The sequence below is a fragment of the Hyla sarda genome, chromosome 6 (assembly GCF_029499605.1).
Source record: "Hyla sarda isolate aHylSar1 chromosome 6, aHylSar1.hap1, whole genome shotgun sequence".
Classification (NCBI taxonomy): domain Eukaryota; kingdom Metazoa; phylum Chordata; class Amphibia; order Anura; family Hylidae; genus Hyla; species Hyla sarda.
This window is the reverse complement of record NC_079194.1, coordinates 285952002-286424501: the sequence shown is the minus strand read 5'-3', so window position 1 is coordinate 286424501 and position 472500 is coordinate 285952002. Positions and strand designations below refer to the sequence as shown.

Here is a 472500-nt window from a genome sequence, read left to right as displayed (position 1 = left end):
GGCATCACGGTAGTGGGACTTGCTACTTAGAGGGCTGCTAGACAAGACTTCTTTAATGGGACCCCTTGTGACATTTGCCTCCAGCCTTCCAGCCTTCAGTATTTCGGCCATGCCACAATGGTTATAATCTGGATCTTGTTGCTCAGTTGTTTCGATCTTGGTCGGCAGGTATCCTGGGCTGAGGGTTTGTCCGCTACTGCTAAAGTGCCTTGTGTCGAAGGCAAACTGTGCGACCCCAGGCTGAGGAGAGATGCGGGAGGACGCGGTGGGGTTTACGAACACCTCGGAGGAGCGCCTCGACACCGGAAGCTTTATTGTGCCACCAAGTATCACCTGCAGATACATCTGAATGGCAAAATCAACGGAACGCTCGAGAAGAACAGCGTCTTCAGTAAGTGCCATTGCCGAAAGGATATAGCCTATATTTTTGTATATTGTACTATACGTTCTGTAGGTGGAATGATACTGCACATATAGGGTATCTTTTTCATGTATCAATCCTTAACCTTCACAATGACTATTAACCTCTAAATCCTAGGTCGTCTGCCTGTGCTATGTATATCCCAGAGGGTACTCACCATGCCTCTAGGGGGGCACTCGCACTGTCGGCATAGCTGTGGGTGTATTTTGTTATCATTTATTTGAGGAAAGGGTACTCACCATACCTCTAGGGGGTACTCACACTATCTGCAAAGCCATTTGTGTATTTTCATATAATTTGAGGAGAGGGTACACACCATACCTGGGGGGGGGGGGGCACTCGTACTGTCTACATAGCCATGGGGGTAGGGTACTCGCCATACCTCTAGGGGGGCACTCACACTGTCTTCATAACTATGAGTGTATTTTGTTATAATTAATTTGAGGAGAGGGTACACACCATACCTCTAAAGGGGGGGGGTACTCGCACTGTCTGCATAGCCATGGGGGTAGGGTACTCACCACACCTCTAGGGGGGGGGGCACTCACACTGTCTGCATAGCTGTGAGTGTATTTTGTTATAATTAATTTGAGGAAAGGGTACACACCATACCTCTAGGGGGACACCCGCACTGTCTGCAAAGCCATTGGTGTTTTTTCATTTAATTTGAGGTGAGGGTACTCACCATACCTCGGGGGGGGGGGGGGGGGGGGCACCAGTGCCGTCTGCACAGCTATGGGTGTATTTTGTTATAATTTATTCAAAAAGAGGGTAAACAAACCTCTTAGTCATGGGTGTACACACCATACGTCTAAGGCAGTTTTTCCCAACTCGTGTGCCTCCGGCTGTTCCAAAACTACAACTCCCGGCATGCCCGGACAGCCAAAGGCTGGGAGTTGTAGTTTTGCAACAGCTGGAGTCTCACGGGTTGGGAAACAATGCTCTAGGGGGTACTCGCATCATCAAAGCCATGGGTGTATTTTGATATATTTCCTTTGAGTAGAAGGTACATTCCATACCTCTAAGGTAGTGTTTCCCAGCCAGTGTGCCTCCAGCTGTGGCAAAACTACAACTCCCAGCATGCCCGGACAGCCTTTGGCTGTCCGGGCATGCTGGGAGTTGTAGTTTTGCCACAGCTGGAGGCACACTGGTTAGGAAACCCTGCTCTAGAGGATGCTGGCACTTTCCTCATAGCCGTTGGTGTATGGGGGTACTTGGCTTAGGAATGTTGAGATACACCGAGTGACAGGTCAACTTTAACTTTACCGGAACGTATAAGCCAGTGCCGGTCTCCTTGACAGACGTAATGATAATCACAATCGTCGCTATAATTATTGGAGAGAACAAGTCAAAACATTGTTACAAATTCCTTTTACCAAACCGATACAATTGATACATTTGAATAATATTTATTATTATTTGTATTATTATAAATAATAATAATAATAATATTGCAACATTGTAACAAAGAATCATTCTATATAGAGCGTGTTCCTTTAATAGTATGGACTAAAATGTGGCCAGCTGGGGATCTAGCCGGGACTGGAAGGGTTCCAAGGAGCTTATTTTATAGGGTCTAGACGTAGAAACAAACATTTTCCTGATTAATAGAGAGACATTGCGAGTCTCTTTTTTTTTTCATGCTGTCTCTTATTTCATTCAGAAGATGTAGGAATGAATGAGCCGGTAAAGCATTACCTCCCTCTTACTGTGCCTTTCTCTGAATAAACCTGGAGGGAAAGGATGTACCTTCATCCCTCAGCTGGTTCTCCTAACATGTCATTTGTTTAAGAGCAGATAAGCTGTGTTTTATTTATTTTTTGTAAAAAAAAAAAAAAAAAAAAAAAAAAAAAGGAGCATAAGAAAAAGGCAGTCGGGAAGAACAATAGATTAGTCCGACATGCTGTTACTACATTCAGTGAGTTTTGTTCACCGTCTTGGCTCTCCTTGTCAAAATGCTCAAAAGGCAGGATAAAGTCTCAGTTGTCACATCCCTACTGTGGAAATTAACTCTGTGGTATATAGCGATGTAGTAGAGCTGAGTTTGTCACTGAGGCTAGGTTCACTTTTGTGTCGGAGGCCGTTCCGCAGCATGATAGACACAGAAATAGCCCAATGGACCCCACTGACTTAAAGGGGTACTTGGTTGGAAAACTTTTTTTTTTTTTAAATGAACTGGTGCCAGAAAGTTAAACAGCTTTGTAAATTACTTCTATTTAAAAAATGTTATCCTTTCAGTACTTATTAGCAGCTGTATGTTACAGAGGAAGTTCTTTTCTTTTTGAAGTTCTTTTCTGTCTGCTGACACCTCTGTCCGTGTCAGGAACTGTCCAGAGCAGGATAGATTTGCTATGGGGATTTTCTCCTGCTCTGGATAGTTCCTGAGACGGGTATCAGGTGTCGGCAGAGAGCACTGTGGACAAGACCAAAAATGAATTCCAAAAGAAAAGAATGCTATATACTTCCTCTGTAGTATATAGCAGCTAATAAGTACTGGAAGGGTAAAGATTTTTTAATAGAAGTAAATTACAAATCTGTTTAACGTTCTGGCACCAGTTGATTAAAAAAAAAATTGTTCCCCTTTAAATTGGGTCGGTTGGGTTTCCGACTGGTGTCTGCCATTTTACAGGATGGAAAAAAATACTTCATGCTGCATTTGTTGCCCATATTTCAGAGGTTAACAAAGCTTAGAACTGCAGGTACCCCTATCTTAACTCAATAAGTTATCAGGAACTAAACAATTTGATCCAAGGTACAAGACAGTGTAGAATCCAGTTTTCAGTAGAAACAAAATATTAAAATGTGTACTTTATTCAATACAAATTAAAATCCTGACACAAAGAAAAATGACATGTCACTAAAAAATTGTGAAACGCTGATGCGTTTGGAGCTAGCACCTAGCTTTTAGTCATAGTCATTTAATGACACACTCAGCTCTGCTACATCTACTGGGACACATGATTGGAGGTCAGTATAGGATCCTACATAGCTTCAACTGATGAGCAATACAAATCAATAGTAAATTTTAGCATTTTACCTCTTTTTAATTATATAGAGTTGACAAAAAGAAAATTAAATCGTCTATATATCGAAACCATGTATGAGATTTATACAAATCAGCTTATCTAATGTATTATTCTAGTAATAATGATAAGCTGTACTAATATAGTTGGTGATATGCCAGCAATATGGACTTCCTGGAAAAAAACCTTATCCTGGTCCGTATAAATTACAAAAAGTGATGTAATGGAGCCAGGGAGCGACACAATATGCTAATGTAAGAGAATACTTAGACATTGATCCATAAAACTAGATCAAGCTCAGCTCAGGCGGGTTTGATATCCCACACCAATCGATTCTCCACATTTGGACATGCTTTTTAAATAGCCGCGGAAACACGATGAAGCAGCCCCTGTAACAAATTACAAGGTGATCTCCCCTAGGAGGCCTTGCTGCAACAATATACAAGACCCTCTGGCACTGTGAATGCGTCCAGGTCTAGCTAAAGCTTCTTATACTCAATAAAACAAATTAACTGTGCCGCCTATTTGTTGTCATGCATTATCCTAACATTTGGGATTGTCAAGATTAAACCTGACTCCTTTGCCCCATCGATCTAAGTGTGCCACTAATACCCTGCAAAATATTGCATTTGTTTTTCTAATCCCCGAAAACTTTTAAAACGTTTATACTGTTTCCTTTTGATGGCAAACAGAGATTAGGAAATCTCAAAGGCTTCAGGGAGGAGCGAATGGGGAAAACCACAATTTCCTAAAAGGAAACTCATCATAGGGAAAGCTTTTAAAGTTATCTCTGATAGTTACACAGATAATAGAACAAATGATCAACCAGAACAGATGCAAAGGGGCACTTACCTTTCCTACAAGCACAATCTAAACAGATTAAATAATAAACTGAGAATATCACAAACATATTCATGAATTCATTGATCTAAACAGATTAAATAATTGATGACAAACTGACAAGTGATATCAGTTAACAGCGGGTTCCAAAATTAATGTAAAACAAAAATATATCATAAACATTTTTTTATTGCCCCTTCAGAAAAACACTTGACCCTTTGGGTACCAGATGGGTTTACAGACGTACTCATTTATTCATCGATCTAAACAGATTGAATATATATTACGATAAACCGACAATTGATATCAGCTGGTTTCAAAATAAATGGAACACAAACATCATAAAACTTCAATTTTTTTATCTATTCATTTATTACCACCGCAGAAAAAAAACTTGACCTTTGAATCAGTAAGGGTCAGATTTTACTCCACTGAAATTAGTGGTTGAAAAAAAAAGTGAAAAACTAATGCAAATCGATCAGATTTTGTGCATCAGTTGTCAAATCCTTCACCTATTGACCTTAATGTTACCAAAAAAGGGGACGTCATAGATTTGGATGAATCATGATTTCTTTGTAGAATTTTTTTTTTAGGCTTTTTTTTGTTGTTGTTAGTTCTCTGATTGATCAAAAATGAACTGATAACAAATTGACGTCTATTTGCATCAGTTTTTTTAGCCATTTTTTCAATAATTTGCCCATTAAATCAACGAGGTACGTGTGTGGATGATGATCCATCATGATCGGTCATCATTCATTTTTTTTCATGATGGTGACGGATTATAAAACATTGAGCAGCAGATTACAAATGAGGGAGACTGATCTCATTTTTTGTTCTTTAGTTGCCCACTCCATTATCCCATTCACTCCAATGACAAAAAACATTACAATGGATAATTTTTTTTTTTTTTTACCAGACCCAGCATGGGGTCTGTGCTTATAGGGTTTTTTGTTTGAGTTTCTTTTTGCTTATTGTTATTGTCATTAGTGCAAAGCTTCATAATGACGAGTGAGATCTGCCCCCGGATCTGTTCATTTACGTCTCACAATACATAATATTCCATAAAAATAAATAAACAAATAAAAAAAATATATATAAATATATTAATAAATACATTTTTATATGTGTAATATTGCTATTCAGAGAGGCAATCACTTCCGTGGCTTAAGTATTAATTAAAAAATAATAATAAATAAGGAAAATTAGGCATTAGCTGAAAAATTATAAAAATATAAGGGATCAAATTGGACTTTTTATTTTTATTTGACATAACATTTCTATATACATAAAATAATGTAAAAGTCACAAGCCCGATGACTTCCTTAAAAAAAAATCAACAAAAATAAAATAATGTAAGAACCAGTGTTTTTGTTCATATGTGTACATAGTAATCTGTTACCTCCCATACCATAGAGATAATTTCATACATGGGAAATTGCAGGAGGTTATGCTTGGGCTGAGGGGGATTAAATCTTGTTTTTTGTTTATTTCAAGGTATTCTAGAAATAACCGCGGTGGATGTGGGAATTGTCGCCATCAAAGGACTGTTCTCTGGGAGATACCTGGCTATGAACAAAAGAGGGAGACTTTACGCCTCAGTGAGTACTCTGAAATGCACAAACACCTTTAACTCCTCGAAGCTAAATCCCAGGAACCCAAATCTTTACTCTTTTTTTTGCAACAGTAGCTTTGCCTGCATCGTCTTGTGTTTGTTTTACTTCTATCGGCTTCAGGTTGGCCGTGAGGAGTTTGTAGTAATCCACGGAAAGCTGAAAACACACAGAACCATTACACATTACAGAACTTCCTTAGGATCTAATGTGTCGTGTTTATTTTACGGACAGCGCAACCTACAAAATACCCGCACGGTTTATACAACATGAAACCATTTGGGATTTAACATTTCCCTTCAAACAAGGAGACAAAGAGATCAAACTAATGCCATATCCTGATCCTCACCCTGTTTGGGGGAGGGAGGAGTAGACACTTTTCAATTTATTTTACAAAAATAAATGTATCAAAAATTTTAGGCCCAAAAAAAAAAAAGACCTAAATATAGTGCCACCCTTGGGACCCGGACCCATTTTTTTGCTATTGGGTAGTGAAGAATGTCTCCCAAGGTGATTGGGTTGGTCACAAACTAAAGGGGAGAGAAATTGACACATGGGTAATTGACTCCAAGGCCCTTCTGAGTTGGGTGGCAAAACCTGACACCATGGGGGGGACAAGTTTGATTTTTATTTTGGGACCCTTACATCATTGAGTGCAACCCTTGCCCATTGGCTGTGACAGGTATTACAGGTTCAACCACATTCTTTTGTGAGCTGCAATACCTGGCACAGCTAATGGACAAGATTGGTACCGTTTATAGAAAAGAAAGAAACTCTTTCTTTTCATACTCTTGGAAAGAACTTTTCTTACTTATCCTCAGCTTATCTATTAAAAAAAAATTAAACCCAGCAGAAGGACTTGTTCACAGAGTGCATAGATATACACAGAGGTACATACATAGTAGGACGGGTCTGTAGGGGCTCCATCTGGTTCTTCCACAATATTCACTCCACCCCCTATACTTCTGTATTATGACAGAGGCTGCAGTGATTCGGCCAATACAGTAGACATCAGGGTGCCATTTTAAGAGGTTGAGTACTCTACACAAAAAAAGTTTCAAACTATAATGAAAAGATTCTCATATACACTTGCATTCCCGTCGCCATGTATTCATTATTTTGGATCATTGAGACTATTATTCCCTTTATTTGAAAGTAGAAAAACAAGTAAAATCTATAGTGCTACGCTTAGCCATAGGCCAAGTCTGGTACTGTAGACTAGCCTCATTCAGTTCCCTAAATTTGCAGCAAGGTACAGTAATATGAAATCTTTTTTAGTCTTGGCTCCCAATTACATGCAGCAGATGATCACCAATCCTGTAGATCAGCAATCGTCTAACAAGCCTTGTAATAGTGCAGGGAAGGCAGCACAAATGATCACTGGATGGTTCGTTCAGGCCTTTGCTGCCATCATTTGTGGGCCACACATCTCTACTAAACGAGGAGATGTGCGACTGTCATCAATGCTTTTTTGACAGTTCAGTATGAAGCGATCAGTCTTGGAACGAGCGTTTGCGCAATCATTGGCCCTATTACACAGTGCCCTTAGCCAAGACACCATTTATAGCTTCCAGCCTTGTTGCCTGCAGTGAAAACACTGGAGTTGGTCATTGTATGGGACATAAGCATGTTGTTGTGTATTGGGTAGAGACGGCATTGTCATGTTGATGAATCTGATGCTAACGTTGTCATTCATTCCTTTGGATATCAGTCCATCAACACTACAGTGACCCCTATGGCCAGATAGGATAGTTGGCCATCACTATTATACTGTCTGGACACCATGTTTCTGAGGTACACCAAAAACATTACATGGGAACAGAAGCTGAGACCCTTTGTAGGGTATAGCGATTACTCAGAAGGTGACAGTCTGTTTGTTTAGTCACCTTATCTGTCTATGGAAATAAGGTAACGTGAGATCTTGATATGACCAGCTCTGGGTATCTTATCAGCTAATGCCTTAGGATGTTCAAGGTGGGAAATGCTGATGCCCTTCTATTACTATAAGTAGTAGTAACAAGGTAAAAATAAAAATAAAAAATAAAAACATTTTAGATAAATATTGTTTGACCCTGCGAATTTCAATTAAATGTATATGGGGGTCTCCCAACTCTTCCCCGACAGATGGTATTGGGAGAGAGAATGATTGGGCAGTAGGGGCAGAATTTTATATATACATGGAGGTTTGGATTAGGGGCCCGAACAATGGACCATATGACACTATATTCATATTAAGATTCCCATAGGCATTAGCCAAGTTTTTGATGTTTTTCAACGGCACACTGCTCAGTACATAAAGTGGAGGATATATATCCAGTAATGGCAATGGTTTCTGATCTTGGACATTGTTTATTATTGCAAATATAGACTATATATCTAAAGGGGAAGTCCAGTCCCAGACAAAAAAAAAAAAAGAAAGGAAATCCCTCTGCAGCACCACTACTGGTGAAATGAAGTATTTCATGCTGTCCATTGAAACAATTGTAAGTATTTTAAACGAGGTATTCCAGCCCCGGATTTAGTGACTTGAGAATGTAATATAAAAAACTAAAATAAAAAAAAACATACTCACCTGTCCCGATCTCATGCAGCTGTCGTTCTGACGGTTACACTCACTGTTGCTTCCTGTAACATGTTGTCCCTGAAGGGACTACACACTTGGGTCACTTTTGCTGCCGGTGATTAGTTAAGCCAGTATTTTTCAAGTAGTTTGTCACCATCTGTTGAAAGACTACAACTCCCAGGCTTACTGGGAGTTGTAGTTTTGAAACAGCTGGAGACACATTGTTTGTAAAACACTGGGTTGAGAAGTGATGACACGGAAAAAGGAACCAAGAAGCAGCAGTTAGCGGTGGGCAGTGGGAAGTGTTAGAATATCAACTGTGGGGGATCAGGGTGGGTGAGTAAGGATTCTTTTTTTTATTTTTATAGCATCCTGACTCACTTAAAAAAAAACTTATGCAATTGTAAATACTTTAAAAATATTTACCACTGTTTTTAATGGCAAGCATGTAATACATTATTTCACCAATAGCGGCGCTGCATAGGAATTTTACGTTTTCTGCCTATTACGGGTCGATTGATGATAGTGGCAACAGTGGAATAGCCTGTAATCGTTTGACATTTGGAAGACTCTTCCAACAAGAAGAAGTGAAGAGTGAATAACCCCTTTTTTTTGATCAATGTTTATGGTCAGATTGTTGATATGTTGATATACCTACAAGGTCAGCAAAAAAAAAAAAAGTCACAGCCGAAAGGGTTTTGTGACCCATTTCCCATCAAGTCATGTAGCACTGTTTTTAGGGTTTTGCAAGAAAAAGAGGGTTCACTTCTTCTTGCCCTTTTGGACCAACTTAGATACAGAACTATGTAGCCTATTGAGTGATTGTAGAATGGACATTGTTTTTGCCGTTACTTCTTATTCATTGACTGATCATGTTCTATTTCAGGAGACCTACAACCCCGAATGCGAGTTTGTAGAGAGGATCCATGAACTTGGATATAACACATATGCGTCTAGATTACACAGGACAGTTCCAAATGGAGCTGGGACAAAACGCAAGGCCAGTGCGGAAAGACTCTGGTATTTGTCTATCAACGGCAAAGGACGACCCAGAAGAGGTTTTAAGACACGGAGGACTCAGAAATCCTCCCTTTTCCTACCAAGAGTACTGGACAACAAAGACCATGATGCTGTGAGGCTATTTCACACAAACGTAAAGCATCGAGAAAGTATTCCAAAGTCACAAAAAAACAATGGCAGAAGGAGAAGAGGTCATTGAGTAGACTGGCGTAATGAAGGAAAGCCTTCCTGATCTTGTGCGTCCAAGGATTGTATATTTGCAAACATCGACAGCTGTTACATTTTATAGAGCCTATAAAGGATTACCTCACTCTTAGGACTATGTGTTCAAAGGGTCTATTCATAGTACATGGATACTTAATAATTTATTCTCGTGTCTGCTAACGTGGTGGACCCACTAGTGGTCATTGGCCAGTCAATCTTGATACTGGTTACAGATTGCACTAGCCTGTGCCTATTATGCCTTTATATGTGACTGTATTCTAGGTTCATCCAGGTGAAGGACCAATATTGAGCTCATAAATTTGTACCTGCAACCTGGTCCCTTTAGGGGCTTCAATACCATAATTCAATACAAGATTTAGTGAACCTTTATTCTGAAGGTGTATCCATACTGTTCTATACTATACTACATACATGGCGTCGGGGACCACTATAGACAACTTTTGTAAAATGTCCCTAGTAGTTTCCTCCTCGCACCCCCCCAACAAGGTCTTAGGATCTTCCAAGAACAAGCAATTGAATTCATGACCCACCACTGCTGTAGAGCTTGGGTACCAACATTTCTGACCTGGCGCCATTGTAGACAATTTCTTTACAATAAGTCAAAAGCGATAGTGAAGTGTAAGTGTAAAGTGAGGGATGATGGTATATACTGTATACATTCTAGGAACATCAGAAGCCACTAAGCCCTAGGGTATTGACACCTCAATGCTTAACCAAGCCAAATGTTCTTTTTAAATTGTCTCAACCCATAAATGTCTTCCTTCACAATGGCTGAGGGACATGTATCTCTGGATGTGTTACTCTTAATTACTTTTCTTTTCATCTGTATTTTCCTGATTCGGCCCTTGATATCAGGACATCACCCCCTGGACAGTCGTTCGGTCTACCTCACATTCCATTAGAAGACTGTATCGGTTTATTGTTCGCAGGTCCAATTATGCTACAACTACAAGGGTTATTTCCTGTAAGTCACTAACATTAGATATTGGAAACGAAGGGTTGTACAGGAGGGCAAATATTAAAATATATTTATTAATATTGGCTAAGTTGATCATTTGGAGTATGCGAATGGTGTTTGTAGTTGTGTCCAAGGTGAAAAACTGCGCATGGGCCCTCTCTTCCGTTATGGTTTCTCTGCACTTTAAAAATTTGCCAAGTGCTGAGAAAAGTAAAAAATTTGCCTGCAGCGTCACCACAGAAGACTTTAGGCATTACACACAGTTCCTATTCAAAATCAATGAGTTGTGTGGAGCAGGAGAGGTCCTCCAGAGCAAGAGATGCTCTTTGTAACTACTGTCCACTCTGGTGAGCAGATGAGGAACCTAAACAGTAGACCTTCTCTACTATTTGGGATTCCTATTGGGAAGTTGTGTAGTTCTCTCACTGTCAGTGTGGTGTTGTCTTAGCAGCTTTTTTGGCTCCTCCCTTTCTCCAGTGACAACGCATTATTCTCTGCTGTCTCAGGGGGCATGGCTGGACCTTGTTTCTGAGCTAAGCCCTGTCCCTTCCTGTCATACAAACATATATATATATATATATATATATATATATATATCTTTATTGGAACATTTAGGGAAGAATGAGATTTGGTCACAGCATACTGACTAATGCTGAGCAATGCTACAGGTAGAAGAGCAGGCAGGAAATGAATACAGCAACTTTTGCAGAGGAGTCTTCTTTGTTGAGCAATGTTCTGCAACAGCTCCGGGCAGTGGGCAGGGTAGGAGGGCTATGATGAAAAGTTGATGGAAAGAATTTCATTTTGTGAATTGTAATACTGAGCAACTGCGCAACCACGAAATACAGGACTAAGGGTAGGTTTATGATCCATTTGGGGTGTACCACAGATGGATGTACCAAAACAAGACCAGGTTGGCTCAATCTTGCATAGATTTTAGTGGAAATATTTAAAACAGCCCAAAAAAAAAAAAAACATTACACCATATGTCACCTCTACAGGGATGATGGGGGGGCTTGTCCTAAAAGGAGCTTCTAAAAGGTAACTTTGGTTACTTGAATAAAAAAAAGGCAAGTCTGCCCATAAAATGTCCTTATCCTGTAGTTCCATATCATACTATATCAATGCGAAGTGTAGGAAGAATTAGAGACACGCTGCTCCAAAAAAACATCTCACTAAAGTGGAAAAAACTGTTATCTCCTTTATTATCAGCAAATCATAAAAATCCCACATTAAGTCATAAAACCCTCATTCCAGGTTTTTGCTGTGAGGCAGATTTCCCATCCGAGCCTTCATGCGCATCTTATTACACCCAAAGTAAGCAAAGCTCGGAACATTTTATTTAAAGAAAAAGTATGAAGGCTTGTGTTGAGGTGGGGGGGGGGGAGGGTGGGGGTAGACTCGCACAGGTAGAAGTGACAACCAAGCAGATAAAGCTACATCTCGCCGACGGCTTCTTGTTTATTTTTTGAAACTTTTTTTTGACGTCTGGAGTCACCAAAGTGGTGCTGTAAGGGTTAAAGGAAACAGAAGGCATCCAGCATGGGAACCATAGTGAAGTCAGTGCGTCCTGTTACACGGAATGTTAATAAATACTTCCAGAAAAGCTGCAATTTGCCCTCTAATTCTCTGTAACGACTTCCTTTCTGTCTCCTCAATCTCCATTGGTGCAACGTTTTATTATGGGATATCCTTTTTTATGGCTTTTTTGAACCGTTCTGTGGAGAACAAGTTCAAGTTTCCATACGAGTCACTGTGAGATGGGAAGTGAGATAGAAGGACTTTATGGTTATAACCCTGAATATAAAGAAGGTGAGGTCGCCAACTGCCCAAAATTTTCCAGTCATGGTCTGAGAATTGTCCCCCCTCCAAATCCTTAATCCAGTAAATTGTCCCCAATATTTTGATCTTGATTTAACCATAGGGGAGATTTATCAAAACCTGTCCAGAGGAAAAGTTGCCCAGTTGCCCATAGCAACCAATCAGATCGCTTCTTTCATTTTGTAGAGGCCTTGTTAGAAATGAAAGAAGCGATCTGATTGGTTGCCATGGGCAACTCAGCAGCTTTTCCTCTGGACAGGTTTTCTATGAGTCAATATTAGAATGAAACTGAGAAACCTATAAAATGTTGGCGAGAGCAGAAAGAACAGGTGCTACAGGGCCCTACAATGTCTTGTGGGCCTTAGAAACTTCTATCAATCATGCTTATGGGGGGGAGATTTATCAACCCCGTCCAGAGTATAAGTTGACGAGTTGCCCATAGCAACCAATCAGATCGCTTCTTTCATTTTTGAAAAGAAATTCCAAATTGATGTGGGTGGCTCGCACTATAAATCGAAATTTATGCTGAGGTAGCTGTGTGACAGGATACCCTTCGTGACAAAAATTAGACTAAAAATGGAGAACTAGATACAGCCTTCTAGGTATATATATACAGTGACCCCCCGACCTACAATTGCCCCGGGGCCATCGCATAAACTGCTATCCGGCAGCGCAGACTGCTTCAGCTGCCGCCGGATAGCCGCTTACGGTGCCCCGTGTGGTCCGCTGACGATCACTTACCTGTCCTTGGAGCTCCAGCGCGTCCTCTTCGGGATCCCCTCCATCATCGGTGCTCTCTATCGTCGTCATCACGTTGCTGCGCACGCCGTCCCGTCATCCAATAGGAGCGGCGTGCGTAGCGACGTGATGGCAGCGACGGAGAGCGAGGATGCCGGGGAAGAAGAGGCCTTGCCGGAGCGTCGGGGACACCCCGGTGATGCGGCGACAGCGATGGAAGGCGACCTCCAGGGCAGCGGTGACGGTCCGGAGCGGCGGGGACAGGTGAGTACAACTTCCCATACCAGTGGTCTTCAACCTGCGGACCTCCAGATGTTGCTAAACTACAACTCCCAGCATGCCCGGACAGCCGTTGGCTGTCCGGGCATGCTGGGTGTTGTAGTGTTGCAACATCTGGAGGTCCGCAGGTTGTAGACCACTGTCCTATACTTTACATTGCACGGATCCCTTAACATACGATGGTTTCAACAAACAATGGTCCATTTGGAACGGATTACCATCGTATGTTGAGGGACCACTGTATATATATATATATATATATATATATATATATATATATATATGCTAATAAAGACTGATATAATATGGCTAGTTTGCCATAATAATATTTATTATCTATAAAAATGACAAAACACGTCTATAGCAGGGCCCTTGCCACAGACGTAATGCGCATACATAAAATAGCGATAAAATAGCGATAAGATGAATTGTAGTAGCAAATACATAAAATAGCGATAAAATAGCGATAAGATGAATTAAAATAGCGATAAAATTGCGATTACATAAAATATTTTTTATGTATTTGCTACTACAATTCATCTTATCGCTATTTTATCGCTATTTTATGTATGCGCATTACGTCTGTGGCAAGGGCCCTGCTATAGATGTGTTTTGTATTTTTTATAGATAGTAAATATTATGTCAAACTAGCCATATCATATCAGTCTTTATTAGCATTAGAGATGAGCGAACTTACAGTAAATTCGATTCGTCACGAACTTCTCGGCTCGGCAGTTGATGTCTTTTCCTGCATAAATTAGTTCAGCTTTCCGGTGCTCCGGTGGGCTGGAAAAGGTGGATACAGTCCTAGGAAAGAGTCTCCTAGGACTGTATCCACCTTTTCCAGCCCACCGGAGCACCGGAAAGCTGAACTAATTTATGCAGGAAAAGACATCAACTGCCGAGCCGAGAAGTTTGTGACGAATCGAATTTACTGTAAGTTCGCTCATCTCTAATTAGCATATATATATATATATATATATATATATATATATATATATAAATATATACCTAGAGGGCTGTATCCAGCTCTGCATATTTGAAAAGGCCTCTGAATAATGAAAGAAGCGATCTGATTGGTTGCTATGGGCAACTCATCAACTTTTCCTCTGGACAGGTTTTGATAAATCTTCCCCTATGAGAGCAAAGTCGGGACGAATCGGCTTATTCCATCGTGGACAAAATTGTTGGTACCTTCTATTAAAGACATAAAAACCCACAATGTTCCCTGAAATAACCTAAAACTGACCAAAGTAATAATGGATACAGTTTTACTGATAACGAACTGATGGAAATCAGAATTGGGGTTCAAAGGAATTATTTAAAAAAAACAAGATAAGGAAACTGTCCTGGGCAAAAGTGATGGCTCCCTGAACATAATATTTTGTTGCACAACCTTTTAAGGCAGTCACTGAGATCCGGCGATATCTGTAAGGCTATGTTCACACGGCAGAATTTTCAAGTGACATTCTGTAGGAACATTATGCTAAAAAATTCTGCAGCAGCAGAGTCCCGTTGATTTCAATAGTATTCTACTCCACTGTGCACAAGGCGGAATTTCCTGCAAATCCTGATTCCGGCATCTGCAGAAAGATTAGACATGTCTATTCCGAGCAGTCCTAGTGCCCACCGGAACATTCAAATGTGCGAAATGTCAGGACATTCCGCGCATTTTCGGCCATGTGAGCATGGCCTTACTCTTAATGAGACTTCTGCACTTGTCTTCAGGTATCTTGGCCCACTCCTCATAAGATACTGCTCCAGCTGTCTCAGGTGTGAAGGTGTCTTCTCCAGACTGCAGGTATCTTAGCCCACTCCTCATAAGATCCTGCTCCAGCTGTCTCAGGTGTAAAGGTGTCTTCTCCAGACTGCAGGTATCTTGGCCCACTCCTCATAAGATCCTGCTCCAGCAGTCTCAGGTGTAAAGGTGTCTTCTCTGGACTGCAGGTATCTTGGCCCACTCCTCATAAGATCCTGCTCCAGCTGTCTCAGGTGTAAAGGTGTCTTCTCCAGATTGCCGCTATCTTGGTCCACTCCTCATAAGATACTGCTCCAGCAGTCTCAGGTGTGAAGGTGTCTTCTCCAGACTGCAGGTATCTTGGCCCACTCCTCATAAGATCCTGCTGCAGCTGTCTCAGGTGTAAAGGTGTCTTCTCCAGACTGCAGGTATCTTGGCCCACTCCTCATATGATCCTGCTCCAACTGTCTCAGGTGTAAAGGTGTCTTCTCTGGACTGCAGGTATCTTGTCCCACTCCTCATAATATACTGCTCCAGCTGTCTCAGGTGTAAAGGTGTCTTCTCCAGACTGCAGGTATCTTGGCCCACTCCCCATAATATACTGCTCCAGCTGTCTCAGGTGTAAAGGTGTCTTCTCCAGACTGCAGGTATCTTGGTCCACACCTCATAAGATACTGCTCCAGCTGTCTCAGGTGTGAAGGTGTCTTCTCCAGACTGCAGGTATCTTGGCCCACTCCTCATAAGATCCTGCTGCAGCTGTCTCAGGTGTAAAGGTGTCTTCTCCAGATTGCCGCTATCTTGGTCCACTCCTCATAAGATACTGCTCCAGCAGTCTCAGGTGTGAAGGTGTCTTCTCCAGACTGCAGGTATCTTGGCCCACTCCTCATAAGATCCTGCTGCAGCTGTCTCAAGTGTAAAGGTGTCTTCTCCAGACTGCAGGTATCTTGGCCCACTCCTCATAAGATCCTGCTCCAACTGTCTCAGGTGTAAATGTGTCTTCTCTGGACTGCAGGTATCTTGTCCCACTCCTCATAATATACTGCTCCAGCTGTCTCAGGTGTAAAGGTGTCTTCTCCAGACTGCAGGTATCTTGGCCCACTCCCCATAATATACTGCTCCAGCTGTCTCAGGGGTGAAGGTGTGATATCTGCTCCCACTCTTCCAAAAATGTGCATCAACTAATGGAGCTGCTACAGTGGGCAGGGGGCGAGTTAAGTATGGAGGATGTTTACCACCTAGTGGAATCTGTTCCTTTACAATGTCTACAAGGCCATTACCTAAAAAGGTGGATCAACTTGTATTTTAGTAGTTTCTCCAAATACAGCGATCAGTGAGTATATTTGGGCACTGAATGGCACTGTTATTTAGACACTCTATGGCGGTATTATTGTTGTTGTTGTTGGGCAAAATATTCATTTTTCTTTACTTCCAAGAACAGGGGAAGTGAGTACAGAAACATTTGCCGAGGGACCCTTCAGACTATGATGTGATTGTCTTTGAGTCCTCCAGTCAAACATTATTAAAACTTCACGAGGCACATAAAGAGGATGAAGAACGGAGCACTAACCGGTATGTCTTAAGTTAGGAACACCTTTATTCCAGTTGCGGGTACATTGTGAACAAGGGGAGCGGATTTGCAGGAGGTACTTCAGGCAATGGATGGTATCACGCTACTGCGCTTCCTCAGGCCCTACGTCAGCACGTCTGTAGGTGTGCTTTTAAAACCTGGATCACCAGGGTAACATAACAACAAACTAACAAGGGACGTGTCGACATACAACTTCACATACATAGAAAAACAAAGGTAAATTAAAGCAAACACAAAACTGTGAGTCATAAAACAGCATATACGTTGGTAAATCAGTGGAAGACACTCATCTCATTGTGGTCGTTCAGACCGAGTGGACCTGTTGCATCTGTGCGAAGGATCCAGTGGACCTCCTTTACCATGTCTGTCACCAGCCTCTTGTGACGGTTTCACACGTTCGAGCACCGTGAATTTCAGAGCCTTTGGGTCTCCATTGTGGGCATCAACCATGTGGGATATAAACCTTGTAGCGCCTTACCTCTTCACCAAGGAGCGAATATGCTCTCCTATATGGTGAAATAATAGGCGCATAGTTTTACGTAGTAACGCCCACAATCGCACATAAGACAGTAAACTACAAAATTACATCTACTTGTAATTAAAGGGATTCTCTGCTGCCCTGCCTTCCGGAGCTCCGCTCGCAGCGTCCGGAAGTTTATTACTCCGAACGCTGTGTGCGGGCTTCCATGTACAAGGCCGCCCCCTCATCACGCCCACCCCCTCGTGATGTCATGCCCGCCCCCTCAACGAAAGTCTATGGGAAGGGGGCGCGACCACTGTCGCGCCCCCTTCCCATAGACTTCCATTGAGGGGGCGGGCGTGATGTCACGAGGGGGCGGGCGTGACGTCACAAGGGGACGGGCGTGACGTCTCGAGGGGGCGGCCTCGAACACGGAAGCCCGCACACAGCGTTCGGAGTAATAAACTTTTGGACGCTGCGAGCAGAGCTCTGGAAGGCAGGGCAGCGGAGAACCCCTTTAAGTACGGACCTGCTGACTTAGGGCCTGAGGAAGCACAGTAGCGCGATATGGTCCATTACCCGTAGTACCTCCTGCAAGTCCGCTCCCCCGTTCACGATGTACCCGTAACTGGAATAAAAGTGTTCCTGACTTAAAGGAGTTATGTAGTGAAAGATAACTTATCCCCTATCCAAAGGATAGGGCATAAGTTATAGATCGCGGGGGTGGTCCAACCGCTGGGACTCCCGCGATCTCCTGAACGGGGCCATGGCAGTCTGCTGGAAGGAGGCGTGCCGACCCCTGCATGGAGCGGCGACCGACACGCCCTCTCCATGTATCCCATAGAGATACATGTAGGGGGCGTATCAGCCATGGCTTCCGGGTCCCAGTAGTCGGACCTCCCCTTGATCTATAACTTATCCCCTATCCTTTGGATAGGGGATACGTTATTTTTCACTGTACTACACCTTATCATATCGGTTAGTGCTCCGTTCTTCATTCTCTTTATGTGCCTTGCGATTCATTATGCGTTATGTTTTGCTTTTGACAGCGGTGCTGAGACCTCCTAATCTTGAGATATAGGGGGAAATTTATCAAAACCAGTGCAGAGGAAAAGTTGCCCAGTTGCCCATAGCAACCAATCAGATCACTTCTTTCCATTTTGAAAAGGCCTGTGAAAAATGAAAGAAGCGATCTGATTGGTTGCTATGGGCAACTGCCCCACTCTTTCTCCACAGAAGTTTTGATAAATCTCCCCCATAGTGTGTACATTATTAAAACTTTTCATGTTCACAATAAAGAAGCAATAATAATACCCAACCCCCCACCAGAGCCAAAATATTAACCATTCCTCTGCTGTAAATCAATCCCGTCCTTGGTAAATCAGCAATGCTGGCGGTAAAATCATTACTGGAATGATACGGTCTATAATAACAATGTGATTAGGCCCACGAGAAGTCCTGTCTCTTCCTATATCTAGAAACCCACAGCAGCTGACACCACAGGAATATACGCCGTATACCGTGCACTCCCTAGATGTGCTGGGAATGGCGGCAGAAATTATATGGACGGGATTATCATGATGGATCTATTTCTATGAAGGGGGTTAGACATCAATAAAAAACTAATAAGCACTTCCACTTACTTATCCCACTGGCTCTGCGCAGCACGACAGGTGGCGGCTCTATATAAATAGTGGCAATCCTTTTTGGCTCGATATAGATATTATTTTCCATAAAGTAAAAACTGCTGCTGTCCCTTTAAAACCAGACCAAAAAAATAAAAAGCTTTGATTAAATATCTCCTATCGTTTTGTGCATGCAGCTCCCGTGCAGATCCATTGCTACAGACCCTTTGTAGCACGATCCTACAGTCGTACTCCTTTTCTATCCTAAAATAAAAGAGAAGGTTTAGCGCCAGTAGGGCCTTGTTCATTTCCAAGCGGAATCCGGCGGAAAAATTCTACCTAAAAATTCCATTGCATTGTTTGTTGGTAGGGTTTCTACCGCACCGCACACACAGCAGAATTTACGCGCATGTAAACATCTGGCAAGGAATCAGGGCCGGCTATGCCTATAGGCAAAATAGGCAGCCACCTAGAGCTCACTCTTGATGGGGCGTCGCTCTGCCCGCAACAATAAAGTTAGCCAACATCTGAAGCACCCGCCCATCCAGCAAAACCTCGTCATCCCAGAAGTAAGGAGATTACATGAGGAGGAGGTTTGTTACAGTGTGTCACCTCAGTAATAATGTGGTTACATGAGGAGGAGGTTTGTTACAGTGTGTCACCCCAGTAGTAAGGAGATTACATGAGGAGGAGGTTTGTTACAGTGTGTCACCTCAGTAATAATGTGGTTACATGAGGAGGAGGTTTGTTACAGTGTGTCACCCCAGTAGTAAGGAGATTACATAAGGAGGAGGTTTGTTACAGTGTGTCACCCTAGTAGTAAGGAGATTACATAAGGAGGAGGTTTGTTACAGTGTGTCACCCCAGTAATAAGGAGATTACATGAGGAGGAGGTTTGTTACAGTGTGTCACCCCAGTAGTAAGGAGATTACATGAGGAGGAGGTTTGTTACAGTGTGTTACCACAGTAGTAAGGAGATTACATGAGGAGGAGGTTTGTTACAGCGTGTTACCCCAGTAGTAATGTGATTACATGAGGGCTGGGTTTGTTACAGTGTGTCATCCCAGTAGTAAGGTGATTACATGAGGAGGAGGTTTGTTACACTGTGTTACCCCAGTAGTAAGGTGATTACATGAGGAGTGGGTTTGTTACAGTTTGTCACCCCAGTAGTAAGGAGATTACATCATTAGTAAGTTTGTTACAGTGTGTCACCGCAGTAGTAAGGTCATTACATGAGGAGGAGGTTTGTTACAGTGTGTCACCCCAGTAGTAAGGAGATTACATGAGGAGGAGGTTTGTTACAGTGTGTCACCCCAGTAGTAAGGAGATTACATGAGGAGGAGGTTTGTTACAGTGTGTTACCCCCAGTAGTAATGCGATTACATGAGGGCTGGGTTTGTTACAGTGTGTCACCCCAGTAGTAAGGAGGTTACATGAGGAGGAGGTTTGTTACAGTGTGTTACCCCAGTAGTAAGGAGATTACATGAGCAGAGAATTTGTTACAGTGTGTCACCCCAGTAGTAAGGTGATTACATCATTAGTAAGTTTGTTACAGTGTGTCACCCGAATAGTAAGGTGATTACATGAGGAGGAGGATTGTTACAGTGTGTTACCCCAGTAGTAAGGTCATTACATGAGGAGGAGGTTTGTTACAGTGTGTCACCCCAGTAGTAAGGAGATTGCATGAGGAGGAGGTTTGTTACAGTGTGTTACCCCCAGTAGTAATGTGATTACATGAGGGCTGGGTTTGTTACAGTGTGTTACCCCAGTAGTAAGGAGATTACATGATGAGGAGGTTTGTTACAGTGTGTTACCCCAATAGTAAGGTGATTACATGAGGAGTGGGTTTGTTACAGTGTGTCACCCCAGTAGTAAGGAGATAACATGAGGAGTGGGTTTGTTACAGTGTGTCACCCCAGTAGTAAGGAGATTACATGAGGAGAGGATTTGTTACAGTGTGTCACCCCAGTAGTAAGGTGATTACATGAGGAGGAGGTTTGTTACAGTGTGTCACCCCAGTAGTAAGGTGATTACATGAGAAGAAGGTTTGTTACACTGTGTTACCCCAGTATTAAGGAGATTACATGAGGAAGGGGTTTGTTACAGTGTGTCACCCCAGTAGTAAGGTGGGGCATATCAAAGGGTGGAGCCAATGGGTTGCAAAATTAGCTTTCATCAAGGGTGGCAAAAATCCTTGCACCAGGCCTGTGTGGAATCCTCTCGGAAATGCATTGCCCTCTATGGGGATGGCGTGTTTCCGAGAGGTCCTAGTGCCGGCACGTTCTGCCCATGTCCGCGGAATGTCTACTGGAAATTTTCCAGTCAGACGTTTCGCAAAAAGTCAGCCGTGTGAACATGGCCTGTAAAGCAATTAAGACTGGGGCAGTGTTTTCTAAACAGTGTGTCTCCAGCTGTTGCAGCTGTTGCTGTCCGGGCATGCTGGGAGTTGTAGTTTAGCAACAGCTGGTGGTACACTGCTAGGGAAACACTGCTATTGCAGCTCAGATCCATGGAAGTGAATGGAGTCAGGTTGTTATACCACACACAGCCTGAAGTCAGCTGTTGTCAAAATGACAACTCCCGAGAATGCATGATGGGAGTTGTAGTTCTGCAACAGCTAAAGGCACACTGGTTGGGAAACAGAGGGATGGGATGACATAGTGTGGTGACATGGGGGTGCAAGATATACTTGTCAAATCGTGATGCCAGGGCACAGTTAACCTACACGGTCAGAGGTGAGGACAGCTTCTTCTGGACAAGGCGCCGGGCAATAAGCACACTGATGCCAGGTTACGGATAACTGTCATTTTATTGGGGCAGGAGTAGATGTTACAATCCTCATCGTGCAGATTAGGGTAGAAGAGATGCAGTGTAACCCTTGCGCGCCCTGTAGACTTGCTGTGACTTGTAGTATTGTGCTTTGGATTTTAGGCTTAACACTGAGGCCTCCCACACAAGCTGCAGCTCAACACATCCTCTAGAACAATTGAGCTTATAAGAAAAACATAATTTTACAACTTTGCAAACAGTCATCATGTAAGAGACAGGAATCATTGCTTAGAGACTGTGCCTGCTGGGGCTCATCTGCTTCTACAGTCTGCTATAGCCAGGACGAATTAGTAGATTACCAATTAATGGATCAATGTATTGACCTGTATAAGCAATTAAATGATTGTTCATACAAATCCCCTAGGGAGATTAAAAGAAAGGGTAAGAAAAAGTAAAAAAATGTTTTTAAAAACTAAAACAATAAAATAAAGAAATTAAATGATCCCGAACAGCATAAATAAAAATACACATTGGGGTTTTTATTGATCTATGTATTTGGTGTATTAGACTTGTTTTTTGTTATGTCTAGTGGTTGGGACATGTTGGGGATTGTAGTGCTCTGTGTATAGACTATAATCGAATTGTATTATAATCATGTCCAGTGATCGGGTAATTTTGGGAGTTGTAGTGATCTATTGTGGTGGCCCAGTACAGGAGTTGCACCCCTGTACTATTGCTGCCCTGTCAGACGACTCTATTCAGTCACTCCTACTTTTGTCTGTGTTCCCTCAGTAGTTAACTACAACCTGTGTTATCTATTGTAATATATATAACTTGTCATATACCTTTTAAGTAATGTTGCTAAGTGTTGTAACTAGAGATGAGCGAACTTACAGTAAATTCGATTCGTCACGAACTTCTCGGCTCGGCAGTTGATGACTTTTCCTGCATAAATTAGTTCAGCTTTCAGGTGCTCCCGTGGGCTGGATACAGTCCTAGGAGACTCTTTCCTAGGAATGTATCCACCTTTTCCAGCCCACCGGAGCACCGGAAAGCTGAACTAATTTATGCCGGAAAAGTCAGCAACCGCCGAGCCGAGAAGTTCGTGACGAATCGAATTTACTGTAAGTTCGCTCATCTCTAGTTGTAACCAAGGAAGGTACCAGTGACCATGTGACCTACAGGATGATCTATGGGACCCTTCAAGAGTCTCCCCCTAGTCCATTCTCTTGAGTTCCAGTGTAAGTCTTTGCTGAGATTCAGAACAGTCAAGTCCTGAGAGAGTGTCTGGTGTCCTGAGGAGGCCCAAGACCTACCACGCAGCCACGTTTCCACTAATCCAGTACCCCACAGATGAACGTCAAAACCTGGTAATCTACATGCGGGGTGAAGTTAATCTAGTCAAGTCAGTCAAGATCAGTTTGTATCAAGTCAGCGTGGGCCTGCAGCAAATTGTCCAAATCCCAGCGAGCCCTAAAGTCTCTGAAGTCACCGGTCACCTTCTTGGAACTAACTGAGCTGTCTATTACTCCTGTCTACCTCAGTAAAGCTGCCGTTGTTCCGTAATTTGGTGTCGGAGTCATTATTTGCCCAGTGCCTAGCCCAGGATCCAGCGGTATACCTTCGGGTGGTGCAGAGCGTAAACCACGCCCTGGCATCATGAATACAAGGGGTTAATGCCATCTGCCCCTAGGGTAATAACATCTGCCTTCACCACACTATGTATCAATATCGATTATGTCCAGTGACCAGGTCATGTTGGGGGTTGTAGTGTCCTATGTATAGCGTATAGTAGAATTGTATGATGGTCCTGTTGGGAGTTGTAGTGTTCTATATATAGAGTATAGTAGACTTGTATGATGGTCCTGTCCAGTGGTCCGGTTATGTTGGGAGTTGTAGTGTTTTATATATAGAGTATAGTAGACTTGTATGATGGTCCTGTTGGGAGTTGTAGTGTTCTATATATAGAGTATAGTAGACTTGTATGACGGTCCTGTCCAGTGGTCCAGTTATGTTGGGAGTTGTAGTGTTTTATATATAGAGTATAGTAGACTTGTATGATGGTCCTGTTGGGAGTTGTATTGTTCTATATATAGAGTATAGTAGACTTGTATGACGGTCCCGTCCAGTGGTCCGGTCATGTTGGGAGTTGTAGTGTTCTATATATAGAGTACACTAGACTTGTATGATGGTCCTGTTCAGCACTCGGGTCATGTCGAGAGGTGTAGTATTTTGGGTACTACATGTCTTTAAAGGGGTACTCCGCCCCTAGACATCTTATCCCCTATCGAAAGGATAGGGGATAAGATGTCAGATCGCGGGGGTCCCGCCGCTGGGGACCCCTGGGATCTCGGCTGCAGGACCCAGCTGTTGCGGCTTCCGGCAGCGCTGGAGGCTCTCATGCCTCCCGACCACGGTGACGTGAGATCGTGACGTCACGAAACCACCCCCGTGTGACGTCACGCCCCGCCCCCTCAATGCAAGTCTATGGGAGGGGGCGTGATGGCTGTCACACCCCCTCCCATAGACTTGCATTGAGGGACCGGCGTGACATCACACAGGGGCTGAGTGGTGACGTCACAATCTCACGTCACCGTGGTCGGGAGCCGAAGCCTCCATCGTTTCCGGAAGCCGCAACAGGTGGGTCCTGCAGCCGAGATCCCGGGGGTCCCCAGCGGCGGGACCCCCGCGATCTGACATCTTATCCCTACGCCTTTTAGAAGTCTATGGTTTATGAACCATTGAGATGCATAACACAATCCTACACTCTTGCTCTCCAGTTGTATCCAGAAACTACTTAATATTTCGGTAAGTCGTCTCCCCCCCCCCCCTTTCCAGAATGACAACAAGCACATTCCCTTTTGAATGATTTTACTGCCATCCAGAGGAGAATGGGGTAAAAATTTGTCTGTCGGTGGATTTCGATGTTTCTAATCGATGACATCTCAAAGTTACCCTTCTGCTCTTGTCACCACTGAACCAAAAGTGAATAAAACAACCGGGATAGAGATCATCGCCCTACATCTCCTTACCGAGCTTACAGGCTGCAATGGCGACACTTTCCCTTTAAGACTTTTACTATTTAGACTTTTTTTTTTTTTTTTATCAGGGCAAGGAAGCAGGATAAATTTAGGAGCCGGCTTCTAAGCTGGGGGATCTTTTTCTAGGGGGGTGGCGGTTGTATTTATAGATGTTAGCAGCTGTAATTAGCTTAATATTACAGCATTTTAATATTCAAACATTATGCTGTATAGGAAACCCCAAGCATTGACCTGCGGGTATTTGAAGAAGTCTGTGTATGTGGATATATGTTTCATGAAACTCTATCTCCAGGCGCAAAAACATCTCTGTTTATAACTGTATCTTATATCAGAGGCCGGATAATTTTACACCTACATATGTCGCCTGTGCATTTTTTGTGACATGCTGGAAACAGTAATCTGCAAAAACAGAAAAAAATAAAGGTAGTTGTGGGATTTCTGCCGTGGTGAGAAATACTCCTCACCCCCCCCCTCCCCTTTGTCATTCCTCTAGAGCAGTGGTTCCCAACCTTTTTCGGCTCGGGGCACTCCTTGGAAAAAAAAAATAATAATTTGCGTGGGGCACCCTTACCAAATAATTGTCGACCTATACATGCAAAACACCTACCAGTATATACTCGAGTATAAGCCGACCTGAATATAAGCCGAGGCCCCTAATTTTACCCCAAAATCCCAGGAAAAGTTATTGACTCGACGACTATAAGCCTAGGGTGGGAAATACATCATCCCCCCATATCATCATCCAGACCCCATATCATCATCCAGACCCCCGTCAGACCCTCCGGGCATGCTGGGTGTTTTAGTTTTGAAACCTCTGGAGGTCCACAGGTTGAAGACCACTGCGGCCTTCGTCATCATCCAGCCCCCCCCTTTTGTTTTGTACTCACCTCCCCTCAGCGGGAAGTTAGGGTGAGCTGGTCCGGGCCATCTATGCTGCAGGGACCGACCGGTGGGGAGGATTGGTCATTGCGGGCTGTCCATCTTCACCGGGGGGGGGGGGGGGCCTCTTCTCCGTGCTTTGGGCCCGGAGTAGTGACGTTGCCTTGATGACGACGCACAGGGACTTTGCGCATGAACGTCCCTGTGCGTCGTTGTCAAGGCAACGTCACTACTCCGGGGCCGGGCCCGAAGTGCGGAGAAGAGGCCCCCCCCCCGATGAAAATGGACAGCCCGCAATGACTAACCATCCCCACCGGACGGTCCATGCAGCATAGATGGCCCGGACCAGCTCACCCTAACTTCCTGCCAAAACAAAAGGGGGGGGGGCTGGATGATGACGAAGGCTGCAATGGTCTTCAACCTGCGGACCTCCAGAGGTTTCAAAACTACAACACCCAGCCGATGGCTGTCCGGGCTTGCTGGGAGTTGTAGTTTTGCAACATCTGGAGGTCCGCAGGTTGAAGACCACTGATGAAGAGATTGACAGGCACAGAGTTCAGTTGAGTATAAGCCGAGGGGGGTGTTTTCAGCACAAAAAATCGTGCTGAAAAACTCGGCTTATACTCGAGTATATACGGTATATATCTGTTGGCTGTATAGATTACAGTGCTGCCATATGCAGGAAGTGACAGGTGAAGTTTTCTCTGTTCGGAGTCGTTCACTTTCCCTTTTCTTCTTCATCTGACCCGGGCCGATTTCTTCCAGCTGCAACTCTTCACTGCAGAACCTGCAACACAAACATATTAGGCTTCGCACGTTTCCAGCATCCTTCTCCACTTTTCCCCACAAATGCCTCCAGGCCCCCCTACACACACATTCAATACCTCCAGCCTCCCCCAAATGCCTCCAGCCTCCCCCCCCCCACACACACACAATGTGTCAAGACTTCCCCAAATTGCTCCAACCTCCCCCCATACACAATGCCTCTAGCTTCCCAAAAGTTTCCAAGTTTCTAAATGCTCCTCCTCACACATGCCCCCAGCCTTCCTCAGATGTCTACAGCCACCCCTCAAATGCCTCCAACCACCCCCAAATGTCTTCAGCTCCTCCCCCCCCCCCCACACAAACACAATTTCTCAAGCCTCCCCCATACACACACAATGCCTCCATCCTCCACAAAATGTCTTCAGCCTCCCCCCACACACAATGTCTCCAGCCTCCCCTAAATGTCTCCAGCCTCCCCTAAATGTCTTCAGACTTCCCCAAATTGCTCTATCCTCCCCCCATACACAACGCCTCTAGCTTCCCAAAAGTTTCCAGCCTCCCCCAAAATGCCTCCAGTCTCCATTCTAAATGCTCCTCCTCACACATGCCCCCAGCTTTCCTCAAATGTCTACAGCCTCCCCTCAAATGCCTCCAACCACCCCCAAATGTTTTCAGCTCCTCCCCCCCCCCCACACATACACAATTTCTCAAGCCTCCGCCATACACACACAATGCCTTCAGCCTCCACAAAATGTCTTCAGCCTCCCCCCCCACACACAATGTCTCCAGCCTCCCCTAAATGTCTTCAGACTTCCCCAAATTGCTCCAACCTCCCCCATATACAATGCCTCTAGCTTCCCAAAAGTTTCCAGCCTCCCCCAAAATGCCTCCAGTCTCCATTCTAAATGCTCCTCCTTACACATGCCCCCAGCCTTCCTCAAATGTCTACAGCCTCCCCTCAAATGCCTCCAGACACCCCCAAATGTGTTCAGCTCCTCCCCCCCATACACACACATACACAATTTCTCAAGCCTCCCCCATACACACACAATGCCTCCATCCTCCACAAAATGTCTTCAGCCTCCCCCACCCACACACACAATGTCTCCAGCCTCCCCTAAATGTCTTCAGCCTCCCCCCCCCACACACATAATGTCTCCAGCCTCCCCTAAATGTCTTCAGCCTCCCCCCCCCCCACACACATAATGTCTCCAGCCTCCCCTAAATGTCTTCAGACCCCCCCCCCTCCCCCAAACTGGCTCCTATTCTCAGAACTGGTGGGGGTCCTTACGTGAAATAAAGACAATTGTTGCAAAAAAAAAAAAAAAGTCTTCATTATACCATTTTGTGTTCACAGCTACCGTGTGAAGACAAGGTCATACATTACTGGATCAGAGAAGCAAACCATGCAGCTGCTATGGGGGCCCTTGGAAAGAAGGGGTCCAGTGCTTTAATATTTCCTGCTAAGACCTTAAAGGGTACCTCTCATCAAAAAAACTTTTGATATATTATAGATTAATGTATACAGAATAACTTTACAATTGCATGTTATTAACAAATATGCTTCTTTCTATTTAATTTTCCACTTTGAAGAAATGACCACTAGGGGTCTCCCTACCAGTCCTGGCAGCAAGCATTTCAGACTCATGCTGGAGTCCTAAACACTACGAGCTGCCAGTCTGCTTTGTTCACAAAGGAGAACACTCAGAGCTGCCAGCCTGCTTTGTTCACAGCCTGTTTGGCTGTGAACAAAGCAGACTGGCAGCTCTGAGTGTTTAGGACTCCAGCATGAGTCAGAAATGCTTGCTGACAGGACTGATCGGGAAAAATACAATAGAAAGAAGCATATTTTTCATTAACATGCTATTGGAAAGTTATTCAACATTCATTCATCTAAAATATATCAAAAGTTTTTTTGATGAGAGGTCCCCTTTAAGAGTAGAGTTCTGAAAACCTGTGGCTCCCAGCTTATGCAAAACTACATCCCCATCAGGTCCTGACAGCTGAAAGCTGCGGGTGACGGAGCAGGTTTGTATGGTCCTAGAACCTGGCCACGTCTGCTGCCGTGAGAAGCTCTCCCTAAAATTCTCAGTGTGCGCGTACTCTAAGGAGGATGCAGCGCTAGAGTAACTTTTTGAGACAACAAAGTTGGTTGTTGAATAGGCTACAAATAGGTCCTAAGTATTTCCTGTCAGATCCAGCGCCTTCCAAACTAATTACTAAGGATTAAGACTTCAGACGAGCGGTGAGAAGATTCTCAACTCCCTTAATCCAGTTGATAAATATTTGTTTAAGGTCTGACAGGAGTTAAATGGCCGTTGTTGTTTCAAACGACTTCCTTCCGTGTGATAGCCTATGTGATTCCTAACATATGACTCCTAACCTCACCCCCCATTCCAAAAGAAACTAGCACTGACCACTAGGTGTCTCAATTCTCTGCAAACTGCAGTCCACTGCCTGTTGTTAGGGGAATTCCGCTTCTAGCAGCAGAGAGACCGAGACGGAACACAGGAATTGGGGCTTAGATGAAATGCACATGATAACGCCTGAGCAATCTGCAATCTGAGATTGTCTGCCTCATCCAGTGGGTCCATACTGTGCTCCAGAGGGTTCACACTGTGCCTGAATTGCAAATGAAGACTTTCCTTTTATTTGTGACCACCCATTAACTTCTGGCAACTGCCCCTTGTGTAGCTTGTCATCATCAGAAGCATTTTGTTTTTTGGTATTTTGTATTTTGTGCTCTCTGCTGACATCTCTGCTTGTCTCGGGAACTGCACAGCATAGTAGAGGTTTGAAATGGGAATTTGGTTCTAAACTGGGCGGTTCCCGAGACACGTGTTGTCAGAAAGCACTTAGACAGAAAAGAACAACTCAACATGAGCAGCTCTTAAGTACTGAAAGGATTAAGATTTTTTAATAGAAGTAATTTACAAATCTGTTTAACTTTCTAGAGCCAGTTGATATATAAAAAAAAGTTTTTTCTTGGAATACCCCTTTAAACAGATTTGTAAATTGCTACTATTTAAAAATCTTATTCCTTCCAGTACTTATCAGCTGCTGTATGCTCCACAGGAAGTTGTTTTCCTTTTGAATTTCCTTTCTGCCTGACCACAGTGCTCTCTGCTGACACCTCTGTCCATGTCAGGAACTGTCCAGAGCAGGATAGGTTTGCTATGGGGATTTGCTCCTGCTCCGGACAGTTCATGACATGGACAGAAGTGTCAGCAGAGAGCACTGTGGTCAGACAGGAAGAAAATAACTTCCTGTGGAGCATACAGCAGCTGATTAGTACTGGAAGGATTAAGATTTTTAAATAGAAGTAATTTATAAATCTGTTTATCTTTCTGGCAACAGTTGATAAAAAAAAAAAAAGAGTACCCCTTTAAGGGCTATACCATCTGTGCGCCTTGTTTAATGTACCTTTACTAGGCACTGGCTGGTGGTGTTATTTCAGTAGGGAATAGAACATGTGGTGTATATCTTATCTTAAAGGGGTATTACGGGCAAAAATATTTTATCCCCTATCCAAAGGATAGGGGACAAGATGTCTGATCGCGGGGGGGCCCGCTGCTGAGACCCCCCGCGATCTCCCTGCAGCACCCACTTTATATGCGGGGACTGTATCTCCAGCTTGGGAAACCTCCAGGTTTCCGGGACTGGGGACGTGACGTCACGCCACGCCCCCTCCATTCATGTCTATGGGAGGGGGCGTGACGGCCGTCACGCCCCCTCCCATAGACATGAATGGAGGGGGCGTGGCGTGACGTCACGTCCCTAGTCCCGGAAACCCGAAGGTTTCCGATACTAGAGATGCAGTCCCCGCATAGAATGTGGGTGCTGCAGGGAGATCGCGGGGGCGTCTGAGCAGCGGGCCCCCCCGCGATCAAACACCTTACCCCCTATCCTTTGGATAGGGGATAAAATGTTTTTGCCCGGAATACCCCTTTAATCCGAGCATGCATACTGTAAACTTTTATGCTTCTTTTTGGTTTTATTGTATCGTTGCCGGACACCTGCACATTTCGAGCTGCATCTGACACAGTCACTGACCCCCTAATGGGAAAGAGATTATCACCGAGGGGTTAAGTGACCTGCGAACGATCTGAGATCCGTGCAGGTCCACGCGGTGTTAGTCAACAAGGCGGCCGTGCTGAAAATGGCAACTCATTGTGACAACCACAGCTACTGTTTGCACCTCCTTCTCAGCTCGCACGTAGTTGTAGCCGCAGTCCCTACGAGGGACCTATTATTATCCTGTTCATTCATTGTTGTCACCCGATTCCCTTTTCACAGCATGATAATAGTCTGCTTCGACTTTTCCCACCTTTCTTTTTTATAGATTGGGAAACCTGTGCTGAAGTCATTTACTTGGTGTTAAAGGTATTTATTAAAGAAATTAGCCACTTCCGCTGCGGTCATAAAAACCAAACCTAGGGAAAATGTCGACTCACCTTTCAAGTGTACATCAGGGATCCACATACACACCAATTCTCTAACCCAGACCCTTTTTTGGGAGTTTTTTTTTTACATGCTGGATAAAGAAGATACCAGGGGCAATAAGGCCATGTTCACACGGCAAAATTTACCGGTGGGAAAATTCTGTATGAAAATTCCGTTGCAGCAGAGTCCCATTGTTTTCTATGGGGTTCTGCTGCACCGTGCACGCGGCGGAATCTCCACAGTGGAAACATCTGTGCCGGAAATTCCTATTTTGCCCTCCGAAGAAAGGATCGACGTGTCAATTCTCTCTGCAGAATCCGCTCAGAAAAGCATTGCTGTCAATGGAGAAAGCGCGTTTCTGAGCGGTCCTAGTGCTGGCATGTTCTGCTGCCCCCATTGAAATGTGCCCATACACATTAGATTAACATTGTCTCAACCTGCAGATTTTGGCAGGACTGTGCGACCATCTATTGTGTATGGTAATGTCTTGACTCTTTGCCAATGGTAGATGTTGGGGGGGGGGGGGGGGAGGAATGGGCATGTAGATGGGCATCCCTTGCTCTCACAGGGGAAAAGTGGCCAGCCGCCTAGAGCACTCTCTTGATGGGGGCGCCGCTCTGTCCGTTGCAAGAAAGTTAGTTATCGGCTAGCATCTGAAGCACCCGCCCAGCCAGAACCACTCGTGAGGAGGGGGTTTTACAGTGCGTCACCCCAGTAGTAAGAAAATTACATGAGGAGGAGGTTTATTACAGTGTGTCACCCCAGTTGTAGGTGATTACATGAGAAGAAGGTTTGTTACAGTGTGTCACCCCAGTAGTAGGTGATTACATGAGAAGAAGGTTTGTTACAGTGTGTCACCCCAGTAGTAAGGAGATTACATGAGGAGGGGGTTTGTTACAGTGTGTCACCCCAATAGTAAGGTGATTACACGAGGAGGAGGTTTGTTACAGTGTGTCACCCCAGTAGTAAGGAGATTACATGAGGAGGGGGTTTGTTACAGTGTGTCACCCCAATAGTAAGGTGATTACATGAGGAGGAGGTTTGTTACAGTGTGTCACCCCAGTAGTAAGGAGATTACATGAGGAGGGGGTTTGTTACAGTGTGTCACCCCAATAGTAAGGTGATTACATGAGGAGGAGGTTTGTTACAGTGTGTCACCCCAGTAGTAAGGTGATTACATGAGGAGGAGGCATGTTTCAGTGTGTCACCCCAGTAGTAGGTGATTACATGAGAAGAAGGTTTGTTACATTGTGTCACCCCAGTATTAAGGAGATTACATGAGGAAGGGGTTTGTTACAGTGTGTCACCCCAGTAGTAAGGTGATTACATGAGGAGGAGGCTTGTTTCAGTGTGTCACCCCAGTAGTAGGTGATTACATGAGAAGAAGGTTTGTTACAGTGTGTCAGCCCAGTAGTAAGGTGGGGCATGTCAAAGGGTGGAGCCAATGGGCGGGGTCAAGGAACGGTAAAATTAGCTTTCGCCTAAGGTGGCAAATCAGCTCTCTGAAATATATTTTTTTACCATTTTAAGACTGGAGATTCAGACTGAGACTGAGTTTATTTCCAACTTGAAGATCTTGGGCATCTGCACTTCTTTATTAGAGACAATAATAGCATGTGAAATAATGGGAATCAGTAGGGTGTATAAAGCATGGGGGACCATCAGGCAACTATGGGTGCGCATTCATGAACACATTCATTCTATTAAAACTGGCACTGGTGCCCCCCCCCCCCCCCCCCCCCCCGATGGATTGCCCACATGAAGGAGTCACACGGATCAAGTTGCAGAGGAGTTCGTTTTGCTGGCCTCGAATGGGTTAATGCTGCAGAATACGGAGGAGATAGGCATATTGTTCTCCTTCAGAGGGAGGCCCGCTGGATACTCCAGTTAGGAGCCTTAGGTCCTATTGGGCTGAATGACCGGCATGATTTAAAGGGGTACTCCACAGCCAGCGTTCGGAAATAAATGTTCCAAATGCTGTTTTTGCTCTGCGGGGGGTCGTCCACGCCCCCTCGTGACATCACGACCACGCCACCTCAATGCAAGTCTATGGGAGGGGGCGTGACGGCCGTCACGCCCCCTCCCATAGGCTTGCATTGAGGTGGCGTGGTCGTGATGTCACGAGGGGCGTGGGCGACCCCCGCAGTGCGAAAACAGCGTTCGGAACATTTACTTCCGAACGCTGGCCAGTGGTGTACCCCTTTAAGTCCGTTTCTATAATATGTAGATTATCTCTCCATTATTTATACAGAGTTTTAAACTTTTTGTTTACATGTTGTCATGGTTACCTACCCCTGTTACCTGTTTTAAACAGCAGCGGGAGGGGTATGTGTAGCGTCGCCTAGAGGAAGTGCGTCATTGCGCACCAAACGTTCTGCACGCCCCCCGCTGTCTGTGTGTTTCTCTGCAACAGAAGAATAAAGATCCCCCGATTTATGGTGAGTGCCATCTTCCGTTTTTTTTTGTAAGAAAAGCATGGGGGATGGAGGCATCGGGAGCAACGGTGCAGTAAACAGGTGTCAGAAATAAAGCCGAATGAAGACAATACTATTAAAGGGGTACTCCAGCAGAAAATATATTTTTTTTTATCAACTGGTGCCAGAAAGTTAAACAGATTTGTAAATTACTTCTATTTAAAAATCTTAATCCTTCCAGTACTTATCAGCTGCTGTATAATACAGAGGAAGTTCTTTTCCTTTTTAATTTATTTTCTGTCTGACCACAGTGCTCTCTGCTGACATCTCTGTCCATGTCAGGAACTGTCCAGAGCAGCATATGTTTGCTATGGGGAATTTTTTTCTCCTGCTCTGGACAGTTCCTGACATGGACAGAGATGTCAGCAGAGAGCACTGTGGTCAGACAGAAAAGAAATTCAAAAAGTAAAGAACTTCCTCTGTAGTATGCAGCAGCTGGTAAGTACTGGAAGGATGAAGATTTTTAAATAGAAGTCATTTACAAATCTGTTTAACTCTGTGGCCCCAGTTGATTAAAAAAAAAAAAAAATAATAATAATAATAATAATAATAATAATTTCCAAGTTTTTGTGTATTTTCGCAGTATTTGTGGGTTCAGGACTGTTCCTCCATGTGAACATATCCTAAGACAGACTGGTTTCTTAGGGACATGCTGCTTAAAAACCTCACATTAGAGCAGTGTTTCCCAAGCAGGGTGCCTCCAGCTGTTGCAAAACCACAACTCCCAGCATGAAGGCAGTAAAATCCTTGGTCGAAAATGATCTCCCGTGAACATAAATGGTGACTTATGAGGGGTGAGTCGCTGCCAGAACTCTTCCCGGAAGACTCAATTGTCAGCCAAATTAACCATGTCTAATACATTTTCCCATGTCACTGAATTCCTGGAAGTGACTGGTTCTCCCCTCCCCCCTATACACCATAGAATATTGGACGATCCTCCCAAAAATGTTAAAACGTGCTGACAGTAGTCATATTAATCTATGATGTATACTACTAATACTGGCTTCCCAATCAGCACCATGGACAGAGGACGGATAAGTTAACTAAGAACCCTCTAATGCAGTGTTTCCCAACCAGGGTGCCTCCAGCTGTTGCAAAACTACAACTCCCAGCATGCCCGGACAGCCTTCGGCTGTCCGGGCATGCTGAGAGTTGTAGATTTGCAACAGCTGGAGGCACCCTAGTTGGGAAACACTGCTCTGATGTATTATAAGACATTATTGAGAACACATTGACTAATGTATTGAGCCAGGATCAAAACTACAACTCCCAGAATTCCCAGACAGCATGCTGGGAGTTGCAGTTTTGCAACAGCTGGAGGCACCCTGGTTGGGAAACACATTATTGAGACCCCAGTGTCTATTGTATTGGACATCATTGAGACCGCAGTGCAGATGTATTTGCTACATATGGTCTAAAGTTCCGATATCGCCCTGCATGGGGCGGTGGCCCGGTGATCAACTTTTTTGGGGGGGCCTAAGAATCATCATTAATTGGCCGCACATCTTCTCATGTAAACTGGGAATGTGAAGGACGGCAAGAATGATCCAGGGATAGTTCATGCCGCGCTGCCCGCACGATGTTTGATCTGTATCAAGGCTCCTTAAAGGGGTACTCCGGTGAAAACCTTTTGAAGGGTTAATACAGGGCATCACCGCGATCGGTGATGTCCTGTATTAGCCGCGGGTCCCGGCCGTTGATGGCCGCAGGGACCGCCGCGATAGGTGTGTATTCGCCGTATAAGACGCACCAACTTTTCCCCCCCAGTTTTGGGGAAGAAAAAGTGCGTCTTATACGGCGAAAAATACGGTATTTGTTAGAAGAAACAGTAGTGAAGAGGTTAAAGATCCATTCTACACATTTAACTTCAAGGACAATAAAATAAAGCGAGATTGGGGCTGAGTCTCTAGAGGAACCGTGTAATTACCCCCGAGGAGATAATGGCGGTGGAGAAGGTTTCCTTGTCAGACGTTCCTAATTACCGTCTCACGAGGTCTCTAACAATACAAGATAACATGGATCCTTATGGGGAAGGAACTATTTAATGAACATAGGCCAACAATTAATCCATCTTCTACAAGTATCTGAAAAGTCGTGATGTTCAGAACAATGAGAGAGCTCCTTACAGTGCAAGGGTGTTCTCGGCTCAGATCCATCAGGCATGGCTGTATAGCTGGCAAGCAGGCAGCAATCCTTCACCCAGAGTCATATAAATGCTTGTAAATTGAGGGTTTGGACCATTAAGACATAGGATGTCTTGGGATCTTTCGTGCTGTTCTATTCTGGAGGACTTTGCATGACCATCTATTACATGGTTGCTCATGACCTGTCATACCACTTTTCCCCAGCAGTGGCCACTGCAGGGGGAGTTTGTGGCTGCAGTAAACTCTCTTGGCGATCACAGGTGATTAAAGAGGGGTTTTCAGTTGCCAGATCCATCCGCCAAGTATTTATAAAAGGACCCGATGGTACAACTTAGTAGAATATGGAACTGTGGAATGTGGAACCGTAAAGCATTGGGAATCTGTCACTACTATAAATTGGACCATCTGTAGGATTTCTTTACTATGGTAATTGAGTATTATAGTCATTAAATGCTTCTCTTCAATCGCCAGTTCCTGGGTCTGTTCCAACATAAGCTTTACATGTGGTGGCAGGGTGTGTGGTGCATGGCAGATGTTGTTACCCTAGGGGCAGATGGCATTAACCCCTTGCATTCGTAAGGCCAGGGCGTGGTTTAGCCTATAACCAACCGAAGGTATACCGCTGGATCCTGGGCTAGGCACGGGGGCAATATAAACTCCAACGCCAAGTTACGGACAACTGTAGCTTTACTGAGGGTAGACAGTTTGTAAGGTCTTTACTGTTCAGCCAGGGCCCAAGGAGGTGACCAGTGACGCAGAGACCTTTAGGGCTTGCTGGGACCTGTAGTAGGACTGGACAATTGAATGCAGACCACGCTGACTTGACAGATGGCAGGGACTGACTTGACTCATAAAGATGTGACTTTTGATTACATGAATTGTTGGTGGCTGCAGGATTTGATTTTGAGGTCTCCAACACTCTGGACACACACACTAGACAAGACTGCACTGGACCTCAGCTTAGCTGAGCTCAAAGAGAGAGAAGCTCCACCCAGGGCTTATATGGGGGAGACTAGCAGGGAGCCCATAGGTCAATCTTGGGATCACCTGGTCACTGGTACCTCCTGGGTAACAATCACATGACATATCACATGGTATAACTCTAAAAGCAACATTTCATTTTACAATACTTTACATGGTAAAACAAATTTACAATGGGGAAACAAGTGCAGAGGGCCTTGGGGCACTGAAGGAGGCTGCCTGACCGGACAGCAGAAGCACGAGGTAAAACCTCCCGTACACGGCCACCACAAACTCCCCCTCTTAATTAAAGTCATCCTCAATGTCCATTCCTGGAGGGCGGAGGACTGAAGTGGCCACTGAGGCATAGTGACAGTTCCTGGGGCATTTATGCACAATGTTACGAAACAAGATAAGGATGAGTCCATGTGGCATGGTGAATGTCCATAGATGCATTTTAAACACATGGGGTTAATTTGACTTTTTAACTGCTTTCTGAAGACACTCAAGACAATAATATACATATCAATATACATAGATTCACAGATTGGGCTGCCGGAGGCTATCTACCCAATGCCTTGGCTGCTGGGGCCCCTCGGTTCTCAACTCTTCTCCGCAGAACTCAATATACTGTACGTTGTTACACTATACAACAGTGTCACCTTTACATTTATCAATTCTGCTGCTCTACATGCATTATATAGATATCAGGTGAACCCTCTGGCCAGTAGAGTACCCTGTACACATGGCTAGGAGAGAAAACATTAGACACATAACTGTATATATTTAGAACTTGTGGACTGGGACGACAAATAATGTTACCGTCCTATCTTAACTATTTGCATATGTGTGGACTACTTTTACCATATGTGAACTGACTATGTGTGGTACATAACTTTACATTATGAGTTAATCTTTGAACCTGGGACCTACGCAACACCACTTCGGGGGAATCTGAAACTCTTGTGCCTTCGGGAGCTCTTGGAGCCTCCGAAGCTGCAGCTAACTCTTCCTCAACGAATTCAAGAGCGGGTATTGGTCCAGGGCTGGCGGGACCCAGAGTTGCTGGCATCTACACTGGAGAGACTGGAGACTGAGTTGGTACTCTAGAGACTGGCGTATAGGGTGGAGCCAATGGTGACAAGACTGGGACTGGTGTGGAGACTAGTTTTGGTTGAACCGGCCCCCGGGGTTGGTGAGACACAGAAGATCGCAGGCTGAGTTGGAGAAAACATGGGCAAATCAATGGATGGGTGGATTCCCTCGTCTGGAACATATTCTCTCACAGGTCTGACAGCTGGAGGAGGTGGTGCTGGGAGCACTGGTAGATCTTCTCTCAGACACAACTTGATTCGGTTTCGGTGAACAACTTGTGGCTCATACCCAGACATTTGTACTTCAGTCCAGATAGGGTATGGCCGTCACCGTGTACGGTTCTGTCTCCCAGATAGAGTCTAACTTGTGGGTCCTTGGAAACTTCCGCAGTCAGACTTTATCACCTAACTGAAGTGGTTTGGCAGAAGCATGACGGTTATAATCCTCCTGTTGTCTCTGCTGCCTCTCCCGTCTTCTTGCTGACAATTTCTTTGGCCTCTTGGATTCTTCTCTGGTGGTCAGAGACCCACTCCAGGGAGGCTTGCATATGACTGCCATATGCAACTACTCGCTCTTTCCCTTCCTGGACTTGGGACTGGACAGCTCCTAGACTTTCGAAACTGGCATCGGTATATGCCCGTAATGGCTGACTGTAGTCTGGGTATGCCAGGATGGGTGGTTCTGTCAGCAGACATTTAAGAGCTTGGAACGCTGTCTCTTACTCTTTGGCCCATTCAACAGGTAGTTTCCCATTGTAGTTCTCCTTAGCTGTACCCCGTAAGAGTGCTGTGAGGGGTTCTGCAATCTGGGCGAAGTGGGGAATGAAGTGGCGATAGTAGCCGGATAATCCCAGGAAGCTCCTGACATCTTTCACTGTGTGTGGGGTAGGCCAGTTCTTGACAACTTCCACCTTTTCAGGATTGGACTGGACTCCCTCTGCGCTGACAACATGACCCAGATAGTGTACCTGAGGTTTGAGCAAGTGACACTTTGACGGCCTGATCTTCAGCCCATGCTTGATCAGGACTTGGAAGACGTCTGACAGAGGTCTTCCTGGTAGGACTTGGAATACACAATGACATCGTCCAGGTACAAAAGGACACTGAGAATTTAGATGGCCCAGGCACCTTTCCATCAAATGCTGAAACATAGCAGGGGCATTACATAGCCCAAACGGCATACTTTTAAACTTGAACAGTCCCAGTTCCATTAGGTAGACAGTATGTTCCCCTACATTAGGGTGTAGTTTCCCCACATTTAGTTGGCAGTATAGTTCCCCCACATTAGGTTGTAGTTCCCCCACATTAGGTTGGCAGTATAGCTCCCCCACATTAGGCTGGCAGTATAGGTCCCCCACATTAGGTTGGCAATATAGTTTCCCCCATATTAGGTTGGCAGTATAGTTCCCCAATATTAGGTTGGCAGTATAGATACCCCACATTAGGTTTTAGTTCCCCCACAGTAGGTAGGCAGTATAGTTCCCTCACGTTAGGTTGTAGTTCCCCCACATTAGGTTGGCAGTATAGTCCCCCCCACATTAGGTTGTAGTTCCCCCACATTAGGTTAGCAGTATAGCTCCCCCACATTAGGCTGGCAGTATAGGTCCCCCCACATTAGGTTGGCAATATAGTTCCCCCCATATTAGGTTGGCAGTATAGTTCTCCCATATTAGGTTGGCATTATAGTTACCCCACATTAGGTTGTGGTTCCCCCACATTAGGTTGGCAGTATAGTTCCCCCACATTAGGGTTGTAGTTTCCCCACATTAAGTTGGCAGAATAGTTCCCTCACATTAGGTTGTAGTTCCCCCACATTAGGTTGGCAGTATAGTTCCTCTACATTTGGTTGTAGTTCCCCCACATTACATTGGCAGTATAGTTCCCCAACATTAGGTTGTAGTTCCCCCACAATAGGTTAGCAGTATAGTTCCCCACATTAGGTTGGCAGTATAGTTCCCCTACATTAGGTTGGCAGTATAGTTCCCCCACATTAGGCTGGCAGTATAGTTCCCCCAAATTAGGTTGGCAGCATAGTTCCCCCACATTAGGTTGGCAGTATAGTTCCCCCACATTAGGCTGGCAGTATAGTTCCCCCAAATTAGGTTGGCAGTATAGTTCCCCCACATTAGGCTGGCAGTATAGTTCCCCCAAATTAGGTTGGCAGCATAGTTCCCCCACATTAGGTTGGCAGTATAGTTACCCCTCATTAGGTTGTAGTTCCCCCACATTAGGTTGGCACTATAATTCCCTCACATTAGGTTGTAGTTCCCCACATTAGGTTGGTAGTATAGTTCCCCCACATTAGGTTGTAGTTCCCCCACATTAGGTTGGCAGTATACTTCCCCCACATTAGGTTGTAGTTCCCCCACATTAGGTTGGCAGTATACTTCCCCTACATTAGGTTGGCAGTATAGTTCCCCCACATTAGGTTGGCAGTTTAGTTCCCCCACAGACATACAGCCTTCAGCCATATACAGTGTATGGCTGAAGACTGTAGATCTGTGTACTGCCCCCACTTGAGTGTTCCAACCACCGCTCCTCCGGTCAGGGGTCACAATCTACTGCTATGGCCTAAAGGCCATAGCAGTAGGTCCCGGGACCGGAGGAGCGGTGATCGGAGCACTGAAGATGACATGCAGCTGGTAACTTACCATGCCGGCCAGCGCGGGTCCTTCTCCTTGATGCTCCGCTTCTCTGTTCCTAAGGGCGCATGCACGGGATGTCAGTGACGTCCCTGCATTTTTAAAGTTAACGCGGGGCCGCAGAAAGGTAACCGGGACATCCTTGTGTCCCAAAGTGATCTTTCGGGATACAGGTTTGTCCTGAATGTGAGAGGGGAAATTAATCTCGGGGGGCCCCCTGCGGGATGGATCCGCCACTGAGCAGCCCGCAGGGGCCCCCTGGGGGATGGGAGCCCTGGGCAATTGCCCGGTTTGCCCTGCCTTGGCACTGGCCCTGCCCAGGTTGTTTATGGTAATGAAGCTCAGTTCCGCTGAAGTGAATGGAGCCAAGTTGTAATACCACACACAACCTGAGGACAGGGGTGGTGGTGTTTGTTAGCTGATGCTTCTTGGGGAATAAGGGACCTTTGTTCTCATGTTCGGTGAGGGTACCATGGTTGGGCCCCCACGATCAGCTACTTATTCCCTATATCCAGTGGAAAATACTTAAACGGGTACTCCGCCCCTAGACATCTTATCCCCCATCCAAAGGATGGGGATACGATGTCTGATCGCGGGACCGACGCTGGACATCCGGTGCACGGATCAAACTTCACTCTGTGCTGGATGACTGGCGATGCCGGGGCAGAGGCTCGAAATGTCATGGCCACGCCCCACTCGTGATATCAAGGCCATGCCCTCTTAATGCAAATCTATGGGAGGGGGCGTGGGGGATAAAATGTTCAGGGGCGAAGTACCCCTTTAACTTTTGATCTTGGAATAGCCCCGATAAGCAGAGGTGCTCTAAGGACAGGTATAAACCACAATAAAGATTGCATTTTAGAATATTGCAAACTCTAACGTGTTTCCATATTACACCTATATTAGGCTATGCTCACATTATAATGTATTTAATTTTGTATTTATTTATTTATATATGTATAGCGCCCTTGAGTCCAAGGCACTTTACATGTGTGTTTTTGTTACATTCTTTTTTGATTGTTAAAGGGGTATTCCAGGAAAAAACTTTATATATATATATATATATATATATATATATATATATATATATATATATATAATCAACTGGCTCCAGAAAGTTAAACAGATTTGTAAATTACTTCTATTAAAAAATCTTAATCCTTCCAGTACTTATCAGCTGCTGAAGTTGAGTTGTTCTTTTCTGTCTAACTGCTCTCTGATGTCACCTGTCTCAGGAGCTGTCCAGAGTAGGAGCAAAGCAAACCTCTTATGCTCCGGACAGTTCCTGAGACAGACAGAGGTGTCAGCAGAGAGCGCTGTTAGCAGACAGAAAAGAAAAACTTCAGCAGCTGATAACTATTGGAATGATTAATATTTTTTTATATAAGTAATTTACAAATCTGTTTACCTTTTGGAGCCAGTTGATCTAAAAAAAAAAATAAAAAAAAGTTTTTTGCCCTGGAATACCCCTTTAAACTAATTGATAGACATGGGAGTTCACCAGCCAAATCAGAAAACACATGTTAAAAAGGCAACACAAAACACGCAGTGTGAACATAGCCTAAAACTGACCTTAGGAAGATTTTAACTCATTATAGCTTGGACTCACTATCTAGTGAGCTAAATATAATAATGAAATAATACTATAGTAAATATTGTACCATCAGCGGCCGCAGGACATTGGGAAGCAAAAATGTAAGACGCATCTATTCAGATAGAACCCACCCAGCACTATATACATAAGGGATAAAATATCTGTGGGGAAAGGATTTGAGACGATCATAGGTGGAATAGTTGGGATGTTACTTACGTAAGTGCATTTCACAAAGATTTACAGTCTCTGAATCTGCTTCTCTTTTAATCCCAGGGATCTTGCCAAAGATATCCTTATTCCTCACAAGACACTACTGCTGCCAAAAATCCCGAAACTGGAGTCATTTGACCTGGCACACCCCACATGATGTTATATGCTGGCTCCAGAGGGATCCATATCTCTGCCCTCAATGACACCACTATATAGGGCTTATCTCTCTATGAAGGATATATATATATATATATATATATATATATATATATATATATACACCCTGTATAAATATATACATATATACATATATATATATATATATATATATATATATATATGTAGAAGATTAAACTGCAGCACTCCAGGATTATGGTGCAAATAAAGCATGCTTGAAAATGGCCACATTGGGCAACCGAAATGTTGCATCTATTTGGATGGAATAAATTCACCTTTATCTGCACCATAATCCTGGAGTGTTGTAGTCTTATCTTCTACTTAGTCTTCAAGTGCCTGTGACCCGGCCGTGTGACTGCCTGCACCCACTCACTTTACCATTGGGAGTGCTGACGTGCTTTTTGCTATATATATATATATATATATATATATATATATATATATATATATATAATCTTTACTCATGAGATATAGGAACAGTAAATGAATCCCTGCTCTGATATTACTTCATTACTTGCATTGTGGAAATATATGAATTCCGTATAAGCTATAAGGGCTGCAACAGAACAGTGGTCATCTCACAAATAGGATTGGGGATAACCAGCTGATCAGTTGGGGTCTGACCACTGGGAACTCCACCGATCACGAGAGCATAGGTTTGCTATGGGGATTTACTCCTGCTCTGAACAGTTCCTGACATGGACAGAGGTGTCAGCAGAGAGCACTGTGGTCAGATAGAAAAGAAATTCAAAAAGAAAAGAACTTCCTCTGGAGCATACAGCAGCTGATAAGTACTGGAAGGATTAAGAATTTTAAATAGAAGTAATTTATAAATTTGTTTTACTTTCTGGCACCAGTTAATAAAAAATAAAAAAATTCCACCAGCGTACCCCTTTAAACATTGCAGAGCTCAGCCTTTTGGCAATGCTGAGGAGTAGAATATAGAGTGAACGTAGTGCAGTGTAATTCCATTCGTTCCAGAGCCAATTTACTTTCCGTTCTCAGGATCAGTGGTGGTCTCAGCAGCCCAAACTGATCAGACAGTAATCCCCTATTCACAGTATAACTTGTGATTGTGGAAAAACCCTTTAAGTGCCACCGATCATGCGGATAAAGGTGATGCAGCTCTGATGTAGTGCTGCGTTCCTTTTTCCCTGCATAGCAGCCCCAACAACCAAGCTGTGCAGGGAACTACAGCGCGGCGCGATCCGAGTGAATGAGGTTGGCTGCCGTTCCCTGCAGAGCTAGGAGACCAGTGGGACCACCATGCCGGAAAAACCTCAGGCAATGCAATAATAGAAAGTGGTGTCCCTAAAGGGGTACTCTGCCCCTAGACATCTTATCCCCTATCCAAAGCATAGGGCATACGTTGTCTGATTGTGGGTGTCCCTCCACTGGGGGCCCCGCGATCTTGTCCCCTTCGCTACATGCTGGATGACTTGCGATGCGGGGCGGAGGCCTGTGACATCACGGCCATGCCCCCTCAATGCTAGTCCATGGGAGGAGGCATGACGGCCCCTCCCATAGACTTGTATTGAGGGGGCGTGGCCGTCTAAGGGCGGAGTACCTCTTTAAGTCTCATGGTTGTTTTGGGTTACAGAGGTCAGAACCCATCCTACCTTGCCATATGCCCTTACTTAGGAATACTCTTATAAGTGACCATTCAGGATCTTCACCTATTCACAAGAAAAAAGAATAAATGGATTAGTAGAATTAGTCAATTAGTTAAGCGATTGTTGATGTTTATCGTCATAAGTAAATACTACGTATCAACAATTATTTTTACCTAGGGTTTGAGTTCTTTTGGTTTTCTTGTTAAAAACTGATACAAACAAATAGGATCCATCAGACCCGTTATGAGTTTTCAAAATACAATTTCCAAAAAAGTGTGAGACTCCTTGATCCCATTGCATAGGCCTGGCATCCCCCTAATAGACATAAAAGTAGCTATATGTCTACCTTGTAGGTTTGGTGTATTGCAGCTTCTGAAGTAACGCTCCAGTTATTTAGGATAAAATTCATGTGTCACGTCTTTTCAGAAATCCCGTAACCAAAGGCTTGACAGCTCAAAAATAAAAACAATGATATCTTTAGACAAGAAGAGTAACAAAATACCTTTCTAATATGTTCACTTGTCTAATAGTCAAAGAATGTCGAACCAGTTGTTGGATCTGAAGGCCTCCATATGCATCACAAATAACATGAAATTTACCCCCTTTGATACGGCTTTCTCTGGCTCTTTAAGCACATTCTGTTATTAGGGCCTTTGATACACCATTGTACTTGGGCTCTGCTATACTCCACTGCCTCCGACATGTGTCATCACTACATGGATGGAGATAATAAGGTTTTTTATCTGGACAGCGGCTTACAACTGCAAGTGAGCAAGGGATCTATACAGCGCGTTGAGATCAAATGGAGCAATGGGTTGTGTGCATATGTCCGACTGATGTGCAACACTTAGAAAGGCAACAGACCTAAGACAAGGAGGCCTCCTCAGTCACACCAAAGCTCCTTGGGGTTCAGCCCTCCAGAGCCGCCTGCATTCCTATCCAGCCCCTTCCCCTGGGGTCTGCGCCCTCTGCTAATAGAGAATCACCCAGACGTGAACGTGAGAAAGTCTGCTCATGCCGGGCTCCTGGAATACGAGATAAAGAAGGAACCTTCTTGTTTGCTTTGACCAAGATAAATTAAAACATAAAAAGGCTTTATGTTTGGTCCGAGTGATACTTTCAGATGAACAAGTAATTGCTCCCTCCTTCCTCAGCAATCAAGAAAAGATCAAAGTTACATTCCTACGTGTCAACCACCCTGGTAACTGGGCACAATGTCTATGACATATGGTGACCAAAAATGGACTGAGAAGATAACGTTCTACTAAAAGCCCCCACATTTTTTATTTAATTCAATAGAAGTATTCAATCAGCTACTTCTAAAATATTAGGCTTTCACATGGTGGTAGGCCCATGTACACCCTGACCCCAAGGATCCAGCAAGATAGATATTCCCTGCTCCCTACTTTACTCCCTTGGTGATAAGTGGCACCATCTTTCGCACTTGCTTCTTCTCCTTAGTGCTATACATTGGCCACTTTGCATCATACATGATATACAATATATATTGGTATATCTATTCCTCAACATTGACATTGCAACATCAAAAAGTAGCAGGTGTCGAAATGTGATTAGGACTGTCTTGGGCCCACAAATTTCTACAGTTAAATTTATTATATATGTACTATAATGTCAGAGTATATATTTTCTTAAATTATTTTATTATTGTTATATGTATATATGTTTTATATGTTATTGTGCCTTTAAGGGTGCTACCCATGAGACCCTGCAGTGAACCCCATGTGACCCTGCCTGCCAATGAGAACCCCAAAAGTCTCCCCCACGTAGTGAGGTGCAGGAGAGGAGTTAGTCAGTCCACAGTTAGTTCACCCCAGTGTGGCTCCTGAGCAACAGCTTAGCTCAGGTGTGCTGTGTGTCGTGTGCTCTGAGGAGAGGCCTACTTCAAATCTAATCTCTCAACTGGTCATCCTGCAAGTGTTACTCGCAACAAGAAAATTCATGCCTCAGCGGAACAGTCTTCAGTGCCTTGACAGGACCCCAGCAACCAGAAATCAATCTTCAGTCTCACAAGTTAGTATTAATCTGTTTGGTGAATGCACCACAAGTCTCAGCAAGACAACAGGGCTCCCAAGGGGTTACGCTGCACTCTCATATCAAAGGCCAGCTGTATGTGTAATACCATCTGCACCAGCTCAGTAAAGACAGTTATCCGTAACCTGACGTCTGTTATGGCTGTGGTGAGGTGGATCGACTGGTGGATCCACTGACCTGTGAGGATGATGGCGTGGGCCATACCAGGGAGCGAAGTCTAAGGTGCCGCTGGTTTTCACCAGAGCCCGCCATGGTAGGCGGCACCCAGGTCGCTACCCCTGATACGACTCGTCCCCACAAGCAGCCGAGGTATAACGTGGCACAGGAAGGATGAGGCACAGACGAAGTCAGGACAGGCAGGAGGTCTGGGCTGGCAGCTATGAGGCAAGGTAAGGTCACGGGTCACGTAGCAAGAGGTCAGAAGGCAGGCGGCACAGAAGCAAGGTCAGGATAAGTAGCAAGGGGTCAGATAAATGATAAGGCAAGACACAAGTAAAGGCAATAAAGGCACAGAGATCCGGCAAGGATTGAAGGAAGTGCAGGGTTATATAGGGTCAAAAGAGACTAGCACCAATCAATGGTGCGCTGGCCCTTTAAATTTTAAAGAGCCGGCGCACATGCCCTAGGAGGCAGGGATGGGCGCACCAGCAGACACGGAGAGCAGAGAAGACAGAACAGCGAGAAGGTGAGGGGAGACCCAGCGGATGCATGCGTCCGCATCGCGGTATACGAACCGAAGCAGCACCAGCAGCAGAGACAGGGATGCGCTTGCGGTCAGCAAGTCTGACCGCAGCGCTGACTGTAACAACATCGGTGTGTTCATTTACTCCCCGTGTCTGGCCCAGGAGAAGCTGCCTCCAACCTCGGACCATGTATAGTTTAACGGTGCCCTGGCATCACAAAGTGATCAGGTATTTCCATCAACACAACCCCGTGTCACCGGAATCAAATTTTTAAGCACCGATCTCTGTTCTGCCGCATGTGGAAGGGGCTTCAATGGTATAAAAGCCAGATAGAAAGCAAATCAAGTTAGAACAGTATAATGGTGCAATGTCTCCTGAGACAGAGAAACAGAATCCTTGAACTAAAAGACCTACTAAAAGCCCCCACATTTTTTATTTAATTCAATAGAAGTATTCAATCAGCTACTTCTAAAATATTAGGCTTTCACATAGTGGTAGGCCCATGTACACCCTGACCCCAAGGATCCAGCAAGATAGATATTCCCTGCTCCCTACTTTACTCCCTTGGTGATAAGTGGCACCATCTTTCGCACTTGCTTCTTCTCCTTAGTGCTATACATTGGCCACTTTGCATCATACATGATATACAATATATATTGGTATATCTATTCCTCAACATTGACATTGCAACATCAAAAAGTAGCAGGTGTCGAAATGTGATTAGGACTGTCTTGGGCCCACAAATTTCTACAGTTAAATTTATTATATATGTACTATAATGTCAGAGGATATATTTTCTTAAATTATTTTATTATTGTTATATGTATATATGTTTTATATGTTATTGTGCCTTTAAGGGTGCTACCCATGAGACCCTGCAGTGAACCCCATGTGACCCTGCCTGCCAATGAGAACCCCAAAAGTCTCCCCCACGTAGTGAGGTGCAGGAGAGGAGTTAGTCAGTCCACAGTTAGTTCACCCCAGTGTGGCTCCTGAGCAACAGCTTAGCTCAGGTGTGCTGTGTGTCGTGTGCTCTGAGGAGAGGCCTACTTCAAATCTAATCTCTCAACTGGTCATCCTGCAAGTGTTACTCGCAACAAGAAAATTCATGCCTCAGCGGAACAGTCTTCAGTGCCTTGACAGGACCCCAGCAACCAGAAATCAATCTTCAGTCTCACAAGTTAGTATTAATCTGTTTGGTGAATGCACCACAAGTCTCAGCAAGACAACAGGGCTCCCAAGGGGTTACGCTGCACTCTCATATCAAAGGCCAGCTGTATGTGTAATACCATCTGCACCAGCTCAGTAAAGACAGTTATCCGTAACCTGACGTCTGTTATGGCTGTGGTGAGGTGGATCGACTGGTGGATCCACTGACCTGTGAGGATGATGGCGTGGGCCATACCAGGGAGCGAAGTCTAAGGTGCCGCTGGTTTTCACCAGAGCCCGCCATGGTAGGCGGCACCCAGGTCGCTACCCCTGATACGACTCGTCCCCACAAGCAGCCGAGGTATAACGTGGCACAGGAAGGATGAGGCACAGACGAAGTCAGGACAGGCAGGAGGTCTGGGCTGGCAGCTATGAGGCAAGGTAAGGTCACGGGTCACGTAGCAAGAGGTCAGAAGGCAGGCGGCACAGAAGCAAGGTCAGGATAAGTAGCAAGGGGTCAGATAAATGATAAGGCAAGACACAAGTAAAGGCAATAAAGGCACAGAGATCCGGCAAGGATTGAAGGAAGTGCAGGGTTATATAGGGTCAAAAGAGACTAGCACCAATCAATGGTGCGCTGGCCCTTTAAATTTTAAAGAGCCGGCGCACATGCCCTAGGAGGCAGGGATGGGCGCACCAGCAGACACGGAGAGCAGAGAAGACAGAACAGCGAGAAGGTGAGGGGAGACCCAGCGGATGCATGCGTCCGCATCGCGGTATACGAACCGAAGCAGCACCAGCAGCAGAGACAGGGATGCGCTTGCGGTCAGCAAGTCTGACCGCAGCGCTGACTGTAACAACATCGGTGTGTTCATTTACTCCCCGTGTCTGGCCCAGGAGAAGCTGCCTCCAACCTCGGACCATGTATAGTTTAACGGTGCCCTGGCATCACAAAGTGATCAGGTATTTCCATCAACACAACCCCGTGTCACCGCAATCAAATTTTTAAGCACCGATCTCTGTTCTGCCGCATGTGGAAGGGGCTTCAATGGTATAAAAGCCAGATAGAAAGCAAATCAAGTTAGAACAGTATAATGGTGCAATGTCTCCTGAGACAGAGAAACAGAATCCTTGAACTAAAAGACCTTGGTCTATCATTCTGGCAGGTCGCTACACCGTAAGGCCAAGATGTCAGCAATGTTCAACTTTGTGTGTTCCAGTGGTAGGAAGACTGAGGAAGAACTGGAATGAAACAAGAGATGCACATAAGTGACTCTCCGTACATCGTAAGATTAAGTGACGTGTAGTGATCCATTCTGTACTGCGAGTAAAATTGGACATCACATACCAAGCCGCATAGGGGGAGATTTATCAAAACCAGATCACTGCTTTCATTTTTTAAAAGGCCTCTGGAAAGGTTTTGATAAATCTCCCCCTAAAAGTGTCTACACAGACCAGGTTCAAAGATTCTCTTGGTGCAGAGAAGGCAAAAAAGGCTGGAATGGAGATGCAATGATATCTACATTGGCCTGGAGACCACTTGGGCCACACCATGAGGGACCACTTGTGCCTTCACAAGGGAACATCACACCATAATCCTGGGAATAGGACCAGTGTGGAGTGGCACACCTTCTACTTTTCATGACTGGATGGGATTTTAGATACATCCCTTCCAAACTTAAAACCCACCAGCACATTGAACATTACCAACCCTTACCCCAAAGAAAACACTTACACATCATGTGGGAAAATGGGCCGGGTGGCCCATTTGTTTAACCACCATAAATAACATTTGAATACATTAAAACATATAAACATTACCAAGTTCACTGAATGTAACCACATGCCCCGAAGGGTCCCTGGAGGGCATTCCCCTGCCACACTAAATCCTGTGCACTATGCTCTTTACCCCTAGCCACAACAACCTGGCCCAGGGGCACCCAAAAAAGCACCAACCAAAGGCAACAGAAAAATCAAGGGTGGGCGTGGCCTTCTTCTTGCTTCCACTGCCGCTGGTGAGTACCTGCCCCCACCTAGAGCATCCCTCTATATACACTACCCCCCCCCCCCCATCCCCTTGGGATGACCTCCCTTTCCCCTAAACTCCCTGGTCACCTGTTACCACCGTTAGGGACAGTACCCCCTATTAACCCCTTCCACCGACCAATACAAACCCCCATATTTCTTCCCTGAAGGAAGGGCCACTAAAACCCCCATCAAGGCACCACCATGCCAGGGGTTTCCCCGCTCCGTTTTCTCCCATTCCAGGAACACTAAGATCTCAGCATTTTATTGGTTTGCTCGCAAAAACAGCCATTTCTTCAAAAGTGTCACAGTAGTTTTTTTTTCAACATGACAAGTACACCAGGCTGCATGTTGCTTGTGTTGTGAGCAGCGTACATGGCCAAAATGTGCTACAATGACCTGAAACATCTCCAGACCTATCTTCCATTGAGCACATCTGGGATATCATTGGTCATCAATTGCACAGGAAGCAGCCAGTAGTGTATCTTGATGATTTGCATGGCCAAGTGCATTGAACATGGCAGGACATTCCTCAGACAACCATTAATAACTTTATTGATAGCATTCCAAGGCATTTAAGTGTGTGTATTTATGAGTGTTGCGCTAATACTCAATACTGAAGAAATCAAATTGTTTTGAATTGCAACAAGTTTATCGATCCTGTGATGTCCACAACTCCATGATTTTACCTTATTGATGGTGCAATTTCGATATTGAGGAGTGTATTTGCGAAACACTGCATTATTACAGACTCCTTTTACAAGAAATACAAAATGGGTCAGATTGGTGCACCAAAGTACAAAGGGATCTTCCAATGGATCCAGTCCTGACACAATAATTGACCATTAAGATCCAGCAGAAGATGGGCCCATTTGGAATGACCTTTCAGCTATACACTTACCTGTAGGATCAATTTCTTATTAAGGGACAAGTAATGGGCCTCATGTATAATCTAGCGATGTGTGGTCCTGCCTGCATGATAGTAGAGATGTCTAATAGGCTCCTTAAAGGGGTACTCCTTATAGGGGATAAGAGGTCTGATTGCGGGCAGTTCCAGTCCACTGGGACCCCATCCCCCACCCCCGCGATCTCCAGCCCAGCACCCCAGAAATCTGTTGGAAGGAGTAAACTCTGCTCCAGGATTACGAGCGTCAACAGCCGTCACGCAACCTAGATCAGCCGGTGTTCGGAACATAAATATTCAGAATGCCGGAGTGTCGGGGACAGAGATCACAGGAGGTCCTGGCGGCCAGACCCCCAGTGATAAGACATCTTAGGGGATAAGATGTCTAGGGGCGGAGTACCCCTTTAAATCCATAGATGAAACCTTTATGGACCATATTAACCATGACTCAAGGGACCTAATGGTTGGATCGCACTTAAATGGGTACACCACTGGAATTTTTTATTTTTTTGTTAATCAACTGATGCCAGAAAATTAAACAGATTTGTAAATTACTTCTATTAAAAAATCTTAATCCTTCCAGTATTAATCAGCTGCTGTTATGATCCACAGGAATTTCTTTTCTTTTTGAATTTCCTTTCTGTCTGACCACAGTGCTCTCTGCTGACACCTCTGTCCATGTCAGGAACTGTCCAGAGCAGGAGGGGTTTTCTATGGGGATTTGCTCCTACTCTGGACAGTTCCTAAAATGGACAGAGGTGTCAGCAGAGAGCACTGTGGTCAGGCAGAAAGGAAATTAAAAAAGAAAACAACTTCCTGTGGCTCATACGGCAGCTGATAACTACTGGAAGGATTAAGATTTTTCAATAGAAGTAATTTACAAATCTGTTTTACTTTCTGGCACCAGATGATTTAATAAACATTTTTTTCCAGTGGAGTACCCCTTTAACTTATGACTCATTTAAACAATATCAGGGAGATTTATCAAAACCTGTCCGGAGGAAAAGTTGCTGAGTTGCCCATAGCAACCAATCAGATCACTTCTTTCATTTTTGAAAAGGCCTGTGAAAAATGAAAGAAGCGATCTGATTGGTTGCTATGGGCAACTCAGCAACTTTTCCTCCGGACTCGTTTTGATAAATGTCCCCCCCTATATCATTACTCTAAAAAGTTCCAGATTGTTGTGAGATTCTGTTTTTTAAGGTGACATTTTTTAAATAAGTTTTCCATCTATGTACAACTAAAACATATGATTTTTTTTTTTAAAGTTGCAGAAACAAGGAGCTTTCAATATGGTCCTAGAAAGTCGTGAATGGCGGGGAAACGGATGCGCATAGAGATGACGCACTTGCAGGTGTAAATCTAATCAATTATTGTAATCGTCCCTGTGATATGTGCACACGTTCGGGGCACATCCATCTTTCTAGTAGAGCTGCGCTCCATTGTTCCTGCAACAATAAGTATTTGTTTATGCAAGTAGAGGAGAGAACAAGTGCAAGAAATGTGGATTGTTCACCGAAATGGAGCAAGTAGAGGACACTGGAAGAAACACACCGGAAGGTGTAGAGAAGTACAAGTGTATGGGCCGATAATGATGATGAAGGCGAAAGTGGCCGAAGAACAAAAGAAACGCGTATAGGTGTAGCAGAGCAGAGTTTGTCTTTTGGCGTAACCCATGGAAAGGTCAAATGGGTTACCAGTAGTTCACACCTTCTATAGATTTGAAGGGTGAACCTACTGAGGTATCCTACACAAAAGAACGCGTTACATCACAAAACAGTCCTCTGCTATACCTGTAAGGGGTTGTGAACGGAATCTCCGCTCGCAGAATTCCGCTAGCGGAGATGCCATTCTGGCGTCCGCCGCCGTAATGCTTCGGAGGTAGGACGGCGTGGCACTGCGCCGTCACCATTGACGGCTAAGCAGTGTTCGCGGACTTCCGCGCTAAGAATGAACATGTTCTTTCTTTGCGCGGAACAATTTCAGTCGCTGAAATGCCCATTCACACCGATGTTTATGTTCACAGCGCGTAATTCCGATTGCGGAATTCCGATCACGTAATACTAAGGATACTATATTCAGCTATAACTCTATAAACCTATTTGTGTATATATGTACATTGTGGGAGATTTCTTAAAACCTGTCCAGAGGAAAAGTTGCTAAGTTGCCCATAGCAACCAATCAGATCGCTTCTTTCATTTTTAACAAGGCCTCTGCAAAATGAAAGCAGCGATCTGATTGGTTGCTATGGGCAACTCAGAGACTTTTCCTTTGGACAGGTTTTGATACATCTCCCCCATTGTCTCTATATCAGTATTGCCCAACCTGTGGCTCTCCAGCTGTTGGAAAACTACAACTCCCATCATGCCCTGACAGCCTTCGGCTGTCAGGGCATGATGGGAGTTGTAGTTTTGCAACAGCTGGAGAGCCACAGGTTAGGGAACACTGCTGTATATAAACACTGCAGCCTGAGGCTTCATTCAAATGGTCGAGCGTAATACGGCTGGAAAAATACAGCTGGGAAATTCCGCTGCAGCAGGGTCCTATTGTTTTCAATGGGCTTCTGATCCACCGCGCACAGGGCGCAATTTACACGGTGGAAATATTAGCGGAAATTCCCATTCCAGACATGTCAATTCTTTCAGCGGAATCCCTTTTGGAAATGCATCACCGTCTATAGAGACGGCGCATTTCCGAGCGGTCCTGGCGCCTGGCATCTTCCGTTGGCGCCCGCTGACTGCTGAAATTTTCTGTCTAACAGGTCTAAATACGGAGAAATATTTGGATATGCTTTTCAGCATATGCACGTGCGCATGTACGAATAAAAGAACACGGCGGGAGTCTGTATAAATACGGCAAATTGAGTCATATTTACCGAAACGGCATGTGCGACATTCATATATTCGACAAATTCCCCATCCTCATGTCTGATGAACTTATTCATCCATAGTTTGGGTCAAAATAATGGCACAAGCCTTTTAATAAATTTGGTAAATTTCTGCGACTCATCTTAACCCCCCCCTTTTTTCTCAAAATTCTAAATAAATACGCAATAAATTTGGCGCACAATAGTATTCTGGCGCAATTTATCATAGGTCTCTCGTATTGCTTCTGAATCTACACCTAATACTAATGCTATGCTTAATATTGCACTTGCGCACAGTAAAGGCTTAGGGTATGTTCACACGATCGTAACTCGCAGGGGGTTAACGGCTGCGGGAAATCCGCTGTGGGTTAGGTTCTATTCCCTTCAATGGGTCTGCTGAAAGTCAGCAATGTGGCACATTTGTGGGTTGCCGGCAGAGCCATTGAAGTGAATGGTAGCGTAACTCCCAGCGGATTTCCCGCTGCAGGTAACCCGCAATCTTGTGAAAGCAACCTAAGGGTAGGGTCACATGTAACGGATCCACCAGTCACCCGACCCATAGTGTGCCTCCAGCTGTTGCCTCTCCGAGCAGTCACACAGGGGCATGCGAGTCGCTGCGCGCATGTGCAGTGTACTCAGATATCACCGTTGGCTGTCTGGCCATGTTGGGAGTTGTAGTTTTTTCAACAGCTGGAGGCACTATGGTTAGAAGACACTAGTCTATGGGGATCGGCAATGTCTATGGAATCTCGGTAGTCTGAACTTAGCCTTATGAAGACTGTCTTTGTTGCCCATAGCGACCAGTCACAGCACAACTTTCATTTCTTTACAGCTGCGTTGTGACTGGTTTCTATGGGCAACTGGGGCCAGTTATACATGTGGACGATATTTGGAAACTTTCTTAATAGAAAATGATCTTTGTTGCCCATAGCAACCAATAGTAGCCTAGGATTTTATTTCTTACAGCGCTCTTTTAAAAAATAAAAGCTGCACTGTGGCTGGTTGCTATGGGCAACCAAGAGGGATTTTTTTTGTTTTTTTTTAATCACTTTCCTATATCTTTCCCATCTGGCCTTGTTGCCCATAGCAACCAATCATAAAGCGGGTTTCATTTTCGCAATGCAGTTTGAGAAATGAAAAGCTGAGAACTGATTGGTTGCTATGGGCAACGAGGACGGTTTTCTGCCAGGCAATGTTTATTGATGGGGCTGGGAAAGTTAATAATGTTAATAATGGTGCACCATAAAAAGGGATGCCATTACAACGCCGAACGACAGACCCCACTGACTTATTATAGGGTCCATCTGGATTCTACCTTGTTGTCTGGAAGATTAGCGCAGGGTGCTGGTCTTTTTCTTCTCATCAAAACTGACCAAACTACCAAGTGGGCTCTGAACGCAGCCTGGTAGTGTGAACAGAGCCTTAGAGCCAGTTCACACTACGGATATTCAGCAAGGAATCTCCACAGTAGATCCGCAGCACTTACACGGACATAAGCGCTGTCCCATAGACTATAGTGCGATCCCTGTTTTTTTCCGGGCGGATTAAATTTTGCCTCAGAAGTCCTGCTACGGAATTTTGAATTGAGCAGCAGATTCCTATTGAGAATAATGGAAGGCAGAATCCATGCAGTAGTTCCTTGTGGAGCAGTAGTGTGAACAGGCCCTTATCTGTCGTGTAGGTATAGCCACAGAATAGGGCATAGGTGTCTGATAGTAGGGGTGGGGTCCTACTCCTGGGTTCAAACCACTGCATAGAGCGATGGGGTCGGCATGCTCTCTATGCATTGTCTATGGAGGGAATGCTAATTTGCATAATTAATTATATATGCGTAACATTACAGGATACACATATGCGGGGGAAATTATGTCCAATTCTGACCCCTATAACTTTTTTATTTCTCGTTATACGGGCCTGTATGAGGGCTAATTTTTTATGCCCCGATCTGTAGTTGTTAACAGGACCATTTTTGTTTTGATGGGACTTATTGATGGCTTTTTTAATAAAATTCGGGAGTTGCAGTTAGTTACTAACTACAACTCCCAGCATGCCCTGATATAGCCTGTGGCTCAGAAGCTGCCCCAAATGAAAACTACAACTGCCAGCATGTTGGACTATATAGTAGTGTGTAGTATAGGTTAGTGTTTCCCAACCAGGGGTGCCTCCAGCTGTTGCAAAACTACAACTCCCAGCATGCTGGGAGTTGTAGTTTTGCAACAGCTGGAGGCGCTCTGGTTGGGAAACGCTAATATAGTATATGGTGCAATATACGGGAGTCAGAGGATTGGTTGCATTTCCAATATTTTTAATATAAAAATTACTGGCAGGGTCGCCAAAATACCATTTGTGCCGGTAAAATACCGAACAGATGGCAACCCCTAATGGAGGCTCCAAAGATATCCGAGTGCTACCCAGGATTGGACACTTATCCCCCCTATCCTGTAGATAAGCGCTGGAATACCCTTTGAACATGAATCACAGTCTGAACTATAAGTAACATCTGCCTATAGCATATAGTTGAAAAGATAATTGGGGGGGGGGTTACTAATACCGCCGTTATTAACGAAAGTCTTAAGTAAACCCCGCCAGTGTGAGATTGTGCCAGATTTATCAAAAGGTGCAAGCCCGGACAACTTTTTAAAAGTTGGAGCGGACAGTGTGAAAACTGAGGTTTGTGCTGAAGTTTAAAACATTTTTATATATGCCTAAAAGCAGGCGTAAATGAATTCCACATCCAATATACTAAACAAATATAATAAATGAAGCCCCAAGAGACCCAAGGCCTGCACTGATCTAGGCTAGAACTCTTGGGATCAGGCATAATATGGGACAGGGGACACATAGGGTTATGGTATAAGTCCATATGACATAGATCTACACTACAATATAATATGTCGTCTATGGGCATATTAAGAACTATTACTATGCCGCTGGTATTAACCCAATAGAAGCCAGTCATTGTAGTGTGTCACAAGTGTCTACTCTACCTAAAAACATTTCCTATCAGCATTGGGATGCTAGTTTATTGTGTGAGCCTGAGGATGTTAACTTCAGAGTAGTTGCGGGTAATGGGCAACCAGTCCCCAGACATGGATACTGGGAGCCAATCATTCAGTTGGGAGAGCATGTACTTACCGAGCAGGGAGCGATTGTAACTAATGTGACAGATAAGGGCACTGCTGAATTTATACTGGGGATAAAAATTATGAAAAACTGTTTTGTTGAAATACAGTAGTAGATGCCTTGCATGCCTCTCTTCCCCATATGTCCCCTTCAGGCCAGCGGGCTGCGCAGCGGAGCGGAAGCAGAAGTTTGCCAACAAGCAAGGTGAAATCTGCAGAGTTCGAGTACAAGACATCCGGTCCGTGAACATGCAACCCAACACAGAGACTATCATCTGGTGTCGTGCACATCCCAGAGTCAAGAATAGAGACTATCAAGCCCTGCTGGAGCCTCTGCAACTAGAAGACCACCTTCTTGTCCGAGCTGCGAGAAGCCTTGTCACCGTTACCAACGGAGAATTCCAGTCTGGTTTGTCAACCTGTCTGATGACGCTACTGTGTTACCCAAATACACCCCAGTAGCCCACTTGTATCTCGTAGAGTCAAAGGACATATTAACAGAACATATGGTGGCCTGACAGCGTGCAGTCCAAGTGGCTGAAGGATCCAGTGTGAGTCCTCCCGAGCCCTGGTGGGCACAACTCCAAGTTGGAAACTACACTACCCCAAGGGACCAAGTTAAGGGAGTCATCAATGTCGCCAAAAGGTACCATGAGGCTTTTAGTAAACACCCCACAGATTTCGGGCATACTTTTATGATCCAACACCGAATCCTCACAGGCGACAGCCCACCTATCAAGGAAAGACACCGCCCAGTCGCGCCAGGCATGTATCAGACTGTCAAGAACATGTTGGCCGACATGAAAGAGGAAGAAGACGTCATCCAAGAAAGTCAGAGTCCCTGGGCGGCGCCACTTGTCCAGGTTAAGAAAAAAGACAGAACCATCCGCTTCTGTGTCAACTACAGGAAACTGAACAATGTCACACATAGGGACGCTTATCCTCTGCCAAGGATCAAGGAGTAACTCACAACCCGCAGGTCTGCTGCTTACTTCTCCACCCTGGACTTAACTTGGCAAGTGCTCATGGCCGTGGAAGACCTGGAGAAGACCGCCTTCATGACACCCATGGGACTGTTTGAGTTTAAAAGTATGCCATTTGGGCTATGTAATGCCCCTGCTATGTTTCAGCGTTTGATGGAAAGGTGCCAAGTCCTACCAGGAACACCTCAGTCATCTGTCAGACATCTTCCAAGTCCTGATCAAGCATGGGCTGAAGATCAAGCCATCAAAGTGTCACTAGCTCAAACCTCAGGTACACTACCTGGGTCATGTTGTCAGCGCCGAGGGAATCCAGCCCAATCCTGAAAAGTTGGAAGTTGTCAAGAACTAGCCTACCCCAGCGCACGGTGAAAGATGTCAGGAGCTTCCTGGGATTTGCCGGCTATTACTGCCGCTTCATTCCCCACTTCGTCCAGATTGCAGAGCCCCTCACAGCTCTCTCACAGGGTACGGCGAAGGAGAACTACAATGGAAAACTACCTGTTGAATGGGCCAAAGAGCAAGAGACAGCATTCCAAGCTCTTAAACGTCTGCTGACAGAACCACCCATCCTGGCTTACCCAGACTACAGTCAGCTCAATCAAGTTAGAACTTCTTGCCCTGTTATGGGCCGTGACTGAAAAGTTCAAAGACTACTTGGCTGCCACGCCATTTACTGTCTATACGGATAATAACCCGTTGCCCCATCTGAACACTACTAAGTTGGGTGCCATCGAGCAAAGTTGGGCTTCAAGATTAGCCAATTACAGTTCACCATCAAGTACAGAAGCAGCAAGTCGAATGTCAATGTCGATGTACTGTTGGTGAAGAACCACCTGTCAAAGACATGTGGGAGGACATGGAGATGCCCCCATTTTATCAACGGTCCATGACCCACAATGTTGTGACCACCCTGATGGACAGTGAACCCAAGTTCGAAAAGGTTAAAGAAGACCTGTACACCTGGAAGACTCTTCAAGACGAAAGTCGAGTCATGGGGGATCTGTTGGACTACCTTCTGGCGAAAAAAAGGTACCAACCCGTCTATGCCTGGCCCAGTGTGATTATGAGCTGAAACGTCTGTGGCAACAGAGGAAGCGACTGTTTGTGCACAAAGGGCTGTTGTGCCAAAATTCTTTGAATCCGGTTTCTGGTGATCGACTTCATCAGATTCTGGTTCCCCGAAGAGAAGCGGCGATGGTCCTCAACGCATACCATGATCAGTCGGGACACTTTGGAGTTCAGAAGACTGAAGGTACTGTCAGGTGAAGATTCTATTGGATCGGAATGCGAGCAACATTGGGAAATTGTGCAGTGAATGTCCTGTCTGTAATGTCACCAAGAACGTGCACAAGAACGCAAGAGCACCCCTCCATTCCATCCAGAGTGAAAGCCCTAACCAGTTGGTCGCGCTAGACCATGTCAAGTTGTCTCCTACCTGGTCCGGGTACACTTATGCTCTCACCATGGTGGATCACTACTCTAAATGGGTTGTCATTGTCCTCGTCAAAGATCTTACAGCCAAGACAGCGGCCCAGATGTTCTACTCCAATTGGGTGCAAACCCTTGGGTGTCTGGTGTCTGTCCTAACGGACAAGGGAACGGCCTTGGAGGCCCAACTCTTCCAAGAGCTGTGTTAATTCCATGCCTGCAAGAAACTCCGGACTACTGCTTATCACCCCCAGGGGAACAGGCTCTGTGAGCGCATCAACAAAGTCTTCATCCACATGTTGTTAGCTGCCTCTGTGTCAAGACAAGATGAGTGGCCCTGACTGCTGCCCAAACTATTAGAGAGCTATAATAACACAGTCCACTGTTCTACAGAGTACACCCCTTTCTACCTGATGATGGGGCGCCATGGACAGCTGCCTAAAGACTGAACATTTGGGCTCCAAGCTCCGTTCAACAACTCTCCGCAAGCCTCCCTGGAGTAGGTCTCTGACCACCAGAGAAGAATCCAAGAGGCCAAAGAAATTGTCAGCAAGAAGATGGGCGAGGCCAGGAGGATCTAGGAGGACTATACCCTTAATGTTTCTGGCAAGCCACTTCAGTTGGGTGATAATGTCTGGCTGCAGAAGTTTCCAAGGACCCACAAGTTAGACTCTATCTGAGAGACAGAAAGTACACGGCGACGGCCATACCCTATCCGGACTCTGATGTATTCGAAGTACAAAATCCAGGGTATGAGTCACAAGTTGTGTCTGAAAGAAGATCTATCAGTGCTCCCAGCACCAACTCCTCCAGCTGTTAGACCTGTGAGAGAATACGTCCCAGGTAAGGGAATCTAGCCATCCATGGATTTCCCCATGTTTTCTCCAACTACGATCTTCTGTGTCTTACCATCCCCGGGGCCGATTCAACCACCCACCAACACTAGTCTCCACACCAGTCCCTGTTTTGTCACCATTGGCTCCGGCCTTTACTCCAGTCTCTAGAGTACCAACTCAGTCTCCAGCCACTCCAGTGCAGATGCCAGCAACTCTGGGTCCCGCCAGCCCTGGACCAATACCCGCTCTTGAATTCATCGAGGAAGAGTTAGCTGCAGCTTCAGAGGCTCCAGGGGCTTCCGAAGACGCAAGAATTCCAGATTCCCCCGAAGTGGTGTTGTGTAGGTTCCAACTGTCGACACAAGGACAAATTCCCGCCAGGTACAAAGATTAACTCATAATGTTATGTTATGTACCACACATAGTCAGTTCACATATGGTAAAAGTAGTCCACACATATGCAAATAGTTAAGATAGGACTGTAACATTATTTGTCATCCTAGTCCACAAGTTCTAAATATATACAGTTATATGTCTAATGTTTTCTCTCCTGTCCACGTGTACACGGTACTCTACTGGCCAGAGGGGGGTTCACCTGATATCTAGATAATGCACGTAGAGCGACAGAATTGAACAGAGGGGCCCCAGCAGCCAAGGCATTGGGAAGATAGCCTCCGGCAGCCCAATCCGTGATACTATGTATATTGATATGTATATTGTTGTCTTGAGTGTCTTCAGAAAGTAGTTACAAAGTCAAATTAAGCCCATATGTTTAAAGAGCATGTATGGACATTCACCATGCCACATGGACTCATCCTTATCTTGTTTTGTAATCCAGGCCTGAGAAGGACATTGTGCATAAATGCCCCAAGAACTGTCACTAGGCCTCAGTGGCCACTTCAGTCCTCCGCCCTCCAGGACTGGTTGTCGAGGATGACTTTAATTAAGAAGGGGAGTTTGTGGTGGCCCAGTATGAGAGGTGTTACCCCGTGCTCCTGCTGTCCTGTCAGGCAGCCTCCTTCAGTGTCCCCAAGGCCTCCTGCACTTGGTTCCCCATTGTAAATATGTTTTACCATGTAAAGTGTTATAAAATGGAATGTTGCTTTAAGAGTTATACCATGTGATATGTCATGTGATTGTTACCCAGGAGGTACCAGTGACCAGGTGATCCCAAGAGTGACCTATGGGCTCCCTGCTAGTCTCCCCCATATAAGCCCTGGGTGGAGCTAGCTTCTCTCTCTTTGAGCTCTGCTCTTCTGCTAAGCTGAGGTCCAGTGCAGTCTTGTCTAGTGTGTGTGTCCAGAGTGTTGGAGACCTCAAAGTCAAGTCCTGCAGCCACAATCAAGTCAAGTAAGATAAAGTCACAGCTTTATGAGTCAAGTCAAGTCAGTCCCTGTCATCTGTCAAGTCAGCGTGGTCTGCATTCAATTGTCCAGTCCTACTACAAGTCCCAGCAAGCCCTTAAGGTCTCTGTGTCACTGGTCACCTCCTTGGGCTCTGGCAGAACTATATAGACTTTACCAACTGTCTACCCTCAGTAAAGCTACCATTTTCTGTAACTTGGCATCAGAGTCTTTATTGCCTCTGTGATTAGCCCAGGATCCAGCGATATACCTTCGGGTGGTTATAGGCTAAACCATGCCCTGGCATCACGAATACAAGGGGTTAATACCATCCGCCTCTAGGGTAACAACATCTGCCCTGCACCACACTCCATGCCACCACAGCGGATTGCACAGTGAACAAAAAATCTGCAGGTTTGGGGAAGGCTCCAGGTTTTCACACCTCCGCACTCTACAATCTTGCTTAAGGCAAGCAGTTCCCTCTAGTTTCGGGAGGGCTTTAAAACAAACACTTGTGGATTGTGTCTGCCCGGAATGAAATGCACACAGCCATAAACAGCACAGCAATAGATTTTACTGTAGATTAAAAGACTTAAAACAATTCAAATGTATGCCCCCAAACCATTTTACTCCATCGTCCCATAAACCAGAAAGCTCGATTGTCCAGCACATCTTCTGTTCATATTTATTTTTAGTGTTTTTTTTTTACAGTAATATAGTCTGTAGCGCTATTCTTGCCATTACAATATCGGTCAATGGTGATCACTACAGATCTGGTAGATTCTGCAGTAAAATTCTATTTCGGACTTATACTTTTCTACGACCAATCCGATAATCCAGAATCAGACATGACACTTGGACCCTTTGAGTGCCAATGTAAAATCTATTACAGGCTCCCCCAACTATCCTGCATCTTTAATAGTTTTGTCTATTCATATGGGGCACAAGGACCCAAGGTTACACCCCTGTCCAGAATATTTGATATCCTTGCACCAGTTGATATATAAAAATTAGGATCCTATAAATAGTCTCACGGCCGGATGTCAATGAATGCACTTATACATTATAATGTGTAATAACTGCACAGATCTGGATGGAGTGAGGTCTTCCTGTCGGAGTGTAGTGACCCCCCGCGTCTCGGAGACTCTTCCTCCTCTCTCTCTCTCTTCCCAGTGCAGTAACTGGTCTGTCAGCTTGTACTGGGATGAGCAGAGGTGGATATAAATATCGTGGTCACAGCTAAAGTGCTATGGCTGAGCTGTGGGAGAAGATCAACACTTCAGACAAGTCTCCAGCAGCTAAAGACAAGTTGAGATCAAGTTCGAATAAACTTTGCTTGAGTCAACCCCCTTTTACAGAAGACTCCATGCAAGCTAAGAAAACCACACCTCCTTTTGAGCTAAGCAGTTGGTTTCTTTGATCTAAGTATAAGTGGAGCTGGAGTTGAGGTATTTTTAGAGCAATTGACTCCTTAAACCACGTGTGCCAACGTTGATCAGGATGACTGTTCAATCGGCCCTTGTGCCAATCTTGCTCTTGGTGCTGGTTTCGGGCATGGTACACTGCGCGCCGTTAATGTCCCCCCAGCGAAATGACACACTGGACCGACGCTGGGAGTCCCTATTTTCGAGGTCAATGTCTAGGATCCCCGGGGAAAGAAGAGACACAAACGGGGAAAGTGACTATTTGCTGGGCATCAAGAGACTGCGACGGCTTTATTGCAACGTGGGCATTGGATTTCATATTCAGGTTTTACCGGACGGCAGAATCAACGGGATGCACAACGAAAACCGCTACAGTGAGTATCTGACGAATTATCCAATTTTTTTTTACTTTTTGTGAATGGGATTATAGGAACCTGTTTTATTAGGACAATTTTTGAGCCAACAGAATGGGGTCTTTTTCTTCTGCTTTTCCTTTATTCGGGGGGGGTGAAATTTTGCCAGACACCATTTATAGTTAATCTGTATTATTGCACGAAGCAGTGACAGGGAAGTGACACTTAATGCTGGGGCTGGATTGAGTTCTGCTTGGTGGGACAAGTCTCGGCTGTAAGATTAGTGTCAGTTAAATGTGATCTTGCCTTGTCCATTCTCTAAAGTAAGTTTGGGGTAGGGGGGGGGGTCCGGGGGGGTCTTGCATTTATTTGGATTTTTCCATGAGGAACTAATAAAAGGCTTAAGAAGCCGTAATAGTCGCAGACAGAATTCTTACAACACAAGTAGACGTCAGGTGCAGGACATGACTGACAGAAAGAATTACGTCGCAGAATCGCATAACACTCGTCACTTAAAGCTGCGGATTTTTAGGGAAGGCATCAATGTTATCTGGATACGGATACAGATAGGTCATAAGAGTCCACCGACACTTAGTGTTCTGCATTACAAAATGTGACGTTTTTCCTGTACTGCCATATCGTGCTCAAGTGCAAACATAAATGCTTCTGTAATATATTAAGCGATGATGCACCCTACAATTTATTTTATATATATATATATATATATATATATATATGCAGCAACAGGAGAATACAGCAGCACTGCTGTATTCTCCTGTTGCTGTATATTTAGCCCAGCAGCCTGCACCTGTAAGCCAGGTCCGTATAATAGTTTGGAATCAATAGTGCTGGCCAACTTATTCTTTGTTTATATATATATATATATATATATATATATATATATATATATATAATGAAAGCTTAGTGAGAGGATCACCCCAAATTGCACTGAAAAGTAGTAATCTATCGAGCAGTATGCATCATTTATATAACTAAATTAAAATCTGTCTTAAGAAACAATAAGAAGAAATGATACAAGCACGCACCGCATAGCATAGGGGGTATCAAAAGTACCTGCACCAGATTTATAAAATGGAGCAGAGCAAGTGATAAAGCTGATGCTGATCCCATTTCTTACTTCAGTACGCCACTTTGTATGGTTCCCCTCTGCGACTTTTGGTTCGACTTTTTATCCCGTGCGACAAAATGTGCGACTTTTTAATAATGCTGTTTTGCAGTCAGTTTTGTAAGCCGAGTTAGGGCTGGTGTAGATTTGCGCCTAAATGAGCTCAGTTGCGACAAAAAAGATGCGACAAACCGAAAAGTCGCGTATGATGAATTCCTTACCACTGCATGATATCAACTGAAGTCACCACTTGGTATGTTCTTTTAGAAAAAAACCTTCTAAGGGTACGTTCACAGGGGCTGATTACCTGCGGAATTTCCGCAGCGTATTTGCTGTGGAAAATCCGCAGCGGATTTTGCTACCATTGACTTCAATTGGTCCGAAGGAAAATCTGCAAATCTGCCCCTATTGCGGATTTTCTGCTGACCCACTGAAGTCAATGGTAGCAAAATCCACTGCGGATTTTCTGCAGTAAATACGCTGCGGAAATTCCGCATGTAATCCACCCCCCGTGTGAACGTACCCTAAAGCAAAAGTCTCAAAACAGCGTCTGAGACAAACTGTGAGACAAATGTACACCACAAAACCAGGGTGAAACCAATGACAAAATTCCCCCCCTATGTGTCTACGGGTTCGGAAGTACGGGCTCACGGGGAGACATAGACAGACGCTAAGGGGCGCTCAGAGGCAACGCCTCTGAGCGCCCCTTAGTGTCTGTCTATGTCTCCCCGTAAGCCTGGACTTCTATTTGGCTAGAATACGTGCACCCCGCAGGGGTCATTCATTACGTAAGTACTGGTCCTACTGTATATCCCACAAAGAACATTTCTATAGGTCTCTGTACGAAACTGCAGTATGGCCCCAATTACTTCATATGGAGTCTATACCTATAGCCGTGCGTGTACTGGAGTGTTAAAACTTTATATGTTCCCATGTCCGATATTGGCTGTGGACTTCACGGTGCATAAAATCTGCAGCATAAAATCTGCAACACGTACAGTTTTCTGGGTAGTAGTTATTCTAAAAGTTATATAAAATGATGTATTGAGCAAGACAAGTTCGTTTGTAGCTTTTAGCTATAAGCTGTATAGCCAAGTGCTGGATTTGTTAACCTTTTGTGCCCCTTTTTCACCATTATTTTGCATTATGAATAAATTATTATTATTTTTTTCGCATGATACTGCCATAAATTTGTTTTAACAAATGCCAACATTTAAAGATACAGAGGGATGAAAAGTTATTTTTGTGAATCAATGTCCAGCCGGAAAAAAAAAAAAAAGCATCTGCTAGCTAGTGACTTAACCCTTGCCCTCCAGCACTACTCGATACTCAAGAGAAACAATAGGATTTGGGTTAACACAGCATGATGACAAATGCCAGTCCGTCAAGCCTTTAGGTTTGCTACTGGGGAATCTCAATGTGTGAAAAAAAAAAGGGTTTGTAGTAGTAGTTTGGATAATAGACAAGTAGGGATGATCAGGTAACATATGGGATACGTACGTCCCCCATGATGTAGCTTTAGACTTGCACACAAGCATGCACACAGTGATGTCACTCAGATCATTCTTAGTGACATCATTGGGATAGCACAGCGCTGTATTAAATGCAGTACCATGATGTCAGCTATATACTGTTATATATCTCCAGGAGCCGGTAGTAGTCACCTTCTATAATTACCAATATAATGATAAATATATTTATGATAAATGTTTATGTACCCAAAAAAAAGACAAATTCATTTTTAAAGCTGGTGCAGCATCCTCAATGCACTGATAGCTTACAAATAGATGTAGCCAATGAAGGTTTCACTCCTAGGAATACTTCTGTAGACAAAAGTCTTTACCATCAATTAGATTGTTCCGGATAACACGGTGCCACAATGGATCTTTGCTACACTGTAGATCAGTGGTCTCCGTACTGTGGACCTCCAGATGTTGCAAACATTAAAACTCAAAGTTTGGAGATCGAGATTATAGATATCAAAAGGAAAAAGGCCTTTAAGGTTAGGAACAAGGAGAAAATGTCTATGGGCATTGGTAACCTTGCTCCTAAGGTGTGATTGGGGTCTCGAGTGATCAATGGGGGTCTGGCAAATGGGCCCCCCACTGATCCTGAGAATGGGGAAGAATAGAAGAAAAAAAGGAAAGTCCTTGGAATGAATGGTCCCAGCAGTAAGATTGATAGATAGATATGAGATAGATAGATATGATAAAGATAGATAGATAGATATGAGATAGATAGATATGATATAGATAGATAGATAGATAGATATGAGATAGATAGATAGATAGATAGATATGAGAAAGATAGATAAATAGATATGAGATAGATAGATATGAGATAGATAGATATGAGATAGATAGATATGAGATAGATAGATATGAGATAGATAGATAGATAGATAGATATGAGATAGATAGATAGATAAATAGATACGAGATAGATAGATATAAGATAGATAGATATGAGATAGATAGATATGATATAGATAGATAGATATGAGATAGATAAATAGATATGAGATAGATAGATATGAGATAGATAGATAAATAGATATGAGATAGATAGATATGAGATAGATAGATAGATATGAGATAGATCGATATGAGATAGATAGATAGATAGATAGATAGATAGGAGATAGATATGAGCTAGATAGATAAATATGAGCTAGATAGATAGATATGAAATAGATAGATAGATATGAGATAGACAGATATGAGATAGATAGATAGATAGATATGAGATAGAGAGATAAATAGATATGAGATAGATAGATAAATAAATAGTTAGGCAGATAGATAGATAGGTAGATATGAGATAGATAGATAGATAGATATGAGATAGATAGATATGAGATAGATAGATAAATAATAGATATGAGATAGAGAGATAGATAAATAAATAGATAGATAGATATGAGATAGATAGATATGAGATAGAGAGATAAATAGATATGAGATAGATAGATAAATAATAGATATGAGATAGAGAGATAGATAAATAAATAAATAAATAGATAGACAGATAGATAGATATGAGATAGATAGATATTAGATAGATAGATATGATATAGATAGATGTGAGCGATAGATATGAGATAGACAGATAAATAATAGATATGAGATAGAGAGATACATAAATAGATAGATATGAGCGATAGATATGAGATAAATAGATAGGAGATAGATAGATATGAAATAGATAGATAGATAAATAATAGATATGAGATAGATAGATAGATAGATAGATAGATATGAGATAGATAGATATGATATAGATAGATAGATATGAGATAGATAGATATGAGATAGATAGATAAATAGATAGATAGATATGAGATAGATAGATAAATAACAGATATGAGATAGAGAGATAGATAGATAAATAGATATGAGATAAATAGATAGATAGACATGAGCGATAGAGATGAGATAGATAGATAGATAGATAGATAGTTATGAGATAGATAGATAAATAGGTATGAGATAGATAGATAAATAATAGATATGAGATAGATAGATGATAGATAGATATGAGATAGATGGATGATAGATAGATATGAGATAGATAGATAGATAGATAGATAGATAGATAGATAGATAGAAAGATAAATAGATAGATAGATATGAGATAGATAGATAGATAGAAAGATAGATAGATATGAGATAGATAGATAGATAGATAGATATGAGATAGATAGATAATAGATATGAGATAGATAAATAAATAGATAGATAGATATGAGATAGATAGATAAAAATAGATAATAGATAGATAGAAAGTTTTGCACATATTGTTTAGTGCATTGTTACACATGGATGCTGGTCATGGTAACACTTGGGGGAGATTCATCAAAACCTGTGGAGAGGAAAAGTTGCTGAGTTGCCCATAGCAACCAATCAGATCTCTTCTTTCATTTTTAAGATGGTCTCTGCAAAATGAAAGAAGCGATCTGATTGGTTGCTATGGGCAACTCAGCAACTTTTCCTCTCCACAGGTTTTGATATATCTCCCCCTCATTCCTCATGTATTACCTATAATATTTCTATTAGTCCAAATATAACATTTTAGTTGACAGACATCCTGCATACAGTAGGATCGTAAATGTCCGTGGACACCTTATTGGTTGGTTTCGATCTGTATCTGAAATGTTTTCTTCCATTCATAATGCATAAACAGTCTATGAGGGTGGTAGGGGAGATATGAGGCTTCCGTGTGACATCCTTGGATCCATAACATCTCATGTATTCTCTTTATTTCAGGTTTATTGGAAATCTCCCCAGTGGAGGTTGGAGTAGTGAGCCTATATGGTGTCAATAGTGAACTATTTGTGGCCATGAATGGAAAGGGAAAGCTATATGGATCGGTAAGTTCATACTTTCATTAGACAGTTGTAACTATTAAAGGGGTACTCCACTAGAAAACATTTTTTTTTTTAAGTCAACTGGTGTCAGAAAGTTAAACAGATTTGTAAATTACTTCTATTTGAAAAATCTTAACCCTTCCAGTACTTATCAGCTGCTGTATGTTCAGGAAGTTCTTTTCTTTTTGAATTTCCTTTCTGTCTGACCACAGTGCCCTCTTCTGACACCTCTGTCCATTTTAGGAACTATCCAGAGTAGGAGCAAATCCTCATAGCAAACCTATCCTGCTCCAGACAGTTCCTAAAATGGACAGAGGTGTCAGCAGAAAGCACTGTGGTCAGACAGAAAGGAAATTCCAAAAATCCTGTAGTATACAGCAGCTGATAAATACTGGAAGGATTAAGATTTTTACATAGAAATAATTTACAAATCTGTTTAACTTTCTGGCACCAGTTAATTTAATAAAAAATGTTTTCTAGGGGAGTACCCCTTTAAGTATATACTGTACTTTTATAATACTTATTGAGAGATCATATATCCTGCTCCGGACAGTTCCTAAAACGGACAGAGGTGTCAGCAGAGAGCACTGTGGTCAGACAGAAAGGAAATTCCAAAAAAAACTGTAGTATACAGCAGCTGACAAGTACTGGAAGGATTAAGATTTTCAAATAGAAATAATTTACAAATCTGTTTAACTTTCTGGCACCAGTTGATTTAATAAAAAAAAAATTCATGGGGAGTACCCCTTTAAGTATATACTGTACTTTTATAATACTTATTGAGAGATCATTAAAGGGGTACTCCGGTGGAAAAAAATGTTTTTGTTTTTAAATCAACTGGTGCCAGAAAGTTAAACAGATTTGTAAATTACTTATATTAAAAAAATCTTAATCCTTCCAGTACTTATTAGCTGCTGAATACTACAAAGGAAAATTATTTTCTTTTTGGAACACAGTGCTCTCTGCTGACATCACGAGCACAGTGCTCTCTGCTGACATCTCTGTCCATTTTAGGAACTGTCCAGAGCAGCATGGGGATTTTCTCCTACTCTGGACAGTTCCTAAAACAGAGATGTCAGAAGAGAGCACTGCAGTCATGATGTCAGCAGAGAGCTCTGTGTTCCAAAAAGAAAAGACAGCTAATAAGTACTGGAAGGATTCAGATTTTTTTAATGGAAGTAATTTACAAATCTGTTTAACTTTCTGGCACCAGTTGATAAAAAAAAAAAAAGTTTTCCACGGGAGTACCCCTTTAAAGATGGTGGCAGAAAGTTAAACAGATTTGTAAATTACTTCTATTTGAAAATCTTAATCCTTCCAGTACTTATCAGCTGCTGTATACTACAGAGAAAGTTTGTATAGTTCTTTCCAGTCTGACCACAGTGCTCTCTGCTGACACCTCTGTCCGTGTCAGGAACTGTCCAGAGCAGGAGCAAATCCCCATAGCAAACCTATCCTGCTCTGGACAGTTCCTGACACAGACAGAGGTGTCAGCAGAGAGCACTGTGTTCCAAAAAGAAATCTGTTTAACTTTCTGGCACCAGTTGATTGAAAAAAAAAGTTTTCCACCGGCGTACCCCTTTAAGAAAAATGGAAGGTAGGGAGTATAGACTGGTCTTAAAGGGGTTATCCAGGAAAAAAAAACTTTTTTATATATATCAACTGGCTCCAGAAAGTTAAACAGATTTGTAAATTACTTCTATTAAAAAATCTTAATCCTTTCAGTACTTATGAGCTTCTGAAGTTGAGTTGTTCTTTTCTGTCTAAGTGCTCTCTGATGACGCATGTCTCGGGAACCGCCCAGTTTAGAAGAGGTTTTCTATGGGGATTTGCTTCTAAACTGGGCGGTTCCCGAGACAGGTGTCATCAGAGAGCACTTAGACAGAAAAGAACAACCTTAAAGGACATCTGCTGCGTGATTAACACTTATCCCCTATTCACAGGATAGGGGATAAGTGTTTGATCGCGGGGGGTCCGACCGCTGGGACCCCTGTGATCTCCTGTACGGGGCCGCGGCTGTCCCGTGCAGGGGGCGTGCCTGCCGCAGCATGACGTTGCAGCCGGCGCGCCTCCTCCATACATCTCTATGGGAGAGGCGGGGAGGCAGCGTTCGTGCCTCCCCCATAGAACTTTATGGAGACGGGGAGTCACCGTCAACCTCTAGGTCGACGCTACGCGCCTTAGCGCTCACCATGAGCGCTAATGGCGGCGCCCCGTTAGGAAGATCTCCGGGGGTCCCAGCGGTCGGACCCCCCGCAATCAAACACTTATCCCCTATCCTGTGGATAGGGGATAAGTGTCATACCGCTGCAGTTGTCCTTTAATTTCAGAAGCTCGTAAGTACTGAAAGAATTAAGATTTTTTAATAGAAGTCATTTACAAATCTGTTTAACTTTCTGGAGCCAGTTGATATATATAAAAAAAAGTTTTTTCCTGGATAACCCCTTTAATGTTTAACCATGGGCTACTACTAACTTCCAACAATGTCCTACTCTCTATTACAGCGTTTTCCAACCAGGGTGCCTCCAGCTGTTGCAAAACTACAACTCCCAGCATGCCCGGACAGCCTTTGGCTGTCCGGGCATGCTGGGAGTTGTAGTTTTGCAACAGCTGGAGGCATCCTGGTTGAGAAATCTATCTATCCATCTATCTCATATCTATCTATCCATCTATCTATCTCAGTGTTTCCCAACCAGGGTGCCTCCAGGTGCTGCAAAACTACAACTCCCAGAATGCCAGGACAGCCTTTGGCTGTCCGGGCATGCTGATAGTAGTAGTTTTGCAACAGCTGGAGGCATCCTGGTTGAGAAATCTATCTATCCATCTATCTCATATCTATCTGTCCATCTATCTCAGTGTTTCCCAACCAGGGTGCCTCTAGGTGCTGCAAAACTACAACTCCCAGAATGCCAGGACAGCCTTTGGCTGTCCGGGCATGCTGATAGTAGTAGTTTTGCAACAGCTGGAGGCACCCTGGTTGGGAAACACTGGTTTATTAGATTGAATGTAAAGGGCTAAGTTAATGAGTTAGTGGAGACCAAGGGGCTCAGGTACTGTTTTCACATGCGATCCCCTGCTACCACTGTCCCCCCCCCCCCCCCCCCTTGTACAGAAATAAAGTTTACATAAGGCTACCATTAGGACTTGGTAGCAGATCACGCTGTTACACGGGGTTAGTAATACTGTGTGGTACATTTAATACGTAATACGAGTTATTCCAAGCTACCACTGGCATACTTGAAACTACATGCCATTCCTGGCATAGTCAGCTCCGTCATTTAATGACTCTTCTCTGGTAGACGTGGATCAAATCCCTGGAAACCATTAACACTGTAATGATATTATATCAGGGGCACAATGAACAGAAAGTGGAGAGTTTCGCGCAAATGCCCATAACTAGATGTGATCACTAGTGTTGAGCGCGAATATTAGAAATTTAGAATTTTTAACGCGAATATCGTCACTTCGCGATTTTGTGAGTATTTAGAATATAGTGATATATATTCGTAATGACATATATATACTCGCAGAGTGCTGCTCCTTATCCCTTGTTTTTTTTTATATTTTTTATATATATATATATATATATATATATATATATATATTTTTTTTTTTTTCTAGGCAAATTTTTATGCGAATATCGGCACTTCAAGACCAGACACTGATCCCTCCCTTCTTTTAGGTGAAAGATATAATTGCGGATCAGTGTCCAGTCTGGAAGTGCTGATATTCGCATAAAAATTTGTATAAAAATTTGCATTAAAAAAATATCCCTCCCTTATTTTAGGTGAAAGATATAATTGCGCATGCGCACTATGCAAATTTCATTACGAATTTTCGCATGGAAGAAGAAAACGAACATTGCGAATATGCGAATTTCACGAACATAGGATGAATATTCATCCGTATATTCACAAAATATCGCGAATTTGAATATGGCACCTGCCGCTGATCAATAGTGATGAGCGGCAGGGTCCATATTCGAATTTGCAATATTTCGCGAATATATGGATGAATATTCGTCCTATGTTCGCGAAATTCGCATATTCACTATGTTTGAGGCTTTTTTTCCCCATGCGAAAATTCCTAATGAAATTCGCATAGTGCGCAGGGGCAATTATATCTTTCACCTAAAATAAGGGAGGGATTTTTTTTTATGCCAATTTTTAGGCAAATTTTTATGCACTTCCAGACCGGACACTGATCCCTCCCTTATTTTAGGTGAAAGATATTATTGTGCACGCGCACTATGCGAATTTCATTACGAATTTTCCCATGGAAAAAGAAAACGAACATAGCGAATATGCGAATTTCGTGAACATAGGATGAATATTCATCCATATATTTGTGAAATATCGCGAATTCGAATATGGCCCTTGTCTCTCATCACTAGTGATGAGCGGCAGGGGCTATATTCGAATTTGCAATATTTTTCCGGATATATGGATGAATGTTCGTCCTATGTTCGCGAAATTCGCATATTCACTATGTTCGGGGATTCTTTTCCATGCGAAAATTCATAATGAAATTTGCATAGTGCGCATGCGCAATTATATCTTTCACCTAAAATAATGGAGGGATTTTTTTAATGCAAATTTTTAGGCAAATTTTTATGCGAATGTTGGCACTTCCAGACCGGACACTGATCCCTCCCTTATTTTTAGGTGAAAGATATAATTGCGCATGCGCACTATGAGAACTTCATTACGAATTTTCGCATGGAAAAAGAAAACGAACATAGCGAATATGCGAATCTCGCGAACATAGGACGAATATTCATCCATATATTCATCCATATATTCATCCATATAGTGATGAGCGGCAGGGGCCACATTCAAATTCGCGATATTTCGCGAATATATGGACCAATATTCGTCCTATGTTCATAAAATTGGCATATTCGCTATGTCTGTTCACTTCTATATCTCACCTAAAAGATATTCGCATGAATATTCACATAAATATTTGCATAAAACTTTATTATAATTTTTTTTTTAAATCAACTGGTGCCAGAAAGTTGAACAGATGTGTAAATGACTTCTATTAAAAAATCTTTACCCTTCCAGTAGTTATTAGCAGCTGTATGCTACAAAGGAAATTATTTTCTTTTTGAATTTCTTTTTTGTCTTGTCCACTGATGCCTGTGTCAGGAACTGTCCAGAGCCGGATAGGTTTGCTATGGGGATTTTCTCCTGCTCTGGACAGTTCCTGACACAGACAGAGGTGTCAGCAGAGAGCTCTGTGGACAAGACAAAGCAGAAATTCAAAAAGAAAATAATTTCCTCTGTAGCATACAGCTGCTAAAAAGTACCGGAAGGGTAAAGATTTTTTAATATAAATAATTCACAAATCTGTTTAACTTTCTGGCATCAATTCATAAAAATAAATAAATAAATAAAAATGTTTTCCACCGTTTAAGCGCAGATCGGTAATATTGAGACGTGCATGGACCATTATAGTTAGCTTCAAGGTGATTATATTAAAGGGATGTTATTTGTAGGAAATATTAGGAAGCAAATAAAAATTATACATTTAAGAAATCATATAAAAAATTTAATTATTGTTATTAAAAGTTTGTAAAAAAAACAAAACAAAAAAATAAGCAATGGCAGAGCATGGGGTCCATCAGCTAACAATAGAACAGAAAAATCCAGCACAGAAAAATAACTCTCCTGATCTCTATAGTATCAGTGACTATTGGTGGCTCAATAAGGTTGGATTTTTTTTGTATATTCCACCATACGTTATGCAAAGTGGCCATTTTATTTGCGTTTTGAAGACCACTTTTCAATACAATCTTGGGAGGTCTTTTCAGAGGTTTCACTGTTGTAGTTGTGATGCCGGTTATCACCCATCCCAAAAACATCATCATATCCATATTACCGTATTTTTCGCCGTATAAGATGCACTTTTCTTCCCCAAAACTGGGGGGGGGGGGGGGGAGAAGTTGGTGCGTCTTATACGACAAATACACATTAAAACCCTGTCCTATCGCGCCGGTCCCTGCGGCTATAAACGGCCGGGACCCGCGGCTAATACAGGACATCACCCATCGCCGTGATGCCCTGTATTAACCCTTCAGACGCAGCGATCAAAGGTGACCGCCGCATCTGAAGCGAAAGTGACAGTAACCTTACTGCTCAGTCGGGCTGGTCAGGACCGCCATGGTGAAATCGAGGCATCCCTAACAGCTTACAGAACACCGGGAGGGACCTTACCTGCCTCCTCGGTGTCTGCTCCGTGCCGGGATCCCCTGCATGGCCGGCGCTCTCCTTCGTCATCATCACGTCGTCGCGCACGCTGTCCCGTCATCCAATAGGAGCGGCGTGCGTAGCGGCGTGATGACGGCGACGGAGAGCGAGGATACCGGGCAGCAGAGACGTTCCGGAGCGACGGGGACACCCCGGGGACGCGGCGACAGCAATGGAGGGCGACATCCAGGGCAGCGGTGACAAGCGGTGACGGGTCCGGAGCGGCGGGGACACATGAGTATTACCTCCTATACCAGTGGTCTTCAGCCTGCGGACCTCCAGATGTTGCAAAACTACAACTTGGGACCGGTGAAATTGCGTCATCCCGAACAGCTTACAGGACACTGGGAGGGACCTTACCTGCCTCCTCGGTGTCTGCTCCGTGCCAGGATCCCCTGCATGGCCGGCGCTCTCCTTCGTCGTCATCACGTCGTCGCGCACACCGTCCTGTCATCCAATAGGAGCGGCGTGCGTAGCGACGTGATGGCGGCGACGGAGAGCGAGGATACCGGGGTAGCAGAGTCGTTTCGGAGCGACGGGGACGCGGCGACAGCGATGAAGGGCGACATCCAGGGCAGCGGTGACGGGTCCGGAGCGGTGGGGACATGTATAACCTCCTATACCAGTGGTCTTCAACCTGCAGACCTCCAGATGTTGCAAAACTACAACTCCCAGCATGCCCGGACAGCCAACGGCTGTCCGGGCATGCTGGGAGTTGTAGTTTTGCAACATCTGGAGGTCCGCAGTTTGAAGATCACTGTCCTATACTTTACATTGTATTTGTTTCAGAATCTTTTTTTTCTAGATTTTCATCCTTTAAAATTGGGTGCGTCTTATATGGCGAAAAATACGGTCGTTCTTTTTTATCGAAGTCTATGGTGCGCTTTTAAATAAAATAAAAAATTGGGCCATTATTAAACAAACATCAAATTTATCTATCTATCTATAAATATATATAAATATATATATATATATATATATATATATATATATATATATAAAGAAATATAGATAGATAGAGCAATGGGTTTATTTCAAAGGAATCGCCCCACAGTAATTACTCTTTTCAAGCCTTGAACAATACACGATGGCTTTGAACTTCCAACACAATAGCCTGCGCTCTCCACGTCTAAGACGTCTTCTGAGGGAGTCATTTTGTGCTGAAATGGTCCGATAAGTGTTCGTCCCGACAAGAAACTTGTTCTGAATGTGTTTATAGGATGAAACAGAAGATTTCTATACTTCTGTTCTTACCAGTATGAATACCAGATTGTTTGTAAGCAACACAGACCCAATGAAGGAGGGCTGGCTAACCCCAAATCTGTCATTGTCAGGTTCATACCTGTCCAGACGTTTTATGTCAAACAATTAAAGGGGTACTCCGGTGAAAAACTATTTTTTTTAAATCAACTGGTGCCAGAAAGTTAAACAGATTTGTAAATCACTTCTATTAAAAAAATCTTAATCCTTCCTGTACTTATTAGCTGCTGAATACTACAGTGGAAATTCTTTTCCGTTTGAAACACAGAGCTCTCTGCTGACATCATGACCACAGTGCTCTCTGCTGACATCTCTGTCTATTTTTAGGAACTGTCCAGGGTAAAAAGGAAATCCCCATAGCAAACATATGCTGTTCTGGACAGTTCATAAAATGGACATAGATGTCAGCAGAGAGCACTGTGCTTGTGATGTCAGCAGACAGTTCTGTGTTTCAAACGGAAAAGAATTTCCGCTGTAGTATTCAGCAGCTAATAAGTACAGGAAGGATTAAGATTTTTTCAATAGATGTAATTTACAAATCTGTTTAACTTTCTGGCACCAGTTGATTTAAAAAAAAAAAAAGTTTTTCACCGGAGTACCCCTTTAACATCCATTTTCGTAATTTTTTTTGTAATAAAACACAGATTGTTATGATAAGCTCAGCATGTACTTAGTGATCATAGGGGAATCTAAGAGTGTATGAACATTCCCTTAAAGGGTCACTCTCATTAAAAAAATTTTTGGCTATTGCACTCATGGTAAATGAGTGGTAAAAATATTTCTAATAGACTTTGTTTTAAAAAAAAATGAAGTTTTCTATGTTTTATTTGTGCTTAAAAAAGCTCAAGAGCACATTTTCCTCGATCTTATACACAGACTTAGGACCGAAGTCCAAACACAGGAAGTGCAGCCTGGAGTGCTGAGGGGGGGGTGTCCAGCCTCATACAATCATAGCTCCTCTCACACTTAACTGCCATATGCTGTTGGTTGGACACCCCCCCCCCCCCCCCTCAGCACTCCAGGCTGCACTTCCTGTGTTTGGACTTCGGTCCTTAGTCTGTGTATGAGATGGGGGGAAATGTGCTCTTGAGCTTTTTTAAGTACTAATAAAACAGAAAACTCCATTTTTTTTAACCAAAGTATATTAGAAATATTTTTTATTTACCATATGGAGTGCAATAGCAAAATGTAGTTTTAATGAGAGTGCCCCTTTAAACAATGGGCTCCGCCAACAAACTATGGTGTATGACATCATGGTCCCTTAGGGGATAAAAGATACTAAACCCTACATTGGCATGAGATGACCTGAACATGGTAGATCTACTAGCAAACTAATGTCTATGGCCCAGTATATAGATTAGACTGAATGCAAATCCCACCAGTAACAATTTGAGGGTAGAGGAGGCTATGCTAGGATCACCCTGAGTATAGAGAGGATATGCTAGGATCACCCTGAGTATAGAGAGGATATGCTGGGATCACCCTCAGTATAGAGAGGATATGCTGGGATCACCCTGAGTATAGAGAGGATATGCTGGGATCACCCTGAGTATAGAGAGGATATGCTGGGATCACCCTGAGTATAGAGAGGATATGCTGGGATCACCCTGAGTATAGAGAGGATATGCTAGGATCACCCTGAGTATAGAGAGGATATGCTGGGATCACCCTGAGTATAGAGAGGATATGCTGGGATCACCCTGAGTATAGAGAGGATATGCTGGGAACAACTTGAGCAAAGAGAAGGGTATGGTATGTATGGTATGGTAGGTATGGTGGTAACAACTTAAAGGGGTACTCCGGTGGAAAACATTTTTTTTTAATCAACTGGTGCCAGAAAGTTAAACAGATTTGTATATGACTTCTATTAAAAAAATATTTACCCTTCCAGTACTTTTTAGCAGTTGTATGCTACAGAGGAATTTTTTTTCTTTCTGAATTTCCTTTTTCCTTTTTGTGCTGTCCACAGTGCTCTCTGCTGACACCTGATGCCCGTATCAGGAACTGTCCAGAGCAGGATAAAATCCCCATAGCAAACCTATGCTGCTCTGGACAGTTCCTGACATGGAAAAAGGTGTCAGCAGAGAGCACTGTGGACAAGACAAAAAATAAATTCAAAAAGAAAAGAATTTCCTCTTTAGCATACAGTTGCTAATAAGTACTGGAAGGATAAAGATCTTTTAATAGAAGTCATTTACAAATCTGTTTAACTTTCAGGCACCAGTTGATTTAAAAAAAAAAAATGTTTTCCACCGGAATATCCCTTTAAGTGTAAAGGAGGGTACGTTGGAAACAACTTGTGGGTAGAGAAAGCTATGGTGGGACCATCTTAAAGGGGTACTCCGCCCCTAGACATCTTATCCCCTATCCTTTGATGGAGGGGGTCCCAGTGCTGGGGACTCCCGCCATCTTTGCCCGTCCAGTTCAGTGCCGGAGAATCATGACATCACGACGACGACCTCTCAATGCAAGTCTATGGGAGGGGGCGTCACCCCACATCGCCAGTCATCTGGCACAGAGTGAAGTTTGCTCTGTGCACCGGATGTCTGGGGTGCCGCAACCTATGCCTTTGGATAGGGGATAAGATGTCTAGGGGCGGAGTACCGCTTTAACTGAATACTCAACTAAACATCCCCTGACCAACCCGAAAACTTTCATGGTGCTGTAGGCAATGAGGAAAAAGCTTACGTACTAAACAGCTGAAATCCAATGGTAGATTTTGGGAGACAGTTGGACTCCCCCTAACTTACCTGCTATATATGGCTTCTACCTAGACTACTTAAGATGTACCCTTATTGGTGGACGGTATGTAACCATTCCTTCTCTTATCCCCTTACAGAAACATTTTACCGACGAATGCAAGTTCAAGGAAACGCTTCTTCCGAATAACTACAATGCCTACGAATCGAGACGGTACCCTGGAATGTACATCGCTCTGAACAAAAACGGGAGGACAAAAAAGGGGAACAGAGTTTCCCCGACAATGACACTGACACATTTCCTGCCTCGGATCTGACAGCATCTGACCTTGAGAAAGTCCTTGGAAAGGGACACCTCCTTCGGACATAGGGCTGCGGGGGAAGGGGAATGAACTATGTGCACTTTCTAAAAAAACTTCTTAAGCGAGAGCCGGTGTAAAATATTTAATTTAATAATTTAAGTCTGTATATACGGTCCAGGAAGATTTAATTTATAGCTGACTACTTTTGTATTTACTGTAATATTTTATTCCTTTTTTTTTTTTTTTTTTTTTTTTTTTGGTGGGTAGGGGGTAGGGTGGGGAGGGTAAAACATAGTCTATTAACTCATAAGCTGCTGAATGGGCCTACAATGTGTTGCTATGCAATGTACTGTGAGTCGCGGCAGTATTGGTGCCATTGTTGAGCTGCTATTCAACTACTCCAGGTTTTTCTAGTGTTTACAAGCCGTACACCTACGTGCGGTTGTGTAGGTATTTCTTGGCTATAGCAGATAAGATGAAACAAGTGTTAGGCTGAAGACCCCGATAATGTTTCCTCCGACTCGGTTACTATTGAACTGGGAGCCGTGTCAGTTTACGTCTTATAGAAGGTGCAGGGCAGGAGGACGACTCCATGAAATCTGTTTTTAGATCTGTCACCGCTGAACTCTGAACTGCTCCGGCAGTCAATCTTAGCCGTGTCTCCAAGGAGCACATGTCGTTTAACCCCTTCACTGGCTAGCACTTAGCAACTCTGTCGATTTATCTGCTCGGTAATTCAAAACATTAGCAAGTCGATTTCTTATTTTAGGTTGGTGCTATTGTACGTATCGGACTCAAGGGAAGTCTTAATGAATGACATATTCTGACAAAGCGGAAACCTCCAAATCCTGGCCTAAGGGTACGTTCACACGAGCGGATCCCCAGCGCGTATTACGCTGCGGATCCGCCGCTGAAGGACCGTTGTATGCTGCCTTTACAGGTGCCTGCTCGGAGCGGCAATACGCCTCTATGAGCAGACACACTGCGTTGTGCGATATACTCGCACATCACGGCAGCTCTCGGGCCTAGCTCATAGAGCAGGGGGAGCCGCCGCTACGCGCGAGTAAGGGTGGGAAGGGTCGTCACTCGGGTCTGTAGTGGTGCCGGCGAAAAAAGCTGGGTACTAAGAAGGTGAAAGAATCCCGGCACTCACAATATCCTTTTGCAAATGAAAGCGTGATTATTCACACCATAGTAGATGGTCACAAATGACGCGTTTCGGCACAAGCCTTTCTCAGACTGACATATGTCAGTCTGAGAAAGGCTTGTGCCGAAACGCATCATTTGTGACCATCTACTATCGTGTGAATGAACACGCTTTCATTTGCAAAAGGATATTGCGAGTGCCGGGATTTTTTCACCTGCTATGCGCGAGTACACCGCGCATGCGCAGCGACTCGCACATCGACTCAGTGTGTCTGCTCGTAGCGCCATATTGCCGCTCCGAGCAGGCACCTGTAAAGGCAGCATACAGCGGTCCTTCAGCGGCGGAACCGCAGCATAATACGCACTGGGGATCCGCTCGTGTGAACATACCCTTAGATGGGGAAAAAAAACTTGCAGCCCGTTTGGAAAGTTTTTCATTCTCGGTGTTGAGACAGTGAGGGAGATTTATCAAAGCCTGTCTAGAGGAAAAGGTGCCCAGCTGCCCATAGCAACCAATCAGATGGCTTCTTTCATTTTCAACAGGGCCTCTGCAAAATGACAGACGCGATCTGATTGGTTGCTTTGGGCAACTGGTTAACTGGTTTTGATAAATCTCCCCCAGTTTTCCTGCTGTGCAAAAAAGTGTAGGAACTCCGTTCCCACGTGTTCTCGCAGGACTTGAACCCTGCAATCAACGATGATGATATAGTCTAGGGCTTTCTTCCAACAGCGTAAAGATTTGGATCATTGCCCAAGCGTGTTGTAGGCAAAACCTCACCAAAAACACACCGCTGTTTGTCACGTGAGGAAACGATACATTGGATGTTATGGATCTGATGATGTCACCTGATGATGTCACCTGCCTCACGTTTGATGACGTCACTGGTGGTGTCTCTGGACATGCTATGTTTGGGAGGATTTCTGCTGATTTTTTATGTTCATTCCCGTTGGGAAATTTTTTTTTTTTTTTTTAGAAAAACTGTCTACCTCACTTTCTTGCCGGAGGACTCTTGTAACCGGGACCCGGGATGGGTCCTCAATTTTTCCATATGTGGCCAAACGTAGTCTAGGTAGAAGCCAGAGCCGTCTATTTCAGCCTTGTCACATTTCAGCTATCTTTACCCTGCGACTTACTTTTAGTAAGGATAATCATGGTCAAAATATTTGCAGGCAGCTGTTGGCCTGCGCTATATGGTCATCGAGTAACCTTATATTTTTCATTATATACGTACAAAGCCTCTTATTGGGGACAGGAAGGGGGGGGGCGGGGGGGCGTTCGTAAAACCGTCCAGCGGGAAGGAAAATACTTTTCTAAATCCCTCTCAATCCGGGATCGCTTCGGTTTTTTATGGACAGAAATATTGGATATCGCTGATCGCTATAACAGGATATAGACTGGCGTGATACTTTAATTGCGCAAAATTCTTGCATACATTCCTTATTAACTCTTCTCCTGTCATCGAACTCCAGTTTCTGACACTGCTGCTTAAAGAATCGGGTGATTTTTATTTTTTTCTTTGATTTTTTTCTTATTTAATTATTATTATTGTTGTTGTTTTTTTTTATTTTATTTTTTTTCATAGATCACTTCTGAGCAGTTACTTATATGTTTTTTTACATGCACAGATATGTTGGGTTCATGCTTTTTTTTTTTTGGTAATTTTTTTATTTCATCTATAAGCGGTACGGCTGTATTACCAGAACCCAAAGATTTAACATTATGCTTTTTTTTTTTATATATATATATAAATTTGCATCCAAACAGGGTGATGTTTTCCAAGCAGCGTGCCTCCAGCTGTTGCAAAACTACAACTAAATTTGCATCCAATTAGGGCGGTGTTTTCCAAACAGCGTGCCTCCAGCTGTTGAAAAAGTACAACTCCCAGTATGCCCGGACAGCCGTTGGCTGTCCGGGCATGCTGAGAGTTGTAGTTTTGCAACAGCTGGAGGCACGCTGTTTGGAAAACACTGAAATAGGGTGAACCTACATTATGTGTTGATACATCCAGATTAGATCCCAATGTACTAATATTTCTATATATAAACTATATATATGTTACAATTGTCGTGCCGCAACGGCGGTCAAAGTCGAATTTTTGCAGGTCGGTACTTTACAGTATTAAAGGGCTATTCCAGGCAAAACCTTTTTTTATATATATCAACTGGCTCTGGAAAGTTAAAAAGATTTGTAAATTACTTCTATTAAAAAATCTTAATCCTTCCAAAAGTTATTAGCTTCTGAAGTTTTCTGTCTAACTGCTCAATGATGATGTCACGTGCATGATGGGAGAATATCCCCATAGGAACTGCACAGCTCCCGGAATGTGAGTCATCAGAGAGCAGTTAGACAGAAAACAACAACTCAACTTCAGAAGCTAATAACTATTGGAAGGATTAAGATTTTTTAATAGAAGTAATTTACAAATCTGTTTAACTTTTCGGAGCCAGTTTATATATATATATATATATATATATATATATATATATATATATAAATGTTTTGGCCTGGAATACCCCTTTAACCCTTCAAGAGAAAGCAGTTTACAATACTCTGTGATTTGTCTGTAGTTTTATACAGGTGTTTCCTCCATTACGTGAATGTATGTGCTGTGCACAACACAATGCATAATAAAGAATATATGTTTCCATTCCATGTGTGTATATTCCTTCTAGGATTAAAGCATTCCTTACAAGGACCGAAATTAGCCCTTCCATAAATCTTTGCAGTTTTAGGCTAGATGCTATCAGGTCCGCCTTGTAAACATTGAGTAAACTACACGTGTATATGCAAACTAGATTGCATCCTGTTCTTTGTTTCCGTGGGAAGTGTTAATGGTCAAGTTTTTAAGTGTCTGCCAAAAGTAATACCTACCATGAGGTTAGTCAGAATCCCACCGCCAGGGACTACCTGCTACAAAAACTACTACTTTTTATTTATTTATTTTTTTAAAGAAATTTGTTGCCTTTAACCCTTAAGGACACAGGGTTTTTCAGTTTTTGCACTTTCATTTTTTCCTCCTTACTTTTAAAAATCATAACCCTTTCAATTTTGCACCTAAAAATCCATGTGATGGCTTATTTTTTGCGCCACCAATTCTACTTTGTAATGATTTTACCCAAAAATCTACGGCGAAACAAAAAAAAAAAAAAATCTAAATTGAAGAAAAAACACAATTTTGTAAATTTGAGGGGCTTCCGTTTCAAAGCAGTAATTTTTTTTGTAAAAATTACACCTTCTCTTTATTCTGTAGGTCCATATGATTAGAATGATATCCTAAGCTTAGCACACAAAAACTCCAAAATGCCTGAGGACATTTATCTGTCCATGTCCCTTCTGTCATTGGACCAATTTCCCACTTGGGGGACTTATATAATACATGAATTCTATAGATTAAGTCAACTACCAAAACCAAATTGTTTTTAAAACGTATATATTTTATTGTTATTTTTGATTTATTTATTTTATTGATTTATATTTAAAAATAACAATAAAATATATATGTTTAAAAACAATTTGGTTTTGGTAGTTGACTTAATCTATAGTATTCATAAAATGGTACCCTACTTATATAGGTTTGATTTTGTCGTACTTCTGGAAAAAAAACTTTTAATAAGGAAGGGGTTAATGTGTGTGTTTTTAAACTTTTTTTAAAACTTTTATTTATTTATTTTTTTTACACTTTTAGTCCCCTTAGGGGACTTTTAGGAGGAATCGTTTGATTCCTCATACAGATCAATGTGGTTTCATAGAACCACATTGATCTGTGTGCTCTGTGCTCGATGGATAAAGCCTGGTCTTACCAGGCTTTATCAATCACAGAGCCGGGACCTGGATGGAAGGAGAGGTAAGCCCTCCGGCTACCTCAGAAGTGGATCGCCGTCCGTGATCGCGCTGCGGGGGGATCCACCCCACTGGACCACCAGGGAGCATTTAAATGTCCCTTTAGGCGCCGCTGTCAACTTTAACAGCAGTGATCTAAAGGGTTAAAAGCCAGCCGCGGCAATCGCCACATGTCTGCTATTAACGCCGGCCTCCAGCTACAGGAATCAGCTGGGGGCCGGCCGGTATGGCGCGGGTTTGAGTCGGGAGCCCGCGTCAAACAACGGTTGCCGTCTCAGGACGAGCCGGCTTGTCCTTAGTCGGCAATTGGTTAAAGACCACAACAAAAAATAACCTCAACAGCTCATACTAAAAACTTAGAATGGCCTAAAAAGTCCACCAATAATTGAATTCAAGATCCACTGTACAGGGAATCTCCTATGTAGTATCTTCTTGGACTTACTTTTGGTCCGCATGTATCCTAAAACCTAGGTTCTCAAATGGTGGTACACATACCCAGAGGTGTAGCTTGTAGTTTCGGGGGCCCCTATGCAAAATCTGCAACAGGGCCCCATATGCCAATTATTGTACTGGTCTCTTATGGGGAAGATGTGCTTTGGGGCCCCCTTAGGCACCAGGGGCCTGGCGCGACTGCTTCCTCTGCTACCTCTATAGCTACGCCCCTGCATATACCTTAAGGGGTACAAACTCTATAGGGGATGCTCAAACTCCTGTTGTAATTATAATAGTCAGATTATGACTGTGATCATAGCCTTGGGTGGCCACCATGATCTCCTTAGACTTAATAAAATGTATATGCCAAGTACCTTGGTAATAGAGCCCTGGATTGGGATCCTGCGTTTCTTGCTGGACCCAATAAAAGAGGTGCCAGTGTAAGGGGGGGGGGTAATGGTAATGAGGTTGTAGCGGGCAGGAGCGGGCAGTCACAGAGCATATATTGGGTCCCACCAAATCCCGCTCAGTCCTGCAAACCTCTGAAATGTCACAGGGGGCTGATAAAATGGTAGAAGAGGTGATGAAATGTCATAGGGGCTGATGTAAAGGTACAATGGGGTGAAGAATTGGCACTAGGGGAGACTTAAAGGGGTACTCCTGTGGAAAACTTTTTTTTTAAATCAACTGGTGCCAGAAAGTTAAACAGATTTGTAAATCACTTCTATCTTCTATATAAAAAAAAATCTTAATCCTTCCAGTACTTTTTAGGGGCTGTATACTAAAGAGAAATCCAAAAAAAGAAATGCATTTCCTCTGATGTCATGACCACAGTGCTCTCTGCTGACCTCTGCTGTCCATTTTAGGAACTGTTCAGAGCAGCATATGTTTGCTATGGGGAATTTCTCCTGCTCTGCACAGTTCCTAAAATGGACAGCAGAGGTCAGCAGAGAGCACTGTGGTCATGACATCAGAGGAAATGCATTTTGTTTTTGGATTTCTCTTTAGTATACAGCTGTGATCGGTCGGTTATTCACGAAACCAGGTGGTTTATGTCTCCAACCGGTAAATAAATCAGCGCCAAAATCGTTGGTTGTTAGGAATTTTATCCCTAGCAACCAGTCATGATGTCCAAGGAGATTAGTATCTTGACAGCTGTCAGGGCAGTCGCTATCTCCTTTCAGATTTTTTAAAACTAAGGGTAAGTTAACTCGACCACCGTGTCAGGGTCTGTACAGATCTTTTTTTTTTTTTTTTTGCGCCGAATGGACCGTAAATGGGTCGGAGCTCAAATGATACCACTGGGTCCCGATGGATCCTATTGAATTGAAAGGTGATGATTTCCATAGTAAATGTGCAACTGAATGTCTGGGATCTTGGATAGCCACTACTTTCCAGGTCTCCCAAGCAGTATGTCTCCAGCTGTTGCAAAACTACAACTCCCAGCCTTTGGCTGTTCGGGCATGCTGGGAGTTGCAGTTTTGCAACAGCCAGAGGCACATTGGTTGGAAACCACTGGTATAGCTATTCCAACCCTTTGGTACCCAAGATTTTAACTTTTTGCCTATACATGGTGGAAGACCCCCATCGATCTGGAAAACTGGGGTCCCAAGTGGCCCAGTTTTAAGGATTGGTGATGGTCCTCCACTGCTCATACACGTCACCGATCTCGACTATAGGCGATGAGTTGAAATTTTGGGCCGATTCCTTTAAAGGATGGACAGTTATCCAAAGCATAGGGGGTAAGATGTTAGATCGTGGGGGTCCCGCGATCTCTGGTGGCGTCCCGCAGCGGCGTCACGAACATGGAAGCTTGAAGTCACACCACGCCCCCTCCATTCATGTCTATGGGAGGGGGCGTGACGGCTAGTACATAGATGTCACGCCTCCTTCCATAGACATGAATGGAGGGGTCGTGGCGGATGGCATCGCCAGTCATCGGGCACGGAGCGGAGTTCACTCCGTGCACTGAATGAAAGGGGTGCTTCAGCGGAGATCACGGGAGTCCCCAGCAGCGGGACCCCTGCCATCTAACATCTTATCCCCCTATCCTTTGGATAGGGGATAAGATGTTTTCAGCGGATTACCCCTTTAATGGAGTGACAATGCTCATGGCGGAAAATTGCTCCATTGGCACAAGGGGACATCAGACGCCATTCTTGCCATTTTTGGGGTTCCAGCTGTCAGACCTCCATTGATCAGCTAGTTATGCCCTTTTTCTGTGAATAGGTGATGAGGTGTTATTTTTAAGTTAACCCTTAAATACAGAAACGACTACAATCTTCAGGCCCTCCCTTTAGCACAAGGGCCCGGGTATGACTTGCTACCTCTTGCACCCTCTATAATTTGAACCCCGGCTGGAATTATCCTGATCAACAAGTAGACGTCCTTTAAGATTCAGTTTTTTTTTTCCTTCGGCAAGTGTCATCTTACCCAATGTCATTTATAGCAAATGACGTCTATGGAATTCAATTTAGGATTTTACAAGATGTGCTGTGGGATATAGTAAAGGTGGCTCCTATCCCGACAAGTGCCAGACCTAGAGAACTACTTGACAGGTGTCCCCAACCTCGGATTAGGTGATTTTTGTTTTTTTACATTTTATGGCAGTCATGGGGCAGAGGCGGGTGTCAATACTCACCTGTCGGAAAACACTGGGTTTTACAAATCAGTTAACACTTCAAAATTGACACTTCCAGGACCCCTTAGAGCTCATGGAAGTTCCTCATTTGTACTTCAGAGGTAACGCGATTAGCAGGTAGTTTATATGGTATATATGGTAATGGTTGTCAACATGAAATCACTCTCCTATGTGTGAAATGGCTATAGACGAGGACTGGGATAAATAGGCTTTCATTACACTGTGGCTACTGTGTTACACCTATAAAACAACCAACACGGGGACAGTGTGAGCACCCTCTACAGACAGGGGGGGGCATCACCTGGGGTATACATACCAAACATTACATTGTGAACATAGACTATACAGTATTCACACATTGCTACTGTATTACCAACAAATAGGGGGGGGGGGGGGGGGGGTAATTTAACTTTGCGTGAACATTTTCACAATTATTCTTTTCATTTGCACAGTCTTTGTGCTGAGTTATCTTTGTCTTATTTAAGAGATTGTGCATGAAACAATAATAATACATTGTGGGAATTTTATAGAAAGGATGAATAACCAGCTTCTGCTATCCTACACTGATAAGGATGGTATCGACAAGTGTCGACATAAGAAGATATACACCACACAGAGGATGTTGGTATACACTCTTTCTTAGCAGGAAACTCAGCTGTTCTCAAAAGAGTTCTGGTTTATTACAGGAAGTACAGTTGGTTTTTACATTGTACAAAGAAGGAGGGTTAGTTATGACACCACAATTAGCATGCTACATTTTGATTGGTTGTTCGATTATTGTGTCCGTATATATTAGCATATCTAGTGTCCATTAATTTCTTGGCAGAAGTTCTCTGTTCGTCAGATATTTAGTCTTTCTACTCCCGCATGGAGTCATCTTAAGGCCTCAATCTATCTGTGAATACTAAATACCAAGGTTAAAGGTCCCTTGATAGTGCTTAAAAAAAGAATCATACTGTTTGCAAAAAATACTGGTATAACACTCTGTGTCAGTGCCCAATAATAGAGCTATAATACTACAGTCTGGTGCCAATAAAAAGTGCTGCACAATTCCCATTTGCAAGTGTAGGTTGTGTAGGGGGAGATTTATCAAAACCTGTGTAGAGGAAAAGTTGACCAGTTGCCCATAGCAACCAATCAGATCACTTCTTTAAGTTTTCACTGGCCTTTTTTTAAAAAGAAAGAAGGGATCTGGTTGGTTGCCATGGACAACAGCACCACTTGTCCTCTGAACAGGTTTTGATAATTTTCCCCATAGTATCTCACATTTCACATTATATACACAGTGTGGTGTCCCGGTGCTGTGTTTCGTGCTGTGCCTTTGTGGAGGTCCCCGTGGTCGGAGTTCCTGGGAGTGTCGGGGTCCCTCTTCTATAGTTGTCCCCTTGTCACCCCTCAGTCAGTGCATGTTTGTATAGATGGTCATGTGAATGTAGGTGTGGCTGTGTATATATTCAATTGCCTACCTGTTCAGTTTAGCAGGACCTGCGGGTCATGTGATTAGGTTTAGAGCTCTATGGTTTTTTGCTAAAGGACCTTTGGTGCTTTTGGTCACGTGTTCACCCACAATACAATGTAACGGTGAGTGACAGTTGTTCTGGACCAATCCAAACCGGCCAGCCCTGCCCATATAAGGGAGCTGCGCCATCTCTCTTCTCTCTTGGGTTGCTGATACTGGATGAGGTAGGACCTCCGCAGCTTACAAGACAATTTACTAGGCCAAAGCCTTGAGGCCTCGGCCTATATCAAAGCGGTTATACTAAGCAATTCCCGCTACTTTCCGCAAGATCACTGGACCTAAATGCACCCTTAAATCTAGCGGATCTATGCTACAAAATCTCTGAGAAGCTAAATTGAGCTTATCTGATCCCAACCAACTGTCAATCGCTGATCAGCTATATCTGTAGAGACTGTTATCTGGACTGTTACTATTGCTGCATGTACAGAAATTCTTCAGTAAAAGTTCCTGCAAGTTTTCAGTCAACAGTGGTTGTGGACAATCCTTTATTCTACAATTACCTATTGCTCTTGGGAAGGGTGGCAATAGGCCTATCAAGATTACAGTATTTAAAGGGGTTGTCCAGTGCTTAGACATCTTATCCCCTATCCAAAGAGAATGGACTGTACACAGGTATCCTCTATTTTCGAAGAATAAGCTATTCAAAGCCAAAGGGCCCCGGAGCTCAGCTGAGCCCTTCGTTCCAAGGATCGTGTTTCAGTTTTTGGACCGCCACCATTTAGAACTTCTAGTAGTTACCTGGCCGACTAGGCTCAGGTAACTTTGACTGGGCAGACGAGGGGAAGGTGATTTTATGGGGAGTAAGGGGTTAAGAGGCCCAAACAAAGAGGCATGCATGAAGTCACAGCGGGCGGTGGAGAAGGAGAATTGCAGAGATCGGGAGGCTGAAGGCGGAGTTACCTGCTGGCAATGTCGGCGGCCGGTATGTCGCTTCAGCCATTGTGAGCAGCCTTTACAATTACTGTTGACCGCTAAGCGGTTTTTGTTTACATGTTGATGTTATTTATAATTAAACGCTGTGACCGATCTACCCAGTCCAACAAAAGGTTAATTGTTGTCTGTTTCAATTATTTATAGTGTTAAGTGAGGGGCTTGTCAGGTGTGGGGGTTTAACGGTAAGGTGGGGCCTAAATATAATTTAAAAAACCAAAGTGGGTCTAAATACAATGTATGGCCACACAGGGGCCTAAATATAATGTTTTGGAGCACATAAGGGCCATATGGGGCACAACAACGGTCTAAATACAATATGGGGCACAAGGATGATCTGTATACAAAATGGGTTACAAAGATGGTGTAATTAAATTATGGGGGCACAAAGATGGTCTAAATACACTATCGGGGTACAAACACTGTCTAAATACAATATGGGGGCACAAAGAAGGTCTGAATACAATATAGGGCACAAAGAGGGTCTTTATACAATATGGACTACAAAGACAGCCTAAATACAATGTGGGAGCACAAAGAGGGTCTAGATGCAGTGTGGGGGCACAAGGGGAGCCTAAATACAATATGGGGGCACAAAGAAGATCGGAATGCAATGGAAGCATAAAGGGGGGGCTAAATACAATATGAGGGCACAAGAGGGTCATATTGGTGCAGAAATTGGGTCTAAATACAATGTGGGAGCACAAAGAGGGTCTAGATGCAGTGTGGGGGCACAAGGGGAGCCTAAATACAATATGGGGGCACAAAGAAGGTCTGAATACAATGGAAGCACAAAGGGGGGGGGCTAAATACAATATAGGGCACAAAGAGGGTCTAGATGCAGTGTGGGGGCACAAGGGGAGCCTAAATACAATATGGGGGCACAAAGAGGATCAGAATGCAATGGAAGCACAAGGGGGGGGGCTAAATACAATATGAGGGCACAAGAGGGTCTACATATTGGTGCAGAAATTGGGTCTAAATACAATGTGGGGGCAAAAGGGGCCTAACTTTTCCCTGGGGCCCATGTTGACCGGTTGAGCATTCTCTGATGGCTATGGCTGTGTATAGTTGTGAGGGGAAACTATCCTTTGTGAGATACACAGCAGCTTTTCCTAATGGAGCTTACAATTGTGTGACGGCAGGAGGGTGGGTCTGTTTGCTCGCTACTTACTGTAAGTCTGCCATGGCTGGACTAAAGAGCCAAATACAAATGATGTGTGAAGACCAGCAGCTCTCCCCACTGGGGTCCCTATTTGTTTATGTCCCTATTGTTGTCAGTAAATTCAATTTACTGGGAATACGCTCATTTTACAAATGAATGGGCCCAAACTTCCTGAGAGTCCGGCACAACAGCCAGGTGACTATGGGGGGAGATTTATCAAAACCTGTCCAGAGGAAAAGTTGCTGAGTTGCCCATAGCAACCAATCAGATCGCTTCTTTCATTTTTGAAAAGGCCTGTGAAAAATGAAAGAAGCCACCTGATTGGTTGCTATGGGCAACTCAGTAACTTTTCCTATGTGTGCCCTATGACCAGGGTACACAACTTTACTGATTCCAGAATAAGAGCTCTGCATGGTCATCAACCTCCATTTTTAATGTGATCCAGGTAGGTGATAATAGCAGACAAGATACCTTCTGACTAGAGATGAGCGAACTTACAGTAAATTCAATTCGTCACGAACTTCTCAGCTCGGCGGTTGCTGACTTTTCCTGCATAAATTAGTTCAGCTTTCCGGTGCTCCGGTGGGCTAGAAAAGGTGGGTACAGTCCTAGGAAAGAGTCTCCTAGGACTGTATCCACCTTTTCCAGCCCACCGGAGCACCGGAAAGCTGAACTAATTTATGCAGGAAAAGTCATCAACTGCCGAGCTGAGAAGTTCGTGACGAATCGAATTTACTGTAAGTTCGCTCATCTCTACTTCTGACCATCACTATGCACTATGGGGGGTATTTATCAAAGGATTTATGTGGGGTTTTTTTCACGTCACTTTGGCGCAATACTTTGACGCAGTGTCTTTTTGCGCCAAAGTTTGGCGCATCTTCTCCACTGTCATTTTTATAACGTTCTCAAAATCACTTGGTCCTGTGTGTGATTTCAACTTTAGTCAGTAATTCGTCATTTGTGCCAATCGATCTTTTTGCGCAATTTTGGCGCAAATCCCGTTTTTTTTTTTGGCGCAAATCCCCGCCAAGAAATTTTGCACATGAAAAACACACTTAGCAATGTCAGAAAATGTAAAGGCGTCAAAATACATTTTGTGAAAGCAACGACGCCTCCAGGGCTGCTCAATACTATCCTGCGACATAGTTGTCTCTGAGGAACCTTCACCCTCAGTTGAGCCAGCATTGGACATGGCCGTACAGGTTCAGGAAAGGTAAAGCACTAAAGCAGTGGTCTCCAACCTGCGGACCTCCAGATGTTGCAAAGCTACAACTCCCAGCATGCCCGGACAGCCAACGGCTGTCCGGGCATGCTGGGAATTGTAGTTTTGCAACATCTGGAGGTCCGCAGGTTGAAGACCACTGCACTAAAGTAACCAAAAAAAAAAAACTACCCAAGTTGAAAATAAACCTTGCCGATAAGCCGATAATGCCCCGCCCCCCCGCACCGCCCCCACCGCACCACAACCGCCCCCCCTGACCCGCCCCACCGCACCACGTCGCACCCCCCACCGCACCGCCCCGACCCCATTGCCTCCCCCATCCTCGGTTTTATAATAACCTGTTCCCGGGGCCCACGCTTCTTCTTGCTCCTGCTGCGTCCTGCGTTATGCTGTGCGCAGTGACGTGACGTGCGCGACGTGACGTCACCGTCAGTGCGCACAGTGACAGTTCAGGAGGACGCCACCGGAGCCAGGTGTAGAGTGGACCCCGGGAACAGGTAATTATAAAACCGGGGATGGGGGAGGCAATGGGGCCGGGCCGGGGCGGTGCGGCGGGTCGGGGTGGGGGGGGTGGTCGGCGGTCGCGGTGCGGCGGGTCAGGGGGGCGGTGGCGGTGATAGGTCTCAGGACCCCTGGACAGGCAGGAGGAGAGAAGCGGGTGGTGGCGGCGGCGGCAGTCTATGGCACCGCAAAAGCCACTGCAGTGCATTGATTTAAAGCGCCCGCTTCAAATCAATGATCTGCAGCGGTGTCGCGGGGGATATATAGACGATAACTTATACCGGAATATCGGTATGTTATCGGCTATCGGCCCTAACCTCCACCGATTATCAGTATCGGCCCTAAAAAAACGATATCGGTCGATCCCTATTGTACAGTAGAACAATCATTTACCCTCCTTGCTCCTGTTGGTATTACAGAGCTCTGGTCCCTGCTGCGCGGCGCTTCCCGGTTTGGGGTGACATCACAGGCCAACTGAACCAAACTCATTAGTGGCCGCAGCTGTTACGCCGAGCGCTCCGGGTTCCCGCTCCTCCCCGGAGCGCTCGCTACACTCTCGCTCCCGCAGCGCCCCGGTCAGATCCACTGACCGGGTGCGCTGCGATACCGCCTCCAGCCGGGATGCGATTCGCGATGCGGGTGGCGCCCGCTCGCGATGCGCACCCCGGCTCCCGTACCTGACTCGCTCTCCGTCGGTCCTGTCCCGGCGCGCGCGGCCCCGCTCCCTAGGGCGCGCGCGCGCCGGGTCTCTGCGATTTAAAGGGCCACTGCGCCGCTGATTGGCGCAGTGGTTCTAATCAGTGTGTTCACCTGTGCACTCCCTATGTATACCTCACTTCCCCTGCACTCCCTCGCCGGATCTTGTTGCCATTGTGCCAGTGAAAGCGTTCCCTTGTGTGTTCCTAGCCTGTGTTCCAGACCTCCTGCCGTTGCCCCTGACTACGATCCTTGCTGCCTGCCCCGACCTTCTGCTACGTCCGACCTTGCTTCTGTCTACTCCCTTGTACCGCGCCTATCTTCAGCAGTCAGAGAGGTTGAGCCGTTGCTAGTGGATACGACCTGGTCACTACCGCCGCAGCAAGACCATCCCGCTTTGCGGCGGGCTCTGGTGAATACCAGTAGTGACTTAGAACCGGTCCACTAGCACGGTCCACGCCAATCCCTCTCTGGCACAGAGGATCCACCTCCTGCCAGCCGGCATCGTGACAGTAGATCCGGCCCTGGATCCCGCTGAAGTTCCTCTGCCAGTTGTCGCCGACCTCACCACGGTGGTCGCCCAGCAGTCACAACAGATAGCGCAACAAGGCCACCAGCTGTCTCAACTGACCGTGATGCTACAGCAGCTACTACCACAGCTTCAGCAATCATCTCCTCCGCCAGCTCCTGCACCTCCTCCGCAGCGAGTGGCCGCCTCAGGCCTACGACTATCCTTGCCGGATAAATTTGATGGGGACTCTAAGTTTTGCCGTGGCTTTCTTTCACAATGTTCCCTGCACTTGGAGATGATGTCGGACCAGTTTCCTACTGAAAGGTCTAAGGTGGCTTTCGTAGTCAGCCTTCTGTCTGGAAAAGCTCTGTCATGGGCCACACCGCTCTGGGACCGCAATGACCCCGTCACTGCCTCTGTACACTCCTTCTTCTCGGAAATTCGAAGTGTCTTTGAGGAACCTGCCCGAGCCTCTTCTGCTGAGACTGCCCTGCTGAACCTGGTCCAGGTTAATTCTTCCGTTGGCGAGTACGCCGTGCAATTCCGTACTCTTGCTTCAGAACTTTCCTGGAATAATGAGGCCCTCTGCGCGACCTTTAAAAAAGGCCTATCCAGCAACATTAAAGATGTTCTGCCAGCACGAGAAATTCTTGCTAACCTACATGAACTCATTCATCTAGCCACTCGCATTGACATGCGTTTTTCCGAAAGGCGTCAGGAGCTCCGCCAGGATATGGACTTTGTTCGCACGAGGCGATTTTTCTCCCCGGCTCCTCTCTCCTCTGGTCCTCTGCAATCCGTTCCTGTGCCTTCCGCCGTGGAGGCTATGCAAGTTGACCGGTCTCGCCTGACACCTCAAGAGAGGACACGACGCCGCATGGAGAATCTCTGCCTGTACTGTGCCGGTACCGAACACTTCCTGAAGGATTGTCCTATCCGTCCTCCCCGCCTGGAAAGACGTACGCTGACTCCGCACAAAGGTGAAACAGTCCTTGATGTCAACTCTGCTTCTCCACGTCTTACTGTGCCTGTGCGGATATCTGCCTCTACCTTCTCCTTCTCCACTAAGGCCTTCTTGGACTCCGGATCTGCAGGAAACTTTATTTTGGCCTCTCTCATCAACAGGTTCAACATCCCAGTGACCAGTCTCGCCAGACCTCTCTACATCAATTGCGTTAACAATGAAAGATTGGACTGTGCCGTGCGTTACCGCACGGAACCCCTCCTAATGTGCATCGGACCTCACCACGAAAAAATTGAGTTTTTGGTCCTCTCCAATTGCACTTCCGAAATTCTCCTTGGACTACCCTGGCTTCAACACCATTCCCCAACCCTGGATTGGTCCACAGGGGAGATCAAGAGTTGGGGTCCCTCTTGTTTCAAGGACTGCCTTAAACCGGTTACCAGTACTCCTTGCCGTGACCCTGTGGTTCCCCCTGTAACCGGTCTCCCTAAGGCCTATATGGACTTTGCGGATGTTTTTTGCAAAAAACAAGCTGAGACTCTACCTCCTCACAGGCCTTATGACTGTCCTATTGACCTCCTCCCGGGCACTACTCCACCCCGGGGCAGAATTTATCCTCTCTCTGCCCCAGAGACTCTTGCTATGTCTGAGTACAAAAAAGGGCTTTATCCGCAAATCCTCCTCTCCTGCCGGAGCCGGATTTTTCTTTGTGTCCAAAAAAGATGGCTCCCTACGTCCTTGCATTGACTACCGCGGTCTTAATAAAATCACGGTAAAGAACCGCTACCCTCTACCTCTCATCTCTGAACTCTTTGATCGCCTCCAAGGTGCCCACATCTTTACCAAACTGGACTTAAGAGGTGCTTATAATCTCATCCGCATCAGAGAGGGGGATGAATGGAAAACGGCATTTAACACTAGAGATGGACACTTTGAGTATCTGGTCATGCCCTTTGGCCTGTGCAACGCCCCTGCCGTCTTCCAAGACTTTGTTAATGAAATTTTTCGTGATCTCTTATATTCCTGTGTTGTTGTGTATCTGGACGATATCCTGATTTTTTCTGCCAACCTAGAAGAACACCGCCAGCATGTCCGCATGGTTCTTCAGAGACTTCGTGACAATCAACTTTATGCCAAAATGGAGAAATGTCTGTTTGAATGTCAATCTCTTCCTTTCCTAGGATACTTGGTCTCTGGCCAGGGACTACAAATGGATCCAGACAAACTCTCTGCCGTCTTAGATTGGCCACGCCCCTCCGGACTCCGTGCTATCCAACGTTTTTTGGGGTTCGCCAATTATTACAGACAATTTATTCCACATTTTTCCACCATTGTGGCTCCTATCGTGGCTTTAACCAAAAAGAATGCCAATCCTAAGTCATGGCCTCCTCAAGCGGAAGACGCCTTTAAACAGCTCAAGTCTGCCTTTTCTTCAGCTCCCGTGCTCTCCAGACCTGACCCATCTAAACCCTTCCTATTGGAGGTTGATGCCTCCTCAGTAGGAGCTGGAGCGGTCCTTCTACAAAAAAATTCTTCCGGGCATGCTGTTACTTGTGGTTTTTTTTCTAAGACCTTCTCTCCGGCGGAGAGGAACTACTCCATCGGGGATCGAGAGCTACTAGCCATTAAATTAGCACTTGAGGAATGGAGGCATCTGCTGGAGGGATCAAGATTTCCAGTTATTATTTACACCGATCACAAGAACCTCTCCTTTCTCCAGTCTGCCCAACGGCTGAATCCTCGCCAGGCCAGGTGGTCTCTGTTCTTTGCCCGATTTAATTTTGAAATTCACTTTCGGCCTGCCGATAAGAACATTAGGGCCGATGCTCTCTCTCGTTCCTCGGATGCCTCGGAAGTAGAGCTCTCTCCGCAACACATCATTCCTCCTGACTGCCTGATCTCCACTTCTCCAGCCTCCATCAGGCAAACTCCTCCAGGGAAGACCTTCGTCTCCCCACGCCAACGCCTCGGAATCCTCAAATGGGGTCACTCCTCCCATCTCGCAGGTCATGCGGGCATCAAGAAATCCGTGCAACTCATCTCTAGTTTCTATTGGTGGCCGACTCTGGAGACGGATGTTGGGGATTTTGTGCGAGCCTGCACTGTCTGTGCCCGGGATAAGACTCCTCGCCAGAAGCCCGCTGGTCTTCTTCATCCTCTGCCTGTTCCCGAACAGCCTTGGTCTCTGATTGGTATGGACTTTATTACAGACTTACCCTCATCCCGTGGCAACACTGTTGTTTGGGTGGTCGTTGATCGATTCTCCAAGATGGCACATTTCATCCCTCTTCCTGGTCTTCCTTCTGCGCCTCAGTTGGCAAAACAATTTTTTGTACACATTTTTCGTCTTCACGGGTTGCCCACGCAGATCGTCTCGGATAGAGGCGTCCAATTCGTGTCTAAATTCTGGAGGGCTCTCTGTAAACAACTCAAGATTAAATTAAACTTTTCTTCTGCTTATCATCCTCAATCCAATGGGCAAGTAGAAAGAATTAACCAGGTCCTGGGTGATTATTTACGGCATTTTGTTTCCTCCCGCCAGGATGACTGGGCAGATCTTCTACCATGGGCTGAATTCTCGTATAACTTCAGAGTTTCTGAATCTTCTTCCAAATCCCCATTTTTCGTGGTGTACGGCCGTCACCCTCTTCCCCCCTCCCTACTCCCTTGCCCTCTGGTGTACCCGCTGTGGATGAAATATCTCGTGATCTTTCCACCATATGGAAAGAGACCCAAAATTCTCTCTTACAGGCTTCATCACGCATGAAGAAGTTTGCTGATAAGAAAAGAAGAGCTCCCCCCATTTTTTCTCCCGGAGACAAGGTATGGCTCTCCGCTAAATATGTCCGCTTCCGTGTTCCCAGCTACAAATTGGGACCACGCTATCTTGGTCCTTTCAAAATTTTGTGCCAGATTAATCCTGTCTCTTATAAACTTCTTCTCCCTCCTTCTCTTCGTATTCCTAATGCCTTTCACGTTTCTCTTCTTAAACCACTCATCATCAACCGTTTCTCTCCTAAACTTATCTCTCCCACTCCTGTCTCCGGTTCTTCAGACATCTTTCCTGTAAAGGAGATACTGGCCTCCAAAAAGGTCAGAGGAAAAACCTTCTTTTTGGTTGACTGGGAGGGCTGTGGTCCTGAAGAGAGATCCTGGGAACCTGAGGACAATATCCTAGATAAAAATCTGGTCCTCAGGTTCTCAGGCTCCAAGAAGAGGGGGAGACCCAAGGGGGGGGGTACTGTTACGCCGAGCGCTCCGGGTTCCCGCTCCTCCCCGGAGCGCTCGCTACACTCTCGCTCCCGCAGCGCCCCGGTCAGATCCACTGACCGGGTGCGCTGCGATACCGCCTCCAGCCGGGATGCGATTCGCGATGCGGGTGGCGCCCGCTCGCGATGCGCACCCCGGCTCCCGTACCTGACTCGCTCTCCGTCGGTCCTGTCCCGGCGCGCGCGGCCCCGCTCCCTAGGGCGCGCGCGCGCCGGGTCTCTGCGATTTAAAGGGCCACTGCGCCGCTGATTGGCGCAGTGGTTCTAATCAGTGTGTTCACCTGTGCACTCCCTATGTATACCTCACTTCCCCTGCACTCCCTCGCCGGATCTTGTTGCCATTGTGCCAGTGAAAGCGTTCCCTTGTGTGTTCCTAGCCTGTGTTCCAGACCTCCTGCCGTTGCCCCTGACTACGATCCTTGCTGCCTGCCCCGACCTTCTGCTACGTCCGACCTTGCTTCTGTCTACTCCCTTGTACCGCGCCTATCTTCAGCAGTCAGAGAGGTTGAGCCGTTGCTAGTGGATACGACCTGGTCACTACCGCCGCAGCAAGACCATCCCGCTTTGCGGCGGGCTCTGGTGAATACCAGTAGTGACTTAGAACCGGTCCACTAGCACGGTCCACGCCAATCCCTCTCTGGCACAGAGGATCCACCTCCTGCCAGCCGGCATCGTGACAGCAGCAATGTCTCATCTCAGCCACTGATTGGCTGAGCAGGCCTGTGACGCCATGGCTCATGGCTCCAAACCAGGAAGTGCTGCACAGCAGGGACCAGAGCTCCACAATACCAGCAGGAACGAAAAAGGTAAGTGTGTGGATGTTTTTTTTTTTGTTTTTTTTTTCAAAAACGCCACAAAAAACACGGCCAGATGTTGACTAAAAGGTCAACAGGAATTTATGAAATGCCAAACCCACTTGGCGTTTCTTCCTTTGGTGTTTTTCCACTCATCTTTGGCGTTTTTTTTTTTTTGCGGTTTTGGGCTTAGTAGCAATTTTTCCAAAATTGCAACCTGTTGAGAGGATGGCAGTTTTTTTGGGGGGGGCAAAATCTGTGCATTTCTCTATACAGAAGTCTAAAAAAGAAGAAAAGCCATAATAAAGCCATGTGGGTTTAGCATTGGCATTTTACAGGTATTGGGGAAGATTTAACAAAACCTGTCCAGAGGAAAAGTAGCTGAGTTGCCCATAGCAACCAATCAGATGGCTTTTTTCCTTTTTAACCTCTTAAGGATGCAAGGCGTACCTGTATGTCCTGCATCCGCTCCCGCGATATAACGTGGGGTCATGTGGTGACACCGAGTCATATCGGGTCGGTCCCGGCGGCTAACAGTAGCCAGAACCAGTGGCTAATACCGGACAACACCAATCGCGGTGATACCCGGTATTAACCCTTCAGACAAGGCGATCAAAGTTGATCGCCACGTCTAAAGTTTAAAAAAAGCAGTTCCGGTAGCTCAGTCGGGCTGATCCGGACCACCACAGTTAAACCGCGGTGTCCCGATCAACTGTACGGATGGGAGGAGGGTCCCTAACTGTCTCCTCGTTGTCTGATCATCGTTTGATTGCTCCAAGCCTGAGATCCTGGCTGGAGCAATTGAGCGCAGAAAAAACTGATCAATGCAATGCTATGGCATATCATTGATCAGTGTGGGCAATCAATGTAATGCATGTTATAGGGGGCTATAACATTCCAAAACAAAAGTGTAAAAAAATAGTTAATGAATGTGATTTAACCCCTTCCCTAATAAAAGTTGGAATCACCCCCCTTTTTTCCATAAAAAAAAAAACCATGTAAATAAAAAAATATATAAACATATGTGGCATCGCTGCATGCGTAAATATCTAAACTATAAAAATATATAATTAATTAAACCACGCGGTCAATGGCGTACACGTAAAAAAAAATGTTGGACACATTTTATACCATAAAAAAATTCATAAAAAGCGATCAAAAAGTTCGATCAAAACACAAATGGTATCGATAAAAACTTCAGATTACAGCGCAAAAAATTAGCCCTCACACCGCCCTGTATTCAGAAAAATAAAAAAGTTATAGGGGTCAGAAGATGACATTTTTAAACATATTCATTTTCGTGCACGTAGTTATGATTTTTTGCAGAAGTGCGACAAAATCAAACCTATACAAGTAGGGGATCATTTTAACCGTATGGACCTATAGAATAAAGATCAGGTGTCATTTTTACCGAAAAATGTACTGCGTAGAAACAGAAGACCCCAACATTTACAAAATGTTTTTTTTTAGTTTTTTTATTTTGTCCCACAAATATTTTTTTTTTGGGTAACATGAATGATGTCATTACAAAGTAGAATTGGTGGCGCAAAAAACAAGCCATCATATCGGTCTGTAGGTGCAAAATTGAAAATGTTGTTATAATTTTGAAAAGGGAAGGAGGAAAAAAAACGAAAGTGGAAAAACCCTCAGTCCTTAAGGGGTTAACAAGACCTCTGCAAAATGAAAGAAGCGATCTGATTGGTTTCTACGGGCAACTCAGCAACTTTTCCTCTGGACAGGTTTTAATAAATCTCCCCCATTGTTTTTTTTTCCCCCCCATTTCGTCAATAGAGATCCTTGAGTCACATGATAAAGGAATCACATGACTTGTCATGATAAAAACGTAGAAAGACGTTGGCTGTCCTGGCATGCTGGGAGTTGTAGCTTTGCAATAGCTGGAGGCACCCTGGTTGGAAAACACTGGTTACTATCTCACTCCTCTAATTAAATAAGGGGGATTTTCCCCAGGCAGGGGGCGCTATAATCCTGCACTGCTCTTATGGGGCTTAGAAACACCTTCCACTTCATTATCACCCAATAATAACCATTTACTATAAGAGGATCATCAGCACATGTCACCCAGATTAATACACTGTATACTGAGCTGATTAGTGACGCTAGATAAACAGTATCTTTCCCTGTCCACAGGTATTAGTGAACAGAAGTTTAGGGATGGGGTTGGGGTGGGGGGGGGGGGGGGTAGTTGATGGAGGTCGTATCAGGAGGTCATTTAGATTTAGCTCAATATCTTGTACAACACACACATATAATGAGACAGTCTGGGAGAAACAGCGCCACTCCTGTCTGTAGTCTTTGTCAGGTAATGCAGCTTAGCCTCAATGACCCAAATACTGCAAAGCTAGACACAGCTAGTGGACAGACAGGGCCGACAATGCCTATAGGCAAGATAGGCAGAAGCCTAGAGCGCCCTCTTGATGCGGGCACCGCTCTGCCTGCTGCAATAAAGTTAGCCAGCATCTAAAGCACCCACCCATTCAAAGCAGCTGCCCAGCCCATCAAGCAAAACCCCGCCACGCTACCCTTACCCCACCCGTACTATAAAAATCAGCATTTTAAAGCCTGCTGGAGGAGCACAGCGCCACCTCTAAGGCAGACAGGGATGATCATTAAAGGGGTACTACCGTGGAAAACTTTTTTTTTTAATCAACTGGTGCCAGAAAGTTAAACAGATTTGTAAATTACTTCTATTAAAAAATCTTAATCCTTCCAGTACTTTTTAGGGGCTGTATACTACAGAGGAAATGTTTATCTTTTTGGATTTCTCTTGCAGGACAGCAGGATCCCTACCTGCCTCCTCACTGTCCGATCACCGAATGACTGCTCCGTGCCTGAGATCCAGGCAGAAGCAGTCGAGCGGCGATAACACTGATCAATGCCAGGCTATTGCCTGGCAGTGATCAGTGTGTGCAATGTTATAGCCCCCTATGGGGGCTTTAACATTGCTTAAAAAAAATGCTGAAAATAAAGTGTTAATAAATGTGATTTAACCCCTTCCCTAATAAAAGTCAAAATCACCCCACTTTTGCCATAAAAAAAATATGTAAATAAAAATAAATATAAACATATGTGGTATCGTCGCGTGCGTAAATGTCCGAAATATAAAAATATATTGTTAATTTAACCGCACGGTCAATGGCGTACACATTAAAATACCAAAATAGCGTATTTTTGTCACTTTTTATACCATTATAAAATGAATAAAAAGCAATCAAAAAGTCCATTCAAAACAAAAATGGTTCCGATAAAAACTTTAGGGGAAAAATAAAAAAGTTATAGGGGTCAGAAGAGGACAATTTAAAACGTATACATTTTCCTGCATGTAGTTATGATTTTTTCCAGAAGTGCGACAAAATCAAACCTATATAAGTAGGGGATCATTTTAATCGTATGGACCTACAGAATAATGATAAGGTGTCATTTTTACCGAAAAATGCACAGCAAAGAAACGGAAGCCCTTAAAATTTACAAAATGGCATTTTTTCTTCAATTTTGTCGCACAATTATTTTTTTTTTCCATTTCGCTGTAGATTTTTGGGTAAAATGACTGATGTCACTGCAAAGTAGAATTGGTGGCACAAAAAATAAGCCGTTATGTGGATTTTTAGGTGGAAAATGAAAAGGGTTATGATTTTTAAAAAATAAGGAGGAAAAAGAGAAAGTGCAAAAACGGAAAAACGCTATGTCCTTAACGGGTTAAAGGGGTACTCCACTGCTCCACAAATTGTTCCGAACGCTGGAGCCGACGCCAGCGCCGGGAGCTTGTAACGTCATGGGGGGGCGGGGCTATGACATCACGAGCTCCTGGCGCCGGTTCCAGCATTCTGAACAGTTTGTTCCAAACACTGAGCAGCGGAGTACCCCTTTAATGAAGTTGACCATATCCACAGTGGCATCAAGAACTTCTTTTAAGGTCGGTGGAAGTGTTTATCCTACAAGAACTTCACGGTGGAGGAAGCAGTGGGTGGTGATAATTTTGGGGATTTTTTTTCTTTGACAAGTGTCACAAAGCCTTTAATTGACCCAACCAAGGGAGCACCATCTGCGCAAATTCCAACACACGTATTCCAGGATAGCTTGCAAGATTCTAAATAGGAAGATAAGACATTGAATATCTCTACGCCTCTCGTGGTTTCTGGTACCTGTTTCCAGCAGCAGAAATCTTTAACTATTTCACCATCATTGACAAAACGCACAAAGACCAGCAGATGGCACTTGTTTGCGATGTCTGTTGACATCAACTTAAAGGGCAAACCTACTTTTTTGCAGCTTTTTGGACATGACATGTTCTATATCATTTGACATGTCATTGACTCTCCTACTAATAGTATTGTCTGAAAGAGGGATTTTGTCAACTTCGCCTTCCTGGCATGGTTCTCACAATCATTTTGCAAGCAGGCAGTATTAACCCCTTAAGGACTCAGAGTTTTTCAGTTTTTGCACTTTCGTTTTTTCCTCCTTACCTTTTAAAAATCATAACCCTTTCAATTTTCCACCTAAAAATCCCTATTATGGCTTATTTTTTGCGTCACCAATTCTACTTTGCAGTGACATCTGTCATTTTACCCAAATATTCACGGCGAAACGGAAAAAAAAATCATTGTGCGACAAAATCGAAGATAAAACGCCATTTTGTAACTTTTGGGGGCTTCCGTTTCTACGCAGTGCATATTTCGGTAAAAATGACACCTTATCATTATTCTGTAGGTCCATACGGTTAAAATGATACCCTACTTATATAGGTTTGATTTTGTCATACTTCTGAAAAAATCATAACTACATGCACGGAAATTTATATGTTTAAAAATGTCATCTTCTGACCCCTATAACTTTTTTATTTTTCCACGTACAGGGCGGTATGAGGGCTCATTTTTTGCGCCGTGATCTGAAGTTTTTATCGGTTTGATTTTTGTTTTGATCAGACTTTTTGATCGCTTTTTATTTATTTTTTAATAAATTTTTTTGGACTTTGGAATCTTTTTGCGCGTACGCCATTGACCGTGCGGTTTAATTAATGATATATTTTTATAGTTCGGACATTTACGCACGCGGCGATACCACATATGTTTATTTTTTTATTTACACTGTTTTATTTTTTTTATGGGAAAAGGGGGGTGATTCAAACTTTTATTAGGAAAGACTTAAATGACCTTTATTAACACTTTTTTTTTACTTTTATTTGCAGTGTTATAGCTCCCATAGGGACCTATAACACTGCACACACTGATCTCCTATGCTGATCACTGGCGTGTATTAACACGCCTGTGATCAGTGTTATCGGCGCTTGACTGCTCCTGCCTGGATCTCAGGCACGGAGCAGTCATTCGTTGATCGGACACCGAGGAGGCAGGTAAGGTCCCTCCCGGTGTCCTGTAAGCTGTTCGGGACGCCGCGATTTCACTGCGGCGGTCCCGAACAGCCCGACTGACTAGCCGGGATAGTTTCACTTTCGTCCATTCTCTCTGTACTTGGCCCTGCGTCCATTCTCTCTGTACTTGGCCCTGCGTCTATTCTCTCTGTACTTGGCCCTGTGTCCATTCTCTCTGTACTTGGCCCTGTGTCCATTCTCTCTGTACTTGGCCCTGCGTCCATTCTCTCTGTACTTGGCCCTGTGTCTATTCTCTCTGTACTTGGCCCTGCGTCCATTCTCTCTGTACTTGGCCCTGCGTCCATTCTCTCTGTACTTGGCCCTGCGTCCATTCTCTCTGTACTTGGCCCTGCGTCCATTCTCTCTGTACTTGGCCCTGCATCCATTCTCTCTGTACTTGGCCCTGCGTCCATTCTCTCTGTACTTGGCCCTGCGTCCATTCTCTCTGTACTTGGCCCTGCGTCCATTCTCTCTGTACTTGGCCCTGTGTCAATTCTCTCTGTACTTGGCCCTGCATCAATTCTCTCTGTACTTGGCCCTGCGTCCATTCTCTCTGTACTTGGCCCTGTGTCTATTCTCTCTGTACTTGGCCCTGTGTCCATTCTCTCTGTACTTGGCCCTGCGTCCATTCTCTCTGTACTTGGCCCTGCGTCCATTCTCTCTGTACTTGGCCCTGCGTCTATTCTCTCTGTACTTGGCCCTGTGTCCATTCTCTCTGTACTTGGCCCTGCATCCATTCTCTCTGTACTTGGCCCTGTGTCCATTCTCTCTGTACTTGGCCCTGTGTCCATTCTCTCTGTACTTGGCCCTGCGTCCATTCTCTCTATACTTGGCCCTGCGTCCATTCTCTCTGTACTTGGCCCTGCGTCCATTCTCTCTGTACTTGGCCCTGCGTCCATTCTCTCTGTACTTGGCCCTGCGTCCATTCTCTCTGTACTTGGCCCTGTGTCCATTCTCTCTGTAATTGGCCCTGCGTCCATTCTCTCTGTACTTGGCCCTGCGTCCATTCTCTCTGTACTTGGCCCTGCGTCCATTCTCTCTGTACTTGGCCCTGCGTCCATTCTCTCTGTACTTGGCCCTGCGTCCATTCTCTCTGTACTTGGCCCTGTGTCCATTCTCTCTGTACTTGGCCCTGCGTCCATTCTCTCTGTACATGGCCCTGCGTCCATTCTCTCTGTACTTGGCCCTGCGTCCATTCTCTCTGTACTTGGCCCTGCGTCCATTCTCTCTGTACTTGGCCCTGCGTCCATTCTCTCTGTACTTGGCCCTGTGTCAATTCTCTCTGTACTTGGCCCTGTGTCTATTCTCTCTGTACTTGGCCCTGTGTCCATTCTCTCTGTACTTGGCCCTGCATCAATTCTCTCTGTACTTGGCCCTGCATCAATTCTCTCTGTACTTGGCCCTGCGTCCATTCTCTCTGTACTTGGCCCTGCGTCCATTCTCTCTGTACTTGGCCCTGCATCAATTCTCTCTGTACTTGGCCCTGCATCTATTCTCTCTGTACATGGCCCTGCGTCCATTCTCTCTGTACTTGGCCCTGCGTCCATTCTCTCTGTACATGGCCCTGCATCTATTCTCTCTGTACTTGGCCCTGCGTCCATTCTCTCTGTACTTGGCCCTGCGTCCATTCTCTCTGTACATGGCCCTGCGTCCATTCTCTCTGTACTTGGCCCTGTGTCCATTCTCTCTGTACTTGGCCCTGTGTCTATTCTCTCTGTACTTGGCCCTGCGTCCATTCTCTCTGTACTTGGCCCTGCGTCCATTCTCTCTGTACATGGCCCTGTGTCCATTCTCTCTGTACTTGGCCCTGCGTCCATTCTCTCTGTACTTGGCCCTGCGTCCATTCTCTCTGTACTTGGCCCTGTGTCTATTCTCTCTGTACATGGCCCTGCGTCCATTCTCTCTGTACATGGCCCTGCGTCCATTCTCTCTGTACTTGGCCCTGCGTCCATTCTCTCTGTACTTGGCCCTGTGTCTATTCTCTCTGTACTTGGCCCTGTGTCCATTCTCTCTGTACTTGGCCCTGTGTCTATTCTCTCTGTACTTGGCCCTGTGTCTATTCTCTCTGTACTTGGCCCTGCGTCCATTCTCTCTGTACTTGGCCCTGTGTCTATTCTCTCTGTACTTGGCCCTGTGTCCATTCTCTCTGTACTTGGCCCTGCGTCTATTCTCTCTGTACTTGGCCCTGTGTCTATTCTCTCTGTACTTGGCCCTGCGTCCATTCTCTCTGTACTTGGCCCTGTGTCTATTCTCTCTGTACTTGGCCCTGCGTCCATTCTCTCTGTACTTGGCCCTGCGTCCATTCTCTCTATACTTGGCCCTGTGTCTATTCTCTCTGTACTTGGCCCTGTGTCCATTCTCACTGTACTTGGCCCTGCGTCTATTCTCTCTGTACTTGGCCCTGTGTCTATTCTCTCTGTACTTGGCCCTGCGTCCATTGTCTCTGTACTTGGCCCTGCGTCCATTCTCTCTGTACTTGGCCCTGCGTCCATTCTCTCTGTACTTGGCCCTGCTTCATCATTACTTTTTGTCTTCTGTACCCTGCTTTTTTTCACGTACCTCAACATTGTAGCTACTTTCTAACTCTCTTGGCTAAAAAAAAGAAAGTCAAACTGCAATTTGTGGCCTTGCACAAGATAGTCCCAGATGCATCAATTCTATCAATGATGGATCGCAGACAGTTACATAGTGACTGTTATTGTGCGTCGCCATCTTTGACACAATTGATGCCGCTGGGGCCTTCTGCTCCTCCTGGACCTCTGTACCTCAAGTGTAAACATTGTGTAAATGTGGTGTTTCAATTTGATGCGGTGACTACCAACACTTTTGATCTTTTGACCTCTTTTTCTGAGTTGTATCTGCGGGAAGAAGAAGAGATGAGTGAACACAGAAGTCAGTGAAGTACCAGTGTCCTGCAAACCACGAAAACCAGGTTAACACATGTTATCTCCTTCCAATGCAGTTGTTCACATCTCACCTCTCAGAACAGGGCAATAATTTGGCCAAGCAGGGTGCACTTCGGTCTCCTTGCGTGCAGGGTGGTCTTTACAGAGCTGAGTTGTATCTGCGGGAAGAAGAGATGAGTGAACTCAGGTGTGATAGAAAAGATAATCAGTAATAATGTACGCAGGAAAAATGACCTACACTGCTGGCAGAATCCCTACAATGCTGCCCAAATCCCCCTCCCCTAAAAGTCTCCAGAAAGCACTACTACTCAATAATAGTGTTGAGCGGCATAGGCCATATTCGAATTCGCGAATATTCGTGAATATATGTACGAATATTCGTCATATTCGCGAATATTCGCATATTCGTAATATTCTCATTTTATTTTCGCATATGCAAATATTCGCGTGTGCGAAAATTAACATATGTGAAAATTCGCATATACAAAAATTTGCATAAGCGAAAACTCGCATATGCGAGAATTAGCATATGCAAATCTTCGCATATGCGAAAATTCGCACACCGGTCTCACACAGTAGTATTAGAGCCTTCTTACACCACATAAGCTGGAAGCAGAGAGGGATGATCACTGTGATGTGTACTGTGAAAAAAATTAAAATAAAAAAATAAATAAAAAAAACCGAATATTCGTAATTACGAATATATAGCGCTATATTCGCGAATATTCGCGAATTCGCGAATATGCGATATTCGCGAATAAAATTCGAATTGCGAATATTCGCGAGCAACACTACTCAATAATTCCCCTGCCATGCTCATTTCCAGATAGTGCCCCCTCCCCCTCTCCCCATCCAAACTTGTAGTTTAGTGATTACTGGAGGGCCCCTGGTTGTGGAGCACTGCTATAGACGTACCCCATATCCATAGATGAGCTGCTGAATGCTGTCCAGCATGTTGGTAATTGTAGATTTGTGATATCACCTCACCACAAGCACCCCCACTTCACCCAATCTCACCACAATCACTGCCATTTTCATGCCCCCCCCCCCCACCTCACCACAGCCACCGCCATTTAAGCCCCCCTACATCACCACAAGCACCATTTCACCCTCCTCCCATCATCACCTCACTTCAATCACCATTCCCCCCATCCTCATCATCATCAATATCACCGCCTCAGGCACCACCCTCCCCCTCCCGGGCAAAGAACATACTTGGGGTGAGCGAGTGCCTCACCATCACCCCCCCCCCCCCCCACAAGCCCCCTCTGGAAAAGAACATGGAGTGCCACAAACCCCCTCGCCTGGGGCACAGAACATACTTTGGGGAGTGCCTCCCCCTCCCTGGCAAAGAAACATACTTTTGGAGCAGGTATGCGTGGGCTGGCTGGCTGTCAGGCTGGCGGGTGCACGAGCTGTCATGCGGCTGTCAGACGGGTGGGTGCATGAGCTCTTTGACGATCCTGCGACTACTACTGCAAGCCCACATCTGTGGTGGGAAGCTTCGTGGGCAAACGCAACAGCTCCCGCCTTATATTATCCAAAGCGGTGAGCTGTATATGGGGGGGGGGGGGGGAGCAATGGCTTGGTGCCGGAGGGCCGGAAAAAAAAAATCCCGCCATGATCACCGGAAGGAGAAAAAAAAATTACTATATAATCCTGCGGCACCCTGGTTGGGAATCACTGCTTTAGCCCCTCAGGACACAGCCTGGTTTTATTTTTGCATTTTCGTTTTTTTTTTTTTTGCGTGATTACTTTTTATTTTATTTTCTAAAATAAATGATGTGACCAAAAAGCACAGGACTGTGATATTGGCGGCACCAGGGGAGCGGTAAAAGGTTAGATAAAGTTTATTATTTTTATTCTGGCAGCCCGGACATAGTAGATACATTTTTTTAGTGAAGTTCTCCTTCATGGTACATTCACACGATCGTAACTAGCAGCCGGTTTCCCACTGCAGAAAAACCTGTGTGGGTTACGCTACCGTTCATTTTAACGGGTCTGCAAACCTGCCATATTACGGACTGTCCATGTGCCCAAACAAGTGCATGGTAGCGTAACTCACAGTGGAAACCGTTCTCTTAAACACAGAAAATATTTACTATAGATCCTAGATTTGGACCCTGATACGTTTGTGTTATGGCCTTAGATGCTTTTCCCCTCATTGGGATCTCAGGCCGTATTCACATGGTGCGTGATCAGTAAACTAGTGCTGTGTATTCTGTATCACAAAACAGAGGAAACCAGGAAAATCTTTGGCAATTCGGGGGCCCCATATTTAATTTTACCTAGGGCCACACTTAGTCTAAAACTGGCTCTGGAGATAGGTATAAGGCTATCCTTCATATAAGATAGAGATAGGCATAAGGCTGTCCTTCATATAAGATAGAGATAGGCATAAGGCTATCCTTCATATAAGATAGGGATAGGCATAAGGTTATCCTTCATATAAGATAGGGATAGGTATAAGGCTATCCTTCATATAAGATAGGGATAAGTATAAGGCTATCCTTCATATAAGATAGGGATCGGTATAAAGCTATCCTACATATAAGATAGGGATAGGTATAAGGCTATCCTACATATAAGATAGGGATAGGTATAAGGCTATCCTTCATATAAGATAGGGATCGGTATAAGGCTATCCTTCATATAAGATAGAGATAGGCATAAGGTTATCCTTCATATAAGATAGGGATAGGCATTAGGCTATCCTTCATATAAGATAGAGATAGGCATAAGGCTATCCTTCATATAAGATAAGGATAGGCATAAGAATATTCTTCATATAAGATAGGGATAGGCATAAGGCTATCCTTCATATAAGATAGAGATAGGCATAAGGCTATCCTTCATATAAGATAAGGATAGGCATAAGAATATTCTTCATATAAGATAGGGATAGGCATAAGGCTATCGTTCATATAAGACAGGGATAGACATAAGGCTATCCTTCATATAAGATAGAAATAGGCATAAGGCTATTCATATAATAATGGGATAGGCATAAGGCTATCATTTATATAAGATAGGGATAGGTATAAGGCTATCCTTCATATAAGATAGGGATAGACATAAGGCTATTCTTGATATAAGATAGGGATAGGCATAAGGCTATCCTTTATATAAGATAGGGATAGGCAAAAGGCTATCCTTCATATAAGATAGAGATAGGCATAAGGCTATCCTTCATATAAGACAGGGATAGGTATAAGGCTATTCTTCATATAAGATAGGGATAGGCATAAGTCTATATTTCATATAAGATGGGGATAGGCATACGGCTATACTTTATATAAGATAGGGATAGACATAAGGCTATCCTTTATATAAGATAGGGATAGGCATAAGGCTATCCTTCATATAAGATAGAGATAGGCATAAGGCTATCCTTCATATAAGACAGGGATAGGTATAAGGCTATTCTTCATATAAGATAGGGATAGGCATAAGTCTATATTTCATATAGAAAGATAAGGACAGAGACGGTACATAGTATTCAGAATATTGGGCAGACTGGATGGACCAAATGGCTCTTATCTGCCGACACATTCTATTGGGGAGATTTATGAAAACCTGTGCAGAGGAAAAGTGGTGCAGTTGCCCATAGCAACCAATCAGATTGCTTCTTTCATTTTTGAAAGGCCTCTGAAAAGTAAAAGAAGCGATGTGATGGTTGCTATGGGGTAGATAATGTCATCTGTGCAGGATGCACGGACCCCCGGTCCTCTCTGGAGACACTTGCTGATTGTCATGTCTCCGCTGTGACATATTTATAGACCGCTCCGCTGCACGGTCACACAATCGCTATGTTATACCAGAAGAGAAGACGTCTTCAAGGGGCAGACAGTAAGACTAATAGATGGGGAGAATGCAAACGGTATTGGGTGGTAATAGTGCGCTTCTTGTTAGATGGAGGGCAGCTATTTGCTCCCACATCCTGTAAGGGCCCGGCCTCTCAATAATCCTATTCATTGGCTTTTAAAGGGGTATTCCTGGATTTCTTTTCTTTCAGCCTTTAAGCCTGTGATGCTATACTGTATAATACTCTTCTATTACCTTCTTGTGCCATTTTGTCCTGTTTTCATGCACAGAACCCACACCCGGAAGTGCTGTAGTTCAAGTCTTTTTATTTTTCTGTTGACCTTTCCCAGCATTCCATGCAGCCAGAGACAATATATCATACGTCACAAGGTGTCCAGGGGGCGTGGCTGTGCTACTGTTGGTGGCTGGATAGCATTATTTCAGTAAATCCCTTTAACCCAGCTATCCACCCACCCACTGCAGCATAGCCACGCCCCCTGGAGACCTTGTGACTCTGGCTGCATGGAATGCTGGGAAAGGTCAGAGACAACAGTAAAATAAAAAGACTTGCATTGCAGCACTTCCAGGTGTTGGTCCTGTGAATGAAAATGGGACAAAGCGGCACACAGAGGTAATAGGAGCAGATTATACAGTATTATAACTTGGTGTCATGGGCTTAAAGGCTGAAGAAAAAAATTTGTGGAATACCCCTTTAACAACAATGGGTGATAGCATGGTTGGGTATCTTATAGTAATAACTATGCATAATGCAGTTTGGAAATCCACTGAAAATATAACGTCTTCTTGGCTCATATCTTGGTTAACGCCTAGGCTGAAGCCAGGTGCATTTGTGGCCCCTTAGTAGCTTCGGCGAAAAGGGGCATCGAACCTGGATCCTTGCAGGTGCCTTTTGGCCCAGAGGTGAAAGGTTGGTTTATTGGGGGGGGGGGGCCTCTCTTCTGTTGGGGAAGGGCTTAGCGATAGACCGCATCCTTTGTGCACGTTTTTTTTTAGTGTGACACATTTGCACTTTTGCTTTCACTCTGAGTGATAGAGAGCACTTGCCTCGGCTCTTAAAAAAAACATATCCCCTATTCAAAGGATAGGGAATAAGTGTTTGATTACGGGGGTCAGACCACCAGGCCCCCTCCTCAATGTCCAGTATGGCCCCCCATCTCTTACTTCCTAATGCAGGCACCACAGTACGTTCCGGCCCACACCCTCAGAGACACACTCTTGCTGGAAAGAAATGATGACTCCCTCAGCCAATCACAAGCCAAGATTGGGTCCCCTCTCGACAGTGATTGGCTGAGCCAGCTGTCACTTCTCTTCAGCACCAGCGCGACTCCGAGGGTGGGGGCAGCAGCGCAATGTGGAGAAGCGACAGAACCTGCATTGGGAGGTGAGAGATGGGGCGCTATACAGGAGATCGCAGGGGATCCCAGGGGTCGGACCCCCCACGATCATACAATAAGTGTTACTAAGTCGAGTAAATATCTTGCTATTTTTTTCTGCGGCGTCGGCTCACGAACGGCAACTATCCTGTTCGTGACGCCAAAAGTTGTGGCAACCAAGGGGTGTTAGTAAGAGTAGCTGTTCACGTCGTGACACCAGGGCACAGTTATCCTATACATGGTCCGAGGTTGGAGGCAGCTTCTCCTGGGCCAGACATGATGAGCAAATGAACACACCGATGTCAGGTTATGGATAACTGTCTCCACTGAGCAGATGCAGGAGGAATTGCATAGACAACTGGCCTTTGGTGCGAGAGTGCAGGGTCCTGTTTTCATGCACTTGGGTGCACTGTTGCCATTCTGAGACTTGTAGTAGTTGAATGAATGAATTCTGGTAGCTAAGGTCCTGCCAATATACTGTAGCTTTCTCCGCAGGGGGCATGAATTTCCCACACGCAAGTATTTTCTTGCAGGATGACCAGGATAGAGATTAGAGTAGAAGTAGGCCTCTGCTCAGAGCACACGACACACAGCACACCTGAGCCAAGCTGTTGCTGTTGCTGGAACTAGACTGACTAATGCCAGCAGTGGACTGACTAACACCTCCCCGGTACTTCACTATACAGGGGAGACTTTTGGGGTCTCATTGGCAGGCAGGGTCACATGGGTCCACTGCAGGGTCTCATGGGTAACACTCTTAAAGGGGTACTCCGCTGCTCAGCGTTTGGAACAAACTTCCGAATGCTGGAGCCGGCGCCGGGAGTTCGTGACGTCATACAGGGAAGCAGAAATGCACGGGGTTCATACAGGGAAGCAGAAATGCACGGGGTTCATACAGGGAAGCAGAAATGCACGGGGTTCATACATGGAAGCAGAAATGCACGGAGTTCATACAGGGAAGCAGAAATGCACGGGGTTCATACAGGGGAGCAGGAATGCACGGGGTTCATACAGGGAAGCAGAAATGCACGGGGATCATTCAGGGAAGCAGAGATGCACGGGGTTCATACAGTGGAGCAGAAATGCACGGGGTTCATACAGGGAAGCAGAAATGCACGGGGTTCATACAGGGAAGCAGAAATGCACGGGGTTCATACAGGGAAGCAGAAATGCACGGGGATCATAAAGGGAAGCAGAAATGCACGGGGTCCATACAGGGAAGCAGAAATGCACGGGGATCATTCAGGGAAGCAGAGATGCACGGGGTTCATACAGTGGAGCAGAAATGCACGGGGTTCATACAGGGAAGCAGAGATGCACGGGGTTCATACAGGGGAGCAGAGATGCACGGGGATCATAAAGGGAAGCAGAAATGCACGGGGATCATTCAGGGAAGCAGAGATTCACAGGGTTCATACAGGGAAGCAGAAATCCACGGGGTTCATACAAGGAAGCAGAAATCCACGGGGTTCATACAGGGAAGCAGAAATGCACGAGGCTCATACAGGGAAGTAGAGATACACGGGGTTCATACAGGGAAGCAGAGATGCAGGGGGTCTATACAGGGAAACAGAAATGCACGGGGTTCATACAGGGAAGCAGAAATGCACGGGGTTCATACAGGGAAGCAGAAATGCACGGGGTTCATACAGGGAAGCAGAAATGCACGGGGATCATAAAGGGAAGCAGAAATGCACAGGGTCCATACAGGGAAGCAGAAATGCACGGGGATCATTCAGGGAAGCAGAGATGCACGGGGTTCATACAGTGGAGCAGAAATGCACGGGGTTCATACAGGGAAGCAGAGATGCACGGGGATCATACAGGGAAGCAGAAATGCACGGGGATCATTCAGGGAAGCAGAGATGCACGGGGATCATAAAGGGAAGCAGAAATGCACGGGGATCATTCAGGGAAGCAGAGATTCACAGGGTTCATACAGGGAAGCAGAAATCCACGGGGTTCATACAAGGAAGCAGAAATCCACGGGGTTCATACAGGGAAGCAGAAATGCACGAGGCTCATACAGGGAAGTAGAGATACACGGGGTTCATACAGGGAAGCAGAGATGCAGGGGGTCTATACAGGGAAACAGAAATGCACGGGGTTCATACAGGGAAGCAGAAATGCACGGGGTCATACAGGGAAGCAGAAATGCACGGGGTTCATACAGGGAAGCTGAAATGCACGGGGTTCATACAGGGAAGCAGAAATGCACGGGGTTCATACAGGGAAGCTGAAATGCACGGGGTTCATACAGGGAAGCAGAAATGCACGGGGTTCATACAGGCGAGCAGAAATGCACGGGGTTCATACAAGGAAGTAGAGATACACGGGGTTCATACAGGGAAACAGAAATGCACGGGGTTCATACAGGGGAGCAGAAATGCACGGGGTTCATACAGAGGCCTTCATGTCAGCGTTCATTGCACAGCAGCTTTGAGAGAAAATCATGTCAGGAGGGACGTACAGGAGAAATAACACTGTAGCATGTACAGCTTCATCCAGGGGAAATTGAGAAGGAGGGGAAAACGTATTTTGGCGGCGGCTGCCAATTAGATGAAATCATTAACCTGTCTAGGACCAAGGGCGTATCTGTACGCCCTCAGCGTTTCCGTTCACCACCAGTAACCAGGTGGTGAGCGGAACGGGATGCCTGCTGAAATCATTCAGCAGGCATCCCGTGCCAATGCCTGGGGGCTACCCCATGTTGGTCAATTCAGACCGGAGATTTGCGGCCATTCCAGGTCATATGGGTCTCCGGTGACCTGGTAAATAAGGGTGTTTGGGGCTGTCCAAGACAGCTTCGATCACCCTGAAGTGATAGGAGTGAGGTGGCAGGGGTGCAACTGAAAACTCAGGCCATGTTCACACGAGAGAATTTCTGTGCGCAATCTGTCGGAAAAATTCAGCTCAGACATTCCGTGGCAGCTGAGTCCCATTGTTTTCAATGGGATTCTGCTGCACAGGACAGCACTTCGGCAGCAGATGTTTCCACCACGGAAATTCCGATTCCGGTTTCCCCCAAAAGAATGAACATGGGGACTCTTTTTGCGGAATCCGCTCAAAAATGCGTTGCTTTCTATGGTGGCGGCGCATTAGTGAGCAGTCCTAGTGCCTGCAGAACATGCAAATTTGCGGCATGTCCGCACATGTTTTCTGGGCACAAATTTACAGCGATGTAAACAAAGCGCAGGCTACAGGTGCCAGCAGAAATGTGACTTTTCCATAGACGGCAAAACATTTCCAAGAGGATTCTGCAGAAATTATTAACATGTTGGGCAGGAATTGGAATTTCGGCACAATCCAGCTGAAAACAATGGGACGTTGCTGCGACGGAATTTCCAAACTGAATTTGTCAGCCGTATTCCGCTCGGGAATTCCGCCATGTGAACATAGCTTTAGGCTATGTTCACATGGCGGAATTCTGAGGAAATATTAAGCTCGGAATATCCACGGCACCAGGGGTCAAGTCCTGGGAAAATTGATTTCCACTCAAGGGCTGGTCCTACTAATGGGAATGGTGTTCCTGCTTTGAAAAAAGTGCAGGAACTATGTTCCCACGCGTTCCTGCAGGACTTAACCCCTGTGCAGCACCAGAGTCCCCATGAATTCAATGGGGTTCTGCTGCACTGCACACACGGTAGAATTTCCGTAGCAAATGTTTCCGATTCCGCTGGCCACAGAAAGAATAAACCTATTCAACGTTCCTGCGGATTCCGATGGAAAATGCATTGCCGTCTATGGAGACGGTGCATTTCCGAACGGTCTTAGTGCCGATCAATTAGGTAAATGTGCTGAATGTCCTCACATTTTCGGCAGTGTGAACATGGCCTTACTGTGAGATTTCCCCATCGATTACATCTGATCGCTGCGATTACAAGCAGGGGAACACTTTATGATAAACTTATTGTTAAAGGACCCTTCTAATGGTCCCCCGCCGTTTTACTGGTGGATGAAGAGTCATTGATACTTAACATAGAGTTATACATGGAAACATAGAGGGAGATTCATCAAAACCTGTGCAGAGGAAAACTTGCCCAGTTACCCATAGCAACCAATCAGATCGCTTCTTTCATTTTTACCAAGGCCTCTGCAAAATGAAAGAAGCAATCTGATTGGTTGCTATGGGCAACTGAGTAAGTTTTCCTCTGCACAGGTTTTGATAAATCTCCCCCATAGAACCCAATAAAAATTCCCATATATGACTAACCTAATAAATAAAACACAGACAACAAATGTGGATGTTAAAGGGGTACTCAGCGTTTGAAACAAACTGTTCCGAACGCTGGAGCCGGTGTCGGGAGCGCGTGACATTATAGCCCCGCCCCCTTATGATGTCACATCCCGCACCCTCAATGCAAGTCTATGGGAGGGGGCGTGACACATGTTACTTATATGTCAACAACAAACATAGGATAGGTGATTTAACCCTTACTCACCCCCATTTGCCAGGAGCGGGGAAATATATGTTACTGCATAACTTCCAAACAGCTGGAGATATTTCGATAATACTTGGTCACATGTTACTTATATGTCCACTTAAAAGATAGGATAGTTAATTTAACCCTTAACTACCCACATTTGTGAGGGTCGGGGTTTTTGTTTAAAGTCTCATGCAAATCAATGGGAAATGTATGTTCCCACATAACTTCCATACGGCTGGAGATATTTCAATACCTGGTACACATATTACGGGTCGGGATATGAGGAGGAAGGGATAGGAGGTTGGGATAGAAGGACTGGATAGGAGGATGGGATAGGAGGACGGGATAGGAGGTCAGGATAGGAGGACGGGATAGAAGGACAGGATAGGAGGTCGGGATAGAAGGACTGGATAGAAGGTCGAGATAGGAGGATGGGAATAGGAGAACGGGATAGGAGGACGGGATAGGAGGTCGGGATAGGAGGTCGGGATAGGAGGACGGGATAGGAGGTCGGGATAGGAGGACGGGATAGGAGGTCGGGATAGGAGGTCGGGATAGGAGGTCGGGAGAGGAGGACGGGATAGGAGGTCAGAATATGAGGACGGGATATGAGGACGGGATATGAGGTCGAGATATGATGACGGGATAGGAGGTCGGGATATGAGGACAGGATATGGGGTTGGGATATGACAACAATATATGAGGACGGGATATGAAGTCAAAAGCTTCCTCCTTTGTTTATTTTCCTCCCCAACAAGGATCAGAAAGGAAAAACCGGGCAACGCCGGGTACTCAGCTAGTATAAAATAAAGGAAATAATACACAAGCATAAGCGGTAAAACAATAAATAAATACGTCGACTCGAGAAGATGAGCGACTAACCCTACAGATAAAACATCAAACATCGCTACAAAGAAAGGGACCTAAAATGAAATATAAAAAACAGAGGGTGGTGATTGTTCAACGATGACTGACAGCGCAAGAACCGCTAACAGCAAGGAGCCAATCAGAGTAAAGCCTAGGTAACCGTCAAACACGAGCAGGTATATGACCATACAAGGAAAATATGAATATTATTATAAAGTGCACGAGCGCTGGTATCTAATGGAACACCAAATCCCCTATCTGCACATATCCCCGTACACTGTGCTACTGATATAAACCGTATAGTACTAAAGAGAAATAGTCTGCGCTGATAGGGTTGTAAACAGGGTTGTAAACAACCCTATCAGCGCTGACTATTTCTCTTTAGTACTATACAAAAATATGAATATTGTAAATACGGTATATATAACTCATACATATATACATACCAATGCATGAAAATGGAGCTAATCCAAACACTGAACCCATAATAAGGGTTAATGTTTCCATGTTCCCCCATTTTCATGTATTGGGGTCCATACAGGACCTAATATGCATTATTTTACCTTTTTACATACCTGCTTTACTGACTTTTTTATTGATCTTCTTTAGCTGTTGCTTTGCGCTCATCCTGCTGCCTGAGCCAGTCTCGTGACAGCGAGGTCTCGGCAGTGCAGGTGTCTACAGGACATCAAAGACTTCTACAGGTATTTTTGAGGCGCTTTGAAAGTGTAGCAGGTAAATCGTAAGAAATTAACAGCTGGATGGATGAGATTGTATCACAAAGCCGCGTTTCATGTCATAATCTGCTGTCGCTTAGAAGCCTCTGTGGCGCTATTATTATTATTATTTTTAAGATGTTCCCTTACATTGTACATAAAAAGCTCACGGAGAACAGACAGTATACAGAGATACTCTGTGCTAACACCAATATACAAAAAAAGACGATGACTAAAGCCTGACAGAGCAGAAACATGTTGGGGGGTTCATTAAATCAGTCATTTGTTTTCACCGGCTTTCTATTTGTTTATCTGAAATAAAAGCAACGTTTTACCGACCAAGTGTTCCGTTCTCCTAAAGAAAAAAGACAGAAGCTTACGCATGAGCTGCATTAGTCTATAATCTACCCATTTCTCAGCAAGGATTTAAAGGGGTTATCCAGGAAAAAAACTTTTTTATATATATATATATATATATATATATATATATATATATATATATATCTCAAGTCGCTCCAGAAAGTTAAACAGATTTGTAAATTACTTCTATTAAAAAATCTTAATACTTTCAGTACTTATGAGCTGCTGAAGTTGAGTTGTTCTTTTCTGTCTATGTGCTCTATGATGACACGTGTCTCGGGCCCCGCCCAGTTTAGAAGCGGTTTGCTATGGGGATTTGCTTCTAAACTGGGCGGTTCCCGAGACACGTGTCATCAGAGAGCACTTAGACAGAAAAGAACAACCTTAACTTCAGAGGCTCATAAGTACTGAAAGGATTAAGATTTTTTAATAGAAGTAATTTACAAATCTGTTTAACTTACTGGAGCCAGTTGATATATATAAAAAAGTATTTTCCTGGATAACCCATTTAACTTATAGGGGGCAAGCAACTGCAGGGCAAAAACTATGTATATGGGGGTCCTATATACAGGGGACAAACTATCTACAGTGGGGGTCCTACCTCAGGGGGCAAACTACCTACACAGGATCCGACTGGGTGCAAACTACCTATAGGGGATTCTAGATAAAGGGGGCAAACTATCTACAGGGGGTTCTACATACAGGGAGCAAACTACCTACGGGAGGGGGTGGGGGGACAGCTATGGAGGACAGCTACCTACAAGGGGATCTGACTCCTATATAGAGGGTGCAAGCTATCTACAGGATACCTACAGGATAAGTAGGTTAGTGTTAGGGTTATACTAGCTGTGCAAAATATGACTGGGAAAATAGTTTTTAAAAAAAGCACGTTTAGACAACCACGTCTCAGAAACTAAAAAAACACTCTGTTCCTTCATCCTGAAAAGCCATTCACCCCCAATTATGTCTTTTTGTAAATGTCCCCTAAAATGTATTTTTATATGTATTTTTTTTCTAAGTAAATTCCACTGAAGTATGCATTTTTCTTTCTTTTTTTTTTAAAACAGCGCCACACCTGTCTACGGGTTGTGTATGGTATTGCAATTAACCCCCATTCAAGTCAATGTGGATGGACTGCAATACCAGACAGCCTATGGACAGGTGTTAAAGGGGTACTACCGTGGAAATTTTTTTTTTTTTTTTTAATCAACTGGTGACTGGTGGCAGAAAGTTAAACAGATTTGTAAATAACTTCTATTAAAAAATCTTAATCCTTTCAGTACTTTTTAGGGGCTGTATACTAAAGAGAAATCCAAAAAAGAAACGTATTTCCTGTGATGTGCTGACCACAGTGCTCTCTGCTGACCTCTGCTGTCCATTTTTGGAACTGGAGAAAATCCCCATGGCAAACATATGCTTCTCTGGACAGTTCCTAAAATGGACAGGAGAGGTCGCACTGTGGTCAGGACATCACAGGAAATGCATTTCTTTTTGGATTTCTCTTTAGTATACAGCCCCTAAAAAGTACTGGAAGGATTAAGATTTTTTAAGTGCTTCGTCTTGCAGGCAGTCTTAATCTGGCCCTGCACCCATCTAATTTCTAATTACCAGCAATGTGTCACTGATAGATCCAGCCGTATCCCATGATGCTCGCTCATTTCACAGTGTGCTAGAACCATCCTCCGGCTCCTTGACTCCTTGGTACAGCTATGCAAATCCAGCTCATCTTACAAGGCAGTGCTAAGTGCATGGTCTCTTGTTCTCAGGTGACGGGAAGTCTCTTAGGATCGTCTTTAAGACATTCTTCCTCGTCCCTCTCTATGTTTTACTGTTATAATGCAGGAAGCGATCTGTCTGTGAGATCAGAATATCGACCAGGGCAACATTTACAATAACACCATATACTATTCACATATCTATCTATAAATCTATAGTGCATCTGCTCTTTTTAGTCTCCAGTATGGCACGTCTGGTGCCCCATGGCTTGTGTGCCCAAGCTGCTCAATATAGCAGTTTACTTTTATCCCTAAAGAGGTCGTTCAGTATACAGTATCTCCTATAAGTGACTCCACCCCTCACATTATATACAGTATATCCCATAAGTGACTCCACCCCTCACATTATATACAGTATCTCCTATAAGTGACTCCACCCCTCACATTATATATACAGTATATCCCATAAGTGACTCCACCCCTCACATTATATATACAGTATATACCATAAGAGAGTCCACCCCTCACATTATATATACAGTATCTCCCATAAGTGACTCCACCCCTCACATTATATATACAGTATATACCATAAGAGAGTCCACCCCTCACATTATATATACAGTATCTCCCATAAGTGAGTCCACCCCTCACATTATATATACAGTATCTCCCATAAGTGACTCCACCCCTCACATTATATATATACAGTATCTCCTATAAGTGACTCCACCCCTCACATTATATATACAATATCTCCCATAAGTGACTCCACCCCTCACATTATATATACAGTATCTCCCATAAGTGAGTCCACCCCTCACATTATATACAGTATATCCCATAAGTGACTCCACCCCTCACATTATATATAGTATCTCCCATAAGTGACTCCACCCCTCACATTATATACAGTATATCCCATAAGTGAGTCCACCCCTCACATTATATACAGTATATCCCATAAGTGACTCCACCCCTCACATTATATATAGTATCTCCCATAAGTGAGTCCACCCCTCACATTATATACAGTATATCCCATAAGTGACTCCACCCCTCACATTATATATACAGTATCTCCCATAAGTGAGTCCACCCCTCACATTATATACAGTATATCCCATAAGTGACTCCACCCCTCACATTATATATAGTATCTCCCATAAGTGACTCCACCCCTCACATTATATACAGTATATCCCATAAGTGACTCCACCCCTCACATTATATATACAGTATCTCCCATAAGTGAGTCCACCCCTCACATTATAAATACAGTATCTCCCATAAGTGAGTCCACCCCTCACATTATATACAGTATATCCCATAAGTGACTCCACCCCTCACATTATATATACAGTATCTCCCATAAGTGAGTCCACCCCTCACATTATATACAGTATATCCCATAAGTGACTCCACCCCTCACATTATATACAGTATCTCCCATAAGTGAGTCCACCCCTCACATTATATACAGTATATCCCATAAGTGACTCCACCCCTCACATTATATATAGTATCTCCCATAAGTGACTCCACCCCTCACATTATAAATACAGTATCTCCCATAAGTGAGTCCACCCCTCACATTATATATATAGTATCTCCCATAAGTGAGTCCACCCCTCACATTATATACAGTATATCCCATAAGTGACTCCACCCCTCACATAATATATACAGTATCTCCCATAAGTGAGTCCACTCCTCACATTACATACAGTATCTCCCATAAGTGAGTCCACTCCTCACATTACATACAGTATCTCCCATAAGTGACTCCACCCCTCACATTATATATACAGTATATCCCATAAGTGATTCCACCCCTCACATTATATACAGTATATCCTATAAGTGAGTCCACTCCTCACATTATATACAGTATATCCCATAAGTGAGTCCACCCCTCACATTATATATACAGTATCTCCTATAAGTGACTCCACCCCTCACATTATATACAGTATATCCTATAAGTGAGTCCACTCCTCACATTATATACAGTATCTCCCATAAGTGAGTCCACCCCTCACATTATATATACAGTATATCCCATAAGTGATTCCACCCCTCACATTATATACAGTATATCCTATAAGTGAGTCCACTCCTCACATTATATACAGTATATCCCATAAGTGAGTCCACCCCTCACATTATATATACAGTATCTCCTATAAGTGACTCCACCCCTCACATTATATACAGTATCTCCTATAAGTGACTCCACCCCTCACATTATATATACAGTATCTCCTATAAGTGACTCCACCCCTCACATTATATACAGTATCTCCTATAAGTGAGTCCACCCCTCACATTATATATACAGTATATCCCATAAGTGAGTCCACCCCTCACATTATATATACAGTATATACCATAAGAGAGTCCACCCCTCACATTATATATACAGTATATCCCATAAGTGACTCCACCCCTCACATTATATATACAGTATCTCCCATAAGTGAGTCCACCCCTCACATTATATACAGTATATCCCATAAGTGACTCCACCCCTCACATTATATATAGTATCTCCCATAAGTGACTCCACCCCTCACATTATATATATACAGTATATCCCATAAGTGAGTCCACCCCTCACATTATATATACAGTATATCCCATAAGAGAGTCCACCCCTCACATTATATATACAGTATCTCCCATAAGTGACTCCACCCCTCACATTATATATACAGTATCTCCCATAAGTGAGTCCACCCCTCACATTATATATATAGTATCTCCCATAAGTGAGTCCACCCCTCACATTACATACAGTATATCCCATAAGTGAGTCCACCCCTCACATTATATATACAGTATCTCCCATAAGTGAGTCCACCCCTCACATTATATACAGTATCTCCCATAAGTGAGTCCACCCCTCACATTATATATACAGTATATACCATAAGTGAGTCCATCCCTCACATTATATATACAGTATATCCCATAAGTGACTCCACCCCTCACATTATATATAGTATCTCCCATAAGTGACTCCACCCCTCACATTATATACAGTATCTCCCATAGGTGAGTCCACCCCTCACATTATATACAGTATATCCCATAAGTGACTCCACCCCTCACATTATATATAGTATCTCCCATAAGTGACTCCACCCCTCACATTATATACAGTATCTCCCATAGGTGAGTCCACCCCTCACATTATATATATACAGTATATCCCATAAGTGAGTCCACCCCTCACATTATATATACAGTATCTCCCATAAGTGAGTCCACCCCTCACATTATAAATACAGTATCTCCCATAAGTGAGTCCACCCCTCACATTATATATATAGTATATCCCATAAGTGAGTCCACCCCTCACATTATATATACAGTATCTCCCATAAGTGAGTCCACCCCTCACATTATAAATACAGTATCTCCCATAAGTGAGTCCACCCCTCACATTATATATATAGTATATCCCATAAGTGAGTCCACCCCTCACATTATATATATAGTATATCCCATAAGTGAGTCCACCCCTCACATTACATACAGTATCTCCCATAAGTGAGTCCACCCCTCACATTATATACAGTATATCCTATAAGTGAGTCCACCCCTCACATTATATATACAGTATCTCCCATAAGTGACTCCACCCCTCACATTACATACAGTATATCCCATAAGTGAGTCCACCCCTCACATTATATATACAGTATATCCCATAAGTGAGTCCACCCCTCACATTATATACAGTATATCCTATAAGTGAGTCCACTCCTCACATTATATACAGTATATCCCATAAGTGAGTCCACCCCTCACATTATATATACAGTATATCCCATAAGTGATTCCACCCCTCACATTATATACAGTATCTCCCATAAGTGAGTCCACCCCTCACATTATATACAGTATATCCTATAAGTGAGTCCACCCCTCACATTATATATACAGTATATCCCATAAGTGATTCCACCCCTCACATTATATATACAGTATATCCCATAAGTGAGTCCACCCCTCACATTATATACAGTATATCCTATAAGTGAGTCCACTCCTCACATTATATACAGTATATCCCATAAGTGACTCCACCCCTCACATTATATATACAGTATCTCCCATAAGTGAGTCCACCCCTCACATTATATATACAGTATATCCCATAAGTGAGTCCACCCCTCACATTATATATACAGTATATCCCATAAGTGATTCCACCCCTCACATTATATACAGTATCTCCCATAAGTGAGTCCACCCCTCACATTATATACAGTATATCCTATAAGTGAGTCCACCCCTCACATTATATATACAGTATCTCCTATAAGTGACTCCACCCCTCACATTATATACAGTATCTCCTATAAGTGACTCCACCCCTCACATTATATATACAGTATCTCCTATAAGTGACTCCACCCCTCACATTATATACAGTATCTCCTATAAGTGAGTCCACCCCTCACATTATATATACAGTATCTCCTATAAGTGACTCCACCCCTCACATTATATACAGTATCTCCTATAAGTGACTCCACCCCTCACATTATATATACAGTATCTCCTATAAGTGACTCCACCCCTCACATTATATACAGTATCTCCTATAAGTGAGTCCATCCCTCACATTATATATACAGTATATCCCATAAGTGAGTCCACCCCTCACATTATATATACAGTATATACCATAAGAGAGTCCACCCCTCACATTATATATACAGTATATCCCATAAGTGACTCCAGCCCTCACATTATATATACAGTATATCCCATAAGTGAGTCCACCCCTCACATTATATATACAGTATCTCCCATAAGTGACTCCACCCCTCACATTATATATATACAGTATCTCCCATAAGTGAGTCCACCCCTCACATTATATATACAGTATCTCCCATAAGTGAGTCCACCCCTCACATTATATACAGTATATCCCATAAGTGACTCCACCCCTCACATTATATACAGTATCTCCCATAAGTGAGTCCACCCCTCACATTATATACAGTATATCCTATAAGTGAGTCCACTCCTCACATTATATACAGTATATCCCATAAGTGAGTCCACCCCTCACATTACATACAGTATCTCCCATAAGTGAGTCCACCCCTCACATTATATACAGTATATCCTATAAGTGAGTCCACTCCTCACATTATATACAGTATATCCCATAAGTGAGTCCACCCCTCACATTATATACAGTATCTCCCATAAGTGAGTCCACCCCTCAAATTATATACAGTATCTCCCATAAGTGAGTCCACCCCTCACATTATATATACAGTATATCCCATAAGTGACTCCACCCCTCACATTATATATACAGTATATCCCATAAGAGAGTCCACCCCTCACATTATATATACAGTATATCCCATAAGTGATTCCACCCCTCACATTATATATACAGTATATCCCATAAGTGAGTCCACCCCTCACATTATATATACAGTATATCCCATAAGTGAGTCCACCCCTCACATTATATATACAGTATCTCCCATAAGTGATTCCACCCCTCACATTATATATACAGTATATCCCATAAGTGAGTCCACCCCTCACATTATATATACAGTATAGCCCATAAGTGAGTCCACCCCTCACATTATATATACAGTATATCCCATAAGTGAGTCCACCACTCACATTATATATACAGTATATCCCATAAGTGAGTCCACCCCTCACATTATATACAGTATATCCCATAAGTGACTCCACCCCTCACATTATATATACAGTATATCCCATAAGTGAGTCCACCCCTCACATTATATACAGTATATCCCATAAGTGACTCCACCCCTCACATTATATATACAGTATCTCCCATAAGTGACTCCACCCCTCACATTATATATACAGTATCTCCCAAAGTGACTCCACCCCTCACATTATATACAGTATATCCCATAAGTGACTCCACCCCTCACATTATATATACAGTATATCCCATAAGTGACTCCACCACTCACATTATATATATAGTATCTCCCAAAGTGAGTCCACCCCTCACATTATATATACAGTATATCCCATAAGTGAGTCCACCCCTCACATTATATATACAGTATATCCCATAAGTGACTCCACCCCTCACATTATATATACAGTATATCCCATAAGTGAGTCCACCCCTCACATTATATACAGTATATCCCATAAGTGACTCCACCCCTCACATTATATATACAGTATCTCCCATAAGTGACTCCACCCCTCACATTATATATATAGTATCTCCCAAAGTGACTCCACCCCTCACATTATATACAGTATATCCCATAAGTGACTCCACCCCTCACATTATATATACAGTATATCCCATAAGTGACTCCACCCCTGACATTATATATACAGTATCTCCCATAAGTGAGTCCACCCCTCTCATTATATACAGTATCTGCCATAAGTGAGTCCACCCCTCACATTATATATACAGTATATCCCATAAGTGAGTCCACCCCTCACATTATATATACAGTATATCCCATAAGTGACTCCACCCCTCACATTATATACAGTATATCCCATAAGTGAGTCCACCCCTCACATTATATATACAGTATCTCCCATAAGTGAGTCCACCCCTCACATTATATATACAGTATATCCCATAAGTGACTCCATCCCTCACATTATATACAGTATCTGCCATAAGTGAGTCCACCCCTCACATTATATATACAGTATCTCCCATAAGTGAGTCCACCCCTCACATTATATATACAGTATCTCCCATAAGTGACTCCACCCCTCACATTATATATACAGTATATCCCATAAGTGATTCCACCCCTCACATTATATATACAGTATATCCCATAAGTGACTCCACCCCTCACATTATATATACAGTATCTCCTATAAGTGAGTCCACCCCTCACATTATATATACAGTATCTCCCATAAGTGACTCCACCCCTCACATTATATATACAGTATATCCCATAAGTGATTCCACCCCTCACATTATATATACAGTATATCCCATAAGTGACTCCACCCCTCACATTATATATACAGTATATCCCATAAGTGACTCCACCCCTCACATTATATATACAGTATATCCCATAAGTGATTCCACCCCTCACATTATATATACAGTATATCCCATAAGTGATTCCACCCCTCACATTATATATACAGTATCTCCTATAAGTGAGTCCACCCCTCACATTATATACAATATCTTTGTATTTCTCCCTGGACTTGACCTCACTGTTCCTCAGCAGCAACTACACAAGAGACTGAACTAGCTCCTCCCAGGGTTTATATGGGGGAGACTCTGGAGGGGTCCCATAGGTCACCCTATTAGTCACGTGATCACTGGTACCTTCCTTAGTTACAACACATGGCAACAGTAGTTAAAGGCACATAACAGTATTTATACATTACAATAGACAATATAAGATATAATTAACCATTTAACAATTACAAGGGGAGAGGAGACTTAGGGGATAACGAAATAGAGTCCGCCTGACAGGGCAGCAAGGATACAGGGGTGCAACTCCTGTACTGGGCCACCACAAACTCCGTCTCTTAACAACAGACGTCCTCGGCACCCAGTCCGGGAGGGCGGATGAATATAAGGTGGCCACAGAGGCCATGAGTTAGCAACAAGCAGTTCCTGGGGCATTGCACCAATGTCCTTCACAGGGCTGATGAACTGATGAACTGGGGCAGAGTTCACGTGGCACTGCAATTAACGTCCTTACATGCTCCATTTGTTTTTTAGGGTTTGACAACTGGGACAAAATGTAGGGATGTGGAATTCCTATCGTCTGACCCCCGGGACATGCAGTTCCGGGCGCCGGGCAGGTGAATTTTTCCGGCACTTAGCCCTTAGGGCCGGACCTGAAAAGCGCTGCGGCGCTCTGCAGTCTGTATGGAGCGGGCTCCCGGCTCATGCCCGCTCCGTACTCTGCAACCCCCGGCTGTGGAAACTAGCGTCCTCTGAAGAAGAGCAGGGGGAGGGGAGATGAGAAGCTGTGTAATCCTATCTCCCCTGCTCTGCCTTCTTGCTCCCCTTGCAGACCTGCATCCTCTGCCTTCGCTCCCCCCAGCTCTGGCTTCGGAGAGCTGAGGGGAGGCGCGGTTGCACGTCTGCACGGGGCGCAAGTTTCACACCGCCGCTAATAGCCAGCATGCGGCGCTCAGAGGGGTGTATGGAGCGGGCTCCGGACTCGTGCCAGTTCCATACTCTGCAGCCCCCGGCTGTTTTCAGTAGCCGGGGGCCACCGCTAATAGTATGCTCCCTGGTGGGCTAGTGGGGTGGATTGCCCCCCCCCCACCCCCACCCCCGCAGCGTGATTGCAGGGGGGCGATCCACTATAGAGGTAGCCGGAGGGCTTACCTCTGTTCCCTGGTGTCCGTGGCTCTGTCATTGATAGAGCCTGGCTGGACTAGGCTCTATCATTGGAGCAAAGAGCACACAGATCAATTGAGTTCAATAGAACTCTATTCATCTGTATGAGGAATCTAATGATTCCTCCTAAAAGTCTAATAAAGTGTAAAAAAAAAAAAAAAAAAGTTTTAATAAAAGTTTAAAACACACATTGACCCCTTTCATGTTAAAAGTTCAAATCGCCCCCTTTTCCTATGTAAAAACATGCAAACATAATAAAAATAAACATATTTGGTATCACTTCGTGCGTAATTGTATGACCTATTAAAATATAACATTATGTATCCCAATATCTAAATGACGTAAATGTAACAAAAAATACCAAACCCCAGAATTGCAATTTTTATAATATAACAGAAAAAAAGTTAAAAAGTGATTAAAAAGTCAGATCAATACCAGATAGTCAGATAGCGGAGCTCACGGTACGCAACATCTATTTGCGCCCCCCTGCCAACGGGGCTGCTAAGGGAGACATATCAACCTGTGCCCCCTTCTACTCATTGGGGCACATGAGGAACACAAGGCTGCGACTTATCTATTACAACAGATCAAGCCAGAAGCAGCGGTGAGAGATACTCTGCATCATCCATACATCAACTTTTTTATAAATTTTTATTCATTTTTTTATTGACTTTATGTTACAATCATTTTGCCACAAATCCAAACACCTTTCACGGAATTATTTTATTTGTATTTTTATTTTATTTTTTATCTGCAGATTTATGGACTTATTTGAATATTACCGTATTTATCGGGGTATACCACGCACCGGCCTATAACACGCACCCTCATTTTACCACGGATATTTGGGTAAAAAAAGTTTTTTACCCAAATATCCATGAAAAAATGAGGGTGCGTGTGTGCGCGTGTATACCCCGATATACCCCCAGGAAAGGCAGGGGGAGAGAGGCCGTCGCTGCCCGCTTCTCTCCCCCTGCCTTTCCTGGGGTCTAGAGCGCTGCTGTCGGCCCTTTTCACCCCCTGGTTATCGGCGCCGCTGCCCGTTCTGTCCCCCTGACTATCGGTGCCGGCGCCGATAGCCAGGGAGAGAGAAGCGGCGCCGACAGCCAGGGGGAGAGAAGGGGCAGCGGCACCCATTGCCGGCGCCGCTGCCCCGTTGCCTCCCCCCATCCCCGGTGGCATAATTACCTGAGTCCGGTCCGCGCTGCTCCGCTGCTCCAGGCCTCCGTCGTGCGTCCCCGGCGTCATTGCTATGCGCTGAACGGCGCGGCGCTCTGACGTCATGCGCCGCGCCGTGCAATGACGCCGGGGACGCACGACGGAGGCCTGGAGCAGCGGAGCAGCGCGGACCGGACTCAGGTAATTATGCCACCGGGGATGGGGGGAGGCAACGGGGCAGCGGCGCCGGCAATGGGTGCCGCTGCCCCTTCTCTCCCCCTGGCTGTCGGCGCCGCTTCTCTCTCCCTGGCTATCGGCGCCGGCACCGATAGTCAGGGGGACAGAACGGGCAGCGGCGCCGATAACCAGGGGGTGAAAAGGGCCGACAGCAGCGCTCTAGACCCCAGGAAAGGCAGGGGGAGAGAAGCGGGCAGCGACGGCCTCTCTCCCCCTGCCTTTCCTGGGGGTGTATCGGCGTATAACACGCACACAGACTTTAGGCTAAAAATTTTAACCTAAAAAGTGCGTGTTATACGCCGATAAATACGGTAATTTATTCATATTTTTTACATTTTTGATATCTCACTAGGGCCCAGTGAGATTTTCACTAGATAAATGCCAGTGTAATGTGATATTTTGTTACTGTTTTATTTATTTATATATTACATTTTAAATTTTATAAATCTGAATTAAAAACAATTTTTGAATAAGCACTGTTATATCTATCTTTGCACACACCATTATGCACCATTGGTGAGGTCCTAGAGGCAAAAGCTATAGGTTTTCATTATTTTATATTATTGTTGCCGTTGGGGTCCGGCTTTAGCTTTAACTGCCTCGGTCCTTCTGTTGTGAGCTGCACCTTATTTTTAAGTTCATAATCACACTTGGCCTGGCGTAGACGGGTTGGTACCTTTTTCGCCAGAAGGATTTCTTCACCTCCCCCTCTATTTCACAAGCGCCTCACAATAAACAGCTTTCTCTGATAAAGTCCTGTACACTTTCTGGCGCAATTTATTTTCGCATCTGCGTGAAAATTTTCGGCAATACTGGACACAGTTCAGACTGGGGGGGGGTTACGTTTTGCATAAGGCGCACACCCGTATCCTGTTCGTGAGTTGTGTCGAGGGTGTGATGAGGGCAGATGTTGCTACCCTAGGGGCAGATGGCATTTACCCTTCGTATTCATGATGCCAGGGCGTGGTTTAACCTCTTCACCATCCGAAGGTATACCACTGGATCCTGGGCTAGGCACAGGGCAAATAATGACTCCGACGCCAAGTTACGGAAAAATGGCAGCTTTACTGAGGTAGACAGGTGTAATTGTCTTAACAGGTCAGTTAGTTCCAAGAAGGTGACGAGTGACTTCAGAGACTCTAGGGCTCGCTGGGACTTATAGTGGACTTGGACAATTTGCTGTAGGCCCACGTTGACTTGGTACAGACTGATCTTGACTGACTTGACTAAACTGACTTCACCCCGTATATAGCTAACCAGGTTTTGACGTTCACCTGTGGGGTAGCGGATTAGTGGAAACGTGGCTGCGTGGTAGGCTTTAGGTCTCCTCAGGACACCAGACACTCTCTCAGGACTTGACCTCACTGTTCCTCAACAGCAACTACACAAGAGACTGAACTAGCTCCTCCCAGGGTTTTTATGGGGGAGACTCTGGAGGGGTCCCTTAGGTCACCCTATTTCTCACGTGATCGCTGGTACCTTCCTTAGTTACAACACATGTTAACACAGTAGTTAAAGGCACATAACAGTATTTATACATTACAATAGACAATATAAAATATAATTAACCATTTAACATATACAAGGGGAGAGGAGACTTAGGGGACACCGAAATAGAGTCCGTCTGACAGGGCAGCATGGGTACAGGGGTGCAACTCCTGTACTGGGCCACCACAACACGCTTTTCTTTTTACTTCTTACCTGGTTGCCACCGCACAGGCTTGACGCTATCTGAACCGAATAAATTTATCTTGGTCTCATCGGACCACAGTATATGTTCCAGTAATCCATGTCCTTAGTCTGCTTGTCTTCAGCAAACTGTTTGGGGGCTTTCTGGTGCTTTCTCTTTAGATATGCAGACCAATTTGATGCAGTGTGAGGCATATGGTCTGAACACTGACAGACTGACTCCTTCGACCCCTGCAGCAATGCTGGGAGCATTCAAACATCTTTTTCCTCAAAGACAATCTCTGGAAATGACACTGAGAATGTGCACTCAAATTCTTTGGTTGACCATGGCAAGGCCATGTTTTAAGTGGAACCGCTGTATGGTCTTGTTCACCTGGCTGCAGCTCATTTCAATGGTCCCAGCAATCTTTTTATTGCTTAGGCCATCTTTATGTAGAGAAACAATTCATTTTTCAGATCCTTAGAGAGTTCTTTGCCATGAGGTGCCATGTTAAACTTTTAGTGACCAAATTTAAGACACCTGCTTCTTATTCACGCTTGAAGTTATTGGGCCCAATTTGTACATTTCATCTTAGGAGTGTACCCACTTTTAATGCCAAGGTAATGGCTGTGTGTATAGTTATTTTGAGAGGACACCGCACTCTTAGAGGGGTACTCTGGCGCTAAGACATCTTAGCATCGGAGCATTGTGACGTCACGGCCCCGCCCCCGTGTGACATCACGCTCCGCCCCCTGAATGCAGGCCTATGTGACGCACGCTCCGCCCCCTCAATGCAAGCCTATGTGAGGGGGCGTGTTAGCTGTCACGCCCCCTCACATAGGCTTGCATTCAGGGGGCGGAGCGTGACATCACACAGGGGTGGGGCCGTGACATCACAATGTTCTGGCCCCCGTGATCGCCAGTAATCAGAGCGAACGTGCTCGGGGGACTGATTCTAACGGGGTGCTGCGTGCAAGATCACGGGGGTCCCCAGCGGTGGGACTCCCGCGATCAGGCATCTTATCCCCTATCCTTTGGATAGGAGATATGATGTCTTAGCGCCGGAGTACCCCTTTAAACAATGTTTAAACACAGGATATTTTAAGAGAACATTGCTTAGTTTTTTTATTTGAATTGTATTTTTTGTGCTTTTGTGCTTGGTGCATTTTTTTTTTTTTTTTTTACAACACTAGACATACTCCTTAGGATGCAGAGGGTGGGATATATGTTGTATTCAAGGACAAAAAACAAAAGCGCAATTTTCCCAGACTCGTAGGTCAAGTGACTGTGCACAAAGGAAGCTGGAGTTTTATGTGAAGTGATTCTAATGAGCTGCAAAACCCTGGAAAATTCTGGCGGAGAGGTAGCAACATTTACCATAAAGACCCCATCATACAAATGACATAGAAAACAAATGACCGGCAATGAAGTAACAAGAGATAAGATCAATGAGGGGCTCTAAAGCCGAGGACAAGTGAGCAGCGTGCTGTGAAATCCTCCAAGGAGTGCTTTCTCATGTAGCCTCTTGTTTAAAGACAAGCAGCTTCACTGGTGACTACATTGACCCTGACACTGAGCAGAGGAGTGGGGATGAATAGACAGGTCACGCCATTACACAGCTCTCAGAAGAACAGCAAACAAGGTTACGCATGCAGACAAATCCACTTATAGTTATGACGGTTAAGGGTTAAGAATGATCCCTCCAGATAAAACTAAAAGAGCCCCTTTCCCTTGCATAGCAGTAGAAAGCTGGAGCCCCCGTGCCGTCTTACACAAGCCCATGTATTACTTTTAAAACGGGTCTTCCTTTAATCCAGCATCTGATAATCCAGAAAGTTTTAAAATATAATTTTCAGCACCAAATTGCTATATTTTAAAAACTTAAAGGGGTACTCCGGCGCTAAGACATCTTATCCCCTATCCAAAGGATAAGGGATAAGATGTCTGATCGCGGGGGTCCCGTCGCTGGGGACCCCCGTGATCTTCCATGCCGCACCCCGTTAGAATCAGCCCCAGGAGCGTGCTTGCATTGACAGCTGTCACGCCACCTCCATAGGCTTGCATTGAGGGGGCGGAGCGTGACATCACACGGGGGCGGAGCCGTGACGTCACTATGCTCCGTCCCCGTGATCGCCAGTAATCAGACCCGGAGCGAGCACGCTCCAGGGACTGATTCTAACGGGGTGCATCATGGAAGATCACGGGGATCCCTGGCGATCAGGCATCTTATCCCCTATCCTTTGGATAGGGGATAAGATGTCTTATAGCCGGAGTACCACTTTAAAGGGGTACTCTGTTGGAAAAAAAAAAAATTTTTAAATCAACTGTTGCCAGAAAGTTAAACAGATTTGTAAATGACTTCTATTTAAAAGTCTTAATCCTTCCAGTACTAATCAGCTGCTGATTATTTTTGAATTTCCTTTCTGTCTGACTACAGTGCTCTCTGCTGACACCTCTGTCCGTATCAGGTATTGTCCAGAGCAGGATAAGTTTGCTATGGGGATTTGCTCCTGCTCTGGACAGTAACTGACATGGACAGAGGTGTCAGCAGAGAGCACTGTGGTCAGACAGAAAAGAAATTTAAAAAGAAAATAACTTCCTCTGGAGCATACAGCAGCTGATAAGTACTGGAAGGGTGAACATTTTTTAATGGAAACAATTTGCAAATTTGTATAACTTTCTGGTACCAGTGGATAAACAAAAAAAAAAATTTCCACCGAAGTACCCCTTTAAACACAAATCTATTGTATTTGGTATTCTTATCTGATAAAGTGATGGTGTGTAACTAGGATATGTCGCACTTTTATGACTGATGGGGGTCCCCCACCAATCCTGAGAAGCAAGGGGCTGCAGCACTAAATTAAAGGGGTACTCCACTGGCCAGCATTCAGAACATTCAGTTCCCAACGCTGTACACGCACTGCGGGTGTCGTCCCCCTCATGATGTCATGCTGCGCCCCCTCAATGCAAGTCAAATAGACTTGCATTCGGGGGGCAGGGTGTGAAATCACAAGGGGGCGTGGGCCGACCCTCGCAGTGCGCGTAGCGTTCCGAACTGAATGTTCTGAACGCTGGCCAGTGGAGTACCCCTTTAAGGGGTAGTCTGGGGAACTCAACTTATCCTCTATGCACAGAATAGGGGACAAGTATATGATTGTGGGCGGTCCGACCTCTGGGAACCGCCATGGACTCCTCTATGGGGCCTGGCAACTTACCCGTCCTTGGAGCGTTTCAGCCTCTACCTTCTGAGATGAGCAGGAGTCCCATCTCAGCCTGATGATTGGTTGAATGGTCCATCTCTACTGCTTGTCTCCCCAACTCATGACTTATAACCCCCCGCCCCCTCTCCGGGATCAAACACTTATCCCCTATTTTGTGGATTCCCCGGACTACCTCTTTAAGCCCTGTGGTTCCCCTGTCTATCTCCGCACAGCGGCACCTGACTATCCCCGGTGTAAGTGAACTTTAGGACAACCCCATTGAAGTAAATGAGGGCCAACTGCAGTTCCCTGCACAGCCAGGTGGCCTGGAGAACTGTTGTGCAAAGAAAAAACTGTGAAGGGGACACAGTGGTAAATTAGGATAATGGGGGTCCCAGAGGTCAGACCCCACTGAACATAAAATTATGGAAAATTCAAGGGATTACATTACCTAGAACATGAAGAAGGCCCCATCTCTTCGTAGTTTCAAGATCTATACTTGCTGTCAACTGGGAACCTTTAGTGATCACTTCCAAATAATTTAGAGTTCTAATATGCACCAAACCCTGGACTATCTGCTTCCTACTTGACATGTACAGTGTCCTGTGGGCAATGGATTTTGAAGATCAAGCTAAAGTCTGCACTTCACTCAAAACAGGACAAGATGTCATCAGAATCTCTCAGTAGGACATAATGTCCTCAGAACCTAATAGTAGGACTCAATGTCATCGGGTTCTCTCTGTAGGACAAGATGTCATCAGAATCTTTCCATAGGACATAATGTCATCAGAGCCTAATAGTAGGACACAATGTCATCGGGATCTCTCAGTAGGACATCACAATACCATTGAGATCGCTCAGTAGGTCACAATGTCATCAGAATCTTTGAGTAGAACATGATGTCATCAGAGCCTAATAGTGGACACAATGTCATTAGAATCTCTCAGTAGGGCACAGTACTATTGAGATTGCTCAGTAGGTCACAATGTCATCAGGATCTCTCAGTAAGACATTATGTCATCAGGGTCTCTCAGTAAGACATTATGTCATCAGGGTCTCTAAGTATAATATGATGTCATCAGGATCTCTGAGCTGAGTATAATATGATGCCATGAGGATCTCTGAGTACAATATGATGTCATCAGGATTGCACAATAAAACACAATGTCATCTGAATCTCTCAGTAGAACATGATGTCATCAAAATCTCTCAGTAGGACATGGTGTCACCGGGATTACTCTGTAGGACATGATGTCATCAGGATCTCTCAGTAGGACATGATGTCACCGGGATTATTCAGTAGGACATGATGTCATCAGGATCTCTCAGTAGGACATGATGTCATCAGGATCTCTCAGTAGGACATGGTGTCATCAGGATCTCTCAGTAGGACATGGTGTCACCGGGATTACACTGTAGGACATGATGTCATCAGGATCTCTCAGTAGGACATTATGTCATCAGGATCTCTCAGTGAAATGGATCGGAACCGGACCTGGTATCAGATGAGTATCTGCCCCTTCCTAGTTAGGTATCAGGATCAGTGCATGCACGAGAGAAGGAAATCATTCTGACACAAACAGCTCAGCAAATGATACTTCCTGTATTTAAAACAGTTAAAGGGATTTTTATAGTCTGTAACACGTCATGAATAACTGTCCTTGTGATTGGTTTCTTCCATCTGCAGGCGTTCCTCACCCAGCACGTGGGTCTCATCATCTTGGGTGTAGTCCCATCTTAGACACCATCTTAGGGTGAGTTAGTGAGTGCCAATTTTAGCAGGCATATTCTAAATAAACATTTAAGCTTATCCATTACATCAGTAGGACATGATTTCATCAGGATAACTCAGTAGGACATGATGTCATCAGGATAACTCAGTAGGACACGATGTCATCAGGATAACTCAGTAGGACATGATGTCATCAGGATAACTCAGTAGGACATGATGTCATCAGGATAACTCAGTAGGACATGATGTCATCAGGATAACTCAGTAGGACATGATGTCATCAGGATAACTCAGTAGGACATGATGTCATCAGGATAACTCAGTAAGGCATGATGTAATCAGAATTTCTCTGTAGGCCATGATGTCATCAGAAACCCTCGGGAGCACAGCTTCAGACTCTGGGCCTCCATCTTTAAGTCATCGTATCACAGCACAGAAGTGATACAGCTGTTTTTCACATTTCTATTATTTAACAGAAGACCGTTGCTGCATGAATTGTGGCATACAGGACACAAAGTCATTTTTTGGTCATCCTGCCTCCAATCCAGTTTTATCATGTGGGACCCAAATGTATTTTATTTCTGTGTGCATCCTGACTTAAGGAATGTGCACACTGGGGTTGTTCATCCTGTATTGGCATTTGCTGATATCACTTGCAGCCTGGGATGCATATAACAGCATATAACATAGAAGACACTGCCACCTATAGGTCATAGGATAGAAAGCACATTGTATAATTATTAAAATAGTAGTAAACCTTTAATTTTTTTGTTACATCTTCAAAAAAAAAAAAAATACATACTATTTTATAAAAAAAAAAAAAATGAGTTGGCATCCAAATATCAGTCCTTTTCCTGGGCCTTTATATTGCCAACCCTATACTTACAGTTGTAGCCAAAATTGATAGCATTTTTTGTATCTGTAAGGCTGTGTTCACATCACGTTTTGTCCCTAAGCAAAGCGTATATGTTTTTTACATGCTTAAATATAATTCCTTAATATTAGAGACGTAGTGACTACTTTTGTCTTTTTATGGCCTTTGAATCAATGTATACGATATTTATGTATAATCGGAGTCTACCACGATTTTTTTGTCCTTTTTATGTAATGTACTTGTGACATATACGTGGAATATCACATTGAATTGTATTATGCGTGTGTACTTACGTTGAACGTATACGCCATATCTTCTACACATGCGCAATAGTGGTTTCAGAAGGCGCAAATTAAGGTTATCATATTTTCACGTATATGTTAATCCCATAAAAAACATATGCAACGTATTGAATGCATTGTACGTATATGTTTTTTAAACGTATAAACATCAAAAATTGGGTGTGCGTTTTTACATCCGTTTTGTAAATACGTTTCTAACATACACGTCAAACTTATTAGAAATTGTGATGTGAACACAGCCTATAGTTACTGAAGCACAAATATAAGTATTTCAAAAGTTTTTAATCTTTTATTGCCAAATACATTACGTAACGTTTATGCATAGCATTTAGATTGCTGACTCTTTGGGAGAGGTTTCTCCTGAGGAAGGTTTAGATAACATTCTTCATTCATGACAGTGTTTTTCAATAAAATTGTAAGTGAGCCCAGTTCCTTGGATAAAAAGTCACCACAAAAGGGAATGGGCCTAAAAGGGTTTATCCAACATAAGGTGATTTTAGTACTTACCTGCCAGACAGCAATGGACATGCTTAGGAAGGATCCATGCTTGTCTTCAGGCTAAATGGCTATGTTGTAAGTCCACCATAAAGCTACCGCTTTCTTTATGTGAAAGGGCTATTTCCTGTTGGAGTTCCCTTCCTCCAACTACAAGTCCCAGGATTCCTTGACTGTAAGTGTGAGGTCACTTTTCTTCCTCCCACACATCAGTCACCCCACCTATTGCAGTACAGCTAGGCTCCCTTGCATGTTTGTCATGCTTAAAACTACAGTTACCTTTCATCTCTGTGAAGAATGATCCCCCTCCCTCGCTCTTCCCAATGAAGCACTGCCATGCTCCCTTTCAGCACCTGACTTGTGATGTAATGTCTTGGGACTGCTCTGCACCCAGGGAAAAGCCTGAGACAACAATCATTTTGTATACTGCTAAAAACAAACATCAGGGCAAAGATCACATAACAATTGAAAGACCATCCTTCAAACACAGGTACAGACACTAGATTATGAACTACACTAACCTTACAGCGCCGGTAGCATAGTGTAATAAAAAAAAAATTAGAGGCACCAGATGATTTTAAAACAAAACCTATCAATGACTATAAATCGGAAGATGTACTGTAGAGAAGAAATGCTGAAAGAGCCCCTGGGTTTATTGGGGTCCCAGCATTTAGACTGCCACACTGTCATACACAAATGGCTTATTGCTATGATTGATTTATGATCATTGTCTATGGTAGTTAACCCCCAGTTTAAGCATTTTCCCACCATATCAAAGGATATGACATAAATGTCTTAATACTGAAATCCCACCAAACTAATTAGGAAATAAGTTGTAATAAAAGGGGCCACTAATAATAATATACATCAGATTTGTGGAGGTCGGACTACTGGTACATCAGTATTGGGATACCCTATGGTAATGATCAGTTGGGGGTCTCATTAGTTGGACCACCACCAATGTAATAAGTACCACTTATGTTGTGGTAAGGTGGAAAATGCTAATGGCTGGAATACTGTATAAAAAATGACCTCAGTGGACCCTTTATGATAGCAATATGTTATAACAGGTGGTATGGAAAGAGAATGTCCTAATGAAACTGCTCTCTTGAAAGAACGTGTGGTGAGGGTGTGATGAGGACAGATGGTATTACCCTAGGGGCAGATGGCATTAACCCCTTGTGTTTGTGACGCCAGGGTGTGGTTTATCCTCTACCCGAAGGTATACCGCTGGATCCCGGGCTAGGCACGGGGGCAAATAATGACTCAGATGCCAAGTTAGGCAACAACGGCAGCTTTACAGAGTCTATATAGTTTAGCTTGGCCCACGGAGGTGACCAGTGATTTCAGAGACCTTAGGGCTTGCTCGGACTTATAGTGGACTTGGACAATTTGCATGCAGACCACGCTGACTTGAGACAGGATGACTTGGACTGACTTGATTATGACAGACTATGACTGACTTCACCCCTTCTGTAGCTTACCAGGCTTTGAATTGACCTGTGGGGCGATGGACTTGACAATCTGTGGCTGCTGGACTGACTTTAGGCCTCCTCTAAACTCCAGACACATTCTAGCAGGCTTGACCTCACCGTGGTTCAGCAAAGATGAAGAGAGAGAGCAGAGGCTCCACCTAGGGCTTATATGGTGGAGACTCTGAGGGATCCCATAGGTCACCCTTTGGTCACATGGTCACTGACACCTCACTGGGTTACAATCACATGACAATAGGTTAATCACATGTCAACTATTCTTAAAGGCAACACACACTTTATATGCAATACACTATATAACACAGGCACTTAGAGATATACATATGGTACATGTGCAGGGGGGCCTAGGGGTCACTGTATGGAGGCTGCCTGACAGGACAGCAAGGGTAAAGGGGTGCAACTCCTTTACTGGGCCACCACAAACGTGTCATATGACAAGGTGACTTTTGCATGCTACTTTTTATGTCTTTAAATGATAAAATATGGATCTGCAGGCCGGTCACTGAACTAGCCGAAGATATCACTACCATTCACCTGGGTAAAGCTGAACCGTCACTTCCTAAAATGACACAGTACATGGTAGTAGCCTCACCTTCCCCATGACAAACCAAGACTAATGTTCTGCAAACAGTAGTCAGGGGTCAACGTCCTGCTGGTCACTTACAATCTCACCGGCGTAGGTTGTATTATGTACTGCAGTGTTTATTGCTTCCTAATAGACATCAATATAGGCGGAATCGCTTTCGATAGTTCTAAAAATAAGTACTTGTTGTAGGCTCTGCAAATAAATGTCAGAGAGGGGACCCCTTCTTTTAGCTGGAGCAGTTAGCGAGTAAGAAATGTGGTGGATTTATTCATGTGTTACATGGTCACCAAGTCATTTGAAAGGTCATCACGTAATACATGTCACAGGATTTATAAAGTCTACCGGTGGGTAATGCTGTCAGGAAGGAAGAAGCAGGAGCATGGTGAACTAAATGGGTGGAAATGTATTTAAAAGGTCCAGTGGCTTTACTGACAGTATATGTGGGGTGGCTTATGAATGACACTGTAAAAAGGTTGACCTATGACTGACACTGTATATGGAGTGGGCCTGTGACTGGCACTGTATATGGGGTGGCCTATGACTGACACTGTATATGGAGTGGGCCTGTAACTGACACTGTATATTGGGTGGCCTATGATTGACACTTTATAAGTGGTGGCCTATGACTGACACTGTGTATGGGATGGCTTATGAGTGACACTGTATACAGGTGGCCAATGACTAACACTGTATATGGAGTGGCCTATGACTAACACTGTATATGGAGTGGCCCATGACTAACACTGTATATGGGGTGGCCTATGACTGACACTGTTCATATAGGATAGCCTATGACTATGACTGACACTGTATATGGGGTGGCCTATGACTTACACTGTATATGGAATGGGCCTGTGACTTGCACTGTATATGGAGTGGCCTATGACTATGACTAACACTGTATATGGGGTGGCCTATGACTTACACTGTATATGGGGCGGCCTATGACAGACAATGTATAAGGGATAGTCTATAACTGACACTGTATACGGGATAGCCTATGACTGACACTGTATATGGGGTGGCCTATGAAAAACACTGTATAAGTGGTGGCCTGTGACTGACACTATATACGGGATAGCCTATGACTGAGACTGTGTATTGGATGGCTTATGACAGACACTGTATATGGAGTGGGCCTGTGACTTGCACTGTATATGGAGTGGCCTATGACTAACACTGTATATGGGGTGGCCTATGACTTACACTGTATATGGGGTGGCCTATAACTGACACTGTATATGGGGTGGCCTATGACTGACAGTTCATATCGGGTGGCCTATGACTGACATTGTATATGGGGTGGCCTATGACTTACACTGTATATGGGGTGGCCTATGACTGACACTGTATATGGGATAGCCTATGACTAACACTGTATATGGGGTGGCCTATGACTAACACTGTATATGGGATAGCCTATGACTAACACTGTATATGGGGTGGCCTATGGCTAACACTGTATATGGGATAGCCTATGACTAACACTGTATATGGGGTGGCCTATGATTGACACTGTATATGGGATAGCCTATGACTAACACTGTATATGGGGTGGCCTATGACAAACACTGTATACGGGTTGGCATATGACTGACACTGTATACGGGATAGCCTATGACTAACACTGTATATGGGGTGGCCTATGATTGACACTGTATATAGGTTAGCCTGTGACTGACACTGTATACGGGATAGCCTATGACTGACACTGTTTGGCTGGGTTCACATATAGTATTTGATCAGTATTTTTAGGCAAAAAAAACATGTCTTTTTATGTCTCCATCGAAAAGGGCGGTGTGACTGAGAAGGAAATGGCCAGGACTTGGCAACAATGGGCGTGGCCTAAACGTCACAAATTACGCCAAAGTTTTAGCTTAGAATATTAGTGCAAAGTAAGCTAACTAAAGCCGTGTATTACAACCTGTGGCTCTCAGGCCGATGGAAAACTACAAGTCCCATCATGCCCTGGGCATGATGGGAGTTGTAGTTTTCCATCGGCCTGAGAGCCACAGGTTGTAGTACAGTGATCTAAAGACTGATACGTTGATTTCCAAAATTCGAGAATTCCAAAAAAAAATATATATATATATATATATATATATATATATATATATATATATATGTATATATTCTATCCTATTCCTTTTTAGGTGAAATAAACCTATATTAAACATGAAAAAATGCCGTCAATTTTATTTAGGAAAAATCAATCAGAATGATGTTCTCCGCACACTTCTAAATAGACGTAGAATGCATAGTGGTGCAGCGCCATCTAGTGGTCACAGCTACGTAAAACCAACTACGATTCGCCGCTTATGATTTTTCTTTCCACTGTACGTCCCATGTTACCTCCACCAGAAATGTTCTTTTTTTTTAAATAAAATTCTGGATAATATAGTAACATCAACCCCAAATTTGGACATTTGGATGATATGCGGGGCGATTTATTAAAACCTGTCCAGAGGAAAAGTTTACCAGTTGCCCATAGCAACCCAACAGATGGTTTCTTTCATTTTTAACAAGGCCTCTGAAAAATGAAAGAAGTGATCTGATTGGTTGCTATGGGCAACTGGTCAACTTTTCTTTTACACAGGTTTTGATAAATCTCCCCCATACTGTATAGTGTTATATACTAAATAAACTAGACCAGTAAGGTTGGGTTCACACGTTGAGCCTGCGGTGGGGGGGGGGGGGGGGGTGGGGGCGGTATAGAGAGCCGTGCAGCCGAAAAACGCAAAAAACACAAAAAAAAAAACTGTGAGCAATACTGACGAGACACACAAAATTTGCTTGCTTTGCCTGTATTTTTTTTTTACCTCAGAGATCTTGCCGACCACCCTGTGTGAACCAAGCCTTAAAGGGGTACTCCGGTGGAAAAAAATTTTTTTAAATCAACTGGTGCCAGAAAGTTAAACAGATTTGTAAATTACTTCTATTAAAAAATCTTTACCCTTCCAGTACTTTTTAGCAGCTGTATGCTACAGAGGAAATTATTTTCTTTTTGAATTTCTTTTCTGTCTTGTCCACAGGTGCTCTCTGCTGACACCTGATGCCCATATCAGGAACTGACAGTTCCTGAAATGGATAGAGGTGTCAGCAGAGAGCACTGTGGACAAGACAAAAAAGAAATTAAAAAAGAAAAGAATTTCCTCTGTAGCATACAGCTGCTAAAAAGTATTGTAAGGGTATAGATTTTTTAATAGAAGTAATTTACAAATCTGTTTAACTTTCTGGCACCAGTTGATTTAAAAAAAAAAGTACCCCTTAAGGGTACATTCACACGAGCGGACCCACAGCGTATTTTATGCTGCAGATGCGCCGCTGAAGGACCCCTACATGGTGGCTTTACATGTGCCTGCTTGGAGCGGCAATACGCCTCTACGAGCAGACACATTGCTATGTGCAAGTTGCCGCGCATGCGCGGTATACTTGCACACATCGCGGCCGCTCCCCCTGTTCCATGAGCTAGGCTGAGAGCTGCCGCGATGTGCGAGTATACTGCGCATGTAAAGCCACCATGCAGGGGTCCTTCAGCGGCGGATCTGCAGCGTAAAATATGCTGTTGGTCAGCTCGTGTGAATGTACCCTTAATGGAATAGGAAAAAGAGCAAATTTCTTCAAAAAACAGCACCACACCTGTCCTCAGGTCTTGTGCAGTATTACAACCTGGCTCTGTTCACTTTAATGGAACGGAGCTGCAATACCACACACAACCTGAGGACAGAAGTGGTGCTGTTTTTAGAAGAAATCAACTCTGTTTTTCTAATCCTGGATAACCCCTTATAAGGTAAGTGATGGCATATTGCTAGGCTAATAAGAGGACATCCAGAACCCCCATCGAATCTCAGCGGAATCCCATAGAAGTCTATGGGATGGAGGAGGCGTGACGTCACGTCCCCAGTCCCGGAATCCCGTAGGTTTCCAAAACTGGAGACGCAGCCCCGCATAGAATTCGGGTGCTGCAAGGAGATCGCGGGGAGTCCCAGCAGCGGGCCCCCCGCAATCAGACATCTTGTCCCCTATCCTTTGATAGGGGATAAGATCTTTTTGCCCGGAATACCCCTTTAAGGTCACATTACGCCTCTGGGTGGCGGACACCTTTCTCTGTACTTTGCCCATGTAGTCGCCATTTACCTTGACCTGTAGGATCTTGCTTTAAAGGGGTACTCCGGCGCTTAGACATCTTATCCCTTAGCCAAAGGATAGGGGATAAGATGCCTGATCGCGGGGGTCCCGCCGCTGGGGACCCCCGTGATCTTGCACGCCGCAGGGTGTGGCGTGCAAGATCACGGGGGTCTCCAGCGGCTGGACCCCCACGATCAGGCATCTTATCCTCTATACTTTGGATAGGGGATAAGATGTCTAAGCGCTGGAGTACCTCTTTAACTGATATTTTATGACAGGAAAAATGGGGCCCACCAAAGTACCCTCTGAGGGCACATTGTGGGAGATTTATCAAAACAATCAGATCGCTTCTTTTATTTTTAGCAAGGCCTCTGCAAAATGAAAGAAGTGATATGATTGGTTGCTACGGGCAACTGGGGAACTTTTCCTTTGCACAGGTTCTGATAAATCTCCCCCATTCACACTACAGAATTTCCACACGGAGATATCCTGGGCAGAGATTCTATCCCATCCATGCCCCCCCCCCCCCCCCCCCCCCCCAATGGCCCTGCGACATCACCATTGACAGCAATGCAGCAATATTCCATTACATGAATGCGTATTTTCGTATTTTCCTACCCATTGAAGACGATGGGTAGCAAAGTCAGCTGCGTAGTTTTCTACCCATTAAAGGGGTTATCCAGGATAAAACTTTTTTTTATATATCAACTGGCTCTAGAAAGTTAAACAGATTTGTAAATTACTTCTATTAAACAATCTTAATCCTTTCAGTACTTATGAGCTTCTGAAGTTAAGGTTGTTCTTTTCTGTCTAAATCCTCTCTGATGACACCTGTCTCGGGAAACGCCCAGTTTAGAAGCAAATCCCCATAGCAAACCTATTCCAAACTGGGTGTTTCCCAAGACACGCGTCATCAGAGAGGATTTAGACAGAAAAGAACAACCTTAACTTCAGAAGCTCATAAGTACTGAAAGGATTAAGATTTTTTAATAGTAATTTACAAATCTGTTTAACTTTATATAGTTGATATATATAAAAAAGTTTTTTCCTGGAATACCCCTTTAACCTAAATGCGTTGGAAAATACGCAGCATCAAATAAGCAGCAAAATACGGCACATGTGACCCTATCCTTAGTCTATGTTCACACAGCTGAATTATCCCAAAAATTCAGCCTGAAATTCTGTTGCAGCCATTGCCTTCAATGGGATTCTACTGCAGCATGCACACTGGAGAAATTTCCGCCACGGAAACATCTGCCGTGGAAATCACGATTCCGGCCTGCGCAGAAAGAATTGACAGGTCAAATTTTTCAGCGGAATCCACTCGGAAATGCATTGTCGACTGTGGAGACGCTGCATTATCCAGTGGTCCTAGTGCCGGCATGTTCCGCCATTGCCCGCTGTTTGCGGAATTTTCTGGGCGGACATTCTGCAAAAATTTCGCCATGTGTAAACATAGCCTTAGAGCTCATTCACACAACAGAATCTGCCCAAGGTTCCCCCAGCAGCGGGTGCCCCCCAAATCCACCAGCACTAGGACCATGCAGACATAAGCCCTCACCATTGACGGCAATGCAGTCTATGCGGAATTCCGCCCAAAGAATGAATATGTTCAGAACGCTGGAAATTCCATCATGTGAACGGGCTCTAAGTTTTGGGTGGACAATGATGTGTCTGACACTCAATATAAAAAAAAATGGGGGTGCGCCTCTATTGTCTATTCCCCTTGTTCAAGACGTCTGCATCGGTCACCATGTATGTTGTATACACTGTCCTATATGACCACACACCTGTACTTGAATAGTTAATTTCGAACCATAATTTAGGGGAAGATGTATAAAAAAAAAATAAAAAATAAAAATAAAAAATTGGCTTAAAGGGGTTATCCGGGAAAAACTTTTTTATATATATGAACTGGCTCCAGAAAGTTAAACAGATTTGTAAATTACTTCTATAAAAAAATCTTCATTCTTTCAGTACTTATGAGCTTCTGAAGTTGAGTTGTTCTTTTCTATCTAAGTGCTCTCTGATGACACGCGTCTCGGGAACCGCCCAGTTTAGAAGCAAATCCCCATAGCAAACCTCTTCTACTCTGTGCAGTTCCCGAGACAAGCAGAGATGTCAGCAGAGAGCACTGTTGCCAGACAGAAAACAACAACTCAACTTCAGCAGCTGATAATTATTGAAAGGATTAAGATTTTTTTTAATAGAAGTAATTTACAAATCTGTTTAACTTTCTGGAGCCAGTTGATATAAAAATAAATAAATAAATAAATAAATAAAAAGTTTTTTCCTGGAATACCCCTTTAATTTTTTTTTTTTTACTTTCGAAGGGCAATTTCTAAATGCCACTCTTTAACTTGATGCAAAAACTACAGCCCCCATCATGCCCAGAAAGCCGAAAAAACAGGAGCTGTAGTTTTGTGACAGCTGGAGGGACATGGGTTCGGAATGCGGCCTTAAAGGGGCACAACCCTATTTGCACACGTGGCTTAGATTTCGCTGCTGTTCATACCTGTGTCCCGGTGAAAGTTCACCTGTGTTCATGAGCCGCCACGGCTGGGTTTATACATTTACTGAGTGAAGTTTTCCCACCGCTCATGCAACATGCAAACAGTGTCCTGTATTAAACAAATAGAGACTTATGGGGGAGGGGGTGGGGGGTAGGGGGGGGGGTACAACCAGAACAGTTCTATAAAAGGCGGGCAACCACAACATCTTCAAACTTATTGGTGCAAAAATGACTATAGGAAAAGTCTGTTTCCCAACCAGTGTGCCTCCAGCTGTTGCAAAACTACAACTCCCAGCATGCCCGGACAGCCGTTGGCTGTCCGGGCATGCTGGGAGTTGTAGTTTTGCAACAGCTGGAGTCGCCCCATTTGGCCTAGACTAACACCTTCAAAAAGGGGCATCTGTGAGGATTAAAGGGGTAACAATTTTTATTTTTTAAATCAACTGGTGGCGAAAAGTTATACAGATTTGTAAATTACTTCTATTTAAAAATCTTAACCCTTCCAGTACTTATCAGCTGCTGTATGTTCAGGAAGTTCTCTTCTTTTTAAATTTCTTTTCTGTCTGACCACAGTGCTCTCTGCTGACACCTCTGTCCATGTCAGGAACTGCAAATCTTCATAGCAAAACCTCTCCTGCTCTGGACAGTTCCTGACACGGACAGAGGTGTCAGCAGAGAGCACTGTGGTCATACAGAAAAGAAATTTAAAAAAAAGAAAATAACTTCCTCTGTAGTATACAGCAGCTGATAACTACTGGAAGTATTTACATTTTTATATAGAAGTCATTTACAAATCTGTTTCACTTTCTGGCACCAGTTAATTAAAAAAAAAAAATAATTGTCTTCCACCAAAGTACCCCTTTAAACACTCTACACTGCCAGTATGGGCGAATTATACTTAACTCCCTCATGCCACAGAAGATTTAGGTGCAACTGCTTTTTCATCCCTTGGACTCAGAGTACTTGGAACAGAAAACAAGTCTTTCTCCTTTGGCTAGTCAGATTGTTGAATGATCCTTGGTGTAGAAAGATCTGATGTCTATGGATGCTCTAGAATAATTGATATATGTCAGGATCCGGACTGGTATGCAGCGAGGACACTGGTGGTGGATCCTCTGTGTCAGTGGGGTGATGACGAGGGACGTACCAGGGGAACTGAGTCTAAGGGGTTACTGGTTTTCACCAGAGCCCGCCACAAAGCGGGATGGACTTGCAGCGGCAGGTAACCCCCAGGTCGTTCCACCCGATAGCGACTCAACCCCAGCTTACAGCTGAGACAGGCGCGGTACAAGGGACAAGGCAAGAGCAAGGTCAGACGTAGCAGAAGGTCAGGGCAGGCAGCAAGGATCGTAGTCAGGGGCAACAGCAGAGGGTCTGGAACACTGGCTTGGAACATACACAAAACGCTTTCACTGGCACTAGGCAACAAGATCTGGCGATACCAGGAAGGGGAAGTGGGGTTTTATAAGGAGGACACAGGTGCAGGTACTGATTGGGCCAGGCGCCAATCAATGGCGCACTGGCCCTTTAAATCTCAGAGAGCCGGCGAGCGTGCGCCCTAGGGAGCGGGGCCGCGCACGACATGATTGAGCAGACGGAGGACGGGGCAGGTAAGGAGATTGGGATGCGAGCCGCGGGCGGGCGCGTCCCGCTACGCGGGTCGCTTCCCCGCCGGTGACACTAATGCAGCGCTCCCGGTCAGCGGGTCTGACCGGGGTGCTGCATGGAGGTGAGCGCCGCGAGCGCTCCGGGGAGGAGCAGGGACCCGGAGCGCTCGGCGTAACAATATATAGCCGAGGGCTGTTGAAAAATAACAATGATACTTACCCTGATCCTGTTGCGACTCCTTCCAGTCCCAACACTGCACCTCTCTTCTGACTGCTTCTGAGATGAGAGAATGGAGAAGGACCTGCACGTTTAGCCAATCACCAGCTGCAGTGGTGTCCCATCTCAGCCTGCAATTGGCTGAGTGGGCAGGTCCTGCTCCAACCTCTCGCTTTGGAAGCAGAAAGAAGGGCGGAAGGAGTCGCAACAGCAGCTGGGTAGGTAAGTATTATTATATTTTTTTTAAACCTATTTGGCTACAGAGATGCCTAAAAGTCACTTTAGACTGGCAAAACCATGTACCATTTGAGCGCCGATCTAGCAGATAGTAGCCCATTTACTGAATTGTAAAATAAATTGTATACCGTATCCTATACCTTTTGTTTTGCATTGCAACAAAACCCTGATATATGCCACTGTACATTGGAATACATTGGGTAGATGCACATATCCGCTTTAAAGGGGTACTCCGATGGAAAACTTTTTTTTTTTTTTTTTTTTAAATCAACTGGTGCCAGAAAGTTAAACAGATTTGTAAATCCTTAATCCTTCCAGTACTTATTAGCAGCTGAACATTACAGTGGAAATAATTTTCTTTTTTGAACACAGTGACCACAGTGCTCTCTGCTGACACCTCTGTCCATTTTAGGAACTGTCCAGAGCAGCATATGTTTGCTATGGGGATTTTCTCCTACTCTGGACAGTTCTTAAAATGGACAGAGATGTCAGCAGAGAGCACTGTGGTCATGATGTCAGCAGAGAGCACTGTGTTCCAAAAAGGAAAGAATTTCCTACGTAGTAATCAGCAGCTAATAAGTACTGGAAGGATTAAGATTTTTTTAAATAGAAGTAATTTACAAATCTGTTTAACTTTCTGGCACCAGTTGATAAAAAAAAATATAAATAAAAAAATTGTTTTCCACCGGAGTACCCCTTTAAAGTAAAACATGGTGTGTAGAGCACCGTGGGGATAAGTTCAGTCATGACCTGAGTGGGGGGGGGGGGGGGGGGGGTCATGCAGCTACCTTCCCAAGATCACTTCTACAATAGGTGTGAAATGTTAGGTATAGCAGATCCCCGTGATGAACTAACTTGTGTGGTGCGAAACACGTCGGTATGGAATTTCTGCTCACCAAGAAGGTGATGATGAGGTACCTTCAGATCTGTGCCTGTAGGACATATAATGCAGCAGGACGCTGACGCTGCCATCTTTCCGTAAAGGAAATGAGGCCTAGCACTAATCTATTATGGCGACCATATGCTTCTTGAGTCAACCGCTTGGCAGGCTCTTAAACCTCTTTGTTGTCAGCAAATACAGAGGTGGAGATGTCTTCCCTTAGGGGGGGGGGGGGGGTGTCATTCATGAGGACAATTAATAGGGTCCATCTTGTAGGGTTTATTACAGCACATGACACCGTGAAGGTCAAAACTTTATGCAACTTGACTTCACCAATGTGTCCGTTCTTAATAAAGCAATATAAAAAGCCTATACAAAAGATGTAACATAGAACATATACTAGCAACTCCGTGACACTCCGGGTCAATGTTATACGGAAAATGGAGAGGATTTCCTAAGAGTGATGTAATGTAATGACTGACCAATAATCTGGGCTGTCAGTGTGACTACTATGAATCTCTATTGCTTACTTATGTAAACAGCTGATAAAGGATCTATAAAAGGCAGGGGAATGGCTTTGTATTTACTACAGCCCTGAGGCAATTCGGCAAAAAGCATTACTTGTCTTAGTCTGTGTCTAGTAACTTTAGTGTCACTCTGTGCGGTGTCTTTGAGCTCTCAAATTGCAATTTCCAGCCCCGGAGAAGATGTGGAAGAAGCTGCCCGAGATAGTCGGATGTGTCGTTGTGGTGGAGCTATGGCTGGTCCTGGTCGCTCAATCCTTGCCGCTTTTCGACGCAGGGCCACACGTGCACAGCGGTTGGGGGGAGACTATACGGATAAGAAGACTGTATACGGCGCGGAAGCATGGACAGGAGAGTTACTATCTGAGGATACACGATGACGGCAGAGTGGATGGAGAGAGGCATCAAAGTTCCCACAGTGAGTACTGACTCTACGGACGACACTCATATGCATTAGGCCGGGGCTACGCAAGAAACGCCTGGTGCCCTGGTCTCGAAAGCGACTTTTAGCTCGATTTTACCATTTCTATATACGTACTATTTGTACGGACGCTAACCGTCGCACTACTACTAGTACTTTTTTTTTATGTGTAGCCCTCCCTGTACTATATACTTTAAAGCAACGCCTCACTATTTACCGTATTTTTTGCCGTATAAGACGCACTTTTTCTTCCCCAAAACTGGGGGGGGGGGGGGAAAGTTGGTGCGTCTTATACGGTGAATACACACACCTATCGCGGCGGTCCCTGAGGCCATTAACGGCCGGGACCCCCGGCTAATACAGGACATCACCGATGGCGGTGATGCCCTGTATTAACCCTTCAGACGCGGCGATCAAAGCTGACCGCCGCGTCTGAAGCGAAAGTGACACTAAGAAGGCTGCACCGGGAGGGACCTTACCTGCCTCCTCGGTGTCTGCTCCGTGCCGGGATCCCCTGCATGCCCGGCGCTCTCCTTCGTCATCATCACATCGTCGCGCACGCCGCCCCGTCATCCAATAGGAGTGGCGTGCGTAGCGGCGTGTTGGCGGCGACGGAGAGCGAGTATACCGGGCAGCAGAGACGTTCCGGAGCGACGGGGACACCCCGGGGACGCGGCGACAGCGATGGAGGGCGACATCCAGGGCAGCGATGACGAGCGGTGATGGGTCTGGATCGGCAGGGACACGTGAGTATTACCTCCTATACCAGTGGTCTTCAACCTGCGGACCTCCAGATGTTGCAAAACTACAACTCCCAGAATGCCCGGACAGCCAACGGCTGTCCGGGCATGCTGGGAGTTGTAGTTTTGCAACATCTGGAGGTCCGCTGGTTGAAGATCACTGTGACCTATACTTTACATTGTATTCTAGATTTTCCTCATTTAAAATTGGGTGCGTCTTATATGCCGGAGCGTCCTATAGGGCGAAAAATACGGTATATACTGCGGAATAGTCAAAACACGGGGACAGATGGGTAAATGGTATTGTAACTCCCCCCCCCGATGGGTGTAGGTGTGGATGTGTGGGGCGGGGGGGGGATGCAGGAAGGGCATTGTCAGGGGGGGGTCCCAGCTAGGGTTGCCACCTTTCTTGCAACAAAAAAAAACAAAAAAAATACCGGCCATGCTAATTTGCATAATTAATTATACATGCGTAACGTCACAGGATACACATATGCGGGGGAAATTGTGTCTTATTCGGACCCCTTTAACTTTTTATAGGGCTGTACGTGGGTTCATTTTTTGCGCCCCGATCTGCAGTTTTTACCAGTACCAATTTTTGTTATGTGATTCTTTTTTTTAATTTTTATTACATTCGGGAGTTGCAGTTAGTTACTAACTACAACTCCCAGCATGCCCTGATACAGCCTGTTGCTCAGCAGCTGCCCCAAACGAAAACTGCAACTCCCAGCATGTTGGACTATATAGTAGTATATAGTATAGGTCAGTGTTTCCCAACTGGGGGTGCCTCCAGCTGTTGCAAAACTACAACTCTCAGCATGTTGGACTATATAGTAGTATATAGTATAGGTCAGTGTTTCCCAACTGGGGGTGCCTCCAGCTGTTGCAAAACTACAACTCCGAGCATGTTGGACTATATAGTAGTATATAGTATAGGTCAGTGTTTCCCAACTGGGGGTGCCTCCAGCTGTTGCAAAACTACAACTCCCAGCATGTTGGACTATATAGTAGTATATAGTATAGGTCAGTGTTTCCCAACTGGGGGTGCCTCCAGCTGTTGCAAAACTACAACTCCCAGCATGTTGGACTATATAGTAGTATATAGTATAGGTCAGTGTTTCCCAACTGGGGGTGCCTCCAGCTGTTGCAAAACTACAACTCCCAGCATGTTGGACTATATAGTAGTATATAGTATAGGTCAGTGTTTCCCAACTGGGGTGCCTCCAGCTGTTGCAAAACTACAACTCCCAGCAGGTCCCAGTGGACTATCTGCCTTCAGGTGCTCCAGTGGGCTGGAAAAGGTGGATACATTCCTAGGAAAGAGTCTCCTAGGACTGTATCCACCTTTTCCAGCCCACCGGAGCATCGGAAAGCTGAACTAATTTATGCAGGATAAGTTATCAACTGCCGAGCCGAGAAGTTCGTGACGAATCGAATTTACTGTAAGTTTGCTCATCTCTAGTCAGGAGCATTATCCGACATTTAATAGTGGGATAAGTCCTTCCGCTTATAAAACACCAACATATTCCATAGTGTAGTCTATTAAAGGGGGTATTCCAGGAATAAAAACTATATATGTATATATATATGTCAACTGGCTCCAGAAAGTTAAACAGATTTGTAAATGACTTGTATTAAAAAATCTTAATCCTTCCAGTAGTTATTATCAGCTGCTGAAGTTGAGTTGTTCTTTTCTTTCTGACAACAAGTACTCTCTGCTGACACCTCTGCTTGTCTCAGGAACTGTCCAGAGTAGGAGCAAATCCCCATAGCAAACCTCTAATGCTTCAGACAGTTCCAGAGACAGACAGAGGTGTCAGCAGAGAACACTGTTGTCAGAAAGAAAAGAACAACTCAACTTCAGCAGCTGATAACTACTGGAAGGAATAAGATTTTTTAATAGAAGTAATTTACAAATCTGTTTAACTTTCTGGAGCCAGTTGATACATAAAGATTTTTTTCCCCCCTGTAATACCCCTTTAACCCCAATCTTTGACACATGTACTTGGGCATCTTCAAAGTGGACAATGAACCTACCAGTGTGTTTTTGGATCCTATGTAGGGTGAGTTTTGTAGGGTCCAGTTCCTGACATGGTCCCTCTTGCACATGAAATACACCAGTGTTATAAATGGCACATGGTAGACCGTGGGGCTCCTGTTTGTATTGTTATTCCACTTGTGCGTCTCAACCATTTGTGATACTGTGGTAGCCCAGTACGGGAGGTATTACCCCGTGCTCCTGCTGTCCTGTCAGGCAGCCTCTTTCAGTGTCCCCAAGGCCCCTGCACTTGTTTCCCCACTGTAAATATGTTTTACCATGTAAAGCAATGGTGTCAAACACAAGGCCCGCCAGACCTCGTCATGTGGCCCGCGTAGCCGCCGCCGGCCGCCAGCCTTCACCAACATCTGCCCTCTAGCGATCCTCCTTCGGTCCTCCTGGTCCTCCGCCTCTATGGTTGTACGCACAGGACGTCAGTAACGTCCCGTGCGTACAACCATAGAGACGCGGGAGGACCAGGAGGACGGCAGGATCATCGCAGGAGGACGCTCTCCGGCCGGGGCCTGGTAAGTGACCGGCGGCACGTTCTCTTCAGCGTTCCGGTCACCGCTCGACCGGTCCTGGCACCTACTGCTATGGTCCATAGGCCATAGGAGTGGTGACCGGATAACAGTGGGGGCAGCACACAGACATACAGCCTCAAGCCATACACTGTATATGGCTGGAGGCTGTATGTCTGTGGGGAGGGAGGGAGGGGGGTGGGTGGGTGCTGCCAACCTAATGTGGGGGGAACTATACTGCCAACCAATGTGGGGGAACATGCAGCCAACTAATGTGGGGGAACATGCTGCCTACCTAATGTGGGGGGAACTATACTGCCTACCTAATGTGGGGGGAACTATACTGCCAACCTAATGTGGGGGAACATGCTGCCTACTAATGTGGGGGAACATGCTGCCTACCTAATGTGGGGTTAACTATACTGCCTACCTAATGTGGGGGGAACTATACTGCCTACCTAATGTGGGGAGAGCTATACTGCCAACCTAATGTGGGGGAACATGCTGCCTACTAATGTGGGGGAACATGCTGCCTACCTAATGTGTGGGGAACTATACTGCCTACCTAATGCATCACTGGTCACCTCCTTGGGCCCTGGCTGAACTGTATAGATTTTACCACCTGTCTACCCTCAGTAAAGCTACCGCTGTCTGTAACTTTATTGCCCCCGTGCCTATCCCAGGATCTCGCGGTATACCTTCAGGTGGTTATAGGCTAAACCACGCCCTGGTGTCATGAATACAAGGACTTAATGCCATCTGCCCCTAGGGTAACAACATCTGCCCTGCACCACACACCCCGCCATCACAATACTATGACTTCCAGGTAAATATACATGTTGTATACAGTGACATTTTCTGTTTCTAAAAACAGGTTTACTCGAAATCAGGGCAGTCGCAATAGGACTGGTGGCCTTTAAAGGATATCACACCTCTCTATATCTCTGCATGGCAAATGATGGGACACTTTACGGAATGGTAAGTGTCTCTTAATTAAAAAAAAAAATCCCTTGACCCCTTTCTGAAATCTTTTTTTTCCAATAAACTTTCTTATTTTTGCATAGAAGAGTTCACTTAGGTTCTGTTCTCACTGGCGTCATGGTTTCCATTGTTACAGTATGACCGATCCTTTTTGTCCACAAATCTGAATTGTTGGTTTTTTTTATCATCAGGAACATTTTTTAACTAATGGAATCATGACACAAGTGTGAACAGAACCTAATTCAGACTCAGGAAACACCATACTGCCATGAGGGATTGATTTCTGTTAATCTGTACCAGCCTGGAGGGTAATAGAGAAGAAGCTGAGATGATCAAGCACCGCTGCTCCTTTCCATGATTACTGTGTTCAAAGGGGTACTCCGGTGAAAACCTTTTTTCTTTTAAATCAACTGGTGCCAGAAAGTTAAGCATATTTGCAAATTACTTCTATTAAAAAATCTTAATCCTTCCAGTACTTATTAGCTGCTGAATGCTACAGAGGAAATTCCTTTCATTTTGGAACACTGATGACATCACGAGCACAGTGCTCTCTGCTGACATCTCTGTCCATTTTAGCAACCGTGCATAGCAGATGTATGCTAAGGGCAGCATGGTGGCTCAGTGGTTAGCACTGCTGTCTTGCAGTGCTGGGGCCTTGGGTTCAAATCCCACTACGGACAACAATAAATAAAGCGTTATTATTATTATAATAACGTCAGCAGAGAGAACTGTGCTCGTGATGTCATCAGAGAGCATTCCAAAAAGAAAAGAATTTCCTCTGTAGTATTCAGCAGCTAATATGTACAGGAAGGATTAAGATTTTTCAATAGAAGTAATTTAGAAATATGTTTAACTTTCTGCCACCAGTTGATTTAAAAGAAAATAGGTTTTCACCGGAGTACCCCTTTAAAGGAGAACTACAGCGAAGTTTAACCTATCCCTATCCACAGGATAGGGGATAAGTAGTTGATCATCTCCAGGATGGGACCCGGCTGTCTCAGTGAGGAGCGTGTGTCATCAACCGGTAGACGGCACGCGCTCCATTCATTTCTATGGGAGCGCCAGTGATGTCCGAGAGCTGTTCTCGAGTCTTTTCGGCACTCCCATAGAAATGCAGCACACGCTTCTTACTAAGCACCATGGCCCGTTCAGGAGATCGCGGGAGGGTTCCAGCTGTTTGACCCCCCAGAGATGAGCTACTTATCCCTTATGGATAGGGGATAAGTACATTTTTATGGATAGGGGATAAGTTAATTTTTGATGGACATCTCCTTTAATATGGCATTGCATTGCACATTGCATATTTACAATAGGCATCAAGACATTTAGGCTATGTTCACACATTTCGGAGCTTCATTTCCAACCATAAATGGTCCATAAGCAAAAAAAACTGTGTTTTTGGTAGCTGTTTCAAACTCAAAAAATGTCTGATTTTGATGTTTGTGAACTGAGCCTTGGTCTTAAAGGAGTACTCCATTGGAAAACATTTTTTTAATCAATTGGTGCCAGAAAGGTAAACAGATTTGTAAATTACTTCTATTAAAAATATTAATCCTTTTAGTACTTATCAGCTGCTATATGATCCAAAGGAAGTTCTTTTCTTTTTGAATTTCCTTTCTGTCTGACCACAGTGCTCCCTGTTGACACCTCTGTCCATTTAAGGAACTGTCCGGAGCAGAAGAGGTTTTCTATGGGGATTTGCTCCTACTTTGGACAGTTCCTAAAATGGACAGAGGTGTCAGCAGAGAGCACTGTGGTCAGGCAGAAAGGAAATTCAAAAAGAAAATAACTTCCTGTGGTGCATACAGCAGCTGATAAATACTGGAAGGATTAAGATATTTTAATAGAAGTAATTTACAAATCTGTTTAACTTTCTAGCACCAGTTGATTTAATTTGGAGTACCCCTTTAAAGCAACTTTATTACTATTTTAACAGGTTAGGAGTATTAAGAGGATGATTCTCCATGCTGGGTAGTACTTTGTGTGCAGACTCACTACCATATAACCTTAAAGTGTCCCTGTCAAGACTTTGATATGTGTTCGATTTCTCTGCAGCACCTCCCACAGGGGAAGTGAAGCATTACAGTTCTTAATAATATCAATGGTCTCTCTGTGTAATGCCTTTAGCGGTTTCTTTGTGCTCTCGCTAATAGATAATAGATAAAGACACCACACAATGCAGGACCAATTGCTTGTTCTGTGACCGTACGAAGCTTATTGCAGGTATTTTTCGACCCTGCCATTTACTACTGGCCCTTGACTTTGAATTTCTTAGATTTTTTTGTTTGTTTATATTTAAAACTTGAATAAACTTTACTTAAAAAAAAAAAAAGCTTATTGCAGTTGCCATAATGCAGGGTGTAAATGGATCCTTAGTATATGAAATAGCATAGCAGTGTATTTAGGAAATGATTATAGGTGTTGTGCTATGTTATAAAGCACATGTGCAGTTAGAATTATTTATGATCCCTTTCAATGTCATCAGTAGTGTTCTATACCACAGGGTATGTAAGGTCAACGTGGATTACTTTACACTGTCTTATGTCTGTTCGTTCTCTATGTAACAGGGGTCCGGTCTGGGCTCTGTATACAGGAGGGTCTAGTCTGGGGTATGTAAATGTGGAGATCTGTAAACAGAAGTCTGGTCTGGGGTCTGTATACAGGAGGGTCTGGTCTGGAGTATGTAAATGTGGAGATCTGTAAACAGAAGTCTGGTCTGGGGTCTGTATACAGGAGGGTCTGGTCTGGAGTATGTAAATGTGGAGATCTGTAAACAGGAGTCTGGCCTGGGGTATGTAAACAGGGAGATCTGTAAACAAGGGTCTGGTCTGGGGTCTGTATACAGGAGGGTCTGGGGTATGTAATTAGGGGGAACTGTAAACAGGGGTCTGGTCTTGAGTCTGTATACAGAAGGGTCTGGAGTACATAAATAGGAAGATTTGTAAACAGGGGTCTGGTATAGGGTCCATATGCAGAAGGGTCTGTTCCGGGGTTATAACAGGGAGATTTGTAAACAAGGGTCTGGTTTTGGGGTCTGTATACAGTTCAGGAGTGTCTGGGGTATGTAAATATGAAGAGCTGTAAATAGGGGTCTGGTCTGGGGTCTGTATACAAGTGGGTCTGGCCTGGGGTATGTAAACAGGGAGATCTGTAAACAAGGGTCTGGTTTTGGGGTCTGTATACAGGAGGGTCTGGGGTATGTAATTAGGAGGAACTGTAAACAGGGGTCTGGTATTGAGTCTGTATACAGAAGGCTCTGGTCTGGGGTACATAGATAGGAAGATTTGTAAACAGGGGTCTGGTCTAGGATCCGTATACAGAAGGGTCTGCTCGGGGGTACGTAAATATGAAGAGCTGTAAATAGGGGTCTGGTCTGGGGTCTGTATACAGGAGTGTCTGGTTCAGTGTATGTACATAGGAAGATCTGTAAACAGGGTACGCTCCTACTCATTTAACATTTAAAGAGGGCAAGGATTCCAGGTAGTAAGTGAAATGACCCTTCATGTACTCATTGCACCGTCACACACCTCACACTATTTTTGGCTCAGTCAGGGTGGGTGAATGAACTGAAGTTCATGGGAACAAATAGCTGATAATGTCTACGCTCAGACGGTGAGACCAATACAAATTGCTAGCTGACAGTATTGTTCAAAGGTACAGAATAACCATAACTCAGCACATTTGAAAGGCTGCTATAATACGCATTCAATACATAATACCTTTACAAATTATACCTGGGATTCTGACTTATTTTGGGAGCAAAATTCTGTTTTAAAATTCCACTTCCACAAAATTCTTCCACCGAAAGAATGATCTTGCTCATTCTTTTGGCAGAATTCACAAGGAATACATTGTTGTCTATGGGGGTGGCAATGTCCGCACGAGCCTAGCACCGTCTGATTTATTTGGCACAGGCCGCCCCCGGAATTTCTCAGATTTCTCAATATGAACCCTGCCTCAGATAGGCTCATGTTGCTTATCATCTGCTTATATGTCATTCTATACTCAGGAGTATGGGACCTCACACATTGAATATCGCTTACCCTACCTGCTCCCTGCTTTCCTTTCCCTCCTTGTCTTTGTTAGGATTGTGTTTCACGTGCTGGGCAGCATTATCTCTGAGAGTTCTAATTTTTCTTTTTGCATTTTGTCTCCCCTCCCCCAGAACACTTATTCTGCAGAAGACTGTACCTTCAAAGAGGAGATCCTCCCTGATGGATACAATATGTATAAATCACTAAAATATGGGATGGCCATATCCTTGAGCAAAGACAAACAGCGGCAGCAATCCAAGGGTAAGGGCTACTTGCCCCTGTCCCATTTCCTGCCGGTTATTCACTGGGCCCCCTTGGACCTTAAGCCGGATGTTGATGAAGAAGACAGGTTTCAATATCACGGTGAAAGTAAAAACTTTCCTAATGTTGAGAGTATGGACCCCTTGGGGCTTGAATATCAGCTGAACTTTCACAAAAATCGCCATGATATTTTGGACTCTTGATGATGAAAAAAGTAGCAATTTTGGGAAGCACTAAAGATGCAATAAGTTAGAAATGCACTGGAAGGAGGTTTTCATAGAGGCCATGACAGCCGAAAAGATTAAGGTCAAGTCACCAAATTTTATTTTATTTTTATTTTATTTATTTTTTAAGGAGAAACAAAATCAGATGCTAAGATCCAATGGAAGTGGCCTAAAGTGTTCAGCCCATTGGACTGTACTGAATTTTATATTCTCCGTGCTCCGTGCAGACTTGTTTCACCACAACCCAACACACTATGATGGGTTTAAAGAAAAACTTTTTTTTTTAAATAACTCAGTTTTAAATTTGGTACCTTGGGATAGGGGTGAAATATGTTTTTTGTGGCACCAAAAATAATATTAAAAGCCTCTAGGGTCATGGCTCAGGCAGATAACAATGCTTGGTCCATATAAAAGCATCCCAATGGTACCCACTGAATTTAATGGAGTCTATCAGGATTCCAATATTCATCAAAAATACTGAATCACTGATGGACCTCACTAATGCTGCATTCACACCACGTTATTTACATACAGGTGCCAGGTCCGGCGGGGGAGGGGCAAACCGGGCTCTCCCGTACCCCAGCCGGATCAGCCCGTGACTCCATTTACTTTAATGAGCCGACTGGAGTCAAACGGTGATGCCGGTCGGCTCAGTTTTGAACAGTATGCAGTTTCTTGACCGGACCTAAAACCGTAGTATACTACGGTTTTAGGTCCAGTCCAAAACCGGATACAGGTCAAAACTGAGCCGACCAGAGTGTACAGATAATATACCGTAGATAAATAAGGATATTTGTGAATAAGATTCCAAATGTTGTTACTGTATAGGCCAACTCTTGGATCCTTATAGCAGGGCAGATATGAAAGTGAGAGTATTACCCCTTATTGCACAAACAGTTTTTTTCATTGTCGTATTCCTTTAAGGGGTTAAACTACCAGGATCGGAGGTTTCTCTGGTCCTGGTGGTTAGTGTGGGTGCCCAACTGACATGTAGATAGCCTAGCTCCCACAATGCTGACATTGGAGACCTGGGAGGCTGTAAAAAGTGACCGCCGTGTGGTTACTAAGGGGTTAATAATATAAGACTTGGTTCCTTTTATTATCATTATTTTTATTAACCAAAGGAAATTGTGTTGTTTTTTTTTTTTTTTTTTTTTTTACTTTTGGGCATTTTCTTTGAAGCACTTGGTTTTGAATGCACTATTTATACCTAATTTATTATATGTAAACATTTCTTATTTTTTACTATATTTATATACTGTATTTATGTATGCTTACGTAAAATCCATTCACAATTATATGAACTGCTTTGTTGTATGCTAGTCTTTGTACCATTTGTAAATAAATTACCATGTGTTCATGGGATATGTGTGAGAAATGATATTAATTATTACTTATCCTGTACTGATTGTCACGATCCCGGCTGGTAGGAGGTGGATCCTCTGTGCCAGAGAGGGATTGGCGAGGACCGTGCTAGTGGACTGGTTCTAAGTCACTACAGGTTTTCACCAGAGCCCGCCGCAAAGCGGGATGGTCTTGCTGCGGCGGTAGTGACCAGGTCGTATCCACTAGCAACGGCTCAACCTCTCTGACTGCTGAAGATAGGCGCGGTACAAGGGAGTAGACAGAAGCAAGGTCGGACGTAGCAGAAGGTCGGGGCAGGCAGCAAGGATCGTAGTCAGGGGCAACGGCAGGAGGTCAGGAACACGGCTAGGAACAAACAAGGGAACGCTTTCACTAGGCACAAGGGCAACAAGATCCGGCAAGGGAGTGCAGGGGAAGTGAGGTATAAGTAGGGAGTGCACAGGTGGAAACTAATTAAGCTAATTGGGAAGATTGGGCCAGGCACCATCATTGGTGCACTGGCCCTTTAAATCGCAGAGACCCGGCGCGCGCGCGCCCTAGGGAGCGGGGCCGCGCGCGCCGGGACAGGACCGACGGAGAGCGAGTCAGGTACGGGGACCGGGGTGCGCATCGCGAGCGGGCGCCACCCGCATCGCGAATCGCATCCCGGCTGGAGGCGGGACCGCAGCGCACCCGGTCAGTGGATCTGACCGGGGCGCTGCAACAACGAGGATGAGGCGAGCGCTCCGGGGAGGAACGGGGACCCGGAGCGCTCGGCGTAACAGTACCCCCCCCCTTGGGTCTCCCCCTCTTCTTGGGGCCAAAGAACCTGAGGAAAAAAAAACTCAATTTTTCCGTGATGAGGTCCGATGCACATTAGGAGGGGTTCCGTGCGGTAACGCACGAGACAGTCCAATTTTTCATTGTAAACACAATTGATGTAGAGGGGTCTGGCGAGACTGGTCACAGGGACGTTGAACCTGTTGATAAGAGAGGCCAAAAAAAAATTTCCTGCAGATCCGGAATCCAAGAAGGCCATAGTAGAGAAGGTAGAGGCAGATATCCGCACAGGCACAGTAAGTCGTGGAGAAGCAGAGTTGACATCAAGAACTGTGTCACCTTTGTGCGGAGTCAGCGTACGTCTTTCCAGGCGGGGAGGACGGATAGGACAATCCTTCAGGAAGTGTTCGGTACCGGCATAGTACAGGCAAAGATTCTCCATGCGGCGTCGTGTCCTCTCTAGAGGTGTCAAGCGAGACCGGTCAACTTGCATAGCCTCCGCGGCGGGAGGCACAGGAACGGATTGCAGAGGACCAGAGGAGAGAGGAGCCGGGGAGAAAAAACGCCTCGTGCGAACAAAGTCCATATCCAGGCGGAGCTCCAGACGCCATCCGGAAAAACGCATGTCAATGCGAGTGGCAAGATGAATGAGTTCATGTAGGTTAGCAGGAGTCTCTCGTGCGGCCAGAACATCTTTAATGTTGCTGGATAGGCCTTTTTTAAAGGTCGCGCAGAGAGCCTCACTATTCCAGGACAACTCGGAAGCAAGAGCACGGAACTGAATGGCGTACTCGCCAACGGAAGAAACACCCTGGGCCAGGTTCAGCAGGGCAGTCTCGGCAGAAGAAGCTCGGGCAGGCTCCTCGAAGACACCACGGACCTCAGCGAAGAAGGACTGGACTGTGGCTGTGGCCCCAGACAAGGCCTTTCCAGAAAGGAGACCACGGCAGAGTCTAGAGTCCTCATCAAATTTGTCCGGCAGGGACAAGCAGGGGTTAGGAGCGGCCGGTTGCTGCGGAGGAGTTGCAGGAGCCGGCGGAGGAGATGGTTGTTGTAGTTGCAGCTGCTGTGACAGTGACAGCAGCTGCTGTAACTGTGACTTCAGTTGCTGTGTCACGGTGGACAAGTATGCCAGCTGGTGATTTTGTTGGGTGATCATCGTGGAAATGTCGGCAAGACTTGACAGCGGCACCTCAGCGGAATCCATGGCCGGACGCTGCAGAGGAGTTGCAGGAGACGGCGGAGGAGATGGTTGTTGCAGTTGCAGCTGCTGTGTCAGTGACAGCAGCTGCTGTAACTGTGACTTCAGTTGCTGTTTCACGGAGGACAAGTATGCCAGCTGGTGATTTTGTTGGGTGATCATCGTGAAAATGTCGGCAAGACTTGACAGCGGCACCTCAGCGGAATCCATGGCCGGATCTACTGTCACGATCCCGGCTGGTAGGAGGTGGATCCTCTGTGCCAGAGAGGGATTGGCGAGGACCGTGCTAGTGGACCGGTTCTAAGTCACTACAGGTTTTCACCAGAGCCCGCCGCAAAGCGGGATGGTCTTGCTGCGGCGGTAGTGACCAGGTCGTATCCACTAGCAACGGCTCAACCTCTCTGACTGCTGAAGATAGGCGCGGTACAAGGGAGTAGACAGAAGCAAGGTCGGACGTAGCAGAAGGTCGGGGCAGGCAGCAAGGATCGTAGTCAGGGGCAACGGCAGGAGGTCAGGAACACGGCTAGGAACAAACAAGGGAACGCTTTCACTAGGCACAAGGGCAACAAGATCCGGCAAGGGAGTGCAGGGGAAGTGAGGTATAAGTAGGGAGTGCACAGGTGGAAACTAATTAAGCTAATTGGGAAGATTGGGCCAGGCACCATCATTGGTGCACTGGCCCTTTAAATCGCAGAGACCCGGCGCGCGCGCGCCCTAGGGAGCGGGGCCGCGCGCGCCGGGACAGGACCGACGGAGAGCGAGTCAGGTACGGGGACCGGGGTGCGCATCGCGAGCGGGCGCCACCCGCATCGCGAATCGCATCCCGGCTGGAGGCGGGACCGCAGCGCACCCGGTCAGTGGATCTGACCGGGGCGCTGCAACAACGAGGATGAGGCGAGCGCTCCGGGGAGGAACGGGGACCCGGAGCGCTCGGCGTAACAGTACCCCCCCCCCCCCTTGGGTCTCCCCCTCTTCTTGGGGCCAAAGAACCTGAGGAAAAAAAAACTCAATTTTTCCGTGATGAGGTCCGATGCACATTAGGAGGGGTTCCGTGCGGTAACGCACGAGACAGTCCAATTTTTCATTGTAAACACAATTGATGTAGAGGGGTCTGGCGAGACTGGTCACAGGGACGTTGAACCTGTTGATAAGAGAGGCCAAAAAAAAATTTCCTGCAGATCCGGAATCCAAGAAGGCCATAGTAGAGAAGGTAGAGGCAGATATCCGCACAGGCACAGTAAGTCGTGGAGAAGCAGAGTTGACATCAAGAACTGTGTCACCTTTGTGCGGAGTCAGCGTACGTCTTTCCAGGCGGGGAGGACGGATAGGACAATCCTTCAGGAAGTGTTCGGTACCGGCATAGTACAGGCAAAGATTCTCCATGCGGCGTCGTGTCCTCTCTAGAGGTGTCAAGCGAGACCGGTCAACTTGCATAGCCTCCGCGGCGGGAGGCACAGGAACGGATTGCAGAGGACCAGAGGAGAGAGGAGCCGGGGAGAAAAAACGCCTCGTGCGAACAAAGTCCATATCCAGGCGGAGCTCCAGACGCCATCCGGAAAAACGCATGTCAATGCGAGTGGCAAGATGAATGAGTTCATGTAGGTTAGCAGGAGTCTCTCGTGCGGCCAGAACATCTTTAATGTTGCTGGATAGGCCTTTTTTAAAGGTCGCGCAGAGAGCCTCACTATTCCAGGACAACTCGGAAGCAAGAGCACGGAACTGAATGGCGTACTCGCCAACGGAAGAAACACCCTGGGCCAGGTTCAGCAGGGCAGTCTCGGCAGAAGAAGCTCGGGCAGGCTCCTCGAAGACACCACGGACCTCAGCGAAGAAGGACTGGACTGTGGCTGTGGCCCCAGACAAGGCCTTTCCAGAAAGGAGACCACGGCAGAGTCTAGAGTCCTCATCAAATTTGTCCGGCAGGGACAAGCAGGGGTTAGGAGCGGCCGGTTGCTGCGGAGGAGTTGCAGGAGCCGGCGGAGGAGATGGTTGTTGCAGTTGCAGCTGCTGTGACAGTGACAGCAGCTGCTGTAACTGTGACTTCAGTTGCTGTGTCACGGTGGACAAGTATGCCAGCTGGTGATTTTGTTGGGTGATCATCGTGGAAATGTCGGCAAGACTTGACAGCGGCACCTCAGCGGAATCCATGGCCGGACGCTGCAGAGGAGTTGCAGGAGACGGCGGAGGAGATGGTTGTTGCAGTTGCAGCTGCTGTGTCAGTGACAGCAGCTGCTGTAACTGTGACTTCAGTTGCTGTTTCACGGAGGACAAGTATGCCAGCTGGTGATTTTGTTGGGTGATCATCGTGAAAATGTCGGCAAGACTTGACAGCGGCACCTCAGCGGAATCCATGGCCGGATCTACTGTCACGATCCCGGCTGGTAGGAGGTGGATCCTCTGTGCCAGAGAGGGATTGGCGAGGACCGTGCTAGTGGACCGGTTCTAAGTCACTACAGGTTTTCACCAGAGCCCGCCGCAAAGCGGGATGGTCTTGCTGCGGCGGTAGTGACCAGGTCGTATCCACTAGCAACGGCTCAACCTCTCTGACTGCTGAAGATAGGCGCGGTACAAGGGAGTAGACAGAAGCAAGGTCGGACGTAGCAGAAGGTCGGGGCAGGCAGCAAGGATCGTAGTCAGGGGCAACGGCAGGAGGTCAGGAACACGGCTAGGAACAAACAAGGGAACGCTTTCACTAGGCACAAGGGCAACAAGATCCGGCAAGGGAGTGCAGGGGAAGTGAGGTATAAGTAGGGAGTGCACAGGTGGAAACTAATTAAGCTAATTGGGAAGATTGGGCCAGGCACCATCATTGGTGCACTGGCCCTTTAAATCGCAGAGACCCGGCGCGCGCGCCCTAGGGAGCGGGGCCGCGCGCGCCGGGACAGGACCGACGGAGAGCGAGTCAGGTACGGGGACCGGGGTGCGCATCGCGAGCGGGCGCCACCCGCATCGCGAATCGCATCCCGGCTGGAGGCGGGACCGCAGCGCACCCGGTCAGTGGATCTGACCGGGGCGCTGCAACAACGAGGATGAGGCGAGCGCTCCGGGGAGGAACGGGGACCCGGAGCGCTCGGCGTAACACTGATGCTGAGTTTTATTCTGTATTATACTCCAGAGCTGTACTCACTATTCTGCTGGTGAGGTCACTGTGTACATACATTACATTACTTATCCTGTACTGATCCTGAGTTATATCCTGCATTATACTCCAGAGCTGTACTCACTATTCTGCTGGTGAGGTCACTGTATACATACATTACATTACTTATCCTGTACTGATCCTTAGTTATATCCTGTATTATACTCAAGAGCTGTACTCACTATTCTGCTGGTGGAGTCACTGTGTACATACATTACATTACTTATCCTGTACTGAACCTGAGTTCCTGCTATGCTCAGTTACTTTCTCTATTATACTCTACATACTCTACAATATTACTGGTTAATATTGAAAACATTCAACACCTTTCTTGTCTTACATTCAGCTTAGCCATCCTCTTATAATACAGGAGTACAATTAGTTTTACCTACACTGATGACGGTACTTGTAGTTGGAGGGAGTGAACTCCAACAAGAAATAGCCCTTTCACAAAAAGGAAGCACCAGCGTTATGGTACACTCACAACACAGACATTTGGCACAAAGACAAGCATGGGCCCTTCCAAAGCATGTCCATTACTGTCTGGCAGGTAAGTACTAAAATCACCTAATGGTGGATAACCGCTTTAACATGAAAAGACGCACTATCTATCCAAATATTATCTATTCACTACAAATATTCACATTAATTTCCTTTGGTGACACGGCAGATGTCTGGGCGGATGTCCAGTTCTGTCCAGACGCGACCAGCATCTTCTCAGATATGGACACTGTTTCAGTGATTCCTTGTCTCAGGTTGCTCAGATGTTGTCCCCACAGAAAGAAGTCACAGGGTGTAATATCTGGCTCTCTCCCTGTGTGATGTCCCAGTACGGGATATGTTCCTACAGTCCTGTCAGGTTGAGTCCCTGTACGTCCTCAGGGCTCTCCTGCAGTGTTCCCCCATAATGTGAATAGGTTGTATATTAAGTGCAAAGGACCTTTGAAGTTGGTCACATGATTGTTGGTCACATGAGAATGTTTGTCACATGTTTAAGTCATATGTTTGTTACCCAGAGAGCACCAGGTGACCCGCAGTTAGCCTATGGGCTCCTTGCTAAGCCCCCCTTTATAAGAGGGAGAGGTACTACAATCTCTCTCTTGTATTTCACTCTCTGCTGAGGTCAAGTCCAGTCCAGATGTCTCAGGGTCAGTGTCCAGCACATCTGGAGGCCTCAACCTAAATTGCAGCCACAAGTCAGTAAGTCATCTTTATCTGCTGTCATCATCTTCAGTCAAGTCAATTGTAGTCAGCGTGGCCTGCACCTATAGTCTCTTAAGTCACTGCAAGTCCCAGCAAGCTGCGAGGTCCCCTGTGTTACTGGTCACCTCTCTGGGATCCTGGCCGAACTGTATAGACTGTACCATCTGTCTACCTCAGTTAAAGCTACCGTTAACCTTAACCTGGCCTTCGACTATTATTTGCCCCTGCCTAACCTAGGACTAGCGGTACTACCTTCGGGTGGTTACATAGGCAAACCTCACCCTGGCGTCACGAACACGAAGGGGTTAAAACCATCTACCCCTGGGCAACACCATCTGCCCCTTACACCTCACATCACAACCTGATGACCCCATAACTAAACTTTTGGCGTCACGAACAGGATTCGGGTGTGTGCCATATGCCACAAGTCCTCCCCCACGAATCTGAACTGTGTCCAAGAAAAATCGCATGGCGATGCGAAAAAGTTTGTGCCAGAAAAGTGTACTGGACTGTTCTAATTGCAAAGTGTTACTGGCAGTCGCTGGCAAAATAGAGGGGGAGGTGAAGGAAAGACTGTTAATTGCCATTGCAGAGTGTGTAAAGTCAGTACCTGAAAGGGTTAAACATAGTCTGGTGTCTCCTGCACGCGCGAGCGGCCACAGCTCCGCCCCGTCAGTCCCCAGCGGTGACGCCTCTTTAGTGTGCGAGGAGGAACTAAAGATCCGCCCCGTGTTGCACGGGGGAAGACTTTACCGGCCGGACCAAACAGGAAGTTCCCTGGGCGCAGCCATATTGAAGGTTCCGACCGATACGTCCGCTCTGCGATATACATTCAAGCACCCACTGCAGCGCAGACTCTGCATAAACCAACGATCTCCTGCAGTAAGTCTCCAGCACTGGTGGCGACTCGCATTAACCCCTTAGTGCCCAGCAGTGTCCCCGGGTACTTGCCATATAGTGGGGGAGCGCCACTCAGAGGGTCCCAGTCAGCCAAGATTAAGCTGCTGCAGCACCTTACCAAATGTCTTAAAGCGACAGCGCACTCAAATCATCTTAAAACTACAGCACACTCAAATCATCTAAAAAAGTGACAGCGCACTCAAAGAGATCTACCCAGCGACAGTGCCCCTTCATCACCAGCATCGGGAGCGTCTGCTGCTCCAGCGGTCGGAATGCTGACAATTCCGCTTGCAGTTCACGTCAACAATGTAAGTTTTCCTGCATCAGCACCAGTGTTTTTGGGGAATCCTGTCCTCCCTATCTATAACGGAGCCCCCTTCACCCTGAGGGATTTCAAGGAGAAGATCCAGAGATTGTTTGTCTTTTCCTCTCTTGCTCCTAATCAACAGGTGCAGCAGCTAAACAGGACAACTAAAAGGACCAGCACTTGAGGAATTCCGCACTGTAACATCTGCTCTCCAGCCAGACACACTGGCCATGAGCGCTCTCTTGTCATGTCCTCGCTGCCGGCATGCAAATCCCAGCCCGCCACTCACTTCCCTGGTCTTTCTGTTCCTGCAGCCCTGGCGCGTGTGTCCCCCGCCTTCTAGGGAACGCGCGCGTGTCGGAGCTCTTACATTTAAAGGGCCAGTACTCATTTAATTAAGTGTCTACACCTTCACCTTGTCTTTAAGTATCAGCTCCTCCCTTTGTTGCCTTTGTGCCCTAGAGAAAGCATACTGTGTTCCTGATATCTGTGTACCTGATCCTTGTTCCGTTACCTGACACTGCACCTGTGCCGCCTCCCCTGACTTACTGCTACGTTGATCACGTCTTGCCAGTTTCCTTGTGTGCCATGCCACATAACAACAACCTGTGTGGACGAGTCATGCCAGGGCTAGCGACCTGGGTGCCGCCTGCCGCAGCAAGACCATCCCGCTTTTTGGCGGGCTCTGGTGAAAACCAGCGGCACATTAGACTCCGCTCCCTGGCACGGCTCACGTCATCATCCACACTGGCCCAGAGGTTCCACCACCTGCCGTGACCCTAACACACACTTGGCCCGACTCTGAGAAGGCGACTGTAGAGCAGATCTTTGAAGGGCTGGACCAGGTATTTGAGTCGCATTCTCCGTCAGAGGTACGTCTCTGGTTGTATGAGAGGAGTCAGAAACCAGGTGAGACTCTAAGAGCTTATGCCGTAGCCCTACAGAATGCCCTAGAAACTGTTTAAAAGCTAGATAGTATAACTCCCGATCAGGGCAACAAAGTATTGATGGACAGATTTATTGATGGGGCTCATAATAAGTGGGACAAAGCCCAGTTGAGGATGTTAGCAGTGCAAAACCTCAGTCTGTCCTTCCCCGCCTTTAAGAGGCTGGCTATTCAGGTCATAGAGTCTGGGACTGAGTCAGAAGAAAATTGTGTCCCTGTCCCAGAGCCACTAGGGGCTGTAGCCGGACCCATGCCACCACCACCAGCTCCTGCCCCAGTGCCTACTTCCCTACCAGACAACAATTGTGCCCACAAGGCACTGATTCCCTCTTCTTCCCTACTCCTATAAAACGTAACTTTTAATCAAATTATTTATAATTAAGGGAATTAATAATTAAAACCACAACTAGTTCCACCAGCTTAGTCCACTATCCTTCCCTGTATTGTGTCGCTATTCTTAGTCAGAATTAGCTTAGGGAAGGAAGTTCAGCACTATCCAGTGCTGACTAATAGTACATTGAGCTTATTCCACTATGAGGTAATTGCACCTGCAGTGTGCAATACCTCTTATTTGCTTAGTTCTATTGGTGGATACTAGTGCAATTAAAATCGGGTTCACTGCTACCATCCTACATGTTTCGCCACCATATGTGGCTTTATCAAGGATGGCTGGTAGCAGAGTGAGAGCTCCACATGTCCGCTCGGGGCTTTTATGCTCTCCGAGTCTGACGTCACAGTCAATTGTTCCACTCTTGTCGCACAATGTAGCTGTCAGACCAATCGCCATATCTTTACCTGTGTACTTACACACCTCCATGTGTGTCATAGCAGCCTGATCCAATCGGACTGTAGAATACATACCTGGGAACGGGCTAGGCTCCACCCCCGTATCGCGTCTGTGACCGCACGTCTGCAGGTAATGCCGTGCACACGCGTCAACAGCCAATCCACAGGCGGGTGGTGCGCAAGTCCTTTCATCCTCCCGGGGTTCTGCGCATGTCATCCGACTTTAAACTTTTACACATACTGGGATTTCTGTGCGCATGACAGGGCTGTTAGATATTTTTAGCTCAGAGTATCTATCTTTTATATAATCACTATTTCCTCATGGTATTTAGGTTTAGGATATTATTCTAGGTGTAAAGTTCACTTGTCAAGTCACTCATTCTCCGACATTATGTTTATGATGTCAATACTTTTTCACAATGTTTTATGATGTTTCTCCTGTATATTTGGTATTAGTCCTATGCTTATTAATACACTGTTCAATGTTTTGTTTTGTTTTTTGTAATTTTTATTTTATTCACATTTTCGATATCTCTGTTTTTGGTGTTATTGTAATTCCATCATAATCAATATGACTCGATGTTATTCAAATCTCATATATGTAAATACTTTTTACATGATCTATATTACTTGCTAACAGCGACCATTGTGACTAAAATATTAAACAATCCTCTTCATATTGATCACTTACAATCTCATATATTATGAAGCGCTCACTTAAATCTCCCTGTTTTTATTTCTTTTTATATTTTTATATTTTATTTACTTTTTCTTATTTATATCTATCACAACTTTTCATCAGATAAACGGTGTAAAAGTGAACCCTTCATTAAGACCTGAAGGGCTCAAACTTTTCAAACGGAAGATCCACTTCGCTTCCTCCTTTAATAGAATCTTGTGCAGGCTGCCTCCTTTTGGACCCATCTTGATTTTACGTATCCCAAAGTACTGTAATTCCCTCGGGTTTCCCTTATGTTTGGTCCACACATGTCTTGCCAAGGGTGTTTCTGCACGGGTGTTTATGCAACTCACATGTTTTGATATCCGTCGTCTCAGTTCTTGTATTGTCTTACCGACATATAACATAGGACATGAGCACAGAACACCATAAACCACTCCCTGGCTCTGGCAATTTACAAAATCCATCAGTCTATATATCTTCCCATCTGCTGGATTGGTGAATTTTCTCCTTCACTTTAGGTATGTGCACAAACTGCAGCCACCACATGGACATGTGCTCGTGATTGGATTTTGGAGCCATGTTTGTTTAGATTCCACCGAATAGTGACTATGAACTAATTTGTCACGCAAATTTGGGCCTCTTCTATACGTTATCCCGGGATAGTCCCTCAAAACCCCTTTTAAATCTTCATCAGACAGAAGTATAGGCCAGTATCGTTTCAGAATGTCATTGACTTCTCTGGATCTATTATCAAAAGTGCCTTTACATCTGATTGTTCTAATTTCACCCAGTTCATTTTCTCGATTCCTCAATAGGTCGCATCTAGGACTCTCCTTAGCTCTCTTAAAAGCTTTTTTGATCCATTTTTGTGGGTAGCCTCTATCCTCGAAACGTTTTGTTAGTTTCATACTCTCTGTTTCAAAGGTCCGTTCATCCGAGCAGTTCCGTTTCATCCAAAGAAACAGTCCCGTAGGGATCCCTTTCTTCAGAGATACGGGATGCCAGCTCGTCCAGTGTAGCAAGTTATTTGTCGCGGTTGTTTTTCTAAAAGTGCTAGTCTGCAGGTGACCCCTTTCATTTTTAGAGATTGTCAGATCAAGAAAATTGATCTGTTCCTTCTGAAATTCAGATGTATAATGCATCCCCACCTCGTTCCTGTTCAATATTGTTACAAACTCCTGAAAAAGTAACCCATCACCATCCCACAAAATTAAAACATCATCAATAAAACGGCCCCAAAAAGAAATGTGCTTAGTGTACTTTTCGTTGTCCTTCGTGAAAACTATAGTATCTTCCAACCACCCTAAGAAGAGATTAGCATATGTAGGTGCACACACCGTGCCCATGGTCGAACCCTTTATCTGGTGATAGAATTTACCATTGAAAGTGAAAAAATTGTGTGTGAGGACAAAATGAAGTGGTGACAAAACAAATTGATTGTGCGCATGAAATTGTGTGCCTTGTTTTCAAAAAGTGTGCCACCGCTCTCAGACCTAGATCGTGTCGAATATTACTATACAGGGCCTCTACGTCTAGGCTAGCCAAAATTGTGTGGTCTGAGACAGTGATTTCACTTATTTTACACACCGTGTCCTTGGTGTCTTTCAGGAACGAGGGGAGGGTGCTCACAAAGGGAATCAGGATTTCATTTACATATTTACTACACTCCTGTGTCAGGTTGTCATTTCCTGACACAATGGGTCTTCCTGGAATTGGGGTCACCTGCTTATGCACCTTAGGTAATGCATAAAAGGTTGCCACCACTGGACTGGGATTATACAGCACCCAGATGGCCATTGGATAGGGCATCCCGAAGTAGGTCTCTTTGTTCACCCAAGTATTCACTATTAGGGTTCTTAGCTAGAATGTCATAGGTCTTGTCATCCAATAATATTCGATTTACCATTGCAACATAGTCCTCCTTGTTAAGGACGATTATGTTGCCTCGTTTGTCAGAAGGTTTCAGTTCGATATCTCTGTTTTCTTGTAGAGACTTTAGAGCACCCCACTACATTCTAGATAGATTTAAGGGTTTAGACCCCTTTTTCAATGTAATCCTAGATATGTCTTGAGTGACTAATGTTACAAAGCTATCTATACAATGATACTGGGAAAAAGGTGGAGTCTTTTTACTTCTCAATTTTAAAGAAGATAAGGGGGCTACAGGGGCTCTCGCTCCTCCAAAAGGTCTATCAGGGTTTCTAAAGCTACTGAATCCAGATAACTACTTCCTGCTTTGTTTCTTGAAAGGTTGGTATGATATTTATGTAGGGCCCATTTCCTTGCGAAAAGGTTTATGTCTTTGACCCATGTAAATAGGTCAAAGTCAGGAGTAGGGGAAAAGGAGAAGCCCTTTGACAAAACACTAACTTGAGATTCATTTAGGGGGAAGTCAGCAAAATTAATCACTTGTAAGCCCTCTTCCTTTGAAGTGGTGCCTGACACTAAAGCAGATATATTATCTATCTGCTGTTCACCATATTGGGGCAGCTCTATGTCTGCCTCCTGAGACCTAAAAAAGAGGTCGTTGTTGACATTCCACCTAAAGGAGGAGCTGGTAAGAAGCCTGGAGTAATCATCTGTGGGATGCCTTCCCTACCAGTCACTACAGCCTCAGAATTTCAGAGTGTTAAGTAGGACATTGAACAATTGACTCAGGCTGTGAAGGAGCTTGCCAGTCGGGCCGCTCCACCTGACCGTGAATCGCCACTACATAGGAAACCTGTCTCTGCTTCTACTCCTCACCATGTTAACCCCTGCAATCTTCTGCCCAATAGGCCCCCGTGGACTCAAAGACCCTTTTGTACCTATTACAATAAATCTGGACATTGGAAAGTACAATGTCGGGATTTAAACGGCTTTCCCCTGAGGTCGCGGACTGGCCCTCAGGAAAACAGGCACCAGGTCCGAACCCAGAACGACCTAATTTGAGACTCTCACTTTATGTTGCCCCTTGCCCCTATGTAAAGGTCATTGTAGAAGGTGTACCGATGGAGGCGTTGATAGATACAGGATCACAAGTGTCTACTATATCCAAAGATGTTTTTTTTATAAGTACTGTAATGCTAATTTGTTATGTGAACTGAACCTGACAATGTTGATTTTAGGGTAGTAGCAGGTAATGGGAAACCAATACCCAGACATGGATATTGGTAGACCACTATCCAGTTGGGGAAACATGTACTTAGAGGGCAGGGAGTGATTGTAACTGATGTGTCTGATAAGTGGTCTGCAGAGTTTATATTGGGGATGAATATCATGAAACACTGTTTTGCTGAAATTGTAGATTCTTTGCATGCCTCACTCCCCTACATGTCCTCTTAGGCCAGCGGGCTGCGCAGCACCACTTAAAGGTTCTAAAGGCAGAGCAGAAGTTTGCCAACCAGCAAGGTGAAATTTGCAGAGTGCAAATTCAAGACAGCAGGTCGGTGACATTACAACCCAACACAGAGACAATCATTTGGTGCCGTGCACGTCCTGGAGGAAGAAAAGAGGACTGCTAGAGCCCATGTAGTTGGAAGATCATCCCCTAGTCCGAGCTGCAAGAAGCCTTGTCACAGTTACCAATGGGAGAGTTCCAGTCCGGCTAGTCAATCTGTCCAATGTGGCTACAGTCTTACCTAAATACAACTCCAGTCGCCCAGCTTTATCTTTTAGAATCAAGGGACATCTCAATAGAATCCAAGGCGGCCCGACGGACGGCCCTGCGACTCCGGGATCTACTATAAGTCCCCCTGAGCCCTGGTGGGCAGAGCTCCAAGTGGGAGACGAAGCCACTCCGAGAGATCAAGTCAGTGGAGTAATCAATGTCTCCAAGAGGCACCATGAGGCTTTCAGTAAGCATCCCACAGACTTTGGACGTACGTCCATGATCCAGCTGCGGATTCTGACAGGCACAGGCCCATCTATCAAAGAAAGACACCGTCCGGTCATGCCAGGCATGTATCAAACCGTTAAGAAGATTCTGGTAGACATGAAGGACGCAGAAGCATTAAAGAGAGTCAGAGTCCCTGGGCGGCATCCCTTGTCTTGGTCAAGAAGAAGGATGGGACCATCCGTTTTTGTGCCGAACAGGAAGCTGAACAATGTCACACATAAAGACGCTTATCTTCTTCCAAGAACTGAAGAGTCTCTTACAACCCTAAGGTCGGCTGCCTACTTCTCCACCTTGGACTTAACCAGTGGGTATTGGCAAGTCAACTTGAGGAAAGTCAACCTTCGTAACACCAATGAGACTGTTCGAATTCAAGAGTATGCCGTTCGGACTGTGCAATGCGCCTGCTACTTTCCAATGTCTGATGGAGCGGTGCCTTGGCCATCTAAACTTTCAGTGTCCTGTTGTACCTAGATGATGTCATCGTGAACAAATCCTACCAGGAGCACCTTAGTCATCTGTCAGACATCTTCCAAGTTTTGATCAAACATGGGCTGAAGATTAAGCCGTCCAAGCGTCATCTGCTTAAACCTCAGGTACATTACCCAGGTCATGTTGTCAGCGCCGAGGGAGTCCAGCCTAATCCTGAGAAGATAGAGATTGTCAAGGACTGGCCTACCCCGCGCACAAGGAAAGATGTCAGGTGCTTTGGCTACTACCGCTGGCTACTACCGCCACTTCATTCCCCACTTTGCCCAGATTGCAGTACCCCTCACAGCTCTCTTACGGGGTGGGGCGAAGGAGAACTACAGTGGAAGACTATCTGTTGAATGGGCTGAAGAGCAAGAAACAGCATTCCGAGCTCGTAAACACCTGTTGACAGAACCACCCATCTTGGCGTATCCAGACTACAGTCAGCCGTTCCGGTTGTAAACTGATGCCAGCTTTGAAGGTCTGGGAGCTGTCCTGTCCCAAGTACAAGAAGGGCAAGAGCGAGTGATAGCCTAAGCCAGTTGTAATCTGTGAGGAGCAGAGAAGAAGGATGCCAACTACAGCTCCTTCAAGCTGGAACTCCTCGCCCTCGTATGGGCCGTAACTGAGAAGTTTAAAGATTACTTGGCAGCCACACCATTCACTGTCTACACATAACCCGTTGGCCCATCTGAATACTGCAAAACTGGGTGCCATTGAATAGCGTTTTGCCTAAAGATTGGCCAACTACAACTTTACCATCAAGTCCCGAAGTGGCAAGTTAAATGTCAATGCCGATGTACTATCTCGAATGACCCCCGTGAAGAAGCACCTGTCGAAGACAAGTGGGAAGACGTGGAGATGCCCCCATTTTACCAGTAGTTCGTGAGTCAGAATACTGTGACCACCTTTGAAGAGGGTGAACCCAGGTCTGAGAAGGTCCAGGAAGACATATACACCTTGAAGACTCTATTAATATACAGTGACCACCCGAACTACGATGGCCCCGACATACGATAATTTCAACATACGATGGCATCTCAGAGGCAATCGCATGTTGAAGGCAGCATCAACATACGATGCTTTTGTATGTCGGGCCATCGCATAAACGGCTATCTGGCAGCACAGACTATTTCAGCTGCTGCCGGATAGCCGTTTAAGGTGCCCCGTGTGGTCCGGTGATGATCACTCACCTGTCCCCGACCGTCCTCTTCGGGATCCCCTTCATCGCCGTCACTCTCCGTCATCATCATCACGTCGCCGCGCACACTGTCCCGTCATTCAATAGGAGCGGCGTGTGTAGCGACGTGATGACGGCGATGGAGAGCAAAGTTCCCGGCCAGCAGAGATGGTCCGGAGCGACGGGGACACCCCGGGGACGCAGCGACAGAGAGGGAGGGCAAAATCCAGGGTAGCAGTGACGTCCGGAGCGGCAGGGACAGGTGAGTATAACTTCCTATTCTTTTCATTGCACGGATCCCTCAACATACGATGGTTTCAACAAACGATGGTTCATTTGGAACAAATTACCATTGTATGTTGAGGGACCACTGTACCCCTAAAATATTACTTTTATTAACCAATTTATAAAGTAGACCCAGAAAAGTTTAAAAACTTATTCCAGTGGGACCAGTATTCTATATATATATATATATATATATATATATATATATATAAATAAAGGTGTTATTGCTCCTGGTCCCACTGGAATAAGTTTTTACCTTTTCTGGGTCTACTATATAAATTAGTTAATAAAATATATTATATTTTTGGGTATATTAATAGGGGTGTTACACCCCGGGCTATGGCCCAGGGGTTTAGTTCATTATCCTGTATCCACAAAGCACGTACCGTAAACTAAAAAGTCAAAGGTAACAAATGTCAAATATTATCTAATAATTGTCTATATAACTAGTGTTCTGGGGAGAAGTGTGTAATGCCAAGGGACCCTAGTAACCAAGGCATTGGCAGAAAGCCTCCGGCAACCCAATCCGCCAGTGTCATGTCTTAGTCATATGTATAAAGTGTTGTTTTATGCATAGTCAACTGTCATAATAGTCATAGTCAATAAGTCATGTTTATACTATAGCCATAGGTATGTTGTCATTGCTATACATAGTCCGTATCCTCCAATAATCTTAAGGTTATTCAGTTATACAATTTATCAGAGTATGTATGGACATTACATAGTTACATAGTTAGTACTGTTGAATGTATCTAACCCTGTTTTAAAGCTGTTAATTTTTCCTGCTGTGACCAGTTACTGAGGTAGATACATTGATACAGAGACTCTCTTGTATTATCTGTTTTTGCCAACAACAGCCTGGAAATGGACGTTAATTGCAATACCCCAGGACTGCATGTGGCCCCGTGGCCGTTTCGCTCAAGCCTTCCAGGATGGACATCAAGGGCGACTTTACTTAAGTACGTGATGTCCCAGTACGGCATATGTTCCTCTAGTCCTGTCAGGTTGAGTCCCTGTAAGTTCTCAGGGCTCTCCGGCAGTGTTCCCCCATAATGTGAATCGGTTGTATATTAAGTGCAAAGGACCTTTGAAGTGGGTAACATGATTGTTAGTCACATGATAATGTTTGTCATATGTTTAAGCCATATGTTTGTTGAGCACCAGGTGACCCGCAGTTGGCCTGTGGGCTCCTTGCTCAGCCCTCCTTTATAAGAGGGGGAGGTACTACAATCTCTTTCCTGTGTTTCACTCTCTGCTGAGGTCAAGTTCAGTCCAGATGTCTCAGGGTCAGTGTCCAGCACATCTGGAGGCCTCAACCTAAATTCCCCTGTGTTACTGGTCACCTCTCTGGGATCCTGGCTGAACTGTATAGACTGCACCATCTGTCTACCTCAGTAAAAGCTACCGTTAACCTTATCCTGGCCTTGGACTATTATTTGTCCCTGCCGAAAAAAACAACTGCCCCTTACACCACATGTCACACCCCAATGACACCACACCTGTATAAACCATCTACAAGAAGCTTGGACAGTCAGAGTGTCTTAGGCACGCAGCTTCCTGTAATGGCCGAGATACGTCTATGTTATTGAAGTGTGAACCTTCTGTACACGACTACTGGAATTACTTATATTGCTGTTTACTTCAAAGCAGAACTGTCTCGTAACTTTCACAAGATGGTACTGACACAGATCAAAGACAGGATAGTGGTGATTGTGGTGCTTTCAGCATTACCTCTAATCATGTGCAATTGATTACAAAGCAATCTCGAGGCAAAGACTTTGACCTCCGTACATTTCTGTGACTCCATCACTCCTCTTGATTCATCAGTTTCCTCGGATTAGGGAGGTGCAGGTACCACGGTTCAAGCAAGAGACAATAAGTCGATGATAATGTAAGAAAACTGTATCACAACGGTACCAACACCAGGCCATTTTTTGTTTTGTTTCACAAATTTGAGAATTCAGCAAATTACTCAAAAGCAAAAATACGAACAGAAAAAAGAAAAGAAAAAAAAAAACACAAAAAGTTTTTCGGGAGCGGAATCTGTACCACTTCCAACATTTGCAGTCAGAAGTGCACTCTCCTATTTTTCTCTTTTTTTGCAAAAAAAAAAAATTTTAAGGGGAATACAGGTTAAGATGGAATTTTGGATTTTTGAAATTGGAGTAATTCCTAAGAGAGTCCTTCTGATTTACTTGGTAGGTAACCCTACTGTCCTGTAAGGTGGGCAAAAAGGGTCCAGAGGCTGACACAACCATATCTCCACCATCTAAATGTGCCACTCACATTTGCTACATGCCTGTTGCTCCCCAGTGATGAATAAAAGGGGTACTCCAAAAGGAAAAAAAAATTTTAATCAACTGGTGTCGAAAAGATATACAGATCTGTAAATTACACCGGGCTAGGAGAAAGTTTAGAGCAGGCACTATTGATAAAAAAAAATGTCTGCAAGTCCCTCGGAAAATTATAAGATCAGCAGAGAGGTATGTGGGACCAAATGGGGGGCACCACCTGTAGCAACATATCATGGAGCCTCCAGCTGTTACTTCCAGCCTTGTGCTGACTACAGACTCCCTGCCTCCTCGAGCGCATCGCTTTAAATTGACTGAATTAAAGTTGAACTTTTTATCTACTTTTGGACGAGGGCAACCTATACATTTTTGTGTTCGTGTCTCCACAAGATTTGTAAATTACTTCTATCAAAAAAAAAACTTATTTACCTATTTAGTTATTTATTGCTGTTTTTATTTTTAAAAAAATTTCATTTTTATTTATTCAATTAATTCTTTTTTCCCTTTCCATACACGGTGGGTGTTTTTTTTATTTTATTTATTTTTTATTATTCATTGATTTTGTATTTTATATCTTTTGTTTTTTATGTATGGGAAATAAAATAAGCTGCTGTATGCTCCAGAGGAAGTTCTTTCCAGTCTGCTGCCACCTCTTTCCATTCTAGAAACATTTCAGAGCAGGAGCAAATCCCCATGCCATGGCAAACCTATCCTGCTCTGGACAGTTCCTGACACGGACAGAGGTATCAGCAGAGAGCACTGTGGTCAGACTGGAACAACACAACTTCCTCAGGAGAATACAGCAGCTGATAAGTACTGGAAGGATTAGGATTTATAAATGGGCACTGTCATTAAAATTAATTTTTAGTGTAAGATACAGCAGGTAAAATAAATAAGATTTGTAATTTACTCCCTGTTAAAAAAAAAAGTGTCTTTTTATGTCACTTTAATGGCCTTATAAATCTGGCCACTAGGCGGTCTCCCTTCTGGTCCAGACCATATTCCGACCATATTCCTGCTCAAAAGCACAGACTTTGTCTCCTGCTGGACTGGCAAGAGACCAAACTCAGGAAGTACCGTCTGGCCATAGGCAGTGAATAGCGCTCCCTCTCTGCCTGTGTATGAAACAGAAGGAGTGAATGCTATTCACTGCCTATAACCAGACCGCACTTCCTGAGTTTAGTCTCCTGCCAGTCCAGCAGGAGACAAAGTCTGTGCTGTTGAGCAGACGGAATATGGTCAAGACCAGAAGGGAGACCTCTAGTGGCCAGATTTATAAGGCCATGAAAGTGACAAAAAAAGACATGTTTTTTACAGAGAGTAAATTACAAATCTTATTTATTTTACATGCTGTATCATATGCCAAAAAAATCTTTTTAATGACAGTGCCCATTGAAATAAAAGTAACGTACAAATCTACATAACTTTCTGGCACCAGTTGATCTGAAAATATTTTCTTTCTTTGAGATTAGGAGATCCTGTGTATAAGGAATAACTTTCTGAAATTAAAATACCTATGTAAGAAAGAAACATGAAGCTATCAAAAAATAAATAAATAAATAAAAAACCCTGCAGAAAATGTAATTGAAAAACTAAATAAATAATAATAATAACTAATAATAAATGTGATGTCCCGGTACCATATTGCATACCGTACCTTATATGGTGGTCCCCAAAGTCAGAGTCACTATGTTCAGGTAGGGTCCCCCAGGTTGGACAGCCCCTAGTCGCCTCCTTCTTTTCTAATTTTGTAATGTTTAAATGTATATATTTAATATAATGTTTATTACTATGCTTACCTTGGTAGCGTTGCAGGACCTTCGGTCATGTGACTATGTTGATTCCTCTATGCTATGTTGGAGGACCTTTGGAGGTCCTTGGGTCACATGATTACCCATAACTCTTTGTGCAGAAGATTGACATTTGTTATGGACCAGTGAGCTTTAGTCCAGCCCCTGCCCATATAAGGGAGCTGTAGCCAATTATCGCTCTCTTGGGTTGCTGCTCTTGTGGATGCCGGACTAGCAGGACGGATCTGCGCAACTTACAAAGACAAGCTAGGCCAGAAGCCTGCCGGCCTCAGCCTGAAACTAAACCGTGAGTTAAAATCTCAATCCCCGCTAAAGCTGGCGTGATTACTGGACCGAATCTCAACTACTAAATCCAGTGGATCACCACAACAATTACCTTCCTAAGCTCAATAGACTCACGAGGTCCCAACCACTTGTCAAGCTCTAATAGACATTGTTATATGGACTGTTCTTGTGCATTATTGCCTAAAATCTTCAATAAAAGTTCCGACAAGTTTCTGCAAATCTCCGGTTTGTGGACAATCAATTATTTCCTTTCTCCCCATCGCTCTTGGGACGGGTGGCGGTAGGACAAGCATACAGAGAATAGCCCTCACTCTGGCGCCACGAATAGAAAGGGTTAAGCAAGCACCCCTTAGTAACCATATAGCTAATAAAAAAAATAAAAAAATAATAATAATAAACATGATAATGAATAAATTAAATATTAATAAATAAATGAATGAAATAATAAATAAATAAATATAATAATAAATAGATAACAGGTATTCTGCAGCAGATTTCACGTCTAAACATTGTCAGAACAGATTTTAGAAAATTTTTACTCAGTGGTGAAAATCAGCAACAATCTGCGCTCATTCTACGACAGATGCGGACATGTTTCGCATTTAAAAATCTGCCGTTTTTGCGAGGAAAATTTCCGTTCCGTACAGATGAGATTTGTTCAAATGTCACTTTGTATGCTCTGTGAATTCTTCATGAAAAAAAAAAAATCTGCAGCATTTGCTAGCGCAAATGCTGCAGATTTTTTTTTTTTTTTTTTTCATGAAGAATTCACAGAGCATACAAAGTGAGCAAAGTGGGCATTTACTCTCACGGCGAGGAAGCGCTCAGCGCTGTGTCGTGCAAGGAGGGAGCTAAGAAAGGTGGGAAAGAACAGATCCCAAGTCAAGTAATTGCAAGTTTCTAGAAATTGACTTCAAAACCTAATTCCCAAACTAGCACCCTATAGTCTAGCTGCCCCCTCTTCAAAGCCCTGGGAGTAGATGTCACTTCTGGCTATGTAATCATAGAGAGGTTCTCCAGGTGACTTCACAAATACCTGCTGTTAATGCTATTGTCCGCCGGCCCTCCACCTCACAAAGCACCGCATAGTTACTCCAGATTAAGGAGGCACTGGGGTATTTCAGACATCCAACCACTCTGAGCCGAGGAAAAGATGAAACACTCAAGATATATGATCCTGAAATGTGAGGAAAGTCATTGTGGGGGAAGTCAGTCTTCCCAAGAGGCAATAACACAATGCGGGCAGATTTATTAATGGGAAAATGGAAAAATTCTGAGGTTATGTCTATCACCGTGTAATGCAGAGTTCTGCCACTTTTTAATATTCTTAATGGACTATTCCATTTTCAAGAACTCTGCTTGCTGTGGGGAATGAGAGGAAAAATCGGGCACCCTGGATGGGGCTAAACTCTCGGCCGTCCGAGCATGCTGGGAGTTGTAGTTTTGCAACAGCTGAAAGCACCTTGGTTGGTAAACACTGGGCTAAACCCTAAGCTGTCTGGATATGCTGGGAGTTGTAGTTTTGCAACAGCAGGAGGCACACTGGTTGGTAAACACTAGACTATACCTCTGGCTATCCAGACATGCTGAAAGTTGTAGTTTGGCAACAGCAGGAGGCACACTGGTTGGTAAATGCTAGACTAAACCTTTGGCTATTCAGACATGCTGAAAGGTGTAGTTTTGCAACAGCTGGAGGCACACTGGTTTGGAAACACTGGACTAAATCTTTAGTCATTCAGGCATGCTGGGAGTTGTAGTTTTGCAACAGCTGAAGGCACCCTGGTTGGTAAACACTGGGCTAAACCCTCAGCTATCCAGACATGCTGGAAGTTGTAGTTTTGAAACAGCTGGAGGCACCCTGGTTATGAGACACTGAACTAAACCTTTAGTCATTCAGGCATGCTAGGGGTTGTAGTTTTGCAACAGCTGGAGGCACCCTGGTTGGGAAACACTAGGCTCATCCCATCAGCAGCTAAAATCTTCTGAATGTCCTTATGGTACCAAAGTATCACGTCAAGAGAAAACTAACAGGGTAATCGTTCACATAGGACTGAATAGGCTGGGAATTGTAGTCTTGCAATAGGCACAATGGGAGCCATATTTTAAAATGAGCGTGATTTTCCGCGTCACTTTTTACCGCTATTGGGGGAGTTTTATCAAAACCTGTGCAGAGGAAGAGTGGTGCAGTTGCCCATAGCAACCAATCAGATTGCTTCTTTCATTTTCCACAGGCCTCTTTAGAGGCCTGTGGAAAATGAAAGAAGCAATCTGATTGGTTGCTATGGGCAACTGCACCACTCTTCCTCTGCACAGGTTTTGATAAATCTCCCCCATTGTGATTAATATAACTTAGTTTACACCATTTTTTAATATGTCCCCCAACATACAGTAATAAACTGAAATATCAGGCTGCAGGGGGTTAAACACTAGGTAAAAAAAAACAACAAATAAAGACACAGAGTGGCGGTGGTGGCCCCTTATGGCGTGACGTGTGTGGGCAGTATTCTTTGCCGCTGACAATAGGAGGCTTAGTGGCTTAGTGCACACAAATTAGGAAGGTTAAAGGGGTTATCTCCTTATACACCGGGAATTAGCTTCTACTTTACAAAAAAAAAGAAAAGAACGCACACAAAATAGGTCGAAATATCAAACGCCGCAGGGACAATGGAAAAACCAGGAAAAATCAGATCCTGTTGCATATAAAAGCCGACTGGATATCCCGAAAAAAGCTTGCGGCTTAATGCGAATTACACGCCTTTGTATATACCTGTCGGCTACGGCACCGCGACACCTTTATTCTCCTAAGGAGGTCTCTCTCTCACACGGACGGCGACCATAGGGTCACAGAATTCGCAGCATTACACACTTTGGGGCAATCGTATCAGTTTTACTCCTTATTTTTCATTTTCGCGTATTGTTGTTTTCCTCCTCGTTTTCTACTAGCCATTAAAGGGGTGCTTAGAGCCGGCGCCAGAGGCTTGTGATGTCACGCCCCCCCTCCCCATGCCACCACACCCACTGCCATAGACTTACATTGAGGGGGCGGAGTGTGATGTCACGAGCCCCCGGCACCGGCTCTAAGCGTTCAGAACATTTCGTTTTATGCAAAGCCAATTGTATTTTGTAATGACATCACTCACGTTACCACAAAATCTACGATCAATAGAGCTCAATAAGCTCAATAGACTCACAGGGTCCCAACCACTTGTCAAGCTCTAACAGACTTTGTTATATGGCCTGTTCCTGTTCATTATTGCATAAAATCTTCAGTAAAAGTTCCGACAAGTTTCTGCAAATCTCCGGTTGTGGACGATCAATTATTTCCTTTCTCCCTATCGCTCTTGGGAAGGGTGGCGGTAGGACAAGCATACAGAGAATAGCCCTCACCCTGGCGTCACGAATAGAAAGGGTTAAGCAAGCACCTTTTTAGTTACCGCACAGCTACACTACCATATACCCTACTCCCCCAAGCTACCACACCCAATTCTGCCTTTAAAGGAGTACTCCAGGATATGAAAACGTATCCCCTATCCTCAGGATAGGGGATAAGTTTCAGATCGCAGGGGGTCCAACCACTGGGACCCCTGCGATCTCCTGTACGGGGGCCACAGCAGTCTGCAGAAAGGGGGTGTGTTTGACGAAGCGGCGGCTGACACGCCCCCTCAATACAACTGTATGGAAGAGCCGGAAAGCTGCATTTGGCGATCTCCAGCTCTGCCATAGCGCTGTATTGAGAGGGGGGGGGGGGCTTGTTGGACGTTGCTTTGTGCGGTGGTCGACACACGCTATTTGACTTGAGAGCCAGTGCCCTATAAAGGAGATCACGGGGGGCAGTCCCATTGGTCGGACCCCCCGTGATCTGAAACTTATCTCAAGATTTCATATCCCGGAGTACTCCTTTAACCATGAGACCAGTGCCACATGGCGACAGTCTTCTGATACCAGAGAAGACGAAACAGATAAATGTTGAAGACGGCAATATCTGTGCGGTCCTACCGCCAAAGCGCTGGGTGGCGCCCACTTCAAGCAGACATTCTGCTGGCTGAATGCCCGTGGTGCGGACTAAACCTAGGATCGGGGTGTGACCTCACCCATATGATTCCATCCTGCTCTCACCCAGCACAGGTAAGCAGGGAAACATCCCCAATTCTTCCCTCTGTATGTGAATTTAGGATATAAATTCCTTATGATGGATACTCCTTTCCCTCAGGCTTTTAGTAAAGCAGACGACATGTATGCTGACACCTAGTGCTTGTTCTCAGTACTACATCAGGTCATGTTTCTCTCGGTCATAAGTCAATGGGCAGAAAAGTGTGAACCCTTATGGTAGGGTCACACACAGCGCCTCCACCCTGCAAATGCGCTGCCAGAAGTCACAGAGCGACGGCAGAGCGAGCTCCCTGCTGCTAATGACTGGTTCAGTGGAGCATTGTACAGTACCAGTTAGACACTTTGTTTTTTGTTTCAACCCCATTTGTCATAGATTGTAAGCTCTTGTGATCAGGGCACTCACTCCACAATAATGAATGTGTAATTCTGTCATGTCTGATATTTAAACAAGGTAATTTTTTGGGGGCGGAATACTGCCGGACTGCATTGCCATCTATATGACTGTACCCACTGTAAACGGAATATGTCTGGCTGCATGTCCCCAGTGTGGACGAGCCCTTAGAGCAGCATGGCTTCCATCCTGTTAAGAATAGATCTAGTATGTTCAGAGAGGCTGTCAAATATTCTAGTGATCTAGTTTCCTTGAAGGGGTACTCCAGGGAAGGATATATATATATATATATATATATATATATATATATATATATCCTGTGGCCCCTGTTGTTTTCTCTGACTGCTTAATATTCTTTGCCATCCTTCCCTCCCCTTAGCCTACATCTCCCAGCAATCATTGCAGCTCTGGCAGCCAGCTCCCTTTCTGAGAGCAGCCCCCACCTTACTGCTCGCTCAGAGCAGCAGAGAGGTTCAGTGTCTGACTGGGTGAGGCTGCACACACCTCCCAGTTCTTAGCACAAAAGAGAGTATCACTCATCAGTGCTGGGCAGAAACCATGTGGTCTGTGTCTCTAAAGACCGTGGGGGCAGCTTTCAGAGAGGGATTTTGGCAGAGACAGAGTGGATGGCTGATATAATTCTCCCACTTCATGCATGTAAGTGACAACCAAAAAGGGGAAAACTGCTCTATATATGTGGTTGGCCGGTACCGTATTACATACCATACCTAGTGTAGAGATCCCCAAAGTCAGAGTAACTACGCTCAGGTAGGGTCCCTCAGGTGGGACAAACCCTAGTCGCCTCCTCTTAAGTCTAATTATCTAATGTTAATATATGTATATATTTAATAATAGTATATATCTAGAATAATGTATAGTACTTACCTTGTTTAGCGTCGCAGGACCTTCGGTCATGTGATCATGTTAATCTCCTCTATGGTATGTTGGAGGACCTTAGGAGGTCCTTGGGTTACGCGTTACCCACAGATCTTTGTAATGGTGATTGACATCAGTAATGGACCAATTAGCACTAGTCTAGCCCCTGCCCATATAAGGGAGCTGTAGCCAATTATCGCTCTCTTGGGTGGCTGCTCTCGTGGATCTGCGCAACTTTCAAAGACACGCTACGCCTGAAAAACCTACCGGCCTCAGCAGAACTAAAACCGTGAGTTCTAAACTACCCCCGCTAATGCTAGCATGATTACTGGACCGCAACTAATCCTCTAAATCCAGTGGAACAGCACATAATACCTAAAGACTCTAAATTGCTAAAGTCCCAACCTTTGTCAATCTCCAAAGAAAGCAGTTGTATGCGTAAGAGACTGTTCCGTCATTGAAGCTTGCAGAAAACCTTCAGAAAACTGTTTCAGAAAACTCTCCGGTTGTGGACATTCTATTATTATCTACCTCCCTATCGCTCTTGGGAAGGGTGGCGGTAGGACAAGCATTACTGAGGAGCCCTCACCCTGGCATCACGAATAGCAAGGGTTAACAAGCACCCTTTAATAACCGCACAGCTACACTCCCCCTACCCTACATCCCCCAGGCTACCACATATAGCTAATGAATGATATTTAGACAGGTAAATAGGTTGATGAGAGGTAAACGATGGGCTAAGAGTTTAATTCCCTGGAGTACCCCTTTAATCCCTTAAAGGGGTTCTCCGGTGCTTACACACCTTTTCCCCTATCCAAAGGATAGGGGATAAGATGCCTGATCGCGGGAGTCCCGCCGCTGGGGACCCCCCGTGATCTTGCACGCGGCACCCCGTTTGTAATCAGTCCCCGGAGCGTGTTGGCTCCGGGTCTGATTACAGGCGACCACCGGGCCAGCGGCGTGTGACGTCACGCCTCCGCCCCCGTGTGACATCACTCTCCGCCCCTCAATGCAAGCCTACGGGAGGGGGCGTGACAGCTGTCACGCCCCCTCCCGTAGGCTTGCATTGAGGGGCGGAGCGTGACGTCACACGCCGCCGGCCCGGTGGTCTCTTGTAATCAGACCCGGAGCGAACACGCTCCGGGGACTGATTACAAACGGAGTGCCGCGTGCAAGATCACGGGGGTCCCCAGCGGCGGGACTCCTGCGATCAGGCATCTTATCCCCTATCCTTTGAATAGGGGAAAAGATGTGCAAGCACCGGAGAACCCCTTTAAGGATGCATCAAATTTCCCTTTTTTGCATGCATTTCTGTATTGCTCCTCCATGCCTTTTAATAGCCACAATTCTTAAAATTTTCTACCTACAGATCCATATGAAGCTTGTTTTACGTGCCACCAATACACAAACGTGCAACTTTTGAGAGGTTCCACTTTTACACAGTGCACTCCAGTTGTAATTAGAGATGAGCGAACTTACAGTAAATTCGATTCGTCACGAACTTCTCAGCTCGGCGGTTGCTGACTTTTCCTTTTTAATTATTCTGTATACGGGGATATATGAGGGCTCATTTTTTGCGCTGTGATCCTTAGTTCTTAATCGGTCCATTTTTAGGGACATTTTGATAGCTTTTAAACAATTTTTTCTTGATATAGGAAGTCACCAAAAATGTGCAATTCTGGCGTTTGGATTTTTTCTTTTACATTTACACCGTTCACTGTGCCATAGGCATAACACTGATCTGTGTTATGGGCGCTCTGCTACGCCAGTCTGCCAAGCTGAGCACCATCGGGAGGGTACAGAGGAGGTGTGAGGGACCTCCAGCAGTCATCTCAGCCGTGACTGTCGATAGCTGCCATTGCTTTGAAGCGAGTTTAGCTCTAGTCCTGTAAGAGTTGCAGTGTGTAAATGTAAGTCTTGCATCCTTAGGGCCCATTCACACTACGTATTTTCTGAGGCTATAAATTTCCTCTTTGCCCTTGGTCGCCCTTGATCACATTGCCATTGGCTATTCAGAGTTCCGTCGGCAATTCTGTCAGAACGACAGGAGGTTAGAGGAGAAAAAAAAATTGTGAATGCAGCCCATCAGGACCCAGCAGTGTCCATTGTGTTCCGACCCATCTCAGGGTCTGTTCTGCTCAAGAAGAAAAAAAAAAACAGCCCTGTACGGATCGGAAGACAACGTTAACTGGTTAATGACCATGGACGTGTATACTTGTCCATGTGCCGTTAACCGGGTATGACGCGGGCTCCCAACTAGAACCCGCATCATAACGGCCGGTCCCCAGCTGATTCTTGTAGCTGGGGGCTGGTGTTAATAGCCGACATGCGGCCGTGGTTCAGTGGGACTAATAAAGTGCAAAAAAAAAAGTTTAATAAACTTTTAAAGGGGTACTCCGGTGAAAACCTTTTTTCTTTTAAATCAACTGGTGCCAGAAAGTTAAACATATTTGTAAATTACTTCTATTAAAAAATCTTAATCCTTCCTGTACTTATTAGCTGCTGAAAACTACAGAGGAAATTCTTTTCTTTTTGGAATTCTCTCTGATGACATCACAAGCACAGTGCTCTTTGCTGACTTCGTTATAACTATTTATTTATTGTTGTCCTTAGTGGGATTTGAACCCAAGGCACCAGCACTGCAAGGCAGCAGTGCTAACCACTGAGCCACCATGCTGCCCTTAGCATACATCTGCTATGCATGGTTGCTAAAATGGACAGAGATGTCAGCAGAGAGCACTGTGCTCGTGATGTCATCAGTGTTCCAAAAATAAAGGAATTTCCTCTGTAGCATTCAGCAGCTAAGAAGTACTGGAAGGATTAAGATTTTTAATTTGAAGTAATTTACAAATATGTTTAACTTTCTGGCACCAGTTGATTTAAAAGAAAAAAGGTTTTCACCGGAGTACCCCTTTAAAAGTTTAAAACACCCCCCCCCCCTTTCCAAAATTCCATATAAAAAATATAAAAACATAATTAAAAATAAACATATGTGGTATCGCAGCGTGCGTAAATGTCCAAACTATAAAGATATAACATTAATTAAACCGCACGGTCAATGGCGTATACATAAAAAAAATACCAAAGTCAAAAATTGCGTATTTTTGGTCACTTTGTATACTCTAAAAAAAAAATGTATAAAAAACAATCAAAAAGTCCCATCAAAACCAAAATGGTACCGATAAAAACTTCAGATCATAGCGCAAAAAAATGAGCCCTAGTAAATTTTTACCGAAAAGTGCACTATGTAGAATCGGAAAACCCCAAAAGTTACAAAATAACTTTTTCTTCCCCATTTTGCCCCACAAATATTTTTTTTTCTGGGTTCGCCATACATTTTGTGGTGAAATTATTGATGTCATTAGAAAGTACAATTGGTGGCGCGAAAAAATAAGCCCTCATATGAGTCTGTAGGGGCAAAATTGAAAGTGTTATGATTTTTAGAAAGTGATGAGGAAAAAACTAAAGTGCAAAAACAGGAAAACCCGTGGTCCTTAAGGGGTTAATGTGAACCTAGCCTTACTTCCCACACCCTTGAGAAAGCCGAAGATTCAGTGAATCTCATCCTTCAGGCTATGTTCACATGTTGGAAGGTTCGCACGCAAAATCTCCATGCGAAGATTCCGGAGACTGCGGGAGCCGCATGGGAATGCACCGGCTCATAGACTGTTATGCATTCCATGCAGGTTCCGCAGGAAGAAAACAGGAAAGTGAACAGGAAAGCGAATCACTCAGGTATTTTGACCCTTGATTACTTGTAAGGCTATGTTCACATGGCAGAATTTCTATACGTAATCCCACAGAAGAATTCCGCATGGACATCCGGCTGCAGCAGAGTCCCATTGATTTCAATGGGAATCTGCTGCACTGTTCACATGGCAGAATTTCTGTTTCTGATTAGAGATGAGCGAACTTACAGTAAATTCGATTCATCACGAACTTCTCGGCTCGGCAGTTGATGACTTTTTCTGCGTAAATTAGTTCAGCTTTCAGGTGTTCCGGTGGGCTGGAAAAGGTGGATACATTCCTAGGAAAGAGTCTCCTAGGACCTTTTCCAGCCCACCGGAAAGCTGAACTAATTTATGCAGGAAAAGTCATCAACTGCCGAGCCGAGAAGTTCGTGACGAATCAAATTTACTGTAAGTTCGCTCATCTCTAATTCTGATGTCTGCAGAAAGAATAGACAGGTCTATTCTTTCTGTGGATTCTGCAAGGAAATGCATTGCCGTCTATGAGACATCCGAGCGGTTCCAGCACTGTCATGTTGATTTGCGCTTGGACATTTTCTGTGCGGACATTTCCCCGTGTGAACATAGCCTAACAGTTCAGATTTCATTCATTTGCAGACACTGTCTTGTAGTTTTGTGGTTCCCTGTGGATGGTGTTCTAAGGGTAAATTCGGGACTGCAATTGGGCGACCACACGACAGAAGTGGTGCACAGATATATGTGACCCCCAAATAGCACTGAGCAACAAAATTTGTAAGGGGTAATTTTCTATATAAGGTGCCTACATATATAAGTTTTAATTTTATAATACTATCTATATAAACCTCATTCAAGCCACTGGGAAATAGGTCATTTTGACCCCAAAAATAGAGGCATTATTAAATCATTTCACTGACCAAACCAATATGCCTGAAACCCCATGCTTGCCACATTAGCTAAAACAGGTAGGCACAAGGCATACACAAGAACCTCTACCGTATTCTCTAAGAGCCTGTGCTGCACTATATAAGCAATATATTTATATATATACACACACACAAGTGCTTCTTAAACACTTTAACAGGCAATTTATCAAAACCTGTGCGGAGTAAAAGGAAGCAGTCGCCCATAGCAACCAATCAGATAGCTTCTTTATTTTTCAAAGGCCGTTTTAAAAATTGACGATCTGATTGGTTGCTACGGGCGACTGGTCGATTTTTTTTCCCTCTGCACGGGTTTTGATAAATCTCCCCCTAGATCTTCTTCATTTTGGTCACCCTGAAAGCATTGGTTCCCTCTCCCTGCAGACTACTGCTCAAGTTGCCTCCATTTCCTCTTCATGCAGAGCATCACCCCTAACTGCTCCAGATCCATGTCCATGCAGAGCATCACCCCCACATTTGATCCCTGTTTATGCAAAGCATCGCCCCCAAATCCCTACCCAGACAGAGCATAACCCCCGCATCAGATCCCTGTCCGTGCAGAGCATCGCCCCAAATCCCGGTCCGTGCAGAGCATCACTCTCAATGCATTAAATTCCTGTCAATGCAGAGCATCACCCCCAGATGCATCAAATCCTTGTTAGTGCAGAGCATCACCCCCCAAAATCCCTGTCCATGCAATGCATCACTCTCAATGCATTAAATCCCTCTCAATGCAGAGCATCACCCCAGATGCATCAAATCCTTGTTAGTGCAGAGTATCACCCCCCAAATCCCTGTCCGTGCAGAGCATCACTCTCAATGCATTAAATCCCTGTCAATGCAGAGCATCACCCCAGATGCATCAAATCCTTGTCAGTGCAGAGTATTCAACCCCAAATGCATCAGATCCCTATCCATGCAGAGCATTACCCAAAATGTATCAAATCCCTGTCAATGCAGAGCATCACCCCCCCCCCCCAAATCCCTGTCCGTGCAGAGCATCACCCCCCAAATCCCTGTCCGTGCAGAGCATCAATCTCAATGCATTAAATCCCTGTCAATGCAGAGCATCACCCCAGATGCATCAACTCCTTGTCAGTGCAGAGCATCACCCCCCAAATGCATCAGTCCCCTGTCCATGCAGAGCATCACACCATCTCTACCAATCCCCCCTCTTCAACCTCCACCCCTATAGTAGCCCTTATCTGCAGAGCATCACCCCTTCCCATAGACCAGTGTTTCCCAAGCAGGGTGCCTCCAGCTGTGGCCAAACTACAACTCCCAGCATGCCCGGACAGCCGAAGGCTGTCCGGGCATGCTGGGAGTTGTAGTTTGGCCACAGCTGGAGGCACCCTGCTTGGGAAACACTGCCACAGACCTCTACCTAAAGTTGACTGAAAACGAAGCCCCGCCCATTTCAATCCCGTCATGTGACATCAGTCCCATTCAAAAAAAAAAATTCCGCGAGCAGGACGGACACCGGAAGTGTAGGTACACCTACTTCCTGTACCGTGCCTTGATTTGTGTCCCCCTCACTACAGGCTCCGGTAATATTCGTTCCTCTTCTTCCAGCATGGAGTCCGCAGACGATCTGTTCGAAGGGATTGTGATGAGCGAGGAGAGGTGAGTGTACGGGCAGTGGAAGAGCGCCCCCTAGCTGCTCCGAATCCAGCAACTATGCAGGATTATAGGTAGAACTGGAATGCTGTCTGTTGCCCATAGCAACCAATCACAGTGCAGCTTTCATTTCACATTTCACTCTCTTAAAGTGAAAGAAGCTATGCTGTCATTGGTTGTTAGGGGCAGCAGAGACACGTCATAGCCCCGCCCCTTATAGGTTCCCTGTATCAAGATCTCTGCTTGCTGTCGGTGAATAGAGTCATTCAGTGTTTACTGCAGAGAATGGAAACCTTACAGCTGAGGGTTTGCTGCAAATGCAACCAGTCTAGACGGTCCTTCTTGTTGATATATGTTACCGGCATTGATACATGGTCACAAAACAGGAAAGAGATATTTAGGCTGTTCTTAGGGGGACATTTATGAAAACCTGTGTACTGTAAGAGTGGTGCAGTTGCCCCTAGCAACCAGATTCCTTCTTTCATTTTTCACAGGCCTCTTTTAAAATAAAGAAATCTGATTCTTTACTATGGGCGACTGCACCGCTCTTACTGTACTACACAGGTTTTGATAAATCTCCCCTTTAGTCCGCAAGGGGGTTATTCAGGATTAAAGGTTTCCATGGTGATTAATAAGGGAGAGATGAGGGGACACTGGTGACTGCGACACGGGGGGGGGGGGGGGGAGAGGTGAGGGGACACTGGTGACTGCAACACGGGGGAAGAGATGAGGGGACACTGGTGACTGCGACACGGGGGGGGGGGAGAGGTCAGGGGACACTGGTGACTGCGACACGGGGGGGGAGAGGTGAGGGGACACTGGTGACTGCAACACGGGGGGAGAGATGAGGGGACACTGGTGACTGACACGGGAAGAGATGAGGGGACACTGACTGTGACACGGGGGGGAGATGAGGAGACACTGGTGACGGCGACACGGGGGGGGGTGGAGATGAGGAGACACTGGTGACGACGACACGGGGGGAGATGAGGAGACACTGGTGACGGCGACACGGGGGGGAGATGAGGAGACACTTGTGACTGACACGGGGGGGGAGAGATGAGGAGACACTGGTGACGGCGACACGGGGGGGATAGATGAGGGGACACTTGTGACTGACACGGGGGGGGAGAGATGAGGAGACACTGGTGATGGTGACACGGAGGGGGGGGGGGAAGATAAGGAGACTGGTGACGGCGACACGGGGGGGAGATGAGGAGACTGGTGACGGCGACAAGGGGGGGGAGATGAGGCGACACGGGGGAGGAGATGAGGAGACACTGGTGACGGCGACACGGGGGAGGAGATGAGGAGACACTGGTGACGGCGACATTGGGGGAGAGATGAGGGGACACTGGTGACTGTGACACAGGGGGGGAGAGATGAGGGGACACTGGTGACTGTGACACGGGGGGTAGATGAGGAGACTGGTGACGGCGAAAAGGGGGGGGAGATGAGGAGACACTGGTGACGGCGACACGGGGGGGGGAGATGAGGAGACACTGGTGACGGCAACACGGGGGGGGGGGGGAGATGAGGGGACACTGGTGATGGCGACACGGAGGGGGGGGGAGATGAGGAGACTGGTGACGGCGACACGGGGGGGGGGGGGCAGATGAGGAGATACTGGTGACTGCGACATGGGGGGGGGGGGGGGAGATGAGGGGACACTGGTGACGGGACACCAGTTTTTTGACCGGACCTAAAACCGTAGTATACTACGGTTTTAGGTCTGGTCACAAAACTGGATACGGGTCAAAAATTATCCGACCGGAGTCACCGTTTGAGTCCGGTCGGCTCATTAAAGTGAATGGAGTTCAGCGCTGGTCCGGCTGGGGTACGGGAGAGCCCGGTTTGCCCCTCCCCCAGCCGGATCCAGCACCCGTAGTGTAAAAACAAGATGTGAATGCAGCCTTACACAAACACTATATATCTACGTTTCAATAGATCTCAGTATCCCAAATACTTCTACATTCAGATCACAATAGACAATTAGAGCAATCTGTATCTGTTGTAGTAATGACTTCATGTTATCATATCAGTGCATCAAGCTCTAATTCTATCCCCTGTAGTTATAAGGGGAAAAGATACCAAAAAGTACATAACTGTGCATATTACCCGCCTCACGTGTATATCATACCGCCATACTCACCCATGTGACTACAGAGAACAAAAATGGCGGGAATCTGCCTCGGTTTTTATCTTGTTTGTCTTGTGGACCTGTCAGCAGATTTTTAGGGTAGGGGGTCATCGGTGGGAATAAGCGCTGAATAATTTTTTATCAGGCAGGCGAGAGTCTTTAATTTTTTTTTGCTAAATTAAATAATAAAAATGACATCAGAATTGACACAATACATGGTCCTGTGTGGGTGCTAGGCTATTAGATTAGAGATGAGCGAACTTACAGTAAATTCGATTCGTCACAAACTTCTCAGCTCGGCAGTTGATGACTTATCCTGCATAAATTAGTTCAGCTTTCAGGTGCTCCGGTGGGATGGAAAAGGTGGATACAGTCCTAGGAGACTCTTTCCTAGGACTGTATCCACCTTTTCAAGCCCAACGGAGCACCGGAAAGCTGAACTAATTTATGCAGGAAAAGTCAGCAACCGCCGAGCTGAGAAGTTCGTGACGAATCGAATTTACTGTAAGTTCGCTCATCTCTACTATTAGATATTGGTCAGCCACGTAAAAACTAGATCCAAACCCATTTGCAATAAAAAGAGCACAAAGTAAATGTCAGTAAAGTTCCTTTTCGTCCAGTATCCTTGGGACCCGTCAGGTGCCGGATTATCTGACCATCCTCCGCTTTTCTTGTCTTATCGCATCTCTCTGCCACTTAAAATTCTTTATTATACTGTACTATTAACACTAGACCAGTGTTTCCCAACCAGTGTGCCTCCAGTGGTGGCAAAACTACAACACCCAGCATGCCCGGACAGCCAAAGGCTGTCCGGGCATGCTGGGAGTTGCAGTTTTGCATCAGCTGGAGTCACCTGTGGTAAACTCAGATGAATGGACAAGATTTGGAAAGACAAAACCCTGTCTATATAAGGTTTTACAGCTGACAATGTACATCAGAGCAAACACCTACGCCATGAGGAGCGAAAACTGCCTGTAGAGCTCAAATACAGGATATTGCTGAGGCCTAGATCTGGAGAAGGTTACAAAAAAGACCCCAAGAGCAAAGTCTCCATAAAGCTGGAATTCCACTGAGGATTTTTTTTGCAAAAAAAAATGCCAATTTTCCCGCACGGCGTATTTTCAGCGAAAAAAAAACGCAGCGTCCAGATGTTAGCTACAAGTCAGTAGTAAACTGCAAAATGCCAGATCCACTTGGCGTTTTTCAGTTTAGCGTTTTTTTTTTTTCTTTAATCGTTTTTCAGCAAATTTGGGCTCAGAGGCTGATTTATCAAAACACCTAGTTTGGCGTTTTTTTTGCACAGAAATCGTGGCGTTTTTTCCCCCATAGAAGTCTATGGGAGCGCAAAAACGGCAAGAAAAACGCCATGTTGGTTTTACCTTTGGCATTTTTGCCGGCGTTTTTTATTCTTTTTTGGACTTTAGCTATCCAAAAAAGTGATGGAGATACCCTACGAAATTTTAATAAAAAAAAAGGTATCATTAAAAAAATAAATAAAAAATATACAGTAGTGATGGAAAAAATTGTATTTAACGAAATTTATCTTTTCTATTACGAAATTTTAATTCATTTTTAAACAGGAATCAATTCATGTGGGCGGGCAGTGCAATAAAAATGTAGCCGACAATAATAAAAATGTAGTGTGTGTGTGTGTTTTCACTTTTTTTAAAACATTTTTTTAGGTAGTACTACTACTCCCAGCATGGAACACACTGTTCCATGATGGGAGTAGTAGTACCTGTACTAATTGACAGATCGCCTGTTGCGATCCTCCTGTATAATGTATAGATGTGGCGGCCGCTCTTCTATGGTCCCCTGCACTCATGTGTATATATACACATGTTCCTATTTCCCACAGAGAGCTGTGATTGGTCAGATGGTTCCAGCCAATCACAGCTCTCTGCAGGAAATATGAATAGGTGTATGTATACGTCAGTGCAGGGGACCATAGAAGAGCGGCCGCCGCATCTATACATTGTACAGGAGGATCACAGCCGGTGTCAGGAGTGACACTTGCTGCAATCTGTCTATTAATGCAGGTACTACTACTCCCAGCATGGAGCAGAGTGTGAGTGGTAGTACCTGCAGTTAAAGGACAGATCACAGTGGGTATCACTCCTGAAATCCACTGTGATCGTCCTTTCTATTGCAGAGATGCGGAGCGGCTTTCTCCTGCGCTCCGCATTTCTCTGCACTATACTCGGGAGGATGACAAAGTGCAGGGGCTGGGGATGTATAGACTGCAGGGGCTGGGGATGTATAGACTGCAGGGGCTGGGGGATGTATAGACTGCAGGGGCTGGGGGATGTATAGACTGCAGGGGCTGGGGGATGTATAGACTGCAGGGGCTGGGGGATGTATAGACTGCAGGGGCTGGGGATGTATAGACTGCAGGGGCTGGGGATGTATAGACTGCAGGGGCTGGGGATGTATAGACTGCAGGGGCTGGGGATGTATAGACTTCAGGGGCTGGGGATGTATAGACTGCAGGGGCTGGGGATGTATAGACTGCAGGGGCTGGGGATGTATAGACTGCAGGGGCTGGGGATGTATAGACTGCAGGGGCTGGGGATGTATAGACTGCAGGGGCTGGGGATGTATAGACTTCAGGGGCTGGGGATGTATAGACTGCAGGGGCTGGGGATGTATAGACTGCAGGGGCTGGGGGATGTATAGACTGCAGAGGCTGGGGATGTATAGACTGCAGGGGCTGGGGATGTATAGACTGCAGAGGCTGGGGATGTATAGACTGCAGGGGCTGGGGATGTATAGAGTGCAGGGGCTGGGGATGTATAGACTGCAGGAGCTGGGGATGTATAGACTGCAGGGGCTGGGGATGTATAGAGTGCAGGGGCTGGGGATGTATAGACTGCAGGGGCTGGGGATGTATAGACTGCAGGGGCTGGGGATGTATAGACTGCAGGGGCTGGGGATGTATAGACTTCAGGGGCTGGGGATGTATAGACTGCAGGGGCTGGGGATGTATAGACTGCAGGGGCTGGGGATGTATAGACTGCAGGGGCTGGGGATGTATAGACTGCAGGGGCTGGGGATGTATAGACTGCAGGGGCTGGGGATGTATAGACTGCAGGGGCTGGGGATGTATAGACTGCAGGGGCTGGGGATGTATAGACTGCAGGGGCTGGGGATGTATAGACTGCAGGGGCTGGGGATGTATAGACTGCAGGGGCTGGGGATGTATAGACTGCAGGGGCTGGGGATGTATAGACTGCAGGGGCTGGGGATGTATAGACTGCAGGGGCTGGGGATGTATAGACTGCAGGGGCTGGGGATGTATAGACTGCAGGGGCTGGGGATGTATAGACTGCAGGGGCTGGGGATGTATAGACTGCAGGGGCTGGGGATGTATAGACTGCAGGGGCTGGGGATGTATAGACTGCAGGGGCTGGGGATGTATAGACTGCAGGGGCTGGGGATGTATAGACTGCAGGGGCTGGGGATGTATAGACTGCAGGGGCTGGGGATGTATAGACTGCAGGGGCTGGGGATGTATAGACTGCAGGGGCTGGGGATGTATAGACTGCAGGGGCTGGGGATGTATAGACTGCAGGGGCTGGGGATGTATAGACTGCAGGGGCTGGGGATGTATAGACTGCAGGGGCTGGGGATGTATAGACTGCAGGGGCTGGGGATGTATACACTGCAGGGGCTGGGGGATGTATAGACTGCAGGGGCTGGGGGATGTATAGACTGCAGGGGCTGGGGGATGTATAGACTGCAGGGGCTGGGGGATAAATCTCAATGATGTGAATAGAACATCACTCATTCATATTTCCCTCAGAGAGCGGTGATTTGCTGCAACCATCTGGCCAATCCCCACTTTATTAAGATCTGACTATGTTCACAACCTTACAGCAAGTAGACTGACCCAGAAGGTTCTTCACCCATTAGAAGGGACTTTGTTGGGTCCTACAGTCATGTCCATAAATGTTGGCACCCCTGAATTTTTTTCTAGAAGATGAAGTCTTTCTCACAGGAAAGGATTACAGTAACACATGTTTTGCTATACACATGTTTATTCCCTTTGTGTGTATTGGAACTAAACCAAAAAAGGGAGGAAAAAAGCAAATTGGACATAATGTCACCAAACTCCAAAAATGGTCTGGACAAAATTATTAGCACCCTTTTAAAATCGTGGAAAAATAAGATTGTTTAAAGCATGTGATGCTCCTTTAAACTCACCTGGGGCAAGTAACAGGTGGGGGCAATATAAAAATTAGATAAAAAGGAGAGAAGTTCACTAAGTCTTTGCATTGTGTGTCTGTGTGTGCCACACGAACCAAGGACAACAGAAAGAGGAGAAGATAAATGTCTGAGGCCTCAAGATCCAAAATTATGGAAAAATATCAACAATCTCAAGGATTTCAAGTCCATCACTAGAGATCTAGATTTGCCTTTGTCCACAGTTATCAACATTATCAAGAAGATTGCAACCCATGGCACTGTAGCTAATCTCCCTGGGCGTGGACGGAAGAGAAAAATTGATGAAAGGTGTCAACGCAGGATAGTCCGGATGGTGGATAAGCAGCCCCAAACAAGTTCCAAAAGATATTCAAGTTGTCCTGCAGGCTCAGGGAGCATCAGTGTCAGTGTGAACTATCTGTCGACATTTAAATGAAATGAAATGCTATGGCAGGAGACCCAGGAGGACCTCACTGCTGACACAGAGACATAAAAAAGCAAGACCAAAATGAACTTGAGTAAGGCAAAATCCTTCTGGGATAACGTCTTGTGGACAGATGAGACCAAGATAGAGCTTTTTGGTAAAGCCCATCATTCTACTGTTTACCGAAAACAGAATGAGGCCTACAAAGAAAAGAACACAGTACCTACAGTGAAATATGGTGGAGGTCAGTGATGTTTTGGGGTTGTTTTGCTGCCTCTGGCACTGGGGGCCTTGAATGTGTACAAGGCATCATGAAATCTGAGGATTACCAATGGATTTTGGGTTGCACTGTACAGCCCAATGTCAGAAAGTTGGGTATGCTTCCGAGATCTTGGGTCTTCCAGCAGGACAATGACCCCAAACATATGTCAAAAAGGTCCCAGAAATGGATGACTACAAAGCGCTGGAGAGTTCTGAAGTGGCAGCAATGAGTCCAGATCTAAATCCCATTGATCACCTGTGGAGAGATCTTAAAATTGCTGTTGGGAAAAGGCACCTTCCAATAAGAGAGACCTGGAGCAGTTTGTAAAGGAAGAGTGGTCCAACATTCCGGCTGAGAGGTGTAAGAAGCTTATTGATGGTTATATTTTTCCTAAGGGTGTGCAACCAAATATTAAGTTAAGGGTGCCAATAATTTTGTCCAGACCATTTTTGGAGTTTGGAGCTTTTTGGTTTAGTTCCAATACACACAAAGGGAATAAACATGTGTCACTGCAATCCTTTCCTGTGAGAAATACTTCATTTTCTAGTAAAATTTCTGCGGTGCTAACATTTACGGCAGGAGTGTATATGCCCTGCAGAACATTAGCACTTGATAAAACCTTCACAGTTTCTCGGCTGTGTAATCTTATTGTTACTGTGTGACGCTTGTAGGTACCGTGGCGAAGGATATGAAGAGGGCTTTGCTGAAGGAAATCATGTCGGTGAGGCAGAAGGCAAACAGTATGGAGCCGCATATGGGGCAAGTGCTGGATCTGAGGTAAGTCGCAGGTATCGTAGGTTCTCCATTTCCTATGGGCTGGGGCTTCACCCCCCATACAGTGAGGCCACGTGTCACAGTAAACCCACATGACGCCATTTAAACCGCATATGCTCGTTTTCTGCAAGAATGTCTCCGAGAGATCCTGCGAGCCTTCCTGGATGGGGACCCTTTTCTTCTGGGTTCATTGGTGGTTCAGGGATGGCTGTGGGAGCCATGTTTGATTCTGTTCCCTGCGCAGTTGTGTGTGACTTGCCCAAGCACAGTGTCTGTATGCCAGTCCATGTTGGCATCACTGAACCAACAATCATGTCTTGAATATGTAAAACAAGCGAACTCTGTGGATGGAACATTAAAGAGGTACTCCGGTGGAAACTAGTGGGAAAACAAATGTTTTCAAATCAACCAATGCCAGAAAGTTAAACCGATTTGTAAATTACTTCTATAAAAAAAAAAAATCTTAATCCTTCTAGTACTTATCAGCTGCCGTATACTACAGAGAAAATTGTGCAGTTCTTTCCAGTCTGACCATAGTGCTCTCTGCTGCCACCTCTGTCCATGTCAGGAACTGTCCAGATTAGAAGCAAATTCCCATAGAAAACCTCTCCTGCTCTGGACAGTTCCTGAGACGGTCAGAGGCGGCAGCAGAGAGCACTGTGGTCAGACTGGAAAGAACTTTACAAATTTCTCTGTAGTATACAGCAGCTGATAAGTACTGGAAGGGATAAGATCTTTAAATATAAGTAATTTACAAATCTTTTTAACCTTCTGGAGTCAGTTGATTTGAAAACCATTTTTTATTTTATTTTTTTTCCCACCGGAGTAACCCCTTTTAAAGGGGGGCAGTGTTCCTGGAACAATAAGTGGGGCCACTGTCACACTGGCCACCTCTATTTTCTGGTCCGGGCTGCTGCCTCCTTGTGTGTTCTAGCCATGGTGGCCCCCTTGCAGTCCAATCTAATACCTTTCTGAACATACAACAGCGGCTCTTACAATGGGCCTCTGATAACAGTGCCTGCCCCCACCAAGCCACATCCGTCCCCCCTAATGTTCGAGCTGCAACACTGGGGATGGAACATACAAGGGAGTGATAAGGGGGATCCATTTTTTTTTTAATGCTGGATAACTCTTAAAGGGGTATTCCAGCCAAAGACATCTTATCCCCCCCCCCATCTCCGTGCAGCACCCACATTCTATGTTGGGCTGCTGCTTGAGTCTCGGAAATCTTTGTTTCCGGGACTGGAGACGTGATGTCACGCCTCCTAGTGATGCCACGCCACGCCCCCTCCATTCATGTCTATGCGAGGGGGCGTGACAGCCGTCACGACCCCTTGCATAGACGTGAATGGAGGGGGCGTGGCGTGATATCAAGTCTCCCGCCGCGGAAACCCAGCATTCTAAACATACTGTTTAGAATGTCGGGTTCTGTGCGGAGATCACGGGGGTCCCAGCGGCGCCCCCCCCCCCCCCCCCTCTGCGATCAGACATTTTATCCCCTATCCTTTAGATAGTTCTTAAAGGGGTATTCTGGCCAAAGACATCTTATCCCCTATGTAAAGGATAGGGGCTAAGATGTCTGATCGCAGAGGGGGGGGGGGGGGCGCCGCTGGGACCCCCGTGATCTCCGCGCAGCACCCGACATTCTAAACAGTATGTTTAGAATGCTGGGTTTCCGCCACGGGAGACGTGGCATCACGCCACGCCCCCTCCATTCATGTCTATGGGAGGGGGCGTGACGGCCGTCACGCCCCCTCGCATAGACATGAATGGAGGGGGCGTGGCGTGACGTCACATCTCCAGTCCCGGAAACATAGAATGTGGGTTCTGCACGGAGATCTCGGGGGGGGATAAGATGTCTTTGGCCGGAATACCCCTTTTAAGAACTAAGGGGGAATAAGGGAATGAAGACTTTTGATCAGAGGTCATATTTTATTTGTTGCCATGTTTTCTTTAAAATTGGTCCATATATTACCCCTTCTCCAAGGGTATGCAAACTTATGAGCTCTACTGTATCAAAGGTCAGTTGTAAATACTCGACTGTACGTGAGAGTTGAGCTGTGTCGGACGGGGTGTGACTTGTTGTCATCCAACCCTAATACTCCCATTATCTTACAGTCCAGAAGCGTGTACATATATATCTGAGCGGCCGCCGGTCATAGAGTGGATGACTACACACAAGAACCTTTGGGAAAAGTAATTTCCTCAGTCATCTCTGGTCTTGTGACTCGCAGGTTTAGTGTGCTGACACCGGATGGCGATATCTTGTCAGAACTCCGTGCTCCCTTACTACACCGCCCTCCCAGCCACCCATCAGTGCAGGGTTAACTCTTACTGTGCCTCACTGTGTTATACATGGTTGTCTCTATTATCTGTGTGTGTGTGTGTATATATATATATATATATATATATATGTAGAATTCCTTAATTCTAGCATTGATGGGAGATAAAATATTCTATAGAAAACTCAGTCTCAGGTACGTAAACCATATTTCCAAATCAGAGCGGGGCAGATTCAGCAGAAGGGGCTGCAGACACAAAGCCATGTGATGGGTCGCTGCTCTACCCAGTTTTGCAGCTCTGTTCTGTTCACTTGCTATAGAGAGCTGCAGTACCAGGTACCACCACCAGGCCTGGTGCAAGGATTTTTGCCACCCTAGGTGAAAGCTCATTTGGCCGCCCCTTGACATCGCCCTTTGACACGCCCCACCTTACTACTGGGTTGACACATTAACAAAACTCCTTCTCATGTGATTACCTTACTACTGGGGTGACACACTGTAACAAACCTCTACTCATGTAATCTTCTTACTACTGGGGTGACACACTGTAACAAACCTCTACTCGTGTAATCTTCTTACTACTGTAGTGACACACTGTAACAAACCTCTACTCGTGTAATCTCCTTACTACTGGGGTGACACACTGTAACAAACCTCCTGCTCATGTAATCTCCTTACTACTGGGGTGACACACTGTAACAAACCTCCTCCTCATATAATCTCCTTACTACTGGGGTGACACACTGTAACAAACCTCCTCCTCATGTAATCTCCTTACTACTGGGGTGACACACTGTAACAAACCTCCTCCTCATGTAATCTCCTTACTACTGGGGTGACACACTGTAACAAACCTCTACTCGTGTAATCTCCTTACTACTGGGGTGACACACTGTAACAAACCTCCTCCTCATGTAATCTCCTTACTGCTGGGGTGAAACATTGTAACAAACCCACTCCTCATGTAATCTCCTTACTACTGGGGTGACACACTGTAACAAACCTCCTCCTCATGTAATCACCTTACTACTGGGTTGACACACTGTAACAAACCTCCTCCTCATGTAATTTCCTAACTACTGGGGTGACACACTGTAACAAATCCTCTCCTCATGTAATCTCCTTACTACTGGGGTGAAACATTGTAACAAACCCCCTCCTCATGTAATTTCCTTGCTACTGGGTTGACACAGTGTAACAAACCCCCTCCTCATGTAATCTCCTTACTACTGCGGTGACGCACTGTAACAAACCTCCTCCTCATGTAATCGCCTTACTACTGGGGTAACACACTGTAACAAACCTCCTCCTCATGTAATCTCCTTACTACAGGGGTGACACACTGTAACAAACCTCCTCCTCATGTAATCTCCTTACTACTGGGGTGACACACTGTAACAAACCTCCTCCTCATGTAATCTCCTTACTACTGGGGTGACACACTGTAACAAACCCACTCCTTACGTAATCACCTTACTACTGGGGTGAAATAGTTAACAAACCTCCTCCTCATGTAATCTCCGGTGGTTTTTCTGGATGGGGCTAACTTTATTGCTGCGGGCAGAGTGGCGCCCCCCATCAAGAGTGCGCTCTAGGCAGCTGCCTATTTTGCCTATAGGCAGCGCTGGCCCTGACCACCACTAGCCAATGTATGGCGCTGTACAGGCCTGGTAAACTAATGAATAGGATCTGACAAGATCCTGATAAGCAGCTGATCTGACCAATAGAACCCCCCACAGATCCCAAGAATAGGTGAAAAATTGTCCCCCAAATGAGGTGCGGAATTCGGCAATATTCAGAATCCTCGTAGAGAATTAATGGAGTGGGGGCCACAGATACATGCATGAACAATTTCCCTCCCTTCTCTGGATGGGCGGGGGTCCCAGTGCTGTATCGCTAAGTTGACCCATGTCTCTGTTTTTTTGACAGCTGGGTTGTTACCTGGGATTTGCGTCTACATGGAGACTCCTCCTCTCTCCCTCCGCAGGCGAAAAACTGAGGTTCGTATCCTTTTTAAAATGTCTATAATCTGAAAATCTTGCGCGTGAAATCTTGCATTCTAGGGTGCATTCCCACCACGTTTTTGCAATACAGTTCCCGTTTCAGGTTTTTGATGAAAAACGGATTCCTCAAAACCGGACAAAACTTTATCAAAACGTGTGTACAAATTTTAACCCGTATATAGTTAAAAAAAACGTACACGGTTTAAAAAATGATGTCTGGTTGCATACGATTTTTAAGAAAAAACGTATACGTTTTTAACTTTTCACTCCATTATGAATAAAGTTTCACTTGTTTGATTGAAATTCCAAGAAAAAAACTGTGCAAAGTCAAAAACCGTATGGTGAAAACCTGATGGAACCGTACGCACATACAGTTCTGTACGGTTCCCATTGACTCCCATGTTAAAAAAAAAAAATGTATTCGGTTTAATACGGCTTTTCACCTGGACCAAAAAACACGGTAGACTACGGTTTTGGGTACGGGAAAAAAAACGGACAAAACCGTACAGGATGCAAAACTGACACAACCTGATGCATCTTTTGGCATACGGTTTTCAATGGAGAGTCAATGCATACGGTTTTCAATACGGTTCCGTACGGTTTTCACATAGAAAACGTATACGGGAACTGTACTGCAAAAACGTGGTGTGAATGCCGCCTTACAGTATAATTCCTATAGTCCAGTGCAGCGTTTCCCAACCAGGGTGCCTCCAGCAGTGGCAAAACTACAACTCCCAGCATGCCCGGACAGCCGTTGGCTGTCCGGGCATGCTGGGTGTTGTAGTTTTGCCACCACTGGAGGCACCCTGGCTGGGAAACACTGGTCTAGTGTTTGATAGTACAGTATAATAAAGAATTTTAAGTGGCCGGGAACAGAAACTGAGCAGAGAAATGCTATAAGACAAGAAAGGTGGAGGAACGTCAGATAATCCGGCACCTGACGGGTCCCAAGGATACTGGACGAAAAGGAACTTTACTGTCATTTACTTTGTGCTCTTTTTATTGCAAATGGTTTTGGACCATGGTTATGTGGCCCATGTTTTGTGTCAATTCTGATGTCATTTTTATTATTTCATTTAGCAAAAAAATTAAGACCCTCGACTCCCTGATAACAATGATTCAGAGCTTTCCCACCGATGACCCATCTCATGATAAACTCCAGGACGAGCTCGCTGCCATCCGGGGCAAAGTGAAGCAGGTAAGTGCCGCACTGTAGAAATGACTTCTCTGTCTGTACCTGTAAGGCTGGGATTCCACTTGGCGTTTTTTTTTTTTTTTTGTATTTACTAGAGATGAGCGAACTTACAGTAAATTCTATTCGTCACGAACTTCTCGGCTCGGCAGTTGATGACTTTTCCTGCGTAAATTAGTTCAGCTTTCAGGTGCTCCGGTGGGCTGGAAAAGGTGGATACATTCCTAGGAAAGAGTCTCCTAGGACTGTATCCACCTTTTCCAGCCCACCGGAGCACCGGAAAGCTGAACTAATTTATGCAGGAAAAGTCATCAACTGCCGAGCCGAGAAGTTCGTGACGAATCGAATTTACTGTAAGTTCGCTCATCTCTAGTATTTACATATCCTCAAATGGTTTCCCTGACTTTTTTAAAAGAAAAAGAAAATTTTAAAAATTGCATAGGGCCCAGAAATGGGATTTAAAAAAAAACAAAAAAAAAAAACACTCCTCTGCTCACGTGTTTTTCTCATTGGTCATGTGACATTGCAGCCAATCACTGGCCTCATCGGTCATGCTGTACAGACACAACGCCATCGCATCCGGTGCGGATCATTGTAGCGGTGGCAGTGAGATGAGATGGGAGTGATGGAGATGATACCTGTCCTATGTGCTTTCAGCATAGAAATATTATATATATATATATATATATATATATTTCTATTATCACATGTATTTAAATTAGACATCTAAAGGAGAAAAAAAAACTTGCACAAATCATATAGGGGGAGATTTATCAAAACCTGTCCAGAGGAAAAGTTGCTGAGTTGCCCATAGCAACCAATCAGCTCGCTTCTTTCATTTTTCAGAGGCCTTGTTAAAAAATGAAAGAAGCGATCTGATTGGTTGCTATGGGCAACTGGACAACTTTTCCTCTGCACAGGTTTTGATAAATCTCCCCCCATTGTGAACTATGACACATGCCAACACACAGTGTGAACCCCGTTTTACATAGTCCTCATTGTTAATGGTTATGGGGAGTCAAGCAGTTCAGAAGGGAGGAGGGTGAGAGGAGGCGCAGCAGGGAGGAGGGTTGAGAGGAGGCGCAGCAGGGAGGAGGGTTGAGAGGAGGCGCAGCAGGGAGGAGGGTTGAGAGGAGGCGCAGCAGGGAGGAGGGTTGAGAGGAGGCGCAGCAGGGAGGAGGGTTGAGAGGAGGCGCAGCAGGGAGGAGGGTTGAGAGGAGGCGCAACAGGGAGGAGGGTTGAGAGGAGGCGCAGCAGGGAGGAGGGTTGAGAGGAGGCGCAGCAGGGAGGAGGGTTGAGAGGAGGCGCAGCAGGGAGGAGGGTTCAGAGGAGGCGCAGCAGGGAGGAGGGTTGAGAGGAGGCGCTGCAGGGAGGAGGCTGGCAGGAGTAACAGGAGGTGCAGCAGGAGGAAGCGTGTTCGGAGGTAGGGCGACAGCAGCTACCATATTTTACACAATTGCGATCCAATATCTCAATTTTTGCCATGATTTGGCCAAAACCTTAGTGAAAAAAAGCAAGAAATCAAGAAAGCCAAAAAAAATCAAGAAATGCAACGTGTGAACAGGCCCTCAAGGAAGTTGTATAACTGCTATATATCCTGATCCCATAGAGATAGCAGATTGATCTGGTAGGTGATGATGTCAGACTTAAGACTGACATCCTGTTGTGACCATTAGGCACTGAAAGATTTGGAGTCAGGCCAGTGATCACATGACCAAGAGTAATGAAACGCATAGATGCAGCTGCGCTTGCAAATAAATAAAATAGCGCTGTAGGACAAGGCATGGCAAGTGTGCATTATATGGGCAAAAATTTAATTGTAGTGCTTCTTTAACATAGCTGCTGTTTTTTTCCCATGAACAGCACCGCCATAATTTGCCCCTCTTGTCCTGTAAACTGTCCCTGAGATCCTGTGGTCCTGCGGGAAAAATTTGAGACATTTAACTTTATTTAATCTCCATTGTAACAATTTTTTTTTTTTTTTTTTACAGGTCTGTTCTATGCTGAACGTACAGCCTGACTTCCGAGTAAACTATGAGAACTCTGGACTCTCATTCTAAACCTTGGCGGTGAAGATGGTGATGCTTCGCGATGCGCCCGGACAGGTGCCGATTGGCCGGCCCGGGATCTGGAGCTGTGCTGTGACTGAGATTGTGTTTGGAGTAGGAAAGACAAAAGATATAGGTTAGAGTCCAGTGGTCTCCAAACTGTGGCCCTCCAGATGTTGCAAAACTACAACTCCCAGCGTGCCCGGACAGCCAACGGCTGTCCGGGCACGCTGGGAGTTGTAGTTTTGCAACATCTGGAGGGCCACAGTTTGAAGACCACTTGGTAAGACCAAGGACTGTGTCTGCTTTAATGTCTTCTTCTTAAAGGGGTACTCTGGGGGGAAAACTTTTTGAACTGGTGCTAGAAAGTTAAACAGATTTGTCAATTACTTCTATTAAAAAAATCTTAATCCTTCCAGTACTTATAAGCTGCTGTTATCATCCACAGGAAGTTCTTTTCTTTTTGAATTTCCTTTCAGTCTGACCACAGTGCTCTCTGCTGACACCTCTGTCCACTTTAGGAACTGTCCAGAGTAGGAGCAAATCCCCATAGCAAACCTCTCCTGCTCCGGACATTTCCTGACATGGACAGAGGTGTCACCAGAGAGAGCACTGTGGTCAGACAGAAAGGAAATTCAAAAAGAAAAGAACTTCCTGTGGATGATAACAGCAGCTTATAAGTACTGGAAGAATTAAGATTTTTTAATAGAAGTAATTTACAAATCTGTTTAACTTTCTGGCACCAGTTGATTTAAAAAAAGAATAACATTTTTTCCATGGAGTACCCCTTTAAAGGGGTACTCCGGCACTAAGACATCTCATCTTATAGGATAGGGGATAAGATGCCTGACTGCGGGGGTCCTGCTGCTGGGGACCCCCGTGATCTTCCATGCCGCACCCTGTTAGCATCAGCTCCACGCCCCCCTCCATAGGCTTACATTGAGGGGGCGGAGCCGTGACATCACACGCGGTGGAGCCGTGACGTCACTATGCTCCATCCCTGTGATCGCTAGTAATCAGACCCGAAGCGAGCACGCTCCGGGTGCTGATGCTAACAGGGTGCGGCGTGGAAGATCACGGGGGTCCCCAGCGGCGGGACCCCCACGGTCAGGCATCTTATCCCCTATCCTTTGGATAGGGGATAAGATGTCTTAGCGCCAGAGTACCCCTTTAAGTGTAATGGCTGGTGCCTATACCCCAAGTTGACTTACATGACCCCTGCTGATATGGATGGCCTACTCCTTCTTGGAGGTACCTGCCAATGCCTGAGCTTAGGTCACTGGGGACCTCCTAGTCCTCAAGGACCATGTAAGTAATACCTGGAAGAGGGAGCACCTATAACGCCAAAGGAACAAGTCAGGCTGGGATTTTATTGGTTCATGTGATCCAGGGAAAGGACCCAAATTTACCAGGTTTTATAAGATTTTATTTTTTTCGTTGTTTGCCTTAAACATATTTGAAATAAATGATTTATTGTTGCAATGCACGGTGATTTACCTAGTCACATGGTGGGTTAAAAAAAAATTTATAAAAAAGAAAGAAAAAAACGTAGTCTGCCAGATCCATACTTTCTAGGCTGGGAACAGACACTGCAATTCTGTCCAAAAATGACCAAGGAAATGACATACTCGCCGCATGGCACCATTTATTTATTTTTGGGCCAAAAATGCTGTGGCATTCTCGATTTATGAGAATTATGAAATGCTGAACCTACATGGGGAAAAAAAATAGACAAATGTACAAACCCGCTGTCACCTCATAAGAAAACTTTATCCTGCACGGACGGACGTCCTGGAGTCTGGTCTTCAATAGATGCAAAAATATCTTACACCAGCTGACCAAAAAGGTGGAGGTGCTCTTTATAATATAGCTTGTAATAAATCTTTCTAAAACACAAACCATCTAGTGTTCTCATTCCTGCCCATAGTAATATGATACATGGACCAAAGAAAAATGCTGCTAAAATATGGCAGACAAAATAATAATTTTTTTTTTTTTTTTTGGGGGGGGGGTGAAATGAAGGACTTCTAGCGCAAAAAGCCCTGCGCCAAAAAAAAAAAAAGCGTTGGCGGCAAGGGGCACAGAAGTAAGTGGGGGTCCAGCCACTCAGCCCAGAACAGTGGTTGGTGGCACGTACAGAGACCCCCACACAAAAAATCCGAAAAATTAAAATAAAAAAACGCTACAACCCGAAAAAAGCACCCGCCTGAACTCCAAAAAGACGCCGATCAGTGATAAAACACTGACAGGGTTGGGGCAGGCCGCACACAGCACAGGCCTGCTACTGGTGGCACGGACCGCCTAACTGGTGCAAAAGAAAATAAAAAAAAGACTCTTATAATCCGTGAAACAGCGCCTGCACCACAAAAAAATACTGCCACCTCCCAGGACAGTATAGATGATGATTAGTGGTGTAAATTACACCACTGATCATCCTGCTTTTTCGGGTCATGGGGTCACATGTCCCCCAAGGACCCAGAATCGCTGCAGATCACCGGTTTGTATTTACCGGCGATCTGCGGCGTTTGCCGATATTGGAGGTCCTCAGGACCACCCTCGGCGATGTGCCCGGATGCCTGCTGAATGATTTCAGCAGGAAACCTGGTCTGATCCCGGCCCGGAGAGCGTCGGGGGACCGGAATCGCTGCAAATCGCTGGTCTGAATTGACGATCGACGATATGGGGGGTCCTTAGGACTAGGGATTGACCGATTATCGGATTGGTCAGTGTTATCGGCCGATATTCACGATTTTGTAAGTTATCGGTATCGGCATCTAACCTTCCCAATAATGCATCCAGCGCGTGTGCCCCCAATCTGTCTTGAAGTCTCGGGACCCTGGGCTAATAGCGTGCGGCACCGATCGTTGTGCCGCGCGCTATTAACCCTTTAAAGTTGATCGCCACGTCTAAAATGAAAGTGAAAGCTTCCAGGCAGCTCAGTCGGGCTGATCGGGCCCATCGCCATAAAATCGCGATGTTCCGATCAGCTAGCACGCGAGCGAAGGTCCCCTCACCTGCCTCCGTCGCGTCCGATCGGCATTTGATTGCTCCAAGCCTGAGATTCAGGCTTGAGCAATTGACCGCCTATAACACTGATCAATGCAAAGCAATGGATTTGCAGTGATCAGTGTAAAAGATCAGTGTGTACAGTGTTATAGCTCCTTATGGGAGCTATAACACTGCAAAAAAAGAAAATAAAGATCATTTAATCCCTTCCCTAATAAAAGTTTGAATCACCCCCCTTTTCCCATAAAAAATATAATAAACATATGGTATCGCCGCGTGCGGAAATGTCCGAATTATAAAAATATATTGTTAATTAAACCGCACGGTTAATGGAGTACGCGCAGATGGACAGCATATTTGTGTAGAATTTTTTTTTTTCCCCAAAAAATTTAAATGCACGGAATATCAGTATAAGTTACCGGCTATCGGCCTGAAAGTTCAGTTCACAGGTTATCGGTATCGTCTCTAAAAAATCAATATCTGTCGATCCCTACTCAGGACGATGAACGATCTCAGCAGGCATCCCGGTCCAGTCCCGTCCGGCGAGCGGCAGGGACCGGAAATACTCAGGGCGTACACTTTGCTATTGCTAGAGTAGAAGAGGTTTGCTGTGGGGGATTTGCACCTACTCTGGACAGTTCCTGACATGGACAGAGGTGTCAGCAGAGAGCACTGTGGTCAGACTGGAAAGAACAACTTAACTTCCTTTGGAGCATACAGCAGCTTATAAGTACTGGAAGGTAGGGCTGCGAGGTATACCGGTTCATACCGAATAACGACATTTTTGGGCTGCACAATATAAATTTTTCCCATACCGCAATACCGGTTGGGCCCCTCCCCCTTGGGAATGAATTATCAGCGCAGCGCTGTCCCCACATCGGGGAACTAATCCTATGTGACCCGCCAGCGCTGTTCTGCTCCCCACCCCCCCACCTTATCATCTGACCCGCCAGCGCTGTTCTGCTCCCCACCCCCCCCACCTAATCATCTGACCTGCCAGCTCTGTTCTGCTCCCCCCCCCACCTAATCATGTGACCCGCCAGCGCTGTTCTGCTCCCTCCCAATTAATGATCAGCCCAGCAGGGCACTACTCACATATGTCATCCGCAAACACTGCCCTCCTCCTCTTTGTTGGGGGCCGCCTGCGCTGGAACTCTATACTGTACGCCAGTGGTCTCCAACCTGCGGACCTCCAGATGTTGCAAAACTACAACTCCCAGCATGCCCGGACAGCCAACGGCTGTTTATCTTTTGCAGCCCGGGCATAGGGATACAGCGTACAGCAGTGGTCTCCAACCTGCGGACCTCCAGCTGTTGCAAAACTACAACTCCCAGCATGCCCGGACAGCCAACGGCTGTCCGGGCATGCTGGGAGTTGTAGTTTTGCAACAGCTGGAGGTCCGCAGGTTGGAGACCACTGGCGTACAGTATAGAGTTCCAGCGCCGGTGGCCCCCAACAAAGAGGAGGAGGGCAGTGCTTGCGGGTGACATATGTGAGTAGTGCCCTGCTGGGCTGATCATTAATTGGGGGGGGGGAGCAGAACAGCGCTGGCGGGTCACATGAGTTGAGGGGGGTGGTGGTGTTGAAAAAAAAAAATACCGTGGAACCGCTATAAGTTACAAAAATACCATGATACACATATTTGGTCATACCGCCCAGCTCTACTGGAAGGATTAAGATTTTTTAATAGAAGTAATTTCCAAATCCGTATAACTTTCTGGCACCAGTTGATTTTTTAAAAAAATTAAAAGTTTTCCACTGGAGTGGAAAACTACCCCATTAACTTCCTCAGGTTGAAAAGTACTGGTTCCTGTAACTGCAATTTCGGAAAATGACAGCAGAAACTGCCAAAATGCAGTAAAAATTCAATGTGCAAACAGATTAATGATTTCAAATCTTCATCTAGGTTATAGGTTATATCACTTTCGCCTTATAAGGCACTGCTGCGTGTAGTATGAACTGACACCAACCCACTTATGAGTCTTAGTTCACCTTGGTGATCAACAGCAGCCTGATTTGATGACCAGGTGCAGTGATCAAACACTATTCATGGGAAATGTAGGAAGCTTTACTGATAAGTACTGGAAGGGTTAAGAATTTTAAATAGAAGTAATTTAAAAATCTGTTTAACGCTCTGGCACCAGCTGATTAAAAAAAATATATATATATATATATATATATATATATATATATATATATATATATATATATATTTTTCACCGGAGTACCCCTTTTAAGATGGGTTAAAGGGTACCTCTCATCAAAAAAACTTTTGATATGTGATAGATTAATGTATGCAGAATAACTTCACAATTGCATGTTATTAAAAAATATGCTTCTTTCAATTTAATTTTCCACTTTGAAGAAATGACCACTAGGGGTCTCCCTACCAGTCCTGGCAGCAAGCATTTCAGACTCATGCTGGAGTCCTAAACACTACGAGCTGCCAGTCTGCTTTGTTCACAAAGGAGAACACTCAGAGCTGCCAGCCTGCTTTGTTCACAGCCTGTTTGGCTGTGAACAAAGCAGGCTGGCAGCTCTGAGTGTTTAGGACTCCAGCATGAGTCAGAAATGCTTGCTGACAGGACTGATCGGGAAAAATACAATAGAAAGAAGCATATTTTTCATTAACATGCTATTGGAAAGTTATTCAACATTCATTAATCTAAATATATATCAAAAGTTTATTTGATGAGAGGTACCCTTTAAACAGAATGCAGTGATAAACCTATATGATTGGCTAATATGATGTTTTCCCTCCATCAGGTTATTGTAGATCTACTTAATATAATTTTAAACACAGCTGTGATCTTGCCATATTACTTTTTAATTATTATTATTATTATTATTTTTTTTTTTTTTACTTTTTTGGGGGGTCATTTGTGTTTTTGGAAATGTATTCTGCAATACTAGAATATCGCCAGTAGATGTCACTGTGTAGCTAATAATTCTTCTTAACTATATCCAGCTATTTCTTTGAACTATTTGCGCCACCTGCAGGACGCGAGTTGTATTGCAAGAACTTATCTTGCTTCTAGGCCACCATCCAGCACAGGTAAATGTGCAGAGGATCTGACGCCAGCACTTTGTGCTTTTATGTAGCATTCTGGAAGCTCTTCTTTGTTAATACAACCTGGAGGCCTGACAATACACCCATCTGAACAAGGTTTAACCCCTTAAGGACACATGACGTTCTCATACGTCTCCATTTCCGAGTCCTTAAGGACACATGACGTATGAGAACGTCATGTGTTTTACCGGCCCCCCGCAACCATCTGGAGCGGAGCCGGTCCCCGATGCCTGCTGAAATCGTTCAGCAGGCATCGGGGCATATCGCCCAGGGGGGTCATTATGACCCCCCATGTCGGCGATGGCCGCAGATCGCTGGACAATTCAGTCCAGCGATCTGCGGCGGATTCCGGGTCAATCGGGTCTCCAGTGACCCGGTGACCAGGAATTACAGGCTGTTCGGGGCCGTCTCCGACGGCCCCGAACAGCCAGAGCCAGCAGGGGTGAGGTGGCACTGGTGCCACCTCACGATCGCCCTGATTTGTCGGCCGGATTACCGGCCGACCAATCAGGGCGCCTGCTGCGGGTGTCACTCCCGCAACCCGCTCCGCCCCTCTTCCGGTGGACGTGAGCGGGTGCGGGACGTGCACCCCGGGTGCTGGGAACCCCGATCCCCGGCGCCCCTGTTGGGATCGGGGCCCCAGGAGCAGCGGCGGCGGCGGAGACGACGAGGGACTGACCTGGTGCAGCGAGGATCGTTGGAGGTGAGTGACAGCCTCCTGCTGTTGCTTAGCAACAGCTCCCAGCATGCAAAAAGGGCATGCTGGGAGCTGTAGTTATGCAACAGCAGGAGGCAGACCACCACAACTCCCAGCATGCCCTTATGGGCATGCTGGGACTTGTAGTTTTGCAACAGCTGGAGGCACATGCTTTCTATGGAAAAGTGTACCTTCAGCTGTTGTGTAACTACAACTCCCAGCTTGCACAATCAGCTAAAGTGCATGCTGGGAGTTGTAGTGGTGCATCTGGTGGTTGCATAACTACAACTCCCAGCATGCCCGTTGGCTGTCGGTGACTGCTGAGAGTTGTAGTTTTGCAACAGCTGAAGGCACACTGAGTTAAGTAGCAAACCAGTGTGTCTCCAGCTTTTGCATAACTACAATCCCCAGCATGCCCTTCCGCTGTCCGTACATGCTGGGGGTTGTAGCTTTTGCAACAGCTGAAGGCACACTGGTTGCAAAACACTGAGTTTGTTACCAAACTCGGTGTTTCACAACCAGTGTGCCTCCAGCTGTTGCAAAACTACAACTCCCAGCATGCACTGATAGACCGTACATGCTGGGAGTTGTAGTTTTGCAACAGCTGGATGTCCCCCCCCCCAATGTGAACGTACAGGGTACACTCACATGGGCGGAGGATTACAGTAAGTATCCGGCTGCAAGTTTGAGGTGCGGCAAAATTTCTGCCGCAGCTCAAACTGCCAGCGAGAAACTACTGTGAACCCCCCGCCCGTGTGACTGTACCCTAAAAACACTACACTAACACACAATAAAATAAAAAGTAAAAAACACTACATATACACATACCCCTACACAGCCCCCCTCCCCTCCCCAATAAAAATGAAAAACGTCTGGTACGCCACTGTTTCCAAAACGGAGCCTCCAGCGGTTGCAAAACTACAACTCCCAGCATGCACTGATAGACCGTACATGCTGGGAGTTGTAGTTTTGCACTGATTCCCCCCCCCCCCCCCCCAATGTGAACGTACAGGGTACACTCACATGGGCGGAGGATTACAGTAAGTATCCGGCTGCAAGTTTGAGCTGCGTCAAATTTTCTGCCGTAGCTCAAACTGCCAGCGAGAAACTACTGTGAACCCCCGCCCGTGCGACTGTACCCTAAAAACACTACACTACACTAACACAAAATAAAATAAAAAGTAAAAAACACTACATATACACATACCCCTATACAACCCCCCTCCCCAATGAAAATGAAAAACGTCTGGTACGCCACTGTTTCCAAAACGGAGCCTCCAGCTGTTGCAAAACAACTACTCCCAGTATTGCCAGATAGCCGTTGACTGTCCAGGCATGCTGGGAGTTTTACAACAGCTGGAGGCACCCTGTTTGGGAATCACTGGCGTAGAATACCCCTATGTCCACCCCTATGCAAGTCCCTAATTTAGGCCTCAAATGCGCATGGCGCTCTCACTTTGGAGCCCTGTCGTATTTCAAGGCAACAGTTTAGGGCCACATATGGGGTATCGCCGTACTCGGGAGAAATTGGGCTTCAAATTTTGGGGGGTATTTTCTGCTATTACCCTTTTAAAAAATGTAAAATTTTTGGGAAAACAAGCATTTTAGGTAAAAAAAATATATATTTTTTTACATATGCAAAAGTCGTGAAACACCTGTAGGGTATTAAGGTTCAAATTACCCCTTGTTACGTTCCCCGAGGGGTCTAGTTTCCAAAATAGTATGCCATGTGTTTTTTTTTTTTGCTGTCCTGGCACCATAGGGGCTTCCTAAATGCGGCATGCCCCCAGAGCAAAATTCGCTTTCAAAAAGCCAAATGTGACTCCTTCTCTTCTGAGACCTGTAGTGCGCCAGCAGAGCACTTTTCACACCCATATGGGGTGTTTTCTGAATCGGGAGAAATTGGGCTTCAAATTTTGGGGGGTATTTTCTGCTATTACCCTTTTTAAAATTGTAAAAATTTTGGGAAACCAAGCATTTTAGGTAAAAAAAATATATATTTTTTTACATATGCAAAAGTCGTGAAACACCTGTAGGCTATTAAGGTTCACATTACCCCTTGTTACGTTCCCCGAGGGGTCTAGTTTCCAAAATGGTATGCCATGTGTTTTTTTTTTTGCTGTTCTGGCACCATAGGGGCTTCCTAAATGCGGCATGCCCCCAGAGCAAAATTTGCTTTCAAAAAGCCAAATGTTACTCCTTCTCTTCTGAGACCTGTAGTGCGCCAGCAGAGCACTTTTCACCCCCATATGGGGTGTTTTCTGAATCGGGAGAAATTGGGCTTCAAATTTTGGGGGGTATTTTCCGCTATTACCCTTTTTAAAAATGTAAACATTTTGGGAAAACAAGCATTTTAGGTAAAAAAAAATTTTTTTTTTTACATATGCAAAAGTCGTGAAACACCTGTAGGGCATTAAGGTTCACGTTACCCCTTGTTACGTTCCCCGAGGGGTCTAGTTTCCAAAATGGTATGCCATGTGTTTTTTTTTTGCTGTTCTGGCACCATAGGGGCTTCCTAAATGCGGCATGCCCCCAGAGCTAAATTTGCTTTCAAAAAGCCAAATGTGACTCCTTCTCTTCTGAGACCTGTAGTGCGCCAGCAGAGCACTTTTCACCCCCATGCGAGGTGTTTTCTGTATCGGGAGAAATTGGGCTTCAAATTTTGGGGGGTATTTTCTGCTATTACCCTTTTAAAAAATTTAAAATTTTTGGGAAACCAAGCATTTTAGGTAAAAAAAAAATATATTTTTTTTACATATGCAAAAGTCGTGAATCACCTGTAGGGTATTAAGGTTCACTTTACCCCTTGTTACGTTCCCTGAGGGGTCTAGTTTCCAAAATGGTATGCCATGTGTTTTTTTTTTGCTGTCCTGGCACCATAGGGGCTTCCTAAATGCGGCATGCCCCCCAAAAACCATTTGTCGCTCCTTCCCTTCTGAGCCCTCTACTGCGCCCACCGAACAATTAACATAGACATATGAGGTATATGCTTACTCGAGAGAAATTGGGTTTCAAATACAAGTAAAAATTTTCTCCTTTTTATCCCTTGCAAAAATTCAAAAATTGGGTCTACAAGAACATGCGAGTGTAAAAAATGAAGATTTTGAATTTTCTCCTTCACTTTGCTGCTATTCCTGTGAAACACCTAAAGGGTTAATACACTTACTGAATGTTTTTTTGAATACTTTAGGGGGTGTAGTTTTTATAATGGGGTCTTTTATGGGGTATTTCTAATATGAAGACCCTTCAAATCCACTTCAAAACTGAACTGGTCCCTGAAAAATAGTGAGTTTGAAAATTTTGTGAAAAATTTCAAAATTGCTACTGAACTTTGAAGCCCTCTGGTGTCTTCCAAAAGTAAAAACTCATAAATTTTATGATGCAAACATAAAGTAGACATATTGTATATGTGAACCCAAAAAAAATATATTTTGAATATCCATTTTCCTTACAAGCAGAGAGCTTCAAAGTTAGAAAAATGCAAAATTTTCATTTTTTTCATCAAATTTTGGGATTTTTCACCAAGAAAGGATGCAAGTTACCATAAAATTTTACCACTAAGTTAAAGTAGAATATGTCACGAAAAAACAATCTCGGAATCAGAATGATAACTAAAAGCATTCCAGAGTTATTAATGTTTAAAGTGACAGTGGTCAGAATTGCAAAAAACGCTCCGGTCCTTAAGGTATAAAATGGCCTGGTCCTTAAGGGGTTAAAGGGGTACTCCGGTGGAAAACTTTTTTTTTTTCTTTTTAAATCAACTGCGGCCAGAAAGTTAAACAGATATGTAAATGACTTCTATTAAAAAATCTTAATCCTTCCAGTACTTATTGGAGGCTGTATACTACAGAGGAAATTCTTTTCTTTTTGGATTTCTTTTCTGTCACGACCACAGTGCTCTCTGCTGACACCTCTGTCCATTTTAGGAACTGTCCAGAGCAGCTATGGAGATTTTTCTCCTGCTCTGGACAGTTCCTGATATGGACAGAGGTGTCAGCAGAGAGCACTGTGGTCGTGACAGAAAAGAAATCCAAAAAGAAAAGAATATCCTCTGTAGTATACAGCCGCTAATAAGTACGGGAAGGGTTAGGATTTTTTTTTTAATAGAAGTAATTTACAAATCTGTTTAACTTTCTGGCACCAGTTGATTAAAAAAAAATGTAGTTTTCCACCGGAGTACCCCCTTTAAAAGAGTTGTCCAGGATTAGAAAAACATGGCTGCTGTTATCCAAAAACAGCGCCGTACTACAGGCATGTGTGTATGGCAGTGTTTCCTAACCATGGTGCCTCCAGCTGTTGCAAAACTACAACTCCCAGCATGCCCGGACAGCCTAAGGCTGTCCGGGCATGCTGGGAGTTGTAGTTTTGCAACAGCTGGAGGCATCCTGGTTGGGAAACACTGGTATATGGCAGCTCAGCATCCTTTACATCAGTGGGGCTGAGTTGCAATACCCCCACACAGCCTGTGAATAAGTGTGGCGCTGTTTTTGGATAAAAGGAGCAATGTTGTTCTAGTCCTGTGAAACCCCTCGACCCCATTTTCATTTTGCAATTTCAGTTTCCCTCCCTGGTTTATATTATTTATTTTTTAATTATTTATTTATTTTTATCAACAGAGTTGCCAGCAATGGTCAGCTGCAATATGCAGCCGGCACCCACCGCGTATGGATTGGGCTCAGCTCCTGAACCTGCCACACTTCCGGTGTACATATGGATAAAAAAAAAATGTAAAGAAAGCATTTAAAGGGGTACTCCGCCCCTAGACATCTTATACGGTATCCAAGGGATAGGGGACAAGATGTCTGATCGCGGGGGTTCCAGACCACTGGGACCCCCGTGATCTCCGTGCAGTACCTGACATTCTAAACAGTATGTTTAGAACATTGGATTTCCGCGGCGGGAGATGTGACGTCACACCACGCCCCCTCCATTCATGTCTATGGGAGGGGGCATGACATAGAGGCATGAATGGAGGGGGCGTGGTGTGATGTCACGAGGGGGGCACGTCTCCCGCTGCAGAAACCCAGTGTTCTAAACATACTGTTTAGAATGTCAGGTGCTGCGCTGGGGGTCCCAACGGTCGGGACCCCCGGCGATCAGACATCTTATCCCCTATCTTTTGGATAGTGGATAAGATGTCTAGGGGCGGAGTACCCCTTTAAAGAAACTTGGGGGGGGGGGGGACTGAAATGGCATACGCCCCTGTGCCATTTCAGTCCCCCCCCCCATCCTTCTGTGCCATTTTAATTCCCCCCCCCATCCCCTTCTGACATTTTAATTGCCCCATCCCCCCCCCCCATCCCCCTGTGCCATTTTAATTGACCCCCACTTGATTCTGGGGGGGTCAAAGTGGCACAAGGGGATCGGGGGGGTCAATTAAAAGTGGCACAGGGAGGGTCAATTAAAATGGCTCAGGGGCGTTCAATTTAAACCCCCCTGTGTCTTTTTAATTGATTAAACCCCACCACAACACCATCCTCACCGTCCGGTCCCCACCCCACTTCACCCCACCATAATACCATGGACCCCCTTAGACACTGACCCGACCCTCCCTTCGTCATTTCCCCGTTGGCGCCACAGTCAGAGAGCTGCCGGTACCTCCTCACTGCCGGCAGCTTCTCTCTGAGGACACTGCAGACTGTTGGTGCCAGTGTAGTGAAGAACTGTGTGTCTTGAAGCGTTCTGTGTCCCGAACAGCTGATGAAAGTGCTGAGACATTGTGATTGGTTGATTGGGGGGGGGACACACAATTCTTCACTACACCGGCGGGTTTTCTGGAGAGGGCGGCACCATCAGTGACGTGTGACGTCCTCTTGCGCGGCTCCTCGGTGCAGGGGGACGTCACTTATCACTGCCGCAGGCCCGCAGCTCACTAATTTAAAGGAGAGTGAGCGGCGGCGGAAACTTCTACCGTGCACTAGGGGACAGCCAACAGGGGGAAATTTCATTATTGCCGGCCGGCGCGGTGCGCTCCTGAATGTAAAATTCCGACTATTTGCATGGCCAGTATTTGTGATATGAAATTACCGGCAGCAGGTTTGAAATACCAGCTGTGCCGGTTATTTTCCAGCTGGGTGGCACCCCTAGTACCAATTGGGTCATTGTTAGTATTGGAATAACTTAGAGGGCAGTACTATAGGGGTAACTTAGTATTGGGGTACCACAGGGGGGCAGTATTGGAGGGGGTCACTGTTACTAATGGGGTATCACAGGGGGCAGTATTAGAGGGGTCACTGTTAGTACTGAGGTACCAAAAGGGGCAGTATTGGAGGGATCACTGTTACTAATGGGGTATCACATGGGGCAGTATTGGGGGGGGGGGGGGTCACTGTTAGTAATGTAGGAAAAATTCAGGCTGGAAATATGTACTAGAAAATACTGGGGCGACTGACATGGAAAAATATTTGGCCCCAAAGACGGGAAACCAGCGTTACAGTATATATGGTATGGGAGAACTACAGTACCCAGAAAGATTATATATATGTTTATACATAATAGTGTTGTGGTTAGGGTGTGATGAGGGCAGATGGCATTACCCTAGGGATCGACCGATATCATTTTTAGGGCCGTTACCGATAATCGGTGGAGGTTAGGGCCGATAGCCGATAACTTATACCGATATTTCGGTATAAGTTATCGGCTATTTATCCCCCCTCGACACCGCTACAGAGCATTGATTTAAAGCGGGCGCTTTAAATCAATGCACTGCAGTGGCTTTTGCAGTGCCATAGGCCGCCGCCGCCACCCGCTTCTCTCCCCCTGCCTGTCAGGGTGGTCCAGGCCATCCATCCTTCCTGTAGTGTCCGGCGGCATTCCGGGTGGAGGGTGAACCGGTCCGGGCTGCCCTTCTTCTCCGGGGGTCATCTTCTCCACTCCGGGCAGGCTCCGTCCTAGTAACGCAGCATAGACGCCGCTGCGCAGTGACGCCCGTGTGCAGTGACGCACCTGACGTCACGGCGTAGCGGCGTCTATGCAGCGTACTAGGCCGGAGCCTGCCCGGAGTGGAGAAGATGACCCCCGGAGAAGGACAGCCCGGACCGGTTTACCCTCCACCCGGAATGGCGCCGGACACTACAGGAAGGAAGGATGGATGGCCCCGACCACCCTCATTATGGGTAAGTTAAATTTTTTTTTTTATTGACTCGGAGGGTGGGGGAGGGGCCCGACCGGTATAGCGGTATGGGCAAAAATCCATACCGGTATACCGCCCAGCACTACGGTGGGGGGGTGTGACGCGGTGTGGTGGGTCAGTCGCGGTGCGGCAGGTCGGGGGGGGGGGGCGGTGCGGGGGGTGAGGCATTATCGGCTTATCGGCAAGGTAATTGCCGATACCGATAATGCCCAAAATTGTGATTATCGGCCGATAATATCGGCCATATCGATAATCGGTCGATCCCTAGCATTCACCCCTTGTATTTGTGACGCCAGGGCGTAGTTTATCCTCTACACCACTCGAAGGTATACCACTGGATCCTGGGCTAGGCACGGGGGCAAATAAAGACTTTGACGCCAAGTTACGGAACAACGACAGATTTACTGAGTCAGACAGATGCAATAGTTTATACAGCTTGGATAGGCCCACACAGGAGACCAGTGACTTCTGAGACCACAGGGCTTGCTGGGACTTATAGTGGACAATTTGATGCAGGGCCACGCTGACTTGAGACAGATTGACATGGACTGACTTCACCCCGTTTGTAGCTTAACAGGTTTTGACCTGGGGGTAGTGGACTCTTGGATGCGTGGTAGACGTTAGGCCTCTTTAGGACACCAGACACTCTCTCCAGACTTGACCTCGCTGCACTCAGCCCTCAAGAGACTGAGGAAGCTCCGCCCAGGGCTTATATGGGGGAGACTGTGGAGGGGTCCGATAGGTCACATGGTCACTGGTACCTTCCTTAGTTACAATCACATGACAATAGTACTTAAAGGCGTAGAACAATTATGTACATTGCATTGGATAACACTTACATTATTTAACTATTCAGGGCACACAGGTGAAGGGGAGGCGCAGGGGTCACGGAATGGAGTCTGCCTGACAGAACAGCAATGATACAGGGGTGCAACTCCTGTACTGGGCCACCACAGTGTATTTTACTACATTGTTGCATACAGGAAAATTAACCATACTATAACAGAAACGGTGAGATTGATCAAAACCCGTCCAGAGGATAAGTTTCTGAGTTGCCCATAGCAACCAATCAGATCGCTTCTTTCATTTTTCACAGGCCTTTTTAACCCCTTAACGACCATGGACGTATATTTACATCAGTGGCCAGCTCCCGTGATATAACGCGGAATCACGCGGTGACCCCGTGTCATATCGGGTCGGTCCCGGCCTGTAACTGAAGCGGGGACCCGGGGCTAATAGCGCACGGCAGTGATCGCGGTGCCGCACGCTATTAACCCTTTAGACGCGGCGTTCAAAGTTGAACGCCACGTCTAAAAAGGAAAGTAAAAGCTTCCCGGCTGCTCAGTGGGGCTGATCGGGACTATCGTAGTGATAATGCGGTGTCCCGATCAGCTAGCATGCCAGCGGAGGTCTCCTTACCTTCCTCCGTCACGTCCGATCGGCGATTGATTGCTCCAAGCCTGAGATCCAGGCTTGAGCAATCGACCGCCGATAACACTGATCAGCGCAAAGCTATGGCTTTGCAGTGAACAGTGCTGGCAATCAGTGTATGCAATGTTATAGGCCCCTATGGGAGCTATAACACTGCAAAAAAAAAAGTTAATAAATGTGATTTAACCCTTTCCCTAATAAAAGTCCAAATCACCCCCCTTTTCCCATTTGAAAAAAAAAACATGTAAATAAAAATAAACATATGTGGTATCGCCGCGTGCGTAAATGTCCGAACTATAAAAAAAAAAGATAATTTATTAAACCGCATGGTCAATGGCGTATGCGCAAAAAAATTCCAATTTCCAAAATAGCGTATTTTTGGTCACTTTTTATTTCATGAAAAAATGAATAAAAAGCGATGAAAAAAGTCCTATCGATACAGAAATGCTACCGATAAAAACTTCAGATCACGGCGCAAAAAATTAGCCCTCATAACTCCCCATACGCGGAAAAATAAAAAAGTTATAGGGGTCAGAAGATGACAATTTTAAACGTATTGTCACGATGCCGGCTGGCAGGTAGTGGACCCTCTGTGCCAGAGAGGGATTGGCGTGGACCGTGCTAGTGGACCGGTTCTAAGCCACTACTGGTTTTCACCAGAGCCCGCCGCAAAGCGGGATGGTCTTGCTGCGGCGGTAGTGACCAGGTCGTATCCACTAGCAACGGCTCACCTCTCTGGCTGCTGAAGATAGGCGCGGTACAAGGGAGTAGGCAGAAGCAAGGTCGGACGTAGCAGAAGGTCGGGGCAGGCAGCAAGGATCGTAGTCAGGGGCAACGGCAGAAGGTCTGGAAACACTGGCAAGGGACACACAAGGAACGCTTTCACTGGCACTAAGGCAACAAGATCCGGCAAGGGAGTGCAAGGGAAGTGAGGTAATATAGGGAGTGCACAGGTGATAACTCTAATTGGAACCACTGCGCCAATCAGCGGCGCAGTGGCCCTTTAAATCGCAGAGACCCGGCGCGCGCGCGCCCTAGGGAGCGGGGCCGCGCGCGCCGGGACAGAACAGACGGGGAGCGAGTCAGGTAGGAGAGCCGGGGTGCGCATCGCGAGCGGGCGCTACCCGCATCGCGAATCGCATCCCGGCTAGCAGCAGGATCGCAGCGCCCCGGGTCAGAGGACGTGACCGGGGCGCTGCAGCGGAGGAGGTGAAGCGAGCGCTCCGGGGAGGAGCGGGAACCCGGAGCGCTCGGCGTAACAGTACCCCCCCCCTTGGGTCTCCCCCTCTTCTTGGAGCCTGAGAACCTGAGGAGCAGACTTTTGTCAAGGATGTTGTCCTCAGGTTCCCAGGATCTCTCTTCAGGACCACAACCCTCCCAGTCTACTAAAAAAAAATTTTTTCCTCTGACCTTTTTGGCAGCCAAAATCTCCTTGACCGAGAAGACGTCCGAGGAGCCGGAAACAGGAGTGGGAGGAACAGATTTGGGAGAAAAACGGTTGAGGATGAGTGGTTTGAGAAGAGAGACGTGAAAGGCATTAGGGATACGAAGAGAAGGAGGAAGAAGAAGTTTATAAGAGACAGGATTAATTTGACACAGAATTTTGAAAGGACCAAGATAGCGTGGTCCCAACTTGTAGCTAGGGACACGGAAGCGGACATATTTAGCGGAGAGCCATACCTTGTCTCCAGGGGAAAAAACGGGGGGAGCTCTTCTTTTCTTATCCGCGAACCTCTTCATGCGTGAAGAAGCCTGTAAGAGAGAATTTTGGGTCTCTCTCCATATAATGGAAAGGTCACGAGAAATTTCATCCACAGCGGGCAGACCAGAGGGCAAGGGGGTAGGGAGGGGGGGAAGAGGGTGACGGCCGTACACCACGAAAAATGGGGATTTGGAGGAAGATTCAGAGACCCTGAAGTTATACGAGAATTCGGCCCATGGAAGGAGATCTGCCCAGTCATCCTGGCGGGAGGAAACAAAATGTCGCAAATAATCACCCAGGATCTGGTTAATTCTTTCTACTTGTCCATTGGACTGGGGATGATATGCAGAGGAAAAATTTAATTTAATCTTGAGTTGTTTACAGAGAGCTCTCCAGAATTTAGACACGAATTGGACCCCTCTATCCGAGACAATCTGCGTAGGCAACCCGTGAAGACGAAAAATGTGTACAAAAAATTGTTTAGCCAACTGAGGCGCAGAAGGAAGACCAGGAAGAGGAATGAAATGTGCCATTTTGGAGAATCGATCAACGACCACCCAAATAACGGTGTTGCCACGGGAAGGGGGTAAATCAGTAATAAAATCCATACCAATCAGAGACCAAGGCTGTTCGGGGACAGGCAGAGGATGAAGAAAACCAGCGGGCTTCTGGCGAGGAGTCTTATCCCGGGCACAGATAGTGCAGGCTCGCACAAAGTCCCCAACATCCGTCTCCAGAGTTGGCCACCAATAGAAGCGGGAGATGAGTTGCACAGATTTCTTGATGCCCGCATGACCTGCGAGATGGGAGGAGTGACCCCATTTGAGGATTCCGAGGCGTTGGCGTGGAGAAACAAAGGTCTTTCCTGGAGGAGTCTGTCTGATGGAGGCAGGAGAAGTGGAGATCAGGCAGTCAGGTGGAATGATGTGTTGCGGAGGGAGATCAACTTCTGAGGCATCCGAGGAACGAGAGAGAGCATCGGCTCTAATGTTCTTATCGGCAGGACGAAAGTGAATCTCAAAATTAAATCGGGCAAAGAACAGAGACCACCGGGCCTGGCGAGGATTCAGCCGTTGGGCCGACTGGAGGTAGGAGAGGTTCTTGTGGTCGGTGTAGATAATAACAGGAAATCTTGATCCCTCCAGCAGATGCCTCCATTCCTCAAGTGCTAATTTAATGGCTAGAAGTTCTCGATCCCCGATGGAGTAGTTCCTCTCCGCTGGAGAGAAGGTCCTAGAGAAAAAACCACAAGTGACAGCATGCCCGGAAGGATTTTTTTGTAGAAGAACAGCTCCAGCTCCTACTGAGGAGGCATCAACCTCCAATAGGAAGGGTTTGGAAGGGTCAGGTCTGGAGAGCACGGGAGCCGAAGAAAAGGCAGACTTGAGTTGTTTAAAGGAGTCTTCTGCTTGAGGAGGCCAGGACTTGGGATCAGCATTTTTCTTGGTTAAAGCCACGATAGGAGCCACAATGGTAGAAAAATGTGGAATAAATTGCCTGTAATAATTGGCGAACCCCAAAAAGCGTTGGATAGCACGGAGTCCGGAGGGGCGTGGCCAATTTAAGACGGCAGAGAGTTTGTCTGGATCCATCTGTAGTCCCTGGCCAGAGACCAAATATCCTAGAAAAGGAAGAGATTGGCATTCAAACAGACATTTCTCAATTTTGGCATAGAGTTGGTTGTCACGAAGTCTCTGAAGAACCATACGGACATGCCGGCGGTGTTCCTCTAGATTGGCAGAAAAAATTAGGATATCGTCCAGATATACCACAACACAGGAGTATAATAGATCACGAAAAATTTCATTGACAAAGTCTTGGAAGACGGCAGGGGCATTGCACAGTCCAAAGGGCATGACCAGATACTCAAAGTGTCCATCTCTGGTGTTAAATGCCGTTTTCCACTCGTCCCCCTCTCTGATGCGGATGAGGTTATAGGCGCCTCTTAAGTCCAATTTAGTGAAGATGTGGGCACCTTGGAGGCGATCAAAGAGTTCAGAGATGAGGGGTAAGGGGTAGCGGTTCTTAACCGTGATTTTATTAAGACCGCGGTAGTCAATGCAAGGACGTAGGGAGCCATCTTTTTTGGAGACAAAGAAAAATCCGGCTCCGGCAGGAGAGGAGGATTTACGGATAAAGCCCCTTTTTAGATTCTCCTGGACGTATTCGGACATGGCAAGAGTCTCTGGGGCAGAGAGAGGATAAATTCTGCCCCGGGGTGGAGTAGTACCCGGGAGGAGGTCGATAGGGCAATCATAAGGCCTGTGAGGAGGTAGAGTCTCAGCTTGTTTTTTGCAGAAAACATCCGCGAAGTCCATATAGGCCTTGGGGAGACCGGTTACTGGAGGAACCACAGAGTTACGGCAAGGGTTACTGGGAACCGGTTTTAGACAGTTCTTGGAACAAGAGGACCCCCAACTCTTGATCTCCCCAGTGGACCAATCCAGGGTTGGGGAATGAAGTTGAAGCCAGGGAAGTCCAAGGAGAATCTCCGAGGTGCAATTGGGGAGGACCAAAAGTTCAATCCTCTCATGATGAGATCCGATGCTCATAAGAAGGGGCTCCGTGCGGAAACGTATGGTACAGTCCAATCTTTCATTATTTACACAATTGATGTAGAGGGGTCTGGCGAGACTGGTCACAGGGATGTTGAACCTGTTGACGAGAGAGGCCAAAATAAAATTTCCTGCAGAACCAGAGTCCAAGAAGGCCACTGTAGAGAAGGAGAAGGCAGAAGCAGACATCCGCACAGGCACAGTAAGACGTGGAGAAGCAGAGTAGACATCAAGGACTGTCTCACCTTTGTGCGGAGTCAGCGTACGTCTTTCCAGGCGGGGAGGACGGATAGGACAATCCCTCAGGAAGTGTTCGGTACTAGCACAGTACAGGCAGAGGTTCTCCATACGGCGTCGTGTCCTCTCTTGAGGTGTCAGGCGAGACCGGTCGACCTGCATAGCCTCCACGGCGGGAGGCACAGGAACAGATTGCAGGGGACCAGAGGAGAGAGGAGCCGAGGAGACGAAACGCCTCGTGCGAACAGAGTCCATATCTTGGCGGAGTTCCTGACGCCTTTCAGAAAAACGCATGTCAATGCGAGTGGCTAGGTGAATAAGTTCATGTAGATTAGCAGGAATTTCTCGTGCGGCCAGAACATCTTTAATGTTGCTGGATAGGCCTTTTTTGAAGGTCGCGCAGAGGGCCTCATTATTCCAGGACAATTCTGAAGCAAGTGTACGGAATTGTACGGCATACTCGCCAACGGAAGAATTACCCTGGACCAGGTTCAACAGGGCAGTCTCAGCAGAAGAGGCTCGGGCAGGTTCCTCAAAGACACTTCGGATTTCCGAGAAGAAGGAGTGTACTGAGGCAGTGACGGGGTCATTGCGGTCCCAGAGCGGTGTGGCCCATGACAGGGCTTTTCCGGACAGAAGACTGACTACGAAAGCCACCTTAGACCTTTCAGTGGGAAACAGGTCCGACATCATCTCCAGATGCAGGGAACATTGGGAAAGGAAGCCACGGCAAAACTTAGAGTCCCCATCAAACTTATCCGGCAAGGATAAGCGTATCCCAGGAGCGGCCACTCGCTGCGGAGGAGGTGCAGGAGCTGGCGGAGGAGATGACTGCTGAAGCTGTGGTAGCAACTGTTGTAGCATAACGGTCAGTTGAGACAGCTGTTGGCCTTGTTGCGCAATCTGTTGTGACTGCTGGGCGACCACCGTGGTGAGGTCAGCGACAACTGGCAGAGGAACTTCAGCGGGATCCATGGCCGGATCTACTGTCACGATGCCGGCTGGCAGGTAGTGGACCCTCTGTGCCAGAGAGGGATTGGCGTGGACCGTGCTAGTGGACCGGTTCTAAGCCACTACTGGTTTTCACCAGAGCCCGCCGCAAAGCGGGATGGTCTTGCTGCGGCGGTAGTGACCAGGTCGTATCCACTAGCAACGGCTCACCTCTCTGGCTGCTGAAGATAGGCGCGGTACAAGGGAGTAGGCAGAAGCAAGGTCGGACGTAGCAGAAGGTCGGGGCAGGCAGCAAGGATCGTAGTCAGGGGCAACGGCAGAAGGTCTGGAAACACTGGCAAGGGACACACAAGGAACGCTTTCACTGGCACTAAGGCAACAAGATCCGGCAAGGGAGTGCAAGGGAAGTGAGGTAATATAGGGAGTGCACAGGTGATAACTCTAATTGGAACCACTGCGCCAATCAGCGGCGCAGTGGCCCTTTAAATCGCAGAGACCCGGCGCGCGCGCGCCCTAGGGAGCGGGGCCGCGCGCGCCGGGACAGAACAGACGGGGAGCGAGTCAGGTAGGAGAGCCGGGGTGCGCATCGCGAGCGGGCGCTACCCGCATCGCGAATCGCATCCCGGCTAGCAGCAGGATCGCAGCGCCCCGGGTCAGAGGACGTGACCGGGGCGCTGCAGCGGAGGAGGTGAAGCGAGCGCTCCGGGGAGGAGCGGGAACCCGGAGCGCTCGGCGTAACACGTATACATTTTCCTGCATGTAGTTATGATTTTTTCCAGAAGTGCGACAAAATCAAACCTATATAAGTAGGGGATCATTTTAACCGTATGGACCTACAAAATAAAGATCAGGTGTAATTTGTACCGAAAAATATACTGCGTAGAAACGGAAGCCCCCAAAATTGACAAAATTGCGTTTTCTCTTCAATTTCGTCGCACAATGATTTTTTTTTTCCGTTTCGCTGTAGATTTTTGGGTAAAATGACTGATGTCCTTGCAAAGTAGAATTGGTGGCGCAAAAAATAAGCCCTCATATGGATTTTTAGGTGCAAAATGAAAAGGGTTATGATTTTTAAAAGGTGAGGAGGAAAAAAAACTAAAGTGCAATGAAAGAAGCGATCTGATTGGTTGCTAGGGGCAACTCGGCAACGTTACCTCTGGACGGGTTTTGATAAATCTCCCCCCAGCATGTTTGATTTACTGATTTAGGGAACTATAACTCCCAGCATGTCACCTGTCTGGGTTCCCCCACCTCTTAGGATTGTGGCGGTCCCTCCTCGGTGACAGGACAGCGCTGTTAGGAGACCGAGACAATGCGGAACAATCCGCACGGAGACGAGGATAAATGGTTGTTTTTCTTTTCCGTCAGTAAAATCTATGTGAAAGTGCAAATAATACAAAAGACGTAATAACAATAGTGAATAGACTGAGATTTTTGCCTCTGATGCCATAGACTCCGGCTCTATAAAAACTTCTATGGCCCTATCTAAACAACCTATTCACACAGAATACCAAGATGTCACCCGTGGAATTCTTGCCTCAGCTGATACAATGACTGATGCTCCGCTCCCGCGTTCCCTATCGCTTCCCTGACATCAAACAATACCAATAATTGGGTGAAAGTGAAGCTCCCGGCGACAAAGCGGCAAATGGGAGTAACAATAGCGGCCCATCAGATGTATGTGTAATGGTAGGGGGCAGCATGGTGGGGGCATTCATTAGCATTGTCCTGACTATAGATCTGACCTCCATGTTTACTTCAACAGGTTAAAGCAGTGTTTCCCAACCAGGGTGCCTCCAGCTGTTGCAAAACTACAACTCCCAGCAAAAACGAACAGGTTGTTAGTATACATTTTTGATCAAAAAGTACAAGCCCACTCGCCACGTCAAGGCCACCTATTCAGAGGGGGTCCCTAACGTCCCTAGCATAAAATGGCGTAGCACCAGGTGGTGACCACCACCGCCGCGACACAGGTGCCCACGGGGGGGGGGGAGCGACCCGTGGTGCCGTGCCTGCGGGCGGGTGCAGCTCATAGACTGGTTTGAGTGGCATTGGGGCCGCTCTGCCAGTGGGTCGCTCCCCCCCCCCCCCCCCGTGGGCGCTGGTGTCGCGGCGGTGGTGGTCGCCGCCCAGTGCTACGCCATTTTATGCTAGGGACGTTAGGGACCCACTCTAAATAGGTGGCCTTGACGTGGCGAGTGGGCTTGTACTTTTTGATCAAAAATGTATAATAGCAACCTGTTAGTTTTTGATATTGTGCTGAGAAGCAATCAGATCATTATACAAGATTGTAGATGTGCACCATGTCTGTTTTCTACCCGAATTCACACTGTAATTTACAAATCTGTTTAACTTTCTGGCACCAGTTGATTTAAAAAAAAAAATAAGTTGTCCACCAGAGTACCCCTTTAAGACCTCCCCCTATCAAGTAGCCAAAATGGAGAGCAGTTACCCAATCTGGCCCAATGTGTCTGTGCATTACAAGGACAACTCATTGATTTAATGGAAAGCATGCAATTCTTCTTTTCCTCTTTGGTGGTGCTACAGGGCACTTAAAGGGGTACTCCAGCAATAAACCTCTTATCCCCTATCAAAAAGATAGGGGATAAGATGTTAGATCGCAGGGGTCCTGCTGCTGGGGACCCCCGCGATCTCCAGGCCGGCAGCAGCGATGTCCAGAACACGGAAGCGTGGAGCTTCCGTGTTCGGGACATCATGCCCGGTCCCCTCCATTCATGTCTATGGGAGGGGGCGCCACGGCTGTAGTCGCCAGTCATCCAACACGGAGATTTCGCTCCGTGCATGGATGACCAGCTTGCCACGCCGGCGGGATAAGTACTGGAAGGATTAAGATTTTTAAAAATAAGTCATTTACAAATCTGTTTAACTTTCTGGCACCAGTAGATTGTAAAAAAAAATTGTTTTCCATTGGAGTACCCCTTTAAGCACTTGCTGGCAGGATACAGATCATTGTTTTATTTTAAATGGGCACTGTTGGAATCCGAAACTTTTTATATGTTGTAAATCTTGGCATAACATTAAAGGAGAACTCCAGCAAAAGTTAACTTATCTCCTATCCACAGGATAGGGGATGAGTAGCTGATTGCAGGGGGGTCCGACCATCGGGACCCTCCACCATCTCCTGGACGGGACAGTGGCGCGCCATTCACTTCTATGGGAGCGCCACTGATGCCAGAGTACTGTGTCTGGGTCTTTTGGGCACTCCCAAAGAAATTAATGAAGCACACACTGCACACTGAGCGCCGAGTAACGTCCTAGAGATCGCGGGGGTCCCGGTCAGAACCCGCACAATCAGCTACTTATCCCCTCTCCTGTGGAAAGGGGATAAGTTAATTTTTGCTGAAGTTCTTCTTTAAACTTTATAATATACTTCATTAGAAAATGTTGTTCTCTTTTTTTTACAGAAATTATCTCCTTCTTATAGAAATCATGGCATATAAAAAAAAAAAAAAAAGACCACTAGGTGTCCCCATACCATCCAGAACATAATCCTGTCCGGCTTCAGTGTCATCTTTGTCCCAGCTGAAGCACAATCTGGGATAAAGTCCAGTAAGTGAGGGCAGGACTAGCACTCCTCCGTGCTCACTCCTGTCCTATCAGACTGCAGCATGAAAACAAAGAGGAGGGGTTACAGAGCAGCCTGCAGTGATTGGATGAAGAAACCCAGCACAGCAGACTCAGGGAGGAAGTGAATGCATGGTAAGTGTGGGCAAGAGACTGACACGCCCACTCCGAAGCACAGTATTTAAAGGGTACCTCTCTTCAAAAAAACTTTTGATATATTATAGATTAATGTATGCAGAATAACTTTACAATTGCATGTTATTAAAAAATATGCTTCTTTCTATTTAATTTTCCGCTTTGAAGAAATGACCACTAGGGGTCTCCCTACCAGTCCTGGCAGCAAGCATTTCAGACTCATGCTGGAGTCCTAAACACTACGAGCTGCCAGTCTGCTTTGTTCACAAAGGAGAACACTCAGAGCTGCCAGCCTGCTTTGTTCACAGCCTGTTTGGCTGTGAACAAAGCAGGCTGGCAGCTCTGATTGTTTAGGACTCCAGCATGAGTCAGAAATGCTTGCTGACAGGACTGATCGGGAAAAATACAATAGAAAGAAGCATATTTTTCATTAACATGTTATTGGAAAGTTATTCAACATTCATTCATCTAAAATATATCAAACTTTATTTGATGAGAGGTACCCTTTAAAAACCAAGAGAGAACTAAAAAAATGTATTTGTGAGATAAATATAGGTGCTAGACAGATAATAATTGAGTACTGTGTAACATATAACTTATTTTTTGTGGGATATCACATATACTATTTAAAGAAGCACTTTTTAGCCAAATTGATGATTATTTCAGATTATTTCAGATAGATTTTTTTTGTTTCTCATGCTGCCTACATTCTTTGGTTTTGGGGAGAGAGGGGGTGACGCCTCACCACTGCAATTCACCTAATGAGACCAACCGGGCTAGACTCCAGCACCAGAAGCCTAAACTGTTGAGACTAATGTGGGTTGGTGTCAGTTCACACTATGTACAGTTTTGATGCATTTTCTTATTCAAAGTAGGATTTTTAGACAAATATTACCATAAGTAGAAAGTGATTTGACCCTTAATCACAATTGGGATGTTTTATTAAGATTTGAATTCTTCAGGTTGTGTCGAAATGTTGCATTTTCACAGAGTTTTTGAATGTGTTTTTGCTGTCATTTTCTAAAATGCCTAAAATAGTTATGATTGTTGTAAATAGCACCATTTCTGCAGCACTTTTGGGAAAATCACACAAAAAATTACTGAGGTAAAATCAAACCTTTTTGCCACAAATTTGGTAAAATAAAAAAAGCAGCAAGAAATGCAGGGGAGGTGTATAACTACAGTATATCCTGACCTTATAGAGATAGCAGCAGTATATAGATAGAGCTGGAGTGGAGGTGTATAACTACAGTATATCCTGACCTTATAGAGATAGCAGCAGTATACAGATAGAGCTGGAGGGGGAGGTGTATAACTACTATCTTTCCTGATCCCATAGAGATAGCAGCAGTATACAGATAGAGCTGAGAGGGGAGGTGTATAACTACTATATGTCCTGATCCCATAGAGATAGCAGCAGCAGTATACAGATAGAGCTGGAGGGGAGGTGTATAATTACTATATATCCTGATCCCATAGAGATGGCAGCAGTAGTATACAGATAGAGCTTGAATGGAGGTGTATAACTACTATATATCCTGATGCCATAGAGATAGCAGCAGCAGTATACAGGTAGAGCTGAAAGGGGTGGTTTATAACTACTATATATCCCCATTTTAGAGAGATAACAGCAGTATACAGATAGAGCTGGAAGGGGGGTCTTTAACTACTATATAGCCTGATCCCATAGAGATAGCAGATGGAGCTGGGAGGGGATCTGGTAGGTGATGATGTCATCCTGCAATCCACAGGAAGTAAGATTTAGGACTGACATCCTGTGAGACATATTAAGCACAGTAACTTTCTTTGAGTTAGGCTGGTGATCACATGACTGAGTTACATTAACTAACTGTATGAATTCAGCTGCGCAGGAATAAAGCACACAACGCTGAAGGACTAGTGATAGTAAGTGTGCATGATATGGGCAACACATAAAAAACCTGGAGTGCTTCTTTAACCTGCTCTTTAATTAGCAAGGCAAGTGGCATAAAAAGTGTACAACAAATCATACTGATCCATAAAATGAAAGTCACATGTTATTTGTGAAACACATTGAACTACAAAAAAAGTTAAAATAAATACATAAAAATGCCAAATTAATTCCCTATTCATTGAAAAACAATTAAAGGGTTACTCTGGTGGAAAACATATATATATATATATATATATATATATATATATATATATATATATATATTTTTTTTATTATTATTATTAACTGGTGCCAGAAAGTTAAACAGATTTGTAAATTACTTCTATTAAAAAATCTTAATCCTTCCAGTACTTATCAGCTGCTGTATATTCCAGAGGAAGTTGTGTAGTTCTTCCCAGTCTGACCACAGTGCTCTCTGCTGACACCTCTGTCCATCTCAGGAACTGTCCGGAGCAGAAGAGGTTTGCTATGGGGATTTGTTTCTATTCTGGACAGTTCCTCACATGGACAGAGGTGTCAGCAGAGAGCACTGGGGTCAGACTGGAAAAAACGACACAACTTGCTCTGGAGCATACAGTAGCTGATAAGTACTGGAAGGATTAAGATTTTGAAATAGAAGTAATTTACTAATTTGTATAACTTCCTGGAACCAGTTGATTAAAAAAAAAAAAAACCTTTAAAGGGGTACTCCGTTTCTAAGACATCTTATCCCCTATCCAAAGGATAGGGAATAAGATGCCTGATCGCGGGGGTCCCCCGTTGGTGCATAGTCAAGTCACGCTCCGCCCCCTCAATGCAAGCCTATGGAGGGGGCGTGACAGCTGTCACGCCCCCTCCATAGGCTTGCATTGAGGGGGCGGAGCGTGACATCACACAGGGGCGGAGCCGTGACATCACTGCGCTCCGTCCCCGTGATCGCCAGTAATCAGACCCGGAAGCGAGCAAGCTATCGGGGTGCGGCGTGGAAGATCACGGGGGTCCCCAGCGGCGGGACCCCCACGATCAGGCATCTTATCCCTTATCCTTTGGATAGGGGATAAGATGTCTTAGCGCCGGAGTACCCCTTTAATACAAGTTAACAATAAGTTGTATAAGCCCCCAATATGGTGCTGACGAAAAATACATCCCGGCCTGCAGCTCTCCGGACATGCTGGGAGTTGTGGTTTTGAAACAGCTGGAGAGCCGCAGTTTGGGGAGCGCTGGTTTACAGCACGATTATATACGGCGATTTGGTGAGGGGCGGCTTTTGCACTAGAGCACCGGAGCTACAAGCGCCCCCCTGTGGTGACATTGGATTTGAAGGCGCCTTCTTATTACGGGGTACAGTAAATTGTTCATGTGCGGCTCCCCCCGCAGCAGCAGCGGAGCACAATGAGCCCTGAATATACGGCCTGTGAGGCAGTAGCCGTGTAATATTTAGGGGCCTATTGTCCCCGGCAGAAAGCTTTGCCGCTATTGTCCAGTGTTGGTCCGGCTCACGTTTAGTGGACTGTGGGAACGGATTAGAGTTTCATGCTTTTTCTTCCCCCTCTTGCATAAACTCCTGATCAAAGGCATTCCTCAGATGACAAAACACTGTATACGGTGTCACATGGCCTGACCAGACTGCACTAGTCTAAAAACACACGCTGCCATTGTTCTCCAGACCGTACATCTTACTATGTAATTGCAAGAAAAAGTCTTCAGAGGTTCAAGGAAGAAAGAATTTCTCTTCCCTGAGATGAGTCCGTGAGTGGATGCAGCTGGCGCATGGCTGGAGAAGAAGTAAAAAAAAATATAAAAAATCGGAATAAGAGTACGTTCACACGAGCGGATTTTTTTTGCGGGTTTTCCGCTGCGTATTTGAAAGGGGGCGGGCTCTTCTCGGGCGTCCGCAGCAGATTTACGCTGCGGAAAATCCGCCGCAGTCCCAACTGACTTCAATGGGGCTTGAGGCGGATTTTCCGCAGCGTAAATTCCGCCGCGGAAAATCTGACGCGGACACCCGAGAAGAGCCCCCCGCCCTCTTTTCAAATACGCAGCGGAAAACCCGCAAAAAAATCCTAACACCTCGCGCACATCAGATGGGATTCAAGTACGAATTGTAATATGGACATGTATATATTTATCCATAGTTAGCTTCTATATTGTATCTATATCTAAATACATATATTATATATATATATATACAGTGATCCCTCAACTTACAATGGTCTCAACATACAATGGTCTTTTCTGGACTATTGTAACTGGACACCAGACTCAACATACAATGTACAGACAGTTCAAATCTGCAAAACATATCAATAGCTGGAAGAGCCGACCAATCAGAAGGGGCATTCACTGGTAAAACACCTGTATTAGTGAAGTGTATGCACTGACTGGTGTCTGGTAGCGCCCCTTACAGTACAGGGAGGTATTACATGTTCTGTACTCTTTACCTGTATTACTGAAGTGCATGCACTGCCTGGTGTCTGGTAGCGCCCCATACAGTACAGAGAGGTATTACATGTTCTGTACTCTTTACCTGTATTACTGAAGTGTATGCACTGACTGGTGTCTGGTAGCGCCCCCTACAGTACAGGGAGGTATTACATGTTCTGTACTCTTTACCTGTATTACTGAAGTGCATGCACTGCCTGGTGTCTGGCAGCGCCCCATACAGTACAGAGAGGTATTACATGTTCTGTACTCTTTACCTGTATTACTGAAGTGTATGCACTGACTGGTGTCTGGTAGCGCCCCCTACAGTACAGGGAGGTATTACACGTTCTGTACTCTTTACCTGTATTACTGAAGTGCATGCACTGACTGGCTGTCTGGTAGTGCCCCCTACAGTACAGGGACGTATTACATGTTCTGTACTACTCTTTACCTGTATTACTGAAGTGCATGCACTGCCTGGTGTCTGGTAGCGCCTCCTACAGTACAGGGAGGTATTACATGTTCTGTACTCTTTACCTGTATTACTGAAGTGTATGCACTGACTGGTGTCTGGTAGCGCCCCCTACAGTACAGGGAGGTATTACATGTTCTGTACTCTTTACCTGTATTACTGAAGTGTATGCACTGACTGGTGTCTGGTAGCGCCCCCTACAGTACAGGGAGGTATTACATGTTCTGTACTTTTTACCTGTATTACTGAAGTGCATGCACTGCCTGGTGTCTGGTAGCGCCCCATACAGTACAGGGAGGTATTACATGTTCTGTACTCTTTACCTGTATTACTGAAGTGTATGCACTGACTGGTGTCTGGTAGCGCCCCCTACAGTACAGGGAGGTATTACATGTTCTGTACTCTTTACCTGTATTACTGAAGTGCATGCACTGCCTGGTGTCTGGTAGCGCCCCATACAGTACAGGGAGGTATTACATGTTCTGTACTCTTTACCTGTATTACTGAAGTGCATGCACTGACTGGCTGTCTGGTAGCGCCCCCTACAGTACAGGGACGTATTACATGTTCTGTACTACTCTTTACCTGTATTACTGAAGTGCATGCACTGACTGGTGTCTGGTAGCGCCCCTACAGTACAGGGAGGTATTACATGTTCTGTACTCTTTACCTGTATTACTGAAGTGCATGCACTGCCTGGTGTCTGGTAGCGCCCCCTACAGTACAGGGAGGTATTACATGTTCTGTACTCTTTACCTGTATTACTACAGTGTATGCACTGACTGGTGTCTGGTAGCGCCCCCTACATTACAGGGAGGTATTACATGTTCTGTACTCTTTACCTGTTCCAGGGTTAGCTGCTCCTTTGGACACCAGGTGAGGGCGGCTCCATGTTACTTTTTTAGGACACTGTGTACTGTACAGGACCCTGAAGAAGCTCCTGTCCTCTACATAGACCAGTGTTTCCCAAGCAGGGTGCCCCCAGCTGTTGCAAAACTACAACTCCCAGCATGCCCGGACAGCCAACGGCTGTCCGGGCATGCTGGGAGTTGTAGTTTTGCAACAGCTGGAGGCACCCAGTTGGGAAACACTGACATAGACTGTGATTATAGCTCCCAGCAGATCTTAATCTTAACAAATCTTAACCAATTAATATTGTAACTTGAGGGACCACTGTGTGTGTGTGTAACAAAAATTAGAATATTGTGCAAAAGTCCATTTCTTTCAGTAAGGAAACTGAAACTGAAACTAATTAACAAGAGAGGCTCATAACATGCAAAGCAAGATAGTTCAAGCCGTAATTTGTCATAATTGTGATGATTATGGTTACAGCTCCTGAAAACACCTAGGGGGAGATTTATCAAGACCTGTGCAAAGGAAAAGTTGCCCAGTTGCCCATAGCAACCAATCAGATCCCTTCTTTCATTTTGCTGAGGCCTTGTTAAAAATGAAAGAAGCGATCTGATTGGTTGCCATGGGCAACTGGACAACTTTTCCTTTGCACAGGTTTTGATAAATCTCTCCACAAATCCCCAATATATTATGAAGGAGATTTATCAAGCTCCGTAGTAGATTTTTTGGCGTAAAAAAAGTACTTGCTCACGTGCGACTTTTCTATACATACTGTGACTTTTTGATTTTTGCTTATTCCAACGCACATTTCTGAAATCTGCTCACGTAGTAAATATATATATATATATATATATATATATATATTTTACTTTGCAGTGGTCATGTATTTATCAAATGCGATAGTCGCTATTTATGAAGAAAAAAAGTCGCATCTCCGCTTAAAAGTCGCTTATGTATTCCAGGTCCGACCTGGCTTATAGAAAGTGCATACGTCCGCAGAAAAGGACATTAACACCCACTTTAACCCCTTAAGGACTCAGGGTTTTTCCGTTTTTGCACTTTCGTTTTTTCATCCTTACCTTTTAAAAATCATAACCCTTTCAATTTTCCACCTAAAAATCCATATTATGGCTTATTTTTTGCGTCGCCAATTCTACTTTGCAGTGACATTAGTCATTTTACCCAAAAATGCACGGTGAAACGGAAAAAAAAATCATTGTGCGACAAAATCGAAAAAAACACACCATTTTGTAACTTTTGGGGGCTTCCGTTTCTACGCAGTGCATATTTCGGTAAAAATGACACCTTATCATTATTCTGTAGGTCCATACGGTTAAAATGATACCCTACTTATATAGGTTTGATTTTGTCATACTTCTGGAAAAAATCATAACTACATGCAGGAAAATTTATACGTTTAAAAATGTCATCTTCTGACCCCTATAACTTTCTTATTTTTCCACGTACGGGGCGGTATGGGGACTCATTTTTTGCGCCGTGATCTGAAGTTTTTATCGGTATGATTTTTGGTTTGATCGGACTTTTTGATCACTTTTTATTCATTTTTTTAATGGTATAAAAAGTGACCAAAATACGCTTTTTTGGACTTTTTGGAATTTTTTTGCGCGTACGCCATTGACCGTGCGGTTTAATTAACGATATATTTTTATAGTTCGGACATTTACGCACGCGGCAATACCACATATGTTTATTTATTTTTTTACACTGTTTTATTTTTTTTATGGGAAAAGGGGGGTGATTCAAACTTTTATTAGGGAAGGGGTTAAATGATCTTTATTAACACTTTTTTTTCACTTTTTTTTGCAGTGTTATAGGTCCCATAGGGACCTATAACACTGCACACACTGATCTCCTATACTGATCACTGGCGTGTATTAACACGCCTGTGTTCAGCATTATCGGCGCTTGACTGCTCCTGCCTGGATCTCAGGCACGGAGCAGTCATTCGTCGATCGGACACCGAAGAGGCAGGTAAGGGCCCTCCCGGTGTCCGATCAGCTGTTCAGGACGCAGCGATTTCACCGCGGCGGTCCCGAACAGCCCGACTGAGCAGCCGGGATACTTTCAGTTTCACTTTAGAAGCGGCGGTCAGCTGATCGTCGTTAAAGGGGTATTCCAGGAAAAAACTTTTTTTTTATATTTATATATATATAAACTGGCTCCAGAAAGTTAAACAGATTTGTAAATTACTTCTATTAAAAAATCTTAATCCTTTCAGTACTTATGAGCTTCTGAAGTTAAGGCTGTTCTTTTCTGTCTAAGTGCTCTCTGATGACACCTGTCTCGGGAAACGCCCAGTTTAGAAGAGGTTTGCTATGGGGATTTGCTTCTAAACTGGGCGTTTCCAGAGACACGTGTCATCAGAGAGCACTTAGACAGAAAAGAACAACCTTAACTTCAGAAGCTCATAAGTACTGAGAGGATTAAGATTTTTTAATAGAAGTAATTTACAAATCTATTTAACTTTCTGAAGCCAGTTGATATATATAAAAAATGTTTTTCCTGGAATACCCCTTTTAACAACTGTTCTTATTCTGCATCATGAAACAAAGCCACTACGTTAATGTTAATTATAGAAAAAAATATTTATATTATATTAATTATATATATTAATTAACTCCTTGTTAATGTTAGGACACGTTCATGCTGGCGTACCCTCTAAATTTTTAAATTAATGTTGTGTTAAAATAAATTAAGGCACAAAATAATTGTGTAAGAATTTTGACCCATTATTTATTATTTCATTCATTGGCCCCCAGTGTGTTTATAATAATTCATTGGCCCCAGTGTGTTTATAATATTTCATTGGCCCCCAGTGTGTTTATAATAATTCATTGGCCCCCAGTGTGTTTATAATATTTCATTGGCCCCAGTGTGTTTATAATATTTCATTGGCCCCCAGTGTGTTTATAATAATTCATTGGCCCCCAGTGTGTTTATAATATTTCATTGGCCCCAGTGTGTGTATAATAATACACTGGCCCAAGTGTGTTTATAATAATTCATTGGCCCCCAGTGTATTTATAATAATTCATTGGCCCCCAGTGTGTTTATAATAATTCATTGGCCCCAGTGTGTGTATAATAATTCATTGGCCCCAGTGTGTGTATAATAATTCATTGGCCCCAGTGTATATATAATAATTCATTGGCCCCAGTGTGTATATAATAATACATTGGCCCCAGTGTGTTTATAATATTTCATTGGCCCCAGTGTGTTTATAATAATTCATTGGCCCCAGTGTGTTTATAATAATTCATTGGCCCCAGTGTGTGTATAATAATACATTGGCCCCAGTGTGTATATAATAACTCATTGGCCCCAGTGTGTATATAATAATACTTTGGCCCCAGTGTGTTTATAACAATTCATTGGCCCCAGTGTGTATATAATAATACATTGGCCCCAGTGTGTTTATAATAATTCATTGGCCCCAGTGTGTGTATAATAATTCATTGGCCCCAGTGTGTTTATAATAATACATTGGCCCCAGTGTGTTTATAATAATTCATTGGCCCCAGTGTGTTTATAATAATTCATTGGCCCCAGTGTGATTATAATAATTCATTGGCCCCAGTGTGTTTATAATAATTCATTGGCCCCAGTGTGTTTATAATAATTCATTGGCCCCAGTGTGTTTATAATAATTCATTGGCCCCAGTGTGTTTATAATAATTCATTGGCCCCAGTGTGTTTATAATAATTCATTGGCCCCAGTGTGTTTATAATAATTCATTGGCCCCAGTGTGTTTATAATAATTAATTGGCCCCAGTGTGTGTATAATAATTTATTGGCCCCAGTGTGTGTATAATAATTCATTGGCCCCAGTGTGTTTATAATAATTCATTGGCCCCAGTGTGTGTATAATAATTCATTGGCCCCAGTGTGTTTATAATAATTCATTGGCCCCAGTGTGTTTATAATAATTCATTGGCCCCAGTGTGTATATAATAATTCATTGGCCCCAGTGTGTATATAATAATTCATTGGCCCCAGTGTGTGTATAATAATTCATTGGCCCCAGTGTGTTTATAATAATTCATTGGCCCCAGTGTGTTTATAATAATACATTGGCCCCAGTGTGTATATAATAATTCATTGGCCCCAGTGTGTTTATAATAATTCATTGGCCCCAGTGTGTTTATAATAATTCATTGGCCCCACTGTGTTTATAATAATTAATTGGCCCCAGTGTGTTTATAATAATTCATTGGCCCCAGTGTGATTATAATAATTCATTGGCCCCAGTGTGTTTATAATAATTAATTGGCCCCAGTGTGTTTATAATAATTCATTGGCCCCAGTGTGTTTATAATAATTCATTGGCCCCAGTGTGTTTATAATAATACATTGGCCCCAGTGTGTTTATAATAATTCATTGGCCCCAGTGTGTTTATAATAATTCATTGGCCCCAGTGTGTTTATAATAATTCATTGGCCCCAGTGTCTTTATAATAATTCATTTGCCCCAGTGTGTTTATAATAATTCATTGGCCCCCAGTGTGTTTATAATATTTCATTGGCCCCAGTGTGTTTATAATAATACATTGGCCCCAGTGTGTTTATAATATTTCATTGGCCCCAGTGTGTTTATAATAATTCATTGGCCCCAGTGTGTTTATAATAATTCATTGGCCCCAGTGTGTTTATAATAATTCATTGGCCCCAGTGTGTTTATAATAATTCATTGGCCCCAGTGTGTTTACAATAATTCATTGGCCCCTGTGTGTATATAATAATACATTGGCCCCAGTGTGTATATAATAATTCATTGGCCCCAGTGTGTTTATAATAATTCATTGGCCCCAATGTGCTTATAATAAGGACACTGGGGCCAATGCATTATTATAAACACACTGGGGCCAATGTATTATTATAAACACACTGGGGCCAATTAATTATTATAATCACACTGGGGCCAATTAATTATTATAAGGACACTGGGGCCAATGAATTATTATAAACATGCATGGGGGCATAAATCTGGGGGACAAAGTAGTAGTTTAAAAACCCCGCCGGGAGCCCTGAATGACTCCTCGGTGCCGGCCATTCAGGTCTCCCGGCGTGGGGATTTAAAAATCAAAGTTTACACAGTAGTATATACATTGCAGGGGAGTGGAGCATGCTTCCCTGCTTTATAACTGCTGATCGCATCGGGTCTCAGAAGTGAGACCCGACGCGATCAATCCCTTATCCCCTGTACTGCTACCCCCAACATGGAACAGACTCTGTTCCATGATGGGGTTAGTAGTACAAACACTAATGTAGATTCCCCAGTCAGACTCCCGCAGCCAGGGAACTACTACTCCCATCATGGAAAGGAGTCTGTTCCATGATGGGAGTAGTGGTAGCCATACATTCAGACACTCACAATCACACAGGGTTGATAAAGAACTTTGGCTATCAACATATGGGGGAAAAAATCTGCTTTAAAAAATGCTTTTGTAAGCGGGTTTCCCAGTTTTTGCTTACGCACGATTTATTCATCAAGGTCGTGAGATCTATTTGATAAATAGGTCGCACGTAAGCAAAAGTAAGCAAAATTGCCATATAAAAGGCAGCAATACGTTTGAAAAGAATGATGAATCTCCTTCTATATGATTTGGGGGGCCCTGTCATCTGCTGGTGTTGGTCACTGTGCTTCCAGGACGTTTGCGCAATATTAAAATTTTTCGCGTTTCACCTATATATATATATATATATATATATATATATATATATATATATATAAAATAAATAACCAAAGAATCAGCAGCACTCCGTTCCTTCAGATGAATCAACGATTCATCTGAAGGAACGGAGTGCTGCTGACTCTTCGGTTCTTTGTATACTGGAGGGCCTCTAACCCAGGCTATATTTATATATTTATATATATATATATATATATATATATATATATATATATATGTGTGTGTGTGTGTGATTTTACCTATAATAACAACCCAGGAGGTGTTTTGTAAAAAGTGTAAAATCTTCAGGCTGTGTTCACATGTTATTCTGAAATCATGTGTATTTTTATTTACAGCTATTTGCACAATTGCAGTATATTAGTTCCATTTTTCCTACAAAAAGCATGTCAAAAACATTTTGAATAAATAAACCTTTGGGGTAGGGTCACCCGTAGCATGAATGCTGCCTATTTTACGCTGCATATTACAGTGCTAGGAAAGTCTATGGGTGTTTCTTATTACTCCCACAGACTTTTCTAGGCCAAAAATTCGGCCTTCACAACAAGATTGGCTCTTAGGGTAGGGTCACACGCAGCATTTATGGTCAATCTTGTTGTGTAGGCCAAGTTTATTAAAGGGGTATTCCAGTCCAACCTCTGGGACCCCCACTGATCCCGAGAATAAAATGGACAAAATTATTACTGTAACCGATTCTTTCTCAGGATCAGTGGGGGTCCCAGAGGTTGCAGTAATAATTTTGTCCAGTTTATTCTCGGGATCGGTGGGGGTCCTAGAGGTCAGACCTCCACCAATCATAAACTGAATACACATTAGAGATGCTAGACATCTGCCCTATGGCAGTGATGGCAATGATCCAACCTTCCCATATGACATGACCTAATAGTAGTAAAGTAACTTACAATGACCTCAACATACAATAGTTTCAACATACAATGGTCTTTTCTGGACCATTGTAAGTTGAAACCAGACACAACATACAATGCTACAGACAGTCCAGATCTGTGAAACGTGTCAATGAACTGACCAATCAGAATGGGCATTCACTGGTGAAACTCCTGTATTACTGAAGCGTATGCACTGACTGATGTCTGGTAGCGCCCCCTACAGTACAGGGAGGTATTACATGTTCTGTTCTCTTTACCTGTATTACTGAAGCGTATGCACTGACTGGTGTCTGGTAGCGCCCCCTACAGTACAGGGAGGTATTACATGTTCTGTTCTCTTTACCTGCATTACTGAAGCGTATGCACTGACTGGTGTCTGGTAGCGCCCCCTACAGTACAGGGAGGTATTACATGTTCTGTACACTTTACCTGTACCAGGGTTACCTGTTAATTTTAGGACATTTTGTACTGTATAGGACCCTGAAGAAGCTCCTCTCCTCTACATAAACCAGTGCTTCCCAAGCAGGGTGCCCCCAGCTGTTGCAAAACTACAACTCCCAGCATGCCCGGACAGCCTTCGGCTGTCCGGGCATGCTGGGAGTTGTAGTTTTGCAACAGCTGGAGGCTCCCTGCTTGGGAAACACTGACATAGACAGTGATTAAAACTCCCAGCAGATATTTCTTACTATTATATGTAAGGATTTGCTTTATCTATATCAGTTATCTACTTATTTTTCTTTAATTCTCACTTTTTTCCTATTTTTGGATGACATTTTGGAGGCTTCAGAACCAATTACCAGGTTTCCATAGAGTTCTGGTCTCAACATACAATGGTTTCAACATACAATGGTCGTCCCGGAACCAATTAATATTGTAACTTGAGGGACCACTGTACTATGTATAATTTACAGCTGGATCATCTTATTAGGAGCCGCTGGAGACCCCAACTTATAGGAGGACAGAGAAGGCAGCTGTGATTTCCAGTATGCATTCACTGACAATGGGGTCCGGGAGTTTGTAGCATCAATCTAAGACCTTGAGAATGTAAAATACCTATAAGGGACAGTCCAAAATTGGGGTCTTTTCTAAGGAAACTGACTGTGAAAGAGGTACTTCGCCGGAAAACATCTTATCCTCTATCCATAAGATGTCTAATCGTGGGGGTCCCACCACTAGGGACCCTCACAATTTCTGCTGTGGCACCCCAGTCTTCCAGTGCATAGAGGGAACTCCGCTCCGTGCCGGATGACTGGTGACTGCAGCTACTACACCCCCTCCATTCATGTCTATGGGAGGAGGCGTTCCGGCTACATACTAGCCATCATGCCCCCTCCCATAGACATAAAAATGAGCCCTAATACCGCCACGTACGGGGAAAAATAAAAAAATTTATGGGGGTCAGAAAGATGCCAATTTTAAACGTATACATTTTCCTGCATGTAGTTATGATTTTTTCCAAAATAAAACCTATATAAGTAGGGGATCATTTTAACCATATGGACCTACAAAATAAAGATAAGGTGTCATTTTTACCGAAAAATGTACTACGTAGAAACAAAAGCCCCCAAAATTTACAAAATTGCGTTTTTTTCTTCTATTTTGTCGCACAATGATTTTTTTTGCCGTTTCGCCGTAGATTTTTGGGTAAAATGACTGACGTCATTAGAAAGTAGAATTGGTGGCGCAAAAAATAAGCCATCGTATGGATTTTTAGGTGCAAAATTGAAAGAGTTATGATTTTTAAAAGGTAAGGAGGAAAAAAAGAGAAGCAGAAAAACCTTCCGTCCCCAAGAAGTAAAAAAAAAAAAAAAAATGTTTTTCATCGGAGTACCCTTTAAGGAGGGCACTTGTAAATAGTGTGACAGGTGATGTACGTGATTGGGAAGGGGATCTGCGCCAACCCAAGGATGGAGCAGACACAATTGACCTGCCATGTAAAAAGTATGAAATTCAGGTAGAGCAAACACGGCCAAGTTTTTCGTACGTTGGAAAAAGTGAACAATTAAAGGTTAGGCCTACAATGTCCCCAAATAAAGGACGGGAGAAAGGAATAAAGAGATGTGGGAGCTGGGTAGAGGCATGTTCCAAAACACATAAGCATTTTGTCAATACATTATTCTCACACATAAGAAATAAGCGAGAAGACATTATGATTTTATTCCTGTCGGACATCTCTATGGAAAACGACTCCTAGATATTTTAATCTCTCCAATACTTGTCTTGTAGGCCATAAACCATAATCAGCCATTTGGTAGCAAGAAACACCATAAAGACAGACTAGGAGTAATTAATCCGGAGACCAGAGAAATCCCCAAATCAGCCTATAATTGAATAGAGATCACCCGGGGCAGATAAGATTGGGGGTTCTCCATGAAGAGGACCAAATCCTCAGCATAGAGCCCTATATTGTCCTCTTTTACCCTCAGGGTCATACCTTTAATCTCGGAATCCTGATGTAGGAGAATCCCCAGGGGCTCTCTGCCACCGCAAAAAGAAGCCATGACAGGGGACAACCCTGTTGAGTTCCCCTACCCAGAACTAAAGAGAGGGAGCACACCCCATTCATAAACACCTGCCCCTGGGAGCCATATACAAAATTGAAATCCAGTCATCAGCAAAACCAAAATTTAGTCGGGTTAATAGCAGTTTAGACCATTCTATAGAATCAAAAGCTTTGGCTGCATCCAGAAAGGCCAAGGCCCAATCCCCACTAAGGGCCATCATATTCTGCATCGCCACCTGCACCCATTTGATATTATCTGTCCTGGATCTGCCAGGGATAATGCCTGATAGCTGTTTGTTTAAACAAAGTTATAAACATCAAACACATTTTGTCATGCAGGGCAGGCCTAGTCTTAACCACGACCCCTGACTCTGCCTTAATGACGGACCCCCAACTTGGTGACAGTCCCTAGTCTGAGTAAGGTGCAGGGTGTAGCAATGCCATAAACTGGTTTTAACAGAACCCCTAGGGTGGCATGATAAAGTGACACCAGTAATGACCCCGACTGAGAAGAGTCTTTGAACATAGATTTGTAATGGTTGCAGTATGAGGTCCATGTCTGGACTAGAAGCCTTGTCCTAATCCTCATCCTGGATAGCATCAGAGATCTCCTCAGCAGAAACATCAGTCAAGAAGAGCTCTACATTCAGGGGTTACAGATGTACATTGTACTCAATCTAGAAAAATATCTTGATCAGCGAGGGGAATAGATCTCTATAATACTGGGAGAACATCTGGGCAATCCAACCTGTGGCCATTAATACAGTGATCCCTCAACTTACAACGGCCTCAACATACAATAGTTTCAACATACAATGGTCTTTTCTGGACCATCGTAAGTTGAAACCAGACTCGACATACAATGTACAGACAGTCCAGATCTGTGAAACGTGTCAATAGCTGGAAGAACCGACCAATCAGAATTGGCATTCACTGGTAAAACCCCTGTATTACTGAAGCGTATGCACTGACTGGTGTCTGGTAGCGCCCCCTACAGCACAGGGAGGTATTATATGTTCTGTACTCTTTACCTGTGCCAGGGATAACTGCTCCTTTGGACACCAGGTGAGGGCGACTCCATGTTATTTTTTTTTAGGACATTGTGTGTACTGTACAGGACCCCGAAGAAGCTCCTGTCCTCTACATAGACCAGTGTTTCCCAAGCAGGGTGCCCCCAGCTGTTGCAAAACTACAACTCCCAGCATGCCCGGACAGCCTTTGGCTGTCCGGGCATGCTGGGAGTTGTAGTTTTGCAACAGCTGGAGGCTACCTGCTTGGGAAACACTGACATAGACAGTGATTTACAGCTCCCAGCAGATCTGTCTTACTTTTATATGATAACTCAACTGAAATCTACCAATGAGGCCACAGAAAAACGCATTAAGCTAAAATGTATAATTTTATTATTAAAGATAATAAGAAAAACAATGCCTCACAATACAGTGCTCAGAAAGGTGTCAGATATAGCACTGAATATATAGCACTGACCCTCTGTGTCATCTGGTCCAGCATCCACTTCCACAACCCCTGGTTTTTTAATGAAGGACACACAAGTGCCCCCTCGAATGTGACATCTGAGGATAATCAGATAATCAATTTATCTTCACATTTGTTATCTGATGCTGAGATCTCGTTGTTGAAGCGTGGCCTCTCGTTTGTCCCTGTGAATAAACCTTTTTGGTAGAAGGTTAAAGTGGAGGAAATTTTTCTTCCACCATGATAAAAGATCATGCCAAGAATTAGGGATTGACCAAGAGGACCTGAGAGGTGTTTCCACTTTAGCATCCTTATTAGAGGAGGCAGAGAGAGGGATTGGTTTGGGCCCCTTCTCTACCTGTCATCTTAAGAGTACAAGACCTGCCCCGACGGGTGATCGAGATTCTATCGATGTCTTTATAGACATTGTCTGTAGTGATATCTGTTACGCCGAGCGCTCCGGGTCCCCGCTCCTCCCCGGAGCGCTCACTACACTCTCGCTCCCGCAGCTCCCCGGTCAGATCCACTGACCGGGAGCGCTGCGATACTGCCTCCAGCCGGGATGCGATTCGCGATGCGGGTGGCGCCCGCTCGCGATGCGCACCCCGGCTCCCGTACCTGACTCGCTCTCCGTCGGTCCTGTCCCGGCGCGCGCAGCCCCGCTCCCTAGGGCGCGCGCGCGCCGGGTCTCTGCGATTTAAAGGGCCACTGCGCCGCTGATTGGCGCAGTGGTTCTAATTAGTGTGTTCACCTGTGCACTCCCTATTTATACCTCACTTCCCCTGCACTCCCTCGCCGGATCTTGTTGCCATTGTGCCAGTGAAAGCGTTTCCTTGTATGTTCCTAACCTGTGTTCCAGACCTCCTGCCGTTGCCCCTGACTACGATCCTTGCTGCCTGCCCCGACCTTCTGCTACGTCCGACCTTGCTTCTGTCTACTCCCTTGTACCGCGCCTATCTTCAGCAGTCAGAGAGGTTGAGCCGTTGCTAGTGGATACGACCTGGTCACTACCGCCGCAGCAAGACCATCCCGCTTTGCGGCGGGCTCTGGTGAAAACCAGTAGTGACTTAGAACCGATCCACTAGCACGGTCCACGCCAATCCCTCTCTGGCACAGAGGATCCACTACCTGCCAGCCGGCATCGTGACAGTAGATCCGGCCATGGATCCCGCTGAAGTTCCTCTGCCAGTTGTCGCCGACCTCACCACGGTGGTCGCCCAGCAGTCACAACAGATAGCGCAACAAGGCCAACAGCTGTCTCAACTGACCGTGATGCTACAGCAGCTTCTACCACAGCTTCAGCAATCATCTCCTCCGCCAGCTCCTGCACCTCCTCCGCAGCGAGTGGCCGCTTCTGGTCTACGACTATCCTTGCCGGATAAATTTGATGGGGACTCTAAATTCTGCCGTGGCTTTCTTTCCCAATGTTCCCTGCACTTGGAGATGATGTCGGACCAGTTTCCTACTGAAAGGTCTAAGGTGGCTTTCGTAGTCAGCCTTCTGTCTGGAAAAGCTCTGTCATGGGCCACACCGCTCTGGGACCGCAATGACCCCGTCACTGCCTCTATACACTCCTTCTTCTCGGAAATTCGAAGTGTCTTTGAGGAACCTGCCCGAGCCTCTTCTGCTGAGACTGCCCTGTTGAACCTGGTCCAGGGTAATTCTTCCGTTGGCGAGTACGCCGTACAATTCCGTACTCTTGCTTCAGAACTATCCTGGAATAATGAGGCCCTCTGCGCGACCTTTAAAAAAGGCCTATCCAGCAACATTAAAGATGTTCTGGCCGCACGAGAAATCCCTGCTAACCTACATGAACTCATTCATCTAGCCACTCGCATTGACATGCGTTTTTCCGAAAGGCGTCAGGAGCTCCGCCAGGATATGGACTTTGTTCGCACGAGGCGTTTTTTCTCCCCGGCTCCTCTCTCCTCTGGTCCCCTGCAATCCGTTCCTGTGCCTCCCGCCGTGGAGGCTATGCAGGTCGACCGGTCTCGCCTGACACCTCAAGAGAGGACACGACGCCGCATGGAGAATCTCTGCCTGTACTGTGCCAGTACCGAACACTTCCTGAAGGATTGTCCTATCCGTCCTCCCCGCCTGGAAAGACGTACGCTGACTCCGCACAAAGGTGAGACAGGCCTTGATGTCAACTCTGCTTCTCCACGTCTTACTGTGCCTGTGCGGATATCTGCCTCTGCCTTCTCCTTCTCTACTATGGCCTTCTTGGATTCCGGATCTGCAGGAAATTTTATTTTGGCCTCTCTCGTCAACAGGTTCAACATCCCGGTGACCAGTCTCGCCAGACCCCTCTACATCAATTGTGTAAACAATGAAAGATTGGACTGTACCATACGTTTCCGCACGGAGCCCCTTCTAATGTGCATCGGACCTCATCACGAGAAAATTGAATTTTTGGTCCTCCCCAATTGCACTTCCGAAATTCTCCTTGGACTACCCTGGCTTCAACTCCATTCCCCAACCCTGGATTGGTCCACTGGGGAGATCAAGAGTTGGGGGCCCTCTTGTTTCAAGGACTGCCTAAAACCGGTTCCCAGTACCCCTTGCCGTGACTCTGTGGTTCCCCCTGTAACCGGTCTCCCTAAGGCCTATATGGACTTTGCGGATGTTTTTTGCAAAAAACAAGCTGAGACTCTACCTCCTCACAGGCCTTATGATTGTCCTATTGACCTCCTCCCGGGCACTACTCCACCCCGGGGCAGAATTTATCCTCTGTCCGCCCCAGAGACTCTTGCTATGTCTGAGTACATCCAGGAAAATTTAAAAAAGGGCTTTATCCGTAAATCCTCCTCTCCTGCCGGAGCCGGATTTTTCTTTGTGTCCAAAAAAGATGGCTCTCTACGTCCTTGCATCGACTACCGCGGTCTTAATAAAATCACGGTAAAGAACCGCTACCCCCTACCTCTCATCTCTGAACTCTTTGATCGCCTCCAAGGTGCCCACATCTTTACCAAACTGGACTTAAGAGGTGCTTATAATCTCATCCGCATCAGAGAGGGGGATGAGTGGAAAACGGCGTTTAACACCAGAGATGGACACTTTGAGTATCTGGTCATGCCCTTTGGCCTGTGCAACGCCCCTGCCGTCTTCCAAGACTTTGTTAATGAAATTTTTCGTGATCTCTTATACTCCTGTGTTGTTGTATATCTGGACGATATCCTGATTTTTTCTGCCAATCTAGAAGAACACCGCCTGCATGTCCGTATGGTTCTTCAGAGACTTCGTGACAATCAACTTTATGCCAAGATAGAGAAATGTCTGTTTGAATGCCAATCTCTTCCTTTCCTAGGATACTTGGTCTCTGGCCAGGGACTACAAATGGATCCAGACAAACTCTCTGCCGTCTTAGATTGGCCACGCCCCTCCGGACTCCGTGCTATCCAACGTTTTTTGGGGTTCGCCAATTATTACAGGCAATTTATTCCACATTTTTCTACCGTTGTGGCTCCTATCGTGGCTTTAACCCAAAAAAATGCCAATCCCAAGTCATGGCCTCCTCAAGCGGAAGACGCCTTTAAACGGCTCAAGTCTGCCTTTTCTTCGGCTCCCGTGCTCTCCAGACCTGACCCATCTAAACCCTTCCTATTGGAGGTTGATGCCTTCTCAGTAGGAGCTGGAGCGGTCCTTCTACAAAAAAATTCTTCCGGGCATGCTGTTACTTGTGGTTTTTTTTCTAGGACCTTCTCTCCGGCGGAGAGGAACTACTCCATTGGGGATCGAGAGCTTCTAGCCATTAAATTAGCACTTGAGGAATGGAGGCATCTGCTGGAGGGATCAAGATTTCCAGTTATTATTTACACCGATCACAAGAACCTCTCCTATCTCCAGTCTGCCCAACGACTGAATCCTCGCCAGGCCAGGTGGTCTCTGTTCTTTGCCCGATTTAATTTTGAAATTCACTTTCGGCCTGCCGATAAGAACATTAGGGCCGATGCTCTTTCCCGTTCCTCGGATGCCTCGGAAGTTGAACTCTCTCCGCAACACATCATTCCTCCTGACTGCCTGATTTCCACTTCTCCAGCCTCCATCAGGCAAACTCCTCCAGGAAAGACCTTCGTCTCTCCACGCCAACGCCTCGGAATCCTCAAATGGGGTCACTCCTCCCATCTCGCAGGTCATGCGGGCATCAAGAAATCTGTGCAACTCATCTCTCGCTTCTATTGGTGGCCGACTCTGGAGACGGATGTCGTGGACTTTGTGCGAGCCTGCACTGTCTGTGCCCGGGATAAGACTCCTCGCCAGAAGCCCGCTGGTTTTCTTCATCCCCTGCCTGTCCCCGAACAGCCTTGGTCTCTGATTGGTATGGATTTTATTACAGACTTACCCCCATCCCGTGGCAACACTGTTGTTTGGGTGGTCGTTGATCGATTCTCCAAAATGGCACATTTCATCCCTCTTCCTGGTCTTCCTTCAGCGCCTCAGTTGGCTAAACAATTTTTTGTACACATTTTTCGTCTTCACGGGTTGCCCACGCAGATCGTCTCGGATAGAGGCGTCCAATTCGTGTCAAAATTCTGGAGGGCTCTCTGTAAACAACTCAAGATTAAATTAAACTTTTCTTCTGCATATCATCCTCAATCCAATGGACAAGTAGAAAGAATTAACCAGGTCTTGGGTGATTATCTACGACATTTTGTTTCCTCCCGCCAGGATGATTGGGCGGATCTTCTACCATGGGCCGAATTCTCGTATAACTTCAGAGTCTCTGAATCTTCCTCCAAATCCCCATTTTTCGTGGTGTACGGCCGCCACCCTCTTCCTCCCCTCCCTACCCCCTTGCCCTCTGGTCTGCCCGCTGTGGATGAAATATCTCGTGATCTTTCCACCATATGGAAAGAGACCCAAAATTCTCTCTTACAGGCTTCATCACGCATGAAGAAGTTTGCTGATAAGAAAAGAAGAGCTCCCCCCATTTTTTCTCCTGGAGACAAGGTATGGCTCTCCGCTAAATATGTCCGCTTCCGTGTTCCCAGCTACAAATTGGGACCACGCTATCTTGGTCCTTTCAAAATTTTGCGCCAGATCAATCCTGTCTCTTATAAACTTCTTCTCCCTCCTTCTCTTCGTATTCCTAATGCCTTTCACGTTTCTCTTCTTAAACCACTCATCATCAACCGTTTCTCTCCTAAACTTATCTCTCCCACTCCTGTCTCCGGTTCTTCTGACATCTTTCCTGTAAAGGAGATACTGGCCTCCAAAAAGGTCAGAGGAAAAACCTTCTTTTTGGTTGACTGGGAGGGCTGTGGTCCTGAAGAGAGATCCTGGGAACCTGAGGACAATATCCTGGATAAAAGTCTGGTCCTCAGGTTCTCAGGCTCCAAGAAGAGGGGGAGACCCAAGGGGGGGGGGTACTGTTACGCCGAGCGCTCCGGGTCCCCGCTCCTCCCCGGAGCGCTCACTACACTCTCGCTCCCGCAGCGCCCCGGTCAGATCCACTGACCGGGTGTGCTGCGATACTGCCTCCAGCCGGGATGCGATTCGCGATGCGGGTGGCGCCCGCTCGCGATGCGCACCCCGGCTCCCGTACCTGACTCGCTCTCCGTCGGTCCTGTCCCGGCGCGCGCGGCCCCGCTCCCTAGGGCGCGCGCGCGCCGGGTCTCTGCGATTTAAAGGGCCACTGCGCCGCTGATTGGCGCAGTGGTTCTAATTAGTGTGTTCACCTGTGCACTCCCTATTTATACCTCACTTCCCCTGCACTCCCTCGCCGGATCTTGTTGCCATTGTGCCAGTGAAAGCGTTTCCTTGTATGTTCCTAACCTGTGTTCCAGACCTCCTGCCGTTGCCCCTGACTACGATCCTTGCTGCCTGCCCCGACCTTCTGCTACGTCCGACCTTGCTTCTGTCTACTCCCTTGTACCGCGCCTATCTTCAGCAGTCAGAGAGGTTGAGCCGTTGCTAGTGGATACGACCTGGTCACTACCGCCGCAGCAAGACCATCCCGCTTTGCGGCGGGCTCTGGTGAAAACCAGTAGTGACTTAGAACCGATCCACTAGCACGGTCCACGCCAATCCCTCTCTGGCACAGAGGATCCACTACCTGCCAGCCGGCATCGTGACAATATCGAGGCAAGATTATGTGATTTTAGGATACCTACATACAATCTCACCCGTGTTGAACAAGATGCCCCTAAAGAACTACAGTCTGATCGTACAATTGTTATAAAACCCTCAGACAAGGGAGGTAATTTGGTCATATTAGACCACAAGGCCTATGTGAAGATGTGTACCAACATTTTGTCAGATGAGACGACCTATCATGTTTTAGAAAGGGACCCTACAACTATCTTTCTAAAGGAACTGAAGGAAATATTGACACAAGCAAGAACTGATTGCTTAATTGATGAACGTGAATATGATTTCTTATTGCCAAATAAACCACGCCTTGCTACATTCTATGGACTACCGAAAGTCCACAAGGGCTTGGACCCGCTTAAGTGTAGACCTATAGTATCCGGAGTGGGGAACTTAACCCAGAATATAGGGGTATACTTGGACGAGGTCCTTCGCCCGTTTGTATTATGCTTACCATCCTATTTACGAGACACGATGGACCTCTTGCTCAAGATCCAGGACATCATCATGGAGGAAGATTATTGGTTGTGTTCAATCGATGTTGAAGCGCTTTACAGCTCAATACCCCACAATTTTGGGATTAGTGCGGTGGCACATTACCTGCGAAGTCGCAGTATCCACCATGCCGCACACAATCAATTCATCCTCACTCTTTTGGAATTTGTCCTCAATAGGAACTTTTTTGTTTTTGCCTCACGCTTCTACCACCAGCTCAGGGGCACTGCCATGGGCAGCCCAGTGGCACCCACCTATGCCAACTTGCTCCTGGGCTGGTGGGAGGAAGCGATTGTATTTGGGGAGGACAATTCTCGCTTCCACCACCATATCATCTATTGGGGCCGCTACATTGATGACGTGGCGGTCATCTGGAGCGGCCCCAAAGTGGAATTTGAGGATTTTGTGCAGTCCCTTAACACTAACCCAGTGGGTCTAAAATTTACCTTTGAGATCCACAAGGATTCCCTAGTTTTCTTGGATGTACTGCTAGAACGTAGCAGCAATGGTAACATTGGCACCAAAATTCATAGGAAACCCACAGCTGGTAATAGCCTACTCATGTGGTCCAGTCACCATCCTTTTTCCCTCAGAAATGGGATCCCTAAGGGACAGTACCTGAGGCTCAAAAGGAACTGCTCCTCGGAACAAGTTTTCCATCATGAAGCTAAGGCGTTACGCAGCAGATTTCAACATAGAGGATACCCTAATAGGGTTCTCAAAAAGGCATATATAGAAACAAAACATTTGGACAGGTCTACACTCTTACTTTCTAAACCTAAGGCAGTGGACAAAGACCTTCCAACTCGAATCATTGGCACATTTGATGCAGCGGCTAAGGAGATACGTCAAATTTTGACTAACCACTGGCCTATTCTCAAGACGGACCCGGTAGTAGGCTCTTTGGTGGAAGAGACACCCAGAATCACATATAGGAGGGGAAAAAATCTGGGGGATTTTTTGGTACACAGTTTGTACACTCCCCCAAGAGGTCCAGGAACTTGGCTGGACCGCAAAATATCCGGATCATTTAAATGTGGATCATGTAAGGCGTGTAAATACATGCGTGTTTCCAAAGAATTCCTTAGCCCCAGCACTAATAAGATCTACAAGTGCTATGATTATGCGAACTGCAAGACAAGTAAGGTTATCTACTTGGCCACTTGTCCCTGCCCCTTAAGCTATGTTGGCAAGACCATGAGGGAGGTAAGACGTAGGGTACTCGAACACATAAGTGACATCAGACATAAGAGGGAGAAACCGGTGTCGCTTCATATGCTCAGGCATCATGTGGACACCCCCTTTAATTTAGACTTCCAGGTTATTGAAGTTCTCAAACCCGACATTAGGGGCAGTGACCTGGACAAAAGATTATTACAAGCCGAAACACGCTGGATATACTGGCTAAAGACTACCACCCCCTATGGTCTTAATGACCAACTATCTTTTTGTCCTTTCATTTGATGTAGTTTTGGCTATTTCTTATGGAGTATAAAATATAACATTTCCCACCTCTAGTGTCATACACCTTCCGATTAGTTTGAGTGCCTATACCCACCTGCCATTTATTTATTTATTTATTTATAATTATACATTTATTATTTATTGTATACTGTTTGCACCACTTTATCTTATATTACCATTCTTAGATCGTACTCATTATACTCTATCAATATTTCCACTTTGGCCCAGTTTATGTACATTTATAATTTTTTATATATGCACATTATCCTTTGGCTATGAGTCAAGATTTCATCCTTTAATACGTCCCATATATTGATTTCCTGATATCTGTAAAGGGCGCATGTGCGGGGTGACATGCACTACATCCAAGCCTCGCTTTGGAGTTTGCCTAACCACACATGCGCCGTCTGAAGCGCATTGCGTTCCACTAACCCTGGACATGCGCAGTGACATACTATTTGTCACTTCCGTTTCCGGTCCCGCGGCTTTTTAATCAGACTCGCGGCGTTCAGTGTTGACGCCGCATACTGAGTCCACACAAGGGACACCAGGGACTGGGTAAGTGCACTGTGGCTGCATCGTTTTGCATACTTTATGTGACTTGTACCTTTGGTAACTATATTCCCCTTACATTATCTTATTGTAGGAGTTATCGTCTCCTCTGAAGCCTCCACATTAGGGAGGTGACACCAGGTTTCCTTATTATCATATTCATCATGTATCTTGGGCCACCTGACGCTCTAAGCATCCTGTATTAGGGTAGGCAATATGTATATTACACTATATTTTTTCGTACTATAGGGGCATTAGTGGTACGGTAGTAATAACACCTGTTGGTCACATGGCGCTTTATTTATCATTATTTCTAGTGCTTTTTTGGAAGTGTTTCTAATCTATTCACAATCCACCTGGTTTCGTTCTGACGCTTTGCATCATCTGGTCAGGGGGTAAGCTCTACCTTGTATTTGCCCATACTGTTTATGCTTATGTCCACATAGTTTAGACAGTGACATATTCTTATGTCTTTATCTTTACAGTATCTTTGGCCTAATATTATGTATCATTGTATTTGGTGTGCCACACCAGTCATCAGTTCTTAGTCCATTATCCATCATACATGGGTAAGACAGGCTTATTATCTGTTCTTATGATTTTTTGGTGTTATTATGAACTTTTGGCATTCTTACCTAAGTTAATTTTGGTGTATTTATTTATCAGGTCCTAGCATTTTCAGTAACCCAGGGTGTGGCAAACAGTGATTCCTGGGGTGATATATCTGTAATACGACGTTGGGCTATTTCATGTATACCTAATTACATTTGGAGGTACACATTATTATATACATTTTATGTATCTGTTGTTATTTTTGTTAAAGTATGGGACATTGACAGGTGGTCTTGTGATCTTATTTTCACAGTACTTGCTTTGGACAAGGGACATATTCTTCATCTACTCATAGTACAATTAAGGATCCACATTTCTACCATTGTGGCCTGTTTGGAATGATTTATCTATTTTTCATATATCTATTCATCATATACTCAGTATCAATGTGCGGCTATTATGCTTTTGTATCACGTGTGCTTCACTTGTTTATTTATCACTTTTCATATATAGTGTTTTATTGATTACTATCTGTTGTGATATGTTGACTGCTCCCCTGAGCCCTGATGAACCCCTAACTATAAGTAAGGGTGAAACGCGTAGGTCATTAGGAGTAAGAATATATACATATTAAATCATTGCATTGTTTATTCTTAATGTATATGTGACTTATATTATCCCTATTCCCTGTCCACACTTATTGTAGTAAGGGCAAGGGGTTAGACTAGGTAGGGTTGGTCAGGTCAGGTTTTTCACCTGTACCCCAAACCCCCTCCCTTGGTTTTGTGTTCATTATTCAGTGCTATATCTGACACCTTTCTGAGCACTGTATTGTGAGGTATTGTTTTTCTTATTATCTTTAATAATAAAATTATACATTTTAGCTTAATGCGTTTTTCTGTGGCCTCATTGGTAGATTTCAGTTGAGTTATTATTTTGTAAAATTGTCTCCAAGGGCATGTATATTATTGGCTGAAGGACCATATATCTCCTTTTTCTGGGTTTCGCGTTACTTTTATATGTAAGGATTTGCTTTATATATATATTAGTTTTCTACTTATTTTTCTTTAATCCTCACTTTTTCCTATTTTTTGGATGACATTTTGGTGGCTTCAGAACCAATTACCAGGTGTCCATGGTTCAGGAAACTGCAGGGGTTCCAGTGGTCAGACCCCCCGCCCCCCTGGACAACCCCTCTAAGAAAGTGCATATACAACTCCCCATGCTCGAACAGGATTCCCTATGGGGGTTGGGCACATATCGACCTTCCAACACATTTAGTCACCATTTACTCCTCCCTAAGTAATGTCTCCCTCATGATCCTGCAAAAAAGAATGGACTGCCAAGGCGAGACTGAGAGAAGGGGGATGGATATCCGTAAGAGTAGAGAAGATTGATCTGAAATTGCCCATGGTTTATAGGACACCTCAGATATTGAGGAGAGAAACAAAAAGTTACAGTAAGCAAAATCGATGTATGACAGAGCATTGCTACCCAATGTATGAGTATGTAAATAGGAATTTAATAGACATGTGCAATTCCTTCCTAGAATGTTACTCAATCAATTAACCACGCTACTTCACATGCCAAAAAGCCGGCTCTAGAAATAGGCAGAGTAGGCTGCTGCCTAGAGCACACCTTTGATGAGGGCGCCGCCTGTTGCTGAAAGTATAACACCGGAAACCTTACACTCCTCTGTCTGACGGCCATCAGGAGTGCAGCACGGTCACATGACAAACCACCACTGCATTCTCCTCCACAGTATGACCACAATTATTCAGGGCTTGAGTCCTGCTGGACCCTACAAGTATGCTTACCCCTTCCTCCGCCTCATCCCCATACAGGCCTTCTAGATGGTGATAGTTAAAGGGGTACTCCGGTGAAAAATAATTTTTTTTAAATCAACTGGTGCCAGTAAGTTATATGGATTTGTAAATTACTTATATTAAAAAATCTTAATCCTTTCAGTACTTATCAGCTGCTGTAGGCTACAGAGGAAGTGTAATACTCGCTGTTCAGTAGACAGGAACACTCTGGGTAGAAGATCCGCTGGACCTGTGTGGCAGATGAAGCAGGCCGTACCAGGGAGCAGAGTCTAAGGTGCCGCTGGTTTTCACCATAGCCCGCCGCAAAGCGGGATGGACTTGCTACGGCAGGCGGCACCCAGGTCGCTACCCCTGGCACGACTCAACCACACAGGCGGCTGAGGAGATTCGAGGTACAGAAGGAGAACAGCAACTCATAGTCAGGATAGCAGAAGGTCTGGGCAGGCGGCACTGGTGCGTGGTAAGGAACGAAGCAGGATGTCAGTAGGCAGGCGGCACAGGAGCAAGGTCAGGAACATAGTAGGAGGTCAGTAACAAGGCAAGGCAAAAAACGGTAATGCTTTCTCAATGGCACAAGGCAACAAAGATCCGGCAGGGTTGTGGGGGAGGAGCAGGAACTTATAGAGGAGACACTGGTGAACACATAATTAAGGGCGTAATGGCCCTTTAAATCTTAAATCTCTGACACGTGCGCCGGAGGTGAGACGCAGGAGAGGAGGTGGCAGAGGACCGGGATGAGTGACGGTCTGGGATTCGCATGTGGGCGCGTCACGTGATGCGAACCCCAGCCCCGCCAGCAGCAGTAGATGACAGGAAAATGCTCTCACAGCCAGCACAGGCGGCAGGAGCGCAGACCGTAACAGTATCCCCCCTTTGGTCTCCCGCTCCTTTTTTAGGTTCAGATATTTCCTGAGAAGGTCACGATCCAGGATATTCTCCTCCAGCTCCCAAGATCTCTCCTCAGGACCATAACCTTCCCAGTCAACCAACTTGGTGGCAAGAACCTCTTTGACCTTAAAGACATCAGAAGAACTGGAGACTGGCATGGGGACAAGATGCTTTGGTGAAAACCGGTTCATGACAAAGAGGCTTGAGGAGAGAAACATGGAAAGAATTAGGAATATGTAATGTAACAGGTAAACGGAATTTGTAAGAGACAGGATTCATTTTTGTAACACTTAGAAGGGACCAAGATAGCGAGGACCGAGCTTGTAGCAGGGTATCTTGAACCAAATATATTTGGAGGAAAGCCAAACCTTGTCACCAGGAGAGAAGGACGGAGGAGATCTTCTACTCCTATCAGCTTGTGCCTTCATGCGTGTGGAGGCTTGAGAAAGAGATTGTCGAGTTTGTTGCCAAATGGTAGAGCTGAAGTCCTGAACAAATTCATCAACAGCTGGCACACCGGAAGAGACTAGAAGAGGGGAACAGAGACAGAGTCCATAAACAACAAAAGGGAGAAGACCTTGTAGACTCGGAATCCTTATGTTTATATGAGAACTCCACCCAAGGGAGAAGGTCGACCCAATTGTCCTGGTGAGCTGAAACAAAATGACAACGATAAGTCTCTAAAATTTGATTAACCCTCACCCCCTTACCATTGGACTGAGGGTGGTAGGTAGAGGAGAAGTTGAAATAGGTGTCCAGACGGGTACAAAGAGCTCGCCAGAATTTTGAAACAAACTGAACTAAACGATCCGAAACGATATGCTGTGGAAGACCATGTAGACGAAAGATATGGAGCAAGAAGTACTTAGCCAGCTGTGGAGCAGATGGTAGGCCAGGAAGAGGGATGAAATGTGCCATTTTTGGAAAACCGATCGACCACAACCCAAATGACCGTGTTATTCTGGGAAGGAGGCAGATTGGCGATGAAATCCAGAGTGATGTGGGACCAGGGAGTCTCCGGAATGGGCAAAGGCTGCAAGAGTCCAGCTGGTTTCTGCCGAGAAGTTTTGTCATGGGCACAAGTTTCACAGGAACGGACAAAATTAGAAACATCACGTTCAAGTTGCGGCCACCAGTAATACCAAGAAATAAGAAGTAAAGTCTTACATATGCCAGGATGACCTGCCAACAGAGAAGAATGACCCCACTTCAGTACCTTGCGTCTCAACCTGGCGGGCACAAAGCATTTTCCAGGAGGCACTTGGTGAATTTTGGCGAGCGAATTTTGGGGCGACAGAAATCAAGCGATCTGGATCTTGGCGTGAAGTCCAAACCTATGACGTCAGAGGACCTGGAAAGAGCATCAGCTAAGATGTTCTTGTTAGCTGCACGGAAATGAAAGTAGAAATTGAATCTAGAAAAGAACAAAGACCACCTTGCCTGGCGAGGATTCAATCACTGAGCAGACTGCAAGTACAGAAGATTCATATGGTCTGTGTAGATGCTGACCGGATGAGAAGACCCCTCCAATAAATGTCGCCATTCCTCCAAGGCAAGCTTAATGGTGAGGAGTTATAGATCTCCAAGGGAGTAGTTCCTTTCAGCAGAAGAGAAAGTATTGGAAAAGAAACCACAAGTTACAGTCTTACCCTTGGCATTTCTTAGGGTAAGAACGGCATCGGCTCCAACAGAAGAGGAATCAACGTCCAAAGCAAAGGGCTTCTCTGGATCAGATCTAGAAAGCATGGGAGCAGAGGAAAATGCAGACTTTAAATGGGTGAAGGCCTGTTCAGCCTCAGGAGGCCATGACTTGGGATTGGAGAGCTTTTTAGTGAGAGTCACAATCGGGGCAAACAAAGAAGAGAAATGTGGGATAAATTGATGATAGAAGTTAGCGAATCCCAGAAAGCGTTGAATAGCACGTAGGCCAGAAAGACGAGGCCAATCCAAAACCGCAGACAATTTATCTGGATCCACCTGCAGGCCGTCGTGAGAAACAATGTAGCCGAGAAACAGGAGCCTTGATTTCTCTAATAGACATTTTTCCAGTTTGGCATAAAGATGATTCTTCCGAAGGCGTTAAAGAACTTGACGAACATGAGTTCGATGCTCCTCTGAGTTGGTAGAGAAGATCAAGATGTCATCTAGGTATACGACAACACATGTGTAGAGAAGATTTCGGAAAATGTCATTGACAAATACCTGAAAAACGACAGGAGCATTGCAGAGATTGAAGGGCATCATGAGAAACTCAAAATGTCCATCACAAATATTGAAGGCTGTTTTCCATTCATCTCCCTCGCAGATACGAATGAGATTATATGCTCCTCGCAAGTCCAACTTGGTGAAGACCTTGGCTCCTTGGAGACGGTCAAAAAGTTCAGAGATAAGAGGAAGTGGATAACGGTTTTTGACCGTGATTTTGTTGAGTCCCCTGTAGTCAATACATGGACGGAGGGAGCCATCCTTCTTCCCTACAAAGAAGAAACCTGCTCCAGCAGGAGAAGAGTATAAATCCATTTTGGAAGATCTCCTGGATATACTCTGCCATGGCATTGGTCTCAGGAACCAATAACGGGTAAATTCTTCCACTAGGAAGAGTGGTTCCAGGCAGTAAATCTATAGGACAATCGTAAGGAGGATGTGGAGGCAGAGACTCAGCCTGTTTCATGCAGAATACATCTGAGAAATCTTGGTAAGATGAAGCTAGACCAGGCAAAGGAGGAAGACGTAAAACAACTTTAGGCTGGAATGGACTGAGAGAAAGATTTTCACAGAACTGTCCCCAGCGAATAATTTCTCTAGTTGCGGAGAGTGACGTCAGAGCCAAGGAAGGCCAAGAAGAAGCTCAGAAGTACAGTGAGGCAGTACATAGAATTCCACCTTTTCTTTATGCAAGACACCCACTTGCATGACGAGAGGCACAATACTGAATAGCACCTTAAAGTCCAAATTTTGTCCATTAAAGGGGTATTCCAGGATTTTTTTTTATTTGACTATGCTACAGGGGCTGTAAAGTTAGCATAGTTCATAATATAGTGTCTGTACCTGTGTGTGATGGTTTTCTCGCAATTCTTATGTGATTTTCACTCCAATATTTATTTTTACCAGCATACAAAATGACTGTTGTCTCAGATTTTTCCCAGGTTGTAATGCGGCCGAGACCTGACTCACCAGTCAGCTGATGACAGGCAGCCTGTCTACTTTAATGGGTGGAGCGATCGCTTGGTGGGAGAGAGATCAATCTGCAACTAAAGCAACAGCTGTAGGCACCCTGATTGAAAACCACAGGCTTTTGAATAGATGCAGCTCCTTTATGTTTCAATGGGTGGGGTGGCTGATGTGTGGGAGGGAGGTAATTGGAATTATGGGATTTGTAGTCAAAAAAAGAAAAGTGAAACAGGAAATACCAGTTCACAAAAAGCTAGCCACAGTATTATGGTAATCTCACAACATAGCCATTTAGCCCCAAGACAAGTGCAGATCCTTCCTAAGCATGTCCATTACTGTCTGCCAGGTACGTACTAAAATCACCTTATGGTGAATAACCCATTTAACAGAGGATATGAACAAAGGCTTGGCAAGCTGAGTAACAGGAAGATTATATTTGTGGACCAAAGAAGCATCAATAAAATCACCTGCGGATCCAGAATCCAAAAATGCTGTAGTGCTGAAGGAAGACTTGGCAGAAGCGAAGACTTGTACAGAAATGGTCAAGCGAGGAGAGGTGGTATTCACACCTATGGACGCCTCTCCTACGTGCACTAGGTGCGAGCATTTTCCTGGATGTTGTGGACGAACAGAACAGTTTTTGAGGAAGTGTTCCGGGCCAGCACAATGCAAGCACAAATTCTCACTGTGTCGTCATGATCTCTCCTGTTGTGTAAGATGTGAACGATCCACTTGCATAGCCTCTTCGGCAAGAGGCGCAGGAAACTGTAGAGGTGGACATTGAAACATGGCTGCCAGGCGAGGATATCTCCATGTCCGAGCAGGTTCCCTCTCTAAGCACAGTTCTTCTCAGAAAAACGCACATCAATACGTGTGGCCAGGTAGATAGGTTCAGTCTGAGAAGAAGGAGGATCACTTGCAGCAAGGGCATTTTTAATCCTCATAGACAGACCTTTTTTAAATGTGGCACACAAGGCCTCATCATTACATGCAAGTTCAGAGGCTAGAATGCGGAATTGAAACGCGTAGTCACCAACGGTAGAATTCCCTTGACAGAGGTTCAGTAAAGCCGTCTCAGCAGAAGAGGCACATGCCGGTTCCTCAAAGACACTGCGAAATTCTGCCAGAAAAGCCGTCAAGTTGGAAGTTACCGGATCACTGCGGTCCCAAACGGGTGTAGCCCAGGCCAGGGCTTTTCCGGACAGTAGGCTAATAACAAAGGTTACCTTCACACTTTCTGTCGGAAACTGTTCAGGCATGAGCTCCAAATGCATGGAGCACTGTGTATGAAGCCCCTTCATAACTTGGAATCACCGTCATATTTAGAGGGTAATGGTAGATGAAGCTGGGAGCCAGAAGACACTGCAGGAGCTGGAGGAGGGAGTGGGACAGGTTGGGGGTGCTGCTGCTATTGCAAGGCCAAAAGCTGTTGCATCACATCTGAAAGTTGAGAGAGTTGCTGCGCCTGTCGGGCCAACTGCTGTGACTGACATACCACAACGGAGGGAAGAACCGCAACTTCAGCCAGTTGTACCTCAGCGAGATCCATGGCCGGATCTTACTGTAACAGTCACTGTTCAGAAGACAGGAACATTCACTGTTCAGTAGACTGGAACACAGATGATAGTGGATCCGCTGGACCTGTGTGGCAGATGACACGGGCCGTACCAGGGAGCGGAGTCTAAGGTGCCGCTGGTTTTCACCAGAGCCCGCCGCAAAGCGGGATGGACTTGCTGTGGCAGGCGGCACCCGGGTCGCTATCCCTGGCACGACTCGACTACACAGGCGGCTGAGGAGATTCGAGGTACAGAAGGAGAACAGGAACTCGTAGTCAGGCTAGCAGAAGGTCTGGGCAGGCGGCACTGGTGCGTGGTCAGGAACGAAGCAGGAAGTCAGTAGGCAGGCGGCACAGGAGCAAGGTCAGGAACGTAGCAGGAGGTCAGTAACAAGGCAAGGCAAAACACAGGAACGCTTTCTCAATGGCACAAGGCAACAAAGATCCGGCTCGCGATTCTAACCCTAGCCCCGCCGGCAGCATTAGATGACAGGGAAATGCGCTCACGGCCAGCACAGGCGGCCGGAGCGCAGACCATAACAGGAAGTTCTTTTCTTTTTAAATTTCTTTCTGCGACGGAGCTGAGGCACAGCAGCGGAAGCGGCAGCAGCATAGGGTGAGCAACGGGCCGGGATTCGCATGCGGGAGCGTCCCTAGATGCGAATCCTGGCCCCGCCGGCAGCCGGGGACAGATGCACAATGCGCTCACGGCCGGTGCAGGTGGCCGGAGCGCTGGGCATAACACCTGTGGAGCATACAGCAGCTGATAAGTACTGGAAGCATTAAGATTTTTAAATAGAAGTAATTTACAAATCTGTTTAACTTTCTGGCACCAGTTGATTTGAAAAGAAAAAAAAATAATAGTTTTCCACTAGAGTACCGCTTCAAATTTTATGGAATTGCAGACAGAGTCCCATTGAACTCAATGGGGTTTTGAATTTCTGCAGAATTCTGTGTTCTAAACACACAGAAATTCTGCTGCAATTGTGTTCAGCAAGCTTTGCTTCGCCGTGTGAACATAGTCTATCAAGACTGAAAACAGCATGAAACCTGCAGCGGATCCTGGACATGTGAATATACCCTTAAGGTCTATTCACATGGCAGAATTTCTGCTTGCTGAATTCCGCCTCAAAGTAAAGCCAATAGACTTCTATAGGATTCTGATTCAGAAGTGTGAATCGGAGTGCGGAATCCCATGGAAGTCTATGGGCTTTACTTTGTGGAGGAATTCCGCAAATGGAAATTCTGCTATGTTTATAGACCATTAGGCTGGGTTCACACTACCGAATCTCTGGGCAGAATTTCTGCCGGAGATTTAGACGGCGGCACTAGGACCGCAAAGGCTGCATTGCCGTCCCCATAATGCATTTCTGGGTAGATCTTTTGGGAGTTCTGCTCAGAAATGCATTGGCATCTATGCAGTCTGTGCGGTCCTAGTGCCGCCGGCTTGATCTCCGGCAGAAATTCTGCCCAGAAATTCCACAGTGTGAACCTAGCCTTAGGTCATTTTGCAAATTCATGTTTTCTGAGGTACAAAGATAATAGATCCCTGGTTATTGACAAACTACGACTCCCAGCTGTCTGAAAATGCTGGGAGTTGTAGTTCTGCAACAGCTGGAGAGCCACAGGCAAGAGACCACTGCCAGGGATAGAAATGAGTCCTCTCACTTAGATTCTGTTTAAACTTGAGTGAACCTCAGTATTCCTAGATAAGTTCTACTCTATAAACCAGTGTTTCGAAACCAGAGCACCTCCTGCTGTTGCAAAACTACAACTCCCAGCATGCCTAAACTTAATCTTAAACGATCAGCGTGCGATAAGCGGGGGAAGCATTTTATGAATGAATCTTCAACGTGACACAGTGCAGAGGGAGTTGGTCACATGAGAGAACGCATAACTCTTGGTCACCAAACGCGTCGGTATTGCATTAACTAGTCTATCTCTTCGGGAAAGCTGGGTGACTAGGCATATGGAGGTCACCTCAGGTTTCTGAACAACCAGGGTGCCTCCAGCTATTACAAAACTACAACTCCCAGCATGCATGGAAACAAGAAGGAATACTTTAACGGCATGGGCCCCTAGATCAGAGTTTCCCAACGAGGGTGCCTCCAGCTGTTTCAAAACTACTACTCCCAGCATGCAAAGAACCAGTGTGCAATGCCGTTGGCTGTCTCAACAACTAAAGGGCGGCAGTTTAGAGACCACCAGTGTTTCCCAACCAGGGTGCCTCCAGCTGTTGCAAAGCTACAGCATGTTCGGACAGCCGAACTGGGAGCACTGGTCGTAACACCCTAGGTTGATTCCATAGATTCTATGTTCAATTTATTCATGCGTTTCCAGGAGGAGTAACAGAGGGGCTGCACAATGCAAAGTTCTATGAAAAGACATGTTGGGAGAGCTGCTTGGTTGAGAGTTATACTCCTTGGAGAATTGGTTTACCAACCAGGGTGCCTCCAGCTGTTGCAAAACTACTCCTCCCAGCATGCCAAGAACCAGTGTGCAATGCCGTTGGCTGTCCGGGCATGCTGAGAGTTGTAGTTTCACAACAACTAAATGGCGGCAGTTTGGAGACCACCAGTGTTTCCCAACCAGGGTGCCTCCAGCTGTTGCAAAACTACAACTCCTAGCATGCAAAGAACCAGTGTGCAATGCCGTTGGCTGTCCGGGCATGCTGAGAGTTGTAGTTTCGCAACAACTAAAAGGCGGCAGTTTGGAGACCACCAGTGTTTCCCAACCAGGGTGCCTCCAGCTGTTGCAAAACTACAGCATGCTCGGAGAGCACTGGTCGTAACACCCTAGGTTGATTCCATGTATGCTATGTTAAATTTAATTCATGCGTTTCCAGTAGGAGTAACAGAGGGACTGCACAATGTAAAGTTCTATGAAAAGACATGCCGGGAGACCTTGGAGACTTGGTTTACCAACCCGGGTGCCTCCAGCTGTTGCAAAACTACAACTCCTAGCATGCAAAGAACCAATGTGCAATGCCGTTGGCTGTCTGAACAACTAAAGGGTGGGAGTTTGGAGACCACCGGTGTTTCCCAACCAGGGTGCCTCCAGCTGTTTCAAAACTACAGCATGCTCGGAGAGCACTGGTCGTAACACCCTAGGTTGATTCCATGTATGCTATGTTAAATTTAATTCATGCATTTCCAGTAGGAGTAACAGAGGGGCTGCACAATGTAAAGTTCTATGAAAAGACATGCCAGGAGACCTTGAAGAATTGGTTTACCAACCCGGGTGCCTCCAGCTGTTGCAAAACTACAATTCCTAGCATGCAAAGAACCAGTGTGCAATGCCGTTGGCTGTCTGAACAACTAAAGGGCGGGAGTTTGGAGACCACCGGTGTTTCCCAACCAGGGTGCCTCCAGCTGTTGCAAAACTACAGCATGCTCGGAGAGCACTGGTCGTAACACCCTAGGTTGATTCCATGTATGCTATGCTAAATATAATTCATGCGTTTCCAGGAGAAGTAACAGAGGGACTGCACAATGTAAAGTTCTATGAAAAGACATGCCGGGAGACCTTAGAGATTTGGTTTACCAACCCGGGTGCCTCCAGCTGTTGTAAAACTAAAACTCCTAGCATGCCCGGACAGCCGAAGGCTGTCCGGGCATGCTAGGAGTTGCAGTTTTGCAACAGCTGGAGGCGCCCTTGTAGCGAAACTATACTATAGAAATCATTATGTATGATATAAAACGTTTCGTATGATTTTCTCAATCCAGTCCCGCAATTCCACTAAGTGACCAGCAGAGGGAGCATGTCACCAGTCAAACCTTTGCCTTTTATACAGCATGCACCTGCTCCATAACAGCTGCAGACTTCTGGCTCCTACTTAACAGTAACCACACATAATCCACGTAGGAGCATTAAGTCAGCACATACAATGCATTCAGAAAGTCTTTAGACACTTTCACTTTTTTTTTCTTCACATTTTGTTGGGGACTCGAGCTAAAATAAAAAAAAATAAAAATAAAAATAAAATTTAAGTAGCCCTCCCCCCCCCCGTATCATTCTGCACTCAATACCCCAAAAAGACGAAGTAAAAAAACGAAGTGATAAAAATCTCTGCTAATTTAATTTAAAAAAAAAACACAAAAAAAACAGGACCAATAAAAAATTTGCATGGCCATAAGTATTCAGACCCATTGCTAGGACACTACATATTAAGTTCTGGCTCCTCCCATTTCTCTTGATCATCTATGAGATGGAGTCACCTGATTGGACAGGATTTGTCTATATAAGGTCTCAGAGCTGACAATACCAGAGCAAAAAAAACATGAGGTGGAAAAAACTGCCTGTAGAGCTGAGAAGAAATTGGAACCTTGTCTAGGCGCTGTTCGCAGATCCAGGTTTATGAAACACGAATATGTATGGAAAGTAAAGTACCCGGAGGCACTATGTTTACTAATAGAGCTTCCAATGACGCGTTTCGGAGGGTATTTCCTCCTTCCTCAGACTAGCCAATCTGAGGAAGGAGGAAATACCCTCCGAAACGCGTCATTCTTCTAGATCGTACGGGAGAAGATTTCATCCTCTCCCGTTGGACCCTGGGCCGTGCAGTTCGCTTCCACATGCTGAGTAACCCTAAGGGGTGATATGCCTATTTCTACATATATCTGGTGAGCAGCCATTTTATAGATTCGCGGCTCCCCTAGTCCCTGATTGGGACACAGATACCATGGATAATGCACAAGGCGCAGCCCTCTCCCCTTTTTTCTTTTTCCACAGGTCTTGTAGAGCCAGGATTGTGATGGAAAGTCCCAGAAATGTCCCTGGTGCCATGCAACCCTTTACTAAATTTGGTGCGCATACACATTTACCACCACACAAAAAAATCAATTTACCTGCACCATCCTTGAAAAATAATCCCCAAATGACCCTAAGCACACAGCCGAGACAACACAGGAGTAGCTTAGGGACAACTCTGTGCATGAGTGGCTCGGTCTCCAAGCCCTGACTTGAATCCACTATGCCTCATTGTTAGCCAGAGTACCACCATTTTAGCAAGAATACCACCTGTGGAAGGCTAAGGGTGGAGTGTGTAATGGACTGGTGGGGTGCCGTGACTAAAGTAGAATTTGTGATGCCAGGGTAGCGTTAACCTCCACACTTCAAGGATAATAGCTTCCTGGGCAATAACTGCCACAGATGCGGGATTACGGAAACAACTTCAATTTTACTCAGGAACTTGCAGAATAAACAGGAACAGTTCACCATTTAGTGAGAGTTTGCTGAAGAATGCTTTAGGGATCACAGTTCCTTCAAAGACTATGGGACTTGTAGTCCTTGCCGTATAGCTTCCAGCTTGCTGAATTATGTTTTAGACTGCACTTTGCACTTTGTAGCTTGAATTAACTGAGCTAACAAAGACTCTTCACTTAAGAATCCTGTATAAGGGCTTACCACCAGGGTGGACTTAGGCTTATGGACAGAAGTTGTCTGAGGCTTTCTATCTCCTGCTATCCTCTTTTTTATGAATGGGGTCTGTGGGCTCACTTGGCTCTTCTCCCCACTGCGGACTTGGGTCTGACTTGCTGGATGACCTGGTTGGCGGGATCCTGTGAAGGGTGTTGTCGCTAAGGAACAGATAAGTGCAGCAACTGGATTTCCTAGGCTTGCCCTCATGTGGTGAGGCACAGGCCCACAGCAGAGATCTGAAGGTGACCTCCACTCACTCTCCTCGTGACCTCCACTCACTCTCCTCTCTCACTGCCAACTCTAGACTGATTAGCTCCTCCCTGTCTAACTAGACTTGGGGTAGCAGGGCAGAAGCCCTGATTGGCTGAAGCAGTCATGTGATCCCCTAAGCATCATCCTGCACAGACAAGTTAACCCAAGTGCATTTGACAATACATTACAGTGACATAAATTATACATTTAAACCTGTGCAGTAGGTAACATTCACCTGGCAGGTCAAGAAGACAGATGTGTTCCGCACTGGGATACCACACCTTTTACCTCACCTTGTTAGCGAGAGTACCATATCCTATACCTCCTTATTAGAGAGAGTAGCACCCACTATGCCTTCTTGTCAGCAAATTTACTACCCATTACACCTTCCTGTTAGCAAGAGTACCACCACTATTGACAAAAGTACCACCCACTATACCTCATTCTTAGTGAGTGTGACACCTACTACACCTCTTTGTTAATGAGAGTGCCACCCCCTATGTCTTGTTGTAAGCAGGAGTACCACCCACTACACCTCCTTGTTAGCAGGAGTACCACTCACTACACCTCCTTGTTAGCAAGAGTACCTCCCACTACACCTCCTTGTTAGCAGGAGTACCACCCACTACACCTACTTGTCAGCAGGAGTACCAACCACTACACCTCCTTGTTAGCAGGAGTACCACCCACTACACCTCCATGTTAGCAGGAGTACCACCCACTACAACTACTTGTTAGCAGGAGTACCACCCACTACACCTCCTTGTTAGCAGGAGTACCAACCACTACACCTCCTTGTTAGCAGGAGTACCACCCACTACACCTCCTTGTTAGCAGGAGTACCAACCACTACACCTCCTTGTTAGCAGGAGTACCAACCACTACACCGTCTTGTTATCAGGAGTACCACCCACTACACCTCCTTGTTAGCAGGAGTACCACCCACTACACCTCCTTGTTAGCAGGAGTACCAACCACTACACCTTCTTGTTAGCAGGAGTACCACCCACTACACCTCCTTGTTAGCAGGAGTACCACCCACTACACCTTCTTGTTTGCAGGAGTACCAACCACTACACCTTCTTGATAGCAGGAGTACCAACCACTACACCTCCTTGTTAGCAGGAGTACCAACCACTGCACCTCCTTGTTAGCGAGAGTACCAACCACTACACCTCCTTGTTAGCAGGAGTACCACTCACTAGACCTTCTTGTTAGCAGGAGTACCAACCACTACACCTCCTTGTTAGCGAGAGTACCAACCACTACACCTCCTTGTTAGCGAGAGTACCAACCACTACACCTCCTTGTTAGCAGGAGTACCAACCACTACACCTTCTTGTTAGCAGGAGTACCAACCACTACACCTCCTTGTTAGCAGGAGTACCAACCACTACACCTCTTTGTTAGCAGGAGTACCAACCACTACACCTCCTTGTTAGCAGGAGTACCACCCACTACACCTTCTTGTTAGCAAGAGTACCACCCACTATTGACAAAAGTACCACCCACTATATCTCATTCTTAGTGAGTGTGACACCTACTACACCTCTTTGTTAATGAGAGTGCCACCCCCTATGCCTTGTTGTAAGCAGGAGTGCCACCCACTACACCTCCTTGTTAGCAAGAGTACCACCCACTACACCTCCTTGTTAGCAGGAGAACCACCCAATACACCTACTTGTTAGCAGGAGTACCAACCACTACACCTCCTTGTTAGCGAGAATACCAACCACTACACCTTCTTGATAGCAGGAGTACCAACCCCTACACCTCCTTGTTAGCAGGAGTACCAACCACTACACCTCCTTGTTAGCAGGAGTACCAACCACTACACCTCCTTGTTAGCGAGAGTACCAACCACTACACCTCCTTGTTAGCGAGAGTACCAACCACTACACCTCCTTGTTAGCAGGAGAACCACCCAATACACCTTCTTGTTAGCAGGAGTACCAACCCCTACACCTCCTTGTTAGCAGGAGTACCAACCACTACACCTCCTTGTTAGCAGGAGTACCAACCACTACACCTTCTTGTTAGCAGGAGTACCAACCACTACACCTTCTTGTTAGCAGGAGTACCAACCACTACACCTCCTTGTTAGCAGGAGTACCATCCACTACACTTTCTTGTTAGCAGGAGTACCAACCACTACACCTCCTTGTTAGCGAGAATACCAACCACTACACCTTCTTGATAGCAGGAGTACCAACCACTACACCTCCTTGTTAGCAGGAGTACCAACCACTACACCTCCTTGTTAGCGAGAGTACCAACCACTACACCTCCTTGTTAGCGAGAGTACCAACCACTACACCTCCTTGTTAGCAGGAGTACCAACCACTACACCTCCTTGTTAGCAGGAGTACCAACCACTACACCTTCTTGTTAGCAGGAGTACCAACCACTACACCTCCTTGTTAGCAGGAGTACCAACCACTACACCTCTTTGTTAGCAGGAGTACCAACCACTACACCTCCTTGTTAGCAGGAGTACCACCCACTACACCTTCTTGTTAGCAAGAGTACCACCCACTATTGACAAAAGTACCACCCACTATATCTCATTCTTAGTGAGTGTGACACCTACTACACCTCTTTGTTAATGAGAGTGCCACCCCCTATGCCTTGTTGTAAGCAGGAGTGCCACCCACTACACCTCCTTGTTAGCAAGAGTACCACCCACTACACCTCCTTGTTAGCAGGAGAACCACCCAATACACCTACTTGTTAGCAGGAGTACCAACCCCTACACCTCCTTGCTAGCAGGAGTACCAACCACTACACCTCCTTGTTAGCAGGAGTACCAACCACTACACCTTCTTGTTAGCAGGAGTACCAACCACTACACCTTCTTGTTAGCAGGAGTACCAACCACTACACCTCCTTGTTAGCAGGAGTACCATCCACTACACTTTCTTGTTAGCAGGAGTACCAACCACTACACCTCCTTGTTAGCGAGAATACCAACCACTACACCTTCTTGATAGCAGGAGTACCAACCCCTACACCTCCTTGTTAGCAGGAGTACCAACCACTACACCTCCTTGTTAGCAGGAGTACCAACCACTACACCTCCTTGTTAGCGAGAGTACCAACCACTACACCTTCTTGTTAGCAGGAGTACCAACCACTACACCTCCTTGTTAGCAGGAGTACCAACCACTGCACCTCCTTGTTAGCGAGAGTACCAACCACTACACCTCCTTGTCAGAAGGAGTACCAACCACTACACCTCCTTGTTAGCAGGAGTACCAACCACTACACCTCCTTGTTAGCGAGAGTACCAACCACTACACTTCCTTGTTAGCGAGAGTACCAACCACTACACCTCCTTGTTAGCAGGAGAACCACCCAATACACCTTCTTGTTAGCAGGAGTACCAACCCCTACACCTCCTTGTTAGCAGGAGTACCAACCACTACACCTCCTTGTTAGCAGGAGTACCAACCACTACACCTTCTTGTTAGCAGGAGTACCAACCACTACACCTCCTTGTTAGCAGGAGTACCATCCACTACACTTTCTTGTTAGCAGGAGTACCAACCACTACACCTCCTTGTTAGCGAGAATACCAACCACTACACCTTCTTGATAGCAGGAGTACCAACCACTACACCTCCTTGTTAGCAGGAGTACCAACCACTACACCTCCTTGTTAGCGAGAGTACCAACCACTACACCTCCTTGTTAGCGAGAGTACCAACCACTACACCTCCTTGTTAGCGAGAGTACCAACCACTACACCTTCTTGTTAGCAGGAGTACCAACCACTACACCTCCTTGTCAGCAGGAGTACCAACCACTACACCTTCTTGTTAGCAGGAGTACCAACCACTACACCTTCTTGTTAGCAGGAGTACCAACCACTACACCTCCTTGTTAGCAGGAGTACCATCCACTACACTTTCTTGTTAGCAGGAGTACCAACCACTACACCTCCTTGTTAGCGAGAATACCAACCACTACACCTTCTTGATAGCAGGAGTACCAACCCCTACACCTCCTTGTTAGCAGGAGTACCAACCACTACACCTCCTTGTTAGCAGGAGTACCAACCACTACACCTCCTTGTTAGCGAGAGTACCAACCACTACACCTTCTTGTTAGCAGGAGTACCAACCACTACACCTCCTTGTTAGCAGGAGTACCAACCACTGCACCTCCTTGTTAGCGAGAGTACCAACCACTACACCTCCTTGTCAGCAGGAGTACCAACCACTACACCTCCTTGTTAGCAGGAGTACCAACCACTACACCTCCTTGTTAGCGAGAGTACCAACCACTACACTTCCTTGTTAGCGAGAGTACCAACCACTACACCTCCTTGTTAGCAGGAGAACCACCCAATACACCTTCTTGTTAGCAGGAGTACCAACCCCTACACCTCCTTGTTAGCAGGAGTACCAACCACTACACCTCCTTGTTAGCAGGAGTACCAACCACTACACCTTCTTGTTAGCAGGAGTACCAACCACTACACCTTCTTGTTAGCAGGAGTACCAACCACTACACCTCCTTGTTAGCAGGAGTACCATCCACTACACTTTCTTGTTAGCAGGAGTACCAACCACTACACCTCCTTGTTAGCGAGAATACCAACCACTACACCTTCTTGATAGCAGGAGTACCAACCACTACACCTCCTTGTTAGCAGGAGTACCAACCACTACACCTCCTTGTTAGCGAGAGTACCAACCACTACACCTCCTTGTTAGCGAGAGTACCAACCACTACACCTCCTTGTTAGCGAGAGTACCAACCACTACACCTTCTTGTTAGCAGGAGTACCAACCACTACACCTCCTTGTCAGCAGGAGTACCAACCACTACACCTTCTTGTTAGCAGGAGTACCAACCACTACACCTCCTTGTTAGCGAGAGTACCAACCACTACACCTCCTTGTTAGCAGGAGAACCACCCAATACACCTTCTTGTTAGCAGGAGTACCAACCCCTACACCTCCTTGTTAGCAGGAGTACCAACCACTACACCTCCTTGTTAGCAGGAGTACCAACCACTACACCTTCTTGTTAGCAGGAGTACCAACCACTACACCTTCTTGTTAGCAGGAGTACCAACCACTACACCTCCTTGTTAGCAGGAGTACCATCCACTACACTTTCTTGTTAGCAGGAGTACCAACCACTACACCTCCTTGTTAACGAGAATACCAACCACTACACCTTCTTGATAGCAGGAGTACCAACCACTACACCTCCTTGTTAGCAGGAGTACCAACCACTACACCTCCTTGTTAGCGAGAGTACCAACCACTACACCTCCTTGTTAGCGAGAGTACCAACCACTACACCTCCTTGTTAGCAGGAGTACCAACCACTACACCTCCTTGTCAGCAGGAGTACCAACCACTACACCTCCTTGTTAGCAGGAGTACCAACCACTACACCTCCTTGTTAGCGAGAGTACCAACCACTACACCTCCTTGTTAGCGAGAGTACCAACCACTACACCTCCTTGTTAGCAGGAGAACCACCCAATACACCTTCTTGTTAGCAGGAGTACCAACCCCTACACCTCCTTGTTAGCAGGAGTACCAACCACTACACCTCCTTGTTAGCAGGAGTACCAACCACTACACCTTCTTGTTAGCAGGAGTACCAACCACTACACCTTCTTGTTAGCAGGAGTACCAACCACTACACCTCCTTGTTAGCAGGAGTACCATCCACTACACTTTCTTGTTAGCAGGAGTACCAACCACTACACCTCCTTGTTAGCGAGAATACCAACCACCACACCTTCTTGATAGCAGGAGTACCAACCACTACACCTCCTTGTTAGCAGGAGTACCAACCACTACACCTCCTTGTTAGTGAGAGTACCAACCACTACACCTCCTTGTTAGCAGGAGTACCAACCACTACACCTCCTTGTTAGCAGGAGTACCAACCACTACACCTCCTTGTTAGCGAGAGTACCAACCACTACACCTCCTTGTTAGCGAGAGTACCAACCACTACACCTCCTTGTTAGCGAGAGTACCACCCACTACACCTTCTTGTTAGCAGGAGTACCAACCACTACACCTCCTTGTCAGCAGGAGTACCAACCACTACACCTTCTTGTTAGCAGGAGTACCAACCACTACACCTCCTTGTTAGCGAGAGTACCAACCACTACACCTCCTTGTTAGCAGGAGAACCACCCAATACACCTTCTTGTTAGCAGGAGTACCAACCCCTACACCTCCTTGTTAGCAGGAGTACCAACCACTACACCTCCATGTTAGCAGGAGTACCAACCACTACACCTTCTTGTTAGCAGGAGTACCAACCACTACACCTTCTTGTTAGCAGGAGTACCAACCACTACACCTCCTTGTTAGCAGGAGTACCATCCACTACACTTTCTTGTTAGCAGGAGTACCAACCACTACACCTCCTTGTTAGCGAGAATACCAACCACTACACCTTCTTGATAGCAGGAGTACCAACCACTACACCTCCTTGTTAGCAGGAGTACCAACCACTACACCTCCTTGTTAGCGAGAGTACCAACCACTACACCTCCTTGTTAGCGAGAGTACCAACCACTACACCTCCTTGTTAGCGAGAGTACCAACCACTACACCTCCTTGTTAGCAGGAGTACCAACCACTACACCTCCTTGTTAGCAGGAGTACCAACCACTACACCTTCTTGTTAGCAGGAGTACCAACCACTACACCTCCTTGTCAGCAGGAGTACCAACCACTACACCTCCTTGTTAGCAGGAGTACCAACCACTACACCTCCTTGTCAGCAGGAGTACCAACCACTACACCTCCTTGTCAGCAGGAGTACCAACCACTACACCTCCTTGTTAGCAGGAGTACCAACCACTACACCTTCTTGTTAGGTATGGTGCATAACGTATGGTGAAATGAAAATCCATCACACAAAATCTGGTCTAGATAAAGGGATTTTTTTAAGATGTTGACAGGGAGTCAAGAGGGAATTATGAAAAGCCAAACCCACTTTGAGGTCTTGGGTATGGCGATTTTTTTCCTGCTTTTGGGCGTTTTTGGGCTCACAAGCAATTTCTCAAAATCACAACATGCTAAGACTATGACTATGCCAAAAATCTCAGCATTTCTCTCATATAACTCTATATGAGGGGAAAAAACACCAAGACAAATGCCAAGTGAGTTTAGTATTGGAGTGTTTTGGGGCATTTTTCAGGTAAAAATAAAAAAAACCTATGTGTAAACCTATCTTTAAAGTGCTAAAGATAAACAGATAGATAGATAGATAGATATTAGATAGATAGATATGAGATAGATAGATAGATATGAGATATATAGATAGATAGATAGATAGATAGATAGATAGATAGATAGATAGATATGAGATAGATAGATAGATAGATAGATAGATAGATAGGTATGAGATAGATAGATAGATATGAGATAGATAGATAGATATGAGATAGATAGATAGATAGATAGGTATGAGATAGATAGATAGATAGATAGATATGAGATAGATAGATAGATAGATAGATATATAGATAGATAGATATGAGATAGATATGAGATAGATAGATAGATATGAGATAGATAGATAGATAGATAGATAGATATGAGATAGATAGATAGATAGATAGATATGAGATAGATAGAAATATAGATATGAGATAGATAGATATATAGATTGACAGATGATAGATAGATAGATAAAAAGGAATAATTGGTCAGCACATCCTAATACACAGCTATTGTATGAATCAAGTATACAGGTGCATGCTGCTGTGGCTGAACTACAAATACAAGCAAAAGTATAACAGCAGCACACTGCTAGCGCTCAGTGCAGCCTAGGAGAGGCATATTCATAGTGTAGGGTCTGTCCCAAAGGGGTCTCCTTATCATGGTGGGATGGTACACACTATTTTGCCAAATGGTAAACTAAGAACCTCTGTTTATCACCATAGCAGTATTGCAAAGTAAAACATCTCAAATTTCACATATAGCTTAGTGCTAGCAGTGTACTGCTGTATATCCTTTTGCTTGAATCGATAGATAGATATGCGATAGATATATATGAGATAGATATATATGAGATAGATATGCGATAGATAGATATGAGATAGATAGATAGAAATGTGATATATAGATATGTGGTGAGGGTGTGATGAGGGCAGATGGCATTACCTAGGGGCAGATGGCATTAACCCCTTCTATTCGTGACACCAGGGCGTGGTTTATCCTCTACACCACCCGAAGGTATACTGCTGGATCCTGGGCTAGGCACGGGGGCAATAATGACTCTGACACCAAGTTACAGAACAAAGGCAGCTTTACTGAGGGTAGACAGATGTAACAGTCTATACAGTTCAGCCAGGGCCCAAGGAGATTACCAGTGACTTCAGAGACCACAGGACTTGCTGGGAATTATAGTGGACTTGGACAATTTGATGCAGGGCCACGCTGACTTGATACAGAATACTTGACTGACTTGACCCCATTTGTAGCTTACCGGGCTTTGACTTGGACCTGGGGGGTAGTGGAATTGTGCATTCGTGGCTGTGTGGGAGACGTTAGGCCTCTTTAGGACACCAGACAGTCTCTCCAGACTTGACCTCACTGCACTCAGCACTCAAGAGAATGAGGAAGCTCCGCCCAGGACTTATATGGGGGAGACTCAGGAGGGGTCCGATAGGTCACCCTGTAGGTCACATGGTCACTGGTACCTTCCCTAGTTACAATCACATGACAACAACACTTAAAGGTATATTACATTTTATGTACAATACACTGGATAACATAGGCACTTAGGATTTATATACAAGACACGGGTGCAGGGGGGCCCAGGGGTCACCAAATGGAGTCTGCCTGACAGGGCAGCAAGGGTACAGGGGTGCAACTCCTGTACTGAGCCACCACAGATAAATATGAGATAGATAGATAGATATGAAGAATGGAGGGGGAGGGGTCGACCAGCTACTAAAGCTTTTGTGGTAAATCGAATTAGCCAATGTGTTGATCTGGAGTCTTCTCTGCTTTGTCATAGAAATCGAATACTTCTCCACAACCTTCATGTTTGCCCAGCAACCGAGCCAATCCTCATTTGCAGCTGCACGTTCCAGCAGCACAGCTGCCCCTTGACTTTCATTCATAACCCACATGTTCCTCCTAGTGAGCCCCTCATAACATGCAGTCAAAAATGCCCAAAGTGGGAAAGGGTTATATATCAACCAAAAAACACCAAACTACAGTCACCTAGGTGACGGGGTAAAAAACCACTAACTGAAAATTCCCTCTTTTTGTATTATTAAAACGTCACTTTTATTGATTTACTTATAAAAGAGGTCCTATGTATTGCATTTAAAAATGCAGCAAACTCCCTAATGCAATAATGCACACTCCTATACGGAGTTAAATTGCATATGCTTGACAGTGTCTGCAGAACGCTGTCTACTTGGGAACTGAGCTGCTGATTAAAATAGGATCACTTTGTCTCCCCTACATGTTTCGTGGTGTCACCCTCGTCCTCAGGGGTTAAAGGGGTTATCCAGGAAAAAACTTTTATATATATATATATATATATATATATATATATATATCTATCTCAACTGGCTCCAGAAAGTTAAACAGATTTGTAAATTGCTTCTATTAAAAAATCTTAATCCTTCCTGTACTTATTAGCTGCTGAATACTACAGAGGAAATTCTTTTCTTTTTGGAATGCTCTCTGATGACATCACGAGCACAGTTCTCTCTGCTGACGTTATAATAATAATAACGCTTTATTTATTGTTGTCCTTAGTGGGATTTGAACCCAAGTCCCCAGCACTGCAGGGCAGCAGTGCTAACCACTGAGCCACCATGCTGCCCTTAGCCTACATCTGCTATGCATGGTTGCTAAAATGGACAGAGATGTCAGCAGAGAGCACTGTGCTCGTGATGTCATCAGTGTTCCAAAAAGAAAGGAATTTCCTCTGTAGCATTCAGCAGCTAATAAGTACTGGAAGGATTAAGATTTTTTTAATAGAAGTAATTTACAAATATGTTTAAAAGAAAAAAGGTTTTCAGCGGAGTACCCCCTTTAAGTCACCACGAAACATGTAGGGGAGACAAAGTGATCCTATTTTAATCAGCCGCTCAGTTCCCAAGTAGACAGCGTTCTGCAGACACTGTCAAGCATATGCAATTTAACTCCGTATAGGAGTGTGCATTATTGCATTAGGGAGTTTGCTGCATTTTTAAATGCACTACATAGGACCTCTTTTATAAGTAAATCAATAAAAGGGAAGTTAGGGGTTTTTTTTGTTTTTTTTTTACCTCAGAACATGGACGCAGCCTAGAAATGTACATTCATCTTGAGTGGCCAAGAATTCCCCCAAAAGAACCTTCTGCACCGCTGTCAGGTCCCCGGGGATCCCGTGGGGAGTGGTTCGCCTGTTGCATGAAATAGCCTAAGAACTATCTGCATGATATGCACCCCAAAATTCTTCCATACTTTCACTACCTTGAGATCCACCCACTAAGCAACTCTGTTAACATGAAGCTCCATTTTGAATAATATTGGCTGTATAATCAATATAAGTAACATTTTGCCATCTTTGTAATGTATATTATTAGATTTATTTATTTTATTTAAATAATTTATTTTTTAATTTAATTATATCCGATTTCTTTTATTCTGTACAATATAGAAAACATCATAACTACAAGCAAGTAGGGTAGCGAACCAATATTATTATTATTTTTTCAATACATAATATATGAGGGGCAGATTAATCAAAACCGATCCAGAGGAAAAGTTGCTGCGTTGCCCATAGCAACCAATCAGATCGCTTCTTTCAAGAAGCGATCTGATTGGTTGCTATGGGCAACTCAGAAACTTTTCCTCTACACAGGTTTTGATAAATCTCCCCCCTGAGTGCACAAGGGTGTACTGTTCTGAATGATGTGTAGGTGTATCAGAACCTACTGCTAGCTTGCAAAAATTTAAAGGGGTACTCCGGTGGAAAACATTAATTTTTTTTTTTTTTTAAATCAACTGTTGCCAGAAAGTTAAACAGATTTGTAAATGACTTCTATTAAAAAATCTTTACCCTTCCAGTACTTTTTAGCAGCTGTATGCTACAGAGGAAATTCTTTTCTTTTTGAATATCTTTTTTGTCTTGTCCACAGTGCTCTCTGCTGACACTTGATGCCTGTATCAGGAACTGTCCAGAGCAGGGGAAAATCCTCATAGCAATCCTATGCTACTCTGGACAGTTCCTGACAATGACCGAGGTGTCAGCAGAGAGCACTGTGGACAAGACAAAAAAGAAATTCAAAAAGCAAAGAATTTCCTCTGTAGCATACAGCTGCTAATAAGTACTGGAAGGATAAAGATATTTTAATAGAAGTCATTTACAAATCTGTTTAACTTTCTGGCACCAGTTCATTTAAAAAATAAAAAAAAAGTTTTCCTCCGGAGTACCCTTTTAATTAAAAGGTATTTTTTTTAAAACAAAAAACTTGACTTTTATATATTAACCAGGCAATATAGATGCAGGAGAATTACTGAATTATCACAATACTTGGGAGAAACTCAGTAGGAATAGTAAGATCTGCCAGAAGCAGGTAGAATAGTGTTTTTTTTTTTAATACATTTCAAATGGTAATAAAAATATATTACACCTCAAGATTTTATAAACATATTTGGGGCATAATGCATCATCCACAGTGTATTTCATGCTGCGGATGTGCCGACATCAGTTACAAAGGGACTCCAGAGCGAGCTCCCAACTATGGTCAGGTATCTCTGTGTGTCCACTCATAGTGCGGTTTTCTATGGAGGAAAATCCACTACAAGCGGACAAACAGAGCTACCCGGCCGCAGTCAGGAGCTTGCTCTGCAATCTCTCAGTGACTGATGTCGGCACATCCGCAGCATGAAATACACTGCAGATGTGCCCCTTGTAACCCTGCCCTTAAAGGGGTACTGTGCCCCTAAACATCTTATCCCCTATCCAAAGCATAGGGGATAAGATGTCTGATCGGGGAAGATCCAGCCACTGGGACCCCCCGCGATCCTCGGGCAGGCGCCGCGGGCGTACTGCAGAAGGAAGCTTGGGGCTTACGTGTTCCTGATGTAATGCCACGCCCCCTCCATTCATGTCTACAGGAGTGGACGTGATGGCTAGTACACAGTCTTCACGCCCCCTCTCATAGGGCGTAACGGCAGTGGTCACCCGTCATCCAGACCGGAGCTGAGTTCGTCATGTGCATCGGCCAGCGGGATGCCATGTCGGAGATCGCGCGGACCCCCTGCAACCAGACATCTTATTCCCAATCCTTTGAAGCGGAGGGGATAATAGTTATCCCTAATCCACAGAATAGGCGATAAGTATCTTAGTGGCGTACATCCAACCACTCGGACCCCTCTCTGATCATGTGACCAGGGGCCCTCCATGCGAATGGGCCAGATGCACCCATGATTGGCCGTTGCTCCAATAACTCCCAAGGATTTTTGGACCAGTTTGGAACATATCAGTAACATTTTAGGGTCAGGTGGGCACCCCCACTGTAGACAGTATATGTAAATTGTTAGCTTTTACTTAGAATACTACTTAAAGTTTAAAAAAAAAAAAAAAGAAGGTAAAAAGAATTGAATCTCTAACTCCAGGGCAGCTGAATTACTGCAAAGAATTTTCCACTGACTTATTCCATTCTGTACTGTATCAGCAAAAAACAGAGCGTAAATCACTCACCACTGCCCACTCAATAAAAGGAAAAGCATCCCCCCCCCCCCCTAATTTACGTAGCTATGTAAGTCAGGGAAGAATATGGCTTGGCTATTACCATCCTGTTCTCAACTTGGCAGCACGTTGGATGACAAACTGCCCAAAAATGACCAACAGCCTGTTGCCTAGCATCTAGAGTAGACCATCAAATGACCTGCAACCAACAGGAAGCAACTAAGAAGAAAAAAAAATCCCCTCATTCCCCAACTGTTGGTGCCGAGATTGAGGGAAAAGTCTAAGGACCTTTTAGGGCATTCAGAGTAAGGCTGGGTTCACACTACGTTTTCTCCCATACGGGAGCGCATACGGCAGGGGGGAGCTAAAATCTCGCGCTCCCGTCTGTCACCGTATGCGCTCCCGTATGTCATTCATTTCAATGAGCCAGCCGGAGTGAAACGTTCGGTCCGGTCGGCTCATTTTTGCGCCGTGTGCGCTTTTACAACCGGACCTAAAACTGTGGTCAACCACGGTTTTAGGTCCGGTTGTAAAAGCGCATACGGCGCAAAAATGAGCCGACCGGACCGAACGTTTCACTCCGGCTGGCTCATTGAAATGAATGACATACGGGAGCGCATACGGTGACAGACGGGAGCGCGAGATTTTAGCTCCCTCCTGCCGTATGCGCTCCCGTATGGGACAAAACGTAGTGTGAACCCAGCCTTACCGGGAGGGAGACTACTGTCCATGATCCTCGTCTATAATGAGGATCTACAAAGAGCATCTCCCTCTGGAGGATCCAACATGTCTCAGACAGGCCACTGATTTATGTAATACTTTATTTCTCCTGTGGGGGCACAACAAGGAAATTAAAGGGGTACTCCACTAGAAAAAATTTTTTTAATCAACTGGTGCCAGAAAGTTAAACAGATTTGTAAATTAAGACACTAGAGAGGGAGAGAGCACACCGTGCAGCTTAAGCATGCAGATATACGATACCACTGGTATACACAGGCAGCCTCCGGACCCGATAAATAACAACGCAGCACCTGCGGGGTGCACACACTAAAGTATCAAACAATACAATGAAAGAGAGTAGCGTGCACTCACCGCGGGTAAACAGCTGCAGGCCCGAGGTCCGGGATCACCGCGGCATGGACGTCCGATACAGCCGGCGTAGCCTCTGAGTGCCCCTTACCGTCTCCGTCCATGCCGCGGTAATCCCGGACCTCGGGCCTGCAGCTGTTTACCCGCGGTGAGTGCACGCTACTTTCTTTCATTGTAAGATTTGTAAATTACTTCTATAAAAAAATCTTAATCCTTCCAGTACTTATCAGTTGCTGTACGCTCCAAAGGAAGTTCTTTTCTTTTTGAATTTAATTTCGGTCTGACCACAGTGCTCTCTGCTGACACCACTGTCCATGTCAGGAACTGTCCAGAGCAGGAGAGGCTTGCTATGGGGATTTGCTCCTACTCTGGACAGTTCCTAGAATGGACAGAGGTGTCAGCAGAGAGCACTGTGGTCAGACAAAAAGGAAATTCAAAAAGAAAAGAACTTCCTATGGATCATACAGCAGCTAATAAGTACTGGAAGGATTAAGCTTTTTTAATAGAAGTCATTTACAAATCTGTTTAACTTTATGGCACCAGTTGATTTTAAGCAAAAATGTTTTCCAGTGGAGTACCCCTTTAAATACTTCCTGCCAGGTTCCTCCACAGAGGATTTCCAGATGCAGGATACACATTTTCTGACATCGAGCCAGGTTCAGAGACCACAGGATTGATAGAATGGGTTGAGGCTTCGAACGCTTGGAATGGGCGATGGGGGGTTGTTTTGTCACGGTCACGCCCCTTGTGACATCACGCCATGCCCCCTCAATGCAAGTCTATGGGAGGGGGCGTGGCGGTTGCATTGCATAGACTTGCATTGAGGGGGTGGGGCGTGACCGTGACATCACAACCCCCGCCGCCCACACCCAGTGTTCTAAACGAATGCCGGGTGCTGCACAGAGATCGTGGGGGTCCCAACTGTGGGACCCCCGCGATCAGACATCTTATCCCCTTTCCTTTGGATAGGGGATAAGATGTCTAGCCACTATCACTTTCGGCAATAGTTGGATGAAAGATTGTTTGTTGACCATTGATTGTTCATTCACCAATGATCTTTCGGCAAAATATATTCCGTTCCACCGTCTCTCCAGCATTATTGATCACGTGTCACCGGTTTGACCAACTTGTTCACCAGATCATCGTTTGTTCAAGGGTTGATCAACTATAAACTTTTATCTAATTTTAGGACCGCTGGTTCTGTCTGGTCTTTTCAGCATACAGTAATGAAATAAAAGACAGGCATCCTCAGCTTTCTGTTGTTATCTAGATTATCATCATGGTTGTACCTTAACTACTCCAGTATTTTCCACATTAGGCTGTTGTGTTTTATTTGGATAGTATTTATTGATGGTGGTGGATTGGGTTTGTGGGGGTCTCTGTGCCTGTTAGGATTCGGCAGGCTGGAGGTGGATCCACTGTGTCAGAGAGGGATTGGCGTGGACCGTGTCGGCGGACCGGTTCTAAGTTGCTACTGGTATTCACCAGAGCCCGCCGCAAAGCGGGATGGACTTGCAGCGGCGGTAGCAACCAGGTTGTATCCACCGGCAATGGCTCAACCTCTCTGACTGCTGAGATAGGCGCGGTACAAGGGATAGGGCAAGAGCAAGGTCGGACGTAGCAGAAGGTCAGGGCAGGCAGCAAGGATCGTAGTGAGGGGCAACGGCAAGAGGTCAGGAACACAGAAATGGCAAACACAGTAATAGCTTTCTCAAGGCACAATGGCAACAAGATCCGGCCAGGAAGTGCAGGGGAAGTGAGGTTATATAGGGAAGTGGACAGGTGGAAGCTAATCGCTAATCGCATCACGGCTAGGGACATTATCGCAGCGCTCCCGGTCAGCGGGTCTGACTGGGGCGCTGCGAACAGGAGAACGCTGCGAGCGCTCCGGGGAGGAGCGGGAACCCGGAGCGCTCGGCGTAACAGTGCCATTGGCTGCCTAATTTTTGGTATATACTAGCAACATTTTATTATAGGCATTGCGTCTTTAAAGCATTACTATAATTTTAAAAACTTTTCACATCATAGATAAGGCTGCATTCACACCTCGTTTTTACATTTTGGGTGCCGGATTCGGCTGGGGGAGGGGCAAACCGGGCTCTCCCGTACCCCAGCCGGACCAGCGCTGAAATCCATTTACTTTAATGAGCCGACCGGAGTCAAACAGTGACTCTGGTCTGCTCATTTTTTACCTGTATGCCGTTCCCTGACCGGACCTTAAAGCGTACCCGTCAGATCACTCAAAAAAACTAAACTGTTATATGTTGCTCAGTATCTCATCCTGATCATGTACATGTACTTTGTATGTGTCTGTGACCTACATTTCTCTCCGAATTAGCTTTATTTCTGAAATACCTTAATTTTATCTACCAGAAGTAGGGGGGCGGGTCCCTCACTGTGATAACCACTCCCCCTCCCTCTCCTCAGTCCAGTGCTTTCCAACCAGGGTGCCTCCAGCTGTTGCAGAACTACAGCTCCCAGCATGCCCACACATCATTTAGATGTGCAGGCATGCTGGGAATTTTAGTTTTGAAACAGCATGAGGATATGATTGTAGTCCCCCTTTGTTACACACACACACACACTGGGTTCATATATTCTTACACATACACATTAGATAGACACACTGATATACACACATACACATATATATATATATATATATATATATATCCACACACACACACACACACATGCTTGGACACTTACTTTTTCGTCTGCAATGCATGTTTCTGCCTCTCTCATTGATGTCTGCTGTGAGAGTCGGCAGCAGGCTCCCTGCCCCCCCCCCTTCTCTTCACATGAGTCTCTGCAGTGTTTACAGCCCCTCCCCCCTCCAAAACGTCCAGGACGAAGCAGTGTTCACAGAAGCACTGAATGCATTCCAGGAGGCAGATGGGGCAGTTCTTTGACTGGCTTTTTCAGTATGAAATACTGAAAATTTTCTAATGAAAATAATTGCAAAACCTATTGTTTTTGCATGCTTTATAACATATCAACAGTTTTTATATCTGACAGTGCCCATTTAAACCATAGTATACGGTCCGGATCCTGTGCTACTTCATCACCCGCTGTGTCTTTTCATCACCCGCTGTGCCATTTCATTGACCCTTCACCACCCTCTGTGTCATTTAATTACCCCCTGCACCAATTCATCCCCCTGCTCTTGACCACCCCCTGTGCCACTTCCTCCCCCTCCATCACCCCTTGTGCCATTTCATTCCCCTCCCCTTGATCCCCCCATGTCACTTCACCCCTCCCCCTTGATCCCCCTCATGCCATTTTTTTTACCTAGCCTGTGTCTCTTAGTGGGCTGCCGAAAAACACCCTCCCGCTTGCCTCCTTGGTGCAACATCAAGGACGCCACTGGTCAGAAGTCCCAGCAGCCACCGCTGCTCACTGTCATTTCAAGATCAGGCAGTACGGGCCATACCCACTTAAAGGAGTATTCCATGAAAAAAACTTTTTTATTTCTTCATATCAACTGGCTCCAGAAAGTTAAACAGATTTGTAAATTACTTCCATGAAAAAAATCTTAATCCTTCCAGTACTTATCAGCTGCTGAAGTTGAGTTGTTCTTTTCTGTCTGACAACAGTGCTCTCTGCTGACACCTCTGTCAGTCTCAGGAACTGTCCAGAGTAGGAGCAAATCCCCATAGCAAACCTCTCCTGCTCTGGACAGTTCCTGAAACAGACAGAGGTGTCAGCAGAGAGCACTGTTGTCAGAGAGAAAAGAACAACTCAACTTCAGCAGCTGATAAGTACTGGTAGGATTAATATTTTTTAATAGAAGTGATTTAAAAATCTCCTTTCTGGAGCCAGTTTATATGAAAAAGGGAATACCCCCTTTAAGAATAGTAACCTGCGGCTGCTGCTATGGGACGGTCCCGCAACACCCCTGGGGACTGCTGCCAACACACTAATGTGTCCAGACAGCCAGTTTGCAAAGCACTGCCATAGAGAAACACGTTGGAAGGTAACAGTGGTTGTAAATGTAGGTTATCATGTTATTTCAGTGCTGCACATTTCTCAGCTTTGGCCATCCTAAACTCCAGATAAGCAGAACAGTAATGAAATTCTATTTGTTGGGTTTTCTTACCATTGTGATTTATAACGACTTTGACCTCAGTGACTATAGCCCAATTAAAAAATTGCCAGGATCGGGCCCCCTTTTTTTTCCCTAATGTGAACTTTCCTACATTAGGTTGTACAACGAGATGCCCTTCAAAATTATCATCATACATACATAGCAAAAAAATCAAGACCACAAAAGGAAATGTTTTTGAATGGTTTATTCCTAGTTTTCTTTTTTTGTCATTTGACTTAAAAAGTAATGTATTACATAACGGTCTGTTGGTGACAATGTGCGTTTCAGACCGGCCATCATGGATGCACAAGGATGACTGATTGGCTAATACACAATAAAAAAAAAAAAAACTGTAAATAAAGTAACATTACCCATCTATTAGAACATGAACCAATAGACTTTGGCCTTATAAGGAGTTACAATAAGTGAGAACAAGAGTTGTTCACATGCTGCCCCAGCAAATTCAACAAAAACACACAAAAAAATAAAAAATAAAATCACTGGGACGTTATTATCACATTTGGTCCAGGAAAGAAAACCTTTTCGATTATACGGACAGAAGAGTTTTTGAGGTTATCAGCAAAATAAAAACAAAATAATATTCCTGGAATTTTTGGACAGGATGAGCCACGTATTCGTGGACCCTGGCAGTAGAAGCAAAACAAAACAAAAATTAAATTAATTCATAATTAGTTTTGTAAATCATTACTCCCTACCAATTTGGATTTGGTTTAGCAGCATGCAGAACCCAGCTGAGCTTACTTTTTTAAACATTTTTATTATACTTTCCTATGTAAAAGCATAAGCTGGTTTGCGGTGATGTTTTTGAGACATTGGTGCCTTATTGGGCACTGAGCACCTTCTACCCAATCCAGACCACGGTACCTACTCTAATGACATTTCCACGCAAACAAAATTCATCTAAAAAAAACAATGCATGATTTTCAGTGGTATCACATGTAACGTAACATTCTATGAACAACCCAACCTCGGCTATATCCTGAAGAGGTGCAATGTGGGACTCTCCTGCCTCTGTACTGTGCATAGATCTTGCCCCGCTCCTTCTTCTTTAGTTGTGTGGTTAGAAGTTCCAGCCCACAAGCCAACATTTCTTTATTCTTAAATTCTTTTTGACCCATAATAAGTCAATTCCTCCTTAGGAATATGCGTATTGGCCTTGTCCTAACTCACTCTAATGTAGCTGTGCAGCACTATATTCCAAACTGCAAATCCACATAATCCCATAGCATCTAAACAGTTCATAGGCCCACAATGGGTCAATCCAAAAATTCATAATAAAGTCAATTTCTCCTTTGGAATGTGCATATTGGCCTTGTCCCAACTCACTTTACTGTATTTATGTATCCCCAAGTTCCAGCATACTGACCTACAATGTCTATAAAGTTCACAGGCCCACCATGGTCAATCCCAAAAAATTCTTATTGGTATCAACCTTCAGAATTTCAAACAAGGTTACTAAAGAACATTAACCGGGTGTAGGCCTCAGTTGCATCTCAACCAACCAACCAACAATTCAGACCAACCAAAGTCAAGGCAGTTTAACCCACTTTACAAACACAATCCAATGCAAATCAGAATTCTCTAAAACGTCAGAACTATGTAAAAACACCAACAAAAGACCAATAGTGATCATCCCAGACCCAGTACGAACACAGTTCCAACATGGGCCTTACAGATACCAGGGTGCAGTAGAAAAAAAATAAAAATAAAAAAAAGAACCTGGACGTGACAACAATGAGACATGAGGTATTGTAAAACAAGAACTTTTTTTTTCTTTTTGGAATTGAGCAGTAATCACATTAAAGTAAAAACTGACACAGAAAAAAAAAATCAAAACGAAAACATGGAAGTCGACAATATAATTTTCTATGAGAAAATTAAATTCTAGAAAATGGCAGTATAAGACATCACATAACAAAAAGGACTACAACATAATAGCAGCAAAATAAAACAATGACATAGATACAGAAAAGCACTGTTTTTTTGACTTTTCAAAACCATGCTGGGAGTTTCAATCCATAGCAGCTTTAATAAAACTGGAGAAATCCTCCTTTTTTCATATTTTTTCCATTTTTTTTTCCTTATTTTTTTTTTTTTTTTTTTTTTTACAATCAACACCATAAGGGCATTTTCTCACATGCACAGCTCATCATCGATACATTCTCCTCCGAAGTCAACCGCTTCCCTTCAGAACAATTCTTAGTTTTAATAATATTTAAAAAAAAAAAAAAAAGGTTCAGAGGTTCAAATGTGCAAATTTTTTATATATTTTTTGTGTCTTTTAGCTATGAACAAAAAAAAGAAAAAAAGAAGTGGGGTAGGGAAGGAAAAAAAGTAAGGAAGGGGCAGGGGGGTCCAAGGGAGAATTTGAGACAGCTAATTTCAAGTACACAATCTCCAAGATTAATTTACAGTGCTTTGTGTGGCGACATTGAGACAATGCCAATGTCAGTGGAACCCTTATTTTTTTTCTTAAGGACCGCGGGGGCGGGGCCCAAAAAAAAAAATATTTAAAGGGGAAGTTGCATTATTTTCTTTTTAAGGTGATACTGGCCTTGTGAGGATCTCTTGCAATAAATATTTACTTAAGCCTTAGCGATAAATTATATAGTTTAGTGTTGAAAAAAAAAAAAAAAAAAAAAGAACAAAAAGCTTCTTTAACATAGACCTGTGGTAAAGCCTTAACTCTAACGTGCCCTTATGCAAACATATAAAACGGAACACAGCAGATACCGTAGAATGGCTAAAGGAGGAAAAAAAAACTGATCCATGTACTGCTGTGTCCACGAAATTATTCTAACCACATTTTCTAATACCTGGGAAGGTAACCTGCGGCTCCTGAGATTGTACTCATCACAGACACCTAGTAACGGCAGCCGATTTGTGGCCCGGACCTGACATATGTGAGAATGCCATCCAGTTCCCAGGCCTAAGGCGGCAACAGCCTTTAAGGCGGCAAGGCCCACAAAATAGCTTCCTATACCACAAATGCACCTTAAAACGACTACAACTCCCAGAATACTCTGAGCCACAGAACTCCCCCCTTGCCCAGGCGAGCTTAATAGTAGTAATCACTTGCTTTGCCATTCAGTTCAAATGCCAATTCCAAACCATTCCATTTTTTTTTTTGTTAATTCCCACATATAACATTATCGCTAAAACTTAAAAGGACCCAAAGTGCTTTGAAATGGAATGGTTTTAGAATATAACACATACAAAATTGGACTGTGGATTGAATCCTGACATTTTTAGGCTTGGGTAAATAGGGTGCGGGGAGGAGGTTGATGCCAGTTTTTTGATGTTTTTTTTTTCTTTTTTTTTTTTTTCACTTTTTTTTTTTTTTAACACAGAGGCAGCTACAAAAATACCAAAGATTATAAAAATATAATATATTACCATCACTATCTCTTAATAATAGAGTAAAATAGAGGGCGGTAAACTAAGCCTTGAGACGTTGTAAAAAAAAAAAAAAAAACTGGCATCCTACAAGCCGTCGGCACAGGCAATCCACAGCCATACATAAGGATTAACATATAGTAATGCACTATACTAACATATACTATAGTATGGGTTACATTAACCATTTATAAAGTGAAGAGGATATAAAACTAAAAAGAGGTAAAAAAAAAAAAAATTTACATGTAAGAAAAGAATATAAAGTGACTACATGCAATAGCAAGCAAGATTATAGAGACGCAGAGACCGCAAAAAAGCAATAGGTGGAAAAAAAAAACATGGCATTTAAAAAAAAAAATAAAAAAAAAAATATTCTAACTAAAAGCCTCTTCTACGTTAAAAATGGCTGTATACACATAAGGAACCAAATTTTAGTACCTCCCCTGGAGACATTTGTCTTGTGTTAATGTCTATTTTTACAACATACAGACATAAACACATAATATAAAACTAGCTGATTATAAAAATTCTCTTTTTTTTCTAGCACAAACCCCAACGTCGGCTTATGCGAATACTATTTTCTCTTTTTGTTATTTTTTATAAGAGTTTTTTTTTGGGGGGAGGGAATGGGGGGGGGGGGGGTAGGGGTATTATTTTAGGTCACAGGTATATAGGTGAAAAAAAAAAATCAATATTTCTTCCCGAAGATATATATGTCCATAGGATTGGCTCTCTTCATGAGGATTATGGGAGAAGTTCATTCCCGGGAGGCAATATCCGAAACCTCACGTTCCATAGCCAAAAAAAGTTAAAAAAAAATAATAATTTCCCCCCCATTCCGCATTTAGATGTTCACATCCCTGACATCGGTTGGGGTGCATGAAAGGTCTGTTTCATCTGCGGACTTCGTGTCTGATGGCATATTGATTTGCTGGGATGCGTGACGCAAACTGGACTCTAGGAGCAACTCGATCTGTTCTTGGCAGGCCCGTAAACAGTCCTGGAGGGGGAAAGAAGAGATAGAAAACCCATTAGGATCCAAAGAAAGCCTAAAGATTGTCTCGGTCTTTGTTATAAATAAAGTTTATTGAAAGAAAAAAAAAAACCTTTTACATGCTTATACTTTGTAATTCGGTCCTGGATCTTGGGGACCATAGCTAAACAAATAATTATATATATATATATAGTAATACAATCATAGATAGACATAAGATAGACATAAGTACCAGCACACATTGAGAAGGGGGTATGACATGATATGACCGCTAGGGCCCAATGATTGGTAACCAAATATAGCGGTGGGCACCTATGGCTCCTTGCTGATCTGTTCACTTCTATGAAGCCAACAAAAATGGCTGAACCAATTGGTCAGCTTTATAGTCACTGTCCAAAAAGGTGGAGAGAGGGTGCCAGACCCTCATTTTAGCGTTTAGTTGGATTCCCAACGTACATGGCATAACTCCCAAAGATACATTCATGTGGGCGGATTACCCGTGAGGTTCCCACAGCGGGTTTGAGCCACAACATTCCCTCAAAATCAGTGTTTCCCAACCAGGGTGTCCCCATTTGTTGCAAAACTACAACTTGCAGCATGCCCGGACAGCCGAAGTTTTGCAACAGCTGGAGGCCCACTGGTTGAGAAACACTTCCTTAGAGGGTGCATGCTGTAAAGCTGTGGTCTCTGAACTCTATACTGGCCAAATCAGTACAGGGCCTACATTACAGTACAGGGCCTACATTACAGTACAGGGCCTACATTACAGTACAGGGCCTACATTACAGTGCACCATTGCCTTTGTTGCCCATAGCGACCAATCACAGCACAGCTTTCGGTATTCTAGAGCAGATTGCAAAATGAAAGCTGCGCTGGAATCGGTTGCTATGGGCAACAAATACAGTAGATCTCCATAAACCTTTGGATGTGTTCTCATGGACTATATAAATAAAGTTTATTGAATAAATAATTGTGTAAATACATGCTGCGTATTCTTCAGAGCCTGTGAACACAGAATTTTTTACATATGAAATAGGATATATAGTTATGAGATAGATAGATATGAGATAGATAGATAGATAGTAAGATAGATAGATAGATATGAGATAGATAGATAGATATTGTCACGATTCGGCTTCCAGGTAGTGGATCCTCTGTGTCAGCGAGGGATTGGCGTGGACCGTGCTAGTGGACCGGTTCTAAGAGGCTACTGGTATTCACCAGAGCCCGCCGCAAAGCGGGATGGTCTTGCTGCGGCAGTAGCAACCAGGTCGTATCCACTAGCAACGGCTCTACCTCGCTGACTGCTGAGAAGGCGTGGGACAGAAGGACTAGGCAGAGGCAAGGTCAGACGTAGCAGAAGGTCGGGGGCAGGCGGCAAGGTTCGTAGTCAGGATGGGTAGCAGAAGTTCAGGTACACAGGCTTTGGACACACTAAACGCTTTCACTGGCACAAGGCAACAAGATCCGGCAAGGGAGTGCATGGGAGGAGGACAGATAAAGGCAGGGAGCAGATGGAAGCCAATTAAGCTAATTGGGCCAGGCACCAATCATTGGTGCACTGGCCCTTTAAGTCTCAGAGAGCTGGCGCGCGCGCGCCCTAGAGAGCGGAGCCGCGCGCGCCAGCACATGACAGCAGGGGACCGGGACGGGTAAGTGACCTGGGATGCGATTCGCGAGCGGGCGCGTCCCGCTGTGCGAATCGCATCCCCAACGGCCATGACAGTGCAGCGCTCCCGGTCAGCGGGACTGACCGGGGCGCTGCAGGGAGAAAGACGCCGTGAGCGCTCCGGGGAGGAGCGGGGACCCGGAGCGCTAGGCGTAACAGTACCCCCCCCCTTAGGTCTCCCCTTCTCTTTGTCCGGTAACTGCCTCCCCTGGGATGAGGACACCGGGAAAGAATGGAGGGTTTCCTCAACGGCAGGCAGTACAGCAGGAGTGGGAATGGGGAGGGAGGGCAGAGGGCGAGGCCTGGCACGGGGCAGTGTGACACCAGGACGGGGGCCATGGGGAGGCACAGAGGCTTGCCTGACGGGACTGGGAGGGGGGGAGAGGCACTTCCTGTGGCAGGCAGAGTCCCAGTTCCTGATCTCCCCGGTGGTCCAATCAATGGTGGGGGAGTGAAGCCGGAGCCAAGGCAGACCGAGGAGGACCTCAGAGGTACAGTTGGGGAGAATGAAGAACTCGATCCTCTCAAGGTGGGGTCCAATAGACATGAGGAGGGGCTCTGTGCGGTAACGCACGGTGCAGTCCAATCTGGCTCCGTTGACCGCGGAAATGTAGAGCGGCTTGACGAGACGGGTCACCGGGATGCTGAATGTATTAACAAACGACTCCAAAATAAAATTTCCAGAGGCACCGGAGTCCAAGCAGGCCACGGCTGAGAGGGAGGGGTTGGCTGAAGAAGAAATCCGCACGGGCACCGTGAGACGTGGAGGAGCAGACTTGGAACCAAGAGACGCCACACCCACGTGAGCTGGGTGCGTGCGTGCGTTTCCCAGGCGTGGAGGACGGATAGGGCAATCCACCAAGAAATGCTCGGTACTGGCACAGTAAAGACAGAGATTTTCTTCCCTACGGCGATTCCTCTCTTCCTGGGTCAGGCGAGACTTATCCACTTGCATGGCCTCCTCGGCGGGAGGCCCAGGCGTAGATTGCAACGGATACTGTGGGAGAGGTGCCCAGAGATCTAAGTCTTTTTCCTGGCGGAGCTCTTGGTGTCGCTCAGAAAAACGCATGTCAATGCGGGTAGCTAGATGGATGAGTTCTTGCAGGTTGGCAGGAATCTCTCGTGCGGCCAGCACATCCTTGATGCGACTGGATAGGCCTTTTTTAAAGGTCGCGCAGAGAGCCTCATTATTCCAGGATAGTTCAGAAGCAAAAGTACGGAATTGTATGGCGTACTCGCCAACGGAAGAATTACCCTGGACCAGGTTCAACAGGGCAGTCTCGGCAGAAGAAGCTCGTGCTGGCTCCTCGAAGACACTCCGGAGTTCAGCGAAGAAGGCCTGGACTGTGGCTGTGGCAGGATCATTGCGGTCCCAGAGCGGTGTGGCCCAAGACAAGGCCTTTCCTGAAAGAAGGCTTACTACGAACGCCACCTTAGACCGTTCTGAAGGAAACAAGTCCGACAACATCTCCATATGCAGGGAACACTGAGACAAAAATCCACGGCAGAGTTTAGAGTCCCCATCAAATTTGTCCGGCAGGGACAAGCGGAGGTTAGGAGCGGCCACTCGCTGCGGAGGAGGTGCAGGAGCTGGCGGAGGAGATGGTTGCTGCTGTAGCAGAGGCAGAAGTTGCTGTAACATGGCGGTCAACTGCGACAGCTGCTGTCCTTGTTGGGCAATCTGCTGCGATTGCTGAGCGACCACCGTGGGAAGATCAGCGAGACTTGGCAGCGGCACCTCAGCGGGATCCATGGCCGGATCTACTGTCACGATTCGGCTTCCAGGTAGTGGATCCTCTGTGTCAGCGAGGGATTGGCGTGGACCGTGCTAGTGGACCGGTTCTAAGAGGCTACTGGTATTCACCAGAGCCCGCCGCAAAGCGGGATGGTCTTGCTGCGGCAGTAGCAACCAGGTCGTATCCACTAGCAACGGCTCTACCTCGCTGACTGCTGAGAAGGCGTGGGACAGAAGGACTAGGCAGAGGCAAGGTCAGACGTAGCAGAAGGTCGGGGGCAGGCGGCAAGGTTCGTAGTCAGGATGGGTAGCAGAAGTTCAGGTACACAGGCTTTGGACAACACTAAACGCTTTCACTGGCACAAGGCAACAAGATCCGGCAAGGGAGTGCATGGGAGGAGGACAGATAAAGGCAGGGAGCAGATGGAAGCCAATTAAGCTAATTGGGCCAGGCACCAATCATTGGTGCACTGGCCCTTTAAGTCTCAGAGAGCTGGCGCGCGCGCGCCCTAGAGAGCGGAGCCGCGCGCGCCAGCACATGACAGCAGGGGACCGGGACGGGTAAGTGACCTGGGATGCGATTCGCGAGCGGGCGCGTCCCGCTGTGCGAATCGCATCCCCAACGGCCATGACAGTGCAGCGCTCCCGGTCAGCGGGACTGACCGGGGCGCTGCAGGGAGAAAGACGCCGTGAGCGCTCCGGGGAGGAGCGGGGACCCGGAGCGCTAGGCGTAACAGATATGAGATAGATATGAGATAGATAGATAGATAGATATGAGATAGATAGATAGATAGATAGATATGAGATAGATAGATAGATATGAGATAGATAGATATTAGATAGATAGATGATAGATAGATAGATAGATAGATAGATAGATAGATAGATAGATAGATAGGAGATATATAGATAGGAGATAGATAGATATGAGATAGATAGATAGATATGAGATAGATAGATATTAGATAGATAGATAGATAGATAGATTGAATAGGAGATAGATAGATAGGAGATAGATAGATAGGAGATAGATAGATAGATATGAGATAGATAGATAGATATGAGATAGATAGATAGATAGATATTAGATAGATAGATATTAGATAGATAGATAGATAGGAGATAGATAGATAGATATGAGATAGATAGATAGATAGATATGAGATAGATATGAGATAGATAGATATTAGATAGATAGATAGATAGGAGATAGATAGATAGGAGATAGATAGATAGATAGGAGATAGATAGATATATAGATAGATAGATAGATATATAGATTGATATGAGAAAGATAGATAGATAAGAACTTTTCCCACTCCTATTATATCTCCTGGATCTGTCCCATCCAAGTTTCAAATTCTAATATTTTTTTTCCTCTATGGGAATGTTCAGACTGCGGAATCTCCGCTCGCGAGATTCAGACTGGCGTCCGCCACCGAAAATACTTTGGTGGTAGGACCGTGCGGCACTGCGCCGTCACCATTGATGCCTATGCAGTGCACGCAGAACAACATGTTCTTTCTTTGCGCGGAACAATTTTAGCGGCGGAATTGTCCGCTGCTGCAATTCCGCGGTGTGAACGGGTCTTGCGGAGGACCCATTCACACTGATGGTAATGTTCACAGCGTGTAATTCTACTCGCAGAATTCCGCAGTGTGAACATACCCTTAGGTTAAGTTTGCACACTATTTTTGCATGCATTAAAGGGGTTTTCCAGGATAAGAAAAGCAGAGCGGATTTCTTTAAAAAAAAAACTGTGCGGTATTGCAGGTTGTGTGCGGTATTGCAGCTCAGTTCCACTGAAGTAAATGGACCCAAGTTGTAATACCACACACAACCTGAGGACAAGTGTGGCGCTGGTTTTGGCAGCCATTCACTTCCAGCGTTGTCGGCAGCAGATCGCCAGTTTACACGGAAATATGCTCTGTTGACTAATAATCATTTTTAAGTATGATTGATTCCAGAGTATCAGCCAATAAATGAACATTTTTAATTTGCCGGGTCTTTTACATAGGACAATTATGTAATATCTTTATACTGCTGTCTTCAATCTGCGGACCTCAAGATGTTGCAAAACTACAACTCCAAGCATGCCCGCGTATTTGAAAGGGGACGGGCTCTTCTCGGGTGTCCGCAGCAGATTTTCCGCTGCGGAATTTACGCTGCGGAAAATCCGCCTCAGTCCCAACTGACTTCAATGGGGCTTGAGGCGGATTTTCCGCAGCGTAAATTCCGCCGCGAAAAATCTGCTGCGGATACCCGAGTAGAGCCCGCCCTCTTTCAAATACGCAGCGGAAAACCCGCAAAAAAATCCACTTGTGTGAACGTACCGTACCCTAAGACCTCGCGCACATCAGATGGGATTCAAGTACGGATTGTAATATGGACATGTATATATTTATCCATAGTTAGCTTCTATAGTGTATATATATCTAAATACATATATATATATATATATATATATATACCTCAACATACAATGGTCTTTTCTGGACCATTGTAAGTTGAAACCAGACTCAACCTACAATGCTACGGACAGTCCAGATCTGTGAAACGTGTCAATAGCTGGAAGAACCGACCAATCAGAATGGACATTTCACTGGTAAAACACCTGTATTACTGAAGTGCATGCACTGACTGGTGTCTGGTAGCGCCCCCTACAGTACAGGGAGGTATTACATGTTCTGTACACTTTACCTGTACCAGGGTTAGCTGCTCCTTTGGACACCAGGTGAGGGCGGCTCCATTACTTTTTTAGGACATTGTGTACTGTACAGGACCCTGAAGAAGCTCCTGTCCTCTACATAGACCAGTGTTTCCCAAGCAGGGTGCCCCCAGCTGTTGCAAAACTACAACTCCCAGCATGCCCGGACAGCCTTTGGCTGTCCGGGCATACTGGGAGTTGTAGTTTTGCGACATCTGGAGGTCCGCAGGTTGAAGATCACTGCACCACAGGCTGGGTCATAACAGGGAACAATGTAGTCATCCAGCATAACCCACGTCCTGGGTAATTAAACTTGGGACAATGATCTCCTTACCGCAGAGGCCTAATAAACGTATCCCAGCCGCCTAGTGACATGTGCGCGGACCCCACATGAGAGAATTCTGCCGTCAGATGGAAATTGCTTGAGGCAGGGAAACAACGGGGCACTTACTTTACCCTTCGCTACTTTCTGCCAAAACATTTTCTGCTTCACTACTCAGATTTTTCGCTGCCCACAATGTGCTCAACCCCCAAACCCTCTCTAGATTAATTACACGACGGAAAACTAACTGTCCCTGCCTAATGACTCCTATGGCCGGAACATTGTATGCCAATAACAGCGCCGAAGAAGTCAGGACACATACCGGAGAGATAGAAGGCAAACCCGGGAACCGTAACGTGGCGGCCATATTGGAGGCAGAAACCAAAAGAGCTTCAGGAAATGTGACATCGGGGAGGCCCGCAGCACGAAGTACCTCATGCCTCCTCACCTAACTTCAGATCACACTTCACACAAGCTTCCCGGAGAGGTTATTTTTACCAAACGCTATAGTAAGCAGTCCACAGATGGGCCTAATGGATGTTTACCAAGGACCGGTCACGATAACAAGAAGTCAACGGCTTAATGTGGAAAAACTACTTGAGTTCCCGGAAAGAAAGAGAAGCAGAATTTGTTGTTTTTCAGCTCAAACGCTTATTGATCAGCCTTCCGTCAATGTGTCAGAGGTTGTGTTATTTGTTAACTACTCATCTAAATTGGCTCAAGGGTGTACATTCCACGCAAGCTGACTAGGTGCCTGCTATGAGGCCCAGTCCTAGGGGGGGGGGGGGATCAGCCTAAGGTGTCATATTGGGGGGAGGAACATACATCAGATACTCCTGAGTGGCTCATTATCATCTTCTCTTCTCTATGCACCTTCTAAAATTGACCATCTACAGAGAGGGATGGCCGAACATTTAAGTGTTCACATTGGAGATGGGAGGGGTAAGCTGTTGCCAGACAACTTATCTCTCTAAGAAAAAGGTCAAGCAGTTGAAGTCCAACATGACTGACCCATCTCTACCAAAACATGTCTGATCCTTCTCTACCTCAACATCATTACTGTCTACAGCTAGATTTGGACAACACGGTAGTGATGGATCCAACTTTACGACCTCGTGACATGGGTCACTGACTACAGTCCACTTTTTTAAGCCTCCTGGTCCTTTAAGTCACTGAAGCGCATCACTAAAGACCTGAGGGCTCAAGTCAAAGGGCTCGAGTCATTACCAATCCATCAAATACCCGCCATTGCAAACCCAACTAACCTAGTGCCATGTAGAGCTGGGCGGTATACCGGTTCATACCGAATACCGAAATTTTTGTGCTGCGCGATATGAATTTTGACCCATACCGCAATACCGGTTTGGCCCCTCCCCCTCGGGAATGAATGAATTATCAGCCCAGCGCTGCGCTGTCCCCACATCGGGGAACTAATCATATGTGACCCGCGAGCGCTGTTCTGCCCCTCCAAATTAATTATCAGCCCAGCGCTGCACTGTCCCCATCGGGGAACTACTCACATGTCACTCGCAAGCGCTGTTCTGCTCCCCCCCCCCAATTATTTATCAGCCCAACGCTGTCCCCATTGGGGTAAATACTCACATGTCACCCGCATGCGCTGCCCTCCTCTTCTTCCTCTATGTTGTGGCCGCCGGCACTGACACTCTATACCAGAGGTCTTCAACCTGCGGCCCTCCAGATGTTGTAAAACTACAACTCTCAGCATGCCCGGACAGCCAACGGCTGTCCGGGCATGCTGGGAGTTGTAGTTTTGCAACATCTGGAGGTCCGCAGGTTGAAGACCACTGCTCTATACTGTGCGGTATCCCCTATGCCCGGGCTGCAAAAAATAAACAAAACAAACTTTAACTCACCTCCCGTTGGTCCGGTATCGGCCTCACCTGCTTCTTGGGGACGGGAACTTCAGACAGCCGACAGCCTATCACCGGCCGCAGCGATGTTCCACCTCGGCCGCTGATAGGCTGAGCCCAATGTCATGTAAGAAGCCGAACAGAGCTCCTTACATGACAGTGCGCTCAGCCTATCACTGGCCGAGGTGGAACATTGCTGCGGCCGGTGATAGGCTGCCGGCTCTCCGATATTCCCGTCCCCAGCGTAAGGCCGACGTAGGAACGTGCGTTAAATTTAATTTTGTTTCCCATTTGCAGCCCGGGCATAGGGATACCGCAAAATATAGAGTGTCAGCGCCGGCGGCCGCAACACACAAGACGAGGAGGCAGCGCTTGCGGGTGACATGTGAGTATTTACCCCGATGGGGGCAGCGCTGGGCTGATAATTAATTTGGGGGGGGGGGGGGAGAGGAGAAAATACTGTTATATACCGCGGAACCGCCAAAAGTTACAAAAATACCACGATACACACATTTGGTCATACCGCCCCCAGCCCTAGTGCCATGCCAGTCAAATATTATATGAATTTACTTACCGGGTCACATTTGATGACTTGTGATAAGAATAGGGTAAGGCGTTGAGAAGAGAAGATGCTGTCTGTATTCCCCAAATTTAGACCCTGTATGGCGGCTGCTACACTCCCAGCTGCAATCATGGAGGGGGGGTTGGAAATGAACTTTACATCTGCAACAAAGAGAAGAGACAATAAGGATTAGTTAAGAGGTTACAAAAACTCAAGAGACTATCTTTTACATATTTTTTCAAAAACAGCACCACTCTTGTCCGCTGGCCGTGTCTGGTATTGCAGCTTAAATCTCGCTTACTTAAAGGGGTTATCCAGGAAAAAAACTTTTATATATATATATATATATATATATATATATATATATATATATATATATATATATATATATCAACTGGCTCCAGAAAGTTAAACAGATTTTTAAATTCCTTCAATTAAAAAATCTTAATCCTTTTAGTACTTATGAGCTTCTGAAGTTAAGGTTGTTCTTTTCTGTCTAAGTGCTCTCTGATGACACGTGTCTCGGGAAGCAAATCCCCATAGCAAACCTCTTCTAAACTGGGCGTTTCCCGAGACACGTGTCATCAGAGAGCACTTAGACAGAAAAGAACAACCTTAACTTCAGAAGCTCATAAGTACTGAAAGGATTAAGATTTTTTTTTTTATAGTTTTTAAGTAATTTACAAATCTGTTTAACTTTCTGGAGCCAGTTGATATATATAAATATATATATATATATATATATATATATATATATATATATATAAAAGTTTTTTCCCGGATAACCCCTTTAAATGTTGTTGAGCTGCAATACCAGACAGGTATTTTTTTTTCTCTAACCCTTTGATTATATGGACACTTTATGGTCAATCATTATTCTCGATAGGAATTATAATAGCGGCACTAGTTATTAATTATAATGGCGGCACTATTTATTATACTGATACAATGCATTTCGAGTTAGTTCTGTACATTGTACTGTGAAGGTGCCCGGCTGAAGAACCTTAGGCAGATGTCAACTTGTTTCCTAATAGTTTAATCCAACAAAGTGTTCTAACAAGCTTGTCCCCTGATGGTGCCCCCGCTCTGGGTACAGTAGAAGTCATGTAACACAATCAAGTCACTTTTGCTTCCTTGCACAAAAGAATTCACTCTGTGCGGCTTTTCAAAGTGACCTGGTAATGCTCTCCCCTCTCCCGGGCACATTACAGCCGCCGCTTCCAGGATTAAGGGCCTGAATTGTTTCTGGGCTTCCCAAAGTGACAGCAAGCAGTTAGTAATAAATATCTGGGCGCTTTCACAAACCGGCAATTGCCTATTCCAACCAAGATCACACCTTTAGAAATCCTTTGTCACCGTCTAGCTGCCAGTCACTGGCCGTCATCCATCATGACAACAGAGGCTCAATGAAATGTGCCAGAGCTAAGTGCCTGGGGTCCCAACACAGGCGACACTCCGCTCCATTCTGCTGGGACACAATGGTGCCAGGACACTGGGACCCCGTCCAAGCTGCATTGCTGTAGGTCTATACAAAGCCAGTCTCGTGTTTCCTGAAGAGGCCGGACTGCCCCATTCAGCAGCCCTGCCATTCTCTCCCAGGAATAATCCACATTTTTAAAGCTTTTCTCCGCCGCTTTCCCCCCCCCCCCTCCCGCTTCACGATAGAGGCAGCAGATTGCAAGCAGAAGAACTTACACTCTAATTCCCTTACCGCCAACTCAATCCTACCACGACCCATCTAGTAGTGAACCAATTCTCCTTGCCATGCGCAAAGACCGGGAACATACCCGTAAAATTTAGAGGGGGGAGGAGGGGGTCACAGCGTATTTCCCTCAATGGAGAAAAGCGGCGCCATTGTGCCAAAATAGTGATTCATTCATCGAGCTCCGCTTAGGATTCTATAATCCGGTATCACAGAAAGCAATGAGCGTGTAAATACACACTTCCTCCCACACACACTCTGCACATCACACTGGCCCGGGACACCCAGGAACAGCTTTGGGGGATGCGCAGTTGAAAGGCCCATCCAGTGCTGAACTGTTTGCAAAGTCATTTGTGAAGTTTGTTTTAGGAACCTGCTCTGAAAAATGAACTGTTGACACAAAGCACCGAGGGCTCTTCTCCATGTTATGCGCTGTTTATTTACTGTTCCTTTAAGTCCTTGGATAAAATAATGAACTGCTGGCTTCATTAATCACAGTGGGCCGATCACCTAGATGGAGAGAGGGCCTCTCTGATCTCATTCATTCCTATTCAGTTCATAAACATGGCTGCCCATATATAGTGATCCTCTACAAAGGGTCCATATCACAAGAAACAGGTGATACACTCTCTTCAAACTATTCCTATAAGTGGGTTCAAAATCTGTAGCATCTATTTCATTAACCATCCAAGAGTTCCATGCACCATCTAAGTCCACGCACCATCTAAGTCTATGCACCATGTAAGTCTATGCACCATCTAAGTCTATGCACTAAGTCTATGCACCATCTAAGTCTATGGGCCATCTAAGTCTATGCACCATCTAAGTCCACGTACCATCTAAGTCTATGCACCATCTAAGTCCACGCACCATCTACATCCACACACCATCTAAGTCTATGCACCATCTAAGTCTATGCACCATCTAAGTCTATGCACCATCTAAGTCCACGCACCATCTACATCCACACACCATCTAAGTCTATGCACCATCTAAGTCTATGCATCATCTAAGTCCACACACCATCTAAGTCTAAGCACCATCAAAGTCTATGCACCATCTAAGTCTATGCATCATCTAAGTCCACACACCATCTAAGTCTAAGCACCATCAAAGTCTATGCACCATCTAAGTCTATGCACCATCTAAGTCCACGCACCATCTAAGTCTATGCACAATCTAAGAATCTCATGCACCTTCTTAGTCCATAACCCATCTAACAACATTATGCACCATCTAAGTCCATACACCATCCAAAAATCTCATGTACAATCCAAAAAGCTCGCACATTGTCTAAGGAGTCTATATACCATCTGAAAAATTCATGTATCATCTATGAAGGTCATTTTAAGATGCTCGTGCACCATCTAAGAAATCCATGCACCACCTAAGAATCTCGTGCACCATCTGCGTAACCCATGTGATTTCTAAAAGACTCATGCACCACCTAAAAAGCCCATATACCATCTAAAAAGCTCACGCACCATCTAAGGAATCCATATACCATCTGAATTTATGAACCATCTAGGAAGCTCATTATAAAGGGGTACTCTGGTGGAAAACTTTTTTTTTTTTTTTTTTTTTTTTAATCAACTGGACCCAGAAAGTTAAACAGATTTGTTAATTACTTCTATTAAAAAAAATCTTAATCCTTCCAGGACTTTTTAGCGGCTGTATACTACAGAGGAAATGCTTTTCTTTTTGGATTTCTTTTCCGTCATGAGCACAGTGCTCTCTGCTGACACCTCTGTCCATTTTAGGAACTGTCCAGAGCAGGAGAAAATACCCATAGCAAACATATGCCGCTCTGGACAGTTCCTAAAATGGACAGAGGTGTCAGCAAAGAGCACTGTGCTCGTGACGGAAGAGAAATCCAAAACAAAAAGCATTTCCTCTGTAGTATACAGCCCCTAAAAAGTACTGGAAGGAGTAAGATTTTTTAATAGAAGTAATTCACAAATCTGTTTACCTTTCTGGCACCAGTTGATTAAAAAAATAAAAATAAAGTTTTCCACCGGAGTACCCCTCATGAACCATCTAAAAAAATCCATGCACCACCTACGAATCTCTTGCACCATCTAAGAATATCATGCACCATTTACCAAACTAATTTTAAGGATCTCATGCAACACCTAAGTATCTCATGTCCTAGCCCTACTCCACTATGTATTAACTCCCCCACCATTCATAGATACCATAGTTCTAAGGCTGTGCAACCAATGCATAATAATGGAACTTCCATTGTCCTGCAAGGACTCTTCTCTAGTTTACTCCTCTGTTTACACTGTCACTATCCTACATTGAAGCCTTTCACCGGGGGGTCTTGCAACTCAGAGACCTAGTGGGGGGGCTGGAGGGATCACAATGTAAATTCAATAGTATTACAGGCAGCTCATTAAAATCAATGGGCAGCCATTGTTCCCAATGGACACCTGTGGTCCTCCATGCCTAATAGCTGACAACAGTTTTAATATTAAAAAAAAAACAAAATAAAAATAAACAAAATAAAAATGTTAATAAATAAACGAAATAAATGCATTAATAAATATATATATATATATATATTTTTTTATATATAAGTCACTGGTCTATGGTGCTCTGATCGGAGGCCTCCATTACAAGCTATATGGGGTCCAATACTTTAGTTTACAGGCCATAACTACCCCAGACAAGCTCCTTTTTACATTCTGGATGGAATAATCCAGGCAGAGACCACTAATTTTAGCATATTAATCAAGGGGCCCCAACCCTGCAATTGGAGTGTGTCAGTATTGTCAGACTCCATTGCTTCATCTTGCGCTATTGAACGCTCAGGAACAAGAGGGAAGTGGTGAGATGAATTGAACCTGACACGGGCACAAAAGAGAAGGGGCCTACACACATCCCCGGCAGCCTATCTGAGACTTCATCCAAAAAGAATAAACAAGTTCAGCGTTGATAAAGAAAAGAGTGGCAGCCACCAAGAAGGGACACAAAGCAGCGCCCAGGCTGTGCAACGCTAAGGGAGGGAGGGGGGGGGGAGGTAGGGAGGGGAAGATTCCCATTTTACTTGAGTAACCCCCCCCCCCTTTCTCTCCTGTAAAAGGAGCCATTCCATCCGTCTGAGAGACATGAATGAAAATCCTTTCATGCAGCCAAATCAAACTTGAGGACATCAATCATGGCAAGAAGAGGCAACAGGCGGGAACTGGCCTCATAACTCAATGTGAAGGTGTGCGCCCAAGTCTGTGTGTGCTGCACGCTGCTTCCCGCGTTTGTTTAGACAGCACGCGGGACCCGATCACCGGCCCCTTTATTACACCAGCTGGGGCTTCAATGAAGGGTTAAAGATTCGGCATTTTACTGGCACATGCCAAAAAAGAGGAGCCATTCACCGCACAAGTCTGTGTGCCCTCCTGAAAACTGTATTCACCGAGAAATGGAGCAACTAACAATAAAATGTATAGATACATGAATACAGAAAGATTACAGAGACATACATGTGAGATAACAGCTAGATATAGAATAAATAGATAGATATGAGATAGATAGATATGAGATAGATAGATAGATAGATAGATAGGAGATAGATAGATATGAGATAGATAGATATGGGATAGATAGATATGAGATAGATAGATAGATAGATAGATAGATATGAGATAGATAGATATGAGATAGATAGATAGATATAAGATAGATAGATAGAAGATAGATAGATAGAGATGAGAGAGATAGATAGATAGATAGATAGATAGATAATAGATCAGTGTTTCCCAACCAGGGTGCCTCCAGATGTTTCAAAACTACAACTCCAAGCATGCCTGGAAAGCCAAAGGCTGTCCAGGCATTCTGGGAGTTGTAGTTTTGCAGCACCTGGAGGCACCCTGGTTGGGAAACACTGAGATAGATAGATGGATAGATAGATATGAGATAGATAGATATGAGATAGATAGATAGATATGAGATAGATAGATATGAGATAGATAGATATGAGATAAATAGATAGATATGAGATAGATAGATAGATATGAGATAGATGGATAGATAGATATGAGATAGATAGATAGATAGATAGATATAGATAGGAGATAGATATGATATAGATAGATGATAGATAGATATGAGATAGATATAGATATGAGATAGATAGATAGATAGATATGAGATAGATAGATAGATAGATATAGATATGAGATAGATATGAGATAGATAGATATGAGATAGATATAGATATGAGATAGATATGATATAGAAAGATGATAGATAGATGATAGATAGATATGAGATAGATAGATATGAGATAGATAGATAGATAGATAGATATGAGATAAGATATGATATAGATAGATGATAGATAGATAGATATGAGATAGATATAGATATGAGATAGATAGATATGAGATAAATAGATGATAGATATGAGATAGATAGGTATGAGATAGATAGATATGAGATAGATATGAGATAGATAGATATGAGATAGATATGAGATAGATAGATAGACTATATTAAATAAAAATGCAGTAAAAAAAATTGATAGAAAGATAGATACTAAATACATAGATGTGAAATAGATAATAGAAAAATGATAGATAGTTAGACTATACAAAATAGATAGATAAAACCAAATGTAGGAATGCAGTATTTCAATGTAGAATTTTCTTCTATTTAGACGGATACAAACAGATAAATAGTCCCTGTTTTTCCGATTTGCAGTCTACCACATCCATGATTTCTTATGTTATCTATGGGAGGGGATCCAGCCTATTCACTAGCAGGCTATAGAAAGTGATTAATAAACAGCAGCAACGTGGAAACAACAGTCTATACAAAGAAAAAGCTGCAGCCTCAAAGAGTCTCGGATTCCAGATTCTACTACATAATATAATGTGACAATCCCTAACCAGCTCCTGTCAGGACATGATGGGAGTTGTAGTTCTGCGGCGGCACCTACAAGGGCCTATGACTGGTGTGATTTGTGTACACAACCCATTCATTTGTGACTGAATCAGATTCAGCAACTTCACTGGAGCCTTGGCAAAATGATGACGACGTGTGCAACTTAGCCTGAAACAACAGGGAAACAGATCAAAGTACCGGAATCTTAACAAGCCAGTCGGCAACCTTTGAACTGCTTGTGCATTCAGCAGGTTCACTGGTCAGAGCTACACAAAACAGGTCACCCTGGCCGGGGCGAGGCTGGATAACAACTCATTCCACACAGTAGTGCTCTAGGGCAATGCCATAAAGAGCTGCAGCAATCAGGGGGTTAACCTAAACATACAAGATCTCGCCTGCGCTTCATCAGGCTCATCCGGTCTCATCAAATCGCGCTTATTTGGCACCAATCCTGTGGCTGAGAATGCCAAAGCATGTTCTGTGACATTCCAAAGTGGTGGGGAGGCATCATTTTGTGACCGGTTTGTCACTTTAATAGGACACAACAACCATACAACCCATAAATCATTAACACACATAAAAGGTAAAGCAAAGGTTCCACATGAGACGCCTGACACTGCAGGCAAAGTATGCCGATTATGCGAATCACGTGCTATTAACCGAGACTCCAAATAGAGGTTAAATTCATGTGTTATTGGTGATAACAAAGGAACGAGATACAATGTATCAAGATCCTTGGCAACGATAACTATTATGGCAACATCTTTATCCATTAAAGGAGCTGCTCAGATTATAAAGGTTTGCCTGGAAATGATCTATAGACCGATCAGCCAGCTCCTGACTCAGTATGCGGTCTGCACCGGCAGAAGCTTTCCCCCGAAACGCGCCTCCAGCATACGGCACAAAGCATTAGCTGTGCATCTAGCGGAGATGTCAGCAGCAGACGTCAGCAGTGGGTGTCAGTTTCACGAACACAGTTAGGAGTGTGCGACTGCACAGAGTCTCAGCACTGACCATTAGCACACAATGATATGCTTGGCTGAACTGACAACCGGCAGTGGCTGGGCCCAGCGTTACAAAGCTGCTTATTTATCCAATACACAATGTGTGGCTTCCAGTTGGCACAACAACAGTGGCGCAGCGCTGATCAATGCCAATCAGATTCAATTAAAGCAAGCAGCAAGTCCAGGAAGAGATGTAGCAGAGGGGAATTCAGATTCATTCAGCTCCGCTATATCTGCAAATATAAAAAATTCCACTACAGCTCAGCTGCACGTGACTTTTTGTTCTGTTTTTGTGTATAATATTTAAGGAATTTGCTGCACAGCGGTGCTTTAACTTACCTTTTCCGGCACATTTTTTTGTTTTTTTGTTTGTTTACCCCCATAGTCAGTAATCCACAATACAACATGAGGGGTTTAAACGTGCAATGGGTTCTCGGAATTTACAGTAACAGTGGGAATAGGAGGGTGAGGATCAGCCTTATAACACCCGTACCTGTAGCACAGAGAGCAACAAAAGTCTGGGCATGTTTGCGGATGATCTGCTTTGTGTCGTCCGTCAGTGCCATTTTGTTAAGAAAATGTTCAATAAAGTCATGAGGCGTCACAGAGGCCATGTCCCACTTCAACTTGTTTAGTATTAAGAGCTCCATGATCTGTAGGGATAAAAAAGTAGAGAGAGAGAAAGAGAAAAGGTTAAGAATCAGATGCAAAAAGTCTCAACCAAAATGTTACAAAAAAATATTTTAAAAATTGATAATGTATCTACAGCTATAAGGATAAAGTAGGTATATCGATGATGTAGGCGGAGATGGTATATAGCTATAAACATCTGACAACGTACACGATATGAAAAATGTTCTAAAGATTAACATACCATCTACAGATGTCTAAATAAAGTAGATATATCGATGATGTACGCTGACCTGATGCATGGATATAAAAATCTGACAACATGCAAGGTATGCAAAATGCTACAAAACGATCAACACACTATCTACAGTTATCTAGATTAAGCAGGTATATAGCAATAGATAATATGACATACTGACATAATATGTAGCTATAACAAGGACAATATGCAAGACATGTAACTATCTACAACTATCTGGATAAAGCAGGTATATAGACGATATATACTGACATAATATATAGCTATAACAAGGACAATATGCAAGATATGTAACTAACTACAACTATCTGGATAAAGCAGGTATATCGACGATATATACTGACATACTATATAGCTATAAAACTCTGACACCATGCAAGTTATGTAACTATCTAAAACTATCAGGATAAAGCAGGTATATCGACGATCTATGCTGACGTGATATATAGCTATAAAACTCTGACATCATGCAAGTTACGTAACTAACTATCTAGAAACTATCTGGCCAAAGTAGGCATATCAATGATATATGCTGAAATAATATATAGCTATAAAACTGACAATATGCAAGGTATGAAGATGTTTTCAAAAAAGTGTTCCAAAATGGTTATGAAGATTAACATACTGTCTATAGAAAACTAGATAAAGCAGGTATATTGACGACGTTTTCTAACATAGTATATAGATATAAAAAGCTGACAACATGCCAGATATGAAAAATTGTATAAAAATTAACATTCTATCAACAGATATCTAGATAAAGCATTATGTATACCGACAGGGTCTATGGAATAAATGTAACAATAATAGATATCAGATTAAGAATTGACTTCATATCACCTCGAGCTGCTATAGAACTACAACTCCCAATAGTTGCACATTAGCTACAATTTGCCCCCAAAGAGCAGTGTTACACAACTGGTGGTTGTAAACTGTTGCAAAACTACAACTCCCGATGGATGATGAGGGTTATAGCTCTGCAACAGCTGGAGACCCACAGGTTGGGAAACGCTGCTCTAGAGCGCACAGCGCCGATGCAGTTCGGCCTTCATCCTCTTGAGGGCGCCAAATCCAAAGAGAATGGCCCCGCATGTGGCAGAAGCGTGGTATATAAATGTTACATTGTTCACGATTTCATAGGAAATTGCATTATAAGATCCTCTCTTTCTTTCATTCCCAAACATTCCCAGTTTGCACGAGGCATCGTGGCCGACCGCAAATAACCGCGGCGCAACGCTCTGCGGTGACCTAGAAAGGGTTTCTCGCTCTCCGAAGGCACAAAAAGCCCCATTTATGGCACAAAGGGCTCCTAAAAAACATATGTGCAGCCTGTGTATGTACAGTAAACAGGAAATTACCAGTAACTCCTCCGGCCTGATGGAATTATCTGTGTAAATACAGAGTTTCTCTGCAGTTAAAGGGATGGTCTCCTTCATTTTGGATGCCAGAAACATGCACGTTGCCCCCAGCAGCTGTAGTCTGTTCTTCTTTAGCGGCTCCACAGAAAGGAATCTATCCAAATAGTTCATAGCGAGTGGGAAAACTTCCTCTTCACACTTTTGTTCCTCGCAGACCTGGGGTGGAGGAGGGGAAGACAAGGTGGTAGCGCTGGTTAGAATGGGATTGTCTTAAATACATGCAAAAAAAAAATATTTAAAAAAAATAAAAATAAATTAAATAAAAAAAAATAATTAAATATGAAAATTAAAATAAAGAAATAAATAAAAAATTAATAAAATAAAATAAATAATTAAATAAAAATAAAAAATTAATAAAATAAATAATTAAATAAATAAATACATAAAAAAATAATTAAATAAAAAATAAAATAAATAAAAAAACACTGCAGCAAAAATGAGTTTGTCATCTGGCTGATACTAGGCTGCAGGAGAAACAAATGGGTACTTTGTACTTATACATGGACAATGAATGGATAATAATATTTAACAAAATATCTAAATATTCTGCAAAAAAAACTTCTGTTCCTGCAATGACTTTGGAAAGAACATGTGAGCCTTCATTGCAGGGCAGGAAGTGGATTTGGGCTAAAGTGTTTTTTTTTTTTTTTTTTTAGGGATTTCTTTAATTTTTTTTATTTATTTTTAATTTTTTTTAGGTATTTTATTTTATTTTTTTGAAGGGTGCAGGAATAAGAAAATAAAAGACCTTATTCCCCTGAGGAGCCCTAAAGGTGGCACTATTGTTTCTTGTACACGTTTTTTTTTTTTAGGGATTTTTATTATATTTTTTAAGAATTTTTTTTTTTTTTTTTTAGGGATTTTTATTTAATTTTTTAAGGATTTTTTTTTCCTTTTTTAGGTTTTTTTGTTTTTTGAGGGTGCAGGAATAAAAAAAAAATAATATCCCTTATTCCCCTGAGGAGCCCTAAACGTGGCACTATTGTTTATTGTACACGTTTTTTATTTTATTTGTTTTTTTAGGGATTTTTATTTTATTTTTTAAGGATTTTTTTTTTCTTTTCTTTTTTTTTTTATTTATTTATTTATTTTTTGGATGGTGCAGGAATAAGAAAATAAAATCCCTTATTCCCCTGAGGAGCCCTAAACGTGGCACTATTGTTTCTTGTACACGTGGACTGTAGGCCACTTATTGAGGGACACCTGAAGAAGGGCAGAGAGGTGACCCTCAGGGGCAGGCAGGCCCAGGGAGAACGTGGGTATATAGGACTTTATGGGACTAGAAGACACACAATGTGCCTGAGGTTCCTCGTCAGTCTAGGACACTGTTTCCCAACCAGGGTGCCTCCAGCTGTTTCAAAACTACAACTCCCAGCATGCCCGGACAGCCGAAGGCTGTCCGGGCATGCTGGGAGTTGTAGTTTTGCAACAGCTGGAGGCACCCTGGTTGGGAAACACTGGTGTAGGGCATCCGGCAAGAACAGGGAAAACTAAAAAAAAATAAAACAGGGCATTTCTTATAATTACTAATATTAATGCTCACATAATGCACTTATAGGAAGAACATGAACAGGGACCCCCCCCCCCTTTCTAGAGAACCACGACTTGGGCAACTCATGACCACCCACCCAGACCCCCAGAGGAGGGGAGACCCCCTTGTTTCAGAGCTGAGGAACCTTCCAAAACTTAAAAAAAAAAAGAGAGAGAGAAAGCTTCCTGGTTTTGCAACCTTGAAGCTGAAGGAGCCCCAGTCCTGGTGGTCTGGAGGTGACCTATAGAGAAGATCCATGCACGAACCTCCAGCATCCAAGTGGCCACGATCTTCCTCATGTAGGGCAGGATCTCCTTCTGCACACACTTGAAGTAGTTGACGGACGGGCAGCAGTTCTCCTCGGCTTTGAGCATAGTCTGCAGCACCCGGTCAGTCAGGAGGTTCCGGTCCAGATGGGCTCTCCGGATAGTGTCCACCTCACAGCAGAGCAGCTCCATGGTGAGTGTCCTGTGCCCGCTGTGTGACTGTGCCCCTATCCCTGCAGGAGCCTCTGCAGCCCCGGATCACAGAAAAGAGGGAATGAGAGAAAGAGAAAGAGGAGCAGGGGCCTGGCTGAGCTTAAACATGGCCCAGAGTCCTCCTCCTCCTCCTCCTCCTCCTCCTCAACAATGATGATGATGCCGGGGGGAGGAGGAGGCAGCACCAGCCTAATGGAGATGTACCCCTAGTGGGAGACAAAGCATTGCACCCTGCCTGTATATACTGTCCATGTGCACTGTGCCTGTATATACTGTCCATGTGCACTGTGTATGTATATACTGTCCATGTGCATTATGTATGTATATACTGTCCATGTGCACTGTGTATGTATATACTGTCCATGTGCACTGTGCCTGTATATACTGTCCATGTGCACTGTGTATGTATATACTGTCCATGTGCACTGTGTATGTATATACTGTCCATGTGCACTGTGCCTGTATATACTGTCCATGTGTACTGTGTATGTATATACTGTCCATGTGCACTGTGTATGTATATACTGTCCATGTGCACTGTGCCTGTATATACTGTCCATGTGCACTGTGCCTGTATATACTGTCCATGTGCACTGTGTATGTATATACTGTCCATGTGCACTGTGTATGTATATACTGTCCATGTGCACTGTGTATGTATATACTGTCCATGTGCATTATGTATGTATATACTGTCCATGTGCACTGTGCCTGTATATACTGTCCATGTGCACTGTGTATGTATATACTGCCCATGTGTATTGTGTATGTATATACTGTCCATGTGTATTGTGTATGTATATACTGCCCATGTGCACTGTGTATGTATATACTGTCCATGTGCACTGTGTATGTATATACTGTCCATGTGCACTGTGTATGTATATACTGTCCATGTGCACTGTGTATGTATATACTGTCCATGTGTACTGTGTATGTATATACTGTCCATGTGCACTGTGCCTATATATACTGTCCATGTGCACTGTGTATGTATATACTGTCCATGTGCACTGTGTATGTATATACTGCCCATGTGCACTGTGTATGTATATACTGTCCATGTGCACTGTGTATGTATATACTGCCCATGTGTACTGTGTATGTATATATTGTCCATGTGCACTGTGTATGTATATACTGCCCATGTGCACTGTGTATGTATATACTGCCCATGTGTACTGTGTATGTATATACTGTCCATGTGTACTGTGTATGTATATACTGCCCATGTGTACTGTGTATGTATATACTGCCCATGTGTACTGTGTATGTATATACTGTCCATGTGTACTGTGTATGTATATATTGTCCATGTGCACTGTGTATGTATATACTGCCCATGTGCACTGTGTATGTATATACTGTCCATGTGCACTGTGTATGTATATACTGCCCATGTGTACTGTGTATGTATATACTGTCCATGTGCACCGTGTATGTATATACTGTCCATGTGCACTGTGTATGTATATACTGTCCATGTGTACTGTGTATGTATATACTGTCCATGTGCATTGTGTATGTATATACTGTCCATGTGCACTGTGTATGTATATACTGCCCATGTGTACTGTGTATGTATATACTGTCCATGTGTACTGTGTATGTATATATTGTCCATGTGCACTGTGTATGTATATACTGCCCATGTGCACTGTGTATGTATATACTGTCCATGTGCACTGTGTATGTATATACTGCCCATGTGTACTGTGTATGTATATACTGTCCATGTGCACTGTGTATGTATATACTGTCCATGTGCACTGTGTATGTATATACTGTCCATGTGTACTGTGTATGTATATACTGTCCATGTGCATTGTGCATGTATATACTGTCCATGTGTATGTATATACTGTCCATGTGCACTGTGTATGTATATACTGTCCATGTGTATTGTGTATGTATATACTGTCCATGTGTATTGTGTATGTATATACTGTCCATGTGCACTGTGTATGTATATACTGTCCATGTGCACTGTGTATGTATATACTGTCCATGTGTACTGTGTATGTATATACTGTCCATGTGCATTGTGCATGTATATACTGTCCATGTGCACTGTGTATGTATATACTGTCCATGTGTATTGTGTATGTATATACTGTCCATGTGTATTGTGTATGTATATACTGTCCATGTGCACTGTGTATGTATATACTGTCCATGTGTATTGTGTATGTATATACTGTCCATGTGTGTTGTGTATGTATATACTGTCCATGTGCACTGTGTATGTATATACTGTCCATGTGCACTGTGTATGTATATACTGTCCATGTGTATTGTGTATGTATATACTGTCCATGTGTATGGTGTATGTATATACTGTCCATGTGTGTTGTGTATGTATATACTGTCCATGTGCATTGTGTATGTATATACTTACCATGTGCACTGTGTATGTATATACTGTCCATGTGTACTGTGTATGTATATACTGTCCATGTGTATACTGTGTATGTATATACTGTCCATGTGCACCCCGTCTGTATATATTGTGAACCCTGTCCATATATACTGTTTATGAACCCTCTGCCTTTATACACACTCTGTGCATTGTGCACTCTGCCTGTTTAGTCTGTTCATTGTGCCTGCATACTGTGTACGTGCCCTACCCGCCTATGTGCTTCGCATTGTGTACCCTTCCTGTATATATTGTGCACCCTGCCTGTATAAGCTGACCATTGACCAGTTTGTATATACTGCCTTATGTGCACCCTGCTTGTGTATACTGCGCGTTGCGTACCCTGATTATATATACTGTGCATTGCGTACCCTGATTATATATACTGTGCATTGCGTACCCTGATTATATATACTGTGCATTGGGTACCCTGATTATATATACTGTGCATTGTGTACCCTGATTATATATACTGTGCATTGCGTACCCTGATTATATATATTGTGCATTGTGTACCCTGATTATATATACTGTACGTTGCGTACCCTGATTATATATACTGTACGTTGCGTACCCTGATTATATATATTGTGCATTGTGTACCCTGATTATATATACTGTACGTTGCGTACCTCCCTCCCTGCCTATATATACTGTGCATTGTACACTGTGCCTGTATATATTGTGCACTGAGCCTGTATATACTGTCCTTGTCCACTGTGCCTGCATATGCTGTACACTGTGCCTATTTACTGTATGCTGTGCACCCCACCTGTATATACTGTCCATATGTACCCTGCCTTTATACTGTGCACCCCACCTGTATATACTGTCCATATGTACCCTGCCTTTATACTGTGCACCCCACCTGTATATACTGTCCATATGTACCCTGCCTTTATACTGTGCACCCCACCTGTATATACTGTCCATATGTACCCTGCCTTTATACTGTGTACCCCACCTGTATATACTGTCCATATGTACCCTGCCTTCATACTGTGCACCCCACCTGTATATACTGTCCATATGTACCCTGCCTTTATACTGTGCACCCCACCTGTATATAGTGTCCATATGTACCCTGTCTTTATACTGTGCACCCCACCTGTATATACTGTCCATATGTACCCTGCCTTTATACTGTGCACCCCACCTGTATATACTGTCCATATGTACCCTGTCTTTATACTGTGCACCCCACCTGTATATACTGTCCATATGTACCCTGTCTTTATACTGTGCACCCCACCTGTATATACTGTCCATATGTACCCTGTCTTTATACTGTGCACCCCACCTGTATATACTGTCCATATGTACCCTGTCTTTATACTGTGCACCCCACCTGTATATATTGTCCATATGTACCCTGCCTTTATGCTGTGCATCCCACCTGTATACACTGTCCATATGCACCCTGTCTTTATACTGTGCACCCCACCTGTATATATTGTCCATATGTACCCTGTCTTTATACTGTGCACCCCACCTGTATATACTGTCCATATCTACCCTGCCTTTATACTGTGCACCCCACCTCTATATACTGTCCATATGTTCCCTGCCTTTATACTGTGCACCCCACCTGTATATACTGTCCATATGTACCCTGCCTTTATACTGTGCATCCCACCTGTATATACTGTCCATATGTACCCTGTCTTTATACTGTGCACCCCACCTGTGTATATTGTCCATATGTACCCTGCCTTTATACTGTGCACCCACCTGTATATATTGTCCATATGTACCCTGCCTTTATACTGTGCACCCCACATGTATATACTGTCCATATGTACCCTGCCTTTATACTGTGTACCCCACCTGTATATACTGTGTATGTGTACCCTCCCCTTTATACTGTGTACTTTGCACCCTACCTGTATATACTGTCTATGTGTACCCTGCCTTTATACTGTGCAATGTGCACCCTACCTGTATATACTGTCTGTGTACCCTGCCTTTATACTGTGCACTATGTACCCTGTCTTTATACTATCCATTGTGCACCCTACCTGTATATACTGCCTATATGTATACTCCCCTTTATACTGTGCACCCTACCTGTATATACTGTCCATGTGTACCCTACCTTTATGCTGTGCACCCTACCGGTATATACCATCCATATGTTCCCTGCTTTTATACAGTGCACCCCACCTGTATATACTGTCCATATGTACCCTGCGTATATACTATGCATTGTGCACCCTACCTGTACATACCATCCATATGTACCCTGCCTTCATACTGTGCATTGTGCACCCTACCTGTGTATACTGTCCATATGTACCCTGTTTATATACTATCCATTGTGCACCCTACCTGTATATACCATCCATATGTACCCTGCCTTTATACTGTGCATTGTGCACCCTACCTGTATATACTGTCCATATGTACCCTGTTTATATACTATCCATTGTGCACCCTACCTGTATATACCATCCATATGTACCCTGCCTTTATACTGTGCAATGTGCACCCTACCTGTATATACCATCCATATGTACCCTGCCTTTATACTGTGCAATGTGCACCCTACCTGTATATACCATCCATATGTACCCTGCCTTTATACTGTGCAATTTGCACCCTACTTGTATATACCATCCATATGTACCCTGCCTTTATACTGTGCAATGTGCACCCTACCTGTATATACTGTCTATGCGTACCCTCCCCTTTACACTCTGCACCCTACCTGTATATACTGTCTATGTGTACCCTCCCCTTTACACTGTGCACCCCACCTGTATATACTGTCTATGCGTACCCTGCCTTTACACTGTGCACCCTACCTGTATATACTGCGCTGGAAAGCTACAAATAACTGCACCCATATATGCAGGTACAGGGTTCACAATCCTAACAACACGTGTGCTTTCACTTTATGGATTTCATACACCTACACAACCAGAACCGGCGGCAGCAGCTTAGTGACATCTCACAGCCCGACTCCTTATATAAAGGTGATGCATCTTTTTGACACCTACAGCGCTGCTTAAAAGGAATGCAATCGGATTATATGAAGAGAACCCACTGAGCTCTGCTACATCTGGTTATCAGTCCTTAAAGCCTCAGCATTCTGTGTTCTCTTATTTTGGCAGATGCAGCAGAGCCGACCGTCCCATCAGCGATGAATCTCCGGAGTGGAGTAAATGTGACAGGTTCACCTGCAAAACCGCACGGTAACGCCAAACCCGGCTGCGCTACATCCACCTACCGAGCTGTTATGTCTTATGGAGCCTTTATAAAGAAGGTTCTATTGGGGGCGCATCATGTGAAGCGAGCGCGCGTGTGTGTGTGGTTGCAGGAAGGAAGTGGAGACTTCTCTGTTTCATTATTTTGTGAATGAGTTTGAGCAGTATTCATGGTGGCTCCTCCTCCTCCTCCCATAGCTGCATTCATCTCCTGGAAGGTGAATTTTTTTATTACGATTCCTGGGCGTTATAAGATCGCCCACAAATCTCGCGGCGCCCCCCGTCTGCGCTCGGGCGCAACAAGTTCTTGCAAAAACAAAGACCTACAGTCAAACAGCCACTCATTGTTGGAGCTTTAACCTCACACACCCTACAGAGATATGTGTCATTTATGCAAGAACTCAAGACGTACCTGGGAGACCTTCCCAAGACTTCCCACAATCCCTACCTGCCAGCTATATCACCGCTTGTTTGTTCTATCTTTTCCCGGGAAAGCTGGGTGACCACCATTATGACCTAATGCAGTGTTTCCCAAACGGTGTGCCTCCAGCTGTTGCAAAACTACAACTCCCAGCATGCTGTTGCATTATAACTCCCAGCATGCTGTTGCATTATACTCCTTGGAGCACCAGGGTGCCTCCAGCTGTTGCAAAACTACAACTCCCAGCATGCCCGGACAGCCTTTGGCTGTCTGGGCATGCTGGGATTTGTAGTTTTGCAACAGCTGGGGGCACCCTGGTGCGCCAAGGAGTATAATTCTGAAACCAGCAGCTCTCCCAACATGTCTTTTTTTTTTAGAACTTTGCTTTGTGCAGCCCCTCCGTTACTCCTCCTGGAAACGCATGAATACATTTAACATGGAATCAACCTGGGGTTCTACAACCAGTGCTCTCAGTTCACCTGTCCGGAAATGCTGGCAGTTGTAGTTTTGCAACAGCTGGAGGCACCCTGGTTAGGAAACACTGGTTTAGAGCAGTGGTCTCCAAGCTGAGGCCCCCAGTTTTTGCAAAACTACAACTCCCATCATGCCCGGACAGCTAATTGCATTGCACACTAGTTCTTTGCATGCTGGGAGTAATAGTTTTTCAACATCTGGAGGCACCCTGGTTGGGAAACTCTGATCTTAAAGCATTGCATACTGGTTCTTTTCATGCTGGGAGTTGTAGTTTTGCAACAGCTGGAGGCCCACTGGTTGTTCAGAAGCCTGAAGTGACCTTCTTATGACTAGTCACCCAGGTTTCCTAAGGAGATAGGATAGCCAGTGCAATACCGACGCGTTTGGTGACTGTTATTTATGCGGCCCCCATGTGACCAACTTCCTCTGCACTGTATCACATTAAAGATTCCTTCATAAAACGCGTCGCCCGCTTATCGAACGCTGATCTTTAAGATTAGAGTTTCTTTCCTTCCAGATTGCAACCCTGGTTTGCTCCATTTATCTACCGGTGATCATCTTGAAGGTCACACTGGGGAGGAAGCAAGTGCCGGCTTCACACGACGCGTTTTAGGGTTTGTATTGTGATCCCAGCTCCTCCTGGTTAGAACCCAGTTAAATTTATTCATACGTTTCCAGGAGGAGTAACAGAGGGGTTGCACAATGCAAGGTTCTAAGAAAAGACATGTCAGGAGAGCTGCTGGTTTCAGAGTGCTGGCTTAGAGTATTGGTTTCCACACCAGGGTGCCTCCAGCTGTTGGGAAACTACAACTCCCAGCATGCCCGGACAGCCAAAGGCTGTCCGGGCATGCTGGAAGTTGTAGTTTTACAACAGCTGGAGACACCCTGGTTGTGAAACACTGATCTTAGGCCTCATGTCCTTAAAACATTTGTATATTAAATAGGAGACATATGGCGGTACAGTGTGAGTCTTTGGCTCTCCGGGCATGCTGGGAGTTGTAGTATTGTAACAGCTGGAGGCAACCTAGTTAGGAAACACTGATCTTGGGCCTTCACTTGAAGCATTTGTATATAAAATTTGATGACGTATGGCGGTACAGTGTGAGTCTTTGGCTCTCCGGACATTCTAGAAGTATTAGTTTTGCAACAGCTGGAGGCACCCTGGTGGAGAAACCCAGATCTAGGGCCCCAGGCACTTGAAGCATTGCACACTGGTTCTGTGCATGCTGGGAGTTTTAGTTTTGCAACAGCTGGAGTCACCCTGGTTGAGAAACACAGATCCAAGGCCCCAGGCACTTGAAGTATTGCACACTGGTTCTGTGCATGCTGGGAGTTGTAGTTTTGCAACAGCTGGAGACATCCTGGTTGGGAAACACTGATCTTGGGCCTACACCTAAAACATTTGTATATAAAATTGGAGCTATATGGCGGTAAAGTGGGAGTCTTTGGCTCTCCGGGCATGCTGGGAGTTTTCGTTTTGCAACAGCTGGAGACACCCCAGATCTAAGGCCTCATGCATTTGAAGCATGGCACCCTATAGACCCGCACTGTACCGCCATACGCCTCCTATAAAATATGAAAAAAGCGCCCTGTGCTGAATACAATTGGATCCAGTGGTACAATGTGGCGGCACATGGGCGCGACTAGGTCTACTGGATAGGATCAGGACCCCCACTTGGATATTTTGGCTTGCATGCAAAATTGGAGTCTGCCGGCAAAACTTCAAAAGAATGAAATAATGGAATTTAAGGGACGGCGATGGGTGCAGCTCGTTTTGTGGGTAAACCTTTTACGGTGTAAATATAGGACTTGTCGCTCAGCATGTGAACACAGTGAGGTTTTTGCATATTGGATTCCTGAGTGTGGAAGCTGGTTATCAGGGGGGATAAGGATTAGTTATCAGGTCTGGTTATCAGGGTGTGAGTCCTGCTGCCTCCCCCCACCCCGTGTGTGGTCACACATTACAATGATGAAGGGAACTCCCTATAATGGAGGGGCAGTTCTAGGAACACTCATCACTCGCTGCCGCCAATGGCAGAGCAGATCTGTTACCAGGCAGATCTCACAAGGGAACAACACGGCGAAAAAAAAAAAGTTTACAAGGAAACCGGCTCAGCAAAAAAGAAAAAAAAAAAGGCTACAAAGTCCCAGGAAGAGGCATTCTAATTCGTGACTGTTTACATAACAAGATGGAGGTGTGTGACTGGGGGGTGGGGGGGATAGCACGTGCTGCGGCCAACAAAAAGTGATCAGAATCTATTCTAATCAACATTAAACAATATTAATAGCCGATCAATATATAAATTACATATAGAGATGCCCTATGGATATCATATATCTATATACCCCATAATCGGGCATAACTACAGGGGCGGCAGAAGCTGTCGTCGATGCAACGCCTTCAAATCAAAAGTTCCCCAAGGAACCAAGTACTGTATATGGCGCTGAGTTGGTGCCCGGTTATGTATTTTTTTTTTATGTAACAAAACCACAGTTAGTTTACGCAAAATATCAAATGATCATGGTCGGTCGCATTTTTTTTTTATTTCAAGAAATCCAAGGTTCGGATTCCATCTTCGTCAGACGCGACTGCCGTCGGCCATCTTGACCTATAGTTTGCACAAAATTTACAGAGGATGGGGGAGATTTATCAGAACCTACGCAGAGGAAAAGTTGCCCATAGCAACCAGATTGCTTCTTTCATTTGTAAAAATAAAATAAATAGATTGGTTGCTATGGGCAACAGGTACATTTTTCCTCTGCGCAGGTTTGGTTAATCTTTGCATGCTGGGAGTTGTAGTTTTGCAACAGCTGGAGGCATCCTGGTTGGGAAACACTGATCTTGGGCCTACACCTGAAACATTTGTATATAAAATTGGAGACATATGGCGGCACAGTGTGAGTCTTTGCCTCTCCCGGCATGCTGGGAGTTTTCATTTTGCAACAGCTGGGGACACCCCAGATCTAGGGCCTCATGCATTTGAAGCATGGCACCCTATAGACCTGCACTGTACCGCCATATGCCTCCTATAAAATATTTAAAAAAGCGCCCGGTGCTGAATACTATTGGATCCAGTGGTACAATGTGGCGGCACATGGGCTCGACTAGATCTACTGGATAGGATCAGGACCCAGTTGGATATTTTGGCTTGCATGAAAAATTGTAGTTTACTGGTTGTTCAGAAGCCTGAAGTGACCTCCTTATGACTAGTCACCCAGCTTTCCTAAGGAGATAGAATAGCCAGTGCAATACCGACGCGTTTGGTGACTGTTATTTATGCGGCCCCTCATGTGACCAACTCCCTCTGCACTGTATCACATTGAAGATTCCTTCTTAAAACGCGTCGCCCGCTTATCGAACGCTGATCTTTCAGATTAGAATTTATTTCCTTCCAGATTGAAGGTCCCACTGAGGAGGAAGCACAACACGTTTTAGGGTTTGTATTGCGATCCCCATTTCTCCTGTTTCTATCGAAACTGAGAGCACTGGTTGTAGAACCCAGTTAAATTTATTCATACGTTTCCAGGAGGAGTAACAGAGGGGCTGCACAATGCAGAGTTCTAAGAAAAGACCTGTTGGGAGAGCTGCTGGTTTCAGAGTTCTACTCCTTAGAGTGTTGGTTTCCTAACCAGGGTGACTCCAGCTGTTGAAAAACTACAACTTCCAGCATGCTCGGACAGCCAAAGGCTGTCCGGGCATGCTGGGATTTGTAGTTTTGCAACAGCTGGAGATACCCTGGTTTAGAAACACTGATCTTAGGCCTCATGTCCTTAAAGCATTTGTATATTAAATAGGAGACATATGGCGATACAGTGTGAGTCTTTGGCTCTCCGGGCATGCTGGGAGTTGTAGTATTGTAACAGCTGGAGGCAACCTAGTTAGGAAACACTGATCTTGGGCCTTCACTGATCCAGATTGCTTCTTTCATTTTTAAAAAAATAAAAGAAACAAGATTGGTTGCTATGGGCAACAGGCAAATCTTTCCTCTGCGCAGGTTTGGTTAAATCTCCCCCATCCTCTGTAAATTTTGCGCAAACTATAGTTCACGATGGCCGACAGCAGTTGAAGATTGAACCCGAACTTTGGATTTCTTGAAAAAAAAAAAGTGACCGGCCATGATCATTTGATATTGCCATTCTTGGATGGCTAGGCGCACTGTTGGTCGGCGCTGGTTTACTGAGCCTATTACTAAAGAGCCTTTTGCCGCCGTCATTTGTCGCCGATACATCCCTTTGATACGGGGATACGAGCGATGACTTTTCTGTACAGCAAAACAACGGCCAACAAACATTTATTGGTGATTTGTAGACTATTTGCCGACTCATTAGACACGGTGATAATCGCTCCGTGTGATAGGGCACCAAAGCATCTACGATCAAATTATAATATATATATATATATATATATATATATATATATATATATATTATTTTTTTTTTTTTAGTCAAAGAAATTGTCTCGTGTCCAAATATCTCCCAGCACATAAGGATTTCATTGCACAAGACGAGACTTCTGACCAGAGCTTTTTCGTTTTCTCTCTTCTGTTACAATATGTGCGACACTCCCTTCAGAAATGTTTTGTGCGGTTATAAAGGTCTTCTTGGTTCACCGACAAATTCTTAGGCCTTGTTCACACAAATTTTTGGTGGAAAAGTTTCCAGGTGGACATTCCCTGCAAACAGCAGGAGGACTGCTCGAAAAACCTGCCACCTCCATAGATGGCGATGCATTTACGTGAAAAGATTGACATGCCGATTCTTTCTGCGGAGGCCGGAATCGGAATTTCCGCAACAGATGTTTGTACCGCAGAAATTCTGCCGTGTGCACAGGGCAGCAGAGTCCCGTTGAATACAATAGGACCCTGCTGCAACAGAATTTCTTTGTAAAAATTTGCTGCCGGATTCCGCCTGCAAATATTCCACCACGACGTCGGCTTACGCTCACATGGCCGATTCAGTCTGGAATGTCCTCCTGGAAAACAAGGGTGGGCATTCCGCTCCTTTGAATGATCTGGCGGGCGCTAGGACAGCTTGGAAATGCGCTGTCATGGTCACATGACTATTCTTTCTGCGGACAACAGAATCGGGATTCAGAATCGTGAATTACGGCGCGTGCACAGTGCAGCAGAACCCTATTGAAAACAATAGGACTCAACGGACTTCAACGGAATTTCTTTGCCGATTTCCGCTCAAAAGTGGGGGAAAAAATCCTAAATAGCTGACAGCTAATCTTTCCCAATAACCCATTGCATGTGCACGCTCGGCTCGGCTGAGCGTGCGGAGGTTTGCAACTGGGGAGAGGAGAGAAAGACGTGGACAGCCATTTTCTCTGGCATCGGCTTCTCTTATGGGATTGCAAAGTCCGACATGTCCAACCCTTCTGTATCTGTTGGGGAGAACGGTGGATTTTGGGGAGAATCCATGGGGGACTGAAAGCCCCCAGTATTATAAATGGCATACAGTGTGTGCGTGTTTGTGTGTGGGGGGAGCGGGGGGTCTGTTCCAAATTTTGCATTGGGCCCAGTTTTTTTTTTTCTGGCAACATGTCCGACTCTTTAGCCGATATTTGATCGATACCCACGGACTTAGACAATTATCCCCCTCATATTTTAACGCAGGCATAAGGTGTAGCGTCTGCACACGTAAAGGTCGCAAACTCCCGGGCACGGCACAGCGCACAAAATACATGTGTCACAGGTATGAGTGCAATGTAGCATTGACAGAAATAAGTATTTATTTTCTCTAGAATTTGCGTTCTTTCCGCCCCCGTGAGCGTTCCTCACGCTGCTTTCCCTGCTTTGTGGCAGGATTCTCGCTTTGGGTTTGGCCGTGCTCCCTGCTGCAGGCGGCCGCCCTGCATTCTCACTATTCCAGCTCTTGCTACAACACGCTGCCCTTAGGTTCTCAGCTAGTTTCCTCCCCGCCAGCAGCACAGCAACCCCCAGCAATGTGACTCAATCTCCGTTCCTGTTGCTGGGCAGAACAGAATTTTCTTCATTAAATTCCTTTTTTTTAAAAAATTTTTAAATTTTTGAAGCAGATTTACAAAAAAAATAAATAAAAATGTAATGCGGCCAGGTTTGGGTATTACATTGGGTATGACAGGCCCCCATGGCCGTACGGGTCATGTACATTTATGATATGTATAAAACATGTGGCTCCTCCAGCTGTTGCAAAACTACAACTCCCAGCAGGCCCGGACAGCCGTTGGCTGTCCGGGCCTGCTGGGAGTTGTAGTCTTGCAATAGCTGGAGGTCCACAGTCCTACAACATTCCGCGGCTTTGTTCACATGGCGGGATTTCCACAATTTCCTGAAATTCCCCAGTCCCCCTTCTACTTTCCGCAAAAATATAAGACCAGTGAGGGAGATTTATCAAAACCTGTCCAGAGGGAAAATTGCCCAGTTGCCCATAGCAACCAATCAGATCGCTACTTTCATTTTGCAGAGGCCTTGTTAAAAATGAAAGAAGCGATCTGATTGGTTGCTATGGGCAACTGGGCAACTTTTCCTATGAACAGGTTTTGATAAATCTCCCCCACTGAGTGAGCAGTTTTCCCCAACTTGTGGCTCCCCCAGCTGTTGCAAAACTACAACTCCCAGCATGCCCGAACAGGGAACGGTTTTCCTGGGCATACTGGGAATTGTAGCTTTGCAATAGCTGGAGCTCCACAGTTACGAGACCACTATTGCAAAACTACAATTCCCAGCATGGCTGTCCGGGCATCCTGGGAATTGTAGTTTTGCAATAGCTGGAGGTCCACAGTTTAGAGACCACCAGTAGAGAGGTTTTTTTTTTACAGTGTGCCTACAACATTTTAAGGGTATGTTCACATAGTGAAATTTTCTTTGCGGAATTCCACGGAAGAATTCTGCCAAAATTTACTGCGCATTCATTTCAATGGGATTCCGCAGTCCCCTTCAGACAGCCGTGGAAATTCGGCTTTCTGCATTTCGCAAAAATAAAAGACCGGTCTTATATTTTGCAGAATTTTGCGGTGAAATCCCATTGTAGTTGACGGGGCTTGAATTTTGGTGGAATTCTGCGTTCTGAGAAAATTTTTTTGCCGCGTTTCAGCTTTGCTGAACAGAATTTCTGCGGAGCTGTGGGAAATTCCGCCGTGTGAACATGGCCGTGAGGCTGTGGTCTCCATCCTGTGGCTCTCTAGCTGTCAGAGAATGCTGGGAGTTGTAGTTTTGCAACAGCTGGGGAGCCACAGGTTGGTGAACAAGGATATAGAGGCATGTCAAGGCCAAAGTACTGTATAAGGACCCTATATCACCCTGCGTAATAGGGCCAGCCATCAGCGGGATGGGTCACCTTTCTCTGCTTTGAAAAGGCCCAACATCTCCCGATAAAATAGGGAGTGTGCGGCTCACAGCTGAATACTTGAATGGGCCTCGTGGATGATACAGCGATCGCTCATGGGGTCTCTCCGCACTTGTAATAGGCTTGGTCTATGAGCTCTGCGCCAGTACCATGGGCTTACAGTGTCTAAAAGGGCGCAAACAATATGAAGCCAGTGGTAGGTGACCATGTTGACTGTGATCAAGTCAATGCAGATAAATTGGGTGCCTCAATGCCAGTAAGAGCCTATAGGCCTCCTGCAAGGGAAACTTATGCTAGAACTGATCCCATGCATCTGAATGGGACAGTTCACAATAATCCGGCATCTTAGTTTGGACTGGTGGACCAGCACTGGGCAGGGGAATGCATCTTGCTTCGTTCCCCAGTCCGGTGTTCAGAAAAAATGGATGCTGGATGCTACACAACTGATGCATGTCGTCTTCAGTTGTGGCATCAGTTGCTTCGAGATTTAGGCTTGGATTATGTATGCCGGACACCGGACATATCAATCAGTCATAGCGGCTGATCTCTTGGTGCATTAGGGGATGTGCGGATGCCGGACGATGATTTTTCCACAGAACAGTCCCCAAAAGAGCGTTTGTTGGCTGTTCCGTAGCCCTATTACACAAGGCCTGTTCGGGCTTTAAGGCCCTTATTGTCTAAACTGGACCATAGGGACAAGCCATGGTATCCTTCTTTCTCTAGACTGTTGTGTCTTCAGGATTTACAGTATTCACAATACCAACTGGACAACCCCTCCTGAGAATGAAGCCTGATAGCCGTGGGTCCTGCTTCTCTATGGGCGACCTCTTATCTCCCCTGCAACAGCTGCTTCAAATGAATGGCTGACCGTGTCGTACATGGACAAGCCAATTCCGGCAAAGTGGAAAACACATCTCCAAGCATCACCTGGTCAGTGCATGGTGGACATTGTAGTTTTGCTACAGCCAGTTGCAGACCACTGGGACACATCAACCATATATTCATTTCTGTGAGTATGCAGTAATTGTTAGCCCCATACAGTGCGGTCAGCACAGGCCCCGTCTTCGAGGTTTCACTATCCTTCTGATTACAGGAGCGCAGTACATTCCATGAATTCCTTCTGTGTCTCCTCTGCATTGAGTTCACATGGTCGCTTCCTCCAGCCTCCAAAAGGTGGCAGCAGCGTGCACGGCAATCAGTTGGCAGCAACACGTGTAGTCCCCCCTGGTCGTAGGCCCAACCATGCATGACAGGATCCCACACAGAGAAATGAAAGTGAATACAGAGGCCGCCCGGTTGTAGGAGCCCCGATTAATAGAAATAAGAAAATTGACAATCGTGGTAGAAGAAAGAGAACAAGGGTTTTCCATGTTTTCCTCGCGAATCTCTTTGTTTTTTCAGTCAGTGTCATTAGGAAATGTGTCCTTGTAAGATAAAAGAGAGAAACAAGTGAAGGGTGTAGTCATTCGCTGAGACACGTTCACATTTGTTAAGGAAAAAAAGAGCAAAAAATAGAAAAATATATATAAATAAGACCTATAAATAAACAAATGTAAAATGCATATTTGAAAGGGCTATATAGGAGCGTATATATATATATATATATATATATATATATATATATGGAAAATACTGCAGATATTTATAAGGGACTACAGTGGTCCCTCAACGTATGATGGTAATCCGTTCCAAATGGACCATCGTTTGTTGAAACCATCGTATGTTGAGGGATCCGTGCAATGTAAAGTATAGGACATTGGTCTACAACCTGCGGACCTCCAGAAGTTGCAAAACTACAACACCCAGCATGCCCGGACAGCCAACGGCTGTCCGGGCATGCTGGGAGTTGTATTTTTACAACATCTGGAGGTCCGCAGGTTGAAGACCACTGGTATTGGAGGTTGTACTCACATGTCCCCGCCGCTCCGGACCGTCACTGCTGCCCTGGATGTCGCCTTCCATCACTCTCGCCGCGTCCCCTGGGTTTCCTCGACGCTCCGGCAAGGCCTCTGCTTCCCCGGCATCCTCGCTCTCCGTCACCGTCATCACGTCACTACACATGCCGCTCCTATTGGATGACGGGATGGCGTGCGCAGCGCCGTGATGACGACGATGGATACTGCAGATATCTATGAGGGACTACAGTGGTCCCTCAACGTATGATGGTAATCCGTTCCAAATGGACCATCGTTTGTTGAAACCATCGTATGTTAAGGGATCCGTGCAATGTAAAGTATAGGACATTGGTCTACAACCTGTGGACCTCCAGAAGTTGCAAAACTACAACACCCAGCATGCCCGGACAGCCAACGGCTGTCCGGGCATGCTGGGAGTTATAGTTTTGCAACATCTGGAGGTCCGCAGGTTCAAGACCACTGGTATTGGAGGTTGTACTCACGTGTCCCCGCCGCTCCGGACCGTCACCGCTGCCCTTGATGTCGCCTTCCATCGCTGTCGCCGCGTCCCCTGGGTGTCCTCGACGCTCCGGCAAGGCCTCTGCTTCCCCGGCATCCTCGCTCTCCGTCGCCGCCATCACGTCACTATGCACGCCGCTCCTATTGGATGACGGGTTGAGGTGCGCAGCGACGTGATGACGACGATGGAGAGCGCCGACGATGCAGGGGATCCCGAATAGGACTCACCGGAACCCTGAAGACAGGTAAGTGATCGGCAGCGGACCACACGGGGCACCGTAAACGGCTATCCAGTGGCAGTTGAAGCAGTCTGTGCTACCGGATAGCCGTTTATGCGATGGCCCCGACATACAAAAGCATCGTATGTTGATGCTGCCTTCAACATGCGATGGCCTCTGAGAGGCCATCGTATGTTGAAATGATCGTATGTCGGGGCCATCGTAGGTCGGGGGGTCACTGTATATGTACCTATGTAAATACAACATAAAATGGAAGTACAAGTCAAATACAACTAACATCTACCATATTGTATATGTAAAATCCAACATACAGCTATAAAGAGCTAGATATGTAAAATACAACATACAGCGTTAAGGGACTGCATGTTTAATACTGCATATAGCTTTGAGGGACTATATATTAAAATAAACAAACCGCAAAGTCGCTATACATATAAATACAGCATACAACTAAGGAACTATATAAGCAAAATAAAACATTCAACTGATGGACTATATACAAGGCATTCAGAAAGTTTTCAGACCCTTTTACTTTTTTCACATTTTGTTATTTTGCGGCCTTTTGCTAAAAAAAAAGGCATTCTGCCAGTCTGCACTCAATACCCCAAAATGATAATGTGAAAGCAGAATGTTAAACATTTTTAATGATTTTTAGAAAAAAAAACAACTTGAATCTTGCACTGATATAAGTATTCACACCCGTCAGACTCAGAACTTGAGCCCCTTTGGCAGAGATTACAGCCTCCAGTCTTCTTGGGGAGGAGGCCACAAGGTTTACACACCTGAATTTGGGGATTTTCTGCCATTCTTTTCTGTAGATCGTCTTAAGCTCTGTCAGGTTGTATGAGGACCGTCGGTGGATGGCATTTTCAGGTCTCTCCAGAAATGTTCCATTGGGTTCAGGCTCTGGCTAAGAGTTGTCTCTAAGCCGCACCGGTATTCCCTTATAATAGAGAAGGCTTCAGTGTAGGTGCAGTAGGTTCAAATAGCGCAGGACACAGGATATCAACAGGTGAGTTAAAAGTGGAGGTAGTTTATTCTCCCAGCATGCAACACGTTTCACTGCTACAGCAGCTTCATCAGGCATAACAAGAGACATATGGGTGGTGAATTTATTCAGGTAAATTGTCTTGGCTATGTGCCAGGGTCATTATCTTGTTGAAAGGTGAACCTTTAGGTCCAGAATGTTTTGCTCTATTCTATTTTCCCACAACCCTGTCCAGTCTGCTTGTCCCTGCTGCTGAAAAACTATACCACAACATAATGCTGCCCCCACCATACTTCACTGTAGGGATGGTATTGGGCAGGTGATGGGCCGTGCCAGGTTTCCTCCAGACAAGATGCTGCCCCCACCATGATGACTGTAGGGATGGTATTGGGCAGGTGATGGGCCGTGCCAGGTTTCCTCCAGACATGATGCTGCCCCCACCATGATGACTGTAGGGATGGTATTGGGCAGGTGATGGGCCGTGCCAGGTTTCCTCCAGACATGATGCTGCCCCCACCATGATGACTGTAGGGATGGTATTGGGCAGGTGATGGGCCGTGCCAGGTTTCCTCCAGACATGATGCTGCCCCCACCATGATGACTGTAGGGATGGTATTGGGCAGGTGATGGGCCGTGCCAGGTTTCCTCCAGACATGATGCTGCCCCCACCATGATGACTGTAGGGATGGTATTGGGCAGGTTATGGGCAGTGCCTGGTTTCCTCCAGACATGATGCTGCCCCCACCATGATGACTGTAGGGATGGTATTGGGCAGGTGATGGGCAGTGCCTGGTTTCCTCCAGACATGATGTTGCCCCCACCATGATCACTGTAGGGATGGTATTGGGCAGGTGATGGGCAGTTCCTGGTTTCCTCCAGACATGATGCTGCCCCCACCATGATGACTGTAGGGATGGTATTGGGCAGGTGATGGGCCGTGCCAGGTTTCCTCCAGACATGATGCTGCCCCCACCATGATGACTGTAGGGATGGTATTGGGCAGGTTATGGGCAGTGCCTGGTTTCCTCCAGACATGATGCTGCCCCCACCATGATGACTGTAGGGATGGTATTGGGCAGGTGATGGGCAGTGCTTGGTTTCCCCCAGACATGATGCTGCCCCCACCATGATCACTGTAGGGATGGTATTGGGCAGGTGATGGGCAGTGCCTGGTTTCCGCCAGACATGATGTTGCCCCCACCATGATCACTGTAGAGATGGTATTGGGCAGGTGATGGGCAGTGCCTGGTTTCCTCCAGACATGATGTTGCCCCCACCATGATCACTGTAGAGATGGTATTGGGCAGGTGATGGGCAGTGCTTGGTTTCCGCCAGATATGATGTTCCCCCACCATGATCACTGTAGAGATGGTATTGGGCTGGTGATGGTCAGTGCTTGGTTTCCTCCAGACATGATTCTGCCCCCACCATGATCACTGTAGGGATGGTATTGGGCAGGTGATGGTCAGTGCTTGGTTTCCACCAGATATGATGCTGCCCCCACCATGATCACTCTAGGGATGTTGTTGGGCAGGTCATGCGCAGGGCCTGGTTTCCTCCAGACATGATGCTGCCCCCACCATGATCACTGTAGAGATGGTATTGGGCAGGTGAATGGCAGTGCCTGGTTTCCTCCAGACATGATGCTGCCCCCACCATGATCACTGTAGGGATGGTATTGGGCAGGTGATGGGCAGTGCCTGGTTTCCTCCAGACATGATGCTGCCCCCACCATGATCACTGTAGGGATGGTATTGGGCAGGTGATTGGCAGTTCCTGGTTTCCTCCAGACATGATGCTGCCCCCACCATGATCACTGTAGGGATGGTATTGGGCAGGTGATGGGCAGTGCCTGGTTTCCTCCAGACATGATGCTGCCCCCACCATGATCACTGTAGGGATGGTATTGGGCAGTTGATTGGCAGTTCCTGGTTTCCTCCAGACATGATGCTGCTCCCACCATGATCACTGTAGGGATGGTATTGGGCAGGTGATGGGCAGTGCTTGGTTTCCGCCAGACATGATGCTGCCCCCACCATGATCACTGTAGAGATGGCATTGGGCAGGTGATGGGCAGTGCCTGGTTTCCTCCAGACATGATGCTGCCCCCACCATGATCGCTGTAGGGATGGTATTGGGCAGGTGATGGGCAGTGCCTGGTTTCCTCCAGACATGATGCTGCCCCCACCATGATCGCTGTAGGGATGGTATTGGGCAGGTGATGGGCAGTGCTTGGTTTTCTCCAGACATGACGATTAGAATTGAGGCTAGAATGCTCAATCTTGTTTTCATCAGACCAGAGAATCTTGTTTCTCGCCTGTGAGTCCTTTAGATGCTATTTTGCAAACCCTAGGCAGATTTAATATATCTTTCACTGAGGAGAGGCTTCTTTCTGGTCACTCTGCCAATAAGTCCAGATCGGTGGAGGCTGCAGTGATGATTGACCTTCTAGAAGTTTCTACCAATGCACATAGAATCTTTGGTGCTCCAACCAAGATGTAGAAACATCTCAGAGATGATCAAAAGAAACAAGAGACCCCAGAGATAAATTGTCATAGAAAAGTGTCATAGGAAAGGGTCTGAATAGTAATGTCCATGCCAAATTTTTCTGTTTCCCTTTTTGATAAATTAGCAAAAAAAATTCGCTTTATCATTATAGTTTTTTTGTTTTTTTGTTTTTTTTTTAAGCACAAGTCAGGAACATAACAGAATGTGAAAACAATGAAAGGGACTGAAAACTTTCTCAATGCATTGAAGTTACAGAAAGTGTTCAGGGAATGAAAACTTTTTATAAGCAATGAAGAGAACCCAAATGTATAGATATATCCAACATGTCAGCCCATAGATAACATGGCTATAGACAAGCCATTCATCTGTATTTTTTATACTGCTGTGGATTTATCACCCCCCATTTTCTTCTTATTTATCCTCCCTTCACCCTGGGCGGGCTTGCGAGGCTGACACATATAAAATGTCGCTCTTTGTTATTCGCAGATACATGCCGCTCTGCATGTGGGTTATCATTCACGGTGATTATGCGTGTGCCTCGGCTCTAACAGCTGTCCAGCCTACACTGCTATATTGTATGCTCTCTATCCAGCTGTGTGATAGACTGCTCCGGGTTACACATACAGTTGTCTCTCGCTCACTTGTCCCGCGGATCTGATTAAACTTGCATTAAACAAGATGTTATATAACCAGGCTATTAAAGTAAGTGCCGTAGAGCCGGATGGGGTTCACATGCATACTAGTAAAAAGACTGGAAGAAAAAACAACTCCAGTCTTTCCAACTCTGCAGGTTGTTGAGATTTTGTTAAAGAGAGACTCCGAATTATAAAGAATACCCCCATACAGTGCATCAAGAATACCACATGTGGCATGATGAAGCATGGTGAAGACTGTGATAAACCACTAGGGTTGAAGTTTACAGCAGGCCAGGACTGGTGGAAGCCGGTCAAGACTGAAGGCCATGGGGCACACTTTACCACTTGACCTTCTTGCCCTCAGTGACTTGGACCATTCCTTCACTTGGGGCAAACATCCAATTTGTTGCCTTGGCCCTGTATCTACATACCCAGGAGAAGATTGTTGGCTCCCTCGGGCATCCAGCACCTGAGGCACCAACTTCAGCTCAGCTGTGAGATCTCCCCCCTTCATGTGAGATCTAGTGTTTTCTTCCATCTTATATGAAGAGGGAATAAACCTTAAAGGGGTGTTCCGGCCACAGACGTCTTAGCCCCTATCCAAAGGATAGGGGATAAGATGTCTATGGCCGGAATACCCCTTTAACTCTTAACTCTCCTGAAATGTTTGGTTGAATCAATGCTTGTGTGGGTGTCCCAGCACCAATGGCGGTCCTGTGGCTTCTGGCAGCACAAGGTGTTGGGCCCACCAGAGACTTATTGTCACACTAATTAAGTTCGCACTTTATTGAAAAGTAAAATATTTTTTCCTGATTAACTCTATTGTTATTTGTATATATGTTATTTCTGTGTTACTGTACCCTTAAGAGAGAGCAGTGAACCCCATGTGACCCTGCCTGCCAATGGGAACCCCTTAAGTCTCCCCTATATAGAGTGGGGGGAGGAGTTACCCCAGTTCTAGTCTAAGTCAAGTTACTGCTGAGCCACAGTGAGGTTCAGGTGTGTTGTGAGTGTGCTCTGAGGGAAGGCCTAGCTCAAATCTACTTCTTCTGGTCATTCTGCGAGGATCTCCCATACAGTGGAAGTTCATGCCCTGGCGGAAAAGGCTTTAATACCTTGACAGAACCCTACTTACCAGGATTCATTTACCCGTCTTACAAGTCAGTATAAATTTGTTTGTTGAAAGCACCACAGTTATCCGTAACCTGACATCGTTGTGTTCATTTACTCCCCGTGTCTGGCCCAGGAGAAGCTGTCTCCAACCTTGACCGTGTATAGGATAACGGTGCCCTGGCGTCACAAAGTGATAAGGTATTTCTCCTAAAACCCCCATGGCACCACACTTGTCTTTTCTTAGAGCATGGCATTGTACTATTCCTCTTCAGTTCTTCCTGGAAATGTATGAATAAACTGGTAACTGGGCGTCACCTTCCCTTCGTCAAAAGGGGCCCTACACAGAGTCAGTGCTGACCACATCAGAGAGTACTGGGGCACATCTTATAGACAGAGGAAATGGTAATTCCCAATTGTTAATTTATTCACTCACTTTCCAGAGGAATAACAGAGGAACAGCACAATGCAGAGTTTAAGGAAATTATATTTTGGCAATGTTAGGTTATGTTAGCCTGGGTGAACCTGTGACCAGTGGCGTGCACAGAAGATAGGGGCCCCCATAGCAAATATCAAAATGGGCCTTCTATTATGGCCTGATTTTGCCCCCTGGATAGAAAGGACTGGTGTTTATTTCCTATTACTTTCCTGACAATGTAGTTCCCCACAGTTTATAACCAATAGAACCAACCGAGATGGGGCACCCTCTTTCCAAGGGCCCTATAGCAGCCGCAATGGTACGTATGCCCCTGCCTGTGACTAAACGATGGCTATTTCCTAGACTTGAAGTGTTCAAGGGGTACTCGGCCCCTAGAAATCTTATCCCCTATGCAAAGCATAGAAGATAAGATTTCTAATCGCGGGGAATCCGGCCACTGGGACCCGCCGCAATCTATGGGCCGGCACCGCGGAGATCTGAACACGGAAGCTTGGAGGTTCTGTGTTTGTGACCTCATGCCACACCCCCTCCATATCTGTGGGAGGGGGCATGATGTCTAGTACATAGCCATCATGCCTCTTCCTTTAGCCATGAATGGAGGGGGTGCCCGTAATCTGGATGACTGGGGTGCATCGGATGAATGGGATTCTGCATCGGAGATCGCGGGGGTTCCAGCGTCCAGACAACCCACGATCAGACATCTTATCCCCTATCCTTTGGATAGGGGATAAGATGTCTGGGGGCAGATTACCCCTTTAAAGAATGGCCGATATGGAAAAAGATGAGTAGTCGAAAAAGAGAGTCCACAAAGCAGCCAAAGCTGGATTTCTGAGTGCTAAAAATGTAACATTCCCATTTAAGAGAATAAATAGTTTCACTTTTGAAAGCCTCACTGACGACTGAATATACCATTTTCTCATGGGCTGAAATGCAACCCTCCCTGGCTCAAGGCTATGACAGTAATATTTATTCTTCCTACATGCCTAGTATTACAGAACTGAGATAAGAGACTCTTCTATGGAATCGGAGTGTCACCTATTTGTATACATCCTCTGCAATGGGATTCATGGGATTCACCGTCCATTGTGGATCTACAACAAATTTTCCATCGAGAAAAATAAAGAATTTTTGTGCTTGATGTTCACAAAGCTGCTGAGAGATTTGTTATTGTGTTTAATGTATGGGATCTGCTAGTTGTGCAGGAATGGATATGTGCCTTGGCATGTCTATAGAAGAGCCACTCTTCATCTGGGAGGACTATTTGCTATTTTTTTTTCTTTCTTTATGTTGATTCCCAGCCTCACTGTAGCATCAATGGGTTCCTACTATGCAGGGCCTCTATATGTGACTTTGAGTGGGTCATTCATAAAATACACTGAAAATGCAGGATCGGTGGGGCCCTCAATAATAAGTGGAATGAAAATGCTCTCTCGTTTTTCCAGGCACATAAGTGCACCCATATTACAGCTCAGCTCTGTTCAAGATGGGGCCAAGGTCTCTTCATTTTGCTTATCGGTTGGGATTCTGATTACACATTGATGACCTATCCCAGGGGTGGGGTTTGGGAAGCCATCTTTAATCAGAAGTGACAATGGCTGCACAAAGCTCTTCTATAGAGCTCTTCTACAGCTGTCCTGTTCCTGTTCCTTGAATCCGGGGCAAAGATAAATGTTGGCCATCTCATGTGTATTGGGGTCTTCAGACTCTCCCCTGATGACAGATGACTGAGCCATATATATATGGGGGATTCAGAAGAAATAGCTGGTGTTCCAACAAGTGCTTGGCCAAAATGCTCTTGGATGTGTATAGGCATCATGTGTGTGGTTGTCTTAAATGAAGTGTCAGGGGGGAATTTATTTTTGTGGGAAGGATGCTGCAAAAAAATATTAAATAAAATATCCACCGAACAAAAGAACGATAGCATGCACTCACCACATCAACTTTGTCTAGGCGTTTGGAGGTCCGGGATCACTGGTTGTCTTAAGTGAAGTGTCAGGGGGGAATTTATTTTTGTGGGAAGGATGCTGCAAAAAAATATTAAATAAAACATCCACCGAACAAAAGAACGATAGCATGCACTCACCACATCAACTTTGTCTAGGCGTCTGGAGATCCGGGATCACTGGGAGGCATCAAGGAAAACGTTGAAGCGCTCAGAGGCTAAAGCCTCTGAGCACTTCGGCGTTTTCCTTGTTGCCTCCCAGTGATCCCGGACCTCCAGACGCCTAGACACAGTTGATGTGGTGAGTGCATGCTATCGTTCTTTTGTTCAGTGGATATCATTTACTGTAGCTTTATTGCGTGCACCGCACAGGTGTCAATCGTTTTGCTGGATCCACGCATTGCCCCACAGATCTATCCTTTGTAACAGCAGTGTTTATAACAGGAGTGCTCTGCCCTCTACTTCCTTCTTCATTTCTCGATTAAATAAAAGATACTCATTTGCCTTGATCCCCTGCCATTATCATAATGATGGTTCCTGGTCCCCTGTGCTTTCCACTTCTTTATCACCACCAGGGACTGTAAGTCGTTGAGCTAGGAGATCATAGAAGGTGAGTATGCTTTTTTATATTATCATTTATGCAGCAACTGTCTCCCTGGACAAGCCTTTTGACTTATCTTCAAGATGGTGGTCAGCTTCAAAGCCACTTGAGACATAATGGAGTGCTAACACCGGTAATGTTGTTTCATGTTCTGCATACACACAGCCTTATAAAGTTTGGATATTATAGAGAATTTTGTGGACGTCTACTGTACCTCTTTACACCTGCAATTTTCTGAAAATAAATGTGGCATGTTACATATTGAAAAAGCATTCTTTCTAGGAGAGAATATGGTACCTCCTTGACATGTGGCAACTCAATAGTGTCTCTGACTCACTAGTATGGACCGGAAGAGACTCCAAGTGCCATTGTTCATAGTCCGGGCACAAAGCATTGGCCACTGTCAGCAGCAATCACATTACAAGACTAGCCCCAGTGACACAGCCCACCCCCTACAAGTAATGAGATTTATGAAGAATTTGTGTCACCATGCACCTTGAAGAAACCTGTTGAGGAGCTAGCATAGAAAGAGCATTTCAGGTCATGAAATAACCCCTTTAAGGTATAAAGAGTGGCTCACCTTCCCCATTTGCCCAGCCTACAATTGAATGTACTTAAAGCACTTGAGCATGCCCGATCATTCTCTCTGACATCATCTGGTATTGCTGAAATCAGAAGGTCAGGCCAACATTTCTCTAATGCTTATGGGGGCCTATACAGTAAAGACAGTATATGACAGTACATGACCAGTGCAGTTGTCCCTTTCCTTTCTCTACTCCACATACTCCAGATAAGACTATTTTAGGGGATTGCTATTTTCTTACATCTTGAGAAAGCAGTTTGAGCTGTAACTTTTCAGCCTCTCCCAGCACAACTATTTCATGACTGAAAGGCTAAAATAGAACCCTAAAGAAAATTGTGTCTAAAACAGCAAGGAATGTTGAGAAAAAATGAACAGTCATGAAGCTTACATTCCATGGAACAAGTAGAGAATCCCTGCACCTCCTTGTAGACTTGAAATCAACTTTATTGAAGATCCATGAAAACACATTAAAACATGGCTCCCAGTAGAGATGAGCGAGCTTTTCGAAAGTGTTCGGTTCATGGCAATAAAAGAGTAAAGTTGCGCTGCTGTGCAGCACAACTTAAAAAGTGAGACTGTCATTAGAAACAACTTTTGACATCAGACATGTGAAAAGTTGTTGATCGCACCGAGTCTTACTCCAGGGACCGGCTGTGATCATAAGTAATAAGGCGGGGAAGTGGGTGGCATTGCACTCTACTCCCTTGCCAGCGGAGAGATCTGTCATTTTCTTTGCAAGTTTATGCTGCGGACACAGCTCAGCCCCAACATTGCCAGGTCACACAAGTCGCGGTGCCCCCGGAATTCAGATTACTATTAGATGTGGTGTTTAAATGATGTTACAATGTTGTCTTTTTTAAGCTATGGAGATCTATGGTAGAAGAATCCCACAAACTAGGTTAAAATGTTAGAGAATGTCATGTGTTAGAAAAACCCTTTTGACTCTGGCTGCAGCCTTTGTGTAGGGGAAAAAAACATGGTACGTGGTATTTTTCTAGAAAACCGCCAATATTCGTTTATTAGGGAGCAGAGAATTAGGCAGATAAGCCAAAGTGCTTGTATAGCTGGCCATACACGTAAGATTATTATTGGCTGAACATGATTTTTGGCTGACCATCTCATTTGGATGGGGGGGGGGGGGCACCCAACTCTCCAGCCGGTGACAGATGTTGGAGGAGAGAACGATCTGGCTTGTTGGATTTTACGTGCCTGATCCTTATGCTCTCGGGATGCTTTCTCCCTTATGTCCATATGTCCATTCAGAATACATGCATGCTCGGCCAAGCATGCATGGACATGTGAGGATCAGGAGAAATAGCTGCTGGCTGACAGCTTAATCACTTTCATGCTGCCTGAACCACAAATCAACAGGGCGGTCCCTGTTGGCTTCTTTTCACCAGCCTTGATTGATAGATCTCTCTATCTTTGGGTATAGGCGGATATCTATCAGTAAAGGCTGGTGGGACTGGGAGAGGCCACCAGGGACTGCCCCCATGGTTCAGGCAGCATGAACGTGATGACAGGTATCTTCAAGGAAGAATATCTTAATATTATGGTGCCATAGGAGTACCCTATGACACTACATAGAGTTGATGGATATGGCTATGTCTGATTGGTGGGGTGACCACTGAGACCACTACTACTTCCTAGGACCAAAAAGTCAAGGGGCCAATAAGTGCTTCTCATAGGTGTTGGACAGGTCCACTTTAGGATAAGAGAATGGGTGAGGTTCTGACCCATGAAGAACTGTAAAATACATAAGTTTGTGTCAATTTATATCAATTTGTAAAAAAAAAAAAAAATAGCACATGATCTGTGTGGCTGTTGGATGGCTCATCAGAATCATTGTCCCTGGTGGGCCCAAGGTATTCTAATGCACAAAAAGATGATACATTTCTGCATGATGGCCATGAATCAATGTTGAATTGAGATTTCTTGGACACGACATTGAAAATGATGTGGAGGCCGACTCTCCAGCTCTGCTGGTCATTTCCTTGTCTACTTATAGTAACCATTGTACAATCTTAACATAATATCAATAACTACTAATAGGTCATTTATCCCATTAAAAGTGGTTGGCTCCAAAGTCACCTCCAGATGGGGTTATAATAACTGAGGCCTTGTTCTGTCAATGCTGATCGGTTATCATGTCACAGAGGTGTGTGGGTGGCTGTTTACATGAAAATATAACAAGCTGCGCTCGCAGACATTCATGTGAATTGGCCCTTATGATGCGACATGGCCTGCCTGGTGCAACGTGGGGGGCCAAATCACCCGTGTGAACTAGGCCTCCATACCACGGCTCTGTGAATAAGAAATCCCAGTTTCTTATGAATGATAATGCAGCAGAATATACTTATATGAAGCTTTGTCACGAGAAGGAGTCTCTGTAAATGGAATACGTCTTCTTGAGCCGTCACTCTCGTCTCTGGCTGGAATTTCTCTTCTGCCTTGCACAGCCCAGGGTGCCGGGGACCTTCTATTGTCTACTCTGATTACATTTTCCCATGTATTTTGAAACCCTTATTAATAATCACCATTAGCTGCAGTTATGAGACAGGTCGGAGGCTCAGATAACTGTAGAATGAGCAGAGAGTTTCACATGCTCAGAGGCCAGCGTTTTCCCTTCGTCGAAAAGAGCACTTTTCTAAATCGCTAAATCTTGATCACGGTTCTAAGATACAGAACAATGGCCATATCCTCAAATATTTCCAACCACATTTCTGAAAAGGTCATTTTTGCATCCCCGAAAGGGTGTAGCTTTATCTAGACCCTATAATCTGGCAATAATAAGACATGACCATTGCCAGATATCAAAGATCAAAATGAAAAAATTACTTTTTGAAGTTGATTTTTTAAAATCCTTCCAGTCTATTCTATACTCTGTCTTCGACATTGTAGTCACAAGTGCTTGAAACAAGTGTAAAGCTAAACCGGATTCCTATCAAGGCTAACCATGGGCTGAGAATACCCATATACTGGACAATTTTGCCTTTGTAAGATTAAAAATTGATGTCAAATGGATGGCTTTCCTGGCCTCCACATAATTCACTGAGGAAAGGAAGACCCCACTAGTAGGGCACAAATAATCAGGCATGTTAAAATCCAACATGTCCAATTCAACCTCAAAGGGATTCCCTTTGGGCAGCATAAGAGAGGTATTGGCAAAAAGAGACATTTTTTTCGATCTTGTTGGGAAAACAAATAGGTAGACACATCAGGGAACTGGTGTAGAAAAAAGACTCAACTTTTTTGTCAACCTATTCTAATGGTGAAAGCTTGGATGCCAGATTTATGTCTATCTGGGTGCCTTTTAGAGGAAATCCAATCAAAATGGTCTTATAATATGTCATAGACGCATGTCAACAGATGAGACTGTTGAAGTTTCTGATCTCAGACTTCACTGATTCCCAGAATTAAAGACATCAATCTCATTTGGCACTGCTCAGAGATTTGTGTTAGGTATAGTCTGACACAACATAATATGTTCCCTATCATTGATGTGAAATGCCCTTTGTTTAGATTGTTGTTTTAGATTTCCAGAAACAAAAATCTCTGAGCAGTACTAAAGAGTTTTGATTTCTCTAAAGAGCCATTTTGTTTTGGAAATAAGTAGTGGTATAAGTTTATAGGATTTACCAATGTTGTTATATCTAAAGGGACCCATATACCTTCATTAGCTGTTGGCTGAATAATCAGCCGGAAGCCATCTCTCCCAATCTCCCCATACTCAGGACTGTTCGGGATGGCCAAAAGCTCGGTGTTCTCGGTGGAGAGAGGAGGGTTAAGTTGCTGCCAGAAAACTCTGATGGTGGCTTATCTCTCCAAGAGCAAATGGGTCAAGCTGTTAAAATCCAACATGTCTGGCCCTTTGCCCGCTCCCCTGATGTCTTCTGTTGGAAGACCCTCATGTCATCTTGGGGGGGAGACCTCCTTTATAGGGTTGGCTATTGTTGATCAAGTAGATATCTATACTTCAACCACATCACTGGTTAATGCATGAGGGTGGTAGTAAAATGAATCATTCAACATGTTAGATACATTGGATTAGTTGAGTTTCCTTAACAATTTTGGTTGTCTATGGTTTAAATAGGACTTTGTGCTGTTCTGGATAATTTCATTTTGGGGGACACTTATTTTGGTTGGCCACTTTAATAATATGCGAAAACAGAGCATGGTATAGAAGGTTAGATCTTCTTCTGGTTCATATGGTCCAACTATTCTGACCTTTTACGACTCATTGATTGTGTTCAATTTGTGGCAAAAATTCCAATGTGTAAATACAGCACGCTCATTAAAAAAACTGCTGTTTTTGGGATGTCTCCTGGATTTGGCCTAGTGATGTCCAGTCTAATGAATTCTCTTGAATGGTTCTAATCGAAATTTCCATCTTTCCCTTGATCACTAAGGTCAATTGTCAAACGAGTCTCCCTATGCAAAAAGAAGTCTCCACCCTATATATGCACGGTTCTTTTGATGTCCTTCTTCTTTATATCCAAGATAAAGTCATGGATTATGACATTGGCTAAAAGGACACGCAGACAGTTTCCTCAGTGACCAGAAAGGATTCTTAGTGAATTAGACCTTTCTCAGTCTACGGGGTTCCACAAAGGATCTTAAAAAAAATAGCTTGGGGCAATTGTCTTGTTTCGTGATCCTGGAAAGGAAAGAGGTCTTTAGAGCAGGGAGACCAACACTGAGCATGACCTGACACTGCATGAGGAGGACAATAAAGGGGCAAGGAGACTAACGAGAGGAAAAACACAGACAAAGGGTGGCACAGCCAGCGCCCAGCCGGACCACGCAGACCGCCGAGCTGCAACATTAACTGCCTCGGACATGTGAAGGACAAGTGAAGCGGAAAGAACCTGAAGCTTCCTTATAAAGCATTGTGCCACATTATCTCTAAGATTTACCCATGCTACACAAAGACATTGGAGGAACCAGCCTGGCCCCTAAATGAAGAAAAATAACGATTAAATAATTGGAACGGGGAAAGGAGGGGGACGGGGGAAAGTTCATTAACCATCTGCCTCCTTGTGTTCTTGGCAAGAAAGAAAAAAAAGAAGATAAACTTCTTAAACACTTTGTATGCAGAGTTCTCCTTAGCTCAGTAGTATGTTAATATCACTAGGCTTCGTGCATGGTCACCCATGTAAATGGCTGGTTATACTTGTTCTAGGATCCACAGTGCTACCAACCAAGACACTAGGGCCACCATGTTCTCTTATGCCATGGTTGAAACCATTTTGACCACTCTACTAAATAAAAGCCCATGCATTCTAAGTTTTTTTTAACATTTTTTATTGTTGCTATTTTAGTTCAGTTGTATTTTTTCATCCCTTTATTATGCATCGTAGCATCAACATAAGCACTTGTTTCTCAAAAGCTGGGAGATATGACAGTCCATAGTAGGAAGCAGATTACAGACTGTCACAAAACCTCCTAAAGCTTGCTGAGGGGCTTTAACAATTTTACGTTTTTTCTCATTGTACTTCTTTCTTTTCTAACCTAAATATACAATTGGTTTACAATGTGTTAAAGGGAAAGAGTTATCAGAAAATATTTAAACCATACTTCCAAATAATTTTTGGTGAAGTTGTTCCTAATTTTCCATTATGCTATCTATATTTTAAAATAATCCTGAAATCATGTAGTTTCCATTCTGGCCACTAGGTTTAAATCTAAGATGAGACTTGTTGTGTACAGATCCCTTCTCAGCAGTAGTTTCCTTATCATCACAGACAGGACTTCAGTCAAAGGGGACACCATTGTATAGATAACAGAGGTACACTTAATAGCTGTTGCTTACAGATCAGTCTCCCCCATCTTGTAGAATAATCTCCAACTTCACCAAGCATTCTCTGTAATGTTTCCCATTTATATCAGTTGGGAAGCTCCAGTCTATTGCTGACTATCTCCATGGGGCTTCCTGTAAAGCATATATCTAAAGCTTGTTAAAAAGAGCTCTGCCAAGATGGCAGTGTCCATAATCATGTACAAAAAATAAAAATTAAAAATAAACTACAAGCAGCAAAAAGAAACAGATTAGAAAAAAAGAACATGTTTCAGTATCTTCCTCTAAATAGGAAAAAAAAAATCTAGTTGATACATTCCTTTTAATCTTTTTTTAGTGTATGCAATGTTCAGAGATCTATTATAGCTCTACCTGAAGGTAGTCTTAAAGGGGTTATCCCAAGATTATATGGAACCTGCCATCACTTTCATGCTGCCTGAACCCCGAGTCATCAGGGTGGCCCCGGTCAGCTTTTCCATGCCTCGCCGGCCTTGATTGATAAATCTCTCCCTATAGCCAAAGAGACGCCACCAGGAACTCTCTCGATGGCTCATAGTTCAGGCATCATGAAAGTGATGAAAGGTTCCCCTTCAAAGCTATCCCCTATCTACAGTATAGGGGATAAGTATCTGATATATGAGGGTCCAACTGCTGGGACTTCCACCTATCACAAGAACAGAGATCCCTTGTGGCTAAAGTGAATAAAGCTACACCTTGCAGGCTTAAAGGACAACTTCAGCGGAATTACACTTATCCCCTATCCACAGGATAGGGGATAAGTGTTTGATCGCGGGGGGGTCCGACCACTGGGACCCCCCTCGATCTCCCTAACGGGGCGCCGGCATTAGCGCCCATGGTGACGTAGCGTCGACCTAGAGGTCGACGGTGACGCCCCGTCTCCTCCCCGTCCCCATACAGTTCTATGGGGGATCCGGGGAGGCACGAACGCTGCCTCCCCGCCTCTCCCATAGAGATATATGGAGGAGGCGTGCCAGCCGCAGCGTCATGCTGCGGCTGGCACGCCCTCTGCACGGGAGAGCCGCGGCCTCGTACAGGAGATCGCCGTGGGCCCCAGCGTTCGGACCCCCCACGATCAAACACTTATCCCCTATCTGATAGGGGATAAGTGTTTGTACCGCTGCAGATGTCCTTTAAACACACTGCTGCTTTATTCACTCTGGACAATTGACCGCCGATCAGCTAGTTATTCCCTATCCTGTGGACAACTTTTGGAAAACCCCTTTAAAGTGGCTATACAGCATATATTACGCGATCTCCTGCACGATACCCCAGCAGTGTGTAGGAAGGGGGCATGCCGATGCCTGCACAAAGCTGAGATCTATGGAGGGGGGCATGTCAGTTGTGGCTTCCTGCGGGGGTCAGCGCGCCTGCTTCCTTTAGACAGCAGGGCGCTGTGCAAGAGATCACAGGGTGTCCCAGCTGTCATACTCCAGTTTCTTTTCACTAGATAACTCCTTTAATGGGGTGTTAGCTGTACAAGTGTGATGGGCAGCATTTATTTTGGGGACAATTTTGTCCAAATTTTCTTGATCAATGGAGGTCATAGCTGTTTGACCCCAATTGATCCGCTTGTTATTCCCTATCCTTTGGATTGGGGATAACTTCTTTAGATGGGGATATACCTCTAAACATCATAGCTCTATACCCAATGTCACGATGCCGGCTGGCAGGAGGTGGATCCTCTGTGCCAGAGAGGGATGGCGAGGACCGTGCTAGTGGACCGGTTCTAAGTCACTACTGGTTTTCACCAGAGCCCGCCGCAAAGCGGGATGGTCTTGCTGCGGCGGTAGTGACCAGGTCGTATCCACTAGCAACGGCTCACCTCTCTGACTGCTGAAGATAGGCGAGGTACAAGGGAGTAGGCAGAAGCAAGGTCGGACGTAGCAGAAGGTCGGGGGCAGGCGGCAAGGATCGTAGTCAGGGGCAACGGCAGGAGGTCAGGAACACGGGCTAGGAACAAACAAGGGAACGCTTTCACTAGGCACAAGTGCAACAAGATCCGGCAAGGGAGTGCAGGGGAAGTGAGGTGATATAGGGAAGTGCACAGGTGGAAACTAATTAAGCTAATTGGAAGATTGGGCCAGGCACCATCATAGGTGCACTGGCCCTTTAAATCGCAGAGACCCGGCGCGCGCGCGCCCTAGGGAGCGGGGCCGCGCGCGCCGGGACAGGACCGACGGAGAGCGAGTCAGGTACGGGGACCGGGGTGCGTATCGCGAGCGGGCGCCACCCGCATCGCGAATCGCATCCCGGCTGGAGGCGGGACCGCAGCGCACCCGGTCAGTGGATCTGACCGGGGCGCTGCAGCAACGAGGATGAGGCGAGCGCTCCGGGGAGGAACGGGGACCCGGAGCGCTCGGCGTAACAGTACCCCCCCCCTTGGGTCTCCCCCTCTTCTTGGGGCCAAAGAACCTGAGGAAAAAAAAGTCAATTTTTCCGTGATGAGGTCCGATGCACATTAGGAGGGGTTCTGTGCGGAAACGCATGAGACAGTCCAATCTTTTATTGTTAATACAATAGATGTAGAGGGGTCTGGCGAGACTGGTCACAGGGACGTAGAACCTGTTGATAAGAGAGGCCAAAAAAATTTTTCCTGCAGATCCGGAATCCAAGAAGACCATAGTAGAGAAGGAGAAGGTAGAGGCAGATATCCGCACAGGCACAGTAAGGCGTGGAGAAGCAGAGTTGACATCAAGAACTGTGTCACCTTTGTGCGGAGTCAGCGTACGTCTTTCCAGGCGGGGAGGACGGATAGGACAATCCTTCAGGAAGTGTTCGGTACCGGCATAGTACAGGCAAAGATTCTCCATGCGGCGTCGTGTCCTCTCTTGAGGTGTCAAGCGAGACCGGTCAACTTGCATAGCCTCCGCGGCGAGAAGCACAGGAACGGATTGCAGAGGACCAGAGGAGAGAGGAGCCGGGGAGAAAAAACGCCTCGTGCGAACAAAGTCCATATCCAGGCGGAGCTCCAGACGCCATCCGGAAGAACGCATGTCAATGCGAGTGGCAAGATGAATGAGTTCATGCAGGTTAGCAGGAGTTTCTCGTGCGGCCAGAACATCTTTAATGTTGCTGGATAGGCCTTTTTTAAAGGTCGCGCAGAGAATCTCACTATTGCAGGACAACTCGGAAGCAAGAGCACGGAACTGAATGGCGTACTCGCCAACGGAAGAAACACCCTGGACCAGGTTCAGCAGGGCAGTCTTGGCAGAAGAGGCTCGGGCAGGCTCCTCGAAGACACCACGGACCTCAGCGAAGTAGGACTGGACTGTGGCTGTGGCAGGATCATTGCGGACCCCATCAAATTTGTCCGGCAGGGACAAGCAGGGGTTAGGAGCGGCCGGTTGCTGCGGAGGAGTTGCAGGAGCCGGCGGAGGAGATGGTTGTTGTAGCTGCTGTGTCTGTGGCAGCAGCTGCTGTATCTGTGACTGAAGTTGCAGTGTCACGGTGGTCAAGTATGCCAGCTGGTGATTTCGCTGGGCAATCCGTTGGGCTTGCTGGGCAATCTGTTGGGCTTGCTGGGCAATCACCGTGGTGAGGTCGGCGACAACTGGCAGAGGAACTTCAGCGGGATCCATGGCCGGATCTACTGTCACGATGCCGGCTGGCAGGAGGTGGATCCTCTGTGCCAGAGAGGGATGGCGAGGACCGTGCTAGTGGACCGGTTCTAAGTCACTACTGGTTTTCACCAGAGCCCGCCGCAAAGCGGGATGGTCTTGCTGCGGCGGTAGTGACCAGGTCGTATCCACTAGCAACGGCTCACCTCTCTGACTGCTGAAGATAGGCGAGGTACAAGGGAGTAGGCAGAAGCAAGGTCGGACGTAGCAGAAGGTCGGGGGCAGGCGGCAAGGATCGTAGTCAGGGGCAACGGCAGGAGGTCAGGAACACGGGCTAGGAACAAACAAGGGAACGCTTTCACTAGGCACAAGTGCAACAAGATCCGGCAAGGGAGTGCAGGGGAAGTGAGGTGATATAGGGAAGTGCACAGGTGGAAACTAATTAAGCTAATTGGAAGATTGGGCCAGGCACCATCATAGGTGCACTGGCCCTTTAAATCGCAGAGACCCGGCGCGCGCGCGCCCTAGGGAGCGGGGCCGCGCGCGCCGGGACAGGACCGACGGAGAGCGAGTCAGGTACGGGGACCGGGGTGCGTATCGCGAGCGGGCGCCACCCGCATCGCGAATCGCATCCCGGCTGGAGGCGGGACCGCAGCGCACCCGGTCAGTGGATCTGACCGGGGCGCTGCAGCAACGAGGATGAGGCGAGCGCTCCGGGGAGGAACGGGGACCCGGAGCGCTCGGCGTAACACCCAATGTCAACACCCTTACTTTCCAAGAGGCTAAACGATATCACACTAGGAGCCTTGGCGTGGGTCTCTCTTTTTGTTTTATTTTCTACAGTTAACTGGCTGTAAGTGATTTCCTCTACTACGTACAAATGGTTATTTTAGATTTCCTCTTTAATGCTCCCACACTGTGCATACATTTCCATTGTCTCTTTGCTCTTTCGAGTAAAAATTTGCAAGTATAAGATGCCTTCCCCCTCACAGTTTGGTCATATCAATGAACATAGACCTTTCTCTGTGTAGGAGGCCGAGTTAAATTCACACTTAGTTGGAAAAATGCTTATGTAAGGGCCTGTATGTTGTAAACGAACGACTCTCCACAGTTGTTTTTGTAATACTTTGCATCCATTGTTATGCAAAGCGGAGGGGTGTGGGGTATTGGTTTGACTTTACAATAAAATCCAATTACCTCCACCTGAATAAATGTAAAATTCGGTAAGGCTGTGCCCTGTTAAGAGCCTCTATTGCAGATATTGGAGGAAATTTATCATTCTCTTTATCATCAGGTTCTTTTTCTCCCCATTTGCCAGGGAATACATTATGTGTACTTCTTCCATTCATCAAGGTGCCCGTTCTTCATACATCAACACTGCCGTTGTGCCCCATTAGGCATTTTTTTTTGTGTGCCTTTAATGGCCATTAATCCGGTCGGGGCACAACGGGCAACAAGATCTCCCGATGGCTCCCATTTACTATAATGGGGTCCATCGGGCGCAGTTGTTTTTTGACAGGAGTAGCGGGAGAATAAGACGTTACTTGATGTATTTTTTCTCCCGCTATTCTCCCCGGGTTTCCTGATGGACGTAACAATGGCAGTATGAAAGTAGCCTTAGATGTAGACAAGTTTCTAAATGTGGTCTGAACTGGCGTGAAGAAAAAAGTCTCCAGCCACTTCAAAAACATAAAGGCCTTGTTCACATCACAGCTAAATACAGTGACCCCCCCGACCTACGATGGCCCCGATATACGATAATTTCAACATACGATGGCCTCTCAGAGGCCATAACATGTTGAAGGCAGCATCACGATGCTTTTGCATGTCGGGGCCATTGCATAAACGGCTATCCGGCAGCGCAGACTGCTTCAGCTGCTGCCGGATAGCTGTTTAATGTGCCCCGTGTGGTCCGGTGACGATCACTCACCTGTCCCCGGCGCTCCGGACCATCCTCTTCGGGATCCCCTGCATCGCCGTCCCGTCATCCAATAGGAGCGGCGTGCGTAGCGACGTGATGACGCCGATGAAGAGCGACGATCCCAGGCAGCAGAGACAGTCCGGAGCGGCGGGGACATCCCGAGGACGCGGCGGCACTGAGGAAGGGCGACATCCAGGGCAGCAGTGATGGTCCGGAGCGGCGGGGAAAGGTGAGTATAAGTTCCTATTCTTTTCATTGCATGGATCCCTCAACATACGATGGTTTCAACAAACGATAGTTCCTTTGGAACGAATTACCATCGTATGTTGAGGGACCACTGTACTGCAATCTGGTCTTTTCCTCTACTCAACTCCCCTAAAATAACGGACACCGGATGGACCCCATTCAAAGTCAATAGGATCCATCAGGACCCGTCAAGGTCCATTAGGCGCAAAGAAAGCATAGCCTAAGGCTATGTTTATATTCCACATGGACATTCCGCTGCAGTCCTATTGATTTTTATGTGATTCTGCTGCCCTTTGCTCACGGTGGGATTTCCTGACTCCAGCATCCACAAAAAGAATAGAATAGAACATTACCCTATGTGACATTTCTGAGCGGTCCTAATGGCCGCCGAATTATTCATATGTGTGGAACGCCCGCCCGTGTTTTCCGGTTGGATATTGCTCACATTTTACACCATGTGAACAAGGCTGAATCATTGCCATACTACATTTAAGTTGTATTGTTGAATGAGTAAATGAGTTGCGTAGAAATTTTGTGAATTTTTCAACCGCCATGCAAAAAATTTGCAACAATTTTCCACCAAAAACAAACAGGGTAAGGCTACGTTCACATTGCAGTTTTTGAGCCACAGCCAGACGTGGAGCCAAAAGGAATAGTAAATATAAAGGAAGGACTTATACTTCTTTTTCCTCATGGATCCACTTCTGGTTTTGGCTCAACAACTTCAGTGGCAATTTTCTCCCAAAAAAACTCCCAAGTGGAAATGCAGCCTAAAACCAATGATACATTCCCCCCAATCTAATTTTTTTCCTAAATGTTCGGCCATAATAAAAACATCAGTGACAAAGTAAGGTCCTTGGGATCCTCCAGTTGTCCGGGGGTCGAGTAAGGAGGAAGAATAATTAGAATTTAATTGCACTAAAATTAGCAAATTGTAAAAGCCCAGAGCAGGAACACTCACGTTGTTGTGCGGATTATGCCCCCAAGGGTCTCACTCAGGCCCTGCTATGGCATAAACAATAGAAGCCGTTCTGCTATCTGCTCCAGATACCTGGGATGTTAATGATTCAATTACCATTCTCAGCCCCTCACCATAAGAACTGCACAGCTCCTTACTGGGGTTGAGCTTTAAGGTGCTTGCGTCAATTTCCTGCCCTGAGTTCTCCTTCAGATGCAAATTGTTTCATGCTGTTTCTCCTGAAAGATAGAAATGTTTGAAGGCAGAGAAGATTTTTTTTTTCTTTCTTTTCCAGAGTTGAAGAAAAGCATTTTTTTTTCTGAGCCAATTAAAAAAAGACGAGATTGAGGGGCCGGGGAGGGAAAGGTGAATCGAGGACTGGAGATCTGCCGGCTCCGAACAGATGCCATAGAGGGGCTCCTCTACAATGGATTAGTCAATTAGCCATGCCTGGCCGAAGTTCCTTCTTTATTTCTTATTCTTTATGTCCTGAACTTAACTGATTAATATGATATCAGGCAGATTTCAGTTCACAATCTATGGTTCTCCAGTTCTTGGGAAACTACAACTCCCAGCATGGGGAGAGTTGTTGCTTCACACAACGGGAGAGCTGCAGGTTGGTGACCATTGGTCTTGAGTTTACATTATCTATAATTCAACCTAAGAATGCTGCGGATCTGCCGCTGAAGGACCGCTGCGTGATGGCTTTACATCTGCCTGCTCAGAGCAGCAATACGCCGCTATGAGCAGACGCACTGCGATGTGCGAGTTGCAGCGCACATGCGCAGTATACTCGCATTTTGCGGCAGCTCTCAACCTAGCTCATGGAGCAGGGGAAGCGGACGCCATGTGTGCGAGTACACCGCGCGTGCTTCGACTCGCACATCGCTTATCGCTTCAGTGTGTCTGCTCGTAGCGGTGTAATGCTGCTCCGAGCAGGCACATGTAAAGCCACCATGTAGCGGTCCTTTAGCAGTGGATCCGCAGCGTAAAATACGCTGTAAGTCGCTTGTGTGAACATACCCTTAGACTCATTTTGCCCATTTTAGGGGAGATTTATCAAAATCTGTGCAAAGGAAAAGTGGCCCAGTTGCCCATAGCAACCAATCAGATCGCTTCTTTCATTTTGCAGAGGTCTTGTTAGAAATGAAAGTAGCGATCTGATTGGTTGTTATGGGCAACTGGGCAACTTTTCCTTTGCACAGATTTTGATAAATCGTCCCCAAAATGGGCAAAATGAGTCTAAGGGTACGTTCACACAAGCGGACCCACAGCGTATTTTACAAAAACAGCTCAATTGTTTAGCCTTTTTTTGTGGCCCAAAAAACAGCTATTTTAATTTGGGGCTGTATTCTGGGCCTGTTTATCTCCCCCTTAAAGGGGTACTCCGCCCCTAGCATCTTTTCCCCTATCCAAAGGATAGGGGATAAGATGTCAGATGGTCGGGGTCCCGCTGCTGGGGACGACCGGGATCGTCGCTGCGGCACCCCGCTGTCATTACTGCACAGAGCGAGTTTGCTCTGCACGTAATGACGGGCGATACAGGGGACGGAGCAGCGTGACATCATGGCTCCACCTCTCGTGACATCACGGCCCGCCCCCTTAATGCAAGTCTATGGCAGGGGCGTGACGACCGCCACGCCCCCTCCCATAGACTTGCATTGAGGGGACGTGGCGTGACGTCACGACCCCAGCCGCCCTCACCAAGCATAATAAACGAACAGCAGGTGCACTGAGATTGCGGGGGTCCGAGCTCCTTTGTATAGGGGATAAGATGTCTAGCAGCGGAGTACCCCTTTAAAAGTGTTTTTCCTTAACAATACTTACAGCATATAGATAGAATGTAATGAATGTTGGTTCATTGGGACCAAACCCATATGAGCTCTGTGTATTCCAGTAAAAAAACAATCAACAACAATCATCTAGCTTTAGAAAGTTAAACAGATTTGTAAATTACTTCTATTAAAAAATCTTTATCCTTCCAGTACTTATCAGCTACTGAAGTTGAGTTATTCTTTTCTGTCTGACAACTGTGCTCTCTGCTGACACCTCTGTCTGTCTCAAGAACTGTCCAGAGCAGGAGAGGTTTGCTATGGGGATTTGCTCCTACTCTGGACAGTTCCTGAGACAGACAGAGGTGTCAGCAGAGAGAGCTGTGGTCAGACAGAAAATTTCAACTCAACTTCAGCAGCTGATAAGTACTGGAAGGATTACGATTTTTAATAGAAGTCATTTACAAATCTGTTTAACTTTCTGGAGCCAGTTTATATGAAAAAAATTGTTTTTCACTGGAATACCCCTTTAACCTCTTAAGGACACAGGGTGTACCTGTACGTCCTGCGCCCGGTGCTTACCGTAACCCCGCATCACATCGGGTAAGTCCCGGCTGCTATTGATAGCCGGGACCCTGGGCTAATAGCGCGTGGCACAGATCGTTGTGCCGCGCGCTATTAACCCTTCAGACGCGGCAAACAAAGTTGATCGCCGCTGATGTCCCGATCAGCTAGGACGCGAGTGGAGACCCCCTTACCTTGCTCCGTCGCGTCCAATCGGCGTTTGATTGCTCCAAGCTATGGCTTTGCAGGGATCAGGGTATAAGATCAGTGTGTGTGCAGTGTTATAGGTCCCTATGGGAGCTATAACACTGCAAAATAAAAAAGTGGAAAAAAAAAGTTAATGAAGGTCATTTAACCCCTTCCCTAATAAAAGTTTGAATCACCCCCCTTTTCCCATAAAAAAAAACTGTGTAAATAAAAATAAACATATGTGGTATCGCCGTGTGTGTAAATGTCCGAACTATAAAAATATATCGTTAATTAAACCACACGGTCAATGGCGTACGCGCAAAAAAATTCAAAATTCCAAAATAGCGTCTTTTTCGTCACTTTTATATCATAAAAAAATGAATAAAAACTGATCAAAAAGTCAGATGAATGCAAAAATCATACCGATAAAAACTTCAGATCACGGCGCAAAAAATTAGCCCTCATACCGGCCTGTACGCGGAAAACTAAAAAAGTTATAGGGGTCAGAAGATGACAATTTTAAACGTATAAATTTTCCTGCATGTAGTTATGATTTTTTTCAGAAGTACGACAAAATCAAACCTATATGAGTAGGGAATCATTTTAACCATATGGACCTACAGAATAATGATAAGGTGTAATTGTTACCGAAATATGCACTGCGTAGAAACGGAAGCCCCCAAAAGTTACAAAATGAAATTTTTTCTTCAATTTTGTCACACAATTAATTTATTTTCCGTTTCGCCGTGGATTTTTTTGTAAAATGACTAATGTCACTGCAAAGAAGAATTGGTGGCGCACAAAATAAGCCATAATATGGAATTTTATGTGCAAAATTTAAAGCGTTATGATTTTTAGAAGGTGATGAGGAAAAAATGAAAATGCAAAAATGGAAAAACGCCGAGTCCTTAAAGGAGATCTCCAGAATATAAAAATTGGCCCCCATACTGCCGGCAGTAAAAAAATAAAGATGTACATACCTTCCTCCGCTTCCCCGGGGGCCTCTGGTAACCGTCTCCGGTCTCCGCCGCGATCCACTTCCTGGTTGGCGGTGGTCAGATGAATCATACTGCACTCAGCCAATCACCAACCGCAGCAAAGTCCAACTCGGCCGGCGATAGGCTGAGCGGCAGTGTGAAAACGCTTCAGGACACAAAATTCTTCACTACACCGGCACCTGCTGCCGGGGCCGAAAACGTCACACTGCCGCTCAGCCTATCGCCGGCCGAGTCGGACTTCCCTGCGGCTGGTGATTGGCTGAGCGCAGTATGATTCATCTGACCACCGCCAACCAGGAAGTGGATCGCGGCGGAGACCGGAGACGGTTACCGGAGGCCCCGGGGGAGCGGAGGAAGGTATGTACATCTTTATTTTTTTTACTGCCGGCAGTATGGGGGACAATTTTTATGTTCTGGAGTTCTCCTTTAAGGGGTTAAAGAGTGCTGGGGCATGCTCGCCTCCTCTTTATGGGACATTTAGAAATGGAGGCCCAGTTAGACATATCTCTTCAATGAATTATCCTATTGGCAACCTGTATACTGTTTAGTGCCACCTATAATGCCGTATAGCCAAATCTATATAGGTGAATCGGGTGTTATATGATACAATCTGAACACTTGTCCAAATTTAGATTTCTTCAAAAAGCAGAAGTTTTCTGGGTGTAAACAGTCTATGGTAGGGGAAATTTGTAGACATAATAGAACCATAGCAAAACACAACTACAGAACAACAATGGAAATCTCCAAAGTAACAACCATCATGCATCAATATGGGGAGTGATATTTTGGTAGGGGAACACAAATCCTCTATGAAAGTCATGGCAAGCCCTTACCTAAAAAATCCAGCAAAATCCGGTCACCTAATTCTTTTCTACAGGATGGGCCATTTATATGGATACACCTTAATAAAATGGGAATGGTTGGTGATATTAACTTCCTGTTTGTGGCACATTAGTATATGTGAGGGGGGAAACTTTTCAAGATGGGTGGTGACCATGGCGGCCATTTTGAAGTCGGCCATTTTGAATCCAACTTTAGTTTTTTCAATAGGAAGAGGGTCATGTGACACATCAAACTTATTGGGAATTTCACAAGAAAAACAATGATGTGCTTGGTTTTAATGTAACTTTATTCTTTCATGAGTTATTTACAAGTTTCTGACCACTTATAAAATGTGTTCAATGTGCTGCCCATTGTGTTGGATTGTCAATGCAACCCTCTTCTCTATATACTGCTATATACTACTATATACACCGCAGGAGAAATGCTAGCACAGGCTTCCAGTATCTGAATACACTGCTATATACTACTATATACACCGCAGGAGAAATGCTAACACAGGCTTCCAGTATCCGTATACACTACTATATACTACTATATACACCGCAGGAGAAATGCTAGCACAGGCGTCCAGTATCCGTATACACTGCTATATACTATTATATACACCGCAGGAGAAATGCTAGTACAGGCTTCCAGTATCCGTATACACTGCTATATACTACTATATACACCGCAGGAGAAATGCTAGCACAGGCTTCCAGTATCCGTATACACTGCTATATACTACTATATACACCGCAGGAGAAATGCTAGCACAGGCTTCCAGTATCCGTATACACTGCTATATACTACTATATACACCGTAGAAGAAATGCTAGCACAGGCTTCCAGTATCCGTATACACTGCTATATACTACTATATACACCGCAGGAGAAATGCTAGCACAGGCTTCCAGTATCCGTATACACTGCTATATACTACTATATACACCGCAGGAGAAATGCTAGCACAGGCTTCCAGTATCCATATACACTGCTATATACTACTATATACACCGCAGGAGAAATGCTAGCACAGGCGTCCAGTATCCATAGTTTCAGGTACTGCAGAATGGGCAAAACAAAAATTGGAACAGGACCCTCAGTTTACGCAGAAGATTTTGTTCAGTGATGAGGAAACTTTTATGTGAATGGTGAAGTTAACAAACAAAACCATCGCTATTGGTCTGACACTAACCTACATTGGATAGATCCCTCCAAGACTGGTGGAACACAAAAATTGATGGTCTGGTGTGGTATATGGGGTACAAAGATAGTGGGGCCATTCTTCATCAATGAAAACCTCAAGGCCACTAGATATGCAAAATTGCTACATGATGATGTGTTTCCCTCTTTATGCACTGAAGCTGGCACGTTCCCTGAGTTTTTCCAGTAAGATGGTGACCACCACATTATGGGTGTCAGGTCCGAGCATTCCTAGATGAACAGTTTCCTAGAAAGTGGATTGGTCGTCGTGGGCCAGTTGAATGGCCCCCAAGGTCTCCTGATCTGACCCCCTTAGACTTTTATCTTTGGGGTCATCTGAAGGCAATTGTCTATGCTGTGAAGATACAAGATGTGCAGCACCTGAAACTATGGATACTGGAAGCCTGTGCTAGCATTTCTCCTGCGGTGTATATAGTAGTATATAGCAGTGTATACGGATACTGGAAGCCTGTGCTAGCATTTCTCCTGCGGTGTATATAGTAGTATATAGCAGTGTATACAGATACTGGAAGCCTGTGCTCGCATTTCTCCTGCGGTTTATATAGTAGTATATAGCAATGTATACGGATACTGGAAGCCTGTGCTCGCATTTCTCCTGCGGTGTATATAGTAGTATATAGCAGTGTATACGAATACTGGAAGCCTGTGCTAGCATTTCTCCTGCGGTGTATATAGTAGTATATAGCAGTGTATACGGATACTGGAAGCCTGTGCTAGCATTTCTCCTGCGGTGTATATAGTAGTATATAGCAGTGTATACGGATACTGGAAGCCTGTGCTCGCATTTCTCCTGCGGTGTATATAGTAGTATATAGCAGTGTATACGGATACTGGAAGCCTGTGCTAGCATTTCTCCTGCGGTGTATATAGTAGTATATAGCAGTGTATACAGATACTGGAAGCCTGTGCTAGCATTTCTCCTGCGGTGTATATAGTAGTATATAGCAGTGTATACGGATACTGGAAGCCTGTGCTAGCATTTCTCCTGCGGTGTATATAGTTGTATATAGCAGTGTATACGGATACTGGAAGCCTGTGCTAGCATTTCTCCTGCGGTGTATATAGTAGTATATAGCAGTATATAGAGAAGAGGGTTGCATTGACAATCCAACACAATGGGCAGCACATTGAACACATTTTATAAGTGGTCAGAAACTTGTAAATAACTCATGAAAGAATAAAGTTACGTTAAAACCAAGTACATCATTGTTTTTCTTGTATCACATGACCCTCTTCCTAGTGAAAAAACAAAAGTTGGATTCAAAATGGCCGACTTCAAAATGGCCGCCACGGTCACCACCTATCTTGAAAAGTTTCCCCCCTCACATATACTAATGTGCCACAAACAGGAAGTTAATATCACCAACCATTCCCATTTTATTAAGGTGTATATATAAATGGCCCACCCTGTATATCAATATACATAAAGAAAATCCGTGTCCATATCATCTACTAAGCCAGTGTTACCCAACCAGGGTGCCTCCAGCTGTTGTAAAACTACAATGTTTAGCATACCCAGACATAGATAGACATATAGATAGATAGATATGAGATAGATATGAGATAGATAGATAGATATGAGATAGATAGATAGATATGAGATAGATAGATAGATAGATAGATATGAGATAGATATGAGATAGATAGATAGATAGATAGATAGATATGAGATAGATAGATAGATATGAGATAGATAGATATGAGATAGATAGATAGATATAAGATAGATAGATATGAGATAGATAGATAAACAAATAGATAAAATAATTCATAGAATCATCTATCTATCTTTCTTACAATCTCATATCTAACAATCTCTGTCATAAAATGAATCTTTCAATAAAGACTATAATTATAATATCATTTTCTATTATTATGATTATTATTATAGATAGATACTTTTGCATTGTACTTATAGGCCTTTTCCTTACTTTCCTGTATTACATATATCAGGTACATGTGAACCAGTACGGGTATAAAGGCCTCATGCGGTAAATCACTATAATGTCCGACTCATTACATTAATATTATTTCACTTTACATTCTGCTCCTTTTTTTATTTGTTCTTTTGTCTTTTCAAAAATCCGAGTCCAATCCTCAGCGGGGAAATGCTCCAATCTAACCCATATGTCTTCTGAATGACATTTTTCTCATATTTTCTATGCTACACATGTGAGAAATAAACCCCGCTATGTTCTTATGTCTGCCCGCTATATTTATACCTCATGTGGTGACTGCAGATTTGTGAATAATGTAAGGTGAGCCCTATATAAAACTGAAGGCCATAAAATATACAGTCCACGTGTTCAGCTTTATTAATAGGATTGCCATATATTTTTTAATAATTATATTTAAAATAGAAAAAAAAATACATATATGTGTATGGTACAAAGGTCGCAGACAGAACGTTCCAGATCTTGAACACTTTCTTTTTGTCCAAAGTTCTGCACTGAATAATTTCTTAATATATTATTATAAAGTTCGTAGCTCAGTTCTTTCTGATACAGTTCTTACTGCGTGCAGCTTTTTGGCTGATGGGAGTTGTAGTTTTGCAGCAGCTGTACAGCTGCAGGTTGGGGAAAACTGCTGTCTGCGGGTAGAAAGAAGCTAAGGTGAAGAATATTGGTAGGCCCAAGGTTTATATAACTTACTAATATAGTGTTATCACAAATTGTACTGGCTTCAGTATGTTTTGTCTGATTCACCACTGACAGGTTGTGTAGTCCTCTCATTGTCAGTGTGGTGTTGTCTCAGCAGCTCCCCGACTCCTCTTTCTCCTGAGATGACACATCATCCTCTGCTGTCTCAGGAGGTGTGGCTGAATCTTGTCTCAGAACTCTAGCCCTCCCCCTTCAGTGATGTCATCACCTCTTTCCCGCCCCTACAGCTACATCACCATTTCCCTGTCATAAACACACAGGGGCACCCACAGGGGATAAGATGTCTAGGTGCGGAGTACCCCTTTAAAGGGAACCAAAGGATAGGGGATAAAATGTCTGATCACGGGGGCCCCCACCCCCCCCGCCCGCGATCTCCCTGCAGCAGCCCACATTCTATGCGTAGCTGCGTCTGCAGTTTCGTAAACCGCCCGGCTTCCGAGACAGGGACGTCACGCCACGCCCCCTCCATTCAGGTCTATGGGAGGGGGCGTTGTGGCCATTACGCCCCCTCCCATAGAAATGAATGGAGGGGGCATGGTGTGACGTCACGTCCCAGTCTCGGAAGCCCGGCGGTTTCCGAAACTGCAGACGCAGCTACGCATAGAATGCGGGCTGCTGCAGGCGAATCAGACATTGGATAGGGGATAAGATGTTTTTGCCCAGAATACCCCTTTAAAGGGGTACTCCGCCCCTAGACATCTTATCCCCTATCCAAAGGATTGGGGATAAGATGTCAGATCGCCGGGGTCCCGCTGCTGGGGACTCCAGGGATCGCTGCTGCAGCACCCCGCTAACATTACTGCGCAGAGCGAGATCGCTCTGCACGTAATGACGGGCAATACAGGGGCCGGAGCATCGCTACGTCACGGCTCCGCCCCTCGTGACGTCACGGCCCGCCCCCGTCAATACAAGTCTATAGTAGGGGGCGTGGCGGTCGTCACGCCCCCTGCCATAGACTTGCATTAAGGGGACGGGCCGTGATGTCATGAGGGGCGGAGCCATGATGTCACGCTGCTCCGGCCCCTGTATCGCCCGTCATTACGTGCAGAGCGAACTCGCTCTGCGCAGTTATGATAGCGGGGTGCCGCATCGGCGATCCCCGGAGTCCCCAGTAGCAGGACCACGGCGATCTAACATCTTATCCCCTATCCTTTGGATAGGGGATAAGATGGCAGGGGCAGAGTACCCCTTTAGGGGTCTAAGAAGGCACCTCAAAGACTTGTGATTCCAAGTTGCATTTTAATGTTAAGGTGAAGGGCCCTTTAATAAAGCCACCACCCTCTTTCTTATTTATAAGGCTGCTTATATGACATCTCTACGCGCTAATCCAACCCTGATGGACCATAATAATCTTGGAGCTGGATTATTGTCTTCTGTGCGGTTAGAATTTTTTTTTTCATGGTGGAACTTCTAGGAATCCCGTAAAAGTAATGAGGAAGTTCGTTGGCCTCTTCCCAGCGCACGTCCCTTTGTTTTTTTTTATGCTGTTGTCATTTTCTTTTTTTTCCTTTTTTTTAATTTCACAAAAGTGTTTGGGAAAGGCGTTGCCCGCTTCCCTGGCTGCTATTTTTGAACCCTTTGTGCCCTATTGGCTAAGTTAAGAACAGATGACACAAGAGGAAGCAGTGAAGTTGCCTTTGCTTTCAGGGAGCACTTCAGCGCGGCATCCGGACATCTTGCAGATTGGGTTAGCTCTGAGCACAAGGATGTGAGCCCTGAAGAAGGACGCAGGAAGGACGCCTGCAATCACAAGGGGAGGGGGGGACAATTAGCCGAATCAGTCTCAGAGGAAAGGGAGAGAGAAGCCTGAGGGGATATCGGGGAGTTTGGAACGTAGATTGAGTTGGTTGAGGCTGGAGACAGTCATATGGCCGGGTGAGGAGGAAGGATGTTACTTACAAGGGAGACACATGTGACTTCTGCGCAAAAATGCATTTCACCACTGTGACATTGTAGCGAAATACATTACATGTGGCAAAGCAATCATTTGCTTCGGGCCCTCCGTCATTCTCAAATATAACTTACAAGGTCCGACATGGGAACAAGACATGTGGCTGCTATGGGACCATGTGGCTCCGTTGGGACCGTGGCTGCTATGGTACCATGTGGCTGCGTTGGGACCGTGGCTGCTATGGGACCATGTGGCTGCGTTGGGACCGTGGCTGCTATGGGACCATGTGGCTCCGTTGGGACCGTGGCTTCTATGGGACCATGTGGCTGCGTTGGGACCGTTGTGGCTGCTATGGGACCATGTGGCTGCGTTGGGACCTTGAAGAGAGGGGAGGGGCCTCATTGAGATCCTGTGCAGAGACCCCCTCACCACAGACCCATCATTCATTCCAAAATAACCCAACAAGATGGGACAAACGGACATGTGTTGGCAGACGCTGCCAGTTTGGGAAGGGTCTCTAATGTGTGTGGATGAAGTCATGGGTGTGACGGGATTATACATTCAGGGGGTGTGTAGAAGTATTCACGCCCCTCAATGTACAACAGTCACACGGCCTTACTGTATTATCTTGCCCATCACCTCCATTATTGAAATTAGAGGGGTACTCCAGTAGAAAACTGGTGCCAGAAAATTAAACAGATTTGTAAATTAAAAAATCTTTATCCTTCCAGTACTTTTTAGCAGCTGTATGCTACAGAAGAAATGCTTTTCTTTTTGAATTTCCTTTTTGTCTTGTCCACAATGCTCTCTGCTGACATCTGATGCCCGTATCAAGAACTGTCCAGAGCAGGAGACTGTGTCCAGCCTCATCCAATCATAGCTCCTCCCACACTTAACTGCCATATGCTGTTGGTTGGCCCCCCCCCCCCTCAGCACTCCAGGCTGCACTTCCTGTGTTTGGACCTCGGTCCTAAGTCTGTGTATAAGATGGGGGAAATGTGCTTTATTTATTTTTTATAAGCAAAGTATATTAGAAATATTTTTTATTTACCCTTTAACTAACAGATTTCATCTGGCCAACGCTTTTGTTCATGGGGAAATAAGCCACCACCAGAAGTATCTGACAGCAGCCTACCCTCCCACTCCAAGCATTTATGTGTATGGAAGCATCTAGAGAGATGACTTTCTGCTGAATGAGCAGACAACTATTACATATATATATTTTTTTAAAGCAAGTAGCCGTTTAAATGGTGATGGGAGGTATGGATCATTGAGGCTTCTTGTCTCATGGACATAAGACTGGAGTTTGGGTCCAGAATTTGGGAGTGACTGAAGGTTCTGGAGATAAAGTAATTCCCGTTCTCCAGTTCTGATGTGTGTTGTCGCCCTGAAGCTGATCTTCCAGGTGTGTGAACACGGCCAGAGAGGAGTTACCCTGAAGCAGATTTTTGCTGTATGTGAATTATTACTATAAACCAAAGACTACTAAACTGATAACTGCAGATTTAAAGGGGTACTCCACTGCCCCAGCGTTCTGCGGTTGATCGTGACGTCCCGGCCACGCCCCCTCGTGACGTCCCGGCCACGCCCCCTCAATGCAAGTCAATGGGTGGGGGCGTGGCGAATGCCACGCCCCCACCCATAGACTTGCATTGAGGGGGAATGGCTTGTCACCACGAGGGGTGTGGCCATGACCTCACGACCCCCCACACCCAGCATTCAGAACACAATTTTCCGAATGCTCACAGTATATGTGAATGTGAATTATTACTATAAACCAAAGACTACTAAACTGATAACTGCAGATTTAAAGGGGTACTCCACTGCCCCAGCGTTCTGCGGTTGGTCGTGACGTCACGACCACGACCCCTCGTGCCGTCACGGCCACGCCCCCTCAATGCAAGACTATGGGAGGGGGCGTGGGAACTTCCACGCCCCCACCCATAGACTTGCATTGATGGGGCATGGCTTTATGCCACGAGGGGTGTGACCGTGACCTCACGTCCCCCCCCCACACCCAGCATTCAGAACACAATTTTCCGAACGCTGGGGCAGTGGAGTACCCCTTTAAGTATGTTTGCTTGCTAGCATGACTGTTTGAAGGGTTCCTGATCTACAACACGCACAGTATATATATACACAATGGGGGAGATTTATCAAAACCTGTGCAGAGGAAATGTTGCCCATAGCAACCAATCAGATCGCTTCTTTCATTTTGCAGAGGCCTTGTTAATAATGAAAGAAGCGATCTGATTGGTTGCTATGGGCAACTGGGCAACTTTGCCTTTCCACAGGTTTTGATAAATCTCCCCAAATAGCTGTAGGTTAGAGCTGGGCGTTATGACCAAAAATGTGTATCACGGTATTTTTTTTTTAATTATCGCGGTATCACGGTATTTAACGGTATTTTGGGGGGGGGGGGGTTGTTAAAGTTTCAGAACATCAGGGTTTCCCCAACCAGTGTGCCTCCAGCTGTAGCAAAACTACAACTCCCAGCATGCCTGGACAGCCTGCGGATGTCTGGGCATGCTGGTAGTTGTAGTTTTGCAACAGCTGGAGGCACACTGGTTGGGGAAACAGCATTGTACTGTATACTCCCCCGCTGCTGTCTATCACAGCTCTGCGAAAATCTCTCCATTCACCCCATCCTGCCCCTCTTTCCATTCACCCCTCTGCACCCATTAACTCCCCTACACCCATTAACCCCATCCTGCCCCTCATTCCATTAACCCCATCCTGTCCCTCATTCCATTAACCCCCCCTGCACCCATTAACCCCCCTGCTCCTTTCATTTATCCTATTCTGCCCCTTATTCCATTACCCCCTCTGCTTCCATTAACCCCTCCCCTCCTCCTCCTCACCTGTGCGCTGATGCGGCTGCTGGGAAGTGCCCCTGTCATCAGTGCGGTAACGTGGGCGCTTCCCGCCCGGACACAGGATCCTCTCTGGCGAAGCGTTCAGCGCAGGATGATGACGCTTCCGCCAGGAGGGAATTTGAAATTTTTATCTAAAGTGCCCACTGCGCTATTATGCGCCACGGCCACTTTTAGAGATGAGCGAATTTACAGTAAATTCGATTCGTCACAAACTTCTCGGCTCGGCAGTTGCTGACTTATCCTGCATAAATGAGTTCAGCTTTCCGGTGCTCCGGTGGGCTGGAAAAGGTGGATACATTCCTAGGAAAGAGTCTTCTAGGACTGTATCCACCTTTTCTAGCCCACGGGAGCACCGGAAAGCTGAACTCATTTATGCAGGATAAGTCATCAACTGCCGAGCCGAGAAGTTCCTGACGAATCGAATTTACTGTAAATTCGCTCATCTCTAGCCATTTTAGAACAGTGAGCAGAAGCGGCGCAGCTCACGTGCGTTGTGTGAGGGGGCCGGCCGTTCTTTCAAAGATCAGCGGGCCCCCTCACTGGTGGTCTGTCCGCCCCTGAAGCGCTCGCTCCCCTCGGTCCTGCGGCGTGCACTAGGGGCCTCAGGAGCGCGGGCGCCGGAACTAGAAGAAATGCGGCGCAATGCTCTGCCTTACGCCGCAGGACCAAGAGGAGCGGACGCTTGTTATGAACACTGGCGAAGAGATGTGGAGCGGTGGACTGGAGCAGGGAGCCGGCTCGGGGCTCCGGGAAACATCAGAGCCAGGGGGTGCAGTTTCGGCGCTTTCCCCTGGCTCTGATTGCAGAGAGGAGCCGGCCTGAAACTGCAGGGGGAGCGGGGATGAGGAGTCTCATTCTGCTCTCCCCTGACAGAGCGGAGCCGTGGGCTCTGTAATTCATTCATGGGCGGGGGGAGGGGCCCCACAGGTATAGCGGCAAAATGGGACAAAATTCATACCGTCGGAGAAAAAAAAAACGGTATCCGGTACGAACCGGTATACCGCCCTGCCCTACTGTAGGTTCACCCGGACATATGGACATCATAAATGCTACGATTTTAGTGCAATACTTATAATACTTTTAATTAAAGGCCAAGGATCTGCACCTAATAAACTTTTAATATGATTATTAATCCTTGGAGAGGATCTTGACGGGAGGCCGCTTACTCTATGAGCCTATTATGACTGATGTAGTCAATGTGACAGAATTCAATAGTAGAAAATCTGGTGATCAATCCTGTCCTGGATTTACCGGGCACCGAGCGCTCTCTGTGCAGGGTCTTTGCAGGGGCTCTGGGCAGCAGCTGTCGATCACTTGGGCGTTTATTGATCGTCCCATTGACAATCGAAACCTAAATCCTCTTCTGCCTCAAAGATTATGCTTTGAAGTATTAGGAAGTATTGAATGACATGTGTGACTGCATGGAAAAGCTTATGTCCGATTTCATGTGTTATTATAGTTTAGTATTATCGAGGAATTAGACTATCGGTGTTATTGTAAAGCTGAAATGATACCCATAATGCACCACTTTAACTTTGCCACAGGAGAATTGCATGTTTTATATGGCCATAGCGCGACCGTGTCTTTTCATAAGTGTTGTGTACATAACGCCTGGTTGTGTATAGGGTTGCCATCTTTCTTGCCAAAAAAAATTAATTAAAAATTAATCTTTCTTGCATAATTAATTATATATGCGTGACATCACAGGATACACATATGCGGGGGAAATTTTGTCCTATAACATTTTTATTTCTCCTTACACGGACCTGTATGAGGGATCATTTTTTTCGCCCCCGATCTGTAGTTTTTAACAGTACCGTTTTTGTTTTCATGTGACTTTTTAATCTTATTTTTTTTAATTACATGCGTCAGTTGCGGTTAGTTACTAACTACAACTCCCAGCATGCGCTGATACAGCCTGGGGCTCAGCAGCTGCCCCAAACGAAAACTACAACTTCCAGGACTATATAGTAGTATATAGTATAGGTTGGTGTTTCCCAACCAGGGGTGCCTCCAGCTGTTGCAAAACTACAACTCCCAGCATGCCCAGACAGCCGTTGGCTGTCCGGGCATGCTGGGAGTTGTAGTTTTGCAACAGCTGGATGTGCTCTGGTTGGAAAACAATGGTATAGGTTGTAGGGATTGGCCGATAGTCATGGTTTTGTAAGTTATCGGTATCGGCATCTAACACCCCCAATGAATATATTTGCGGGCCAGACATCCCTGTGTCCCGAAAGATATTTTTGGAACACAGGGATGCCCCCGTCAACTCTCTGCGGCCCCGCGTTAAGTTTAAAAACGCAGGGGCCGCCGGAAGATAGCGCACGCCGGGACGTCACTGACGTCCCGTGCGTGAGCACATAGCAACGGAGGAGCGGAACATGGAGGTGGAAGACGCGCGCTGGCCAGCATGGTAAGTGACCAGCGGCACGTCAGCTTTGGTGCTCAGACCACCGCTCCTCTGGTCCCGGGACCTACTGCTATGGCCGTAGGTGGTCAGAACACTGAAGTGGGCAGTACACAGGCATACAGCCATACACTGTATATGGCTGGAGGCTGTATGTCTGTGGGGAACTATACTGCACCTAAGGTGGGGAACTATACTGCATCTAATGTGGGGAACTATACTGCACCTAATGTGGGGAACTATACTGCACCTAATGTGGGGAACTATACTGCACCTAATGTGGGGGAACTATACTGCACCTAATGTGGGAACTATACTGCACCTAATGTGGGGGAACTATACTGCCAACCTAATGTGGGGACTATACTGCACCTAAGGTGGGGAACTATACTGCACCTAATGTGGGGAACTATACTTCCAACCTAATGTGGGGGAACTATACTGCACCTAATGTGGGGGAACAATACTGCACCTAAGGTGGGGAACTATACTGCACCTAATGTGGGGAACTATACTGCCAACCTAATGTGGGGAACTATACTGCACCTAATGTGGGGGAACTATACTGCCAACCTAATGTGGGGGAACATACTACACCTAAGGTGGGGAACTATACTGCACCTAATGTGGGGAACTATACTGCATCTAATGTGGGGAACTATACTGCATCTAATGTGGGGAACTATCTTCACCTAATGTGGGGAACTATACTGCACCTAATGTGGGGGAACTATACTGCACCTAATGTGGGGGAACTATGCTGAACCTAATGTGGGGAACTATACTGCACCTAATGTGGGGGACTATACTGCACCTAATGTGGGGAACTGTACTGCATCTAATGTGGGGGAACTATACTGCACCTAATGTGGGGAACTATACTGCCAACCTAATGTGGAAACTATACTGCACCTAATGTGGGGAACTATATTGCCAACAGAATATCGGTATAAGTTATCGGCTATTGGCCTGAAAGTTCAAAGGTTATCGGTTTCGGCTCTCAAAAATAAATATCGGTTGATCCCTAATAGGTTGTGGTGCATTATTCCGGAAGTTGGAGGATTGGTTGGATAAATACCGGCCATTGCATTGCCGGTATTTTTAATATAAAAATACTGGCAGGTGGCCAAAATACCGGCTGCAATACACAACCCTAGTTGATAGCGTTTGGAGCCGACCGGAGGCAGCGTTTCACTCCGGTCTCTCATTGAAAGGCATTAGATAGGGGACCGCATACGGCAGCATGTGGTTGCCCTGCCCCCGACTCTCCGGCCCCTCTCCCCAGCCGTATACGGTTCAAAAAGTAGGGAAAACGTGGTGTGCATGTAGCCTAATATGGGCATTAAAATAGAGAGGAGGGGGGTCGATTGGAGTCGCATGGGTATGAATTTACTCTTTATTTCTCACCTTACTCTAACAGGTATACTATTTTTCTTTCTTATTTCTTTCATTTTTTTTATTTTTATATTTTCTTCACTTTTTTTCTTTCTTTTCTTTTTTCTCTTCATGTTTCCTATTCCATTTCTGGAATCTAATAGAAAATTTGTAGAATGCTATGTCTGTAGCTAAACTACATTTGCAGATATTAATAGATTGATAATTTGAGTACCCGTTACTCTAATCTCATAGGGACATGGTAAAAACTTAAAGCTACATAGATATGGGATATTTATCCTATTCTGACAGTTTTGCTATGATATATTGAGTTGGTCCACACTCTTGCTGCTGCAAGAATTTTATTTTATTTTTTTCTTTCTATAATTTTTTTCAGTTTCTGGTTAAAATGAATGTTTTAATGTAAAAAATAAAGATAAATAAACAGTAAAAAAAAATTGAAATAAGAAAGCAGAGAGGTGGTTGTAAAGTAATTTGTGATTTAGGATTAGTACTACATAAGGTGTATTTACTCAACTTTTAGGTAGATTATGTTTATCTAATGTCACATAAAGTGTCTTCCAATCGCAGGCATGTACATCAGTCCCTCTGGATGGACATGTTGCACATTACCGGGTAACGTTACATGGCCGAGACACCAGGGCCTCCAGGACAATGAGGAAGGTTTCTGAATACAACTTTTAATTTATATTTTAAAATCTATTTTTTCAACTTTTGAGTAGTGACATCCGGGAGACTCCAATAAGTGATGTTTTGAAGACTTGCTTTAACATTTGCCCCTAAGATGCCACCAAGCTGATGCGCTCGAACCACATTGGTGCAAATTTCCGATTGGTTGTGCTGAAAAATGAATACAAGCCCCAGATCAGACTCCAAAAAAAAAATCAGTCCACAGACCAGACTGTCACGGCCCGCGCTCTCTCTTGTCCCCCTCTGTCACTGGCAATGCCGCGGTTCGCATCGCGGGACGTGCCCGCATGCGAACCCTGGACTGCCGCTCACCTCCTGCTGCCTCCTCCAGCCACTTACCTCTGTCCATTGTGGGGTGCGCTCGCTTGTGAGCGCCACTCTGTACTCCTACTGCCCGTTCCTGCTGGCACGCCCGTCTTCACCTCCTAGGGCACACGCGCGCCAACTCTTCTAAATTTAAAGGGGCAGTGTACTAATAATTGGTGCTTAGCAGAAACAGTCCCTATTTAGTTCTGGCATTTCCGGATCTTTGTGCCCTAGTTGCCAGGAGAAAGCGTATATTTGTGTCTTGTCTTGCTGTGTATCTGATCCCTTGCTACAAATACTGACCTTGCTCCTGTGCCGCCTGCCTTCTGACCTCCTGCTACGTGACCTTGCTTCATTGATGCCTGCCCTGACCTCCTGCCTGTTCTTACTACGTCTGTGTCTCATCCTTCCTGTGCCACGTTATACCTCAGCTGCCTGTGTGGACGAGTCGTATCAGGGGTAGCGACCTGGGTGCCGCCTGCACAGCAAGTCCATTCCGCTTTGCGGCGGGCTCTGGTGAAAACCAGCGGCAACTGAGACTCCGCACCCTGGTACGGCCTAAGCCATCTTCCTCAACAGGTCAGTGGATCCGGCTACCACAGCCGTTAAACAGACTTTAGAATAAGTGTATAGACCAGACCCTAACATAAATACAAGCCCCATTAGAAACCCCATGAATCCAGACAAGACTCCCAAATAAATTCAGACCCCAAAGTGTTTTCTGATGGCTGAACTGTCCACTATAAAGCCATACAAGACTCCCAAATATATTCAGACCCCAAAGGGTTTTCATACAGCTTATTAGACCATACATATAGTTTGGAGACCATACTCCATTGTAAATGGGACCAGACTCCAAAATACATTCAGAACCCCAGTGCTATACTCCCCAGCCCTGCTGCAGAAAAAGGTTCAGATGCCAAAATAAAATGAGCACTTCCTTGACCCCAGCATCATGACATTGTGTACAGCTATGCCTGTGAGTAAATAGATTTGCATGTTGTGATACCAAACAGAGGTAAGTGACTGCAGTGTCAAGACAAGACATCTGAAATTTTCAGGATTGTCCTGGAGTCTTCGCCTTTTTGGCTCACATTTCCAGAAAAGTAAGCAGTGGGTCATCGGGGTGGGTCATTGGGAAGGTCATTGGGGTGGGTCATTGGGGAGGGTCACTGGGGTGGGTCATCGGGGAGGGTCATTGGGGTGGGTCATCGGGGAGGATCATTGGGTTGGGTCATCGGGGAGGGTCATTGGGGTGGGTCATCGGGGAGGGTCATTGGGGTGGGTCATCGGGGAGGGTCATTGGGGTGAGCCATCGGGGAGGGTCATTGGGGTGGGTCATCTGGTAGGGTAATTGGGGTGAGTCATTGAGGCGGGTCATTGGGGTGGGCCATTGCTTTGGATCATTGGGGTGGTTCCCCCGTGGATTTTACCAACCCCACCAGCTTAATAGATCTCTCCCTGTTTGGTGGAAGCAAAACACAAAAAAAACCTTGAAAGTAGGCGCTGCTGACTCTTGTAGAAAGAGGAGGCAAATGGCAGAAGTATTGGAAAAAGTCCTCAGCAAGACATTTTATTAGAAAAAATAAAAAACAGACATGAGTATGCTTTTTGGGAGGATCCCTCCCTTCCTCGGATCAGACCCTGATCTGAGAAAGGCAGGGATCCCTCCGAAACGCATAATCCTGTCCATTTTTTATTTTTTCTAATAAAATGACCTGCTGAGGACTTTTTCCAATACTTCTGGCATCCGCCTCATCTTTCTACAAGAGTCAGCAGCACCTACTTTCAAGGGTTTTTTCCTGTTTTGCTTCCACTACTCGTATCCAGGACGACTCCTGTTTTCTTCTGCAACCCTTCGGCACAGCTCATTTTATTGGTACCCCGATATAATTGTGCGTTACATGCGCATTTACATTACTTTGATGTGAGCGGCCATCTATAAGCCACGTGGGGTTGCCCTCCACCCACCAATTGATGCTTTAATACACGAGGCGCCCTCTGTCGGTCCTTCTCTTTCTATCTCCACAGATTCTCCTTATTTGGGTATAGGAATCAATCTATCAATCAAGGCTGGTTTGGTAGGTAGAAGCCACCAGGGATGGTCCCAGGCCATCAGTTCCTTTTAAACCAGTCTATAATGGCCTAATCTAGGGTCACCATAGAACACATTTAAGCCAGGTTCATGTCACTATACTGTGAATGCGTTTTAGCAAAGCCCACACCCTTGTGGCTATTTTAACCCAAACTTAGAGTTATACAGCAATTTAGGTTCTGTCCTGTAAGTTCAGCCATGAGAAGGGTCTGGGGTCTGGTGACCATAATTCGGACGTGATGTCTGAAACCGGCCTAATGCTGTAAAATGAAGGCAAGATTCTAGGCCAGGTTTCATGTTTGCTCTAATGAACATTATATGATACATTTACAGCCCCAGCGATAAAGCTGTAGACCTTCTGGCATTTCATGTACATTATACTGGCTGTAATATTTTTTTCTCTTACGTATTAAGTACATATATTAAAATTCGAGACATCTGGCATATTAATATTAGCCGGTAATGAAAAGTGAGGGCATGCTACACTGAAGGCGCGAATTAGGCTTTGCCTAAAGAAACTGATGTTGTTATTCATAGCAAGGGGTTAGGGTATGGAAGACAGCAACGCTTGGGGTTGTTGTAGGGGTTCCCAATGAAAGGAGAATTTTTGTTGAGGGCTACCTTGCATGCAACACCTGTCCAGAAGAAGATGGCCACCATTACGCAACCCTCTAAGCTTTCAGGCTTGCTACATTTATAGACCAGTACTTGTGCCTCCTTAAAGGGGTACTCCCGTGGAAAGCTTTTTTTTTCTAAATCAATGGGTGCCAGAAAGTTAAACAGATTTGTAAATCACTTCTATAAAAAAATCTTAATCCTTCCAGTACTTTTTAGGGGCTGTATACTAAAGAGAAATCCCAAAAAATAAATGCATTTCCTCTGATATCATGACCACGGTGCTCTCTGCTGACCTCTGCTGTCCATTTTAGGAACTGTCCAAAGCAGGATAAAATTCCCATAGCAAACATATGCTGCTCTGGACAGTTCCTAAAATGGACAGCAGAGGTCAGCAGAGAGCACTGTGGTCATGACATCAGAGGAAATGCATTGCTTTTTCGATTTCTCTTTAGTATATAGCCACAAAAAAGTACTGGAAGGATTAAGATTTATTAATAGAAGTGATTTACAAATCTGTTTAACTTTCTGGCACCAGTTGATTTAAAGAAAAAAAAAAAAAAAAGCTTTCCACGGGAGTACCCCTTTAAGGAGGCACAAGTACTGGTCTATAAATGTAGCAAGCCTGAAAGCTTAGAGGGTTGCGTAATGGTGGTCATCTTCTTCTGGAAAGGTGTTGCATGCAAGGTAGCCCTCAACAAAAATTCTCCTTTCATTGGGAACCCCTACAACAACCCCAAGCGTTGCTGTCTTCCATACCCTAACTCCTTGCTATGAATAACAACATAAAGGGGAACCCCGATGAAAAAAAAATGTTTTCAAATCAACCGGTGCCAGGAAGTTATAGGGAAATGTAAATTACTTTTGTTTAATAGTCTTAATCTTTCCAGTACTTATCAGCTGCTGTATGCTCTAGAGGAAGTTGTGTAGTTCTCTCCAGTCTGACCACAGTGCCCTCTGTTGCCACCTCTGTCCATGTCAGAATCTGTCCAGAGTAGGAGCAAATCCCCATAGCAAACCTCTCCTACTCTGGACAGTTCCTGACATGGACAGAGTGTGAAGAAGAGGCAAAAAGGTAGGGGCGCTCTCTCTTGGATGATGGCGGCGTGATGAGTTGGTCGAAAACCACTACACCCTGGGTGGTGTGATGTCCCGCCGAGGTTATCAACGGGGACCGCACCTCACCAGGCGGGTGTAAAGTGGAGACTGATGGTGGCAGTTGTGCTGCTCGAGATCCCCTGTCCGTGACCGCGAAGGTGTACGGATATGTTATGACCAGGAAGAGGAGAGTGAAAAAAGGGGGTACTGGACGAGCGCTACTGCTGAAATAAAATGGATGCGGAACGCCAATAAAGCACAGGACAGTTTATTATGGTTTAGAACAAACGGACAACGCGTTTCGGCACTAGCATGTGCCTTCCTCAGGTCCATAAAATGAATAATTACGGCGTCCTGGAGCCTCTGGTGTGCTGTGGTGGCATGCCACAGAGGTATGCCACCACAGAGGTATCAGCAGAGAGCACTGTGGCCAGACTGGAAAACACTACACAACTTCCTGTGGAGCATACAGCCAGGGCTGCCATCAGAAATTTCGGGGCCCCTTACACAGTTAAAGGCCTGGCGGGCACCCAGCCAGGGGTCAGTGAGTGACAGTCGCAGTCACTCACTGACAAGCCGGAAAAAAAAAACAAAGGCCAGGGACGTCTGGGCTCCCCTGAAGCTCCGGGCCCCATACAAGTGTATGGGTTGTACCCTTCTCATGGCGGCCCTGCATACAGCAGCTGAAGTACTGGAAGGATTTAGATTTTTAAGTAGAAGTAATTTACAAATCTGGCACCAGTTGATTAGAAACCATTTTTTTTCCACTAGAGTACGCCTTTAACAATTCACTGGAAGCTTCCATTTGAGGGAGAACTCGGAAACTACGTCTGGAAGGTAACAAATGTACAAAGTACATTCCGTATCCGGGGCCGCTCCGTTAAATCTTGCTTGGTCTGCTTTACTTCCAGCCATGTCCTTCGTGAATCATGGCCATGGATACAGAATTATGACATTGGGTTGATAAGATAAAAGGCCCCGCGCTGGGACGCGAGGGGATCTGGTACTTGCGAACGTCCCATTTCACCCCAAACCACAAATGATTTTCTAGCTGCCTTTTGGAGCATGTTGCTTGAATTAAGCTCTTCACAGGCTTATAAAAGTTTCCCTGCAGCTTTCAAAAACAATTTCGTTTTTTTTACACATGGAAAAAGGGCATTCCACGCAATTAATTGTATGGTTTCGCTTTATTGCAAGATGGAAATAATAAGGTATCTTTCCACTGGTTTTAGAATGTATACATCTGAGGTCACAAGTCAGGCTTCCTCTAGGATTCGGAGCCCCCACTAACACTGCCTGCTTGTCCGCAAAACACTGGTTCAATTCACTCTCACCCTTCAGTTAACCTCCTCCCTCCTGGCTGGAGGAAAAAAAAAAAAAAAAAAGGCACAATAAAACACATACAAAACCTATCTCCCAAAATCTAATAACTGTAGTACACAAGGAAGCCCATCAATCAAGACGACGCGCTAATCTGGAATGGTGGACGCCATAAATCTATATCAGGAATTGCAGAGGGCATTACTTTTTCCCATATTCTTCGACCGTTTTTTTTTTTTTTGTTTTGGTGTAACCATCTGACCCTTAGTGGAGACCATATGGGGGGAGATTTATCAAAACCTGTGCAAAGGAAAACTTGCCCAGTTGCCCATAGCAACCAATCAGCTTGCTGCTTTCATTTTTATCAAGGCCTGTGAAAAATGAAAGAAGCGATCCGATTGGTTGCTATGGGCAACTGGGCAGCTTTTCCTCTGCACAGGTTTTGATAAATCTCCCCCTATACAGTGATCCCTCAACTTACAATGGCCTCAACATACAATAGTTTCAACAGACAATGGTCTTTTCTGGACCATTGTAAGTTGAAACCAGACTTCAACATACAATGCTACGGACAGTCCAGATCTGTGAAACGTGTCAATGGCTGAAAGAACCGACCAATCAGAATGGGCAATTTACTGGTAAAACACCTGTATTACTGAAGCGTATGCACTGACTGATGTCTGGTAGCGCCCCCTACAGTACAGGGAGGTATTACATGTTCTGTACACTTTACCTGTACCAGGGTTACCTGCTCCTCTGGACACCAGGTGAGGGCGGCTCCATGTTACTTTTTTAGGACACTGCGTGTACTGAACAGGACCCCGAAGAAGCTCCTGTCCTCTACATAGACCAGTGTTTCCCAAGCAGGGTGCCCCCAGCTGTTGCAAAACTACAACTCCCAGCATGCCCGGACAGCCTTTGGCTGTCCGGGCATACTGGGAGTTGTAGTTTTGCAACAGCTGGAGGCTCCCTGCTTGGGAAACACTGAAATAGACAGTGATTACAGCTCCCAGCAGATCTTTATTACTTTTATATATAAGGATTTGCTTTATCTATATTAGTTATCTACTTATTTTTCTTTAATTCTCACTTTTTCCTATTTTTTGGATGACATTTTGGTGGCTTCAGAACCAATTACCAGGTTTCCATAGAGTTATGGTCTCAACATACAATGGTTTCGACATACAATGGTCGTCCTGGAACCAATTAATATTGTAACTTGAGGGACCACTGTATCTTGTAGTCTGTGAATTCTACATGGTGAAGTATCAGGCAGTGGGACCAACATTGGGCTTGTGGTGTCTGATAATGGTCATTAGTGATGAGCGGCATAGGCCAAATTCGAATTCGCAATATTGTGTGAATATATGGATGAATATTCGTTCGTTAGTTTTTTTTCCCATGCGAAATTCGCAATGAAATTCGCAAAATGCGCATGTGCGATTATATCTTTCAAATACCGTATTTTTCGCCCTGTAGGACGCTCCGGCATATAAGACGCAGTCAATTTTAAATGAGGAAAATATAGAATACAATGTAAAGTATAGGTCACAGAGATCTTCAACCAGCGGACCACCAGATGTTGCAAAACTACAACTCCCGGCATGCCCGGACAGCCGTTGGCTGTCCGGGCATGCCAGGAGTTGTAGTTTTGCAACATCTGGAGGTCCGCAGGTCGAAGACCACTGGTATAGGAGGTAATACTCACGTGTCCCCACCGCTCCGGACCCGTCACCGCTGCCCTGGATGTCGCCCTCCATCGCTGTCGCCGCATCCCCGGGGTGTCCCCGTCGCTCCGGAACGTCTCTGCTGCCCGGTATCCTCGCTCTGCGTCGCCGCCATCACGTCACTATGCACGCCGCTCCTATTGGATGACGGGGTGGCGTGCGCGACGATGTGATGATGACGAAGGAGAGCGCCGGCCATACAGGGGATCCCGGCACGGAGCAGACACCGAGGAGGCAGGTAAGGTCCCTCCCGGTGCAGCCGGGTTAGTGTCACTTTCGCTTCAGACGTGGCGGTCAGCTTTGATCGCTGCGCCTGAAGGGTTAATACAGGGCATCACCGCGATCGGTAATATCCTGTATTAGCCGCGGGTCCCGACCGTTGATGGCCGCAGGGACCGCCGCGATAGGTGTGTATTCGCCGTATAAGACGCACCGACTTTCCCCCCCCCCCCCCCAGTTTTGGGGAACAAAAAGTGCGTCTTATACGGCGAAAAATACGGTAACTACTTCCCTATTGGTTGCTATGGATGTTGCTAACCTCTGACAACTGTATTTGCATCCTTCTCATTGGCCCACAAGCTAAAAGAAGGGAGGGATCATTGTGATGTGTACTGTGAAAAAAATGTAAATAAACGAATATTTGTCATACCGAATATTCTGTATTTCCCTATATTCGCGAAATCGCGAAGTGCCGATATTCGCGATAAAAATTCTCTATTCGAATATTCGTGCTCAACACTAATGTTCATAGGTCATAGGAAAATAATTATTGTTGGAGGTGGCAGGTTATGGGGGATCATGATCCATTTAGGGAGGTTTTGCTTGGGCTGCCAAATTTCTGGATTTGATGCTACTTTGGATTTGGCCCTTCACTAGCTTGGCCATGTGCAGGGAGAATAGTTAAAGGAGTAGTCCAGTGGTGACCCAGTGGTGAATAACTTATCCCCTATCCTAAGGATAGGGGATAAGTTTGAGATCGCAGGTGGTCCGACCGCTGGGGCCCCCTGAGATCTCCTGTACGGAGCCCCGACAGCCCGCGGGAAGGGGGAGTGTCGACCTCCGCACGAATCCGTGTCCGACACGCCCCCTCAATACAACTCTATGGCAGAGCCGAAGCGCTGCCTTCGGTAATCTCCAGCTCTGCCATAGAGATGTATTGAGGGGGCGTGTCGGCCGCCGCATCATGCGGAGGTCGACACCCGCTATCTGAGCCTGGCCCCCGTACAGAGAGATCGCAGGGGGCCCCAGCGGTCGGACCCCCCGCGATCTCAAACTTATCCCCTATCCTTAGGATAGGGGATAAGTTTTTCACCACTGGACTACCCCTTTAAGTGGCAATGGATAGCTTTGCCATTTACCTCCTTGGGTCATACAGTAAGTAGTATGCCTTTTGCTCAGTGAGTACTTGCATTGTATTGCCACTTATCACCTTGTAAGAATAGTATGCAGTGATGCATATTGCATCACTGCTTACTGTAGAGGAGCAGGGACTCCTGTAAAAATGACTAGTAGTCCAATAAGATAGTACACTCTTTGTTGTTGGTAAAGTGGGAGTGTGCTGGTTGGGATCATGTCAGTTTGCAGTGCCGGGGTGGACACGCCGGTATCGCAAACTGACAGGATTCCAACCAGCACACTCCCACTTTACCAACAACGAAGAGTGTACTATCTTATTGGACCTGAGGAAGGCATCCTGTATATGCCAAAACGCGTTGTCCATTCTTTGCAAATAAAATATATATTGTCCTGTGCCGGCCTGAGTGTCGTTTCGTGACCACCTGTGAGCAGCGCCTCTAAAACCGTATTTTTCCCGCTTCCATTCGCACTGCCTACAGTAGCTTACTCGCTATCGGGGAATCCATGACACTTGCCCTTGTTCCACCGGCAAGCAAACGCTGCTTTCACCTGTATGCACACACCTGTGGCCTACACCGAGACCATGACCTCTGATCCCCATATTGGGGGGGATAACTCCCTGATGACATAACTGCCTATAGGGGGAACACCTAATTAGGGACATACCTACCTATGGAGGAAAAAAGTGTCAGCGTAGAAAGTGCAGACATCCTGTTTATTAAAGGTAAAAGTCAGAGACACATGTGAACTCGGTCACGCGTTTCAGATGTTGCCACCTTTTTCATACAGCACCTCGCAAGGGGTGCAGGAGCACTAGATACGCCTCTGTAAATAAGAGTCTGGAATTAGCAACCCACCCCCATTATGATTGAGTATTTCGGGTTTTCACTACCTCTTTTACCCAGAAAGAGGCACAGCCGACCTTTGATTAAAAAATATATCATCAGCTATTTCTATCTCTATTTCTACATCTTTAACATGAACATGTCCCTGCACCCAGTTTTGGTCAGGTTCTGGTGTCATATTTTACTGTGTCTGCAATGTTTGTCCATTCCTGTGGTGGCTTTCCAGTCTTGTTGGTGGTAACTGCCATCTTAGCCAAGGATGCTTATTTCCAGAAAGACCTCAGTGGAGTTTCTTTATCATGGAAAAAAGCAGCTAAAAAATGTCAGTCTGGCTGCCAAAAATCTGTGTCCTCAGACCTAGACATCCCAGAATCTCACTCATCATTGACTCCCATACAAGAAAAGTTTGTCAGATGTCTATTCCCCTGGTGAAGACTTTATTGATATGAATTATTCCTATGGAAAAAATTAATGGAACCCTCCCAACCTTCCATAACCAAGTAGGCAGTAGGTCCATGTTATACTCCTAGTATCTCATGATGACTTGTTTAGCTTGTTTTTTATTGAAGGAACCCAACTTTACATCCTTCAGTTCCCTCTTCACCCACACACACAGTAGAGTCAACTATAGTACAGGATGAATTAATATTCATAGACATTTAGCTCAGCCATGGACTTGGCAGCCATTGATGTTTTATGAAAATCTCGGTAGTGCCTCAATCGTTTTATTAGATTCAAGCTAAATGAATAGACGCCATTGTGGCGGGGCAAACAGCATAGTTGACTGAGTGTAGCTGGCCAATTCTCGGGCTGATTTCCTTGGGCAGTGTATGGGGTTGTATTAAGTTCTTCTATCAATGAGAATTTGTCCAACCCCTATATTTCAGGAGCGGTGGGGCTTAGCATGAAAGTAAAAACACTGTTGGAATCAGGACACCATTTTTTTTTGTTATGACCAAGCTTTCCTTTTAAAGGGAACCAAGCATTAGATTTTACCATCTATAACTCATTGTGACACGTTATATATGGTAAAATTATCATCCTCACAATCCTCGGGGGACGTACCTGTCTGCAGGGATGGTGAGGATGTGAAGTTCGTAAGTCTCCCCTGCTGCCCCCGTAAGTAGTCCCCTGAGTAGGGAGCTACACCTACCTAGTCCCGTCGGCTGAGTTGTAATCACGCGTTATTACCTCTCTGTGTGAATGAAAGCTCGTGTCACCGCTCTGCTCTGTCTGATTAGGGAGCAGAGCGGTGACAAGGGCTGTCAATCACACTGAGGGGGTGTGATTACAGCGCAGCCGATGGGACTAGGTAAGTATAACTCCCCTCCCAGGGGACTACATATGAGGGTGGCGGGGGAGACTTACAAACTTCATATCCTCACCATCCCTGTGGGCAGGAACGTCTCCTGGGAATGGTGAGGATGAAGATTTAACTACCGTATATGTAATGCATTGCCACACGTTATATATGGTAAAATCTGATGCTTGGTTTCCTTAAGGCTAGGTTCACATTGGCCTTTGCATCCGACCCGTTAAGGGTCCGATTGGCTCTTTTTTTTTCTTGAGCCGAACGGACCCTTAAATGGGTCGGATGCAAACGGCTACTGCCGGGTCCCGATGGACCCCATTCACTTGTACGGGGACTATCGGTGATCTGGTAATTTTTCAGGAGTTTAGCGGAGAAAATAATTGTAGATGATCTTCTCTATTACCTCTAAATGCCCTAATAGGGCAAACGGGTTTTCCAACCCAGAAAGACTCTTTAAAATTCACCCTAGAGGACTCGCTACCTAAAGGACTAGAAGTCGCTACTACCATTTCTGGAGCCCCATCTTTTTCTCATAAAGACTGGCATTCTCCATTTGTTATTGCTCACATTGGGGCCTCCATCTTAATAGAGCCAACGCCAAATAACGTCCCAAGTTGCACTTATACAATGGCTTTGCCTAATGTTTTCCTTAAAGAGGTGTCTTGAGAAAAAATGGTTGTATATTGGCGACTGTGAGGGCCAAATCGCTTGAGTTCTAGAAAGCAGAAAAGGAATGAATGGGCTTTTGATACAAAGCCCTGAACATGACATAATACGTTGAATTCATTTCCTCATTATTTTGGCGTTTGATTAATGGTGGTTTCCTGTCGCATGGTGTTCACATACTTTCTGTGGGTATACATAGACATGGCAGGCCCAGTTAGTCACAAATTCTGCTAGAGATAATAAGGTTCAAGATGAACAGGATTTATGGATTATTGGATGATCAACAGGTTGTCTTAAGGGTATTGCCGTGTCCTCCATCACACATACTCTTTTTTCGTGGCCTTTTTTTTTTTTTTTTTCTAGCATTATTATTTTTTTGTTCCATTTTTCTCAATAAAAGGCACAAATTTCTTTCTTTATGTGGTTTAGAGATTTCAATTGAAAAATTTAAAGACATTTCACCAAAATGCATCAAATTACTCAAAACACACAGAATGAGAAATAGATGGTAAGTATCATGAGTCAAGAACCACCAGTCAGTGTTGTCAGTATTGTATAAGGTTAACAACCAGATGTGGCACTAATTGGCAGATATGGAGGTTCTCAATACAAATAGGAAGATAATTCCAATAGCATTTCAAAAAGAAAAGTGAAAAGAACTGGCACTCACCCCTTACAGCATAATATGTGTGTCCGTAGAATCAGACGAACTTGCGGGAGAACAGACTGTTCTCCCGCAAGTTCATCTGATGTAACGGATACAGATATTATGCTTTAAGTGGTGAGTGCCGTTTTATTTCTCTTTTCAAAGAGTGCCTGTAATGAAGAAAACTGTGTCAGCGTTACAGCCCACTCCTCCTTACTCCATCCCCGATACCCTCGCTCACGGGGACAGAAACACAGTTTCTTCACCACTTAGACAGAATGTGGAGCGTAGCCAGAGGAGCGCCCTTTCTCCCACCCGCCCACACATGTTTCACCCACCTTAGCTGCACATCTGCCATCCGCCCGCTACCTGTGGGGAGGCTACAACTCCCACAGCATGCCCTTTCAGTGAGGACACACTGGGGGTTGCAACAGGTAGCGGATGAATGTTGGATGTGTGGGGTGAGCAGTTTGGAGAAAGGCTGAGAGATGAGCCGAGAAACTGTGTCCCCATCCCACTGAGAGAGGGTAGTGGGGATGGAGTGAAAGGGATCGCGCTGTAAAGCAGAAAATGGTGTGGAGGGTCACATTACACTACAGGGAACAGTTTTCTTCATTACACCAGTTAATTTCTCTTTTCAAAGAGAGCGCCTGTTCTCCTGCAAGTTTGTCTGACATCACAGACTCATGTATTATGCTGTAAGCGGTGAGTGCCGGTTCATCAGAAAAATTTCATTACTCAAGAAGCCAGTCAAAAAAGTGCCCACTAGGGGTCCCCCTGCCTCCTGTTACACATACCAGTCCTGTAGTGTCCAGTGGTCATCGACACATCATGGGCACCATGAGTGATTGACAGGGCTGCAGGCAGGTCCAGAGCTGCTGTGCTTGCTCCCTGACCTCTGTGAGTCAGAGCAGAGTGAGGGAGGGGGATGAGTCATCACAGTGAGGAGAAGAGAGGGACACGCCCCATGCCTCTGCATAGACAGAAACCTCACTGAGCCATGATGGCAAGTGAATAAAGGTAATTCTGCGAGAAATATAGGTTGTAGACACAAAAATGTGATGAGATGTATATGATCCGGATGAGGTACTGAGCAACATGTAACATTTTTTTTTTGGGGGTGAGGTTGGAGGATCTGACAAGTATGCTTTAAAGCCCTTAAACTAGGGGGCTCTTTAAGGAAAACATGAAGAGCCTATGGTGGTCATGACATGTTTGACCCACATGGTCTACAATAAAACTTAAGACGTGCACTGTTAGTTAAAACATTTTTTAAAGGAGTAGTCCAGTGGTGACCCAGTGGTGAACAACTTATTCCCTATCCTAAGGATAGGGGAGAAGTTGCAGATCGCGGGGGTCCGACCGCTGGGGCCCCCTGCGATCTCCTGTACGGAGCCCCGACAGCCCGCAGGAAGGGGGCGTGTCGACCTCCGCACGAAGCTGCGGCCGACACGCCCCCTCAATACAACTCTATGGCAGAGCCTTCGGCAATTTCCGGCTCTGCCATTGAGATGTATTGAGGGGGCGTGTCGGCCGCCGCTTCGTGCGGGGGTCGACACTCGCTATCTGGCCTGAGAGCCTGGCCCCCGTACAGAGAGATCGCAGGGGGCCCCAGTGGTCGGACCCCCGCGATCTCAAACTTATCCCCTATCCTTGGGCTAGGGGATAAGTTTTTCACCACTGGACTACCCCTTTAATTCTATGCGGCAAAACAGGGCCAGGGGACTATGGCCACCACCACACAGTCACGAAGAAGTTAACGCTCCATGAGTAGGCGGCAGATATTCGATGAGGTAACTGCATACAGGATGCAGGCCGGAGACACAGAAAAAGAATACTGCTCTGAATCCCAGCCAGGGAGGCTTGAAAATACATTTCTTTTTCATACAAACTATTTTAGTTAGAAAGCAACATGTGAAACTGATCCGGAGCTCGCAGTGCGGCTGGATAACAGCTCAGTGTTATCTTCCTGCTCCAAGTGTGTGGGAGACTCTCTGGTTTCCTTTGACACATTATGGAATCCTTTCAAAGATTCTTCTGCGAGTCGGGAACATTTCCCAAATCCTGGAGAGAGGTCCTATTAGAAACACGAAGACGTCTGCAATTCTTTATATGCTTATTGCTTCTCTATTTTGTATGCTAGGATTACGATTACCGCCGGTTATTTGGGTTGCGCCAACGCATTACATAAAGCTGCGGATGCAAGGCTTATTAATATTCATTCAGCATTAGATTATACGCTCTTCAGGTCCGGGCTTACATATAGTATTTTGGTCACTTTTTGGTCCTCTTTTTGTTTAGTATTTTTGCCAAAACCAAAAAGGGAACCGACATAGAAAACTATAACGGAAAGACTTGCCTCTTTTTTTGTGTTTTGGACCGGCTCCTGGTTTTGGCTAAAAAATACTGACCAAAGTACTATACAGGGGGAGATTTATCAAAAAGTTTCACATAGCAACCAATCAGATCGCTTCTTTCATTTTTAACAAGGCCTCTGAAAAATTTATGAAGACATCTGGTTGGTTGCTATGGGCAACTGGGCAACTTTTCCTCTGGACAGGGATTGATAAATCTCCCCCATATATATGTGTGTGGTGGCCCAGTACGGGAGGTGTTACCTCGTACCCTTGCTGTCCTGTCAGGCAGCCTCCTGCAGTGTCCCCTGCCCCCCTCCCCCTGCATCTGTTTATTGTAATTGTATATAATCCGAATGTCATATATGTAAGAGTGTTATATCGTTAAGACTGTTTACCATGTGAGTTGTCATGTGATTGTTACCCAGGAGGTATCAGTGACCAGGTGACCTAGGGGTGACCAATGGGATCCCCCCAGAGCCTCCTCCATAAAAGTCCTGGGTGGGGCCTCTGCACTCTCTCTTATTCTTTGCTGAGTTCCAGTCAAGTCGAGCCTAAGTGTAAGTCCGGAGTCATAGGAGGCCTCAAGTCCAGTCTGCAGCCACAAGCTACAAACCTGCAAGTAACCACAGTCACAGTCTTGTCAGTCACAAGTCAGTCAAGTCAAAGTCACCTGTCTAGTCAACGTGGCCTGCACTAAATTGTCCACCTCTACTACAAGTCCCAGAAATCGCTTAAGGTCTCTGAAGTCACTGGTCACCTACGTGGGCCCTGGCTGAACTGTATAGACTTTTCCACCTATCTAACCTCAGTTAAGCTACCGTTGTCCGTAACTTGGTGTCGGAGTCATTATTTCCCCCGTGCCTAGCCCAGGATCCAGCAGTATACCTTTGCGTGGTATTGAGGATAAACCCTGCCCTGGCATCACGAATACAAGGGGCTAATGCCATCTGCCCCTAGTGTAATTCCATCTGCCCTTAGCATCACACCCCACACCACATGTGTGTACCCAGCCTTACAGGCAGCTTCTTTGGTAGACATTTTCCTAATGCTCCAGCCTGTTTGTATTCTTCAAAATATAACAATTTGGGGGATTCTCTCAACTCTGTGTTGTGTCAGTCCTCTTTTTTTCCTCCTGGAAATGTTTGTATAGATTACCAAGTGGGTGTTACCATTTTTTTTTTTGTTAAAGGGGAGTGTCCCTACTCAGCCTGACCCTGTCCAATCAGTGCTGATAGCTTCAGAATATCTGGGGACACGCCCAATTGACAAGTGGAACGGTAATGTTAAGTTGCTATATTTGTTCATACATTTCCAGGAGGAATAACAGTTGTATGATACAACGCATCAATCTAAGAAGAGATGAATATATGTATGTGCTAAAACAGATATGTCAAGAGGCTGAACAGGTCCTCCTTCAAGGGGTACTCCGGTGGAAATTTTTTTTTTTTTTTAAATCAACTGATGCCAGAAAGTTATACAGATTTGTAAATTAGACCTTCTCCAAAGAACAAAGAAACGGACACAGATGCAAATTGCGGACACAGATGCAACTTTTATTGAGACTCACAGATTACAGGACACATGAGGACATCAGCGGGAGGGCAGGTAGATGGAATACACAAGCTGGGGGGGGTATTCTCACATCACAGCGGGCGACAGCACTGTATCGCACCTTCCCGCTTTGTCAGGCCTAAGGGCTCCAGACTGTTAAACAGATTTGTAAATTACTTCTATTAACAAATCTTAATCCTTCCAATAATTATCAGCTGCTGAAGTTGAGTTGTTCTTTTCTGTCTAAGTGCTCTCTGATTACACCTATCTCGGGAACTGTCCAGAGTAGAAGCAAATCCCATAGCAAACCTCTTCTACTCTGTGCAGTTCCCGAGAGACAAGCAGAGATGTCAGCAGAGAGCACTGTTTCCAGAAAGAAAAGAACAACTCAACTTCAGCAGCTGATAATTATTGGAAGGATTAAGATTTTTTAATAGAAGTCATGTACAAATCTGTTTAACTTTCTGGAGCCAGTTAATATATTAAAAATGTATTTTTTTTTTCCTGGAATACCCCTTTAATGGAACATGACTTTGTGGGGGAAGGTTGGTCAGTTCTGGTCTAGGTCCTATAGGGAAGGATACATTTTCTGGCAACAGTGCTCGCTGCTGACATCTCTGCTTGTCTCGGGAACTGCACAGAGTAGAAGAGGTTTGCTATGGGGATTTGCTTCTACTCTGGACAGTTCCCGAGACAGGTGTCAGCAGAGAGCACTTAGACAGAAAAGAAAAACTCAACTTCAGCAGCTCATATGTACTGAAAGGATTAATATTTTTTAATAGAAGTAATTTACAAATTTGTTTAACTTTCTGGAGCCTGTTGATATATATATATATATATATATATATATATATATATATATACATATATATAGTTTTTTCCTGGATAACCTCTTTAAACTCGACCTATGGGAAAATCCAGTATTATATGTAGAGCGGCCTTGGATTTTAGTAATCCAGTAAAACATAAATCCCATTGTAAACCAAATGCTATTTTACAAACAAAAGCCACTAGAAAGATACTATTTGCACAGGATTCTTAGATTTCCATTCTGTACCATCTACATTATCCCCGGGGACAGCAAATGAAATACATGCAAGGGAATAGCCATGAGAAAACAATGTGCGGGACGTGTGTAAGTATCGTTGTCTGTGTCGCAGTGTTTGCACTTTGCATAATAAGGATATCTATCACCTTGCCGACAGTATTTACCCAGCAGGACAGTTTGCTTATGGAGGACCTCCGCTTTACCTGCAGGAAGCCATATCACCAAACTCAAAAGGTTCCCTCCATTGTAACAATACTTATACAAGGTCCATTGGTTTATTAGTAAAAATATTCACCTGGGGGGAGAATTATCAAAACCTGTCCAGAGGAAAAAATGCTGAGTTGCCCATAGCAACCAATCAGATCGCTTCTTTCATTTTTCTTTTAAAAAATGAAATACCGTATATACTCGAGTATAAGCCGAGTTTTTCAGCACGATTTTTCGTGCTGAAAACACCCCCCTCGGCTTATACTCGAGTGAACTCCCCCACCCGCAGTGGTCTTCAACATGCGGACCTCCAGAGGTTTCAAAACTACAACTCCCAGCAAGCCAGGGCAGCCATCGGCTGTCCGGGCTTGCTGGGAGTTGTAGTTTTGAAACCTCCGGAGGTCCGCAGGTTGAAGACCACTGCGGCCTTCAACATCATCCAGCCCCTCTCACCCCCTTTAGTTCTGAGTACTCACCTCCGCTCGGCGCTGGTCCGGTCCTGCAGGACTGTCCGGTAAGGAGGTGGTCCGGTGAGGAGGTGGTCCGGGCTGCTATCTTCACCGGGGAGGCCTCTTCTAAGCGCTTCGGGCCCGGCCTCAGAATAGTCACGTTGCCTTGACAACGACGCAGATGCGTCGTTGTCTAGGCAACGGCTCTATTCCGGGCCGGAAGCGCGGAGAAGAGGCGCCCCCGGTGAAGATAGCAGCCCGGACCACCTCCTCACCGGACCACCTCCTTACCGGACAGCCCTGCAGGACCGGACCAGCGCCGAGCGGAGGTGAGTACTCAGAACTAAAGGGGGTGAGAGGGGGCTGGATGATGTTGAAGGCCGCAGTGGTCTTCAACCTGCGGACCTCCGGAGGTTTCAAAACTACAACTCCCAGCAAGCCCGGACAGCCGATGGCTGCCCGGGCTTGCTGGGAGTTGTAGTTTTGAAACCTCTGGAGGTCCGCAGGTTGAAGACCACTGAGGGCGAATGATGAGAAGAGGATGATGAAGGGGGGGGGGGTGTGGGGATGATGAAGGGGGGTGGGGATGATGAAGGGGGGGGGTGTGGGATGATTACAAGGGGATGATGAAGGGGGGATGTGTGGGATGATAAGGGGATGTGTGGGATGATGACAAGGGGATGATGAAGGGGGGATGTGTGGGATGATAAGGGGATGTGTGGGATGATGACAAGGGGATGATGAAGGGGGGATGTGTGGGATGATGACAAGGGGATGTGTGGGATGATGACAAGGGGATGATGAAGGGGGGATGTGTGGGATAAGGGGATGTGTGGGATGATGACAAGGGGATGATGAAGGGGGGATGTGTGGGATAAGGGGATGTGTGGGATGATGACAAGGGGATGATGAAGGGGGGATGTGTGGGATGATGACAAGGGGATGATGAAGGGGGGATGTGTGGGATGATAAGGGGATGTGTGGGATGATGACAAGGGGATGATGAAGGGGGGATGTGTGGGATGATGACAAGGGGATGATGAGGATGTTAATGACGGGTCTGGATGATGACAGGGGGGGATGAGGTATTTCCCACCCTAGGCTTATACTCGAGTCAATAACTTTTCCTGGGATTTTGGGTTGAAATTAGGGGTCTCGGCTTATACTCGGGTCGGCTTATACTCGAGTATATACGGTAAGCTATCTGATCGGCTGTCCGGGCATGCTGGGAGTTGTAGTTTTGAAACATCTGGAGGTCTGCAGGTTGAAGACCACTGCGAAATTCGTCATCATCCAGACCCCCCCTTTAGTTTTCTACTCACCTCCCCTCGGTGGGAAGGAAGGGTGAGCTGGTCCGGGCCATCTGTGCTGCAGGGACCGTCCGGTGGGGAGGGTTAGTCGTTCCGGGCTGTCCATTTTCACAGGGAGGCCCTCTTCTCCGCCACGGGCCGGCCCCGGACTAGTGATGTTGCCTTGACGACGACGCACAGGGACGTTCATGCGCAGGTATGTCTGCTGCGCACGGACGTCCCTGTGCGTCGTCGTCAAGGCAAAGTCACTAGTCCGGGGCGGCCCGGAGTGGAGAAGAGGGCCTCCCGGTGAAAATGGACATCCCGGAACGACTAACCCTCCCCACCGGATGGTCCCTGCAGCATAGATGGCCCGGACCATCTCACCCTTCCTTCCCACCGAGGGGAGGTGAGTAGAAAACTAAAGGGGGGTCTGGATGATGACGAAGGCCGCAGTGGTCTTCAACCTGTGGACCTCCAGACGTTTCAAAACTACAACTCCCAGCATGCCCGGACAGCCGATGGCTGTCCGGGCATGCTGGGAGTTGTAGTTTTGCAACATCTGGCGGTCTGCAGGTTGAAGACCACTGATGAAGGGATTGACAGGTGGTGATGATGAAGGGGGGGAATGATGATGGGGATGATGATGACGGGGGTCTGGATGATGACAGGGGGATGATGACAGGGTGATCATGACGGGGGTGAAAATGACAGGGTAATGATGACAGGGGTGATAATGACAGGGTGATGATGAGGGGGTGTTAATGACGGGGGTCTGGATGATGACGGGGGTCTGGATGATGACATGGGGATGATGTATTTCCCACCCTAGGCTTATAGTCGAGTCAATAACTTTTCCTGGGTTTTTGGGGTGAAATTAGGGGCCTCGGCTTATATTCGGGTCGGCTTATACTCGAGTATATATGGTATATAATGTATTTCTTTCTATATAAACTGGATTTCAACACTTTGGTCCCGATTTCATTGAAAATAACAGCCATAGTCATTCGAAAAAAAATATACAGTAAAACAATACAGTTTATAAATACAGTATTACAGTGTCCAAACAGTAGCATTATCCAGTGCTCAAAAGAGATACTACCAAACGCTGCTTATGCCATGTTCCCACTACAGTTCCATACAATGACTAAATAATGCCGCCATACAGTACGCAACCAGGTTTGTATTCTATATATGCACTGATGGTTCCCTTTATTTTTCGCTATACATGTGAACAGGGCCTCATGCAGAGTGAGCACATACAGTGTCCTGTTTTATATAATGAAATCTTGTGGTTCCTCTCCATTACACAAGAATCCTCGCCCATTCCAGAATGACAATAACATATCTTACATAAGACAATGGAGATTCATTTCTTGGAGGTTATCGATGACTTTTTTTCCCCCCAGATATCATCAGTCTCCTGCAGTTTTATTATATAGTCAGGCACTCGCCCAGAAATAAGAATTCTGACACGGCCTTACTTCCTCCCTGGTCGCTCATCAAAGAGGGGTCACATGACACCCATCTGCACGGTGCACATCATCTCCGTGTTCCCACCATACCGAGGCCAAGTGACAGCACAATGGAAATAGCAGAAACAGGGAACGCTCAGTGTGTTACGTCCCCTCAATTTCCAGCTCTTCAGAATCTTGATTTTCAAAAACAATGTGTTTGTTCATTTTTTATTACAGAAACAGGAAGAGCCCTGACATATGAAGCTGCCATGCCTCCGGGACGCTACATAAACTCAAGTTAACCCGTAAAGTGCCCTCATAAGAAGCCCCCCCCGAAAACTATCCACCCAATAAATGCACTAACAGTCCAATGAAGCAACGTTTTGGGGAACCTGACCAAACATGAGACATCACTGCTAACCCTAGCTTCACCAATACTCTCCAACTATCCACCATTATAGCCAGCTGTGCCCGCTACACCCAGCTAGCCCCTCTAGGTAGCCATTTGTGTTAGAGGATGTGAGATGCAGGGCAGATGGAATTACCCCAGGGGCAGATGGCAATAACCCCTTGTATTCGTGACGCCAGGGCATGGTTTATCCTCAATGCCACCCGGAGGTATACCGCTGGATCCTGGGCTAGGCACGGGGCAATAATGACTCAGACGCCAAGTTACGGACAACGGTAGCTTTACTGAGTGACAGATGGTACAGTCTATACAGTTCAGCTAGGCCCATGGAGGTGACCAGTGACTTCAGAGACCTTAACCTCTTAAGGACGTAGGGCGTACCTGTAAGCTCTACCTCGGCTCCCGGTAAATGAAACAGGGTTACGGCGTGACCCCGCGTCATACTGGGTTGGTCTTGGCGGCTAATGATAGCTGGGACCCTGGGCTAATAGCGTGCGGCAATGATCGTTGTGCCGCGCGCTATTAACCCTTTTGACACTGCAATCAAAGTTGATCGCCACGTCTAAAATGAAAGTGAAAGCTTCCTGGCAGCTCAGTCGGGCTGATTGGGACCATTGCAATGTCCTGATCAGCTAGCATGCCAGCGGAGGTCTCCTTACCTTGCTCCGTCACGTCCGATCGGCGATTGATCGCCCCAAGCCTGAGATACAGGCTTGAGCAATCAACCGCCTATAACACTGATCAATGCAAAGCTATGGCTTTGCAGTGAACAGTGTAAAAGACCAGTGTGTGCAGTGTTATAGTCCCCTATGGGAGCTATAACACTGCATAAAAAAAGTGAAAAAAAAAAGTTAATAAAGGTCATTTAACCCCTTCCCTAATAAAAGTTTGAATCACCCCCCTTTTCCCATAAAAAAAACAAACAGTGTAAATAAAAATAAACATATGTGGTATCAGTGTGTGCGGAAATGTCCTATTTATAAAAATATATTGTTAATATACGGTCAACGGTGTGCGCGCAAAAAAAAATGCAAAAGTCCAAAATAGCGTATTTTTGGTCACTTTTTATATAATGAAAAAATGAATAAAAAGCAATCAAAAAGTCCGATCAATACAAAAAGGGTACCGATTAAAACTTCAAATTACGGCGCAAAAAATTAGCCCTCATACCGGCCCATACGCAGAAAAATAAAAAAGTTATAGGGGTCAGAAGATGAAAATTTTTAACGTGTACATTTTCCTGCATATAGTTATGATTTTTTTCAGAAATACGACAAAAGATAACATGTAATTTTTATCGAAAAATGCACTGTGTAGAAACGGAAGCCCCCAAAAGTTACAAAATGGAATTTTTTCCTCAAATTTCTCGCACAATGAATTTTTTTTCCCATTTCGCCGTGGATTTTTTGGTAAAATGATCAATGTCACTGCACTGTAGAATTGGTGGCGCAAAAAATAAGACATCGGATGGAATTTTATGTGCAAAATTGAAAGCGTTATGATTTTTAGAAGGTGATGAGGAAAAAATGAAAATGAAAAAACGGAAAAACCCTGCGTCCTTATGGGTTAAGGGGGTACTCCGCTGCTCAGCATTTGGAACAAACTGTTCCGAACACTGGACCCGGCAACAGGAGCTCGTGACGTCATAGCTCGGCCCCCTCATGACATCAATCCCCCTCAATGCAAGTCTATGGGAGGGGGCACGCCTCGTTGCTCCCCGTTGCAAGAACGACCGTTAAATTCATCTGAAAAAAAAGAGACTTTAACGGCCGTTCTCGATAGGTAGCAATGGCAGTGTGTAAGGGGCCTTAGTGTGAGAATGATGGGAGTGAGAACACTGTCAGGATGATGGAAGTCAGGCAGGTGGGAGGATCAGAGGCCGCAGCAGCCAGTAATACAGAGCCGGGAGGCGGAGGCAAGAAATGTATATTGAAGAGCCGGTTTAGAAATGTCCGGAGACCTGAGAGGAGGAGCGGACGCAAATTTGTTTGGGGGGCGCATGGAACTCCATCACCTCACCATCTCAGGATCAGGCACGATGGTGGTGGTGCCCTCTGCCACAAAGAGCAGTGGCTGCTTGTAGTTGTGCTGGTTGGCAGACATGCCATGTCATACCACGCACTGGTTCACATCCTCAATATTACAACGCCATTTTGTAAATGTTGGGGGCATCTGTTTCTACGCAGTGCACCTTTCAGTAAAAGCGACACACTATCTGTATTTTGTAGGTCTATACGGTTACAACAATACCCAATTTATATAGTTTTTTGTTTCTACTACTTTAGTTTTTGTACAAAAATGTTCAAAATTGTACTATTCTGATCCCTATAAGTCATTTATTTTTCTGTATATGGGGATGGATGAGGGTAATTTTTTGCGCTGTGATTTGTAGTTTTTATCGGCACCCTTTTTGTTTTGATGGGACTTTTCAATTGCTTTTTAGATATTTTTTATGGTATTTGAAGTGACCAAAAATGTGCAAAACTGGTTAGTGCACTATTAAGACATTTGGGGCCTCACCTTCAATTTTGCCCAGGGCCACGCTAAGCCTAAAACCGGCCCTGGTCTCAACACCTGGACCCACACTGATCACAACTTATGACATGTCAAAACTTTTGTAAAACTTTAGGTCCACTTTAAATTGAAATGTTACTGTATATAATGTATTACATGGATACTCCTCTAATATAGGAGCATATCTGTAGGGGAAACTGGTGAAGAATGTGCTTGTTCCAGTAAGCACCCAACAAGCCAGGGTATTTAGATAATGTTGGGGTGGCCCAGTGCAGGATTTGCTGTCCTGTACCCTTTCTGTCCTGTGTGGCGGACTCTATTTCAGTGTCTCCTGAGTCCACCTTCATTATGTGTATCCTAAATGGTTAACAGTGTCCTATGTTATTTATTGATTTGTCTTTCTAATGTTCATATGCCTTTAAATGTTGTTACCAATTCCTGGGCAACTAGGGAAGGTGCCAGTGACCAGGTGACTTGTGGGTGACCTATAGGACCTCTCCAAATTGCTCCCTTAAATACAAGGGAGGAGCTAGTTCAGTCAGTGGAGTTCTGTGCTGAGTACAGTACAGTCAAGACCTGAGAGTGTCTGGTGTCCTGAGAGAGACCAAGGCCTAACCACACAGCCACGCTTCAATCACCGGGTGCCCCTTTGGTGCCCCAAAGCCTGGTAAGCAACCACAGGGGTGTAGTCTAATCATAGTCAAGTCAGTCAAGTCTGCTAAAGTCAGCGTGGGTCTGCATAATTCAGTCCAAGTCCACTACAAGTCCCAGCGAGCCTGCAAGTCTCTAAAGTCACTGGTCATTTCCTTGGGCCTAAATGAGCTGTAAAGACGATTCCATCTGTCTGCCTCAGTAAAGTTGCTGTTGTTCCGTAACTTTGTATCGGAGTGATTATTTGCCCCACGTCTGGCCCAGGAACCAGCTGCCATACCTCGGGTGGTGTAGAGGATAACCACGCCCTGGCGTCACGAACACAAGGGGTTAATGCCATCTGCCTCTAGGGTAATAACATCTGCCCTTTCATCGCACCCTCACCACAATGTGCTAGGGCATGGATCTGGTTTATGACTTGGGTAAATGAAGGCTTAGCTACAGTACATCTCCCTCTAGCAGTGCCACCGCTTTCCCTAAAATGGTGAATAAAGCATCCCTGTATACTGTATCTTGGTGGTATGTATATGTACCAAAATACCATAAAAAGCTATAGTGAGAAAAAGGCCCTTCAGAGCTCAAGGACCCAATGTCTTGTACTACTCTACTACAAAATTGGAAGTTCTATCTACCAGGGCTTCCTGGGCATTATGGCTGGAGGTTCATGGCTTGTCTTAGGTTATGGCCTTTCCTGCTCTGTATACGTTGAGCCATAAAATGGATGAGATGTTGTAGGCCTCTTGCTTTGTTCGGGGGTAAGTGAGAAGGCTTTCAGCCGTCCCCTTTGTTGTGATCTGCTCTTTAGATGTAAGGAGAGTCTGATTTTTAATTCCATGCACTAAAAGCTTGCAGACAGACTTTCTCAGACAGAAGAACGGCCTTCATAAAAAGCCATAATGTCTATCCTCCGAAAAGGCCTGTGAATCATTCCTGTTGTTGTAGGTTGCTGATAGTAAAGGAAATGTATGGTTTCCTTTTACTAAAGAGGAGGTCACGGTGAGTTGAACTTAATTCACTATAGCGAAAAGAGCAGGTTCCTTCTTCAGAATCCTCTCTCGGACCTCACTCTAGGTTGGCCTGGCCATGCTTTATAGGTTGACCTTAGGCTGGGGACTTCAATGCCCTTGGTTCTCCATATGTAGAGGGGGTACATCGAGAGGATGGATGTGTCTGCAGGGGTCAGATCTCATTTTTTGCATGGTAATCGGCTGATTTATGAAGTTTCAACAGATGATTTCCACGGGCGTCTGTGGCTAAAGTTCTTTTCTCTATGGTGGGAACAGGTTATAATTCATTGAGAACAAAACCCTTGTAAGTTACCCTTGCCTTTCATCGCACATGTGTCATCGGGCCTATCTATTGTAGGTATTGGACGGCAATAGTAAAATATATAAGCTGACTCGTTGCCAAATCCTATGGTGTTTTTGTTTGAATGGCTTTGCATTCTATTGTGTCCTATGTAGGTATCTAGAAGCTGTGATTTCCTCAATGCCTCTTCACTCAGGAGAGAGTATTTTATTTATGACTCTCGGCAGGGTCCTTGCTATACTTCCTCTAGAGTGCTTAGCAGGAGAGCCGTGATATATAGAGGAAGCTGGCCTGGGTGTAGTTTGTAATGTAGCTGAAAAGCCTTACTTGGAAGGGTGAATGGACAGTCTGGCTGGGCGAATGGTTCCTGTGTATATCGGAATTCATCTTGGTCTGGAAAGAGGAAGCTTAGAAGCACAAAGTTTATCCAATCTGCTTTCTGTCTAAAAAAAAAAATACAAATATTTGCCAAAAAAGTAGCCTTTTTGCCTATCTGAAATCTACACTGTATGCATTCCAATGACCTAAATGTCTACAATAAGAAATCTACTAAATACCAATGCAAATCGTATTGTATTTGATGTAAAAAAAAAATACATTTGCCGAAAGGGTAAAAAAAAAAATGATAAAAAATGTGATTACCTAATTGTCAAATTTGACAGACTGGTAACTAGAATATAAACAACCCAACAACCACACTCACTTTACAATGAGATTGTTAGTCACTGTCTCTCTAACAAGTGGACTGTCTCAGATTACCATTCAAGAAGTCCATTAAATGGAAGATCTCCAGACTCTTCAATGAGGATGGCTGACCAATGACCAATATGGTGGGGCCTAGTGCATCAAAGTGGAAAACCCCCTCTACGAGATCCATTTGCTCTAATAGGGCATATATTTGTAGACGTTATCTTCATGAGACAACCCAGGACACTTCCCCACATTTATATCTGAGATGGTAGTCATGTGGGGCTCAGAAGCTATGCCCGTGTGATTGACATCTGCCTTCCAGTGCCAATGGTCATGATTGTAGAGATGCCCATGCCGGCTTTATAACCACTTCTGCAGCACCATCAATGTCAAAAGATGGGACCAACTTTATCATGTCACCATGACAGCTGTCTAATATAAGCCCCTGGTAGGGTCAATGCACACTAGATACATTATACATGGTGCAGAATGTTCATCTATTGTCTGTGAGGAGGGGTAAGCTGCAGCCACATAACTCTGACGTTGGCTAATTCCCCCAAGAACAAACGAGTAGGGCACTGAAAATCCATCATGGACAGTCAGGAAGGACTCTATGATCCTTAGAGAGTTTACTATAGACACCTTCACGGTATATTACATACATAGGCTGTAATTTAATGTCATATAGGCATAGGCCATTATAATATAGTTAAAAAAAAATCAGAAGTAAAAGTTCCATAATAAGACTGGAAGAACAATCTAAAAAAAAAATGAAATAAAAAGTTTAGGATTAAATAAAAAAAAAACACAGATGGGTCAGGTGGCAAAAATCCTTCAGGCCCGATGATGTCGATGGAGTCGGGAAGGGCTTTTTGAACCTCAGAGAGTTTACCATAGGCACCCTAAAGGGGTTCTCCGCAGCCCCAGTGTTCGTAACATTTAGTTCTTAACGCTTGGAGCAGGCGTCAGGGGTCGTGATGTCCCCTCAATGCCAGAGTATGGGGGGTGGGGGGGCGGCTGCCATGCCCCCTTCCATAGACTTGCATTGAGGGGGTGTGACATAATGTCATAGGGGGCGTGGCCGTGACATCACGACCCCCGCCGCCTGCTCTCAGCGTTCTAAATAAACACCGGGTGCTGCACAGAGATTGTGGGTGTCCCCCCCATGATCAGACATCTTATCCCCTAACCTTTGGGTAGAGGATAAGATGTCTACGGGTGGAGTATCCCTTTAATAATATACTTTAGGTAGAACCTAATAGATGTCTGTACACAAAATTACATTATAGTAAAAAAATAATGAGTAAAAATCTAAAGAGATGAAAAAAAATATGATTAAATAAAATGGTATCCAAAAAACACAAGTGATTTTTATTGAACCAAAAAATATTTCATTGAAAAAAATACACAAATGAGCTACCCCCTAACTTGTATTGACACATATAATAAAGTTATTAGTCAATTATTGTAAACATGTAAAAGGAGTAAAAAAAATAAAACTCTATAATCTATGGGGCTAGTGAATTATTTATGCTTTCTGTCTTTATAAAACTTAAGTTAGAAGTTTCAGGATTTTTAAGATTTTTTTTGAGGGACGTTCCGTCCCTCAAAAAAAATCTTAAAAGTCCTGAAACTTTGTCCCACAAAAAACAATGCCCTTAAAGGGGTATTCCAGGAAAATATATAATATATAAATATATATATATATATATATATATATATATATATATATATCTATCTCAACTGGCTCTAGAAATTTAAACTGATTTGTAAATTACTTCTATTAAAAAAAATCTTAATCCTTCCAATCATTATCAGCTGCTGAAGTTGAGTTGTTCTTTTCCGTCTGGCAACAGTGCTCTCTGCTGACATCTCTGCTTGTCTCGGGAACTGCACAGAGTAGAAGAGGTTTGCTATGAGGATTTACTTCTACTCTGGGCGGTTCCCGAGACAGGTGTCATCAGAGAGCACTTAGACAGAAAAGAACAACTCAGCTTCAGCAGCTCATAAGTGCTGAAATGATTAGGATTTTTTAATAGAAGTAATTTACAAATCTGTTTAACTTTCTGGAGCCAGTTGAGATATATATAAGTTTTTTTTCTGGATAACCCCTTTAACATCTATAGAAATAAATATAAAAAAAACAGTGACTGATAGAATGCAATGAGGAAAAAACAACAACAACAAAAAATCCTGTGGTCTTTAAGGTCAGAATTGTCTTAGCCCTTGATTTTTGACTTCTCGCCTTGTTTTTTGATGACTAGGTGGTAGGACTGGTGCTGTAGTAAATACTGAATAAAAACTAAGGCCCAAACTGTAGGAGTTTCAATGAACCGTCTTCAATAGAAGAGGAATAAAGGAAAGCAGCAATAACGATAGCGACAAAAGTCATTCAGCGCTCATTTACTTTTCAGTGCAAAGTGCTGACCACCACAGTTATTTATAGACTCTTTCCCAGGGTCTTTTTAGTTGAAGCCCCCCACACTGTTCTATCTGCTTCCGTGTACACATCAGATCTACTCTCTTGTTTTACTAGGTATGTCCTCAAGCCTGAGAGCTCCCATTGTGCCAAAACCAGTAGGGATAATAAAATCCTTACATCTGAACTGTGCAAAGGAACGTCTGTCCAGAATTCCCGGGCATCGGCCCATCTAGTCTGCCCAGTATCCTGAATACTATGACATGGGGGCATCCTCTACATCTGGAGGAAAGAAGGTTTCACCTATATCACATACCGGGATTCTTTACTATAAGAGCAGTGAGACTATGTGTGATGGCCCAGTACAGGTACACGGTCCTGTACCACCTGTAGGCCCTGTCAGGTGACCTGGGAGCTCCCCCTGTTGTTTTATATGGTGTGTACGTCACTTTAATGTATAGACAGGATTCCTATGTCTGGATAGTATAACGGACCTGTGGGAGGCCTCAAGTACCTGTAAGTTTGTCACATGTTATGTTAAGCAGTCACATGATTTGTTGTCACATGTTCTCCCAGAGAGCACCAGCTTAACCTATGACCCACAGCTTGACCAATGGGCTTTAGTGCAGCCCCCCCACTATATACAATTCAGTCTCTTGTACCATCACTCTCTTTTGAGAGCAAGTCTTTGCTGAGACAGCAACCACCAGAGATCTCAGGACAAGTGTCCAGCATCTGGAAGGCCCAAAAGCTACAGTCTCTCCAGTAAGTCTCAAGTCTATGTCTATGTCTGCTGTCACTGAAGTTAGTCAAGTACTGCACATAGTCAAGTCTAATTACAAGTCAAGTTAATTATAAGTATATTGGTCCAGCAAGCTGCGAGGTCCTTCTGGGTCCTGGCCACCTCACTGGGAATTCTGGCCTTAGCTATGAAGATAATTCCATCTGTCTTATACTCAGTAAAGCCTCCGTTTACCCAGAACTGGTTGTGGACTCTTTATTCACTACTAGCCGGTGGGATAGCGGAGAATCCGGGCGTGTGTTTTTTTCCGGAACCTGAAAACCACACTACCACTTCTGCCGGAAGACTATTCCATGCATCCACTACTCTCTCAGTAAAGTAATACTTCCTGATATAACTGCATAAAACGTTCCCCTCTAATATAAAGCTACGTCCTCTTGTGGTGGTTTTTCTTCTATATAAATCTCCTCCTTTACCGTGTTGATTCTCTTTATGTATATAAAGTCTCTATCATATCCCCTCTGTCTCTATACATGTTATGGTCCTTCAATCTTTCCTTTAGGGCTAAAATGGCCCATGTTGTTTTTAGCAGCCCCTTTCCATGTGATAGACTATGCGATTTTTAACATATTTGTAAGTCCCTTCATCCCTGCCTGTTGTTATTCTTGGTTCACAAAAATCCTCCAGTCCTGGCACTTGTCCCATAAAATGGTGTTTTATTTTTACATCATACATACAGTTGTGGCGAAGCCTCGGGGTGTTTCGGGTGCGAAGGTGAATTGTATGGTGCAGATGTTGTAGCCCAGGGGCAAGGTGTTATTAACCTCTAAATGTTCGTGACGCCAGGGCGTGGTTTTCCCGGTAAACACCCGAACGGTAGGACAGCTATCCCAATGTTAGGCAGGGCAATAATAGTCCAAGACCAGGTAAGGGTTAACGGTAGGTTTACTAAGGTAGACAGATGGAAATAGTCTTTACAGCTAGACCAGGATCCCAGAGAGGTGGCCAGTAACACAGAAGGACCTCGCAGCTTGCTGGGACTAGTACTGACTTTGATAGACTTTAGTTCAGCCACGCAAACTAAAATAGACTTGACTTTAGACTGGACTGGGTTGTAGATAGTGACAGCAGACATAGTCATGACTTACTGACATGTGGTTGGAGGTTAGGCTTGAGGCCTCCAGATGTGCTGGACACTGGCTCTGAGATGTCTGGTCTTTACTGTGCCTCAGGATCTAAGAGAGAGATTGTAATGGCTGCCCCTCTTATAAAGGGGGGCTGAGCAAGAAGCCCATAGGTCAAGCTGCAGGTCATCTGGTTAGCTGGTGCTCTCTGGGTAACAAACACATCAGGTGAACACATTATCATGTGACTAACTGAAAGGTCCTTAAAGGTCCTTTATCCATAACACACATAACACTATACATAATATATATTACTATGGGGAGACACTGCAGGAGGGCCCCTAGGACACAGAGGGACTCAACCTGACAGGACCTAAGTACTGTACGTGACTATATCCCGTACTGGGACATCACACAGTGGTAGCAACACTCAATGTGTTTCTAGCTCGGACCAAGCTCTTTATCAAGACATGCATGGTTAAGAATAGAGATGAGCGAACTTACAGTAAATTCGATTCGTCACGAACTTCTCGGCTCGGCAGTTGATGACTTTTCCTGCATAAATTAGTTCAGCCTTCAGGTGCTTCGGTGGGCTGGAAAAGGTGGATACATTCCTAGGAAAGAGTCTCCTAGAACTGTATCCACCTTTTCCAGGCCACGGGAGCACCTGAAAGCTGAACTAATTTATGCAGGATAAGTCATCAACTGCCGAGCCGAGAAGTTCGTGACGAATCGAATTTACAGTAAGTTCGCTCATCTCTAGTTAAGAACTTAAAATGAACTCTCTTTCTACAAACTTACAGAAAAACTTCCGGACTGTGGATAAAACCGGGACAACACATGCACCCATCCTGTGACTTTAGTGATGGGTGTAGAAACATGGCGGCTTTACCTAGGATTAAATGTCAACCCGGTTCTAATGGCTGAATATTCATAAAATACCATAATAAACATGTGTTTAAAATGGTGCCTAATAAGAACTGTAAAAATCCCGAACTGACGTTGCCACGGCAATATGTGTTATAATACCCAAATTGACATATTTTATATGACAATTTACAGTATGTGTTTTTACAGTTCTTATTAGGCACCATTTTAATCACATGTTTATTGTGGTATTTTATGAATATTCAGCCATTAGAACAGTTGACGTCTAAATTTAGGTAAAGCAGCCATGTTTCTACACCCATCACTGAAGTCACAGGATGGGTGCATGTGTTGTCCCGTTTTTTTCTACAGCCCGGAAGTTTTACTGTAAGTTTGTAGAAAGTGAGTTAATTTTAAAGGGGTTATCCAGGAAAAAAAACTTTTTTTTTTATATATCAACTGACTCCAGAAAGTTAAACAGATTTGTAAATTACTTCTATTAAAAAATCGTAATCCTTTAAGTACGTATGAACTGCTGAAGTTGAGTTGTTCTTTTCTGTCTAAGTGCTCTCTGATGACACCTGTCTCGGGAACCGCCCATTTTAGAAGCAAATCCCCATAGCAAACCTCTTCTACTCTGTGCAGTTCCCGAGACAAGCAGAGATGTCAGCAGAGAGCACTGTTGCCAGACAGAAAACAACAACTCAACTTCAGCAGCTGATAATTATTGAAAGGATTAAGATTTTTTAATAGAAGTAATTTACAAATCTGTTTAGCTTTCCGGAGCCAGTTGATACTCCAGGGCTGCTGACCCGCTCATTTACTATATAGATGAACAGATGTTATGCTCTCAGCATAACCAACTTTGGTGCGCAGATTTGATCTTCACCTTTTAATACATTGTCATCTGGGGTAATACACTAGGATCCTATAGATTCCCTGTGAGGAGGAAGCAGAGAGCTAAGCCCTATGATCCCTATTAGTGTTGCTCGCGAATATTCGCAATGCAAATTTTATTCGCGAATATCGCATATTCGCGAATTCGCGAATATTCGTGAATATAGCACTATGTATTCGTAATTACGAATATTCGTTTTTTTATTTATTTATTTTTTATTTTATTTTATTTTTTTTCACAGTACACATCACAGTGATCATCCCTTTCTGCTTCCAGCTTGTGTGGTGTAAAGGAGGCTCTAATACTACTGTGTGAGACTGGTGTGCAAATTTTCGCATATGCGAATTTTCGCTTATGTTAATTACTGTGTATGCTAATTTTCGCATATGTTAATTTTCGCATACGTGTATTTTCGCATATGCGAAAATAAATCGAGAATATTACGAATGTGCGAATATTCGCGAATATATGACGAATATACGTCCATATATTCGCGAATATTCGCGAATTCGAATATGTCCTATGCCGCTCAACACTAATCCCTATAATGGACACCCATCGCTGTTATCACTTCTTAACCCATGCTGAGGTTAGGGTTGCCACCTGCCCGGTGTTTTGGCCACCCTGCCGGTATTTTTATATAAAAAATTCCGGCTTTGCAATGGCCGGTATTTATCCAACTAGTCCTTCAACTCCCCGAATGTTGCACCATATGCTATATCAGTGTTTTCCAACCAGAGCGCCTCCAGCTGTTACAAAACTACAACTCCCAGCATGCCCGGACAGCCAACGGCTGTCCGGGCATACTGGGATTTGTAGTTTTGCAACAGCTGGAGGCACCCCTGGTGGTGAAACATTAACTTATTTTATATACTAGTATATAGTTCAACATGCTGGGAGTTGTAGTTTTGCAACAGCTGGAGGCACCCCTGGTTGGGAAACATTCACTTATTTTATATACTACTATATAGTTCAACATGCTGGGAGTTGTTGTTTTGCAACAGCTGGAGGCACCCCTGGTTGGGAAACATTCACTTATTTTATATACTACTATATAGTTCAACATGCTGGGAGTTGTAGTTTTGCAACAGCTGGAGGCACCTCTGGTTGGGAAACATTAACTTATTTTATATACTACTATATAGTTCAACATGCTGGGAGTTGTTGTTTTGCAACAGCTGGAGGCACCCTTGGTTGGGAAACATTAACTTATTTCATATACTACTATATAGTTCAACATGCTGGGAGTTGTAGTTTTGCAACAGCTGGAGGCACCCCTAGTTGGGAAACATTGACCTATACTATATGCTACTATATAGTCTAACATGCTGGGAGTTGTAGTTTTTGTTTGGGGCAGCTGCTGAGCCACAGGCTGTATCAGGGCATGCTGGGAGTTGTAGTTAGTAACTAACTACAACTCCCTTATTTGCATAGAAAAAAAAAAGAGTGATGAAAAAGTCCCATCAAAACAAAAACGGTACTGTTAAAAACTACAGATCGGGGCGCAAAAAATGATCCATACAGGCCGGTATAAGGAGAAATAAAAAAGTTATAGGGGTTAGAAGAGGACAAAATTTCCCCCGCATATGTGTGTCCTGTGATGTTGCGCATGTATAATTAGTTATGCAAATTAGCATGGCCGGTATTTTTTTGTTGTTGCAAGAAAGGTGGAAAAGACATAGGAAAAAGATGGAATAGGGTCACATGAGCCATAAGGGCGAAGCCAACAAACGTATACAAGCCCTGTCATTCATGAATAGAGCCGCAGATCGTACTAGGGCTCCTCTATATGTCATTCACTTCCAGTGCATTATTGTGAAGTTATGACAAAGACTATAGACAAAACTAGGAGATAGGACTGGAATTTGATGGTTCCCTCCATTGCCATGAAAGGGAACATAGTACATTCCGCTGACCACATGGTTAGGCCACGTGGGCAATTGTAAGAATGGAGCCCAATGAGGTGATTTAATCAGAAAAATCCTTATATTAGCTATGACTGTGTAGTGTCCCGTTACCGTATTACATACCGTAACTAGTGTAGAGGTCCCCAAAGTCAGAGTAACTACGTTCAGGTAGGGTTCCTCAGGTGGGACAGCCCCTAGTCGCCTCTCCTCAAGTCTAATTCTCTAATGATAATACATGTATATATTTAATAATTATATATATTTTATAGTAATGTATAGTGCTTACCTTGTTCAGTGTCGCAGGACCTTCGGTCATGTGACCATGCTGATATCCTCTATGGTATGTTGTAGGACCTTAGGAGGTCCTTGGGTCACGTGTTACCCACACATTTCTGTAATGGTGATTGACATCAGTGTGGACCAATTAGAATTAGTCCAGCCCCTGCCCTTATAAAGGAGCTGCGTCCAATTATCACCCTCTTGGGTTGCTGCTCTCGTGGATGCCGGACTAACAGGACGGATCTGCGCAACTTTCAAAGACATGCAAGGCCTCAAAACCTCCGGCCTCAGCTGAACCAAAACCATGAGTTCAAATCTATATCTCCGCTAATGCTAGCGTGACTACTGAACCGCAACTAATTCCCCTAAATCCAGTGGAACAGCGCAATAGACAAAAAGACTATAAATGCTAAAGTCCCAACCATTGTCAATCTCCAAGGAAAGCCGTTGTTATGCTTAGAGACCCTTATGTTATTGAAGCTTACAGAAAACCTTCAGTAAAAGTTAATACTGTTTCAGAAAACTCTCTGGTTGTGGAAAATCTATTATTATCTACCTCCCTATCGTTCTTGGGAAGGGCGGCGGTAGGACAAGCCTTACTGAGGAGCCCTCACCCTGGCATCACGAATAGCAAGGGTTAACAAGCACCCTTAAATAACCGCAAAGCTACACTCCCCATACCCTACATCCCCCAGGCTATCACAACTGGATACTGTTCCATCACCAATGGTTCAATGCACTGGTTATATACTTTCCAATAGATAACGCATTAATGTACGACTGCAGCGAATATAACATTGTATACGGGACCTGTTTGTACAAGAACACAAACGTGGCTCCTTCTATCTCAGTCAGGAAGGATGTGAGTTCCTTAAATAATCTCAATAAGAATAGGCTTCTTTCACAGGGTGGGTGAAGGGCAGACTCCGCCGGTCTGTTCCCTTAACCCCTCGGTCTCCAGAGATGACTAATATTATTGACCGACCAATATTCGCTAATCTTCATTTACTGATAATACCCGGTCATTTACGTGGCTCTACCAGTATATGGTATGCAAAGGAATGTATTACGATTCAATGGCCGACACAATGACATCCCAGAGAACGCGGTTTAATAGAAAATAAACTTAAAGTCAAAATTTAAAAAAGAAATAAAAAAATATTCCAAGGAGCTTTAGTTTAGTAAATTGGAAGCATTCGACTGTCCTCTTAGATTGTTAATACTCCTTTAATGGTCAGGGGTCAGCTCCCTGCTAAAAGCTTTACTTTCCTATAGATTCCCTGCAAGGAGGAAGAAGAGAGCTAAGCCCTATGACCCCTATAATGGACACCCATCGCCATCATCACTTCTTAAAGGGGTACTCCGGTGGAAAACTTTTTATTTATTTAAATAAACTGGTGCCAGAAAGTTAAACAGATTTGTAAATTACTTCTATTAAAAAAAAATCTTAATCCTTTCAGTACTTATTAGCTGCTGAATACTACAGAGGAAATGGTTTTCTTTTTGGAACACAGAGCTCTCTGCTGACATCACCACCACAGTGCTCTCTGCTGACATCTCTGTCCATTTTAAGAACTGTCCAGAGTAGGAGAAAATCCCCATAGCTAACATATGCTGCTCTGGACAGTTCCTAAAATGGACAGAGATGTCAGCAGAGAGCTCTGTGCTCGTGATGTCAGCAGAGTTCTGTGTTCCAAAATGAAAATAATTTCCTCTGTAGTATTGAGCAGCTAATAAGTACTGGAAGGATTAAGATTTGTTTTAATAGAAGTTATTTACAAATCTGTTTAACTTTCTGGCACCAGTTGATTTAAAAAAAGAAAAAAAAGTCCACCGGAGTACCCCTTTAACCCCCGCTGAGGTCCGTTTTATAATTAGGGTTGCCACCTGACCGTTATTTTACCAGCATAGCCAGTATTTTGGCCAACAGGCCGGTATTTTTATATAAAAAATACCGGCTATGCAATGGCCGGTATTTATCCAACTAGTCCTTCAACTCCTGGAAAGTTGCACCATGTACTATACTAGTGTTTCCCAACCAGAGCGCCTCCAGCTGTTGCAAAACTACCACTCCCAGCATGCCCGGACAGCCAATGGCTGTCTGGGCATACTGGGAGTTGTAGTTATGCAACAGCTGGAGGCACCCCTGGTTGGGAAACATTAACTTATTTTATATACTACTATATAGTTCAACATGCTGAGAGTTGTAGTTTTGCAACAGCTGGAGGCACCCCTGGTTGGGAAACATTAACTTATTTTATATACTACTATATAGTTCAACATGCTGAGAGTTGTAGTTTTGCAACAGCTGGAGGCACCCCTGGTTGGAAAACACTGACCTATACTATATACTACTATATAGTCCAACATGCTGGGAGTTGTAGTTTTCCTTTGGGGCAGCTGCTGAGCCATAGGCTGTAAAAGGGCATGCTGGGAGTTGTAGTTAGCAACTAACTGCAACTCCTGAATTTGCTAAGAAAAAAAAAAAAAAAGAGCGATGAAAAAGTCCCATCATAACAAAAATGGTACAAAAACTACAGATCGGGACGCAAAAAATGATCCATACAGGCCGGTATAAGGAGAAATAAAAAAGTTATAGAGGTCAGAATAGGACAAAACTTCCCCTGCATATGTGTATCCTGTGATGTTACGCATATATAATTAATTATGCAAATTAGCATGGCTGGTATGTTTTTTGCAAGAAAGGTGGAAACCCTATTTATAATAAAGAAACTTGAGCAATGGTCAGTGTTCACCTATTTGTTGGACTGAAGAGATTATGGAGACTTATAGGCCATTCATACTCTACTGGGAATTATGGGAAAAGGGATATGTAAATTAGGTCTCTCCCAAACCTGGCGCCACCTTTTGCAGATCAGACAGATTTTTGGACTATAGTTAGAAGCATTTACCTGAGCATATATACAATTTAGCTCTCCTATGTTCTTATATTAGCTTTTCTGGTGGTCAGCTAGAGGCCATGTAGTTTTTTTTGTTTTTTTTTAATCAACTGGTGCAAGAAAATTAAACAGATTTGTAAATTACTTCTGTTTAAAAATTTTAATCCTTCCAGTACTTATCAGCGGCTGTATGATCCACAGGAAGTTCTTTTCTTTTTGAATTTCCTTTCTGTCTGACCACAGTGCTCTCTGCTGACACTTCTGTCCATTTTAGGAACTGTCCGGAGCAGGAGAGGTTTGCTATGGGGATTTGCTCCTACTCTGGACAGTTCCTAAAATGGACAGAGGTGTCAGCAGAGAGCACTGTGGTCAGACAGAAAGGAAATTCAAAAAGAAAAGAACTTCCTGTGGAGCATGCAGCAGCTGATAAGTACTGGAAGGGTTAAGATTTTAAAATAGAAGTAATTTACAAATCTGTTTAACTTTCTGGCACTAGTTGATTTAAAAAAAAAAATAATAATTTTTTCCTTTAACGTATAACTAAACCACCCCCAAAAACTGAAAGAACCACACCCAACATAGAGACAGACTGGGAGCGGTTTTTAATAGAAAGTAGCTGTGTTTTTCTATTCCTGGATAACCCCTTTAAGTTCAATAGAATTCAACTGGATTTTAAAACATTAAAATGGTTGTTTTGGGGCTTTTTTTTTTACATCTAAAAAGCCTGAAATTGGCAGGTATGGCAGACTTATCTCTAATGTGTATAAAAAAAAAACCTCTATGTCTGATTGGTGGAAGTTTGACCCTCGGCTTCCATAATAATCAACCTCATTACAGCTTCATTGTATACTAGGCTCAGCATTGTACTTTGTACTAGTGGCTGTGTCTGGTATTGCAGCTCATTCCTATCCTTTTGAATTTGATGCTGTAATAAAGTCGACTTTGTTGAACAATAAACAGCATCAAATTCAAAAGGATAGGAATGAGCTGCAATACCAGACACAGCCACTAGTACAAAGTACAATGCTGAGCCTAGTATACAATGAAGCAGCATGGCCGGGGGCCCCTTTATATAGCTGATCGGTTAATAATCGTCTATATTGTTGGCTGGTTCCCAATATAAATTTGCTAGTCCCGATATCCCTTTTGTATTTATAATGAAGTACCTTGCAGATAAAATTCCTAAAGTTTTTTTATTTTTTTTTACTAAATAAAAAAAAAAAAGAAATCATAAATAAATTCAAAAACCAAGCTAGACTCATTCAGTAGGGTATGAGGACCTCCCAGCAGATTTGCTGTCACCCATCGACCACGTCCCGCTACGTGAATGAGAATTACCAGTGGGAGGTCCAGTGCTCGATACTTCTCTCTGCCCTTTAAAGTCAATGCATACAAAGTCCCAGCCACCACTGCAGGCCTCTTACAAAGCATCAAGACCATTAAGAAAAAAGATGTGTATTTAATGAGTAGCAAGCAATGAAGGGCAGGATTTTATAACAGGACATTACATCTCCTTTTACTGCAGCGATGGCTTCTGCGGGGAATGCCCATAAAATGGTTTGAGACCTAATAAGGGGTCGTAACCCCGCAACAATGAGAAATACCAGGAAAGAGCATGGCCTTACAGCATTACATATAGTACAGGGATCTGAGGAGAAAGTATACAGACGGGTGGGGGTGGTATGGTCCGCACATGTTCTCAGCGTGATAATGGAGATCAGATGGAGTTTTTGCTAAGTTGCTGATCGGATCTTAAGTGTTGCCTTCAACAACCTCAGAAGCAGAGACTCAATGTTATTGTTACCTACTTTACTGCTTGGTTTCGTTTTAATGCATCTTTTTCGGATAAGAGAGTCTCGGAATTCTGCTATGGAGTCCACTAAGCGACCATTGTAAAAGTTTCGTTATTTACTGGAACAAACCAAGGTGTTGGTAGACTCTGAACATACCGAGACGGCAATGGGCACCAGCACAGCCCACAGCTATAGACGGAAACGGGAGCGACTATTTTTTTACTACTTAGTTATCAGTTCTAAAGTTATTTTTAGCTATAGTTTTTTTTTCTCCCATCCTTAAAAGAACAGGAGGAGATAATCCAAATCCCTTCTAATATCTGCCCACAATGACAGATGTCAGAGAAGAAAAGGATCGGACATGTTGGATTCCAATTTCCTGATCCTTTTACTTCCCATTGAAAACTTACGTATCCTCAACCCAGCTGAGTGTGCACATACCGTATTTTTCGCCGTATAAGACGCACTTTTTCTTCCCCAAAACTGGGGGGGGAAGAGTTGGTGTGTCTTATACGGCAAATACACATTAAAACCCTGTCCTATCGCGGCCATCAATGGCCGGGAAACACGGATAATACAGGACATCACCGATCGCGGTGATGCCCTGTATTAACCCTTCAGACACGGCGATCAAAGCTGACCGCCACGTCTGAAGCGAAAGTGACACTAACCCAGCTGCTCAGTCGGGCTGTTTGGGACCGCCGCGGTGAAATTGCGGCATCCCGAACAGCTTACAGGACACCGTGCCGGGATCCCCTGCATGGCCGGCGCTCTCCTTCGTCGTCATCACGTCGTCGCGCACGCCGTTCCATCATCCAGTAGGAGCGGCATGCATAGCGACGTGATGGCGGTGACGGAGAGCGAGGATACCGGGCAGCAGAGATGTTCCGAAGCGACGGGGACACCCTAGGGACGCGACGACAGAGATGGAGGGCGACATCCAGGGCAGCGATGACGAGCGGTGATGGGTCCGGAGCGGCGGGAACACGTGAGTACTACCTCCTATACCTGTGGTCTTCAACCTGCGGACCTCCAGATGTTGCAAAACTACAACTCCCAGTATGCCCGGACAGCCAACGGCTGTCCGGGCATGCTGGGAGTTGTAGTTTTGCAACATCTGGAGGTCCGCAGGTTGAAGATCACTCTCCTATACTTTACATTGTATTTGAATCAGAATCTTTTTTTTTCTCGATTTTCATCCTATAAAATTGGGTGCGTCTTATATGCCGGAGCATCTTATATGGCGAAAAATACGGTATATGAGGGAGGATAACTATTGGATGAATCAGCGTTCGGCTGACCGCTATCTTAAGATTACGACCAGCTTCAGCCACTTATATACTAGCTTTATGCATTTTTTTGGGCCAAGGATATATCCCTAAAAAACATAGGTTAAACTGGAAGTCAATAACCATCCACAGATGAAAAATTACTAAGAGTAACATACAGATCCCCCACTCAACAGAGCGAAAAGAATAGAAGAGCCAAAGTACTTTTTCTACTTTTTAATTAGTTCTTAAGTGTTCATCAATGGTTTACAGGCAACACAAGAGGAAATCATTGTAGTTCTATTGACCATTAGGTTCTTCTTGATCCACCACTGAGCGTCCCGTCACTATAGATGAACCCTTTGTCCCATTAGTTTTTATGCCTCTTTTTGCATAAGGATATTTCTCCAAAAGCATAGGATAGAATGTGATCTGCTGCTCAGGAGGGCATCGTAGGACAGTGGGTGTCCATAGACCAAAAATGACAAAGTGGAACATGCAGGGTCTGTGGACAATAGACCTTAAAGAATGGAAGAGCCCAAGTTTTTTGTACTTTTTTAATCAGTTCTTAAGTTTCCATCAATGGTCTTCTCTGGTCTAGAGACACAAAAGGAGATCATTCTAATCCTATTGACCATTGGGTTGCTCTTCATCCACTACTGTGTGTCCTCTCACTATATAGGAACCTTTTGTGATATTTATTGCCATACCAGTGTCATATTCCTCTATAAACATAAGTCAGAACGTGATCTACTGATCGGAAGGGCACTAGAGGCCAATGGGTGTCCATAGATTAAAAATAAAATCCAGATCCAGATCTTAAGGTAGATAACATTAAGTAACATAGTAACATAGTTCATAAGGTTGAAAAAAGACCAGAGTCCATCAATTCAACCTATAACCCTAATAAGTTCCTATTGAGTTGATCCAGAGGAAGGCAAAAAACCCTCATACTAGAGGTAAAAATTCCTTCCCGACTCCAAATATGGCATCAGAACAAATCCCTGGATCAACGTTCTGTCCCTATAAATCTAGAATCCATAACCTGTAATGTTATTACTCTCCAAAAATGCATCCAGACCCCTTTTTGAACTCACACAGAGTTCACCATGACCACCTCCTCCGGGAGAGAATTCCACAGTCTCACTGCTCTTACAGTAAAGAACCCCCGTCTGTGCTGGTGTAGAAACCTTCTTTCCTGTAGACGTAGAGGATGCCCCCTTGTTATAGATACAGTCCTGGGTATAAATAGATCATGGGAGAGATCTCTGTACTGCCCCCTGATACATTTTTACATAGTTATAATTATAAGATATTGGACAAATCCAGATGATGGCTATAACTACTCCTTCACCATAACATAGTTTTGACAATTGATCTCTAGTACGGAGCCTAAGAGGGGCGGTGAATGACATTAGAATTCTATCTTAGTTTGTCAGACGCTGCATTTACCATAACACATTTATAATGTCCCAGTACAGGATATACTTCTGTACAGTACTTAGGCCCTGTCAGGTTGAGTCCCTCATTGTCCTAGTGGCTCTCCTGCAGCGTCTCCCCCATAGTAGTAAGTCTAATGTTGTATATAGTGTTGTAAATATAGTGCATAATGTCATGTATAGTGTTGTAAATATAGTGCATAATGTCATGTATAGTGTTGTAAATATAGTGCATAATATTATGTATAGATATATAAAGCATAAAGGACCTTTAAGGACCTTTGGAGGTATCACCTGTTATGGTCACATGATGTGTTATGTTACCCAGTCCGCACCAGTTGACCACCTGACCTGCAGCTTGACCTATGGGCTTCTGGCTCAGCCAGAGGGGGGGGGGGGGGGCATTACAATCTCTCTTTTAGATCCCGAGGAACAGCAAACACAGACATGACAGATCCTGTGTCCAGTACACTTGGAGGCCATACAGCCTGCACACCAGCCACATTGTCAGTAAGCCATCTCATCTATGTCTGCTGTCTCTACCAAAGTCAAGTCAATTATAGTCAGAGAGGCTGTATTGAAGTCTGACCCAAAAGTACCGCAAGTCCCAGCAAGCTGCAAGGTCCTTTTCGTGTTACTGGTCAACTCTCTGGGATTCTGGCCTAGCTGAAGAGACTTTAACAACTGTCTAACCTCAGTAAAGCTACCGTTAACTCTTACCTGGTCTTGGACTATTATTGCCCTGCCTAACTTTGGGATAGCGGTGCTACCATTCGGGTGGTTACCGGAAAAACCACTCTGGCGTCACGAACATTAGGGTTTAATAACACCTTGCCCCTGGGCTATACCATCTGCCCCATCCACCTACACCCTTTACGCCCCGTAGTCACCTCACAACTTTGGCGTCACCACACAATGTATAACATTTTCATGGAGTGCTCCTTAAAGAGCATGAAACACATACGAGTACTTTGGTCTCTAGTCTATTCCTCTCCTTCTTCTCTATCTGTTCGGAGACAGAACATATGATTTTGCAGTTTCTTCAGAAATGGCTGACTTCTTGCCTGGCGGCCTACTTGGCTCAGAGAATCCCTTTGTAATACTTGACCCGCTTGTTTACACTCTTAATGGTTATTACAAAGTGAAAGAGAACTGAGCCTTATTAACCAGTCCACTCCTGGAACAATGCATATAGGAAAGTTCTGGGAGATCCCCCAGCCAGTTCTAGGAAGACCTGTCCGAATGCTCGCTAACATCTCCGTCTTTGTTAATGTTATCTAATCCCTGCGCTCCTTGCAGGACTACATTGCGGGACCATATAAGGATGAGGAAGTGAGGTCTGTATGTGCACACATGAGGCCTGAGGATTCTTACAGAAGTGATGGGGGGGGTCATGTTTAGCATGACCTGGTCTAGACATGTATTATTATATCCAGGTTATAGTAATTTATAGCTAGGAGACCCAGGTTATCATGCGGGCCGACATGTTTAAAAAATGCCTCCCTCTTTCCCCCTCGGCCATTGAAACCCTAAGCTCTACAGAAGGCAGATAATCTAGGCAGGGACGGCGTAATGCATATTACATGTCCTTCTTTCTTCCCATTATTATGTCTGGTGGTCGATTTGCTAGGATTCGGCCCTTTTGAAGTAGGTGGCAGCTGCAGGAAAAGAATAAAACCTTTTTGCCAATAGCGCCAATGACCTTGGAAATCGGAGCGCTCACCCACTTGAAGTGGCCCCCTCCCCTTGACGTCCCGTCCCCTTTATACATCCACAAAGCACAAATCCCAGGGAGAGAGGGGAATGCGCTACTTAGCATATCACTGCCGCCTCGGAACATCATGATATTTTGGATGAAAATGAGGTCATATGAAGTGATGTCATTGTCATTCTGCTCCAGTGTTCTCTCACAAAGCATCTCTCTTTGTGTCGGTGACATGGTGGCCTCGCATTCCCCTTGCATTCTTGCAGCCCACACCACGCAGCGGCACAAAGACAGGCTTCTGTCAGTCTCCTGCACGACTTGTGTGAAAGGGCCTTGTTGACAACTACGCCCGGGCTCACGCTTCAGGAATCCAAAGAATCGGCCCGGCATAAAGGCGGCCTGTGACTTCGGACGGACATTGATGGCAATTCATTTTGTATGATATTGTAATCCTCATTATTATTGTAATTCCCCGGGGCCCATCGATAATGCAGGGAAGGCTCAGGCCCCGCTGATGCAACTTTAATTTGTCAGCCATTATTTATAGGCCTCTGTCCAGACCAAGCTGGGTATATAACACGCAGAACCTTGTATAGCGGCCATTATGAGTTAGGATGTTGCTGCCTAGCCGGCTCCCCCGGTCCTATTCATAGCAGAAGAATCGAGACTAGCTAACCCTACATGCTAATATGTGCCCGGAACACTGTAGGAAGGAGGATGCTGCCTCCGATGTGATGTGAATATTAAGGATACGCACAATCTGTTCAGTGGAAGCCGCAGAAGCAACAAAAGCTAAAAAGGAAAAAAAAAATATATACACATTGTCGTGGCTTCATTTTTCCGCCTTGACCTTTCGGGGACTTTTTTTTCTTCTTCTGGAAACCCACTAAACATCTGCCCCAGTCTTGGGAAGCACAATGGTTAAAAGGACATGAATAAGATGGGGGGAAAAAAAGTTTAGAAAAAAAACAAAAAAACTTGGCCGGAGTATCCTCCAGTATTTGTCACTGACTTGCAAGATCCTGAAACAAATAGTCTTAAAGAAGTCAGACAAAGAAAACAGTTGTCCATTTCCTTCTAATCTCCTCCATTTTGGCTGGAGGCCAATAGAGGGGGTGGGGCTTAGGTAAAGAGGTGGGGCATAGCTTGGCTGGTCTCCCATCTACTCTAGTAAAGTTTCAGGCCCAACGAAGGCTTCATTGAATTGTATCATCTCACCCAGTTTACATGGGCTTTGGCCTTGTAGTCCAATGGTAGGTCAGTGTACTCTCCCGCTAAGTGGGCCATACACATTAGATAGCGGATAGCCATCTTTTTCCCCACACATGCACGCTCGGATTGTAATCTGTAATATGAAGAATAGAGACATTAATTGAAAAAGAAACAAAATTCAAGAAACATTGTACATACAAGTGTAATACTTACAGCTCACCTTGGCATAATAGTGCACATCTTATAGACTCCCCTTAGAACAGTCTTGTGGATCCTCTATATTACCGTATTTTTCGCCGTATAAGACGCACTTTTTATTTCCCAAAACTGGGGGGAAAAAGTCGGTGCGTCTTATACGGCGAATACACCCCTATCGCGGCGGTCCCTGCGGCCATCAACGGCCGGGACCCGCGGCTAATACAGGACATCACCGATCGCGGTGATGCCCTGTAGTAACCCTTCAGACGCGGCGATCAAAGCTGACCGCCGCGTCTGAAGAGAAAGTGACACTAACCCGGCTGTTCAGTCGGGCTGTTCGGGACCGCCGCGATTTCACCGCGGCGGTCCCGAACAGCCCGACTGAATAGCCGGGTTAGTGCTTACAGGACACCGGGAGGGACCTTACCTGCCTCCTCGGTGTCTTCTCCGTTCAGGGATCCCCTGTATGTCGGCGCTCTTGTTGTCGCGTACGGGCGTCAGCGTGCGTAGCGAAGTGATGGCGGCGACGGAGAGCGAGGATACCCGGCCGGCAGCAGAGACGTTCCGGAGCGACGGGGACACGGCGACAGCGATGGAGCGATATCCAGGGCAGCGGTGACGGGTCCGGAGCGGCGGGGACACATGAGTATTACCTCCTATGCATTGGTCTTCAATCTGCGGACCTCCAGATGTCGCAAAACTACAACTCCCAGCATGCTGGGAGTAGTAGTTTTGCAACATCTGGAGGTCCGCAGGTTGAAGACCACTATTGGGTTCAAAATCTTTATTTTATTAGATATTGCACCTATAAATTGGGTGCGTCCTATACGCCGGTGCGTCCTATAGGGCGAAAAATACGGTATGTGTTCTACAGCATAGGCTTGGACAGGTTATGTAAGAAGGCTCCCTTTTTACATGGTCTGTGGCTTATAGCATATCTGTCTATTGCCATACACCTGATAAGGGCATACTATACTATCTACTGTATTTCACATCTATCTATCTACCTATTTCATATCTATCTACAGTCATGGCCGTAAATGTTGGCACCCCTGAAGTATTTCTCACAGAAAAGGATTGCAGTAACACATGTTTTGCTATATACATGTTTATTCCATTTGTGTGTATTGGAACTAAACCAAAAAGGGAGGAAAAAAAGCTAATTGGACATAATGTCACCAAACTCCAAAAATGGGCTGGACAAAATTATTGCCGAAATCAGTCGCCTCCTATAACCATCAATAAGCTTCTTACACCTCTCAGCCGGAATGTTGGACCACTCTTCCTTTGCAAACTGCCCAGGTGTCTGAAAAGTCGCCTTTTCCCAACAGCAATTTTAAGATCTCTCCTCAGGTGATCAATGGGATTTAGATCTGGACTCATTGCTGACACTTCAGAACTCTCCAGCACTTTGTTGCCATCCATTTCTGGGGGCTTTTTGATGTATGTTTGGGGTCATTGTCCTGCTGGAAGACCCAAGATCTCGGACACAAACCCAGCTTTCTGACACTGGGCTGTACAGTGCAACCCAAAATCCGTTAGTAATCCTCAGATTTCATGATGTCTTGTACACATTCAAGGCCCCCAGTGCCAGAGGCAGCAAAACAACCCCAAAACATCACTGACCTTCACCATATTTCACTGTAGGTACTGTGTTCTTTTCTTTGTAGGCAAACACTAGAATGATGTGCTTTACCAAAAAGCTCTATCTTGGTTTTATCTGTCTACAAGACGTTTTCCCAGAAGGATTGTATAAGGAGAAATAACAAAAGTTATTTATAGGGGCTAGAATAGGACAAATTTTCCCCCACATATGTGTATCCTGTGATGTTACGCATGCATAATTAATTATGCAAATTCGCATAGCCGGTATTTTTTTGCAAGAAAGGTGGCAACCCTAATCCCTACAGGAGAAATTAAGCATTTCATGGTCCTTACTGAAATGAATGGGTTGTGTATTTAAAGGGGTACTCCGCCTCTAGACATCTTATCCCCTATCCAAAGGATAGGGGATAAGATGTCAGATCACCGGGGTCCCGCTTCTGGGGACCCCCGGGATCTACCATGCGGCACCCTCCTTTAGCGGCTTCCGGAACAGCTGGAGGTCCTCAGGCTGAGTCCATCTCGACCATGGGGACGGAAGATCATGACGTCACGACTCCGCCCCGTGTGATGTCACACCCCGCCCCTCAATGCAAGTCTATGGGAGGGGGCGTGACAGCCTTTGGATAGGGGATAAGATGTCTAGGGCCCTTTAAGGCCTGGATGTGCCAGACACTCTATGTAATAGCTGAGGGTCCTAAACAGGAGACCACCCCCTGTATGAACTCAGGATTCCCTCACAGAATATTTCAAAAACTGTATTTTCTAATCCAGAAATCCCCTTTTAGGAGATATTTTTCTTTCTCTCCAAGTTTTAGCCTCAATGTGAAGCTTGTAAAACAGGTCTATAATGTAAGTGTAATATGCTAATGATGTCTACACAATGTATACTGGCACCAGCAGACATCTTGTAAAACGCTCCAGCAGTGCCAATCTGGCCCCGACATATTTCATTTTCCTACAGCTGAAGTTATTGCAGCATGCCAGCATGGCCCCCAATGTAATGGAAAGCACATGTCAGACCAGGAACTCACTCACAACCTAATGGGAGAAAGTCTCATGGAGGTGTGCGACCCAACGAGACGTCAAAGGAAAAATAAATATTCCTAGATGAGAGGTGAAAGGTGGCGGGGAGATTGTTAGCAGCGGGTCCGCACTACAGCCATCGCTATGTAAATGCATGAAGGAGTCATGGGGCCAATTTGTCAATGGTTTTTGTGTAGGTTTTGGGAAAAAACTAATATTTGCCAGAAAAATTGTGACTTTTCTTATGGTTTGCACAAAAATTTGCAACTTTTCTACACCCATCCCCCCCCCACGTGTAGAACAATTTTTTTTTCTCTGCTGTCGGTCTCTGATATTCTTATGAAAGAATTTCCATAGGCATAACACGATGAACAGAGGAGGGACTGAGTTCATAAATAGATGGATAGATATGAGATAAATAGATATTAGATGATAGATAGATATGATATAGATAGATATGAGATAGATAGATAGATATGATATAGATAGATATGAGATAGATAGATATGATATAGATAGATAGATATGATATAGATAGATATGAGATAGATAGATAGATATGATATAGATAGATAGATATGAGATAGATAGATCTTAGATGATAGATAGATATGATATAGATATATAGGAGATAGATAGATGGATATTAGATGATAGATATGAGGGAGATAGATAGATAGATAATTAGATGATAGATATATAGATATGATATAGAAAGATAGATAGATATGAGATAGATAGATAAATAGATACTGTAGATAAATAGATATAGAGGGATAGATAGATATGAGATAGATAGATAGGTATAGAGGGATAGATAGATGTGAGATAGATAGATACTGTAGATAGATAGATAGATATGTTATGATATAGATAGATAAATATGAGATAGATAGATATGAGATAGATAGATAGCAGCAAGAGAATACAGCAGCACACTGCTAGCACAAAGATATAGATAAAACATGAGTATATAGATAAAACATGAGTATATAGATGAAACATGAGTATATAGATAGAACATGAAAAGCTATACAGCTGTAGTGCAATAAATGAAAATATGAAATTATTATGAATTATTATTATTACTTAGCTTGCAAATTTGGTGGCCAAATAGCTTGGACCGTCCCACCACGGTAAGGTGGCCTCATTTTGGGACGGACCCTACACTATGAATATGCCTCTGTGTGAACAGTTCAGCAGGCATTGCAAGATCTGAAACATCCAAGGCACCTTATATACATCTAATAGAGGTGGGTGGGGTGCAAGAGCCAACATGGAGGTAGCCACTCCCCCGTATGTGTAATACAACCAAAGAATAAGTTGGCCAGCACTATTGGATTCCAAACTATTATACGCCTCTATTAGGTGTATATAAGGTGCCTTGGATGTTTCAGATCTTGCAATGCCTGCTGTACTGTTCACACAGAGGCATATTCATAGTGTAGGGTCCGTCCCAAAATAAGGTCACCTTACCGTGGTGGGACGGTCCAAGCTATTTGGCTGCCAAATTTGCAAGCTAAGTACCTCATAATTTCATATTTTCATTTATTGCACTACAACTGTATAGCTTTTCATGTTCTATCTATATACTCATGTTTTATCTATATACTCATGTTTTATTTATATCTTTGTGCTAGCAGTGTGCTGCTGTATTCTCTTGTTGCTGTATATTTTATGCTTGAAAAAGGCAGTTTATTGCCGAAACGTTGCACATGGATGGCAAATAAAGTCTTGTTCCATCTACTAGCTTTAGTCCTCAGCTATTTGGTGCTGTATCTGTTACGCCGAGTGCTCCGGGTCCCTGCTCCTCCCCGGAGCGCTCACGGCGTCTCTCTCCCTGCAGCGCCCCGGTCGGTCCCGCTGACCGGGAGCGCTGCACTGACATGGCTGTCGGGGATGCGATTCGCACAGCGGGACGCGCCCGCTCGCGAATTGCATCCCAAGTCACTTACCCGTCCCGGTCCCCTGCTGTCATGTGCTGGCGCGCGGCTCCGCTCTCTAGGGCGCGCGCGCGCCGGCTCTCTGAGACTTAAAGGGCCAGTGCACCAATGATTGGTGCCTGGCCCAATTAGCTTAATTGGCTTCCACCTGCTCCCTGGCTATATCTGTTCACTTCCCCTGCACTCCCTTGCCGGATCTTGTTGCCTTGTGCCAGTGAAAGCGTTTAGTGTCGTCCAAGCCTGTGTTACCTGAACTCTTGCTATCCATCTTGACTACGAACCTTGCCGCCTGCCCCGACCTTCTGCTACGTCTGACCTTGCCTCTGCCTAGTCCTTCTGTCCCACGCCTTCTCAGCAGTCAGCGAGGTTGAGCCGTTGCTAGTGGATACGACCTGGTTGCTACTGCTGCAGCAAGACCATCCCGCTTTGCGACGGGCTCTGGTGAACACCAGTAGCCTCTTAGAACCGGTCCACCAGCACGGTCCACGCCAATCCCTCGCTGACACAGTGGATCCACAACCTGTAAGCCGAATCGTGACAGTAGATCCGGCCATGGATCCCGCTGAGGTGCCGCTGCCAAGTCTCGCTGACCTTCCCACGGTGGTCGCTCAGCAATCGCAGCAGATTGCCCAACAAGGACAGCAGCTGTCGCAGTTGACCGCCATGTTACAGCAACTTCTGCCTCTGCTACAGCAGCAACCATCTCCTCCGCCAGCTCCTGCACCTCCTCCGCAGCGAGTGGCCGCTCCTAGCCTCCGCTTGTCCCTGCCGGACAAATTTGATGGGGACTCTAGACTCTGCCGTGGATTTCTGTCTCAGTGTTCCCTGCATATGGAGATGTTGTCGGACTTGTTTCCTACAGAACGGTCTAAGGTGGCGTTCGTAGTGAGCCTTCTTTCAGGAAAGGCCTTGTCTTGGGCCACACCGCTCTGGGACCGCAATGATCCTGCCACAGCCACAGTCCAGTCCTTCTTCGCTGAGGTCCGTAGTGTCTTCGAGGAGCCAGCCCGAGCTTCTTCTGCCGAGACTGCCCTGCTGAACCTGGTCCAGGGTAATTCTTCAGTGGGCGAGTACGCCATCCAATTTCGTACTCTTGCTTCCGAATTATCATGGAATAACGAGGCTCTCTGCGCGACCTTTAAAAAAGGCCTATCCAGTAGCATCAAGGATGTGCTGGCCGCACGAGAGATTCCTGCCAACCTGCAAGAACTTATCCATTTGGCCACCCGCATTGACATGCGTTTTTCTGAGAGACATCAAGAGCTCCGCCAGGAAAAAGACTTAGATCTCTGGGCACCTCTCCCACAGTATCCGTTGCAATCTACGCCTGGGCCTCCCGCCGAGGAGGCCATGCAAGTGGATCGGTCTCGCCTGACCCAGGAAGAGAGGAATCGCCGTAGGGAAGAAAATCTTTGTCTGTACTGTGCCAGTACCGAGCATTTCTTGGTGGATTGCCCTATTCGTCCTCCACATCTGGGAAACGCACACACCCAGCTCACGTGGGTCTGGCGTCTCTTGGTTCAAAGTCTGCTTCTCCACGTCTCACGGTGCCCGTGCGGATTTCTCCTTCAGCCAACTCCTCCCTCTCAGCCGTGGCCTGCTTGGACTCTGGTGCCTCTGGGAATTTTATTCTGGATTCTTTTGTGAATAAATTCCGCATCCCGGTGACCCGTCTCGTCAAGCCGCTCTACATTTCCGCGGTCAACGGAGTCAGATTGGATTGCACCGTGCGTTACCGCACAGAACCCCTCTTGATGTGTATTGGACCCCATCACGAAGTGATTGAGTTCTTCGTCCTTCCCAACTGTACCTCTGAGGTCCTCCTCGGTCTGCCATGGCTCCGGCTTCATTCTCCCACCCTTGACTGGACCACCGGGGAGATCAAGAACTGGGACTCTGCTTGCCATAGGAAGTGCCTCTCCCCCCCCTCCCAGTCCCGTCAGGCAAGCCTCAGTGCCTCCTCATGGCCCCGGTCCTGGTGACACACTGCCCCGTGCCAGGCTTCGCCCTCTGCCCTCCCTCCCCATTCCCACTCCTGCTGTACTGCCTGCCGTTGAAGAAACCCTCCATTCTTTCCCGGTGTCCTCGTCCCAGGTAAAGCAGTTGTCGGACAAAAAAAGGGGGAGACCTAAGGGGGGGGGTACTGTTACGCCGAGCGCTCCGGGTCCCTGCTCCTCCCCGGAGCGCTCACGGCGTCTCTCTCCCTGCAGCGCCCCGGTCGGTCCCGCTGACCGGGAGCGCTGCACTGACATGGCTGTCGGGGATGCGATTCGCACAGCGGGACGCGCCCGCTCGCGAATCGCATCCCAAGTCACTTACCCGTCCCGGTCCCCTGCTGTCATGTGCTGGCGCGCACGGCTCCGCTCTCTAGGGCACGCGCGCGCCGGCTCTCTGAGACTTAAAGGGCCAGTGCACCAATGATTGGTGCCTGGCCCAATTAGCTTAATTGGCTTCCACCTGCTCCCTGGCTATATCTGTTCACTTCCCCTGCACTCCCTTGCCGGATCTTGTTGCCTTGTGCCAGTGAAAGCGTTTAGTGTCGTCCAAGCCTGTGTTACCTGAACTCTTGCTATCCATCTTGACTACGAACCTTGCCGCCTGCCCCGACCTTCTGCTACGTCTGACCTTGCCTCTGCCTAGTCCTTCTGTCCCACGCCTTCTCAGCAGTCAGCGAGGTTGAGCCGTTGCTAGTGGATACGACCTGGTTGCTACTGCCGCAGCAAGACCATCCCGCTTTGCGGCGGGCTCTGGTGAACACCAGTAGCCTCTTAGAACCGGTCCACCAGCACGGTCCACGCCAATCCCTCGCTGACACAGTGGATCCACAACCTGTAAGCCGAATCGTGACAGTATCCACCTTGAACTTCTGTATGCCTTTCCGGGTTGGCATTCCCGGATGATCACCTGCACATGCTGATTGGATCGGTGCTGTCTCTCCTCTCTACCTAATGTATATTTAGCCCAGCAGCCTGCACCTGTAAGCCAGGTCCGTATAATGGAATCAATAGTGCTGGCCAACTTATTCTTTGGTTGTATTAGATAGATAGATATGAGAAAGATAGAAATAAGATAGATAAATGTTAGATAGATAGATGATCGATAGGTCTTAAAAGGGTTACTCCACTATTTTACAACTTATCTTCTATCTGCAGGATCTGATCGCAGGGGGTTGAGGGTGGTGGTGGTATGGTTACATCCGCTGGGATGAACTGTGATCTTCAGAACAGAGCCTTCTTCCCATGCACTGTATATGGGGGAGATTGAGATACCAGTGTGGTGGCTCAATACGGGAGGTGTTACCCCATACCCTTGCTGCCCTGTCAGGCAGCCTCCTTTTAGTGTCCCCTGCCTCCCCCCTTTGCATCTGCCCCCCATGTAAATATGTTTATTATCTATTACACAGTGTAATGTGTGGAGAAAGTGTTGTCCCTTTAAGACTGTTTACCGTGTGATTTGTCATGTGATTGTTACCCAGGAGGTATCAGTAACCAGGTGACCTAGGGGTGACCAATGAGACCCCCCCAGAGTCTCCTCCATATAAGTCCTGGGTAGAGCCTCTGCTCTCTCTCTCTTGCTTCCCGCTGAGGTCCAGTCAAGTCGTGCCTAAGTGTAAGTCCGGAGTCATAGGAGCCTCAAGTCCAGTCTGCAGCCACAAGCTACAATCCTGCAAGTAACCACAGTCACAGTCTTGTCAGTCATCAGTCACAAGTCAGTCACAGTCATCATTTGTCAAGTCAATGTGGCCTGCATTAAATTGACCCCATCTACTACAAGTCCCAGCAAGCCCTTTCGGTCTCTGCATCACTGGTCACCTCCATGGCCCTGGCTGAACTGTATAGACATTTCCACCTGTCTACCCTCAGTAAAGCTACCGTTGTCCGTAACTTGGCGTCTGAGTCTTTATTTCCCCCGTGCCTAGCCTAGGATCCAGCGGTATACCTTCGGGTGGTATTGAGGATAAACCCCGCCCTGGCGTCATGAATACAAGGGGTTAACGCCATCTGCCCCTGGGGTAATTCCATCTGCCCTGCATCTCACACCCCACACCAGAGTACAGCGCTCATGTATCTCTGCCAGTCCCATACAGAATGCATGGAGCTTGCTGAAAGGGAGAGGTGAGGCCCCATTCTGCAGATCGCAGGGAGTCCCGGCCGTCGGACCCACCCATGATCAGACTCTGATCAGCATTTGGCCCATCAGATCCTGCGGATAGTAGATGAGTTGTGATATGAGTCTTATATGTTGTGTTGTCTCAGCCACCTCTAGTGCTGTTCCTTCCATATATCCCACCTTTTGGTCTTTGTCCCGTGCAGCCTCCGCTGACCTAATTTGTAGTCGCTGCGGCTGCAGAACTAGAGACATTTCCTGTAAAGTCGAGGATTTAACACATTAGTTAATATCCCAACTGGGAGATTTCTCACATTAATGACTGAGCGGCCCCGGCGGCCATTCATTTACAGCCTGCTATTGATTGGTCTCGTATGGAGATAGATGGGAGATTAGCATAGCACAGCCATGATTGGGGGGATCGCAGCTAATACTCCCCCCACTCATCAATACTCTTTAATCCACTGTTAAGGCAAAAATCAATCCATGCATATTTGTATTACACACTCTGTTGGATACATAATTTTCAATAATCCTTTATGAGGCGGCTCTGGTATTGATCACAGCCACGGAAATACTTATTGATTGACTTAGATTCTGAGCGATAAGAACAATTATTGATTATATGTGAAGCAGACGGCTCCAGTCAGAGCGATCAATTGTTCTTATTTGGGCTGTGACAACAGGGGTCCCAGATGTATCTTTATCTATCTATCTCATATCTATCTATCTATCTCATATCTATCTATCATCTATTATATATATGATCATCAACATTCTATCTATCTCATATCTATTTATCTATCTATCTATCCATCTCCTATCTATATATCTCATATCTATCTATCATCTATTATATATATGATCATCAACATTCTATCTATCTCATATCTATTTATCTATCTATCCATCTCCTATCTATGTTCTATCTCATATCTATCTATCTATCCATCTCCTATCTATATATCTCATATCTATCATCTATTATATATGATCATCAAAATTCTATCTATCTATCTCATATCTATCTATCTATCTCATATCTATCAATCTCATATCTATCTCATATCTATCTATCTCATATCTATCTATCTATCTATACACAGAAAATCCGCAGCACTCCAAAGGATAAACTAAACGTGATTTATTATCCCATGCAACAAAAAAGGTGATACAACGTTTCACCGGTCTCTCACCGGCTTTCTCAAGCATGATGCTTGAGAAAGCCGGTGAGAGACCGGTGAAACGTTGTATCACCTTTTTTGTTGCATGGGATAATAAATTACGTTTAGTTTATCCTTTGGAGTGCTGCAGATTTTCTGTGTATGTATTGCCTGGGTAGACTGTGACCGAGTCTACACCGCTTGCACCCTCCTTGCATCTATTCACAGTGGGTAGTGCTGCTTGCAAAAGCTTGTGTGGATATCTATCTATCTATCTCATATCTATCTATCTATCTATCTATCTCATATCTATCTATCCATCTATCTCATATCTATCTATCTATCTCATATCTATCTATCCATCTCATATCAATGTATCTATTATCTATCTCATATCTATCTCATATCTATCTATCTATCGGTTATTATTCTATGGTGGTCATCTTTGCAGTGCAGTCATATGGGTTGTCACCTATGTATTGGCTTCTCATATAATGGTTCTGTTCACATAGGTGTTTGGAGGATTATTCTAGGCTTTCTTCTCTGTAGACAGCAGGAGTTGTGCAGCATGCGGAGTTATTTTGATGTTATATGTCAATGTGGATTTGTTGGTTGCCTTTTGGGTACATTTTTGTGTAGGGGTTTGCTAGTTGAGACAACCCCTTTAGAATGGTGTAAGATGTCTAACCTGATTGTTGTGCCCGGGGCTACAGACTGGTTTATCCAACTTGGGCCGAGCCTCCCGGAGAACAACTTTGGAAGAGTTTTCAGAAGACCATGAAACAGCAGGAAGCAAATACCATCATTTCTTTATTGCATGACTAACCAGCACTGAATGTGTCCAAGTGTTGTTGTCAATAAGAACCATTATTGGCCCAAGATCAGATGTTGGGATCACTACGCTGCTAGAATGTCCACATTGCTCGGGGGCAAGAAACATCTTTGATAACTCTCGGCTTTACCTTTTATTAAAAAATCTCAAGAATCTCACTGTGTGCCGTTTCCTAGATGACACCACAGACTTGGTAGTTGCTTTGGTGAGGGGCCAAGTCCTGGAAAAAAAAAGTTAGGGAACTCATCCAAGATTTCCACTCAAGGACTGGTCCTGCAGGACTCCTGCTAATGGGAACGGTGTTTCTGCTGTGAAAAAAGTGCAGGAACTCAGTTCCTGCAGGACTTGAGCCCTGGCTTTGGTACATAAAAGTGGTATTTCAACTTAAAACACTGTGGATAGGGGATAAGTGTCAGGTCACAGGTCAGATCCAATTACTGAGACCCCACATGATCTCAAGAGTGGGCACCCAATTAGCAACTTAGATTTGGCAGGTCGCTAATGCACAAGGTGCTCCATTCATTGAGGGAGATTTATCAAAACCTGTCTAGAGGAAAAGTTGCCCAGTTGCCCATAGCAACCAATCAGCGCACTTCTTTCATTTTAACAAGGCCTTTGCAAAATGAAAGCAATCTGATTGGTTGCTATGGGCAACTGGGCAGCATTTCCTCTGGACAGCTGTTTCCAGCGTTCCATTTTGAGATGTCTCAGGTGCCCGTTGTCAAGATCGCAGGGGGTCCCAGTGGTCAGAGGGATCCATGGTATACCTCCATCCCCTTGCAGTAGGGACCAGTACTAGCATACAGCATCCATTTTGATGAAGCATATGAGTGCGGCCGCTGCAACTTTGTGCCTCTCAGATGAGAAAGAAAGGAAGAAGTTGGTCAAAATGTCAATGGTTCTTCTGTTTCTGAGCAGAACCAACTTACCCTGTTTCCATCACCCAATAAACTCAAAAGTTCAGCAGGTCTGCTTTTTCTATCTCCTGACATAATATGTTCAGTGAGAATTAGAAGCCCCCATACACATAAGATAGTTGACCGGCCAACCAGAATTGATGGATTTGTACTGGAGGCCTTTAGCAAATAGCTCTTATACTATCCCTAAATGTTCCCATAAGGCTTTAAAAGATGGTTTCTCTGTATCTTCTGCTAGTTCTTATTCTGTACTGAATAGGAGGACAATAGAGAAGAAGCTGAATAGATCAAGTACATTTCTTCCCAGTTTCAGTAAAGGAAGCACGGTGGCACATATTTAAGATAGATACCAGAAATACCTCTGTAGACATTATTCATCATATGTGTAACACTCACGTTTCTGAAGACAGGAACCCCGGTGGATGTGGATCCGCTGGACCTGTGTGGCAGATGACTCGGGCCGTACCAGGAAGCGGAGTCTAAGGTGCCGTTGGTTTTCACCAGAGCCCGCTGCAAAGCGGGATGGACTTCCTGCTGCAGGCGACACCCAGGTCGCTACCCCTGACACGGCACGACAACACAGGTGGCTGAGGAGATGCAAGGCACAGGAGGGATAAGGCAGCTTGTAGTCTGGATAGCAGAAGGTCAGGGCAGGCGGCACAGTAGCGTAGTCTAGACGTAGCAGGAGGTCAGTAGGCAGGTGGCAGAGGAGCAAGGTCAAGTCACAAAGCAAGAGATCAGATACACAGCAAGGCAATAACAGGAATGCTTTCTCTCAGGCTCAAGGCAACAAAGATCTGGCAGGAAGCTGAGGAGAGTGGAGGAATTTATAAATGAGCCACAGGTGGGTTACACTAATGAGCGTACTGGCCCTTTAAATCTTAAGGCTTCGGCGCAGAGAAGCAGAGGCGGAGGCAGGAGAAACACCCGGAGAGTGATGGACTGGGGCTACAGCGGGTAAGGGGACCATGCGCTCATGGTCAGCGTGTGCGGCCAGAGCGCATAACGGAACAATATGTACTATAAAAATTAGAAGGTAAGCAATAAGTCACTTAGGGGGTCACGTATCATGGTCTGCGACTTTTGGTGTTTGAAACCAAGGTCGCAGACCATAGTTTTCACCAGCGCATCTGGCCAGCATGTATTGAGAGTTTTAAATGCCAGTTTAAGCTTACATTGTGTTACACAGATTTGCCCTTCAACTTTTTCAAGGTTTGATAAAGTGCACTGGCCACACTTTTCTGCCGGCCATACACTAAACAGCACTGCCTAGTGTAGCACTGTATAATGCACTGGGGCCTGGACTCTGAGCTGTCAGGAGTTTCCTGCTCTGAGTTGCCATCAGGCCAGCTCAGAGCATTGACTTTGGCACACAGTTGGGTAGGACTTATACATTATATACCTCCTGCCCAGCCAGGAAAGAGTTAGAGAAGGATGCACATCGGTACATCACTGGATAGTGTCTCACTATGCTGGGCTGAGCGCTATATGCCAGACCAGTGCTGAAGGGATTAACTAGTGTTGCTGAGCATTGGTAGTTAGCCCATTCTGGGTTGTACAGTACACAGCCATCTATAGAATTCCTTCCAAAACTGGGTGCCGCAACACATTAGTGTGTTGGTGGCGGTCTTCAGGTGTGTCGTTGGACTGTCCCGTCCCACAGCACCAGCCACCACTGTTCCTGCTCATATTGAATTGGCAGCCTGTGCAGCCCCTGACCGGAAAATCAAGGAGTAAGGAGTAATGATCTAGCACAGGGAGGGGGATCAAGGGGAAGAATGTAGTGTCATGGAGGGGGGGGGGGGGGGGTCAAGGGGAAGAATGTAGTGTTGAGGGGGGGTCAAGGGGAAGAATGTAGTGTTGTGGGGGGGGGGTAATCAAGGGGTGGAATGAAACGTCACAGGGGTAATCAAGGGGAGGCATGAAATGGCACAGGGGGTGATCAAGGGTTGGGATGAAATGGCATAGGGTGGATAAAATGGCACAGGGGGGTAAAGAGGGGATTTAAACGGCATAGGAGGGATTAAATGAGAACTGTAGTGGTATATAACTTATCCCCTATCAGAAGAATAGGGGATAAGTTATAGATCGCTGGGACCCCCGCAATCTCCTGTACAGGGCCCCGTCAGTCCGCATGAAGGGAGCTGACACGCCCCCTCCATGTATCTCTATGGGATATATGGGGGGGGGGGCGTGTTGGCTGCCGTGTCATGCTGGGGACGGACATACCCCCTTCCAGGGCCCCGTACAGGAGATTGCGGGGGCCCCAGCGGTCAGACCCCCACGATCTATAACTTATGCCCTATCCTTCGGATAGGGGATAAGTTATATACCACTGCAGTTTTCCTTTAAGGGCAATGATGAAATGGCACAGGGGGTTAGCAGTCACATTTGTAATGCTGTCACTGTATTCTGGTATCATGTCCCATGACTGTTCGGCAAGAAGTGTGTCACCAAACTATTCATGTCTAAAAAAGGTGTCACCAACATAAAAAATTTGGAAAGCTCTTATCTATAGAGATGGCCGTATATTGCCTGGCACTTACCCCGTCATGTCATACTGTCCGCCTTGTAAATATAGGTTGATTTCGGCCTTAATACATGATCCCCTTAGTTTTAAATACGCCATCACTATTACCATGTGTTAATGCGTCACTGAAAGAAAATTTCACATTCTAGTCACTTGACATGCGGAATTCTATTACAGCATCTGATACCAGGTTGACTTACTTGACCATGATAATTCACATCTGGGAAAGCACCAGACTTTGCCAGTTCTTAAAGGGATTTTCCGATAAAACACTCAATATCAATCAGACTTGTCATAAAGGTGTGATAGCTCTTGGCGGTCATATTGGCGGTACAACCTTTGGCTACAAGAATGAAGAACTCTATTTTCGGTAGAGACATGGTGGTCACACTGACATGGTCCGTCCCTATTGAAACAAATGGAGCCGACTTTACCGGTATGTGACCTGTGCTGCTGAAGGGGGCGCCGCGGATGGTCTGGCATGCAAAGTAGTATTACTGCATAGCACTGGTATTAGAATATTTTAGGTACAGAGATTTTTGATCATGGTACGATGGTATTTATTGCGTTGTATAGGTATACTCAGGATTTGTATGCAGGGCTGATGCAAGGCCTTAGCCACTCATAGCTCATCTCACACTGAACTGCTCTGGGCTGTGTGTAGCAGAGTGAGGGAGGAAGTTCTCCCCTGTATGGCTTCACATGGGTAACGCCCCTGCAAAAAATACAGAGCAATATCAAGGTAGAAAACTAACAAATAATAAAAATAAAGGCAGGGGGGGGGGTTATCATGATGGGGGCATATATCCCAATAGTCACACCTCTACCATGTTCTAGTCACAACCTGTCCTTATTCATTCTTATGAGCCGAGGTCTTAAAAAATATGTTCTTAGACATACCTCAGTTTCCATGGTACATAAGAATAACAAGAACACAGAGAATTATAGAAGAATCTAAAAGTGCTTAAGATATCAGCAGATTTTATTTATAGATCCCAGGCCTGTAGTGATTTCCGGCACCAGCCCTGCCGCTCGTGTTATCAGGGTTTGGCTGTCTTAGATAACAGAGACTATAAAACTGGATGAAAGAAAACTCTGCACACATCTACAGGTAATGCCATTTTTTGGTACTCGCCCAGCTATATATGGCCAGAACCAGGAACTAAGTATATGTAAGGACCTTGATAACTCATAAGTAATAGGTAGGTGAGGCCATACAAGTGGCCATGTACATAGAAACGGGGGCATAACAAAGATCTAAATGGACCTGTTGTGGCCCAGGTCCCTTCTTGCTGAAAGCCCCATCGCAGCTGTCCGGTGCACCTCTATGGTACATTATCGCTTGAATACAACAACCCAAGTGCTTGGTAAATCCATTATTACAGTTCAGTTATGACCAAGTATATCCCGTATATACTCGAGTATAAGCCGAGTTTTTCAGCACGATTTTTCGTGCTGAAAACGCCCCCCTCTGCTTATACTTGAGTGAACTCTCCGCCTGTCAATCCCTTCATCAGTGGTCTTCAACCTGCGGACCTTCAGATGTTGCAAAACTACAACTCCCAATAAGTGTTGTAGTTTTGAAACCTCTGGAGGTCCGCAGGTTGAAGACCACTGCGGCCTGCGTCATCATCCAGCCCCCCCCTCTTTTGTTTTGTACTCACCTCCCCTCGGCGGGACGTTAGGGTGAGCTGATCCGGGCCATATATGCTGCAGGGACCGTCCGGTGGGGATGGTTAGTCGTTGCGGGCTGTCCATTTTCACCGGGGGGGCCTCTTCTCCGCGCTTCGGCCCCGGAGTAGGGACGTTGCATTGACGCCGCCGCACAGGAACGTTCATGCGCAACGTCCCTGTGCGTCGTCGTCAAGGCAACGTCACTACTCGGGGGCCGGGGCCGAAGCGCGGAGAAGAGGCCCCCCCGGTGAAAATGGACAGCCCGCAACGACTAAGCTGTCCGGGCATGCTGGGAGTTGTAGTTTTGAAACATCTGGAGGTCCGCAGGTTGAAGACCACTGATGAAGGGATTGACTGGGGGGGATGATCAGGTAACTTGTTCCGTATCCTTTAGATAGGACAGCACGGTTGTACCCCTTTAAGAGTGAATTGAGTTAACCTGATAGCTCTTCCAACTTCCCCTACACAAGCTGATTTCTCATGATCCAGTGTACATGTTCTTTGAACAGGGATTGGGGAGAAAGCCGCTGCCAGACACCTCTGGAGGCATCTTATCTCCCCGAGAACAAGGGCCCCTCCCATTTTAAAATCGCATATGCCAGGCCGTTCTCTATCTCAATATCTGCCAACAGGCCCTAAGAAAATTAGATGGTCGGCAGGTCCTGCTGCTGCCCCCTATCATGGAGCCCAGTCCCTCATCACACCACTTTCTGTCCGCTTAGCCAATCAATGGTGGCAGGGATTTCCTGCTTCAGCAAGTGAGTGGGCAATTCCTCCTGCCAACACTGAAACCAAGAAGTGGTACATAGTGGGAGCGGGCTACATAAGTACAGCGGTGGGCAGGGGAGCAAGGAAGGTGAATTTAGGCAATTTTTTTCTATTTTCCACCAGCCTAAGTCAAAATATTTAGAGAAATTCCTACTTAGAATACCCCTTTAAAGGGGTACTCTGGTGGAAAAAATGTTATCAACTGGCTCCAGAAAGTTATACAGATTTGTAAATTACTTTTATTAAAAAATCTTAATCCTTCCTGTACTTATTAGCTGCTGAATACTACAGTGGAAATTCTTTTCCGTTTGAAACACAGAGCTGTCTGCTGACATCACGAGCACAGTGCTCTCTGCTGACATCTCTGTCCATTTTAGGAACTGTCCAGAGTAAAAGGAAATCCCCATAGCAAACATATGCTGTTCTGGACAGTTCCTAAAATGGACAGAGATGTCAGCAGAGAGCACTGTGCTCGTGATGTCAGCAGACAGCTCTGTGTTTCAAACGGAAAAGAATTTCCACTGTAATAGAATAGAAGTAATTTACAAATCTGTTTAACTTTCTGGCACCAGTTGATTTAAAAAAAATAGTTTTTCACCGGAGTACCCCTTTAATATGATTTTTTTTTTTACCGGAGTACCCCTTTAAGATTTCAAAAAAATACTTCATGGAACATGAACAGGAATGTATAGATACAATTACCGTATATGTTGCTCTTCAGCTAAAGAAAAACCAAAACTCGCCGCATCAACCGTCAATGCATGTTGAGAGTTGCAGTTTTCCAACAGCTGGTAGTGATGTCCAAAGACAAGCGGAGCGCCTGGATCCCATATATATCTCGTAACATTCCTCTGTTCCATGTGGATCTCCAGCTTTGGGTCATTCCTCGGTCATAATTTGCAATCTCTGGCTTCTCGGTCTTGAACTCCATAATCCCTTTTTAGTGTATTCCTAGAAATCGCGTTGTTAACATAGAATTATATAATGATTACATTGTGTTCACCTGTTGCTAACATGTGCCCATAACAGGCCGGGGCACCGATCCCAGGAAAATGGGCTGGGGCCTTCAGGCCAACATATCATTGTAGTCAGTGAGCCATTATTGTATCTCTAGGCCTTGGCGCCATGCCACGTGGAGTCCGCAGTTTGGGTGCATACGTTCCCAGCTGTTGACTTGTGGCATCCTCCCCTTGAACAAATACTCCTTGGAGCCTGCTCCGCTGTTTGGCAAGAATCGAAATCCCTAGAAATAAAGGAATAATAGAAAACTGTAAAACCTCTTTTATTCCCAGAAACCCAGATACAGAGCTCATTGGTGAGGAATACATTTGTAAGCGCCGGGCCTTGGATGGTGCCCGTGCTGAGATAAACATCCCAACAGCTGTCCCGGTGAAGACAGCGTTACACAGAGCTGCATTCTATCACAAATATGCAGGCACAACTGGTGCGATTATTATGGGGCCGTGTTTAAAAAGCAGCAATTCATGTCAAGGAAAAATATATTCTCCCTCCGAAAGTATGAGTATGGTACAGTGGAAGTATGTTAACCATGACGGTACGCGGCTCGAAGATCTTCTGCTGGTAGCTCCGGCCTCGTAGACACCACTTTAACATGTTCTAGAAGCCTTGTAAAAAAAAATAAAGAACAAGAATGTTCTACTCGCTTCTTATGATCTTCATAGGGATTTTTGACAGCCACCTTCTGAAAGACTTGTCTTCACGGTTGGGCTGAGAAGGTTGGCGTCCTTGATGACAACGATGAAGGGCCAACAATTGTCTGATCGGTGTTTGTCTCGCTACGTCACCTGGGCTGGGCTTGTGTTTCCCAGCATTGAACCTGGCAATGACCAAAAATATCCAAAGTGGCCGATCAACTTTTTCAAGAAATATTTGCACGCGAAGTAAAGGCCACCATTTTCATATGACAAACAAAGAAATTCCAGCTCACCACCTCTTGACCGTGCTCGGATCCTGTGCCCGGCAAGGCACTCCAATGCAGAACAAGCTGACGATGATCCAGCGCTTGCAAAACGAAGACAGCTTTGTTGAAGATCACTGGGCACGGATAAAACCAACCATATCGTCAGACGCGTTTCGAGCGCATGCGCTCGAAACGCGTCTGCCGATATGGTTGGTTTTATCCGTGCCCAGTGATCTTCAACAAAGCTGTCTTCGTTTTGCAAGTGCTGGATCATCGTCTGTTTGTTTCACCATTTTCATATACATCATTTGCAGCCAGTTTACGGCCTTTGGTTCTATCTAAAATCTCAAGTACGTGGCCTGTTGTATTGAAGTTAATGGTAATTTTACCTCTAGGTTAAAGAGGTACTTTTTTTTTTTTTTTTTTTTTTTAAATCAACTGGTGCCAGAAAGTTAAACAGATTTGTAAATTTGCCAAAAACAATGTCAGCAGAGAGCACTGTGCTCGTGATGTCAACAGAGAGCTCTGTGTTCCAAAAAGAAAATAATTTCCTCTGTAGTATTTAGCAGCTAATAAATACTGGAAGGATTAAGATTGTTTAATAGAAGTCATTTACAAATCTGTTTAACTTTCTGGCACTAGTTGATAAAAAAAAAAAAAAAAGTTTTCCACTGGAGTACCCCTTTAAAGCGTAACGGCGACAGGATACTGGTTTTAATCTCCCGGCAACATTGTAGCTGGAGACTTTCCCGAGACTAAAGCGATCAGGATACAGATTTGTCGGAATTCCATAGACTGGCATGGGACTTCTGGAGAATACTTATCCTGGTTGCTGTAGCAGCGGGCAAGTTTTGGGCTATAAAGTTGAATTTAAACTGGTCTCCTACAGGACCAACATTGGAGTTACGCTTTACATAGCAAGGCCATGTTTTAATTGCTGTAAATGGTTAAAAAGTGCTATTTTTTAAGCTTTATGTCCATTTTTTCTTCAACCGTAAACGACCAAAAAGATGGCTCCACAGCAAAAGTGTCAAGCCACTTTATAAAAAGGCTTTAAAGGGGTACTCCGGCCCTAAGACATCTTATCCCCCTTTGGATAGGGCATAAGATGTCTGATCGCAGGGGGTCCCACCGCTAGAGACCCCCACAATCTAGCATGCAGCACCCACCTGTGAGCACTGCATGAAACGCTGGAAGCTCCAAGCCTTATGCCTCCCGACCACGGGGACAGAGTATCGTAACGTCATGACTCCACCCCCTTGTGACATTACGCCCCCTCAATGCAAGTCTATGGGAGGGGCGCAATATCACAAGGGGGCGGAGTCATGACATCACGATACTCCGTCCCCGTGGTCGGGAGGCATAAGGCTTGGAGCCTCCAGCGTTTCCTGCAGTGCTCACAGGTGGGTGCTGCATGCTAGATTGCGGGGGTCCCCAGCGATCAGCCATCTTATCCCCTATCCTTTGGATAGGGAATAAGATGTCTTAGGGCCGGGGTACCCCTCTAATTATAGAGCATGACCTGACACTCTGCTCACCCTATGTGGGTATGCTTACCGCTGCTACTAAGATCCCTCCTGGTAAAATACATAGTACACCTATAATATACCTATATTGAGTACTGAAGCTGAGATGTCTTGTGATCTGGCACCTTTCTATCACAGCCATAACCTTTGTCAGTGACGTCCATAAACTCTAATAGGGCATGAAACAGGAGACAACCCCTTTAAGAAAACATGTTGGGTTTAACACGTTTCGGAGCTGGACAAGCTTCTTCAGGCATACCTGTATCACCATGTAGGATTGGATTTTTTCTTAACAGGGCTCATGATTTTTTAGTTTCTACACATCTTACTCTTTTATGAAGTATGCAGGGCTTCATAAATATGTTGCCAAATTTTAAGTAAATTTACATTGGATCTGAACAGGCTCAAATCCATTTGGCAAATGTAACGTGCATCTCAAATCCGAGCTGTAATGTAAAGAGTTACTGCCCACCTCACTGCAACATGAAAACTATGCCGTGTGTTCTGCCTGATATAGCCTGTTCCCAGGGACTGAGAGTTGGCAAGGCTTTGCCAGTTGAGGCCTAATTTAAGCCCTGGCCCTTCACAGTAAGTGAATTGGGGTTAGCTGCAGTAAGCAGTGTTGATATCCTGTAAACACATCATTTCCATAGTAATGTGAAAACACTCTGAAAATATTGGGGATGTTGAAACATTAACGCAATATCTTCTCAGAAACATTTTTACCACAACGGATTTGTTGTGGCCCAGTGTTCTCTACTGTTCATAGAGTCCAAACCACACAGGCGCAGCAGTCGTCTCTCTACATTTCTGGATCATATAGAACGAGCGAACGGGTGGGTGTTATAGGCGGAACTGTATCAACGTATAGACATCTTCACCACAGTAGATGCACAAGACTGGTAGAATTGTATTTACGTAATAAAACAATATGATTGAACCCTGGGCGAGCATTTAGACAGCGGCATCTAAACAGTTAACATAGCTTTACCTATCTAATAGCATTCCACTTTTAAAGGGCACTTTAATTCAACTGGTGACAGAAAGTTATAAAGATTTGTAAATAACTCATATTTAGCCTTAAAGGGGTAGTCCAGTGGTGAAAAACTTATCCCCTATCCTAAGGATAGGGGATAAGTTTGAGATTGCGGGGGGTCCGACCGCTGGGGCCCCCTGCGATCTCTCTGTACGGGGGCCAGGCTCTCCGGCCAGATAGCGGGTGTCGACCACCGCACGAAGAGGCGGCCGACACGCCCCCTCAACACATCTCAATGGCAGAGTCGGAGATTGCCGAAGGCAGCGCTTCGGCTCTGCCATAGAGTTGTATTGAGGGGGCGTGTCGGCCGCTGCTTCATGCGGAGGTCAACACGCCCCCTTCCCGCGGGCTGTCGGGGCTCCATACAGGAGATCGCAGGGGGCCCCAGCGGTCGGACCCCCCGCGATCTGCAACTTATCCCCTATCCTTAGGATAGGGGATAAGTTGTTCACCACTGGGTCACCACTGGACTACTCCTTTAAGCCTTATTGGTTGCTGTATGCCCTAAAGGAAGTGTCAGGAGGTATCCAGAGCATGAGCAAATCACCATAACAAACCTCTTCTGCTCTGAACAGTTCCTGGCACGGACAGAGGTGGCAGCAGAGAGCATTGTGGTAAAGACTACATGACATCCTCCAGGGAATACAGCAGCTGATAAGAACTGGAAGGCTTAAGAAGGCTTAAATAGAAGTAAGTTGAAATCTGTATAACTTTATGTCACTAATTAAGTTAGCCCATTCATGCATTACAGCTGTTGGCTTATGCAATCTCTGCAAATCTATATACACATGGCAGTGGCTCATCTCCCCTTTGGAAGTGGCTCATCTCCCCTTTGGCGTCGGCTCACCTCCACTAGAACGCAAAGATTGGGCAGTCAAAAATTTAACATGGCTGATCCTTCCCTTCCCCAACTTTATCTGTCAGTGTAGAGTCTGAAGGTCATAAACACATTAGGTAGTCGACTGATCCTCCTGAAATCGGCAGGTTCAGCTAACACACGTTTGGAACCTTCAGTCTTTATGTTTGATATGGTGATGCATAACATACATCAATGAGGTAAAGCTCTATTCACCTATTCACCATATCATAAACCATGATGTTGTACAGGATCCATTGTACAACTGACCCAAATGGTGTCAGACAGACCCCATTGACTTGTAATGGGGTTCTTGGAATTTCATTAATACCTTTTAAAAATCATAACCCTTTCAATTTTGCACCTAAAAATCCATATGATGGCTTATCTTTTGCGCCACCAATTCTACTTTGTAATGACATCAGTCATTTTACCCAAAAATCTACGGCAAAACGGAAGAAAAAATCATTGTGCGACAAAATTGAAGAAAAAATGCAATTTTGTAAATTTTGGGGGCTTCCGTTTCTACGCAGTACATTTTTCGGTAAAAATGACACCTTATCTTTATTCTGTAGGTCCGTACGATTAAAATGATACCCTACCTTCCCATAGACTTTCGTTGAGGGGGCGGGCGTGACATCACGAGGGGGCGGGTGTGACGTCACGAGGGGCGGCCCTGAACAGGGAAGCCCGCACGCAGCGTTCGGAACAATAAACTTCTGGACGCTGGGGAGCTGAGCTTCCGAAGCAGGGCAGCGGAGTACCCCTTTAAATGGCTGCACAAATGATCCAACCAGCCGGGGACAAGCTTTTACACCAGACGATTATCAGGAATGAGCGTTCCTAGGAATGCTTATGTGCCCAATAATTGTCCCCTATAATAAGCCCCATAGGGTCCCTGAACATCTCAGGGGTGGTCAAGTGTTTCCATACCCAATGGTATCATTAAGGCATCTTATCACTCCTTTAAATGGTACCTTGGTTCCATAATGTAGACCTAACATTATTGCTGTAAAGTCACTTTCTTGGGCATGGGGGCCGAGGATCAAGGTGACAGTAAAGGAAGTCATTTGACCACAGAGGAATGACTAGTAATTGCTATATTTGACTAGTTTATGGTGATTTTAGTGCTTTATGGCTATTCTCCCAGTTCTACCAGTTCTTCCCATTATGTCAACTAATGACTGGGGTCTTTTTTTTATCATGTTATCTGAGTTATAATAAAGGGGTACTCTGCAGAAAAACATCTTAAACATTCAAAGGATAGGGGATAAGATGTCTCATCGCGGCGGTCCCCCCAGTGGGGACCCCTGCGATCTCCGGGTCAGCAACAGTGGTGTCCGGAATACGGAAGCTTGGAGCTTCCGTGTTCATGATGTCATGCTACGACCCCTCCATTCATGTCTATTGGAGGGAGCATGAATGGACATGAATGGAGGGGGCGTGGTGGCTGTAGTCGCCAGTCATCCGGCACAGAGTGGAGTTCGTTCCGTTCTACGGATGACTAGGGTGCCACGCTGGAGATCTCGGGGGTCCCCTTGGCGGCACCCCGGAAATCAGAAATCTTATTCCCTATCCTTTGGATGTTTTTCGGCGGAGTACCCCTTTAAACTTTTGGTGTGAGTTGGGTAAAGCTTTAGGACTCCTAGAATATTCCAGTCTGCTTTTCAGGATTTTTTTGTAAAAAAAGGAATACTGGCCAAACAGCTTTATGTGCTGCCGCGGGATTCCTGGCTCTCTGACCACAACAAGTCCGTGTTATGTTCCAGTTTCCTTAAGAGCCAGGAAAATAGAAAGCACTGTCAAGAAATGGCTCCAAAAGGGATTAGACCACTTCATGACGACATGGGGAATGCTTCCAGAAATGGTTGGCGATAGAATGTTATTCCAAACTGATCATCAGAAATGACCAGACGAGATCAGGATCAGATTCCATACTCCATACTGGGAAAAGATAAGGGGCGATAGCAGGGTATTTTGTAATATTATGACATCTGTAAGGTGGTCTTCTATCAAGGAACATATAGGGGGAGATTTATCAAAGCATGTCCAAAGAAAAAATTGCCCAGTTGCCCATAGCAACCAATCAGATCACTGCTTTCATTTTTAACAAGGCCTCTGAAAAATGAAAGAAGCCATCTGATTGGTTGCTATGGGCAACTGGGCAACTTTTTCCTCAGGACAGGTTTTGATAAATCTCCCCCATACAGTATGAAGATCCTGTATAATTTAGAGTTAACGTTGTCTGGTCCTCATGATGGATAATTTGGGATTTCCTCAGTATAGCACATCGTACAGTTTGGTCAGTACATGTATTGCCACAAGTATTCTCTCAAATGGACATATGTACATCACGTGGGGGGGGGGGCATTTATCATTGTCTTTAGAGCTGCTTTTGTGTGTATAGTTGTCGCACATTTGGCGCAGCGCTGCACTTCAGCCTATTTTTTGCGCCTTTTTGTTTTACACAATTTTTTTCAAAAAGTGTGTACAGACCAGCTGTTGAGGTTAGCCTTATGCAGTAGTAATGAAGTTATTAACTGAGATTTTTTTATGAAAAGCTGCAAAAAAAAGCACAAAACCACCAAAAAGTCTCAAAAACTACACCAGTCCAGACTTAGCTTAGCTTTTTGGTGTATGTGAAGAGTGACATTTCAGAAAATGTGACCTGCACAAAATGTATCAAATGCCCTGCGACCATTTATTACATTTGGTGCTCCTAAACATTACACAAAAAAACGGTGTAGAAAAATGCTTCACTTACACCTACAATGATAAATGACCCCCTAGTAGACGATACATTTTACTATCGGGTGGCAAGAACCTTTGTAGGACTCTTCTGAGGAACCACATTGTAAACAAAGATGTAACTTAAAGGGGTACTCCGCCCCTAGACAGCTTATCCCCTATCCAAAGGATAGGGGATAAGATGTCTGATCGCAGGGGTCTCGCCACTGGGGACCCCTGCGATCTCCCTGCTGCACCCGGTGTTCGCCCCCCTCAATGCAAGTCTATGGAGGGGGTGTGAAGCCGTCACACCCCCTCCCATAGATTTACATTGAGGGGGCATGGCCGTGACATCACGAGCTGGGCGTGACTGTGACATCACGAGCCTCTGCCTCGCATTGCCAGTCATCCGGCACAGAGCAAAGTTCCCTCCATGCATCGGATGTCTGGCGTGCTGCAGACGAGATTGAGGGGGGTCCCCAGCGGCGGATGCCCAGCGGCGGGACCCCCGTGATCAGACATCATATGGAGTACCCCTTTAAGTCCCCTAGGCCCTAGAGCAAAATATAAATTATATTAGGAATAAAGTATATTAGAAATATTATTTATTTACCATAAGGAGTGCAATAGAAAAAATTAGTTTTAATGAGAGTGCCCTAAATGTTCATGATGCCAGGACGTGGTTTTACCAAGAACCACCCGAAGGTAGCACTGCTAGTCCTAGTTATGCAGGGCAAATAAGAGTCCAAGGCCAGGTCAGGGTTAACGGTAGCTTTACTGAGGTAGACAGGTGGTACAGTCTTTACAGCTAGGCCAGGATCTCAGAGAGGTGACCAGTAACACAGGGGACCTCGCAGCTTGCTGGGACTTGCAGTGACTTGACAGACTTTAGGACAGCCACGCTGACTATAATAGACTTGACTTGACTAAAGATAGTGACAGCAGACAGAGATGACTTGACTTACTGACTTGTTGCTGTAATTTAGGCTTGAGGCCTCCAGATGTGCTGGACATTGGCTCTGAGACGTCTGGACTGGACTTCACCTCAGCAGAAAGTGAATCACAAGAGAGAGATTGTAGTACCTCCCCCTCTTATAAAGGGGGGCTGAGCAAGGAGCCCATAGGCTAGCTACAGGTCATCTGGTCACCTGGTGCTCTCTGGGTAACAAAACATGTTACTTAAACATATGACAACCATTATCATGTGAACAATAACCATGTGACCATATCCAAGGTCCTATACACATAATATACAACTAGTTACATTATGGGGGAACACTGCAGATGAGCCCTGGGGACGTGTAGGGACTCAAACTGATAGGAACGTGCTCTTGAATCACCCAAGTGCAAGAAAAAGTGCAAACGTGTTACACTAAAAAAACGTGCACAAAGGATGCGGTCTATCCCAAGCCCTTCTCCGATAGGAGAGAGGCCCCCCAACAAATCTTACCCTTCGCCTCCGGACCAAAAGGTACCTGCGAGGTTCCAGGTTCGATGTCTCTTTTCGCCAAAGCTACTAAGGGACCACAAATGCTCCCGGCATCCCCCTTGGCGTTAGCCAAGGTATCTGCCCGCAGAGCCGATAACGGTTGGTACCCTGCCAAAGCAGGGGTACCCAGGGTGTTTGCAGGGAGGTGCGGAACCTAATGGTCACACACACCTCCCCTAGACCGCCAGGAGGGACACCCAGAAGGGCTACCGCATCCTGACAAATCCTGTGGACACACAACACGCAAAAAGTGACACAGTGAGACAAAAAGAAATAAATAAGTGAATGTGTGCAGATATACTGCCCGGACATCCGTCCGGATCTATAAAAATTTCTCTGATCCTAGCCAGAAGGCCGGGAATCAAGAGGTGAGTGTTACAAAGGTAAAGAGTTCATGGTGCCCGTGCTTCAACTCAGTGAGCCAATACACCCAGTGAGTTTCGGCACCTCGGGTCACCGCTGCCCGAGGCACTAAAGTACCTCGGCTCTAGACCCACTCAGCCTCATGGCGAGACCCGGCGGCAACAGGTCACATCGGGGCAGCCGATGAGCTGATTCCTCAGAACCAGCCCCGGAACGCCCTGGTACACCTGCTCCCTACCATGCAGCACCCATTCCCACCAGCTCCATACTGGCGTCGACTGCCACCAGCATTAAACTGATAAGAACAGATACTACACTTGATCTTAGCCAAAAGGCCGAGAAGCGACTCAAACTGATAGGACTGTAGGAGCATATGTACTGGGACATCACACTATAAACCACTATTTTGGGTGGGTGGTGGGAGGGGATAAACCTTGATATGAACCTTGTAGAGACTCCAATGTGATAAAATCCGCATTTATCGAGGTGAACTGCTTAGACTGTCACTTTGGTGTTACAAATAACCCCGTCTTTCAACAAGTTGGTGTCTTGCAAACTTTCACACATAGATATTCCAGGTCTGGGGCCTTATCACAGGCCGCATTTACATAGCTTTCCCTTAAACATGAGCCGAATCAAAGGCTTTGGAGGTTTCACAACTCGGCCTAATTTAGTTGCAACAACTGCTGCTTCGCGACAGACTCTATTCACATGGAAAACGCTTGGGCCCCTAACAAATGAACAGAGTCCCGAGATGCATAAATTGTCACCACTGTGAAAACATTTTCACCTCCGCACAGAGAATCCTCCGCTCTTCATGTGCTTTTATACAGAGGAGAGTGCCACCGCAAACAATAGCTCTCCTGTCATAAGAGATCTATAGAAGCCACAGACTGACCATTTGCTGGATTACGGCGCAGCACCGGGGTGCCACAGTTCATTAACTCTTTAGTGATCTCTGTCTTCTGCCAGGCATCGGTGACTTGGGATACCCAGAGGGGGGTGTCTGAGATGATACATGAGTGGCTGAAGCAGACAAAGATTTTCAACTTGGGCCTATATATTCTTGACATGACGCGTGCAAATGGGGTTGCCACCTGGCCGGTATTTTGGCCACACTGCCGGTATTTTTATATTAAATATACCGGCAATGCAATAGCCGGTATTTATCAAACCAATCCTCCAACTACCAGAATGTTGCACCATATGCTATACTGGTGTTTCCCAAGCAGAGCGCATCCAGCTGTTGCAAAACTACAACTCCCAGCATGCCCGGACAGCTGTTGGCTGTCCAGGCATGCTGGGAGTTGTAGTTTTGCAAGAGCTGGAGGCACCCCGTGGTTGGGAAACACTGACCTATACTATATAATACTATATAGTCCAACATGCTGGGAGTTGTAGTTTTGCAACAGCTGGAGGCTCCCCTGGTTGGGAAACACTGACCTATACTATATACTACTATATAGTCCAACATGCTGGGAGTTGTAGTTTTGCAACAGCTGGAGGCTCCCCTGGTTGGGAAACACTGACCTATACTATATACTACTTTATAGTCCAACATGCTGGGAGTTGTGGTTTTGCAACAGCTGGAGGCACCCCTGGTTGGGAAACACTGACCTATACTATATACTACTATATTGTCCTACATGCTGGGAGTTGTAGTTTTGCAACAGCTGGAGGCTCCCCTGGTTGGGAAACACTGACCTATACTATATACTACTATATAGTCCAACATGCTGGGAGTTGTAGTTTTGCAACAGCTGGAGGTACCCCCTGGTTGGGAAACACTGACCTATACTATGTACTACTATATAGTCCAACATGCTGGGAGTTGTAGTTCCCGTTTGGGGCAGCTGCTGAGCCACAGGCTGTATCAGGGCATGCTGGCAGTTGTAGTTAGTAACTAACTGCAACTCCCAAATTTAATAAAAAGAGCGATTAAAAAGTCCCATCAAAACAAAAATGGTACTGTTAACAACTACAGATCGGGACGCAAAAAACAAGCCCTCATACAGGCCCGTATAAGGAGAAATAAAAAAGTTATAGAGGTCAGAATAGGACAAAAATGTTCCCCCGCATATGTGTATCCTGTGACGTTACGCATATATAATTAATTATGCAAATTAGCATGGTCGGTATTTTTTGGCAAGAAAGGCGGCAACCCTTCTGGCAAATCTTGCTGGTAGTTCCTTGAGGGCCCCTAGTCACAGGAATCCTTTATCATTTGTCTTGTTAATTTTGTTTGGAACATGGGCAAAATAAACTTTGGGGGTGGTAAATTTGGGGTAAGTAACTGGTCAGAAAACTACAACCTATAGGAATGTTAAATGGTAACTCTCTTTAAAACAAATTTTTGCTATTGCACTCCTTATGGTAAATAAGATATATTTCTAATATACTTTGTTTAAAAAAAATGAAGTTTTCTATGTTTTATTCGTGCAGCCTGGAGTGCTGAGGGGGGGGGGGGGGGGTCCAACCAACAGCATATGGCAGTTAAGTGTGAGAGGAGCTATGATTGGATGAGGCTGGACACCCCCCCCCCTCAGCACTCCAGGCTGCACTTCCTGTGTTTGGGCTTCGGACCTAAGTCTGTGTATAAGATCGGGGGAAATGTGCTCTTGAGCTTTTTTAATCACAAATAAAACATAGAAAACTTCATTTTTTTTTTTAAAACAAAGTATATTAGAAATATTTTTTATTTACCATAAGGAGTGCAATAGCAAAAATTTGTTTTAATGAGAGTTACCCTTTAAGTTATGTGCGGTGTCTAAAGCTGACTATACACACTAGATATGTGTTGTCCGACCAAACTAATCTAATATATATGGTGGCCTACTGACTCTTCCCCAATAGTAAATGTTGGAGCATTGGGTTGAGCATTTGGAATTCCACTGTTCAATTCTTTTGTTCTTTCTATAGATCAGAATGGTTCTCCATTATGTTAGTCACCCAGGATTGGAGTGATCATCGAGGTCTTTTGGAGAAGTATTTGTACCATGGGCGATTAGCTCTGTAGAACCAAATAGCAGCAGAGACAAGAAAATGGAGTAGCATTCATACAGGGCTTCTCCTGTTTTTATTTTTTAGTAACATAACAACTACAGCCTTTAGCTTCAGGCATAACCAAATACAGAAGGCAGCATCAACATACGATGCTTTTGTATGTCGGGGCCATCGCATAAACGGCTATCCGGCAGTGTAGACTGCTTCAGCTGCTGCTAGATAGCCGTTTAAGGTGCCCCGTGTGGTCCGGTGAGTGTTACTCACCTGTCCCCGATGTTCCGGACTGTCCTCTTTGGGCTCCGCTGCATGGCCGTCGCTCTCCTTCGTCGTCATCACGTTGACGCACACGCCATCCCGTCATCCAATAGGAGCGGTGTGCGTAACGACGATGGAGAGCGTTGATCCTGGCCAGCGGTGACGGTCTGGAGCAAGGAGGACAACTCGGGGATGTGATGACAGCGACGATCCAGGGCAGCAGTGACGGTCTGGAGCAGCGAGGACAACCCCGGGGATGTGATGACAGCGACGATCCAGGGCAGCGGTGACGGTCCGGAGCGATGGGGACACGTGAGTATAACTTTCTATATTACTATTGCACGAATCCCTCGACATACGATGGATTCAAGTAACGATGGTTCATTTGGAACGAATTACCATCGTATGTTGAGTGATCACTGTACAAAATAAATCCTGCTTGTCGGATGCTAACTACACAGAAATCTTTCCTATGTTAAAAGGTGGCTTACTACCAGCCACCCAACAAAACAGTCATCAGCAATGGGTTACTCACCTTAAGGAAATCCAAGTCTCATCAGAGGCACCTGTTTTGATCTAAGCCAGTCTAAAATTCTGTAATGACCCAGGAAGGGGATGAAATTCCCCTCTATTACCCCAATTTTTGATCCCGTAAAAATCTAAACCCGATAACATGACTTACTAAAAGTACCTAGCAAGCTGCGTCCAACCAGTGACTTAATTATTTTTGGATTTCCCACATACAACAGGTACCTGGAGGAAACACAGCTGTCCTCGATCACCATTCCTGTCACTGCCTCACACTATATGTTCATAACCATACATGTATAATGGAGTACTAAAAAGGTCCCAAACAATGAATGGACAAGAATGTGGCAGATCAAATCCATTCCAAGTCCAAGGGACATTTTTTTTACATGTGGAGGAAAAGTGATTTAGGTGTCAATATAGGAAGGGTTTTATATGTAGTCAAACTATAAGTATTGAATATATGGCATAAAGTGTAATAATCAATTTAAGGCACCCATACAACTTCAATAGCTGTCGGTCGAACGTTTATTTGGTCAACAGCAAGACAGTAATCTCCCCCAGTATGTTTGACTTGGCCAAAGGCCCATGTATTGTGAAAGGTCAGACGGTGCTCGACAGTTCTGGTTGCCTCTTATTTTTCCAAAAACAAAAGGGTCAGGTAGTTGAAATCCAACATGTCCGACCCCTCTCTCCTCTGAGGACAGTCACGAGGCCTCCATACATATTAGTTGGTCATCCTAACCCACAAAAACAGTGAGTTTGGATGACTTTTGACTTGTGTTTAAAGGGATCTTTAGCAATGACTGATGTATAATAGTGTTGAGCGCAAATATTCTAAATGCTAATTTTTACCACGAATATCGGCACTTCGAGATTTCGCAAATATTTACAATATAGTGATAAATATTCATAATGACGAATATTCATGTTTTTTTTAATGCAAATATTTATACTAATTTATGTGAATATTTATGCGAATATCGCCACTTCCAGACTGGACACTCATCCCTCCCTTCTTTTAGGTGAAATATACAATTGCGCATGCGCACTATGCGAATTTCATTCTGAATTTCGCATGAAAAAAATATAGCGAATATGCAAATTTCGCAAACATAGGACGAATATTCGTCCATATATTCGCGAAATATCGCGAATTCGAATATGGCCCCTGCTGCTCATCACTAATGTATAATTGATCTTAGTAAGGTTGACCTTGATGGATGTGGATGTATATCTTAAACCTAAGCAACTGTGGTGAACTTGGGGGATAAAGCCTTGTGGGGTGTAGGGTAGTTAGGGTGTTGCTGTTCGGGTTAGTAAAGGGCGCTGATAACCCTTGTCACTCGTGATGCCAGGGTGAGGGTTAAATGCTGTAATCTTGATAGGCCTATTGCCACCCTTCCCAAGAGCAATAGGTGATGTAGAAATAAAGGATTGTCTACAACCACTGTTAACTGAAAACTTGCAGGAACTTTTACTGAAGAATTTCTGTACATGCAGCAATAATAACAGTCGAGATAACAGAGTTTCTATGCATATAGCTGATCAGCAATTGACAGTTGGTTGGGATCAAATAAGCTTAATTTAGCTTCTTAGGGATTTTGTAGCATAGATCTGCTGGATTTAAGGGTGCGTTTAGGACCAGTGATCTTTCGGTGAGTAGCGGGGAATTGCTTAGTATATCTGCTATGTTAGAGGCCGAGGCCGCAAGGCTTTGGCCTAGTAAATCGTCTTGTAAGCTGCGGAGGTCCTACCTCTTCCAGAGTCAGCAGCCCAAGAGAGATGCTGCTTGCTTGGCAGCACAGGAACAAGAGAGAGATTAATCGCTGCAGCTTCCTTGTATGGGCAGGGGGTTTTAGATTGGTCCATACAGCTGTCACTCACTGTTACAATGGATTGTGGGTGATCACATGACTAAACCACCAAAGGTCCTTTAACAAAACCATAGAGTTCTGAACCTAATCACATGACCCGCAGGTAGGGATTAGAATATATACATTTTTACAATTATTTTTACACGACTGTCTATACAAATATGAATTAACTGAGGGGTGACAAGGGGATAACTATAGGAGAGGGACCCTGATGTTCCTAGGGACTCTGACTATGGGGACTTCCACAAAGGTAACGTATGAAATACGGTACCAGGACACCACACAACTATCAGATACTATATATTGAAAACATAGTATTCTATGTCGTCTCATTATGCATCAGATTAAGAGACACTAAGAGGAGACAGAAGAGAAGATTTAAACCCCCAAAGAACATTTTATGATCTTTCCTTGAGTTTAAGCCTGTTCTGCACCAGTGAGAGCTGCTGTTATCTCTGCAAGGCTAAATTCAGTCTCAAGATCTTGAATTCACATCCTTTCAATGGTGAACTTTGGTCCATGGATGCAAACCACCCACACTGTGCACAAGGACCCCCAGAAATAGCCCTGGCCTCCTAGATTTCTCAGGATCCAGAATAGACATATTTCCGCTGGTCCTTATTGAGATATAGATTTGGCTCAATGAGAACATGTCAGCTGCAGAAACATCTGTCCTCCTGAACTCCTTCTATGGAGCCCACAGCTCACGTCCGCCTCATCTTCTATTGTATTTGGAAGAATTTCTAGTTCCTTATTTTAATCCTTTATATGGGTCAGGATGACCAGTGGGGACCAGCAGGCATGATGGTAGATGTACAATGTGCAATACCTTCTCATGGTCCTCTCTCTATATTGTGTACTGTCATACACAATTTGCAATATATGTGTGGTATGGGGTGTGAGATGCAGGATAGATGGAATTACCCTAGGGGAAGATGGCATTAACCCCTTGTATTCGTGATGCCAGGGCATGGTTTATCCTCAATACAACCCGAAGGTACATCGCTGGATCCTGGGCTAGGCACGGGGGCAATAATGACTCTGACGCCAAGTTACTGACAACGATAGCTTTACTGAGTGACAGATGGAACAGTCTATACAGTGTAGCCAGGCCCGTGGAGGTGACCAGTGACTTCAGAGATCTTAAGGACTTGCTGGGACTTGCAGTGATTTTGGACAATTTAGTGCAGGCCACGCTGACTTTGACAATAGATTACTGTGACTGACTTGACTTGACTGGGGACAGACTAAGCGCTGACTTTAGCTTTTACTTGTAGACTTGTAGATTGTGGCTGCAGACTTGACTTGAGGCTCCTATGACTCCAGACTCTAGGACTCGACTGCACCTCAGCAAAGACTCAGGAACTAAGAGAGAGAAGAGACTCCTCCCAGGGCTTTTATGGGGGAGACTCTGGTGGGGTCCCATTGGTCACCCTTAAGTCACCGATACCTCCTGGGTAACAATCACATGACAACTCACATGACAACTGGTGATCACATGTTAACCTTTCTTAAAGATACAACATTCTTATATACATAACATAGGGGATAATATACAATTACAGTAGAACAGATGCAGGGGGGGCCCAGGGGTCACTGCAGGGAGGCAGCCTGACAGGACAGCAAGGGTACGGGGTAACAACTCCCGTACTGGGCTACCACATATGAAAGTTAATGTAATGCTTTATATGACAGGGATACCATTAGATTAAAGGTCATGTTGTATGGTACAATGTGTGATACCTTCCTCTCCCTGTACAATATATAACCGTACTAAATAGTGCAGACATATAAGCGTCATACAGTGCGGTTCACAAATAACAGTGCTATATGTGTACTATATAAAGGTACCACCATACAGTACAAAAACAATATCCTGTATCGTACAGAAGTTAAAGGGTTAGTCTGGCGAAAACAACTTATACCCTATCCAGGCAGGAGATTGTGGGGGGTCTGACCATTGGATCCCCCCGCGATCTCCTGCCCGGTGCCTCAGCTCTCTGAAAGGACCGCATGCTACAGACGGCACTCGTTTGATTCATTTCTATGGGAGGGCCAGAGAGACCCGAATGCTGTACTGGGGCATCTAATTTCTATAGAAATTTATGGAGTGCGCGATCTGTAGCAAACCTTTCAGAGAGCAAGGGTGCCAGGCAATAGATTGCGGGGGGTCCCAGTGGTCGGACCCCCTGCGATAAGACACATCGCCTTACCTGTGGATAGGGGATAAGTTGTTTTTTTTGCCAGACTACCGCTCCTAATACTGCTGTTCAGTGCTTCAATGGCCACTGTCACTTGAAAAACCTTGAACATATTGTAGAGACATGTCAAAAGTATTGAACGGTCAGGGTCTGAGTGTTTTGACCCCGACCAATTACTAGAATGAGTCAGGAAAAGAGGGCGCTACGTGAGACAAACTTACAATGTAAGTCTATGAGATTATTTTTAACAGCATACAAAATTACTCAGGTCTTGGGTTTTTCCAGGTTGCAGTGCAGTCGAGATGTGACATCAATAGCCAGGTGTGGAAAGGGAGCCTGTCCTGATTCAATAGGTGGAGAGACCACTGGGTGGGGGGAGATCATTCTGCAACTAATTGTAATTTTGCAACAGCTGGAGGCACCCTGGTTAGAAAACATTGGTCTTTTGCATGGAATGCAGCTCATTTGTGTTTCAATGGGTGAGGTGGCTGATGTGTGGGAGGAAGGAAAGTGACCTCACACTTACAAACAAGGAATCATGGGATATGTAGTTTGAGAGAACGAACTCCAACAGAAAACACTCAGTTCACAAAAAAATAGCCATAGCGTTATGGTAATCACAACATTTAGCCCTAAGACAAGCATGGATCCTTCCTAAGCATGTCCATTGCTGTCTGTTAGGTACGTACTAAAATAATCTTATGGTGGATAACCCCCTTTAAGTGTTCTAAAGCGACAGATACACTTAAAATAAGATCAACATACAAAGTACTTTAATAAAGGTATAAAACAATGTTGACATAATACCTCTATACTAATAATCTTAAGATTTGTGGTAGTAAAGTCCTGGGTGCTGGGCTAATTGAGGTGCCCTCTTTTTGAACACCTTCTAGGTTTCTATACCATTAGATGTCAGATTAAAGGAATGAACCATAAATATATTAAATAATTCTGTCCCATCTACCTTATAGCTATGTGTATGTATATGACAGGTCTGCGGTAGTATATGCTGTTCACAGGCTGAAGGTTAAATGTTTGCCTAATGTAAGGCGTGGTACTGGTTTCACTGGTAATTGTTGTATAGTGTATCTTTTTGTTGTGCTGCATTATAGAGATTACAGAATCTTTTCACCGTTGCACTGAATGAGTACAAAGGCTTAAACATAATCGCACATAAATGACACCGCCATACAAGTTTGTCAAGTGACAGTAAAACCACATTATTATGGACTTACCTGAAGATATAGAAATATACACTATACAGTCATGGCCGTAAATGTTGGCACCCCTGACATTTTTCAAGAAAATGAAGTATTTCTCACAGAAAAGGATTGCAGTAACACATGTTTTGCTATACACATGTTTCTTCCCTTTGTGTGTATTGGAACTAAACCAAAAAAAGGGAGGAAAAAAAGCAAATTGGACATAATGTCACCAAACTCCAAAAATGGGCTGGACAAAATTATTGGCACCCTTGCAAAATTGTGGAAAAATAAGATTGTTTCAAGCATGTGATGCTCCTTTAAACTCACCTGGGGCAAGTAACAGGTGTGGGCAATATAAAAATCACACCTGAAAGCAGATAAAAAGGAGAGAAGTTCACTTAGTCTTTGCATTGTGTGCCTGTGTGTGCCACACTAAGCATGGACAACAGAAAGAGGAGAAGAGAACTGTCTGAGGACTTGAAAACCAAAATTGTGGAAAAATAACATCAATCTCAAAGTTACAAGTCCATCTCTAGATATCTAGATTTGCCTTTGTCCACAGTGCACAACATTATCAAGAAGTTTGCAACCCATGGTACTGTAGCTAATCTCCCTGGGGATGGACTGAAGAGAAAAATTGATGAAAAGTGTCAACGCAGGATAGTCCGGATGGTGGATAAGCAGCCCCAAACAAGTTCCAAAGATATTCAAGCTGTCCTGCAGGCTCAGGAAGCATCAGTGTCACCGCAAACTATCTGTCGACATTTAAATTAAATGAAACGCTATGGCAGGAGACCCAGGAGGACCCCACTGCTGGCACAGAGACATAAAAAAGCAACACTACATTTAGCCAAAATGAACTTGAGTAAGCCCTTCTGGGAAAATGTTTTGTGGACAGATGAGACCAAGATAGAGCTTTTTGGGAAAACACATCATTCTACTGTTTACCAAAAACGGAATGAGGCCTACAAAGAAAAGAACACAGTACCTACAGTGAAATATGGTGGAGGTCAATGATGCTTTGGGATTGTTTTGCTGCCTCTGGCACTTGGGGCCTTGAATGTGTGCAAGGCATCATGAAATCTGAAGAATACCAATGGATTTTGGGTCGCACTGTACAGCCCAGTGTCAGAAAGCTGGGTTTGCGTCCGGGAACTTGGATCTTCCAGCAGGACACTGACCCCAAACATACATCAAAAAGAACCCAGAAATGGATGACAACAAAGTGCTGGAGAGTTCTGAAGTGGCAGCAATGAGTCCAGATCTAAATCCCATTGATCACCTGTGGAGAGATCTTAAAATTGCTGTTGGGTAAAGGCGCCTTCCAATAAGAGAGACCTGGAGCAGTTTGCAAAGGAAGAGTGGTCCGGCTGAGAGGTGTAAGAAGCTTATTGATGGTTATAGGAAGCGACTGATTTCAGTTATTTTTTCCAAAGGGTGTGCAACCAAATATTAAGTTAAGGGTACAAATAATTTTGTCCATCCCATTTTTGGAGTTTGGTGACATTATGTCCAATTTGCTTTTTTTCCTCCCTTTTCTGGTTTAGTTCCAATACACACAAAGGGAATAAACATGTGTATAGCAAAACATGTGTTACTGCAATCCTTTTCTGTGAGAAATACTTCATCTTCTAGAAAAATTTCAGAGGTGCCAACATTTACGACCATGACTGTATATATAAAGCAGTGGCTTCAAATGGTGGCCCTCCAGATGTTGCAAAACGTCAACTCCCAGCATTCCCGGACAGCCAACGAAATCTTTTTATTTCCTCTGTGAAGAGTCAATGAGGTGTCTTCGAGGCACTGAAGTGTCCTTGGCTGCAGTGCCTCTTCCCACTCTCTTTTACTGCCCTCTCTCCACTCTCTGTCTCTTTGATTTCCAGACAGGGGTCTGGAAATACACTTGGATTGCGACACACAGTCGTTTGCAGTGAGTTTGCCAGTGTGCACAGTCACTGACAATAAAGCCCAGGGGAACACCAAGATCTATTGGTCTCACTGTCACTGACAGCGCACATGCTGTCGGTGAAGCTGCCAAACTCCCAGCGCCACAATCTGAAGGTCGGCACATATGTGCGATTTCAGCAGGGAGCCCTGTCTTGTAGTCTCAGGAAGATGGCTGAGAGGAAGATGAAAGAATGGGGAGAGGTGTTGCAGCCAGAGGCACTTCAGTGCCTTGGCCACGCCTCTTTGACTCTTCACACCTGCAATGCCTCCTCGTTCTCCCCCCCCCCCCCCCCTTAATATTTCTCAACTAATAGACCTAAAACACTGATTTGGGATATGTAATGGAATTTCCAGTCTAATTTGGGTAAAGACCATGGAATCCTCTCCCTATAATTTTTTTGTCTACAAAGATGCCTACTAGATTATGTCTGATGCTATGAAGTTAGAGAAAATAGGATCCTTATGGAATATATCATTTGTCCATTTTCCAAATATATTTTGCATGTAAATTTGAATGTAATAAAAATTTTTGTTTTTCAAAGGCTGCTCCTCTGTCAAGGAAACTGAAGGGAATTTTAGTTCCCCGTAGGTGCTAGAGTCAATTCTAAAATATTCATTACGGGAATGCAATTTATGCACTTTAATAAAATAAAATATAAGAAGTTTTTTGCCGGAGTACCCCTTTAACACCTGCGGAGGCCTCTTCATCTACTCCCTCCTTGTGTTTATACACACGGTATTATGTCCTATTATCACCCGCCGCACTAAATATTTGCTTCTATTAAATGCAGCCTAGGACAATGCACACAGACCATGCCAGAGAAGTGGGATGACAGGAAGTTTATTATGGTCAGGATATCCCAAAATGATGCTGAAAATATGATTGGAATGGATAATTAGCATGTTGTGGGGGGGGGGGGGGGGGGGAGGAAGTGATAGCTCAGCTCTCGGCCACTGTGTTTCTGTCACTTTTCGCCGTCATTTGCCTCTTATCTGCAGGAAACTGTCTCCCAGCTTGTGAACGGGCCGGAGATTGTGACTCATAGCTGGGCATCGGAACAAGTCCTATTCGGATGCTAAATTTCCACATTAGTGGAATTTCATGTCAAAGTGAATGTATTTGAGGCGAGACCAAGGCCTCCAGGGCGGCCCTAGAGAGATAAAAGGTCCTGTGCAGAACAGAGTCGTCACCTGAAGTTCTCAAGCTCCTGGTGAAAACCCTGTTATGGGACCCCATAACATAGCCTCAGAGAAAAAGATGGCCCTGTCCGTAAGGGAATATAACCAACAAGCGTAGGGAAACAATAGGTGAAGGGGCTGCTGGTCGTCTATGAGAAGTTAGGGAAGTAGCCGTTCCCTCGCAGTGGCAACAGCGTTATTGTATGACATGGACTTTTTTGAAGAAATAGGTTCTTTAGGTGCTTTTGAAGGTCTTGATGGGGATGAGAGGCAGATGTATTGGGGTAGTGAGTTCCAGTGTATGGGGGAAGCACGGGAGAAGTATTGTAGAAGGTTGTGTGAGGGGCGGACAAGGGGAGAGCATAGGCAGGGGTCTTCAGAGGATCGGAGATTACATGAGGGTCGGTATCAGGAGATTACATCAGGGTCGGTATCGGGAGATTAGGTTAGAGATATATATAGAAGAGACAGGTTGTAGACAACCTTATATGTCATGGGGAACAATTAAAGATGAATTTGTTGGGCAACAGGTAGCCAGTGAAGGAGAAGTGAGGTGAGAGGTGGATTAGTCGGGCAGCAGAGGTGAGGATAGATTGGAGGGGAACAAGAGTGTTAGACAGAAGGCAACAGTATGATGAGGGCATGTGCCAATAGTTTCGTTGAGTCAAAGTTGTAGGCTACCTCTGCACTTCAGCTACACCCTTAATAGAGATGTAGTTATGCAGGTGCAATATGGTGGGCCCTTTCCATAGCAGAGCCCTCATCTGGATGCCAATTTTTCTTGCATATGTTCAATGAATTTAGAACTCTATAAAATCAGTGACGTATGTTTAGGACTATTGGGATTTGTCATTCAGCATAGCTTCATGGTTGAAGACTTAAGGTGGCCATACACTTTTGGTAGCTGTCGGGCGATCGCCTATTGCCTATTATAATTTGCAGCCTGTCAAAGGGCCCTTAGGCCACTTTCACACCACATTTGTGGTGTATGTTTTCCAAATCCATCGGGAAATCTACCAGTGCATATGGTAAACATATCCATTGACTCCCATCCCCTGGTTAAAGCCCAAAGAATGTTATTCCAGCATTTTTCAACCTGGCAAGTTGGTAGGTCCAATGCCATGGCCTGTTTGATCCAATGAAGAGGACGCCCTGTGCCATCCAGTCAGTTTCTTGTATCCAACATCCTTAGACAGCCAAATCCACATTACGTCTTCTGCTCCTGTGGTGTCCTGTGGATTCGGACTGCTTCGGGCAGACTAGCAGCACTAGAGTTGGGCCCACCGAGGGACTTCTTGTCGTATCAATTATGTTTTGTACTTTATTACAGAGTAATACATTTTTCTAATTATTTTGTTCATGCCCTGGTGGAGGAAGCTACAAGACCCTGACAGAACCCTACCTACCAGGATCAATCTATAAGTCTTTCAAGTTAGTATCAATTCATTTGGTGAAAGCCCCACAAGTCCCAGCAAGGCAGCAGGGCTCCCAATGGGTAACGCTGCCTCTGTCACTCTGCACCAGACTGTCCGTGTAATGCCATTTGCACCCTGCTCAGTAAAGACAGTTATCCGTAACCTGACGTTAGTGTGTTCCTTTACTTCCCGTGTCTGGCCCAGGAGAAGCTGTCTCCAACCTCAGACTGTGTACAGGATAACGGTGCCCTGGCGTCACGAAGTGATAAGGTATTTCTCCTGACACCCCCATGGCTGAATAGGCTTTTTGACTCATGGATATGCGTTAGGATAATGTTTCCCAAGCTGTGGCTCTCCAGCTGTTGCAAAACTACAACTTCCAGCAGGCCCTGACAGCCTTCGGCTGTCAGGGCCTGCTGGAAGTTGTAGTTTTGCAACAGCTGTACAGTCAAAGGCTGCGAAACATCACATTAGGGTAAACTTCTTCAATGTTCTCCGGGTTGTCTAAGATATAGGACTAATTCTTCAGGGGTTATTTGTGAGAAATAGTGGAAGTTGTACAATGTTGACAGTGGTGGAAGGAAGAGAACTTGCATCGTGTTTACTTATCCAAGGGATGATTCCCAGGGAGGAAATCCTGCAGGGTGCCGCTTCATCGGAAAGCCTTTGTTAGAAGGACCATGTCCCACCTTGCAGCAGGCCACAAGCATTCCTCAGACTTCCTTTCACTTTCTCCATCCTAAAGAGCAGGGGGCCCCAGTCACATGTTGTAGATCTTCACACTTTTGTCCCAAGGTTTTAATAATGCAAAACATGCAACAGGGCCACCCATCTACCATGTATCATTTATAATACTGGTGTCTTCTTATGTGGCAGATGGAACTTTGGGCCTCCTCCGGTACCAGGGCACTGGTGAATCAGCACCTCCTAAAATTGGCAATATTTGACCAAATATGACTTGTTCCAAAAGTATTGTGAGGTAGAAAACGTTGAGGACGCTATAAGTGTCACCCACAACTTATGTCTTGGTGGCTTCGCATTGTTGCTTTGAAGGACTGAGTTTGTGAATGCAACCAAGGATAACATCTGCATGAAGTTAGTATGTTGTTCCTGTGTCTGGCGGGCTTTATCTTGGTGATGGGTAGCGAATTAAAAAAAAAAAAAACTAAACAAACAACAAAAAAAACGGGACCCCCGTTTGCGCCATTTGCAATACAAAATTGCCTAAATAATTTGACAGTATTCCCACATACATAATCCTATAGTGGTAGATGCCGGCTGTGCGCAACAGTGTCTCACAGGTGGCGTTTTCTCGAAATGAATCACAGGGGGCCTCTTCTCTGATCGGAGTCATTCACTTTTTTCGTTTTCTTCACTATCTGGCCTAGACCTCCATGAAGATTTCTCTCGGCCAAGACTTGACTCCGCAGAACCTGCCAGACTAACATTTTAGGCTTTATTCTTCAGCACAATGCCCACCTCTTTACAAACTTCCCATATGTAATAGTGCCTGCTTTGTGCGCCCATACTGTTGTAGGCCCCATATGTAGTTGTAGGCCCCTCTTTGCGCCTATATTTATAGTTGTAGGCCCCTCTGTGGTCCCAAATATAGTTGTAGGCCACCTTTTTCTCCCGTCATATATAGTTGTAGGCCCCTCTGTGCCCCCATATATAGTTGTAGGCCCTTTGTGCTCCCCAATATATAGTTGCAGTAGGTAGCAGTAATTCTTCAGACCGGAGAAGCAGTGATGTAACGAAAATGACGTGGAAGTTACCATCCAGGCCCACGCATCCTGTATCCAGTCCTGATGTCCTTCTGCATTTGCTCTGCTCCTCCCCTCTGGCGTGAATGCAACAGAAAATTGATAACTAAGGGACAGCGATCCATTCATCATTGGGCTCCAGTCAACCAGGGGACAGTTTTTTTTACCCGTTTTTATGATTGGTGGGGGTCCTAGCAATCAGACCCGCACCGCTCAGTTGTCCTAGTGCAAGATTTTGTGAGTAAAAAGTAAATCAAATATGCCACCAACCTCAAAACCACACCCAAGAAAAATGTTGTGATGTGCCCCTGTTCTGAACCATACAGCTCCTTAATAATATTTGCAGGAGCTGAAATGGGTACACAGCTGTAGTTGTGCAAAGTGGGCATTTGCACCCGTGATCTGGTGCCGGAGGGGTCCAATGCTCCTCTTGCCATACAAGAAGACATCAGCATTATAAACCCTGCTGCGGATTCTGCAGATTTATATTATGCATCTGAGCCAATCCAAATCCATGTCTCTAAACTTTACTTGGGACAACCCGGTCCACTCCCATATAGATGAAACCTATAGTATTAAAAAAAAAAAAAAAAAAAAAGGTTTAAAAATATGTTTTCATGTAAAAAACAAAGCAAAACTATAACTTATGACTAAGAAGTGTCCCCCATCGCCTGAAACGCGTGAAGCACATGTTCTTCTGTGATGTTTGGTCTGTATTATTTTAAAATGGGCACAGTAACATGTCAAACATTCATACATGGAACCATAACAAAATTAATTTAAGAAAAAAATATTATTCTTATTTTACAATATTCACATATTTAATATAACAGTAGGACTCTAGTGGGCCCAACACCCTGTGCTGGCAGGCTGCCCGAGACAGTCCAAACCCATGGGACAGCCACTTGTGCTGGGACACCATATATATATGGACTTGCTTTATCTGTATTAGTTATCTTCTTCTTTTTCTTTATTTACTACTCAATTTTTCCTATTTTTGGGGCTTCCATTTACCATGTTTCGACAGAGTTCTCGTCCTAACATACAATGGTCGTCCTGGAACCAATGAATATTGTAACTTGAGGGACCACTTTCCACATTTAGGATAGGGTCACTGTTACGCTGCATATTTCTGTGCTAGAAAAGTATATGGGAGTAATAATAAACACCCATAGACCTTGCTAGCACTGAAACATGCAGCGTAAAATGTGCAGCGCGTACGTTACGTGTGACCCTACCCTTAGTAGGTGAAAAGAAGTAGGGGGCCGATGGAAGTACCTATGACTGCAGTGTCATGCTAGATGGAATTTGTATTGTGTAACCATGGGGTTACATAGGTCTGCATAGGCGCCATATACAGTGACCCCCCCCTGACCTACGATGGCCCCGACATACGATCATTTCAACATACGATGGCCTCTCAGAGGCAGCATAAACATACAATGCTTTTGTATGTCGGAGCCATCGCATTAACGGCTATCCGGCAGCGCAGACTGCTTCAGCTGCCGCCGGATAGCCGTTTACGGTGCCCCGTGTGGTCCGCTGACGATCACTTACCTGTCCTCGGGGCTCCGGCGCGTCCTCTTCGGGATCCTCTGCATCGTCGGCGCTCTCCATCGTCGTCATCACGTCGCTGCGAGGATCCCGGGGAAGCAGAGGCCTTGCCGGAGCGTCGGGGACACCCCAGGGACGCGGCGACAGCGATGGACGGCGACATCCAGGGCAGCAGTGACGAGCGGTGACGGTCCGGAGCGGCGGGGACACGTGAGTATAACCTCCAATACCAGTGGTCTTCAACCTGCGGATCTCCAGATGTTGCATGTTGCTTCAGTTTTCATAAAATAGATAAAGTAGCAATACAAATGGCTGCAAAAGCTATTGAGAATGCATTTATTTTATAGAATTTTTCTTTTTTCTTTTCAAGTAACCTAATACTTACCGAATCTAAAAATAGAGACTTTCACACTAGTCATCCTGTATATTTTACGCCTTTTTAAATTCATTACCTCTGCCCCGAGCTGGCTAAACAATCCCATCAGAAGACATTCCGATGTGCGAAAGCTTTTCAAACTGTTTGATTTGTCATTTTGTGAAGAAATGTAGCACATCACCGGCCTATTGTGGATTTACTACATAAGGACATGTTAATACAGGAGATGTCTGTTTATTACACTCCGCAGACGGAGGGGGGGGGGGGGGGGGAAATTCCACTCATGTCTGCAGAAAGCTGTATACACACTGTGTTAACACAATGGCTGCGCCACCGATTGGCGTGCGTAAAAAAAAAAAACATGGAAGAAAACACGGATCTGCTCCCCAGGTTGGGCCTGTGTTGGCAATGGAGTAACTATAGGTGGGAAGAGAGGTAGCAGTCGCACCCAGACAATGGTTGGTGCCTGATTTTAGATCGTGGGGTTCCGACTGCATGGGATCTCCTGCACTGGCACCCTGCTCTCCCCTGTCATGGGGCGTGCCGACCCCTGCACAAAGCAACGGTCAACACCCACCCTCCATATATCTTTATAAGAGAGCCATTCGGCTATCTCCAGCTCTCCCATAGAGATATATGGAGGGAGCGTGTCGGCAGCCACTTTGTGCGGGGATCATGACACTCCGTAACCAGGGAGAGCAGGGGACCCTCGGCAATCTAAAACTTATCCCCTCTCCTTTGGAGAGGGGATACGTTTTTATGCATGATATCTCTCCTTTAGGGTGCGTTCCCACAGGGCGAATACGCAGCGTATTTGACGCTGCGCAAAATTTATGGCAGCAGCGGGAAATACGCTGCGTATTCCTTGCTCACTATACACACAGGGCTTTCCGGCGGCAGCCCTATGTGTGCAGTGAGTTTTGCAGGCGGGGCCGTGTGCCGGCGTGACTGACATGCGGCTCCGCCTCCAAAACTCACTACACGCATAGGGCTGCCGCCGGAAAGCCCTGTGTGTATAGTGAGCAAGGAATACGCAGCGTATTTCCCGCTGCTGCCATAAATTTTGAGCAGCGTCAAATACGCTGCGTATACGCCCTGTGGGAACGCACCCTTAAACCTCTGCAGTGTGGTGTCCAACCTGCGGCCTTCCAGTGGACCCCCGCAATCTAAAACTTATCCCTTGTCCTTCTGATAGGGTATACATTTTTAAGCATGGTACTTCACCTTTAAAGGTCATACAGGAATGGAAAAAACTGCTAATTTCTTCCAAAAACAGTGCCACCCCTGTCCCCAGGTTATGTGTGGTATTACAACCTGGCTCTATTCACTTTTATGAAGCTGAGCTGCAATACCACGCGCAACCTGAAAACAGGGGTGGCGCTGCTGTTTTATCCAGGAAAAGGAAAACAGCACCTGTCTTCAGGTTGTGTGCGGAATTCCCCTTCAGTTCCACCGAAGTGAATGGAGCGAAGCTGCAATACCGCACTCCACCTGAGGACATGGTGTGGCGCTGTTTTTTTGGAAGACATCAAATTTTGTGAAGTCAAAATTTGCAGCAAACTAGAATCTGCTACATTAAAATGGTTTCAAAAATCCCATCCGTATGTCTTGTACTGTCATTTGCTGCAGATTTTCAGAGTGGAATGTGGAATTTGTCCTCCCGCGCCACCTGTACACCATTTTTTTTTTATAACTTATCCTTTGCGCAATTTTTTTTTGCCATTTTATTACTCCTTTCCATGTCTGGGCTGGTGTATCTTTGCAACTTTAGGAAGGCGCACATTTTTTCTTAAATTGGAGGCGATAAATCCCCAACCTAAAAATGTAAAAAAAAAAATAATAATAATTAAATAAATACATTAAGCAGAACATATGTAATTGAGATTTTTCTGCACGTGGAACCACGCAGCATAGATGACTCAGTGTTCAGAGTCCAGCGAAACACTGCCCCTGGTGGCCATGATAGAGATAGAATGCAAAATGAATTGCAACTACAGTATAAAATACTGTATAAAAATAATTCATAAATAATTGTACATATATATGAATAATGCATAAACCTATTCCAGTATTGGATTTCTTGTGTGGTATCCAAATATCTACGTACAGAATCTCCAATTAAATAAATATGCTTAATTATTGTCGACCTCGGCTATAAAATGGCCGGATTTTTTTTTGGCTTCTATGTAAGTAAAAACGTAATAAAAAATACATAAAAGAAAGAGTTCTTAAAACATAAAAACTCCTAAAGACCTAATACATCTCACAGCTGAGGGTCTGTTACTATCCAATCTAAGGATACAGTTCACATGAGCGGATTTTTTTGCGGGTTTTCCACTGCGTATTGAAAGTGGGCGGGCTCTTCTCGGCTGTCCGCAGCATATTTTCCGCAGTGGAATTTATGCTGCGGAAAATCCGCCGCAAGCCCCATTGAAGTAAGTAGGGATTGCGGCGGATTTTCCGCAGCGTAAATTCCACCACGGAAAATCTGCTGCGGACAGCTGAAAGAGCCCGCCCACTTTCAAATACGCAGCTGAAAACCCGCAAAAAAAAATCTGCTCGTGTGAACGTACCCTAAGGGTACAGTTCCACGTAAAATCACACTTTTTGTTGCCCATAGCAACACATCCCAGCCAATCACAGCACATTTCTTGCTCTTGAAAAATGAAAGGTGTGCTGTGATTGGTTGCTATGGGCAACAAGATAGTTTTGCTTGTTGGAAAGGTGCTACATTTTCTTTTTCTTTTGTTCATAAAGCTTTATTTATACAGTACAGAGACTCGTTTTTACATTCCAGATCATTGAGGAATCTTCGAAAACCAGCAAATTAAGGCTGTGTTCACTCTGTGGTCATTCTATACATTGGAAATATAGAAATAAGCCTGATGTATACCTCCAATGTATATACCCCTGGCAGATGCCACTGTATAACCAGTGTGGCAGTGGTCTCCAACCTGCGGCTTTCCAGCTGTTTCAAAACTACAACTCCCAGCATGCCCTGACAGCCTGCGCCTGTCAGGGCATGCTGGGAGTTGTAGTCTTGCAATAGCTGAAGCGCCACAGGTTGGGGTTCAAGATATGTCGGTATACCAATGCAAAACCTCCCTGAGAGGAGTCCAAAGGGACACGCTTTTGGCTCCCTATGGGGCTATGGCCATAAGTTTCCATTTTCCCAACATGTTCCCCTTAAAGGGGTACTCCGGTGGAATATATTTTTTTTTTTTTATCAACTGGTGCCAGAAAGATAAACAGATGTGTAAATTACTTCTATTAAAAAAATCTTAATCCTTCCAGTACTTATTAGCTGCTGAATACTACAGAGGAAATTATTTTCTTTTTGGAACACAGAGCTCTCTGCTGACATCATGACCACAGTGCTCTCTTCTGACACCTCTATCCATTTTAAGAACTGTCCGGAGTAGGAGATAATCCCCATAGAAAACATATGCTGCTCTGGACAGTTCCTAATATGGACAGAGATGTCAGCAGAGAGCACTGAGCTTGTGATGTCAGCAGAGAGCACTGTGTTCAAAAAAGAATATAATTTCCTCTAGTATTCAGCAGCTAATAAGTACTGGAAGGATTAAGATTTTTTAATAGAAGTAATTTACAAATCTGTTTAACTTTCTGGCACCAGTTCATAAAAAAAAAAAAAAAATTATAATTCCACCGGAGTACCCCTTTAAGGCTAGGAACAGACTACGGAATTTCCAAGTGTAATTCCACTTAGAAATTATGCTCATAAATTCCCGTGCAGCAGAGTCCTATTGCTGTCAATGGGCATACACAATAGTGCAGCCGTCTATGTTTTTGCATGCAGAATTTCGGAGTGGAAAAATTCCATATGGAAATTCAGTTGCAAACCGAAGTCCCATTGTTTTCAAGGGATTCTGCTGCACCGTGCACACAGCGGAATTTTAAAGCCGCAGAAACATCTGTCGTGGAGATCCCGATTCTGGCATCCACGTAAAGAATAGTCAGTTCGAATCTTTCTGAGAATTACACTCAAGCGCATTGCCATCTATGAGACGGCACATTTCTGAGCGGTCCTAGCACCCACTGGATCATTTAAATGTGCAGAATATCTTCCTGTATTTTTTCGGCAGACATTCCACCCAGGGCTGGTGCAAGGATTTGTGCCACTTTAGACAAAAGCTAATTTTGCCGCCCTCTTGACTCCACCCATTGGCCCGCCCTTTGACACGGCCCCATGCTGGCTAAGCGAGTGGTTGGGATGCTGGTTGTAACTTTCTTGCGGCACGCAGTGCGGCACCCCCCCCTCCCTCAAGATGGCGCTCTGGGCGGCCACCTATTTTACCTATAGGCCCTGATTTTGGCCGAAAAAATTCAGCTCAGAAATACTGCTACAGCAGAGTCCCATTCTTTTGAAAGGGATTCTGCTGCACCGTGCACACGACGGAATTTCCGCGCCGGTAAACATCTGGAGCGGAAATTCCGATTCCGGCCTACGCAGAAAGAATTGACATGCCAGTTCTATCCGTGGAATCCCCTTGGAAATGTAATGGGGTCTATGGAGACGGCCCTTTTCCGAGCGGTCCTAGCGCCGGCATGTTATGCTGGAGCCCGCTGTCTGCTGGTAATTTTATGGGCGGACATTTTTTTAAAACAAAAAACAAAACGCTGTGTGAACATACCCTAAGGGGGACAAGAACGTACCCTAACCAGAAGTTAAAAAAAAATTTGAATATGACGTGTGCATAGCTGGGTTCATTCATGGCGAAGGGTCCCCATGCGAAATAATAAAATTTCAGTCGGCGCGTGTCGTATCTTAGCATCGATCACCATCTGCGCCAAAGGTACCGGGAAAGTCCATTTTAGCTCACAGAGAAGGGAGAACATGAGACTCAGATCAGGAGAGGGACCGTCACAGCCTCTTCAGATTGGAGCATTGGATTGAAAGGGTTAAACGTTATCAGCCAGGGAAGGGGTTAACTGTGCAAGAATGTCTCAATGAAGCTTTGATGGCTGCCTGATAACACAAGCCTTTGTCCTACTTCCTCCTCACATAACTCCCTCAGTGCCATGCTGGCTTTTATGAATGGCCGGGCTGAGGCTGCAGATGATTTGCTGAGCTATTTGCAGCCTGAACAAATAGGAAGCGCGGGCCGCGCAGCTCGTTCTATTCTCATTAGCCAGCTTAGTCCTGATCCAGATATAAGGACTGATGTAGAAGACGCTGGGAGTTGTAGTCCTATGCACCGACTAGCAATGTTTGTTGACTCTGAGGCCATGTCCACAAGGCCGGAATTTCTGTGTGGAATTCCGCCGGAAATTCCGCAGCAGCAGAGATGTTTCTTGCGCGGAGATTCTGATTTCCGTGTCCGCAGAAAGAATGAACTTGCCAGTTCTTTCTGCAGAATGCCGGGCATGCTGGAAGTTGTAGTTTTGCAACAGCTGGAACAACCCTGGTTGGGAAACTCTGCATTAATGTCTATGTTATTCGTATTAAATCGCATTACTGTACGGTTTAATCAGTTTAGTCGCAATTTTGTTGTATGAACGCGCAGTAGCTTCGGAATAGTCAAAAGTCGGATCGAGCTGCCGTACTAGATGTCATAGAATAGGGAAAAAACAGTCAGTGATGTCATAGTATAGTGATAATACACAGTGATGTCATAGTATAGTGATAATACACAGTGATGGCATAGTATAGTGATAATACACACAGTGATGTCATAGTATAGTGATAATACACACAGTGATGTCATAACATAGTGATAATACACACAGTGATGTCATAACATAGTGATAATACACACAGTGATGTCATAACATAGTGATAACACACAGTGATGTCATAGCATAGTGATAACACACAGTGATGTCATAGCATAGTGATAATACACACAGTGATGTCATAGCATAGTGATAATACACACAGTGATGTCATAGTATAGTGATAATACACACAGTGATGTCATAGTATAGTGATAATACACACAGTGATGTCATAGCATAGTGATAATACACACAGTGATGTCATAGAATAGTGATAATACACACAGTGATGTCATAGCATAGTGATAATACACACAGTGATGTCATAGCATAGTGATAACACACACAGTGATGTCATAGTATAGTGATAATACACAGTGATGTCATAGAATAGTGATAATACACAGTGATGTCATATTATAGTGATAATACATACAGTGATGTCATAACATAGGGATAATACACACAGTGATGTCATAGAATAGTGATAATTCACACAGTGATGTCATAGTATAGTGATTATACACCCAGTGATGTCATATTATAGTGATAATACACACAGTGATGTCATAGTATAGTGATAATACACACAATGATGTCATAGTATAGTGATAATACACAGTGATGTCATAGTATAGTGATTATACACACAGTGATGTCATAGAATAGTGATAATACACAGTGATGTCATAGAATAGTGATAATACACAGTGATGTCATAGTATAGTGATAATACACAGTGATGTCATAGAATAGTGATAATACACAGTGATGTCATAGTATAGTGATAATACACAGTGATGTCATAGAATAGTGATAATACACACAGTGATGTCATAGTATAGTGATAATACACACAGTGATGTCATAGTATAGTGATAATACACAGTGATGTCATAGTATAGTGATAATACACAGTGATGTCATAGAATAGTGATAATACACACAGTGATGTCATAGTATAGTGATAATACACAGTGATGTCATAGTATAGTGATAATACACAGTGATGTCATAGAATAGTGATAATACACACAGTGATGTCATAGCATAGTGATAATACACACAGTGATGTCATAGTATAGTGATAATACACAGTGATGTCATAGTATAGTGATAATACACACAGTGATGCCATAGAATAGTGATAATACACACAGTGATGTCATAGTATAGTGATAATACACAGTGATGTCATAGAATAGTGATAATACACAGTGATGTCATAGCATAGTGATAATACATATAGTGATGTCATAGCATAGTGATTATACACACAGTGATGTCATAGTATAGTGATTATACACACAGTGATGTCATATTATAGTGATAATACACACAGTGATTTCATAGCATAGTGATAATACACACAGTGATGTCATAGTATAGTGATAATACACACAGTGATGTCATAGTATAGTGATAATACACAGTGATGTCATAGTATAGTGATAATACAGTGATGTCATAGTATAGTGATAATACACAGTGATGTCATAGCATAGTGATAATACACAGTGATGTCATAGTATAGTGATAATACACACAGTGATGTCATAGTATAGTGATAATACACACAGTGATGTCATAGCATAGTGATAATACACACAGTGATGTCATAGTATAGTGATAATACACAGTGATGTCATAGTATAGTGATAATACACAGTGATGTCATAGTATAGTGATAATACACAGTGATGTCATAGCATAGTGATAATACACAGTGATGTCATAATATAGTGATAATACACAGTGATGTCATAGTATAGTGATAATACACACAGTGATGTCATAGTATAGTGATAATACACACAGTGATGTCATAGCATAGTGATAATACACACAGTGATGTCATAGTATAGTGATAATACACAGTGATGTCATAGCATAGTGATAATACACACAGTGATGCCATAGAATAGTGATAATACACACAGCGATGTCATAGTATAGTGATAATATACACAGTGATGTCATAGTATAGTGATAATACACACAGTGATGTCATAGTATAGTGATAATACACAGTGATGTCATAGTATAGTGATAATACACAGTGATGTCATAGTATAGTGATAATACACAGTGATGTCATAGCATAGTGATAATACACAGTGATGTCATAGTATAGTGATAATACACACAGTGATGTCATAGTATAGTGATAATACACAGTGATGTCATAGCATAGTGATAATACATACAGTGATGTCATAGTATAGTGATAATACACAGTGATGTCATAGCATAGTGATAATACACACAGTGATGTCATAGTATAGTGATAATACACACAGTGATGTCATAGTATAGTGATAATATACAGTGATGTCATAGAATAGTGATAATACACACAGTGATGTCATAGTATAGTGATAATATACACAGTGATGTCACAGTGCACAGGTAATCTACTCAGTGATGTCATAGTATAGTGATAATACATACAGTGATGTCATAGTATAGTGATAATACACAGTGATGTCATAGAATAGTGATAATACACACAGTGATGTCATAGTATAGTGATAATACACACAGTGATGCCAGAGTATAGTGATAATACACAGTGATGTCATATTATAGTGATAATACACACAGTGATGTCATAGTATAATGATAATATACACAGTGATGTCACAGTGCACAGGTAATCTACTCAGTGATGTCACCAGGAATAATGTAGAGATGTCACCAAACAGTTATAATGCAAAAATGAATACACAAAGTAGTGGTAGCCAACGGAACTCTATAGTAAAACTTAGAATAGGGGTGCATTAAAGGGGTTATCCAGAATGACAAAAAGAGAGCTTTATAGTAAAACAAAAACAAAAAGAAAAAAACAGCAACAAACAGTGCCACACCTATCCTCAGGTTGCTTGTGGTATTGCAGCTCAGTTCCATTGAAGTGAATTGAGTCAATTTGTACTACCACATCCAACCAGAGGACAGGGGTGGTGCTGTTTATGGGGGGAAAAATAGCTTTATTTTTATATTCCTGGATATAGCCTTTAAAATGCAACCTTACAAAATATGCCCCACAATTAAGAGTGAAACTACAGAGGGGGTCCCCATTTGTACCGGCACAGATATGAACATGGCCTAGAGCAGGGGTCTTCAACCTGCGGACCTCCAGATGTTGCAAAACTACAACTCCCAGCATGCCCGGACAGCCATTGGCTGTCCGGGCATGCTGGGAGTTGTAGTTTTACAACATCTGGAGGTCCGCAGGTTGGAGACCACTGGCCTAGAGGTTATCTCAGTCAGCAGATTTGTTGCTAGATTTTTTTTTTTTGACTCATCTGAGGGGAGTTGTTGCGGCGGTGGTGGCGGTAAACGCTATTGGGAGGAATGGGACAATCGAAGAAATGTCTGCAAAAAATCTGCCTCGTGTGAATTCTGGATTGGCATTATCTCTATGGCGGCAGGGTGTCACCTACTTGTGGTACTTTCTTAGTTCCTGAGATTGTGCCATCACTGTATGGCAGGCTGGGGGAAAATACTGTCATATAGATCCGGAAGGGGTTAAAAGGGAGTAAGCAGGGATGCAGAAAGAAATGTTTGATTCCAGAAACAGTGCCACCCTAAGGGTGTGTTCACACGCGCAGATTTTTTAGCGAGTTTTCCGCTGCGTATTTGAAAGTGGGCGGGCTCTTCTCGGCTGTCCACAGCCAATTTTTCGCGGCGGAGTGTACACTGTGGAAAATCCGGCATAAGCCCAATTGAAGTCAGTAGGGACTGTGGCGGATTTTCCGCAGCGTATATTGCGCCGTGGAAAATCTGCTGCAGACAGCCGAGAAGAGCCCGCCCCCTTTCAAATACGCAGCGGAAAACCCGCCAAAAAATCTGCCCGTGTAAACGTACCCTTATATGTGGGCTGTATGGGGAGCTCAACTCTAATGAAGTAAATAGCAATGGGCTGCAATACCAGACATGGCCCATGGACAAGGATGGCGCTGTTTCTGGAAGAGAAGCAAACCGTTTTTTTCCCCCTCTTCCTGGACAAGCACTATAACCCTTAAAGGGGTTATCCAGGAAAAAAAAAGTTTATATATATATATAAACTGGCTCCAGAAAGTTAAACAGATTTGTAAATTACTTCTATTAAAAAATCCTAATCCTTTCAGTACTTATGAGCTGCTGAAGTTGAGTTGTTCTTTTCTGTCTAAGTGCTCTTTGATGACACCTGTCTCGGGAACTGTCCAGAGTTGAAGCAAACCCCCTTAGCAAACCTCTTCTACTTTTGTGCAGTTCCAGAGACAAGCAGAGATGTCAGCAGAGAGCACTGTTGCCAAACAGAAAAGAACAACTCAACTTCAGCAGATGATAATTATTGGAAGGATGAAGATTTGTTAATAGAAGTAATTTACAAATCTGTTTAACTTTCTGGAGCCAGTTGATATAAAGAATTAATTTTTTCCTGGAATACCCCTTTAAGAGCAGGGCTTTCCATACCGTGTGCCACGACACATTAGTCTGGTCCCGCAGCAGCTACTGCTGATCACTACTGAAGAACATGGGCCTCAGCCACTTTAAATCAGTGAGTAGCGGTGGCTGCCGGGACTAACAGTGACGTCCCTAACATCCCGCTGAGGAGCGCTGCAGAAGGACGTCAATGCTGTACAGAGGACGTTGCCCATCAGACCCGCCGAGCCCCTGCATCTCAGGCTGCCAGGGAGACAAAGGCCAATTAAATGGCACAGGGGGTAATAAAGGGGGATGATGAAATGGCACCGGGGGTGATAAAGGGGGGTGATGAAATGGTACGGGGGGGGGGGGGTCAAGGGGGGGGGATGAGGGGACACAGATGGGTGTTGATGAAGGAATGAAATGGCACAGTGGTTGATAAAGGGGTGATTAAATGGCACAGGGGGTGATAAAGGGGGGGGGATGAGGGGGCACAAAGGGGTGATGACGAGGGAATGAAATGGCACAAGGGTTGATAAACTGATGATAAAATGGCACGGGGGCAAGAGGGTGGGGTGAGAGGGCACATATGGGTGATGAGGAGGGAATGAAATGGCACAGGGGGTGATAAAATGGCACGGGGGGTCAAGGGGGGATGAGGGGGCACAGATGGGTGATGACGGGGGAATGAAATGGCACCGGGGGTGATAAAGGGGGTGATGAAATGGCATGGGTGGGATCAAGGGGGGATGAGGGGGCACAGATGGGGGATGAGGAGGGAATGAAATGGCACAGGGGGTGATAAAATGGCAAGGGGGGGGGGGGGGATGAACGGGGGGGGGGGGGTGGGGGGTTATGAAATTGCACAGGGGGGTAGCAGCCACATTCATAATGCTGATACTGGTATCACATTATGCGTCATAGACCCACAACGTAATTCGCGCAATCGGCGGCACGGCGAGGAGTGTGTCACCAAACTAAAAACATGAAAAGTCTGGAAAACTCTGCACTACAACAGCATTTTCCAACCGGTGTGCCTCCAGCTGTTGCAAAACTACCACTCCCAGCATGCCCGGACAGCCTTCGGCTGTCCGGGCATGCTGGGAGTGGTAGTTTTGCAACAGCTGGAGGCACGCTGGTTACAAAACACTGCTGTAGAAGCCCTATCATGTTCTTGTAAGTCATCTCTTCTATCCCTCGGTGACCTCAGTCTGCCGGTGTCTGGGTGGTTGGATTTCTCCCTCACATGTGGATCTCTGTTGGATCTCGTTCAGCAGCGCGGTCCCCGCAGAGCATCGGGGGAGAGAGAGGAAGTTTTTTTTTTCGTTTTTTTTTTTTAATAACTTCTTTGAGGGAGTTCGGAGAGTGCCTGCCACAGCTAATCCAGCTTATTACATGAATGCTGTTCATTTTCTTCCCGGCGCTCGAGCCAAACGCCATGTAATTGGCGCTTTCTTAAGAAACGGCCTTGTTAAGCGAAACATGTCTTAAACGAATTCAGATGCGACGTCTGAGAAAGAGAACGGTGGGACGGTGTTTGGCAGGAAAAAGGACCCCAGAAAAAATTCTTGTCTGCGCCGTTTCATACATACGGAGCCTTGCTTCAATTAGAAAAAGAATCCCCCCGATCCCACCAGCGATGTGCGCTGATCGCACCACTAATCCTGGAAGTATCCCGGCCATCTTATGTCCCTACAGAACACTTCAGATTTACTTATCGCCTTACACTTGAGATTTGAGGGAATTTCTTAAAGAAGCTCTCCGCTTTCCTTTTTTTTTTTCAGAATCCATGCATCCATATAGTAGTTATACACCTCCCCTCCAGCTCTATCTATATACTGCTGCTATCTCTATGGCATCAGGATATAAAGTAGTTATACACCTCCCCTCCAGCTCTATCTATTTACTGCTTCTATCTCTATGGCATCAGCATATATAGTAGTTATACACTTCCCCTACAGCTCTATCTGTATACTGCTGCTGCTATATCTATGGCTTCTGGATATATAGTAGTTATACACCTCCCCTCCAGCTCTATCTGTATACTGCTGCTATCTCTATGGCATAAGGATATATAGTAGTTATACACCTCCCTCCCAGCTCTATTTATATACTGCTGCTATCTCTATGGCATAAGGATATATAGTAGTTATACACCTCCCCTCCCAGCTCTATCTATATACTGCTGCTATCTCTATGGCATAAGGATATATAGTAGTTATACACCTCCCCTCCCAGCTCTATCTATATACTGCTGCTGCTATCTCTATGGCATAAGGATATATAGTAGTTATACACCTCCCCTCCCAGCTCTATCTGTATACTGCTGCTGCTATCTCTATGGAATAAGGATATATAGTAGTTATACACCTCCTCTCCCAGCTCTATCTATATACTGCTGGTATCTTTATGACATAAGGACATATTGTAGCTATTCACCTCTCCTCCAGCTCTATCTGTATACTGCTGTTATCTCTATGGCATAAGGATATATAGTAGTTATACACTTCCCCTCCCAGCTCTATCTATATACTGCTGGTATCTCTATGGCATAAGGACATATTGTAGCTATTCACCTCTCCTCCAGCTCTCTCTGTATACTGCTGTTATCTCTATGGCATAAGGATATATAGTAGTTATACACCTCCTTTATAGCTCTATCTGTATACTACTGCTGCTATCTCCATGGGATCAGAATATATAGTAGTTATACAACTTCCCTAAAGCTCTATCTCTATACTGCTGCTGCTATCTCGCCCCCCTATCACGCCCCCTCCCATAGACTTGCATTGAGGGGATGGGCATGACGTCACACGGGGCGGGTCCTGACGTCACGGACTTCCGTTCCCGTAGTCGCGACTCAGACCCTCCAGCGCTTCCACACAAAAAAACAGTGGGTGCCGCATGAGATACTGCAGGGGTCCCCAGCGGCGGGCCCCCCGAGATCAGACATCTTATCCTATATCCTTTGGATAGGGGATAAGATGTCTAGGGTCTAGGGTGGGAGTACCCCTTAAAGGATATATAGTAGTAATACACCTCCCCCTCCAGCTCTATCTATATACTGCTGCTCTCTCTATGGCATCAGGATATAAAGTAGTTATACACCTTCCCTTCTATCTGTATAGTACTGCTTCTATCTCTATGGCATCAGCATATATAGTAGTTATACACCTCCCCTACAGCTCTATCTGTATACTGCTGCTGCTATCTCTATGGCTTCTGGATATATAGTAGTTATCCACCTTCACTCCAGCTCTATCTGTATACTGCTGCTGCTATTTCTATGGGATCAGGATATATAGTAGTTATAGACCTCCCCTCCAGCTCTATCTGTACACTGCTGCTATCTCTATGGCATCAGGAGATATAGAAGTTTTACACCTTCCCTCTAAGCTCTATCTGTACACTGTTACTGCTATCTCTATGGCATCAGGACATATAGTAGTCATACACCTCCTCTCAAGCTCTATCTGTATACTGCTGCTGCTATCTCTATGAGATCAGGATAAATAGTAGTTTAACACCTTCCCTAAAACTGTGTTCGCCTTTTTTGTTTTCCTGAATTCTTTTTTTCCTTTCTTTTTTTTTTAACATGATTTTTCCTACATTGTGGCAAAAATGGTGATATTTCACCATAATAGTGCAAATCACAGAAAAAAAATTTATAATTTTTTACACGATTTTGGAAAATTACAGCAAAAATTCCAAAATGCAGTTAAAATTTAACATGTGAACACAGCCTAAAGATGTCAAGTTACAACCCACTTATGAGTCTACTGAGTTTACCAGGGTGACCTCCAGCACTAGCAGCCTACTTAGATGACCAGGTGCAGTGATCAAACACTACACCAAAAAACAGAGGATTAATGGGAAATAAAGGTAGGTTAAAGGTTAAAGAATCGCTGAAAGGGGTACTCCGTGGGAAACAAATGTTTTTAAATTTAACTGGTGCCAGAAAGTTATACAGATTTGTAAATTCCTTCTATTTAATAATCTTAATCTTTCTGGTATTTATCAGCTGCTGTATGCTCCACAGGAAGTTGTGTCGTTCTTTCCAATCTGAGCACAGTGCTCTCTGCTGACACCTCTGTCCGTGTCAGGAACTGTCCAGAGCAGGGAATTTTTTTCCTACCCAGACAGAGGTGTCAGCAGAGAGCACTGTGGGCAGACTGGAAAGAACGACACAACTTCCTCTGTAGCATACAGCAGCTAAGTACTGGAAGGGTTAAGATTATTATATAAAAGTAATTTACAAATCTGTTTAACTTTCTAGCACCAGTTGATTTGAAATAATTTGTTTTCCACCGGAGTACCTCTTTAAGCTCTTTATCCAAAATAGAGCCTATCCCATGCCTGCCACATCAGCTGCGATAGGTATGCACAAGGCATACACAAGAACCTCTACATTATTCTCTAATAATAGCCCATGCTGCACTATACAAGCATTAAAAAAAATATATATACTTTATTGCAATGCAATGCAACATTTTTTTTTTGTATATTTTTGTTTCTATATCAAACTTCCGAAATTCTTTCCAAAAAGGTTTCGAGGGG

General features: G+C 45.0%; 5 protein-coding genes and 1 pseudogene across 8 annotated transcripts in view; 4 read left to right on the top strand and 2 right to left on the bottom strand.

The window, feature by feature from the left end:
- The window catches only part of FGF3 (fibroblast growth factor 3), an 18785-nt gene extending 8047 nt beyond the window's left edge, over positions 1-10738 (top strand). The window contains exons 2-4 of one of the 2 annotated variants that reach the window (XM_056528544.1): positions 169-391; positions 5779-5882; positions 9344-10738. In XM_056528544.1, coding sequence (XP_056384519.1) covers positions 169-391; positions 5779-5882; positions 9344-9676 — 660 coding nt within the window. In that variant the 3' untranslated portion in view covers positions 9677-10738. Of the gene's footprint in view, positions 392-5778; positions 5883-9343 lie in introns of both variants that reach the window. The other variant, XM_056528545.1, reaches the window with a different exon arrangement.
- A 51811-nt stretch (positions 10739-62549) lies between these two features.
- Positions 62550-79079, top strand: FGF4 (fibroblast growth factor 4). The gene is made up of 3 exons (XM_056528542.1): positions 62550-62903; positions 68274-68377; positions 78725-79079. The coding sequence occupies exons 1-3, from the start codon at positions 62606-62608 to the stop codon at positions 78899-78901; spliced, it is 579 nt and encodes a 192-aa protein (XP_056384517.1). The 5' UTR covers positions 62550-62605; the 3' UTR covers positions 78902-79079.
- Positions 79080-90929: 11850 nt separating this feature from the next.
- On the top strand, positions 90930-160923 carry FGF19 (fibroblast growth factor 19). Of its 2 annotated transcripts, none has more exons than XM_056527579.1 (5): positions 90930-91005; positions 117911-118005; positions 150511-150756; positions 154933-155036; positions 159205-160923. In XM_056527579.1, the coding sequence occupies exons 3-5, from the start codon at positions 150522-150524 to the stop codon at positions 159535-159537; spliced, it is 672 nt and encodes a 223-aa protein (XP_056383554.1). In that variant the 5' UTR covers positions 90930-91005; positions 117911-118005; positions 150511-150521; the 3' UTR covers positions 159538-160923. The 2 variants fall into 2 exon arrangements, with proteins under 2 accessions (XP_056383554.1, XP_056383555.1); XM_056527580.1 differs by lacking the exon at positions 90930-91005 and adding an exon at positions 117329-117477.
- Positions 136761-314122, bottom strand: CCND1 (cyclin D1). Of its 2 annotated transcripts, none has more exons than XM_056527578.1 (5): positions 313836-314122; positions 311979-312194; positions 310225-310384; positions 302157-302305; positions 136761-137186 (listed from the first exon to the last, which is right to left on the bottom strand). In XM_056527578.1, exons 1-5 carry the CDS (start codon positions 314025-314027, stop codon positions 137133-137135), a joined length of 771 nt encoding a protein of 256 aa, XP_056383553.1. In that variant the 5' UTR covers positions 314028-314122; the 3' UTR covers positions 136761-137132. The 2 variants fall into 2 exon arrangements, with proteins under 2 accessions (XP_056383553.1, XP_056383552.1); XM_056527577.1 differs by lacking the exon at positions 136761-137186 and adding an exon at positions 289058-293284 and having other exon boundaries at positions 313836-314121.
- On the top strand, positions 192523-208170 carry LTO1 (LTO1 maturation factor of ABCE1). Its single transcript, XM_056527581.1, has 5 exons — positions 192523-192673; positions 200368-200473; positions 204682-204752; positions 205836-205953; positions 207939-208170. The coding sequence occupies exons 1-5, from the start codon at positions 192624-192626 to the stop codon at positions 208005-208007; spliced, it is 414 nt and encodes a 137-aa protein (XP_056383556.1). The 5' UTR covers positions 192523-192623; the 3' UTR covers positions 208008-208170.
- A 126625-nt stretch (positions 314123-440747) lies between the features above and the next one.
- Positions 440748-440838, bottom strand: LOC130278261 (U2 spliceosomal RNA; annotated as a pseudogene).
- Positions 440839-472500: the final 31662 nt, after the last annotated feature.

Excerpts from the sequence above, each read along its gene's own strand:
- FGF4 (XM_056528542.1), top strand. The coding sequence starts at position 62,606 with ATGACTGTTCAATCGGCCCTTGTGCCAATCTTGCTCTTGGTGCTGGTT. Across the intron at positions 62,904-68,273 it reads GCACAACGAAAACCGCTACA|GTTTATTGGAAATCTCCCCA; the intron begins GTGAGTATCTGA and ends TCTTTATTTCAG. Across the intron at positions 68,378-78,724 it reads AGGGAAAGCTATATGGATCG|AAACATTTTACCGACGAATG; the intron begins GTAAGTTCATAC and ends ATCCCCTTACAG.
- FGF19 (XM_056527579.1), top strand. The coding sequence starts at position 150,522 with ATGTGGAAGAAGCTGCCCGAGATAGTCGGATGTGTCGTTGTGGTGGAG. Across the intron at positions 150,757-154,932 it reads GAGGCATCAAAGTTCCCACA|GTTTACTCGAAATCAGGGCA; the intron begins GTGAGTACTGAC and ends TTCTAAAAACAG. Across the intron at positions 155,037-159,204 it reads ATGGGACACTTTACGGAATG|AACACTTATTCTGCAGAAGA; the intron begins GTAAGTGTCTCT and ends CCCCTCCCCCAG.
- LTO1 (XM_056527581.1), top strand. The coding sequence starts at position 192,624 with ATGGAGTCCGCAGACGATCTGTTCGAAGGGATTGTGATGAGCGAGGAG. Across the intron at positions 204,753-205,835 it reads TCCGCAGGCGAAAAACTGAG|CAAAAAAATTAAGACCCTCG; the intron begins GTTCGTATCCTT and ends TATTTCATTTAG. Across the intron at positions 205,954-207,938 it reads TCCGGGGCAAAGTGAAGCAG|GTCTGTTCTATGCTGAACGT; the intron begins GTAAGTGCCGCA and ends TTTTTTTTACAG.
- CCND1 (XM_056527577.1), bottom strand. The coding sequence starts at position 314,027 with ATGGAGCTGCTCTGCTGTGAGGTGGACACTATCCGGAGAGCCCATCTG. Across the intron at positions 312,195-313,835 it reads TGGCCACTTGGATGCTGGAG|GTCTGCGAGGAACAAAAGTG; the intron begins GTTCGTGCATGG and ends CCTCCACCCCAG. Across the intron at positions 293,285-302,156 it reads AAGTCATCAAATGTGACCCG|GACTGTTTACGGGCCTGCCA; the intron begins GTAAGTAAATTC and ends TTCCCCCTCCAG.